Source organism: Bos indicus x Bos taurus, chromosome 22 (assembly GCF_003369695.1).
Source record: "Bos indicus x Bos taurus breed Angus x Brahman F1 hybrid chromosome 22, Bos_hybrid_MaternalHap_v2.0, whole genome shotgun sequence".
NCBI lineage: Eukaryota > Metazoa > Chordata > Mammalia > Artiodactyla > Bovidae > Bos > Bos indicus x Bos taurus.
This window is the reverse complement of record NC_040097.1, coordinates 38,926,439-39,503,154: the sequence shown is the minus strand read 5'-3', so window position 1 is coordinate 39,503,154 and position 576,716 is coordinate 38,926,439. Positions and strand designations below refer to the sequence as shown.

Genomic DNA, 576,716 nt, shown 5'->3' with positions numbered 1-576,716 from the left:
GATCTGAACAGATGAAGGAAGGGTTTCATCATGGGAGGGAGAATCAAGAAAATTTCAAATATAAGGCATTTTCCAGATTCCTCTCTTTATGCCAAAATAAAGTATCAATATTCACCACAGCAAGCAAGAAAGGAGGGAGGGGGGAGGGGAGTTGGAGGGAGGGAAGGAAAGAGAAGGAGCTCTTCAGAGTAAAGAGTAAATCATCTTGTGCTTACCTCAAACTCTGGTTTTCAGCACTCCCCAGACTCATGACCTGGAAGAAAATGAGGTCATGCATTAGCGCATAATTGACCTGTCCCCTCCAAACACACACCTGAAGAAACCCATTCCAGCTCTGGATGATGAGACTGAACGTTTTCTTTTATACTGAGACAAAATCTAGCTGCCTCTATTTCTCATCTTTGGTTCTCTTTCCTGTCTTGGGTCCATGTGGAACACGTCTCATCTTTCACATGTGAAAGTCCACAGTGAAAGTCTGTCCATGAGAGAGCAGAGGGAGAGGGTAAACTTCTTAAGGATTAATTCTCCTTGGGTAGCTTTCTCCTTTGCAGCAATAACAGGCAACGTCTTTCATGGTTGGTGTTCTGTTTTGTGGGATGCTAAGGAGAAGGAAATGGCAACCCTCTCCAGTATTCTTGCCTGGAGAATCCCAGGGACAGAGGAGCCTGGTGGACTTTCATCTATGGGGTCGCACAGAGTCAGACACGACTGATGTGACTTAGCAGCAGCAGCAGCAGCAAAGGACTCTAAATCCTGAATCTTCCTTCCAAACTCTAGTCTTGACCTAACACTTTTACTGTTACCTCTTCTGCCTCAGGGTTCCCTAATGTGGAGCAGAGGCTACAGGCAACATTACTCAGGATAGGTAAGTCTGGTGATCAGAGCATAAGGTGTGATCCAGTTTGTCTTGGGAAGCAGAAAGAGAGCCCCCAAATGCTGAAGATGTTATATCCAGTCCACACAGGCCACAGCTACCCTTTTTCCATCATCATCAAGGCCTCATGGGTCAGACAGGAACAGAAAACCAGCAATACTTCCCTCCACCAATCCTGTCTCAACACGTGCCACTCAACCCAGCCTTCCCTAATCTCTTCACCTCTACTGAATTCTCCTTAGAGAAAACTTACTTTTCTCATATTCTCAGCCTTCTACCCCAATCTTTCCAAGATGACAGTTGTTACCTGCCCACATGACACCCTTTTACCTTTTCCTTGGTAAAAGCTTCTAAGTTTCCTTTGATGAGCTACCCTCCTTGGTCCACATGGTTCACTGAACACTGACCACACACAACTCATCATCACAGAGATGAATGGAAGACTAAGACCTGACCAAGCAGAGTCATGGGGATTGGCCCGGGGATGAAAATGGAAAGAGGGTCTGCACTGTGGATTTTGCTAGAACTACTGGAATGGATATGCTATGGTTGCCAAGCTAATAGGACCTAAACCTGTAGCTGCAGACAGTCATCATTACCTGCTCTTAGAGGAAAGCCTGCCCAACATGAAGCCAATAATAGGGGTAAGGGACCAAGAGGTGAAGAGAGACAGGCTTTGGCTTATGGCTGTTTGAGCTGAGTTTGTCTCTTGCATCCAAAATTACTCAGAATTCTTTTTTTTTTTTTTTTTTTGGACACTGCTATGTTTTCCTCTTTCTTTCTTATTTTTTAAATTATGAAAGTATGATAACACATTTACAGGAGAATTGGAAAATGCCGAACAAGGTTACATATAGTTCTGCTATATATTATAGCTATTTTTTAAGTAGATAAATTAAGATTTTTAGTTGGAGTTTCAAAATCAAACTCTCAAAAATTAATAGAATGACTATACAGAGAAGTAGAAGGCTATAGTAGACCTGAAAAGCAGTATGAACTGATCCAAGTGTATCCATAATAATGATGTATACAATTTTCACACAACAGTAGGAAAAAATTCTATTCAAATTCCCATAGACTATAAACTAGAAGACACTGAAACATATCCAGGGACATAAAACAAGGTGCAAAAGTTTCATGGTCTAAAGGTATTGAACTCATACAAAGTCTTGTTCTCTTATCACTATATGTTATGTTAGAAATTATGTTAGAAATCAATATCAAAAGATATTTGAAAATAACCTATGTATTTTCAAGTGCTATGTGACATCTACCAAGAGAGATCTTTGACTTAGCCACTGAAAACCTCAATAAAGTTAAAAGACTGAAAAAAACACAGAGGGTGATAGCAGAAAAGAAAGCATTTAAATGAGAAATTACTATCAAATGAAAAGTTAGTATTAAAGATACTTTTAAAAATCCCATGTATCTGGAAATTGAATGTCCACTTTTAAATTATGGGTGTATCTAAGAAGCCATAACAATGAAAATTAGAAAATATTTGTAACAGAATAAAAATGGAAAGAGAATTTACCAGAATTTGTTGCATGTAGCTGAATCTGCTCAATGCACTTAAATACAATCTAGAGTCTTGAATAAGCTATGAAAATAAATACTGGACACTAGCATAAAATCTTGTGAAATTTGAAATTCTGTACTTTAGTTAATAATATTGTATCACATATTAATTTCCTGGTTTTTTTTTTAAAGCAACATAGTGTTTCTTTACAGAGAAGGCAATGGCACCCCTCTCCAGTACTCTTGCCTGGAAAATCCCATGGATGGAGGATCCTGGTAGGCTGCAGTCCATGGGGTCGCTAAGAGTCGAACACAACTGAACGACTTCACTTTCACTTTTCACTTTCATGCATTGGAGAAGGAAATGGCAACCCACTCCAGTGTTCTTGCCTGGAGAATCCCAGGGATGGAGGAGCCTGGTGGGCTGCCATCTATGGGGTCGCACAGAGTCGGACACGACTGAAGCGACTTCGCAGCAGCAGCAGCAGTGTTTCTTTATATTCTCAGAATTGAATTAGAAGTTTCAAACATCATTCAATTTTTAAAAATCATTAAGATAATAAATTTTCTAGACTTTTAGCAGTAATACTAGATGCCAAAATACATGGAACTATATCAAAGTTTTGCAAAATTACTCAGAATTCTGGGTGAAACTTGACCCCCATAATTCTCAAACTTTTTGTTCTCAGGACATCTTTGCACTTCAAAGAGTTTTTGTTTGTGTGAATTATTTTTATAGATATTTATCATATTATAAATTAAAATTAAAAAATTTTGTAGTGTCACTTAACAAAACTAACAACAAATTCATTAGGTGTTAATACAGATAACATTTTTTATGAAAAATAACTTTATTTTCCCAAAACAATATATTTAGTGAGAAGTATTCCCCTGTGTTACATTTTTTCAATGTTCTTGCAGTGTCTGGCTTAATAGAACGTAGCTAAATTCTCATGTATGTTTTTTCATCATGACATCGCCATATGTTGTTTTGGTTCAAGTATATGAAGAAAACCTGGCCTCACAGAGATATGTATTGTTTAAAAAGACAGGGAGATTTTAGTAGACTTTTTAGAGAGTTGCGGGTTTTCTTTTTTGGCATTTTTCCCAAAACTTGACAAGTGGTAGTTTCTTAAAGATTTGTTAAAGTGTGGGATGTGAAACTATAAAAGGAGCTTTTCATATTCTATGCAATATATATTCATGAGAGAATGAGGGTGATAAAAGGCACAGTAATATCTTAGATTTAAGAGGAAAATAGTTATGACCTTGTAGACCTCCTGAAAGGTGGTCTTTATAAAGGTGGGGAAGGGGTCCCTGGACCACACTTTGAGAACTATTGATCCACCCCAAACCTCATCAACTCTGACTCTGTGTGTGTTTTTCTTTTTTTTTTTTTTTCTTACTGGAGAATAGTTGCTTTACAATGTTGTATCGGTTTCTGCTTTTACAGAAGTGAAACAGCTATAGGTATTCATCTATCCCCTCTTTTTTTTATTTCCTTCCCATTTAGGTCACCACAGGGCACTGAGTAGAGTTCCCTGTGCTATATAGTTGAGTCTCATTATCCCTGTGCTATTTAATAGATTCTCATATCTATTTTATACATACCAGTGTCATAAGTCAATCTCAATCTCCCAATGAATCCCACCTTATTTTTCTAATTTAAACTTTTTCTTTAAGATGGATTATGCCTCATGGATTGCAGGATCTCAGTTCCCTGTTCAATTCAGTTCAGTTGCTCAGTCGTGTCCAACCCTTTGTGGCTCCATGGACTGCAGCACGCCAGGCTTCCCTGTCCATCACCAACTCTCAGAGTTTACTCAAACTCATGTCGACTGAGTCGATGATGCCATCCAACCATCTTGTCGTCCCCTTCTTTTCCCTCCTTCAATCTTTCCCAGCATCAGGGTCTTTTCAAATGAGTCAGTTCTTCATATCAGGTGGCCAAAGTTTTGAAGCTTCAGCTTCAGCATCAGTCCTTCCAAAGAATATTCAGGATTGATATCCTTTAAGATGGACTGGTTGGATCTCTGCGCAGTCCAAGGGACTCTCAAGAGTCTTCTCCAACACCACATTTCAAAAGCATTGATTCTTCAGCATTCAGCTTTCTTTATAATTCAACTCTCACATCTATACATGACTACTGGAAAAACCATAGCTTTGACTAGATGGACCTTTGTTGGCAAAGCAACATCTCTGCTTTTTAATATGCTATCTAGGTTGGTCATAACTTTTCTTCCAAGGAGCAAGCGTCTTTTAATTTCATGGCTGCTGTCATCATCTGCAGTGATTTTGGAGCCCCCAAAAATAAAGTCTGTCACTGTTTCCACTGTTTCTCCATCTACTTTCCATGAATTGATGGGACCAGATGCCGTGATCTTAGTTTTCTGAACATTGAAATTTAAGCCAACTTTTTCACTCTCCTCTTTCATTTTCATCAGGAGACTCTTTAGTTCTTCTTCACTTTCAGCCATAAGGGTGGTGTCATCTGCATATCTGAGGTTATTGATATTTCTCCCAGCAATCTTGATTCCACCTTGTGCCTCATCCAGCCCAGCGTTTCTCATGATGTACTCTGCATATAAGTTAAATAAGCAGAGTGACAATATACAGCCTAGACATATTCCTTTCCCAGTTTTTAACCAATCTGTTGTTCCATGGCCATTCTAACTGTTGCTTCTTGACCTGCATACAGATTTCTCAGGAGGCAGATAAGATGGTCCGATGTTCCCATCTCTCGAAGAATTTTCCATCGTTTAGTTGCGGTCCTCATAGTCAAAGGTTTTAGCATAGTCAATGAAACAGAAGTAGATGTTTTTCTGGAACTCTCTTGCTTTCTCGATGATCCAACGGATGTTGACAATTTGATCTCTGGTTCCTCTGCCTTTTCTAAATCCAACTTGAACATCTGGAAGTTCACGGTTCATGTACTGTTGAAGCCTGGGTTGGAGAATTTTGAACATTACTTGCGTGTGAGATGAGGGCAATTGTGTGGTAGTTTGAGCATTCTTTGGCATTGCCTTTCTTTGGGATTGGAATAAAAACTGACCTTTTCCAATCCTGTGGCCACTGATGAGTTTTCCAAATTTGCTGGCATACTGAGTGCAGCATTTTGAACAATATCCTCTTTTAGGATTTGAAATAGCTCAACTGGAACTCCATCACCGCCACTAACTTTGTCATTAGAGATGCTTCCTAAGGCCTACTTGACTTCACATTCTAGGATGTCTGTCTCTAGGTGAGTGATCACACTATCGTGATTATCTGGGTCATGAAGATCTTTTTTGTATAGTTCTTTTGTGTATTCTTGCCACTTCTTCTTAATAACTTCTGCTTCTGTTAGGTCCATACCATTTTTGGCCTTTATTGTGCCCATCTCTGCATGAAAATTTCCCTTGGTATCTCTAATTTTCTTAAAGTGATCTCTAGTCTTTCCCATTCTATTGTTTTCCTCTATTTCTTTGCATTGATCACTGAGTAAGACCTTCTTATCTCTCCTTGCTATTCTTTGGAACTCTGCATTCAAATAAGTATATTTCCTTTTCTCCTTTGCCTTTTGCTTCTCTTCTTTTCACAGCTATTTGTAAGGACTCCTCAGACAACCTTTTGGCCTTTTTGCAATTCTTTTCCTTGGGGATGGTCTCAATCCCTCCCTCCTGTACAGTGTCATGAACCTCCGTCCATAGTTCTTCAGGCACTCTATCAGATCTAGTCCCTTGAATCTATTTGTCACTTACACTGTATAATCTTAAGGGATTTGATTTAGGTCATACTTGAGTGGTCTAGTGATTTTCCCTACTTTCTTCAATTTAAGTCTGAATTGGCAATAAGGAATTCATGATCTGAGCCACAGTCAACTCCCAGTCTTGTTTTTGCTGACTCTGTAGAAGTTCTCCATCGTTGGCTGCAAAGAATATAATCAATCTGATTTCAGTATTGACCATCTGATGATGTCCATGGTCAGTTCCCTGACCAGGGATTAAACCCAGGCCTTAACAGTGACAGCACCAAGTCCTACCCACTGGAGCACCAGGGAAGTACCTAACTTAAACTTGTGATCTGAAGAAGAGGGAACTGATTTGGCTCATTCAGTCACCCTTCAAGAAGAAAATTCACGTGTACCCCAGTGTTCATCGCAGCACTGTCTATAATAGCCAGGACAGGGAAGCAACCTAGATGTACATCAGCGGACGAATGGATAAGAAAGCTATGGTATATATACACAATGGAGTATTACTCAGACATTAAAAAGAATACATTTGAATCATTTCTAATAAGGTGGGTGAAACTGGAACCTATTATACAGAGTGAAGTAAGCCAGAAAGAAAAACACCAATACAGTATACTAACGCATATATATGGAATTTAGAAAGATGGTCATGATAACCCTGTATGCGAGACAGCAAAAGAGACACAGATATATAGAACAGTCTTTTGGACTCTGTGGGAGAGGGAGAGGGTGGGATGATTTGGGATAATGGCATTGAAACATGTATAATATCATATATGAAACAGATCACCAGTCCAGGTTTGATGCAGGATACAGGATGCTTGGGGCTGGTGCACTGGGATGATTCAGAGGGATGGTATGGGGAGGGAGGTGGGAGAGGGGTTCAGGATGGGGAACACATGTACACCCGTAGTGGATTCATGTTGATGCATGGCAAAACCAATACAATATTGTAAAGTAATTAGCCTCCAATTAAAATAAATAAATTTATATTTAAAAATAAAAAAAGAAGAAAATTCACATTAGTTATTCAGCTAATAGTGCTGGGTCTCCCTGTGTTCTGGGCACCATGGTGGAGCTGGAGTACAGTGGTGAGCAGTGGACTCTACCCTCAAGTTGCTGGCAGCCAAGTGTGGCTTACAGACATTAATCCCAATATCGGTTTACAAACTGGGGTCCTTATGTGAAGGAAACAACAAAAAGTTCAGAAGTGGTAAGGGATTGATTCCTTAAAGAAGCAACTTTTAGGAGATAACGGGATAAGGAGTCATTCTGTGAAGGCATGTGGAGGAGGGAAAGCCTCGTGCTCTAGGCAGAGGCCATGGCATGTGAGATATCTTAGCCAAGGAAAAGAGGCAGGAAGTCAGCCTCCCCAGAAAGCGAAGGTAGAGACCACGGTGTGGAACAGTCTGGAGAGGTAGATGGGGGTCATCTGTTAGACCCGCTGCTTGCAAAGCACCATCTCATTGGCTGCTGGCCCACCTACAGAAGACTGCCTTTGGGTCTGACACCTAGTCCAAGCAGCTGGATCCAAGGTGCAAAATCATGAGGTGGCCCACACATAAAGGACCCCTGGGAAGGGACTGGGAGTACTGCAAGCACTTCTGGAGGAGCCATGATCTCCTCTAAATACAAATTCTGGGGACTTCCCTGGTGGTCCAGTGGTTAAGAATCCTTGCTACCACTTCAGGGGGCATAGGGTCAATCCCTGGTAGAGAAGCTAAGATCCCATATGCCACAAGGCCAAAAGTATAAATAAATAAATATTTTTTTCCCTTTTCTTTGCAGGAAAGCTATGACAAACATAGACAGTGTGTTAAAAAGTAAAGACATCATTTTGTTGGCAAAGGTCCATATAGTCTTTCCAATAGTCATGTACAGTTGTGAGAGCTGGACCATAAAGAAGGAAGCCTTGAAGATCTGCGTTTGCTGGTCATCTATGCTTGATTTTCAGTAGGAACACGTCACAGATGGGACTCCCAAGAGGCCGATTCTGGGATGAAGACTGGTAGCAGCATGACTATTAGGTTTTGGAGACGAGACTTGTGAAAGGGAAGGGACAGAAGCAGGGTTGGACGGAGGGAAAAGCTGACCCATAAGGTGGGCTTAGAGGTCTCAGTTAATCTCATGGGCAGCTCTGAAGCTGTGCTGGCCCTTCAGAATTGTCTTGATTTGCATCAAGAGGGTCAGCTTTAAACCCTCACATTTCCTAGTCACTGGATGTGCATTGCCTCCCCATGACCTTGGAAGGAAGTGTGACCAAGCAAGGCAGTTTTCTTCAATTAATATGATCCCCAAAGCAGGATGACAACAGATGGCTGTCTTTCAGCATCATTCCCATCTCCTGGGGCAGAAGGAGGATCTGAGTGGTGCATCCCAGCACACAACCCGCAACAAGAATCACAGTGGTGTTTGTGAGGACAGCAGTGGCTGGACTGAGTTCCAGTGCTGGTTTTTTATAAACAAAGCACACATAAAAACTTGCAGTTGATGAGCTGGGTGCACACTTCCTGTCAACACACATAAAAACTTGTAGTTGATGAACTGGGCGCACACTTCCTGTCCCCTCCACCTTATCTCATAACTGTTCTCCCTCACCCACCTAACTCCTTAATGCAGGTCAGATTAAGGAATGATCTTCTGTGTGCTCGACTAGAAGATCTGTTTCGTGAGCATAGAAACTGTGTTGTTCATCTTTGTATATTCAGAGCCTGGGACACAGCAGGCCTAAAAATATTTGCTGAAAACAGTGGATGCTTGAGGACCAGGGAGAGTGCATACATTGGTTTGCCAAGCCTGTTGTAACTAACCACCACAAACAGGGTGGCTTAAACTATAGTAATATATTTTCTCACAGCTCTAAAGGCTACAAGTCTGTCAACAGGGTTGCTGCTGCTGCTGCTAAGTCGCTTCAGCTGTGTCCAACTCTGTGCGACCCCATAGACGGCCTCCAACCAGGCTCAGGGTTGGTTTCTCCTAAAACGTCTCTTCTCGGTTTGCAGATGGCTGTCTTCTCCCTCTGTCTTCACATGGTCTTTCCTCGGTGCATGTGTGTGTCCAGATTTCTTCATCTTTAAAGGACACCAGTCTCACTGGATGAGGGCCCACCCTAATGACCTCATTTTACCTTCATCACCTCTTTAAAGAGCCTGTCTCCAAATAGAGTCACATTCTGAATTGCTGGGGGTTAGGACTTCAGCATACAAATTTTGGGGGAAATGATGCAACCCATAACAAACATAACAGCCCATAACAATGTGGAGACACAGAAAGGCTACATTGTGAGTTTTTTTCTCAGAAGCATCACTGTATCACCCTAAAGAAGAGGAAACCTAAAACCAACCAGCATGGTTTTAGTCTCTACCACATACCAGGCATTATGCTGATGCTTCACACGCAACATCTTATTTCTCCTTGTCTGTTGAGGCAGGTGGCATTACGCCCATTTTACTGACAAGAAGACAGAGGCTCTGAGACCTTCATGAGTTACTCAAGGCCAAAGGGAGAAGCTAGTACTTGAACCCAGATCCCCTGACTCTTAAGTCCACACAGTTAACCATTTCTAGAAAGTGTCACTTGTTTATCTTCACAGCTTCCTCACCCCATGATTTAAAATGCGAACATCCCGCCTCAACAGAGCCGTAATTAGTTTAATTACATGGTATTCCGTGAAGTTCTCTCTAAGTCACCTGTAGCCCTCTCCAAGGAGAAGGGAACCATCTGGGAAAATAACAGAAACCCAGATGTTGCTTGCATTCAGGGTAAATAAGCCTGAACAAACAGTTCTTTTTGGTCTCAGCACTGTCAAGTCTAATGCCATAGTCCCCTCCCTGAAACTTAAAACAAAATTCAGAACTTACTTCGTTCTCTGTTTCATTAGCTTGGCATAAGTCCAACTTAAGGTTAACCAATTGAAGACTGAGAAAACTGCAGCCAATTACCCTGAAAAATATGCTAAGCCTGAACAGATTTATTCAACGTTGCTTAGGGGGTGGCTTCACAGGATGGAGGCCAAGATTTCTCATCTGCTTGGCTTTGCCTCTGATTATTCATTGACTGGGATGACTCTTTTACCATAAGCTGATATAGTCTCCCATCTCAGAGAGAGGGTGAAAAAAATACAAAACACCACACTGACTGATTCATTCCAAACAGATTTTTTTAAGAGAGACAGACCTGTGGTGCTAATGAATATTCCCTGTTTTTCCTTTTGAATTCACAGAAGGAGATTAATGAAAAATTTAGCAATGGGTGTGCAGGTGGAATGTTCCACAGATTCTAGTGGGTGTATATCCAAACACACATTATAACTGCCTGTTATAAGCCATGCATCTTGCTAGAAGTCCTCTCAAATAATTTACTTTAACTTGCATAAGGTCCCATAGATATGTGTTATCATCCCCCTTGCACAGGTGAAGAAATTAAGCCTTTAAAATGGTGTTATTCAAGGGACTTCTCTGGTGGTCAGGTGGTTAACACTGTGTCCAATGCAGGGGACATCAGTTTGATCCCTGGTCAGGGAACTAAGATCCCACATCCCTTGTGGTATAGCCAAAAAAAATCCAAACAAAGAACTCTACTATTCAATACAGCAGTCTCTAACTCAGGTGGATATTTAAACTTATAAGAACTATAGTATGATATCCCTTATATGTGGAATCTTAAAAAAATGATACAAATGAACTTACAAAACAGAAAGAGACTCACAGACATAAAATGAACTTATGGTTACTGGGGTAAGGGATAGTTGGGGAGTCTGGGAAGGTCATGTACACATTGGGGTATTTAAAATAGATAACCAACAAGGACCTATTGTATAGCACATGGAACTCTGCTCAGTGTTATGTGCCAGCCTGGATGGGAAGGGGGTTTGGAGGAGAATGGATACATGTATATGGATGGCTGAGTCCATTCACTGTTCACCTGAAACTACCACAACATTGTTAACTGGCCATGCCCCAATACAAAATTGGTAAAGAATCTGCCTACGATGCAGAAGACCAGGGTTTGATCCCTGGGTCGGGAGGATCCTCTGGTGAAGGGAATGGCAATCCAGTCCAGTATTCTTGCCTGGAGAATCCCATGAGCATAGAAGTCTGGCAGACTACAGTCCATGGGATCGCAAAGAGTTGGACATGACTGAACAACTAACACACAATACAAAATAAAAAGTTTATACAGTTTGAAAAAAATAATTAGAATTTTAAAAGTCAGATTCTCAGTTCCACCAGCCACATTTCAAGGGCTCAACTGTCAGGGGTGGCTAGTGGCACCACACTGAACAGAAGAGACAGAACATTTCCAACAACACAGAAAGTTTTGTTGGATGTGCTACTCTAGACTCGAGGGGCAAGAGCCTTGCCATCTGCTTACGCAAAGGTGAGATTCCAAACCAGCTCTCTCTGCTCCAAACCCACTATGCCACCACACCCGTGGCATCTGTGGTCTCCTGCTTAGCTATGGAGGGCAGCAACCCTGACCTGGATTTCTTTCATACTCTCCTGCCAGCTTACACTAGAAACGAAAGACTTACTCTGGCCTGAGGGTGTGTTGGAAAATGCCCAGAAACGACCAGCAGGTGGTGTGCATGTCTCACGTGTCATAAGAGTGTGTCATTCTCAGAGGCATTTGCATTAGCCAAACACTTGTTCTGTGGCAAGACATGGGCTATAGATGAAATTGGAATTGTTCTCTCTCTTCCCCTTGATTTAATTTCTTTTTCTTATTACTCAGAAACTTTGTGATAAAGACATTTAGAAAGTGGAAAATACAGCCACTTTCCAATGTCAGCTCCCTTGGCTTTAAATAATATCTAAATGCGGATACCCACCATCCCTGAATCTCTTAATGTGTTTATCCAACTGCCTACTTGGCATCTGAAGTGGGTGTCAAAAATTCATTTTGAAATGAAATTTGACCAAAAAGGAACTCTCACTTCCCTGACCCCTCTGTGTCCCAAACTTGCTCTTCTCTCATCTTCCCTATTTCTAGAAATAGTACCACCATGCCCAAAGTTGCTCAGGTCCAAATCTTAGCCAGTGTGCAAAAGAGTACACACACACACACACACACACACACACACTACATCATCTCATAAGCAAACCCTGGTGATTCCACCTTAGGAGACCTTGAATCCATTTACTTCTCTCTGTGTTCACAACATCTCCCTCCACCAAGCTGTCATCCTCTCTTGCCCAAACAACTACATGGCTCCTAACTGGTCCCCATGCTTTGACCATTGTCCTTCTCCAAAGAGATCTTTCATTCAACAAAGAGATCATATAAAACCACATAGGAGCACGTCACCCCCTTTAGAATAAAATCCAAGCTCTTATCAGGAAGTTTAAGACCTTTCAAGGTCAGGATCCTGCCTCCCAGGGCTTTTTTGGTTGGTCACTAGTCTCTCACACTTTCTGTGGTTCCTCAAGCACACCAAAGCTCTCTTTGACCTCAGGCCATTGCATGATCTCTCATCTCCTTTTAGGGGAGATGAGGGCCTCCAAGAAGCCTTTCCTGATTACTCTATCTAAAGTGGTCTCTTCTTCTAGTGTCTAGACCATCACACTATTTTATCCTTCAGAATGCTGACCCTGATTGTAAATCAGGTGATAGTGTTTCCTTATTTGTTCACACTAGAATATAAATTTTTGTTCTCCACTGTAAGTTGGACTCAAAGCTAGCAACTTCAAAGTTTCAATGTGTTTCAAGAGAGGAGGGGAAGATGGCATTCATAAGAACTCATGTACCGGAAGGCATGAAAGAAAGTATTAGTCGCTCAGTTATGTCCAACTCTTTGTGACACCAAGGACTGTAGCTGGCCAGGCTCCTCTGTCCATGGAATTCTCCAGGCAAGAATACTGGAATGGGTTACCATTCCCATCTCCAGGGGATCTTCCTGACCCAGGGATAGAACCGGCGTCTCCTGCATTGCAGGCGGATTCTTTACCATCTGAGCCAGTATCTGAAGTCATATTTTCCATTAAAATCGTCCTCCTGTCTTTCTTCAGAACATCTCTGGCATTCCTGCATTGGAATTTCCTTCAGAGCCAGGCTAGTGAAAACATTTGACAGCAACAGGGTTCTGTAACATCAGCAGGGCAGGCTTGAGCTAAATGATCCTCGCTCAGCTATTGATCAGGCCACCGTGGGCCCCTCCCCAAAGCAAGCAACCGTTAGCAAGAGCAACTGCCAACCAGCAACCGTTAACGGCCCCACTCAGTCATTGGTCAGTGCCACAGCGGGCCCCTCCCCTCCCCTTCCATGTATAAAAGGAGCCCCGAATTAGGGCTGAGAGGGGATATTTTTTGGGACCCTAGTCTGCCATCATCTGGGTCTGCTAGCTTTCCAGTTACAATCATTATTCCTTGTTCAAACATCGTCTCCCAATTTACTGGCCTGTCGTGAGGTGAGTGGAACAAGCTTGGGCTCAGTAACAGTTCTAAGTGGACTGTGATACAGAAACAGAATGCATTTTAGAACAGTATTGTGATAGCATCTCATTTTTCAAGCTGAAGAAACACATGAAACTTTCCCTTTCCCTGAGCCTACCTCCCTCACACACACACATCTTCTATGGAAACATGGTTGTCCCTTGGTATCCATGGGGTATTGATTCCAGGGCATGGACACCGAGATCCATGGATTCTCGTGTGTCCCTTCCATAAAAGACAGTCGGCTCCATATCCACGAACTCCTCATGCACCATTAGACTCGCTCTCTGGTTAGCTGAACGCCCAAATGTGCCTGGAGGATGTGGAGTTGTTGTTCCTTAGTTGCTCAGTCCTGTCTGACTCTTTGAGACGCCATGCCTGCCAGGCTCCTCTGTCCACGGGATTTCCCAGACAAGAATACTGGAGTGGGTTGTCATTTCCTTCTCCAGGGAATCTTCCCAACCCAGGAATCAAACTCACCTCTCCTGCATTGGCAGATGAATTCTTTACCATTGAGGGACTAGAGAAGCCGTATGTCTGTATTTTGAGTCTGGAAGGAGACTCACTAAATTGTTATCAGTGTTTACTGTAAGGAGATAAGAACTTTCAAAATCTGCCATTACTCCTCTGAAAGTAGGATTCCCAAGAGAATGGATAGAGTGCAGAAGGACTAATTTTTAACTGAAATGCATCATCTCGGGCTGATCCACAAGTCACAGCCCCCAGTCCCCTCTTAGTGGAGTGGGTGGTGGCATAGCATCTTTTAAATGTGTTCACTGACATCCAGAGGAGGAAGTTCCATTTTCTGGTCCAGTACACACTGCTATATTATTTAAATACAGTATGATAACATGGATTGATTTAGTTCATGTCACATGTTTGCCAAATTCGGTTCATCTTAACACTGATTACCTACTATTGTTGTGCACTAAGAGCTGGGGTGAAGAGGCAAAGATAGATCAAACCCAATCTCTGCCCCCAGATCTTACAGCACGTGACCAAGAATATCATCCCCTAGCTTGATCACCCGGCTTGGCCATGACAATTTGGCCTGAAAAACCGTTGGCTCTTTTCAAATACCAAAATCTTCCTTAATAAGCAAAACCCTAGGAGCTTCTCAAGGTGGGGTGGGGGACAGGGCGTGGGCAGAGTGCAAATAAAACCCCGCCTTGTTTCTGAAGATACTTCCAAGAGAAGAATAGGAAAGTCTTTGGAGAAAAAAATATCCAATAAAGTAAATTCTTAATTACTGAGGAGGCTTGGATGGGGCAATTATGTATTTTCTCTATAAATTCTTGTGCCAAAATTAGGAAATCGATCTCATTTTCTTAAAACTATAGTTCAAAATTCCATCATAACCCCTTTTTCTTAAAACAATGTTTTTGTAACATTGTTCTTACTTTCCTGAATTGCAATTCACAGCTGGTATAATCTACCTACAAACAATTTCTAAAAATCAATGTACTGTTTTGTCACATAAGGGAGAAACAAAAAATAGAGTTTACAGTATAATTATTTTGTAACATGAAAATGCTCAGATGATTCATGAATAGGTGAGTAGCCAATGTTTGGACCTATTTTTAAGGATTACATCTGAATTTCAGAGGAATTAGACCATATTTGACTGAATGTTGTTGACCCTTTTGTTTTATATATGCTATTTCCAAATAAGGGCTAGAGAGGCATACGCAGACTCTCCATGAATGAAACAGCTATAAATGAAAACTGATGTAACCATGTGGCCCTAGTGACTCAGATTCCGAATGTGATACTGCGTTCATGACGTCATTTTCAAAATGGCGAACAACTCTTGGTAAAGTGCTGGAGCCTTCCTTCCATTTATACAGAAGTAGCATCCTAGGTGGAGAAGGAAATGGCAGCCCACTCCAGTGTTCTTGCCTAGAGAATCCTGTGGACAGAGGAGCCTGATGGGCTGCTGTCCATAGGGTCACACAGAGTCGGACGCAACTGAAGCGACTTGGCAGTGGCAGCAGCATTCCTAGGAAGCATGGTGCCTACTAAAACCATGCTTGTGTTTATATGAAAAAAAAAAAAAGAAAAAGTTAAGATATGTGCTCAAATAATTAAAAAAAAATAAGTTCTTAATCTATATCATTGTGGGGGGGTGCATTTCAAATCTTGAGGGGACACAGGACAGCTCTTTGCCCCACAGTTCTGTCTCATACTGGTCCTCAAAGCCAGGAGGATGTGAGACTTCCTCATCTCCATCCCCACAGCACTGCAATCCTTGTGAAAACTAAAAGCACTGTCACCAGGAAACACCCTCTAAGGATGATGCCATCCGCTTTGAGAAACACTTCCTTGAAGACACAACTCTTAGGAGAACTTCAGGCCTTCGGGTCATTCTTTGGGTTACTACAGTGCCTACTGTGTCCCCGTCACCCAGTTGGGAGTCAAAGTGTCAGCAGCAGGCCAGTGGAGGGAACTGGGCCAGCAGATGGCAGGGACCGAGAGAAGCCCTGCCTGTGAGAACAGGAAGGTGAGCTGCAGCCACAGGGAAGCATGGAGTGTGGAGTACCCACAAGACATCCATACGACAGGGCCCCAGCTGTGGAAGAATCACAGTCTAAGGACACTTCCAAAAATTCAGAAAAAGGAGTGGAAGACGCTGGTTAAAAACCTGGGCCTTGGGATCAGACAGGTTCAAATCCCAGCCTTGCCACCACTGACAAGTGTCGCTTTGGGCCAGTCGCTTAGCTCCTCTTTGACTCAATCTCCTCATCTCTAAAATGGGCACCAGTGGCAGTCGCTACTGCACGGGGTTCTTCTGGGGACGAGATAGGATCAGAGCGACGAGGCTGAGCATACTGCCTGGTGGCCTGCAAGCTGCTCCCGAGCAGGACTCTGTCTAGGTCTGCCCCTCTTTGTACCCAGAGAACTTGACCCAGAAAACCACAGGTCAGCCCTGGTCCAGTGAGCCAGCTCTGAACCAGCGCTGTGAAAGGCAACCATTCCCACTGTCCTGAAGGGACCAGTACTGGGGGCTGGGGTAGGAAGTGGGGACTTGGTTCTTTACTGGGGCGTCAGATCACGGGCAATGCAAGAGGAAGCCAAATGACCTGGGTAACACTGCACCAGGGCTCCCAGACTCTCTGAGTGAGGACTGCTGTGGTCTCAGTGCTCAGGGGGCCGCTGAGCTCCCAGGAAAATGGCAGGCAAACCTACCACAGGCGAGCGAGGGCAGCAGAGCCAGACAGCCACAGGGAGGAGGCCCGAGCCAGAGCCAGAGGAGCGCACTGGCCTGCAGACCCGCAACCCCATGACAGTTCCCCTCTGGGAGCTGTACATGTCAGAGCTAAAAGGAGCCATGCAAAGTGAGAGGAAAGCAGGCCAGCCTTGTCTCCTCTGCCCCACCCCCGCACCAGTTCCAGGCCACGTCTCTCTTCCCTCTGCGTGCTGGACTCCAGCCACGCTGGCCATTTCCTCGTTTCTTGAAAACGCTGAGCTCCTCCACGCACATCCCCACCAGACGCTCTTTGCTTGACTGATTTCTGCTCACCCTCCGTTTCTCAGTTCAAACATCACTTCCTGGGAGAGGCTTTCCCTGAACTCCCAGACCAGGTACAGTGGCCCTCTCCCTCACTCTTATCCTTACTGCCTCCAGCCTTTTCCTTCCTCGCATCTATTGCAATGACAATTTTGGTGGTAAAAAAAATCTGCTCAATGTCTGTCTCTCCAACTAGATTAGACACTCCTGAGAGCAAACACTCCATCAAGTCCATGACCCCATATCCTGCGGTATGTAGCCTAGCCCTGGTCCATGGTTACTGCTCAGTAGATATCAGGGGAAAGGAGAAGGGACCCTGAAACTCAGAGCAGGGTCACTGGGTTTGTCCTGAAAAATAATCAGATCCACAGACAAACTCAACTACTGACATTCCCCAATTGAATATTCATTTTGCAGCAATTCTCACTCTATTTCAAAGCCTACCCCACAGCAAAAATGAATACCATCCTCTCCCCTCAAACACAAGTGACTGGTAGCAAGTACTTGGATTGGTGTCCCCACCTCCCTGCTGTCCAGCAAGATGCCATGAGTGATGTTAGGTACACCATCCCTTTGATCTTGCTAGTGAGAAAATACGTTCAGGACTAAATCCCAGGCAGAAATGAAAGCTGGAGGTATATTCCATATCCTGTGATAAATCATAATGGAAAAGAATATGAAAACAAATGTATTAATATATAATGTGTAACTGAGTCATTTTGTTGTACAACAGTAATTAACATACTACTTCAATTTAAAAAACTGAAAAAACAGGCTTTTTCCCTGTGCACTCCACCATCCTGCCACCCTTTGAAATCTGACGAGTGAGACACCTGAGCAGCTTTTCTGACCCATGGTCAAGAAATCGTAGTTTGTTTCTAGAGGTCACTTCATTCTTTGCTCTTTGATTTTTTTCTGTATCATCACTCATGGGAAGCTCAGATCCTTTTAGGGGCTTACAGAGTTCAGGCAGAGAACAGCTGGCCTTAGAAAGCCAGCTCTTTCTGAAGGAAGAGAAATGGCAATTTCCTAGCATTTCACTTGTAATAATTCATTAGTGAAGTCGCTCAGTCGTGTTCGACTCTTTGTGACCCCATGGACTGTAGCCCACCAGGCTCCTCCATCCATGGAATTTTCTAGGCAAGAGTACTGGAGTGGGTTGCCGTTTCCTTCTCCAGGGGATCTTCCCAACCCAGGGATCAAACCCGGGTCTCCAGCATCGCAGGCAGAGGCTTTACCTTCTCCCAAATCTCTGAATCCTCATTCTGAACTAACAAGTATGTTGTTAATTGCTTTACATAAATGACTCTATTTAATCCTTCCAGCCCCTCCAGGGAATGCTAATATCCTCTTCATTTTACAGATGAGGAAAACTGAGGCCTAGAAATTTGAAGTAACCTTCAGACTCACCCGACCAGCAAGAGGTGACCGTGACACCAAACCTCCGTCTCTTTGCCCTCACAGCCTGAACTCTTAAGTGCTGCACTTTGTTGCAAGAATAATTGCAACTTACAAGGTACTTTGTTCAGTCAATTAATGAAGCAATAACACTAGTGAGAATAATCATAGCTAAGTGTTGAATGCAGGTTCCCTGCTATTGTTGTTACTGTCATTATAATATGACTCACGATTTAGAAATAATGTTTTGAAGGGAGGTATAGGCCATCCCTCTGAAGATTCTTTCCTCTTTGTCCTCTGCCCGGGGTCTGGCCACAGAGGCCGCTGTGTGTGTACGACTTGGGCATTCATCAGCTGAGGTGGCCGTTGCCCAATTGCTCAGTTCCCCTTGGGTCAAGGGTGCAGCATCATATGGGGCCCAGACAAGCACCCAAGTGGGATTGGAGATGCACCCGTGAAGGTGACAAACCCCAGCTTCTATTACCAGTTCCTAGAACTAGGCTGTTTCCCCACAAACAGTTCTGTTATGATTCATGCAAAGTGAGAGCTGAGTGACAAGTCAAGTCTTTCTTTCTTTAAATATACCAAACTGAAGGGACCTTGGGAAAATGGATGGGGTGTTTTTACCAGCAGAAGACCCTTTAGAAAACTTGCAGCTATTTCCAAGAGGGGGAAATCTATACACATATGTATCTCAAAAGCAGCTTGTGATGTCAAGCAGAATCCTTTTTCTCATGATTTAAAAATATGGCAATGCTGTGCTATAGAGAAGAGGTGGAAGGTCACTCAGAAGTGGGCGAAGCTGGAATCAGCAGCTCATATACCAAGAGAGGCGATTCATGGATGGAAAGACCCCTGGGTGTGGGGTGTTTGGCCCTGGATTCAAATTCTGGCTCCACCATTCAACTAACTGTGCAACTTGGGGCAAGTTTTGTGTAACTTCTCCAAACCAATATGAGAGAGTCATACCCATATCTACCTGGTCAACTTTTCAAGGGGATTTTAAAATAAAATCCAGCTCTTCAGTGAGGAGAAGAAGTAGGGTACAGCTGTTCAGAGCATTAAGGTTGCAACCCAGACCTGAGACAGAAGTCCAGCTTGGCCATTTCTTTGTGACTTTGGAACAGCCACTAAACTTCCTTGAGCTTCGGTTTACTCATCCCTGGGGAAGCCACCCACCTCAGAGGGTTTGGAGTAGGAATTATGTGTGTTGATACAAGCTGTGTGCTTACCTCAGTGCCTGGGGCTTAGGAGAGTGTCCGTAAAGGGTGGTGGTGGTGGTTTATTCACTCAGTTATATCTGACTCTTTGTGAGCCAATGGACTGTAGCCTGCCAGGCTCCTTTGTCATTGGGATTTAACAAGCAAGAATACTGGGGTGGGTTGCCATTCCCTTCTCCAGAGGATCTTCCCGACCCAGGGATCAAACCCAGGTGTCCCACATTGCAGGAAGATTCTTTATTGACTGAGCTACCAGGGAAGCCCCTGTGAAGGGTAGTGCTATCTATCAGCTATGGGCAGGAACAGAGCCGGGACTTCTTTATGATCCGGCCGGAAGTGTGAAGTCAAGTGTCCAGACTGAAGTTGGGCAGCAAGCAATTCAGCATGGGCTTTGGGGTCCCTGGCCTGTTCTTTCCATGCTAAGAGCTGCCTGCCCTGCTTCTCCACCCATCCAACTGGATTCTTAAGTTTGGGCCCTTAGAACATCACCACTTAGTCATAGCTTAGGCTGAAGGCAGAGCTGAATTTTAAATTGATGTCATTTTTTTTTTTTTAATGGCCAGGAGACTAATACAAATTTTGCTGAGGAGAGAGACATAAAACATTTTGCCTCAACCCTGGAATAATGGAGAGTTGCTTCAAAGATAACTTGGCCACATTGCTCTTCTAATTTTAGCCCTGGATAAAGTTGCAGATTAACACACCTGCTCTTTTTTCCTTGCCACGAAGTAAGCACTGTCCCTGGTTAAAAAAGGGATCTTGGGTTGACGTCTTTAGTAAGAGTTTACCAGCAGCCAGTTTGATCATGGATATCCTCTTTGTACCAGGGCTCATCTTTGATTAACTGAAAGCAGGGATTCACTTCATCATCCTCTGCTTTCCTCAAAGGACTTAAAAAAAATTAATTTGACCTTCTGCTCTGTAATCGTACTTGGTGGATAAATGGCCAGGCCAAGGAGAATAAGTAGGACTTTGGAATCAGATAAACCCATGTGTCTCTAATGCTGCATTTCTTATCTGTGAGATGGGGTGAGAAAATCTGTGATATAAATTTAGTGGGAAGATGCAGTGAGATCAGACACAGAAGGGTTTGCCCTCTCACCTCTTGCTTCCTAGAGCCTGCGGCAGCAGACACTGTTGTTTTCTATCCAGGGGTAATTCCATACCCCTTTTGTCTTAGAAACAGGATCCCAGCTAGATCCATTCTTTTTTGAGTGGCCATGTCCTTTATTTTGGGGAGTAGGAGTACTGGCTTCCCCAGGCAGCCCTAGGAAATAAATCTTGTTTCATTTAAGCCAGCCCTGGAGGTGTCGGGCCTCCTGCCAAGTGGGTGGTTTAAACAAGAACACATGATACAACTTGGGCCAAAGAGATAGGGAAAAATCTGCTGGGGAGTCTCTGGGGAGGTTTGCGCTGTTTTGAAAAAAAGGATACAAGACAGCTGTATTCCCTTTTCTATCTCTGCGTGCTGTCATCTGTGTGCTGTAGCTGAGAGAAGGCAGCCATCTTCGGACCATGAAGAGAGCAAGCCTCTGAGGTTAGGACAGCAAACTGAGAATGACAGGGCAAAACCCAGAGGAATTTGGGTGCTGGGTGATGGCACTGGCCAGTGGATGAACCAAGCCAGAGACTCTCCGGTTTATGGACCCTTTCCATTAAGATAACAAGTCTCTCGCTTTGGAATTGTAATCAAGCAGGACCCTGTGGGGCCTTCCTCAGGACAGGTTTTCCTCCATATCCTCTGCTTTAGCTCTTCTCTGAAGTTCTTAGATAGTATTATTTGATGCAAATTTCCGGAGTAGTTTTGCAGATGTGAACCACCCCACTCTCTCCCCACCAATGAAAAAACTACTTGCTGACCTGAGCACATAGCCCCAGGTCTCCTGGAGTTTCAGTTCAGTTCAGTTCAGTTCAGTCGCTCAGTTGTGTCCAACTCTTTGCAACCCCATGAATGGCAGCACGCCAGGCCTCCCTGTCTGTCCATCACCAACTCCCATAGTTCACTCAAACTCATGTCCATCGAGTTGGTGATGCCATCCAGTCATCTCATCCTCTGTCATCCCCTTCTCCTCCTGCCCCCAAAACCTCCCAGCATCAGTCTTTTCCAATGAGTCAACTCTTCGCATGAGGTGGCCAAAGTATTGGAGTTTCAGCTTTAGCATCAGTCCTTCCAATGAAGACCCAGGACTGATCTCCTTTAGAATGGACTGGTTGGATCTTCTTGCAGTCCAAGGGACTCTCAAGAGTCTTCTCCAACACCACAGTTCAAAAGCATCAATTCTTCGGTGCTCAGCTTTCTTCACAGTCCAACTCTCACATCCATACATGACCACTGGAAAAACCATAGCCTTGACTAGACGGACCTTGGCAAAGTAATGTCTCTGCTTTTGAATATGCTATCTAGGTTGGTCACAACGTTCCTTCCAAGGAGTAAGCATCTTTTAATTTCATGGCTGCAATCCCCATCTGCAGTGATTTTGGAGCCCCCCAAAATAGTCTGACATTGTTTCCACTGTTTCCCCATCTATTTTCCATGAAATGATGGGACCAGATGCCATGATCTTCGTTTTCTGAATGTTGAGCTTTAAGCCAACTTTTTCACTCTCCTCTTTCACTTTCATCAAGAGGCTTTTGAGTTCCTCTTCACTTTCTGCCATAAGGGTGGTGTCATCTGCATATCTGAGGTTATTGATATTTCTCCTGGCAATCTTGATTCCAGCTTGTGATTCTTCCAGCGCAGCGTTTCTCATGATGTACTCTGCATATAAGTTAAATAAGTCAAAGAATGCTCAAACTATTGCACTCATTTTATGTAATGCTCAAATTACACTCATCTCACACGCTAGTAAAGTAATGCTCAAAATTCTCCAAGCCAAGCTCCAGCAATATGTGAACCATGAACTTCCAGATGTTCAAGCTGCTTTTAGAAAAGGCAGAGGAACCAGAGATTAAATTGCCAACATCCGCTGGATCATTGAAAAGCAAGAGAGTTCCAGAAAAACATCTATTTCTGTTTTGTTGACTATGCCAAAGCCTTTGACTGTGTGGATCACAATAAACTGTGGAAAATTCTGAAAGAGATGGGAATACCAGACTACCTGACCTGCCACTTGAGAAACCTATATTCAGGTCAGGAAGCAAAAGTTAGAACTGGACATGAAACAACAGACTGGTTCCAAATAGAAAAAGGAGTACGTCAAGGCTATATATTTAACTCCTGGAGTTTAGGGACTGATAATATTAACCTCTGTGATACCACCCTGCTGCCTCACCATCAGCCAATCTGAGAACTGTGCACAACTGATTCTGCACTCTGCGGACCACCCCCACCCTCCGAAACTGCCCTTTAAAAATGCTTTGCCAAAACCCTTCAGGGAGCTCAGTGTTTTTCAGGGCATAAATCGCCTCGTCCCTAGTCGCCTCGCAATAAACCTGACTCTCCTCCAAAATCCAAATAAATAAATAAATAAATCTCCCCCTGGTTTAGCCACTTCTGGCAGGTGTCTTGTTACGCGAAGTCAAAAGTACGCCCATGTGGACCCCCTGATAACTCAAGGTGGTTGTCGAGGCTGTTTGCAATTGTTTGTATTCTCTCTCTCTCTCTCTCTCTCTGGGCACATGATAACATCACATTTCTCTACCTCCTTTGACATAGGGAGTAAATATTCCACTTGCTTCATCCAATGATATGTGAGGGGAAGTACTGTGTGTCATTTCCAAGTAAAGGTTTGTATATGCCAGGATGATTGTCCACATCCTCTTTCTCTGCCTGAGCCATCAAGGAAATAGAGCCGCCATCAGCTTGAATTCCCCAGTGACTATGATAAACAGTGTACATGTGACATGAGTAAGAATAAACTTGGTTGTGTTAAACCAGTGAGGGTGGGTTGGGTGTGGGTTACTGAGGCACGACCTAGCCTTTCCTAACTTAAGCGCATCCAGTTGATGCATTTAAATAATAGAGCAGGAACTCTGGCAGGGGGAGGTATAAGGGATTTACTAATGGATGTGATCTGAAAGGGCTTCCCAGGTGGTGCTAGTAGTAAAGAATCCACCTGCCAATGCAGGAGACATAAGAGATGCAGGTTCCTTCCCTGGGTAGGAAGATCCCCCGGAGGCGGGCATGGCAAACCACTCCAGTATTCTTGCCTGGGGAAACCCATGGACAGAGGAGCTGGCAGGCTATGGCCTACAGGGTCACAGTCAGACATTACTGAAGTGATTCAGCATGCATGTGATGTGAAAAATCTGCTTCCTTTTTAGATAACTCACTCTAAGGCCAGACTACTGTAAAGAATTCTTATCCCCTGCCCACACTGCCTTTAAGATTTATGTTCCATTCATCAGTAGAACTAGACAGAGATGCCACACTAGAGAGCCAGTGAAAGAAAAGACCAGACTTTCAGTGGAAGGAAGGGACTAAAGAGACTGAATGAACCCAGGGAGCCTAGAAGCGGCAGAGGGGTAAAGAGAAGCTCAGGTGACAGGAAGGGAAGTCACACTGCCCTCCTGGAGTGTTGAGACTCAGGTCTTGCACCTGATCAAGGAGCTGGAAGTGGACTGGCTAGAGGATAGAGGTCGTTACTGGGTTCCTCTGTCCTGATTTAGAACTAGGCCCTCAAATCTGGAGTAAAACAAGTCTTCTAGTTATGAGGTATGCAGTTTGGGTAAGAGGAGATCCATGTACTTATGAGTGGTGTGTTCATTTCCTGGGGCTGGTGGCTGAAAAAAAAAAAAAAACCCAGAATTTTCATTTCTGAGTCCTGGAGGTTGGAAGTCCAAGATCAACCTGTCCAGCAGGGTTGGCTTCTTCTGAGGCCTCTCTCCTTGGCTTGCAGGCAGCCACTTTCTCTCTGCAGGGCTTTGGTCTTCCCTCTGTGTGAGAGTCTGGGTGCTAATCCCCTCTTCCTCTAAAAATATCAGTCATTTTGCACTGGGACCCACCCAAATGACCTCATTTTACCTTACTCACCTCTTTCAAGGTCCCTGTCCAAATGCTGACACATTCTAAGGTACCGGGGTTTGGGACCTCACCTTATGAATTTGGGAAGGCGGGACACAATTTAGCCCATAAGAGAGGGTAACATCCTTCCTCTAAACAGTACATAGGTAAAGTGCCTGGTGGTCAGTTGTTCCAGTTCAAGGTAATTATTATTGTCAGGTTGTTTGGCCCTTTGCAGTTTCATGGATTCTCCAAGGTTAAGCACTATGTTCTTGTGCTTCTTTGCAGCCTGCACAGCCCAAAGTTGCATCATATACACGGCAGTCAGAGATTATCATGTGGTGGTTAAGAGCATGGGCTTCAAGGCCAAGACACTCGAGCTCAAATTCTGACTCTGCCATTCAGTGGCTGGGTAACCGTGGGCAAGTCACTGAAATATTCTATGACTGTGTCCTCCTCAGTTTATTAGGTTTATTGTACCTACTTGTATTCATTTCCCAGGGCAGCTACAACAGATTACCACAAGTGAGGGGTTTAAAACAACACAAATGGTATTACCTTACAGTGGTAAAGGTCAGAAGTCCAAAATCAGTCTCGCTGGGCTAAAATCTGGGTGTCTGCAGGCTGTGCTCCCTCTGGGGGTTTGCGGAGAGAATCCGTTTCTTGTCTAGAGGCCCTGCATTCCTTGGTCTATGACCCTTTTATGCCTTTCAGTCCTGTGATTGTGTCACTCCAGTCTTATGCTTCTGTTATCACGTCTTCTCCTCTGATTCACATCTTCTCCTCTGATTCTGACTCTTCCATCTCACTCGTTGACGTATAAAGGCCTTTGTGATTACTGTGGGATAACTCAAGATAAATTCTCAAGATCCGCTGATTAGCAATCTTAATTCCACTGGCAACCTGAATATCTCTTCACTGTGTAACCTAACATATACAGAGGTTCTAAGGAGTAGGAAGTGGACAGCATTGGGAGGCCATTATTTTGCCTACCTCTAAGAATTATTGTGAAAGCCAAATGAAGTAATCTATGGAAAGGGTTTGGCACAGTGGGTAATCAATAAACAATATTCAGGACTTCCCTGGAGGTCTGTGGTTAAGACTCTGTGCTTCCACTGCGGGGTACACGGGTTCGATCCCTGGTCAGGGAACTGAGATTCCACAATGCCGTACAATGCAGTCAAAACAAGCAAACAAAATCTTGGCCCACTTAACATATACCCGTATAACTCTAAAGGCAAAAAAAAAAAAACCCAAAATAGAAAAATAAAATACTTTAAAAGATAAACAATGTTCTTTGTTTCCTAAGAACTCGTTCTATAATACTCTTCATTGAAGATCAGTATTTTGGAAACTATGGGCCTGTGCAAATGAAAGTTACTTTGAAATTCTGGCAAAATTTGTTTAGGTGTAGCGGTGTCCAGGATCATAGCATCTTTGAGAAGAAAGAGATGCTATAAGTCATCAAAGCCAGTTCTCTAATTTTACCAAAAAGTTAACTGGGGCCTGAAAATTATAAGTGGCAGAACAAGAAGTCACAGCTAGATTTACTATCTGACACCAAATTTAATGTCTTATCACTAGGCAATATTTCAATGGTCATCTTCTGCTTCTTTTCTCTTCATAATCTAGGAAGACTGAAACCTGGATGGCAGTTTAGATCTGTCAGCAAAACTGTAATTTCTTGCATTTATGTAGCATTATTCTCCCAGTGAAGTCAAACAATTTTATACAGAACCTTCCTCTATGAAGGGCTTCCCTGGTGGATCAGACAGTAAAGAATCTATCTGCAATGCAGGAGACCCAAGTTCAATCTCCAGGTTGGGAAGATCCCCTGGAGAAGGAAATGGCTATCCACTTCAGTATTCTTTCCTGGAGAATCCCATTGACAGAGGATCCTGGTGGGCTACAGTCCATGGGGTTGCAAAGAGTCAGACATGACTGAATGACTAATACTTTCCTCTATGAATAAGGGACCTGGCTGTTCATGAATAATGACTGTGTTTTTGGTCTGATTGGACATTTTTGCTTTGGGTTCCATTCTTCATTCTATTCTGTGATAAATACACTCAGTTCATTGCCTTCAACCTCCTCCCAAGGGTGGCCCCATGACCCAGACCTGACCAATCAGAAGTTTGCTTGGGATTCTTGCCAGAGCCATTGGGAAAAGATCTCTTTCTTTCAGATTGCAAGCTTGGGGCCACTGGCAGTCATCTCATTTACCATGTATAAACAGAGCATGATGAAATCATCTGGGCCCCTCAAAAAGCCAAAAGACTCTTGTTTATGAGTTAAAACAAATCTTTTTTTTTCTTAAACCAGTTTCATTTGAATATCTGCAACTTGTTTCTAAACAAGTCCTCACCAATACAACTGGTAACAATATAAAGCTTTATCTTTTTCTTTGAATCATTAATAGAAATGGCTTATAAATTTGAAAGCTTCAGTTCTTAGTGATTTATGAAACAATACCAAAAGAATTTAGGGAAAACCATTTATTTTTAAAACTTGAAGTATGATAATCCTTGGTAAATCCAAAAACTATATTTTTTCCTCTAATTTTCATTATGAGAAATTTCAAATATACACAAAAATATAATTGTATCATGAAAACTCATGTTCCCCATACTCAGTGAGCCTCAGCATTTGGCCAATCTTGTTGCATCTATGTCCTACATTTTCCCCCACCTTGTTGGAGTATTTGAAGAGTAAAGAACTATATTTTGATGTGAATAAAGTCTCTGAAACTGTATGACCTGGGCATATAAATGTCCACTCAGTTATTCTAAAAATATTTACTATGCACTTACCTTTTGCACAGGGTCACCATAAAGGCTCATTTCCTTTCTTGTTTGTAATTTATGTTCACTGTGTCAATTTAGAATATACAGGAAGGCAGAAAGTAAACTAAAATCATTTATAATTCAATCACCTAGAGAGAGTTATTACTATTTTGATGTATACAAATCCAGACTCTTTTCTCCACACATAAAATAATAATAGCTATTATTTATTGAGAGCCTCATCCATGCTAAGAATTAGGCTCAATACTTTATGTGGGTTATTATTTCTTTTATCCTCACAATAATTCAATTCAATATCCTGATTTTATAGTTTGGGAAACTGAGACATAGCAAAGTTAGGAAACTTGTACAAGATTACCCAGCTGATAAATGGTGGGGCTAGAATTGAATGAAAGTAGTCTTTATTATTATTTGAATACAAAAAAAATTGGATCATACTTTTTTTTTGTATTTTGCTTTATTTGCTCAAAGATATATCTTGAAGATCTTTCCACATAATAAACCTATCACTTCATTTTAAGGCACTGCAGTGCATTCTAAGACATGAGTGAACTCCAAGTCATTCAACCAAATGCTCACAAAGACATTTAGGCTGGTTTTCATTTTCCCACAGCCATGGTGCCCATAGGCCAGGACTGGCTAGGCCAGTCGCCTAGGGCCACTCGCCTGTCTCAACACCATGAGTTGTCGCTTCTAGGCACCCTGAATGGCAGGCCCTTTCCTGAAAGACATATCCTTTCCCCCTGGCTACATCTTTACTTTAAGTCTCTCATTATTCAAAATTTCAGAAATTCTCAATCCTCAAATGTCACCTGACACTTTTCCTGATTCCTTGCTGGGTGGCTTGCCACTTAGGGCACCAACAATGTATATGAGAGAGGCCATATCACTGCTACGCCTGGCACATCCGTTACCTATGTTTCTAAGACACAAAGCTTTTCTTTTCTTTTTTGGCCTTGTCATGTGACTTATGGGATTTTAATTTCCAGGCCAGGGATCAAACCCAGGCCCTTGGAAGTGAAGCATGGAGTCCTAACCACTGGACTGCCAGGGAATTTCCGTTTCTTATTTATCTTGGAAACCCCAATACCCAGCCCTGTGCCTAGTATCTAGCTCAGGAATTGTATGCTGAATTAAAGAAAACTGAATTATTAATAACAACAGCAATAGTGATAGCTACTTTCTGTTCAGCATCTACTCTATTCCAGGCACTGTGGCTAACTGCCTTATGTATATTTTAGTTAAGACGCATCTGTGTAAGATGGTACTCTTACTGTCTCCTTTTCTGGGTGAGGAAACTGGATCTCTGAGAGGTCAATTAACTCACCTAAGGTTGGCCAACTGATAAAGAAAAGAACTAGGATTTGAGTTTAGTCTGGCTAGAAAACCCAAGCCCCAGTCACACTGGTGTCTTTTCACAACACTATGAGCTGTATCCATTCTTCAAACAAATATTTACTGAATACCTACTTGTGTTAGTCCTGGACATAAAGCAACACACACAGAAAGCAACGCAGAACATTGTAAAGCATAAAGCAACATAAAGCAACACAGAACATTGTAAAGCATCAGACTCACCTGGTGGGCATGTTGAAAATGCTGATTTCCTGGCTCTGGAAATTCTGATTCAACCTGTCTGGACTTGGGCCCAGAATCTGCATTTTCATATGGCCCCCAGCAGGGCTGACATTCCACCAGTAGGCACTGACGTGGCCGCACTGGTTGTTAAAACACTGACGTATTTCTAAACTAGTTGGTCAACAGACATTGCCCCCACAGGACCTGAGTGTAGGTGACCAACTGTCCTAGGTTTTTGTGGGAATGTCCTAGTCTCAACAATGAAAATGCCACATCCTGGGAAAAGCAGGAGGGTCATCAACCACATCAATGGAGTAGAGTGTCCCCTGCCACCCCAGTTACCCTGATCTTTCCCAAATCAGCATGAGTCAGTGGGTCCAAGATGCCTGGAATAGGATGGGCCTCTCTGATCATAACTACTCTCAGTTCTGACCTGTAGAGGTCCTCGCCTTTTTTGTGGTTAGCATTTTGAACATCACCTCTGGCTCCAGTGATTCTGATGCAGGTGGCCCACAGGCCGTTCTTTGAGAAACACTAGTCCAGTGGTCTGACACCAGATGAAGCATTGGGAAGATTTTCAAAACATAATACTAGAAACATTTATGGACCAGGAGAATTTTACGCAAATGAACTTGTTTAATCCTCAGGACAATACTAATGCGGATGCTATCACTACCCCCATTTCACAGATGAGGAAACTGAGGCCCAAAGATGTTGAGGAACTTGTCCATGATTGCATGGCTAGTGAGGGGGCAGGGGGTGGGATTTGAACTTAGCTTAGCTCCAGAGTCTGTGCACCTGGGAAGCCAAGAAAAATGTTTCCATCCAGCAGACCCCGACTATTTGTAAAGGCCAAAGCCTTGGGAGACCCCATTCCTCTGCGCAGAACCGGCCCCACTGCCTTGCTCTGAGCCTCCAGGGTCCAGGGTTGAACCACTGGCACACTATGCAAAGGCGTCGGGCCTGAAGGCGACACTGAGTCCTTCCTTCCACTAATTGCCCTCCCAGAAGCCATTTTCAGTTCTCGCAGCAGCTCTCCTCACATGGCAGCAAACTCTGAATACCAATCACAATTTAGGAGTGAGGGATTGAAGCATATGTCAAAGCAGAGAGAGAAACCAAGCGACAGCCTTTCTTCCAGGAAGGAGTGTGAGTTTGTTTTTTTTTTACAGGCAGGGCTGCTTTCTCAGTGAACTTCTCTTCTTCATTTCTGAGTCCACCTGTTACCAGGGCAGATGGCCCCAGCTAGCCTTTTCTCTCACAGGCTTCAAATAAACTGCAACACCCTGTGAGATGTAAGTGAATTCCACCCACTGACACGAGCTCCCTCTCTGCCCAGGTGCTCTTGAAGTCTTGGAATTTGACACCTACACAATCTGACATTTACGACTTGGAAGAGGAGGCCTGGAGTAGGTGGTCTGACTTCCGATGAGCCTTTCAATAAATCCTGAGTGGGCTCTCACCATGTACCAAGCATCATGCTAGGTTTGTGGATACACATGAACGAGGCAGCAATGGCAGCCACCTTCATGGAGCTTGCAGCCCAGCGACCAGCCAGAGGAGGATCATTCATTGTCATTGACAGAGGTGCCCTCAGTGTAAGTGTTCAGGAGTAAGTGTAAGCAAGCAAATAGAGATGATCATACTAAGTGAAGTAAGTCAAAAAGAGAAAGACAAATACCATATGATATCACTTGTGAAAGCGAAAGTCACTCAGTCGTGTCTGACTCTTTGTGACCCCTTAGACTATACAGTCCATGGAATCCTCCAGGCCAGAATACTGGAGTGGGTAGCCTTTCCCTTCTCCAGGGGATCTTCCCAACGCAGGGATCGAACCCAGGTCTCTTGCATCTCAGGCAGATTCTCTACTAGCTGAGCCACAAGGGAAGCCTAAGAATACTGGAGTGGGTAGCCAACCCTTCTCTAGTGGATCTTCCCGACCCAGGAATCGAACCAGGGTCTCCTGCACTGCAGGCGGATTCTTTGCCAACTTCAAGGGAAGCCCTGTTATCACTTGTATGTGGAATCTAAAATATGACACAAATGAACCCATCAACAGAAACAGAATCACCAGCATAGAGAACAGACCTGTGGTTGCCAAGGGGTAGGGGCGAGAGAGGGATGGTGTTGGAGATTGGGGTTAGCAGGTGTGGGTTTTTATGTGTGGATTGGATAAGGAGCAAGGCCTTACTGTATGGCACAGAGAACCATATTCAATATGCTATGATAAAGCATAATGGAAAAGTATTAAAAAATAATGTATATATAAATGAATAACTGAATCACTCTGCTATTTAGCAGTAAATGAACTGTGGTGTTGGAGAAGACTCTTGAGAGTCCCTTGGACTGCAAGGAGATCCAACCAGTCCATCCTAAAGGAGATCAGTCCTGGGTGTTCATTGGAAGGACTGATGTTGAAGCTGAAACTCCAATACTTTGGCCACCTGATGTGAAGAGCTGACTCATTGGAAAAGACCCTGATGCTGGGAAAGATTGAGGGTAGGAGGAGAAGGGGATGGCAGAGGATGAGATGGTTGGATGGCATCACCGACTTGATGGACATGGGTTTGGGTGGACTCCAGGAGTTGGTGATGGACAGGGAGGCCTGGCGTGCTGCTGTTCATGGGGTTGCAAAGAGTTGGACATGACTGAGCAACTGAACTGACTGAACTGAAGCCCAACATTGTAAAGCAGCTATGCTTCAATTAAAAAAAATTTTTAATAAATTTAAAAAATAAAGAGGGATTTCCCTAGTGGTCCAGTGGTTAAAACTCTGTGCTCCTAATGCAGGGGGCACAGGTTCTATCTTTAGTCTGGGAATTAAGATCCCACATTCCTTCCAGTGTGACCAGAAAGAAAGAAAGAAAAGAAGTATAAGCGGTAAGCTGGGTGTTTATCAGAGGACTGTGACCCACTAGCAAGCAAGGAGGCCTCTATCTAAGAGGTGATGTGTGAAACCTGCAACCAGAAGAAAAAAGCTGGTGCTGCTTCAGGGAATGCAGGCAGGGAAGAGATATTACAAGCACAGGGGATGCATTTACAACAACAAAAAAAAAAACCCGTCAAACCTGTAAGAAACTGTCAGAGTCATGAGGGCGCAGAGGTGCAGAGCTGCTCCAGGGGAAGGCAGACACGCCAGAGCTTGTCGGCCTTAGTGAAAGATTTGGGTGTTCTCTGGAGAACAGGGAAGCATTTTAAGCAGCAGGATGACACAGCTGGAACTGCATTTTGAAAAGATTCTTCCAGCTCCAGCTAATCAGTAGCAGAGTCAGAGTTGGGCCTCGGTTTCAGGTCTCTTGTCTTTTTCTGTCTCTTCTTCATCAGTCTCAGAACATGAGCCCTGCTCTCAGCCTTTGTGTTTAAGGAACCCTGTTCCATGTGTGTCCAAACCCAGTTACCCACTTCCTCATCCTCTGCATCATTTGAGGTGAAAGAGAGCTCAAAATGCAGGCCCACAGGATGGCCTGCGCCAGTCCCCAGCTCTTACTTCTAGCTTCTTACTTTCTCTTGGGAAAGCTGATAAACATCTCTGGGCATTAGTTTTTCATCGGCAAAGTGATAATAAAAGTCTACATCAAGACGAATGGAGAGAGTAGCATGGAAGCATAAACACTACCATATGTAAAATAGATAACCAATGGAAATGTGCTGTATGACTCAGGGAACTCAAACTGGGGCTCTGTAACAACCTCGAGAGGTGGGAAGGAGTGGGAGGTGGGAGGGCGGTTCAAGAGGAACGGAACCTATGGCTGATTCATGTTGATGTACGGCAGAAACCAACACAATATTGTAAACCAATTATCCTTCTATTAAAAATAAGTAAATGGCAAAAACTAATACATAAAAAAATCCATCTCAGATCAAGGTTGTGACAGATTTAAAAGATAATATATGTAAGGCATTATATTGACTGCAATGCATTGTGTATGACCTATGACCTAAAACCAATACCCAGTAAATAGGAACTCTTTTCATTGGAATACCCCTCTCCAAGGGGGTGCCAAAGAGTTTTGCTGAAGTTTTCCCTACATGTTTTTTTTTTGGGGGGTACACACTTTCTTAAGGTTTTCCAAGATGGAAGGAGCCACTGCTTTCTGTACTTTCAGTCTGGTAAGGCTGGTCCTTGCCCTGGCTATAGAAAGGGCCGGTGACCCAGGCCTGGTCAATTCTAGCTCTCCATCCCCGTCAAGGGGTGGGCTATTGATTTTAAGGGACGATTCATAATCCTTGCCTGAGATCAATACAAAGATGCTGTGAACAAGGCATTTTCTCTCTCCCATGGCTCACACTACTGCTAGCCATGCTCACGGAGGAGGCTGGCACTCAGGAAGCAATGAGACCTGAACTTGCCAGAATTTGGGCAGCAAAGAGTGGCAGGTCCCGGTCCCTGAGGCCATGGTTGTCACAGATGCCTTTATTTTTTACAATTCTGCAAAAATCCACTGCGCTGCAACAAATTTCTCTAGTCACTCATTCCCCAACTTGCTTTAGCCAAGTTGAGAGGAATTTTGACACTTGCAACCAAGAGTTCTGACAAATTATACAGCTGTCAGTGTCACAGGCAGTTCTGAATCAACATCTTAGAGCCCTGAAGTTCAAAGAGGCCTCAAAGGTCATCCAGGACAGTGGCTTAAAAAAAGGCAACAATAAGAAACTTTGAAGAAGCCAAAGCATTCTTTTCACATCTTCAGAAACCCAAATATATAACACAGATAAGAGGAAGTGCCCTTGTTGCTGTGAAAATGTGGGAGACCCTCCACCCTGCCCACCCCATCCTGATTCTATCTACCTCCCCTGCATCCATCTCAAAGTCAGTGTCTGGTCCAGCTTCCTACATCAGAAATCACCTTGATCACATCTTTGATACTTGGTCATCGAGCCTCAGACACATTTACAACAGGCAGCTGATGAAGACACGAGGCAGTCCACTTCCTTTTGCAGACTCTTCTGATACCAACATAGTTCCTCATCAGCCTCGTGGTAACACCCACACCCACCCACGGATCTGAGTCCCCGGGGGTGAAACAGAACTAAATAAATACACCTTTCTGATGGGCAGCCCTTCCTGAAGACAATTTTCCTGTCCCACTTAACTTCCCTTCTAAAGCATCCTCAGTTTCTTCCTCGTGGGACCTCATGTCCAGCTGATGAGATGCCTAAAGTAGACAGACTTCTGTACAAGGTGTGACTTCAGCTGGGACAGAAAGACAGAAGGCTTACAGTTAAAGAAGGTGTTTATTTTATTCTTTAAAAAAACATAAGGAGAAGAAAAGGAAAGAAAAACACACAGAGGTTTCTGAGAGCCCCATTACTTCCCACGGCTACCATTTTTCCCCGGGTCAGGGCACTGTGCTTGGGCCTATACACACCCCTTCTTCTTTCCCCTTTGACCCTTACAACCCACACATGACTTTAGGGATAATTTGTACCCCCATTTAAAAGATGAAGACCAGAGGAATTAAAATAACTGGCTCAAAGTCAAGAGCTAATATTTGGTAGAACTGGGATTTGAATTCAGATCTCAACTTGACTCTAAAGCTGGGCCTTTTAGGTATATTTCTAGTAGGATACATAGCCCTCTTTGCTACTGACCAGCAAGTTCTGGAAGATGATATGATGTAGTACTGGAAGGAATACATCAGTGTAGTTAATTTTTTTTTCTTTTTTTCTTTGGCCATGCAACAGGTAGGATCTGTTTCCTGACCAGGGGTGGAACCTGCGCCCCCTGTGTGGAAGGGTGGAGTCTTAACCACTGGACCACCAGCCAAGTCCTGATGTAGATAATTTTTTGCAGACTTTATATCACTGTGGTCAGGACACAAGACAGACACTTCTTTGCAGGCAAGCCTTAGAGAAACCTCTTTTTAAATATAACACGCTCATTGTGTGTTGGAGATGGTATAATCTGTTATTAGAGCAAGCCACCAAGGAAGACGTGGGTCTCTGGGGCTCGGATGATGAAGCATAACTGTCTGTGTGACCAAATTGATGACAGTTAACCCAGCTTCCCTTTTCTCTTGCCCATCGAGTCCCTTTAAGCTCTTTCCCATTTTGGGTCACTGTGGGCTCAAGGGAGAGGGTCTGGGGAGCAAAGAGGTGCGGGAATGGGCTTGGTCCGCCCTGGAGCGGGCAGTGTCACCCAAAGGGCACTTGGCCTCGGTTTCCTGCTTTCTAGCTTCAGTGTCGGTGTTCCACAGCTGCACCTGATGCTTTCTTAAACTGTACCAGCTGTGAACTCAACAGTAATAATGTCCCTGACGACTTTCATAGAGCAATTGCTAGACACAGGCACACAGAACATCTCCTTCAACACCCACAACATGCCTACCAAGCAGCCACTACAGTGATCTCAGTTTTACAGATGTGGTCACTGGGGTCTGAGGGGTAACATACTGAGGTTTATTTGTAAATGGCACGGTTGATATTTGAACTCTGGAAATCTGACCTAGAGCCAGCTGTCCTAATATATTAAGTGATAAAGGCAGATCTGAAAACAGTATAGGATACTATTCAGCAATGAAAAGGAACCAAGCCAAGTTATGTGGATGAATCTCATGATAATTATGCTGAGTAAAAGAAATCAGATAAAAGTATATATGCTGTATGATTTCATTGATGTGATACCTGGAATTGATGAAATTCTAGAAAATACAAACTGACAGTAACAGAAAGCAGGTCAGCGGCCATGAGTGGCAGGAAGGAGGGATTATAAGGGCATGAGGACCTGGGAGGATGATAGAATTCAGTCTTTTGATCCTGGTGATGGTTTTCTAGGTGTATATGAATGTCAAAACTCATCAAGCTATATCCTTTAAATGTGTGTAGTCTATTGTGCATCAATCATATCTTAATAAAGCCTAAAAAGCAGGATTGGGCATGATTCTGGTCTGGTTTTTAAGGAAAACATTTTAAACACACATACATATATATATGTAATCAGATACATGGGGCTTCCCTCATGGCTCAGACAGTAAATTGCTCTCCTGTAATGCGGGAGAGCTGGGTTCGATCACTTTGTCAGGAAGATCCTCTGGAAAAGGGAATGGCTACCCACTTCAGTATTCTTGCTTTGAGAATCCATGGACAGAGGAGTCTACGGGGTCGCAAAGAATCAGACATGATTGAGCGACTAACACTTTAGCAAACAGATATATGCATGACAACGTGACTCACAAGGTCCTGTGTGATCTGATCCATGACCTTCTGCCTAGCATCATGTCTCACCACCCACCCTTTACCCTCCCAGTTGGGCACAGAGTGTCACTACTCTCGTTTCCTCCCTGGCCTCGTGCCGTCTCTCACCCCTTGGCTTTCTCACTTGCTCTGTGTTTCCTCCACCTGGAGGAAAGCTGTCTCACCCTCCACCTTCTCTTCTGGTCTGACTCCTCTTGATTCTTTTGGCTAAGATGTCCCCTCCTTCCTCAAACCAAGGGGTTTCCCATTGGCACCCAGTATTGTAATTGTTTAATACGTTTTCTCTACTCTTACCTTGTAAATTTCATGAAGGCAAGAGGCCCTATGTCTTCTACAGCGGAAGATAGTCCTAATCTGGAGTCCCAAGTCTGGCACGTGGTAGGTGTTCTCTAGGTATGAGTTTGAATGAAGGACCAAAATGATATTTTAAAAACTACTGAACAAGCACTACTTCTATACTAATACTTTATCAAGGAAAAAACTCCACACATAATTAATATTTTCCAATATGCAGGCAACTATAATGTTAAGAGTGATTTTTGAAATAGCATGTCACATAAGCGGTTAAGGATATAATATTTACAGGCATTCAGACCTGGTTCTACCAGTTGCCAGCTAAGTAACCTTGGGCAGGTTACATTATCTCTCTGAACCTCTGTTTTCTTCTCCCTGTAATGGAGGTGATGGCATTGGGTCATTGTTATGGGACCATCAATCAGATAAAGCATGGGGTGTGCTCAGTATGGAACCAGCACACAGCGGGTGTGTCACTATTATTATCAGCTTTATTATTACTATTGGACTGGCATTGTCATTCAGATTGGTTGAATATCAACTGTCAGCCAAAACCTCACATTTATCTGGTTCTCCTCTTCTTGCCAAGCATCGCTCATATAATAAGTACTGTAGTTGCCCTTCGCAAGAACCATGCGGGAAGTGAAACAGATATTATTATTACCCGTTTTAAAAGGAAGCTGAGGTCCAGAGAAGCTAAATGATCTCACCCAAATTGCAGAGAAGGCGACAGTGGCACCAGGGGTCAAACCTGAAACAGTTCAGCACCCTACAAAGGGTACTTGCTGGGGTCTTGCCTGCTCCTTGGACATGAAAGTGACTGAAGGCCCCTGACAGGTGGAACCCAGCCTCCTCTCAAGTTCCCATCCCTGGCCGCCCCCAGTCACATCTCCTGCACCTAACAGACGTACGATCCTCCCCGTCCCCTCGCCCCTGCATGTGCACATGCGTGCACACACAACTGCGCCCTTTTTCTCTCCTTCACACTTTCTGCTCCTCTGTTTCCCAAGATGCCCCTCCCTCTGAGCTGATCCTTTCCCACAAAAATACTGAAATATCATTTGATTAAGCAAAGCACTTGACCCTCCACCACTGCCACCCTGCTCAATAGGACCCAGAGACCAGTGCTCAGAGAAAGACCCCCCTAACCTGTCTCTTGCCTCATTTATCTCAGAGCTGGGAAGATTTGCTGTGTTTGCCCAGCACAAAAATTTGTTCGATGGTGTGCTTAATTTTATTTTCTTCCTGAAATTCAAATAAAAAATAAATTTCACGAAAACCCTGGTTTCTGGGTTCTCTCAAAAAAAGAAAAAAAAATGGGGAAGATTGGGCAACAAAGGCTCCTGGGTCAAACACAGCAGCAAGAAGCCCAAGTAGAGACATGGCTGCCCTGGTAGCCAGCTCAGACTGCTACTCTGCGCCAAAATCCACCAGGCTCCCAAGTTCGCGTGACTTGTCTGCCCTCTGGAAGGATTTGAGGTTGTAATCCCTGCTCTGGCCGTGTAACCCAACTGGCAAAGGTTTTACGTCAGTCTTCTTTCTTCCCTTCTCTAAGTGGAAAGACCCAGTTTGAGAGATTCATTTTCCACTGATGTAAATTATACTACCACCCCAAATTAGATAGCAGAAGCAGTTACATGCAGTTTGGTTTTCAACATATTTTCCACCCCAATGCAAAAATGTTATATGGCATATTTAGAATCTTTCCCCATCTCACAGTAAAGGTTTTTTTTTTTTCATGACAACTGAAATTCCCATTATTCGACTACCTACCATGTGCTTAAAGATTTGGAGGTGATTCTAGCTGATTCCAGAACTGGAACTGAAGAAGCCTAACGTTCAGCAATGTAGCCCCTAGTGTCATCTGATTTAAAGCTCATTAGTTGAATTGCTCTTTAGTTTATTGTTTGAAGTTCAATGAATATTTTCAAAGGCAGTTAAGTTCCTCTTAAACTCTTGACACCATTTTTTCTGCCTCTCCCACTTTGCAAATTAGATGACCCTCAATTTCTTCCAAGGCCCCTGAGCACCGAGCAAAGAGGGGGTGGTCCTCACTGTGTAAACTTTCTCTCTCACTGCACAGGGACCAGCCACCTGATCTGTTTTCACCTAAGGAGTCCCCAGCAAGCACCATCTGAAAGAACAGAGCAAACCCTAGTGAAGTGTGGTTCAAAGTGTGGTCCCTGGGCCAGTAGCATCAGCTAGCATCACACATTTGGGAGCTTGTTAGAAATGCACGCTCTGGACCCCAGCCTAGACCTGTGGAATCCCAATCTGCATTTGAATAAAATCTCCAGTTGACTCACTGATAAATATTGGGTTGGCCAAAAAATTTGTTTGGGTTGTTCCATAAGGTGGAACATTTTGGCCAACCCAATAAAACCAGGTAATTTCTTTAGTGAAAAGGACCTTGAAGTAAATAAAAGAGAGAGTGACATGAGAGTGACTGGGAATAGACTACAAAGATCAGCTGTTCTCAAATCTTTTGGTATCAGGATTCACCTACACTCTTAAAGAGTGCTGCTTTTTTTTTTTTTTTTTTTTTAATGTGGGTTATGTGTGTGTGTGCTCAGATACCAAGAAATGTCCGACTCTTTGTGACACCATGGACTGTAGCCTGCTAGGCTCCGCTGTCCATGGGATTTCCCAGGCAAGAATACTGAGTGGGTTGCCATTTTCTCCTCCAGGGGATCTTCTCGACCCAGGGATGGAGCCCACGTCTCTTGCATTGCAGGTGGATTCTTTACCACCGAGCCACCAGGGAAGTCTTAATGTGGGTTATATCTGTTAGTATTTGCCATATTAGGAACTAAAATGAAAAATATTTTTAAATATTGTAATTCATTTTAAAATAGTAGACATTACCTATTAACATATATTTTATTAAAGTAGCTATATTCCCTAAAACCAAATGAATTAATGTGTGGCATAGTTTCACATGTTTGCTGATCTCTTTAAATATTTACCTTAAGAGAAGATGTCTGGATTTCATATCTGCTTCTACATTCAGTCTTTTGCAACATCACATGTCATGTGGACTTTGGAAAACTCCACCCCATATATGGGAAAGAAATAGTGAAAAAGACAAATACCCGCCACGTATTGTAACAAAGATAGTTTTGACTTTGCCTATCGTCGGCCGGGCCCCACCCCCCAACACACACAGAGGGTCCGACGCAGACCACACTTAGAACTGGAGACGCAAAGTGATCTAGCAGTGGAGAAAGGCCTCCCAGTGGGGTGGCGCTTAAAAGGGTGCTCTGAATGAAAGAGAGTCCTAACGGGAAGACTTCACACTTTCAACAGCATAGAGATCGTGCAGTGAGATCTCTATGCTGGTCTGTCTCTATTCTGCTCCTGACTTGGTCCTAGAGTAGCTGCAAAAGTAATGACAGTTCCCTTATCCTCTCTGAGCCTCAGTTTCCTGGTCTGTTGTATGAGAAGAGTGATCTCTAATGTTAAAGTCCCCACCCCACCCTCCAAGCATCTAGGAGGTCCCAGCGGGAACATTAGAGCAACCCTCTCATTTGCCCAGCAGAGGGCGATGGAGACCATCCCTGGCTGGATCACCTCCACCCCGGAGGCCCTTCACTGCCTTCACCACCCAGACAGAAGGTTCCCTCGTGATCGGGGCGGTTTCCTTGGCACCAGCTGGCACCAGGTATCTTGGGCAACCTGGGCTGTCCCCGGGGGATGACTCCGAGCCGCTGGAGCCCTTCACATTGCTCCAAACGTGGCCAGGTTGGGATGCTCGGATTCTCCCTAGAAGTATGTCTGGGAAGAGCAGAGGGGAAGAACTGGTTTGGGCAAAGACACATTCCCCACCCTGCCTCTACCCCCCTGCTGGGCTGGTGATGCGGAACCACCCAGGAGCTGTTGACTCTTCGCTGGGAAAACCGGGCGGGGTGGCCGGAAGGGAACAAGACAGAGCACTGCGCCAGCTCTCCCCCGGGGCTGCCTGCCTGCAGGCGCGGGGCGCGCTTGCATCAGCGCTGCCAGGACCGGGGCAGGGGCCGCCCGCGATGTCAGCCGCCTTCCCAGAAGAATTCCACCGCCTGTGGCCAGGGGCCCGGCCTCTGTGGGGGCGGGGGCTTTTGGTTTCAGAGGATGACACCACTCTCTCGCTGCATCTCCTCGCCCGCACTCTGTTGTCATGGAGATGACAGCATCCTGGTAGCCTTGGCAGGGCCAACCCGTCCTCGAGAAGTGACCCGGAGCTCGGCCCACTCAGGAAACCACTGGCTCTAGGATGCCTGCCCTAGGACATGGGGCTGCGCGTCCCGGATTCTCCCCTGGGGGCGCCCTGTTGGGCCACCTTCCTAATTCCACAGGATTATCAAGATCTCAAAGCACTCTCGCCAAGGGTCTTAGAAACAACCCTTAAAAAAAAAAAAAAAAAAAAATCGAAGCCCAAAGAAGAGCCCTAAAACAGCACATACCAGACAGATCTTAGAATGAATCCTCTCTAAGATTTTGCTTTTTTCCTTACCTTTCTTTCCAGAGAGCATTTTCTTATTATTCTCTTCAAAAGATTCTCTGGCTACAGCTTCACTTTGAGTGAAGCAATGTTTGTTTTAATTCGCTTTGGCAAGCTTGTGCCACTTAGAATGCGCCAGGCAGAGAGAATAGGGGGTGATTCTACAAATAGTACTAGCCAGCGTGCCTTTAACACTTTCAAGCATGCAGAGAGGTAAACTCACTTAACCTTCCCTACAAGCATAGGAGGTAGGTCTTGTCCAGTTCTAGAAAAGGGAACTCAGATTATCCGATGAATCGGAGACCAGCTTGGAAGCCAAATCAGATCTGAACCCCAAACCAGGGATCTTAACCATTACCAAGCAGCCTCTCAAAGCATCAGTTAAAATGGTGGCTATGACCTTTAATCTCTGGAATTAATGCATTTTTACTGCACTGAGACCATGCATTTAATTTTTGTTGTAAATATATAACAACTGGGAAAGTCAGGACAAAAATAAACCTAAAGAATGAATAAGAATTCTATAATCATAATATAAATGCAGCTGCTGCTGCTAAGTCGCTTCAGTCGTGTCTGACTCTGTGCAACCCCATAGATGGTAGCCCACCAGGCTCCCCCGTCCCTGGGATTCTCCAGGCAAGAACACTGGAGTGGGTTGCCATTTCCTTCTCCCATAAATGCAGCTAACATTGGCTGAATACCCATTATGCCAGGAAACCTCTACAATCATTACCACATTTGATAAGAACTCTTTAAAGTCAGTTCTGTTACTTGGGTCCCCACTTTGCAGACAAGGAAACTGAGTCACAAAGACATGAAGTGACTTGTCCTTGTACATCTGGTAGGTTAATACTTAGTAATTAACAGAATTGTGTGCTGATCTAAAGCAGGCATTCGGTAAAATCACACTCTGCCTGGGAGAGAATGGAGGACAGAAAACACAAACACCTCAAGAAAACCTCATTCATTCAGACCATTTCCATCTAAGATATATTAAACTTGAAAGCAGGCCAGGGTAGGGTTCCTTTTACTCCCCTGGGGGGAAAAAGCATTGCTAAGCAAGTAATATAAACATGCTGAGAATATTTCTGTGGGACATTTTAGAATTTAGAATGCACTTTGTACCCAGGATCTAACTTCATCTTTACAAGACTCCTGAGAAGTAGTCAGGACCAGTCACGTTAGTCCCAGGTTACAGGTGAACTGCAAGAGGCTTTGCAGAGAAAACTTTTTAACTGTTAAAGAAAACAAGTCATCTTTAAGGTTGCAAAAGTAAACCACCCACAAGAGATAAAAAGTGGAAGCAATCCAAATGGCCATTAACAAATAGATGGATAGATAAAATGTAGTGTATACATACAATGGACTTATTTAATCTTAAATAGGAACGAATGTCTGACACAGGCTATATCAAGGGTGAACCCTGAGGACATTATGCTAAGTGATATAAACCAATCTCAAAGGACAAATTGTGTGTGATTCCTCTTAAATGATGTATGGTAGACAAACTAATAGAAATACAAAGATACAGAGGTTATCAGGGGCTGAGTGGAGGAGGAAAAAGGGAGTTCCTATTTCATGGGTACAGAGCTTTTGTTTGGAAGAGTGAATAAGTTCTAGAAATAGATGATGATGATAATAGTACAACACTGTGAATATACTTACTGCCCTTGAAGTATATGCTTAAAAATGATCAAAATGGTCCACTTTGTATGTTTTATCACAATGAAAATAATTGTTTAAAAAGAGAAAACTGCCTTAGCACTCCCCATTCTTATGTGACCTTTTCTTTTCAGAAGGGAATTCTCACGTGTTTATTAAAGCAGAAGTGGCTTAAACCCAGACCCGTGTCTTAGCTTCACAGGGACTGCTGCCACCACTTGAAAGTAAGAAAACATCACACCTTTAAAAATAGCTCATAATCGTGCGTTTTTGCTAACTACAGGAGCCTGGTATTCCCCTCAGGTATTCCACATGAGCAAGATCTGGCCGGGAGGGGGCAGAAGCAGGAGTGAGTCACCGGTTTGGCAGGTGAGGTCACCGTGGGGTGACCGTCTGCGTCAGGCAGGCTCCTCACCTCCCACTTCTCCCGTCTTCTCCCCTCAGGGGCGGCCAGGTCACCAGCCAGCTTAGCTGGAAGTCGAGCTGCTCCAGTGTGATGTGCTCTGGGAGACATTCCTCTTTATGACTCAGTGATTCAACACCCCAGCAGATGGGCTCATAAAGCCTCCGGTAACCAAAGCCAGCTCCGAGGTCAAGACCCCAGACTGCCAAGTCACACTCTATAAGTAAAAGAGGGAAGACGTACATCCTTGGGAAGGGAGAGGAAAGAGCTTGTTTTCTGTTTGGTGGAATGCTAACTATCTAAGAAATGGTGGAATGGTTCTACTTATCTTGATTATCCTGATTAAGACAACTTAGGAAAATGGCACAGGGAAAGGGACAGTAAATATTTGCTGAATGATTCTTACTTTGGAGGAGTTCAACTGCAAAGACAATCCCAAACTACAAGTAGAAAAATAGATATTCTTATAATACTTACTTTCCACCAACCTTGATTTTCTCACAGGGGGCCCCAGAATGGGGGCTTGATATATTTTCCTGGCATTGACACAGGTTTCATGCAGACAACTATGGTATTAACACAAAAAATCATAATATTTAGGCAGGTAACTAGGTTATTAAGAAGTGGTAATACGAAGGGATTTTCTTGGACATATTTGTACACTAATCTAGCAACCATTAGCAGAGGTGCCATGTATGTATTTAAGGTGAAAGAGAATGAGAAAGAGAAAGTTTTTGATTTATTTATTTTGCCTTTTTTCTCTTTCGTCTGTGTGCTGTTGAGTCAATCCAGTATGGTTGAAGGCACATGGGTGTTAGCATCAGACAAGCCCTGTATTAGTCAGTCAGTGACTCTTGGTTGAACTAGGTTCAAATCAGCTGGAAGGGGAGAAATTCAGGGGGTGACTTCAGGCACAGCTGTATCCAAGAGCCCAAATGATAATGTTAGGGATCTGTTATTCTATATCTCTCAACTCCGCCTTCATGGGCCTGTGAGGTACCCAAGAATCTTCCCAGGAGCTCTGGGCTTACATTTGCTGGTATATCTTCTCTCCCATCATAAATGTCTCACAGGCTGAGAACCTTACAGTCTGAGAAAGAGGTGGAAGCTGTTTCCATAATCAAAGGGAATGGTTGCTGGGCAGGCAAAAACAATAGGTGTCCACTCCCTGTGTGTAAATGTCTGCCTGTGGGAGAGAGGGGTTACAGTGCAGGTGCTGCTTTCCTGGGCTTGTCCGTGAGTCAGCCCTGGGTGGCGAAATGTGTGTGCTCTGGACTCAGCGGACCGGAGTCGAAACTGGCTCTTCACTCGCTGTGTGGTCTGCAGCAACTCACTTTGCAGTAATCATGCTAATAACTACCGTATTTTGAAGGTGAGACATATGCTAGGCATTTGGTCTATTAGCTCAGCAGCTCCGCAGAGGAGTTAACATTGCCCCATCTTACAGATGAGGAAGCTGAGGGCCGGAGGCAAGAAGTCATCTACCTGTGGTTACTAAGCTGGTAGTGGGCACTACAGCCAAGGGCACTCTGATTCCACATGATCTCTCTGGGCCTGAGATGGAGGAAGAGAAGGAGGTGGAAGAAAAAGAGGAATAGGAATAATAAAATGCCAACAACATATTACATATGCAGTAAATCTAGTTCTCTGCAGCTGTCGCCTCACCCCCTCTATTTTTTCCTTACTTCTTTTCTCTTTCTCTTTTTTTTTTTTTTGATCCCGTATTAGGGTCCTGGATTTCCTCTCCACACTCACACACATTTTTCCTTCCTTCTTTGACCTTCTCCCTTCCTTCCGTCCATTTTTCTTTTTAATTTTAAAGTCCTCACCTGGTCCATGGTGACATTTCTGCATCACCAAGGGGGCAGGATAGACGCTGGGGCTTTCTTCATTTTTGCAGCACTCACCACCCTGTGTCCCCACGAGCCCCAGCAGAACCCACAGCCGTGAACTGAGGGCTGGAGGCAAGAAGTGGCCAGCCCACCTGGGCCTGGCCAAGATCAGGTTCTAATTTCACTTAGGAAGCAGAAATCAAGGCAAATGGGATTCTTTCTACCCCCCCCTCCTCAAGCACGCATGCTCACGTGCTCACCGATCTCTGCTTGAAAGCCCTACTGATTTGTTTAATCTGAATCTCCCCTCTGGCCAAGGTGGCACAGGTGCAGGGCATCTTCTCTCCCCGGGACCCTTGCCTGACCTCCCCATCACCCCCTCCTGCTTGCCTGGGGAGCCCGCTCAGAGGCCTGATGAAAGAGAAAGGAAGTAAGCACCAGGCAAGACAGCCTTAGGGTTTTGCGATAAGCTCCTTTAATTTGGACTTGTCGTAACTAGAAATCAGGAGGAGTTGACACTCAGAACTCAGAACGGGGAGCTGGGCTCTACTCTGATCCTAGGCTGGGGCGGGGGTGGGGCTGCCCTCCGCGCCCCACCCTCCTGGGCAGACTCGGGGGTGAGATCTGGAAGATTGCTTTCTTAAGGAAGGGGGCTTGGAAAACATTGAACCTTTAGCTCCTTAATGACCAGGTCCTGTAATGTTCTCGCCTTAGAGATAGGAAGTCTGCATAGGTGACCGACCTGAGAGGGTTTTGTCCCCCTCTCTGCAATCCCCACACTCCCTCCTGAAGGCTCACTGAATGTGTTTGAGAGCGTGTGAGTCATTCTGCACGCACCCATGTGTGCTGTTTGAGGGCCTCACCCCCCGCCCCAGCCCCTCTGGCCACTCCCTGTGAGTTCCGCCCTGAAGCGGGCCCTGGAGTAGGATTGAGGGCCTCCGTTTGGGGGCACCATGCTGGCAACACTAGTTCACCTAGAAGGGAGGCTCTGGAGAGCAGAGGGGTGACATGGGCAGCAAGGGGGGCAAGCATGGCAAAGCTCGTGCTCACTAAGTACCAGCCTGACCCAAGAAACAGAGTACTCATGAACCCCCGTATTATAGATGGGGAAACTGGGAGTCCAGGAAGGAACCCGCTACCTGAGTGGTTTCATTTCACGGGCTTCAGTCACCCCGACAGGACCAGGCACCTGGGCACCCTGCGTTCCTCACTCTGGGCTTCTCACACTTGAATGTGCTTACGCATCACCTGGGGGAGCTTGTTAAGATGCAGTTTCTGATCCAGCATCTGAGAGCCTCATTTCTAACCTGCTCGCAGGTTTAGGGCCACGTGAAGAGTGAGGCCTCAGTTTCAGGCAGTCTTTCCGCGGAGCTCCCAGCAGAGTGAGCTTCAACTCACAGCTCCAGCGGCATGGAGAGGAGGCCTGGCACTGAGCTCTCCAGCTTGAGATGTGCTGTGAGTATAAAATATCCATCGAGTTTTGTAGGTGTAGAATAAAATTATGTACAATATCTCTTGAATAACTGTTTCTCTTCATTACATGTCAAAATGATATGATGCTAGCTATCCTGGGTAAAAGGAAAGCTATTTTAAAATTTATTTCACCTGCACCTCTTTACTTTTTAGTATGAGTACTAGAAAATTTTACACTATACACAGGGATTGTGTTATACTTTCACCAAAGAGCTCCTCTCTAGATCTCTCAGCCAGGCAGGGGTGATTTTGCCTGCCTTCTCAGCACCCCCACCCCAGGGAATATTTGGCAGTGTCTGGAGGATAGGTTGGGTTGTCATACCTGGAGGGTGGGGAGGCAGGGGTGGCTGCTGGCATCCGATGAGCAGAGGCCAGGGATGTTGCTGAATATCCCGCAGTGCACAGTTCAGCCCCTTACAACCAAGACTTATCCAGCCCCAAATGTCCATAGTGCCAAGATTGGGAAATCTGGTTTTAAGTCATCCCTGGTGTCTCCGAAATGATTTATTTTATGACTTATGCATCGCTTTTTTCCCCTCTACCAGTGTAGGAGTCTCATGAAATGAGGGACGTTGCCTGCCCGAGTCTCTGGGACCAGCGCCTGGCATGAGGTAGGAACGATATCCTGTAATCCTCGTTCGTATTAATACAGCGTATTAATCACACAGCGCGTCTCTAAGCACCTGAGCCAAACAAGTGTTTGAATTCATCCATGGAAGTGAACACAGGCCCACCAGCCAGGGATGGGCCTCAGAGGGCAGTGAGACCACTCTGCCCTGAAATCACGCCAGGACGCGCACATTCTAAACGCCGTGGTCGGCACTGCTACCTGACTGTGTGCATAGTCACCAATCGATCGGGGGCAGGTACTAACCCTGGGAGCAGAAGTGGTAATTGTCTGTGCAAGGCTGCCGCCCCACCCTGACAGGCCTTTCACAGCACAGGCTGCTTTGGTTCCCAGTGACTTTATTTACTACCCAGTGGTTTGAAAGGCCTGACTCAGGCCATCTGATTGGTTGCCTTTTCTTAGTTGCCGAGCCTGTGGAAGCCCAGACCCAGGATTTTTGAGGAAGAGTCATCTCCCAGCTGTCTCCCTTCGCAAGAGGCTGGTGGGTGGGGAGGGCGAGGCAAAAAAAAGCAACTCGGGTCCACCCAGGGCGTGCAAGGGAACAGAGTCGGGACAGATTAATTTCTCTTGTTCAGATAACTCTTTAATCTTCGATGTAAGGTCTTGCAAGCTGGTTCTGGGCCTTCTCCCTTTCTCACTTGTCACTCCCTGGGGTGGGGCCCAGGCCTGGTGGAAGCTGGGAGTCCAGGCTTGGCCCCAGAGGTGGGCTGTGTGATCCTGGGGAAGTGAGGCCAGCCTCCTGGGCCTCTGTTTTCTCCCCTCTAAGAGGGCGGAGGGGAGAGAGGCGAGAGGCAAGAGGAGTGTGAATCGTGTGGTCTTTAGAGCTTTCAGTGCTTCCCCATAGTCTGCAAGAAAAAGCCCCAGCTCCTTAGCACAGCCTGGCTTCACTGTCACTTTCCTGCCTCTTGACCTGCAATCCAATTTCTTGCCTCATGTGGTGGGAAATACATCCCAAGCTTCGGCCTAGGTGACTTGCCTTTGGCTTTGTTAGTGCGCCTTGCTATCTCTTGTTTTCTGGTCTTGGCGTGTGTCGTTCTGCCCTTCCGTGGAGTGTTTCAGTGTAGAGCTTAAAAGCATGGTTGGTGGAACCCATGGCACAGGCTGTGTGCCCTTGGAGAAGTTTCTCACCCTCTCTGTGCCTCTGTCTCCTCTTTTGGCCAATGACGATAACACTGGCACCTGATTTCTAAGGTCATTGTGCCTGTTAAATGAGCTAATGCTTGTTAACAACACTGCCCCAGACCTAGAAAGCAACAAAGAAAACAGTCCCTGCTGCTGTTTGTATCACGTCTAGAACCCGTTCTCACTCATGTCTCTGGAATCAGCTCATTTGTCACCCTCTTCCGGGAGCCTTCCTTGACTGCCCACCTGTTAGCTGAGGTAGCTGCCCCTCCTGGGTGATGTGACTCACCCTGGCCTCAGCGGTGTCACCACCCTGTCACCTGGGTGGTAACTCCTATATGTTTGGCTCGTTCCCCTCCATACACTGTCACTTCCTCTCGTTGAGAGGTTAGAAACGGATCACCTGCTGGTCTAAAACACAGGTGTGGATGAGCTGGTGTAGAGGGAAATCTGGAAACATTGTCACATGCTGCTGAACTTTGAAAAGAGGATGATTCTCTAAAAATTTACATCTAGGAGAAGCATCTAAGAAAGCTCCTTTAAAAAATAAGACGATTTTCACACAAAAACCTGGACTGCCTTTGGACAGTCAGAAACGCCGCTGACACAGTCCCCGACATTGCCTACACCTGCAGGAATGTCATTTTCAGGCAGGCACCTGCAGGCCTGACCCACCCTGATCTGCTCACACACTCTGCCCCAGAAATAAGGTGGTGATACAAGCCTATCATCTAAATTAGGAAACTTTGGGGAGTAGATGGGGGTGCTATTTTTAACCACAAATGAGGTAGACAGCCCAGGGGCAATAAGCAGCACACACCCCTTCACTGTAAGGGAGGGGTCCTGGCACCTTTGCCTCTCACATCACACATTTCCTGCCATAGAAATGCCCAGTAAGTGACAGTACACACGACTAGCATTTCTGGAGGGCTTGTTTCACATGTTCACTCATGCAGGCCTCCTAAGAACTGAGGTGGGGACGCTGAGGCAGGATGTGTTAGTAACCTGTCTCCCCTACACAGGTGGGAAGGGGGAACCCAGGCAGTCTGAGTCTAGAAGCCCATGTGTTAGCTAAATCAACAATCTCCTCTTAAGAGTCGTCAAAAAAAAAAAAACCTAAAAAAAAATTAAAAAAAAGAAAATAAAGTATATTGGACATGAGGTTCCAGTTATTTTGAACATGTATTTGTTGGAGGATGCAATTTCATGAGCCTTACTTGATTATACTCTCTCCTTCATTTATAAAATGGATAATACCAACAACAACAAAAAAGAGTCGTTCCAGCTCCGAGAACCTGTGGTTCTTGTTTGTTTTTTTAATTATCTTTATGGATTTATTCGCCTGTGTCAGATCTCAGTTGCAGATCTTTGATCTTGGTTGTGGTATGCGGCATCTTTAGTGGCGTCACGTGGGATCCCCGACCAGGGATCAAACCTGGGCCCCCTGTATTGGGAATGTTTATTAAAAAAATCTGTGGTTCTTTTCCCTTCCTTTCCCTTGCGTTTGTCTTCTCCTTCCTCGCCCAAGTCTCTCCCTCCTCTTCCCTTGTTCTTCTTTCTCTGACTAATGTTTCCTTCTCTCTCTCTCCCTCCTGACTCCCGCCCACCCCTCACTGTCTGTCACACTACCTCTTGCTGGTTCTCCATCTCTCCATCTTTGTGTATCTCCATGGCTTGCTTTTGAACCGTCTGTCTTTCTCTTAGTCTTGCTAGACTCTCTCATTGTGGACAGAGGTATGAAGGCCCCCACCATGAGATCAGAATCCAGCGGTTGGGCCGCCCCCGTCACACCCCAGCTGCGGCCTCTGTTGTGGTACAGACAACCGGCTGGACCATTTGATGGTTTTCAGTGGGCATGCCTGCGATAGGGAAGCTGGGCTGGGCTCAGCTTTCCGTTACAGGAGATGGACAATAGGGAAGGTTAATGGTACATCTTTGTGTTTGGCCAGAGGATGGTAACTGGAGCACATTGGTCACAATAAGTCATGCCTCTAATTGGGTGATGATCACCCCATGTGAAATGAGTGTCTTTTGAAAGGAAAAGGCAATCTGGGAATATTGTTTTGAAGGCAAGGAAGAGGGCAACTGTTTCTTAAGAGGACAGGAGAGAGTGATGCTCCTCCCAAGCAAAGTGGGTGAAGAACTGTGGGAAAAGCACGGCAGAAGGGGAGAGAGAGGAGAAGGGAAACTGAACAGGGGCCTTGGCAGCCCCAGGAGGATGTGCTGAGAAAGGGGCCAAGAAGGCAAGGGGTGACAGATTTTTCAAAATTCCCAGTGAGACGTCAGCAGCTTCAGGCTCAGGCAGCCACCTGGTTGGCTGTGCTCAAAGGATCGTGCCTTTATTGAGGAGAGCAGGAGGAGGTGAATTGCAGATGCCAGGCTCGAATCCCAGCCCGGGCCCCACCCTCTTTTCACCTTGGTTTCCAAGTGGGTGTTCCGGCCACTGGAGGGGAAGTGTTCAGACAGAGTTGGCTGGTGGCGGTGAGTCAGGGCCCCACCCAGGGCCCTGGCAGCCCCGGGGGGCCTCTTGCCTACAGGCCTGGCAGCAGCTGCTGGGTGTTATCAGGAGCAAGAGGGCAGCAGGGGCCTGACAGGCCATTCAGATTCCCTCCACATGACCTGTGGCCACGGAGTCCAGCTCCAGAGCCCTGTGGTTCTGCTGGCTCCATTTGATCTGGCCATCTGCTGAGGGTTTGCAATTTCAAGGTCAACAGTGCAAGGGGAGAAAGCCTTGTAGGGCAATCAGCCTAGCTGGAAAGGACTGTCACCTAACAGTTTATTACCCACCTCCCTTCAGTTGTAAGCCCTGAGAGGGCGGGAGTCCTGTTGTGGACCCCGCTGCATCCGCAGCACTTGACACGAAGGCTGGGATCCAGTAGATGCTCCATAACGGAATGAGTCAGCTGTGCCTTCAAATCTCCCTGCTGCCCCCGACTGACTGTGTGACCCTGCCCAAGTCCCTTAACCTGTCTGAGCTGCCGCTTCCATCATCAGTACAATGCGAGAAAGCCAGTAAAAGTGTAAACTCAGGACACCATCGCCCTCCTGCCATGAAATAAGATAGCTGTCTGGGGGTGGAGGTGGGGGGCATCCAGTCTGTAGCTGTCACTCAAATGTGAGGGGAAGTGCACATGGAGGAGATACTTTCATGTTCGGAAAGTCTGCAGCTTCTGTGGCGGGTAGTTCCAGGTGCGTCGTACAGATGTTACTTTTTAGGAAGACGGTGTGGTTATGTGGTTAAGGGTTCTTGTTCTGGAGGCGCCATACCTGGGTTCAAATCCTGCCTCTACCCCTTACTTCCTGTGTGGTCCTGGGCAAGTTACTTGGCCTCTCTGAGCTTGTTTTTCTGTGTGTAAAAAAGAATGGTCATGAGGTTTCAAGGAGATCCATCCCAGGCTGACCCTGGCACAGAGGAAACCCTCAATGTATGTGAACTGTGATCACTAGTTTCCATCCCTTAACCCCTTGAAGCAGACAGGAACTCTCCCCAGGGTGCAAAAGAGGAAACCAGAGCCGGCCAGGTGGGGAGGCGCGCCTGTCGGCAGAACCCTAACTAGATACCCCCCTGCTCCCGAGGCCCACCACAGTTGCCAGAAATAAGGTGACGTATGGCCACCCCTGCCTCCACCCGCTGCCCCGGGGGAGAAGTGAAACACGAACCCGCCAGGGTAAGAAAGAGGAGAAGGAACCAGCTGAGGTGAGGACTGGCCAGTGGCCCCGAATCCTGTCAGAAGGACAGTCTGGGGCAAGGTCAGGTCCAGGTCGGTGAGAGGGTGGAGGCAGTGGGAGGATTGTGTGACAAGAGGGGTCTGGTGGCTGAGCTGGCCGTCGGCAAGGGGTGAAGCGCTGGTCCCAAGAATGCGGAAGGAAGCCCTTTTATCAGCATTCACAAGAACAGAGAGGGAAGTTGTTTGCATCTGGCCAGATACCTCAGCTGTGACCTCCTGTCTCTAAGGAGAGGGTCCCTGCAAGCTCTGCTTTCAAAACTCTCTTGGGAGAAAACTCATGGCCCCGATTCTTAGAAATTGCCCTCATCCCAGCGCAATAAACAACTTAGCGACTTTCTGACCAGCACCCAGGGCTTGACCTTCCGCCTGGTAGACCTTCAGCCTCTGAGAGTTGGCATGCCTATTCTTTCACCTTACCCGTTTTACAGACGAGAAAACTAAGGTTTAGACCTGGCCTCAGGTCCTAGCACTGCCATTACTAGCTCTTGGGTCCCAGTGGCTCACAGCTGGACCTGGTTTCCCATTCGTAAAAGGCAGAGGTGTTTAGGCCTTATTTTCCTTTCTGTCCTTCCGTCCCTCCTGAGCAAAGGGTGTGGAATTCTAAGGCGAAAAGTCACCTAATCAAGTGGTGTGGATTAGCCAACAACCCAGCCCTGAGGTCAGCCTCTGGAAGCAATTTAAGATGGCCCAGGGATCTGAGACTCCACACCCCCACAAGCAAGCAGAAGTATTCCCTCCCACATGAGGCTGCCTCCCTTCCTGAGCAATTCTGCTCTGATTTCGTGGGTGAAGCAGCTGTGCTTTCTGCAGTGCTCCAGTGCCAAGCTCGTTGCACTTCTTAGACCAGGCAGGATCTTCCATCAGGGATTACTGTCCCAGCCTGTGATAAGCGTCTTCGATGGGCCAGGCTGCACTCAACAGTAACCACCTCTCCCCGCCGTGCAACAGCCCTCGATGAGACAAACAGTTCTTATACACATATTACACCCATGGAAAGCTGGAGCTCAGAGAGGCACTTTGTCCAGGGTCATGCAAAAGCAGAGATCCCAACCCACTCTAAATGACTCCTCTGGATAGAGCTGCTCCATTTAAATCAACACCCAAGTAAATGGATCGTCATTTTCTTTCTTTTTTAATTAAAAACATTTTCCCCCTGTAATGAATATGGATTGCTTGGCGTTTTGAAAGGGAGTAGCCAATGAAAGCATTTACAGATAATTTGCTGTGTCATCTGGAATTTGATTTAAACTAATCCAGTTTGGGGAGGGCTATAAATAAAATTGTCCATGAACTGATCGTTCTAGAAGCTGAGTTGAGGTTCTCTAGACTTTCTCTCCCATTGTGAACATGTTTGAAAATGTCTGTGATCAGGTAAAAATCTAGTTTAAATTTAATGCTTGCAAAGTAGTGAATTCGGGATAAATGAACTGGCTTGAGACAGGCTGTGTGCTCAGAGGCACGGGGGCACGTTGCCTGCCCCACAGCTGAAAGCATTTTAAGGTCACTTGGAGAAGGCATTCATTACAGCCTCCTGGGTCTGCTCTCCCTGGACCACAAGGTCCCTCTTTGCATCCAAGAGAACAGTCTGCCCCCAAATAGGCAGCCAAGTGAAGATGGCATGTCGGGGTTCCCGCAGCCACACTGCGGTTTTATGATGAAATCTGGCACCGAATGTGGTTCACGTTCAGCCAGTCAGGAGATTTGAGGAATCTTTTATAAATGTTACCAGCAAAGGCACAGTGGCTGCCTGTGTCCGGGGCCACCCAGAAAATTGGAAAAGATGAGACCTCTGACGTTCACTTGATGGCCACATGTCTGGAAGTAGCCCCTCTCTGCATGTCCCTGGGGGCCAGTGCTCCTACCTGTGTCCAGTGTGCCCTAGGAGCTCCACGTCCCTCCTAGATTCCCCCTGAAACAAGGAGACCTTCTCTGTTGACAGTCTTTCCTGTTTGCAACTGTTCCTTTCTCAGACAAGTGGCATCAGCTCTCCATTGGCCTTCATTATATTGAGCAAGTGTCATTTATTTATTCAATGATGATTTATTGAACACCAACTATATGTACTGGGGTTACAGCACAGAGCAAGTAGATAGCATGATGGGCATGTGCTGCATAGAACACACATGGTACCCGTGCTCCAAGAGCTTCTGATTTCTCAGGGGAGACAGGCAGTCATCCACTGTTAATACTACTAATCATTTAATTACAATTCTGACAAGTGTTTTGGAGAAGCTTTGGGGCTTTGAGGGCAGATGAGAAAAAACATGATCTGATGAAGTGGGAGCACTCGGGATTCAAAGAAGACTGTTTGGAAAGAATCATATCTAAACTGAGATCTGGAGATTGGAGGTATTTGATGTCCAAACAGGGAAAGGGAATTATTCCAGCCAGAGGGAACAGTGTGTCCAAAGGCCAGGCAGGCATGACTTGTTGAAGGAAATGGAGGGACAGTGTACTGTCTGTGGAGTATGTGAGTACGAGGGGGAAGGAGATGGTGGTAGATTATGAAGGGTAAGTCAAGGATGATGGAGAACTCATAGGAATGTGTCTTTGGGCAGGGGAGGTGATGTTGTCCTTTGGAAACTAAAAGGATCACTCTGGTTACTGTGGGGTGTTGAGTGGATCAGAGCAGGGAAAATGCAAAAGCTGCAGGCCTGGGCCTTGAGAAGGCAATGGCACGCCACTCAAGTACTCTTGCCTGGAAAGTCCCATGGGCAGAGGAGTCTGGTAGGCTGTAGTCCATGGGGTCTCGAAGAGTTGGACACGACTGAGCGACTTCACTTTCACTTTTCATTTTCATGCATTGGAGAAGGAAATGACAACCCACTCCAGTATTCTTGCCTGGAAAATCCCATGGGCAGAGGAGCCTGGTAGGCTGCCGTCTATGGGGTCGCACAGAGTCGGACACGACTGAAGCGACTTAGCAGCAGCAGCAGCAGCAGGCCTGGGCCAGCTCATGTGTCACATTTGTAAGAATTAGGAGAAAGTATCCACCCCCACAAGAAAGACATAGGTCTATAGACACATGCTTATAGAATGGAACCTGGTCTGAATTTCGGTGCCCACAAACTCTGAGTCAGAACCCCTGTGCAGTGAACCACGTGTACAAATGTACACAATGGCCATGGGTGGACTCAGAACAGAGAAATCAGAAGACGGTAGAACATTTGCTGACAAATCTGCCTCGTCCTCTCAAGCACCTTGAATTCTGAGTTCCTGAGCTCAAAATTCGTGTTTGTAACCCCAGTGCACGTAGGAGATGCTCCAAATGTTTGCTGAATCAATTCTTTGGCGTTTTTTTTTTTCCCTTCAGACTTTCTGTCATCTTGTTCTCTTCTTCTAAATTCATAGTGGCTTCCTATTCACACACACCTGCTGGGTGTTAGGAGGCACTGTTAGGCACTTGACCTTTTCAGTCCTCTAAACATCTTATCCTCTGTCCATTTGATAGAGACCAAGCCAGGGTCACATGGCTAGGGAAGGTGAACAGGGATCTTTCTAAATCCTTGACAGGCTCATTGTGCTGTGTATGAATCTATCAAGTCTTGGGGGTGGGAGCAGGGGGTCGTGGCATGCCTTCTGATAAGGAGTCTATGGTAGAATCTCTAAACCTTGAATCTTAGAATGTCAGAGTTGAAAGGGACCCCTTGGGGCCTCGTGTTACAGATGGGCCCCGGATGCCTCAGAGAAGGGCTGGAAATTGTTCAAATGTCATTGAGTTAAGTCAGAGCCAGGGCAGAACTAGGAACCAGGTCCCTTAACAGGTTTGGAAGAAAAAGATAGATATCAGAAGTGGAGATTAGAAGAGAGAGACCAAGGGAATGATCACTCTCTAGGGATGGTATCTGACTGCGATGGGTATCAGTGAGGCAGCCCAGGGTTAGCTCAGGACAAGAGTCCTAGGTGACTGTGTGAAAGGGAAGAGCAGGCGGAGGAAACGGAACTTCCTCAAGGACTTAAGCAGGTCTCTAAACTGGAATTCATTTGGATCCAGCCTGGCCATAGACTTTCTTTTAAAGTTTTTTTCTTTGAATTTTTTCTAAAGTGGAGGATAATTGCTTTAATGTTATGTTAGTTTCTGCTGTATGGCAACGTGAATCAGCCATAAGTATACATATATCCAGTATTCTTGCCTGGAGAATCCCAGGGACGGAGGAGCCTGGTGAGCTGCCGTCTATGGGGTCACACAGAGTCGGACATGCCTGAAGGGACTTAGCAGCAGTATACATATATCTCCTCTCTCTATAGCCTCCCTCCCACCCCTCTAGGTCATCACAGAGGATGTTTTATTGTAGTATATAGTTGCTTTATGATGTTGTGTTTAGGTTCTGCTGCACAGCAAATTGAATCATTTATGGGGGGGTGGTGGTGGTAGGAATTGGGCGACTGGGATTGACATATATACACTACTAAATACAAAACAGATAACTAATGAGAACCTACTGGCCATAGACTTTTCAGACACGAAGTTGACTTTCTTGTTCCAGGCCGATGGCCAGGACAGTGTTCACTGTCACCAAGCCGCTGTGGATGGCCACCAGGCAAGGTCAGAGAGAAGGCCTGCTTCCTCCTGCTGGGGCTTGCGGCCCAGGTGCCCTCTGAGGGCCCCGCTCCAGTTCCCAGTTGGTGCTGGCTTGGGGTTTTCCTGCCTCTGGGTCTGCATCACAGCCCCTCTTATGTCACATTGCTTCAGGTCCCGCTAAGCATTGCTCTGAGCTGGAAAATCCCTCGGAGTCCGCCTAGCAGCCCATGATCGTAGCAGCAGGAAGCTGTGACAGCAAGGCTCCCAGGGCATGAGGGTTATTCTTGGTGTGTGGTTGGGAGGGTGGGGCGGCGTGGGGGCAGAGTGGCAAGGGATGGTCAGGAGAGAACAGAGAAATCCCAGAAGAAGGAACCCCTCAGACAGTTTCCGGCCAGTTTTCTTTTCCGAAGTGGCCTTTGCTTCCACCCCAGCTCTGTCTCCCTGCATTGGGTCTTCATGGTCTTCTTGGGGAACATCTCAGGATTCAGAGTTCAGCCCCTCAATTCAGGGACTGCAACTTCTGTGGTTTAGTAGTAGTAGCGATGATAGGAATGCAAGTAATAGTTGTCATTGCTGCTGCTAAGTTGCTTCAGTCGTGTCCGACTCTGTGCGACCCCATACATAGATGGCAGCCCACCAGACCCTCCCATCCCTGGGATTCTCCAGGCAAGAACACTGGAGTGGGCTGCCATTTCCTTCTCCAGTGCATGAAAGTGAAAAGTGAAAGTGAAGTCGCCCAGTCATCTCCGACTCTTAGTGACCCCATGGACTGCAGCCCATCAGGCTCCTCCGTCTATGGGATTTTCCAGGCAAGAGTACTGGAGTGGGGTGCCATTGCCTTCTCCGTAGTTGTCATTAATCAAGTCGTTTGTAGATGGCAAATTCTGTATGCAGTAGGGTACCCAGCACACAGTAAGCCCTCAATTGATCACAACTTTATTTTTTGTTTGTACAATTTCTATTTCATATTGGAGTATAGCTGGCAACCCTCTCCAGTATTCTTGCCTAGAGAATCCACATGGACAAAGGAGCCTGGCGGGCTGTAGCCCATGGGGTTGCAAAGAGTCAGACATGACTGAGCGACTAAGCACACACACACAGAGCTGATTAACTGTATTGGAATATAGTTGATTAACAATGTGTTAGTTTCAACTGTACAGCAAAGTGATTCAGCTATACATATACCTGTATTTGTTCTTTTTCTAATTCTTTTCCTCCTTAGGTTATTACAGAATATTGAGCAGAGTTCCCTACACTATATGGTAGATCCTTCTTGGTTATCTCTTTTAAACATAGCAGTGTGTATATGTCCATCCCAAACTCCCAATCCATCCCTTCCCACGATGGCAGCTTTATTCTAACACATCCACCTGAAGAGGTTGGTATTAGTCTCATTTTACAGATGGGAAAACTGAGGCTCGAGCCCACGAGTCACTTTCCCAGAGTTGTTGAGTTACTTGGTCATCCACTGACTCAGCAGTTACTTACTGGGTCCCCATTGTGTAGTGGCCACTGTCCTGGATGCAGCAGAGGGAGCTCAGAGCACAGTCCCTGCCTCCCATTTACAGGTAGACGTTCTCGTGGAGGAGTCCCGCTGTGAGCACGTAAGTGCATCAGCAAGGACAGTGCCTGCAGTTGGGGTCGGGAGCACACAGGGCAAGGAGATGCAGAGTCAGTGGGGGTACAGTGGTGTTTTTTGGCTGTGCCACATGGCTTGCAGTATATTAGTTCCCTCATCAGGGATGGGACACAGGGCCCCACAGTCAAAGCGCTGAGTCCTAACCATTAGAAAGCCAAGGAAGGGGTGTTTTAGAAAAGATACTGAGGGCAGGCTTTTCTTCGTGATGATGTTTGAGCTGGGGTTGAATGGGCAAGGAGGAGCCCAGGGAAGGTTGCTCGGAGCAGGAGACCAAAGGCCCTGGGGTGGGAAAGGCCTGGTGGGTTGACCAGAGCTCCAAGGAGGGGCAGAGGTGAGCAGTGAAAAGCGTGGGAGGAGGGGCGCCAGGAAAGCAGGCGGGCCTGGGTCACAGCAGCTTTCTAGACCCCAGGGAAGAAATGGAGACATGAGGGGGTCTCAGTGGAAAAGGCTGGATTTAAATCCATAAATTCAGCCCGGGCTCTGCCCTTTTCACCTCAGCCTTGATTCTGAGCTAGACTTGCGGGGAGAAAGGCTGGCCGGGACCCCTCTGTGCTCACGGTGTGTCGTAGGACAGGCAGAGCTCATTTTCCAGCTCCACAGCCTGTCGGCCTGTGGGTTCCCCAGTGAACAACAGGAACAGACCCTGGGGGTTCAGACAATCAGCCCTGAGGAAGGAGCCCCATTTTAGCCCAGGACTCCGCCTTGCCAGCTGCCCCCAGACTTCTGGGCCCGCTCCTTTCCTCCACTCACAGTTCTCTTACCATGGAGTCAGCACCAGCCTCACTTGAGCTCAGACCCCACCATCAGATCCAGTGGGATGGAGAAGAAGTCATTTAATTGCCCTCTAGGCCCCTTTTCCCTCACCTATGAAATGGGCCAAAACCTGTCTGCTCGCCTCAGGCAGTGAGTGAACATTAAACCTGATGGGATGCTGTTAATGAACTCAGAGCCTGCTCTGGGCCAAGGGTGCACTCATTGCTTTCTGTGCAGGAGTTGACTTTACTGTCATGTGAACGATATGGAGCAGTGATGGTTATCGGGCCAGCTTTGAGAGCACGTGGCCCATGAAGTCATGCAGAGCCACTACGCGCTTCCAAGGGCCCCACACTTGGTTTTATACTCAGTCATTGCTGTCTGGAAATTCTTGATACTTTTTCAGCATGGGGCCCTGCGTTTTCATTTTGCATGGGGCTCTGCAAATGATGCAGCGGTCTTGATTATTATATATTCATTCATACATTCAAGATAGATTTATGGAGCCAGCCATGGAATATGGTCCTGGAGAGGAGTGAACAAAGCAGAATTGCTCACCTCCACGGGGTTTACTTTGCATTACTTGGTTCAAAGAGGGTAAATTATTTGCTCAATGTCACACAGTGAATAAGGGGGTGCCCAAGATCCAAATCGAAACTTCTTAACCACAGTACCATCTCCTTTTCAGCCTAAAGCTGGAAAGTGTCTAACAGGACACCAACCCCAGAAATATCCATATGGTTCTAAGTGCTTTAGGTGTGTTAATGCATTATAGCAGCTTGTTTTAGGGTCAAGAAAATGGAGATCAGAGAGGTTAGGTAACTGGCCTAGTCACACCCCTGGTAAGGAGCAGAGCCATGACCAGGAGCCCAAGCAGACTGGTTGAGAGCCGTCCTCTGAGCCGCTCCAGCGTACTGCTTTTTAAAGTCATCACTCAGGAAACGGTAGCTTGTTATAATTATTTTAATCACCACTGTTTTCGTTTTCATCTCCAGAGACCCCATGCGAGTGTGAGGCCTGACCCACATCACTTTGTGCGAAATGAGAGGATTGACAAATGAATGAGCAGATTGCTTTTACCCATGGGGTAACATCGACTGCTGCCCACCTCCATTCACCCAGCTCCCACATGACTTCTCACCAGGACCCTGACATCCAGCCTTCACGGCCTTGCCTTCAGCCAGTGATGAAAGCTCTCAATGTCCAGGATGTAGAAAATAGGGTCGCGCCTTCCAGTAAACAGGCCGGGCTGAAGGGAGGGGGTGCTGTGGGGAGCAGTGGTTCACAGCGATGGTTATCGCTGAGTACAAGCTTTCCTTTTCCTTCCTACGTGAAAATAGGGCTTGTCCTAGGGGTTCCCTCCCCTCAAGACTGTCACTGTTTAGAGGGTCTCATCCCCCACCAAGATTTGAGGAATTGATCCATCTGGCAGGCCTTGAGCACAGGGTGGTTTCTGAGACTGTGCAGACTTGCCACTCTTCCTCACTGATGTGTGACAGGCAGTCATTCATTCATTACTCAACAAGTACTTACTGAGTACCTACTATGTGTCAGGTACTCTTGTAAGAACTGGGGATACAGCAGAGAATAAAGCAGGCAAAAACCCCTGCCCTAAGGGAGCTTACATTCTAGTCCAAGATATTTCTAGCTGGGACTTCTTTGGATTGTATGGCAGACATCAGGAATTTTTCCTTCTTGGGCACTGGAATTTTTTCAATCTTATGAATATTATCAAGTTTTACCTAAGGACACAGTTAGGGTGCTTTTTATTTCAGGTGGGAGAGTAAATCTGGCGCCTCTTACTCCATTTTGGCCAGAATCAGTTTTTCTTTACAAGAAAACCTGTAGGCCTGGGAGAAGCAAGGCTTAAAAAGCTTCTTTGTTATTTATACCTTCATGTGAATGAGTTTATGGGTTCCTTTCTGAAGCATTATGGTTACGGGAAGTGAAGAACTGAAAGACTGAAGTAGAATAGGACTTGGAAGATAAATCCAGAAATGCTCAGAGAGTCATTATTTCATTTGAATTCATCACATCTTACAAATCTGCCAGCAGGTCAGGAGCTTCTGTTTTCACTGTACAATGAGGAAGGTGGAGCCGGGAAAGCTGAAATGACTAGCTCAGTCACACAGCTAGTTAAGACTCAGAGCTACTGACTTCTGCCCTCAAGCTTCTCTGAACACCCTGTGGGTCAGGGGTCACTGTGTGTTGTGGGGGAGAGGGCAGAGGACATCTATGATCCCTTACACTTGTGCTGGTTTGGTTGTTTCTCACAACTTCAGCCTCAGCTTCCCTGGGGCTCAAGTCAGCACAGCTCATGTTCCCTGAGCAGTAGCTACAGCTTAGAAAGAACAGTGGAACAGAATGTCAATTCCATGAGGGCAGGGGCCGCATGGATTTGGCTTACCCCTGAGGTCCCTGTGCCTGGAACAGCACCTGACCCCTAGTACGCTTTCAACAACTATTTGTCCAATAACAGAATGTGGAGGAATGGGTCTGTGGAGTAGACAGACAGTAATATCTCAACTGCATTACCAGTAATAATGAAGACTAATTTCTGCCTTTTGATCCTGTTTTGATTTTGTTGATGCATTGTACGCTTCCTGAGGGCAGGGGTTTTTTCCTATTTCACTTATGCACTATGATGTCCCCAGCATCTATTAAAACAGTGCCTGTCTCAGAGTAGGGGCTTAAGAAATATTTGCTGGGTAAACAGATGGGAGTCAAACATCTAGTTTTCTGTGAATGTGTAGCATCGGGGTGAAAATCAAGGGATTTGAAGCCAGAGTTGAGTTGGACTTCTGGCTCTGCCACATCTATAACCTGGAGGATGTCACTGAGCCTCAGTCTCCCCAGTACTTATACTAAGGGGTGTCATTGCTTCTGTATCCAGACGTCCTGAGGATTAAGTGAGGTTGTGCAAACAAAGTTCTTGGAATAGCTCCAGGAACAAAGAAAAGCCTCCAAAGTTTTAAAAGTTCTTGTGTGTCTAAGAGTGTGAAGTAAAGTGTTACTTGCTCAATCGTGTCTGATTCTTTGTGACCCCATGAACTGTAGCCCATCAGGCTCCTCTATCCATGGGGGTTCTCCAGGCAAGAATAGTGGAGTGTTGCCATTCCCTTCTCCAGGAGATCTTTCCAACCCAGGGATCTAACCCAGGTCTCCAGCACTGCAGGCAGATTCTTTAGTCTGGTTCTTTACTGTCTGAGCCACCAGGGAAACCTAAGAGTGACGATGCATTTAAAAAAAATACTTTAAAATTCTTCAAAATCGAAATGTAGTTGACATATAATCATTTGTTAGTTCCATGTGTTTTGTATAAAGATGTGACATTCACATGCTTTCTGAAATGATCATGATGAGTTCAGTAACTATCTGTCCTCGTGCAAAGTTACTTCAACATCATTGACCATATTTCTTATGTTGCATATTAAATCTCTGATTTATTTTAAACTTTATTTTATATTGGAATATAACCGATTAACAATGTTGTAACCATTTCAGGTGGACAGCAAAGGGACTTAGCCATACATATGTAAGTGTCCATTCTCCCCCAAAACTCCCCTCCTACCCAGACTGCTTCGTAACATTCAGCAGAGTTCCCTGTGCTATAGTAGGTCCTTGTTGGTTATCCATTTTAAATATAGCAGTGTGTACATGTCCATCCCAAACTCCCCAACTATCCCTTCCTTCCATCCTTCCCCTCTGGCAATCATAAGTTCATTCTGTAAGTCTGTGAGTCTGTTTCTATTTTGTAGACACATTCATTTGTATTGTTTCCTTTTAGATTTCACCTGTAAGGACTGCACATGACTTATTGTGTAACTGGAGGTTTGTAGCTCTGTAATGTCTTCACCTATTTCCCCTACCTCCACCCCTCCCTTCAGGCAACCACTTGTTTGTTCTCTGTATCTATGAGTCTATTTTTGAGGGTGCAGTTTTTTAAAGGCCACTTTTCTCCAAAGGACTTTTATTCCTGGTGGTTTAGTTGCTAAGTTGTGTCCAACTCTTGTGACCCCATGAACTGTACCCTGACAGGCTTCTCTGTCCATGGGATTTTCCTGGCAAGAATACTGGAGTGGGTTGCCGTTTCCTTCTCAAGGGGATCTTCCCAAACCAGGAATCGAACCCTGGTCTCCTGCATTGCAGGCAGATTCCTTACCAACTGAACTACAAGGAAGCCCTTGTTTAGCCCTGGGAATCCCCCAAAAGAGCCTAGAGGTTGTTCTCCTGAAAGGTGAGGCTGCGTGGACAATAAATTCCTATCAAATCTCCGTGGACAATGCCAGGACTCCTGAAGCCTTCAGGGCAACTCCCTGTCGCCGGCTGTCTTGCGCCGGCTGGATCCTGATGCAGCTGGATTCACCCCGGGGTCACTGGGCTCTGCTGGGCCGCCCTTGTCATCTGCAGCCCTTTGAAGTTAGGCTGTGTCTTTTCTTGTCTCATGGTTGATGGGGCCTCAGAGCGCACAGCAGGCCGTTCTGCACCAGGGTGCAGTGGGTGCTTGCGAGATCTCCAGCAGAGATAGGGAGTGAAATCTAGTTCTCCAGCAAAGGCAGCTGCAGATAAGTGCACTCTGGGCTCTGCCATCGTCACTGAGGCCCTTTCACCCTCATCCGTGGATCTAGTCCACATCTGGGTCTTGACCCACACACAGTCTTTCTGGCCTTAACTCTTCAGGCCTGTAGATGCCATAAGTGTAGGTCAATTGTTGCCTTAGCAACAATTGGTCATCATCAACTTTGGTTTTGAAAAGAATGACCAATAAGACTGATCTTTCTTTGAACTGCAAGGGCGAGGGAGCAGTACAGAAGGGTGATGAGGGAGGCTTCTGACATAGAGGGGGTGGGAAGATACAGAAGATGAAGTAGGTAGGGTGCAGGGCACAGAGAAAGCTCTCAACTCATTAAGGCAATTATTACGTGGATTGGAAAATAAGGAGATTCCAGACCTAAGTGTCCATATCTTTCTTTTGACATTCAAGTCCTACCCATTTTTTTTAATTTTTATTTTTTATATTTTATTTATTTACTTTTTAATATTTTTTTGTTTTAATTGGAGGCTAATTACTTTACAATATTGTGGTGGGTTTTGCCATACATTCACATGAATCAGCCATTGGTGTACATGTGTTCCCCATCCTGACCTCCCTCCCACCTCCCACCCCATCCCATCCCTTAGGGTCATCCCAGTGCAGCAGCGCTGAGCATCCTGCCTCATGCATTGAACCTGGACTGGCAATCTATTTCACGTATGATAATATACATGTTTCAATGCTATTCTCTCAAACCATCCCACCCTTGCCTTCTGCCACGGAGTCCAACAGTCTGTTCTTTACATCTGTGTCTCTTTTGCTGTCTCGCATATAGGGTCATCATTACCATCTTCCTAGATTCCATATATATGCATTAATATACTGTACTGGTGTTTTTCTTTCTGACTTACTTCACTCTACATAATAGGCTCCAGTTTCATCCACCTCATTAGAACTGATTCCAATGCATTCTTTTTAATAGCTGAGTAATATTCCATTGTGTATATGTACCACAGCTTTCTTATCCATTCATCTGCCAATGGACATCTAGGTTGCTTCCATGTCCTGGCTATTGTAAACAGTGCTGCAATGAACATTGGGGTACACGTTTCTCTTTCATTTCTGGTTTCCTCAGTGTGTATGCCCAGCAGTGGGATTCCTGGGTTGTATGGCAATTCCCTAACCCTAACCCTACCCATGTTTAAGGTTCATTCACAGTCCACTTATTTGGAGAATTTTCTGGAGCTTTAGTTTCTCCCAGCTTCACTACTGCATGGCTCTCCTCCCTATCTGCTCTGTTCCACTGCAAGCTCTCCTTAAACATATGTGTATGTGTGTGTCTGAAAGCAGCTTGTGTGCTTCCATTCATTCATCCAGAAATAGGCAGGATAGCCCAGTGGTTAAGAGTGCACATGCAGCCAGGTAGCTGGAGGTCGTTCTGACAATTACCACCTGTGTGAGTTCAGTAAGTGACCCACTTTTTCTCTTTACCTCAGCCTTCTCATCTAGAAAATGGGCACAATAAATGCCAACCTCATTGGGCTTGGTGATGGTTAGCTGAATGACTACCCATAAGCATACAGAACAGTGCCTAGCACATAGTATGTGCTCAGTAAATAATATACCATTCTTTTTTCAGCAAACATATATTAAACATCTCACAATGCTATGTGTTGAACTATTACTAGGCTCATGGAGATAAAAGATAACACTTGCCTTCCTGAACTCACACTTTATACCCCACACCAACCTTTGGTCATTTCCCTTCTTTATCTGCAGGAAAATGTTACTGATAATTTCATCAAAGGAGGACAATTATTCCTTCCCTGATGAGAGCTTGAACTACCCAGGGTTACTTCTGTCTCGTGTGCATTGTATTAAGGACCAGAGGGCTTACAAAGGGCTCTACCACTTACATACAAAGTGATTTCTCTTCCCTTGTGCCTCAGTTTTCTCAACAGTAAAAGGGAAGGCAGGTAGCCACTTCTGCCTTTTAGGGTTTGCAGAGCAAAACAAATGAGGCAAGGCTCATGGAGACATTGTGGAGCCCCTAATGCCTTGCATAGGATAAAGGTGAGGGTGGCCTCTCTCTATCCCACTGAGAGCTTCCTTGGAAAGCAGGGAAAGCTGCTTGGTCTCTGACAGGATAGCACACACTGGGGCCAAGTGCAGGGTCTGTGTTACTTCCTTAACAAACACTCCACACAGTACTCAGAGTCAGAACTTCCAAACTGCAGAAACTCCTCTCCAACAGTCTAAGCAAAAATAGAAATGTGAGATGATGACTCTGGGGGTAACTGGTGTGCACACAGGAAAAGCCTGAGTGTGGCCAAGGCCTCAGGACAGCTAAGGGGCTCACTCATGCACACTCTCGCTCTGTTTCTCTCTACTGTCTTATCTCCTTTTTTGCCTGTCAGCTCCATTCCCTCAAACCAGCTCCCTCTGGGTGGCAGGAAACATGGCCACCAACAGCATCCTGTTTCCTTAGAGAAGAAACTGAATTTTCTTCCCCAGATAAAAAAGAAAAGAAAAATCTCAGGGAAAGATTCTGATTGGCTTAGCTTGGGTCATATGTTAATTCCCAGGATCAATCAGCTATTGGGGGGTGGAGGGCAGCAGGGGGAGATGGAGTTCCAGAGCACAGACACAGCCACTTGGGGGCCTATGCAGCTATCAAGACCCTGGAGGGGAGTGTCCACCTCAGCCTGCGAGTATGTCTGAGGCTGCCCTCTTACCACGCTTGATACTTTTCCTGTGCCCTGGCTCGAAAATTTGTCATTTCTCCGTGTAGATGATAAGCTCCAAAGAACAAAAAGGGACATTGGACACTCCTTTCATTTTCTCTCCTCCTTCACCCTGCCCATCACACGCAGGATGGCAAACTTGAGCACACTGCGAGTACGTGGTCGTGGAACTAAGTAAGGCACAGAGACAGAAAGCAACTTGCCCAAGGTCACACAGCTCACACTAGATACCAGGTCACCTGCCCTGCAATTTCTCTTAGGGTTAAAGGCTACAATCCTCATTCTTACAAGGAAGCCTCTGTGTAGCCCAGTTACTTCCTGCCTCCCCAGGCTTATCTTATGCACTCTATACGTCTTCAAGGTGGTTATTATTTTTATTGCTATTCCTATCATCGCTGGAGGCACCCGCACTGATCCACTTCCCTCTCGTTAGAGATAAAGGAGTTTTTGACTCTGCATTCTGACCAGGGTGCACTTCTTTCTCAAATCTGCCCCCTACCCCTACCTTCAAGGCTTCTGCACTTGGAATTTCCTCTGCCTGGAACACAGTATTACTTTCCTAGGGCTGTTGTAACTAAGGACCACAAACTGGGTGACTGAAACTACAGAAATTTATGGTCTCAATTTCTGGAGGCTGGAAGTCTGAGATCAAGGTGTCTCAGGGTTGGTTCCGTCTGTCCCAGGCCTCTCCCCCAGCTTTGGGTGGTTTGCCAGCGATCTCTGATTCCTTGGCGTGTGGCTGCATCCCTCCAGTCTCTGCCATTACCTTCACGTGGCATCCTCCCTGTGCCATGTCTGTCTCCTTGTCCAAATGTCCCCTTTTTATAAGCACACCAGGCACAAGGGCCCACCCTCATGACCTCATGTTAACTTGCTTACCTCTGTGAAGGCCCCCTGATTGCAAATAAGGTCACAAGATCTCTTTGTGGAGGACACAGTTCAACCCATGTGCTCCGGCACTCAGTCATGTGTTTGACTCTTTGCGACCCCATGGACTGTAGACTGCCGGGCTCCTCTCTCCATGGGATTTTCCAGGCAGGAGTACTGGAGTGGATTGCCATTTCCTTCTCCAAATTCCACCCATAACAAACACCATTTCTCATCCCCTGCTGCACCCTAAGAGACATCCTCCTTATCTATGCCAGCTCAGGTGAGCCTTCTCTGAACACCCCAGACCACACCCAGCCCTGCTGTCTGCCCTTGAGTGCTCTTCCCTCATATCTGTTGTGGATAGCTGGTATCTGCTGTGTCAGGATCTGGTCAGTGCCTGTGTCGCCTTCAGAGACTCCCCTTCATAAGAGCAGAAGCGTGATTGTTCTGTCTGCAACCCCAAAGCCCAAAACCCTGGACTATTGACAAAGAGTATCAGTGAATGCCTGTGGCCTGAATGAATGAAGGATTGAGAAGTTAATCTTCATGTGCAAGAAATATTATGTGCTCAGTCATGTCTGACTCTTTGTAACCACATGGACTATAGCCCACCAGGCTCCTCTGTCCATGGGATTTCCCAGGCAACAATACTGGAGTGGGTTGCCATTTCCTCCTTCAGGGGATCTTCACGACCCAAGGATCAAACCCGCATCTCCTGCATTGGCAGATGGGTTCTTTTACCACTGAGCCACCAGGGAAGGACAGATTAATCTTCATTAATCACAAAAGAGAAGAGACAATTCTAAGCAAGGGTCTCAGAGGCAGAAAGATTAGTATTCCTTCTGGAGAGAAAGGATTTGCTCCAGCATCCACCAAGGGCCCAACCCCTGCCCTCACACACCCCTGACTCCCTGACTAATGGTCATGGCTTTCCCTTCTACCCTGTCACACAGGGAGAATCCGCTCAGCATAGCTTTGTAGGGAAGGCCTCAGGAACGTTGGGGAAGCTGGAGGTGAGTCAGAAAGGCCGGTAAATTGAACAGCTCTGAAACCCGACCCTTGGCATTGAGCTGAGGGGTGGCGGGTTTGCAGAAGGTAACAGTGCTTGCTTTAAAATTCAGGGGGCCCAAGGGAGCATCATCTTGCAGAAAACCGCTCTAGTTGGTGAGGAGCCAAGTGTGGTCCAGGCTCCAGGTACCTGGGTTTGCTGTCCCACCCTGGCCTGTGAAGGTGACAGCATGGACGTTGTCAGGTCTGCCCTTCCCCCATAGCTGTCCTGCACTCACCTGGTAGGAAATGAAGCTTTAACTTTTGTAGCCTCTACTCTCCTGTGTGTGGGTAAGGAGACCAGGTAGCTACATCGAGAGACCTTCATCTGTCTCAGTTGAACCCACTCAACATACCCACCCACAAAACAATTCCAGCCCCCAGGGTTCCTAAGACCCCTGGGGAACACCTCATAGCCAGTAGAATCCCAAAGGGAAAAAGGAAGGCCTCCCCAGACCCAGCCCAGGACAAGGGCCAAGTTGGAAAAAGTGACTTGCCGGCCAGTCACCATGTTTTTCCCCAGTGAAAGGCTGACTCATTGCAACAGGCCTGGGCTGGCTGGGACTCGAGTCAGTGGCTTGGAACATGCCTGGACAGTCAGTGCCTTGTCTGAAAGGCTGGTCTGTGAGAAGCCACGGGTCAGGGGAGCTGAGGCCACAGCTCTGGGGAGCACTCACATACAACCCCAGGAGCCAGAGGCAAGTAGAGGGTGGAGGTCCCTATCTTTCCTCCCTCCTTGGGGGCTTGGCCTAGCACGAGTTGGGTAAGGTCTGCAGGGGCCCTACCACCCAGGGGGAATTAAGTCCTAATGTCCTGAGACATTAGTATTATGGTTCTTCCTCCTCACAGGACATGCAAACAAAAAAACACTGAACGTATATGTACAGAAAACCAATCAGGCTTGATTTTCTTCATGAGGTTATCTTAATACTTTCCTTTGAAATATCAAAGTGGAATTGTTTTACAGTCTGGGGCAAGAGGGAGGGGAACTGGGACCGCTTTCCTAGTGTCCCAAGAATGTGTTTGTCTGCCGATGGGGTAATTCCACACCATGCAGAGTGCAAAGTCTGACTGTGAAGGATCCCCACTCCCCCTCCCCAGACTGTCTTCCCTCCTCATGCCTTTGTCCATGTTGACCTTCAGGGCTCTTTGGCAAGGACTTTTTGAATCATAGTTGGCTTAAATCCTGGCTATGCGATCTGCTTGCTGTGTGACCTTAGGTAAGTCACTTGATCTCAAGTGACTAAATTTCTGTACGTGTCACATGGAAAGTAGGCAAGATAAATGCATGCAGAGTGCCTGGAACAGCACTCAGCACCTAGTCTGGCTGACATACTAGATCTCTTCTGGCTTCTCCCTTTATTGCCCTACAAAGCTGCTTTTTAGGAAAAAATACTGTCAGTCATTTACACTTTAGTGTGAATAAGCTCCTGTACCTACTTTGTGCAGATTTTTCTTTCTAACCTCATAACAGTTTCTGCGAGATCATTAATATTCTCATTTGGTGATGGAGGAAACAGACTCAGGGAGGTGAAAGAACGCTCCCAAGGTCACACAGCAGAACCTCGTTCATTCAGGAAACACTGATTGAACTTCTGCCCTGCCTCAGGATGGGGACTAGGAGCACAGAGATCAGTGAGTCAGACCCCTCATCTTAAGACCCTCATGGGTAACTGGCTGTATTTGAATGTTTCTGTCATCATTCTAATTGTTCAGATCCCTGTAAACCTTGTGCATATAGGCAGGGAGAGCCTTCACCTTCCCTCCAATTGCCTGTTCCAAAGAGTCATTTTCTTCCTAGTGTGCAGGACTGGCCCTGCCCGAGGCTGATCTACCAGATCAAAAAAGCCTCCTGCCTTTTCTTTCCACATCATCTCCTGGGGCTCTGCTGAGTACAGATTTCCAAGTCTACATCAGAATTCCATTCTTGTCCCTTCTTTTGCACTTCATGATATAATATATATTACAGAAACACATGTCTCATTGTAAAAGAGAGAGAGACAGAAGAGAAGAGAGAAGAGCAAAATTTTCAGAGTAACAGTAACTCCAGGTCTTGCAAAGATGGCTAAAATTTTGTTGTATTGTCTGCCAGAACTTTCTCTTATGCAATTAGAATATAATTGTGATAATAATAATAAATAATATAATTGTGATAATAATAATAATAATACTCTACCACTTATTTTAACTACCCCTGACTTGGAGCTTCCTCTGTACCAGATACTGTTCTAAGCACGTTAGATAATTTAACTCATTTATTCCTCATGGCAGCTCAGTGAGCTGATATTTATTGCCCTCATTTTACAGGTGCGGAAATTGAGGCAGAGAGAGAGTATTTAAAAGTACACGCATTACGCTTTAAAAATGGGATCATTCTGTTTGTGACCTACTTTCTCCCCCTTAACAATAACAATTCTGTGTCCTTTTTCATGACTCTTTGGCATTCCAAACTTTATACATACCATAAATTACTCAACCAGTATCCTGTTGCCCATTTTTCTGACTTTCAAGTGTTGTTTTTTTTTTTTAACTATGAATGACATGAAGATGTCCATCCTTGTAGCTTAATCTTTGAAAATCTGACAAATTACTCCCTTATGATAACTCTTTGAAGTGGACTCTATATGTACATGTACCAAACCTTCTGGCATCACTTGCAAATTGCCTCCCAGAGGGACAACCTTCATGGGATGCTAAAGGAATGTGAACTATCACAGTCCCGTGGAGGACAATATGGTAATATCCATCAGAATGACAGAGGCTCATGGTATGATCCAGCTTCTGGGGGGTTTAATCCCATAAATAATGTTATACACATACAAAATGATATACATATATAATTAGTCATTGCAGCCCTGTCGGTAATAGTGAAAGGTCAGCAATAACCCCAGTGTCCATAATAAGGAACTGATCAAATAAACAACAGTATATCTGTAGAGTGAAATAATATGCAGTTGTAAAAAGAATTAAAAGCTTTTCTATGTATTCATGGGACTAGCTTCCCAAGATACAGCAAGTTAAAAACGTTGTGAAGTTGAAACTATCACGACGTTGTTAATTGGCTATACTTCAGTATAAAATTAAAAATAAAGGCTTCTCTCTCTTACCAAAAAAAATAAGTGCAAAAAATAAGTGCAGGGAGGGACAAATTACAGGTACAGGATTATCAGATGCAAACTACTATGTATAAAATAGATAAGCAACAAGGAGATATTGAATAGCACAGGGAATTACAGTTATTACCCTGTAATAACTTAATATGGAGTATAATCTGCAAAAATACTGAATCACTGTGCTGTACACATGAAACTAATAGAATATTATAAATCAACTATACTTCAATAAAAAACATGTGCAGAATTATGTAAGTAGCATGCTATTTCTATATGAAAAAGGGAGGCAAGTGATAACCCTCATTTGTAGTTGCACATATAAACACAGATAAGCTCTAAGAAAAGTTCTAACAGTACCTACTTGCCTGCTTACAGGAGATTTTGCCTGGACCAAAGGGATCAGGATTAAAGAGTATGAATTAAGACAAAGTAATTTTTTTCCCTGATCACTTTTTGTGCTTTTAGATTCTGAAATGATGCTGTGCTTCTATTCAGAAAATGAACGTTTAAACATTGCCTTCTGGTGTTCAATTTTTTTAGGTGTGATAATGCTATTAATTTTTTATAGAATATTTATTTTTGAGAGAGAGTGAAATATTTACAAATGAAATTGTATAATGTCCAGATTTGCTTCAGAGTAATATATAAACAGCAGAAACAGAATGGTATATAAATTACAGATGAAAGTGATTAGATATGAATTGATGACTGTTAAAGCTGGAAAGCTGATAGAAGATTCATGATGCTCTTCTGTCTACTTAAATAATTTACGGAGGTGAAATTCACATGAAATCAAGCACTTTAAAGTGAACAATTCAGTGGCTTTTAGTACATTTACAGTGTTGTACCACCGCCACCTCTAATTCCAAAACATTTCCATCACTTCAAATTAAAACCCGGTACCTATTAAGCAATTTTCCTCCATGTCGTCCTCCTTCAAGCCCCTGGCAACCATCCATCTGTGTTCTGTCACTATGGATTTATCTATTCTTTATACGTCATATCAGTGGAATCATACTATTGGTGACTTCCTGTGTCTGGCTTCTTTTACCGAGCATAATGTTTTGGAGGCTCACCCATGTTATTGCATGTATTATTCTATGTACACATATTGTAGCATACAGCATGTACCGCATTCTTCCTTTTAGTCCATGGTGTTTATATACCGCGTTATGTTTATCCATCCCTCTGCTGACATACATCTGGTCTGTTTCCACTTTTGGCTGTTGTAAATAGTGCTGTTAGGAGCGTGCTTGTACGTGTCCTTGTTGGAGTACCTGTTGTCAGTATTTTGGAGGTATATACCTAGGAGTGCAATGGCAGAGTTAGATGGTAGTTCTGTGTTTAACTTTTTGAGACATCACTAAACTGTCTTCACAGCAGCTGAACCATTTTACATTCCCACTAGCAATGTCGGAAGGTTCCGATTTCTCCACATCCTCGACAACACTTGTTATTTTCTGTTTTGTTTTTTCTTTATTGCAGCCATCCTAGTGGGTGTGACGTGGCATCTCATTGAGGTTTTGATTTGCATTTCCCTGATGACTAATGATGTTGAGTATCTTTTCATGTGCTTCTTGGCCATCTGTACATCTTCTTGGAGAAATGGCTGTTCAGGTCCTCTGCCCATTTAAAAAATTGGGTCATTTTTCTTTTTGTTTCTGTCTACTTTCATAGATGTTTTAAATTCTCCTTAGTAAAAACAAAGGGTACCAAATATTAGATATTTTATTAAAAACACATATTTTTTCTCCCGTGGAAGGGGAGTAGTATTCTCTCCTTTTTCTCCTACTTTAATTCCTCAAAGATCTCTGCATAATCTCAACCTCCATCTACTTATCCATAATGGGGTTTCCAAGAAAACCATATTAGCTCTTCAAACAAACAAACACAAGTATCTTCCTTTTCACTCTTACAGGTGGGGTGTAGGGCAGGAAAGCAGGGCTCCTAGGATTAACCAAGGCCGGCTGTCCCTAACACTCTGGCCACAGCCTGAGGCCATCCACCCCGCCCCCTACCTAGCAGCCTGGTGACTCATTCCCTGCTGCCCTACCTCAGTGTCTTTGCTAAGATTCCTCCGGGAAGGGAGGGCCCCGTCTATAGCGGAAGAAACCTTCCGGGCCCCAGTCCAGGCACATCACAAGACTGGATGGCCCAGTGTGTCGCTGGCTGCCATAACCAATGGGAGAGGCTTCACCCAGCTCATGTTCTGCTGTGGTAGTCGGGCCAAACAGATGGCTTGGGATAAACAGGGGGTGTTGGCCTGTTGGTGGGGGTGGGGGGGTGGAGGGGTGGGCTTTGAGTGGCCCCAGCCTCCTCCTGGATGCTGGAGAAAGAAGTGGGTGAAGTGAAGGCCATGCCCGAGGAAGGGGCTGTAGTTGGGTACCTTCCAAACAGTTTGTGATATTTTTTTTTAGCAGTGGAATTCTCGTTCGAACAAACCTTTATGGTATTTAGGACAGAGAAAAAGGAAGCTGCTCCAGCTAAAGACGGGGTGAGAAGGCCAGAGGTTTCCCTCCCTCCAGGCCACGTGGCACTTGGGGAGTTCTGGGTCTCTGGGGAACACACCGATCCCGTTAACACAGAGTCTTCACATGAAACCACTTGGGAGCTCTGTGCAGTCTGTCTCGTGGCAGCTCCAAGGGTCTCCAAGGCCTGAGGAGGAACCTGGCAGCATGGGAAGCTGAGATGCTGGCCCCCTTCTACAGAGACAGGTGGCCTCTTGCTTACCCCTCCTTAGCCAGCCACATACTGGGGAGCTGACCACGGGCCGCAGAGATCAGCCAGGGTGTGGGGGCACAGTTGTCCTTCCAGCAAGACAGCTGGGAGCATGGCCTCCCTCCCTCCTTCCAGTCTCACCCAAGTGGTCTGCAGGTAGCTACTGCCCCAGGCCCTTTTATCTGGCCCTCTCCTAACCTTAAAAGAGATGTGAGAAAACGAATGCCCCCTCCTCCCACTCCAGAAAACTTAACATAGAATTTCCTCAAACCCAAATTCTAGTTCTCAGCACAGTTAACTGGTAAGTGCCCCCACCCATCCACCCTACTGGCCTCACCATGCCCCAGTTTGCCTGTAGGGCTAATTATTTTTTTTTTTAATATATTTATTTATTTGGCTGCATGAAGTCCTAGTTGCGGAGTGCAGGATCTTTGGTTGCAGCATATGGGATCTGATTCCCTGACTAGGGATCCAACCCAGGCCCCATGCATTGGGAGAATAGCGTCTTAACCACTGGACCACCAGGGAAGTATCAGAGATGGTACGTGGGCATATTTGTAAGGATGCAAATAAAAATTCAGGTGAATAACTTCATCCTGAGCCTGTTATCTCCTTCACGCACTAGGGATCCTAGTACCTATTCCATGGGCCTATACTGAGGATTAAATGGGATATTGCATGTCCAAGCCCATGTCACAGAGCTCAGTTTAGAAGTAGTTCTACACCAGAGAAAGGGCATGGCTCTGTCCTTTATAGAATGTGTCACCTCTGAGGAGGCTCAAATTTCTCCTGTCTTAGCTCCAGTTTTTTCACTTCTAATTAATACCTACCCCTCACAGTTGTTATAGGAAGTAGAGATAATTCACATAAAGTGTTTAATATATTGCCTGGCATAGGGGTAGTACTCAAAATCTGGTAGTAACTGTGACAGTTATCACTACTTCTATTATTATTATGGCTGGCATTGCTATTATTTAAAGGGAAGAGCAATGGGGTTGAGTAGTTAAGCACATAGACTTTGGAGACAAATTGCCTAGCTTTAAATTTCAGTTCACCTCTGGAGCTGTGTGACTTTATGCAAGTTACTTAGCTTCTCTGTTTTTCTCTACCATATAAGGAAGATAATAATTAAACCTACCTCATGGAGTTGCCCTGATAATCAAGTTTTTGTGTAGGGAGTGATTTGAAGAGTGGGAAATAATAAGTGCTACAAAGTGTTTGCTGTTAGTAATAGCAGTATTAGTATTATTACTAGTGTTCACAACCAGACTCTGAAAGCCTTTCCTTTGGCTCTGATTAAGAAGAGCCACAAACCAACACAGTCACCATTCCAATAATGGTTTAGTGACTCGGAAGCTGTGTGACCGTCTGCAAGTTAACTCCCCTCTCTGATCCCGTTTTTACTTCTCTCTAAAATGTAAAGTATAATAGCAACGATAATGGTACTTCTCGGTTGTTAGGCTTCATTAATGAGCGATGACCCGTGGGAAGCTTCGAGCTTCTAGATAATTAGGCTCCTGTTCCAACGCCCTGCTTAAATCCAGCTCCGTACCCCACCCAGCCCTCCCTTCCCCCCGCGGGAGAGTGCTCGGATTCCCTCCTGCGGGGCCTGAGGGGGTTGCTGCCCAGCGCCTGCTGCCAGGCCCTATTCTGGGGGCCGAGCGAGCCCGTGGCCGTGCCAAGCTTCCCCGGGGATCAGGTTTCTGCTGACGCGGTGCCAGGCACGTCTGCTTCCAGGAACCGGCAGCCGCATTTAGCCGCGGGCCGCACATGAAAGGGCTGCAGTCGGAAACGTGACGTTGTGTCAACAGGCGAGGCAGGTCAGCGCTGGGTGAGACCATCCCGGCAGCCCGGAGGAGGCTCACGCCCTGTCTGAAGGCGGCCAGATCCCCAGTGTCCGCTCCCCGGCCCCAGAGACCGAGCTGCACCCCCTCACCCGCGCACACACCCCTGTTTCACAGAGGTCCTCTTTGTCCTGAAGGGGCCAAAGACTTGGAGTGCGAACCCCTCCTTCCGCATCTCTCTCCGAACCACTTGGAACCTGCTGGCACCGGCCTGGAAAGAAGGTCAAGGGCAAGCTAGAAGCAGAGAACAAGGCAGAGGGAGGGCTGCCCCTCTGAGGGGTGTCTGATAGACTCCAGCCAGGGGATTCTGGGTTGACGCTGTGTGGAACCCTCAAACCCTTTTTAGTTCAGGGTGCCGCAACCACTTCCCTCTGCCCCCACAGCTATTCCCTTGAGTCACCAACTGGGGAGGAGAGGGGGACAGGCAAAAAGATTCTGGCCTTGATTTCAACCCCCTGCTCCATCCCCAAGATAAACTTGATTTATTTAGGTTTTTACCCAAAATGTCTAGCCAGAAGAGCTTAGCAACTCACGGGGCAATTCACAGTTTAATAAGCAGGAGAACAGGAGCGCCAGTCCCTAAGTTGCTGGGAGAAAGAGGCTGGTGCAGAGTTTACTGTTTGCTTGCTACAGGATGTGTCAGACGGAGCTCAGAGTCCTTTTTTGGTGAATCAAAGACAGGAGTGAGGGGGGGAGATGCCAGACTGCCAGTTCATTGATCAGACCACCAGCTCATCTCCTGACTCCTCCCTAGACACATGCTGCCTGGGGACATCTCAAGCCAGGCAATGCTCGCTCGCCTCTGCTGGCTCATGAGCAGACAGGGAAGGTGACATTTGAAGCAAACAGACGCCAAGGGCAGGTGGCGTCTCTGCCTGGCTGAGAACTCCCTGGGGGCAGGTTCCCTGCATGGGCTCCAGACAGCCAGAGGGTTCTGGAAGATGCTTGGGGATCTGAAGTGTGGTGAGCTGGGCACTGGCCATCAGGAAACATCAGGACACCTCTGAGAGGGAGAAAGCGGCAGGCAGAAACACTCATCAACCTGGTCATTTCCCACTTCTTTTCCCATGGAATTTTTTCTTTTCTTTTTCCTAAGAGCACTTGACTAAGGAACACCAATATTCATTCACACACAAACACACCCAGTGAGAGGAAGTCCAGGAAGGATGTAGAAAATAATCATGGAATGTTGCCTTCAGCAGCAATAGGACAGGATATGGCAAATCCATTAGACCTTGCTAAACTTGAAAAAGTTAGACCTCCTTGGCAGAGGTGCTATCCCCAGCAGTAATTATTATTGCATAATAATCCATTAAATCTTCTTTCAATGTGCCTACCCCTCCAGCAAGCTCCCCAGACATTGAGGCCCATGATTTCAGACGCTTATTTTCTGTCAAGTTCTAAGGACCATGACAAAAGCAGACTGGGGGAAACATAAGCTTTTTGCTGAACTTTGGAAAGAGGTGTAGGGTGATTGTGAACATCTGGCAGGGGTTAGTTTAAGAAAACAATGAAACAAATATTTACCAACTAAATTGACTAAGCTTATTCTGTCTGAATGTGAGTTACAGGAAAAGCTGAATGAAATTACACCAAGGTTAACTAGTTGTTGCCTTCAGTCAAGAGGGGAGAGCAAGAGATAGCCATATCACACCCTTAAGAGTTACTTAAACATGCAGGAGACCATCTTTCTCTTCCACAGGAAAAGGATTATTTTATTAAGTATTTTAAAACAACTACTTAACATTGACTCATAGATAAAAATATTTACAATTTCACACCTTCAGGAAGGCTCCAAAATATAAACACTGTACCTCTCCCTAGAGAAAAAAAAAAATTATTCTTCTCTTCAAAAACAGGAATACATTCATTTTTCTCACTTTTGTAGATCAAGTAATTATACAAATAAACATCTGAAACATTTTCCTTTTTAATATATTTATATAATATATATTTATAACAGTTTTACAAATAAAGGCAATGACTTTATACCAAAATAAAAACAGGAAAAGAAAAAGTTAAAACACAATCAGCGATTAAGCATAGTGCATTTCGAAAAGCTGGTGCAGGGCTAGCTGGACAAGTCAGAAAAGTACTCTGGACCAAAAATAAAACATCTTTTCAAGGAGACAGAATTCTTTTATCAGGAAGGACACTCCATGTGCTATTGGGCGAGGGGAATTAGCCTGCAGAAAGGGTCTTGCTGTGCCAAGGGCTGGTTAGGCTTTTAAGAAGCTAAGCTTGGTTAAAAGGAGTTTTAGGTTAGAGCTGATAACCGAGTCTGGCTTTGCTTGCTGAAATGCTTTTGTGCACTTCAGGGTGCTTGGCAAGCAGGTGCCTGCATCTCTCAGACCCTGGTTTGGTTCCCTGGACAGCGAGGCTTGTTTCCAGGTGAGACTAGAAGCAGGTGCCAGAGTCCCAGGGGATTCCTCCCTCCTCCCCTGGCAGCTAGGCTTGTACCAGGGGGCCCTTTTCAGTTCCTTAGGAAGCGAATCACTAGGAAAGCCTGAGTAGGGAACTACATTCTCTTTATTCATCTGAGGCAGGTGTGGGGAGCAGACCTGTGGAAACCTCCCCAAACCACTACCGTGCTATGCCAGTGTCTGCTACCTCACCACTTTGGAGAAAGTTCAGTCTGGCTGCCCTCTGCCCATACGGTGAGTCACGGCGACAACATAAGGGAGAAGGGTGGGGTCATCAGAACTGGCTGGGAACAGCACTCTGGAAAGCCCTCTTTTGAAAGTACCTTTTTCTCAAAGCCACAGACCCGGCTCCCAAAGTGGAGACTGACTCACAGATCAAGACTTTGCAGCTTTTGGAGATTCAGCTGCTTTGTATTAGAAGGGGCTACTCTCTGGGAGGGGAAAGGCCCAGAGGTCTGAGACAATCCCCCCTAAGTCTCCTGATGTCAGGCAATCCTTCACAAGTTCCCTACGCCCAAAGGAGCTTTAACGTCCCATACCAACACATAATGCATAGTCACGCACGCACACACACACACCACACACACACACCTGAATCTTCTCTCCCTGCCTCAAATGATCTTGGCATACACACTGGAACAATCTCGCTGCACTCACAAACACATTTTTTGTTTTTTTGGAAGTAGGGAGGAAGGAAAGCAAAGCAGCAGGATCCCCTAAATAGTTTAGTCTTTGGTTTCTAAGTTTAAAGGGGGGATCTGCTTCAGAGCTTGGAGCAGGGCAGAAGAGTCGATGGCAGGATGGGTCGGCAGGGGAGAAGGGAGTCTCTGGGGCATGAGCAAGGGGGCCGAGATCTTGTCTGGGTTCATGAAGCTGCTGAGGGCTGCGGCAGAGGCATTGAGACCTTGGTATAACACTGGGACAGACGTGGGGTACCAGCACTTCTCCAGCATGGGCAAGTAGGCAGTTGCTGACGGTGGGATCAGGTAGAAGGGCAGGCAGAAGGGAGGCTGGTGCGGGTGTGGGCCCAGGAACGGGGAGCTGATCAGGTCAGTGCTAGTGAAAGGGCCTTCATCATCAGAGAGCTGCATTCTGCTCTTTTTCATGGGGGGTTCTTCGGATTCTTGCTTAATAGCACTGATCCTTTCTCCCATGGTGAACCTGCGTCCATGATCGCTTTTGAAGTATGGCTGCTCGACACGCAGCTCACTCTTCTCCGATTCTCCTCCGTAGCCGCTGTCTGTGTCCGTATCACTGCCACTCTGCTCGCCGCTCGAGTGGGCGAAAGTTCGCTGGATGACTGGCACACAGTTTTTGCCTGGGCCTTCGGAGCCTTTGGCCAGGGAGCTGGGTTTCTCCTTAAAGTCCATTGCTTTGGGGGCTGGGTCTGACGGCTTCCTGGAAGTACCGCCCTGTAGAAGCTCGGAGACCACACGGTGGAGGTGGGTGACAAGCTGTGAAGATTTCAGGTCCCGAGTATTCTCATGCTTGGCCAGGTACTGAAGCACCTCCCGGGCACATGTCTGGAAACCTGAGCAGAACATCTCTTGACCTGCTTCCACATTTCTCCCCGACAGATCACCTGGATCAACACAGATGCAAAGGAAGACATTTCAGAAGGCTCTGTGGTTCACATGGATACCTAGGTTCCAAAGATCCTGGGGCTTTCCTTTTTGTTAATAGCATTTGCTGATTGTATTTCTAACTCCAAAAGTAATATGATCAGGGGAAATTTGAATTACACCAAAAAGTATAAAGAATAAACTAAAAATCAGCCATAATTCTACCTGTCAGAGAGAAAATATGATTTGTAATGGCCGTATAATATCATAGGCATAGACCACATTTAACAGAGACAGACGGTTCCCCCTCTTGTTGCATTTATAAGGAATTCTTGAGTTTTCATTATAAGTGACACAGCCATAATCATCCTAGTGTGCTCATAACCAGAGTCAATTTACAGGACATCATCATCATCATAGCGAGATGGACCAGCCAAAAAATGAGAATGAAGGAGCCATGTCACCTAAAGTACGCTTATTTTCAATGGCTTATACAAGTTGCAGTCATGCTGCTATATTTAAAGGCTACTTCTAGGTCTTTATCATATAGTCTGTCCATGATCCCCAGGAAGTTAGGTATGATCATCTTTCTGTTTTCAATGAGGCAACTGGCAGAACGACTTGCTAGGTTTTTGTGATTCTCATTGTACTAGTTTGGAAAGGAGGGGAGAGAGGAATGAGGGAGTGGGTAGAGGAATTTCTCCCTCGTTTGTACAGGATTATTTGGAATGGGTGAGACCAGACGGTTAGATGACTGTGATTCTTTGGAAGTCCGTAGAAATGGGTGATGAAACTTCAGTGGTTTCGTTAGATTGTGTAATTCACCGAGATACCTAGTGGCTATTCAGGGAACCACATGAAATGCAGGAAAAACTACTGCTGTCATCCTGCCAGGTTCATACCACACACCGAGGGATAAGGAAGTGGAGAAACATTAAAACACTGGGGCATACCCATGATTTATTCTCCAGTGAAACAGGGCTAAGGAAAACAACTGTAAAACACCCACGATGCAAATTATAGGTGCCTTGGCATTTTCAAAGTGGGGGGGGGGGACTCCCAGAACCCCAGAAACTCTTAAGCCAAAATGCCACAGAAATATTTCACCATTTGACTAATATGTATTCATGCCAGGTGGCACACAGCAGCATTCCAAATGAAGTCTGACCTTTTAGGAAAGATAAAACAGCATCTCCCCCAACTAACGTGCATAGGCAATTTGTTGCAGGAATGTTTCTTATACCAGATGTTGAGCTCACAGGCTCTCTATTTGTGCTAGAACTCTAAGGAGATGATAGCCAGACATGGTACTCACCAGCTTGCAGACCGCTCTGCAGGGCAATGATTTTCTGCTGTTGTTGATCAATTAGGTTTGTTAATGCTTTCACATGCTTCAAGGTAAGTTCAAGAACCACTGCTTTTTCCAAGTGACCCAAAGTCTGGAATAAAAAGAGCCTCGGTCAGCAGTGAGCTCAGAGAAGTCCCACCTCTGGGATACTAATTAGCCATGAGATTTGTCAGTCGCCTGGGCTACCCTCCATGGGGTCGCGAGAGTCGGACACTACTAAGCGACTAAACCACCACCACTGAATGTCTCTAAAGGGGGATAAAAAAACTGTTCTTGGTTGGCTAAATTAAGTTTTAAGTTTATAGATGATGTTTAAGAATACGTATATATGCATATATTTTTGATTAGAGGACAGCAAACAATTGTCCCCCATCTTTGGAGGCATTTTGGAAGTAGCAGCTAGCTCAGGAGAAAGCTTTGACAGATAAATTTTTCCAGCAGCCGTTGCTGACCTTAACTCAGGGGAATCCGGAGATAACATTTCTCTGCAGTGGTGTCAACCCTAGTAGAGACTTCTACTGTGTCTGGCAGCCAAAAGGCTTTCCCTAGTTTCTTTCCTGACACCCTGTCATAACTTCTAGCTCATCTACGCTTTTTTGTTGCTTCCTAAATACTAGTTTTTCTCCTAAATTCTACTTTTTTCTTCTTTCCCCAACCAAAGGCTGCCACGCTAATAATCTATTGAGGATCGCCAAGAAAGGACAGGACGTAAAAAAAAAAAAGGGACACATCAAAACAAGTCCTCTTATTTTAAAAAGGGATTCGGGGAAGGGGGTTAAAAAAAAAAAGTGGGTTGCTGGATTTGCTCAATGTGGGAAAAGGAGAACCCTGAGAATCACCTTAAACTCTAGCAAAGGAAGGCCGGCTGGTGTTGGTGCCAAGCTGGACAAGTACAAATGATTCTTATCTCATTTGCAGGAGGTTGCCAGAAAATTCTGAGACTGGAGAAGGGTACCCCCAAACAGAGCCAGCCACTAGCTAGGATCCAGCCATCTGGTCTGCAGTTCCTGGCAGAGCCTGCAGGCGGCGGGTGACCCTCGCCCGCCCTTTGGGCAGAGGAGCTGGTTTGGAGAGGGGCCAGCTTCTCACTTACTGTAAGTTTGAGATGTTCGGGGAGGAGATCCTTCAGCTGGGCGATGCACTCGTTAATCCGGTCACGTCTCTTTTTCTCGATGAGCCGGTGCGGCAGTTTGTAGGTCTCCTGCAAAGCGCACGGAGAGATGGTGGGCGCGGGAGGAAGGAGGTGAGAAGCGCTTCTCCTTCCCCACCCCGCGGCAGAGGAGTCCCGGCAGTGGAGCAGAGTCACACCCAGAACCCTATCTGCTCCTTCTTCTCCAAGCCACTCAGTAGACACAGGGCCCACACCTTGCATACTCCCCTCCAACCGTAAAGTGAGAAAACTTTTATTGGAAACTCAGCGCGTGCGAGGGCCTGGGGTCCACAGGGGCGCGGTGCTCTTACCTTGCTGTCCTCGCTCCGCTTTATTCCCCGCCTCGACTTGTACACTTGGTACATATGGGCAAAATCCATCCTGCAGGGAGAGGGACGAGAAAGGGTCATGACTTGCGCATCGGTTGCAGGAACCCTGACTGGCAAGAACCCCCGGATGCACCCAGAACTACTTGGAGTTGAAAGCCGCGCAGAAGGCAGGACTGGAGTTGAGGCTTGAAGGGGCCAGGGGTACCAACTTACCCTGATAGGTCTCCGGGCTCCAGTCCTGGCGCTTTGGGCAGGCAAGTGGGGGGCGGTTGCGCGCTGGGGATCCGCTCCATTGCGCTGCGAGCCGGGGCCACTCTGCGCTCCTGTCTGCAGTGGTGGAGCGTCGGGTGAGGACTGTCGTGGAGGAGGTTTCGGGGGTCTCTCCGCAGGGTTTCCTCTGAGTCAGAGCTCTCTGAAATCCGCTGGGCTGCGAAGAGCTGCGGCTTTGAGGTACTGCTTCAGTTGGGGGCGTGCATGGTGTACCCGCGGCCTCTGGCTCCGGCTCTGCGCACAGACTGGCGGTGTGTGCTCCCAGTGCCGTCTGCGCGGTGCGAGCCAAGTGAATGAGAAGTGGGGCGGGCGGGGAGGCGGGAGGGAGCGCGAGAGGGGGGGGGGCGGTTAGGGCGGAGTGGGGGGGGGGGATGGGGGGGGAGCCGAGGAGTAATGGAGAGGCTGCGGGCTGGGTTAAATGGGAGCGAGTGGGTGGGTTGGAGCTACGTGTTCTACCCTGTGACTCCAGGCACGTCTGGCCGCTGCCGGGGAGGGAAGGAGCGACCTGCCCGCCCTCCCCCGGCTTCATCACATGAGTCTCACGTGTTGGACAACGCTCCCGCGGCTGCGAGGGAGCCCCCACCCCCAGCCCCGGCCCCCAGGTGTCTGTGGCTGCTTTTCCCCGAAGAGGGGGTTGGCAGGGCAGTCTGGGTCCTGCCTAGCTGGGCGGGGGGCGCGGAAGCTGGAAGGGGCCAGGGAGCCAGCGAGGTGGTGGGGGGAGGTTGGTAACGTGGGCGAACCTGCCCCAGGGAAATGAAGTAAGTTCCCGTCTCCTGGGAGGGAACGGGGGAGGACGGATCCGCCCGCGTCTGACTCAAGCCGGGAGAGGAATATCCCCTCGCTAGCTCCAGCCCAACCCTCTTCCTCCTCCTCCCCCCGCGGCCCGCTCAGAGGAACCAGCGCGCAGCGGAGGGAGTCGCCCGGCCCCCTGCCTTCCCCAGAGGCTGGGGTTTCTTTCCGCGCCGGCTTCCCTGCCCCCACCCCTCGGCCCCGAGTCCAGGAATCGCCCGCCGTGGGGAGGGGCCGAGGAGGGGCGGGGCGGATGTCACCCCATGGGAAGCGGGCTGGCAGCCAAGCGCAGGGGCAGGCGAGGCCGCCGTGGAGCACGCTGCGCGCACCTGACCCGCTAGGCTGTGCGCCGCGGGTCCCCGGCTTCTTTGGAGCTGCGCTCCCGGGGCACAGTCTGCGTGCCGGCGGACACCCACTTGCGCACCCCCCAGGGTGCCCCAGTGCCCCCACCCCCCGCCCCGGGCCACACTTCGGCTGATCAAGCACAGAAAGAGACCGGGCACGGTGCCCTGCGTTTCCTCCCTCCTCTGCCCCCACTGGAGCAGAGGCGCCCGGGTCCCCTCCCCTTGGGCTGCAACGTTACACAACCGCGGCAGCGGCGCTTGCCCTGCGGCAGCGCGGGGCGTGACACTTCACCTGGCCTGGGCTTGGGCCGCAGCGCTCCTGACTGTGAGCCCTTGTGCCCCGGCCGGGGACCGAGACCCCCAGCACAGGAGCTCCCAGGGGTCGGGGTCGGCCATCTCCCTCCTGCCGGGGACTTCTGCAGCGCATTGTGCGGTCTGCAGCCGGGGCAGGATGGAAAAGAGAGACTTGGAAAAACTACCCATCACGCTGACGTCTTAGCGTTCATTCACTCGACAAGCATTGGTTGAGCCCCCTACCCTGTGCCAGGCGTTGTGCTTAGATACGCTGCCAGATACACTGTAGGTGAATCGAACACAGATGCTGCTCTTAAATTCACAGGAACCTCTGAGAAGGGCTTACCCTGGGAAATGAGGGGAAGGTAGTACTGGGAAAATTGTATTGGTGCTGCTGGCAGAGAGACGGGAGAAGAAAAGATAGAAAGTGTGGGCTTAAAAAATGTGGGGGGGTATTAAGAAAAAATTCTTTTTTAAAATTTAATGTGAACCACAATGTCTGGGCAGAGGAGGAGAGGAGGACGTTAACCCATCGCCCGGAGCCTGGGGCAGAAGGGCCTCCTCCAAGCGGCTCCAGATCTCTGCAATCTCACTGAGGCCGCCCGAGGCCCCCACCTACTCCCCCGGAAAAGTCCGGCCTCTGTGACCTTCTAACTCTGCCTGGAGCAGGGAAAACAGCTGAAACTCCAAGCCTGCTGTGTGAGCAGCGCTGATGCTGTCAGAGGAGGGAGCCAGTGGAAATTCATGACTAAAATAAGGCCTGGCTGGGGATTTCACTGACCTCTGTGCTGCCCTGCCCTGTAAAGTTCGGGGAGTTGAGAGATGACTGTGAGCCTTTCCCACCGTGCCTCGGGTCAGTTACCCTGCTGCCGAGTGACCTGGCTGTGGGAAGGATTGAAAAAAAACAACAACAAAAAAACGGGGTCAGTGCTGGAACCTGGTGAAGATCAGCCTCGGGTGCAGTTGAGGGGGCGGGTAGGGGTGGGCTCAGTCTTAATTGGCAGTGTCCTTGACAACCTAGAGATCTGGGATTCACACGTTGACCAAACTGGGAGTGGATTTCCTTCAGGTCGCTTTGGAGAGCTCCCACTTCCTGTTTATGTTTCACAACCGTCAAACTCATTAGCAAGTGTGAGAAGTGCCTCCTTTTCTAAGTGCTGACTGGCCTGACCTCGCCTGGGGGCTCAGCATCCCTCTGTCCTAGAACCTACTTTTGCTGGCTTGTGTTATCAGCCATTTCTCTGGAGGCGATGCGGCTTCCTGCCAGGAAGGGGGCAAGCAGGACCACAGGCAGGAGGGGACAGGAGTCAGTTCTGGGTTTGTGCTTTCAGTGTAGGGTGACCTGCTCCATTGTCAGAATTTAATAGGGGTGAATGAAGAGTTGTCATGACTGCGGCTCAGCCACAGTTGCACCAGGAAATAAGTACAGGGGAAGGATGGAACACATGTCCCCCCCCAGCGGTCACTCTCCCCCAGCATACCCCTCCCCCCAACCAGGAGTGAACCCAAACAGTTCAGATTCCATGGCTCAGAGCTCAGTGTCATTCCTAGAATGCTTTGAAGTTATCTATACTTTTTGCCCTTACCTGACCTACAATGGGAAATAGCAAAATGGATCGTTTCCTACGTTTTGTTTGTTCCAAATGTACTCTCAAGCATCAAGGATTATCCCCACCTTACCGAAGTGCTACTGCACCAGGTTATATTACTTTTAATGCTTCCCTTCTCTCAAAGCTTATGATTATTTTTTATTGAAATAAAATAATTCCTTCTCCTCATGCAGCTTTTCATCCTGAAGAATCTTAATATTTCAGTTTGTCATCTTTTGTAGATAGTTGGTTTAGTGCTTACCGTGTGCTAGTTTTTAGACTGAATGTAAAAACGTCGTACAGGTTCATTTACTTCTCACCACCACCTTATTGGGCAGTCATTAGCTCATTTTTATGTTTATTTAACACATTTAATGAGAACAACAATGTGCTGGGCACTGAACAATGCCCAGGAATATATAATGTATCCTCTTGAGGAATTTGAGGCTCAGGGAGGTTAAATTACCTACCTCAGGTTATATAGCCTGAGATTAGATCTGGAATTGAACCCCAGGTTTGTTGGACTCCAAAGCTTGAGCTCTTAATCACTATACTTGAGGCTACCTGGTAGGGCTCTTTGGGTTGTGCACTGCTCAACTCCAGGGGGAGCCATTCACATTGCAGTCTGTGTGAAAGCATCCTCTAGAGTGTTGCAAGGCAGCACTGGGCAGCTGCACTGGGTAATCCTGATGGTCGGTAGCCCTCGCCTCTGTTTTGTTTCTTCTCAGTGTGCAGAGATCATATTTTTGGACAAGTAAGGACAAGATTTTTCTTTACTAGTGAGGCTCAACATTTTGGTGGTCTGATGCTGTGTGTTAGAAATAGTTAGGCAGGCCCCTCCTAGCAGGAAATTAGAACCCAGAACCCACAGACCCCTGCATATATCCACACATACATACATCATCACTTTTTGCAAGTTGAAGTCTCACAATTTTTTTTCTACCACAGTTCACAGTAAGAAATACATTTTACATCATGACTCAACATGTACAAACACTCGCACACACTCCCAGAAGTATATTGGAACACAGGGCAGTCAAGGCTTGGTTGGGATCACTACCAATATTTACAACCACTATTCTCTTTCCCATACTCTGAGCAGCCATTGCTCGCTGAAAAAATTTCACCATTTAGGAAAAAGCTAGCCTAATGGATTTCAGACAAAACATTTACAAAATAATTTCTCTTTGATATTCATTCTAACATTTTCTAGTCTTGTCTAGTAAATTTTTAAAGAATATTTTGGTCTTTACTTACTAAATAGAGTTTTCGATCCATCAATACATCCTGATCAACAATTTGGAAACATGCTCTGCAGTAGAGAGAGTGCTGACATTTTGGCTTGTCCCACCAGAAAGACATCAATGGCACCTACACACTTGCAGATCTTCCAGATCACTTACAGAAATGTTAAATACAGCTGCTGGTCCTGGATGAGTTCAGTGGTGTATTCAGATGAATGAGTTCAAATGGTGTCTCCTTTCGGGACATCCTTGCTTTATGTTCAATTGTAGGAGTAAAATATTCTGAGTTTTGTTGACATGCATCATGTTATGTGTTGGTTCCTTCATCCAGTTAAGGAAGTTTTCTGCTATTGTTAGTTTGCTCACAGAGTTTATCATAAAAGGATGTTGAATTTGTCAGATACTTTTTCTGCATCCAACAAAACAGCCATGTGGCTTTTCTCTTTCTTTCTGTTAATATCATGAATTACAATTTTAGTGTTCAATCAACCTTGAATTCCTGAGGTAAGCCTATCGTGATCAATGTATTACCCTTATTTTTATTGTTAGATTTAATTAGCTAATAATATATATTAAGGATTTTCATGTCTATGATTGTGAAGGGAAATTACGTGAGGTTTTCTTTTTTTTTTGTAATCTTTGTCAGGTTTTAGCATCAAAATAATGCTAGTCTCATAAAACAATTTGGGAAATATCCTATCTCTTTTCTGAAAGATATTAAGTGGGGTTGGTACTATTTCTTTCTAAAATAATAGGAGAAGCTCATTGGGCCTAGAGGTTTATTGTGGGGGGAATGCTTTTACCATGAATACATTTTAATAGATTTCAGGCTATTTAACATTTTTATTTCTTCTTTTATCAGCTTTGGTAATTTTTTTTCATGAAATTTGTCTATTATCTTTAACGTTGTCAGTATATTGGATAGTGTTATCCTTTTAATGTTTATGTAATCTATAGTGACAAATCTTTTTTACTTCTTTTGAAATGTTTTTCTTTTTTTTCTAGATCATCTTACCAAGAGACTTATCAATTAATTATATTAATTTTTGCAATTATCCATAATTTTGAATTTATTGATTTACTTTGCTGTCTGTTTATCTTATATTTTATCAATTTCCTCTTATTTTTCTTATTCCTTTTCTTTTAGTTATTTTATATTTAACTTGTTCTACTTTTTCTAGTTTCTTTAAATGTAAAATATTATCATTGATCTTAAACCTGTCTTCTTATTATAAATATCCAAAGCTAGAAAATTTCCTCTAAGCCCTGTTTTCCCAGCATTCCACAGTAGTTAGTGTTTGTGTTTTCCTTATCATTCAGGTCAAAATATGTTGTATTAGTCTTTGTGACTTTTATTTGATTCACAGGTTATTTAGAAGGGTATTGTTTAATTCCCAAATATTTGTAAATTTTCCAGGTAACTTTTTCCTTTTTCTTTTAAAATAATTAAGAGCCACAGGAAGTTATTAAAATAATATAGAGAAGTTGCATGTATCCTTCACCCAATTTCCCCCAATGGTAACATCTTACATGACTATAACACAATATTCAAACAAGGAAATTAACATACATACAAATTACAGCGAGTTTTCAGTTTTTACCAGTTTTCCATGCATTCACTTTTGTGTGTGTGTATAGAGTTCTATGTAATTTTATCACACGTGTCGATTAGTATAACCACCACCTCATCAAGATGCAAAACTGTCATATCACTGCAAAGTCCCCAGCTGCTGCCTCTTTGTTATCAGACCTGTTCCCTTCTCCCATTCCTAATGTCTGGCAACCACTAGAATGTTCTCTGTTTGTAATATCATGTTAAGAATGTTATAAACATGGAATCCTGTGGTATGTAACTGTTTGAGGTTGAATTTTTTTCTGCTCAGTGTAAGCCTCTTGAGATCCATCCAAGAGGTTGTGTGTATCAATATTAAGTCTCTCTTTTTTTTTTTAATTTTTTTTGTCATTTACTTTTTTGGCTGTGCCAAGTCTTAGTTGTGGCATGTGGGATCTTTTTGTTACTGCACATGGAATCTAGTTCCCTGACCAGGAATGGAACACAGGAATTGGGAGCACAGAGTCTTACGTACTGGACCACCAAGAAAGTCCCACTAGTAAGTTCCCTTGTTATTGATGAGTGACATTCCATGCTGTAGATGTGCCACAGTTTATTTAATTATTCATCCACTCAAGGTCATTTGAGTTCCATTTTTTTCTGCTATTAGAAATAAACCTACTGTGAACCTTTTTCTACATGCTTTTGGGTAGACACAAAAAGCTTTCTTCTCTAGGATAAATGCCCAGGACTATAATTCCTCATATAGTAATGTGCATTTGGTTTTTAAGAAAATGACAAACTACTAGCCAGAGTAGCTGTACCATTTTACATTCCCAGTTGCAATGTTTGAGAGATCTAGTTTCTCTGTGTCCCAACCAGTATTTGGTCTTGTCACAAGTGTTTTTTTTTAACTTGTTGTTCAGTCACCCAGTCATCTCTGACTCTTTGCAACCCCATGAACTGCAGCACGCCAAGCTTCCGGGTCCTTTACTATCTCCCAGAGTTTGCTCAAACTCAATGTCCATTGAGTCGATGATGCCATCCAACCATCTCACCCTCTATTGCCCCCTTCTCCTCCTGCCCTCAGTCTTTCCCACCATCAGGGTCTTTTCCTGTGAGTTGGTGAGTTGGCTCTTTATATCAGCTTCAAAATCAGTCCTTCCAATGGTAAAGAATCTGCCTGCAATGCAGGAGACCAGGGTTCCATCCCTAGGTTGGGAAGATCCCCTGGAGAAGGGAATGGCAACCCACTCTAGTATCCTTGACTAGAGAATCCCATGAATAGTAAAGCCTGGTGGGCTACAGTCCATGAGGTTGCAGAGTCAGACACGACTGAGCAACTAACGTTTTAAACTTTAGCTTGTCCAAATAGGTGTGTAATGCCAGGTATCTTTCTATATTGGTTTCTAATTTATTAGTTTTGAGTCAGAAGGTATACTCAATTTGATTTTAATGCTTTGACATTTATTAAGCTATCTTTCATTGCTGAGCATATAGTCTAGCTTGATGAATGTTTCCTGTGGGTTTGGAAAAAATATGTATGCTGTAGTTGTTGGGTGTGATATTTTATCAAGTCCTTTGGGTCAAGTTGGTTGATAGTGCTGTTCAAATAAGGGCTTCCCTAGTGGCTTAGATGGTAAAGAGTCAGCCTGCAGTGCAGGAGCCCTGGATTTGATCCCTGGGGTGGGAAGATCCCCTGGAAAAGGAAATGGCAACCCACTCCAGTATTCTTGCCTGGAAAATCCCATGGACTGAGGAGCCTGGCGGGCTACAGTCCATGGAGTTGCAAAGATATCTCTATGCTGATTTTTTTTTGTCCAAAATAGAAGTGTTAAAATCTCTCCAACTATAATTGTAGATTTGTCCATTTCTGTCAACTTCCACTTTATACATCTTGGAACTTTCTTCATAGTTGCCTGCACATTTTGGATTGATAGGTCTTCTTGATAATTTTATTCTCTGATTAGAAGTTTCCCTCTTTCTCTTCAGTAGTACTCTTTTTAAAATATTTATTTATTCATGGCTACCTTGTGTCTTAGTTGCAGCGTGTGAGATTTTTTTATTGTGTTGTGTGGCCTTCTCTCTCGTTGTGGTGCTTGGGTTCAGTAGTTGCAGCTCTCAAGCTTAGTTGCTCTATGGCATGTGGGATCTTAGTTCTCAATCAAGGATGAAACTCATATCTGCTGCTTTCCAAGGTGGATTCTTAACTGTTGGACCACCAGGGAAGTCCCTTCAGTAATATTATTGTCCTGAAGTATGCCTTTTCTGATATTAATATAGCTTTACATGTTTTTTATATTTAGTGTTGGCATAATGTATGTTCTTTCTCCCCTTACGATTTCAACCTGTGTCTTTTTTTTTTTTTTAAATCACGTTATTTATTTTTGGCTGCTTTGGGTCTTTGTTGCTGTGTGCTGGGTTTCTCTCATGGCAGTGGAAGGGGCTACTCTCTTTTGCTGTGCACAGGCTTCCCACTGTGGTGGCTTCTCGTGCTGTGGAGCACCGGTTCCAGGCACGTGAGCTTCAGCTGTTGCAGCACAGGGGCTCCGTAGTTGTGGCGTTTGGGCTCTGGAGCCCATGGGTTTCAGTAGCTGTGTCACAGGGGCTCAGTAGTTGTGGCACATGGGCTTTAGTTCCCTGGAATCTTCCTGGACCAGGGTTCGAACCCATGTCCCCTGCATTGGCTGGCAGATTCTTCTCCACTGCACCACCAGGGAAGTTCAACCTGTGTCTTTATAATTGAATTGTATGTTTATAAACAGCCTATTGTTAGATTTTGTTTTTATATTAATTTAACAATCTGCCTTTTGATTGGAGTGTTTAATATATTTGAGATAATTATTAATATGGTTGGGTTTAAATCTCCCATCTTGGTACTTGTTTTCTGCTTATCTCATTTATGCTTTGTTTCTATTCAGATTTTCCTGCCTCCTTTGGATATGTTGAATTTTTTTAATCATTCCATCTTATCTCCTGTGTTTAAGTACACTTCTTTATGGTATATTCTAGTGGCTATTGTTGAGCAGTGGTTCTTAAATTTTACCTGTGTTAGAAACAGCTGGAGGTCTTATTAAAACACAGATTTCTGGGCCATACCCAAAGTTTCTTATTCAGTAGGTCTGTGATTGAGCTCAAAATTTGCATGTCTGATAAGTTCTCAGATGCTGAAGATAGAAATTTCAGCTCTAAAGGTTATGCTCTGTATCTTTAAGTTATCACAGCCTACCTTCAAATAATACACTACAAAGTGCTTCTATACAACTTGGTGGTTGTGTAAAAACCTTATAACAGTTCTTTTTACTCTTCCTCTTGACCCTTATGCTATTGTTATTTTACATTTTACCTGTAATATGCTATAAATTTCAAAATGTTGGTGTTTGTTTGATTTTTGGCCATGCTTGTGGTATGTGGGCTCTTAGTTCTCCAACCAGGAATCGAACCTATGCCCCCAGCAATAGAGGCACAGTCTTAACCACTGAATTGCCAGGGAAGTCCCTACTGTTACTTGCTTTAAACAGTCAGTCAGTCGTGTCCAACTGTTTTTGACCTCATGGACTGTAGCCCACCAGGCTCTTCAGGCAAGAATACTGGAGTGGGTAGCCGTTCCCTTCTCCAGAGGATCTTCCTGACCCAGGGATCAAACTTGGGTCTCCCTCACTGCAGGCAGATTCTTTTACCATCAGAGCCACCAGGGAAGCCCAAAACAGTCAGTAGTCCTCTAAAATATTCTTCGTACACAGATAGATAGACAAAGATGAAAACGTATTACTTTGAAAAGGTCTTTGACATGTACCCATATACTTATCCTTTTTGATACTCTTCACTTCTTCCTGCAGATATGAATTTCCTTCTGGTTTCCTTTCTGTTCATTCTGAAAAGCAAATGTTAGCTTTTCTTGTAGTGTTGATCTGCTGGAGATGAATTCTCCCAAATTTTCTGTCTGATAATGACTTTATTTCATTTTTGAAGTATATTTGAAATATATTTTCACTGGATATGGCATTTGACAGTGTTATTCTTTTAGCATTTTAAAGAGGTTCTATTTTCTTCTGGCCTCCATTGATTCTACTCAAGAGTCACCTGTTATTTATATCTTTAGCCTAAAATCTATGTCTTCTGTTCCCCTCTGGCTGCTTTTCAGGTTTCACTTGCTGTTGCTTTTCAGCAGTCTGGCTTGATTTATTTAGGTGTGGTTTTCTCTATATTTATTCTACTTGGGGTGTGCTGAGTTTCTTCTGTGACTTGATATTTTTCACCGGTTTGGGTGAATGTTAGCCAATAAAGTTTCAATGATTTCTTCTGCCACGTTGTCCTTCTTCTCTTATTTCTTTTCACTATTTACATGTATGTTGAATTGTTGGAAAGTAGCCCAAACATTGAGAGAAGGCAATGGCACCCCACTCCAATACTCTTGCCTGGAAAATCCCATGGATGGAGAAGTCTGGTGGGCTACAGTCCATGGGGTCGCTAAGAGTCAGACACGACTGAGCGACTTCACTTTCACTTTTCATTTTCATGCATTGGAGAAGGAAATGGCAACCCACTCCAGTGTTCTTGCCTGGAGAATCCCAGGGACAGGGGAGCCTGGTGGGCTACTGTTTATGGGGTCGCACAGAGTCGGACACAACTGAAGCAACTTAGCAGCAGCAGCAGCAGCAGCCCAAACGTTATCAGATGCTCAGTTTCCTCTGCTGTTGAGTCAGCAACTAAGCTTGTATAATGAATTTATTTGTGATATTATGTCTGTTTCATTTCTAGCATTTCCATGTGGTTGTTTTTTTCTGGTTTCCATTACTCTGATGAAATTCCCCATCTCTTCATGCACGTTGCCTTCCTTTCCATGAGATATTTTGATAGTTTTATATCACAGGAATTTTGTGCTGTAATACTAGTTTGATCATTTCAACCTCTGAGCTGTCTCTGGTTCTATTGTTTCTCTTCTATATTAACCATGAGATGCATTTTCTTATTTTCCCATAGATCTTGAATTTCTTATTGCACGTTGAATATTTATAGGAGAAAAAAAAAAGAGTACAGAGTAAGTAAAGTGAGTGTGTGTGCATGCATGCTGAGTCGTGTTCAACTCTGTGACCCCATGGATTGTCACCCACCAGGCTCCTCTGTCCATGTAATTCTCCAGGCAAGAATACTGGAGCACGTTGCCATTTCCTTCTCCAGGGGATCTCCCTGACCCAGGGATTGAACCTGCATCTCTGGGATCTCTTTCATTGGCAGGCAGATTCTGCACCACCTGGGAATACTCAAAAGTAAGTAATAGTGACCTCCCAGAACAATTCTTTTCTAATATGAGAGGCTGAGTCAGTGTGACCGATACTTGATCAGGATCTGGGCTTCATTGTAGCTTTACTTTGATTCACTTCACTACCACTTTCAAGTGTTTTGAGGGTAAGATAGGACTTTCCCTTCATCAGGGCCTGGGATCTGAGCACTGACAAGATTCTTGAGACCTGCCTATTCTTCAAAACCAAGCTAGGAGATTTCGACTTGTGGGAAGTCGCTCTTTGCTTTACTGCCCAACTGCTAGCTTTTTTATTTCTCTTCGACTTTTGCCTCCTGCTTTCTGCACCCCTAAAGTCTACCAGACTTTTTGTTCCCTGTAGGTCTTAGCAGCTCCCTAATCTCTGTGAAAGCCTCAAATGCCTCAGGGATTCCTTCTCAGCCCTTCTTCCCTGCCACCAGCTTCAGCGAACTACTTCTATCTCCGTGTGATGTCTCCTGGGACAGGTTAGATAGGTAGGTGTAGATTAGCTTTGTGACTACTGCGTCTCAGTCCATGGGCAGCTGTGACCAGTTTGGTGAAACTTCAGCTGAATTCTCCTTATCTCCACCAACCACAAACTCTTTTTCCTTCTGCCATTTCACCAGAGGCGAAAATGGCTCTGGGTCTCTTCTCTCCTGTGTAGAGCTTGTCATTTTGAGTTTAGTTCATTTAGGTTAATTGGTGGCCTCAATTTCTCTGATGGGTTTTAAAACTTGATGTTTATTTTGGGCTTTCCTGGTTTGTTTTGATTGTTAGGGTGAGAACGACAGTCTCTTGTAACCCTTTACATCTGATCTGTAAGCAGAAATCCCCCAGATAACTGCCTCTTTTTTTTCCTCCCAAAGTGAGAGGATTTTTTATTTTATTTGTGTAGTTATTTCCCTGCATGGAGTCTCAGCCGTGACACGCAGGATCTCCACTGTGTCCTGCGGAATCTTTTCTTGCAGCGCACAGACTCTCCTGTGTGGCGCGCGAGCTCAGTAGCTGTGGTGGTCGTGCTTAGTTGCTCTGTGCGTGTGGGATCTTAGTTCCCCAGCCAGGGATTGAATCCACATCCCCTGCATAGCAAGGCATATTCTTAACCACTGGACTACCAAGGAAATCCTGATAACTGCCTCTTACTAGAGGTGAAAAGGTGTGTAGGGATCAGAAGGAAGAAACCAATTGGTAGTAACCAAAGATTTGAAAGATGAAGCCAGTACAGGGAGTTGACAAAATAAAGGATAGTAAAGGTTTGAACTCTAGTCTGTCAAATAGGTGCTAGTGTGCTAATCACACACACAGAGAGAAAGAGAGTCGAAGAAGAGGTGCTTTGGGCACCCAACAAGTGACATTTATTTTGGAGAAAGGACTTGCACCCAAGTGTGCCGTTTTCTTCTTTTAGAGAATATCCCCCTCCCTCATATATCTCTTAGGGCAGTGATTTTCACATTTTACTCTACATACAAATCTCCTGGACATCTTGTTACAATTGAGATTCTCTCCTACGGGTCAGGGGTTAGCCTTGAGATTCTGCATTTCTAATGAAGCTCGCAGATCATACTCATGGCATGTGAGTAGCAAGGTCTTCCTGGTAGTTCAGGAGTAAAGATCTGCCTGCTAATGTTGGAGATGTGGGTTTGATCCCTGAATTGGGAAGATCCTCTGGAAAAGGGAATGACAACCCACATCAGCATTCTTGCCTGGGAAATCCCATGGACAGAGAAGCCTGACGAGCCACAGTCCATGGGGTTGCAAAAGAGTCGGACACGACTTCGTGACTAAACAAGAAAATGTACACCTTCATTTTTGGTTTGGTGATAAAAATGGAACTTAGAGTCATGCAAGGTATAGAGAAAAGTGTTATTTTAGTATTCAGGAAATGTGTGAGAGGCAGCTTGTAATTCATCAAAGTGGCTTCTTTGGTGGAGGTTTAAGTTTTCCTTGAAGTGGGCAGCTGCCATGCTGGAAGCTAGGGTCAGAGGCAGTTTATTGCCATAAGGAACCACACTTTTTACAGCCCTGCTCTCAGGCCTGCTTAAGTCCCTGGAGCACCCACTCCACAGCGAGGGAAGGATGGGGAGAGAATGTGGGGAGAGGGTTTGGGTAGCATTAGGGAGCCCAGCCAAGTTTGGCTATCTGAGTAGTTCCAGCAATGACAAGAGGAGACAATGGTTATAAATTAGCATCTGAATCCCACCACCCTTTCCAATGACCAGGGTTTTTTGTTTCCACCAGAAGAGACTTACCAACTGAAATTTTATAGCTCTGATTTTAGCTATCCATCCTACATTATATACAGAACGTATTCGTGCATCAACAGGAGAGAGACATTTTCTCTCATTTTCTGTGTTTAGCAGTACAGCACTGATATCAAACAGAGATGATTAGGATCCAGACCATCTTGTTAGTAAGAAAACATGGAGAAATCTAGAAAATAATTGCAAACCAGCTGAAGAAAAAGATTTAATTAATAAAACTTTGCCTCTCATAGACATACAGAGGGAGGTAGTTTGAGGTTGTGTGTGTGTGTGTGTGTTAGTCGCTTAGTCATGTCTGACTCTTTGTGACCCCATGAATTCCTCTGCCCATACTATTTCCCAAGCAAGAATACTGGAGTGGGTAGACATTCCCTTCTCCAGGGGATCTTCCTGACCCAGGGATCAAACCCAGATCTCCTGCATGGCAGGCAGATGCTTTAACACTTAAGACACCAGGTAAGCCACTAATTAAAGAAAATTTAAGGGATTGCAGTATTTATTTAACAAAAACATTTGCAGTCAGCTCTGTATCTGTGGGTTCCACATCTGCAGATTCAACACATCCCTCAAAATTCCAGAAAGTTCCAAAAAGCAAAACTTGAATCTGCCTCTAACTGGCAACTATTTACATAGCATTTACATTGTGTTCGGTGTTGTAAGTAATCTGCAGATGATTTAAAATTGAGAAGATGAGGTGCTTAGGTTATATGCAAATTGTGGCTCAGCTGATGCAGGAGACCTGGGTTCTATCCCTGGGTTGGGAAGATCCCATGGAGAAGGGAAAGGCTACCCACTCCAGTATTCTGGCCTGGGGAATTCCTTGGGGTTGCAGAGTTGGACACGACTGAACGACTTTAACTTTCACTCACACTATTTTATATAAGGGACTTGAGGTTCCTCAGATTTTGGTATTCATGTGGGTGGGAGGTGTCCTAGAGCAAGTCCCTTGTGGATTCTGAGGGAAGATTGTACTGAGAGTTTTCCATGTACCAGACACACATGAACAAAACTGTCGTGACTGGATTCAAGAAGCTTACAGTTCTCATGGTTGATTTTATTCCTTTGAAGGATATAAGAAACTTGAACTAGGTCAGGTGAATATGACATGCATTTCCTTTGGACAATTGTTCAATGAGTAGACAGGATTATTTGAAATGATCATGCTTTTTTTCCCCCTACAAACAAGTACATTTGAAGTGGAAAATAATTTGTTGTCTTAAGTACTTAAACCAAGTTTCTTCAGACCTCACTCATACTGTTTGTTTTCTTGAGTTGTACCCTTTCTTTTCTACCACGACAGGGACAGGTTTGTGACTGACCAGTGCTCTCAAAGAGTAAGGCTATCATTAAACAGGGATTGATAAATAAGGTTATGAGGCCCAAGAAAACTGGGTAGTATTGTTAGAGGTTAGCCAGTCCTTTGGTGCGATGAGACTGACATGGATGTGAGAGACTTGTGTGACTTACTTAAAGTTTCAGTTTGCTCATCTGTAAAGTGGGGTGATGATAATAGCTACCTCAGAGTCATTCTGAGGATCAAACTAGACAATGTGTTTAAAATGCTGGTGACAGTGCCTGGCACGTGGTAATGATTCTATTAATATTTGTTGATACCATGTATTTTCCTTAGTAGAGTGCCAGTAGGTGGTTCAGTGGTAAAGAATCTGCCTGCCAGATCAGGAGACACAGGAGATGTGGATTTGATTCCTGGGTTGGTAAGATCTCTAGAGGAAGAACTCTCATCCCATTCCTTGGTATTCCTGCCAGAAGAATTCCACGGACAGGGGAGGGGAGCCTGGTGGGCTATAGTCCATGGGGGTTGCGAAGAGTTGGACACGACTGAGCACACATGCACAACTGCATAGCGTATCCAAGCATTTTGTCACATAGATGTAGTTTGGACATTAGTAGTACAGTCATTTTCTCTGAAAAATGTACTGAAGGTGACCTCAGATTCTAAGACTGGGTGTATGTTCTGTACAAACTTTTGGTTGTTCTTTGGACCAGCAAGCAGGGAAGCAATTTTAGAGCCCTTAGCTTTTCGCCCAGAAAATGGTTAACATTGACCTATGTCACCCTTCCCCAGTAGGGTGATGTTGTCTAGAATAACCCAACAGATGTTTTTTGTTTTTTTGAATAAGTAGATAAAATCTTAAGTTTTAGCTTTTAAAGTATATATAAAAGATAAGTAGATTCTGAGGAATATGAATTCATGTTTATAAGAATTGTGATGAGACTCATTTTAAGTTACCTTCCTTTAGAATCTAAGAAAAGTTATAGAAGTTTTTAGAATTAACCTGCATAAATTCATCACACAAAGAATCATGCAGTTCTGTGGAGGTGTTCAGAGTTCTGCGGTTTTTGTCTACATGGTGCTGAAACTTTTGAACAATTCAAACAATTGTCCAGTATTTTTTTTTTTAAATAAAATAAAAGTTTTTAGATAAGCCTGGTTAGTTTAGACATCTGATCTGGTGGCCAGCTGTGCAAATGGACTTTGCCTGAATATATCTTTCAATAAAATTTGGCAGTAATAGGAACTTGTGATAACAGGAACAAAGAAAAGTAGACAAGCATGTTTAATAAAGTTCCACATCAAAATGGCCTAAAAAATAGAGTATGAAACCCTAGCCAACTGACACTTTAAAAAGCATCCCAGAACCATTCAGATTATAAAGTGTAGTTATCTCTTGATTACATATAGGAGATCATATATTCATTCATTCAGCAAAGATTTATTGAATGCTGTATTGGTCTGCTTGGGCTGCCATGATATAATACTATAGATTGGGTGACTTATACAAGAGAAATTTATTTTGAAGTTTGGAAGTCCAAGATCAGGGACCTCTCATGAATTCCCTTCCTGGCTTTCAGATAAGTGCCTTCTTAATGTGTCCTCACATGGCAGAGAGATAGAAAGAGTCTGTCAGTTCTCTGATATCTCTTTTTATAAGGACACTAATCCCATCATGAGGGCCCCACCTTCATGACATCATCTGAACACTACCTTCCAAAGTCCCACCTCTAAATACTCCACCTCTAAATACTATCTGCTGCGGCTGCTGCTGCTAAGTTGCTTTAGTCGTGTCCGACTCTGTGCGACCCCATAGACAGAAGCCCACCAGGCTCCCCTGTCCCTGGGATTCTCCAGGCAAGAACACTGGAGTGGGTTGCAGTTTCCTTCTCCAATGCATGAAAGTGAAAAGTGAAAGGGAAGTCACTCAGTCGTGTCTGACTCTTAGCGACCCCATGGACTGAAGCCCACCAGGCTCCTCCATCCATGGGATTTTCCAGGCAAGAGTGCTGGAGTGGGTTGCCGTTGCCTTCTCCAAAACAGTATCTAAATACTACCTAAATACCTTGAGGGTGCAGCATCAACATACGAATTTGGGAGGGACACAGTTTAGCCCAAAGCAAGTGCTTTCCTGTATTTGGTACTAGAAATATAAATATAATCTCTATCCTTCTGGAGGGAGGATATAGACTATAAATGAGTAAACAAAGTCAATTAATTTCTGAATGTGGTGACTGCCATGAAGGAATTCGACAAGGTATCTAAAAAAATAATGAGGCAAGAGATGAGGAGGCCACTGGCTCTTCTCAAGATGGAATGTTCCAGCTGACACCTGAGGAGTGAGAGGGAGCCACCATCAGAGACAAACCAGGAGAAGGCCATTTGACAGAAGGGGCTGCAAGGACCTGAGATGAGAAGGGGCTTGCCATGTTCTAGGACCAGTTACACAACCACTGATTTGATGGTCATGATAGAAGGATGAGCGACATAGGAAGAGGTTGAATTGGCAGCCAAGGCCTGGATTATCTGTACTTTATTTAATATTAGTACCTAGGTGTTTTTGGCGGAGAAGGCGATGGCACCCCACTCCAGTACTCTTGCCTAGAAAATCCCATGGATGGAGGAGCCTGGTGGGCTGCAGTCCATGGGGTCGCGAAGAGTTGGACACGACTGAGCAACTTCCCTTTCACTTTTCATTTTCATGCATTGGAGAAGGAAACGGCAACCCATTCCAGTGTTCTTGCCTGGAGAATCCCAGGGACGGGGCAGCTTGGTGGGCTGCCATCTATGGGGTCGCACAGAGTCAGACACGACTGAAGCGACTTAGCAGCAGCAGCAGCAGCAGATGTTTTTGGTACCTTGGCACTTGTTATGAGTTAAACTCAATAGTATACAGTTTTGTAGAATATTTGTTGATAAATCAGCTCACTTCATTCACTTTACCTAGAAGGATACCCTTTGAAATCAAACCCAACACTATAGTTCCTGAAAAACATGCAAAGATAAAATGCAAAAACAGTGTATAAAGTTGATCGCTTCTGATCTCTATTGTTTGAAGTTTGGAGGGTTAGATGTAGTGGTCTGGGTGTGTTGCCTTTTTCCTCAACAATTCAACCAGGTGATTATGAAAGTATTGAATGTGTTACTAGCATCTTAAGTGCTAGTTGAAAAGTTTAGTCACCAAGGGAAAATGTGTATTATTAACTGAAAGAATCTGGTCTCATAAAAGACCAGAAGGTCTTTTCCTAAAAAGAGAAGGAATGTATGAAGGGCATGATAAAGTGATCATTTCATGAGGCAACACAGGCCTAGCACCCATGAACACCAATGAGTCAGATTAAGTCATTAGAAACACAGTGATTCTTTCCATTTTCTAGACCTGGAGTGTGAAACTCCTAATGGGACTTTCAGCAAACCTGAATTCTTGCCCAGGGAATACAGAGATATTTAATTAATACACTGTTTTAATTCTGCAAATATGCCCTTTTTGATTTTTAATTTCTCTATGAACTGGACTATAATGTACAACTATTCAACATCAATTGTTTTTTCAGTTCAGTTGCTCAGTCGTGTCTGACTCTTTGTGACTCCATGAATTGCAGCACGCCAGGCCTCCCTGTCCATCACCAACTCCTGGAGTTCACCCAAACTCATGTCCATCAAGTTGGTGATGCCTTCCAGCCATTTCATCCTTTGTCGTCCCCTTCTCCTCCTGCCCTCAATGCCTCTCAGCATTAGAGTCTTTTCCAATGAGTCAACTCTTCACATAAGGTGGCCAAAGTACTGGAATTTCAGCTTTAGCATCAGTCCTTCCAAAGAACACCCAGGACTGATCTCCTTTAGAATGGACTGGTTGGATCTCCTTGCAGTCCAAGGGACTCTCAAGAGTCTTCTCCAACACCATAGTTCAAAAGCATCAGTTCATCAGCACTCAGCTTTCTTCACAGTCCAACTCTCACATCCATACATGACCACTGGAAAAACCATAGCCTTGACTAGAAGGACCTTTGTTGGCAAAGTAATGTCTCTGCTTTTGAATATGCTATCTAGGTCATAGATTTGGTCATAACTTTGCTCCCAAGGAGTGTGTCTTTTAATTTCATGGCTGCAATCACCATCTGCAGTGATTTTGGAGTGCAAAAAAAATAAAGTCTGACACTGTTTCCACTGTTTCCCCATCTATTTCCCAAGAAGTGATGGGACCAGATGCCATGATCTTAGTTTTCTGAATGTTGAGCTTTAAGCCAACTTCTTCACTCTCCTCTTTCACTTTCATCAAGAAGCTTTTTAGTTCTTCTTCACTTTCTGCCATAAGGGTGGTGTCATCTGCATATCTGAGGTTATTGATATTTCTCCTGGCAATCTTGATTCCAGCTTGTGCTTCTTCCAGCCCAGCGTTTCTCATGATTAGATTGATAACTAAGCAAAGCTTTGTTTATTATCTGATACTTCGGAATGCCATTTTAAAAGTCATATATTTTACTACATTTATTTGGATTGAGTTTACCCCAGGGTCTTTTTTTTTTTTCTTAAATCAAGAAAAGGAGTAAGAGTTACAGTAACATGAGTATATGAAGTGTATCTGAGTGTACATCACTATGAACCTTTAAAGATGATTGTTTTCATGGATTTAAAGGAAAAGGAAGAGGGACTTCCCTGGCAGTCCGGTGGTTAAGACTCTGCATTTCCACTGCAGGGGACACAGGTTCAATCTCTGGTTGGGGAACTAAGATCCACATGCTGGGTGATGTGTCAAAAAGAAAAAAAAAAGCCAGGAAGAAAATGTGAAAGAAGTTTGTAGAATGTACACACTTTCTTGAACAGACAATTTGTTCTCAGGCTCTCTGCCCCATCCAGATTTAGTCATTAGCTCTAAGATCAAACAGGGCTTTACATTGAGAAGGAAATTGAAGAAAGTGTACAAATGGAACACAGCAAAAGATCTAAGCAGAACATCTGGCTCAGATGAGAGACTAAAAAGAAGGCAGGCACCTTTGTCTGACTCATAAGTTCAGTCATTCACTTGTTCATTCATTGATTCCATTTATGAGTGCCAGACATTGTCCTAGTCATTAGATAATCTTTTATTGACTTTCGCTTCATCTCTGCTGTTTTCAAGAATGAAAGAAACAGAGCAATCAGTGACTTCTGGTGTGTGGAACAGACCAGTTCCACTTGGACTTCTTCTCCCTGGACCAGCTCAAAGGGGCAGCCTGGCTCTGCTCAGGACACCAGCTGGGTTCTGGTGCCCTTGGCCTGATCTCCGTAGACATCTCTGCCTCCAGGGAAGGGCTGGGAAAAGGAGTCCACAACCCCTAAGCTGAGCCAGAATCGCTATAAAATGTGTTGAAGAAGGTGTAGAAATGTTTATGTCATTTTCAAAATGATGGTGATGATCCCTGACTAGATACTACAGATGAGGGATGGACAGAGAACATTTCTCTAACTGTGTTCGTGGCAGAGTTCTTTCAGTGGTTGTATCAGGCATCTTTCTGATTAGGGCTTGAGTGGTGCAGTAAGGCGCCTAGGATGTGAAACTGAAGGGGGGGGCTCACTCTCAGGTTGTGAAAGTGCTTTTGTATAGGTGGGGGCTTGCTTTCTTTCTTTTCAAAAATTTATTTATTTTTTTATTGGAGGATAATTGCTTTACAATATTGTATTGGTTTCTGTCATATATCCACATGAGTCAGCCATTCGGTACACATATTTCTCCTCCCTCTTGAACCTCCCTCCCTCTTTCTTTCTTTTTAAATTGAAGTATAGTTGCTTTACCATGTTGTACCAATCTCTGCTGTATAGCAAAGTGACTCAGTTATACACATCTATACATTCTTTTCTTTTAAATATTCTTTATTTATTCCTATTATGGTTTATCCCAGGATATTGGATTTAGTTCCCTGTGCTATACAGTAGGATCCTGTTGCTTATCCATTCTAAATATAATAGTTTTCATCTACCAACCCCCAATTCCCAGTCCATCCCTCTCCCTCCTCCCTCTTGGCAACTACAAATCTGTTCTTGATATCTGAGTCTGTACCTGTTTTCTAGATAGATCTTTTGTGCCATATTTTAGATTTTACATGTAAGTGACATCATATGATACTTGTATTTATTTTTCTGACCTACTTGACTTAGTATGATACTCTGATTGCGTCTATATTGCTGCAAATGTCATTATTTCATTCTTTCTTGTGGCTGAGTAATATTCCATTGTATATATGTATCACATCTTCTTTATACATTCATCTTTTGATGAATATTCAGATTGTTTCCGTGTCTTGGCATTGTGAGTAGTGCTGCTATGAACATAGGGGAACATATGAACATAGTAATTCTTTTCAAATCACTGTTTTGTCCAGGTATATACCCAGGAGTGGGATTATTGAATCGTATAGTAGTTCTAGTTTACTAAGGGACTTCCATATTGTTTCCCACTGGGGATACACCAACTTACATTCCAGGTGAGGGCTTTTTTAAATGTCGTGCCCTAGGTATCTCACTCACTTATCCTAGTTCCAGCCCTGCAGTTCATTCCTTTTTTTTTTTCAAATCTCTCCTCACTCTGCTGTCAATGAAATTTGGAAAATATTGCTGATCATATACTGCATATTATTCAATATCCCATCTACATCTTTTGGTTTATACACAGGGCGCAGTAGTCTGTTACGGGCCCTGATTATTCCTGTAGAAAAGAAATCCTATAATCCTATTTAGCTCTGCATTTCCCAAAAGTATTTGACTGTAGAATTATTTTTTCTTTTTAAAGAAAAACTTATTAGCATCTCATGGGACATTTAGGCAAGTTGGTTAAAAACTACCTCAGAATGGTTGCATATGGAATATGCTCATTATTTTGAAAACTTTTTTTTTGCTGAATAATAGCTGTGTTCTATTCTGAGTTTGGGTTAATTTGCAAGTTGCATGAAACCCTTGAGCCTCTGAATAAGGAAAGGATTAGAATGTTTATTCATGCCTTCCAACCCCCACATTAACAGTTTATTGATTCAGCCAACACGATTAGGTACCTACTATGTGCTAGGAATACCAAAGTGAGTGAAGTGGTGTTCCTTATGCCTGGAGGCTAAGGAGAAGCAACTTACACAACTACAGTCCAGGTAGAATCTCTGTAAAAGTGCAACACAAATAAGGAAAACAGCTCATATTTTTTTATCCTTTTATGATTTTACCTCCAGACCAGATGAACTGCTTGTTAAGGAAAAGAGCTATTTATGATATTTTTCAGTCTTTCCTATAATATCTAGCAGGGACTATGTACATAAGGGGTATTCAATATGTATGTGTAATAAATAATAGTTGAGGAAAAATCTTGCAACTTAATTGGGTATGTTGTTTGTTGTTAGATTATTATATCTATTAAGGACCACTTTCCCTGGAGGAAGGCATGACAACCCATTCCAGTATTCTTGCCTGGAGAATGCCATGGAAAAAGGAGCCTGGCGGGCTGCAGTCCATAGGGTCGCAGAGTTGGACACAACTGAAGCAACTTAATACACACAAGGAGCATTTACAAGCATCCTTCTTTATAACCTCGAAAGGTTGTACTAACCCTCCTAAGCTTCATTTCATCTGTCAAATAAGGGTAATAGTACTAATTTCAAGGGGTTCTTGAGAGAATTAAATGAGAATTACAAAAAAACAGCTCTTATGTTCCCTGACATGTAATGATTGGCCAATAAACTACAGTTATTATGACTACAATACGCTGTGATTTTTATCCAGAAAGTTACCATAAATGGCACACTCTGATTTGGCAAAAAGCTCACTTAGAGCTTTATATGGCCACATCACCATTGTCCCCTTGCTGAGGACATGTTTTTGAAAGGTTGTCATGAACACATGTAGGTCAAGAGCCCCAAGTAAGGCTGTACACACACACACAACACCACCACACCCACCACACACACACCTCCTATCCCCCACCCACCCACCTCCACCGAAAGGCGCCAGCAGCAGCTCCCTAAATGGCCTGATTTCTCCAGTTTCTAGTGTAAACTTGTTGTGAGATAGTCAGGCTGAGTCCTTCCTCCAAAGACATTGCTTTGAGACACAGAACAGACAAGATAACTAGAAGAGAAAACCCATGAGCACCTGTCAGCAAGACCCTGTGGCACCTTCCTTCCATTCAGCTTCAGATTCCTCAGCTGACTACAGTGTTCACTGTGGACACCTCACTGATTACTGCTGCAACAGAAAATTCGCTGAATTGCCTTTGTCCCCACTTATCTAGTTGCTCCCCGAGAAAAATCTCTGAGCCATTTTCAGCTGGATGTCCCTGTCTCCCCTGCCCATCCCCACTGCAGTGTTTTCTACATGGGAATAGGATTCTAATTACTTGGATGACTTGTTAAGTACACAGAGTCTCTTCAAAATCTCTAGGCATGGGACCCACTGAGCTAGATAAGCCTTTCTGGGGGATTTTAGGCAATCAGGGTGGTGTTTGGAATGCACCATCCCATAGCACTGTGCTCCATGTCTGCTCATGGTTAGTCTTCCATGTTTATTGAATGAGCAAATGACCTTAAAGAGGGTAAAGTAGTCAAAGTGTTGGTCTCTTAGTCGTACCTGACTCTTTGTGACCCCATGGACTATAGCCGGCCAGGCTCCTCTGTCCATGGAATTGTCAAGACAAGAATACTGGAGTGGGTTGTCATTTCCTCCAGGGGATTTTCCCAACCCAGGGATCAAACTTGAATCTCCTGTGTCTTCTGCATTGACAGGCGGATTCTTTACCATTTGAGCCACCAGGAAAGCCCTATGAGAGGGTGGGGACTCAGCAAATAAGAAGGCATTTTTTGGAAAAGTGTGTGCATACATGTGTGTGCACATGCACCCACACGCTTATGTGCCATGTAATCTACACGGTGGTCCCTGATCTCTTTGGCACAGGGACCAGTTTCATGGAAGACAATTTTTCCATGGACTGGGGTGGAGGCAAGATGGTTTCAGGATGATTCAAGTGTATTACATTTATTGTGCTTTTTATTTCTCTTATTGTTATATCAGCCCCACCTCAGACAATAAACTATGAGACCCTGGAATTTGGGGACGAAGTAGAGCTCAATCTGTGCCATAAGATGCTGCCTGTATAGTAATCTCCCCTTGTCCTTAGGGTATATATCCCATGACTCCCAGTGGAGACCTGAAACTGCTCATATATTGGTACCAAACCCTATATAAATGTTTTTTCCCTAGATATGCATACCTGTGACAAGGTTTAATTTATAAATTGGGCACAGTAAGTGTTTGATAACAATAAGTAAAAACAAAACAGAAAATTATAACATTATGCTATAATAAACGTGATGTGAAGGTGGTTTCTTTCTCTCTCTCAAAATATCTTATTAGAAAAATTTAAAGCCTTTTCCATCTTAACTAAATAGTTAGCACACACTGTGGCTGTAACTTTTACAGTTTGAGGTTTGACAGCCACACTAAGCACGAATTTCTTTTTCCTTCTTCATAGTTTCATGCATGGAAGTCATTCTAAGCATAGATCTTACCAACATCAGCAGATGATTTCTGTTCTTTTCCTTATTAAGTGGGGAACTTCCACCTTTTCACTTAAAGGAAGAACTTTGTGGCTTCTCTCTGGCTTTATCTGAATTGCCAACATCATTAGTCCTGTGCTTTGCGGCCATTATTAAGTAAGATAAGGGTCAATTGAACATGAGTACTATCAACAGTAGATTTGATAACCAACATGCCTACTCAGTGGCTGACGGGTGAGATACCCTGGACAAAGAGATGGTTCACATTCTGGGAGAGACATCACGAGATGGTACAAGATGGCGTGAGATTTCATCATACTACCAAGAACAGCATGTGATTGAAAACTTACAAATTGGTTTTTTTTTTCTGGAATTTTCCACTTAGTATTTTTGGGTCACAGTTGACTGTCGGTAACTAAGGTGGTGGAAGGCCAGATGACTATAATTCAAGGCCACGTGACGCAGGAGCCACAAGGTCCGTGAGGGAACTGTAATCACAGAGCTACAGTGACTTGAAGGACCCCAAAGCAAAGCTGACTATTTCCAGTTTGCCAGCAGCTTATCCAATAGATGGTAAAGAATCTGCCAGTAATACAGCAGATTCCTTCCCTGGGGCAGGAAGATCCTTTGGAGAAGGAAATGGCAACCTACTCCAGTATTCTTGCCTGGGAAATCCCATGGATGGAGAAGCCTAGTGGGCTACAGTCCATGGGGTCGCAAAGAGTCAGACACAACTGAGCAACTAACACACTGTCCTAACAGCACAGCTACTAAGTGTCATAGCCTGGATTTCTTTTTTTTAATTTTTATTCTTTTTGTTACTGGCTACGGACAACTCCAGATTTATAATATGTCCAAAAGAACCCAGAGTAAGATGAGCATCCATTAATAAAACATCAGGATAAGAGCTGGTGGACACAGTTTAGATCACATACCCTTCCTTGGGCTAGGCTGGGGTCCACAAGGCTGTTATCCTGATGTTGGGGTCTGGGTTGGCCAGTCCTGGATTATTTATTTATCCTTTGCCCAGGGAACAAGGGCCTGTGATTGACATCTGCAACAGAAGCATGCAGTTTGGGAACTGGTAGTTCCTCAAAGGAATGGTAGCTTCTGCCAGGAGAACTGGAAGGGATGCCATGGAGATGAACCTCAGGTCCACTCCCAGCCATGGCTTGACCTTGACCAGTTCTAATGAACTGAGGCATCCAAACAGCCCCAAGGGATGCATCCTATCCCCTGACCAAGCTCCTTAAAGCCCTGCCCCCACCATTGAAGGACCTTTCACCTTGAAGTGACCTTGAAGATAGTTTTTATTTTCTGGGTGTCTAGAGTTATAGCTCAAAGCAAGCATGGTCAGCCTAAACATCTTTTGGAAGTCTCCTGTTTAAAATGAAAAAAAAAGTTTTTTTTTTTGTGAATTGTATCTAATCCATTTAAAAATAGTGTGTAAAAATAATGTTTTTTTCCCAAATTTTTGTTTTGAACCTACAGGAAAGTTGAAAAAGAGTACAGTCAACACCCATTTTCTTTCAGATTTATTGTTAACAATTTGCCACATCCATTTTACCTCTCTTTTCTTCACAGATATGTATGGAAAGATATACATGAAAAAAAAACAACCTAGGTATTTCCTTCCCCTCCACCCCACACCCAAACCACTTAAGAGTTAGTTGCAAGTATGATGACAATTCATCCCCAAGTACTTAAGGTTGTACCTCCAAAGAACAAAAAATTTCTCCTACATAACCACAATTTAATCATTATAGTCAAGAAATTTGACATTGATACAATGATATTACCTAACATATAGCCCATATTCAGATTTCCCCAAGTATTTCAATACCACTGTTCTTTAAAGTGTTTGTTTTTTTCCTCTCCTTCTCTGGGATCCAGTGAACGATGACACATTGCATTTGGTTGTCTTATTTCTTTAGTCTCCTCTTTTTGTCTTTCATGCCACTGATATTTTTGGAGCCCAAGCTCCAGTTGCCAAACATCCCTTAATTTGGAACTCTCTAATTCTTTCCTTATGATGAGATTCAACATTTTTGGATGGAATTCTATGTACTTCTCAGTGCATCCCCTCAGAGACAAATGATATCGGTGTGTGCAATTATGGGCAGTGTTTACTTTCATCACTTGGTTAATATGGTGCTGCTGAGTCCACCATTATAACTGTCCATTTCTCTTGTGTAATTAATAAGGAATTCACATGAGTTCATGTGAATGTCCTGGCTTCCAGCAGCATTCTACACCATGGTGACTTTTGCCCAGATCAGTTATTCCCCAAGTGATTATAAAATGGTGATTTTCTGTTTCCATCATTTGTTCTTATATATATTTTTCTGGCTGTGCTGGGTCTTGGTTGTAGCATGCAGGGTCTTCTAGGTGCAGCGTACAAACCCATTAGTTGTAGCCTGTGGGCTCTAGTTCCCTGACCAGGGATCTAACACAGGCCCCCTGCATTGGGAGCATGGAATCTTAGCCATCAGACCACCAGGGAAGTCCCTCTTCTTACATTTTTGAGTTGATATTATTCTCTCTTTTAAAAAACCTTTTCCTCTACCCAACATTAGTTGTTTTGTTTTGTTTTTTAATTTTTAGTAACAATAGGGACTTGTGGATTTTTAAAAATATGTTATAATCCTTTCTTGTATTTATGCATTTTGATGCTCATATTATCTAAAATTGGCCAGTGAAAGTTCCTTCACACCACGTCCTCTGTCCTTTTGAGACAGTAACATTGGTTTCTGAGAGTATTCTTACTGTCTGGCAGACTAACATTGTACTTCTCTGCCTCAACCCTGGAATCAGCCACTTCTCTTAAGGAGTGCTGATTCTTTTTCAAAAAGGATGATATTTAGAAACCAAGGTATAGAGGGTGGGTGTACTCATTACTTTTGGAAAGACACTGCTCCCATGCTGTCAAAGCCGGGGAATACGTGTATATGTGCACATACACACGCGTATCTACACATTCATGTTGTTGTTCAGTCGCGAAGTCATGTCTGACTCTTTGTGACCCCATGGACTGCAGCTCACCAGGCTTCTCTGTCCTTCACTATCTCCTGGGGCTTTTCAAATTCATGTCCATTGAGTCAGCGATGCTATCTAACAATCTCACCCTCTGCTGCCCATTTCTCCTTTGCCTTCAGTCTTTCCCAGCATCAGGGTCTTTTCCAGTGAGTTGGTGCTTCACCTCAAGTGGCCAAAGTTTTGGAGCTTCAGCTTCAGTCCTTCCAATGAATATTCAGGGTTGATTTTCTTTAGGTTTGACTGATTTGATCTCCTTGCAATCCAAAGGACTCTCAAGAGTCTTATCCAGCACCAAAATTCAAAAGCATCAATTCACATTAAATATGATCACTGGGAAAACCATAATTTATACATACGGACCTTTGTCAGCGAAGTGATGTCTTTGCTTTTTAAGACACTGTCTAGGTTTATCCTAGCTTTCCTTCCAAGGAGCAAATGTCTTTTAATTTCATGGCTACAGTCACAGTGATTTTGGAGCCCAAGAAAATAAAATCTGTCACTGCTCCCACTTTTTCCATTTCTACTTGCCATGAAGTGATGGGACCAGATGCCATGATCTTAGTTTTTAAACGTTGAGTTTTAAGCCAGCTTTTTCACTCTCCTCTCTCATCCTCATCAAGAGGCGCTTTAGTTCCTCTTCACTTTTGCCATTAGAGTGGTATCACTTGCAGATCTGAGGCTGTTGATATTTCTCCTGGCAGTCTTGATTCCAGCTTGTGATTCATCCAGCTCAGCATTTTGCATGATGTGCTCTGCATGTAAGTTAAATAAACAGGGTGACAATATACAGACTTATACTCCTTTCTCAATTTTGAATCAGTCCATGTTTGATGTAAGGTTCTAACTTGCTTCGTGACCCACGTACAGGTTTCTCAGGAGACAGGTAAAATGGTCTGGTACTCCCATCTTTTTAAGAATTCTCCACAGTTTGTTGTGATCTACACAGTCAAAGGCTTTAGCATAATCAGTAAAGCAGAAGTAGGTGTTTTTCAGGAATTCCCTTACTTTCTTCATGATCCAAAGAATGTTTGCAATTTGATCTCTGGTTCCTCTGCCTTTCCTTATAAATCCAGCTTGAGTATCTGGAAGTTCTTCATTCACATACTGCTGAAGCCTATCTTGAAGGATTTCCAGCATACCTCTGCTAGCATATGAAATGAGGGCAATTGTATGGTAGTTTGAGCATTCTTTGACATTGCCCTTCTTTGGGATTGGAATGAAAACTGACCTTTTCCAGTCCTGTGGCCACTGCTGAGTTTTCCAGATTTGCTAGCATATTAAGTGAAGCACTTTAATGGCATCATCTTTTAGGATTTGCAATAGCTCAACTGGAATTCCATCACCTCCACTAGCTTTGTTTGCAGTAATGCTTCCTAAGACCCAGTTGACTTCATACTCCAGGATATCTGGTTCTAGGTGAGTGACCATGCCATTGTGGTTACTCGGGTCATTAAGACCTCTTTTGGCATAGTTCTTCTATGTATCCTTGCCACTTCTTAGTCTCTTCTGCTTCTGTTAGGTCCTTACGATTTCTGTCCTTTATTGTGCCCATCCTTGCATGAAATGTCCCCTTGATATCTTCAGTTTTCTTGAAGAAATCTCTAGTTTTTCTCATTCTACTGTTTTCCTCTATTTCTTTGCATTGTTCATTTAAGAAGGCCTTATCTCTCCTTGGAGAAGGAAATGGCAACCCACTCCAGTATTCATGCCTGGAAAATCCCATGGACCGAGGAGCCTGGTGGGCTACAATCCATGGGGTTGCAAAGAGTCGGACACGACTGAGGGACTTCTGTGTGTGTATCTCTCCTTGCTCTTCTTTGGAACTCTGCATTCAGTTGGGTATATCTTTGCCTTTCTCCCTTGCCTTTTACTTCTCTTCTTTCCTTGGTTGTTTGTAAGGCCTCCTCAGATAATCACTTTGCCTTCTTGCATTTCTTTTTCTTTTGGATGGTTTTGGTCACTGCCTCCTGTACAATGTTATGAACTTCTGTCCATAGTTCTTCAGGTACTCTGTCTATCAGATTTAATTCCTTGGATCTGTTCCTTACCTCTACTGTATAAACATAAAGAGTTTTATTTGGATCATACCTGAATGACCTAGTAGTTTTTCTTTCTTTCTTCAATTTCAGCCTGAATTTTGCAATAAGGAGCTCATGGTCTGAGCCACAGTCAGTTCCCAATCTTGTTTTTGCTGACTGTTTAGAGCTTCTCCATCTTTGGTTGCAAAGAACACAATCAGTCTGATTTCTGATGATGTCCATGTGTAGAGTTGTCTCCTGTGTTTTTGGAAGAGGGTGTTTGCTATGACCAGTGTGTTCTCCTGGCAAACTCTGTTAGTCTTTGCTCTGCTTCATTTTATACTCCAAAGCCAAACTTGCCCATTACTCTAGGTACCTCTAGACTTCCCATTTTTGCATTCCATGCAAATCTATTCCATTCAACAATCTATGATGAAAAGGACATCTCTTTTTGGTGCTAGTTCTAGTAGGTGTTAGATGTTTTCGTAGAACCTATCAACTTCAACTTTTTCAGCATCAGTGGTTGGGGCATAGACTTGTCTTATTGTGATGCTGAATCATTTGCCTTGGAAAGGAACCAAGATTATTCTGTCTTTTTTGAGGTTGCACGCCAAGTACTGCATTTTGGACTCCTGTTGACTATGAAGGCTACTCCATTTCTTCTAAGGGATTCTTTCCCACAGTAGTAGATATAATACTCATCTGAATTAAATTCATCCATTTTACTTAAATGATTCCTAAGATGTCAGTGTTCAATCGCACCATCTCCTCCTTGACCACGTCCAATATAGCTTGAATAATGGAGCTAACATCCCAGGTTCCTACGTAATATTGTTCTTCACAGCATCAAACTTTACTTTCACTACCAGACACATCCACAACTGAGTGCCTTTCTGCTTTGGCCCAGCCACTTCATTCTTTCTGGAGCTATTAGTAATTGCCCTCTCCTCTTCCCCAGGAGCATATTGGACACCTTCTGACCTGGGGCGGGGTGGGGTGGGGGTGGTGGCGGTGCTCCTCTTCCGGTGTCATATCTTTTTGCATGAATATGAATACTGGGGTGGGTTGCCATTTCCTCCTCCAGTGGACCTCTTTTTGTCAGAACTCTTCCCTGTGACCTGTCTATCTTGGGTGGCCCTGTGTGGCATGGCCTGTAGCTTTATTGAGTTATGCAGGCCCCTTCACCACAAAAAGGATCACCCCTTAACTGTGATCCATGAAGGGGATGCCTACACATACCTGAAGTCATTTCTACATCTAGCTGTACGTATTGAGAGCTGTAAGTTCACACCAGTAGCTCCAATTCCAGTCAAATATGGCAGGATTCATTCTGATCTTCCCCCTTTCCATATTTGCAACTCTGTTCTTCAACAGTGAGAAACCATATGGAAGATAAAATTTAATTTTTCAAATGGTGTATTATATCCATAGAGTGGAATCCTACTCAATAATAACTGGAAATGAACTAATGAAATGAACTAATGCTCAACATGAATTAATGGATGAATCAAAAAATGAAAAATGAAGCTGAGCAAAATACTTAAGAAACATACACATAGTAGATATACATATTGTATGTTCCATCTATACAAAGACAAAGAACAAACAAAACTAATCTATGGTGAGAGAAAGCAGAAAGTGGTTGCTTCTGGAGGGAGTAGGAGGACTGACTGGAAAGTAACTCAAGGGGACTTTCTGGGGTGATGGAAATGTTCTAGATCTTGCTCTGAGTGATGGCTACAGAGGTATATTCAACTTTCAAAATTCATTGAACTGAACACTTTAGATCTGTACATTTTGTTGTATGTAAATTGCACCTTCATAAAAAGGATGATATAAAAACATACAATGCTCTTGAATAAATGAGAAGATACTAAATTTCACCCATAATAGGAGAGAGAAAATTAAAAAGGCACTGAGATGCCACTTTCATTTCATGTAAATGGCAAAAATTCAAAAGTTTGACAAGACACACTGCTGGTGGACCTGTGAGGAAACAAGGCAATAGTAATCTAAGAATAGTTACGTTTCCCCTTTGCCTCGCCAGCATCACTTCTGAGAGTTTGTCCTGAACATACAGTCTCACGCTAAATTTCCATACATACTTGGGTCTACTTCTGGACTTCCTATTTTTCTGCTAGTCTATTTTGTGCTCCAGGACCACACGGTTTTAATTATAGAGATTTTATGGTATGTTTTAATATCTATTGGAGTTAGTCTTCCCTCCTGCCTTTTTGAAATATCTCCATCTTTTTTTTTGTTTGTTTCTTATAAATGGTTTTCAAAAAGTGATCACTGAGGGACTCCCCTCATGGTCCAGTGACTGAGACTCCACACTCCCAATGCGGGGGGCCCAGGTTCGATCCCTGGTCAGGGAACTAGATCCCACATGCTGCAACTAAGCAACCAAATGAATAAAATAAGAAACATTTAAAAAACAAAACCAAAAAAAGGGATCATTGATGTGAGGGAAACAAGTCTTCCCAGATTATTTTTTTTCCATATTACACTTCCATGTGGGAAAGAGTCTTGTAAAAATCATTAGTATGAAACTAGGCCAATGAGGGCTATTATTTTTTATTAGAAAATCAACTGCAAAATGAATGTTTAAATGCAAGCTTAATGTAGTTAAAATTGCAATTAAGCCTCACGCCTTGACACTTGAGAGAGCTCTATTTATTTATCATATTCAATAAATATTTTTCAAAGGCTTGCTCTGTACTAGGCAGTATGCCTGTGTTTAGGTGTAGAGGGTAACAAAACAGAGAAGGAGCTCGCCACCTTGGAGCTTACTTCTACTGGGGAGGGAGGCAGTAAAACAGTAAAAGAGAATTCCTGCTTATAGTAAGTGCTGGGAAGGAAATAAACAGAGCATGGAGGAAGGAGAGATAGACAGACTTGGGGAGTCTACTTAAGGAGGGTTTCCCTGAGAAGAAGGGTTTCCCTGGTGTTTCAGCAGTAAGGAATGTGCCTGCCAAGCAGGGGACATGGGTTCAAACCCTGGGTCAGGAAGATCCCTTGGAGAAGGGAATGGCTACCCACTTCAGTATTCTTGCCTGGGAAACCCCATGGGCAGAGGAGCCTGGCAGGCTATAGTCCATGCGGTTGCAAAGAGTCAGACATGACTAAGCAACTAAACAGCAACAACTCTGAGAAGATAAATTTGAGTTGAGACTTGGAGGACAAGATTGGGTCCAGCAGGAGAACTGGGGAAAGGCTCTTAGCTCAAGGTTTAAGAAAGAGAAAGGAGGCCAAAGTGACAAAGAGTGGCAGAGGCACGAGACAGGTGCAAGAGGGGTGAGAGCTGGATTGTGCAGCGTGTTATAAGCCTTGGTAAGAAATTTAAATTTTATTTTGAGTGATGGGAGGACAATGAGTAGTTTATGCACAGGAATGATGTGACCCAATGCTTTTCTTAGCTTTTTTTTTTTTTTAAATGTGGTACAATAGATGTAACATAAAAGTTAACTTATAGCTGTTAAAAAAATAATAATTTTACTTATTTATTTTTGGCTGTGCTGAGTCTTCACTGCCACGTGGGCTCTTTTCTAGTTGCGGTGAGCAGCGGCTACTCTCTAGTTGTGACGCACGGGCTTCTTATTACGTTGGCTTCTCGTGCTGTGAACACGGGATGTGGGGCATGCAGGCTTCAGTGGCTGCAGCACATGGGCTCAGTAGTTGTGGCTCCTGGGCTCTAGAGCACAGGCTCAATAGTTGTGGTGCACGGGCTTAGTTGCTCTAAGGCATGTGGGATCTTCCTGGATCAGGAATCAGACCCCTCGTCTCCTGTGTTGGCAGGTGGATTCTTTATCACTGAGCCACTAAGGGAGCCCCATTGTATCCACTGTTAAGTGTACGATTCAGCAGCATTAAGTATTTAAGTATACTTGTGATGTTGTGCAACCATCACCATTATCCATTTCCAGAGCTTTTGCATCATCCCAGACAAAAGCTCTGTATCCAGTAAATAGTTACTGCAGGCTGTTTTATATGGGAATCATTTTCTGTTCCTTTAGATTTTGCATACCCATTATGACTTTTCTTAGAAAGTCTCCCTAGAGAGGTCTTTGCACCCAGAGAAAGCTACCATAATGATTCTAGCAGTTCTGTCCCTAAACCTTATCCTCACATGTGTGAGTTAGAGAGGAGCTCACTGAAGAACAGCCTTGTGAATTTGGTTGGGGTTGAGTAGAGATAGCAGTTGGGTTTTACACCAGTTCCGAGCAATTGATCTTTCTCATCTCACAACTCAGTCATACCTCTTTGGAAAATAGAAATTTTTTCAAAAAAGTCAAACATAAAACTACTCTGTGACCAGCAATTCTATTCCTAGGTGTCTACCCAAGAGAAATGGAAGCATGTGTCCACATATAGAATCCCACCGTAGTGCTCAGAGAACCTGTACTCATAATAGTCCCAAACTAGAAACGACCTAATCGTCCATCAACTGATGAATGGATAGGCACAGTGTGGCAGTACATGCAATGGAATACTTCACAGCTCCAAAAAGGAACAAACTACTGATACGTGTTATGTCAGAACCTCAGAAACGTGATGCTAAGTGAAAGAAGCCACACACAAGCAGGCATATATTGTACGTACATGAAATAGTCAGAAAAGGCAACTTTACAGACAGAAACTAGGTGAGTTGTCTGAAGTTACGACCAAGAACAGCGATCACTTGCAAGAGAGATCTCCTTGGGGGAGATAAAACTGTATTTAAACTGATTTATGATGATAATTGGTAAAGTTACTGAAGTGAAAGTGAAGTGAGAGTCGCTCAGTCGTGTCCGACTCTTTGTGACCCCATGGATAATACAGTCCATGGAATTCTCCAGGCCAGAATACTGGAGTGGGTAGCCTTTCCCTTCTCCAGGGGATCTTTCCAACACAGGATTTGAACCAGAGTCTCCTGCATTGCAGGCAGATTCTTAACCAACTGAACTATGAGGGAAGCCCAAGTCATTGAATTATACACTTGATACAAATGAATTTTATACTGTGTGAAACACGTGATCAGCAGCTTGGATAGAGGCTGATACTATGTCTTGTTTAATATGTGACAATTACATTTTGAAAGGCTCTCAGTCCCTCTATTTTAAAGGGAATCAAAGTCTCTAAAGTCGCTTTTTAAAAAACTATAATTACCTAAGTTTTTCTTAGTAACTGTGCAATTCATATTTCCTTTAGCTTTTCCTCCTAGGACTTAAGATGTGAAATAATTTCTCTTCCCTTAAGTGTTATGTCTGTCCCCACATAAACTGGTTATCTCAGAGTACTGCTGAATATTTCACTTTTGGTGGCATAAAGTGTTTGACGAACTTGGTTTTTAAACTCTCAGAGAAGCTTAAAAATTTCTGATTCATATGATGAGAACGAAATCTCCTTAAGACAACTTGGCTGGTGTTTGCTAAAATCCTGTGGTTGGTCATTTCTGAAAAAGTATCTTCAAATTAATTTGAGTTTATAGGGTATGGTTAGCAAAATAATAACTATATTACAAAAGTCCTTTTGAAAAGTAACACTTTAGGAAAAGCTAAGAATTAAGACCCTGAGTAATTCTGACTACCTCTATTTTCCCTCTTATCTATACCCTGGGGACAGTATTTACCTTAAAAACAGCAACATATTATATAAAAGCACCAAGTGACAGCCTACTAGGAAGCTCTCCATAGGTGTTTTCTTTATTCTCATGGAAAATGCTTGTTGGTAGCAGTTTGAAAGTGTTGATTTCTCTCTTTCTCTTTCTTTTTTTCTTTCTCTCTCTTCTTTTATTTCTCTCACTCTTTTTGTTTTTGTTTTTGTTTGTTTGTTTGTTTGTTTTTGGTAAGGATTTTATGTTTTACCTTGACAAATGTTCAGATAATACATTTTTTGTTATCATTGCTAAGTGGCTCAGTCTTGCCTGACTCTTTTGTGAATCCTTGGACTACAGCCTGCCAGGCTCCTCTGTCCAAGGATCCTCCAGGCAAGAACACTGGAGTGGGTTGCCATTTGCTCCTCCAGGGGTCTTCTCAATCCAGAGATCAAACCTGAGTTTCCTGCATTGGCAGGCAGAGTCTTTACCACTGAGCCACCAGGGAAGCCCCTAAGGTATTCTTACTGTTCAACAAATACTTTTTTGGTTGTGCTAGGTCTTCATTGACGTGCAAGGGCTTTCTCTAGTTGTGGAGCGTGGGGCCTACTTTCTGGCTACAATGTGCAGGCTTCTCACTGCAGTGGCTTCTCTTGTGGCAGAGCACAGGTTCATGCACACGGGCTTCAATAGTTGCAGCTCTGGGGCTCAGAAGTTGGGGCACACAGGCTTAGCTGCTCAGTGGCATCGTCCCCAACCAGGGATTGAACCCATGTTCGCCGCATTGGCAGATGGATTCTTAACCACTTAACCACGAGGGGAGTCCAACAGATACTTTTCTTGACCACGTGGTATGCAGGATCTTAGTTCTCCAACCAGGGATTAAACCTGTGCCTGCTGTAGTAACAGCTGGGAGTCTTAAGCACTGGACCACCAGGGAAGTCCAGGGAGTATTGATTTCTTTGGATATTTTTTCTCTTTCCATAGTCATTTCTTTTTAAGAAGCAAAATAAAAACCATTTTATATCTTGGTGTTTGAAATAACAAAGCCATGGCCACCATCCAAGTTATCATCAACAACAAACACCTCTAAATGCAGAGGGGGTGGTGTAATGGTTAAAAGAGTGGAAGCTGGTTCAGCCTCCCTGGGTGTGAATGTTGGCTTTGCCTTTACTGGCTCAAGTGACCTTAAACAACTCTCTTAGCTTCCCTCAGCCTTGTTCTCATTGATAAATTGAGACCCATCATGGTGCCTTTGTCATAGGGCAGAGGTTAAAAGACGGAATATGTGAAAAGCAAAACACTTTAAAAAATGGAGCCAAAATGATGACTATTAGGAAGTGCGGGTGCTTAGACTATATGAGAGACCATCACCATTCTTAACCAATTAGCAATCTCTCTTGGCTCTTGAATTCTAGATGGTATGTGACTTAATCAGTTAGGAGTCAATAGAAGTTCAAATTTCCTTACTAGTAAATGCTTTTGTACATTTAATGAAAGGCAGAGGAATGTGTTGTCTGTCTCTTCCCTCCTGTGCATTTAAGGAGGTTTGTCCAGTTGGCGAGTCCAAGGAAAAGGATTGAATTAGGCAGTGTTCAGCTTCATGTCTTTAAACCTCTTCTTAGTAATCTTTTCTTGATTCCGCTCTTCATCTTTGAAGTCTCTTCTCTGGATGTCTAGGGTCTTCATGCTTTCTCCTGTTGTAGATTGAAAAGCATGGCAGAGATATTTGACAGCTACCCATCAAAAGGTCTGGCTTCCCTGGTGGCTCAGACGGTAAAGAATCTGCCTGCCATGCGGGAGACCCAGGTTTGATTCCCGGGGTGGGAAGATTCCCTGGAGAAGGGAATGGCAACCCACTCCAATATTCTTGCCTGGAGAATCCCATGGACAGAGGACCCTGACAAGTTACAGTCCATGGAGTTGCAAAGAGTTGGACACAACTGAGCAACTAACACACACACACATCAAAAGGTAGAGACCATTTGCCCACTCCTGGAGTCTAGGCTCATCTAGGCACTTCTACTGACCAACAGAAGGTACCAGAAGTGATTGTATGTAAGTTCAGGAGCCTCAAGTGGCTTTTCAGCTTCTGGTTTTGTCTCTTGGAACAATGCCTTACGACCACCAGACTAGAAGAATCCCAGAGTGAAACGCTTAGTGACACCAGTATGACCCACAGACTTGAGAGAAAACTAAACCATTGTTCTAAGCCACCAATTTAGGGTGGTTTGTTACACACAGAGTGTACAAGTAATATTCTTTCAAACTCCCAAGATGGCACCTCTATCCCACCCCACACATCACATGCACACTCTCAAGCATCTCTCTGGCTTTTGGGGCTGATTCAGTGATGCTGCGACTTCCCTAGCAGTCCAGTGTTTAAGACTCTGCCTTCCAATGCAGGGGATGCAGGTTTGACCCCTGGTCAGGCAACTAAGGTCCCACATGCTGCAGGGTACAGCCAAATATTAAAAAAAAAAACAAAACAAAACAGAAAACAGTGCTGCTCTGCTGATCCCATCACTGTCTTAACCTCACATTAAAATTTACCTCTACTGTGGCCTGGCCTTTATGAGCCTTACGGTCAGTTAATGGATTTGGAAAGCAAACTCATACTTTAATTCATACCGAGACCTTGTTGTTGTTGTTGTTCAGTCACTCAGTCATATCTGACTCTTTGTGACCCCATGAACCGCAGCACACCAGGCTTCCCTGTCCTTCACCATCTCCCAGAGCTTACTCAAATTCACGTCCATTGAGTTGGTGATGCCATCCAACCATCTCCTCCTCTGTCGTCCCCTTCTCCTCTTGCCTTCAGCCTTTCCCAGCATCAGAGTCTTTTTCTAATGAGTCAGCTCTTCACATCAGGTGGCCAAAGTATTGGAGCTTCAACTTCAGCTTCAATTCTTCCAGTGAATATTCAGGACTGATTTCCTTTAGGATAGACTGGTTTGATTTCCTTGTAGTCCAAGGGACTCTCAAGAGTCTTCTCCACCAGCACATTTCAATCACTTGGCACTCAGCCTTCTTTGTGGTCCAACTGTCACATCCATACATGACTACTGGAAAAACCATAGCTTTGACTATATGGACCTTTGTTGGCAAAGTAATGTCTCTGCTTTTTAACATGCTCTCTAGGTTTGTCATAGCTTTTCTTCCAAGGAGCAAGCATATTTTAATTTCATGGCTGCAGTCCCCATCTGCAGTGATTTTGGAGCCCAAGAAAATAAAGTCTGTCACTGTTTTCCAGTTGTGATCCACACAAAGACTTTAGTGTAGTCAATGAAGCAGAGATGTTTTTCTGCATTTCTCTTGCTTTTTCTACGATCCAGTGGATGTTGACAATCTGATCTCTGGTTCCCCTGCCTTTTCTAAATCTAGCTTGTACATCTGGAAGTTCTTGGTTCATGTACTATTGAAGCCTAGCTTGGAGAATTTTAAGCATTACTTTCCTACAGTGTGAAATGAAGTGAAGTGAAAGTTGCTCAGTCATGTCCGACTCTTTGTGACCCCATAGATTATACAGTCCCTGAAATTCTCCAGGCCAGAATACTGGAGTGGATAGCCTTTCCCTTCTCCAGGGGATCTTTCCAACCCAGGGATTGAACCCAGGTTTCCTGCATTGCAGGCACATTCTTTACCAGCTGAGCCACAAGGGAAGTCCTACTAGTGTGTGAAATAGTGTAATTGTGCAGTAGTTTGAACATTCTTTGGCATTGCCCTTCTTTGGGATTGGAATGAAAACCGACCTTTTCCAGTCCAGACCTTTTCCTGGGATTAGAAAACTCCACTTCTGAGTTTTCCAAATTTGCTGACATATTGAGTGAAGCACATTCACAGTATCATCTTTTAGGGTTTGAAATAGCTCAGCTGGAATTCCATCACCTCCACTAGCTTTGTTCGTAGTGATGCTTTCTACGGCCCACTTGACTTAGCAGTCTAGGATGTCTGGTTCTAGGTGAGTGATCACACCAATGTGGTTATCTGGGTCATGAAGATCTTTTTAGTACAGTTCTTCTGTGTATCCTTGACACCTCTTCTTAATATCTTCTGCTTCTGTTAGGTTCATACCATTTCTGTCCTTACTGTGCCATCTTTGCATGAAATGTTCCCTTGGTATCTCTAATTTTCTGGAAGAGATCTGTAGACTTTCCCATTCTATTGTTTTCCTCTATTTCTTTGCACTGATCACTTAGGAACGTTTTCTTATCTCTCCTTGTTATTCTTTGGACCTTTGCATTCAGATGGGTATATCTTTCCTTTTCGCCTTTGCCTTTTGCTTCTCTTTTCACAGCTATTTGTAAGGCCTCCTCAGACAGCCATTTTGCTTTTTTGCATTTCTTTTTCTTGGGGATGGTTTTGATCACTGCTTCCTGTATAGTGTTACAAACCTCCATCCATAGTTCTTCAGGCACTCCGTCTATCAATTCTAACCCCTGGAATCTATTTGTCATTTCCACTGTATAATCATAAAGGATTTGATTTAGGTCATACCTGAATTGGGAGGGAGGGAGGGAGGGAGGGAGAGCGTGCGCGCATGGGAGAGAGAGTCCAAGAGAAAGTGCTTTGGCTCCTCCTTTTATATGTTTTTTCCTCCACCTGGGCCTGCCCTATGCAAAGTGGGCTTAGCCAGGAGTGCTGTTTGTTCTGTTTGTTCTGCCTGAAGTGTTCACTCTGGTCCTCGGACCTTCCTTGTCTTTTAGCCACCGCCATTTTGGACTCCTTTTCCCTATTCTACCTACCTAACATAAACATCAACCTATCTAATTTCAGAATGCCCCATCATGTCAAAATGAAACTTTATACACCTCCCAATTCCCACTCCCCTAACTCCCTGGCAACCATTGCAGTGGACCTTTAATATAAGTAGGATTATATAATATGCTCTCATTTAGCATAATGTTTCTAAGATTCATCCATGTTGTAGCGCATATCAGACCTTCATTCCTTTTTATGACTCAATAGTATTCCATTGCATAGATCCATTCAGTTGCTGAATATTTCAGTTGTTTCCTTCTTTCTACTATTATAAATAATGCTGCTGTGAATACTCAAGTGCAAGTTTGCGGGTGGATGAATAGAATTGCTGGGTCAATGAAATGTCTATGTTTAACTTTTTGAGGACCTGCTGATGTATTCCACAGTGACTGTATCATTTCCTATTCCCACCAGTGGTGTTTGAAGGTTCTAATTTCTCTGTATCCTCACCAACATTCATTATTTTCTGTTTTTGTTTTTTAATTGCTTTCCTAGTGGGTGTTCATTGCTAGTATATGGAAGAACAACTGATTTTTATATTAATATATTGATCTTGTATCCTGTAACTTTGCTGAATTATTTTATGTCTCATAGGTTTTTGGTGGATTTTTCTTAGTGGTTTCAATATATAAAATCATATTTTCTGTGAATGGATATAGTTTTACTTCTTGTTTTCCAGTCTGAATGTCTTTTATTTCTTTTCTGTACCTAATTGCACTAGTTAGAATTTCCAGCATAGTGTTGAATAGAAATGGTGACCCTTTTTCCTGATCTTAGGGGGAAATCTTTCATTGAATATGGTGTTAGTTGTGGTTTTTTTCATAGATACAGCAGAAACGCTTGTGTGTATTCTTTTAGGGATAGTATATTCATATATATGAATATACTATATATACTATATATATATAGTATATATAATATACTATATATCATTATGAATAATAGTATTCATAATATACTATGAATACTATTATTCATAGTATAATATGAATATACTATCCCTAATATATGAGAAAATATATTAACATAACTATTAACCTATATACACTGGTCTGTACTTTGCATTATTTAGCTAACAATATACTGTGGAGATCTTTCTAAATTAGTACTTAAAGAATTTCTTAATTAAAAAAAAAAGATGGTTGCTTGACCATTTGCAATAGCCAAACATGGAAGCAACCTAAATATCCATTGACAGAGGAATGGATAGAGAAGCTGTGGCACATATTTACAGTGGAAGATTATGCAGCCATTATAAAGCATGAAATAATGCCGTTTGCAGCAACATGAATGGACCTAGAGAGTGTCAGCAATGTGAATGGGGCTCAGGGATGAGAGTGCCTGTGTGTACACATGCGTGTGCCCAGGGGTGCAAGGGGTGACAGAAGTAAGTCAGAGGAGGAGAAATATCACATGACATGCTTTATAAGTGAAATGTAAAAAGAAATGATGCAAATGAGCTTACAAAACAGAAAGAGACTCACAAACTTAGAGAAGGAACTTACGGTTGCTAGGGGGAAAGATGGCGAAAAGGGATAGTTAGGGAGTTTGGGACGGAAATGTTCACATTGCTATATTTAAAATGGATAACCAACAAGGACCTACTGTATAGCACGGAGAACTCTGCTGAATATTATGTGGCAGCCTGGATGGGAGAGGGGTTTGGGGTAGAATCAATACATGTATATGTATGGCTGAGTCCCTTCATTGTTCACTTGTAACTATCATAACATTGTTAATTGGCTATGCTCCAATACAAAATAAAGGGTTTAATCATGTTTGTTTAGTTTTTTCATTGTAAGGATATATCATTATTTATTTAATCAGCCCTCTGCTGATGGATAATCCAACTCTCAGCAGTACTGGTCATACAAAATTCGAAATCAGCAATCCTTTATTTAACCCCTTCTATGGTGTGAAAGTGAAGTGAAAGTCATGCAGTCGTGTCCAACTCTTTGAGACCACATGGACTGTATAGTCCATGGAATTCTGTAGGTCAGAGTACTGGAGTGAGTAGCCTTTCCATTCTCCAGGGGATCTTCCCAATCCAGGGATCGAACCCAGGTCTCCCGCATTGTGGGCAGATTCTTTACCAGCTGAGCCACAAGGGAAGCCCAAGAATACTGGAATGGGTAGCCTTTCCCTTCTCCTGACGATATTCCCAACCCAGGAATCTAACCAGGGTCTCCTGCATTGCAGGCAGATTCTTTATCAACTAAGCTGTCAGGGAAGTCCTAGTCGCTCAGTTGTGTCCCACTCTTTGCAACCCCATGAACTATACAGACTATGGAATTCTCCAGGCAGAATGCTGGAGTGGGTAGCCATTCCCTTCTGCAGGGGATCTTCCCAACTCAGGAATCAAACCCAGGCCTCCCACATTGCAGGCGGATTCTTTACCAGCTGAGCCACACTGTGTAGGGCATGACAAAAATTATTGAAGAAAATAGGATCTTTCATTCACCTCATTTTCCTGCTTCTGTTGTATAAATACTTGAGCAAAAGAAAAAAAGTATACAAAAAACTCCTGACTCTATTTCTTCCAACTTTTTAAATTTCAAACACATGCAAGAATTGAAAGAATTGTACAAGGTAACTCAAATAATAATTGCCTCGATTAACCAGTTGTTAACATTTTGCCATCTTTATCTATGATGATATGTTTGTTTGCTCTGTTTGCTGAATCATGTGAAAGCAAATTGTGGATTTCCAGACATTTCAGCCCTAAAAATAAGAATGTTCTCCTACTTGACCACAATATTATATCACATAGAAACTTAACTGTTTATTCCTAAACATCATCAAACAGTTGATCCATATTCAGTTTTTAAAATTTGTCTTTTCATGTTTTTTTTCATTTTTCCCTTAGCTAAGATTCAATCAGTCTACGTATTGCATTTTGGTTGTTGTCTCCCTTAAGTCCCTTTTATCTAGAACAGTTCCTGCATCTTTTTTTTTTTTTTAATAATGACTTTTTGAAGAGACTACACCAGTTGACGACTGTCCCACATTCTGACTTTGTCTGATTTTTTGTCAAGGTATTATTTACTCTGTTCATTTATTCCCAATGTTTTCTATAAATTTAGAGGCTAATCCTGAAGATATAAAGTTATCTTTGGGACAGTGTTCAGTGAGTGAATCTGTATACTGTGGCATCCTATCAGGAAGCATCTGACATCGTTATCCTGCTATTAATGATGCTTAGTTTTATCACATTTTAAAAGTAATGTCCCTTAGAATTCTCCATTGAAAAGGTACAATTTCCCCATTTAAACTCTGAAAGTTACTCCTTTAATCATTAGAGAACGTCAAAAACATGGGTATGGAGGAGAGGGGGTGGAAATCTATTTGCTTCTTTTCTTTTTTTATATGTCTCAGCTCCAAACAGTGGTTTAGACAGCTTTTAGTTACAAACAGAAAGCTAGTGGCGAGCATGTAATAGATCAGGTAACATTCTATAACCTGGACTAGTAGGGCATGATTAGCCCCTTACTCTGGGATCAGTGGAAAGTTAATTGCATTTGAAATCAAAACTAGGGGTCACAGTTTGAGTCTCTAATCTGCCACAAACCAGCCACATGACCTTAAATCATTTATATTCTCTGGGCTACAGTTCATTCATCCCTAACTCCAGATGGTTTTTAGAGTTCCCTGTGGCTCTGATGATTCTATGGTTTTACTCCATTTCACTTAGTGAAATATAGTAGATAACATTTACTAGATGAGGGAACTTTTATTTCTCCCCAAAATTGAAAAACTTGGGAATTCCAATTGATCCCATGATGAAGGAATAACTATTCCATGTAGCTGTTCAGTAGGTGTTCTTGTGAATCAGGATAGTAGTTTTGATGTGTGGAGTTTTGTTTTTGTTATAATATTTTATTTTTGTTTGCGTTTCTTCTCCATGACCCAAGAAAATTGTTGAGCAGCTAGATTACTTTTTCTTTGTCCTATCGGTTGAATTGTGACCCTCCAGTCCCTCAGAATGTGAACTTATTTGAAAATAGGGTTGTTGTAGATGTTATTAGTCAAGTTAAAATGAGGATATTAGAGTGGGCTTTAATCCAGTATGACTGGTGTTCTCATAAAAAGGGAAAATATGGACAACACACACACGCAGGAAGAATGCCATGTGAAGCTGAAGGCAGAGACTGAGGCAGTCAGTCTATAAGCCAAGCAATACCACAGATTGTCAGAAAAGCCCCAGAAGCCACAGAGACCTGGAACAAATTCTCCTTCACAGTTTTCAGAGGGACGCATCCCTGCTGACACCTTAATCTTGGGTTTGTAGCCTCCAAACTACAAGAGTAAATGTCTGTGCTTTAAACAAATGGATACATGTGGTATCCCTGATGTGGCAATCGATTCCTTGAGGAATTATAATAGCCTATAGGAAAAGTAAGGAAATCACAAATTTTTCTCTTTTTTAAAAAAATTATTGAAAAAAATTGAAGTATAGGGCTTCCTTGGTGGCTCAGTGGCGGGGAGTCCACCTGCCAATGCTGGGGACACAGGTTCAATCCCTGCTCTGGGGGACTCCTGCATGCTGCAGAGTGACTGAGCTCGTGCACCACGACTACTGAGTCCATGTGCCATAACTACTGAAGTCTGTGCACCCTAGAGTCCGTACTCCACATCAAGAGAAGCCTCCACAATAAGAAACCCATGCACCGCGACTAAAGAGTAGCCTCTGCTTGCCACAACTAGAGAAACACCTGTATAGCAACAAAGACCCAGAACAGCCAAAAGTAAATAAATAAAATAAAAAATCTCTTTAAAAAGTTGAAATATAGTTAATTTACGATGTGTTAGTTTCAGCTATAGAGCAAAGTGATTCATACATATATGAATGTTCTTTTTCAGGTTATTTTGCATTATAGGTTATAAGAAGACATGGACTATGGTTCTCTGTGCCATACAGCAGGCCATTGTTGTTTAAGTATTTTATTGATTGTAGTATGTATATGTTAATCCTAAACTCCTAAGTTATGTCCCCCCTCTTTCGCCTCCCACAGGCTTTTCTCTTGTGCAAATGTCAGAACTCTTAACCCGGCTGGAAAGATATGTATGTATTCATGCAAATTCTGTCTCAGGCCAGATACATTTTCTGAACCATTCATGGGGTACTTTGCTGCTATTGCGTCTCTAGCAGGGTTTGTGCATCTGTACATATTCTCAGGCATGTGTATATAAATGTCAGCCTTATCCTTTCAATAGATTCTGACTCTTGATACCAAGGAGACAGCCTGGAACTCATTATTCTCTAACTGAATTTAAATATCCTAGTTGTTTCAGGCTACATATGGTCACGTCCCAATAAAAAAATTCTAATCAGACTTTTGAGTAAAAATCTTAATAATTGCTCACACTTCCTATATATAGCAAGATATCAGCCATGGAAAGATACACTATAAAGGAACCTGGTTAAGTAGAAAATTTGTATGCAGAATACAGATGATCTCCTAAAATTTTCCATTCATTTTCAAGTTTTGCCATAATCTTAGAATGTGCAGCTCTTGACACATGTTATACTTCAATAGATAGTTTAAAAAGCACACAAAAGTAGAAAATGCTTTTGTTTGGTTCAGATGAGTGGCTTCAGAAAACTTTATGGATCTAGTGGTTTTATGATCATTTCTTCATCTATTCCAACTATATGATGTGTTTGTTCTGCTTTGGAGGAATTTCCTTACCTATGGTTCTTCTGTTTATAAAATGCTATCAATCTAACATGAATAATAGCAGAAGTACTTAGTGCTAGCATGAATTTTTCAAACATGACCTTTCAAGGTTGACAATCTGACATAAGCTTTCACCAGTGATTGTTATTTAATAACAAAATCATCTTGCAAATGGAACAAACAAGTCTGACTTTTGTTATAAAAAGTATTTAACTGTCCATGTCTTAGATTATATACTGTGATAAGAACAGAAGACTTAACCAGAGAGTTGATGGATATGAATAAAAAAGGGACAATAATGGGATTTTTAATTTCACTGATGAGTAGAAGTTCAAGTATATCTACATGTCTGCAATTAATGCCCTTGTAAATGTAAGCAGAATACACTTATCTACCTGAAAAGAAGCCCATCGTGCAAAAATAAAGGTTTGGAGATAGTTCTGTTTTATAAAAAAATAAAGTGACTAGTGATAAATGAGAAACGTGTGTTCATCCTAAAGACCATTGGGATCAGACGAGTCCAGCAGCCAAAGGGTCACTACCAAACTCGTATACTCATGGTTAGAGTGGTTAACTTAGGCATACAGCTGGAACTGAAAAATCATTACCCAAATATTATACACATGTCTCAACTTCTGTGGTGGTGTAGAAAGAACAGAGATTTCAGAATCTCACCCTCAGATTCACAGTGTTAGAAGGAAAAACTAATGAAAACCAAAATGAAATTCTATGAGCCCAAAGAACATAACATTGACACTATCAACCTAAAATACTGCCTTTACCCAGTCTCATGGAAGTTCTAATAAACACTGGAGGAAGCATTCATCCAGGGGTAAAATGTATTCTATAAAAATGGTCCTTTCTTTAGGGGTGCTTCTGGTGTGATCAGCTCTTATCTCACAAATGTTTCCAAAAATGACTCCATAGTCCAGGATTTGTCTTTTCAAGTATGCATCCTAAGACCCAACTCTGCAGCTCCATGTTCAAACCCCACAGAGATAGAAGCAGGACTGTGAATGTTACCAACCTAATAATAACCAGTAATCAAATTTAATCTATTTCTAGATTTCCTAGTAATGATACAATATTACAATGTTTTGCTTCAAAAATGAAATAAATAACACATTTTAAAAATGCCAGTTTTTTTTATGATCTCTTTTCACATATGTCAGTTCAGATTATTCAAGACATCTATCAGTATATATCAGACATTGTTCCACTTACTTGATTTTGCTTAGAGCCAAGTGCTCCTATGAAAACCTATGCTGAATTGGGTTCTTGAATTGTGATAGTGAGTTTATCAAGTTCATATGTCTGGGAAACAACTATTTTGGTATTTATTAATCTACTTCTTTTTAAAAAACTATTTGTTGGAGTATAGTAGTTTTTGGAGAAGGCAATGGCAACCCACTCCAGTACTCTTGCCTGGAAAATCCCATGGACGGAGAAACCTGGTAGGCTTCAGTTTATGGGGTCGTGAAGAGTCAGACACGACTGAGCGACTTCACTTTTACTTTTCACTTTCATGCATTGGAGAAGGAAATGGCAACCCACTCCAGTGTTCTTGCCTGGAGAATCCCAGGGATGGCAGAGCCTGGTGGGCTGCCGTCTCTGGGGTTGCACAGAGTCGGACATGACTGAAGTGACTTAGTAGTAGTAGTAGATAGTTGTTTTACAATATTGTGTTGGTTGCTACTGTACAGCAAATTGAATCAGTTATACATATTATCTCCTTTTTTGGACTTCCTTCCCATTTAGGTCACGACCGAGTACTGAGTAGAGTTCCCTGTGTTGTATAGTAGGTGTTAGTTATCTACTTTATACACAGTAGTGTGTATATGTCAGTTCCAATATCCCAATTCATCCCACTCCCTTTCCCCCCTTGGCATCCATACATTTGTTCTCTACATCTGTGTCTCTGTTTATGCTTTGTAAATAAGATTGTAGATACCATTTTTTTTCAGATTCCATATATATAAATTAATATACAATATTTGTTTATCTCTTTCTGACTTACTCTGTATAACAGTCTCTAGGGCTAATCCATTTCTTTCATTATTTTATGGCTAGTGTGGGCTGCCAAATACAAACTCAATGAAACTTTATAAAGATGGGGAAAGATTAACTATTTAACATAATGAATTATTCCTGCTTTGTTCACAGTGACAATCTGTGTTAAGACACCCTAAGATGTACGCTGGGTTTAGACTTTTTTCCCTCTAAGCTCTAGTGTTAGCAAATGTGCAGAGACTCAAGAAGACAATGTTGGTGAAGTATCAGCTAGTTCCCCAAAGACCCCAGACTTGTATACATTCCAGCAACCCAGAACCACATCCTTCTTCTGACCCAGCAATAGGAGAGGCCAAAGATGGGAGGGTTCCTTTTCCATCTACTTACTAGAAGATGTGTGTTCCCGTATCTCTTTAAGGGTTAGGTGGATGTTTACAGTATGTGTGAGCATGCACCCTGCTAAAACTGGTGTGAGTGACTTGTCCAGATAATCTCCCATTCCTTCCTTCAAACTTCAGCTTGAATATCCCTTCTTCTAGAAAGCCTTTTCTATCAGCCTAAGATGGGACGTGGGTCCAGGCTGCCATATTGCATAACTGCATTCTTTTCCCTTTCAGGTTATTACAAAATCTTGAGTATAGTTCCCTGTGCTATGCAGCAGATCCTTTTTTATCTATTTTATAGACAGTAGTGTGTGTATATTGCTCATCAATTCCTAATTTATTTCTCCCCTCACCTTTCCCTTTTGGTAACCACAAGTTTGTTTTTTACATCTGAGTCTCTTTCTGTGTTGTAAATAAGTTCATTTGTTTCATTTTTTTTTTTCAGATTCCACATATAAGTGATACATGTGGTATTTGTCTTTATCTGACTTATTTCACTTGCTATGATAATCTTCAGGTCCATCTATGTCTCCAGTGTTCTCGCCTGGAGAATCCCAAGGACGGGGGAGCCTGGTGGGCTGCCGTCTATGGGGTCGCACAGAGTCGGACGTGACTGAAGCGACTTAGCAGCAGCAGCATGTTTCTACAAATGGCATCATTTCATTTCATTGCATGGCTGAGTAATATTCCAGTGTGTGTGTGTGTGTGTGTGTGTGTGTGAAGACCCCATCTTCTTTACCCATTCCACTGTTGATGGACATTCAGGTTGCTTCTGAATGTCTTGGCTATTGTAAATAGTGCTGCAACGAACATGGAGGCGAATGTATTTTTTCAAATTATGGTTTTCTTTGGATATATGACCAGGAGTTGGATTGCAGGACACACATGCCCTTCTTATGTGTTAGAGCTTTCACTGATTCTGCCCTGCTGAACTGCAACTGTTTTCTTGTCCACCTTCCCTCCTCAAGAACAGGGACCTGTGATGTTGAACCCGATAGAGTATGTGCTCAGTAAAGGATAAACAGAGTTGAGTGCCATACCTCTAGATGGAGTATCCCCTGGTTTACAGACCTGAGCAAGCAGTTGTCATAGTCTTATTTGGGGAGAGGGGCGCTACCTGCATTAGGGGTCTCCCTATTCCTTGTCATTTTGAGTGTTACCTCCTGCCAGACCCCTGTACCCTGTGAGTCTTTTGAGAGAATTGGGCTGCCAGAGGGGCTGGAATGGGAGAGAGGGGCTGAATAAACCCCAGTTCTCCAGCCTTGGTTGGATGCCTGGATTTTTATAAAAGCATGTCCAGTCCCTTCCACACCCTTTCTCTTTTCTGAAGAGTCAGTCCTGAAGTTCAGTTATTAATGGCAGAGGATTATGTAATCAGTAAGATCTGATTTGTTATTTATTTGTTTAATATTTTCTGAGTACACACACACACATATATGTATCAAAATCAGTGAAATAAAAAAAGCTGGTTCTGCTTTGTGGAAAACAAGTCTTTCTGATGTAGTACATTTTTCTATTAAAAAGAAAAAGAAAAACTGATTTTCAGAGTCCTGCCAACAACATTCTAAATCTAAGTGCTAGATTTGCAAATAGGCTTATATTCGTATTTAGAGAATATGCATATTCAGAGACATATTATTCAGGAAATATTTGGTTATCTTCAGACTTAGTAAAACTTATGGCTAAAAATAAGAGGGGTAACATATAAATAGTGGGGAAAGTTAGGGAAGATGAAGCAGTCATTACAAAAATAGAAAAGAGAGGAAGAGTTAAGGGGAACTGTGTGTTATTTTCTGTTTTGGTTCATGTCTTCACCAATACTTGAAATTAAATTCAGTGTAACAGATACTACCTGGGTGCCCAGCACCCAAGGGTCAAAAGATACAATATCAGCCTCCACATTTTTGGAGTTGAATAGACTGGATATAATGACAGATTGCCCAGCGTTCTTTCCTCCAGGATATTAAGTCATGTTGTAGTCTAGGGTTTGGACTCACTTCTAGGGGTGGCTTCTGATTGGTCTAAGCCTGTCATGGTAGCTCCGCCTCCTCCCAAGGAATTCCTCAGGCCACAGTGGCTGATTCAGGAATGATTTTGTGACCCAGTTTAGTCCAAGAGACACAATAACCAGTGTTCTGAAGGCCCTGGGGAGAGTTTCCTGATTCCTAAAACAGAGAGTAGACCGTAGGGTGTTCTTCCTAGGGCCCCAGCTGAGTACGGGTAGGAGACCCACAAGCCCTGAAGCTGCTTGCTATTTTTCTGAGAATGAAAGTGGTGAGCAAAGATCAGCAGAATCAATAAAAATCTCTGAGAAATGGATAAAATCTCTGATCAGGCCTTGCCTCAATTTACACTCATACTTAATTTTATTTTATGAATCAACAGATCTTTTTTTTATTGTCTAGGGTAGCTTGCGGAGAAGGCAATGGCAACCCACTCCAGTATTCTTGCCTGGAAAATCCCATGGACAGAAGAGCCTGGTAGGCTGTAATCCATGGGGTCGCAAAGAGTCGGACACGACTGAAGCGACTTAGCAGACTTAGCAGGGTAGCTTGAATTGACTTTTTTTTTTTTCATTCTAACAGATACAGTTGATAAGGACACGATACTTACAACACTTATCAGAATATGATAAATAATACAAAGTTTATGCTGAAGAACAAAACAGAATCCGTCAGGGAGGGGATCCTGTTACTTGCAATCGTGGAGTGCAATTTTAGGGATATTATGAATTTGAGATTAAACTAGGCTTATAAGAAGGAATTAATACCCGATGGAACAAATAGCAAAAATTAAATAAGAAAAACCTAAGTTAAAAATGAATCATAGAATTCGAGAGTTAGAAGAGATCTCAAAGCTTAGATAGGAAACCCCCTAGATTTCCTGAGCCCAAATAGGTCCAGAGAAGCTGAGTGACTTGCCCCAGGTCACAGAACTGAGTTGAGCAAGTTGGGAACCCAGTTTTCTTGAATTCTGAATGGGGTTCTTTCTGATGCATTACACATAATTTCCTCTCTAAAGATAGGAAAAGAAATAGGAAAATGGTATTTTGAAATGTCAGCCTAGGAAGAAGAGTGAGGAAAAGGCTGCATTTTCATTGAACGGGGCTTTAAAAAGCTCATAATAGACATTTTGGATGTTTTGTTTTTAAATAAGACTGTGGCCTTTACCAAAAGGTTGAGCATATGCTGCAGTGTAGAACCACCTGGATGTAGCATCGTTGCTAAGTGCTCCACCTAAAGTAAGGCAGTGTTGGTTCAATGCTTTCTCGCCCCAAACCTGTGACAGTCCCCGCCACCCTCAGCTGTCAATCATCTGGCTCTCACTAGAGTTAGAGTATGCATTCTTCAACAAGATCAAAAACGTCAGAGTCCAAAGAGGTCAGAGCAATAGTGTGTTTAGCCTGGTGTGTGCAGTGAGTTACTTTTTTCTCTCTTCTTCCCACGTATTAAGGTAGGTAGGAGATTGTAATAGAACTGGAAATGCTAAAACTACAATACAGTGAATCTCTGGAGTTAGAACTGTGTTCTGGTCTCAGGTGTTCTATTTTAATTGCTCGAAGATCTTAAACACTTTGTTTAATCTCTGAGTTTCTATTTCCTTGTCTGTTAAACTAACAACTGCCTTGCCTACCTTTCAGGGTTGTTATGAAGATCAAAAGAGCTCATGATTGTGAAACACAGAGGGTGATTTCTACAGCCCTTCATGCTCCTCAATTTAAAGATTAGGGAGCCGGGTATATTCCCAGGTAGACCAGCCCCTGTCTGAGAATGGTGAGGTTTGACCTCCAGGATAGACACTCAGAATTACATTCAAAACAGCCACCAGATTTGCTAGATTTATTCAACAACTACCTAATGAAGCATAATGAATATTGGATTCTAGCATCCCTCTTAAACATTGTATAAAATGCCAAGAGAGATCAGCATGAACAATCTAAAAGATGAAGCCCATTTTAAAATCGGTTTCCAAGCACCGTTTGGCTTTTTAGCTAACGGAAAGAGAAACACTCAAAGAATGACTAGGAAGTTCAGTGAAGGAAATGAAAATGATTTCTTGTGGACTTGCATTAATAGTACAGAACCTCAACACATCATCCTCTTCTTCAGACCTCTCCCCAGGTCTCCTTTTCCGAGTTTGTGAACCTTGCAACTTGAACACTTGAGGTTTTTACTCGCACTCAGCTGGTCTCCTGGGTTAATGATTTGAACGATGTGTTTCCTCAGCCAGAAGGACTATGATATCTTGTGATCCACCATATTGACATTCTATCTATGTGTTTGTCTGTTTGCCACTTTCACAGAAGGATTTGAAGCAATTTATACAAATATATGCTCTGTCCAAGAATAAAACAAAGTGGAGTGAGTTAGGGGAAAGGAAAAAAAATATGGATAAGGAAATGTGATAAACCCAATAGCCCAACTCAGTTGCCAGCAGTGAGAGAAAAGAAAAGGAAATAAATAAATAAATAAAGACTCTAAGCTTTCTAGAAGCCAGAGCAAAGACAAGTCTTCAGTACCTGGTGATTGCCATTTGGTTTATACTCAGCAGCCTGTGCTGGGCCGAAGCGAAGAGGCAGAAGGCAAGCTTGGCTTACAGCCAGTGGAGCATACTCTTAGGGAGCCGTACTAGTGAAAGCATTAAATTGCACCCTGAACTCTAAATATTCACTTTTAAAAACATCCATCTGTCCACCACCCACGAGCCCAGTGGAATGGTTGCTTAACTTCCCAGTGAATACCCTATCCACACCCTCTCCTACCCCAAGCAAAGTGGGTTACATCCAAATTCAAAGGCTGCCTTTGCTCCCACGGAAGCCACTTGAACGTCTGCTGCCCTTGGTAATTCACTACCCTAGGCAACTGCTTGTTCCATCTTTGTTCTTTTCCCAGCCAGAGGCATTGTTCCAACTTATTTCTGTGAGTTAAAGCTTCTCAGATACACAGGAGCCTATTCCCAGAGTTCACTCATTAGTCAAGTCTGTTTTTTCACTAACCAATGCCATTCTTTTGTAAACTAGCTAAAGAAATGTGAGCTTTGCTAATTTGAAAAAACAAGTCTTGAAATCATAGTAATATTATGTTTTCATAGAAAGTACTTCTCTAGAGTTGAGGGTTGGGGTGTATATATGTGAATGATGCAAATGGTGATGGAATTTTAGGAATGTGTATTTATCCTTGCGTCCATCTCCCTAGGTTTTCTCTTCTCTTCCAGGATACCTTTAAAAATTTTTTTTTAAATTAATTTTTATTGGAATTTAGTTACTTTACAATGTTGTGTTAGTTTCTGCTGTACAGCAAAGTGAATCAGCCATATGTACAGATAAATCCCCTCTTTTATAGATTTCCTTCCAATTTAGGTCACCACAGAGCCCTGAGTAAACTTTCCTGTGCTATATGGTAGGTTCTCTTTAGTTACCTATTTTATAGATAGTACCCCAATCTCCCAGTTCATGCCCCCACCTGGTGTCCTTATGTTTGTTCTCTATGTCTTGTCTCTATCTTATGCAGATAAAATCATCTACATCATTTTTCTAGATTCCACATATATGCATTAATATACAGTGTATCTTTAAAAAATGTTTTTATATTGGAGTATAGCTGATTAATGGAGAAGGCAATGGCACCCCACTCCAGTACTCTTGCCTGGAAAATCCCATGGATGGAGGGGACTGGTAGGCTGCAGTCCATGGGGTCGCTGAGGGTCGGACAAGACTGAGCGACTTCACTTTCCCTTTTCACTTTCATGCATTGGAGAAGGAAATGGCAACCCATTCCAGTGTTCTTGCCTGGAGAATCCCAGGGACGGGGGAGCTGGGTGGGCTGCCGTCTATGGGGTAGCACAGAGTCGGACACGACTGAAGTGACTTAGCAGCATAGCTGATTAATCAGCAAAACAATGTTGTTTTAGTTTCAGATGTACAGCAAAGGGATTCGGTTGTACATATACATGTATCTAGTATTTTTCAAATTCTTTTCCCATTTAGGTTATTACAGAATACTGAGCCAAGTTCCTATACTATAAAGCAGGTCCTTATTGGTTACCTAGTTTAAATACGTATACATGCCAATCCCAAACTCCCAATATATCCCTCCCTGCCACCCTTTCCCCCTGATAACCTTAAATTTCCAGTGTACCTGTTTGTCAGCTGAGCTATATAAACAACCTTGTTCCTGGCTGAAAGATCTGTGAAATGTCAGGGCCATGGGTGGGCATGGGAGGTAAGACTGAGACACGGGAAGTAGACCAAGAATGGGTGACACCATTTGGGCAGCTAGACTTAGCTGTGTCTGTAATCATTACTTTGTGATCATTTTTTATCACCATCTGCCTTACTAATAGTGTTTTTAAAACTTGGGTCTTAACTCAGCCCCTACAGAGTGTTTGTTTTAAACTATTTGGTCTATCTAACACGGGTGAGAAATTATCAGAACCTTGCAGAGAAAATTCTGTAATTCATTTACATAGACTTGAATGTTTCCTTTGCATGAACATATCATCACTTTTATTTTAGTCACAGTTTTCTTCTCTTGTTTTGATCTGCTGTTTGACTTTTTGCCTTGCCAACCCAGATTCAACTGTCTTCAGAGATATCTTTAGCGATCATTTAAAAAAATCAGCTCTCTTTTCTTTGGATAATGCTGCAACCTGGAGAATTAAAACAGCATTGTCTTGTTGGGCTGTTGACTCTTGTGCAGGCTTCAGAAAGGTAAATCATTTTCCCTTGGCTGATTAGGGTTTGTAGCAAGGTCTCCATGAACATATTCTCTTTGAAGCAGTAATACTGTCTCTTTTTCTTTCCTATTCTTTGTAGTCCAGAATGTGGAGGATGTATAGGGGCTTTAAATGACTGAAATGCTCTATACCTTTAAAAATGCATTTCTGATTCGAAAGACTTTTTGTTATTTTTGATAAACAGCACGGTTTAAGAAAAGAGACTATTTTTTAATCTATAAAACGGATATGTTTTATAGATTTTGTTTTTTCTGGAGTCAAATTTTTTTCTTGACCATCTGTTGTCACAAACTTACAAATGAGAAATAACAATTATTATCAAAGCAGAATAACCAGAATAATAATCTCTAGTTTTGGAATAGGTTGTGCTACTTTGTAATTGTCTTGATTTGAGAATGTCAGATATCAGTGGAAATCTTAATGCTTCTCTGAGGTTTTATGTTGTTTTATAGATTTTATGTTATTTTATAGATAAGGTTAATGATGTCCTAAGCAATTGATTAAGTCCTGGTCTCATATTGCCATGCCACAAAGGAATATTTTAAAGCTCAAATTTAAGGATCAGAAGCATGATTTGTTACCAAACCACATCGGAAAAGCTTCCCTGATTTTGACACTAAGGCTGTTTATTTGACATAAGAATATGCTGGTTGACTGGTTAGCTTTTTCTCCACCTCTCAGGTCCTTTCTCCACATAATCAAATACTATGTAGGTTGGAAAACAAGAGCTGTGATGTTCTCCCTGAAGTTTTATCTTTAAAAAACAGGAATTATAATACTAATACTTACCTTGAGTTGTTTTGAGGAGGACATGAGAAAATGTACAGGCTTTATGATAGACACTGGCACTTAGGAGATACTCAATAAATTTTAGTGACTGTTATCATTATGATCTGCTCATAGAGGAAGGAAAAAGAGGACTTCAAGATCCCTGACTTAGAGCAGGTTAAAAGAATGCTTGTAATAAGAGGTTTACTTTGAAAAAGAGGAAATTCCTATTGTTTCTTCCAGGTGACTGGAGGAGCCAAAACACTCTTCTGCAGATACACAATTCTTGGAAATTCTGTCATATATTATTTTCTACCTATAATCAATTCTTGTCACACATTTATTATCTATATATCTACTTTCTATCCTTATCTATTTTCTGTTGGTTACCTTTTATCTGTTATCATCTTTCATACCATATATTACACAAGGAATAAATTTTTATTCTGTAATTCTCCCTTTTGACAAGGGTCAAAAAATCTCCCAGTTTTTAAGGGTCAAAGACAGTAGTATCACAGGGATAATAAAAGAGAAATATTGGGTTGGCCAGGAAGTTTGTTTGGGTTTTTCTGTAACATCTTATAGAACTTACAAACTTTTTGGCCAACCCAATAGCATAGCCAGCAACCTCTTATGAAACTACCAATATTTGATGATTTTTTTTTTTTTTACCTAAGTGGCAATTTCATATAATTCAACCTCATAGACTATGAATCCAGACACATCCAGGCCACAAATGAAAACCAAAGAGACTATATTTTCTATTGCTTCTTCCGACCTACTTCCAAAACATATGAAACATATAGCAAAAATTAGAGTAGAATAGAAATAGTGATTCACCAGACTTGTTCAAAGTTTAGAGAGGACAATGAATTGAGCACAGTTTTGGTTTGTTGCATTTTCCATCTTCAAAAGCCGTTGTAGATATAGGAAAGGGCATTTTCTAAATATAAAACGCAAGTAAACACCTTTAAAAATTATGGCTTTTTCTAGCATGAAAGCCCACTGTCTTTTTAATGAGACACAGATAAGTTTACCAAAGATCAGCTTCACTTTTACAGGACAGGGTTATTTTTAAAATTCTCTAGTACCTTAGACCATATATTCCTGTTATGTGTTAAGTAGCTCTAATATCGAAGAGTATTTTTACAAGATAATTTTATACCTTTCTTCTTGCTATTTCCTGCTTCCTTAATTGATAACCTAACTAATGGAACTCTTTCTTTGAAGTGTTATGGCTTCCCTGTCAAAAGGGAGAGGTCAACAGGCTATAATTAATGCTGTCTTCATGGCTGGGATTATTATGCTTCCATCCATCTTTCTTCCCTATAAGCAGAGCAACCCTCTATTATAGGGCATACATGCCCTCCCAGGACAGACTGACCTTCAGCATGCTAATGAAATCAAGACATGCCCTTCAACACACAATTAAATTTTAGTGAAGTTCAGAGGTTTTTCAGAAGTGACATCTTGAAGACAATTTCATCTGCAGAAGTTTCACAAATCACACACTGGCAAATTATCAGTCATACAGAGTCAACACTGTTCTCAGCTGGATCTTCTCAGGAAAACAGGCTAAAGTATTAACAGGAGGCTTTCCAAAAGGCTCCCTATGGCACCTTTGTTGAAAAGATATTAAACCAAACAGCTGCTGATATGGAAACCGGCTGTTTGAACTCTAACTCAGTTAGATATGTTAATAGGGGAACGGATGATGTCTGACAAACGTGATGCAGGAAATGACTAAACATTTAATGCTGATTATTCTGCAGTATTCCTGGGGCCAGTGAGGTGTTGGGGATGGTGTTGTGTGGGCACTAAACTGGGACCCAGGTCAGTGAGACTTGAAAGGGACCATTCCTTTGTCCTCTTTTCTAGAGTTTAAGGCATTATAAATATTAACTTGCCCAAGATCCTGCTTCAGAGCAATCATTGACAGGACAAATGAAACATTTTGCAACACCATAAAAAAAAAATCCTTTCAGCACCGCAGAGCTAGTTTTATTATCCCACTTCCTAAAAAAGCCAAGAGGCCCCAATAGCTCTGGCAGAATCTTTGTGAAAGTGATGAAATTTGGGCCTTTAATGTCGCAAAAAGATACACACATGGATTTTGCAGGTTTATATTTCCACATAGATAAATGCAGAGCTTCACCCATATTTGAACTGTTTGACTTTTAAAATAAATACAGATACTACTGTATGGAATTTCTTTTAAAGTACAAAAAGTTAAGAGTATAACAGTGTATTTGGGTTATGTGGTACAGTTGATCTTTCACGATATTAGAAAAATGAAAGAAAACATTCTCATTACAAATACTACCATTTTAAACCAGTACAAAAGCCATCAGTTGTGTTAAAATTTCAATAAATACAAAATAAGTGCATTCCAACATAATTCAGGACCATGGATGACTATCCAAAAAATACTGATCTTACTAAGCCAGGGGTCAGGCAGACCATGGCCAGAGTGTCAAATCCAGACCCTTAGCTGATCTGAGAGCTAAGGATGATTTTTATATTTTTAAAGAGTTAAAGGACATAAATAATATAAAAATTTTAAACAAAGAATTATAACAAAGAAAAGAAGAATCAATAACGACTCTTCATGGCTGGCAAAGCATAACATATTTAACCAAGCTTCAGCAGAAACACTTTGCCCACCCCTGGAGTAAGCAGTTCACTGTGCAGTGAGCAAAGCTGTGTTTTCCTGCAGACCACGCAAGGATGAGTAAAAATCTCCCTGCCCCTCAGTACTTTATAATCTCCTCTCAAGGGGCATAAGGCCAGTAAGCTTGATTTTAAAGAAGATGGTGTCAGATAAGGGCTTCAAAGGAAGAGACACCAGGTTTGGAGGGAGTGGCTTCTTGGGAGGTGATTCAGATGAATCTTGATAAGAGATTTTGGGTGGGTGAAGTCAAGAGGGGGTCAGAGAGACCAAAATGCAAGGGGTGTTCTGGAACTAGTGGGTGACTTACTTTAAGAGGCACCCAAGTGGCTGGAGGGTGGCCTCTCAGATGGGAAACTGAGGCAAGGGTGTAGCATAGGCCAGAGTAAGGAGTTGGTAGAAATCTAGAGATGCATTCTCTTAGAAGCCTGAAGGACAACAATTCATGCTTTTCCGTGGCTGTCTGATGTAACTGCATTCTCCTATCCTTCCAGGGAACTATTGGATTGTAATCAGTGACAAACAAGGAAACTAGCTCTCTTAGGCTGAGGATCCAGTAAATGAATGGCTTTTGGCTGTAAGTCAATGAATAATGTTAATATATGCAGTCACCAAGTCACCATTAACAAAGCACTGCCGAGTTTCAATCTTCTCATCAGAATTCCTGAAAATCTTATTTTTAAGGCAGTTCAAACAGAGGCGAGGCAGCCTAGCCTGCCAGGAACACAGAGTCCTGCCTCTGAGGGCGCCCCTGACTTGGTGCGTGACCTTCGGCAAAGCGCTTCTCTCTATCTCAGCTGCCTTGGTAATAAAATGGGGATAACAGACCTTCGCCACCTCACAGGAGTGGGACGGAGCGCAATAAACGTCCGCCAAAAGCTTTCAAGATAAGTGCTCCTGGAAAATGAGTTGGGAAGAGTTCTCTTTCAAGAGTTCAAGAGGGGAAAAAAAAAGATTTTAAAAGTCAAAATAGGTCACTGTTTACGGCTTCTAAGAGTCAAAAGCTTTTCAACACAGAAAGGGTCGTTGATGGAAGAAACAGAGGCTGCAGATGGCTAAGGGTGCCCCTAAACCAGCAGGAGGGTTCTGTGACAGTGTTCTCTCACTTAATATGAGGGCAGAAATTGTTTGGGTTTAGGGTAGGACAGGATACTAAAAAGCAGACAGCACCGCCCTGCACGAGAGGGCTGCACGTGGCCGCAGTATCTACTTTCACAGCTTGGAATATTCAGCCCAGTCCTCCTGTGCCTTATTCAATTGTGAAGGTACATTTTCTTTTCTCTTCAGACTTTCATTATCTGTCCTAGAGAGAGACTGTGGTCGGGTCTAGAGACATTAGAGCTGCCTCAGAGCTGGCATCCTATTACCCTGCACATGGAGGGAGATGCAGTTGAAAATACTAGTTTCTAAAGAAAGTGGAAGGACCCACCCCAAGGTATGCCCATGCCACACCTGGAGCAGACTGCTGGGGATAGAAGACCAGAGCTGCTCTTTTCTGGAAAGTTTGTGGCAAAATATTTCTAGGAGTCTGCAGAGAATGCTCACTCTTTTTGTCCTCTCATCCTTTTCCTCCTCTCCCTCATCCTTCTCCTTCCCCTCACTGTCTGCCCATCCCCCCTCATTTCCTTTGTTGCTTAAAGAAATCGGTACCTTAGAGTTGGCCAAAGAGGAGAAAGAGGCCAAGAGAGTTCAACTTGCACTTTGCTGTCTTGTTGGGAGGACATCAGCTCAAAACCACAAAGCCCTGAATCTGACCCTAGTACTCTGTGGCTACAGATGACTCATCTAGATAATTATCAGATTGAATCTTCTCTATTGGTTTGATAACACCTGATGAGTGCAAAAAACTTCAATCAAATGTGTACCCCTAATAATCACTCTCCTTATTGCCTTTTTAGACTCTTTCTTGGTTCTCTTAATTTTCCTGGTATATGTAAGACAGTAAGCTATCCATCACTTTATGGCAAATAGATGGGGAAACAGTGAAAACAATGGCTGACTTTATTTTGGGGGCTCCAAAATCACTCCAGATGGTGATTGCAGCCATGAAATTAAAAGATGCATACTCCTTGGAAGGAAAGTTATGACCAACCTAGATAGCATACTAAAAAGCAGAGACATTACTTTGTCAACAAAGGTCCATCTAGTCAAGGCTATGGTTTTTCCAGTAGTCATGTACAGATGTGAGAGTTGGACTATAAAGAAAGTTGAGCACTGAAGAATTGATGCTTTTGAACTGTGGTGTTGGAGAAGACTCTTGAGAGTCCCTTGGACTGCAAGGAGATCCAACCAGACTGTTCTACAGGAGATCAGTCCTGGGTGTTCATTGAAAGGACTGATGTTGAAGCTGAAACTCAATACTTCGGCCACCTGATGCAAAGAGCTGACTCATTTAAAAGACCCTGATGCTGGGAAAGATTGAGGGCAGGAGGAGAAGGGGATGACAGGATGAGATGGTTGGATGGCATCACCGACTCAATGGGCGTGAGTTTGGGTAAACTCCGGGAGTTGGTGATGGACAGGGAGGCCTGGCGAGCTGCAGTTCATGGGGTCACAAAGAGTTGGACATGACTGAGCGACTGAACTGAAACGAAGCTATCCATGCAATCCTTGGGTGCTGCTTAAAAGAAAAAAAAAAAGATACACTGTTTTCAAACCCCTGGAGAATGTTGCCTGAGTGAGGAAGGGAAGAGCAAGGCAGAAGTACCAGTCCGGTGGCTGGAGTAGGAGGAAGCGCCCTTTAATGAAATCTTGATTTTCTGTGGCTTTTTCCTAAGTAGGAAAATCACTGGAAATTGTACCAATTTTGCCCCTACCCCCCTTTTTTTGAGCTTTCAATCTACTGAGGCGCCCTGCCACCTCATCCATCTGTAACTTTTCATCACTTTTTCCTCAAAGTAAGGAATATGTCCCAGAAAATGCACCTCTGTGACTTAGCGAAGTGCCAAAGTCATCTGAGCCTTCCCAGTGTTCCAAAGAAAGCAATGATTTGAATTCAGCTGCTCAAACAATTAACCTCTAAGCAGGCAGCTTGAAACATCCTTAAAGTAACAGAACAGTGTAGATTCTGGAAGGGAAATCAGCTTGTTGGTAATTGTTTTAATTTTTCAATTAATTGATTATACATCTGGTTGTATATGATCTTTTGAACCTGATACTCTGCTAAATTAACGTTGATGTTATAGTAAAATTGAAGCAGAACCAATTTCTGTTCAATGAAATTATGTGTTTTCTGACACTGGATCGTACTTGCAGATACATGGTAATAATCATGTTCATATGACCCCCAGTTTTACTCTAACAGTGTATATGTTATATACACACGTATGTGTGACATATACACATATAACTTATAGAGGTAGCAATGCATGTGTGTAACATATTTAGGTGTGTATGTATATGCACTCCAAAATTACAATATTCACAATAGCACTATTCATTATTGTTATAAGTTGGAAACAACTCAAATGTCCATCAACTGTGGAATGAAGAAATAAATTGTGACATACCATGGAGTATTACATAACAATGAGAATGGCTGAACTACTGCTACAAAAACAGATGAATTTCACAAACAAAACCCTGAGCAAAAGAAGTCAGACACAAAAGGACACGTACAATAATTGCATTTATATGCAGCTTATAAACAGTCAAAGCTAGTCTCTGGAAATCTATTCTGATAGAAATCTGAACAGGAGGTGTCTTTGGATGGAGACAAGAGAGATTCTGGGGTTTGGTAATGGTTGAAAGTCACTCAGTTGTGTCTGACTCTTTGCAACCCCATGGACCATACAGTCCATGGAATTTTCCAGGCCAGGATACTGGAGTGGGTAGCTGTTCCCTTCTCCAGCAGATCTTCCCAACCCAGGAATCGAACTCAGGTCTCCTGCATTGCAGGTGGATTCTTTACTAGCTGAGCTACCAGGGTAGCTCCTGGTAATGGTTACATAAATATATTTGCTTTGTGAAACTCATTAAGTGGTACAATAATGATTTGTAAACTTGTATGTATGCATGTTCTGTCCATAGAAATTTACTTAAAAACCTGCATCGTCATTATTACCCATTATAGTTTAGTGTGAATGCTTTCAGACTGCAAATAATAGGCGCCTCAACTCTAAATGGTTTAAACAGGGATTGGCAAGCTTTTTCTGTATAATAAAGGGACAAATAGTAAAGGCTGCAGGTTTTTCAGGCTATGTGGCTTTTTGTCAAGACTGCTCAACTCTACGGCTAGCCACAGACAGTATGTGACCACATGGACATGACTTTGGTCTAACAAAACTTATGTGAATGTGGGGCCATCTCAGCATTCTGTCTGCCAACAGCTCTAACATGAAAAATTAAATCAGGTAATAGAAATAGAATCAGGTAGTAGAAAGTTACACATTCAGAAAAAAAAGGGCTTTCTTTGGCACTCTCCTCACTTGCAGAACTATTTAAAATCTGACTCCATAAAAATAAAGACAACATAAAAGTCCTAAAAGATCTTTAGCTATTTACTGTAGCAAGATTGTCAGAATACCAAAGGAAACACTGAACTGTTGACATAAAAGCAATCAAAATGGCAAAGGTTTTTATTTAAAATTTTATCTATTTATTTCTGGACCAAGTTTTATGTGCACAGGGTTTGTATTTCTGAAGATAAAGGGATGTGTGGTGAAAATCTTTCCTACCTGGATCTTTTCCGGGGGTAATTGATGACTCCAGGTCCTTGTTTAGTTTTTGTGTGTGCATTTACTTATTTGGCTGTGCCAGGTCTTAGTTGGGGCATGCAGACTCTTAGTTGTGGCATGTGGGATCTAATTCCCTGACCAGGGATTGAACCTGGGTCCCCTGTGTTGGGAGTTTGGAGTGTTCGTCTTAGCTGCTGGACCACTAGGGAAGATACCCTCATTTACTTTTTGTGATAGATCATGGAAATAATTTTACATCAGTACATAAAATACCTCCCCATCCCTTTTAACAGCTGTATAATATTCCATTATATAGATGTAGCAACGATTTACTTAACAATTTCTTACTGGTATGCATTTAGATTGTTCCTCATTTTTTACAATCACAGAACATTATGTATTAAGTAACTTAGTATCCAGATTATTTCACACGTGCTTGAGCAATGGCAAGATAATTTTACTTTGCAAGTGAAATTGCTAGATCAAAGTGTATGTCCACCTATGATTTATATGTATATTGCCAAATCACCCATGATGGTGCTGCAGCAATTTAAACTTTGAGCAGTAAAACTGAAGTACCTGTTTAACCATGCTATATCCAACAGCAAATCGCACTCAATCTTTCCCAATCTGATATGTGAATAAGATACATTATTATAAGTGAACTAGAGATTCTCCCATTTATTTCTTTTTCTGCAAACTGTCTTTTTTGATGGAAACATTCATCTTTTTCTTATTAATTTGTAGGAATCCTTTATCTGTTATAAGAAATGCAGTTTTTCGAGGTTTGCTGTCTTTCAACTATGCCAGTGTTTCTTGTTGTTTTGCCATGAGAGAAATGTTTGACTGTAGTGTATAAATCAATTTTTTATGGATGCTGGCTTTTATTCTGTATTTCAAAGTGCCCATGGGGTTGCTGAGGGTCGGACATGACTGAGCGACTTCACTTTCACTTTTCACTTTCCTGCATTGGAGAAGGAAATGGCACCCCACTCCAGTGTTCTTGCCTGGAGAATCCCAGGGACGGGGGAGCCTGGTGGGCTGCTGTCTATGGGGTCGCACAGAGTCGGACACGACTGAAGCGACTTAGCAGCGTGGTATTCCAAGATTATGTGGAAAAGTATCTAACAATTTATTCTGGCATGCTCAGGATTTTATTTCTAAAAATGTTAATCCGTCTGGAATATCATGGTGTAAGGTTTGGATCCAACTGTAATACCCCCACCACCCCCACCCCTAAGGACTGCTTAGTCCCTTAAACACCATTCATTACAGACCATCTTTCTCCACTGATAAGAGGTCATTTGATCTCATACTGCATGTCTTTTTGTATCTGAGTCCATTTCTGTTCCATTGAGCTGTCTGTCTGTTCAGGTCCATGCCTTTTTAGTTACTATAGCTTCACATTTTAGTATCTAACACAGCTAGACAACTCTTGCTTTCCTTTTTCAGAATTTTCATTAATACACTTGATTATTTTTCCATATTAATATTTTAGTCAATTTGTAATACTTAGAAAATTCTTTGTTAAATGAAGTTTTTTACATATATAGGTAATTTAGGGAGAATCACATTTTTATAAAGCCTTTTAATCTAATATCATAGATATCCTTCCATTTGTTCAAGTCTTTTTTTTTTGAACCTCAGTGGCTTTAAAAGTCTTTTTCATATAACTCTTCACTTCTTATTGAAGAACAAACTTCCTAGGAATTTAATCTTTTAGTTGCTAATACAAATGGGGTCCTTTCTTCCATTATATTGTCTAACTGTTGTTTCAAGGACTTTTAAAAGCCAAAGAGAAACTTATTCTTATCTCAATAAGTAGAATTTTCTAAACCATAATAAGTAACCATAGCACTTATAATTCAATCCGGTTCAAAATAGTTCAAAAGAGAAAAAAATAATTCCCAAATTCATACAAGTCAAAGGATATTAGGAACAGACTGAAATATTTCTTCAAAACTGTTTATTGCTTCACATATAAAATGAATAAATAGAATCCATATAATTTTCTTATTCTCACAAATCACTCACTATTCATCTTTTGCCTAGGAGGATACACAGATTGTTTTTCTCAGTGATGCTCAGGGAGCTCTGCTAATTACTTACCTCTCCCCAGGGGTGGCCTGGCAGCTCAGCTATTCTGGTTCTTTCTCACCTCGATCTTAAGAGACAAACACTGCTGGAGACTAGTGCTCAAAACTCAAGCAGTGGAGATGGATGATGACTCCCTGCTTTCCCCACCGCCTCAGCATGCCCTGGGGAAGTAATACGTATCCAGGAAATCATAGTTTTACCAACTCTGAGAACATTTTCAAGGTCAGCTGGAAAGAAGACAGAGGGGAGTCCTTTTAGGGGACCTCCAGATTGGTCCCGTGGAAGATGCAGGATGAGGGAGCGAGTTGTTCTGGCAGGGGAGCCTGGAGCTTAAGGGTTTCTAGGTTGTGTGGCCTTTGTTCAGTTACTAAGTCATGTCTGACTCTTTGCAACCCCACGGACTGCAGAACGCCAGGCTTCCCAGTCCTTCACCGTCCCCCAGAGTTTGCTCAAACTCATGTCCATTGAATCAGTGATGCCATCCAACCATCTCATCCTATGTCACCCCCGTCTCCACCTGCCTTTCCCAGTGTCAGGGTCTTTTCCAGTGAGTCAGCTCTTCAGGTGGTCAGAGTATTGGAGCTTCAGCATCAGTCCCTCCAATGAACATTCAGGACTGATTTCCTTTAGGATGGACTGGTTTGATTTCTTTGAAGTCCATGGGACTTGTGAGAGTCTTCAGCAGCACCGCAGTTCAAAAGCATCAATTCTTTGGTGTTCAGCCTTCTTTATGGTTCAACTCTTGCATCCATACATAACTACTGGAAGAACCATAGTTTTGACTATTCGACTTTTATTGGCCTTAGGATGGAGTTTTTCTTTAGTGAGTGACTGCATTTGAATCCTGAGTCTCATTCTTAGAACTGAGTTGGTTGGCTCTCTGACTTTGGAATAATCATTGATTGGGCCATGAGAGAAAAGAGGAGGGTGACTTCTCATCTCTCCTTCCAGGCAGGAGAGGAAGTGGAAGCCACAATCTCCTCTTCCTGACACCTGAACAGCATCCTGTTAGGCAGAAATCCTACTGATACCGTTGCTTGGGTTAACTCTCTGTCTCTATATTTATTGAAAGGTGATCAAGAGCCTTTTGCATAATAACTAATAAGGAGCAGAAAAGTTATGGAGTGCTTACCCTGTCTCTGTCCTTTACGTGGATTCCTATATTTTATTTTATTTGTTTTTTAAAATTAATTTGTATTGGAATATAGTTGATTTACAGTGTTGTATTTGTTTCTGCCTTACAATAAAATGAATTAGTTATACATATACATATATCCCCTCTTTTTTAGATTCTTTTCCCAGAGTATTGAGTAGAGTTCCCTGTGTCATATGGTAGGTCCTTATTAGTTTTCTGTCAATCCCAATCATCTAATTTATCACCCCCCACCCAGATTCCCTTATTGTAATTCTCACAACAGCCCTATAAGGTAAATATTGCTGTTATTTTCAACTCATAGATGAGGAAAGTCAGGTCCAGGGGGATTAAATAAAATGGCAGAAGTCAGAGCCAGGATTTGAAATCAAGTGTCTGCCTTTGATGATCATGCTTTGTACCACTACACTCAGCTCTTATGAAAATGAAGGGCACACCTCATTATTTTGAAACAAAGATGAACAAAGAGGTTAAAGTTGTTTCTGTATATTGAATACTTCTTCCTGTAATTTTACATATTAACATGTTTAAAATGTGAAGTTTACTTTTTTTGACAGGGCTCACATCAGTGAGGGTCATTGTAAACTCCACTCACAAGCATACAATAGTTTTTCCTCTGAGTGATAGATATACTCACAAAAACACTGAAGCATAAGTAAAGGATCACCTCCACTGAGCGACTTCACTTTCACTTTTCACTTTCATGCATTGGAGAAGTAAATGGCAAGCCACTCCAGTGTTCTTGCCTGGAGAATCCCAGGGATGGGGGAGCCTGGTGGGCTGCTGTCTCTGGGGTTGCACAGAGTTGGACATGAATGAAGTGACTTAGCAGCAGCAGCAGCAAAGGATCACCTGGACTTCCCTGGTGCCTCAGATTGTAAAGAATTCGCTTGCATTGTGGGAGACCTGGGTTCAATCCCTGGGTTGGGAAAATCCCCTGGAGGAGGGTATGCCAACCCACTCGAGTATTCTTGCCTGGAGAATCCCCATGGACAGAGGAGCCTGGTGGGCTAGAGTCCATGGGGTGGCAGAGTCAGACTGAGTGACTAAGCACGCAATCACCTAGCATGTTTATCTTACAGTGTTCTGAAGACTGTTCTACTTGTGACTGTAATTCTCTACTTACAGTTTATAACATTCTTCAGAGACATCAGATACATGTGTATGTATGAGTACGTGTGTTTTTGAATAATATGATTTCCTTGTGGGTGTGAATCTCACCCTCTCTGTGATTCCTATGCCCTCACCATATTGCTAGGCAACACCAAGCAACACACAGCCCACATTCTCTTAATTCCTTTTGATGTTCTGCAAATGGACTTTTGCTTTTCTGTGCAAGCAGAGTCACACCAGTAGGTTTCACAATTTTAGATTTTTAAGTTATGAGGTGTCCCCTCAGGTCTAGGTCAAGTGACCATAACTATCAGAAACCGGCACAAGAGGGGAAGAACTGGCACAAGGGAAGTGCACGTATTTAGGTCTTTGGCTGAAAGGCATTAGGGAAATGAAATGTGATTCCTCTAGGTGACATCGGGAAAGAGAGGGCACTGGCTTCCTTTCCGAGTGCTCCTGGGTCTTGGAGGGTCCTTGTGTGTGGAATACACTTTCTGATACTGGTGATGTCACACACACACAGTTCACCAGGTGAGAATCTGGTTGCCCAGCTCTTGCTCAACACAGAGATCAATATTTTCAGGTCTGGCTTTAGGGTTTAGCAGAGCACAGTGGACGGATCCTGCGTCACAAGCTAAAGTCACGTATAACCCTCCTGCCCTCTGTTTCTAGGGAAGATCAGAGAGAGGTTTCATTAGGCTGGAAAATGCCAGCACTGGGCCTACAGTGGACAAATGCATAGCTCTTCGTTAGCACAAAACGGATCTGCAACATTCTGATTAAATCACGGATGATACCCAGATTGGGGAACTACTGGATTAGATGATCTCCAAGGTCAAGTGCAGCCTTAATCCTGTTCCCCAAACTTTCCTCAACGTTTACTTGGTGTTTCCTGGGAAGTTTGTTAAAAATACAGATTTCCATTTCTATCTTTATGAAATAGATCCCTCTCCAGCAAGGGACCTAAAAAACCTGTGTTTCTGCTTAACTTTTAAAATTTTTGACCAGGTCACACACTGAACATGGTTAGAAATGCCAAAAGATGTAAAAGAATGTCATCGAAAAATCTCTTTTTCAACCTTGTCCTCCCAACATCCCAATTCACCTTCCTGGAGGAGGTGATCAATGTTACTGTTTTTTTGTGTTTTTTTTTAGTATGTGTATATTCTTCCAGGAATATGTGAATATATAAAACATATAAGATAAATATATTTACTTTATATGTGTGTGTGTTTTAAAGAAAAATCCAAAGGGTATACGGTGCAAAGCCAGTTCATTCGTGGTCCTGATCTCCACTTCTCATCTTCAGATTCCGTCAGATTCCAGCACTTTTACCAGTTTCTGCTCTGTCATTTTAACAAGTGACTCAGGTCATTCTTGAGTGTGTTTGGGACACTCTGGTCTATCATAGTTGAAACAGCTAGAGAACTTCACTTGGTTACACTTGAGTTGTATGAAATGCATTTAGTTAGATTCTGTCCTGGATGTTATACTTGAAAAGTATTAATTGCCTAGTCGTGTCCTACTCTCTGCAACCCCGTAAACTATAGCCCGCCAGACTCCTCTGTCCATGGGATTCTCCAGGCAAGAATACTGGAGTGGGTTGCCACTACCTTCTGCAGGGGATTTCCCCAACTGAGGGATCGAACACAGGTATCCTGCATTGCAGGCAGATTCTTTACTGTCTAGCGTGTTCATTTAACCATTATTTTTAAAGGCCTACTATGTGTGAAGCCTAGACGGTGGGGAACAATGAAGGTATTCACAGGTGCTCACAATCTGATGGAGGAGACAGCCTGAAGGTGTGTGTAGGGGTCACAGCAGCTCCCTGGCTTTGGAGGTGAGGGTGAGGGGGGCTTCCTGAAGGAAGGGCTTTCCATCCTGAGGCAGAGGGCATGATGAGGTGGTGCTGACCGGGCAAATGGAGAAGGAAAGTATTCCTGGCAGAGAGAAAAGGAAAAATGCAAAGGTTTTAAGTTTTGATCCAGCATGCTGCTCTAGGTAACCAAAAAGTAAAGCGTTTTAGTATTGCTATGCAGGGAAAGCTCAAGATAAAATGAGGGAGGTAAACTAGGGTTAAAATAAGATGGAAAAGTATGATGACGCTAAAGTCAGGTATTCAGCTTGAGTGATAAAACCAATTTTTTTTTTTTTTTAAATGAGTCTAGCTTGGTGCTCTGTGATGACCTAGATGGGTGGAATGAGGGACTCTAAGAAGAAGGGGATATATGTATATGTACAGCTGATTCATGTTGGTATACAGCAAAAACTAACACCACATTGTAAAGCAATTCTACTGCAAAAACAAACAAACAAACATATTTAAACAATGAATCAAAAGAGGGTGCGAGTAGAGGCAAGGAGACAGTTTTGGAGGTTGTTGTCAAAAGAAACAGGAATGGCCTGAATTAGATGGCCGTGGTAGGGAGGGAAAAAAGAAACAGGAGATATTTTGAAGTTAGTTAGTGATTAAACTTTCCTGGTTTGGGCTTCCCTAGTGGCTCAGAAGGTAAAGAATCTGCCTGCCATGTGGGAGACCTGAGTTTGATCCCTGGGTTGCAAAGATCCTTGGAAGGAGGTCATGGCACCCCACTCCAGTATTCTTGCCTAGAGAATCCCCATGGATAGAGGAACCTGGTTGGCTATAATCCATGGAGTTACAAAGAGTCAGACATAATTGAGCAACTAAGCACACACAGCAGAGACTGAACAGGGGCTTCTCTGGTGGCTTAGATGGTAATGAGTCCGCCTGCAATGCAGAAGACCAGGGTTCCATCCCTGGGTTGGGAAGATCCCCTGGAGAAGGGAATGGCAATCCACTCCAGTATCCTTGCCTGGGAAATTCTATGGACAGAGGAGCCTGATGGGCTACAGTCTATGGGATCACAAAAAGTTGGACACAACTGAGCGACTGAGCACACACACACAGAACACATAGAGTGACTAAACAACAACCCAAGGACTGGACGATTGATTGAAAGGGGCGGCATCTGGGTCACCCCCAGATTTCTAGAATGGGTAATTAGCTGTTTTCACTTCCATCAGGGACTCAGGTGGGAAAGCACTCTGAGAAAAGGGATTTGAGAGAGAGGAGGAGAGAGTTTGACATTTTGAGTTTGAGGAAGTCAAAGAAGAGCTAAATTAAAGTCTAGAGTCCAATGGAGAAACGAGTCGTTTGATGATGGTCAGTGGCCGGCCAGGCATTTCCTAATTTCTCTGTAAACCTTACTTAGTTTGCATCTCAGCCTCTACCCCTGCTTTTTTCCCTGCCTGCCACAGTCCCCCCACCCCTCCTAAAGCACGCTAATCATCAATCTTTTCCTCCTTTCTGCATCCTTCAGAGTAGAGGGGTTGGAAGGATGGTTCTGTTTTATAAGCTGCTATGTTTTCAAAATTCCCGAGCTGGCAGGTTAGTTTCTGTAAAAAGACAATCCTCTGAAGGTGGTTATAAACCATTCCCTAATGGCCCCATGTTTACCAGAAGAGTATACGAAACAGATTCTGACCCTCTGGTTTTTCATTTACTCTGGGTATTAATGATACCTCTTCAGTATTGCACGGACAACTGGTTGCATTGTGGATCTCTGTAATAGGGCAACCCTGCAGCCCTGGTGTCCTTTGCCATTTGCAGTTTTTAATTCCTTTTGGGGACTTAACAGAGCTGAAGCAAGTTAGATATTTGAAAACGTGCACCTTTGTTTTGTGCTGTGAACAACCAGACACAGGCGTTTTGAATTGTGAGGGTGACTAGGAAAATAAGATCTTTGCTACTGTGCCAAGAAATGTGAAGAATTTTATGCATCCTTCGGTTGTTTCTAAATAGTTCATTGTCTCCTATCTGTATGGTACGGCTCTCGGACAGATTTCTCTCTGAACTTCACAGCATGGGTGGAAGAGAGTAATTTGGCCTTTAGTTTTTCCTGGCAGTCGGTGCCAGTCCATTTATATGGTATGTTCACAGGAGAGCTGACAAGTGTTGAAAGGTTTTATTCGATATGCACTTTTTTTTAAAGTAGAGAAAATCCGTAAAAATAGGTACTTTTTAGTTAGTTCTCCTAGTTATTCTCAAGATCATTACTAGTTCTGTTTCATTAAGGATTTCCACTTCAAATAGACTAACTGGCTATGTTAACCAGTCTGGGCTGTGTTTAATATTCACGATAAATCATATACTGTATGGACAGTTTTTAATGATACAAATGCAAAAATCACATTATTTTTCTGTGTAACTTGTAAAAGCCATTCCTTCTAAAATGGGGCTGCTTATGCTAATTTGTTATAGTTAGTGAGTTGCAGGCAGCTCTGTGAATTTACTTTTCTTGGCAGTTCTAGAATATCCTGCCATAACACATACTGAAAAACTGTTTGATGGGTTATGAAAATCTGGATGTACTAAAGGTACATCTTGTGCGAACCATAAAATAAATACATGATTACATTTTAAAAATCTGTTATCAGGTTAAGGAAATTGTCATTACAACAACCCAGGGAAAATTAAACCATTTTCAATGGAAGATGTGCTTTCCATTTGTACACGATGTAAATATATTTTTAACATTTATGTTTATTTATTTGGTTATACTGGGTTTTAGTTACAGTATGTAGGATCTAGTTCCCTGACCAAGGATTGAATCCTGCGCCCCTTTCATTGGGAGTGCAGAGTCTTAGCCACTGGATCAACAGGGACATTCCATTCTGTAAATAACGTCCAGTGCTGGCTCAATGTTGCTGGTCTTTCTGGGAAAAAAAAAAGAACCTGCCTGCTGGGGGTAAACTGGGTTCCATCTAGAACCTACCTTGAAGTTACACCTCATGGCTTGAGTTAATATTCTGAGTAAAGTGTAAGCCATACAGTTGTCAAGATTATTGGTGCAAAATATATTTTGAAAGTTTTAGCGTTATTTCTAAGCAAGTCAGCCAAATTCTATTATTTCAAGGATGTTGAGTTTGAGTCTGTCAATATTAATGTTGCCACTGATACACAGTTGCTTCATGAGTAATAAATGAATAAGGTATGTAATTTGGTTTGGTGCTGTACTCACCAATGCCTCTGAGACAGTCTTCAGCCTCTGCTAAGTTGCTTCAGTCGTGTCCGACTCTGTGTGACCCCATAGATGGCAGCCCACTAGGTTCCCCCATCCCTGGGATTCTCCAGGTAAGAACACTGGAGTGGGTTGCCATTTCCTTCTCCAATGCATGAAAGTGAAAAGTGAAAGGGAAGTCGCTTAGTTGTGCCCAACTCTTCACGACCCCATGGACTGCAGCCAACCAGGCTCCTCTGTCCATGGGATTTTCCAGGCAAGAGTACTGGAGTGGGGTGCTATTGCCTTCTCCCCTTCAACCTCTAGGAGCTTAGATTTCTAACAGATGAAAAGATTTTGGGAAGAAACAAAGCCCATTTCACTTGTTCACTTATTCAGCAAATGTATATTAAGAATCTCCTGTGTACAACACCCCTGGCTACACTGTCTTTGGGGAATATACTGTGGCAAATAGCAGAGATTTGCTTTATATCCTCGTATTCTATCAGGGAGATACAACATGAAACAATAAATCATACAATTAATTATTTAACAGAGTTGTGTTTCAGAAGATACCCGTGGGGTGGCTTGAGGGCAGATATCTGGAGTTGGATGGAGGAACAAGTTTCATTTTAAGTGAGTTCTTAAAGTTTAAATTGTGTTTGCAATGAACTAGGATAAAATCTTAATTGTGTCAAGTTGGGGAAAAAAAAAAAAGAGAATTCTTGTATTTAAAGATGAAGAGTCAAAAGATCTCTGAGAGAAAGATGGTGTAATTTGGTGATAAGCTATTTTTTAATGTGTTTATTTATTCATTTTTGATTGTGCTGGGTCTTCATTGCCGCGCATGGGCTTCTCATTGAGGCTGCTGAGAACACAGGCTCTCGGCTTGCAGGGCTTCAGTAGTTGTGGCACGTGGGCTCAGTAGCTGCGGCTTGCAGGCTTAGTTGCTCCAGGGCATGTGAGATCTTCCAGGACCAGGGATCCTGCATTGGCAGGCAGATTCCTATCCACTGTACTATCAGGGAAGTCCTGGTGATAGTCTTACATGGGCTGGAAAATATCCTTACACGTGCTGAAGACAATTTCTTACCATGTCAAGGAATGATTTTTAATCTTAGGGTAAAAGCTATTATATTTCACTTACGAAGGAGGAAAAATGAATAAGAAATGCAGATGGCCAATTAACTTCTTCAGTCAAACCTCATGCACATGATTAAAAATATGTAAAATTTAACATTAAAAAAACACTTTAACTTGCTTGTATGTTTATAAAAACTTCAAATTGATTAAAATTCTTCAGTGACAAGGTTATACTCCTTGATCAGTGACTGTTCTCACATATTTCTAAGCAAAATGCAATGATTATATTTGAAGCTGAGACATAAGGACAGAGTTGTACAAAGAAGGACTAAATTGACTAAGAAAAGTCAAATGTATAATTAAAATGATTTTTGTGATTTATTCTTTCAATAATTAATTTTAACCAAACCTAGTTAATTTTCAGTTTCTAGCACAACATGCAGTTTTAGAAAACGTGTCAATAAACAGGTATAAAACCAGAAGTAGAGTAAATGAAATCATCTACTAGACTTAGATTGGGTACAAAGATTAAGTTACATTTACTATTTGAATAGTTAATATGTACCTTATTGGAAAAAAAATGAAGAAACTCCAAAATTAAATATCTCTGTTCCCATACTGATCTCCATCCACCTGGTTCTCAGCCATTGTAGGCTACTCACAGGCAGCAGACCCTGGAAGTAATTATTACTTGTGTGTGTATACACAAGTTCTTTGCACCTATCAGCAAATCTCCACATCGGCTTGTTTCTTTTGACACAAAAGGTAAAGTCTTGAGCACGAAGTTGAGCCTTCACTTTTTTCTTATTTGTTTCTTGGAGATCCTTTTTGTATCAGTATGCAAATCCTTTCACTTTTGTTTTTCTTCTCTGAAACAGCTGTGTCATATTACATTATATGGATATACCATAATTTATTTGACATTGGGTTGTTTTTAATAAACAGTTCTGCAGTAAACAGCTTTGTGAGTGGTTACTTCACAAGTATACCCAGACAGGTAGAATTGTTAGTCAAAGATACAGTCATTAGCCATTTTGGTAGCTATTGCAAAACTGCCCTATGTTTGCACTAATTTAAAGATTGTACTAATTTATGCATCTATCAGCAATATATGAGAATGTATATTTTCCATTTGGTGTTATCGATCTTTTAGTTTTTTTTTTTTTTTTGATGAATGACTGGGGAGAAATGGTGTCTCATTTTTTCATTGTTTATCTCTCTCAAGATTTTTTTTGTTTGTTTTTTAATGATTTTATTTATGGTTGTGCATGGTCTTCATGCTGCGTGGGCTTTTCTCTAGCTGTGGCTCCTCTTGTTGCGGAGCATGGGCTCTGGTGCCCACAGACATCAGTTCTGCGGCTCCCGGGCTCAAGAGCCCCAGCCCAGTGGCTGTGATGCATGGGCTCAGCTGCTCTGCCACGTGTGGTCTTCCCAGACCAGGGGTGGAACTCACATCCCCTGCTTTGGCAGGGGGGCGATTCTTTACCACTGAGCCGCCAGGAAAGCCCTCAGGCGTATTTTAGACTAGTTTTCCACGCTCCTATCTGGTGAGAGAGGCCTGGGAGCCAGGAGTCCTCAGCCACAGTGCTGGCTCTGCCATCAAAAGCTCTGGGGCCTCTAGCCAGCGCCTGCCCCTCCCTCAGTGTCTGACTCTTTGCCCACCAGGTTCCTCTGTCCATGGGATTTCCCAGGCAAGATTACTGGAGTGGGTTGCCATTTCCTTCTCCATCTCTCAAGATTTTTTATTGGACTGTTAGTCCTTTTTTTCTCCCTCATTGGAAAAAGCTATTTTATACTAGGAAGGTAAGATCATTAGATATATTTTTTTATCTCACCTTCCCATCTTTTTTTTTTTTTTTTTTTATTGCTGGGGATGACTTTGGCCCAAAAGTTTAATTTTTATGTAATTGAGTTTATCAATATATTCTTTTATGGCATTTGGATTTGACTCATTGCTGAATGAAAAGGGTAACTACACTCCAAGATCATTAAGAGTGCATCCTGTTTTTCTTCTTGGGCTTGAATACTTTTCATTGTTTGTCTTCAAATTTTTTTTATCCATTTGAAATTTTTCCTGGCATAGGATATGAGTTTTCCCCCTAAAATGCTACCCAGTTATCTCAGTATCCTATCCACACTGTTTTATGATGTCATTTTAATCTCATATCTATTTAGATCAATTTTTGAACTTTTAAAATGATACATGTTTTTACACATTTCAACCCCTAAAAATGTTCCCATGCTGTGTTTGTGTTGAAGCTCATTTTAGGTAACTTCAGTGTTTACTCTTTTTTATTTTAAATATGATTTTTCCTCTTAACAAAGCTTGTATTAGTTGCTTCCTTGAGCAATATCTTTAGAAAGTTACAGAGAATGAAAAATGTGTTTGCAATTATGTGAAAATATTATTCGCATCAGAACAAATTCTGCAAAAGCTGAAATCCCATGAAAAAGAAAAATCTATTTCAAGTGAAATTTTCTCTGTCCCGGGGAACCACCATAAACTCAGATCAGAAATTTATTATGTATAAATCTTTACTATGTATACATTTATTATGTATAAATCTTTATTATACATATAAAGATCCTTATTATGTATATTTTAAAGACGAATCTACTGGGCAAAGAGTTAGAAGAAAGTATTTTAGACCTATCTCAGAATCCCTCAGTAAGGTTACTTAGAGACTTATCCTTAAATCACATTTATTGCAGGCTGGTTTTGTCACTTTTTAAAAATATTTTTAAATTGGAAACAACAGTGGGCTGGTTATATAATACTTGTAATGGCAGGATTTGGGGGAAAATATCAGGCCTGCAGGCTTTAGATAATCACATGCAAAGTCATGTGTGAATGGAAACAGGGGAAGAGCTGAGCTATGTCTGATTATTTATCCTCTGGGGGTACATACAGATTATTTCTGGTTAATCTGGAAGATTATACAGCTGAGAATAGAGATTCCATAGACATTCCACAGACACCAGAATCTTACCAGTTGGTTTTAAACCCGAGGCACAGAGGTTGCATTAGACACTGGACCACCCGCACATGTCCTATTCCTGACTCGACTGAATCAAATAAAGTCTGTTTGAAAAGCTTGAAATTAGTATTCATATAAACAGGGAAATGCTGAAACCAGCTGGCATTCCGTAAATGAAATCACTAGAACAGGAACTTGGCATACTTTTCCTTCTTGATTATTTTGCTAAGTCGTCACCATAAATGGCCCTAACTTGGGTCAACCCCTCTGCCTCTTCCTGGGGAAGACATCCACCTAAGCATTTCACAGTGTTTTTAAAACATTTTAAAAGATAACTTGGGTTTAATATAGATATGGCTATTTATAAAAATGTCTATTTGGCAATCAGGAAAGAATGACATGGTATGCTAGAAAAAAAGAGGAAGCAGTTTCATTCCTATCAGATGTGGAGAACTTAGTCTCAGCTTGATCTCTTTTAAGACATGGAAATAAAAAAAAGAAATCCTGATTATGCTGTACCTCTGACACTAACACAACATTGTAAATTAGCTGTACTTCCATATAAAAAATGGTAAATAACAATAAAAGCAAAAAGAAAAAGAAATCCAAGTTACTTCATAAATTTGTGTCAGAATATATCTTTTCTTCTACAGAAAATTCATCCTGAAATTTAAATCAACACATCAAAAACGCAAATCCAATCTCCTCACTGGAAACTTAATAAAATCACTTGAGAAACATGTCTCATTAACTGTACACTGAATAGTTTTTGCCCATAATGAACAGAAATGCAAACATAAATATAGGAAGCCATTGCCCATAACTAACAACATATATAAACATAAATAAAGGAAGTCAGAATTAATTTTAAACATAGTAAATGGACAGCTCTCTATTCTTCATAAAGGGAGAAAATATTCAAATTTCTTCTAAAGAAAGTTTATTGAATATGAGCGCTGAACTCCTTTCTTGTGTGAAATGATTGACCAATGTGTGAATTTTTTTTTCTGAGAGTATATAGGCATATCAAAATTGGGATTAGCAGACTGGATAATTAAATGCTCTGTGTAACTAAATGAACTTCTCTGCTTAACAATAGCATTTTGTTGGACTGACTGAACTTACTGGACTTCCTGAGTTTTGCCAAGAGAACACACTGGTCATAGCAAACACCCTCTTCCAACAACACAAGAGAAGATTCTACACATGGACATCACCAGATGGTCAATACCAAAATCAGATTGATCACAGTCTTTGCAGCCAAAGATGGAGAAGTTCTATACAGTCAGCAAAACAAGACCAGGAGCTGACTGTGGCACAGACCATGAAATCCTTATTGCCAAATTCAGACTTAAATTGAAGAAAGTAGGGAAAACCACTAGACCATTCAGGTATGACCTAAGTCAAATCCCTTACTATTATACAGTGGAAGTGAGAGATAGATTCAAGGGTTAGATCTGACAGAGTGCCTGAAGAGCAATGGATGGGAGTTTGTGACATTGTACAGGAGGCAGGAATCAAGACCATCCCCAAGGAAAAGAAATGCAAAAAGGCCAAATGGTTGTCTTGAGGAGGACTTACAAATAGCTGTGAATAGACGAGAAGTGAAAGGCAAAGGAGAAAATCTAAGATATACCCATTTGATTGCAGAGTTACAAAGAATAGCAAGGAGAGATAAGAAAGCCTTCCTCAGCGATCATTGCAAAAAAATAGAGAAAAACAATAGAATAGGAAAGACTAGAGATCTCTTCAAGAAAATTAGAGATACCAAGGGACCATTTCATGCAAAGATGGGCTCAATAAAGGACAGAAATGGTATGGACCTAACAGAAGCAGAAGATATTAAGAAGAGATGGCAAGAATACACAGAAGAACTATACAAAAAAGATCTTCACGACCCAGATAATCACTATGGTGTGACCACCAACCTAGAGTCAGACATCCTGGGATGCAAAGTCAAGTGGGCCTTAGGAAGCATCACTGTGAACAAAGCTAATGGAGGTGATGGAATTCTAGTTGAGCTATTTCAAATCCTAAGAGATGATGCTGTTAAAGAGCTGCACTCAATATTGCCAGCAAATTTGGAAAACTCAGCAGTGGCCACAGGCCTGGAAAAGGTCAGTTTTCATTCCAATCCCAAAGAAAGGCAATGCCAAAGAATGCTCAAACTACAAAACAATTGTCCTCATCTTACACGCTAGTAAAGTAATGCTCAAAATTCTCCAAGCCAGGCTTCAGCAGTACGTGAACCTTGAACTTCCAGATGTTCAAGCTGGTTTTAGAAAAGGCAGAGGAACCAGAGATCAAATTGCCAACATCCACTGGATCATCAAAAAAACATTAGAATTCCAGAAAAATATCTATTTATGCTTTATTGACTATGCTAAAGCCTTTGACTGTGTGGACCACAATGAACTCTAGAAAATTCTTCAAGAGATGGGAATACCAGACCATCTGATCTGCCTTTTGAGAAATCTGTATGCAGGTCAGAAAGCAACAGTTAGAATTGGACATGGAACAACAGACTGGTCCCAAATAGGAAAAGGAGTACGTCAAGCTGTATATTATCACCCTGCTTATTTAACTTATATGCAGAGTACATCATGAGAAACGCTGGGCTGGAAGAAGCACAAGCTGGAATCAAGATTGCCAGGAGAAATATCAATAACCTCATATGCAGATGACACCATCCTTATGGCAGAAAGCAAAGAAGAACTAAAGAACCTCTTGATGAAAGTGAAAGAGGAGACTGAAAAAGTTGGCTTAAAACTCAACATTCAGAAAACTAAGATCATGGCATCTGGTCCCATCACTCCATAGCAATTAAATGAGGATTTTTTTTGGCTCCAAAGTCCCTGTAGATGGTGATTGCAGCCATGAAATTAAAAGACGCTTACTCCTTGGAAGGAAAGTTATGACCAACCTAGACAGCATATTAAAAAGCAGAGACATTACTTTGTCAACAAAGGTCCCTCTAGTCAAAGCTATGGTTTTTCCAGTAGTCATGTATGGATGTGAGAGTTGGACTATAAAGAAAGCTGAGAGCTGAAGAATTGATGCTTTTGAACTGTGGTGTTGAAGACTCTTGAGAGTCCCTTGGACTGCATTGAGATCCAACCAGTCCTTCCTAAAGGAAATCGGTCCTGAATATTCATTGGAAGGACTGATGCTGAAGCTGAAACTCCAATACTTTGGCCACCTGATACGAAGAACTGACTCATTTGAAAAGACCCTGATTCTGGAAAAGATTGAAGGCAGGAGTAAAAGGGGATGACAGAGGATGAGATCGTTGGATGACATCACCAATTCAGTGGACATGAGTTTGAGTAAAGTCCGTAAGTTGGTGATGGACAGAGAGGCCTGGCATGCTGCAGTCCATGGGGTTGCAAAGAGTCAGGACACGATTGAGTGACTGAACTGAACTGGACTTATTGATACAACCATGAAACAACCTATAGGAGAGGTTGCTTGTGATAATGCTATGGTCACTATGCAGTTGATAAGAAGCAAATAAGTGGTCACCATTGATAAATAAACAAATTATTGGAATAAGAGGGAAGCAGAGAGCACCTGTCAAGTTGTCAGCATGAGGCAAAGAATGAATGAAGCTGTGGAGAACAGTGATTATTTGGTGGGAAAGTGCTGAAGACGAGGATTGCAGCTTTTATTTCTTTTTACAACCTCGAGTGCCTGGTATGGCTTTCATTGTGCTTGGGTAGCATGAATCTTCCTGTTTGATTCCTTTTTAGTGGTTCTTTATTAAAACTGCCTATGAGATATGGAAATTGCAAAGGCTTTTTCTTTTCTTAAGGAAAGGAAGACCAGTGTAAGGTCAAATTACTGTTTGGTTGAGGTATAGTAGAAAACAATTACATTAACTGACAACTTCCTTTCCTGATATTCCAGACATGGCAGGGTTTATTTATTTATTTATTTTTAATTAATGGATATATTAAGCACATTCTGATCTGCCTCTTGAGAAATTTGTATGCAGGTCAGGAAGCAACAGTTAGAACTGGACATGGAACAACAGACTGGTTCCAAATAGGAAAAGGAGTACGTCAAGGCTGTATGTTGTCACCCTGTTTATTTAACTTATATGCAGAGTACATCATGAGAAACGCTGGACTGGAAGAAACACAAGCTGGAATGAAGATTGGCGGGAGAAATATCAATAACCTCAGATATGCAGATGACACCACCCTTATGGCAGAAAGTGAAGAGGAACTCAAAAGCCTCTTGATGAAAGTGTAGAGGAGAGTGAAAAAGTTGGCTTAAAGCTCAACATTCAGAAAATGAAGATCATGGCATCCGGTCCCATCACTTCATGGGAAATAGATGGGGAAACAGTGGAAACAGTGTCAGACTTTATTTTTCTGGGCTCCAAAATCACTGCAGATGGTGACTGCAGCCATAAAATTAAAAGACGCTTACTCCTTGGAAGGAAAGTTATGACCAACCTAGATAGCATATTCAAAAGCAGAGACATTACTTTGCCAACAAAGGTTCATCTAGTCAAGGCTATGGTTTTTCCAGTGGTCATGTATGGATGTGAGAGTTGGACTGTGAAGAAGGCTGAGCGCCGAAGAATTGATGCTTTTGAACTGTGGTGTTGGAGAAGACTCTTGAGAGTCCCTTGGACTGCAAAGAGATCCAACCAGTCCATTCTAAAGGAGATCAGCCCTGGGAGTTCTTTGGAAGGAATGATGCTAAAGCTGAAACTCCAGTACTTTGGCCACCTCATGCGAAGAGTTGACTCATTGGAAAAGACTCTGATGCTGGGAGGGATTGGGGGCAGGTGGAGAAGGGGACGACAGAGGATGAGATGGCTGGATGGCATCACTGACTCGATGGACGTGAGTCTGAGTGAACTCCAGGAGTTGGTGACAGACAGGGAGGCCTGGCGTGCTGCGATTCATGGGGTCGCAAAGAGTCGGACACGACTGAGCGACTGATCTGATCTGATCTGATGCTTAAGGGGGTAAGACTTGGTGCCTATTTGAGCAAGTTATTTCATTTGAGTGACAGTTTATGCTCTCTTGTATGTAATATTAATAGCTAAGTCTATTATTGTTGTTGTTCAGTAGCTAAGTCATATCCAACTCTTTTTGATCCCATGGACTGCAGCATGCTGGGCTCTTCTGTCCTCCACTGTCTTCTGGAGTTTGCTCAAATTTGTGTCTATTGAATTGTTCAGTCGCTAAGTCTTGTCTGACTCCTTGCAGCCCCATGGACTGCAGCACTCCAGGCTTCCCAGTCCTTCACTATCTCCTGGAGTTTGTTCAAACTCATATCTATTGAGTCTGTGATGCTGTCCAATCATCTCATCCTCTGCCACCTCCTCCTCCTGCCCTCAGTCTTTCCTAGCATCAGGGTCTTTTCCAGTGGGTCAGCTTTTCCTATCAGGTGGCCAACCTTTGGAGCTTCAGCTTTAGCATTAGTCCTTCCAGTGAGTATTCAGGGTTGATTTCCTTTAGGATTGACTTGTTTGATCTCCTTGCTGTCCAAGGGACTCTCAAGAGTCTTCTGCAGAACCACAATTGGGAAGCATCAATTTTTCAGGGCTCAACTTTCTTTATGGTCCAACTCTCATATCCATACATGACTACTGGAAAAACCATAGCTTTGACTAAATGAACCTCTGTTGGCAAAGCAATGTCTGTGCTTTTTAATACATTGTCTAGGTTGGTCATAGCTTTTCTTCCAAGGAGCGAGTGTCTTTTAATTTCATGGCTGCAGTCACCATCTGCAGGGACTTTGGAGCCCAGAAAAATAAAGTCTGTCACTGTTTCCATTTTTTCCCCACCTATTTGCCATTAGGTGATGGGACTGGATGGCATGACCTTCGATTTTTGAATGTTGAGTTTTAAGCCAGCTTTTTCACTCTCCTCTTTCACCCTTCGGAGAAGGCAATGGCAACCCACTCCGGTACTCTTGCCTGGAAGAGTCCATGGGGTTGCTAGGAGTCGGACACGACTGAACGACTTCACTTTCACTTTTCACTTTCATGCATTGGAGAAGGAAATGGCAACCCACTCCAGTATTCTTGCCTGGAGAATCCCAGGGATCGGGGAGCCTGGTGGGCTGCCATCTATGGGGTCACACAGAGTTGGACTCAACAGAAGAGACTTAGCAGCAGCAGCTTTCACCTTTATCAAGAGACTCTTTAGTTCCTCTTCACTTTCTGCCATTAGAGTAGAATCATCTGCATATCTGGGGTTATTGATATTTTCCCCAGGAATCTTGATTCCAGCTTGTGAGTCATCCAGCCCAGCATCTTACGTGATGTACTCTGCATATAAGTTAAATAAGCAGTGTGACAATAAACAGCCTTGTCTTACTCCTTTCCCAATGTTGAACCAGTCCATTGTTCCATGTCCGACTCTAACTGTTGCTTCTTGTCCTGAATTCAGATTTCTCAGGAGGCAGGTAAGGTGGTCTTGTATTTCCAGCACTTTAAGAATTTCCACAGTTTGTTGTTATCCACAGAGTCAAAGGCTTTTGTTTAATCAATGAGGCAGAAGCAGATGTTTTTCTAGAATTCCCTTGCTTTTTCTGTGATCAACTGGATGTTGGCAATTTGGTCTCTGGTTTCTCTGCCTTGTCTAAATCCAGCTTGTACATCTGGAAGTTCTTGTTTCAGGTATTGCTGAGGCCTGGCTGGAAGGATTTTGAACATTACCTTGCTAGTGAAATGAGTGCAATTGTACAGTAGTTTGAACATTCTTTAGCATTGCCCTAAAAAGTGACCTTTTCCAGGCCTGTGGCCACTGCTGAGTTTTTCAAATTTGCTGACATATTGCATGCAGCACTTTAACAGCATCATCTTTTAGGATTTGAAATAACTCAGCTGGAATTCCATCTCCTCCACTAGCTTGGTTCATAGTGATGCTTCCTACAGCCCACTTGACTTCACATTCCAGGATGTCTGACTCTAGGTGAGTGATCACACTGTCGTGATTATCTGGGTCACTAAGCCTTTTTTGTATTGTTCTTCTATGCCACCTCTTCTTAATCTCCTCTGCTTCTGTTAGGTTCCTGCCATTTCTGTCCTTTATTGTGCCCATCTTTGCATGAAATATTTCCTTGGTATCTCCATTTTTCTCCGGGAGATCTCTAGTTTTTCCCATTCTATTGTTTTCCTCTATTTCTTTGTATTGTGCATTTAGTCTTTCTTATCTCTACTTGCTATTCTCTGAAACTGTGCATTCAGATGGGTGTATCTTTCCTTTTCTCCTTTGCCTTTTGCTTCTCTTCTTTTCTCAGCTATTTGTAAGGCCTCCTCAGACAACCAGTTTGCCTATTGAGTGGGTGATGCTATCTAACCATCTCATCTTCTGCCACCCCTATCTCTTTTTTGCCTTCAATCATTCCCAGCAGCAGGGTCTTTTCCAATGAGTTTGTCCTTCCCATCAGATGGCTAAACTTTGGAGCTTCAGCATCAGTCCTTCCAATGAATATTCAGGGTTGACTTCCTTTAGAATTGACTAGTTTGATCTCCTTACAATCCAGGGGACTCTCAAGAGTCCTCTAGCACCAGAATTTGGAAGCATCAGTTCTTCGGTGCTCAGCCTGCCTTCTTCATCATCCAACTCACATCCATGCTTGATTATTAGAAAAACCATAGCTTTGACTATTTGGAGTTTTGTTGGCAAAATAATGTTAAATCTATACTGTCTTTTTTTTCTTTTTTGATTATAATTGCTTTACAATATTGTGTTAGTTTTTTCTGTACAACCAAGTGAATCAGCCATATGTATACCCATATCCCCTCCCACACCCCCCAGAGTCCAACTTTCCACTCCTCTAGGTTACCAATGATTATGGAGCTGAGCTCCCTGTGCTATACAGCAGGTTCCCACTAGCTAGCTATTTTACGCAGGGAAGTGTATATATGTCAGTGCTCCTCTCTCAATCCGTTGCACCCTCCCCTTCTCTCCCGGCCTTATGTCCACATGTCCATCTCTCCATCTGTGTGTCAATTCCTGCCCTGCAAATGGGCTCATCAGTACCATTTTTCTAGATTCCATGTATATCCATTAATATATGTCTTTCTCTTCCTGACTTAGTTCAGTCCGTATGACAGACTCTAGGTCTATCCACATCACTACAGATGACCTAATTCTATTTCTTTTTTTGACTGAATAATATTCCATTGTATAAATGCACCGCATCTTCTTTATCCATTCATCTGTCACCGAACATTGTCTAAGACAATTCAGGCCACAGAATTTCAGAAAGAATACTCCATGAACTATTAATATCAGGAAAGTTTTCCTGAAAGCGATTCTTTCCTGAAAGGCAGTTCTTTCTCTCCTTCCACATGTGGCTTATAATTGGCTGGGAATCAGAGAACTGGATTGCTCATGCTTACAAAAGAACAAAGAGCAGGGCTAATGGGATGTAGGAACTTTGTGCAGACTCTTCCGGAAAGTGTTTAACATGTCACTGGGGGAGCTTTGAGGGTGTAAGGTGTCTGTGTGTGTTCCCCACCATGATCATTTTTCCCCTGGAACTTTCTGTTTCCTGAGTTAGTAGCTAGAATTAGGTTTGAATGAAAAAGTGGTGGTTTTGGAGGGTTCCTTGCAGCTTGGGAACCTGGGGAAAGGCCTTGTAGATGATAACCTGCCAGGGACACCATATGAAAATGTCATCCTTCTCAGTGTGCATGAGGTTGACATAGAGGGGAATTCAAGATACCTCAGTGAAAGGCAAAACGCCTCTGGTTTTGATAGGAATGGAGGTAGGGGAATGGAGTGACCTCTCATTTTTGTCACGATGACGAGATTTTTCTGCCTCTGAACACGTTCTCCACAGGTCCCCTGAAGCCTTTCCAGCCCTGTGGCATCTCCCAGTTCCTGTCTTAGATCTCTTCTTTCCCATAATTACCTAAAAGCACAGTCATACATTCCTGACTGTTCATTTCTAGTAATAATCTCCTCCTTTGCCAGAGCCCCTCATGGTCAGAGTCCAGTCTCCTGCTTCCAACACACATGCTTGCCTCAAATATCCCTCTACGTCCAAGGTACAACTCTAAATTCTAGGAATTCTCTGACCTTTTGCTCTGGTCCCAGAGAGAACACTGTGTTTTTCAATGCCCAGGTCATTCTTTTAAATAATTACATTCTCTGCCACCCCGGGCAGACTGCTATACTGCCAAAACCATTCTTTTAGACTGGGAATTTCTAGAAATGAATATTTCTTTCAGGTATCTCAGCAAATCTACAATATCCAGGTGTCTGCTAAATTCTACCTCTGTTGAATCACTTTGCTTAGTGAGCAATTCTTTTGATGTGTCTGATCTAAGTATAGCTGGAAACCTATGACAACTTGCTATGGACAGTATGTCTTCCTGTCTCTCACTTAATAAATATCAGAGCTTTAAATTCATGCTGGTACTGAAATGCTCTCTTCTTCCTTTGAGAAAAGCTCTCTAATGGCCTTACTTCTTTTTTGGGAAATGAGACTTGTTGCTCTTCTAATACACTTCTATATGTGACTTGCTATCACATTTGTACTTCTTAAGACTTTTCTTCATTTTCCAGTATTTCTACGCTGATCATAGATTGCTGCCCTCTAAAAAGTCATCTGAATAGAAACAACATTCCACCCCCAACTTGACAAAGATAGAAACTTTAAAAAATAGTATAGGGAGATGTACACACACACACACACATATGCATATACTTAACTTTTAAAGAAATGTTCACAACTGGGAGTTTTGATAATAGTAATCTTTGACATTGACATATTGTTTTATTTAATAGTTGTTTTCACAAATTTTGTATTGCAGGTGGACTAGCTTAGTAGTTAAAAAGTTAGTTCACATCTTGACATGGTGTGGTCTGGGTGTCGAACTTCTCTAAGCCTCAGTCTCATCTCTGGAGCTATCTCATACTGTCATTGGATTTGATGGAACAATGCTTAGAACACATGAAAAGGGTCTGCTGCTGCTGCTGCTAAGTCGCATCAGTCATATCTGACTCTATGCGACCCCATAGACGGCAGCCCACCTGGCTCCTCTGTCCCTGGGATTCTCCAGGCAAGAATACCGGAGTGGGTTGCCGTTTCCTTCTCCAATGCATGGAAGTGAAAAGTGAAAGGGAAGTCGCTCAGTTGTGCCCGACTCTTCGAGACCCCATGGACTGCAGCCTTCCAGGCTCCTCCGTCTGTGGGATTTTCCAGGCAAGAGTACTGGAGTGGGTTGCTATTGCCTTCTCCGGATTTGAGCCCTGCTGTTGCTGCTGCTGCTGCTGCTAAGTCGCTTCAGTCGTGTGCGACTCTGTGCGACCCCATAGACGGCAGCCCACCAGGCTCCCCCGTCCCTGGGATTCTCCAGGCAAGAATACTGGAGTGGGTTGCCATTTCCTTCTCCTAGATCATGGGAAATGTTCAATTCATGTTACTTATTATCTGATTACCAAACTCTTGTGAAAAAAAAAGTAGGGTGTGGGGCTTCCCTGGTGGCTTAGTGGTAGAGAATCTACCTGCCAATGCAGGAGACACAGGTTCGATCCCTGACTGGGCAGAGCCCATATGCCACGGAGCAACTAAGCTGTGAGCCACAACAACTGAGCCTGTGCTCTGCAGCCCAGGAGCCACAACTACTGAAACTTGGGTGCCCTAGAGCACATGCTCTGCAACGAGAAGCCACCACAGTAAGAAGCCTGCTCATCACAACTAGAGAAAAGCCCACGCAGCAACAAAGACCCAGCAAAGGCAAAAATAAATTAATTAATTTAGTTAAATAAATAAAGTAGAAGCTACCCCCCAAAAATGAGTTAAAATAAAAAAGTAGGGCATGGAGGTTTATCTTCATTTTACTGAAGAGGAAAATGGTGCTCAGAGAGATTAGCTAACACGACAGGCAATTCTTTAGTTTTTAAACCGAGTTTCAATTGCAGTCTTAATGCCAGAACTGGAAACGAGCCATCAAGTGAGTTCACTGGGACCTTTCTCTAGGGTGGAGCCAACACACAGGGAACCTGAAATACCCGTTGAACCGCTCTTGTGGGGTTAAGAGAACCCCTACAAATCTGACCCCGTCAGATGTCTGTAGAGTCACAGAGCTAATGACCCAAGTTCAATTTACGCCAAATGTTAGGAAGGCAGATTCAAATCATTCTTCACTCTTTTGGGGGCAGCAGGGTTGAGGATTGAGGGGAGATGAGAGGAATAAGTTATATTAGTTTTAGTAAGCTGCTCATTTCTAAATGAAACTTACTTGCCTGAGAATTTCTGTGAGTGTGTAGCTAGTTTCAAAACTCAGCTGCCTTGGTTAATGTGGCTTTGCAAAAGGGGCACATAGAGGCTTGGAACCAGCCGTGGGATGCTGACTGGCCCTTGCCTTATTTGGGCAGCTGTGTTCATCCAGTGACTTTATGTGAGAGAGGGCTCCTCTTTTTAAGCTACTTGAAAAGTAATGAATCTCCTGAGCTTGTGACAAAGATGCATTCTATGATTTCTTCTTAGCAGTTTCCTTTCTTTTACAAGATTAAAGTTACCTCCTCACAGCACTCTTTAACCATTCTTGGGTAAGTAACCCAATTTTCTTTTTCCTAAAATATAGTTTTAAAAACAAATTCATTTCTTTTAAAATGAACTGAAATGTTAAGATATTTTGGCTAGGAACAGTCTCACCCCTCATTCTATTGTGCTTCTTTGCAAAAATACTTTTGGTCTGCTCAGCTTTAAGAGAGATAAACTATGTCAGTGAAGAATTCCCAAGAAGTAATTCAAGGGTAATAATTCACATTGTTAAAGATATTTTGTTCCCTGTTAGTGGTAACTTTAATTTATAGGAGTGACATGTTATTAGTCAGTGAACCAGCAAAATCTCTGAAATTACCTTTTCAAAAAGACAATTTAAAGGGCAAACATTTGATATGTACCAAAATTTTGGTAATGCAGATATTCAAAATCATATCTTTGAATTATAATGAAAACATAGTTTAGAATAAGAAGCTGGAAAAACTAGGTTTAGAGGTCAGACCATAGATAGAAAAGTATTTAATATAGGCATAATAATCTGTAAAGAATATATAGATAATTTCTACTGAATATTTTATTTTTACTTCTAACAATTTCCAAAGAACTATAAAATGCCATAGAAATATAACAGCTCTTCTCTGATTGATATATGTCCTTGGGCATGTTTTTGCAATAATAGAAATGTTAGTTTTGCTATTCACACAAAAACCTCAATTTGGCTAATTAAATCTTAGGCACAGTAGTATTCCTACCAGAATTACAGTGAGAAACTGCACACACTACTTCCTGTCCTGAGCATTTGAGTGTTGCTAGGCAACAGTTAAAAAGGTACCACATTCCTCTGGTGTGGCATTCCCAGGTATTTTTTTTTTTTTTAAAGATACCAGATAAGCTGAGCTGAGAAGCTAGAAATCCATTAGGAATAAAAGATACTGAATGACTGATTTGTGTGCCTGTGTGCATGTGATGTGGATGGAGAGATTTAAGTTATTAGTCTTCATCCACAACTTGCTACAGAGCATAGAACACAAAATTTCTTTAAAAGATGTGGTTGCCAGAACCAGATTAAATTCATAGTGTCTCAACCTTGCCATGAATATCCTACTTGTTTCAACTGTAAGCAGTAAATCGATTTTTTTTTAAGAGGTGAGAGGTTTACAAAACAGCCATAATAGTAGATTATTCATACTGCCCTCTCCCGTTTTACTCCAAAAAACCTGGGAAAGAAGGAGAATAAACTAGAGCCTCCAAACCAAGACATTTGGAAGAAAAGTGAATTAACTTTCATTGGTGTTGGAAATAGAAATAACTTTTTAAAGTTAAAGCTCCTGGAGTTGGTTTTTTATCAAGCTTTTATCCTTAGGGTGAAATTCAGATGCAGAGTTAGAAGCTGAGTAAGGCGGAGTTGTGTTTTCCAAACACAGGCCTGTCCAACAGTGTGACGATGGTGTTCCTCCATCAACAGGTGGGGCCTCTCTGGCCCATTTCCTGGAATATGGATGGGTCAATGGCAGGGCAGAAGGGGTGTCACCTGACTTTGAAAGCCAGGTCTTACAAAATGACAAAGCTCCTGTTGGGATTCCTTTCTTGGAAGTTTCTCTTGAGATCCCTAAGACACACCTGTGAGAGTACCAGTGAGCCTGAAGCCGCCTTGCTGGAGAGACCACATGTAAAGTTCCATAGCGATAGTGCAGCTGTTCAAGCCTTCTTCCCACACCAACCTCCAGACACAGAGAACTAGCTTTCAAATCATCCCTAGCTGATGCTGAGTGAAGCAGAGGCAACTGTAGCTACTGAGCCCTGCCCAAATTGCAAAGTACTGAGCAAAGCAGTGTTACTTTAAAAAAAAAAAAATTAATTTTATCTATTTGGCTGTGCTGGGTCTTAGTTGCCGGATCTTAAGTTGTGGCATGTGAACTCTTATTTGTGGCATGTAGGATCTAGTTCCCTCACCAGGGATTGAATCCAGGCCCCCTGCATTGGGAGCACAGAGTCTGAACCACTGGACCACCGGGGAAGTTCCCCAAAGTAGTGTTATCTTATGGTACTAAGTTTTCTGGTGGTCTGCGGTGCATCATTAGAGAACCAGAACATTCGGACTTGGAGAAAACTTTCTTAGAGTTAAATGCTAAGTAAAAATTAATATACGTATAGCAGGGTTGGTTGACCAGCTAATTAATAAACTGTAATTTACAGTGTTAGTGTCTGGTTTGAAGCAGAAAACCAATTTGTTTTTGTAAAGAGTTACAAACAAACAAGTATTTGGTTGACCAGTTTCCCTGAAATTCTTAAGCCTAACCATAAGTCTAATGTGCTGATTTCTTAAATATGATAATTAAGTGACTAGAGTAAGGCAAAGGATGGAGGGCTCTTTTAGTTGTCTGCTTCTCATGATTTTCTGGGTAAGGTAAGGGATAGAGTTCAGCCTGGTAGGTCTTCTGCTCCATGTGATTTTGTGGGGGTCACTCAGTTGCCTTCAGCTTGTGGCTGGATTGGGTTGGAATATCCAAGAAGGCCTCGCTCACATGTCTGCTGCTCTTCCACATGGCCTTGCCACTGTGTGCTGTGTCTCATCACTCAGTCATGTAACCCCAGCTTCTTGAATGCATGAAGGCTACCTTCCCAGAGCGGGAAGCAGAAGCTGCCAGACCTCTTAGAGCTTGAGCTTGGAAGCCCAAGCATGACATGTCCACTGTGTCTTACTGGTTAAATGAAGTCAGCAACCAAGTCAAGGGAAAAACGACTCTACCTGTGGACAAATGGTGTGTTGTGCACATACAGGGTGGGAAAATAATGTTGGCCATTTGAGAGACAAACAGGAAGAGTAATGGGCTCCAAAGAGGGAGAGAGTGGTTCTGATCCTATATCTGCCAACTAGTTAGCTGTGTGTGGTTTTGGCCAAGTCACCTGTTAATGCTTAACCTGTTGGCTCACATGCCAGATAAGGAGAATGAGCTCCAAGATCCTGTCTAGTTCCAGAAATTGGCCTCTAATCAGGATAGAACTTACAGTAGCCTAGAAAGTGAGGGTGGAAGGGTATATAAACAGAAACACAATTAGTGAATTATCCGATTGTTCTCTTCTGGGCTGTTGTTCAGTTCAGTCACTCATTTGTGTCCGACTCTTTGCGACCCCATGAATTGCAGCACGCCAGGCCTTCCTGTCCATCACCAACTCCCAGAGTTTACCCAAACTCATGTCCGTTGAGTTGGTGATGCCGTCCAGCCATCCCATCCTCTGTCATACCCTTCTCCTCCTGCCCCCAGTCCCTCCCAGCATCAGGGTCTTTTCCAGTGAGTCAACTCTTTACATGAGGTAGCCAAAGTATTGGAGTTTCAGCTTTAGCATCAGTCATTCCAATGAACACGAAGGACTAATCTCCTTTAGGTTGGACTGGTTGGATCTCCCTGCAGTCCAAGGGACTCTCAAGAGTCTTCTCCAACACCACAGTTCAAAAGCATCAATTCTTCAGCGCTCGGCTAGCCTGTGCTTAACCTTGAGCTCTGCACAGGCTAACTAGACTGTGACATGCCCCTATTAATCATCCTAGAATCTCAGCTTTCGAGACTTATTCTTCTACCTTCAGTACTTGGCTCCTGTTACAACCTACCTTCCCCTTCCACCTCTTCCTCCTTTTCAGCCTCACAATGTGGAAAATGAAAATGCTCTTCAGTTTTACAGTGAATTTTTTATATTTCATAGGAAGTAGGAAGCATTAGGGCTCTGAAAGGAATTGGGATAGGGATCTTGGAACTAGGATTTGACAAAATAATGTATCCAATGGAATACCTCTCTCAGAATACCTCTCTATGTTGAACAGTCTGTACCTATTGAAGAGGAGACTCTCCGCACCACCCCAGAGTGAACTAAAACAGGTTTTTTGTGTGTTTTTGAAAATCGTCAACCATGGGCTTTATACTTCAGAAATATACAATTCCTTCAGCAAGTAGTCTCAAAAACTTGAGATTTTAGGAGAACTACAGGTTGCCAGAAGGACCCTCCAAACTAGATCTTTGATCCTTATTTGGGAGGTTCAGGATGGATACGATGTATGGTGGGTACACAGGGTCTTTACCTTGAGGATCTCATCATTCAGGAAGTTACCGGGTGCCTTCCAATTTGCAGACCTAATTAGACACAGCAGCTGAGGCCTTCCTGGCTGTGGAAGTCCTTCCTTCCTGCTGCAGGAATTTCCAGAACAGCATCCAGATACAGGCAGAGTCCTGCATACCTTACGCAGTTACTCCTTCCCCATAGACTTTGATTTTTCAAGTTGGGGGTAGGGTGCAGACACTAAAATAATGTGCCCTTAGGTCTACTGGATCCTAGATGATCTTTGTGGCACTCAACTCTCACCCCCTCCCTACATCTTTTCTACTTTATTGCCAGAACTCTCAGACTCCTCAAATGACAAAATAGTAATGTTTTCTTGGTCACCTCAAGCAGTGTAAGATCCTCAGGCTCAAAAATGCAGCTTATCATTACTATCAGAATCATCTGTGAGACCTGCCACTCAGTGCATTTTTTTTTTTTTTGTCTTCATTCTTTCTCTAAGCTCTTCCTGTTATCTCCACTAACCAGGATCTTCTTATCCTTGTTTTCTTAATAGGCCACCCTGTCTCCCCCCACAATCTATTCCAGTGCTTCCATTCTGTCAAAACTTTAGTTTCAGCCATATAAATCCAAATGTAGGAAAGACATTCTTTCAACTCTTACAAAGAAAGATGTGCTTAAAAATCAATCCATGAACAGTCATTGAATTCTAAAAGATTTGAGGGGGAGATTGTGGCAAAGAGGAACCAGAAAGTTAAGACCTGAAAGCAGTAACGCGTTTTGTTATTTGTTCAATTCTCAGTGTTCCTTAATCCTTTTGCCATTCTAGATTAACAAGAAAATAAAATTTGGGGATACAGCCAATTCCCCATAGTATTTGCACTCAGGTATCCACCACTTCATGGGAAATAGATGGGGAAACAGTGGAAACAGTGTCCGACTTTATTTTTCTGGGCTCCAAAATCACTACAGATGGTGACTGCAGCCATGAAATTAAAAGACGCTTACTCCTTGGAAGGAAAGTTATGACCAACCTAGATAGCATATTCAAAAGCAGAGACATTACTTTGCCAACAAAGGTTCGTCTAGTCAAGGCTATGGTTTTTCCAGTGGTCATGTATGGATGTGAGAGTTGGACTGTGAAGAAGGCTGAGTGCCAAAGAATTGATGCTTTTGAACTGTGGTGTTGGAGAAGACTCTTGAGAGTCCCTTGGACTGCAAAGAGATCCAACCAGTCCATTCTGAAGGAGATCAGCCCTGGGAGTTCTTTGGAAGGAATGATGCTAAAGCTGAAACTCCAGTACTTTGGCCACCTCATGCGAAGAGTTGACTCATTGGAAAAGACTGATGCTGGGAGGGATTGGGGGCAGGAGGAGAAGGGGACGACAGAGGATGAGATGGCTGGATGGCATCACTGACTCAATGGACGTGAGTCTGAGTGAACTCCGGGAGTTGGTGATGGACAGGGAGGCCTGGCGTGCTGCGATTCATGGGGTCGCAAAGAGTCGGACACGACTGAGCGACTGATCTGATCTGATCTGATCGGATCAATTGTCTCAGTTCAGTTCAGTTACTCAGTCGTGTCCGACTCTTTGCGACTCCATGAATCGCAGCATGCCAGGCCTTCCTGTCCATCACCAACTCCCAGAGTTCACCCAAACTCACATGCATCGAGTTGGTGATGCCATCCAGTCATCTCATCCTCTGTCATCCCCTTCTCCTCCTGCCCACAATGCCTCTCAGCATCAGGGTCTTTTCCAATGAGTCAACTCTTTGCATGAGGTGGCCAAAGTATTGGAGTTTTAGCCTCAGCATCAGTCCTTCCAATGGACGCTCAGGACTGATCTCCTTTAGGACGGACTAGTTGGATCTCCTTGCAGTCCAAGGGACTCTCAAGAGTCTTCTCCAACACCACAGTTCAAAAGCATCAATTCTTTGGAGCTCAGCTTTCTTCACAGTCCAACTCTCACATCCATACATGACCACTGGAAAAACCATAGCCTTGACTAGATGGACCTTTGTTGGAAAAGTAATATCTGCTTTTGAATATAGTATCTAGGTTGGTCATAATTTTCCTTCCAAGGAGTAAGCATCTTTTAATTTCATGGCTACCGGATTGCATAATCAAGCACAACTCTCTGCTGCTAAATATGGGGGACACATGTTTCCCTAAGTCCTGTATCAGGAATGCTCCATCTTACTGAAGTCCATGTTAACAAACACGAAAAGCTAGTTCTCAGCAGACATGTGCTTAACTGAGGGACCCATAGCATTGTTGTTGTTGATCTGTTGCTCAGTCGTGTCTGATATAAAAATATACAAAACTGATAGATATAAGGCACATATTTCAGGTTTTGAGTATAACACCACAGTCTTCATACAGCCTTATACTTCCCTTCATAAAACCATACACAAGAAAACTGCACAAGAATACCTGTGATATTACATTAATAGAAGAAGTTAAAGTGTCACTCGAGTTGTAAGCGTGCCCTGGACTAGCCTCTAAGGCAGGAGGGTGGCCACGTGGGTGCCCTCGGACAGAGGAGAGCATCTCAAAGCGCCTGCCACTCCCACTGGAAGACAGCTGGCCCCCAGTGTGAGTGTGCTGCTTTGAAGGAACCGTTGAGGTTTGTGGTGATATGAAGGAGTTAGTGGAGGTTCCAGAGATTAGCATGTAGACATTAAATGGGCAAATTTGGAGCATTTCTTTCTGACTTCATTCTAACAGTCCCCAAGTGTGCAGACCGTGACACTCACTTCCTTCCTTTTCCGAGGAAACGCCCCCTCCTCCATCCAGGCCTGCCTGGACACTCCTCACCTCCACCGACCCCTAACACCCCCACATAGCATGTAGCAAAGCAGTAAAGACGGCAGGGGTGGGAAGTGCACGCAGACCCTGGATCCCCTGCTCCCTCAGGAGGTGTGGCACAGAGGGGGCTTGGCGAAGCGAGGCCCCGCCTTGCCATTGGCTGCAGCCTGCCCAGGTGGAGGTCCACGTGAGCAGCCGGCCCAGGGCCCAAGGGCGGGTCGTGCAGGCGCACAGCTGAGGTGGGGTGAGGGTGGAGGTGGCAAAGGGGTGACCGCGGAGGAGGGAGTGCCTGGGAACAGGCAACATGTGCCTGGCGCAATGCCCTGCAGCTGGCGGCGGGTGGGGCCTCCGCTTTCCTCTGTCGGCCGAGGCTGCTGACGGGAAAAACCATCCGGGAGGGAGCGCTCCCGCCCAGATTCCCTCCACCCTGAAAGTCTGTGGGATTTCAGGGCCGAGTAAACCAAGCAGAAGCTCAGGGCCATGTTATAGACCCACATTGAGATTTTCAGATTGGCCTTCGAGGCTCCTGTCTGCCAACTACCGGCTCTGTGACCGCAGGCGTCGCTTAACCTGGCCTGTTTCCCCACTCTTTGAGAGGCTTGTGGCCTGCGAGTAGCCACGAAGAAAAGAGTTCACGTCCTAATCACTACCTGCCTAGTGAGTATTCAGAGCGCCCAAATCACTGCCTTGCCCTCAGGGAGCAAGTGCCCGCGCTGAGCAAGATGAAAGTTACATGGTGGGTTAGAGCCAGGGCCTCTGTGTGAGCTTGGAGCTCAGTTTCCTCGTAAGCGCACAGAATATGCTTCGAAGGTAACAAGAAGAAGTGTGGAGCCGCGTTCATAACACGAGTCCCAGGTGTGGGGAGTGCAAAGGGCGTCTGTGTGAAGTTCATTTCTGAGTAGCCCTGATGGGGCCCGGATGGAGCGGGGGAGGGCGTGGTGGTGGTGCAAACAGCCCAGGTGAGCCAGGTTGCATTCCTGCAGATAGAGGTCAATTAACACTCTGTCCGCTAGCCAGGGAGAAGGGATACACTTACTAATTCATTACGCACACTTCTGGTTATCCCTGCCTTGAAAGTCTTCCTGGGTGTGATTTCCCCGATCTCTAGCTGGTAGTGTTCTGGAAACCACTGGTTCTGCATTGATGCTTACCCTTAGTCTTGTTGCGATGATGATGGTGATGAAGCAAATGTGGTTCATCTGTATTTGAAGCCGTTATGAGTGTACTGGATTAATTCGGAGTAAAATTGTCAGTACTCAGCAGGAAAGCTGGTAAAACCAGATGTTCAACAGTTACTGGGGCTTCATGTTGAAAGCTTGAAAAATATTCATGTTCTGTGCTGTATTACCTTCTTGGTCTCAGTAATGCCCCTGCCTCCATCGTCCCTGGGGTGGATCTTAAAAGCTTTTCTGAATTTTTTTTGGACATTTTGACCTTAATCTCACCTTTTCCTACCAGTAACTACTTTAAGATCCTGTTGCTGCAAGAGTTGAGGGAAAATCCGTTTGTAATATTATTTAGAGCAGGATGACCACACCCTGACTTCTGCTGACTGTTGAGTAAATCAAACTACTGTTCTTTCTGGAAAAAACCTGCAGCTCAAACTGGGATTAGGGATGAAGAAACCCAGCTGGATTTTGCCCCTGAGTGCCTGTGGCAGTTTCTGTTTGTGGTGTGTTTATCGTAAAACCTGCCTTGTGAGAATGTAACTAGCTTTTTGTAAGCCTACCAGTGGCTACACATGGTCTCTGATGCTTTGCTAAAATACATACAAATAACTGATGGATCCTAACCCCCTTAAATGACTGACAAATGTTTGCGAAAGTCAATGGCTTGCTTACACAGTGGCTCCTTGTTGGAAAAAGTGACCATTTGGTTGATATTATCTATGATTTGATAATTTAAAAATATACTATTGAAAGCATGTGATAGAGTCCAGAGTTTGACTTTTTCATTTATTTTCATCTTTTTGTTTCAACATTTTAAGCAGTTGTTGGAGAATTTACTTGCTGATGGTACAGTTTCTTGAATTTGGCTTCAACAAGCTAGTTGTCCTTGGTCTCATTTTTCCAGTTCAACGTATATTATTTAACTGAGAGTACAGTATGAAGTGCAACAATCATAAGAAATAGTCGTTGAAAATGTACCATTTCCATTCAATATTTATGTTTATCATTTATATCCATTTTATTTCACCATTTTGGATACTGAGGAATAATACAGTGTTAATGTTCTTTCATCTTAGTTTTATGACTTGTTTCCTCTATTTTTCTTAAGAGAAAAAAGTCTTTCTGATAAGTGAAGCCTTTTAATTGTGGTAGAAATCCTGACTATTTATAATGTTGCATTGAGAAACAGTAGTCTCCTTTAACATTTTTGTTGTTTTTTTCTTTGTTTCAAATGAAATGATCAACTCTTGCAATGTTAGTGTGGCCCTTAGCCAAAGCCATTTATTTCTTACTTTAATAAAGGGGTCAAAAATTTTAATTGAATGTATAGCAAGTACTTCAGAATCTGCTCATAAAATTGATATTGGATGACAAGGGTTGTAGACTTCAGAAAAGGAAAAGTAAATTTGTGTCTACCCTGTGCTTTATTAAAGTAAAAGTTAAAAATATAGGGAATTAGTAGTAGTAGAAAGCACTGATGGATAAAAATAAGCCCTTAGACTTTGAGCAACATGGGTTAATTAATGATACATATATGTATATGATATTTATATGTGTATGTACTATTGTGTGATTTACAGAATGCTTTCACTTTATCTCCTCTCATCATTTCTTCTATATCATTTTGATATAGGTCTTGCTTAATATCATTTTGATATAGGTCTTGCTTAGTATCATTTTGATATAGATCTTGCTTAATATTTTGATATAAGTCTTGCTTAAGCCATTGAAGATAAGAAAAAAATTCAAAAAAATAAAAAAATCAGAGAAGGCAAAAGGAAATTGCCCAGGGTCTTCTGAGTCCAAGTCCTATAATACACAGTATAAAAAGACATGGTGGCAATGAATATTTTTGACTGAGCCCATTGTCAGTGCAGTCAGTATAGCTGAATTACACCTCTTCCTGTGTGATTGACTCCTCTGTTCTGATTTGTACCTGTTTCTATTATTAAAATAAGGATTTCTGAATTTAACATTAACAGGAATAGAGCGGTGAAAAAGATGTAAAGCAGCCCCAGCTCTCATGGGAGTTACAATTTAGATGGAGTAGCAGAGAGCAAAATAACTGCAATGTGGTAAGGGATAAACAGCACACAGCCCAGCTTAGAGTGTCATGGAAAGATTCTCAGGAAAAGGATACCTTAGTTGAGGTCTGAAGGTTAAGTAAAAATCAAGTGAAGGCAGGAGGAGATGGACATTCTCAGTAAAGGAGCAGCATGTGAGAAGAGGATGCAAAGAGTGCATTCATTGTTCTAGTACCTGGAGAATACGGTGTTAATCATTATAGATGTATGGGTGTGTTGGGGGCAGTGGCTTTGGTGAAGGGAGAAAATGTGAAAGATGAGGATAGATAAGGAAGAAGGAATCAAAGGACTTTGAATCTGTGGGTCAGGATTTTGGAAAGTAGGGTAGGAGAATGCTGGGCACTTCAAGAGTGTAAGTAGGAGGAACAACCATTAAGAGACCATTGCTGAAATCCAGGTAAGACATGGTAGTTTTCAGTACCTGCAAAGGGTACTGACTTTGCAGATAAACAGGATGGAAAAGGGGAAATAATTGAAGAAATGTGAATAGAATGTTTTTCTTTAAAAAATGTTTTATTGTTCTAGAACTTAACTGGTAGAAACTCAAGTTGCATGTTGCAGACCTTGAATCTTGAGAGATTTTTTTATTGCATTTTTTAAAATTTATTTTTTAATTGAAGGATAATTGCTTTACAGAATTTGTTGTTTTCTGTCAAACCTCAACATGAATCAGCCATAGGTATACATATATCCCCTTCCTTTTGAACTTCCCTCCCATCTCCCTCCCCATCCCACCCCTCTAGGTTGATACAGAGCCCCTGTTTGAGTTTCCTGAGCCATACAGCAAATTCCCGTTGGCTATCTATTTTACATGTGGTAATGGAAGTTTCCCTGTTACTCTTTCCATACATCTCACCCTCTCCTCCCCTCACTCCATGTCCATAAGTCTATTCTATATGTCTTTCTCCACTGCTGCCCTGTAAATAAATTCTTCAGTACCATTCTTCTAGCTTCCGTATATATGTGTTAGAATGCGGTATTTATCTTTCTCTTTCTGACTGATTTCACTTTGTATAATGGGCTCTAGGTTCATCCACCTCATTAGAACTGACTCAAAGGTGTTCCTTTTTTATGGTTGAATAATATTCCATTGTGCATATGTACTATAACTTCTTTATCCATTCATCTGTCGATGAACATCTAGGTTGCTTCCATATGCTAGCTATTGTAAATAGTGCTGCAATGAACAATGGAATACATGTCTTTTTCAATTTTGGTTTCAGGGTATATGCCTAGGAGTGGGATTGCTGAATCATATGGTGGTTTTATTCCTAGTTTTTTTTAAAGAAATCTTTGTACAGTCTTCCATAGTGACTGTATCAATTTACATTTCTGCCAACAGCAGACCTTGAATCTTTAACATGAAAGTTTGTTGATTTACAATATTATATTACTTTCAGTTACACAGCATAGTGATTCAACATTTTTTAAGATTATACTCCATTTAAAGTTGTTATGAAATATTGACTATATTCCCCGTGCTGTACAATATACCCATCTAGCTATTTTATTTTTTATTGGAGTATGATTGCTTTACAATGCAGTGTTAGTTTCTGCTGAACAACAAAATGAATGAGCTATGTGTATATATATATCCCTTCCCTCTTGGACCGCCTTCCCCCTCCCCTCCATTCTATACCTGATCCCACCTGGCTAGGTCACCATGGAGCCCTGAGCTGAACTCCCTGGGCTATACTGCAGGGTCCCACTAGCTATTTGTTTTACACTCCAGAGTGTATGTATGTCAGTCCTAACCTCCCAGTTCATCCCTGCCCCCGCCCCGCCCCACCCCATGCCGTGTCCACGCATCCCTTCTCTTCCTCTGTGTCTCTATTCCTGCCCTGGAACTAGGTCCATCTGTACCATTTTTCTCGATTCCATATGTGTTAATATGCGATTAATTAGTTTTGTTTTTCTCCTTCTGACTTACTTCACTTTGTATGACAGTCTCTAGATCTATCCACATCTCTACAAATCACCCAGTTTTGTTTCTTTTTATGGCTGAGTAATATTTCGCTGTATATATGTACCACATATTCATCTGTTGATGGACACTTAGGTTGCTTCCATGTCCTAGCTGTTGTCAGTAGTGCTGCAGTGAACATTGGGGCACGTGTGTCTTTTTGAATTAGAGTTTTCCCAGGCTATATAGCTCAGTTGGTGAAGAATATGCCTGCAATGTATGAGACCCTGGTTAGATTCCTGGGTCAGGAGGATCCGCTGGAGAAGGGATAGGCTACCCACTGCAGTATTCTCGGGCTTCCCTTGTGGCTCAGTTGGTAAAGAATTTGTCTGCAATGCGGGAGACCTGGGTTCGATCCCTGCGTTGCGAAGATCCCCTGAAGAAGGGAATGGCTACCCAACCCACTCCAGTATTCTGGCCTGGAGAATTCCATGGACTGTATAGTCCATGGGGTCACAAAAAGTCGGACACAACTGAGTGACTTTCACTTTCACTTCTGGGTGATGGCTGGGTCATTAGTAGTTTTATATGCCCAGTAGTGGGATGGCTGGGTCATTAGTTGTTCTATATTTTTTAATTTTTAAAAGAACCTCCATATTGTTCTCCATAATGGCTGTACGAATTTACATTCCGACCTGCAGTGCCAGTGGGTTCCCTTTTCTCCACACTCTCCAGCATTTATTGTTTGTAGATTTTTTGATTATGGCCATTCTGCATAGCGTAAGATGATACCTCCTTGTATTTTTATTTTTTATTTTTTCTCATTGTAGTTTTGATTTGCATTTCTCTAATACTTAACCCCAGGTGGATGAGTTTGGTTCCGGGGCTTGTGCAGACTTTGTGGTGGGAGGCACTGGTGCCTGCCCACTGGTGAGTGGAGCTGGATTTTGTCACTCTGGTGGGCAGGGCTGTGTCAAGGGGCATGTCTCGAGGTGGCTGTTGGCTCAGGATGACTTGAGGCAGCCTGTCTGTTGATGAGTGGGGCTGTGTTTCCACCCTGTTGGTTGTTTGGTCTGAGGTGTCCCAGCACTGGAGCCTGCAGGCTATTGAGTGCGGCCAGGTCTTGGTGCCGAGACAGGACTTCCAGGAAAGCTCCCTCCAGAAGTACACCGTAGGGCCCTGTACCGCTGGTGTTCTTGCCCCTGCAGTGGGCCGTAGCCGACCCCTGCCTTGCCGGGATACTCTCCAAGTCCTGCAGGTACATCTGGCCTGGACTCCTGGGGCATGCATGCTCAGTTGCACAGTCATGTCCGACTCTTTGCAGCCCCACAGGCTGTAACCTGCCAGGTTCCTCTGTCCATTGAATTTTCTGGATAAGAAAACTGGAGTGGGTTGTCATTCCTCTTCCAGGGGATCTTCCCTACCCAGGGATTGAACCCATGTCTCCTCTGTCTCCTGCATCGCAGGCAGATTCTTTACCACTGAGCCACCAAGGAAGCCCTGGGGAGTCACTGATTTACCCTGGTTCCCACTGTATGTGAAACCATGTGTGCACCTTTCAAGAGTGGAGTCTCTATTTCCCCTAATTCTGTGGAGCTCCTCCACTCAAGCCCTGCTGGCCTTCAAAGCCAAATGGGGGCTCTGCCTCCTGATACCAGACCCCCAGACTGGGGAGCCTGATGGGCTCAGAACTTTCACTCCTGCAGGAGACCCTCTGCAATATAATGATTATCCAGTTTGTGGATCGCCCACACAGTAGGTGAGCTTCCCAGGTGGTGCTAATGGTAAAGAACCTGCCTGCCGGTACAGGTAGACGTAGAGACGCAGGTTTGATACCTGGGTCAGAAAGATCCCCTGGAGGCGGGCATGGCAACCTACTCCAGTATTCTTGCCTGGAGAATCCCATGGACGGAGGAGCCTGGCAGGCTGCAGACCGTAGGGTTGCACAGAGCTGGACGCGACTGAAGGGGCTTAGCACGCACACATAGGTAGGTAGGGATTAGCTAGTGTTGTGAAGGTGCCCCTCCTGTGGTCTTGTTGTGGCTTCTTCTTTGTCTTCGGATGTAGAATGTCCGTTATTGGTAGGTTGCAGTGTTTTTTTTTGTTGATAGTTGTTCAGCAGTTAGTTGTGATTTTCATGTTTTCCTGAGAGGAGGTAGGTTCAAGTCCTTCTGCTCCTCCATCTTGTCTGCAGTCCCGCTGTTATCTCAGTCTCTCTTGCTTTTATTAAACAGGCTCTTTCCAGTGTTTTCCAAACCCTGTGGTGGCTCATGATGAGGTTTTCCAGGTCCTCTTTAAAGATGAATGTCCAGTGTGGTCACTCAGAGCAACCTTGAGGTTCTTGTATACTGGAAAGCTGGAGATCTGGGGTGTGCTAAGCATCAGGAATGGCCCTGAGTGAAGATTCCAGTAGGCTCTTGTGGATTTCTTAATATTTTTAGTGGACTCTATAATTTGGCTTCTGTATCCATCACCCTAACCCAAGAGAAACTGCCTGAAATTCACTGCACAAGCAGCACAGAAAAGTGTTCTCTACTCTTTGGTGAGCCGAGGCAGAAGCTACCACCAGCAAAATCAAACCTTCTGGGCTGCTGTCTTTTTCTTTTTTGTCCTTTAACTTAAAAAAAAAATTATTTATTTATCTGTTTTTAATACCAAAAACATCTTGTATTGGGATATAGCGGATTAACAATGTTGTGGGAGTTTCAGGTGAACGGCAAAGGGACTCAGCCACACACATACATGTAACTTTATTTTGTATTATGTGAGTGTTAGTCGCTCAGTCATGTCCAACTCTTTGCAACCCTATGGACTTTAACCTGCCAGGCTTCCCTGTCCATGGAATTTTTCAGGCAAGAATTTTCTTTCTCTAGGGGATCTTCCCGACCCATGGATGGAACCCACTAGTGTCTCCTGCATGGGCAGGTGGATTCTTTACCACTGCACCGCCTGGGAAGCCCACATTTTGTATTGGAGTATAGCCAGTTAACAATGTTGTGATGGTTTCAGGTCAATAGCAAAGGGGCCCAACTGTACACACATATATATATCCATTCTCCCCTGAACTCCCCTCCCATCCATTCTGCCACATAACATTGCTCAAAACTCTGTGCTGTACAGTAGGTCCTTGTTGGTTATCCGTTTTAAATATAGCAGTGTGTACATGTCTATCCCAAACTCCCTAACTATCCCTTTCCCTATCCTGTTTTTTTTTTTTTAAGTATAGTAAGAACATACATAAGATGAGACCTCTTCTCATAAAAGATTAGTGTACAGTGTTAACTACAAGCACAATATTGTGTAGCAAATCTCTGGAACTTTTTCATCTTGCACGACTGGAAATGTATACCCATTGAATAACAACTCCCCATTTCCTCTTTTCCTTCAGACTCTGGCTGCCACCATACTCCATCTGCTTAGTTAAGTTTAGGTAACTCATGTAAGTGTAAAATGCAGTATCTGTTCTGGCTGGCTTTTTCACTTTGTATAATGCCCTCCCGTTTCATCCATTTTGTAGCATACAAAAGGACATCCTTCTCTTTCTGGCTGAATAATATTGCACTGTGTATGCCATATCTTCTTTATCCATTCGTCTGTTGACTAATAGTCGTTTCCACCCTTTAGCACTTGTGGCCAATGCTTCAGTGAACAGGGGAGTACATCCAGCTCTTAGAGATCTTGATTTCATTTCTCTTGGATAAATACCAAGAGATTGGTGTTGCTGGATCATATGGTAGTTCTAGTTTTGATTTTTGAGGAACCTCTGTACCATTTTGCATAGTGGCTGTGCCATCCAACAATCTCACCATCAGTGCACTAGGGTTCCAGTTTCTCTACATCCTCACCAACACGTGTTATTTGATAATGGCCATCCTGAGAGGCATAAGGTGATTTCTCATTGTGGTTTTGATTTGCACTTTCCTGATGATGAGCATCTTGTCATGTACCGGTTGGCTGTTTGCAGATCTTCTTTGGAGAAATGTCTTCCCAAATCTTCTGTCCATTTTGACCAGGCTATTCGTTCTGTTTTGCTATTGAATTGTACCCATTCCTTATATATTTTGAATATTAATCTCTTATCAGTTTGCAGATACTTTCTACCTTTTCATAGGTTGCCTTTTGACTCTTGATTGTTTACTTTGCTGTGCAGAAACTTTTTAGTTTGATGTAGCCCCGACTCGTCCATTTTGCTTTTCTTGCCTGTCCTTTTTGGCATTCAAATCAGTGCCAAGACCAATGTCATGAAGCTTTTCCTCTTTGTTTTCTTTTTGGAGTTTTACAGTTTCAGGTCTTATATATAAATTTTTAATACATTTTAAGTTGATGTTTGTGTATAGTCTAGTTTCATTCTTTTGCCTGTGGATATCCACTTTTCCCAGCCTCTTTTGTTGGAGACTGTCCTTTCAAAAATACGCAGGACTGGGAAATAGACCCTTGAAGGGTACAAACAGAACCTTGTACACACTAAGACCCAGGAGAAAGGAGCAGTGACCCCGCAAGAGACTGACCCACTCTTGCCTGGGAGTGTCCAGAAGTTTCCAGCAGAGGTATGGCTTGGTGGTGGCCTGCTGCAGGGTTGGGGGCACTGAGTGTAACAGTACATACATGAGACCTTTTGAAGGAGGTTGCATTATCTTCATTACCTCCACCATAGTTTCAGTTTAGTTCAGTCGCTCAGTCGTGTCGGACTCTTTGCAACCCCATGAATCGCAGCACGCCAGGCCTCCCTGTCCATCGCCAACTCCCAGAGTTCACCCAAACTCATGTCCATCGAGTCGGTGATGCCATCCAGTCATCTCATCCTCTGTCATCACCTTCTCCTCCTGCCCCCAATCCCTCCCAGCATCAGAGTCTTTTCCAATGAGTCAACTCTTCGCATGAGGTGGCCAAAGTATTGGAGTTACAGCCTCAGCATCAGTCCTTCCAATGAACACCCAGGACTGGTCTCCTTTAGGATGGACTGGTTAGATCTCCTTGCAGTCCAAGGTACTCTCAAGAATCTTCTCCAATACCACAGTTCAAAACCATCAATTCTTTGGAGCTCAGCTTTCCTCACAGTCCAACTCACATATCCATACATGACCAATGGAAAAACCATAGCCTTGACTAGACGGACCTTTGTTGGCAAAGTAATGTCTCTGCTTTTTAATATGCTATCTAGGTTGATCATAACTTTCCTTCCAAGGAGTAAGCGTCTTTTAATTTTATGGCTGCAATCACCATCTACAGTGATTTTGGAACCCAAAAAAATAAAAGTCTGACACTGTTTCCACTGTTTCCCCATCTATTTCCCATGAAGTGATGGGACCAGATGCCATGATCTTCGTTTTCTGAATGTTGAGCTTTAAGCCAACTTTTTCACTCTCCTCTTTCACTTTCATCAAGAGGCTTTTTAGTTCCTCTTCACTTTCTGCCATAAGGGTGGTGTCATCTGCATATCTGAGGTTATTGATATTTCTCCTGGCAATCTTGATTCCAGCTTGTGCTTCTTCCACTGCAGCGTTTCTCATGATGTACTCTGCATAGAAGTTAAATAAGCAGGGTGACAATATACAGCCTTGACGTACTCCTTTTCCTATTTGGAACCAGTCTGTTTTTCTTCCAGTTCTGTTGCTTCCTGACCTGCATATAGGTTTTTCAGGAGACAGGTCAGGTGGTCTGGTATTCCCATCTCTTTCAGAGCCCCCACCATAGTTTGTGAGTGAAGTTGCTCAGTCGTGTCTGACTCTTTACTACCCCATGGACTGTAGCCTACCAGGCTCCTCCGTTCATGGGATTTTCCAAGCAAGAATACCGGAGTGGATTGCCATTTCCTTCTCCAGGTGATCTTCCCAACCCAAGGATTGAACCCTGGTCTCCTACATTGTAGGCAGCCGCTTTATAGTCTGAGCCAACAGGGAAGTCCCCACCATAGTTTGGCCCTAGGTAAATAACAGGGAGGGAACACAGCTCCACCCATCAGCAGAAAATTGGATTAAAGATTTACTGAGCATGGCCCTGCCCATCAGAACAGGACCCAGTTTCCCCCTAGTCAGTCTCTCCCGTCAGGAAGCTTTCATAAGCCTCTAGTCCTTCTCCATCAGAGGGCAGACAGACTGAAAACCACAATCACAGAAAACTAACCAATTTGATCATATGGACCACAGCCTTGTCTAACTCAATGAAACTACGAGCGATGCCATGTAGGGTCACCAAGACGGATGGGTCATGGTGAAGAGTTGTGATAAAATGTGGTCCACTGGAGAAGGGAATGGCAAACCACTTCAGTATTCTTGCCTTGAGAACCCCATGAACAGTATGGAACAGGAAAAAGTAAGACACTGAAAGATGAACTCCCCAGGTTGGTAGGTGCCCAGTATGCTACTGGAGATCAGTGAAGAAATAACTCCAGAAAGAATGAAGAGATGGAGCCAAAGCAAAAACAACACCCAGCTGTGAATGTGACTGGTGATAGTAGCAAAGTGTGATGCTGTAAAAACCAATATTGCATAGGAACCTGGAATGTTAGGTCCATGAATCAAGCCAAATTGGAAGTGGTCAAACAGGAGATGACAAGAATGAATATCGACATTTTAGGAATCAGTGAACTAAAATGGACTGGAATGGGTGAATTTAACTCAGATGACCGTTATATCTACTACTGTGGGCAGGAATCCCTTAGAAGAAATGGAGTAGCCATCATAGTCAACAAAAGAGTCTGAAATGAAGTACTTGGATGCAATCTCAAAAGTGACAGAAGGCTGTTTCCAAGGCAAACCATTCAATATCACGGTAATCCAAGTCTATATACCCTGACCAGTAATGCTGAAGAAGCTGAACTTGAACAGTTCTATGAAGACCTACAGATTTTCTAGAACTAACACCCAAAAAAGATGTTATTTTCATTATATGGGACTGGAATGCACATGTAGGAAATCAAGAAACACCTGGAGTAATAGGCAAATTTGGCCTTGGAGTACAGAACGAAGCAGGGCAAGGCTAATAGAGTTTTTCCAAGACAACGCTCTGGTCATAGCAAACACCCTCTTCCAGTAACAAGACTCTGTACATGGACATAACCAGATGGTCATTACCAAAATCAGCTTGATTATATGCTTTGCAGCCAAAGATGAAGGAGCTCTATACGGTCAGCAAAAACAAGCCTGGGAGATGACTGTGGCTCAGATCATGAACCCCTTATTGCCAAATTCAGACTTAAATTGAAGAAAGTAGGTAAAACCACTAGACCATTCAGGTATGACCTAAATCAAATCCCTTATGATTATACAGTGGAAGTGACAAATAGGTTTAAGGGATTAGAACTGATAGATTGCCTGAAGAACAATGGATGGAGATTCGTGACATTGTACAGGAGACAGGGATCAAGACCATCACCAAGAAAAAGAAATGCAAAAAAGCAAAATGGCTGTCTGAGGAGACCTTACAAATAGCTGTGAAAAGAAAAGAAGTGAAAACCAAAGCAGAAAAGGAAAGATACACTCATTTGAATGCAGAGTTCCAAAGAATACCAAAGAGAGATAAGAAAGCCTTCTTCAGTGATCAGTGCAAAAAAAAAAAAAAAAGAGGAAAACAATAGAATGGGAAAGTCTAGAGATCTCTCCAAGAAAATTGGAGATACCTAGGGAACATTTCATGCAAAGATAGGCACAATAAAGGACAGAAATGGTATGGACCTAACAAGCAGAAGATATTAAGAAGAGGTGGCAGGAATACACAGAAGAACTGTACAAAAAAGATCTTCATGACCCAGATAATCATGATGGTGTGATCACCCACCTAGAGCCAGACATCCTGGGATGTGAAGGCAAGTGGGCCTTAGGAAGCATCACTATGAACAAAGCTAGTGGAGGTGATGGAATTCCAGTTGAGCTATTTCAAATCCTAAATGATGATGCTATGAAAGAAAGTGCTGCACTCAATATGCCAGCAAATTTGGAAAACTCAGCAGTGGCCACAGGACTGGAAAAGGTCAGTTTTCATTCCAATCCCAAAGAAAGGCAATGCCAAAGAATGCTCAAACTACCACACAATTGCCCTCATCTCACACGCTAGTAAAGTAATGCTCAAAATTCTCCAAGCTAAGCTTCAACAGTACATGAACCGTGAACTTCCAGATGTTCAAGCTGGATTTAGAAAAGGCAGAGGAACCAGAGATCAAATTGCCAACATCTGTTGGGTCATCAGAAAAGCAAGAGAGTTCCAGAAAAATACCCACTTCTGCTTTATTGACTATGCCAAAGCCTTTGATTGTGTGGACCACAGCAAACTGGAAAATTCTTCAAGAGATGGGAATACCAGATCACCTGACCTGCCTCTTGAGCGATCTGTATGCAGGTCAGGAGGCAACAGTTAGAATTGGACATGGAACAACAGACTGGTTCCAAATAGGGAAAGGAGTATGTCAAGGCTGTATATTGTCACCCTGCTTATTTAACTTACATGCAGAGTACATCATGCGAAATGCTGGGCTGGATGAAGTACAAGCTGGAATCAAGACTGCTGGGAGAAATATCAATAACCTCAGATATGCAGATGACACCACCCTTATGGCAGAAAGCGAAGAAGAACTAATGAGCCTCTTGATGAAAGTGTAGAGGAGAGTGAAAAAGTTGGCTTAAAACTCAACATTCACAAAACTAAGATCATGGCATCCGGTCCCATCACTTCATGGCCAGATGGGGAAACAGTGGGAACAGTGACAGACTTTTATTTTTTTGGGCTCCAAAATCACTGCAGATGATGACTGCAGCCATGAAATTAAAAGACACTTGCTCCTTGGAAGAAAAGCCATGACCAACCTAGACAGTGTATTAAAAAGCAGAGACATTACTTTGCCAACAAAGGTCCGTCTAGTCAAAACTATGGTTTTTCATGTATGGATGTGAGATTTGGACTATAAAGAAAGCTGAGGCCCAAATAACTGATGCTTTTAAACTGTGGTGTTGGAGAAGATTCTTGAGAGTCCCTTGGACTGCAAGGAGATCCAACCAGTCCATCTTAAAGAACATCAGTCCTGAATATTCATTGGAAGGACTGATGCTGAAGCTGAAACTCCAATATCTTGACCACCTGATGCACAGAACTGACTCTTTTGAAAAGACCCTGATGCTGGGAAAGATTGAAGGTGGGAGGACAAGGGATCGACAGAGGATGGGATGGTTGGATGGCATCACTGACTCAATGGACATGAGTTTGAGTAAAGTCTGGGAGTTGGTGATGGACAGGGAGGCCTTGTGTGCTGCAGTCCATGGGGTTGCAAAGAGTGGGACACGACTGAGTGACTGAACTGAACTGACAATCAGAATATTAAAAATTTTTTTTCAAAATTAAGAAATATCAAAGAAATTTAAAAGTGAGCAATAAGTTTGAAAAAACGGTTCACTTAAGATATGAATGGCATATTATTTAAATGTTCTAATCTTATACATCTTTTGTTGTTTGCTTGTTTAATCAACAAGGGTTATCTGGGTGGGAAGTTTTTGGCCCAATCTTGTTTTCTTTGTACCTTAATGAATTTTAACTTGTTTTGAAATGTTAATTCTTACAGGTAAAACCCTAGTCAATAAAAACTCTAATAAGGGGTGTGTGTGTGTGTTCAAAAGTAAACACATTTTTAATATTTTTTTCTGGTTCTCCAGGAATAGCAGTAGTGAAAGTAAAAGGAAGCCACAGACTCTCTTGGGCGATTATATGTGGTGGCTTCATCATTCTATATGGTCATGCTGATTAACTGACTTGTTCAGCCTATTGGACCAGAAGAAAATATGACTTTCCCAGTTGTATTCAAATCCATCAGGCATGAAAACAGATTGGTGATTTGTTTTTTTTGTCTTAAACAGGAGCAACTGCCTGGTTTCTGCTTAGGCAAATGTGGTAGGTGGAATCATGGGCCCCTCAAGGATGTTCATGTCCGAATGCCTAGGTCTTGTGACTATATTACCTTCCATGGCAAAAGGGATTTGGCAGATGTGGTTATGTTGAGGATGTTGAGATAGGGAGACTTCCTGGATTAGTCGCATGGGACTAGTGTCATCACAAAAGTCCTAGTAAGTAAAAGAGGAAGGCATGGCATCACAGTCAGTGTGGTACAGCCTGTGAGGGATTTGATCAGCCATTTCTAGCTTTGCAGGTGGGAGCAGGCAACGAGCCAGGGAACACAGGCAGCTTTAGAAGCTGAAAAAGGGAAGGAAATGAATCTCCCCTAGGGCCTCCAGAAGGCTTTAACCCTGTCAACTCACGTAAGACTGATAACCAGAAGCTTAAGATAACTTTAAAGTTTTGGAAAATTTGTTAGTAGTAGCAAGAGAAAACAAATGCAGTGTATTTATAGGACTGTTATGTTTGTAAGTTCTAAAACACAGACATTTCTTTAAAAGTAGAAAAAAATCCTTTTTTTTTTTTTGAGTCTCAGTGCCAGCCCTTCTAGACTCCCCAGTGGGCACATTTCTGACCCAGATCCTCCTAATCACTGTGAAATGATACTCAGCTCAAAAAGTAAGCACAGTACATATGAGCTAAGGACGAAGGCATTGTGACACAACCCAGACGTCAGCAGTTCTCAGAACATGGGCCGTGGACAGCCTGCATCAGAGTTCCTGGGGAGCAGGTTACTTCAGGCCTGGACCTTTACCCCTTCCCACTAGTTTTTTTCATGTCAAGTTTACTGAAGTATAATTTGTATATAGCAAAATATACCCTTCTTAGGTTACGGTACTATGAATTTTGAAAGGTTTGTATAATCAAGTAGCCGCCGATACACTGAGGTTATTTCCATCACCCAGAATGTTTCACTTGTGTCCCTCTGTAATAAATTTCCTCTCGGTACCGCCGCCTGTCTCTGGCAACCACTGACCTGATTTCTGTTCCTGTAGGTTTTTTCAAGAATGTCATATCCATGGAATGACACACCATGTGTCCTTCTGAGTCTGATTTAGTTTGTTTAACATAATCCTTTTGAGATTCATCCACGTTGTGTGTATATTCATATATAAAGAAACCATACTTCTGTGTTATGGCCATAATTTTTTTTTTAAGTATTTATTTGGCTGTGCTGATTTTTAGCTGTGGCGTGCAGGATCTTTAGTTGTGGCATGTGGGATCTAATTCTCTGACCAGGGATCAAATCCATGTCTCCTGTATTAGGAGCCTGGAGTCTTAGCCACTGAACCACCAGGGAAGTCCTGGCCATAACTTCTTGATGTGTTTTGTCTCTTTTGGTATGATCTGAGAGGTGTCATAATCGTCCCCAGATGGTTGAGGGATTGTCTTTTAGCCTGGTTGGGTGAGGGAGTCAGGTGGAGAGAGGGGTATGGAGGTGCAGGTGGGTCCAGAGGACACATGCCTGGAGAGAACACAGTTATAGGTTTATCTCTTACAAGAATTGAAAGAAGGGGGAAGATCACGGTAGCCTAATTATGGATCAGAGAGTAAAGAATCTGCCTACAATGCAGGAGGACCCAGGTTCAATTCCTGGGTCAGGAAGATCCCCTGGAGAAGGGAATGGCAACCCACTCCAGTATTCTTGCGTGAAGAACTCCATGGACAGAGGAGCCTGGCGGGCTACAGTCCATGGGGTCGCAAAGAGTCAGACACAACTGAGCGGCTAACACACATAGAAAGGGAGCAGTAGGGGATGGTTTTGAGTTGTGGAGCAGGAGTCTTGAAGCTAGAGGCATTGAGTATCGGTTAGTTATAAGATTCAGTGGTCTGCAGCAAAAAGAGTGGTGACTGCCTGATCTTTTATTGTCTGTGCAACTCCTTTTGGGTCACTGCTAAACTATTGTTGTTCAGTCGGTCAGGTGTGTCCGACTCTTTGCAACCCCATGGATTGCAGCACGCCAGGCTTCCCAGTCTTTCCCTGTCTCCCAGAGCTTGCTCAAACTCATGTCCATTCAGTCAGTGATGCCATCCAACCATCTTGTCCTATGTCATCCCCTTCTCCTCCTGCCTTCAATTTTTCCCAGCATCAAGGTATTTTCTAATGAGTTGGCTTTTTGCATCAGGTGGCCAAAGTACTGGAGCTTCAATTTCAGCATCAGTCCTTCTAATGAATATTCAGTATTGATTTCTTTTAGGATTGACTGATTTTATCTCCTTGCCATCCAAGAGATTCTCAAGAGTCTTCTCCAACACCACAGTTCAAGAGCATCAGTTCTTTGGCCTTCAGCCTTCTTTATGGTCCAACTCTCACATCCATACATGACTACTGGAAAAACCATAGCCTTGACTAGACGAACCTTTGTTGACAAAGTAATGTCTCTGCTTTTGAATATGCTGTCTAGGTTGGTCATAACTTTCCTTCCAAGGAGTAAGCGTCTTTTAATTTCATGGCTGCAGTCATTTTGGAGCCCCCCAAAAGAAAGTCTGCCACTGTTTCCCCATCTATTTCCCATGAAGTGATGGGACCAGAGCCCATGCCTCTGCAGTGGCGGCACGAAGTCTTAACCACTGGAGCACCAGAGCAGTCCCCTATATTGTCTTTCTTAAAGCGTATTGCTGTCCAAAGAAATGGTAGTGTCTCCACTCTTTAAATGGTGGAGGGGGGCAGGGTGTGTGTGTATATGTGTGTGTGAAAATTACAATGATTAAAAAACTTGCTTTAAGTCATAGCTTTGAAGTGGTAGAGCTGGTATGAAGACTCTCATCAGCCTCAAGGTCATTTTCCTCTCATCCTGCTGCCAGGGGGGCTCTGAAGTAAACTAACATTTAGCACTCCGGCCTTGTGTGGTTTTGCTTCCTAGTCTCATATCACATCTTAATTGTTTTTCTTGTTCTACAAAGCTTTCTGACAAGTCTTCATGAGATGGTATAGGTAACAGGTATGTCAAAAAGATTAAATCACTAGCTTAATTCAGTTCTGAAATGGACAGGTTAAATTCCTGGATTGTCTACAGTTTCATTTACATAGGAGAAGTCGTCTTTCGTGAGGTCATTACAGAAATGCTGGCAAACTCTTTCCATTAGCAGTTCTTGCATACAGTATGCACTTCTCGTGTTGTGGGACTCTTTTTTTGTTGTTGTTCAGAATTCACCTTAGGGGTTTTCTGAGACTCGGCATTCTTAATCGATCGTGGTTTTTAGCTTTCTTTTTTCTTTCCAGGCTGGGTGGATGATGCAGTTTCACTTCTAGGTGTTAGGATTCTCTTTCACACTAGTTTGTCATGACCTTAAAATATTTTAAGTTTCTCCTTAGGTTAATTCTTTTTTCTTTCTTTCTTTTTTAATGTAGTACCCCAGTGGGCTAGAGATTTGTTTTACCAGATGAGTTTAAACTACCAGCGGCTGGAGAGTTCACAGCCCATGAGCATTGTCAAACCTAACCCAGTGTAAAACCTGCCAGCGGTCTTTTTATTATCTTCCATTGGTAGGTTTTGAGATCAGCCTTGAGGTTGTGAGTTGCCTAAGGTGGCATAGGATATCAAAGACGGAGAGATGTTTGCTATGAAGATCAGAATTGTCTTAGTTTGTAATAGCCATCCTCGTTGTCGCCTGGAGATTACTGACGAGGCCCAAGAGTCGCTCTGAGCTGTAACCACCCACAAAAACCACACGCATGGCATTTTACTCAAAACTCTACCTTAACCACTACTTTGTGATGCAAAACTGGTGGAATTTTGGGTACTTTCTGTAAAATCGAAATCTTTATGGGGGTTTTCCAACATTCTAGTTGATTGTGAACAAGTGATCAGTATAACGAAAGGAGAGCAGAGTTGGCCAATCAACACTGACTTCTGTGGTACAAAGGATGCTAGCCTGTGTGGAATATTTCATGGGGAGAAAGCCACCTTATCTGAGAAAACAGATTCTCCTGTTGAAAAATGCAGTTAAATAGAGGTATTGACATGAGATCGGTAGTTGTAAAAGATAGAGATTTTAGAAGCTTATCTTTGCCACCAAGTTTTCACTCTTGACAAAGTAATCACCTTCAGCACTTTCTAGCGTGTAGATCCTCTTATGAAAGAGGTTTGAAAAGGAAATCCATTTGTACTGGACAAACTACAGTTCTGCATAAGGACTTCCTGTAAAGGAAGAACCATTATGGGAAACTGCTGCTAATAAGATATGATAGCCCTTTTACGGAGGGAAAATGGTAGGTATAAGAGCGCTCTCTTGTTTGGCCAAGTCGGGGGGCCTTCGTTTATTTTGGACTTAGGTCCTTGGGCAAGTTCCTTTACCACTCTAAGGCTCAATTTCTAACCTTTACAATGAAAAATTTCTTTTCATGGTTAATATTCCGTTGGATATATGTACCGCAGCTTCTTTATCCATTCATCTGTCAATGGACATCTAGATCACTTTCATGTCCTGGATATTGAAAACAGCACTGCTATGAACATTGGGGTGCATCTGTCTTTTTGAATTATGGTTTTCTTTGGGTATATGCCCAGTAGTGGGACCGTTGGGTCATATGGTAGCTTTATTCCTAGATTTTTAAGGAATCTCCATACTGTTTTTCCATACTGGCTGTATCAACTTACACTTCCAGTATTACTCCACCATAAAAAAGGAATGCATTTGAGTCAGTTGTAGTGAGGTGGAAAAATCTAGAGCCTGTTAGAGTGAGTATAAGTCAGAAAGAGGAAAACACATACCGTATATTCACGCGTATATACGGACCCTAAAAGAGCAGTACTGATGAACTTATTTGCCCGGGAGGAAGAGATGCAGACACAGAGAACAGACTTGTGGACACAATAAGGGGATGAGGGTGGGGCAAATCGAAAGCAGCGCTGACTTACATTCACTACCATGTGTAAGATAGGTAGCTGGTGGGGAGCTCGGCCCTGTGCTCTGTGATGACGGGGAAGTGGGACAGGGGTGGGAGGGAGGCTCAAGAGGAAGGGAATATATGTGCACTTATAGCTGATCTACATTGTCATCCAGCAGAAATCAATACAACATTGTACAGCAATTATTCTCCAATTAAAAATGAAAAGTTTCACTCCTGCTCTGTGGCAGATAGGAACACATTGTCTCAAGAGCCTTCAGTAGGAGTCCTTTGTTATGACATCGTGTCTTGTGTAAACGTGACTTTTATTGTCATATAAATTAAGCCTGCTATCAAGCACATTTTGTTTTTTAAAATCTGTAAAAACATTTTAGCAAAACCCAACTCTACTTGTGTAAGTACACACTTATTCTCCTTTAGTAATTAATAGTCTTAGAAGACTAAATTTCCATCTGTGTTGCCCAGAAAGCTCTCGTGATTAGCCTTAAAACAATTAGCAGAAACTTTCAGGCTGTCTCTCATTAGCACATTACCCAAACCAACCATGGGAGGAAGATAGAGAAATCAGTAACTGAGATTTTCATGTGATAATTCCTTAGTTTACCGTGAAGAACTTGGTCATTTCCCATTAGCACAAAAATAACACTGTGCTTAGGTTGCTACTGCAAAGACAGTGTTGCTGGTTAGCTCCCAAAAGTGAAGTTTGCTTGCTTTATAATTTACATTAGGAAATGTTTAAACACGGTGAAAGCAGTTTTTACAAGCGCAAAATCAAGCAATTCATTTTCAGAAAGTGGAACCAAATGAAACCAACTGAAGAAAACCAGGTAAGCTGAATCACATTTTTTAAAAACAAAATGAAGAGTTGTATTTTGTGCGTGTGAGTAGAGGCGCAGAGTTCTAAGAACAGTTGCCCTGTGGGGAATATCAAGTAAAGCTTTAAGACTTTATTTGTAGGAGGAAACAAGGTTTATCACTACAGAATTTTAGGGACATAAGTAGAAATGGGAAAGGTAATACAAGCGTTAGAAAGGTGAAATGGAGCTTCCCAGACCCTTTGACATAACAAATGTTTTAGTTAAGGAAATTGGCAAAATCTTGAAATCTTAGTTGTTGCTACAGCAAACTTTTAAAATTAAATCATGAGAGCCAAAAAGACTGTCCTGCTTGTGAGCGCTGTGCTATAACATGATAGTCCAATAGCACTGATTCTTCACCTGAGTAACTTTTTATTTTTTAATTGAAGGATAACTGCTTTACGGAATTTTGTTTTCTGTCAAACCTCAACATGAATCAGCCATAGGTATACATATATCCTCTCCCATTTGAAACTCCCTCCCATCTCCCTCTCCATCCCACTCCTCTACATGTCCCAGAGCCCATGATTTGCCCGCGTCATACAGCAAATTCCCATTGGCTATTTTACATATGGCAGTGTAAGTTTCCATGCTACTGAGTAACTTTAAAGGCAACTTGAACCTTGAAATAGAAGTGTTGAAAAAGCGATGTCTGGAAAAAGGTGAAATCACAATTATACATCAAAGGCCACGGGAGCTATAATTTCAAATTTTGTTTCAGTTGTACCAGCTTTGTGCTCACACCCAAACTCCACTGGTAGAATCTACTGCATGTGGGGTGGAGAAGAATTCCATTTATTTTCTGCTGAAGCTGGCGAACCGAATGAAGATCTGTATCTTAAGTGACAGGAATCAAATGAAACATGACAAACCTGTAAAAGCTGCCACCTGAACATGTCAAAGCAGAACTTGGCAGTGAGTGAGGTGGGACAGGCCCTGGGAGACAAACCACACACACTGCCTCGCCGGGCTGGCAGCTCGGGAGATCAAAGGGAGAGCCAGGGGAGCGAGTCTCCGTGGGCTGGGGCTCACGTGGCGGGGTTTGGCATGGAGTGCTGGTGGTTTGTTCATAGATACAAGTACGTATCTGTCTTGTATTGGTGTTATTATGGAAAAATTTTATGGAAATACGCTGTATTGACTGGAAAAGGATTGACTTGTTTTTAAAGTTACCGGATTTATAACGCAGAAGCATTGGTTTTGAAGCTAGTCATTTAAGTGGAGTTTAATCCCAACCTAGTTTCTGACATTGGATGGTAATTATTCTTATTTGGCAAAGCACAGAGAAAATCAACATTACAAGAGCAACCAGGGCAGGCAGTGCTCTAAGGAGGGGACAGCTTTCTCTGCCTTTGGATAGACGAGTTAGATTTGTCAAACATTTCCAGCTCTCATGAAGGCCTCCGACCATTGAAGGAAAGCTGACTTTGCTGCTCGGTGCTTCTTTGCACTGCAGATGACAAGTTCCAGGTCCCCCAGGGAAAGTGCAGGAGCGGGAGCCTGAACCGGCATTCCAGACTTGACCACGTGTGCCCCCGTTACCCGTGACAGTCTGCTTGGCAGTCACCCATCGAGAAGAACCAATAGCCACTGGACTAAACCCTCCCCTGTATTTGTTCAGGAGCTCTCAGAGTTCTCATTCCTCAGGTAAGCACTTTCAGAATCACCCTGGTAAGTAAACCATTTATACTTTTAAGGTGGTCCTAAAGAAAATATATAATTGGAATAGCTGTGATGACAGAAAGAAACTTCTAAACGAAAGCCATCACTCAGTCACAGTATTTTATTCTGCATCATTTATTAAATATTTTTATATATGCATTTACAAACTTGACTCATTTCAGAACTCTGCTTTCAATACATTTTTAAACTTTTTTTGGTAGAGTCTCTCGTAAAATGAGATCCATGTACAAAACTAGGCAACAGATATAAAAGTTTCCTCTCATACTTTTCATCCATCAAGCAAAGAAATCATGTGACAAAGAAAAAAAACTCAAATGTGGCTCGTTCACAAGAATAACATGTCAGTGTTCAAACTATGAGTTCTAATGGGATAGATCATATTTCATCTCTATCTGGAAGGCTATAGTTTAACACGTCTTAGCTACTGTAGCATGTTGGTTCCGATGAAAAAAATCAACTCTGTTTGGACTAGATCATCTAGACACCATCAATTATTCATTTCCTTATAAAGTGACACCACAATTCACCTTGGAGATGACACTGATGGGCTAGCAGTCTGCATTTACCCCAAACATGGGCTTAGAAATTTCCCTTTAAAAAATTCGTTAACTTGGCAAACTAAAGTCTGAGCCTCTAATTTAGCGCTCTTACTTAAAAGACATAGTTTAAATGATCAATTCAGAAGCCTAAAAGTATCTTTGAAACTAAACTTGCTTCTCTTAAAATGAGTGCTGACCTGACAGTTCCGAGGCTCGGGGCACTGTCACTAGGAGAGGCACTGGGGCCGCTAGCAACGAGAAGTACTGTCACCACAGGATAAGTATATGGTACGAAACGCCCGGGGGCCTGCAACTCACTAGTAATGTGATTTTGGCAGCAGCATCATTTAACCATTTGTTACATACTATTAACACACCAGCTTCAAAGATGTGCACTCCCCTTAGGATACACAGGAGTTATAAATTTATGGTGATTGCATAATTGGTATTGCACAGTTTTATAAAAAAACATAAATACTGGTTATTCTAGATTTAAATACAAAATACATGTCATATACTTTTAAATCTATAATGTGGTTCAAGTGCAAGTCAGGTGCTTTCTTTAGTCCTTCCCAAAAAGGCATTTTAAATACTTTTTTGGCACAAATGAAATTTCACCCTGCCAACAATTCTAATTACAATACATATATCCAAACCTGGAGAGTAGCAATCATATACATACAGTATAAAACTGAGTATTTACAAATATACTAAGCATAAATGTAACCTCTGTGGGTGAATCAGAACTAATTAGCCAGACCCACACTAAAAATAATTTAAAAAGGTAAATACGATGCCTTTAGTTCATTTGCTTATGCTGGTTGCTGTGGGTTGACATTCATGTGAGGAGGATGTCCTAGAAGACCAATTCTTTGTTTCTGCTTCCTTTGTTCTGTCATCTGGAAAGTTAAAAAGTTTCATCATTAGACCCAGACACTTCCTGTACGTCAAATCGTATACTCAACCATAGACTCACCTCTGTGGTTATGGTTTATACTGAAACCCACTTTCTACAAATAGCATCCCATCAGTATATCAAACACACAACTTCAAAAAGGACATCTACCTGCGCAGAATGGGGAATTCTGTGCCCTAGTCATGCAATGTGAGATTCAGAAATTCTGCTTGCGACTTGTTTCATAAAGGAACAAAAAGCAGTTAAAGCACAAGATTCTTGTTTCCCAAATCTACATCCAAATAATAGCTTTGTAAGAGGAGTTGTGTCACACTAAACACTCAAGAAACTGTCTAATGTGTTTAGAACTCTAAGTTTGAGAGAGATTGAGTCCATTGGCTTCAGGGTGTCTCGGTTATTCTCCGATTGTTCTTGGATAGTTTTGAGAGAAAAAAATCACACAGCGTTTCTAGGGAGATGAGAATGTCCTTAACACTGCAGGTCCAGGGTGACTGAATGACATAAATCATGGGCTGGCACTCAGTGGAGACCAGTCCTCACCCCCTACACACTAAGGGCAGGAAAGACCATTCCTTAAGTCTGCTCAAAAGAAAACGTGTTTTCAAAACTGCCAACAAGAAGTTGGGACCTTTTATTTGGCTGCTGAACTAAACCAGTTCTCATATTGACAGGCATTTAGCTCAGTTCTGCCTATTTCAGGGCATAATTAACTCCCTGTATTTACATTTTTCTTAACCCAGTTATCCCAGCTCTGGATTTGATGCTGGGCATTTAGGTCAATTAAGGTAAAAAAGCTATATGAAATACTGGATAAAACTGTTATCTCTAAGTGGTCTTAGATCCTGCTTCTAGATTTTTGGCTTCCTAAAGTCAGAGAGGAATTAGGGTTTAGTAGTATTAATATAAAGAATGTGGGCACTGGAATCAGACCAGACCTATTTCCCTAAGGTTTTATGTTATACCTTTCCAAAGTCTGTTTCTTCATTCATATAATGAGGGTAATAATTCCGACCTCACAGAGAGGATGTATGTAAATTTTCTAATAGTGTCTGTCACATGGTACAGATGCTTAAATCTCAGTTTTCACCTGGACTAATTTTTGGTACAAAATACCCCCGAGAGAAAGTAAAATGAGAATAAGTTACCTCAGTTCACTTTTAAAGTAGTTATTTTGCCTTATTTGAAACAGTATTTTGGTATGAAAGGAAAACTGCTATGTTGCGACGCCTATGAAATGCCTTCAGTTGTATTTTAAGAGAGGTTTACAAGGAGTATTTCCAAAAGTAACTTTTTACAAAGCCTCCTATGAAGAGTTGCATGAGGGGTATTCTGCTAGCCTCAAAAGTTTCCTTAGATGAGTGACAAGTCTTTAAAGGAGGTGTCACAACCCTCTACTATACTTCAGACTCAGCTGCAGGAGAGCCTCCTGTGACTCATGGAATAAACTGACAAGTAGATGGTGATGCAGTCAGGCAGCTCACTGCCTGATACTTCACATACTCAGCCCCGACTTTCACCCCCAAACTAGTGCCTTGGCAGGCAGCCTTGAGAAGGACTCCAACAGAACTCACTAAATTGAATAATCTCTGCATTCTTAATGATTTAGGAATCTTGGTGGGCTCCACGCGTATTGATGGGTACTCAAAGCTTCCATTTAAAGATGCTGAGGGTTTTCCACGGTTGAAGCTGGCCACTGAAGTTTTTCCTGAAATTTTTCTATAAATTTCTTACATTTGAGATGATCTTCTCTGTATGTTGTGGAGCCTCATGCCTGTGTGTCCAGTCAGCTTCCTGTGACTTTTCAATGCTTCTAAAAGTGCATTCGTTATAGCAAATGAGCCAACCAATGGCACATCTTCCCGCCCTCTTCTATAGGTGGCACCTGATAACTCAGTGGTGGTCCGACTCTAATTCTCCAGGTTTGTCTTCCTAAAAATAATGATCGCATCACCATCCCTCAGTCCCTGACCTTTTGAAGCTCCCTACTGAAGTGAGTGGCCAAAACCTTTGTTCAAGCAGAGGTTGTGCCTGGTAATTTCAAGAACCTAGCACAGACTTCCCCGGGGCTTCTTCCTTGGTGGTTCAGACGGTAAAGAATTCAGACGGTCTGCAATGCAGGAGACTGGGGTTCCATCCCTGGGTCAGAAAGAGCCCCTGGGGAAAGAAATGGCAACCCACTCCAGTACTCTTGCCTGGAGAATTCCATGGGCAGAGGAGCCTGACGGGCTACAGTCCGGCGGGGGGGCGCGGGGGGTGGCAGAGAGTCAGACATGACGGGGCGACTAACACTTTCATTTTCAGCACATACTTAATTTTGTTTCCTATTTCCCTAGAATAATAGTTCTTAAACTTTGGCATGTGCCAGAAGCACCCGGAAGGCTTGTTACAACACAGATCAAAGGGCCCACAGAGTTTCCATTGAGGCGGCTCAGGGTAAGGTTGGTGAATCTGCATTGCTAACAGGTTCCAAGGTAGCGTTAATGCTGTGGATCTAGGACCACACTGCTGCTCTAGAAGAGCATTTCTCTGTCTCAGAAATAGGCCAAGATCCTTAGAAAAATTACATTTTCATATACTTGAATACTTAAAAAGTACTTCGGGTACATTTTCTCAAAATGAGATCTCAGGAATGATTCTCTGCAGTTGAGCACATGGTCGGCACACAAATCTGACTGCCTGAATTCTGTTTTGATCAACCATGGCCTTGTAGACAGAATGGCTGTCATCTAAGTGAGTCATCAATGTTAAAGTACCAGGGGCAGCTGCTTAAGTATCTGGCCCTTTGGACACAGTCCTCATCCAGTTATAATTGTGTGGGAACAGTAACGAAAGAAAACCAAGTAGTTCATATACTCGGATTTTTTTTCCCCCAAAGTATTCAAGTATATGAAAATCTAACTCTCCTGTTGCTCTTGGCCTATTTCTGAGATAGTGAAACAGACCCCACCCTGGGACTAAATCTGGCCTATAAGAAACCAAGTTCAACACTGCTGACCAGGTAAGTTTCCCTGGTCCCTTGGTAGACATTCTCACATAATTCCTGGCCTTATTAGCTCAATTCAACCTACTTACCTGTCTGTCTGTCTACAGAGATTCACATACACTCTATATATCTTATTTAAGGCATCATTATTATCTGTTACTATTACCCATATCAAAACAAAGTTTACCCTTAGCACATTCTCTCTGGACATCTGAAACAAAACTGACTAGATAAAAATATCCATCTCATTGAGATCTAAGGTAACAGCTCAACATTTTAATACTGAAGAATCTATTTTGATTAGTGCAACATGTCCCATTTGTAGTAGATACATTGAAAAACCCTCAAAATGCACATTTTGCTAAGGATGAACATTTGAAGCAATGTTCTTCTTCATAAACTATATAGAGACTAGCTTGAATTTCTGTATGCCTTCTTTTTGACTCAGTCTAAACAGAAAGCAAATGATATGGTAGCTTTACAGGTGAGAAGCAACCAAATGTCTAAAAGATTTTTCATGAAAATAGTGTTGACTGCAAATTGGCAAAATCTGCTGTACCAGTGTAAACGATTAAGGGCTCGCACTGCAGAGAAAGTTCATCCACAGCACATGGAAGCTGCAGCCTGCCTTCCTGTCACAGTAAGGCCGTGGCTACTCAGATTCTAAGCAGCCTGGGAACTCTAGTCACCACAACTGATCTTTCAGTTCAGTTGCTCAGTCGTGTCTGACTCTTTGCGACCCCATGGACTGCAGCATGCCAGCTCTCCCTGTCCATCACCAACTCCCACAGTATACCCAAACTCATGTCCATCCAACCATCTCATCCTCTTTCATTCCCTTCTCCTCCTGCCTTCAATCTTTCCCAGCATCAGGGCTTTTTCAAATGAGTCAGCTCTTTGCATCAGGTGGCCAAAGTTTCAGCTTCAACATCAATCAACATCAGTCCTTCCAATGAACACCCAGGACTGATCTCCTTTAGGATGGACTGGTTGGATCTCCTTGCAGTCCAAAGCACTCTCAACAGTCTTCTCCAACACCACAGTTCAAAAGCATCGATTCTTCGGCACTCAGCTTTCTTCACAGTCCAACTCTCACATCCATACATGACCACTGGAAAAACCACAGCCTTGACTAGACGGACCTTTGTTGGCAAAGTAATGTCTCTGCTTTTAAATATGCTGTCTGGGTTGGTCATGACTTGTCTTCCAAGGAGTGTCTTTTAATTCATGGCTGCAGTCATTTTGGAGCCCCCAAAAATAAAGTCTGACACTGTTTCTCCATCTATTTGCCATGAAGAGATGGGACCAGATGTCACGATCTTAGTTTTCTGAATGTTGAGCTTTAAGCCAACTTCTTCACTCTCCTCTTTCACTTTCATCAAGAGGCTTTTGAGTTCCTCTTCACTTTCTGCCATAAGGGTGGTGTCATCTGCATATCTGAGGTTATTGAGATTTCTCCCAGCAATCTTGATTCCAGCTTGTGTTTCTTCCAGCCCAGTATTTCTCATGATGTACTCTGCATAGAAGTTAAATAAACAGGGTGACAATATACAGCCTTGATGTACTCCTTTCCTGATTTAGAACCAGTCTGTTGTTCCATGTCCAGTTCTATCTGTTGCTTCTTGACATGCATACAGATTTCTCAGGAGGCAGGTCAGGTGGTCTGGTATTCCCATCTCTAAGAATTTTCCACAGTTTGTCATGGTCCACAGAGTCAAAGGCTTTGGTGTAGTCAATAAAGCAGAAGTCGATGTTTTTCTGGAACTCTCTTGCTTTTTTGATGATCCAGCAGATGTTGGGAATTTGATCTCTGGTTCCTCTGCCTTTTCTAAATCCAGCTTGAACATCTGGAAGTTCACAGTTCACGTATTGCTGAAGCCTGGCTTGGAGAATTTTGAGCATTACTTTCCTAGCGTGTGAGATGAGTGCAATGGTGTGGTAGTTTGAGCATTCTTTGGCATTGCCTTTCTTTGGGATTGGAATGAAAACTGACCTTTTCCAGTCCTGTGGCCACTGCTGAGTTTTCCAAAGTTGCTGGCATATTGAGTGCAGCACTTTCACAGCATCATCTTTCAGGATTTGAAATAGCTCACTTGAAATTCCATCACCTCCATTAGCCTTGATCTAACTGATCTTTACAGTCCTATAAAATCAGTCATGGTGCTAAGGACGAGCCTAAAATACTGAGAAGTACAGCTGAAGCCTCTCTCAAAGGCAGGTATATTGACTCACTATAAACATACACGGATAGTCACATTCTCGGTCCCCAGTGTAGTGGTCCTCTTGAGTTCCCCTGATAGACTCTCTCACGCTTCTGCACGACCATCTCTGAGAGGTTTCCATGGCAGTGACTCAGATCCTCTCCCTCAGGTCAGGCAGGATGAAGTGCTGCCTTTTTCTTTACTTCCTGAGCAAACTTTCAAATTTCTGTTACATACTCACCACATTGAATTCTAATTTGTTTACCTATTTGTGTCCCACTCCAGACTCTTAGTTCCTTGACGAAGGAGAATAGGCTCCGCTCACCGTTGTAACCCCAGTCCCTAGGGCTGCACACCACAGGTGCCTAGGAGAACAAGCGCAAGGCCCGGCGCGCGTGCCCTTGCTGGAGCACACCACGCGCTTTCATGCCCTTGCTCATGCTGCCGCCCTGCTGCGCCTCCTTGTCCAGCGGTAGCAGCTCAACTCCTCTGACGCCCCAGGCCCCGCACACCCCATGAGACGGGCTTCATTCTGGCGGATGGGCCCTAGTACTTTTCCTGCTGTGTCCTCCTGTTAGAGGTGTGTTGCTTTCTGGATAGATCACAGTATCCTAGAGGGCAGGTGTTACCTACGGCCTTTTCCGTGATTCCAACACAGGCTAAGGAACACAGACCTTCAGGTAAGGTTTAATATCCCATTTTCCAACTGTGAGGAATTCTTCTGATCATGTTATCCCTTCCTTCTTTATGTAGTTAACAAGATAATAACCCTCTTGCATGAAAAACAGCAAACAATATACCATGTTAATATGGTAAGAATTTCAAGCACTACTAGTATTCCTAACAACTACTGGATTGGCCAGAAAGTTCTTTGGGGTTTTTCCATAACATTTTAGAATCACATTTGTATTCAGAATCTCTTGGGAGGGGAAACTTGAAGATGAGTAGCATCAGGAACTAACACTTAGAATAGCAATTTTAGTTAACTGTTCTTGGCAGTAATAGAAAAGCCACTAACCAGGTTTTTACTAGTATCCTTGATAGGAACTTTTTCTTCTCAAACTGGTATTTGAAGACCACCACCACCAGAGAGGTCAAAAACAATAAAGGTTAAAGCCAAAGACATTCAACTATCTTTGCTCCATTATGTTGCTTTTTTGGACCAGAAGATCTGAAAAAATATCTAAGTGATGAAGCAATTTTTGTATTTTCCAGCACTGTTACTACTGAATGGTATTCTTTCATAGCTGGTTTAAAAAAATATCTTACCACAGAGTTTCTCGTTCATTAATCATTCGTGGGCTTTTTATTTTTTAATTCAAAACTTTTTTCCCTTTGGAGAGCAAGAATTCTCACAATTGCCATTTAAGAACCAGCAGTTCTATGCCTATCTGCATGACTTTTTATGCAGAAAAGGTTAAGAAATCTTTATGATTGTTACACACCAAATTAACAAAATGTGAATCTTTTCAACAAGTTGATTCTCCAAAAAAATGCTTTAAAGCTTTGCTACAAAGTCAAAAGAAACTGTTGACTAATTCCTTCTGTAAGAACCAAGTTTCCCCCAGTAAAAGCAGCAATGCTGAGTTTTTCCTGGACACCTTAAAACCTAAGCAGATCAACCCTGGTAAAGGTACTTTAGAATAAGTTACTGGTTTGCTATTTCTTTTTAGCCTATAACATCTTCAAGGAAAAAGTGGTTCCATTTCACATTCATAAGGGTAAGGTTTTCTGAAGGGTGGTTCCAATGGCTCACTTTAAAACAAAAATGTAAAAAGAGCTGAAACCAAGCAGCTTAAACCACACTGGTTTTGCTGTCACCTAATGAACCCTAGTTCATACGTAATCACAGTTCTACAGTTTGCTCAAGCCAAAATTCTGGCTTCATAGAAACAATCCTGATGCCAAATCTCTATGATCAGTTATGTAACATGGCAATGAATGTATCCTTCGTAATGTTTAAATATTGATATATGATGTGACTTCTGAAACTCTAACTCTTAAAAAAATGAGTAAGATTTGAAACAGTCAACCATGAAAGGCAAACAGGGTACAATGAGGAAACAAGACAAGGGAAAGTCAAGCCTCGCCTGTAAGACCAGGAGCTCCTGCCTGCTGTTTTCAGATAAAGTGGGGTAAATTTCCCAACAGCCTGCTGTGCATCTTAGTATCCTCAACAACAAAAAAGGATGGAATTGGGTCCGATGCCCTCCGGGGTCCTGGGTACATCATACACCTATGATTCTGGGTGAATTCCTCAGCTCCACTCACTCCTTAGGCCAAGTTCACTGCTTTGCGAAGTGTCCATCACTGAAGCAGCTTCAGGACCACCCTCAGGGAGCAATTCAACACCCGGGATTCTTAGTGTTGAGAGGACAGGCCAGGCCTACTTGCGTGGCATTTACTACCACAGACTACCCAATAATAGCTTCAGAGGTGTTGACAGATGGCACTGTATAGAAAGCTAATTGCTTCCTTTATTTAGGTCTGTATTAGATCAATTTCTCTTAAGATTTTTTGGCATCTAATTTAAAGTATCTGATTTAATGGCGATCCTTACAGCCACAGCTCTAAGGGAGAGGAAGGGAGCTCAAGCATCGCTCTGTTCGTTAAAGAGCTCGCCTCACTCGGGGTCGGGGGAGGGGATGGATACCACAAGCAGCTGGAGCAGACAAGACTCGTGCGTCAGTGTGGTTCTGGGGACCATTTGCCAAGCATTTCACAGCAGGGTTAAAGACTCAATTAAACAATTACCAAAGGAAACTAGTTATATCTCTAAGTTTTACTTAGGCAGGTTATTACTCATTTTAGGGGGCTACCCAGCTCAGCACCATAGACAGCCTTCATAAATACGGCTTTCTCCTCTCATTAGTCTTTTTATTTGCACCTTAATACAAGTGAAAGAAATGAACTTGAGGCCAGATAGTATCTTGGGGCTCAGTTTGGAATAATTTGGCAAAGAAACATAATGCAAAGTAGGACTGCTTAAAGTGCCACGGAAACCACCTCCAAGAAGAGTTTACTCAGGCGGAGCTTCACTAGTTATTACGTTCCCCAGAGTCATCAAGCAGCTGTGTTCCTAAACCACTTACCACCCGGCCAGCCTGGCCTGGTAACTGCTGCTGTGTAAAATGTATAATCTCGTGTATGGAACTGATTAAAAAGCTTTCAGCACGGTGTGCAGGGTGATCCCAATCAATGCGGCTGAGCACAGGTTCTCCCAGCACAGAGGTCATCACCTGGTGACTGTGAGTGCTTGTTTTAAGGGGGCCAGGAGAGGGCACAAAGAATGCCCCCTTCCCCCAGCTTACAGGGGCAAGGTCTTTATCTTAGGGACGGGGGCAGGACGCAGCAGCACGCGTGTGGACGGCTAACCTCGGTGAGGACCGGGGTGCGTTCGGAGCGCTCCCTGTCCCACCCCCAGGATGATGGCAGCCAGTCAGTGAGGATGGGACTCTTCGTGGACTAGGGTTTATCCCCTGGAGGCTGAATGTAAGTACCTGGGGAGAAGAGCTGATAGTCTGAGGGCTGAAAAGAAAAGCCAGCAACAGCCTGTCATCTTCTGTCTGTGAAGAAGACAGGACAGTTTTACACAGTGTGTTTTTCTGGACAGCGCTTCACTGAAGTAGTTTGCATTTTCTCATTTTCTGGTTTTGTTTTTCACAATAAAACCTCGTCCTGAGCAGCACTGAAAGTAGTGTCATAGGCTTATCCTGTCAAAGGGGCAGTGAGCGGGGAACAGAGGGGAAACGGATGGACTGAATGGGCCTATCACCCATTTCCTTTTTTTGTCCAGATGATAAACTTCAGCATTGTAACATGAGCACTGCTGTTGTTTTTTCCCCTCACCGAATCTGGTGTGTATCACAGTGGTGTGTGTCTGTGTGTAGGCAGGTAGGGTTCTTTTCTTTACCTGATCCTTTAATTCTGACAGCTGTCCAGAGAGGTTGGTGACAAGCTTCATGGTGGACTCCAGCTTCTCCTGCAGGTTCCTCAGCTCATTCTGCTCTCCTTCTGAATCGCTGCTGACCAGGGACATGGCTCTCATCCTCGGGAACCAGTCTAGGTTTCTTTCCTAGAACCCAGATGGAAAACAGAGGGCGTCACTTCTACCAGCAGAGACCACAGAGGCACTCTTACCATGCCATCCTGTCTTGGCAGCATCGTTCATCAGGCTGTCTCTGCCTGCTACAGAGCTAATGTACTGCACTGTGTATTAAAAAAAAAATTCAGTAAATATCTTTGTAACTGAGCATAAGTAAACTCTCTTAATTCCTAGAAGAAATCACTATAAAATTACACATGGGTCAAAGCGGGTTTCCAAAGTTCCTCAACTCCGAATACTAACACTGTCGTTCCACCTGTGATCTCTGCAAATTCCAGACCCAGTGAGATCTGAGTCTTAAAACTGTGGTCCCGTATACACAATACAACTTGCCATTTTAATCACTTTGAGGTGTACAGTTCAGTGGCATTAAGAGCATTCACTCTGCTGTGCGACACCACCATCCATCCTCAGGGATTCTGTACATTTTCCCTAACTTAAACTCGAAAATCATTTGCAAACAAACACTCTAGAAGTAAGTGGATTTTAAGATCCCGAGTGTTGTGGGACTTACCAGCTACGTGTATGGGTGTGTTTTTGGTAGGCAACTGTCAAGAGGCTGCAAACGGAGAGTGGGTTCAGTTGCCCTCTTTGTGAACTACGGACACCACCCCTCACCTCTTGCCTCCTGCTCCTCCACGCCTGAAATGGCTGGCCTGTGCTGTCGGTTGGTGTAAGAAAGACCCATTCAGTCTCCTCCCCTCATCATCGCCACCCTTTTTTTTTTGACTTCCCACATTTTATTTCTATCCACGCTCTTGAGGTTATTCACCTGTCATGTCTGTATGATGGAAACACTGTAACAGGGTCCTGCTGCGTAACTCTCTACAACTCTGCTTTCAGTAACATCACACTTGTCACTTCAAACGGCCATGGTGTTAGTATTCAAAGTGGCCAACACAACAAATCAGTTCCCCCTCTTTTCCCAAACATTTACCAGCACAAAATTGGTCTCTTAATCTAAGTGATATTTTGGTCCCTTCATCAATATTACCTGAAGGTAGGCCAGGTAGATTCAATGCTTGGTGACTGCACTCAAATTGCAAACTTGAAAGAGAAACAGATATCCCCTTTAATGCTCCTGTATCTGAAGAGACCTGGACTTTTAGGACTAAAACACATATGTACTCTGAAGACAGCAAAAGGATACTCTTAGGGGTTACATGAAATTTGTGATGATGAACATGTGTTCAACTCAACTATATAGAGCAGCTTAGAATTCATAATAAATACTTCAAGAATATTGGTTCTGAGCTTCCCTGGTGGCATCTGTCTACAATGCGCGAGACCCAGGTTCGATCCCTGGGTTGGGAAGATCTGGAGAAGGAAATGGCAATCCACTCCAGGATTATTGCCTGGAAAATCCCATGGACAGAGAAGCCTGGTAGGCTACAGTCTATGGGGTCTCAAAGAGTTGGACACAACTGAGCGACTTCACTCACTTTACATATTAAGGAAAAGATTTATATTTGTTATTTTAATGTGACAAAGACATTATTGCAAGTAAGTCAGAGGTCCACCCTTTCTTTTAATACCTATTGCTCATACTTGTAAACACCATTTCTCATGGCTGGTTAACAGAATGGACAAGACTCTTCCTCCCACCTCACTTCTTTCTGCTCACATCTGCTTTTCTCCCACTTCTAAAAAGCACACTTTATAGACGAGTGCTGTACAGAAAGGTAGGAATGAACCACAGAGAAGCTTCCTCAGCTGGAGGTAAGGGGAGGAAAACCTACTCCTTCCACATCCACGTGCTATCACGTTTCATCTGGGCCATTCCACTCATCGGGATAAATTCTAATAAACATTCCAACACAAATCATGACCACCCCCCTCCCCCGCAACACACACATGCAGAATTTGCTATTGGTGCTTTGTGTACACCAGAGGTCAGCAGAATTTTTCCGTAGTATTTTCTGATAGGATCTTTGGCTTTCTGGACCATATGGACTCTGTCACAATGAATCTACCATGTAGCCCCCCAACAGCCATAGACAGTACACAAGTGAATGGGGTAGCTGTTTCCCAAGAAAACTTCACAAATGCTGGCAGAGGGCCCACCTGGACTTACAGGCTGGAGTATGCCAACCTGTCATACACAATACAAGGCGTCAACATACTGAAAATCAAGAACAAAATCCCACAAGACATGTCTAAATATTAAAAAGCAAGACGACCGTGTCTTGACCTAATGAGATCGAGCAATATAGAAGCCAAGCAAGAACCAGTTAATAGTTTCAGAAAGAAGGCACCACACCGGCACAGGTGTCCCATCTCCTTTAAAGCGTCTGCATAAGACATGGGGGGGTCTCTAGCCTGCCTGAGACCAGGAACCACCTGAGCACAGAGACTAAAACACAGCAGACCCTTGATAAATACTTGTGGACGCAAGGAATGGTAAATCCAGTTTCCTGGGCGGCCTAGTAACTAATGCTTACACGGTGAACCTCAATTGTTTAGAATGCCCGTGGGAGGAGGAATACGACACTGTCTCCCTGCCTGTGCCACACGCCCTGATCAACACTCCCTTCACACGTGCCCTGACAGTAGCCTCCACTAGTTCCCGTCAGCTTCCCTCCACAGACGGAGCGGTAGGCAAAAGAACGTTTGACAAATATATTCCATTTTGAGGATGACCAGCCTAGAACTCTGGACTGTTGCCATGGCTGCCATCGGTTCTCTGCTGTGTGTCTACAGTGAAGAAGAGGAGAGCAGACATCTGAAAATGTTTAAGCACAGTAGCGATGCTGAAGGGCATATGGTCAGCTGTCACTGATGACACTCACCACCCTGAGTCATCATCACACCTTCCCCCTCTGTCCCTCTCAGGGAGGAATGACCCGACTGATCAGGAGAGGGCGCGTGGAGGGGCCAGGTGTCTGGGCGTTACTGATGCTCATAGACGGCTCAAGCCCCCTGACAGGAGGAGAGATGGGTGGGCCAGGCTGGTGGACCATGAGCACAACTGCAGGGGACCGGCCAAGCACCCGAGGCCGGACTTCCACGGGGATGGCTACACATGTCTGCACACTGACTCCTGAGGAAGCAAGGTAAAGAGGAAAGACCCAAAGTCCCACTGAAACCATCAGACTCTGAAGGGCATATAGACACACCATCCATGGGGATACCACAGATATCCTATCGGGAGGGTGTTCCAAGATGGTAGCGCAGAACCAGCCCCAGAAGAGAGGGTGACTGGTAGAGGGTGGGGAAGAAGGAAATCCCTGTATTTCACAGGAGACCCTGAGAATGACCTGGTGTTTACAAACTGTAAGCTGCTACTGCTGAGTATATTTGAAGGAAGTATCTGCTAGTTCTTTGGATTCAACTCAAAAGCAGAAGCACTCTTGGAAGAAAACATTTTAAGACGTACAACTGCTTCATAAGTCCTTATGTACTTGGTGTTGGCGACCCAGCAGTGAGGCCCCTGCACTTGGTCCCTGCCTCCTGGACCTTGTTAAGGTGGTCATGGCTTTGAAACCTAAGTATGAGCCAGGGTTCCACCCATCAGAGTGCTTGCAGTTTAGTTAAGGAAACTGGCTGTTTCTGTTAAAAAGCAGAACTGAAGAAAGCAGCTAGGGTGTGTCAAGGGAGCGAGAGTCAGGTCAACGTCGGATGTGACTGTGGGGGCTGTGAGCGGCTGGTGTCCTCTTCCTGGAAGGCCTGGGTCTCGGGGAAGGTTTGCACTTGGCCACACGAGGGGTCAGCGTGAGGGCTACTCAGCAGGCGGTTGCGCATAGCCCGGAAACCAGAGTGGCCTGAGCTGGGGAGGAGAGCAGACAGACTGCGGTGGGCCCGTGTGTGATGCTGGCTGGACAGCTGGGCTGGTAAGGCAGGGAGGCAGCAGGGACAGCAGGTGGTGAGGAAGTGCAGAAAGTGACTGGAGCCCCCGCCTGGTGAGGCGCTGGGGTGAAGGTGAGCACAGTCACCAGTGCCTGACATACAGGGGAACTGCTGAAAATGGCCAGAGGGTTCACCTCAAACCTGGCTCTCAGATCTTTCATATGTGCATTGGCTTAGCGAATCCTCCACAAAAATAGAAAACAGCTTTCCAAACAAAATCCATATGAAACAGGGCTTCAAAAGAATACAGAAAATCGATGCAAAGTCTGCACGTACCTTAAAGAACAGTTTCTTCTTATTCTAAAGAGCAAGTGATCAAGTAACTATAGATGGAAAAGAGACTTTGTTCACCGTGGATTCCTACCTTCTTCCGTGGGGTATGTGATGTGATCCCGTGACTCCGAAGCAATGGCTTCAGAAAGGCCTCTGACAAATGCAAAATACACAGCCCCCATCCAACAACTGATTACTGAAAAGACCGTTGGTAATTTCTGTGCCTGGCACAGGCCTGAGTGCTGAGAGTCTAGAGACAGGATGGCAAGGTCCCTAAATCCCCAAGGGGCGGTAGTGCCAGGAATGTGGCTGCAGGGCGTGGCTCTGCACTTCCATGGACTCACTGCAGTCTCAGCTCCAAGTGATCGGTGCCCAGTGTCTGCTGGACCGGTGAACGGGCTCCACTGGCCCGAAGGTGGCTGCTACTGGCATCTGTGCTCCTCCCCTCAAGGGTCAAGAGATGCACTCTGATGCCGTTTGCTTTTGCCTTCTCTGTGCTTCTGTACACCGGCTCCCTGTATTCCTGGGGATGAAGACCCTGTCTAAGGGCTACACAAAGCCATAGACAGAAATAACCCATCTCATTTGAATGTCCATCTTATCAACGGTTAACGATTGAAAATATATTAGCCTCAAAATATGCCCTGGAGCAGAACATGAAATTGAGTCAGATTTAAAGGTAAAACCCCATGATTTTATAGAAAGGTCATCCTTTCTACAGGTCACTTTGGACCCTGTGCCCGGATCCTAGTGATAAGTCTTCATTCTCCGTCTCATGAGAGTCTTCAGTGCAAACGGACGGACAGGATTTCCTGGTCTAGATACTTCCCGGTGACCACCTTCAAGTTTCTCCCTTAAAGCCCTCCTCTAACATTTACATCTAACAGTAAGAAGCAGAGTTGGGGGCCCCACTAAAACCCCAAACAAGGGAACCTGAGTGCTCTGGCCAGTAGGTGTCATTCGCTCTTCTGCCCTGACATGGGTATGTACCAAAAATTTGAGATCCTCGGTGTAGCCAATATTTTACTTAAATAATCACCCTGGCTGTTAAGTCAAATCTCAAATTACCTACGAGTTAAAATTAGCTATTCTGGCCAAACTGTGCCCTCCATTTCCACTGGGTTTTACATCCTGTGCGGTAGGGTAAATTCCAGTGCAGTGTGAAGGCTCCTCACACTGTGACCTGGCCACACAGAGATCCGAATCTCTACAGGAAAAATCCTAAGACTCTCCAGCCTTAGCAGAGGAGCAGAGAGAGAAGTGACTTTCAATCTAGCTCAGCCTTTCACACCAAATGCTGAGCTGGTTAGAGCACTCAGTGACTCCTGTGAAGTGCGCACCCCTGCCTCTCCAGCCAGCCAGACTCTGAAGGTCTCTGAACGTTTGCAAAAATCCCACCTTCACGTCTATTCCAGGTCACAAATATGTCTCAGTGGCCCAGCTTCTACTGAGTTTTTGAGAAAGTCATCTCCAGCGAAGATATGTTGTTTATACATGAACTCATCTTGGCGGGTGTGTGTGTGGTCAGGAGGGTGGGGCTGGGCGAGGGCTGGTGGCTTCACCGCCTGTCTGTTGGCCACATCTGTCGCCCTGGGTCTGGGAGCCCCGCTGGGCTTCGCTCACCCTCCTTGCTGCTGGCACCTCACATGCCAATGTCCTTAGGCACTGTCTGCCCCAGTCCTCCTACAATCCAGCCAGTGCGGTTCCCGTCACAGCAAGCACTTCCTCTGTCAGAGCAGACAAACCGACTCAAGCCACAGCCGGAAGCAGGCTGACCACAAGTGCTAAGGTTCTGGTTAGTTCTTTTCTAGGTAAAGTTGGAAAAGTCCCTGCAAAGCAAACACTGAAGTTTTAGACACGGGGGCGGCACTGACCTCTTGAAATGTTCTTGACTGGAAAGAGGGAGGGTGTGTGTGTGTGAGAGAGAGAGAGAAACACAGAGAGAGAGAGAGAGAGACAGAGAGAGAGAGAGAGACAGAGAGAGAGAGAGAGAGGAGGAGAGGAAGTTGGATTGTATGATGCAAATGCTAATCATTCTGAGAAGTGTGTTTTTTTTTTTTTTCTCCCTCTTCCCAGGTTCAACTGAAGAGGCAGTTCTAAGAAAGACAGCTGAGATCATCAGTTACCTCCTCAGAGAAAGTCCACTGATGGTAGAGTTTTGTTTACCATGTAAACAACGCAGCATTTATGGCTAAATCCGTTATTCTTTCACAGCCAGACTAGAGAATTGCGATTTTTTTTTCTCTGGTGGCGTCATGAGGATAAAAGACAGAGTCACTGGCCAGAAGATGGGTCCCAGGAAGATGGACCTGTAAGCCACAGAGTCCCCTCCACCCTTCAGAATCCCCTTGGGGAAGATTCAGGAGAGCAGAGATGGTCCTTTCAAAGCAAATGTCAAAGGCACTGCACCTTATCTTACCAAGCAAGATGACAGACTGGATTTCCCAGAGTGCCTGGGGATGGCTGGAGTGAACCAAAGTGGGGGAGGGGCAGCCTGGAAACAGACTCTTGGCTTCATGTACCCAAACTCCCAGAAAATGCCTGGAAGAGGGCGGAGAAGGAAGACTGAAGATAATCCTTAACTTTTCTACAGCAGGAATATATTACACTCAATAAACTTTAAACATTTGCCTCTCTTGTGAGTGAAGGTGATTGTGCGTGTGTGCGCTCAGTTGTGTCCTGTTCTTTGCGACCCCCATGGACTGCAGCCCACAAAGCTCCTCTGTCCATGGGATTCCCCAGGCAAGAATACTAGAGCGGGTTGCCATTCCCTTCTTCAGGGGATCTTCCTGACCAAGGGATAGAACCTGAGTCTCCTGTATTGGCAGGTGAATTCTTTACCACTGCACAACCTAGGTGGAGAAGGCAATGGCACCCCACTCCAGTACTCTTGCCTGGAGAATCCCATGGATGGAGGAGCCTGGTAGGCTCCAGTCCATGGGGTTACTAAGAGTTGGACACGACTGAGCGACTTCACTTTCACTCATTGGAGAAGGAAATGGCAACCCACTCCAGTATTCTTGCCTGGAGAATCCCAGGGATAGAGGAGCCTGTTGGGCTGCCGTCTATGGGGTCGCACAGAGTTGGACACGACTGACACGACTTAGCAGCAGCACAACCTAGGAAGCCCAAGTTAAAGTGATTATTTGCATTAAAGAGGAAGAAAATAATCTTCAGAGCTCTCTTTCCTAAGATCAGAGAAAACAAACAAAACCCAGAATTTGTTACTTTGGGTGAAAAAAATGATAATGATCTCTATGCTCAATGACTCCAAAATTGCCATAGTATCTATGACACATTTAAAAAGACAAAAAAAAAAAAAAAAAAAAAAACCTAAAACAATGAATCCCAAAGGTAAAAAAGAATCAGTGGTTGGGGGCGGTAGTGATGAACAGACAGAGCACAACACAAGCATGAACCCTGGTGTAAATACCATCTTTAGTTAATAATTACTGTATTATTAGTTTATCAATTGGAGTAACTACACCACAGTAAACAAGTTACTAAGAGGGGAACTGGCAGGCAAGGTAGGGAGAAGGGGGCATATGAGAACTCGGGACTTTTTGTTCAGCAGTTCTGTAAACCTAAAACTGCTGTAAAAAAGTAAAATCTCTTAAATTAAAAAAAAAAAAAAAAGGATCCCACACCTGGAATTTGTTGGTGGTGGTTTAGTCGCTAAGTCATGTCCAACTGTTGGGACCCCATGGACTGTAGCCTGCCAGGCTCCTCTATCCTTGAGATTCTGTAGGCAAGAATACTGGAATGGGTTGCTATTTCCTCCTTCAGGGGATCTTCCCAACCCAGGAATCGAACCCAGGTCTCCTCCACTGCAGGCAGGTTCTTTACCAACTGAGCTATGAGGGATGCCAGACCCTAATTCAAGGATCCAGGTCCCTGAATGTCAGAGGTCGGTTTCTGCAGCAGCCTCAGGCTGTCAGTGTGTCAATGGGAAGGAGCCGAGTCCTGGAGTCAGGAACTGAAGCCCAGATGCCCAGAGTGTTCACAGGGCAGCGAGCTGGGCGAGTCAGCCAACCAACCTGGGTTTCTGCTTCCCTTTTTTTGAAAGCTACTTCACAGGGTTAATGTAAGAATCAAACGGCTGTGAGAATGTGTCTGTCAACTGGAAAGTACGATGCAAAAGTACCATAGGTCAGTGTCAGCAGCCCAAGGTCACAGAGCTGGTCTGTCGTCTGAGATGCTGACTCCAGGTGTAGCGCTAGATCCCACGTGAGTGAGTTCTTCCTTTCCCAGATTTCAGACGCAGGGATTTCTCTCTTCCTGGTGGAGCCACGTGAAGAGTGCCCAGGCTGGCCCCGAGTACAGGCATGAGCCCGGTCTGCTCTCGTCTCAGCCGACATCACCCAGACGGGCCCTGTTATATAATCTTCAGCTGGGCTGGAATGACCACTCACTCTTCCCAGACTTGGTTAATAGTTGTTCTTGGATGATACAGTGTAACAGAGCCGGGCCCTCGCCAGAGAGAGGACCGCACCCATTTCTGATGAAATCCCTAGGCAAGGCCAGCTGCAGAGCCGCGGTTCCATGTCTCTGTGGACCCTCAGGTGAAGGGATGCTGGGCCTGCACTGGGGCCTCGAGATGGCAGCATCCATCAGTCAGAGAGGCACCACTGGGCCCTGGGTACCCAGGCTGCCGGGTGGAGGAAGCCCAGGATTACAGAGGAGGGGAGAAAGGTCAGGGCGGGGGTGAGAGGTGGCGGCGCTGTGCGGAGCAGGGCCGGGCAGGCAGGCTGGAGATTCCTCAGGAAGAACCTCCAGGCGAGTCCGCCCTCCTCCCCAGCTGGCTCAGGACCTTCTGCTCAGGCAGCCTCCAGGGCACGTCCAGTTAGCTAAGCAATCCACCAGAAGGTTCCTTGCGGTCACGTACAGGGTTTTGGCAATTTTTCTTGGTTTTTCTTCTATTCTCTTTTGGATTCCACGAGTTTAAACTTTGGTCTCTTAATACCTTTGTACAATGACGGTTTTCTTTTGTTTGTTTTTATTATTGTTGTTGGTTTGTTTTTAGCCTACTTAAGAGGCTTTCCAAAGTTCTTTGCTATTGTTTCAGGGCAAAATACTTGGTATTTGTCTTTGAACATATGCCCTGTGCACACCCGCGTGCCTCCCTGCTTTTCTGTTTCACCTGTAGCTGTGTCCCCGTCGGACACCATGTGCCGGGCGGCTCCTCTGGACCGAAGGCCAGCCGGGCCTGGAACCCCTGAGGATCAGGTGATGGGAAGATGACCATATGGCCTCAGGGAGAGCTCAGGGCAAGCCGCCAGTGTCACCCTGACCTGAGAAGGGTTTCAAAGGAAGGTGCCCACAGCCTGAACACTTCTGGGAGGGAGACAGGATCTGCCAAGCATAGATTCTCCAAATTCCTCACTCCTTTCCAGCCACCCCATGTTACCAACCTGCTCCCCTTGCACTCTTACCCCAAAGCTCACTGCTGTGTCCACGTGGGTCTCCCGTCTCCCTCCTGACACAGACCCTCGAGAGTTGTTTGAGAGTGGAATTATTGAGCTAAAGATGGCCCAAGAGACCCTCTGATTCAGCCTCCTCATTTTCTAGGTGGTAACATTGGGGTCCTGCAGAAAAGCAGGTTTGTGAAAGGAGAAGCCAAGAGCTTGGTTCACGTGCATAATCTTTAACTATGAATGGCTGAACCTAACTGCAAGGATCTTTTCCTCATTCTCATATGAGGAAAAGTCTAGTAGCTACTAGACTTTCTTCAGAAGAGATACATGTTAAAGAATCCTGAATACTTGTACGTGATAAAAATAAACTCAGAACATCTTCGTAAAGGCCAGGGGGTCACACGCCTCTTGGCTGTGTCCAGCTATGTCAGACGCTGTCCATGCTCAGAGCAGAGGAGAGATGAAAGAGTGAAGGCTGGGGAGTCACCGGGGTGGACACGGAGCCTGGGGCTGAGGGGTAAGCAGGGTGGCCCAGTGGGGGCTGCAATGGGCAAAGGCACAGGTGAGTCCAAGGTATGGAAGGGAGAAAAATGCGTTCTCGGAGTTGAAAACATCTGCTGAATTGGGGAAAATGAGGGCATAAACAAACACCTCATATACACATACAAACCCACATAAACAAGCAAATCCCCACACTGGCCCCTGAACTAATGAACCAAGGGGGAGACGCGATTATAGGTGCTGGACCCACCACATGCCAAGACCACCCTCAGGGGACCCGCCTTAGCAGGTGAGTTCCTTTGGAGCAGATAACAGCTTTGCTTCCCTAACGGTGACACAGTGCTGAGCGCTCCTCAGCGGAGGTGAGAGCATGGAGAACTCCGAGCAGAGGGCTGGGAGGTCCCTGTAGACCCGTCTCCCAGAGCTCGAGTGCCTCCAAAGAGAAGGAAGGTGCCTGTGCAGTGCGCTCAGGCGAGGGTGGCTTCAAACCCTGCAGATCATCGGAGGGCAGGACGGGGCGTGAGCCCAGGTGTGGAAACTTAAGCTGAGCGACTGCTCTGTGCAGCTGCCGCGGACACTGGTGCCGAGGGTGGGGGTGCGATCGCGCCTGGCCGGCTAGGAGACGCATCCCCGACGCTGACTCGCTGTTTCCAGCCACCCCGAGGCAAGTGCCAAATCCCTGTGTGCTTCTCCCTCACTCCGACGTGCCTGAACTCGGCCGCGGTGTCAGCTAACTGCAGAGAGCTTTCTGAGTTGGATCAGAGGCCAGCACCGGCTGTATCCTCACCCGCCCGCCGCCGAGGGCTTACGGAGCCTGGGCAGCATCTTAACCAAGGCCGCGGCCTCCCAGAATGAGGAGGAGATGGTGCGGCGCTCTGTTTCTCCTAAGAGGGCAGAGTGCATTCCCAGAAAATGCCCTGGGAAAGAAAAGCTGAGAGCTTGACTGACAGTGAAATAGCTCCATCTCGGGCCTTATCACCCCACCCCCACCCCGCGCTTGCCCTTTCTCCCAGCATCCTCTCTGGAATTCTAGCTCAAAGTCCAAAGCCATCGCTTCACATCTGCGTGGAAGCAGAGGGTTTCCACGCCACTTCTGCAGTAGCCACGGCCTGCCTGCCAGACCCATCTACATGACGCAGAGAGGGAGCAGAAGGGGAGGTCGGGGAGCATTATCAGGGGCACACCCCTCCGTTTGCACCTTAAGTCCTATCTGTGAGGGACTTCCTCGAACTAAGACCCCTCGTGATGGCCATGGGAATTTCTATGTTCACTGCTCTGCTCATGGCGCCACTGTCACCACCCTTTCCCTGTAGCTGCTTTTTGTTGTTTAGTTGCTGTGTGTGTGTGCGCTCAGGTTGCTCAGTCGCATCTGACTCTTTGTGACCCCATGGACTATACCATGCCAGGCTCCTCTGTCCATGGAATTATCCAGGCAAGAACATTGGAGTGGGTTGCCATTCCCTTCTCCAGCACATCTTCCTGATCCAGGGATCGAACCCGGGTGTCCTGCATTGCAGGCAGATTCTTTACCGACTGAGCCATCAGCAAAGTCCTACGTAGATGTGCAGGGCCTGACTTTGATCTGACTATGATCCACATGCAACTCTCAGCCTCCGCTTCCATCCTGAGTTACACCCACCCTCCCCCCCCCCCCCCCCCCCCCCGATTCCCTGGACTACCTGGGGCAGGAAGCTGCAGTGCTCATTTGGGGAGTGCCTATGGGTAGGTTCTATAGTACCAAGCTGTGTCTTGGGTCAGGAAAGGAGCAAGACTCCAGTCGATGTCCCTTTTAAGCAGAAGGCAGTGACAGGTACTCAGTTCCTGTCTTGATCTTTGGGCCCTAACACACTGCTTTCTGTCTGCCCTTGCTTCCTGTCTTTTCTTATCAAATACAGATAAGCATGAATGCTAAAGCCAGACATCCTCCTGCATGTGACTCTTCTTAGTGTGTTTCCTCATAGTAGATGTTTAGTGGTGCTTACTTTGCTAACAGAACTTATGTGCTTGGAAAGTTTACCCAGGAGCTTATTTTCAGGGTAAAAAAAAAAAAGGCTTTCCCTTATGTGACTTTTTTTTGCATGCAAATTTCTAAGGGCTTTCACCAGAGCATTTTCTGGGAATCCACTCTCCCCTCCTATGCAAAACCACACACTGCCACCACGATACTACTTTTAACTTCGAAAATCGCTTGATTTTATGACCCTGTACTGTGAGTCTCCGAGGAGGTCAAGTGAACCTAATAAAAGATGGAACAAGCTGGAAAACGTCCAGTGGATTAGTGTGTGTGTTGGCGGGGATGAAGGCGGGTGGGTAGGCAGTGGGAGAAGGCTGTCTACTCTCGCTGTGAGAAAAAGTCAGCACCAGGCTTAAGGGATGATGGATCAGACGCTCCAGTGTTTAATTATCAGGGAGTTATAACCATTCGGATGAGTCACCTGGGTGTGGGAGCCCAAGTCTGACTGCGGCTCTGGTGAACCGGCCTTCCCCTTTAACTTACCACTCTCTCTCCCCAAATATGGTCACCAAAGGAAATTTCATCCCCCATTCCTAGCTGAGGGCAATGAAGTTTATCAGATTATCACACATCTAAATCAACATCTACTTTGGATACTCCCTTTGTAAAAGCCGTTCTCTGCCCCGTCCCCTCCCCTGCGACTGGTGGATCCAGCTGCAGCTCAGGGAATTAACCCCACCATCACTGGGACTGTTCTCTAGGGGATCCTCTTTCCTGCTCCTCCTCCTATTCCTTTCTCTGGGCTTTGCCTCCTCTAAAGGCAGTTAATTCAGCACCACTGAGGGGAGGAGGGGGATGAGCCAGTCCTCCTCAGGAAAACCCCCTGCAGCCAAGCCAGACCGTGGCTGGGTTCTCGACACATGGACACCGAGGCGCGTGTGCAAGCACCGGAGGAGCCACTGCACGTGTCAAGACACCTCCAGGGTGGCCGCTCGGCGGCAGACCTGGATGTGAACCCTGGCCCGGGCACTTCCCAGACCTGTGACCCTGGAGAAGTGGCTCAGCCTTCTGGGGCTTTATTTAGGTTCCTGCCTGGGAGATGGTGACAGTGCCACCCGCAAAGCAGCTACGGAGACCAAACAAGATCACGCACGCCAAGCATTTATTTCCGTACCTGCTCAATAAAACAAGACCTGCGACGAGGGTGTGACCCAGTCTGCCCGGGTCAGGGCAGAGTACAACACAGCCTGCTTCCTCTGCAGTGGGATCATGCTGGCATGGAAGGAGGTTCTCCATTCCGTCTCCTTGTCAATTCACACAACTGTCCCAGCAGAGAGGAGGGGCCAGAGCAGCCCCTGGGAATGGGGGTGAGCAGCACTCCACCTGAAATCACTCTGTCTTTAACTGCAATGAACTCAAAACACACCTCTGGAAACACACCTTATGTTGACAAGGTAGAATTCCAAGCTTCAGAAAGGGAATCTCTATTTCATTAGCAAAAGACATACATGCCTTCCTATTTCAGTTAGCATCTGGTCTTCTTTACCAACCTTCCCTCTTAAGGCTTTTTGAGTTTCTAACTTGAAAAGAGTTAACTTAAGTCAGCTTACCAAGGACTGAGCTTTTCTCCTGAGCTGCACTGTCATGGAAAATTGGGCTCCTAGGTCCTTGAGGGGAATCACATATTTGATCTTTGACCTACAATGCATCCACTGTGCAGTATTTAAATTCCTTTAGGCAAAGATATGCACAACTAACTTCCTACTTATTCTGGTTAAATACATTGGACTGCGTGGCCAATCAAATCATCATATACAGACTCACACACATTTTCATATCAGCTGGCACCAGAGAAAAGCTAACATCTCTCAAACACGGGCATGTGGTATGTAAAGTCTCGTGAAAACTGACGTGTAGTGGAGGGTTAAAAACAGTCTGCTTGTTACAAGGGTTATCACCAAAACTCTACGTGGTAGCGCCAAAGTTCCAAGTTCATACCAGGAGAAGGGAACTCAGGGTTTTTTTCTCCTGCCTTGAACTGCTAGGGCTAAGTGAGGTCACCCTGTAGTCACATTTCTTTGAAAGTTCAGCCCTGTCTGGGGCCTGAGTCAACGAATCTGAGACCAAATCCACAGTACACCGGGTGGCGCTGAGAGTCACAGCCGAGGCTGAGCGCCCTGTGGCCACCAGCTCCCGGCACCGACGCCCGTCATGTGTGCAGAGCCGACACACAAACCCACAGCGAACCCAGTATACATACTGGTGATAAGACTCTCATACACAGGATGCAGGGGCCACTCCCCACAGTGCCGGAGGCCCTGGTCCCGGGCACTGAGCCTGAGTGGAGGACAGCCCTAAAAGTCACAAGTACCCGTGACCCACTCCACGGACAGACAGTGACAATGTCAGTCTTGTCCTGCCTCAATGTTTAACGGCTTTCCTGGTGACTCAGATGGTAAAGAATCTGCCTGCAATGCAAGAGACCCAGGTTCGATCCCCGGGTCGGGAAGACCCCCTGGAGAAGGGAATGGCAACCCACTCCAATATTCTTGCCTGGAGAATTCCATGGACAGAGGAACCTGGTGGGTTACAGTCCATGGGGTCACAAAGAGTCGGACATGTCTGAAGGACTAACACTTTCTTCTCACTTTCAACAGCTTTAAATTTAAGAGAGAGAGGCCACAGGAATTTCCCATGAGAGGAGGTTCTCAGAGTCAAGATGCCCATTCTGACTTTCCTTAGCAACAGCGTGCAAACAGCCACAGGACCTTATGCTTTCCGGGCACCCAGGAGACGCACTCACGGCAGCTGTCAGCACTGCAGGCTCTCTGTTTACCACCCAGTCATGGCTCCGTGTCTGCTCCTCTGGCCCTTCCATCACTCACTGCCTCCCTCCCCCAGCACTTACCACCCCATGCCGGGGCCCACATATTCCCCTCCTTACCACCGCCCCAAGGACATGGGAAGGGGTTTTAACCCCGATCCACAGCCGTGAACTCTGGTCAGGGACATTCTGTGATTTGCCTGGGGTTACCTGGCTTGGATGGGCCAGAGCCAAGACTCACACCTTCACTTCTCTGCCTGCAGATCCCATTCTTGGGTATGACAGCTTCACAGGGGGCAGCAGCCTGACCCTGGCTTTGCAAGGAATGTTTCATCTCCAGTGAAAGGAAAGGGGACGATTAGGAGGAGAGGGAAATGGTGTCCTGTTATGTTTAGATGAGAATTTGTGGGTGAACCTCTGGCTGCTAAGTTCCCAAATGTGAGGCAGAGCATCTGATGTGCCTTCTTTTCCTCCAGACGAATCTGTTTCTAGAAAGAAGACATCCTGGCTCCCTGACCGCCAGCTGGTTCTCGTGGGAACCGCAGCCTCAGGAGTCACCCTTTCAAAGTCAGCTTGTCTCCTTAGAACCTTTCTCCCATCAGAGCCCCTGATGGGTTCCATGAAGCACTTGTTGGTTTTTGAAGTGAAAACCTATTTGCCATCCCTGACACAATCTACTTGCAAAGTGGCTGCTTTCGGGGTGTCTGGGAAGCTCCCCCACCTTGCAAGTGACCCGGGGGACCTTTCCCATTTGGTTCTGCCAGGTGGTCCTTTGGCAGCCACGATGCCCCAGTTCTTTAGAAGTCTCTGGGATCTTAATCAACGGGCTAAGGAGAACTGAGGAAGTCAGCACCTCCAGCCTCCAGCCACGATGCAAGAGGTGGTTTTCCTGAGGAGTCCTGGGACCGGATGGAAGCCAAAGGGGCCCCCGGACGACTTCTCCTTCCATCTCTGACACTGCTCATCCACTGCCCTTCTCCCTCCTCGAAGCTGGAGTCCTCTCAGCTTCGCAGCGTTGGCCTCCTTGAGAGGTCTCCTGACTTCTCCTCCTCCCAGACAGACACTCAACTCCTGAGAAAGGATGCTGGGAAGACCGCCCCCCACCACCAATTGGGGTGCCTTGCAGCCTCTAAGTAGGTTCGCAATGGGGGCTGGTTGCCTGTTCCACCGTGGCTCGAGTTCCCACGGGCTGGTGGCCTCCCACTGAGTGACTCGGCTGGGCACCCCCAGTTTCCAGCCTGCAGGGGCTGGCGCTCTTCACAGAGCCCCCAGCAGGGATTCACGCAGCTTTAGAGCCAGACTCTGCCAGGAACGGTGTTGGCAAAAAGGCACTGCCTTGTGGCCGGTGGATCTAATACTTCCTGGGCCCTCTCCTAGCGCATGAGACAGACATCTGGTTTCTCAGCAACTCGGACACTGAGGTAAGAATTCCTTGATGCAAAGATTTATAGAAGATGTGACAAGAAGTTCTCCCACCAAGAATGGCATGGCTGGGAAAGCTCAGTGAATGCAGGGGCTTTGGGCAGGCAGGGTAGCTGGCTGGGGGTGACTTCTGGCCCTTAATCCTTGTCAGCTGATTGCTCACAAGGCTCCTGATAAGTCTTTATGATCAAGACAGAAACCCAAAAGCACTGTGGAGTTTTCTGTGACTGTAAAGTAAGGTGATTAACAGAAAACTTCAAAACTGGCCCCCAAAAGATTTAAAGATGGGGCACATTCGAATACTCTAGAGAGAAGCAGACAAAGTGGGGTGGGGGAGAAAAGGAAGGTGTGACTAGGGTGAAAACTACAAGCCACCTCTTCTAAACATTAAAGCATTGAATGAGAATGCAGGCTGCTGCTACTAAGTCGCTTCAGTCGTGTCTCTGTGCGATCCCACAGACAGCAGCCCACCAGGCTCCCCCATCCCTGGGATTCTCCACGCAAGAACACTGGAGTGGGTTGCCATTTCCTTCTCCAATGCATGAAAGTGAAAAGTGAAAGTCAAGTCGCTCAGTCGTGTCCGACTCTTCGAGACCCCGTGGACTGCAGCCCACCAGGCTCCTCCGTCCATGGGATTTTCCAGGCAACAGTACTGGAGTGGGGTGCCATTGCCTTCTCCCGCGAATGCAGGCTGCTATACACAATACAGATAGGTTTGTGTTAGCACGAAAGTTCAAACATGGTTTAATTCAGTACTATGAACACCAGGAGGAAAAGAAAGGTCCTGAAGACCTTTCAGTTTATGTGTCCCGAGCCTGGAAACCTGACCTGTGAACATCTGCACCAGCAACCACCACAAGGTCCAGTCTCCATAAGAACAGACCCTGCTTCCGCCCGGCCTAGAGCTGCCAGCATCCTTGCCGTGTTCACCCAATGTGAAGGTTATGGAGTTCAGTCCATTAAGCCTGGGCCTGCATCCCAGCTCAGCCGCTGAGCACTGCCTGGGCAACTGACCCTAAGCCCAACTTTCATCTGTAGAAGAGGACTCCCACCACCTCCACACCCATCACCCTTGTGTCTATTTATCCTCCTTCTCTGAGTTAACTTTTTCTCCTTCCCTTCTCCTACTCTAATCACTCTTGTCTCTTTACCCTTCTCCCTCTCTTTCTTTCATTTGGTTGTGACAGTTGTGACAGGTGGCTTGAGGGATCTTAGCTCCCCGACCAGGGATTGAGCTCGCACTCAAAGCAGCAGAAGCAAGGAGTCCTAACCACTGGACCAGCAGGGAAGTTCCATACCTTTCTCTCTTTTTCAAAACCTTTAGGACAGTCATCTCTGGGGTGAAACCCCATCTATTTCTCATCCCCAGAGTTCACCCTTCCTGGCTCCCCACTTAGGTAGTTTTCTTTATTAAATGTGTAAAAGATATGGGAGAGGTTCACAGACCACGGATGGCTCAACCCATAGAGGAAGGAATACTTCTTCTCAGCACTCACGGAACCAGCTTGGAGGATGATTTCTTACATCAGTGTCTATTTTGTCTCTTCTGTTGAACTCTTACTATTCAGTGTGTGGTTCACGGCCCAGCAGCTCTGGCATCCCCTGGACGCTGGTTGGAAATGCATTATCTCGAGTTCTGCTAGTGCCCGCTGAATCAGAAGCTGAATTCTTACCAGCTCTCGGTATGACTCATGTGTACTCTGAACTATTAGAAGCACAGAGTTAGACTTCAGGGCCTCCTCGGGACGGCATCCCCAGGAAGCCCCCCAGAACCTGGGTGCTGAAGAACTAGGGCCATGTGAGTGCTGGCCTGCCCACGCCCACTGCCAGTGAGCAATCCTCAGCTGGGGTTTATTTACATACAGAGCGTTAGGACTGCATCTGCATAAGAAACACACAAAGGCTCAAAAGAATTCACCGACCAACACGAGAGATGAGGGTTCACCTCTGGGTAGGGAGGGAAGATCCCCTGGAGGAGGGCATGGCAACCCACACCAGTATTCTTGCCTGGAGAATCCCATGGACAGAGGAGCCTGGTGGGCTACAGTCCACAGGGTCGCTGAGTCGGACACAACTGAGCACAGCACAGTGCTATACACAGAGTACGGCAGAGGGCTCCAGCCCTTGGCAGCATGAAGGGCATCAGTCAGTTGTGTGGTCTTCATTCACAGTTGATGGCTCTCCTCTGCAGAGGGAGCGGTGTAAATCACAGAGCCCCTAAACTTCACACTGCATGCCTCCTTTGCTTGGCCATACACCCCCGAACGTTTTAATGAAGTTCAGAACCACGGGTACGAAAGGACAGCTGGCCTGGGAGCCTCAGAGCATGTGTTTGGAGCCTCCACAGTGCTTGGCCTGGGAAGAGCGCTCTGCACACCTGCTTGGCTTCCCCTTTCCTGGGACCTGGGACTCATCAGCAAGAAGATTAATTTGGGATTAATCTGGGACTCAAATGCCTCCATCACATGATCCCTCCCTGATGATTAGCAGAGCGTCTCCCAGAAAGGTGAGGCTGAGGCCAAATGGACCAACCAGGCTGAACGCCACAGAGTGATCATTTTAAAAACATACCACTTAGAGACCAGGTCTTACATAAGGAGAAAAAACAGGCAGGGATCCGTTATCAAGAGAAGAGGCCAAGTGGGCTTCCCTGCTGGTCCAGTGGTTAAGAATACACCTGCCAATGCAGGGGACACGGATTCAATCCCTGGTCAAGGGAAGAACCAACACGCCGAGGGGCAATGAAGCCTGGGAGCCACAACTGCTGAGCCCACGTGCCTAGAGCCTGTGCTCCACAACAAGAGCAGCCACTGCCATGAGAAGCCCAAGCACTGCATCAGGAGCAGCATCTGCTTGCCACAACTAGAGAAAAACCCAAGCAGCAACGAAGACTCAGTACAGTGAAAAATAAATAAATATCAAAAATAAAGGAACAGATAAAAAAAAGGCCGAGTACGTAAAAGGCCAGCTACTGCGTGAGGTACAAGGTGAAACCTTAGTCCTAGTAGGTAGCCATGTGCTCAGCTCTCTGAGCCTCAGTATTTCCTCCTTTAAAATGGAGATGACACCCCATCTGGGGCTTCTTAAATGTGAAGACACATGGAGTTCTAGAGCCTGACGCCTGGCCCATGATAAAGGATGAGCAGACATCACTGTCGTCGTCCCTGCTAGCTCCCAGCACTGCGCTGTAAGCTGGGAAGCCAGCCTGAAGGCTCCAGGGTGACCTGCCTCCAGGAGCCCTGCCCGCTCACCTTGATCATCTCTGCCACGTAACTCTCGGGCCCTGTGTACTCCGTGGAGTCCTTCACTTTCACCAGGACGATGAAGCACAGGTAATGCCACATGTTGTGTTCTTCCTTGATGTGCTCTTCAAATGTGACGGTCTTGTTGTCAAACTTGTCTCTTTCCAACCCTAAAAAGAGACAGAGAGCCCTGAGTGAGCAGCCATGCTGCAGAAAAACTCATGAAAGAACTGCCAGAACAGAGGAGGTTGTGGGTTCATGCCTGCCTTTATAAAGAGTTGGGTTCTGCTGGCCTTATAAACGCGTTCACTTTTGTATCCTAGCAGGAAAACACAGGCTGTGAGTCAGATGGACTTGGGCTTGATTTCCATCTTTGTCACTCACCAGTCATTGTTAGGTCTCCAGCATGCCTTAGCTACCTTTGCAGGGGATGGGAAGACACCGTCTGGGTTCCAAGAGCACGTGGGGGTTAATTGAGCATGGGTGTGACAGGCTCACACACAGCAGACAACCAGTGAACGGGAGTCCTTTCTCCCAGGTAAATGCCAAAATACAGACATGTTAAAAGGTTTTTGAGGAGGCAGAGTAAGGACAGAAGGAACTTTACGTACATTTTGAACTCTAGCTGCTAAGTTTATATTTTGCAGAGGTCTGGGTGAGTAATTCTGAAACTAGTTTCTGTGTATTCTTAGGTTGAGCAAATAGATAAATATATGGTGACATTGGGAGCCAGATATCTAACTGTTAGAGAAATATGGAGCACAAATATGGACAGGGAGTAAGAAGAAACTCTGTAATGGTGAACTGGAATTAGAGGTCTGAGGATGACCTCATCCTTTTTCATGTTTATAAAAATAGATACAAAACTGTGTGGATCCATGTATCCTTTAGATTTATGCCCTAATTAGCCCTGGGAGCAGTGGCACACCAACAGGAATGAGCATGCCCAGTGACCAGATCTTGGATTCTAAATATCATTTTCCATTGAACAGAACTAGGGCTCTTTGGAGAAATCGCTGATACCAGCGCTGGGTGAGAGAAGGTACGAGGTGAGCTGGAGCCTGTAATACCTCACAGTGCTAAAAACACTGAGGAAGTCTGTAATAAATGATGGTGATGTGGCAAAGTACAGAAAGCAGCTTTGAAGGAGCTCTCAAATCTGGGGCAGTTTGAGCATCAAAATAAATTATGACAGTAAAGGATTATAATCCACTGAATTAACAAAAACCACAAGAATTCATGTTGTTACAAATACAAACTTCAAATATACATGGAGAAAAGAGAAAGCTATTTCTTAAAGAGCCAATAAACAAATGTAGAAATAATAATAAAGTAAATAAAAATCATCATTTGGCAACCATCACAATCACAGACTCAGGCAAAAACTGGATGCAGAAACTGATGAGTTAATGTTTGAGAGTTAATGCAATATTTATGTCATCTCAAAGGATCTCCCTATAAAATGGTTCTCAATGGTACAAGAAGAAGAAAAGTAACTTCCGTGGAGAAACAGGGCCATTACCATCTTAACCAAGTGATCAATGTTAATATGACCAGTTAGAAGATGAACTGGCATCATGTACCTCCTGATGTTCTGGGGAAGGAAATGGCAACCCACTCCAGTATTCTTGCCTGGAGAATCCCATGGACAGAGAGCCTGGCGGGCTACAGTCCATGGGGTTGCAAAAAGTTGGACATGACTGAATGACTAACACCTCCTGATATTATGCACTGAGGAGAATACACTATTTCTCTGATGTTCCTATAAGAAATCCATAACCTTAATCTCACACCGTGGGAAAACATCAGACAGTCCCAAACCAAGGGACATTTGATAAGATAACTGACTTTTAAATTCTTCACAAATGTCAATGAACTCAACACATGACCTGGGACTTACCTTTGCTATAAAGGATATTATTAGGGTAAAGTGTGAACTTTGAATAGAATATGTAGATTAAGTAAAAGTATGACATCCTTGTTAATCTCCCACTTTTCATAATTATATTGCATGTGTAAGAGAAGGTGCTTATCTTTAGGACATATATAGTATTGAAACAGAGATAAAGGGGCACCATGTCAATCACTCTCAAATCGCTCAGAGAAACAGTGTGTATGTGAATAAAGAAAATGATAATAAACATATTAAAGTGTCACTTCAATATGTGGGGAATTGGGATGAAGAGTCCACAAAAATTCTTTGTACTATTCTTGTGACTTTTCTGAAACTCTGGAACTGTCAAAATGACAAGGTTTAAATGGTTTTAAGGGGCAAAAAGCTATGATCTTAGTTTTAAAAATGGAAACGTGATCACTTTGAGTATACATACTGGTGAGAAATTTATGTATTTAGTAACCATTGATATATTAGGAACAATCCTGAAATGATTACTTAGCTCCCAAATTCCTACATGATTACTTTGCATTTTACAGGTATTTCCTTGGAGTTAGACTGACAATGATTTCTTTGGTACCCCATGCACCTCTCTTGCATAGCAGTTAACTACTTATTAGTAGGTGTCTACACTGTACAGGCTCTATGCTAGGACTGTTTCATAAACTACCTCAACTAAGTCCTAAGATAATGCAGAGAAGTACATTATTGTACCCATTTTACAGATGAGCAATAAAGGTTCAGAGAAGTGAAGTGACTGTACCATGGTTACATGGCTCATAAGTGTCAGAGGCTTAATCAGAACACAAGTCTGACTTCCAAGCTGTGAGCATTTCCGCCATATGCTCTAAGAGGGCTGTATTTCCACTGAAAACCTGATACCATCTGCAGTGAAGACATCCACAGGCTGGAGTTGAGTGAAAGAGCTCCATTCTAATTAGAATGGGAACAAGAGATAGTCTGGCAGCCCAACAACCAAAAGGCCCAAAGACACATACATTTCAAATAATGTACAACGATGTTTCTGCTACCCCAAACTTTATTTCTTAAAACCAACCAGCAACTGCACCACTAATCCATGGTGCTGCAGATGTTTCCCAGGAGAACAGAGCAGAGGCCCAGAGAAGACTCTCTCCCAGAGCAGAGAGTCAAGGACAGGGACGTGGGGGAAGGCAGCAGCCCCTCCCACTGTGAGCCAGAGCACCCCATCCCAATCCCCCAGCAAGAGCCGGGGGCCCCACTCACCGCAGATAAAGCACGTGGTCTTTAATATCTCCTCTTTTTTCTGTTTTTCACTCCTCAGGTCGGCAAAGGTGTCAATGATGACCCCAAAAATCAGATTAAGGACAATGATGATGACCATGAAGAAGAACAAGAGGTCATAGATCACTCGAGCAGCAAAGAGGGGCTCCTGGAAAAGAGGAGTGGGGGTGGGGGGGTAGGGATGGTGGGGGTGCAGGTGGTGTAACCTGTCAGCAGGTACCCCCCTACCCAACCCCTGGGTCTGCAGACCTCAGGGCAGAGGAGTGGGACTGAATGCACCCGAATCAGATGTCCCAAGCCCCCTGGCTCCCCCCACCCCCAGCAGCACATTGGGCATCAAGCTGTAAAAGCCACAACCTCATCTCTTTTCACACCCCCTGGGTATATCGTGAGTTCTCCAAGTGTCACGTGGCACCTGCCCACTTCCTGGGATCTAAAGGGTTTGCAAATGTGTTCAGGAAGGCCAGACGGGCCTGAAGAAAAGAATCATTTTAGCAGACGGAGGGGAGGGCGGAAGCTGCCCCTTTCCACAGCGCGGGGAGCGGGGGGGGGGCGGGGGGGGGCGGGGGGGGGGGCTTCCGCCCAGCATCACATTTTGATGAGAACCAGAGTGAAAAGGAGCCCTAAGCAGCTGGCTCTGCGCGTCTACCCGTCACCGCTCTCGGCGCTGGCGCTGCCCCCGCGTCTGCAGTTTACGCTGGAGCCCACTGCGCTGCGCTCTCCCCGCCACCCCGCCCCCCGCTCTTCCTTCCCCTGGGGCGCAGCTACCTCTTTGGATGGCTTCCTGAGCACATCGCCCACTCCGCCCCCGCTCCGCAGCCCGTGACTCAGCACCGTGACGATGCACATCAGCAGCGTCTCGCACGTGTGCTCTTTATCTTGCTCTGTCTCTTCTGCAGGGACCAGCTCTGCGAACATGGCAAGTCAGGGGGAATTTAGAACGTGAGCGGCAAGACAGACCAGGATTTGCAGATCAAGCTTCCTGAATGCCATCTCACCAGCGGACAGACAGGAGCCGGAGAATAAAATAAAGGAATCAAGCGTCAAAGGCTTTCTTTGTCACCACTGTGTTCACTAAACCCTGTTCATTTCTCAAGCCCAGAACTGCCCTTACCTCCATTAAATCTAAAATACTGTAAACTTTTCAGACTTTCAACTCCAGTCTCAGCGCTGAACAGACATTTCAACTTAGATAGCTGCTTATGAGTTTCACTAGTGATTCAGTGGTGAAGAATCTGCCTGCCAATGCAGGAGACATGGGTTCTATCCTTGGGTTGGTAAGATCCACTGGAGGAGGAAATGGGAAACCACTCCAGTATTCAAGCCTGGGAAGTCCATGGACAGAGAAGCCTGGTGGGCTACAGTCCATGGGGTCACAGAGTCTCACAGAAGATTCTTAGCAACTACATAACAATAACAACAGCAGCAACCTTTTACAATTGGTTCTGTGGACAAATCGTTTTACACCTTAAATTGGAGACTAGTCTTCAGGGGGTAAAATTTTTTGACTGCCTTGTTCTTTCTCCAGCTGCAGCCAGAAAGGTCTTGCTAAAACACCAGTCAAGTCATATCACTCCCCTCTCAACAACTTGGATCAACCTTTGAGTAAGCTTTAACCTGACCTGCAGACCCTTCAAAATCTGGTCCTTTGTTGACCTCTCTGGCTTCGTTTCTACCGACTCTTCCTCCTCATGATCATTTCCCTAGTCATGCTGTATTCTACCTCCAAGGCAGAGTCAGACACGCCTTACAGAGTAAACAACAACAATAGAATACAACACAGCCCCAGGCACACAGTGGGCACTCGGTAAATACTGGAGCAATTAAGCCGCCATTTTATTCCCATATAGACTCCCCGCTTCATTCCCCTCCTCTCTCTCTGCCTCTCCTCCTTGCTCCTGGCCGTCTGAGCAGTGAGTCTGCTTTCATCTGCTTCCAATGTCACGTGCACCTAAGCCTTGTGGGGAGCCTGGCACTAACGTGGGGCTTAAGGCTGCGAGGTCCTACCTTCTTTGGGTGCCGGAGAGGAGCAGTTCTCCCCAGTCTCCACCCTACACACGTCAGAGTACAGGAACTCACTTGCCAAACTCTCGCTGGCTTCTGGGAGAGAGAAGGCAATTTTATGATGAACAATCTGGCAGCATATGGTTAAAATGTTTGAAGTCCCAAATTCACGGCTGATTAAACAATTCTTTACATAAATAACACCCTCCAATCCTGCCTATAAATCCGAAGCAGAGATGCAATTTACACTTTCGTTGGGTGATCTGGATGGGAAAAAAGCCAGAAATGTCAATTCCTGTAAGCTTACTAGAAATATCGCACTTAAATAGCACCTCTCCAACTTTAAAGACAAACAGCTGAAACTCCCTGACAGATACTACTGAACACACAGACTCCAGCAAGATTTAGACCAAGTCTGCGTGAGAAGCAGGAATGGCATCAGATCAGTTTAGTTCAGAACCCTAAGATGGTTGGCAGTGAATGTCAACTTGGAGGCTGGGTTACATGCCAAGAATGCAGACTTTGGGAGGGAGAAAAAGGCTTGTCTGGCTTAGTCACAATTCTAGTTTGCTCCTTGGACTCAGGGCGCCTGGCTATCTGATGAAAAACCAGTAATATTTCACTTACTAGTGTCAAGTATTTTAATTGAGGGAAACGAGCACTTGGGGATCACTCAAGTGTATGATCACTGTCTCTCTCTCTCGTAATAGGAAATCTCTTCTGGTTTTGCTATAAATTAAAATCATATGAGCTCAGTGTAAAACTTGTATATTGTAAAAAGGTCCAAGAGACAGCCACTACTTGCAGTTTGGGTGTATATTCTTCCATATTTTAAAAGATATATATGAGCTTTTTAGGGGCTTCCCAGGTGGCACAGTGGTAAAGTATCTGCCTGCCAATGCAGGAGATGCAAGAGACATGGGTTAAATCCCTGGGTCGGGAAGATCCCCTGGAGAAAGAAATGGCAATCCACTCCAGTATTCTTGCCTGGCAAATCCCATGGACAGAGGAGCCTGGCAGGCTATAGTCCATGGGGTCACGGAAGAGTCGAACATGACAGCAACAGAGCACAGGTGTGAGATTTTTCATTAAAAAAAATATCTACACCGATCCTATTGTACTTATTCTTCTGCAGTTTCTCACCATATCTTGGCTACTTTTCCATGAAGGTTTATAAAGACGTACCATATCCATAGGGTTCACCACCCCATGGATGACCCGTACTCTAATGAAACACTCCCTTACATTGAGATTGCTTCCAATTTCACCCTGCAATGAACATCTGCTTCTACAGTTCTATTTTTAAAGGATAAATTGCTAGAAATAGACTTACAAAGCCAAGGGATGCCTACTCCAATACTCCCAATATACACTGGTCAAACTTTTAAGAAAACGTTGCACAAGTTTAAAATAGAAATTCAATAAATAAATTAAATGTAGCATCTGGACACTCACACTTAGCATCTGACGTATCATATCACCCTCTGAATGCAGTGAAAACTGAGTCCTGGATTCAATTCACACTCTTGAGTGTTAGGGAAATACCTACACTGCCGAAGTCATCATTTTTCGTTCAGTTGTAATCAGGAAACATTCTTTTAACATTAAAAAAAGATCAGAAGGTCCAAACCCACCTGGAAGAGAGGTTTCATTGGGCAGCCTATCTACTTCCAAGATGAAGTCATCTTTGAAGAAAAGGTAGCCCACTATGGAGAACAGGTAAACCAGGATCAAAGCCAGAACCGCCGTCAAGATGATGGACCGGCCGTTGCGAGTGACGCTTTTAATGACATTGAGCAGAGTCTCTTCTCTGTACACTAAATCAAAAAGCTTTAAAAACAAACAAAAAAAAGGACAAGGGGACAATGTTAAGAAGCATCTCTATTAGACGAACATCAATGTCCCCAAGGACAACTTCATTTATAAAGAATTTACCGTTTGGCTAACTGAAAAGCATTCTACTCTAGGGAAGTTCAAGAGGGAGGGGACATATGTATACCTACGGCTGATTCATGTTGATGTATGGCAGAAACCAACACAGTATTGTAAAGCAATTAGCTTTCAATTAAAAATAAAAATTTAAAAAAGCATTATACTCTTTTCTTAATATGTTACACTTGCCCATCTTAATAGTGAAAACCGAGATAGTAAAAATAAGGAAAAACAAATATAGAAGAGGAGGGTGGAAAACAATAGTGATTTCAAGTTGTCTACATACAGTTTCAAGGTCCTGGGACTAGACAAAACACAGGCCTGTACCAGGGAGCTGCAAGGGACAGGGGAGAGGAAGGGGAGGAGGGGCCTGGTGTGCGGTCATTTAGGGGCCATTTGATGGAGCTTCTGTTAAGGGTCAGCCACTCTGGATACAGGATTGGCTGAGTCCTGGTCCCTGACCGCAGGTCCCTGAGCTGCTATGGGCCAGACCAGGGGGCAGGGTCTCTGGAGTCGGACAGAGGTTCAAACCCCAGTTCAGCCACTTGCTGTCACCTGGACCAGCTATCAACCTCTTCCTCTGCGAGCCTCAGTCTTGCCATTTGCAGAGTGGAAGAGACAGAGTTACCATAAAGAATAAAGAGACAATATACATACAGTGCTTAGCATACACTCATACGTATGTGCTAAGGACACAACCAATGGTAATAATTATCATTACTTTCCTGATGAAGAGCCTGGGCCAAGGCCACCCTGACAGAACGTGGCAGGGAAGCTGGTGGTGGTCACACACCAGGAAGCCTCACCGCCTCTCATCCCACTGGGAGGGGCTGAGACAACCTGCTGTTCACGACATGCTCGTAATCTTGGCCTGACCTCTGCCTAGGGGCCTGGGCTCGGCAAGAAGTTGGCTTTATGAGAAATGGAGGCCCCATGTCGGTACTCAGAGGTACAGGAGACCAGTGGCTGGTCTTCTAAGAAGTGTAATCTCAGATATTTGGCTGGAGAAATGGTGGGGAGCCACTAGAGGAGGGCTGAATGGGGTTATTTTGGAGCTGGGAGCTAGTTTTAATATGGTCCTGCTGATGACATCTGATCTCTTCCTGAGAATCCTGCCTCTACCACGGCTCCAGGGAATGACTGCAGAGCCAAGGGAGTCCAGGGACAGGCATGTGAACCCTGTCTCTGCTTTAAATTTGTTGCAAGATATTGATCTGGCTGTGAAACCTCCCTGGACCTCAGTTTCCACATCTGTGAAGTCAGTGGACTGAACTAGCTGATCTCAGAGTCCCTTTCAATGCAGAAATTGACATCGGAGTTCATTTTCTGCTCAATTAGCCCTCTGCCTCCAGAAGGCCAGTCTGTGCCCTGAGGCCAGTTAAGGGCATCGGGTAAAGGAGGACACTTAAAAGGAAGCAGAGAAGAGGCCTTAATTCAGATCTAAGAGTACAAAAGGCTAATGCTGCTGCTAACGCTGGTTAAATATTTTCTAGCAAGCCACTATGAAGCAGCAAGAAAGAGCAACTTCAGACAACAAATGACACTTGTTTTTTGCGGGTAAGAACTGTAGAGATTATACAGCCCCCAAATCACTGAAATAACAAGTGATTTTTTTTTTCATTTATCTATAATTTCTGATTTTAAAATAATGGCCATGCATTACTTTGTAATAAGGAAAAGCTTTCTTCTAACTAGAAAATTAGACGAGTTCAATGGAGGAGACTTTTGAAAACACAAAAAAAGCACAAAGGAAAAAGAAAAACAAAAAATGCTAATTATTCCAATATCCATAGACATTTACTCAATAAGTTCTTTCCTTCTGGCCTTATTACAATGGAAAAAATGTAACTTATGCATATATATTTTTATAAAAGTATTATACCATAATGTGGCATATAGTCGGCTTGCTTCCCAAGAGAATTATGAACATTTTCAGGTAAAAAAAAGGTCACATATTTAAAGTACCTGCCCAGGTTACAGCCTGATTGAGAGACTGGGAGAGTGTGATCCAAATAGGAAGCCCAAGAATACTAGAGTGGGTAGCCTATCCCTTCTCCAGCAGATCTTCGCAAACCAGGAATTGAACCAGAGTCTCCTGCATTGCAGGCAGATTCTTTACCAGCTGAGCTACAAGGGAAGTCCCTAAAATAGTATCCTTTTGTCAAATCTAAATGAATAAGTATCAACACAACTCTGGTTAATAGTAAGCAGTGTTCTAATTTTCTGGAAATACCTTTTCTCTCTTCCTTCTAGTACATTCATTCATTTTATATTAGACATAATTTCAATATCATCCTGAGGTATTTATGCTCTCTTGAATTTGGACAACAGAGTTGCTATCTATGTTGATATTTAACAAAAAGAACAATTAGATCTATTTGGATTTTGGAGAGCTTTTTCATTTTATGCACATGGATCTTCACTAAAGCAAGTTTTACTTCATGACGTTTTTGTGAACAAAGCTTCATAAGCTTTGTTTCTGTTATAATTATTCTGATTTCGACCTGAGGAAGAAAATCATAAAGTTCATGTTGGTTTCAAAAACAAAAATGTTCACCTAGTATTCCAGTGTATTGAAAAACTGCTGTCTACTCAACCTTCTTCTTTTTCTTTTTTAAACAGTCAAGATAGTTTCAGTTCTACATCATTAAGAGTAATGCTGTGATGAACACCTCTGTATGTACATGCCTCTATACTCACCTATCCAGTTATTTCTTTCCGTCAAGTTTCTAAAAATGGAATTGTTCGGTCAAATGTAACACACATACGTTTTGCTCCTTTGCCTTCCAGAAAGGCTATGCCAATTTATCCCAACCACTTAGAAAATGATGCTCTTTTTGGCTCACTCTCAGTAAAACTGGGCACGTTCACACCTTTGAACCTTTCCTTACATCACGGCTCCAACATGGGATCATATTTTAATTAGTATGTCACTGTTTGACATTAGAATACCTGCACATTTACTGTCTGCATTTCTCCTTCTGTTACCTGCCTGCGAATGAACTCTGCACACTTTCATCTCGGGATGTTAATAGTTTTCTAAGGACACGGCTTGAATGCAGCTGGGGACCGGGTTCAGCCAGTTTGGGGGTGAACTTCCATTAGAGCACAGTCACCGGCCCTGCCTTTCTGCCCTGCTGGCATGGAGCATTCACAAGCTGGTGACATGAGGCTTTTTCCTGCTCCCAGTCTCCCTCCAGTTCCTTTCTGTCGCAGGCTTTCCTCATTTATGGAATAAAGTGAAGTTTCAGTATTTTGCCTGCAGTTCTCAACAGACATGTCAAATGCTGCTTTGACCCCAAAAGGAACACCTCACTTGATGTCCCGGAAAGTCAAGGCCCAGATGGTTTAGAAACCCCCCAGCAGCACTGAGGAGAGGCATCTAGCTATGGTCTCTCTTGATCCTGCAGGTCCTTCTCAAAGTGCACCAAGCCCAGGTAACATCACAGCGAGCTCTGAGCGTCTGTGATCTCCCTGTGACAGCTGAGAGCTGGGAGAGCGTGCCTGCAGATGGCGCCGTGAAATACTGCCTTCACTGAGGCAGCGACTTCTTCACAGGCTCGAATGAAAAGCAGCTCAGGGCCGGGCTCCAACCCTCTGACCCTGGAGTCAGCGGGGCTGTGGAGCTGTCGTGTCTCTGCCCCTGCCTCCCGTGGGGCTCCGGGCAGGTGACCTGACTCACCAGGCCCAGCCTCTCCGGGGATCACATGCAGAGATCGCCCACCGCCGAGGCAGACCCACCCGTGAGGTAGGACAGAAGGAGCCCATGGGGCACGTCAGTAACTCACAGTAACGGCTCTTTTCTACACTGTGAAGCCTGGGAGGGCTGGAACGACACTGCCTAGACTCACTGCGACACCCCCCGGCTTCTGACACCAGGTGGCACTGCCAGTGAACAAAAGAGGAGGACTTTTCCATGAACAAAGTGGAAACGGACCCTAACCCTAATAATAATTTTCCATCAACCAATAAATTTTAATGTTAGTTATTAATTTTACCTACAAACGGTAGACAGTAGGAAGAGTCACCCTCTCCCTGGGCAAGATGGCATTTCTGAAGGGGACTCTCCAATCTCACAAGTGAGACCCCCCTCAGCAGGGATGGCAGAGCCCCCCGATTCAACTCTGCCTCCTTGGCTCAGAGAGGCCAGGAATTTGTTGGGTCCCGAACCTGGGTCTCCCAGATTCACAAGCTAGAACCCCCTCCACAGATTACTATGTGAGACAAAAAGGCTTAGAAATATATACAGAACTCTAAAGGTCTCTGATAGACAGTGACCAAAATAGGGCACCTAATGGCATCACAAGTGGATCCAGAGACCTCTTTGCCTAAAACCTCAAAGTCTGGTCAGACCTATTTTTAAAATGAAGGGGAAGAATGCATCTCTCTGTCTGCTAGCATGCGCTGCTAATGGAAGGAGCAAGTCCTGGCGTTCTTTACGGGGTTTGGATGGGAGAAGGGATGACAGAGACAGTAATAACGGCCCTCGCTCAGCATTTCTGTTGTGGGGCTGGTCTCAGACTGACACGCGTAGTGGTGGAGAATCCCCACGATGGCCCTGTGGGGACATGGACTGCTCTCCCCATTTTGTAGATGTGAGCAGCGCAGAGCAGTTAAGCCACAGCCTGGAGACCACATGGACTGCAACTCCTCAAAGTGCTTTCCTTGCTCTGCCTTTTTTTTGCAAATAAGTCCCTTGTTGTTGTTTTTTTTTTTTTGTCTCACCAGGGCTTGCAAGATCCTAGCTCCCCGACCAGGGATCAAAACTGCACCCCTGGAAGTGAAAGCACAGAGCCCTAACCACTGGACTGCCAGGGAATTCCCAAGTCCCTCATCTTTAGTCAACACCTAGACTCTGAATATTTTTTATCCTCAGCAACATTTTAACCTACTTCTTCTATTTCCTTTATGGATGGTTTTGCTGGCAGAAAGGTCAATTTTACGCCTCCTATCATATGACGTAGGTACAAGGAAATGGTTTTTTATCTACAACTCCAGTTCAAGATTCCCCGTAATGACAGCAGAATAAGCAGACAGTGGTCTGTCACTTAAAAGCCTGCTCAGGAGGAAGATAATAGCATCAAGACATTTAACCACTCAGCTCAGACTGGAGCATGACAACTTCCGCTGAAAAGGTCTCCTGGATCCATAAATCTATCAAGTTCATTGTCATGGGGTCTTGGGTCTTTGAAAACAGCTCCTGCTCTTGTTTCTACGTGCTTTCACTGGACGATGGATCCCATGAGAACTGTCAGAAGGTGACAGTCACACAAACATTCTTTTGGTAAGTGCTGGCTGAGCCCAAGAAATAAAGAAAAACAAAGGGGGTGGGGACGGTGTGTGGAGGTAACATCTCCTGAGCCAGGCTGTGGGCATCGTCTATCACTGTAAAGTAACAGGCTGAGCGTGCGTGCAGGCAGTGTGATCACACACCCCCTGGGCTCCTTCTCCTCAGACCTTCTCTCGGGAGTAGCTTTCCTTTCCTGATGCCCCAAACACTGCGTCCAGGGGCCTACTGCCTCTTTAGACCAGGCATACCGGTCACCGTGAAAAGGAGCGATCTGTGATGAGAAGGAAGGACAGAGCATGCTCTCCTAGTTTCCAGCATGTAAAATCTTTCAACACCAGCAACTCACCAGCAAACTGTAGAAGAACTCATGGACGAAGAGCCCCATGGCGCAGATCAGCAGGTATAGCAGGTGATAAAGGAACTCAACATCCAGAACCATGGCCCGGTAGCCTCTGGTGAATGTCCCACAGTTGCCCACAAAGCTCATCAGAAAAATGATTTTATTGCAGACCTGAGAACAATGACAGCCACAGTGAGAGAAGCATGGACCAAGCCAAACTTGAGACTCTTGGTGAGGACTGAGGGCAACCTGCCCTCAAGTGTCTTTTGGCGCCTCTACCCCAAACAGAAGCTTCCTTTTGCACCAAGTGACCACCGGACACACCAAGAACTGTTCTGTGGATCTCAGTCATTTCATTACTTTGCTTTTCAGGCATATTGCAAGTTAATGTGACAGTCAAATAACTTCACGCACAACACTAATCAAGTGGCATTTGTATATGACAAAAACAAAATTCGCACATACTGAAATTATGATTTTCAAGATGAGATATGAATCATTCTAACATTATTCCGTGAGTTAGTCAAACACAGAAGTCACCTCAATCCACGAACGCTGTGATCAGCATGATTAAAAGTGTTTTCTGAATTTCTGTTACGTTCTAGGCATTAGAGTGTTGCAATCTAATGAGAAGCAGCCAGCTCTTGTTATCCACTGCTCATAATTCTACACGGAAAAATAATTTTCTTGGGGTGGTAGGGGAAGAAAGGGACTTCAGGATGAGTTCTAGTCCCTTGCCCCCCTTTCTGGAAATAACTTCTATTTTATCTCTGGGGCTCCATCCCTTCCTTTATATTGGTCCTTGAGGTCTGGGTGGGGCTCCATCCTGGCCAGTCAGAATACTGTATTCCCCTGGCAACAATGATTCGTTCAGAGATAGGCATGTGACCAAATGGAATCAATGACACCCCCTGAGATCTTAGCTGGGACTGCAGCTAAGACAATTTTATTCTTTATCCCTGACCTTGAACCTGAGAGAAAGTGAGCTCTGAGGCTGCTGACATCCATCTGCATTATCACAGAGCCTGAGGGTACCAGTAGTGCAGAAGCAAACAAGAGGAACTGAGCCCTTATGCTACGTCTGGGCTCCTGGATTCAGCTACACCTGAAGCCAGCCTCTTGATTCTCAGTCACATTTTCTTCTTTGCTTGTTAGCATGGAGTAGGTTTTCTGACTCCTGCAACTGAAGGCTGACCTACTGTATAAGATAGTCCCACCTTTGATAGAAATCCCAAGCTTGCAAGTCTGCCTTTAGCAACATGTTGCTAGAAAACCCTAAGTCAGGAGAAAGCCAGAGAGAATGCGCTTTGGCTGCACTTTGTAAAACCATGTCCTGCCACCCGAGCTAGCTTGGCCACAGGTGCTGGGGGAATGCTGCCAGTTAATCTGGTGGGTCAGTGCAAGTGAGCTTCTCAGCAATCAGATAAGGGAGGAAGCCAACACCCACAGAGAAGGTTAGGTTTTCTCAGACAGGCTCCACTTTCAATCCACCGGGTCTTTTTTCCCTTAATATTCTAACCTTTGCCAGTGTCAGATCTTTTTTAGAGTGAGAAAACATCATCAATTCTGAATGAACTGTGCTGAGGTTTCCAAGAGAGGAAAAAAAGGTCGTGCTCTGGTTGGCATTCCAGGACCTCCAACATCTCATGCCCTACAATCTTAACAACGGAGCAATCTGCTTTACCTGAACCTGCTCTCCTCTTTAACTTCTGCCCTAGTTTTCTCACAGCTACTGTTCCTTCTCCCATTGCTCCATGTAAGAATTCTTTTTTTTTTTACTCCCCTCTAAATAACTGTTTATTGTTTTAGTTTTCCCATCTCTCCCTCCCTCCCCCCGGCTAATGTTATTATGAATGGCCATCAATTATCCACATAGAGTCTTTCCCAACTGATCAATGTTACAGAAGAGAAAACTCTGGAATGACTAAAGACCAGAGAAACAAAAGAATTAACTCATAGAAGACAACCTCTGAAATAGTGCTTTTTCCTTCTATTTGTGTCTTCTGTATTTCTTTCTTAAAATACTTCCACTCACTGCAGGTGAAGCCTGCATTCCCTCCTTCAATGCTCATGTGTCTCTTTTACTCTGGTCATGCATTTCTAAATGCCAGGCCTAACACGAATAGCTTGTCTTGTCACCTCAAGTCAAGTAACTCAACAACTCACGTCTATCTGCACCCTGAAAACCAGGTCTTGCCTGACTTCAGTGTAGCTGGCTGCATTATTCCTCTCCCAGTCTTCCGTAATTTGGAATTATTCTTGCCTGCTTCACCACCCAGTAAAGACAGGAATACCTTCGCTGCCTAGAGAAAAGGACCCCGACCAAGTCACGCACCGTTTTCAGACATAAGCCTCAGACCCTAAGCCCACCATGTGTCACCATTTCCTCCAAAGCTCTGACATCTGTATCTTCATTCTCCACTATGACCAAGAGGCAGGCTTGTCTCATGTAAGGGGGACATGACTCCGTAAGGGGTCCCCCTGCCTCCAGTTCACCCACCCCCCGACTCAAATCCATATATATATATATATACACACACACACACATATATACATATACATATATATTCATGCCACTACTGAGGGAATTTTCTCAACGATACTTTGCTTATACCAATTCTCTGCTCAAAATCCCTGAGTCAGGGACCTTCCTGGTGGTCCGGTGGTCAGGACTTCACCTTCCAATGCAGAGGGTGCAGGTGTCAACCCTGGCCAGGGAGCTAAGATCCTACATGTCTCTCGGCCAAAAGATCAAAATATAAAACAGAAACTGTGTTGTGGTAAACTTTGCAGATGGTCCACGTTGGAAAAAAATCTTTAAAACCAAAAAGCCCTGAGTCACTTACCAGTATTGGGAATAGAATTTCCCAATCTATATTCCATACAACACTAATTCCAAGTTACACTTTACAAAACATGTGGGCAAAGAAGTTTGGGAAATATGAAGACCCGGTGTTCCCTTCTTAGAGATTCATCATGCGTTAAAGTGAAAGTTGCTCAGTCGTGTCCAACTCTATGCAACCCCATGGACTATACAGCCCATGGAATTCTCCAGGCCAGAATACTGGAGTGGGTAGCCTTTCCCTTCTCCAGGGGATCTTCCCAACCCAGGGATCAAACCCAGGTCTCCCACATTGCAGGCAGATTCTTTACCAGCCGAGCCATAAGGGAAGCCCAAGAATACTGGAGTGGGTAGCTTATCTCTTTTCTAGGGGATCTTTCTGACCCAGGAATTGAACTGGGGTCTCCAGCATTGCAGGTGGATTCTTTAACAACTGAGCTATGAGGGAAGCCCTCATATGTTATCAGTAGGTTAAAGTCTCAGAAATCTTTCAGTAAAAAACCTTGCATTTTCCTTGACCCAGCATCTCCCACATTAATTTGACTAAGGAAGTCCCTTTTCACCCAAGATTTATCAAATTGGGACAGGCCCACCTGGAGGACGGAGCCCCAGTGGGTTTTCCTAAAGTTTGGGGCCCAGGTTCCTTGTCCAGAATCAGGTCCTATATTTCAGTACATGAACCACTGAGGAGGCGAAACTTAACTGTTGGCTGTTCCTTAAGAAGGTCTGGGCTTTCCTCGCTGCTTCCACCAGTGGAGAGAATGCTCCTCCCAGTTCCTGCCTCCTGGCCTGAAGGTTTCCATTCTTTGAGACAAAACTTCCTCCCCTTAAGCCTGTCAGCTTGAAGTGGTCTCTTGTCCTCTCACACCCTTACTGCCTCTGCCATCTGAACACCCACTTGGGGACATTTATCATTGCCCTGAATTACAGCGTTAACCTATTTTGCAATATCACTTTCATTTCTATGCAGTGACTTCAGCTTCCTTATATGCTCAGGGCATAAACCTCTGGAAGGTGGTTTTAGATGCCCACAGGTCCCAACTTGTTCCTTCTTTTTGGCAGGAAACCTCTCCAATTTATGGCTTGGTATCAGTCATGTCCATTTCCTAAGGATTCCACAGAGGGAGTAGGCGTCCACCCTTGCACACTGGAAGCTTTTGAAGCACTGAAACGGCACTTGCAAACGTCACTACTGACTCTGCGGTAACCTACCTTCTGACGCCTGGCTTCTCTTCTGACCGCTCCACCTGCTCCCTCTCTCTGAACAGTCCCTCTTGCCTCTCTGCTCTGTTCTCTGTGGTCCTCACCAGAAATGGGGGCTGTGTTCACATGCAGTCATTGGACTTCCTGATTAGAACATCTCGTCCGAGCACACCTGTGACCTGATGGGCACGATGAACCCAAATCTCAACATCTCTCTCCCTTTGCTTAATTCTGAGAGAAATATTCCCTGACAAGGAGACTGCCAGTGTCCAGAGAGCACATGAAGGGGTCCACTGTCCTGTGAGAAGATGAAGAGGGAGATGCCCACCTGCGGTTCTCCTCTGCTATTTTAACAGCTTACCCAAAGGATATATTTTTCTGCACTGAAGGCACAGGCCAAAATTCCAGGGAGAATGGAAGGCATTCCTACTTAGATGGAAACAAACAAAAAAATGGCAATGGAGGGATTCGTACTTACGTTGAAAGCTCCCAAAAGAAACAGCGTGGGTTGTAGCCCGACGGAAAATATCAACCGGAGAATCGTGGAAGCGATTAAGGCCCGGATGCCATGGGGCTTGGGGAGGGCGATGACGATGGCCAGAGAGATGAGCATGGCCGTCCACAGCAGTCCCGACCAGTGCGGTTCCAGGGTCCCTGCAACCAGGAGGCAGAGCTCTCAGAGATCAGGGCTTTCCCCTCACAGAGGAGACACACCTGAGCGGGTTCAGCTACAGTTTCTTCAACCACCTCTCTGGCCTGCCTTGGCCCAACCCTGACCTCCAGTTTTCTGCCCCAGACATAACCAGTCACATGCATGTTGTCTTAAGACTTCAATGTCTTCCTTCTACCTGGGAAATTCTCTGCCTTTCCTATTCGCCTGAGGTCTTAGCTTAGATGTCACCTCTTCCAGGGGGCTTCCCAGGTGGCACGAGTGGTAAAGAACCCACCTGCCAATGCAGGGGACATAAACAGACGTGGGTTCGATCCCTGTGTTGGGAAGATCCCCTGGAGGAGGGCATGGAAACCCCCTCCAGTATTCTTGCCTGGAGAATCTCCACAGACAGAGGAGCCTGGCAGGCTACAGTCCATGGGGTCGCAAAGAGTTGGACATGACTGAGTGACTGAGCACAGACGTACGCATGTACCTCTGACAGGAAGCCTCCCCCATCCCCTTTCTCCTCACAAAATAGGCCAGGTGCTCCTTCTGTCTCTGACCCTCGGTATCCCTGCTCAGCCCTGTGGGATACTGTTTTCTAGCAGTCAGTGCCCCCTCTTCCAAGCCCCATCCCCACTGGACTCCAACCTCCCCAAGGGAAGCACTGAGTACCCAGCAGGCATCCATCAGATGGGTTTGTTCCATAAGCAAAACTCATCCATGTGTCACACTTCACTCTTCAGGGAGGCAAACTGGGAGAACAGACTTCTAATTTCTATTAAAAGTATGCAAAGGAAAATCGCAGGTCCCCTGCCCGCATCAGATTTCTTCAAGGGAAGGAGGAAAGCAACTTCCGTATCATTAGCATCATCCTACAATTAGATTATCCTTGTAGTCAAAGAGCTTATACCAGTTTCTGTCATCTCTTGCTATTGCAAGTTCTATTTAGAGTGTCCCACGAGACGGCTCGGTTATATAACATGAGCCAACAGGGCTAAAAATAAGGTTCTGTAAAACACTCATTAAAAAAAAAACACCCCTATTTCAAATGCTGTCACATTTTGAGTTTCCTTCAGATGTAAACAAGCAGCACTACATGATTAAGGCTGCTTATATAAAGGAGTTTCACTTCTCCAGAGCTGCCTGGATGGCAGCACCGCCTGGGAAAGCGACGTCCCTGCAGGTCCCAGGCTCTCCCACCAGCCTGGGGGTTGCCCTAGTTCCTTTTGTCCACACCTGCCAAGACTCACCTTCTCCCTGAGAACTGTCCCCTGACCCCAGCCACTTGCCTCTTCCCTTTTGATATCTTCCGGAAGGAGAATCTGATCAGGGATGGGCACTCAAAGGCAGAAGCTTTTCAGAAATGCAGGAAGAAGTGAGTCCTAGGGTCAGGTGTGGCCCTTCCTGTGCATTTAACAACTGTTAGATATGGTATCAAGCCCTTCATTTGGATGATCATTTATTTTCTCCTCTTGGCACTCTATGAGGGTACTATGCTGCTGCTGCTAAGTCGCTTCAGTCGTGTCCGACTCTGTGCGACCCCATAGATGGCAGCCCACCAGGCTCCCCTGTCCCTGGGGTTCTCCAGGCAAGAACACTGGAGTGGGTTGCCATTTCCTTCTCCAATGCATGAAAGTGAAAAGTGAAAGTGAACTCGCTCAGTCGTGTCCAACTCTTAACTACCCCATGGACTGCAGCCTACCAGGCTCCTCCATCCATGGGATTTTCCAGGCAAGAGTACTGGAGTGGGTCACCAGTGCCTTCTCTGGAGGGTACTATGATCACCTCCAATTTACCACAGAGAAAATTGAGTCTTGGGTTACGTACCTCACCTAAGGTGAAACAGAATCTACCACGAATATACATGCTACCAGAGTTGATGGTCCTTAAAAAAAAAAAAAAAAATCCATCCATTTTAAGTGCATGCCTGTGGGCAGTTTATACAGTCATCTAACCACATGTAACTGCTAACACAATTGAGACATAAACATTGTATCACACTAAGAGGTTTCCTTGCGCTCTTGGCAGCTGATGCCTTGCCCCATCTCCACTCCCAGCCAACTCCTGATCTGCTTTCTACCACAGTAGCTTTGCATTTTCCAGAATTTCATAAAAACTGGAAAAATAATATTAGTAGGCAGTTTTTAAAAATTCTTTCACTTAGCAAAAATTTTAAGGCTCATTCATCTTATTGTGTATATTAATAGCTTGTTCTTTCTATTGCTGAGTAGTGGTCCATAACATGGCTGTGTCATCATTTATTTATCCGCTCAACAATTAATGGATATTGGGGTTGTTTCCAGATTGAAGTTATGACGAAAGATGCTACTGGGAAACTTCAAGTACAAATTCTGGGGTGAGGATATGTTTTCATTTCTCTTGGACAAAAACATGGAAATAGATCTGAGAACCTTAAGGATATATTTAACTTCAGAAGACCTAACCATACTATTTTCCAAACTGATGCTACCACTTCCCCTTTTCATCACTAACATATGGGAGTTGCACTGTTCCAGATCTTCACCAATACTTGGTATTGTCGGTCATTCTAATTTTAGCATCTAGTAGGTTTCTTGCAACATATCTAGGTGGTTTTCATTTGCATTTTTCTAATAACTACTGATGTTGAATATCTTTTTATGTTCTTATTGACTATTCATATATCCTTTTTTTGTGTGAAATATCTGATCAAATCTTTTCCCCATTATTTTAATTGGGTAGTCTCTCTATTATTGGATTATAAGAGTTTTTCTATAGGCTAGATATAAGCCTTTTATCTGACATGTTTTTTAAGTATTTTCACCCAGCTTGTGGCTTACCTTTCATTTTCTTAAGCACTTAATCATCATCTTAAACTGCCTCTTAACATCTCAGTATAATAAATGTGACCAGTACAACACATGTACCCAAATTCTGAAAGAGACAATATAAAAAATCTGCTGTTTTCCCACTAAAAAAGCAGTTAAAAATTAATGCTAGATATGTAAAATAAAGAGCTAGCGAGAAGCTGGTGTATAACACAGGGAGCTAAGCCTGGTGCTCTCTGATGACCTAGGCATGGGTAATGGGATTGGGGAAGTAGGAGAGAGGCTCAAGAGGAAGGGGGTTTATGTATACATATGGCTGATTCACGATGTTGTACAGCAGAAATTAACACAACATTTTAAAGCAGTTATACTCCAATTTAAAAATTATTAGAAAAAAATTAATGTTAGATTCCAAAGAAACAATTACAGAAAGATTTTTTTGAGACAACTGGAGAAACGTGAATAGGGACAGGCTATCACACGATTTATTGTTAGTTTTTTTTAGATATGAGAATGCTATGGTGATTATACACATTTAAAAATATTCTCTGAAGTTAAGAGATGCACAGTGAAACAACATGTCTAGACTTCTTTAAAATCTTGCAGAAAATACAGTAGGAGTATAAATGAAACAAAACAGGCAAAATGTTGTTAAAGATGGGCTGATGGGTATGTGGCAGTTTATTATATTCTTCTTTCCACTTGTGTACAGATTTGAAAATTTCAACAGTAAGAAAGTTTAAAAAGTAGTACTTTATGGGCTTTAATCACCATGGCATGCATACAAATTCAGTAAGAATTCTGAAGCTGCCAAATTTTCATGCTTTTTAAAGACTGTGTGACTCTCAGTTCTCAACCAAAGGGGGAAAAATACTTTTGAAAAGGAGCTTTTAAGGCCACAGTGTCCTCGGCAGCCACAAGCCTTTTAAGTCAGAGAGCCACACTGGCATACCTAGCAAGGTCAGTAAGCTCCTGCAGGAGGGACATTTTGGAAACCCTAGTTTCAGGATTCAACAAGAACAAACATTTCTCTTAAAAAAATACTTTCAGGTAACCAATCAGATTTTGTTTCTAGATAGGGCTGAAACAACCTTCTTCCTGAAGATGGTCAACAGTGAGTATAGAAGACGTCCCCAGAATATGTTTAAAAGAAAAAACAAAAATCCCCCTGAGTGAGTTGATGTGTTTGTGGGGAAATTCTGTCACTATATAATGGAAAGGACTTCCTGACATCAGATCAACCTCCTCCTCTCCAACAAGGACATCTAATTATATTTTCTGTTGAATGCACTGGCACAAAGTTCTAAAGCCCACACTGCCAAAATAGGAAGCCTAGATTTCTATAGATCCAGGGTCAATGCCACCTTGAGTGCTACACTGGAAAGCCAGAAGGACCTTTAACAATCATCAAGTAGGTCTTGAACTTGCACGGGCAAGCAACAGGGTGCTCCAGAGACCCTGACTAGGTCAGCAATTATTTTCTCCTGACCACTATGGGAATTTCCAAATCCATACCTTGGTGTCAAAACTACCGGCTCAACCTAAGCACTGCTTAATAGGGAAGATAAGCAGGACAAACTGAAGTGGTCTGCCCAGAGTCGTGTGGCAGGTGGGTGTTAGGGCCAGGCCTGGACACCACGTCCAGGCTCTGCAGGTCTAGCTGTTGCACTCGATGAGGCTTATTACTGAAGACGAGGGAGCTATCAATGAACTGTCCCCAGACAGTGGCCTCAAAACTGTCGTAAGTGACCAGTGAAGAAAATGGCCAAGGTACAGAATAACAATCAGTTTTAAATATTTTTTAAAGAAGTGGAAGGGGGAAATGAAGACACACCCAAAGTACTAGTTGAAGAATCTGCTGTGATGTGATAGCCCCTGGAGGTGAGAAGAGGGCTCCGTCCCCTCCACCTAAGCCCTTGGCTCAACACTTCACACTCTCACCTCTGCTAACTGGCAGCCCAACACAGGCAGACACCCCTTGGGCTTGTGTTTAAGTACTGCCTTGGGGGGAAAGCATCACTCCAATGAAGCCTTCCACATGGCTTCAGGCTCAACTGAAAAAGTAGAGCCTCAAATGAGTAAGTTAAATATACCATAGAACACACTGTTACTTTTAAGTTGGACCTTAAATTTACTTCAGTTGTGTACACATCTGCATTATTAAACTCCAGAGCAGAGCCTGCTCTGGATTTACCTCTGTGCTGGCTGTTAGTGGTTTTTTTTTTTTTTTTTTTTGGTTTTTATTCTCTTACTTTTTGGGCTCTTCATCCCATTGTTTTACAGAAGGTGGCTACTGCCAAGTTGCGACATACATAGTGGAGGTGATCTGCCAAAAAGCTCTGATGAAAAACTGAGCTGAAAAGTCAGCCTCCCAGGAGGCTGTCGCAGGTGTCAGAAAACGGGACCATGGAAGTTTAACAGAAGGGGAGCCCCCAGAACTCCACAGTTGTAAATGTCTCCAGAAGGCCGTTAAGCAAACTGAGGAGCCCCAAATAGAAAAATGCTCTGAGTGGTTTGCCTTTCCTCAATAAAATGTGTAGAATGTGTACATAGATGACCAGAAGGAGATGGGGGAAGGAAATCTATGAAGACCATGGACAGCATGTCTCATTATGTGAATAACAGCAATGCAGCTCTTAATTGACTAAAAAGCCAAGGATGTCTTGTCTAAAGTCATTCATGCCCTGCCTCCTGTTACCTCTTGCCAGAAAAAAAAGAAAAAAAATTAAATTCCAGAGATTATTTTTTACAAATTCTTTAGTCTGAAATGAATTCCACAAGTATGGCCTAGGAAAAAAATCGACTAGACTGAGCATCCAAGTTATCTACATTCATTCTATGATTAGCTCAGCTGCTAAGGGGCTGTGTGTCTCTGGCTAAATCTCTCAGCTTCCCTGATACATAGTTTCCTGACATAACAAAACAAGGAGGTTAGGATGATCTTTTACTGTTTTAATACAATATATTGTTTCTCCTCTTTCTTTCTGGAGAAATAAATATGGATAAACAGTTTATGTGATTTCAAATTAGATTTAAAAATAAACCCACAGCGTATCACTTCACACATCAGTCAGAATGGCCATCACCAAAAAATCTACAAATAGTAAGTACTGTAGAGGATGTGGAGAAAAGGGAACCCTCCTACACTGTTGGTGGCAATGTAAACTGACATAGCCCTTATGGAGAACAGCATGGATATTTCTTAAGAAGAACAGACATACATCTACCATATGACCCAGCAACCCCTACTGGGCATATGCCCCGAGAAAGCCATAATTCAAAAAGACACATGTACCCCACTGTTCATAGCAGCACTACTTACAATAGCCAGGACATGGAAGCATCCTAGATGTTCACCAACAGATGAATGGATACAGATGTTGTGGTATATATACAAAATGGACTTAGCCATACAAAAGAACGAATCTGAGTCAGTTCTAGTGAGGTGGATGAACCTAGAGCCTATTATACAAAGTGAAGTAAGTCAGAGAAAAACAAATACAGGGTACTAATGCATATGTAGGGAATCTAGAAAAACAGTATTATTGATGAACCTACTTGCAGGGAAGGGATGGAGTTGCAGATGTAGAGAAGGGCATTGTGGACACAGTGGTGGAAGGAGTCAGTGGGATGAATGGAGAAAGCAGCATCAACCTATATAGACTATCAGGTGTAAGATGGATAGGTGCTGAGTTGCTGGGAGGCACACAGAGCCAGTCTGGTTCTCTGTGACGACCTGAAGGGATGACAATGCGGAGGGAAGGAACGTGCCAGAGGGAGAGGATATATGTCTAATTATGGCTGATTTACGTTGCTTGTGGCAGAAACCAACACAACACTGCAAAAGTTAAAACACAAAAAACAAGCCAAAAATAAAAACCTGTGGTAGAAGCTACACTCTCATCGTGTCTGAAAACGGGGAACTAGGATCCCATCAATTGCACCAGTTCTACCAGGAATCCCATTTTAGACGCAAGTCATAGCCATCCTGCTGTTTCTACAAGTCTCCTTGAAATTAAAGACATGAGCAGTACCTCCTCGGACTCCTTTAAAAGGGTAGAAAAACGCCACAAGCAGGTTCATCAGGACGGCCAGGTTGAATGAAATGCTACTCCAGAAAGACATGTTGCGGGCGCACCAGTACAGGACAGGCTGGGCTGTGAAAACAAAGACGGAACCATGAGGTTCGAGACTGTGAGCCAGAACGCTGGGAATGCCTCAGTCCCCTCCTCCCGCTCTGCCCCTACAAGCCCACTTTTGTTCCCAGTTTTCACCAAACATTAAAAATGGTCACTTGTTTTCAAGCTGACTCATAAGCTCAGAACGACATCAGATGGGTTTGTTTCTGTTGGGAGTCCTTACTGGAACAGAAGATGAATTGGGAGACAAGGAAGAGAAGAAAGGGGAAAAGCTGGAGCATCTAAAAACCCTGCATGCCCCCATCAGCACCATCAGTTATGGAATCTGGGGGGTTATCCAGGGTTCATGTGCCAAGTCCTCAGTTCTCCCTGGGGCCCTGGGACTGGAGGAGATGCCCAAGGAGACTGGAGAATTCAATGAGCCTTTGAGAAGTGGGGGGGATACACAGCATTCAGAGTCAGCCCAGCTGGGCTCCAGGCTAGAAATGTTACTACTTCCACACTCCTTCCCTGCTTGAAATTCTTTACCGACTCACTGATGCCTGAAAGCAAGACAATAGCCCCTTTCCCATCACCAGTCATCTGCCACTTTCCTGAAGAGGAACCAGAAATAGGACCTCTGCCTGGATGGTCAGCGGCCAAGCTCCATTTCTAAAGGCTACAGTAGAGAAAGGATGGGGCCCCAAAGCCCTCCCAAAGGGCAGGAGACCCTTGAGGCAGTTATTGCTCAGTTGCTCAGTCACGTCCAACTCCTTGCGGCCCCATGGATGGTGGCATGCCAGGCCTCCATGTCCCTCACTATTTCCCAAAGTTTGCCCAAACTCATTGAGTTGGTGATGCCATCCAACCATCTCATCCTCTGTTGTCCCCTTCTCCTCTTGCCCTCAATCTTTCCCAGTATCAGGCTCTTTTCCAGTGAGTCGGCTCTTCGCATCAGGTGGCCAAAGTATTGGAGCTTCAGCATCAGTCCTTCCAATGAATATTCAGGGTTGATTTCCTTTAGGATTGACTGGGTTTGATCTCCTTGCTGTCCAAGAGACTCTAGAGTCTTCTCCAGCACCACAGTTTGAGAGCATCAGGTCTCAGGCAGTGCTGCCTCTTATCCCACTGTTACTGACAGCTGACACCACACTTGGCTGCGTCTCAGCTGCGGACAAGCTGTGGCCACACTGTGTGTACGGGTGCTTCCTTTTCTGAATGCTTTGGTGGCGCCTTACCCTTAGGATGATGCTTAAGAATAGATATGGGGGGAATAATTTCCATCTCCACGCCAGAGGCAAAGTTTCCAGAAGATAGGCTCATTCAACATAATTCTCCTCTAAAGGGAAGTGTGGAGTAGGTGAAGATGGATGTCTAGCGTGTTATTTCTCTTTCCCAATGAAGTCACCGTTTCACTCTAGAACAGCAGCCAATGACAAATCCGATGACTCTATAATGATGCCTATAGCAGTAACCAAGCCTTCATAAGCTTCTAGCCAAAATAAAGTTATGGCACAATTACACAGAGCCCTGGATAATTTAATAACTGCTCATTTACATGCTCGCATGGTAAGAGGCCATGTTTCCAAACCGTTGAGTTTTGGAGCTATAAGCAGCATCTGGTTTAACATCTCTCATTTGATAAATGAGGGAACCTGAGGCCCAGCCGAGGATGGAAGCTGTGGCAATCTCATCCCCTCAGCTCAGAGACCCCTGGGCTCAGTGACAAGGACAGAGTTAAGGGGCTCATGTCACCATTTAGTAGAGGAGCCGACCAGTAATCAGTCAACCTGATTTCCCAGAGTTTGTTTTATTTTATAAGCTATTAATAATTGCCGAAGCAAATTTAAGATGAGAAACCACTTACTCTGGAGATAATAACTGTTGGTGTTTTTTTCTGGGATTGAAGCCCATTCCTGATCTGAACATGAAAACTCTGAACAGCACAGAAGAAACAATGGCAAGGATGGCCAAGGGCTGACCGATGGGAACACGGGGATTTACAACATCCTCCCCCATCAGTGTAAGGGTAACAGACTAATGAGAAGTGAAAAGACAAAAAGGCAGGAGATGGCAGAGACGAGTGAGGGTTAAGCCAGGATCCTCTTCAGGGGGAGCTCTCAACCTGAACCCAGTGTAAGAATAGCCACTGTGTGATGCCTCAACATGACTGTAATAAATGCTCCTCAACTCTGGCATTTAGTTTTCACAAATCTGACTTTTACAAGGCTAACACTGTCCTTAAATTGTGGTGTCACTCTGAATATGAACAAATATTCAACCCTTCAAGTCAACTGGGTGTCTACACAGGTGCAAGAAGACAGGTGCCATGACCCTAGAAGGGCAGGCGGTTTAAGTCAGTGCACCCAGGGCATCTGCTAACCCTCGTATCCTAGTTTGCTTTCTTTTTAAGGAACTGGGGCTTGCTGAGGACACAGACTCCATGTGCATACAGAGCAATGGAATTTCCCACTCTATTCCAATGAATGTAACAACCATGAGGGTGAAAGACAGGGAAGCCTGGTGTGCTGCAGTCCATGGGGTGGCAAAGAGTCAGACAGGACTGAGTGCCTGAACAAGACACCACATAACACCAAGTAGCAAAGTGCCGGCCTTTGCAGCTCTGCCTCAATTTCCTTCCACTACCTTCTAGTTTTCTTAGCCCAGAGTTTTCTCATCCCTGGAGCCAAGAGAAGATATCAGAGAGGCACAGTGGATGGAGGATGTGAACGCACACAAGAGTGAGAGACAGAGAGAGAGAGTGTGTGTGTGTGTGTGTGTGTGTGTGTCTATTGAGTAAAGCAGGGAAGAGGGTTTCAAGAGAGTATAGGAACTAAGGATCTTAATACTTGCAGAAGAAAAGATGAAGCAACACATCACACCTCCCTGTGTATCTGAGCCCCAGCTACAGATTCTCCAAGGCATAGATGATTCCCGGTGACACTTTCAGGAAAAGGTAAAGCAGCTTCATAAACAAGCCAGAGAATTCTTTTCTGCAGATGCGTCAGAAGAGAAATAAGCTACTTAGAGGGGAAAATGTATTTCATTTTAATTGCACTTCTAATGAGTACATTTCTCCTCTTCCTAAATATGCAAATCATGTTTAATTCAGTTATTACTTTCAATTTTTCTCTTACCAGCAGAGCTATGAAGCCAATTAAAATCTCTCAGTTGACAACCGTAGCTGTGTTTAAGCTTCACTGAAACAAAAACTGCTTTTGAAACAAAGACAGACCAAATAAGAGAAGGTATTAGCTACAAAGCAGTAGAAATCTCGGAATGATGAGCTGGCCATTCCTTGACCCATCAATCCGTCGGGCAGTCTTAATTCCGACTTTATAGGGGAGAGCCTAGAAGAGGTTCAGTCACTTGGCCAGGTCACAAAGCCAGTGGGTGATGGAAGGAAAACGAATTCAGAGATCCCCACGTCTTGCAGCTGAGGTCTTCCTACTCTGCCAGGCTGAAGACAACATCTCAGAAAGAGGGATGACGAGGTCTCTCACCTCATCATAAAAGGTGAAAATCTTTCTTTCAATTCTTAAGCCCCCTGGAGAGCCTATTTTCTATACCTGTTGGATAACACAATTCAGAGAGAATGAATATATCTGACCAGTCTTAGTATCAGTACTTAGTAGACCTATATATTGGGCTTCCCTGGTGGCTTCCCTGCCTGCACTTAGTAGACCTATATATTAGAAAGGATAAAATCATTTTTTAAAATCCATGTGTTTATGGTTGTGCTGAGTCTTCGTTGCCGCACGTGGGCTTTCTCTACTTGTGGCAAGTGGGGGCTACTCTTTGTGGTGGCTTCTTGTTGCAGATCACAGGCTCCAGGCACTCAGGTTTCAGCACTTGCAGCACGTGGGCTCAGAAGTTGTGGCCTGCAGGCTCTAGAGCGCGGACTCGGTACCTGTGGCACGTGGGTGCAGCTGCTCCCCACATGTGGAGTCTTCCCAGACTAGGGATCACACCCATCCCCTGCATTGGCAAATAGATTCCTATCCAACACACCACCAGGGAAGTCCAAAACCACCGTTTTAATAACTATCATGGAGGTCTGGATGAACCACACCATGAATTCAGGATCATCTCCTAAAGTTGGAATCATGAACTATTTCAGGGAAGAGCAAAATCAACAAATAAGAGGAAGTTCCCTTCTATTGAACGCCACAGCTGAGAAGACAAGCATACACAAAGGTCTCTGTCAACCTTTTTGGGTATCTCTCTTATCTGACTGCATGAGTGCGGTGCTGCGAGGATGTTCAACATGACTGATGATACTTGAGCTACAGGAGCTTGGATGGAGCCCACGGTGGCTACAAGGACACACTGATAGTGGGGCCACCTGTCCACGAAGCCTTCTGAGGTCCACACCATGGGGGACACGCATGCTGTTCTGCTAAAGATGAGCTAGACACCTCGAGTGGGGCTGGGTGACAAATGGGTTGGTTCAGCAAAACATGACCATGCTTTGAAGTGCTGGTCGATGAGGCGTCCCTTAGAGATGAGAGAGAATGGAGTAGGGGTGGGGTGAGACCAGCGCCTGGCAGGCAGCCTGCTTGCACAACGCCTTCTGCCACTAACCGATTCCAGGGAGTGGAGCGGAGCAGAGCAGGGGCGGCAGGAAAGGAGGCAGGACTGCGCCGGCTCAGGCCGGTGAAGGAGGAAGAGGACCAGAGCACCCAGAACCTGACCTCCAGCCCAGTTTCCCCTCCCGCAGCCCCGCCCCTCAGCAGGAGCTGGAGTGATCACAGGGCAGCTGGAATCCAGGGTTTCAAATACAAACCCTGGCTCCTGACTAATGACAGGAATGAAGCAGCATCCTTTCTAAGCTGGTCACAACAGCTGGTGCCCAGCGTACTGTCGGCATTGAAGGATCACACTAAAACCGTAATGAAAACTGGCTGCAGAGAAGCCCGCCAGGGCAGCCCTGTAAAGGGTTTTAGACGAGGAAATGTCGCCAGCCTAGCTGGGCCCCACAATGGGACTTGCTGGTGAGCAATGACGCATCTTCTGTGGCCGGTGATTCCACTGCCTGTAAAATGACTCGGGTCTAACAATCCAAACTGCCCTATAAAAGGGGGAAGACCAGTGTCTTCCGAGCACGTGGGCTGGTCAACGAGCTCTCAGGTAGGCTCAAATGTGCCATCCTGTGAGCAGCAGGCCTGTCTGTTCTCCATCCCTTTAATTCTATCAAAATAGGAGCATTTTAAGTCCTTCTGGGAGCTCTCCAATTGAATCAGGTCAAAGGCAGCCGGAAGGAAGACTTTTCAGCACCTCCCAGAGGCTGGAGCCCACTTACCAGCTCCCAAGGTGCCTGGGTCGTCCTGGTGCTCAGAGGGGGACAGAATCCTGAACCCCACCAGCTCTGCTCCTACGGGGAGGTCCACGCACTCACTGTCAAACCCCAGCACGCAAGACCTGCAGAACCACACAATTCCACAGCACCTGGAGGTGCTGACCCACCTCTGAGCTTCTTCTGCCAATTCATCTCATTGAAGAGGTCCTCGGACCGCAGGAAGAAGTCGTTGATCTTGCTGCCCTGCTCGTCCCTCTCTGTGGTGTAGTATATCCGTAGTTTTGACTCTTTGGTTAGGAATTCACATATACTGGGCACGGGGAAGACAATCTGCTCCATGGTTCGGTCTAACCTGACAATCTAGGGTGAAAAAACGGAGGAGGTTAAAATGGTCAAAAATCCTTTACTAAGGACTTGGCACAGGCCACAGGCTCAGTATTCGGCCTAGATTTTTTCTTTTCTTCTTTTTTATCCATACCACATGGCATGTGGGATCTGAGTTCCCTGACCAGGGATTGAAACCACACCCCCTGCATTGGAAGGCTGGACTCTTAACCACTGGACCACCAGGGAAGTCCCATCTCAGAATTAAAGATCAAGCATAACAGAGACCTGACCCGGACTCTTCTGGGATTTTGTAACTCCTGGACTGGGCTGTATCTCTTAGATTTATGCATAAAACCGTTTTGGTAAGTCAAAATATTTTTCTAACCTCAGACCCATGAATTGTACTGTGATGAATTTATCTGGAACAATTCAAAGTGTGTTTTGTGTACAGATTCATATGAGGCTCGGGGCTGCAGATGTCCAACAGAACTTTCTGGAATGATGAAAACAGGAATGATGATGCCGCAACTGTGTGTCTGCCCCTTTGAAAGCAGAGTCCCTTCTCACATACGGGCACTGAGGACTAGCACATGTGGCTGGCACAACTGAGAACTGGAGCTTAGTATTTAATTTCATTTAATTTTAATGTAAACAGCCAAACACAGCTAGTGGTGATCCCACTGTACCATGTAGTGCTAGATCATGGTACAAATCTCACCTAAGAGCCTTTCTCAGATTGCAAAGGTGGGTTCTTTTACCTAGATAGGAACTCAAAAAGGAGATCCTCGGTTTTCACAGATGCAGTGACCTCTGACCTCTGACCTGTCAGAGCATCTAACATGTGTGATGCATAAAACAATAGGCTCTTTTAATACTGGTATCATACTCATTGTTCTTTTAACTAGCTTTGCTGGTTCCTGGGGTGGACACTTCACAGATATTCCCCATGCTCTTCCTAGACAGGTTCAGTTCCCAGAGAGCTGTCTGGGGGAGACTGTTCAAATTTTTCAACACTGTGTTGAGTCATAGTCCCGGGGAGGCAGAAATTTCAAAGGGGGTTCAGGCCGCAATACTAAAGGGGTAGGGCCTCCCTGTGTCCTTCCTCTCCAGGGGCTGGACAAGTCAGGTGAGGCCCAGAGCCACACCCTCTCTGAGAAGTTCTGGTTCCCAGCCTCCCAGTGCTTTTTTTCCCAGCGCAGCAGGAGAGATGACTCAGGTCAAGCTGCAGTGGGAAACTCTGAAACGAGGCAGGTTCCCACAGCCTGGCCTCCCTGAATCCTCGGAGATGTCGTCTGGAGACCAGTGGTTTCCAAATCAAACTGGAGATCATGTTACCGAGTCTGGTGCATAAGCCAACCTCGTTAACTGGGAATGGGGGGCGGGTGTTGGTAACGCGGGTGCATACACAGTCTGCAGTCCCCCACGGCCCTCCTGCTTTACATCATCGGGGGGCTCTGGATCAGCCCCCATTACACGGAAGGAACACGATCTGAGAAGAGACAATGGAGGAACAGGTGGTCTCCTGGCACGAACAGATACTTAGATTTCAGGGCGACCTGCATGGTGTGACCAGAGTGATGGGATGAGGGTCTGTGGAAGCCTGAGTGACAGCAACTCTCTATGTCCTGCGAGACTGGAAGGTATGAGCAGCTGCCCAGGAACAGGATTTCAAGAGCTCAGGCCGCCCTGCCTGGCCATTTCTCTCCATTATTCAAGATCGATTCATGCTTCTCTTTTAGTCAATGTACAGTTGGGAATCAAAATCTATCCCAGCCCTTCTCCACCTCTAGTGGGTGACCTTGTTAACACCTCTGCACCTGATCAAATGTCAGTTTGATGGTGAACCAAGGAGCTCAACCAGACCATTTCCAAGGTTCCTTCCCCTCTGATGTTCCACACCGCAAATATCTGAAGTTTGTCTTCTAAGGGCTCCAGAGAACAAACTTCTGGTCGTGAACAATCAATTGAGATTACGTGCTCATGCACACTGTCATGGCCAACCGATGGGTGAAATGACGCATTATATGAGGACAGCCGCGAGACCCCAGACAGCGGGTGAGATTATCCTCTAACATGCCTCTATCCTGCAAGTCTCATATGGCCCAAAGGAGTCTGCTAGTCTTTCAAAATCCTTGCTCTGACACAGATACTGTATTTGTGCATCTCCTCATTAGCTGGTCAGGACACACCATGCCTTACTGCCTGAAGCCTGCGGGCGCAGGTCTGGGCCCTCTCAGCCCCCAGGAGACAATGCAAGGAACATTAAAAACACCCATGGGCTCTGGGGTCAGCCAGACATGGATGAAAATGTCAGCCCTGACACTGAGAACTGGACCTCTCGCTGAGTGATGCAACCTCTGAGTCCTTTCTCGGTATTGTCCCAGCTGCAAAATAGAGATGATTTATTTCTTGTGAGTGTGTGTGTGTGTGTTTTCAAGTACAGATCTGGTTGTATTACTCCTCGGTGGAGTTCAGAGGGTAAAGTCCAGACTCCTCCCGCCAATGCCGGACGCTGTCCTGCAGGACCTGGGCTTGTCTCTTTCCTCTCTGACCCAATGTTTTCTCACTCCTGCTCCCTAAGCCCCACCTCTTCACCTTCACCTCCCACCTCGGGGCCTACCAAACTCTAGCCTCCTGGCTGTGCCCCTTCGTTCCCATCCTTCGCAAGGTCTGCGCTGAGGTAACACTCTTCATGACAGGCCGCCCTGACCACCACACTCCACAGCAGGCCCTTCTGTGGCACCGTCTCATGATACCGTCTGGTCGTCCTCATGCCCTTGTCTGAGTTCACAGCGCATCTCCTTGTGTGGCCTCGCTCGGGGTCTGTCCCCCCACTACCTTGGCTGTCACTGGCTTTGCGCATTGAGTGCGGGCCCTGGTGCACCGTAGGGTCTCACCACCTGTTCACCGCTCAGACCAGTGACCGCACGCCAGCCCCAGCCCAGGGCACCCACTGCGGAGGCCCTCGACGCGAGCCTGGGTCCCAAGTGTACCCAGCCTTTACCTCTATCTGGGCCGTGTGCTTGGCATAAAACTCCAGAGCTTCGTCTCCATCCACCTGGCCGCCGGGTTTCAGCATGGTCTGAAGCTCTTTGTTATGTCGAGCCAACTAGAACACAAGTGCAGACAGGGCAGTCAGTTCTGTTTGCAACAGCAACACACAGCTGCCTCCTAGCTCTGGGTAGAAAAGACGCATGGGAACAAGCGGCAAGCTGGAGGGTGAAGGGGGGCCCCCCTGCACCCCACTGAGGCCTGCTCTGCATGGCAGCTATTTTGGGAGCCTGGCAGAGTGGCATGAGGAGCGCATGTCCACTCAAGGGCCCACTTTGCCCTGGTTTCCTTGGCCAGGCAGGAGGAAGGTGGGGTTTTCTATCCAACCTCACAGAGCCTTCTTAAGGAATGCCCTGAAACCTCACAGGGGCTACATTATCATTTTTTTTAAAGCTTAAATAATTTCATTTGATAATGAATGTACTTGCTCATTAAGATTGAGTAAGCTGATTTGGGCATATACTTTTTTTTTTTTTAAACTTTAAACTTTTTGTTTTGTATTGGGGTATAGCCAGTTAACAATACTGTGACAGTTTCAGGTAAATGGTGAAGGGACTCAGCCATATATATATACATGTATCCAATCTCCCCTAAATCCCCCACCCATCCAGGCTGCCACATAACACAGAGCAGACTTCCAAGTGCTATACAGTAGGTACTTGTTGGTTATCCATTTTAAATATAGCAGTGTGCACGTGACCTTCCCAAACTCCCAGGGGCTAAATTAAATGCCAGGAATGGAGGAGACAAGGAGCACAGACTTCTCAACCTGCAGCCCAATCCCATCACTGTTTTCTATCAAACGCCTCCACCTAAGAGAGGTGGAGGGGACCAGAAGCAGCCGAGTTCCCAGCTGCCCACACACCTCAGCCTGCTCCAAGCACGTCAACCTCCAGAAAGAGGAAGTGTCTTCAGAAGCCCAGCCACTTGGGAAGCGAGTTACGAAACAGGGCATTCTGGTGCCAGGGTAGGAAGTATTACTCCATCCCCCGAAAGGCAAACAAAGACAAGGCAGAGTGACAAGTTCCCAAAGATTTCCAAGTGCGATAGGCCAGGCAGCTGAGGTTTCTTTCTTGAGACGGTTAAGACAGACTCATCAATATTTATGAAAAGACTAGGACTCCTTTCAAGTGTCTGGAGACACAGTCATAAACTATCCAAGTGTCATGGCTCAGTGGGAACGCTTTTAAGAAATGTGGGGGTTTCCAAGGACATGACCCTGCGGGAGTGGAACACTGGAAGCAGCCTGGACCTCACACTCGGGGTCAGGTGGCTGGCGGTACCCGTGAGCCATGTTACCACGCGCCCAAACAACCTCAGGCTGAATCCTTACAGGAAAAGCAAGTTTAAGGGCGCGTGCATGGAATGCTGGTGTTGACTGTCGGGCAGGGGGGCCTAGGGAGGGGTCGCACCTGATGAGCTAGGATGTAGATGTTGTGTCCCACGTTTCTGGGGGAGGCAGCTCCGTCCTCACCATTCTCACCATCCTCGAACTCCACTTCACCTTGCATGTAGGCTTTCTTGATCACTTCCACCTGCAAGAAGGGCCATGGCACAGAGCCCCTGTCTCAGGAAGACCCACACAGGACGGGCAATGACAGCACACACATGGAGTCTCCCCTTCAGGGACAGACACTGCCCACCAGGCTCAGTACACTTTTCCTCCAGATGTGGACACAGCCTCAGAATCCTTCTTAATACAATCACAGGCAGCCACTGCCAATCAGCCCCCACTGACAGGAGAGGGAAACCCATCCATTCTCCCTAAACCAACAGACATCCTGTGGCTGATCTATGACTGTCTATCTTTTTTTTTTTCCCTAACTTTTAATTTTGTATTGGGGCATAGCCAATAAATGGGCTTCTCTGATAGCTCAGTTGGTAAAGAATTCTCCTGCAGTAGTGCAGGAGACTCCAGTTCGATTCCTGGGTTGGGAAGATCCTCTGGAGAAGGGAAAGGCTACCCACTCCAGTATTCTGGCCTGGAAAATTCCATGGACTGTATAGTCCATGGGGTCACAAAGAGTCAGACACGACAGAGCGACTTTCACTTTTTTTTTATAGTCAATAAACAATGTTGTGATAGTTTCAGCTGGACAGAGAAGGGATTCAGCCATATACATACATGTATCCATTCTCCCCCAAACTCCCTTCCCTTCCAGGCTGCCCATAACATTGAACAGAGTTCCCTGTTATGACTGACCTTCTGCTTTAAAATGGGACGGTGGCTAAAAAAAATGCACCCGAACGATAACATGATACAAATGAAGCGTAGAAACCAGTCTTGTCCTATCTCTTCATCTCCTCCTGTCATCTCTCCCCATCCCGTACCTTTGCCACTTCAGGAAAAACAGAAAAGAAAACCATTCGCCTTTAGGAATAGCTGATGAAACTATTTTATGGCTTCAGATATTTTCCTGTCCCTCGCAGCCTACACCACATGAAGAAAAGATCTTTAACAGATGACATCTACCAGCACTTTCTATGCGCCGAGCACTATTCTTTCAGAAACGTGAAGGCTCATCCACGCTTTATGAGATGTCAAAGATTCCCCTTGATTATGGATGAGGAAGCAGACTCAGAGAGGCAAAGGGGCGTGACAAAATTCACACGAGCGAGCTGAGCTTTGACCTTGATCTTCTCACGCCCAGAGCATGTTTCCCAGGGCATCTGAGTGCCGGCCTTCCTGCTCCCATCTGCTGGCCTCAGCTTCCTGAGAGGGGATAGGGTTGGTTCTGCCTCTTTCTCAGTTCCTCCCAGGAACCCAGCACAACACCCTGGACAAAACAGGGCCCAGTCAACGTTCATCAGATGAACCTATCAAGAATCAATCATTTAGAGAAAAAGAACACAACGCCTTCAACTCTTAATTCGCACTAAAAATTGATTACTTTCTCTAACGACTCAAAAGGCATTTCCGCCTCCTGCATCGCCACGAGGACAATACTGTGAATTACTTCTCACTGTCTGAGATCAAGCACGCAGAGGGCCACACATTTCTGTGCTGACACCAGGTCAGGCCCTGGAAATAACTGTGGAGACAACGCCCTCACTCTCTGAGCTTGTCTTCCTGTCGGTTCTTTAAAAACAAACTGAACAGACAATGTGTCGCACAGGACATGGGAGCCTGAACGCACAACATGTACATGTGCACACATATATGTGCACACGTGCTCCCGACATTAGGGTATCTCTGCTGCACTCCTTCTCAGAACCACGTTTGTTCTAGGAAGCCTTTGACTCTGCCCTGCGATTCGGGAATGAAGCTGTTCAGCCACAAGGGGGCGGCCTGGAAGCCGGTGGTACCCAGGGGGCTGCCATGTCCCCCACCCAGGATGGGGTGTGTTCTTGACTGATGGGAACTGGAGTGGGGTCCCTGCTCAGTCATCCATCCCCACTCAGGAGTGACAGATCCCAGTCTCCCCAACCCCCAGCCCCAGTTACATAAGCCCTTACGTAAACCGGGAGAGGACTTCCGTCTCAGGCTGAGAACTCACTCCTGGCCTCAGAGATCAAAGTGCTGGGCTCGCTGTGAACTTTATTTAAAGGGACACATAAAGGGACTTCAGCCGGCCCCAAGCACACACTGGGTCACCGGGCGGCAGGACAGTTTTAGTGCCCTCATTTAGGTCTGTCAGTTACAGTTTATTTGCGTGGGAAAAATTCTGTCCTTAGTTCGGTTCAGCATCTCTGCCAGTTGCTGTCTCGCAGTCTACAGCCCTGACTCCCGGCCTGGAAGTCACAGCCAGCTGTTAACATCACCCCCCAAAATAAGCAAGTGTGTTTTCTTTTTTAAAAGACCCAAAACATCAGCACCGCCCCCCTGCCCCCGCCCCCCATCGGAAAAAAAACCCCACTATTCTGTTGCCCAGGTTCTCGATACCAAGGAGAGATGTAAATTCTTGATCCCTGGACAAAGCCACAGCAAAGAGCAGCCGTGAATGAGCGCATTCCAGAAGAGTTTACCGCGTGCGGGTACCACGCACAGAGCTCTGCAGGAATCATCTGCTTAGTCTCCCTAGCAACCCTCTGGACTAGCTGATACCATCCTCTTCCTTTCAGGGAAGTAGAGCTCAGAGAATCACCAAGGTGACCCAGAGAAGGGCAGAGCTGTGGATGTGAACTCCAGGCTCCTACACCCCTCCTGGTGCCGCCTTCCCCGAGGGAAACAGCCTGGGGAGGCTTTCCCTGGGGGCTGTGCTGAAGGCAGAGGCCACCTATTCCATACAGGGGTCACTCCCCTGCCCTGGTCAGTGGCCTGAATCAAATGTTCTCTTTGCACTTCTGATTGCTGGCATCATAAAGAAAGCTCAAGGAAGTAGATACTCTGCTCCGGCTCCCACGAAGCTCTGATGCTGCTCAGCGCCAGGGCCAGGGGCTCAGTCGTCCAACTCACCAGTTCCTTGGGCCTCATGTTATAGAGGATCCGCTCAGCATTCTCACTGTCATGCCTGCTCTCCATGATGGCCAGGAGCAACTTGGACGCATTGTTCTGAATGGAGACACAAAGGGACATGAGGAGGAACTGCCAGGGGGCCGGCCTGAACCACGGGTGATCAGGGGCTGCATCCACATGTTCCGCTCCATGGGAGGGTGTGGGTCCAGCGCTGGGTTGGCCCAAAAGTTCGTTAGGGGTTTTCCCTAAGAGTGTACAAACCAGAACAAACTTTTTGGCCAACCCGATACATCCAAAACCACCTGTACCGACTGAGAAGGTGCCACTTACGACCCCAAAAACATGTCCACAGGAACAGATGATGGGCAAAGAGGCACCTACCTGTTTGGGTACAGTTTACCCTTACCACTTGGTCCATCTCCTAGTGGACATGGGACAGTTAAACAAGGGAGCTTGGTGGATCCCCTGGGACCCTGATGATGACAGTGGTCAGGAAGCCCCTGAGACATAGATCCAGATGCCTTCAGGGGCAGGGGTTGGTTATCAACACTGTGATTCAGCCTTGCAGGTCAGAGAAGGCTGACAATTAAGGTAATTCCTCCCTGACCTAAGTGAGTAGGAAACGGCAACCCACTCCAATATTCTTGCCTGGAGAATTCCACGGACAGAGGTGCCTGGCGGGCTATGGTCCATGGGATCACAAAGAATCGAACATGTCTGAGTGACTAATACTTATACTTCCCTGACCTAAAATAGCACTATCAGCTCTTATAGCCCCTAATATTATCACAGTACAGCCAATGCCAGTTAACAAAAGGGACCCAAGGGATCACCGTACGCATGTTAAACCATCATTTCCCACTATGTTCAAAGTTTTTACATAACCACTCCCTGCACATCTCAGCTTTTAGGTTCCAGGACTATGATAATCCACATGCTTCTTTGTGTATTGGATTTGAAGGCTGTTGTTTTGGTGAGAGGGAGCAGTATCTTTTTTTTTTCTCTCCCCAAGCACAGATCACAGCAGTTCCATCGGGTTGTTATGCCATCAAAAGATGGCTTTTCACAGGGAAGAAATGTCTCTAATAACCTTCAGGTTACTGGACTAGCTGAAAATGCCACTGAAATGCTGATGAGGAGCACCTGAAGGTCTCAGTTTATTTCAGGTTCTCCTCTTATATATCCTGATAAATGGTAGCCAGGGATATGAGCCTGAATGAGGTGATCCTTCGACAATAGGATTTGTCAAAGGAGTTAAAAATAGCCCAAAGAAACAAATCCACTTAAATGATAGACCCAAACTATCCATTAGCGTGGACTCTCGGTTAGAAACACTAAAATAAAATAAAAATAACTGGGTGATTCCTGTGGGCTTCTGTGTTACCACCTTCCCTAACGACCTTTCCTCTGGCACCACTGATGCCATAAATACAGACTGGCTTTTCAGCTAAACCCTGTAGGTCCAGGCTCTCCCATGACAATGACAAAGCACCCGGTGCTCCATGCTGGGGTGAGATGGAGGGCAGATCTCAACCTGCCCCAACACGGGAACGGTTAAAAAGGAAATGTGCTCAGGGAGGCTGATGTTTCAAAACGCACTTTAGACACCAGACTGGGTTGCAAGCCCAATTCTCAAAAGTAAAACTTTGGACTCAGAGAAACTTCGGAACCCCTAAGACAGGAGTGAGGGTTTTTTGTTCTTTTGTTTTTACTTTATTTTTAACTAATTTTCTTGTACATTCAAGAAATCAACATCAGGAGTAGCCCGTCAGCTTCTCAAATATTCAACAAGCTGGCTTGTAAACCCAGCGGCTTAAGCATCTTGAAGCGATTGCTTTCACCCCATAGAACTCTTTTGGTACCAGAGGGAGTGAGCATGTCAAAGGTGCTTCTACATCAGCCATCTGTTTGTATAGGATGCAAAGAAACTCATCAGACGCCAGGAGGCACAAAACTGACCGGTTTAACTTTTCCTTATGTTAACCCAGCATTGATGAACCTCCCTTCTGCTAAATCAATCACAAAACAGAAAAAGGTGTTCCCTGATACGATCAACATACAACATTTTTTTTTGGTCCTCCATAGTTTTAGTGGTACTATCCCTCAACTGGCCCTTTTCCGCAATGGGGGAAGGGGAAATGAGAGACCACAGAGGGAATGGAGTTTCCACTGTTTCTCTGTCTTCACCTTTCAGAATCAGCTTGTTAGTTCTCAGAGTCTGTCTGAATTTGCTTCTTAGCTTTGGGTGATGAGTTCCCATTCCATGTGACCTGTGAGTCGAAAAACTGATATCCTCTCCCAAGACCTTATTTGGAAGGGAAAAACCGAAGTTCTGCCTTTTACTCAGAACTTGCAACGTGGATCATTCATTGAGTTTAAAACAACTGTCTCCAGGATTTAGTTTCACAGCAGTGACCACGTCACGTGCATGGGCAACACACAACAGTTTCCAAACGCTACTGCTTTTCTGCTTTCAATTCCTACTTGCCTTCAGTTCTAACACAAGGTCCATCCTCTTCTTTCCCAGAGGGTTGATGTCATTGAGGATCAGGGCTGTGATGATGTCAATGCCATTGGATTCATGGGTGGCTATGCAGTTCTGAGAAAAGAGGCACACGCAGACATTGACACAAGGCTGGTCATGTATCAGACGTCAAAGGCCAACAGGCTGAACTGCTATTTCAACACAAGGTTTGCCACTCCCCGTCATGTCTCTAGGGGAGGGCAGCAAATTTTCCGTGAGAAAGTGGTAAAAATAAAAGACAGATGAAAATCTCTAGTTTCAGAATTAACAGTAAACAGTAGGAAAGTCCCCATGCACTGTAACTGATAAATTGGCCGCATCTAATCCAAACAGCGCAGTGGGCTTTTGTTCTTAAGGGAAAATATGGTGTGTGACTGATTCTGGGCTCTGAGCACCGGTTTCCCCTTGAAAGGTGTGTTCCATTCTCTCTACATCACTCGGTTTTCGTATCGCACACTTTTGCTTCAGGCTCGAGCTTGGAAAGCAAGTTTTAATTCACGTAATATCAGAATTAATCACCTTCCCCCAGGTAAGATCCCCGTTTGCAGCAGAATTCATACCAGTATGCTCCTTTGCACAGACCTCAGTTTGGCAGAAAAGCCAACTTGAGGTTATAAGGAAATTCACTTAGATGTCAGATAAAACCTCTCCCCCACAAGCCTCTTATAATTTTTTTGTTTGTTTGTTTCTTTTCACTTTAACTCCAACTATACCATCTGTCTCATCAGGAAACCTGGAGAGGAAAGTGGATCTAACAAAATGCTGGCCTCACAGTCATGGACAACTATGATCAGAATCTCAATATACAGTGAGTGCTCCCTCTCGTAAGCCAGGCTTCTCTTCTGAGCCAAGGTTCTGGCCTTGGATCCCAAGTAACACGGCATGTCATACCTGCCCTGGCCACTGGGTTTATCATGGGCTATTTTAAGCACTGGCCTATCCCTTCCAACTAGGAGACAGCTAGAATTTGAGTTAAAAACCACACTTGTTCTAGCATCAGTGCAAAACCTCACAAAATCTATAAGATGTCATGGATAAGCAATGACTCCACTGGGCTCCACTCCAAAAATATACTTCTTGAGAAGCATCAAGGGGTCTTGGGCATCCTTGGTGGCTCAGTGGTAAAGAATCTGCCTGCCAATGCAGGAGACATGGGTTTAATCCCTGATCCAGGGAGATCCCACATGCCGTGGGGCAACTGGGACCATGTGCCACAACTGCTGAGCCTGTGCCCTAGAGCCCGGGAGTTGCAGCTGCTGAGCCTGCGCACCTAGAGCCTGTGCTCCACAGCAAGAGAAGTCACTGCCATGAGAAGCCTGCGCACCGCGACTGGAGCGCAGCCTCACTCACAGCACCCAGAGAAAGCCCTTGCAGCAGTGAGCCCAGCACAACCAAAGACAGATAAATAAACAAAAATTATTTTTAAAAAAAGACTAACGGGTCTTTTTCTTCTCCGAATGTCAACTGTGTTTTTCTCATATTATTTTCAAATGGTCTCATGTCCAGGAAGGCTCTTCTCTCTTAAGTTAAAACCTTCTTCTGTGAGGTGGTCCCTTTTTGTGTCTTCCCTAATATTTGAAATAGAGCCCAATCTTCTGGTCTTACTCATTTACCTCCAACTTTACCATGTATTCCCAGCAAAGTTAAGAGCTGGGCCATTCAAACCAAATCAAGCTGGGCATAGACCAGGATGCCTGCTGATGCCTGGGATCAGGTCACATCCTGAAACATAATAAAATCCAGTGGCTGCTTCCTCACTGCTGGACAGAGGCCTCTGGTTCTCCTGACTCCCAAGGTCTATAGCCAGATGCTATATGACTTCTGAACTAGTCCATGTCATCAAGGCTTCAAAATGATACACCTTTTTTTCTTTTTCCCCACCTCCTCAAAGAAAAATGGAATTACCTGATTCTCATGGCAAGGTCCTTGACAGTATTCAGTCAAACTTTCCAGGGTTTGGTTGATGAGGGCCACGTTCTTTTCGTTGATATAGAGTCCCAGAAGACCAAGACCCCCGGTGGTGCTTCCACAAATACAGTCCAGAAACTGCAGTGTCTCGCACACCAAATTGTAGTTGGTCTTGTTGTTTTGGCAACGGAGGAAGTTCTGCAATTGGGGCGTCCCCAGGTTTGGGGAGCAGAGGCAAAGAGAGAGGGAAATGGTCACTCAGCCTGCCATTGTGATCATGTGTAGTCAGTTGGGGCACAGGATTGCATTGGTTAGAACAGAAGAGTCATCCCCCACGATGGTCAGCCATGGATGCGGCCTTGGCAACAGCTACGAACACTTGGCTTTTGTATGGGATGCAGTGGAGAAGAGCTCCCCTTTGACAACCCACTTCAGACTCCGAGACCCTTGTTTCTCATTTCTCCCCTTCTCGCTCCAGCCCACCTTCCCGCCCACCGCATGTTAAGTTCAGAGTCTTCTGACATTTCCAAGGACAGTGGTTTTATTGAAAAGATGATGGTGTGGTCTGGATGCTGAATGCCGCCCAGAGTGTAGTCCTGAGGGTAAATCACCACAGCATAAAGTGTCACAGGAGGGCTTACGCCACGGCCCTGGTGGGGATCTGGATTACCTCACTGGGTCACTTCCATTATTAAAGGAAGGAACGAAAGTGAATAAATGTGTGTATGCTTGTGTGTGTGTGCCCAAGTATGTATTCTCAAGGTAAACTTACAATGTTAACAAGACTTAAGAGCAGATACTTTCTCAATGAAGTAAACCAAGGCACATTCAATAACCTCATAATACAATGTCTATTTTCATACGGAGATTTTTTTTTTTTGGGGGGTCATAGACTCCAGTAATCTCTTCTTAAAAAGAGGCAAAGATTAACCACAAATACTTTTGGGCATAGTTATAGAAGTTACATATATTTGCTGTAGAAAATCAGAAAATTATCTTTCTGGATTATCTTTCTAAAAAGATAATTAAAAAATAAAATGAATGTAACTTTTGACCCGGTAATTCCACCTCTGTTACTGTTCGCAAAGTACGTATTGGATGTTTGCGACAGCACTGTTTGAGACAGAGAAGAACTGGAAGCAACCTAAAGGCTCATCAGTTGGGACATAAACAAATGATAATCCATCAACGTCTTTAATATTGTAAGTTGCAAACACCGAAGCAGGTCTGTATGTATCAATATGGAAAGATCTCTAGGATATACTGCTGAGTTAAGCAAACAAAAAGGGCAAATAGCAGATTAATAGGGATCCAGTGCTCCCATCTAAAGATACAGGAAAAGGACAGGAAGGATTCACAGTTCAGAACAATGTGGGAATGCGAAGAGGGACTTTTTTTTTTTTTTTTTAACCGAACACTTATTTTCATTTAAGCCTTCATAGAAAGAATATATTCATTGTATAATTCATGATGTACAAAGAATATATTCCTTGTACAAAGAATATATTCCTTGTACAATTAAAACATTTATAAATGCACAGATTAAAAGCTGGTAATCAAGTTTAATGCTTGACTTGTCAACAAGCTAACCACCCGTCACTGTCACCCCAACCCCAAATTAAGCTCAGTCCCTTATGCTTAAGCCTTTCTGACAAGTCTAAAAATTGGGCCATCACTCAGGTCTGGGTGGGAGGTGGGGGAAGGACAGATGTTTGAGAACCAAGTGCGCTTGCCCGTGACTACATTTCTAAGGACTACAGGAAGCCAGAGGAGGGTTCCACAGCCATTTCTTGCTCCAGTCCCTCAAAGAAGATTCTACCTGTTAACAGCCTGGCTGAACCCCACGCCATGCCATGGTGGGGTGGAGGAAGATTCACAAAGAGGATAGGGGAGGACCAGACTGTCCTAGGCTCAGATGCACAGCATGGTTCTTGAGGTCCAATTTCCTCCCCAACTCCTGCGTCATCATTCCTGCCATGCCCCTGCCTCTGCTCGGGGACACCCTCTCTCCTGCCGTGCTCGTCTCTGTCTGGCAGCAACGAACTTCTTTCTGCTCTTCAAGCACCTTTCACTCTCTCATCTCTGGGACTTCAGCTGCACTGTTCCCTCTGTCTGTCATGCTCTCCCTGTCTCCTGTGATTAATCAGAGAGTTAACTCTCTGATTAACTTCTCTTCCTTCAGGTTGGGGTCTCAAGTTACTTCTTTCAGGAAGCCCTCCATCCTGACTCCAGTGGGATCGGAGCACCAGCACTGGCAACAGCCAACTAGCACAGGGACTGTCTCGGGCCAGGGGCTTCACAAACACTGCCTGAATGTCTGAGTTAAGTTGAATGAATGGGAGAAAGAGGACTTGGGGAGTCATCAAGGCTGACATGCTTCAGACTCTCCAGGAAGGACAGTGAGCAGCCCTTTCTTGAAAGCCTCTCCCATTTCTCATGATCTTTATAGCGTGTCCACCCAGAATTTCTCCCTCCTAACTCACATCCGTTTTCTCTTATTCTCTACAAAAACTGAGGTTTTTTGCTGTGCCACTTGCTAAAGGCCCATGGGAACTCCTTCCGCGCTTAAGGAATACAGTTTACACTTAGCACATACCACTCACCCCACCTTGCCTAGGCTAGAAAAATCCTGTTATCTTTGTGGTCTTCCTTGGAGTGCCAGGGACCAAGTCAGGATGGGAAGATGAAGGACATCAAAGACTTTAAGCCTGGGCTTAAACAGACCTCAGTGGACAGAAATCAGAATCTGCATCCCTTAACCCAGATCAAAGCAAAGCCAGCCTCTCAGGGGAAGTTCAAAAGCAATGCAAAAATGGTTCAAAAACAGTCCTTCCCATCAAGGTTCTTGCTACTGTGAACAAAGCTTGCTTAAGGCAGCAACTGCCCGTTCAGCAAAGTCAAGTTCGGTGGCTTTATCTCTATTGAACATTTATCAACGGGAGAGTTAAGGTTATAAACATGACCAGAAACTCTGGGCAACTTCAAAAGGCCAGAATCCCTCCCTCTCCGGGCTTATCTGCACTTCCTTCTACCAGGGGGCTGGTCCCTCTTTCCTCATGAAATGTCTTCTCCCTCAGATCCAAAAGGAAACCCCGACCCAGAGATTCACCATCGGATCCAGAACGCTGCCAAGAGGATGGCATTCAGAGCTGCCGAATCCCGCTTAAAACCATCATTTTGAGAGCCAGACTCCTACAAGCATCTTCTTGTCAGAGCGATTTTATTAACTAGCTCAGGCTGTCTGACTTAGTGGGAGTCTGTGAAGATGAGTGCAAGCTTCATCCTTCTAAACCCTTGGTCCAGACTGCTGGTTTGCCAGCCGGGCCCTGCAAAACCCTGGGGGACCCCGGGAATGCCCCATGTCTCAGAGCTCTTATAGATGAGAAAGCAAAGCTCGAGTACTCTGTAGTTTCTATTATGAACAAAGCAGCCTTGCTTTCATCTGCTTTACCTCATACAAACAAAGAATTCTGCGGCCTTAAACAGTTTAAAATTACTGGCGTTATGGTACCCTCAAAGGTTAAATTGTTAAGTTTTTTTTTTTTTTTTTTTTAATATATTATACTCTACACTCCTTCTCCCCACAATACCAGTGTTTCTGGAAGACCAGTATATTGGAGAATGGAGTTTTGGAAGGACTCATGAAAAGGTGCTTCTGGCCACGGGGGCCTTGGAGAATTAATTCAGAGTTTTGCGAAGAGCTAAAGACAGCTGAGCATTGAAGAATTGATGCTTTTGAACTGTGGTGCTGGAGAAGACTCTCGAGAATCCCTTGGACAGCAAGGAGATCAAACCAGTCAATGCTAAATGAAATCAACTCTGAATATTCATTGGAAGGACTGATGCTGAGGCTGAAGCTCCAATACTTTGGCCGCCTGATGCAAAGAACCGACTCAATGGAAAAGACCTTAATGCTGTGAATGATTAAGGGCAGAAGGGAAAGGGGGTGACAGAAGATGAGATGGTTGGATGGCATCATTGACTCAATGGATATGAGTTTGAGCAAACTCTGGGAGATGGTGGAGGACAGGGAAGCCTGGCATGCTGCAGGCTCAGTCATGTCAGCCACGACTGAACAACAGTAAGGTACAAAATAACAACCGTGAGGATTTCCCCACAAGAAAGGGTGAACTCATACAATGAGGGCCTCCCTCTGCTTCCCCAGTGAAGATGGGAGTTCCAGGGGGAGGAGGGGAGGAAGAACAGATCCACGAAACCAGAGCTACACTCAGGAAACAAGCACCTTGGGACTGCCCCTCTGACGTTCATGGACGGGACTCTACTCAAGGGGGGTTTTTGTGTTTGGTTAGTTCAGAACTCAGCAGACATCAGCTTCTCTGAGAAGCTTTCCTGGACCTGGCTCACTGTGTTGGTTCTCCTGCTCTGAATCTACAAAACCCCTAAGATGGCACAACAACAGCCCTCAGCATGCTGCGTGGTCGTCTCCCTCTTACCAGGGGCTCCTGCTTTGTGGGGAGCAGGGGTAGGGGGGTCTCCATCGCCCTGGCTCAGGGCACAGAGCAGGTCCTTGCCGAGGTGAGGAAATCAATACACACATGCAAAGTCTTAATCTACTTTTCCTTCGGAGCCTGAGGTTGGTGGAGACCAGTGACTCTGGTGCAGGCAAACAGTACAGGGCAATGGCCACGAAGTTCAGCCTAGAAATCACCCCAGCAGCAGGGCGGGGCCCCCATCCACAAACACGCCACAGTCGAGCTGAAGGCTTTGTTTTCCTACTGGTGGGACAGCCGGGTTTCCCACGGTGTCGCTCACACTCCCTTGGCCTGTCTCCTCCATGATGGATGGTGTAGATACGGAAGGTGGAACGAATACAGTCTCCCTTCAAACAGAGAAATGCCAGCCAAGGAGACAGTCACCAGACCCTGACCTCTGGGTCATGAGAGCTCTGTCCGCCCACTGAGCTCAGCATGCAGGCGTCAGGCCAGTGCGTCAAGGGTTGACGTGTTCTATGTCCAAAGTAGGAATGTCTGAGCAACAAGCAAGAAAAAGAAGACTGACAGCCAAGATCTCACACTCAGCTGTGGACAGGGATGAAGCCAGGGATGTCAGTGGAGGAGATGGGCGGGTGTCAAAGTCTAGAATAAGCCTGAAGTCACTGCCTGGCTGACAGAAACCCCTTCGTTTTGAAGTACGGGCCAGACTTGGCTGGCTGATGACCTTGGATCTGAATGCTTTTTCAAAGCCCAGGCTCTTCACACTCACTGGATTGAAAAATCAGTACAGATGGTATTAATACTGCAAACTTCATCCAGTACCATCTCACTGCTCTTACTGTTTAACAATTAAATTCATTACTCAGCTTACCTAGGTAGAGAGTCTGCAGCAGGTTTTAAGGGCGAGCCATTTCTAGCTGTGGCATCAAATGGTCTGGCCACAGCTAACACGTGAAAAGTCATCAAACCACCTGGAGGGTCAAGTCAACAACGCAACATTTCAAGGCTGCACCTTCCCTTTGCTATGTTTGGACTACAATTATTACTTTTTTGTTTTGATGTGGACCATTTTTTAAGTTTTTACTGAATTTGTTACAATACTGCTTCTGTTTTATCTTTTGGTTTTCTGGCCAGGAGGCATGTGGGATCTTAACTTCCTGACCAGGGATCAAACATGCACCCCCTGCAATGAAGTGAAGTCTTAACCACTGGACCACCACTGAAGTTCTAGAATTATTTTCTTTTCAAACCATCATGATTCAAATAAAACCACCACTGCTAATCTATTTACTTTAGGAGGAAACATTCTATCTTAGAGGAGTTCAGGCACACTCTTTTGGTTCGGCTTCATCCCTTTTAGGCAGAGAGGAGTATTTTCCTTAACAATCAGCAGCAGAACCAGGTAATGGCCAAGGAGCCAGGCTCCAGCACGCTTCTGGGGAGTGATCGCTTCTACAGATCTGTGTCCATTCAAAACAAAGAGTGTATCTCTAGAACCCATCCTTGGCCCTTCCTGAAAAGCCTTTGCTGCTGGAGGAACTCTGCAAGGAAGAAAACAGCCTCTATCTTAATGTGGTGGTAGACAGCACAAACTCTACCCACCAGACTGCCTGGGCTCAAATGTGAGCTCTGCATACCCTAAATGAGTCCTGTGTATCTTAGTTTCTTCATCTATAAAACAAGTGTAATAATACAGGAGACACTTAGCATCCAGAATCATCTAAGTGCCCAATAAGCCTTGGCCACAACAACAAAAAGTGAACAAAGCATTTCTGGAATCATCAGTTCAACAAATATTTCTGAACATTTATGGGAGTCCCTGGGACAGCAAGGAGATCAAACCAGTCAATTCTAAAGGCAATCAACCCTGAATATTCACTGGAAGGACTGATGCTGAAGCTCCAATACTTGGCCACCTAAGGCAAACAGCTGACTCATTGGAAAATACCCTGGTGCTGGGAAAGATTGAGGGCAAGAGGAGAAGGAGGTGACAGAGGATGAGATAGTTGGATGGCATCACAGACTCGATGGACATGAGTCTGAGCAAGCTCCAGGAGGTAGTGAAGGGCAGGGATGCCTGGCGTGCTGCAGTCCATGGGGTTGCAAAGCGTTGGAGACAACTCAGCAACTGAACAACAAATGTAAAATACCAGAAGACCACTTCATTCATTCAACCAAAACATATTGATTAGAACTTTCCATGTACCAGATTCTGTAAGTATATTCAATCACCCACCCCACCACCAAGTCAAGATTTACCTGTGCACCTAAACATCAAAAAGTGGCAGGCTACCAGACAGACACAGGCGTGCACACACACACACACATCACAAATACATATGTGTAGCAGGGGCAACAACACAGATGAGCCTGAGATTTTATCCCTGAGGAGACGGTGGGGAAGATGAGACAGAGAAACGCTTCGGAGGTCAAGAGCAGTCTGGGCCCTCAGTTGGAGGAGACTGGCTGAAGGGAGAGGAGCCCACAAGTCACAGACAAGCTGGGAGGAGATGAGAGGAGCTTGGGCTCCCCGCCCGCACCTCACGTCCGCCCCGCCCCTGCCCCGCCCTCACCTGGAGGTCCCGGTTGTGGTTTTCGCACAGCAGCTGCAGGAAGCGGAGGATGGGCTGCATGATGGTGATGACCGCGCTCATCTCCAGGTCGTCCTTGTTCTTGTCCGCCGCGGCCTGGGCGCCCTCCCCGGACTGGTAGTGGTCGTCGGGGTCAGCTTCCCTTCTGAAGGTGGTGAAGGCTTTGCGGGTGGCGGCAGAGGCCTCCAAGAGCTGATCCCGCACCTCTTCCGTAATCTGCGTCGCAGGCTCTTTGGCTAGAACGCAAACGTGAGATGGTCAGTGCTGCCGAATCCTCTGGAACGCTATTCACCACGCCAGAGACGATGTTAAGAGACCTAAGTTCTGCCATCACTAGAGAGCCCCTCAAGGTTGGCAAAACGCTCCAAGATGGCACCATCTTCTCTCAGCCCTTAGAATTAAAACTGAGTCGGGCTCTGCCAGCTCACTTGTGGCTCTAAGGCATCACCTCAGCTTGCTCTCATTTAGAGGAAAAGTGGTAGAGGTTCTGCCAGCTTCACACACCTATGACTCTGGGCCTCAGCTTCCTCATCTGTAAAATGGGGAGAACATTACTGAAGTCTTTCTCTGAGAGGGTTCCCGAGAGGGTCAACATAAGCTAAGCAAATGGTAATTACTGTTACTGTATGACGATCGATGGAATCCTTTACGGATCCCCAGGGCACCGTGATTTGATCAAGCACTTGATGTGTATTAATTACCTGGCTCACTTCTCACACTAACCCTGTAAGGTAACCAGGCACTAGAGTTAGGGGCATTAGACTCTGTTGCCGGACTGCCTGGGTTCAGATCCTGACTCTGGTATACTTACTACTTTCATGTTCTTAACAAGTTAATTACCATTCTGATGCCTCAGTTTCCTGGTCTGTAAAATGGATGTAAAATAATTTATTTTACAGTGTTGACCTGAATTCTAAATGAAGTAACACATGTAAAGGACTTTGGACAGTGCCTGGTTCGTAGGAAATACTCAGTAAATGTAAGCCTTCCTTTTTCTTCTGTTTATCCCCATTCTACACCAGTGGTTACCAACTAGGGATGATTTTGACCCCATTTCCACCCAGGGGATGACAGGAAATATCTGGAGAGATTTCAAGTTGGAGATAGGCTACTGGTACCTACAGGCTTCCCAGCTGGTGCTAGTGGTAAAGAACCCACCTGCCAAAGCAGGAGACATAAGAGAGGTGGGTTTGATCTCTGGGTCAGAAAGATCCCCTGGAGAAGAGCATGGCAACCCACTCCAGTATTCTTGCCTGGAGAATCTCATGGACAGAGGTGCCTGGCGAGCTACAGTCCATGGAGTCACAAAGAGTTGGACACGACTGAAGCAACTTAGCATACACGCGGGGGCATCCACTGGGTTGAGGCCATATATGCTGGTACACAGCCTGCAATGCACAGGACAGCCCTGACAGCGATGGATTGTCCAGATGTCCCACGTGCTGTGGCTGAGAAACCCAGGCCTCAACTTAAAAAAATAAGGCTCAGATCTGCTCGAGGCCATCTGACTCTAGCACTTTTGAGTCTACCCACTCCCCAGTATTACTTCTCTTCAAGGAAGGTAATGGATAAAAAGCTTCATGAACTTTCAAATATTTTAGAAAATAAGGGAGGATTAGATAATGCCTTTTGTTTTAAAGTGTGTATCTTCCTCAACTTTCTCGGACATTAAATGAAAATTACAAGAAAAGATTATCAGTGGATTTTCTGCCAATAAAACACTGGTTTGACCAAGAAAGTATTAGTGTATTAAACCTTAGGAGTTTCCCAAGCAGCAGGAATTCAGTTCAGGTTACATGTTGTTGCTGTTGTTTAGTCACTAAGTCGTGTCCAACTCTTTGCAACCCAATGGACTGTAGCCCGTCAGGCTCTTCTGTCCATGGGATTTCCTAGGCAAGAATACTGGAGTGGGTTGCCATGCCCTCCTCCAAGGGATCTTCCCAACACAGGGATCAAAACTGAGTCTCCTGCATTGCAGGCAGATTCTTTTACCACTGAGCCACTCTTCCAGGTTACATAGGAAGAGTTTTATCACAATCAGACTGGTTTTATTCTTCTGAAAGCCCCAGTCAGAATCCATCTGGGAGTCTAGAAGTCCTGTAAAAATGAAAGGAAAACCAGGGTTCCTCCCATGTTCCCAATCCAGCTGACCCCAGAGCTGCGAGCAGGGGGGTGTTTACCTTTTTTCCGTGACGGGGCATCCCTGTCCACCTCGTCATCTTTCTTTTTATTTCCCAAGTCACTGGTGTTCACGGTCACTGTTGCCTTGATTTCCTGCTGGGCCACCTTCATTCGGTCATAGAAAACCTTGAAGAATTTCTCCGACTTCTTGTCTTCTGTCAACCGGCAGAAAAAGGAGTGCTGCCAAGGAAAACCCATGGTTTTTTCCCGACACTGTGACACACCAGTTACTGAATCCCACTCAGGACACCAAAACCTCACGAGGATCAGAACCAGACACAAAACCTGAAAACCTATCTCAGTTTGGACCGAGGTTCAACGCTGTTTTTTGCACTGTCATTCACTCGATTCGACAGCCTGAGTGTGTCTACAAGGAGCTTTGAGAGAAAACTGTCACGTCTTGGCTGAAGAAGCCATACCGGCCTGGGAAGCCTGCTAGGGGGTTGTGGGCAGATTTTAGCTAACTAAGCACAACTCCCAACACACACAGATATCAACTCCAGTAACAATGAAAGCAGAATGTATTTTTGGTAATTGTTGCACGGCCAGTCATGTTTAAGGACATCTACGAACCCTCCTCTTTGCAAACCCCTATGAATATATACAGATAAGTAAGACATGCAACCTGCCCCTCTAGGGCTCCACACCAGATTACAATGACATGCCTGTAAGGAAGACTGAAACGTGTAACAAGTGCTCCAGAAGCTACAAAGACAATTATATTATAGATGTTCAGAGCTGGCAAGGATGACATAGGTCTGGAGTGATCCCAAGATCTTCATGGAAAAGGTGGTTTTCAAATGAGGTCTTCAAGGGCAGGTAGAGAGGAACAAGCTTACAGTTAACAGGTAGTCTGCCTCTTGGATACGCACTTGTTTTTTTTGGACCCACTGCAAGCAATAGTATACATTGTTGATGTGAAAACACAATATGGTGTCTCAACTTCGTTTACGAGCATTCTCTTTTCACCCCTTTGCAAATACCACGCTGTTGTGGATTATTTACATAAAAATACAATACGGTCAATTTCCAGAGGAATAAAACAAAGCTCCAAACAATGTATTTGCTTCTCCGGGTTGGAGCTTTCTGCCAATTTCACTTCCTCCCCCATTTGGAGAGATGGCACTTCCCTACAGAAGGTAACCCTAAGCTTGAAATCCCAGAAAAAAACAAACTCTTATCAGCCTCACAAAGCCCCTCGACTCCTCCACCTCTCACCCCCGCACACCCTGAGCCTGATTGAGCAGCCCGCCGCCCCGAAAGCCACTGCGTGTCCATCTGCCGACACGCAACTTCAGCCACTGTGGCCCCCCTTCCAGCCACTAGTCCACATGGTACACTGACAGATGTCTGTGTCACTTGCCCACAGAGCTCTGCTCACTCCTGCCCTTCTCCCTCTCCCTGTTCTTCACCTCTGGTTGTTTCTTACGTACAACACAGGATACAGCCCTCCTACCTGTGCTCCCTGGTCTTAACATTTTCTCTTCAGCCACTCCCAAATGCCAGTTTCCAACCCCCTGCCTGCCTCCTGTTTGGCCTTATCATTCTGTGTGTCACCCTCCATCACTCCTGCTCTTTAAGCCAAGCTCCAGGCTTTCACGTGCCCCACTGCTGTGTGTGTGTGTATGTGTGTTTGTGTGTATGCATGCATGTGTGCTTGTGTGTGTGTGCACGCGCGTGTGCTTATGTGTGTGTGTGCACGCACGTGTGTGCTTATATGTGTGTATGCACGCGTGTGTGCTTATGTGTGTGTGTATGCGTGTGTGTGTGCTTAATTGCTTAGTCGTGTCTAACTCTTTGAGACCCCATGGACTGTAGCCCACCAGGCTCCTATGTCCATGGGGATTCTCCAGGCAAGAATACTGGAATGGGTTGCCATGCCCTCCTCCAGGGGATCTTCCCAACCCAGGGATCGAACCCAGGTCTCCCACATTGCAGGTGGATTCTTTACCAACTGAGCCACCAAGGATGCCCATGAATACTGGAGTGGATAGCCTATCCCTTCTCCAGGGGATCACTCCCACCCAGGAATCGAACTGGGGTCTGTTGCAGATGGATTCTTTACCAACTGAGCTACCAGGGAAGCCCTCCACTGCCCTTTACTTTATTTTTAGGTTTCTCTTTTGCCCATCCATCCAACCAGTATTCCATCCACTCATCCATCCATCCGCCACCCACTATTTACTGCACATCTGTCATGAGTTGGGCATTATGCCTGTTAGAGGAGAAACAACAATGAACAAAAAGGAGTCTGTGCCCTGTGAAACTGGTAGCTTGGTAAGGAAAACATACGTTCACTCTGGAAAACTGCTCACACGTGAAAAAGCAAGTTCTACTTGTTCACTTCTTTGAGAGCCGATGTGTCTGCAGACAAACAAAAGGAGATGTGCAGGGGACTAAGAAAGACCTCAACCGACAGCCACCCAAACACAGTGATCACATTTTCCTCCCAGAGACGTCACACAACATCTCAGCCACAGGGGTCACGGGGAGACTGCGGGAAGGTGGCTGCTCAGGGCAATGAAGTTCAGTTGCTGCCCCATTTGTCTTCCCATGGTATGAAGGCAACTTAAAAAACATCTGTGGGCAATCTGGTCATGCAGGAAAACAAATGCACTTTAAGTCATTGAATAGCCAAAGCCCACCGACTGTCACCTGTAAGAGTGTAACAGTGCACACCCAACACCTACTACAAACACTGCTTCGCATCCAGCCAGATGTCACTGGACAGGGTCAGGGCAAGGAGGCCTCTGGTAAAATGAGAGGAGGGCAAGATACAGAGGATTACATGCTTCTATATATGTTTCTGCAATGGCCAGTGTATTTATTTTGCGTTATTTGTAACAGTCCTCAGTCCCTCAAGGATTTGACGCTGCTTTGTAAACAAAATGTGGTCAGTGAAATGGTAAAGTGGACAGTGGGGTACGGTGATACAAGTAAGCACAGAAAACTGATGTCAAACAAGGATGGTGCTAGAAGATGCGAAGGGAGACCCAGCTGATTCTCGGGCACTGGACATCAAAAAACTGAAGACAGGCAAACCCCATGATGCCTCACAGCAAGAACTGAGGAGAGAGATCATACCAGTGCCTCAGTGAAAGGAAACATATCTTAACGGAGGGTCAGTAGGGCAGGCTTTCCAGTTGGACCTCCAGGGTTTGAGGCTGGGGTCCCTTACCCACCAGCTCTGGGACCCTGAGCAAGTTACTCAACCTCTCTGAACCCACACAGAAAGGCTGCTGAGGTGCACACCAAGCGCTTAGCACAGTGCCCACAGAATGAGTTGGTTCTGCACCACCATTAACCAACTATCACGAGAAAAAGCCACAGCAAAGCCATCACCTGAGGGGCTCAGTGGTGAGAACAACCTCCGGAGTCAGAACAGGCCTCGGCTCCACCGCTTACAAGCCAGTGCCACCTTAGAAAGTGACGACATCTCTGAAATGCAAATCTTCTCATCTACCAAATGGGCATCGTAACAGGGTATGCCCTTCATGAATGGTTACGAAGACCCAGCAAGCTAATCACAGTGACACTCCCGATGGCTGACCTGACGAGGGCTGGGAGCGTGAGTGAACCTCTGTGCCTGTCACCTAACACCCTCCACCACCCGTCTCCAATGAAGAAGTTGTTACTATCACTCCTTTCAGAAATCAGGAGAAGCTTTTGGGTCTTTGAGATAACGTGCCTCCTGTGGGAGCACCCCTGAGATGCTGGCGCTTTGACACACAGCATCTTCCCAGGACGCCGGGGCGCTGGGGGCGGCAGAGCAGCAAGGGGAGGACAGAGGAGAACTTTCAGGTCTCTTGAGTGGGAAGCTCAGCAGACATGCTGGAAGGAGAGGACCTTGTACAGGAGAAGTGAAAGCCACGGCATGCAGAGGAGCTAAGACTCACCCCTCGCCTCCCTGGGGTAGGCTGTGCCTGGTGTCACCCAGAGGCGGTGAGCTCAGCTCCTGTACACCGTTCACAGACCTGCTCCTTCCACCTCCTTCTGTCACAAGGGCCTCACAGGGCCCGGGAGGGGAAAGGGGCGCCCTCCTCTGGACCATTTTTCCAGAAGCAGGTGGGACCTTGGACCAGAGCAGGCAGGGACTGGCTCCCAACCCCCTCAGGCTCTTCATGGCTACCTGCCCACTGCTCTCCTCGAATGTGTTTCAATGAATTGCTCTCCCCTCCTGCACTGTTCCCCAAACCTAGAACCAAGAGTCACGGAGAGACTGTTTCACTTCTCCAAACTTCACTGCACTCCACCCAGCAGGTTTGAGGTAACCCTTCCAAATAAAACGAGTGTAGTGCATGAGTTGTCAGTAACAGCAAAACTGCCTGCCTCTGGGCAGGGGGGTGGGTGGTGAGTGAGAAGTGACCAAAAGGGAAACAAGAGAACTTTCTGGAGTGAAGACAGTGTCTTGATTGGGATGGAGGCTGCACAGGTATGGCAGATAGAAGAATGCCCACCAGCCCTGCAAAGACGTCCGGACTCTCATCTGTGGGACTTATAAAACATGCCAGCTTACATGGCAAAGGGGAAGGAAGTTGTAGATGGAACTAAGGTTCCTAATCAGTTGATCTTAAAACTGGGAGATGATTCTGGATTATTCAAAGGGCTTGTGTCATCACCAGGGTGCTTAAAAGTAGAAGAGGAGGGGTACGACTCCTTTGGCGGTCCAGTGGTTAAATGAAGGGGGCACGGGTTTGATCCCTGGTTAGAGAACTAAGATGCCACAAGCCACGTGGTGTAGCCAAAACAGAAAGAAAAAGAAATGTAGAGGAGGAGGGTGGAGGGATGCAGTATGAGAAGGACTCCACTCAGCGTGGCTGGTTTTGAAATTTGAAGATGAAGAAGGGGCCACAGGCTGTGGGCGCCCTCTAGAAACTGGGAAATGCAGGAAAACAAATTCCCTCCCCCTGGGGCCCCTCCCCTGCTGAATCCTGATTTAGTCTGGTTAAGACTTATGTCGAACTTATAAGATAAAATATCTGGCTGTCTAAAGCCACTAAGATTTTAGTAATTTATTATTCTTAGTAACTTATTGCTGAAAGTAATTTTAGTAATTTGTAAGATTTAGTAATTTTAGCAGTTTAGTAAGATTTTAGTAATTTGTTATTTTTAGTGATTTGTTACAGAAGCCACACAAATATGACCAAATCTGATGGTATTTGTCAAATCTGATCAAACTCTACACTTGAAATCTATACATATGATTGTATGTAAGTCATATCACAATGAAAAGAGAGATGGAAAAAGCAACTGCTTTGCTTCCAGAAGGCTACAGAACTTGGTCAAAGTGGTCCAGACTGGGGGCCACCCTCAGAGGCTACCTTCCCCAGCAGAGGGATCTGAGTCTGACACCCTCATAGCCCATCTCTCTTCACCACCGCCCTTTCCTCCTCTCCCCGATCATCTCCAAATCACATTAGATTCCAAAGCCCTTTTCACATAAGCTGTCTTATCAGCATCTTAGGAGATTGTCAAGATAGATACCATCATTCATAAATCCATCATTCATAATCACTTTAGAGGCAGGAGAGCTGGGGTCGGGAGAGGTCAGCTGACAGGGGGCAGAGCCTCGCTGGCTCGCTGCCCCTGTGCTCAGGGCCATCTCCACTACCTACCTTCTTAATGATCACACAGAACACCAGTCCCAGGGGGCGGCAGGCAACTCCAAAAAAGAAAAGCCTGGTTTGGGGGCAGACCCGCACCAGTACCAACATCACAGACAACAGGTACATGTTTAGAGGGGCTTGAGGGAAGGTAGTCGGGGTTGGACCAGGTGAGAAAGTGACCACCTACATGGGAATTCTGGAGGACAGAGGAGGGGCGGGGATCTAGGTATGGCCATTGTAAGCTGGGTTTAAAAACCACCACCACAAAAAAGAAACCACAGATCAGAGAAAGTTAAAGTTGGAAGCACCCTATGTCAGCCACTTCCAGATGCTTTTCCCACCAAGGAAACTCGCTCCTCCTCCTTCCCCTAACACTGGGGTAAGGACCAGGTATTAGAGAGATACAGGCACAACTGCTCAGCCTGAGACAGAGCGGGGAGGACCCCATCTCACCACTGGAATCCTCCTTGCAACTCCACGGTTCCACAGAACACTGTTTGGAAACTACCCACTTAGTCCAGCCCTCCATCTTTTACAGAGGAGGAAACTGAGGCCCAGAGCGAAAATGAACACAGAAAACCACGTCTCCTGAGTTCAAGTCAGTCCCCTTGACCAGGATTGGGGGTGGGTGAGTGACACCCGACCTGAGTTTCATTCCCAATCTGGGATAAATGTCAAGTGGACACAGTTTGCCCTCCTCGGGCTGCCCGGGCTGCATGGGACTCAGGAATGAGCTCTTCAGCTGAAAATAATAAGGAAACCGCCCTTTCAGATCACTCTTGAAAACAGTTAAGACATCTCTTAATGAGCCTGGCAGCCACCTACTATGCCCGGCCAAGTTCTTACAAAGAAACAGAGTGTGATTTATGACAAGCCCTCCCAGTTTCTGAAACCAGAGGCCACCCAAAGTTAGGGACCAGCGGAGGGCTGGCAGCGCCACTAGACAATAGGCCGGAAGTGTGCAGGAGAGGGTGGGGGCATGCCTTTCTTGAGATGCAAGAGGTCACGGCCCGGTCGCATTGTGCAGGATGGGGTCTGTCTGGAGAGAAAAAGGGGAGACACGGGCCTTCCCCAGGTGCTAGACACACACCAGGGAAGGTGAGCAACTGAGCACCTTATTGAAAAGTCATCTTCCCCAGAGTTCAGAGACTTGGGGTGGGGCGGGCGTAGTGGGGGAGACAGTCTTCGTACCCTGGAACCCACAGCCAGCCAGCCTGCACTTGCAGGGAGACGTGTGTGTGCTCAGCTGCTCAGCTGTGTCTGCCTCTTTGCGACCCCATGGACTGTAGCCTGCCAGACTCCTCCAGGGAAGAACAGTGGAGTGGGTTGCCATTTCCTCCTCCAGAGGATCTTCCCAACCCAAGGACTGAACCCGTATCTCCCGTATTGGTAGGCGGATTCTTTACCACTGAGCCTCCTGGGAAGTTTGCAGGGACATGGGAGGAGCCCTTTATGAGCATCTCAGATAAAGGAAGCAGAGGTGGATGTGATTTAGGCCCGGCCTGGGGGAGGGAGGAGGGTTGAGGGAGCAGTCCCCTGTGCTCCTGGGACAGCTTCGAAACTCGGATCCTTCCCCAGAAGAAAGTATTTCACCCTGCAGTCATTCACCGTCCAGAAAGCCTCCCACTGAGCCTTCCGAGGTTCCAGAGAATCAGCTTTTCTATCTGACTGCCTGGGCCATGTCCCTGAGTGACACAGCCCATGACTTTCACTCTGGGTGCTCATTTATCTGCTGCAGAATGAATTAAGTTCTCAGGCTAAGGGCAAAAATTTGAAAAATGTGACCTGCTGAACAATGCTGAATCCCTGAGCTTCCCAGGGCTGCTGGAAATTCCTCCCTGGATTTCTGTCTTTTCCATGTGCTTCCGGCACATGCGCACCTCAGTCTTGGCCCTGGGGTCTCCAAACAGGGCAGCCCATTCATGTCCAGCTCAAACAGAGGTCCTGCGGGTGACAGAGTGACAGCAATGGCTACCCAGGTGTGGGGTTTACCTTGTGGGGTTCTCTTCCAAGCCCCGTGGTTATCCGAGATTTCATCACTTCCTGGGGACCCTGATTTGTAAATTACAGTGAGTGGTAACTTAAGGCTTATGGTTTGCCGGGCACTGCCTAAGTGCTTTGTACACAGTACCTCATTTAACCCTTGCAACTACCCCAGGAGGTAGGGGTTATCACTCTCCCCACTTTACAGATGAGGAAACTGAGGCTCAAAGAGGCTAAATAACTTGTCAAGTCCTACAGCTGGGAAGCGGTGGTGGTGGCCAGGACTCAAGCCCCATTGGTCTGATGCCTCAGCCCATGCTCTCAGCTCCCCTGCTTCGTTCAGCACCTCTCCCCTGAGCAGGAGTGTGTCAAACTCCAAACACCTTTTGGCTTTTTATAATCTATTTCCCCACCTACCACCCTAAGTCTCTCAGCTGCACAGACACAGACTCCTGTCACAGTAAAGAATAGCCGTGGTAGGAACACGTGTGAATGCCTGTGTTTCCTGCGAAGCCTGATGCACTTGTGAAGATGGGCTCCGAAACAAGCCCCTTCTGCTAGATGAAGCTTTGCCAGGGCTGGGCATTACAGACGATTCACCTAACTGTTGTCATCACTCTAGGTCTCGAATCCTTTTCTTAGAAACCCTTGACAACGATCAAAACCCACAGATCATGCACCAGGAACTAGGTGATAAAACACACGTGCTTCAGGCAGAGGAGCCCAGAGAACTGCAAGTCTGGAAACCTAAACTGTAGCCAGTGCTCCCTGATAACCAGCCAGGTGAACTTGGGCAATTTGCTTACCTGCAGTTGTGCCCTGGGTTTCTTATCTGAAAAGCACGACTCTTACCACCTGCCCGTGTGCACCACGTGGCTGGGGTCCATCAAGGTTGCAGTTACGAAACGCAACGTGAAGCACAGTTTGATAACTATGGGAAACGACTCCAGTAGGGGCGTGGAATCTATCAACACCACTTCCCAAGGAGAGAAGTCAGCAGGTAAGACAGTGGACTGGCTCACGTGCTGGGTGTTACGTGATGACCAAAGTCTAGCATCCCCAAAACATCCAAAGATAAACAATCCCAGCTGGGACTGGTAGGTCAAGACGGCCTGCAGAATGACAGCAAAAACACACTGGAGAGCATTTCCCAAAACCATCACAACGAAGGAAGTGAAAGAAAATAAAAATCCAGCTGGAATCTCACTAGTTCTAGAAGCCACTCAGCTTCTGCTAGGCACAGAGATAAATGTTTTAGCTTCCACTTCCCCAAGTTAGTACACCCAAATGCAGAACACAAACTTGGTGTCAAACACCACCCCCTACCCCCTCGGAAAGGCCCAAGTCTTTCAACATGAACGGTGTTTCTGGTATTTTCAACTATGCTTGACGCTTCAGGAAAAGTATGATGTTTGAAAAGAATCTAATAATGAGTGAAGTGGACATTAAGAATCAAACGTACCCCTGATATAAATGACTACTCACTCTAAGGTGGATGTTTTTTAGCAAGGTTTGATGGGTTTAAACCGGTAAACATCTACAAGTCTCAGCTCACCTACATCTCTGAAGATGTTGCCAGCATTCATGAGTTCAGGAATAATATAAACTTTATAACAGTAGAGAAGGAAGCGAAGAAGTGTACTAAGTATGGGTTGGAAAGACATCCACACTTCATTTTTCTGAAAAAAGTTGCTCCCTCGTCCAAACTGTAGAGCCGTCTCTTGATAACTCAGAGATAAACAGCATGTTTCAACTCCTCTGACCTGCCAAGCCTGGACAGAGGCCATCTTCTGCAGAGCAAGGCAGTGTGTTGGTTACTCTTCAAGTCAATGTGCGGCTTACACAAAAGGAAGCCGCTGAAGCAAACAAGAGTCTGGTGAGACCCCAGGAAGGACTCTTGTGAAAACCCAAGACATTCTAGAATCTCGTTCCATGCACCTCTACTCAACTAGAGATTAAGAAAATCCATCTCCAGTGTGTGTCTGGGGCCAGGGTCCCCTCCAGGGGTGACTCTGTGATTCAACCAAAGGGCCCTGTGGGGGTTCAGGTGACACCCTCGGGTCCTGTGCCAGCTCACCGACAGCCTCACCGTGGGGTCTTGTGACTGGGGGACGGAGGCCTTCTCAGCAAGCCTCCAATGTGTACTGCGAGACCCGAAAAGAATGATGCAAGAGCTGCTGGAGAGACTCCATCACCAAGAAACGCGCCCTGGGCATCAGCCAAGGAGGGCTCAGGTGGCCCCCTGCCCAGAGCCTGGGGGCCACTCAGCTACTATGCCTTCCCACTTCAGTTGGGGGTTCCATCTGTGTTAGCAAGAAAGGACTTAGTGGCAAGCTACTGCACAGCACGGGGAGCTCAGCTGGGTGCTCTGTGATGACCTAGAAGGATGCGATGGTGAGGCGTTGGGAGGGAGGTCTAAGACAGAGGGGATACCCGTATATATATATGGCTGATTCGCATCACTGTACATCAGAAATGAACACAACACTGTAAAGCAATCATACTCCAATTAAGAAAGAACTGACATACAGGTCACAGAGTAGGACCTTCGCTCTCTGGTCTGACTTCCATCCTGGGTATCTGCGGGCCAATGAATCAACACTGACTGACTTCCTGCCCTAAAAGCACCAAGGTTCCCCCAGGGCATCCAGCTTAAGCCTTATGTTTATGTCAAGAAGCATCTTTTGCACACCTGTTCTCTGTGTTTGCACAGAGAGCAGCAGGGACTCAGACAATGGACTTCGTGTCCTGTACACTCAGGTCCAAACAGATGGATGAGGCTGGTGGAAGAAATGGGCAGGTGTGGACACAGCATTTATTAACCTGCAGCCTCCGTTTCCTCATCTGTAACCAAGGAAGGAGAAGGGGAAGTGCCACCGAGAGGCCGGGAGGATGGAGTTAGGATCTACCATAGTGGAAGCCCAGCACCGGGCCTGCACCTGGTAGGTATTCTAACCAGACACGTTCCCTTCCCTGCTCTAAAGAAACCCAACTGTGACCCACCCACTGGACCATAAAATCCAAAAGTAGTAAATAGACCTGGCCCACCGGAGGCAAGGATGATGGCTGGCAAATAGCAAAATATCCAGCCAAGCAAGCGCATTCTTGATGGAGGGCCAATCGTCACCTGCTGTCCTCCGCTCCATCCAATGACCTCTCCGGTCACAACCCTGCGCATACGCTGCAGGGCTTCCCTTCCTCCCAAACCTGCAGGCCCATTTCACTGGGGACTGGCCCATGAGGGCCAGCAGAGAACATCCTGGGGATCCACGAGTTAAACGTACAGAGGGCCAGATGGATGGGGATGGCGGGACGAGAGTACCCAGTGCTCATCGGCGCTAAGTGCTGCTTCACAGATCATGGCTCTGGCATCAGTGACATGTATCCAAGCAGGTCACAGCCAAGCCAACATGGAGCCTTTAGAAGCACTGACAAGGCTTGGCGGGGGCCGCTGAGACCACCCAATCGAGCCGCTCACCCAATGACAAGTGCAGTTCCTGGGTCAGGCAGCAGTCTCCTGCCCTGCGTGCACCCCCATTCCTTCCCCAGCTCATGCTCCAATGACACTGGCCTCCTTCGGTTCCTGCAATATGCCAAGCCCATGCCAACCCGTCTGTCTGAACATTCCTGCCTCTGTTCCTCACACCCCTAGGTCTCTTCTCGACTGCTAGGTCTGGGCATCAGTGCAACTCCCTACAGAAACCTCCCCTGACCATCTAAATGGCTTTCCTGTGATGCTCTGCATCCTGGCTGCTTCCCTCTTCACATGTCTCTCAATTCACATATTTCATTGTTAATGGGCTTATAATCCATCTCCCCTGCTAGACTGGAACCTCCTTGAGGGCAGGCCCCACGTGACCTCGGTCTGGACTGTCTCACAGCCACTTCATCCTCCATCAAGACCTGCTATCTTAGTGAACGCCCAAGAGTTCCGAGGGAGGGGCAGTCCTGAGAGACTGAAATCGAGTTGAGCTGTGCAGCTACTGGCAGCTGAAGTTTAACTCAATAACCAGAAGGTCCCTGTCCGTGAAAGCTCAAAGTCCTGCCAAGCGGGGAAAATGCCGAATGCCAAAGACCAGCAGGAGGAGGCTGATGTGGCGTTCTAGCCTCTGAGAGGCTTATCAGGTTTGTGCCCAGGCCTCTGTGATGGGCTCGGGCTGCTGCTGACCCTAATCCATCTAGTTAACTGTTAACTGCTCTGCCCCGCTGACACTTGCATTATTAACTGTGGGGTTGGAAGGACAATCCTTCGCGGACCTGCTATCTCATAACCTGGCTCCCGCCCCTGACTTCACAGCTGCGAGCCTAGGGCTGAACAGTCTGCGGGATTGTGTTGCAAGGCGGGCTAGTGAAAACACATTTCTCAAACACCGTATGGTGAGGGCAACTGAAGAACCAGCCTCCTCCAACAGCAATTAAAAAACAAAAAAATTTCTTAAGTCCTGGGTTCAAAGGGAAACAAGTGGCTTGAAGACGTCAGATGGTTTACAGGACTCTCCCCACTTCGGCGTCTGGGACATCTTGATGACAAGTGTAAAACCCAGACAAAGGAAACTGGGAGAGCCATCAGGGAGGCTCTGACACTTTCACAAAGGAACTCGGAGGACGCAGGAAGCGCACGTGGGCACAGATCACTCAGGGAGCAGGAGGGTTGTGCCCAAGGGTCGTAGACAGCTATGGATGTCATGGAGGTTGTTCTGAGAGGTTCTGGGTCCGGGCTTGCGTGTGACGTGTCTGTAATGCCCCCATGTCAGGACTCTAGCCACTGGAGTCCTAGTTTCTAATGAGAAAATATTCTCAACCATGAAGTTAGCTCTGCTGGAAGCCTTCCAAAGGGAAAGTCCCTCCAGTTACTCAGAGGGGAAAAAAAAAAGTTACCTTCTTGGTCTGGAATCCGGGGATATTTTATGCAGATGTCTCTAACAGAAGTTACTAAGGGGAAGTCAGCTCGCCTTTGATTATTCAAACAGGCTACTGCTATTAAGGATTGCACAACTCTTGGGCAAGGCAGGGGTGGGTTTTGGCTTTTCTGTTTTTTTTGTTTGTTTGTTTAAGCCTGTCCTCATGGGAACTACTTATTCTTTTCTAAGAACAATTTCATTATAACCTCCTGAAAGCACATCTTTTAAATACCTAGGTTCTGCTGAGAATGTGATGCACAGGCAAAGCCATCAGAGCAGCTGGGTACAGGTGGGCACCCCTGGGGCTTCTCAGAAGGCCAGTTCTGCTTCCCTGCTGAGAACTGGATGGAGCAGCCACTTCTTTGTTTCTTAAAGGCAGGCTGAATAATCGAAACCTTCAGGTAACAGATGTTGCCTGAGCTCCAAGAATTATCAACCATGGGACAAACACATTCTCTTGTTTTCATGCGGTTCCATTTAATAATGTGCTAGATGAGACAGGAGACTTACCCTACCCAGGCCAAGAGCACAAAGGGGGATGATGGAAATGCCGACCGCCCTCCTTCTCTGGGGCAACTGGCAATGGAATCCACTCGGTTCATGGGCAACCCAATAGCTACGAGAAAGCTCCTTACTGTTTGAGCTTGAAGACTCCTAGCATAGGTGCCTCAATGAAGGGGCTGGTAATAAAAAAAAAATCCTAGGAAGAGAAATAGGTGAGGGTGTGGGGAAAAGACACCGTAGGCAAAACCTTTCTGATATCTTAGAGCCACACAATGCGGAATGCTTAGGGGGAAAGGAAAATATTCTTTCTGGGGACAGCTCCAAGGATCCTGAGTTAGGTGTGAGAAACAAGCCAGCTTATAGACAGGGGGACAGAAAGAAAGAAAAGAAAAGGAGGGAAAGGAAGGAGTCAGGGAAGGGGGGAGTGAGATGGCTGAGAGACAGGGGAATTAAAGAACACCATGGCAACAAGTCTGTCCACCTACCCTGGCCGCCCACCCACAGGCAGATTCTTTGCTGACGCACTTGAGAACAAGCTGGTTCCTACCAGCTCAGGAAGGTGAGCAAACCCAGAGAGCTCATTAAATCCCTTCTCAGCGACTCTTGTCTGCCTGCAGATAGTGAGCAAGGAGGATATAAATAGAAGTTATATAACATCTCTATGTTGATTCCTGTGCTTACCAAAAAAATGCAGCATGACCTTGTTTTTTTTTTTTTTTTTTGCAACGTTTTCCTCCACTGTGGGTTGAGGACTTTAAGCCAGTTAGGGATCATCTTAAAGTTTAAACAGTAGGATATAGATTTCCACGTTAAGGACACTCAGGATGACTGTCCAAGTTCAGAACCCTCAGCGATCAAGTCCTCCTCAGGTATTAAAAAAAAAAAAAAATTCCACTTGCTATAGAATACAACCATAAGGAATCGTGTGGCTTCCTCTCAGGACATTTCCTGATGATACCAGGAATGACATTAACACCCAAGGGCAAAGAACCATGTGAAATCAAATAAAAGGCTTGGGTTTTCTGAAGGAGGTTGGAACACTCAAAATACATATACTGAGAGCTAACTGATGGGGACTTCCCTGGTGGTCCAATGATTAAGACTCTGCACTTACCATGCAGGGGGCGTAAGTCTGACCCCTAGGAGGGGAACTAAGATCCATGTGCCGCAGGGCACAGCCAAAAGAAATAATAAAACTAACTGATGGTTTCTAAATACTCCAGGAGGACTCAGCTGTCATCTTCTTTCTCAACAGGCAAGACAGTAAGAGTCGAGTGGACTGCAAAGGCTTCTCATTAGGGAGGCCAACAGAGGGTAGAACTGCAGAGGGAAACACCAGTGGGAAGCCCTGGGATCCACTCAACCCTGTGAGTGCTGTGGGCCTTGTGGACAGACTCCGGCTCTGGCATCACCAGGAGGGAGACTTAAAGGAGCGTGTGCAGATGGGCTATGCTGCCGGGTCCCACCACTCTGCTATCTTGTCTAACCTATGGAGGCCACAAGACTCTTTGAAAAAACTGTTACCATGGGGACTTTTCCCTCTGAAGCATTTCTCAAGCAATGTTACAGGTGCTGGAGAATTCACTGTCCTTGGTCTCAGCAAGCTTTTCCTGAGTCTTGGAACATGTGGCTTCAACCCAGAGGACTTTCAAACCTAGCTGCAAGGGTTTTGAATACAAGTATCTTCTGGGGATGCAGGTTAATGACACAGGGCATAGGTGGGGGGTGGGATGCTATGATGCCCTGAGGGCCCACTCAGCATGCAAATCCCATGCCACACTGCTTTCCAAGCAGTTGATCCGCTCAACAGAAGACCCTGAAGGGCTATAAGCAGCTTGAAAGGGGATATCGTGGCTGTCATCCCTATATTGGGAATTGCCTTTCTCATCAAAACTGGGAAGTGGTCAAGGACACAGTAAGTCATCCCTCCAAGCAGGATAAGAGCCATCCTCCCACTGGAGCCCTGCTCTTCGGTCAGCCACCGAAACATCTCCGCCCCGTGAGCCCGAGCCTTTCAACTGAGCCCTGTGAGCCTGAGCCTTCTCCTCTTCTATATTCCCGTGAGGAAGACACCACCTACCTTCTGCAATATAAACAGCGTGGATCTGGTAGGAAGCCATACATCTTCCTGTCCCGACGTGGCAAGGTTGCCAGGTAACAAATGTAGAAATATACTCGGAAAACTGTATGTGACAATATACAACCTCCGCTCTGCAGCTGATAACCGAGGGAGTGCTAGAACACTATGTTCTCTTAACACTTGGGCTCTCGGTATGAAAATAAAATTAAATGGGATATTTCCTCTTGTAAATAGAAGACAGGCATACAACTCACACATGCATCCGCTAATTGGAAATAGTAGAGGGGTTCACAACAGCCATGTGCAGCACGCCCGGGCTTCACTCTCCTGCCCCTCCGCTCCCCCAACATGGATTCCAGAAAACTCATAGAAACGTAACTGAGCCAGAACCTCTACTATGTGAGAGGCAAGTTCCCCTCTGACCAGAGAAAGGATACAGGTAGAAACTACGGAAGAGTTCAGACATTGTTATAAGGCCGAATGTACTTTCAGAGGTGTGGCTAAGTCGACTTTGAGAAATCACTGCATAACCAAGCAGTGACCACTTGTTTCTCTGACCAAATAACCAGTGCTGCCTACCCTGCCCCCATCAATAACAAGGCAGATGCTACTCTGGAAGATGCAAAACACCACCATGATAAATAAATAAGTAAGAAAAACACCACTGTGGCTGTGGGGGTCCTCATTAGCTCCCTAGTGGTAGACCCATGCAACTGCAAGGCTATCCAGTGTGGTAGAAAGTCAAGAGGTTTTTGAGAGAGACAGACCTGGGTACCACGTCTCAGCTCTGCTAACTAGGAGACTGTGGGAAAGACCTCCTGGATCTTTCGGGACTCAGTTTTCCCATCTGTGATTAGGGCTACCCCCCTGCCCAGCCCAGATCAAGTACACAGAGGCACCATGCGCTGTGCCTGCCCCAGAAGCACTTAAATGGAGGCGACCAATCACTTCCTTTTCCCTCTGCAAAAACATAAATATCCTTCCACCTACCCAGGACTCAAATAGGGGGAGGATCCAGGGCATGCAAAATGGGCAAGAATTCTAATAAGCCTCACATTACACCAAATTACATATGCTCCTTGAGAGCCAAGCAAAACCCAAAACTGTAGTAATATGATCCAACTCTTCTTAGGAGCCCCATTAAATGAGCTGCCTTCTGTCTCTACAGAGAGGAAGTTATGCAAGAGACTTTCCTTCCCATTAACTTGCAAAGACCTGAGACCCCGACGGCCACCAGAGGGGAAGCAGCATGTATGATGTGTATAACTTTTATTTGGCAAATGAGATGCCCAGCCTGAAAGTAAAGTCCTCCACGGTGCTCTCCTCTGTCATTCACAGGCCGGTGATACAACCAAACCAAACACACACAAGCCATCCTGGGGCTTCTATGGAAGGCAGACTGCCCTCCAAATGAGTACACTAACAAAAAGAAGAAGAGGAGCCACAATTCTAATGTGCCCGAAAAACAGAAGCAGGGTCCGCCAGGGGGGCCCTTGGTCCATCTCCCTGGTCTTCAGGGAGGGGCCGTGCCAGGGAGGCAACTGGAGGCCTCTCATACAGGAGGCAGCCTTGCAAAGGGGCTGAGAACTCGGCCTCTGGCAGAAAACAAAGCTTGACCCAGATACCAGCGAGCACTGTGACCCTAGGCAAGTACCCTGACCTCTCGGATCCTCTTACCTCCTACCGAGCAAAAACGGATCCAGGCAGGACCTGCCCACCCATGACCATGCATAGAGGGCATTGAGCCTCGCTCCTGGCATGTGAGTGCTCAGACTTTAGTATCCATTATGATCACCACCGGGGTTCCCAGGTGGCTCAGTGATAAAGAATCCTTCTGCTAATGCAGGTAGACGTAAGAGACATGGGTTCGATCCCTGGATTGGAAAGATCCCCTGAAGGAGGGCATGGCAATTCACTCCAGTATTCTTGCCTGGAGGATCCCCATGGACAGAGGAGCTTGGTGGGCTACAGTCCATGGGGTCGCAGAGTCGGACACAACTGAATGTGTGCACACACACAGGTGATTACCACCATCTATAGTTATTATGAGGAAGAAAAGACCCAACAAGTGTCTCTTATCACAAGGAGGGTTCTCCACACTGACATTATGTGTTTTCTTTGGGTTCAAATAAACTTCACTCCCTCCCATGCTTTAAGAAGGTGCTTCTCTAAAATGGTGATAACTGTCAACAACACATCTTCACATTTCAGATCCTCACGTTGATATTCAGGAAAGAACAAGCAGACGGACATTAACATGGTGGCCACAGAGAGTCCAGGCTTTTGATTCATTCAGGGAACATTCACTGAGCTCTGACCATGGTCCAAGTGCTGCAGAGTAACTAAGACCAAAGTTTGAACTTGGGAGAAATTATCACTCTTGAGGGGAGGGGAGGAAAGGGAAGATAGATAACCAAAAATGTAACCATGAGCAAGGAGTATGTATTAGGCAGCATTCTGAGCTGAGGGCTTTCCATATATTTTCTCTTTTTTCCCCCATGTATTTTCTCATATAACCCCCAGAATAAGCCTAGAGAGCAGGGTTCTCTGCATTTATTCATTATGGGCAGCTCGAGTTGCCTTCAGCCAACACATGCAGAGACTTCCCTGGGGAACCTGGGGGTGAAGGCTGACTTGATCTCTGCCTCCCCTTGTCTAACAACGAGCCTCCATGTCAAGTGTGCTGACTGCTAAGTAAATGAACTGCCCACATACAGAGGCCACTGCCTCTGCCTCAGGGGATTAAGATGCTTCCAGACCAGGAGGTAGTTCAAACAGGGCCCGGGGAGCATGCCAGGCAGAGGGGAACTGGGCACGTCCCACACGGAGCACAGGCATCTCTGTACGGGCCCAGGGCTGGCAAACCAGCAGGTGCGGCCGCAGGACAATGAGCTCGGTGGTGAACGTGAGAACCAGAGGGGGCCGGGCACTCAGGCTCCGGCGGATCACCCCAGCGGCCCATGGATTCCATCCTCCGTGGCAGGGAACCAGGTGGTCCAGGCATGGCTGACTGCAGTGTGGCACACAGAAATGTCCCGAAGCAGGGAGGCTGCGAAGAGCCCATCTCAGGCTCAGAACTCAGATGGCCCTGAGCCAGCAGGAGGTGTAGGATGTTGGTCAGGGACAGGAGTTCTGAAGCTAGAGCGTTTTGCTTCCAACCCCAGCTCCCCCAGCCCTGGCCAGGCCACTTGGGGCGTGTCGCGTGTACCTTCCGGGTGTCGACTGTCTGGCTTGTGACAAGTCCTAACGAAGTCCCGACTATGAGAACACTGGGAGGCAGAGTGGGCGCGGAATGAGTTCCTGATGGAAATCAGGAGGGAGGAGACGGATTATGTCACTGTTTCCAGCTCGGGTGAATGACTGCAGGGTGGCGGTGGGGAGTCCGCTGACCTCGATACAGGATACAAGAAGGCAGGGGGTGGAGGACCAGAGGGGACGGGCGGGCTTGGGGTTACGTGAACTGAGAGCTAGCAGGCGTGGAGATGCCCAGCAGGGGTGTGTGCAGAAATCTAGAGATGGGCAGGGAGGTGGGGCCTGGAGCTGTTGGCACAGACGGTAGCTGGGAGCCACAGAGATGGAGGAGGTCATCCAGGGAACTTGAAGGAAAAAGATGACAAAGAGGCTGTAGACTGGGTGCCAGCATCTCACATATTTTAGGGTTAACCGTAGGTGTCTCAAGGAGTCCCTGTGCTCACCGCAAGGAAAACCTCTGCAGGAGACACAGAAATTACACAGCATCAGGCCACCAGGGAGCGACTGACGTGAAATGTGGGGCCCTGGGGTGGTCAGAGAAGGCTTTCAGATGAAAACTCAGGACTCCTGAGCCACACACGTATCACCGGGGAAGGAGCTGCCCGAGCCTGCCCTGCAAATCTGCACAGAAAGGTGGTAAGCAGGATGATGGAATACATTCTTGGAGAGAATATATGCCTTTAGAGGTAAGAAAGGAAATGGGGGATTCCCCACTGATTAAAGCAGGCAAGAAAAAGGAGAGGCCTCTCTTTCCCTGAATTTCCATTTATTAGTTGAGTAAACGGCCACATTCTCTGGGTACTTAGGATATTAATCACCTGGTTAATATTTACTGCAAACCACTGGTCTACCAGGGAGTGAAGAACCTAGAACAAAGCAGTTAAGACATGGTTCTTGGGTTTCCCCGTTGCTCCAGTGGCAAAGAATCCACCTGCCAATGCAGGAGACACAGGTTTGATCCCTAGTGTGGGAAGATCCCACATGCCTCAGAGCAACTAAGCCCATGCACCACAAGAACTGAAGTCCACTCTGCCTGAAGCCTGTGCTCTGCAACCAAGAGAAGCCACCACAATGGGAAGTCTTCACACCGCAATTAGAGAGCAGCCCCTGTTCCCTCCAACTAGAAAAAGCCTGGACACAGCAACAAAGACCCAGTAGCCAAAAAGAAAAAAAAAAAAAAAAGGACATGGTTCTTTTTCTTCGGCAGCTTCCTATCTAGTCAGCAAAGATTAAAAAAACACAAGGGTTGGCAGAGGCTTTCTGTAAAAGGCCAAATGGTAAATATTCCAGGATTTGCTGCCATTCTGTCTCTGGTGCAACCCCTCAGCTCTGCTCCGGCAGTATAAGAGTGGCCAGACACGACACTAAAGGTTAATGGAGGGCTGGCTGAGTTCTGGTAAAACTTTATTTACAAAAGCAGGCACCTGGCTGGATTCGACCCGCCGACCATAGTTTGCCAAGCCCTGGACTAAGGTATCATGAGCCAACAGAGCAGAAACTGGTGTGGGCTTACAAGTTTGTAAGAGGAACTCCATCCTTGGAAGGCACTAGGGAAAGTTAGGAAGTACCTCTTGCTAGAGCTGAAGGAAGAGAAAGAAAGAAGGACAATTGAGACTTATCATGGATTTAACAGGAGACAATGATGGGACAACCATTTTCAAATTTTCTGACATTTTTTTCTTCTTAGTCAAATTTTAGAGACTGAGGAAAACCCAAAGGGTCTCCTGAAGACATCTCCTCTTAGAAACTAATAGTGGCTTGTGGATTTTGTAGGAAAGGAGATTAACACTTTGCACCCAAAATGCGTGCGTGTGTGCTGAGTCACTTTAGTTGTGTCTGACTCTGTGCAATCCCATGGACTGTAGCCCGCCAGGCTCCTCTGTCCATGGGATTCTCCAAGCAAGAATACTGGAGTGGGCTGCCACGCCCTTCTCCAGGGGATCTTCCTGACCCAGGGATCGAACCCTAGTCTCACGTCTCCTGTATTGGCAGGTGGGTTCTTTAACACTAGCGCCACCAGGGAAGCCCATCCAAAGATCTCTCCCCCACTCCCTGTCAACTGCAGTCCCCTCCCTTAGGGAAGGCCAGGTGAACAGCTGTGTGGAACTGTCCACTTCTGCCTACACTGCTGGCTTTGCTACTCAGGAAAGAAGAAAAATAACATTGGGTCTCTAGTTCCTCCACCAGCATAAGCCAGCATGCATATCCTACCCTTGAACGGAGCTTTTCCAACCCAAGTGACGAGGCACACGCTGATGCTCTGTGCAGCAATGTCTTGCCCTGAAATATAGAAGGTCCCTATGGCATCCAGGCCCCATCACTTGGACAGCTGGGCAAGAGGGGGAGTGTTCATTCAAGTCTTATATTCCCAACAATGGGAACTATTTGTAGATCCTGAGTCTTTACCTCAAAACATGTATCTAAACCAATAATCCCCAAAGACTCTTGTTCAATGACATGTCAGTTTCCTGGGAATGGAGAGGAAGGGTCCATGTCCAAGGATGATTAGGACCAAGAAGTAGTAACGATAACAATAATAAAATAGAGAAGGAAAAAAAAGTCCTGGGTCAGGGTGCAGGCAACTGGACTGCCCGTTGCTTTCTATTTCACCTAGAATGTCTGTCAGAGTATGTAACTAGTACCCAAGGCAAGGAAGCCTCCCATTCTCCTGGATCTCTAAAATCATCTCAAATATAGACACGGTGAGAGGGACGTAAGTGAACTGTATGTGAGAAGAACATAAAACAGCACACCCTCCCAGGCCCACTGGATCGTCAGCCACTAGACAGAAGTTGGATTTCTGATAGAAAACAAACTGAATAAAACAAAGAGCATTTTAAATAATAAAGACTGCATTCATATAAATAATCACCACCTCCTTTTGAGGTCCTTCTATGGCCTGGGCCCTGAGTGAGGCACTTCCAGTGAATCACTCTCTCCAACTGCCGCAGAAGCCCTGTGCAGTGGGGATGGATACTGTCCTCCTTCCTGTGCAGGAGCTGGGCGGGGAGGTCTAGGACTTTGCCCTGAGCCCTGTGGAGGGAGGTGATGAGACGGGGTAGACTGGCCTTCCTCCACCAAACCAGCGCTGGGCAGTCAACTGGGACGCGCACTCTTAGCCCTACGTGACCGTTAAATCCTCTCAACAATTGCGTAAGGAAGGGACTCAGTTCTTCTAACTCCCAGATGAGAGAACCGAGTTTCTGAGCATCCTGAGAAAGTCCAAGGTCACCCCATTGGGGAGAGCAGGGCTGGGACTCTGGCCCAGGTGTTTCCACCACGGAGGCCAAGCTCCCTTCTCTGCCTGCCCTTCTGGGCGACGTCCCTCAAATTCCCTGACCCCACACCACCCACTCTCCAAGCATGGCCGACTGGCCGTGCCTACAGCCTCTCCCTGAACCAGCCTGGGAAGCCTCGCCATTCAGACCTTGCGTGGCTTCAGCCGAAGGGCAGAGGGGACTGAGCCACCTGCCTTCCTCTTATTGTCATGGCAACGGCTCTCACACCCGCCCCCCGAGGCCGGGGAGACAGCAGCCTCCCGACTCCACTGCTGGCCAAGCTCTCCTCCCACGTGGATAAAACCCGAGGTCAGAAAACACCGCTCACCAGTGACTCATTTCTCACTCCCCTGCCAAATACAACACCCTTTTACGTAACTTGTAACTCGCTCACACACCAATCTCCTCCTCCTCCTGGGGTGGTGCTCTGTCAAACCCAGGCTGATCTTCCTCACCAGCTGGCCCTCCATTTCCAGCAAAGGCTAAGGAAAGCGCCCTCCCCACCCTCCTCTCCACTTGCTGGGGTCAGGGTGGGCCTCCAGGTCACGTGCTCCCCCACCCCCGCCAGTGCCTTCTTGCCGTGACTTCTTCTGGAGGCAATGGGAGATTTCCTATCTTAAACTGGCTCCTGGGATGACGTTTTAAGCCAACTTCAAAAAAATAAAAAAATAAAAAATAAATCAGTGTGTGGTGACAGGAAGGCCACTGGACGAGGGAGCTCTCTCAGCTGAACCCACAGCCAGGTTCCCGACAGGGCTTCTCACATTTTCCAACTCAAGCTGCGTACGTGCGGAAAAGAAAATCCTTTTTGGGTGTGTCTGTAGGCTAGACTTGGCATAGGAAGAGCCGTGGGCAGCCATTTGATACATACAATTCACTGCGCTTCTGCAACCGGAAGCAATTAAGCAAAAAAAAAAAAAATTTTTTTGATCTGTCCTGTTTATTTGCTGTGGGGTTTTCTATGGTCATGTTAGCACATAGATCCCCGAACATCTGCATGTGCTTGGAAAAAAAAAAAAAAAAAACCCCAAACACTGGGTGTGCTCTAAGATTCCTCCTCCTGCTCCCCAGGTGAGGCCAGCCTCCGCCCTCCCTCAGGGAAAAGGAAGTGGGGGAGCACCCTCCGGTGCTGGTGGGAACATCTCAGGAGGAAGGAACACAGAAACTGGCAAGGACTCGAAGGACGGATATGCGGGTGCCATGAGACCTGCTGAGTCCCGCGTGTGCCAAAAATTAATTCATAAGCAAATGCTTATTTCATAGTTTCCCACTCGCTTACAAAACATCAAGCAGGGAAGATTTCTTCTGGGGGCTGGCAGGAAGCAAGGTGGCACGAGTGAGGGCAGGAAGAACAGAAGGAGCTTCTCTTAAAGAGAAGCTTGATTCCAGGGCTCCCTGGTGTCACCCGTCCCTGGAGAACCCCAAGGCAGGGCACCACTGCCTGTGAGCAGAGGGTTTGCTGTGAAGCCTGAGCCACTCTGATGGCACCCAGGAAGTAGTTTTGGAGACGTTATCTTCAGACATTATTACCATCAGAGAAGCCAGGGCAGGAACAGAAGATATTGGAAGACTTGGAGCCCATTATGCCAGGCCAGGAACTACCCTCCTGATTCAGCTTTGGGGCACTTCAGGACTTAAATGATGATTACAAGGTTTCAGAACAAGAGAGCAAATTCTCCCTGGCAGGGTTCCTAGCAGGCAGCTAGGTCCTTAGTTTTGAATTACTATAAACTGAGTTCACTGAGGTCTGGACAATGACGTTTAGAGCTTCTGAAGAACTCTGGTCCCCTGTGACCCATCCTCAGTACAAGGGTGAATTTCATACACCATCAAAAGGGGAAGGTCAGGAGTCGACACTTCTGCAGAAATGGGACTGAACTTGCAGGGAGAATTGAGCTCCTCCACTGCAGAGACAATGGTGCCCCTTTTCTGTAGCTGCAGCACCCAACTCAGGGGCTAGACTGACCCCTGGTAGGTGGTCACCTAATGAAAGCAGGGCTGTTGGGGGGCCAGGAGCCCAAATGGGCCTCCACAGCTCCCTCTCTTAGTGCATGTGGTCAACTCACAGCAAGAGGTGCAACCCTTTTGCCTTCTCTGTGGAGCTGGGCTGGTCTCACGGCTGGTTTGAACCAGTAGAACATGGCAGTACCAAGCATTCCAAGTTCAGGCCCTAAAAACGACTTGATGCCAGTCTTGGCTCTGCTACTTACTGCTTGTCTGAGGGGCAAGTTCTTTACCCTTCAGGCCTTTAGTTTCCTCATCTAAAAAAAAAGAGATAATCAGGCACCTACCTCCTAGGGAGACTGTGAGGATTAAATGGGATGGTAGATGAGAAAACACTGAAGCATGGTTCACGGTCCACAGGAAACCCTTAATAAATGTTGGTCACTGTCGTCATCGTGGTTTTTACTTCATTTTTTTTTTAATGGTCACGCTGGCTTTTTTGGTGTGCAGTTCTACACATTTTCAAACATGTATAGATCTGTGTGTCCAGCGCAGGACACACAAGAGTGGCATCACCAAAAAGTTCCTTTGAGCTGTTCCCTTAAAGTCAGAGTCTCCGCTCCGCCCTTTGCTGGCAAGCACTCCTCTGTTCTCCCGCACCACAGCCTTGCCCTTTGAGAATATCATGTACATAGAACCACCCAGGACGTCACCTCTGCCACTGGCGTCTTTCACTTAGCACAAGGCCTCTGAGGTATACCTACGTAATCCCATTTATCAACAGTTCATTCCCTTTTATTGCTGAGTAGGAATCTGTTGCAAGGGTGTACCACAGTTGATCCAATCACCATACTTTAAAATCATTATTTTCACAAGTCAGGGAAGAAAAGAGTTCAGAAATGGAGCCAGCCAGTCATCACTGCTGGATTTTAAGAAAATATCTAAATTGCTTAAAAAAAAAAAAATCTCGATCCAAAGCAATAAGGAAGCCAGGAGTCCACCTGCGTATGTGTCTCATACTTGATAGACAGAGGACACAAGGCCAGGGATGACCGTCCTAACCCCACATGAACTAGACTTTCGGAAAGTGGGTCTCCCTCCCCTTCTTCTCCATGTGAAGCTAGCCTGGGAAGAGACGCTGGTCAAGGTAAGAGCTCTTCTGCAGCGGTCTTCTTGGACAGCCCTGCACGCTCCCCTGTGACTGCCCTGTCCACCACCTGTCACTGAGAAGCACGCATCCAGGGGAGCCCACCTGACCACAGCCCGACTCCCCCTCCTGGGACGGGGACTCGGTGTGGTGCATGGGAAGAGCCGGAGGCGGGCAGTGAGCTCCAGCTGGAAGCCACCTGCCGGTCACGGCTGACAGCCCTCGGCAATCATTAACAGTCACCGCTGCAGCCCAAGCCCCCCTCACACAAACTTCCCAGCTGCTCACTGACTACTCTGAATCAGCTTCTCCAAAGCAAGATGAAACTGAAATCACTCCCCCAGGGGCTCCAGGGTGTCTGTCCACAGCTGGCCCCAAACAACCTGAATTCCAGATTATTCTCTCCAGAGAAAGAGAAGCTCAGAGCTCACAAGGGGGGCGGGGCGCGGGGGGCATCTCACAAGCAGTTCCAGGCTAGAATCAGTTTTCCCGGGGCCCCAGATTTCTAATGAGGCGGTGAGTGAGATTTTCCCAGCAACCCCTGAGATCGCAGAAGGAGAGGGAGATGGGATGAGGGGAGAACCAGCGTATGCTGAGTACTATGCCCCCGCTCCTGGCGGGGGGCTTGCAGGCCACCCCATCCAGGCCCACCCGCCCATGAGCATACTGGCAGCTCCTCCAAGAGACAGCGGCCTGACTCCCTCAGAGGCTGGTCCTGGAACTCCATCGTGGCATTTCATCTGGAGCCTGAGCATATGAGTAATGAATGTGTGAAAACATGTAACTAATATTCATAATTACTTTACAAGATAAAGAACTTGAAGGAGAAATAGCTTCTGTGTGTCTTGCCATCACCATCAGGGGTACACTGTGAAAAACACGGCAGCTCGCCAGTAACTCAAGACTTTGCCAGGCCAGCCAGGCTCAGCCCCTCGAGCCCTCCCCAGGCTTCCTTGTTCCTTACTTAATGGTGTCTTGTCATCTAGACTCAGTAAAAAAACCCCCAGAGCCAATGGGGGCAGGGACCCTCTGACCTTCTCACTTCTAGCATCCCCTCAGCAACACATCGGCCAACAGGCATTAGCTATATATGAGTCCAAGGTGCCAGGTGTGAGACGGGAAGGTGCCGAGTCTCCATTCATGACATCCTGTCCTCACTAGGCTGAGGGTACTTTTTCTCCCCATTTTTTCTTTTCTACTGAGGTAGAACTTTGGCTAGGAAAGCACACCAGTTCTGTTAGAATAGACTTATACCCACATAACCAGCACAGGTAAACTACACCAGAGAACATCTCCAACACCCCGGAATATCCCCTTATGCACCTCCTAAAACATATCCTCTCTTGCGATATGACAAAGTCTACCACACATTCATTTTGATTTCAGGGTTTCATTAGCTCTCTCCAAATAACTTCTGATTAACTTTTAAATTATTAGATTCCTTCTAGACTCTGCTTTGCTCAATTTATCTGTCAGATTTGTAGTCCTTCGTTACAGCTCTGAGGCCCCTTGAGGGGCTGCCTGACCCCAATATATCCCCCAGCCCTGTCTCTTCCACCAACTCGGCTGCTCCAAAGGACCCAGCCTTGTCCCGTGAGTGCACGACCACGTGTGCACCACTGGGCCTCCTTGCCATGCCTGTGACCCAGCCTCCCGCACCCAAGCTCCTGGTGCAATTTCCAACTTTCAGACCCACACCCATCCAACAGAGACCAGGTCATGCAAAAGTCTTTCACCAACCCCTTACATAGCTGTAGCTACTTCTTTCTGGGGCGGGGCGAGCTCTGTAGTATCCTTCCTGCCTCCTGGATGGCACCACACGCCATTCTTCCTATGTGCAAGGATTTTAAGTCTTATACCCTTGCGAGATTTCAACTGCTTGAAGACTGACCTTCCAGGATTAGCAAATTAGCACAGCGTTGGTTTTTTTTTTTTTTTTTTTTGCTTTTTAGGAGGGGATGGAATAACCTAGGGTTTCCAACTTCTGATGTGGCCAGTAGAAAAAAACACCACTATCAACACCACTTCATCCGAGAAAAGACATCAGAGCTTAAAATAAATTGGACAGGATATAACCTCAGAATAAACTGGTCAGATGGTCCTTCAAACTCATGCATTTGATTTATGAAACTGACCATGCTGCCCTCGTTTCCACACTTGCCTGTGCCTGGAGAAAATTCTCAGAGACTGACTGGCCCCAGTGTCTGGAAACCACGGCCTGGGAGTCGCTAGAGGAGAACCATGCACACGGCAAGTGCTCAGTAAATGTCTAGTTTGCCTGCTCCAGTCCCTGGAAATGACATGGTTCAGAGACTAGGAGTGCTGCAGCCCTGCTCCCACGCCACACAAGCACCCAGCCAGCAGGACCACGGCAGTGGGTGCACAAATCCTCACGACCAGGGGACCCACAGGACCCGCCCATGGGTGCACAGCCAGACTCACGTGGGACAGACTCAAACGGCAACCCCACAGGTCACAGGTGCCCACGCAGCGGACTCTCCCGCGGTACAAACCTCAGCTGAGGGCAGCATGTAGAATGAACTTCCCAAGTGTGTGCTGGGGACGGTGGGGCTGGAGGGTGAGCAGACGGGGCGGCCACAGCTGCCACGCAGGCACAGGGCGCCGGGCTGAGACCCAGGCACCCTGTCTCAGGCCCATGAGAAGAAAAGCCCTTGATACATTTGCACAAAGGACCCAAACTTCATTAATCCAGATTCTGAATTTAAATTCAAGACCAAAAATATAAGGCCAAGTCAAATATATACATAAGGGGGAATTTTGTGAATATATACATTATATCTCAATCAAAGGCTATTATCAAAATATGTGTGTGTGTGTATGTATGTACACACACACACACACAGAGCTAAGTAAACCCTTATTCGGAGCCAACAAAGAATGAAGAGTGTATGAAGAAGGGAGTATTACAAATATTTTAAAATATTTAAAAGAATCATCTTCACTGCCATGTCTATATGAAAATTATGTATATATTATTAAAATTGCTTAAGGACTTTGCCTAAGAATTCTACTCATTATTATTTTAAAATATGTATCATCACCAGCCAACAAAAAGCCATCCATTTATGTCTGACTAACCTAGCCTGGCTTTCCCCTCTTTGCACGTATTAGTTCAAATTGGTTCAGTTTTATTGAGCTTTTCATTTATAAGATAAATACACAGTTAGCAAGAGCTGCAAGATTCATGGATAAATAAGTCTAATTAGTACACATAGTTCAGGCTCCTTCTGGTCTTCTGGTGATGGGATCTTCTATGATCTTAGATTACAAACTAAATATAATGCATTCAATCATTCATTGAACACACATTTATGGATTACCTATGATGCACCAAATCCCAGGCCAATTTTCTTTGCACATCCTCAGCATTTTATCCATTTTGGAATGTAATCCATGTATTGGAAGCAAGTCTGAATAATGACTGAATGACCACAGCAAAGGAGCAACAGAATTCGCTTATTCAGAACAACAGAAGTTTGTGCCCTAAGAAGGAGCTCTCTTGTACACCAGTCTCAGCGCCACCCATCTCTGGCTCCCGGAACAGAGAGCCTCCAGGGACGCTACCTGGCAGCCACGCCGCCTCCTACCTGTATGGTGGTGTTGCCTCCTTCCAGCAGGGCAATGGCTAGAAGAATGCTTTCATGGAACACTCGGTCACTGGATGCGTTCATGATGAGGTCGATGACCAGGTTGGAGGCCCCCTCCTTGTCAAGGTGGCACTGAACCTCGGCCAGGCTCATTTCACCCCTGCTCATGGGGCTGGATCCGGAACCTCCCCCTGGAAAGACGCAACATTGCCCTTATTAACCTCACTCAGAGCAGCTAACATTTATTGCATACTTACTGCATACCAACATTTTATGCACTCAACAGTTTAATGATACTATCTCTCTGGACCTTTTTAACAAGCCCACAAGGCAGGTAACTCATTATTAACATCAAGATGAAGTCACTTGTCCAACAACACCCAGCACAGCTGGGAAGTAATAGAGATGGAACTTGAATGCAGATAGATAGGATGTAGGAAGAGTAATACATTTTGAGCAAAAGACCTAAAGCCATCCAGCCAAGACTCTCCCTTACATCAAAATACAATGACCTGGGCCAGAATTAAGAACCAATCCAATTTTAAGAGACAAACTGAACTTAAGCACTCTTAAGAAGCATAGCCTATACTGATCACTTTAGCCCTCTTTTTAAGAAACCCAGCCTGGCCCCAAACTCATCCTTTCACATAATTTCCATCTGTTCATTTATTCATTCATTCACTATTGACTCAGAGCTTGGCATGGAGTCAAGAGCTGGGGGTAGGGGAATGAACCAAAAAAAGTTCACCTCATTGAGCTTCAGATGAATATACTTAGGAAGAGATGGCCTATGCTACTTAGCGGAACAGATTCCAACTGGATTTAGAAAGCTTGAGAACTTCACCTTATTATTCGCAAAAATTGAAATACTAATGGACATGGGGAAATGGGCAGTCATTTTCTGAAGAGCAGAAAACCATCAGTCCTTCCCTGCAGGGGTCAACTCAAATGCCACCTCCTTTACGTTGCCTGTCCTTGACTGCCTACAATCTATTGCATCTGTCATCCAAGGTGGACATTGGGTGTCACGTCTTTTCTCTGACAGCTTCTTAAAGACAAAGAGTTTTGAGACGTTGTGGGGGAAACAGCTGCTCGACAATCACTGGGAACTTCTGGATGAGAAGCTAAAATCTGTTTCTGGGGTTCTCTGGGAGCAGATCTGCTCCACATTTTCATTTGGCGAGAAGCCCAAGATTCCTCCCCAGAGGTTGCCGGGATTAATTTATTAAGCACCAAGTGTTTCTGTGCTATGAGCAGAACCCAGCAAGGACCAGACATTCTCAAGAGTCATCACTACAGACTAGGAATCATGCAACTCACATTTGTGCTTCGAGCTACAGCCCCCTTAAAACCAACACCATCGCCCACAGTTGAATTCAATGTTTTTGCAGCTTTTACCTGTCACTGTGCTTACAATGTTTTGGGTCACCTTTCGGGATGTGTTTTAAAACAATCCCATACAGGGATGCACCTGATGAAGACAGCCGACTCACTGGAAAAGACCCTGATGCTGGGAAAGATCAAGGGCAGGAGGAGAAGGGAGTGACAGAGGATGAGATGGCTGAATGGCATCACTGACTTGACAGACATGAGTTTGAGAAAACTCTGGGAGATAGTGAGGGACAGGGAAGCCTGGTGTGCTGCATGCAGTTCGTGGGGTTGCAAGAGTCAGAAATGAGTTCGCAACTGAACAAAAATAATACAGGCGTGTGTGTGTGTGTGTGTGTGTGTGTGTGTGCGTGTGTATGTAAAGTCCCCTAAGGCTTGGGGAAGCACAAAGCACGACACTAGGATTAGACACACCTGCCTTAAGTTACCACCCAGGCACTAGCAAGCTCCCCTTCCTCCGTTCAATGCCGGAGAGTGGGTAACGTACAGGAGAAAACGAGATGAAGGAGGTAAAGTGCTTGGGAAAGCCCTCGCCTTGGTACGCGTGTTATAAAAGATAGCTTTTGCCCTCCTCACTGCCAACAGCATCGTCATCTTATGCGCAAACATGAGTCTGAATGACCACGAGAAACTGTGCGATCAAGTTAAGCTCACGGAGTCCTTCAAGTATCCCCAAGAGGTTTGCTGCATGGGAAAGAGAGGGAAAGCCTTAGCCAGTATCACACTGCAGGTGGACATTTTTAGATACCAATTTGATGGTAGACCAAAGACAAAACAAGTTGCTAAAATAACACACTAGCAACCCAAATGCATCTGTTAGAGTCTCAACCTGCTAAGCAGAAACACGCAGCTCTGGAGTGGCACACTCGGTTCACACGTGCAGCTCATTAGCACACCATGGGGCCTACCTCCTCCCCCAGGCTTGCTGGGTCCTCCTGGCGACAGCGGGCCATTGCCAAAGCTCGTGAGGCTCTCTCTTCTTCCCGAAGGTCTGATGTTTCCATAGTAACGGTTGACCAAAATCTGCCTGAGGGCCTCACCCTTAATTCAAACAGGATAATGAAATCAGGCTCTGAATTTAATGCACAACTGAGTGACTCACATTAAAAAAAAAAAAAAAGACACAGGGGTACCCAGTTATAATTGGCTCAGTCTTCATGAAAAAATAAATTATTAATAAGAGCACTTGGAAACTTCTAAAGTTAACTTCTTCAATGTTTTCTCAGGAAATCAGATCATAAAAAAGCATCAATCTAAAATATTAAATATCTGAAAGTACTCTCTCACACTGATAAAGATAGAATATGAATCTGGAAGGATAACTAGGATTAATAAAACAACAAAACAAAACAAATAAAAAAGTCCCTTTGAGGTAAGTCAGTAGGATTCAGACAAATTAAAAAATTTACAGGTCAACTTCCACACAGCAATATGAAAATGTTACTCTAACCACAGGATTTATTTCCAACCGTTCTAAGATCTTACAATATCAGAGTAATAAATCAAATCATAAGCTGAAAGTAAGCCTTTCTTACAGAAATAGTCAATGAGCCAAATGGTAAAGAAAATAAATGCAACAGAAAATAAATTATTGGCAGATATCAGACATGTCAATCAACAAAAAGCAGCATGGATGAAAATGACATTTGAGATTTTCTTTTAAAGAATATGGGAGGAAGGGCCTAGTTGGGTATAAATGTGGGCATGAGCTGATAGTCATGGAATCTGAGTTATGAATGAGGGTTCTCAAAACTCTTCAAAAAACATGTATTTTGGGGATATTTTTTAACATTTCCATGACAAAAAACTTTTAAAAAATATAAATATTAAAAGAATCCTGGGCAGGGGATAAAATAACTCTTTCCACAATTCCAACCAAAACAGAGCAAAGAAACCACTCTGATCTATTCCCAAATACTTCGCACACTGGCAAAGCAGCAGGATTCACTCTCAGCTCTATACCACGGCAGTCTCGCTCGCTAAGGGACTACCCCCCTAACCCCCACCCCGCCAATCTGGAACTTTTTACCAGTTAAAGGCTGTACAGATTTCCTTGGACTGTTTCTGAGGGACAAGGTAGTAAGTCCTGGAGTTCCTCTGGCACATCCCGGAGAGAGGTTAAGTGAGAAGTTAGCAGAGGGAAGATGCGTTGCAATACAGCTGGTCTCTGAAATAGAGACTCCAGAGTTCTATCGAAGAGACCTGCGACTGTATCAAGAATCAGGAGAGCTTAAAAGTGATTTGTTAATAAGCTTCAAGAATAAGTCTGGAGATTTCGAGGAAGGTGTTTACAAGACAAGATGGGACGGAGCAGAACGTCCTGAGGATGGTGGAGGCCAGGGGTGCCCTGAGGAGGCAGGACTGGGGAAGAAGGACAAAGCTGAAAACTCAGTCCCACTGTCAAAATGATACGAGGTCCCAAGGTGACCCAGCTGGCTTTTCTCCTTGGTTAAATTCATGCTGCTGGTCAAAGACTCCAGGGATAAGTGGGGAGATGGGGTAAACAGGAAAAGTGAGAGAAGCAGGGAGGCAAGCCTGATTTTTCAAAGAAAAAGTTCAGAAATGAAAAAAAACTCATCTTTCTTCTCTCCGTTCCATCCACAAATATGCATCTCACTGAGTTAAACAAAGCAGAATTCTTCTCATTAGGATAAGAATATCACTTCGTACCTTGACCATCAGTAAATTCAAAATTCTGAGAGAACTTTCAGTGGAGAAGCTATTTGTGATCCTTAAAAATACCTTCAAAATAAAATATTTTCAGTATAATATCCTTTAATGGCTTAGAAAACCATATTTTGGTATAAGGACATAACTTTGCACCAGTACAAACATATTAACACTCTCCAAAACAGTCATCGAGAGCGGTGATTTAAAAAGGCTGACTTCACAGAAGAAACACAGATGTCAAAGGAATGGTCAAGTAAAGGAGGAACGACAAGATCACCTCCACATAGAATATAACATTAAATACCACGTCCCTTTCTCAACTCAATGATACATCTACTGGAGTTTCTTTCAGAAGATACAGACTTTGAGTTCTCCCAAGAGGGATGGTTAGAAAACCATCCCAGTTTTCTATGAGATCCTCTGGGGCACCACAAGAACACTGTCTGGGAAGTAAATGACTGGGCTGAGGCCAATGAGCTGCAGCCACAGAGAACAGTCCAGGTTTCCATCATGACAAGAATCTGGAAGATCACAGGGCTGAATGGTCAATAGCTGAGTGACCATTACCAGCCAACAGACATGTACTTGTCAAGGAAGACTCAACCAGAGCCCTCACCCTAGGATTCTACCTAGGACCGGACTGGCTCAGATTTTTTGCTTCTCCAGGTTTTGAGGGTCTCATCATTGAGATCCTGGTGAATCTGCAATCAAGGAGGCAGTGGGTGGGGAAGGAAGCACGTGTCTTCCAGGAACACGTGGACTTCAGGAACAGGAACTTCACATGTGTGTAGCCTGGATGCCGAACTGAAGTTACCAAGGGATCTCACATTACCATTTTGCCTCTCTTTGCACAGACAAACCCTAGCGGTTACCATAGCAACCGATGCATCAAATGGTACATTTTCCCCCATAAGAGAATATCATAAAATGTGCTCATTATGGAAACATACACACACGCACACACACATGCTCCACTCCACAAACTTTTAATTCTTACCCCTTAATTATAAGGTTTTTGGCACATAAGTACCTCATCTTCTCTCCAAAAGTAAATAAATTTTAAGGCAAGAGGGGAAAAGAGAACATGTGGGGTTTGCTTTAAAAAAAAAAAAACAACAAGATGAGAATTGTTTCTTTTCTGAAAGAATAAAGACTGAAAATTTTAGGTTAAAAAAAGGGGGGCAGACAGAAAACGGATAAGCATCATTAAAAGTGTTGTGAATCCTAGCGTGAAAACTTAGGTTCAAGGCAAATTCTGTTTTTCTGAGCTCGTGGTTTAATTCGGGAAAAATTAAAATCTACAGACAAAGGCATTCCTAATCATCTTAATATAAATTACTCAACAGCACTAAGCTGTTCACAGAGTACCGGGTTGAGACAGCTGATTGTAGAGAAGCAAAAAATGTCACTTCCCAAACAACACCACTTCTCCAGCTCTCACATTTGGTCATGCAGCCCTTTTTTTTTTTTTTCTCCAAAAAGAAGACTAGTTTTCTTCCCCAGCAGTTTACACCTACAGTATGCAAACAAATATCAGATGTTTGTGTCATGGTAAGAAACTCCACACGCATGATTACCCAAGACTGAGAAAAGAAAGGCAAAGTTTCGCTTGCAGTTCAGTTTCAGGGAAAAATGGTGAAAATGGCAGGTCAGTGATGTGGAGGCAAGAAACCAAGTTCCTGCCGTGCAAGTCACGAGTTTCACTGTGTCCATTAAACTAGTGACTAATCAACTGTGTGGAGATATACAGCCCAGCATCGAACAGGGCACCAAGAGTTAAGACCGCAAAGCAGAGAGGTGACCTTTGGGCTCCAAGGTTCCAGCCACTTAAAAAAGTCAGGTGCTTTAGGAAAGATCAGCCTCTCACATGAGCAGTGAGCCTCTCACACCTTAGTCAGCACTAGGGCAGTGCCTCGATTTAAAAATACCTTCCTCTTCCTACTCCTGTTTTCTGTCAAATCACAGCCGTATCTCAGTCTGCAAGGTGACCACTGGGGTCATTAATATCCCTTCTCAGAGTCCAGCCACGCTGCTAAGTGCCTCTAGTGCATGGCTCTGCAGAAGAGTCCAGAGAGCAGGAAAGGGCGGAGACTCTTGTCCCCATTTTACAGCAGGAGGAACTGAGTTAAAAGTGCCCCAAATCATACAGTGAGCACCTGGCAAAAGCAGGCTTGACCCAGTTTCTAATTCCAAAGCTCATGCCCTGGGGCAACATCCAACTTAGGGCACAAGGGACAGCTATGTGCCTTTACTGGCTACTTCTAAGACCCAGGACAACTCTTGAGGAACAGGCAGGGGTGGAAAAAGCAGGAAGGCAAGGTACCCCTGATCAATGAATGGCAGGAGGCACTGGGAGCTGGAGGTGGGAGGGCTGACTATCAATTTCCTAGAAGCCCATCTTTGGTTATTATTTGAGAAAGAACCATTGCAAGAAAAATGAAAGGATCCAAGAAGCGATGGGACTCTGCAGGTACTGAAAGCTTGTGAGCTTAATAAAGGTGGCCCAGGAGAACATTCTCCAGGACGCTGATGACCACAATTTCACAGCAGTTCTTGTCATGACTGCTCACTTCCTAACCCCATGACTTGCCTAAGGTATGCAAGCTCGCTGGGTTTCAGTTTCCTCATCTGTGAAATGGGGCTGCAAGCTGTGTCACTGGGTCACCGTCAGCATTTATAAACATTTACGCTGTGAACGCGTGTAAAAGTCTTAGCATAGTGACTGGCACATGATAGACACCCAGAGAACCAGGATATCTGGTATTTTCCATTGACTACACGCAATCAGTAGTCAGCATGCGGGTGGTATATGTAGCCTTCTGGGAAATGGTTTAGCACTATAAGACAGTTTCGACCCTTTGGCCTAGAAATTCCCCTTTTATGCGTCTATCCACTTGTGTACACACTTGTTCATTCCCTCGAAGGAAAATATTACAAAAGACTTGTTAATCAGCGGGAACTTTAGGCAGCTGTTAACTTTCAAGGAAGAAAATACTCAGATACGTAACAAAAGCAAGGAACAAATGTCGCACACTTAAAAGAACCCCAATGACAATGAAAGTGTGTGTGTGTGTCGGCACATATTCTCACGTGTGTGAAAAAGAGGGTAGAAGGAAATAGTAAATCTTCAGCAGCTTTATAGCCAGGCAGTGTAATTATGGACAGTTTTACCATTATACTTTTTTGTTTACTATACATTATCCATAATGATCCCCAGTTACTCACAAAAAAAATTTTTTTTAAGGCTACACATAAGGAAAAATCTAACCCAGCAAAAGAAGAGAGGATGTGACAAGTGACTCGGTTGTTATTAGGGGACTGGCTGGAAGCAGTGTGTGAAGAGGTAGATTATACGTAGAACCATCAGTTAGTTTCATTTATACAAAAGGCTGTGACTGGTTCTGAGCCAATTAATGCTGCAACAATGACGACAACGAAAACTGTCCGTGTGCGCGCCAGAGCGCATGGCTGAGGGGGGAGCTGCGTCGGCACTCCCAGCTCCCAGGACTACGTACCCTTTTATGATCCTCCAGCTGCCTCAGCGGTGGACTCGGTTCGAGCTCCTGCTAAGCAGGCAGAAATTCCATTTAAGTATGACACTAAGACACCCTCATCTTCAGGATCGGTCACAAATGAAATACACAGAGAGCGCGTACGCAGTGAGGACTGACACGGAAGGAGCGCAGGCTTGAGTGTGGCTTTCCCCAGACGGACACCAGTGCTCATGACCTTGGCTACTACTGAACAACTGGCCCTTCCCCAACCCCAGAGCACCATGTGAAACGAGCAGGCACATGACCAATAATGTCTGGTTAATATTATTTTTCGCAAACATTATGAAAATGAAGTTCAACGTTATGTACATTTACATGAACCCAAAAAGGGGGTGTAATGCAAGATGCAACCGGGCATGTCCTTGGACGACTCATCCACAGATTACTGCTCAGCACGTGCATGAGGACGTCAATGCACACACTCCCAACACACACGTGAGACCTACGTTTCGCCCCAGCCCACAGCATTCTAATCAAGGCTACCAGTGCTGAAGAGCTCTGATTAGAATATTAGAGGACTGATTATTACAAAGCATGCCCACTGGAACTCAGCTCTTTGATCATCATTTTCATTTCTAAGATCTCCTTTCAGATTGAGCACACATTTTAGCTCTGACTCCTGTGATTCTAGAACAGTTTCGGAGAGTAAATTTTGATCCTTGGAAGGATGCCTCCCACAAAAAGCTTCTCGGTAACTTTAGACGCCTTAATGAATTCTAGTCCCGCATTTAGCAAGCTGAGCTAGCGACAGGAAGAACAGAGACAGTTTGCTGTGAACTACTCCTTCATCAACAGCGTCACCCAAATGATAACACAGATACCCCGAACCTGAACTCTGCTTCCCCTCTGCGCAGGACCCAAAGTTCTGTTTTGTGTAATAGCAGAAAGGTCTGGACTGTCCAGAGTTTCTCGGCCAAGGTGGAGTTTGAAGGGTTTTGTGCAAAACCTTCAGAGTCCATGAGCCTTCACCGGCAGGACACTGTGGCTTAAGTTTGTCAGAACTTTCTACACCAAGGGCCACCCAATTATAGCAATGATCAGATCCCAGCCAGGCTAGACACATCCCTCCTGCACCGTCCCAAGAGACAGACATTTCACCACAACAGTTCACACCCAACCGGCAACAATGACAAGCGCCTGTATTTGCTGGCATCGCAAATACGGGTGAGTGACACACACCTCGGTGGAGTTCTCAGAATCCGGAGCTTGGGGAAGCTGGTTGGGAGTAAAAGGAAGCAGGTTAGTTACAGCACATGCATCTGGTGACCACAAAGAAGTCCAGAGACCAACACTTGGGGACAAAATTGACGATGAGGCGACTGGGTTGTCACACCCACTGAAGGGGGTTTCAGCTGCGGAGGGTGGAAGACACCCTCACTTCTAAAATGAACTTAACGTGGTTGCGCTGGGAGAGATGACTGGCCTGAGATGTGGAAACACGTCTAAATGAAAGAAAGAAAAAGCCTAGCACTGATCAAGGAGGAGCTATGTCTTAAGTAATGAAAGATGTCAAAGTCAGTGGTACTGCACGTCTACGTTCTGTTTGTCCACAGAGGAAAAGTGATCCAGCACATGCCCCCGGGGGCTCAGGGAAGGGAGGGTGGGCGGATGATGACCACAGGGGCCTCTGGTGCATTCCCCTTCCTGGGGGCTCAAAGCCCTTGCAAGGTCTGCACCACTGCCTGCCCGTGATGAGCTTCTCCAGTGGGCACGTGCGTCCTCCCAGCCTCTCCTTTCCCCATATCCTGGCCCTGCATCAGAGGGTGACACCCCACCTCTGGCTTAGGGACTGAAAACGTCTCTCCCCTCCTGCGGCTCTGGGAGGAGAAAGGAAGGCTCCTGGCTGCAGCTTTCTCGGCTGGTTTCTCCTCCCTCCGCACACTTCCCTCAGGGCTCCAGGGATACTAGGTTCCCAGTTCTGCCCCTGCCATACCACATGGACACCCCACACCTCTGATGACTTCTGAATTTCATTATGTCCAACCCATAAATGAGAGACAAGATGACGGCCCTGAGGGAAAGGACTGGCCATGGAGTGGATGCATGTAGTGGCTGAAAAAGCCCACAGCTCCACGTGACGGCAGCACCACGAATCTGGCCACCAAAGGGCACGTGCTCGGGGCGGAGACGGATGTCGGATGGAACTGCCGGACCCCGCCCTGGGCCGTGGTCACACACCAGGCATGGCTGGCGGGTTCAAGGTGCGGTCTGGGGCCGTGGAGTGAAGCCAAGGCTCACACTGCCACTGAGTGACCTTGGCCTCCCTTGGCGGGGTTCCAGAGACACAACAGACCTCTCCCGAGGCCAGAGTGCGGCTGTCGGCGGTGAGCTGGAGCAGGTGCTAAAAGCGTGGGGTGGGGATGGGAGCTGGGAAATCTTGTGGGTTCACAACCCAGCTCAACACTTGATACCCCTTTCATGGTGTGACCCTCAAGATGGAAAAAATGCTCTTAATATAAGACTGCTATTTTGTAACCTAATAATTTCTTTTTTTTTTCTCTATTTGCCAACAGGTAAAATGAAGTAAAGATATAAGGGATCTCTTCAACCACAAAGATTAAATTATTTTATGAAGGACGAACAGGCAGATGTGGAGAGTTGCTCACTCAGTTCTGGACAGAAGAGCCCTCAGACATAAGTGCAGCTCCACTTGCCTCAAGGAGCAACTTTCTCTCCAGTGTGTTTAGCTTCCTGTTGGGGTCGGGAGGCACAGGGTGTTAAGAGAGGACTTGAGTGTGGTGAGGGAAACAAAACCAGAGCTCAGGGGAATGTGTTCTGCAGATAATATAAATGATATCATGAGCCAAGACTGCGTTTTAACCCCACCCCTGCGTTCTGTAGGCTTTAGGCTGAAGAAGTAAAGTTGTGCACACACATGTACCATCTGCCCTTCGTGCAAAAAGGACACACGAGGAAAAGAAGAATGAAGGCAAGTTCCCATGCGCTTTGGAGCAGTCGGAGACACAGATGGAGAAAAGTACTATCATTTACAGTCAGCTTTGGCCACATTCCACCAACATATCCTTCATACCGATTCTATATGATCAGAACAAAAGGATTACAGACACGGATTTACTATAGGAAGCCACACAGCTACCCTCTTACTGCCTTGCCAATCAAAATAATAGTTAAAGAACAAGATGGAGTGGAACTCGTGTGTCTTTTTAAAATTCTCTTGTTTGATATCCCTTATGTCCAAAGAAGCATCTTGAATTCTTTCAGAATGTTCACAGAATTGTTTCTTAAGCACTCAAGAGATCAGTGGTTTCTGGTATGTTTTATGATTGGACCGGTACTCAACTGCCTCCCTAAACTGCTGTCATATTGGTGTTTAATTTTTGAAACGAAAATTAAGATTAATGACCTTTTCTCCTAGAACGTTACAGAAGACCTCTGAGACAATAGAACATTTTTTCTTCTTCAAGAACCACTATTTATACAGGAGGACAATTTTTTAATGTCATCCACTCATAAAAAAGAAAGGAAAAACCAAGAACAATGGATGGGTATTGCCTGATGGCGGCTCATGCAGGGACTGGTGCTGTATGACCTTCAGCCAGTCACTGAACCTGTCTGGGCTTCCACCGCCTGACCTGTAGTTCAAGGAGACTGGAGCAGGTATTATAAGGATTCCTTCCAGCTAAAACATTAAGTTATGCTTGGTATATTTTCAGTAAACTTTATTCCGTAACATCAAACAGCTAAGTTCCCTAAATAAGACAACCCAGTAGAACACAGAATGATTTCAGGCATGGGAAAGGCCAAACCAAGCTTGGCATATGATTTGGCAAAATAACCAACAGTCTCTATTAGCACTTCCTCCTAAGAGGACTTCAGCTGTATTTCTGGGAGGATTGGCTCTTTTAAGGCAGTCAGCCACAATTTGGAAAAAAATAAGCATATTAATAAGCCATATATGTTCAAATCATAACTACATAAGCTACATAAACACATATACATAATACCCCAAGCAAAGGATAGTTCTCGTAAATGAATGAACTGATTTTCTCGGCACATTTTTATTATCAAAGTAACTTTTTTTGCTAACATGAAAGATCATGCTCAGTGACCATACGGTAATGGAGACTGTTCTGAGAAAAAGAGTATGCCTGCGTTTCCCACGTCTTGTCTTTTACCACCTCACCCCGGGATCAGTCAGGATATTGAGGTGCTGACCCTCCAGTCAAGGTGAAGTCTCTCCAGACCAACAGTTGACGGGCAGTGAGCTGATGCGGTCTGGTTTTGAACTAACTATCGCTCTCCGTTGCCTCTTCACGTTTTTCTAGGATCTGAAGTCTTCCCAGAGCTTTTACACAAGGTTAGCAAGATCAAACTTCATAGGAAAAAAGATTTCAAATGACTGGCTTTGAAGCAGAAAGCCAGAGAATCCCAACTGGTTATCCTAACTGCAGCACTAGAGTAGCAAGTAGATTCATGCAGACGTTGAAATGCTCACTTTCTGCACATACTGTACCTACCATTTTACCCAGGGATAAATTTCTACCACAACTGAAGGGAAATCATACTTTGTCATTCTTAAATAAAAAGAAGCCCGCAGGCTTCCCAGGGTTCCTATCTGTGGTGTGTGTACAAGAGCACACACTCGCATGCATACATACCGTATACACATACACACAGGTATCTGTGTGTGCCTGATACAGGCCAGCACACGACACAGCCACTGAGACTCTCTGTTTCCTGATGTCATCAACAAGAATCCTACCCCTAGGCTTCTAGAATCTTCCTTTGAAATAAGATGTCTTCCTTTCATGGACCACCCCTAGCAGACGCTGAAGATAGTTCAAGAAATGAGACTGAACATCAAATAAACAACCCAACCTTATACCTAAAGCAACAAGAAAAAGAACAGCAACAAAAGAAACAAGACTGTATGGTGGACCGAATTCTCAGCACAGCAAAGAGAATTTATCATCTCCAATGCCATGAATCAGTCTTCAGTCCCTTTTCACCCACTCCATCTCAGAGGAGGGAAAAAATAAACAAACAAACAGCAAATGGGTTTGCAAATATGTTTGCTTGGTCCTGCCTTTCACAAGCCTTTGTAAACCACATTAAGAGAACAGAACACCTGAAAGAAAGCTGAGCAAAGAGAGAAGTTACCTAGTATTTTAGCAGGACCACTTTGAATCTGCACATCAGCTAGCATAATACCCTTACTAATGGCACTGGCTTTTTGAAACAAGAAATAGACATTATTTGGCTCTGATGATGCAGTTTCACGTATATTTTACAGAAGAAGTTCATCAGAACTGAACCCAAAAGTGAAAATCATTCTGACTTGATTGAATTATACAACTTCGATCATTATGGAATCATCTCAGCATTAAAAAGAAAAAGAAAGGAAAAAACAAAAAAAAACTTCCCGAGATTCTGCAATAGCTTCTCTATGCTCTGAGTTGAGCTCGCTTGCTCCAGGGTTGCCAGTGTCTAACAGTAAACAGCCCCGCTGCATTTATTGGCAATTACTGTTGAAGGTCACACATCAGCAGCAAGCCTAAATTCCAGGAAAAAAAGAAGCTCTTATGTAACTGCCGCCTGAATGTTGGCAGGTGCCCAACCCAGCAGTTCACAGCGATGTAAAAAAGTAGGACACCTCCACTCTGGCTTGGACGTCATGAGAACGCCCCCTGAAGGTGAAACTGAATAATTCTCGTGTTTCTCTGTTTCTCTCTCCCCCTTGCCCCCCTGCTGAATTTTATTATTGACAGGGGTCTCCCTTGCTTGCAGAAGCAGCTCTTGGTGGCAAGGTGGCAGAAGCCGAGGACTCGATACCGGCAGATACAGGCGGGCTGCAGCCACCTTAAGGAGTGGGAGCACCCATCTCGCTTTTCCATTGCGGTGAGTCACTAACAGGCTCACGGGCAGTGGTCCTCGCCTGATGTGAACTGACCTCCTCAGGTCCAAGTCCCTAAACTACATATTCTTGTGACCCCCATGTTCTTATGATCCAAATCCTAAAGGAAGTCAACCCTGAATATTCATTGGAAGGACTGATGCTGAAGCTGAAGTTCCAAAACTTTGGCCACTTCAAGTGAAGAGCCAACTCATTAGAAAAGACCCTGATGCTAGGAAAGATTGAAGGCAGGAGAAAAAGCCGGGGACAGAGGAGGAGATGGTTAGAGATAGCATCACCGACTCAATGGACACAAATCTGAGCAACTTCAGGAGACAGAACGGGACAGGGAAGCCTGGCATGCTGCAGTCCATGGGGTCACAGGGTCAGCCTTGACCTAGTGACTGAACAACAACATGATTCCCTATACTTTACCTTCCTACATGTCTCAGTTAATATTGGCTTATAATACTGTCTGCTGCTGTGGCAAAACCATAAACTCCAGAAGGGCAGACTGTGCCTATTTGGGGCACTGCTGGATCCAAAACCCCTAGCAAAGCACCTGGAATGGAACAGGCACTTAAGCGTTAGATAAACTAATGTCTTGGGCAGTCACTGGTGTCTGTTTAAAGCCAAGAATGGGTCATGGGGTGTTTTCTTTCTGGAGATGACAGAAACATTCTATACCTCTCCCCTCATCTGTCCTCTTCCTGAACCCCAAGAAAAAGGTAAAATCAGGTGGTAATGATGGAGACCTTGCCTCTTGATTTGCAATAACAAAAAAATCATGATCATCATCATAAAAAAAAAAAAAGGAAACCCTCCTCTCTTTCTGGTTTCAAGTGAAATTTCACTCCAGGATAGCCGAGAAGGCCTCCACCATGCACTCTTCCTACAGGGACTCTGACCTGTCCTCACTTCGTCTTCCTTTCTCAGAGCACACACAGAGACTCAGAAGACACTGTGCTATTTCTCCAAGCAGTTCACTGCGCCTCTTCTCTCACAACAGCCGAGAGGCCTGATCATTGAAGAGTAGTGGTCCCCTCCCATCCCAGGGATCACGGCTCTTCCAGATATGTCATAACCCTGGCTCAGGGACAATTCCTCAGCAAGGTTCAAGTCTGAAGTGCTGGTTTGCAATTTTTAGGTGGGAGGCCTTGCCTGTAACGTGGGCCAGCGTGAACTCTCATTAAGTTTCTTAATGGAGTTGCTGCAGAACTCCAGCTGTGGGCTGCTGGTTTCCACCCTCACACATGGACAGCAGGCTTGGCAGGGGAAACCTCAGGAGCTGTACTCATTTCCAGAACAGCCATGGATGACAAAAGGCGATCAGGCATCTCTGCTTAGAAGGCCAGATCCAACAGCCTGCCGGCCTGGGGACAGTGTTGGTGTCCCAGGGCACGGATGGTTGCCAGGGGTAACAACAGAGAGGGGATCCACAGTTGCTTCCTCAGGGAATTTTCAAAGAATCCAAGGGGCTGCCAGAACATTCTTCTTTTATAAACAGACAGTATTCTATTTCCTAGCGTATAATTATAAACACACCTGCTCCAACTGGGGAATCTTTCCATAAGCGAGCAATAAACTCCCAGCCAGGAGACCCAAGTTCTATCTTGAGCAAGCCAACACATCAAATGATTACTATGGTGCAAAACAGAGTATTAATAACACTGCAGACTCCGATAAGGGAGGGCCTTCCTTTCCTGACTTCATCTGTATTTAAACAAATAGGAACTCAACCTCAATATTCTAGAGGAAAAATTCAAGTCAGGGAAGCATTTACAACTCTAGGTAGAAAGAAGAAGAGTCGAAGGCTGCCAACATGAAGATTCAGCGTTAGACGTTTTGCTGGCAAACAAACAACCCGGAAGAGAGAGGACTAAACAGGAAGTAGCAAAAATCACTGTAGTTAAAGGGGTGAACCCCCTGGACAGCCTGCTGTTTTTCTCGCTTTCTATTCACCCCAGAGAAGCATGGCCTCCTCACCTGTTCATGCTGATCGGTTTAAGGAGAAGCCTGAGCTTGCAGAATCTACTGCGGTTGAGCAGTAAGCCTCCGGGCCGGCAGCTGAGCCCAGCGCTAGTTCTGCCTCACCCGCTATAGCCGTCAGAACTAAGGCCACTCACGTTACCTCTCTGAGTGCCTCCATTCCCGAGGGACCTGAAAATTCATAACCACTCACGTCGCTTTCAGCTTTAAAAAGTCTGTGATTCAAATTCTCCTTAGGGGTATCTGAACCATCTCTTAGTGTTTCTGAAATTCTGGTGGTAGCTATTAGAGCAGGGCTTATATTCTATTTGGTAGAATACCATCAAATACCATCAAAAGAAGGTATCCATTGGTCTACCAAAAGAGCAAACAGATATCTAAAGAAGTAGACAAGAAAATTAATTTTTGAAAGTCAGATAAAAATTTTTCCAATGTGCCTCCTTTTCCTAAGCAATTAGACTCCCTCAACTACATATATTAATTCCCCCAATTAATCCTTTCTATTATCATTTACCAAACATGTATCACATACTATAGATGTGGCAAGAAATCTTGAAAAATGTTTACAAGAGAGAAAATATTTAGGAGGCCCTCAAATCCCAAACAAGATGGCCACTCGTGAGTCTCCAGGTTAATTCTGAGTAAATGAAACTAATTTGATACCTAAGTATAGAAACCATCAGATGACATTTCAGTTCCTCAATCTCGAGGTGGTTTTCCTAGAATTGAGAAGCCAAGGATATAGTATATTCTGAATTCCACTGCAAGCCAGCAGCTGAAAACTCTCGAGATTGCTGTAGAATTCGCTCTGCACTTTGACAAAATTTTCTATGACCCCCTCACACTTAACACTTTCCAACATACAGACCAAGAGAGCAGTGGTTTGTTTTTTTCTTTCACCACTTGCAAACTGTACCCATATAGTTATTTCTTTTTTGCATGAGTGCTTCACATAGAGAGAGAGAAGCATCAGCACTGAGTTTCAGAGATCTGTTAATAGCCAGTGCCAACCACAAATTCAGCTGAGCTTCTAGACAGTGAATGATTGAAATTTTATCACAGTTTAGAAAATCTTTATCTAGACTCGGATGGGCTCCAAGGACAAATGGCAAACAAACTCATGGGAAACGCTAACACAGACACGAAGGACTTGACTCACTCCCAGAGGCATGCTACACAAAGTCAGATACTAGATGCTGCACAGACTAGGGGACAGGTCACAGAGTTCGCTGGGAGAGGGTCATGGAAACATCACCATGGGACACTTAAAAAAAATGAAATTAGGACCTCAGCATTATCCAATTCATCAATGGAGATGAGCTGGAAAAGAAAAAAGGGGGGAGAAAAAGAAGGCAATGTTAGAACAGGAAATACAAGCGAGCTAAGTGTTAGAAGCTTTGTCACTGTATTTCTCATCGCTGACTCAGGTTGGAGCATCGTTAGAACACAACCGTCTTGAGAGCTGTGGGCATTCTGGACACCACTGCACCCTGGCATCTCAGGCAGGATGCTGCCACACTTTGTTTACATGCCAGGTATCAAACCTCGCAGGTCCAGACTTCCCTGGTGGTCCAGTGGTTAAGACTTCATGTTCTTAATACAAGGGGAGTGGGTTTGAACCCTGGTTGGGGATCTAGGATCCCTCATGCCACACAGTGTGGCCAAGAAAAAAACAAACAAAAAACCTCACAGGTCACTGAACCAAGAGCCCTGAATGGCACTGTTGTGCTCCCTTGTAGAGAAAACTTGAACTGAGCTGTGAACAAGGGCAAGATCCCCGATCAAGAACCATGTCCTTTCAGAAAAGGATGGGAGAGAGTCGGGTTAAAAGCTAAACTCCTATCAACTCAGCTTAGGAGAAAATTCTCTCCTTGGACTCATTATACCATTGAATGGGGGTGGGGTGTCTTGAGTTCAAACTACCATTGAGATAAATCAGACCCAGTTTCAATTTAAGCAAGCAGTGGGATAAATCAGACCCAGATTCAATTTAAGCAAGCAATAAGACCAACATGTTCCCCAGCCCAGATATTCCAAATCCTGATACTATTGATTAAAGAGACTAGATTCCTCCAAGGTGATTATTGCCTACCTGAGTGATATTAGGAACAATGAAATGATTTATTAGCACCAAGTTCAAAAGAAAGAAAAAGAGGATTAATGACAATTATGCATGTTTAATGATAGATGGAGGATCCTTGATTTTATTATGTTTCATTAATATTTACTTTTGCAAATTTAAACTCCTACTAGAAACACTGGTAGCTGGAAATATTAATAGTTTATTTGCCCAGAGAAAAGAAGCACTAGTAATTAACAGGGGATTGACAATTCATAAGAAATGAAAACCCTGATGTTACTTGAGGTCAAAAACTCTCTAGTAGTGTAACAGGTACCATTATTCAGAAGAAAAATGGAGTTTAAATAAATTGAGATATTCTTTCACATTATCTGTTGGCCTCTGAATTTCTTTCCAAAACTCTGACTCTTAAATCAAAAATATCTTAATAAAAATCGTACGGTAGGTAATAGAGCAGCCGATATATAAAATAACCATGCTTTCTCTTCAAGCAGGGCCTAGGGGCATGAATATATTCTACGAATTATAGAGAGATTCAGGGTAAATCTTAGAGATGTTTAGCGATGGGAGGTAACTATTTTATTTAACATGGTTAAATCTATAGATTAAAAGCAGAGTTGGCTAGGCCTTGCACACACAGAATGGTTGCAAAGCCCTGATTTTATAGTTTATTAACTTTGAATACACTGTTGAGAAAGACACAAGAATCACATGAAAATGTATTCCATCATTATTCTGGTGATCCTTTTTAATATTCCACTATATTATACTATCCTATATTGTATTTTAATACCACTCTCTGGTAAATATTGCTGGCCCATTTGGAGACACCACAGGAAAAGATAATTTCTTTAATTTCTAAATGATCATGATTTAAATTTTGTCACCATCCTCTGTGCCCCGCCCCCACATTTCCAGCACGTGTCACAGTTCTTGGACGGGCACGTCTTAGGCAATGGACCAGGACAAGTGTGCTGACCACTGTCTTCTCAGATATGACTCTTAGGCCTGATCCAAACCTCAGGTGATGTGAGGGCCCCGCAGACCAGGAGAGAGGACTGTGAGGACTCAGGAGAGGGCAGGAACACAGAGCAACCGGCCATCCCAGCAGGGTGTTAGTCATGGGACAAGCCCCACTCAAGAGGCAACGAATAGGAAAAGTAGGCCAAGACGACAGACTTGGCATTCACACTTGCCTTCGTGTCCTGAGCACCCAGTTCAAAGGCCACTTCACTTACTTTATCGACTAACACCCACTGTGAGGGACAGGGAAGCCTGGCATGCAGCAGTCCATGGGGTTGCAGAATCAGATGTTACTTGGCAATTGAACAACACCCCGACCTGGTTTGCCTAAGAAAGGTTAGTTCTTTGGGTCTGGGTTCTTCCCATCCTTGAAAGAGCTGGCTCCCGCATGTCATGCCTCTTTACTCAAACAGAGGCAGCCAGTAACCCATCAAAGGCATTTTCCAAAAGCCTTAGTGAAACAGGACAGAGTGCAAACTAACAACGAAACTGGAAGAAACACAAATCATTTAACGCCCCCCTGCTCCCCTTTAAAGCGAAGGGTTAAGCAGCCTCTTCCCGCAGTCCGAGCCTGGGGCCAGAAGCAGCATGGCATCTCTGTGCGGTCGGAGGAGCTGCTGACTAGCACAGGTTTCTAGAATGTCCTTCTTGGTGGCAGAGCATTTCCCGTACTTGCTTCTAGTATTTTCACTTTGACCAGGGGGATGACAGCTCCAACCCGACGGGAAGGAACTGTCATCCTGCCGCCAAGCCTTTCTCTGCCAGGATGTGGCTAATTTCTTCACCAGATGAAGAGGGATTTGAGCTGCACCCTCAGGAGCTCCTCTCAACTCTCGTAACTCTTTCACAACAGCCTGCATCATCTACTGAGCTCTCAAAGCCCTGGCTCTATAGCTCTCCACGAGCTTTCTCACAGGCAGGGTGACAGCATCTCGGATCGTGTCCCCAGGGGCCAAGACAGCATTCTCCCTGTTGGCCCGCCATGGGGAGGGAAAGGCGGCAGAAAGCACACCTTCCACACGGCCCCGAAGACCCCTGCGCGCTTTTCTGCCCAGCAACAGACTCTGAACCAACTCCTTGTACTTATACTTTCCACGCTCTAAAAAGAAAACTCACTTGAAAGTATAAGCACAACTTACAAGGTCACTGGAGTAGAGACGCAAAGCTTACCTCAAGTACCTTGGCTAAGAAAGAAGCAGACATTCTCAAGAGGAGAAAACTGTGGTCCCCACAGTTTAAAATTGTGTTTTCTGCCCCAAAGGTACAAATAAATTCACAGCTGGTTAAGGTCCCTTTGGTAGAGTTTATCTTATTAGGGAAAGTGAATGAGTCAATTTTTTAAAAACACGAGTTTTTAAAACTAGAGTCAATTTTTTAAAAACACTTCTTAAAGTTCACTCGAAGAAAAACAAACATCCTGTGGAATAAATGGCTATTATTTACTTATCTGATAAGTGTATTCTCTTTTACTGTCCTCCTCACCTTATCAAGGGCAAGACCTAGCTGGGTGTCTACACAGCGCAGACTGGTCATCTCGTTACTTCCCATTTGTACCAGCGTTCCTTGCTTTTATATTTATAAACTCTATTCTGGCATATTTCCACCGCAAAATTCCTCCTGAGTTATAAACACTTATTTTCCAAGTAACATTTATTCAAGTTTGAATTTGTACATTTTACAAGTTTAGACTGATGTTTAAAGCATTGTGGTTTGGGGCCAGTGGAGGAATGTAAACTGCAAAAAGGACTGTGTACCTTTCTGTTTTATTTGCTTTTATCCAAAGATCCGCACACGTTGAATTGCTCTAATATTAAGGACGGACACTGCTTAGGTTAGAAAGCAAGATTCCGACAGTGTTTTAGACTTTCAAGAATCTAGTTGTCACCTTCTCTTTTGACGAGAGAGGCTGTGATTTAATTATCAAACATTCTTTGCAGAGATGAATAAAAGTTATTTACTGTGTATTTGGTAAGTCAATGATATCAGCACATTTACCTACTTGGAAAATGTGGATAAAAGTGGCTTCAAGGTAGTAAATGAATATTATTGCCTTCAAAGAAGACTGGTGAGACTTAAATTCAGGCCCTGTTTTTCACTGGGGGCAGAAAGGAAGAGCAATGGGGCTCTTTTTATCCCACTTGGACCAAAATCAGGGGTGCGAGGGCTGTTTTCTGTACATCATGGCTCGCTGCATGTGATCAGAAGTCTCAGCTCCCAGGGATGGTCCATTTCCCAATCTCAGTTAGAAAAGGTGACATGTCTGTCTGTCTTCATTCCAGTTAGAACTGGAGGCAGTTTCTTCATACACTTGGAGGATTGTGTAACGTCTCACCAGAAAGAAGCAAGTAAACCCACAGGTATGCTCAGCTGGAACCCAAAACTCAGGAACACACACACCTTGGTACACAAGAAGCATTTGCATTCTCACTGGGAATTTAAACAGACGGAAAATCTTGTTGTTCCTATTTTTCTGAATATAGATTGTACGGCAAGCAGCCTAAAAGAGACACCTAAGTGTATATGACTTTAAAGAGAGACTCATATGATTTAATTACCTTCAGGGCAAGATGAATAGGTTTTTTTTTTAAGTTATCTCTCCAGTCAATATGCCTGAACTAAGGTGGATTTCTAAGTGCCCCCACTCTGCTTCTATTTAATAGCAACACCTGGTTTTCACATGAAAATAAAAGGCAGTACCTTTTCTCCATAGCCTCTGTCTTTGGTCATCATTTCTCTGAGGGTCTGAAGGACCTTGATGCAGAGTTTCTCCTCATTCTCCTCCAGCAGCTGTTTAGTGTGTTTGATTAACCTGAATGGAGGGGAAAACCACGGATTACATCCCTGAAACATCTTTACATAAAAAAAAAAAAAAAAAAAAACCAACTTATTGTAACTAGTCTGTTAATGAACTAATATTTACCAAAGGCTCCCAGACTTAAACAGACTTCCGGGCAGTCCCTTCACTAACAGCCAGTCGGTGTCTCAAAAGCGACACCTGCTGGTCGGCAGCAGCAAACAGGTCCGAAGGGAGACAGAGGCCCACTCAAAACTGCTGTTTATGGAGCGCAGTTATTTACCCACTGAGGATTGTCAGTAATGTGGCCAAAATATGTCAGCAGTGTTAAAAAAAAAAAAAAAAAAAGAACCTCAAGAGTATTATGGTTGGAAATAAACACATCCCAACCATTGCTTTGTTTATACAGTCTTATCCTTTGACGGGCCCAGAAAAATAAAAAAGCAGCAGAATTCACGCTCAAGCTAACCAACCAACCAACCTTAGGGTGAAAATCAGACAGCGGTCTCTGGTCATGGGACCAGTTGCTTTTTCTAGATGATGCCCCACGGCATAAAACGAGAAACTATAAAGCTGCTGGGAAACTATAAAGACTGTGAGGCCCTGGTAGGTTTGAGCTTTCTGAGGATTCGCGGGCCGTGGCTTTTGGAGTCCGTCAGTCCACGGGGGACATCCTGCCTGCATGTGGTGAGTGGAAGATGAACAACCGGGCGTGCGGTTCTCAAAGCAGAAGTTGTCACCCAACAACAGCGTTGCTAAGTAGGACTGCACCTACGCACTTCCTTTAGAACAGTCAGAACGGACCCCCCGCACTAGGCCCTGCTGTCTTCACCGAACACCAGGCCAGCCCCGCCTTCCCGGGAACAGTGCCGCGTCTGGTCATCGGGGTTCTGCCCCAGCGAGCACCGCGGCGGGAGGGGCTGCTTACTTGCAGATGAAGCCCCCGCTTTCACACTTCCTCCTGGCGTCCGTGTTCTCCGGGAAGAGCAGCTCGGGCCGGTGGAGGACATCCACCAGCACAGATAACTCGGCCTGCACCAGGGGCCGGAGACGGTCCTCCAGGGCCGAGACGATGTCCTGGAACGGAAGCACAGCCCGGGTGAGCAGCTCGGGCCGAGGCGACCACGGGAGAGTGGGAACATTCATTTCTGACCTGAGGCATGACCACAGACTATGCTGGGTTACAGTAACCTCAGCACCGTCTGGTATGTGCCTCAAGTTATTAGACATTGCCCAACGGTTACCTGAAGCATTAGACCCTGATGCGGAAAACAGAAATAACAAAGACGTAACATCCTTCCCACCCGCTCTGTGAGATGGTCCTTATGCTACCCAAGGGATCATTCCATATGTTTTAAAATAGGATGCAAAAAGTACATTCGACAACATGGAAAGGTGTCTACATTACAAGTGTAAAAAAAATGGCCAAACAATAGTATGGACTCTATGATCCACTTTTTATCCACAACATTAATGTCTAAAGGATACGCAGCAAACATTAAAACATCATTAGTGATTTTCTCTGAGAGGTGGGATTACAGGTGACTCCAGTTTTCTTCTCTTTAGTGGTACTTGTGAGTATTGCCAAATTATTTCCAATGAGCATGAATTATTCATATAATAAAATATCATATAAAACATGAGAACACAAATGAATGAACATGCTGTATCAACATGCTAAATACATGTACCCTGATAGCATGATGGTCTTCAAATGCAAAACACATAGCTGTAGGAAAGGAAAACAGAGAGAAGTTGAAAGAGCAGCAAAACCAACACAACAAACACCATATAAAGGCAAATGGCAGGAAACAGATGAGAAATTATCTCCAAAAGATGCTAAAGTCTGCCGTCTGGCTTGCTAACTGAGAACCAAGCTACCGGCAAGCTGGCTACGAAGGGCAGAACACGACACGCTGGGGAAGATCAGATAATTCACCAGGAAGCTTTGCATGGAGAAAGCCCACTTTAATTGCACTCATCTCAATCAGGGACCCAAATTTCATAGGCCCCAAATTCACAAAGAATTGAGTGATCTTTTATCTAGAAACTAAAACTTATGAATATAATTCTACTTCATCTTACATGTAACAAAATTTGTCATCACTCAATCATATTTAGGATGCATTCAAGAATGCATGAATAAATCAAACTGCTTTGGGGAGGGGGCCATATTCCCAACAATATTATGAGAGTACCCTGCAACATCCCTTAGTTTGGAATGACTTTCACAGCACAGTCAGAGAGAGGGTCGCTTTGGCAAAATTCTTTGAGAATTTTGTCAGTTTCCCTAACAGTTCTCTCTGGGAAAGCACCCAATTTCCTCTTCTTCAACAGTGACTGGTCCTAACTCTGGCAATTCGTTATCTGTCTCCAGCTTTTGTACAAGATTGAAACAGTTCTTCGGCATCGTGTTCACGAAATCTTGCATCTTTTGCCAGGTTGGAACTTCACATTGCAATTGATTTGCATTGTATTGTCAAATGTAGAACATTCGGCAATCGGGGAGAGACCAACAGACAAGGGTGGCGAAGCGATGGGCAGGGGGAGATGCCAGTGTTAAGTGAGGGGGATGTCTGAATGGGGGTTAATTATATAAGCACTGCATTTGCAAGTTAATGTTCTCACATTATGACAAGTTTTGCCATTCTGAGCAATCTCGTAACTGCAGGGACTCAGACAGACAATAACTCATTAGATAAATAAGGATCGCTTTGGCTACTGGCCAAATCTTTAAAACAAGCACTGCCTAAACTTATGTATTTTATTCTGTTACCCAAGAATATGTGTAATGATCTAAGAAGAGCAGGTGTGTTTCTAACCACAGATAATTCAGTTTGAGCAGAAGAAAATGCTGTGTGTTCATCCAGTTATGAGTCTACAATACAGTGACCTTCCTCCTTCTAAACCATAGTGGAGATCAAGAAACACTCCATGGGGAATCAGGCTACCTTTGTTTAAGAAGTGGCTCTGTCATGACAAGGCTCAAATTGCATCCACCCAGCTCTGCGGGCTCCAGCCAAGCTAACCTTCCTGAGGTCTCTGTGCTGTATTCTCCCCTGTGGAATGGTCTCCTCACAAGCTCTTCCCTTCCCTTCCGTTCTTTAAGTCAGTCCCCCTGTCCCCTGGTCTTGGTTCCAATGTTCTTTCCCCAGCAATGCCTTTGTTGACCACCACCCCCAGCGCCAGGCAAGATGAGCTTCCTCATCAGTATGTTTCATAGCACTGCTCACTCCTCTGCAGTGTCTGTCTCTCTTACCATTTTACTTCTATCTGTGTGATTTGATCATTGTTTTTCTCCTGTCCAACAATGCAGACTCTATGAAGGTCAAGATTATTTTAGCTTTGGTTGCTGTATCCCCTGTGCCTAGGGTGGGGCTGATGAATGCATCAATGAACTCTTTTGTCTTTAGGTAACTTGTGTCACCCTCAGAGATTCATTTACTTCACTTATTAATGATAATTATTACGGTCATAAGGATAACGACCATAATAATATTAAGAAGAGCAGGTCACTGATCAAGTGACCTGGCTCACTACATGCCAGGTTCTGCTCTTTGTGCTTTAAGTGTATTGCATTTTCCATTGCTGTACAAGCACTGCAGTATAAACGATTTTGCAAGCTCTTCTTCATCAAACGGTGGTCTGTGTCCTCTCCCCTTGAACCTAAGTGGACATATGTCACTATCTTGACCCAAAGAATATGACAGAAAGGATGCCATGTGATTTCTGAAGCCAGGTCATTAAGGCAATATAGCTTTTACTTATCTATCTCTCCAGACTTATCTTGGGACCCGGCCGCCATGTTGTGAGGAAACCCATACTCTATGGGGAGGCTCCGTGTAGATATTTTAGGTGAGAGCTGAGGTCTCAGCTAACGATCAATATCAACTGCCAAACGTGTGGATGAGTGAGATTTCAAGGTGAGTCCAAACACAACCACCATCGGACTGCAACTGCATGAACGAACTTGAGCAAGAAACACCTTGCTGAGCCCAGTAACCTCCAGAACAGTCAAAGAATAAAATAATCTCTGTTGTCATTTCTTAGGCAGTCACAAGTGACCGGAACGTCTTAAGTCTCTTAATCTTCGTATCAGCCCCATGACGTAGGTGTTACTATTACATGATTTTTACAAGTTAGGAAATTGGAGAAATTAAGTAACTTCCCTAAGGTTATGCATTTCTAAGCCGTGGAGCCACGATCGGGCGCTGGCGTGAGATCACACTCTGCACCATGGCACCAAGCTCCTCTGAAGGATTTGTGATTCTCTAACCATGGTCCATGTGTCATCTGTGAGGAAACCACCTGAGGCGCTTGTTCAAAGGAAGATGTTGATATTACGGAGCGTGTTTAAACGTTTAACATCATCTGATCCTCACTACTCTCCCTCTTAACAAAAGAAGAGCACGTCTCTTTGTAGGTACTAAGTAAACAGAGTAGAATCTAGCTAGAATTTAGTAACACTTTTATTTTCATTTGGCTCATTTGATAGAAAACTCCTCTCTCAGTTACGATTACACTTGTTTACCTACTGATTCAAGAGGCCAAAATCCCAAGATGATGGGGAAAAAAATAGGAGCTGTTACACTCTTATTCTAAGCATCCTCTTCTAACACTGATTTATTCCTTCCTAATAAGTGACAAGGGACTTCCTGAAAAAGAGATTTGAAAATCCATGAACAACCTCTGAAGACCATGACTTTGTCGGGAGTATTTTTGGGTCCCGAGGAGCTTTGCTCTCCTGGCCCAACACACACATATGCATTTGACTACCCACTCATCACACTGATATCCCCCTGGGGCCAACCCCGGATTTTTCCCTGGCTCAAGGAAGCCCTTCAGTGTGGGGAGCCGCCTCAGGCCGGGTTACGGGTCGCTTCCATCAGCGCTGGGCATTACCTGCAGTCTCTCGATGATGTTCCGGTAGTCCCTGGAAGCGGCCAGGACAGAGTCTCTGCGGGCAGCATTGCGGGCCGTCAGCCGCCAGTTCATGGCGGTTTTCTGCACGAGGTTGTGGGACTTGAGGAAGAGGTTGTTGACCTGACTGTCCAAGTCCACGGGAATGGCAATGGCCCGGCTCTTGGCTGCACAGGAGAGATGGGGCTTGTGAGCCCACAGCTCTGATGAGAGACCCCCAGAAATGCAAACTGCCCCCTCATCCCACAGGCAGGCGTGTCCATGCCCACAACATTAACGTGGATATGCAGTTCAGCTGAACCTCACTATCTGTTAGGTCGGGTTTTCCAATGTGAATTCTGAGGCCAGCTGCTGTGAGGAAAATTACATGCTACGAGGTCATACAGTGCAGGTAGGTCCAATGGGCTTCTTCAATGAATGGCTTCTTAGGGGCTCAGATATATCGATACATTTTAAGAATTATCAAGACAGGGAACTCATCTAACCAGTAAACTGCTTTTTGAAAAATTTTCTGGTTTTGTATTCTTTCAACCATCTACAAAGTGCTGTTTTAAGCCAAACATAGTACAAAAGACAACATCTAGTATGACATAAGCTATGCTGTCCAGACAAGCTGTTGTTTTCCTTTTAACCTGCTTCAAAAAAAAGGGCAACTCCGGTCTCATCACGAGAAAACCAGTCAAATCCACAAAGGGGAACATTCTACAGATACTTGACTAGGACATCTGAGGATGGTCAAGGCCACAGAAAATAAGGAAGGTCTGGACCCACTCCAGTATTCTTGCCTGGAGAATCCCATGGACAGGGGAGCCTGGCAGGCTACAGTCCATGGGGTTGCAGAGTCAGACATGACCGAGCATGCACACATGAGAAATTGTCGCAGACCAGAGACAACTAAACGCTATGTGGTGGCCTACATGTTACTGTGAACAGAAAAAGGGCATTAGTGGGAAAAGGGCTGAAAACCAAGTCTGGACGTTTAGTTCATAGCAATAGGCCAATCTGAGTTTCTTAGTTTTGACAAACATAGCTGGTAATGTAAGATGCAGACATCAGGGGAAACTGGCTGAAGGGTATATGGGAACTCTGTGTTATCCTGGCAGTGTTCTTAAAAGTCTAAATTTATTGCCAAATAAAAAGTTAATTTAAAAATTAAGTTAGATAACCAGACGAACAAGCCTTCTTTCTATCTGGGAGATCCAATAACGTTAAAAAAAAAAAAAAAAAAAAAAACAGTAAGACAATTCTTGCCTGTCTTCAAAGCTCCATGCCAGCAGAAGCACAAAAGTGCTGGCTGGGGTTCATGGGCTGTGCAGTTTTCATGGTCCACTGTCTCACAAACACCAACGCTCCTTGCCTTTTCTCATCACTGCCAAGACTGTTAAAACATTTCCTCTCTCTGATGATCACTGAGCTAGCGAACTCAGCAACTTGCCCCACTTTTAACCAACAACCTCAAGAGGCACCATCATATATGGGCAGAATTCAGGGTGATCAGAGCCCTATTTTATCACATCATGAACCTATAATAATGTACACCCTTTCAAAAGCTTAATCTTTTATTGTGAAATTGTGCCACGTAAATAATAAAAAGACACGAGTGCTTGCCATACACATATAAAGGGAATTAGGCAGGGAAGACTGCGATCGGGCAACAAGCCCAATGGAACACAACTGCTCAACAGCACTAAGAGCCCTACTCATCTTCTCTGGGGTCTCCAGGGAGCTAAAGAGCTACTAGAGGCAGATAACCCTTCTCGATTTAGGAAGGAAGGCTTTCCCTTTTCATAGTATTTATGGGGAGGGGGTGGAAGAGTGCAACAGATCAGAGACCGACAAAATCAGGATGAAGTAATGGTCATAACTTCCTTTCAAAGCTGCCGACAAGGGGCGATGGGGAGCAGGAGGGGAGGGGGCAGGGGATGGAGAAGCTTTATCACCGAGAGGCAGGAGGAAGCAGGCCGCCATCTCTGACAAAGGGTGTTCCCCGGGGGTGGACAAGCGCTTTGCATGAAAAGAAAGTTCCCATATGGTCAACTATGTTTACCGGATTCAACAGATGACTTTCTCGAACGAGGGTCTTCCCAGCCCCCTGGACGCACTTGAGCACGCTGGAACTCGCCAAGACCTGCCTAACATTTAACCACGCAATCTGGCTTTTCAAAGCCTACCTTTCTTTGGCACTTGCTGGCTCTGAACTTTGGGGGGTGCTAGCTTGGAGAGATGAAAGGGAGGTTTAAGAATCAAGAAGATGGTGGTTCCAGCTCTGGGTCTGCAGCCTCTGGTGTGAGGGAGCTCTGCAGAGCTATGGAGCTGGCGCTCTGTCCAGGGTGGCCTTGATCACTGCTGGATGGCCTGTTTCCATGTGGAATCCAAACCGAGGTGGAGTCTTACCTACATCAGAGAGCACCCGGATGCAGCTCTCCACCGAGGCCTTCTGGCTTGGCATGAGCCAGTTGCAGTGGTAAACCCGGAACACACCTTGCAGAAGCTGCACAAAGACGGGCTGGCGAGTCTGCAAGAAAGAGGACATGGAGGAGGCCGTGTGAAGACATTTATTTGTGAGTGGCTGAGACACTGGTCAGAAGCAGACACTGCCCGGAACCACAGGTTCACAGACCCTTAGGCACGAGTGGGAGGGGGTGGCCAGTGATGAACAGGATTCCAGAAGTGGCCGAGCCAACGGAGACCAAGTCAGAGGTGTTTTAAGGCAATGCACAAACTCGATGCTAAGTCTGACCACTGGACGGAGCAGTGGAATCACAGCCTCAACGCTGGTGTTCTTGTCTCGTAACCAAGTGGCTGTGTGATTGTAGGCAAGTCACTTTACTTCTCTGACCTTTAACTTCATGCAATATATAATATACAAAGACTGAGGCTGACAAACTCCCGGAGTTCTTTTCAGATGTTATATGAGTAGAACCGTATTTTTTAATCAGCCTTGATAAACTGGTAAGTGGATCTCACCTAGAATACTCCTGTTTATTTCAGGCAGTGTCTCCAATGATAAAAGGAGAATATGGTTCTCATGGTGACTATGCAAAAGTGTTCATCTGCCACAGGTGAGTGCTTACAAGTTAACTGCAGAGGAAGATCTATCCCTTTCCATGATAGTATAAATTTGTACTCATTTTAAAAGAAGTCAAACAAGGACTTTAGCAATCTGACACTGACTTCCTGAAGGCATCTGCAAACTGTAATTTTGGCCTCCATCTGAAGCTATCTGCATCGGGGTAGCTTTAGACCTGCATGGTAAAGGTCACCGTGGACGGTACACTACTCCACTGGTCTGCAATTTGTAGGAGGATGTACTTGCCTATCCCCTCTGAAACACAGGAGGACTTAATATAACAAAGAAAAAAGTACTGAAAATATACTACAAAAGTTTCTTAGATGAAAGGAAAACAAGTGTAAAGTGCTAGGGGCAAAGGAAGATCAATGTAAGAAATTAAAATGGGTTATGAGATCGTGTATATGTGGAATCTAAAAAAAAATGATACAACTGAATTTATGTACAAAACATAAATAGACTCACAGACATAGAAAACACACTTGCAGTTACCAAAGGGGAGAGGGATAAATTAGGTGTTTGGGATTAAAATATACATGCTGCTGCTAAGTCACTTCAGTTGTGTCCGACTCTGTGTGACCTCATAGACAGCAGCCCCCCAGGCTCCCCCGTCCCTGGGATTCTCCAGGCAAGAACACTGGAGTGGGTTGCCATTGCCTTCTCCAATGCATGAAAGTGAAAAGTGAAAGTGAAGTCGCTCAGTCGTATCCGACCGACCCCATGGACTGCAGCCTACCAGGCTCCTCCGTCCATGAGATTTTCCAGCCAAGAGTACTGGAGTGGGGTGCCACTGCCTTCTCCCAATATGCATGGGAGAAGGCAATGTATATGTAAAGAGATAACCAGCAAGGACTTAGTGTATAGCCCAGGGAAATATACTCAATATCTTATAGTAACCTACAATGGAAAAGAACCTGAAAAAGAATAGACAGTGTATATGGATAACTGAATCACTCTGCTGTACATCTGAATCAAATGATCAAATATACTCCAATATAAAATAAAAGTGAAATTAAAAAAAAAAAAAAACAGAAGCAGCAAAAAAATGCCTGCTCTGCTGAGGGGACAGCACAGTATTCCTGAGAGAATGTCCAGTCTTGGTGACCTGGGCTGGTGTCACATCCTTGGAGACGGGGCAGCCTTGGGTCTCAAGGCTGGACTGTCCTGGGGCTGAGGAAGCTGGCGAGGAAGTGGCGGCAAGTGAACCCACCCCTCAAGACCAGTAGTGGTGCCCGGTTCTCCCCATCTCCAGATCCAGGTAGGCCCACCTATAGTCAAACAAAGCTTAGTGTAGTACCCAAAGGAAGTCAGATCCCTTGGACTGGACGAGTTCGGAACAGTCCCCCAGTCTCCAGGTGGGGTTGCCACCTCCAGACTCCATCCTTAGAGTCACCCTACCCATGGAAGACAGAACCCTCAGAAAAGCGGTGTTGCAAGGGTTGGGATTTGTCTAGGAGGCGAAAAATATGGGGAAGGGAGTAAGGAGACATAAGCTCCTGTGTCTAATTTACAAGCCACAAACCTGACTCTTACTAAGGCTCTGCTTGCCCAAGAAAGCCCAGTTGGGCATGAAGAAATGCTGCCGCCTCGTGGCCGTTTCTCATAACAACAACTTTTAAACGTGTGCCGATGGGCACGAAAAGACACAAGGCCTGTTGGGGACGAAGAAATGCTGCCGCCTTGTGGCCATTTCTCGTAACAACTTTAAAAGGAGTGCGGATGAGCACTGAATATTCAAGCCCTGCGGGAAAGCCTGGTGGGCTGCCGTCTATGGGGTCGCACAGAGTCGGACACGACTGAAGCGACTTAGCAGCAGCAGCGGGGCTATAAATGATATCTGACCTCAAGAAATACCTTGGTGTAGGTCATCAAAAAATAATTTTAAAAAACGGCAGAATTTTCCAGAACCCTATTTCAAGAGGTAAATCTCACACTGTTTAAAGAAAAATAAAAACACATGAAAAGATTTTCAACTTCACTAATTATTAAGAGAAATGGAAATCAAATCACATTGAGGTATCACCCCACACCACTCAGAATGGTCATCCTCAAAAAGTCTTCAAAGAATAGATGCTGGACAAGGCGTGGAGAAAATTATGCCCTCCTATGCTGTTCGACAGAACAGAAATTGGTATAGCTACTACAAGGAACAACATGGGGAATCCTAAAAAAACAGAGCTACCAAATGATCCAGCAATCCCACTACTAGGCATGTATCCAAAGACAACCTTAACTCAAAAAGACACAAGCACCCCAACTTTCACTACAATCCTATTTACAATAGTCAGGACAAGGAACCAACCAAAATATTCAGTTACAGGTGAATAGACACAGGAGGTGTGGTCCATACGGACAATGGAATATGACTCAGGCATTAAAAAAACACACAATGAAATAATGCCATCTGCAGCAACGTGGATGAACCTAGAGATGATAATACTAACAAGAGACAGAAAGACAAATATCATAAAATACCACTTAGAGATGGAATCTAAGAATTGACTCATATGAACCACTTGACAAAACAAACAGATTCAAAGACTTTTAAAAAATCTGATAGTTGCCAGAGATAAAGGTAGGGGGTGAGGGATAAATCAGAAGGTTGGCATGTTAATATGCCATGCCATATGCACAGTAATAGAAACATACTTAAATAAAATAGACATCAACAAGGACCTACTATATCACAGAGAACTCCACTCCACTTAGCGCTCTAACATAAATAAGTGAAGAGTCTAAAAAGCAGATATGTGGATATATACAAGTGAACCACATTCAACAAACACCAACACAGCAATGTATATAAACTACCCTCGAGGGGACCTTCCCAACCCAGGGACTGAACCCCATGTCTCATGTCTCCAGTGTCTGCAGGTGGGCTCTTTACCACTAGTGCCACCTGGGAAGCCCATAAAAACGACACAGCAAAGGATATAGTCAAACTAAAGTCAAATAAAACTTCAGTCAAATAAAAAGAAAGAAACGCCTATCACATCCCTGGAAAGAAAGAAATGGTGGAACATCTCTGCAGCCTGAGCAGGCTAGGGTCACAAGGCCGGACTGTGCTGGGGCTGAGGGAGGTGGGGAGGATGTACCAGCCAAAAGGCTCCCTTGGACCTGAAGTGCCTGGGCCCCCCAGGATGGACCCGCCATCCCCAGATGCAGGCTGGCCCTCTTAGACCCAAGTCAAACCCAGTGCCTGCAAAGGATGGTGGACCTGCTGGGCAGGAAGACCTCTGCAAACTCACCTGGTCCCCAGGATCCTGGTGGTGGGGCTCCCACTTCCAGCCTTCTTCCTTTGGGCCGCCCCACCCACCTGCCATCTACCTACAGTACCCTCAGCGCGGCACTTCTGCAGGGCTTGGGACTTGTTTGGGGGTGGTGGGCAAGGGTAAGTGGGGAAAGATAATGAGATGTGTGTCCGGGCAATTTCCACTCTAATTTACAACCCAGAAACATGACTTTCTCTAAGGCTCTGGTTTCCCAAGTTACATCAGTGGGGAATGAAGTGCTGCCGCCTTCCCACAACTACAACTTGAAAACCCTTCCATTTGGGCACTTAGGAACCCTGCCCTCAAGAAATGCTCTACGGGAAGTAATTGAAGATGAATTCAAAACAGGGCCGACTCTCAGAAGCCAATTTCAAGCGCTAAATTATCCTCAAATTCTTAAAAAGAAAACTCCCATGAAAACACGCTCAGCATCCCTAATGATTCACTTCAGTTCAGTTCAGTCACTCAGTCGTGTCCAACTCTTTGCGACCCCATGAATCGCAGCATGCCAGGCCTCCCTGTCCATCACAATCTCCCAGACTTCATTCAAACTCACGTCCATCGAGTTGGTGATGCCATCCAGCCATCTCATCCTCTGTCGTCCCCTTCTCCTCCTGCCCCCAATCTCTCCCAGCATCAGAGTCTTTTCCAATGAGTCAACTCTTCGCATGAGGTGGCCAAAGTACTGGAGTTTCAGCTTTAGCATCATTCCTTCCAAAGAAATCCCAGGGCTGATCTCCTTCAGAATGGACTGGTTGGATCTCCTTGCAGTCCAAGGGACTCTCAAGAGTCTTCTCCAACACCACAGTTCAAAAGCATCAATTCTTCGGTGCTCAGCTTTCTTCATAGTCCAACTCTCATATCCATACATGACCACTGGAAAAACCATAGCCTTAACTAGATGGACCTTTGCTGGGAAAGTAATGTCTCTACTTTTCAATATGCTATCTAGGTTGGTCATAACTTTCCTTCCAAGGAGTAAGGGTCTTTTAATTTCATGGCTTCAGTCACCATCTGCAGTGATTTTGAAGCCCCCCAAAATAAAGTCTGACACTGTTTCCACTGTTTCCCCATTTATTTCCCATGAAGTGATGGGACCAGATGCCATGATCTTCATTTTCTGAATGTTGAGCTTTAAGCCAACTTTTTCACTCTCTTCTTTCACTTTCATCAAGAGGCTTTTTAGTTCCTCTTCACTTTCTAATTGCACTCATCTCACGTGCTAGTAAAGTAATGCTCAAAATTCTCCAAGTCAGGCTTCAGCAATACGTGAACCGTGAACTTCCAGATGTTCAAGCTGGTTTTAGAAAAGGCAGATGAACCAGAGATCAAATTGCCAACATCTGCTGGATCATTGGAAAAGCAAGATAGTTCCAGAAAAACATCTATTTCTGCTTTATTGACTATGCCAAAGCCTTTGACTGTGTGGATCACAATAAACTGTGGACAATTCTGAAAGAGATGGGAATACCAGACCACCTGACCTGCCTCTTGAGAAATCTGTATGCAGGTCAGGAAGCAACAGTTAGAACTGGACATGGAACAACAGACAGGTTCCAAATAGGAAAAGGAGTACATCAAGGCTGTATATTGTCACCCTGCTTATTTAACTTCTATGCAGAGTACATCATGAGAAACGCTGGGCTGGAAGAAGCACAAGCTGGAATCAAGATTACCGGGAGAAATATCAATAACCTCAGATATGCAGATGACACCACCCTAATGATTCAGTTCCGTTCAGTTCAGTTGTTCAGTCGTGTCCAACTCTTTGCAACCCCATGAATCGCAACACGCCAGGCCTCCCTGTCCATCACCAATTCCTGGAGTTCACTCAGACTCACGTCCATTAAGTCAGTGATGCCATCCAGCCATCTCATCCTCTGTCGTCCCCTTCTCCTCCTGACCCTAATCCCTCCCAGCATCGGAGTGTTTTCCAATGAGTAAAGTCTTCGCATGAGGTGGCCAAAGTACTGGAGTTTCAGCTTTAGCATCATTCCTTCCAAAGAAATCCCAGGGCTGATCTCCTTCAGAATGGACTGGTTGGATTTCCTTGTAGTCAAATGCAAATCAAAACGATGAGGAGGTTATTCCCAAGCAATAGTCATTAAAAAGTCTACACAGAATAAATGCTAGAGAGGGCCTGAAGAAAAGGGAACTTACTACGCTGTTGGTGGAAATATATAATGGTAACAATCACTATGGGGAACAGTATAGAAATCCCTTCAAAAAAAAAAATACGGCTCCCATGAGATTCCAAGATTTCACTCCTAGGTGGGCATATCTTCAGAGAAAACCATCCTTCCAAAAGACAGAAGCACCCCAACAATGTTTGTGGCACTATTTACAATAGCCAAGGCATGGGCACACGGAAATGACCACCCACAGATGAATGGATGAGGATATGCTACACGTACCCAATGGATTAAGACTCAGCCAGGAAACAGGAGAAAATCACGCCATTTGCAGCAACAAGAATGGACTGTGAGATGATCACACCAGGTCCAGTAAGTCAGACAGAGCAAGACAAACATCAGGTGTCACTTATACATCACATTTAAAAACTGATCACAGTGAACCAATGTTCAAATCAAAACGAGACTCACAGACAGGAAACTTAGAGTTAATGAGGGGGAAGCTGGGCAAGGGGTAAGGAGAAATTAGGAGGTTGGGATTAACATAAACACAATGATATTCATAAAATTGATGGTCAAGGTGGACCTGCTGGAAGCACAGGGAACTCTACTCAGCACTTTGTAATAACCTACGTGGGAGAAGAATCCGAAAAAGAAGAGCTAAGAGTGTAAGTGAATCAAGTTGCTGCAGAACTCAAACACACGCAACACAGCGTACCAACTGTAGTACAATAGAAACAATAAAAATCAATGAAAATAAGTCCTACTCTGAACCCATCAAACCTCAGTGACCCGGGCTGGTGTCACATTCCTCGAGCCTGAGCAGGCTTGGGTCCCAAGGCTGGACTGTGCTTGGGCTGAGGGAGCTGGGGAGGATGTACCAGCTGATGAGGCCGCCTCGGACCTGTAGTTCTTGGTCCCCTCTGATGGAGTGTGAGATGGGGACTCAATGGCCTAACTTAAAGGAAGAAGAATCCTTCAACTAAATGAATTCAATTGAGCCAACATTTATTGAGCATCTGCTCTGTTCCCATCTGGCACTTGAATAAACAAAAGATGAGTCAATCAGCCAGAGCAACTGATTCCTAATTTCCTATTCTAATGGCCAATCTGGGGGCACCAGCTCACACAACCTCTTGGGCTGATGAACATGGCTGCCCAGCACTTTCTGCCTGAGATTCTCCCCTGTTTAGTTCTCAAGGCTCTGTTTTGCTCATGAATTCCACCCTGAGGGCAAGATAACCCCTTAATCTCCCTCTGGCCTGTTGTATAATTTGTCCTTAATTATCTGTGCTCTGCCCAGGTCCTTTCTAGTCTACCTCTTCTTTTTCCTGCCAAGACGTGCACTAGCAAGCATTTATACTTGGACTTCAGAGTTCCCTTCTCCTGAGTCTACGCAATTCATTTGCTCACTCATCCAATGAGCACCTCCCAGGGGCCAGGCATGGTGCTCAGGATAGAACAGCATCTGAGACACGTCTCTGCCCCCCTCACCCCACTCCCTTGTAGCCTGCAGTCTAGCAGGACACAGTACCAGCTGCCAGTTGTTAAGCAACTCCTGTGTACCAGGCATTGTGCTAGCTATTCATAAACATTAATTCTCCCAGTCATCCGCAGGTCACACTGGGTCATCATCCCAGTCATACTATAACCCTATTTAACGTGTAAGAAAAGGGTTCTGAAGCTCTGAGATCTCCCCAAGTTCACAGAACTGGGAAGGACTGGAACCCAACTCTGTCCTGCTTTAAAAGCCTCCAAAGATTTTTTTTTTTAAATAACTTTACTTATTTATGGCTGTGCTGGTTTCCTGTCACTGCCTGAGCTTTCTCTAGCTGCAGCAGGTGGGGTTGCTCTCTAGGCGTGTTGCACAGGTTTCTCATTGTGGTGGCTTCTCTTGTTGCGGAGCGCAGGCTCCAGGGTGTACGGGCTTCACAGCTGCAGCTCCCAGGCTCAGCAGTTGTGGTGCGAGGCTTAGTCGCTCCGCGGCATGTGGAATCTTCCTCGAGCAGAGATGGAACTCACGTCTACTGCATTGGCAGGTAGATTCTTTACCGCAGTGCCACCCGGGAAGCTCCAAAAGGCTTCAAAGTTCTGTCGTTCCTCCCAGAACCCACATTTCCAGCCGCCCCTTGGACATTTCACTGGTGCCTTAAATGCAACAAAACTCCAAGTCCACCATTTTCCTCCCCCAGAAACACAGGCTAAAGAAAGGAAGGGAAGATACAAAAGATGGGAGGAAGGAAGGATGAAGGTACAAATCTAGCTGAGGAAACAAGACGCAGGCTTTTCAGCAAATAAGACAGGTGAGGACAGCTTCGGAAACAGTATTGCTTCAAAATAATTATTCTAGAAATCCAGCTTGGACTATGTATTTTAATTATACTTGGATAGCCGGGGCCTCGCTCCGGACGTGAAAGGTTGAAGTTGATTTCTCTGGCCCCCACTGCCTAATAATTGGGTTAAACGTGGTTTCAGAGCAAAGGCAATGGAAGGAGAGAACGGGGACCAAGACCAAACACACTAAACACAAATTCCTGTCTCAGTTCAGGTCAGTCGCTCAGTCGTGTCTGAGTCTTCGCGGCCCCATGAATCGCAGCACGCCAGGCCTCCCCGTCCGTCACCAACTCCCGAAGTTCACCCAAACTCATGTGCATCGAGTCTGTGATGCCATCCAGCCATCTCATCCTCTGTCGTCCCCTTCTCCTCCTGCCCCCAATCCCTCCCAGCATCCGGGTCTTTTCCAATGAGTCAACTCTTTGCATGAGGTGGCCAAAGTATTGGAGTTTCAATGGTTTCCAATTACTTTGACTGGCTGAGCTTGACATTTGCTTTTGCAACACTGTTTCACAGTCTCTAGGAGAATGGGAATTGCCTCACAGCAATGGTCACTTTTAATTACAAGAGAAGCAAGTTCATCCTGATTAACCAAAGCAGTTGGCTCTGAGTAGAATGGCTCTTGGTAAGGCGCACATTTTGGGCTCTAACAACTCATGTGCTTGGGATCTAGCAAGTTCTTATTCCCCAATGACACAAAAACCATCCACAGGTATTCTAAAGGTGGCATTCTTACTTAATGACACTTTAGAGATAACCGAAGGCTAGCAAAGAAGCTAAATTAAATACCAGGTTACCAACAATTCCTAACAAAACACATCTCACTAAAAATTCCAGAATTCAAGTTTTAGAGTCAGACAGATCTGGGTTGAAATCATGGTTCTGCAATTAGCAGTGGTGACCATGGTTAAGGATGGTAATTTAATCCCCTGAGCCTCAATTTGTTCACCTCAAAAATGGGGATAATACCACGAGTACTAAGTTAATATGAACTCCTCTGCATGAGTAACAGAATAGCGGTTTCTAATAAATGTTCCAGTGATATCATACTGACCATGAATCACTCTCCTCTTGGAGAATTTACCTTAATTAAGGTTATCTGTCTACAATTCAACCAGCCTGGGCCACGCATCAACCCCAGGACACCCTCCATCTATATGCATGACAAGGATGGTTACTGCTGCTCTTCTGGCCACTGGAGACCAAGTCCTGTTTTCATCCTGCAGGCTGTGTACATGGACTCGCAGTAAGACTCCCACGGCCAATGACCCAGACCTCAGTTACAGAAAGAAGAGCGACTTTTCCAAGAATAATGAAAACATCTCCCAGGTCCAGGGATTCACATGTTTGAAACTCCTAAGTACACTGACCATCAGCCTGCAGGGCTGCTGCACAACTCCAGGGGGCACCAGTGATCAGCACATGCTGGGGCTGGTGGGAGGTGGTAGCCACAGTATCAAGGCTCAAGGACGTCTCATTCCTGCTGGCCACGTAACCCCTTCTGATGAACTGTAGGCACACATGTGGGCTTATAATGGAGACTCCCAGACATGTTTATTAAGTGTTGGACTTTCCTACTGGTCGAGTGGTGAAGAACCTGCCTGCCGATGCAGGGGATATGGGTTCCATCCCAGGTCTGCAAAGATCCCTCGTGCCACACAGTCACTAAGCCTGTGCACCGCAACTACTGAGCCTGTGCCCTAGAGCCCAGGAGCTGTACCCACTGAGCCCACGCACGCACCTACTGAAGCCCCCTCACCATGAAAAGCCCGAGCACAGCAACTAAAGAAAGCCCATGTGTAACAACACAGACCCAGTGTGGCCAAAAGAAAAAAAAATACATAATTTTCTTAAAAAGTGTTAACATGCTACCACTCATTTGAAAGCTGCTTGTCTTTCTAAGGTTAGAGGTAAGGAATCAACAAGATTAAAGAGGGGGAAAAAAGAAGGCATTTTCAGGAAAAAAAATCAATAGCCATAGAACCATCTGATACAGAAAAACATTCTCAGCTACTTCATTATCCACGCAATTCCTGTAAAAACCATCCTCCACGAAGAGAGAAGCATCTGTTATTAATGCTTCACGGAGGGCTGGCTCATCCGCAGCCGCTCACTCCAGAATCAGCACCAAGTCCGTCTGCCGAGGATCTCCTGGGAGTTACCTGCATCTCTGTTCGTACTTCTTACCTGCAGAGTTGTACTCTGGTCTGAGAAGGGAGAACTGAAGAACGTGGTGACGATGCTCATGACGATTTCGGTGACGTACTTCTCCAGAATCGAGTCTGCGTGTTTCCTGTCGCTCGTGTTGTTACAGGCCTGGAGGACAAGTCAACGCTTTAGACCTTATACCAAACCCCGCAAGTTCCTTGTAAAATTAAGAAATCGATGACTATTTCTGCTAATTACCCTTAACAAAGGAAAGGCAAAAGCCTGCAAGTCAGTATTCCTCCTCCTAAGAGAGAACAATTAGGGACTTCCCTGGTGGCCCAGGGGTTAAGACTCCATGGTTCCAATGCAGGGGGCATGGGTTTGATCCCTGTAAGATTCAGCATGCCATGTGTGGTGCAACCAAAATATAAAAACAAATGAATAAATAAAAGAGAACAATGATAAAAAAAAAAAAAAAAAAAAAGAATCATGGTAAAAGAGAAACAGATGAGCTTGGATATCATGGTGAAGAATTATAAAACATTAAAGTTGGCATGGGACCTACAAGGCCATCACTTCCTAATTCCTACCAACTTGTGGCCAGTCTAAAGCCCCCAAAGGCATTATAGGCTTAATACCTACCGTTGCCTCTAGGTACCCTAAAAGTAAACTGTTTAAGTCATTCTTCTCTAGGTCATACGTAACTAATGCATATCATCAAGATACTTAATCAAGTATTACCACTGAGTCCACTGGGCATGATATTCTCCAAACCTACAACACTCCTTTCAATTCAGTGAAAACTCTACTGAGCCACAGGACTGCTGAAAAGAGTGGGCTGTGACTCAGAATAACCGTCTGTGTAAGTTTGGGGGTGAAGGGAAACTTCAGGTTTCACCTGGACTTTAGATAATTTTGCTGCTTAGAATACAATTACACATTTAGAAGAACAGGTTCAAGAAATTCAATTTTTTTTTTTTTTTTTTGACTACAACACGCAGCTTGTGGGATTTCACTTCCCCAACCAAGGACTGAGCCTGGGCCCCTGGCAGTGACAGCGAGAACTCTAACCACTGGACTACCGGGGAATTCTCCCCAAATATTTAACACCCATTTTATTACCAAACTCATTAGCCCTCTAATTGGAGATATAAAATCAGATATATAATTTTGAAAATTATGAAGGGTAAAACCATCAAATTTTATTAACTGTCATGTTCTAAGTCCAGTGATGAGCAGTGGGTAGACACATTCAAAAGTGAAGTCAGCAATGAATTTTAAAGCATTTTTTAACAACTTATGGCAGGGATAAGCCAAGTTAAGGGCTGGTGGCTGTTCTTATAAATGAAGTTTTACTGGAACCCAGCCATGCCCATCTGTTTACATACTACTGTGGTCACTCTCACGCTACCAGAGCAGAGCTGAGTAGCTGTGACAGAGACCACACGGCCCACAAAGCCAAACATGTTTACTATCTGGGGCTTCACAGAAAACTTTGTTGAGTCCTGATTTAAAGAATCAAAGCAGGATTTCCATTTCAAGCCAAACCCCTAGATTTATGGGATTAAAAGACGAGGAAGAGCTTGAGATGAAAATATATACATATTTAAATTATATATATATATGTATATCAACCCTGAATACTCATTGGAAGGACTGATGCTGAAGCTGAAGCTCCAGTATTTTGGTTACTTGATGCGATCTGCCAACTCACTGGAAAAGTCCCTAATGCTGGGAAAGATCAAGGGCAGAAGGAGAAGAGGGTGTCAGAGGATGAGATGCCTGGATGGCATCACTGATGCAATGGATATGAACTTGGGCAAACTTCGGGAGATGCTGAGGGACAGGGAGGCCCAGCGTGCTGCAGTCCATGGAGTCGCAAACAGTCGGACATGACTGGGCTGCTGAACAACAATATATATCTGTGATGCCAACACTAGGGTATTATTAAACACAGTCCTGATTAGAAGGAAATTAAGTTCTTGTAGGTTCCTTGTATTTATACTGGTAATGGTACAGTCAGGAGAAAATGCCACATTCTATGATTCTACAATGCACTTTTTTTTTTCCTTTTTAGTATCACAATGTTTCTGAAATTGGGATTCATTTCACAATTGTTCTGTGAAGGACTGAGTTACTTTCCCCCAACCTGACCACCACACAACTCCTATTAAATCCATGATGTGTCTTGTGAGGGTATAGTCCCATGGCTTTCAAACATGTATTAAGGTCACTGCAAAACCAAATCAAGACTACTGAAGCCATCCCGAAGGCTGGGTCAGGAAAGCAATAGGTGGGAAAGCGATGTGATTTGAAGGATCCTTGACACCAGATCTTAGGAGATAAATGCTCACACTCAGGAAGGTGTCCTTCGAGGAGAGACTCATTGTCAAAAAAGACAAAACTTTATATATCTGATTTTAATATGTCCCAGATTATCATTCCCAAATCAATCCATAAAGGATGAAATGAAAACCGAAATAACCTACCCTCCCTGAAGCTTGATGAATAAAATCTATTCTCAAGCTAGGAGTAAAAGATCAAAAGAAATAAGACGCGGTAAAAGAGCCAGGTATCTCCTTGTGCCACCAACTAGCAAGTTGCAATGACGTGACTGTCATCCCTACGTCTGCACAGGGAGACGCAGACCCACACATACCCCTTCCCCTGTCTCCGTAGTTCCAGAAAGCCTTACCCTGCAGATGTCGACGAGGAAATTCTCAAACAATTTCCACATGTGATTGCTGGTATAAATCTCCTTCATTTCCACTTCCGTGTCCACATAGCAGTGATTCAGGAAGTTAATGTAGGCAATTTTAACCTGAAAAAGAGAAACAGATTTTTCTGTAAAAATCAACTTATTCATAGGACATGTGGGACTGACTAGTTCCCTCAAATTAACAATGACAAGGACAGACCAAGATGGCCATTCCATTTTCTCTTGGCCACTGAATCTCTATGGCTTTTTGATGGTCAAAATTCACCAAGATGACATCTGAAAACAAAGCTTTTGGAAGAGAAGATGTTCCTGACTTCCAGGTGAAGAATGCAACAGAACACTGGGACCACAGAAGAGGGCCAGGTTTGACTACATTAAAGTTAAGAATTTCTACTCATGAAATGGCTCTGTTACAAGAGTTAAATGACACAATTGGAGAGAAGCTGTTTGCAATGCATATCTCCACAAGGAATTCTTACAGATCTCTGCGTGTAAGATGGGAAAAAGGGGCAAAAAATGTGATCTGATATTTACTTAAAGGAATAGTAAATATCAAAAATAATATATGGAAAGGGGCTGAATCTCATTTAGTAATCAAGAAGACAGAAATTAAAACCACTATGAGGTATCACTATACAGCCTCCAGACTGAAAAATAATAAATAATAAAGGGCATAACAACAATAAGAGCTGGCAGGATTTGGAGTGATAAGAGCTCTGTGGTGTGGGGCCGCTGAGGTCAAACTGCTGGAAGGCACTTCACACTGTCAAGTCAAAAGAAATGCACCTTGCATGACACAGCACTTCTAAGTGTTCACCCTGCCAAAACGCAATAACTTTTCCAAAAAGTAGTCTAAAAACAGTATATATTTAATATATACTACATAATCTATGCTGTGCTGTGCTCAGTCGCTCAGTTGTGTCTGATTTGTTGCAACCCCATAAACTGTAGCCATCAGGCTCCTCTGTCCACGGGATTCTCCAGGCAAGAATACTGAGGTGGGTTGCCATGCCATTCTCCAGGGGATCTTTCCAAACCCAGAGATTGGACCCAGGTCTCCTGCATTGCAGGTGGATTTTTTACCGTCTGAGCTACCAGGGAAGCCCAAGAACACTGGAGTGGGGAGCCTCTCCCTTCTCCAGGGGATCTTCCCAACCCAGGAATCGAACCGCGGTCTCCTGCATTGCAGGCTGGTTCTTTACCACCTGAGCTACCAAGGAAGCTGAAAATATGCGCACGCTCTCTCTCTCTCTCTCTCTACACACACACACACACACATATAAATGCATATGTATATATACTAATAATATAAACTAATACTATATATTTTAAAACATGAACAAAAATATATATTGCATGATCCATTTTTTTTGTTACTAGTTAATGTATATGAATAGGGAAAACAAAAGCTGAAAGGATTTACTAAAAACCTAACAGGTATTTATTATGGGTGGTAAAATTGTAGATTACTTTCCATTTCTTACTGGTTACCTGCTGTTCCTGAATATTTTAAAGCTGTCATTCATGATTTTTGCATCGCAAGTTTTTGTTTTAAAGAATAAACCTATTAAGTTTTACACTGGTGTGAACTGTCTCCCTAGCCACCGTTCATCTCATTTCTGAGAGGTCCGTTCAGCTCAACGCTCCTGTTTCAACAGGTGAGATGACTGCAGCAGTTTCCTGTTCTTTCTCAAGGAGACAAAAAGATTTACTTCCCCTGTCATCCCTCTCACACAAAATCAAGGCTCAAGAGGATGCTGTTTTGGCCACTGGAAGTCTCACAGCTAAGTGAGCCGTGGGTGTCAAAGCTGTGAGGTCCCACCTGGGTCAGCTCCCATCCAGCCGCACCCCCCCGCCCCACACCATGTGGAGAGTCAGAGCCCACCCACCCTGGGGACGCAGTCGCTCACCTCGGGGATGCAGTCCTCGTGGGTCACCACGCGGACAATGTCATCCAGTGGGAGCAGGGAGTTGCATTTGATCTCCGTGTAGACGTTCTTGCCCTCTGTGCACACGGCCAAGAGCTCCACCAGATGGATGTGGTACATGAGGGGGCTGTTCTCGTCCATCCGGTCCCGCTCGGACCTCATCATCTGAATCAGGGTCTGGAAAGAGGCTCTGTCGTTGTAGAACACGAGGACATCCTCTCCTGAATTAACCAGCTGTGATCAGTGAGAGAGTGAGACTTGTTTATAGCACAAGCTTGCTGGGATGGGGGAAGCATTAAAAAAGAAATCTATTCACACAGAAAGAGAGGTTCTGTCAGCATTTACCTTCCAAATCCAGCTGCATTTATATTACTGAACTCATCTACACTTCATTCATTTTTATTACTAAACAACTAAAAAATTCAGCAGCAGCATTTTCATTCAGATATAAAAATATCACAGCAGTCCTAAACATTATTAGGGGAAGAGAAAGTCTACATACCAGCATTCATGTATCAAGCAAAATGTAGATTTCAAGCCTGCCCTTGTATTTCCCCTAATTATTGGGCTATGATTTTTTTTTTCTTTTTAAAAATGTTCCCATCTCCTTTCACGCTTTGTATTTTTGTTACAGCTCTTTCATACACTGCCTTATTTCTTCACAATCACAAATAATCCAATTCTAAGTAAGATACACCTTCCTTTCAGCACTCAAAGAGTCAAGGCATTTCTATTCATAAAACTTGTCTGCTGGGGACTGGGGGTTCTCATTAATCTACTTAAGAATTAAGTGTTGAAATTGTTCAGCACTGCATGAAATATGAAAGATCCAAAAAGGGCTGACACAGAAGTCAAAATAAATACGGTCAATATTATTCACTTAATAACAGCTAACCTTTATGAACTCTGAGAATGTTCCCACAATAGCTTACAATACCAACTGGAGCAGCCATTCCAATAAATGGTAGCTATCACTGTCATCTTTATCTCATTTAACTAGCCTGTGAGTTTCTCAATCCTGAATCACGCAGCCTGGGACATGGACCAGAAGACATGTGTATCCCAGGTCAAGCCAACACTTTTAACGACACTATACCATCTTTCACTGAACTCATATATGTAGATAAGACCACAACTCCAGGTGTTAGCTGGATTTACTTGAGATTCCATTTATTTTTTAAAGATGGAAAGATGACAGCAAGCACCTACAGAAGCTGAAGTCCCGAGGGTGACAGAGGACCCTCCTGGGACAGACGGCATCCATGGGCACTGACGTCTGACAGAGACCCAAGGGGGACTTTGCCCCGATTCTACTGACCAGCTTCTCATAAAGCATCAACCAACAATATTCCCAGCTAGTTAATTAGGTGGATAATTTTTTTAAGTTATAGAATTCACAAGAAGAACTTCTTTGGCTCAAAGGATTCTATCCACATTTAATCTCAATTCAATGTATTTTGGTTCAATTTTCTTGGGCTGTTTTACTCTCTCAGAAGAATCCTAGCCAACGATCCTTAAAATAGATTTATTGCTATGAAAAAGTAGATTGGATTCTTGGCTGTTTCTACAGTTTAAGCTCACACACACAAGATCACACACACTTGTGCGTGCACACACATACATTATTTTTTTTTTAATGGCCCCTGGACACGGTGCCAGGTTATACAAATAAAATTAAATAATTTGTAAGTCCCTGAGAACATCGGATGAAGGTATTTAGAAATACATAGCTGTCACCTCGGCCATGACCATGTCTTGGCACTTCTTGATGAATTTCCCTTCAGCCTTGACAATCGTCTGCAGGAACTTGATGTACTGGACATTTCGACCGTGAGTCTCGATGCAGTGAACAAAGTGCTGGACGACCCGCTCGTTGATCTCGCTGCACAGTTGGAAGTTGTTCATGAAGATGTGCTGCATCGTGACGGCTTCCAGGATCTGACGCGAGAGCAAGGGCACAGAGACAGGATCAAAGGAAGGGCGAGGCGAGAAAGAGTCTATCCCAACACAGGCAGGGGCATTCAGCCCCGCGAGAGCATCTTTCTCCATCCTTGCTTCTGTAGGGTGTTCCTGTTAACTCAGCTTTTTCAATCATGTGTAATAAAACCACAGGACAGTAAACACATCATTAGTTTTCTGCTGAATGAATTTCAGAGGGAAGCTCAGCACCCAGACCAAGGAACAAAATAGACCCCTTTATGGCCCGCTCTCTCCAAGTTTAACAATTATTTTGGCTTCCACAACCACAGATTAGTTTTGCCCAGTCTTGAACCTCAAGCATCCTCTTCTACCTGCCTTTTGTTCAAATTGCAATCGTGTCATCCGTGTTGTATGTGTTACTAGCTTGTTGACTATCACTGCTACACACATTCCGTCGCATGAATATACCACGTGCATTTATCTGTTGATGGGCATTCGGGGGAGTGACTTAGCAATTAAATCCCCACCACCACCACCGGTCTTAAGCGTAAGGAGTGACACAGTTCTTATGACATGTGTGATGAACAGGGTCCCTCTGAACATTCTTCTAAATGTCTTCTGATAAATGAAATGTATGCATTTCTGTTGGCTTTATACCCAGGAATAATGTTGGGTTGCAGAGTTCAAATACATTTGGCTTTGGAAGATACTCCCAAACAGCTTTGAAACAAATTAACAATTTACATTCTACATTACAGCTACTCCATAGTGTTGCCAATACTGAGTAGTGTCAGTTTTTTAATTTCATAATTTGTTGTAAGTAACTTCCTCAATTTTCATTTCTCTGATGCTGAACCATGTTGAGGGCTTTGTGATGGCTGTTGGCCATTTGGATAATCTCTACGGCAGAGCGTCCCATTTTAAAGTTTTTAGCTCATTTGAAAGAGTGGGCTGTGATCTTCCTCACGGACCTTCTGGAGTTTGTTGCTTCTACTGGGAGTGAAGTTGCTCCTGGACTTGAACACTGAGTGTTTTCTCTCACTGGGGCTTGTCTTCGCTTACTCTTTACAGTGTCATTTGACAAATAGAAGTTCTTGATTTTTTTTTAAAGATTTTTTTATCTTGGACCATTTAAAAAGTCTGTATCGAATTTGTTACAATTTTGCGTCTGTTGTTCATCTATTGGTTTTTTGGCCAAGAGGCATGTGGATGGGATCACAGCTTCCTGACCAGGGACCAAACCCACACCCCCTGCATTGGAAGGCGAAGGCTTAACCACTGGACCACCAGGGAAGTTCTGCATTGATTTTTTTTAAAAGTCTGATTTATTGATATTTTCCTGCATGACTAGTGCTCTTTGCATTCATTGTGAGAAAAGTTCCCTTCCATAAGGTCATGAGGATATTTTCAGGTTTTCCTTTTCAGGAGCTTCATTTTCTACTTTTTATCCAGACTTACAGAGTTATTAGGTTTAATGACTGGTGTGAGGTAAGGGGCTTTAACCTTTTCATCTTTTGCCTTTTCATTAACATGAAAAGGATGGAAGATGACTCTACAATGCAGTTCTTTCTCTGGAAAGCTCCAGCAGTATGGATGAGTACTTAGGTGTGTTTGTGTGTGTGCATGTGAGTGTGTGTTAATGTACAAGGCTGTCCTTTGCAGTACTGCTCATGAGCCAAAAATCAGACACTGCTGAACTGTCCATTAATAAGGAAATGGTTTCAAAAAAGTTACAGCCATTCTGCCCATGTGCGCTCAGTTGCTTCAGTCGTGTCCAACTCTTTGTGACCCCATGGGCTGTAGCCCACCAGGCTCCTCTGTCCATGGGATTCTCCAGGCAAGAATACCGGAGTGGATTACCATTTCCTCCTTTAGGGGATCTTCCCAACACAGGGATCAAACCCGTATCTCCTGCACTGCAGGCAGATTCTTTTACCGCGGAGCCACCGGGGAAGTATTTAGCCATGAAAATCAATGAGAAAAATTTATATATCTCTGACTTACAAAGATACCCAAGATGTGTAAGTGAAAAAGGCAAAATACAAAAACAATGTGTACAGTGTACCACCATTTTCCTATAAAAAAAGCATAACACGTATGTAACATATTAAAAACATATGTAATTAAAATGTAACACAATTATGTTTTACACGGACACATTATGTTTTGTGTAAACATAGAAAACTTCATGCAGGACCTCAGGAGGATGTGGCTGGACAGTGAGAATTGGTACTTTGCTACAGCTGGAGTTTGATGTACTGAGGGATGCTACTAAGAGAAAATACATTTATCTTGCATCTACCACCGCTTCCTCCCTCCTTCTACCTTTTTTTCCCATAAAGTATTCACATCCTCCTGAGAGCTGATCAAAATGTTCCCCATCAGAATGAAGGTTGCATCATAACAAGTCCCAGCGGCCACAACAGCAAAAGAACAAGCTGTTCTCTTCTCTTCCTGCTTCCACCCACTGCGGTCCTCCTCCCAGCACAGAGTCCCAGACAGGCCTCCAGTCTTACCCCTGGGTTTAGAAACAGGTTTATATGTTTGTGGAGCAGAGCCTGATTCTGCTGGTTGCCGGCGCAGAAATTCTGAAGAAACTCATGAGCCAGCCTCATTATCTCCTGCATCTTGGTGTCTTCAGCCTGTGAGGGAGAAGACAGATGAAAAACAGGTTGAAGACCCGGCTAGGCCTTTGGCAAGGGAAGGTCAGATAGAGAAAGCAGCGATCTCTAGGCCAGGATTCCATGATGCCCCCATCCCCTCAACTCATGTGGGGCTCTGGGGGGTGCTTCAAGGGGCTGGCTGTATAAAAACATTGGGGGGTGCTGCACCGCTGACTCTTGCAGAGAAATCAGAAATTTGTCTATGCTTCATGGAGGAAAGTGAATTCTCTCCCACTAGCCTTGGGCAGTCAAATGAAATGATTTTATCAGGGAAAAAGGACATAGAGAATGAAAGCTAAGAGGAACTCTCTGAGATCTCACTGTCTAGCAATTGCTGAAATTTCTAAACCTCCTACTTCTGAAAATACGGATGGACAGCAGAGCAGGGGCCAACTTCATCACTGGCTATAAGCACATCTCCCAGCTCTCAGGCACACATTTTCAAGTTGCCTTAACCTATGGACACCCTAAATGCTGGCAGCAGTTAACACAGCAAAGTGGAACTCTAGATTCTAAGTTGGGGCAGATGTACCTGTCTTGACTCCTTTCCCCATCACCTGACACATGATTTAACCTAAGACTTAGCTTTCCTACTTACACAGTCAGGATAATGTATGTCTCAGGCATTTCCCATGGCTGATTAGCAGATTCTCATGTCATATATCAAAAACACATACTCAGTAAGCAACCAGGATACACTTTACAGCATGGGCAAGTATAGCTATCATCTTGCAATAACTTTTAATGCAATATAATCTGAAAAGATACCAAATCCTTTTGCTGTACACCTGAAACTAATATTGTAAATCAACTACACTTCAAAAAAATACACTCAATGTTTGTAAAGAGTTAGATGCCTATGTTAATCCTAAAGGAAATCAACCCTGAATACTCATTGGAAGGACTGATACTGAAACTGAAGCTCCAATACTTTGGCCACTTGATGCGAAGAACTGACTCATTGGAAAAGATCCTGATGCTGGCAAAGACTGAAGGCGAGAGGAGACAGAGATCCAGATGATAGGATGGCATCACTGACTCAACAGACATGAGTTTGAGCAACCTCTGGGAAATGCTGATGGACAGGGAAGCCTGGTGTGCTGCAGTTCATGGAGTCGCAAAGAGTCAGACAGGACTGAGCAACTGAACGACAAAGAGGCCCATGACAGGACAATTATATAGAACCTCCTGGGACTTCCCTGGGGGTCCAACAGCTAAAACTCGAAGCTCCCAATGCAGGGGGCCCAGGTGTGACCCTGGTCAGGGAACTAGATCCCACATGCAGCAACTAAAGAACCCGCATGCTGCTACGAAGATTGAAGATCCCACATGCTGTACTTAAGACCCAGTGCAACCAAATAGATAGACATTTAAAAACAAAGAAACCTCTTGCTACTTTCAGTTCAGTCGCTCAGTCGTGTCTGTCTCTTTGTGACCCCATGGCCTGCAGCACGCCAGGCCTCCCTGTCCATCACCAACTCCCAGCACACCAGGCCTCCCTGTCCATCACCAACTCCCAGCACGCCAGGCCTCCCTGTCCATCCTCCTGGAGTTTACCCAAACTCTTGTCCATTGAGTCGGTGATGCCATCCAACCATCTCATCCTCTGTCGTCCCCTTCTCCTCCCACCCTCAATCTTTCCCAGCATCAGGGTCTTTTCAAATGAGTCAGATCTTCGCATCAGGTGGCCAAAGTATTGGAGTTTGAGCTTCAGCATCAGTCCTTCCAATGAACACCCAGGACTGATCTCCTTTAGGATGGACTGGTTGGATCTCCTTGCAGTCCAAGGCACTCTCAACAGTCTTCTCCAACACCACAGTTCAAAAGCATCGATTCTTCGGCACTCAGCTTTCTTTATAGTCCAACTCTCACATCCATGCATGACTACTGGAAAAAACCATAGCCTTGACTAGATGGACTTTGTTGGCAAAGTAATGTCTCTGCTTTTTAATATGCTGTCTCGGTTGGTCATAACTTTCCTTCCAAGGAGTAAGCATACTACTTGCTACTTTACCCAGTTCTAAACAAGCCACTACTTAAAAGAGTAAAAACAAAACGAGAAGCCTCCCCAAATGGAAATCACCCCTCATATTCACAGAGCCCACTTCATCTTCCTCAGTCACCTCACATACATCCCCTCATTTCAGAGGCAGAGTGCCGCAGTTGGGAATGCAGGCCCTGACACCAGGCTGCATGGCCCTTAGGCCAGATGAACAGCTTCTGAGCTGTGTGACCTTGGGCAAGGAACTTAACCTTTCGGTTTCCTCATCTGTAACAAGGAGCTGATAAAGGACACGCTTCCTATTGTGGTTATGAAGATTAAATGAGAAAATTCATGTCAAGTGCTTAGACCATAATGACTCATTAAATGTTAGCTGCTGTTACTGGTCTAGACTAAGGGTCAGCAAACTTTTTTCTTAGAGGTCCAGATATATACTTCAGGGCTTTATGGGTCAAAAAACAAAACAGAGGACATTATGCACACACCTATATAACCCCTAAAAATTTAACTATTCAAAAACGTACATATGTGTACCTATGGATGATTCATTTTGATGTTTGGCAGAAAACAACGCAATACTGTAAAGCAGTTATCCTTCAATTAAAAATAAATAAAGCTAAAATTGAAAACAAAACAAAACGTAGCAACCATTCTTGTCTCTAGTGCTATATAAAAACAGGCGGTAGGCTGGAGGTGATCCATGTCTGCAGTCTGCCCACTCTGATCTAGACCACAGCCTTGTGAGAAAATAGAACACTTCTGCCAGGAACACTGATGGAAGGAACCCAGACTCCCAGGGTGACAGATGAACAAAGCAGGAGGTTTAAAGAGGACGCTGACAGCAAGTCTCAGAACAACAAAGGAGGTATTAGATTTGTCTCTCATTTACAGAGAGAGGGGCAAAGTTTCTAAGCTCTAAGAAATCAGAGGGTCTGGGACAGAGACACACCACAGCAACCCTGAACCACTGTGCATTCTTCCCTTTCTTCACCTACTAAAGGAATCTGCTGGCAGACAAGCTACCTAAAAGCTTCTGCCCTTCAAAGCAGATTTTTACAGGGCAAGGAGCTCACAAAGACATAACACGAACTTACCTGTTAGTAAGAGTCCCTCCGCTGTCCTTACACAATGGGATGGCTGTATCCATCCAAAAACCAGACAAAGTATACACACACAATGTTCTGCCTTTGAGTCACCAATTCCAGCTGAATCTGGTTCCTATAGGTCCCTCCAACACTGCTCTGAGAATGAATGTCTCATTAAGGAAACAGGTTACTATGAGGCAAAGCCAAGGCCAGCAACCTTTCTCCTGACATTCTTCACACAGACGGAGACGAATCCACTTGCTGGTTTGAGTCCAAACATTGGCCAAGTTTGGATGACAGCCACATCCATCTGTATTAATTCCAGGTTACTGAAGACCCTGATCTATTGAAGGGATTAAACTTGTACTTTTATCTGTGGCTGGTGAAAAGCCTGACCTATCAGATTCACACAGGCCCCGTGACTGAGGAGACGGCCTCGGGAGGGAACTTCCTAAGGTGCAGGGTAGCGGGTGAAAGTGAGGAGCAGGTGGGGTGGAAGGCGAGCCGTCCAAGGCCCAGGCTCCCACAGATGAGCTGAGCAGGCTCTGCTACGTGCAGCTGGGCCTTCCAGACAAGTTTCTAAACCTCTCTGGCTTCAGTCCTCTCATCTAGAATGGGGCACCTATCTCCTCTGGGTGTCCTGAGGATTAAATGAGAGAATAATGTAAAAGCCTCAGCACAGGGCCTGGTACCTGGCAAGCAGTGGGCAGGGAACCTCCTTCAGGTGACTTCACTAGGGAGCCTCTGGGAGTCACTGGGGAATTCAACAGCCCAGCACCTAAGTCTCAACTCTAAAACTCCCCAGCCTCGGTCCCCTCATCCATCAAGTGGAAACGCCAAGAATGCCACTCTGGGTTTTAGAAGCTTGAATGAATGCTTTCATTTTGTTCTACTGGACACTGTTATTCTTTGTATTTATTTATTATTATTTTTTAGCCATACTACACTGCATGTAGGATCTTAATTTCCCAGCTAGAGACTGAACCGATGCTCCCTAGAGTGAAAGAAGAGTCCTCCTAACCACTGGGCCACCAATGAAGCCCTGAATGAACGCTTTTAGAAGTGCCCTGTCAGGTCTATGCTATCCTGCTTCCCTCCATCCCATCACTAGCAATGCCAAATGCTAACACGAAAAATGAGAGATGTAGCTTAATTTCTATCAACAGAAAAGATGACTTAGACTGAGCCGAATCCAACAGATCGAACCTAACCAGCTGTCAGCACACAGCGAGGACTTCGAGTTGACAAGTCCTATGTTCTCACATGCATTTATAGCTTGCATGGCTGAGGAACAAGGCAGACGAAACTGTACTGCACATACTTATTAAGCTTTGGTGATCCAGTATCTCTGATGTGGGAAGACAGCTTTCTCTGGCTCTCCTGAACTCACCAGTTCATCCCCCTGCTCTGAAAGTCGAAAACTGCAGTCCCTGTGATGGGGGGGGTTCATAATTGATCACTTACGCTAATCTGATTTCATAATCATACATGTGATCTGGGGGAGTTATTGATGGCCATGTCACAAGCTCTTCTAAAACACACTGGATTCAAAACAATAAACAGCTTTTACAACTCTTTAAAAAAAGGAAAACAAGTGTATGGTACAAGTCCACGTGCAGAGACAGCTCTGTCCACCAGACCTTTGTACTCAGACCAAGCTGCCTGGCAGGGAAGTAAGGAGAGAACAGACTCCTCCTTCTTTATAGAGTTCTAAAAGTGGAGGGAGGTTATGGGGGGCTTCACTGTACTTCTACCATGCTCTGTTTGTTTCACGTCAGTTACCTAAGATTGCTTCACAGTGACAGTCATCACACATCAGCTTCATTTCTTCACCAACCGTTCCCAAGTGTGAAGGTTTTGGGAAAACCCAGGAACCTGCCCCCTAGGAGCAGCAGCCGTGGGGTCTGGCTGCAGGGAGGGGGCGATGCCCACCTTCTCGTAGGGGATCTGCAGCAGCTCCAGCACCACGGCGTGGGCGCCCATGTTCCGGAGCAAGCGCTGTTGCTGCTTCCTGCTCTTCCGCACGGATGCGCTCTCTTGAACACAGAGTTTGCTGAGTCGGATCAAAATCTGGTAGGAAGAAAGGTCAAAGTTTCTCGTCAACTCACATCTCTGTTCTGAGGATCTAACCTGGAACCTGGCCACTACAGTTCCTGATACCTCACTGGGTACGTGGAATTTGCTAAGAGAATAGATCTTAAGCATTCTTATCTCCCCCTACCATCCTCCAAAAGTTACTTCTGTGAGTGATGGATGTGTTAATTAACTTGATTGTGGTAATGATTTCACTATGTATATATCAAATTATCACATTGTCAAGTATATTATAATTTTGTCACTTATACCTCAAAGTTTGAAAAAAAAAGTTGTAAGAAACAAAAATCAATCTCAGAAAAGTAGGAAGCATAGTTGGAAGAAAGATTGCCAGGGGGTGGTGTGGGCAGGAAGGTAAAAGGGATCACAGTCCATTAAGAACATAGTAAGAGGGAAAGTTCTCTAACTTGTAGGATCCTTACTGGTTGTATTGAACCAAATCCACATATGGCTAAGAACAAGTCTTCTAGATTAACGACTGGATTATGGCTCCATCAGCAAGTGGGATGCTTTCAGGTATCCTAAAATGGTATGGGGGCTTCCCTGTTGGTTCAGTGGTAAAGAATCTGCCTGTCAGTGCAGGAGACGCAGGTTCAGTCAGTCCCTGGTCCGGGAAGATCCCCTGGAGAAGGAAATGGCAATCCACCCTAGTGTTCTTGCCTGGCAAATTCCATGGACAGAGGAGCCTGGTGGGCTACAGTCCATGGGACTGCAAAAGAGCTGGACATGACTTAGTCACTAAACAACAACAACAACAAAGCTATGACTCAGCATCACTGCCAAAAACTTGGGAAGAATTTGTTCTGGGGTAAAAAACAAACAAAAACACACCAAGCTTCCAGCCTCTCAACTTTGAATCAACCTATGCAAAGATTTCTAAAGAATTAAGGTTCTCATTGGTGACACTATGTGTCAGCAATCAAGATAAATCATTGATAACTTTACCACTTCACTCTTCCTTCAATTGTAAACCTTCAGAAGTATAGGTGCTGGTGGTCCCCATACAAGGTGAGGAAACACACATGATGTGAACTGAGGCCTGACACTAAGACCTATGCACTTGACCTCAGAGGTCCCTTTCTCTCTGTTAAACTTCCCACCACGGGAAAGGCTCAGGGGAGGGCACATACCTCTTTGACCACCCTGTAGTTGTAGCTGCTGGTGCTCTCATGCTGCTGTGACTTGTTATTCCCCTCCTAGGAACCAAAACGAACGTGACTGGGGTGTGCACAACTCTTGGGTTCCTGTCCATTTGTTAGGGTTAGCTCACAATCTCGGAAGGAATAGGAATTTTGCAGTGTTTTCCGGCCATCATGGGGCTTCCCAGGTGGCACTAGTGGTAAAGAATCCTCCTACCAATTCAGGAGACACATGAAACGTGGGTTTGATCCCTGGGTAGGGAAGATCTCCTGGAGGATGGCATGGCAACCCACTCCAGTATTCTTGCCTGGAGAATCCCATGGACAGAGAAGCCTGATGGGCAGCAGTCCATAAGGTTGCAAAGAGTCAGACACGACTGAGTGACTGAGCACTAGCACTAGCCAGCTGTCCTGCTAGGTTTATGCCCGAGTCAATCACTTGCTCACACTCAGCTCTCCATGATGGATGTTATTTCACTGATTGGGAAAGGATGGTGGACCAGGCATAGCTGGAGAACAGGTTCATTCTGGAAGGGGCACCTGGTGCCCAGGTGAGTCTGCGAGGGGCACCTGGTGCTGCACTTCCTAGGAGAATGGCTATCACCCGGATAACAAGCAGACCTCTTGAGATCCCAGCCCATCCTAGCATCTGCATTTTTACCTAAAACCAGAGGAGGACGTTCACTTGTTCTCAGGACCCACGCATCTCCTCCGGCAACCTAACCTGTGGTCACCCACCTCTGTCTTCTTATGCTCGTTTTCTCCAGATGCGCCGTCCATGGCCTCGTCGGGGCCCTGCCCTTTGTACACCCAGAGCTCTGACTTCTCCACGATGGATCTCAGCTGGTCCAGGTCTTGTTTTATCTGCTTGTAGTTATCGACATCTTGGCTGGTAACGAGCAGCTGAACCTGAACGAATGCAATTGACCAGTGGCACTCAGCACCCTCTCAGACAGATGACGACACCACCACCAATAACACAAGTACACACACGTGTGTGCACACACGGCCACCCAAGCTACCTGTTTGAAGGCCTGGAGGACCTCCTGTCTCTGACTGAAGTGCCGAAAGAGGAGCTGCAGGGCCCCCGACACCAGGGGTGGGTAGTCGTGCATCGTCAAGTGGAGCAGGACTCGGAGGAAAGTTCTGCCGCCGTGGTCATCCAGGTCCAGCGGGGTGTTCTCCTCACTGAGGGGAGAGGTCACGTGAGTCACAGACAGCCTTCACCCGCACCCATGGGCCCAGACACACCTCACTTCATGAGATCCCCAACTCTATGGCCGACCTCAGCAGACCTGGGTATTAAATAACTCCTTTAACAATACCATCTTGTTTCATCTTCAACTGTGTTCTGAGGGGAGGGGACAGTTACAGTGTCACAGCTGCCCAGTGTTTAACCAAAGTCCCCACCTTCCCACAGTGACAGGCCTGGCTTTGCAAACACTCTCCCACCAGATGTTCTGCTGCTGGGGGTTTCAGAGCCGCACACAGCTGTGTTTCTCCCGAGTTACTAGTTTGTTTTTTATTTAAGATGCTAGTCCCAAGAAACCATCTGTGGTGGAGGGCCAGGTTTTTGAGGTCTGCTACTGCTAAGTCGCTTCAGTCGTGTCCAACTCTGTGCGACCCGAGACAGCAGCCCACCAGGCTCCCCTGTCCCTGGGATTCTCCAGGCAAGAACGCTGGAGTGGGTTGCCATTTCCTTCTCCAATGCATGAAAGTGAAAAGTGAAAGTGAAGTCACTCAGTCGTGTCTGACTCTTAGCGACCCCAAGGACTGCAGCCTACCAGGCTCCTCTGTCCATGGAATTTTCCAGGCAAGAGTACTGGAGTGGGGTGCCATTGCCTAGCCTGTACCATATCCCTGATCGTGCACTTGGATGGGGTCACAGGGGCCAACAAATGTGTGTGCTCAGTCATGTCCGACTCTTTGCGACCCCATGGACTGTAGCCCTCCAGGCTCCTCTGTCCATGGGATTCTACAGGCAAGGATACTGGAGTGGGTAGCTGTTCCCTTCTCCAGGCGGGGGGGGCGGGGGGGGGGGGGCGGGGGGGGGGGCGTTTAATTTCCCCAGGGATCGAACCTGCCTCGTGCATCTCCTACATTGGCAGGCAAATTCTTTACCACTGCACCACCTGGAAAAAGGGAAAATCACTAGACTATTCAGGTATGGTAGTTTAGTCGCTAAGTCGTATTTGACTCTTGCGACCCCATGGACTGGAGCCCTCCAGGCTCCTCTGTCCATGGGATTCTCCAGGCAAGAATGCTGGAGTGGGTTGCTAGTTCCTTCTCCAGGGCATCTTCCCAACACAGGAATCAAACCCAGGTCTCCTGCATTGCAGGCAGATTCTTTACCGACTGAGCTATGAGGGAAGCCCATCTGCACCATCTGGGAAGCCCCCCCAGTGGCCATGAAAGTGCCCAAAGATTCACTTATCTCATCTCAAACTGGCAGCAAGCAGTTTGGTCCCTCAGGCCCCACTTTGAGAAGTGTTGCCGTGAGTCATCCCCACTCAGTGCTATTCTAGCTTCCTAGCTGGGGTTAATCAGTATATTATCAAGGCTTCTCCCAAGATCTACGCTACGCGGATTGTGTGCTACTTACACAACCAAAAATTTAATAAGCAAGTCCTGACGCTAACGGCAGGCCACCGTGAACCTGAGCACTGGCAGTCAGGTTCTGGGCCTGTATTGTGTTTACAATCAAATGAAGGTCAAATGCTGAGACCTTCATGGCTGCAGACCAGCAAGGGAGGCATAGATAGGACTTAGTACATAAATCCTGTGTTCATGCTGTGCGCTCCAGAAAGGTGTGAAGAAGCTTTCACAGCCCTTCCACACCAGGAAAGCAGTAGAGCGCCAAGACACCACCCAGCAGACTGAAGTGGCACCAGGCTAAACTCAAAACTCCCTGAGTTTCAGAACAGCAATCTCTTCCATAGAGTAAATAATGTTGCTGATTCAAACTTCACAGATTTTACATTAAGCGCTAAGACAGTGAATATCAGTTCACCCTCTCTGGTCTAAACACCCTTATGTAGGTTCCTCCCACATGGACACTGGGCTCAGCCAGGCGATCCGCTTGGACCAATAGGACATCAGCAACATGATGCAAGCGGAGGCTTGCTTGGTGCTTGTACACTGTTGGTCTAGCCTCTTGGGGCCTTTGCACATAGAGCCAGTTACCAAGCTATGCAGAAGCCAAAAGTATCCATGTGCAGAGAAAAAGAGAGAAGTCCCAGCCTTAAAGGTATCACCTCCAAAAAGCCAGAAATGCAAAGACAGCAACATGGATATGCCAACCCCAATCACTAGCTACTATGGTCGCATGACGGACCCAACAGTGATCAGCAGAAGAACCATCTAGCTGAGCCCCAGTCAACCACAGAGTTGTGAGAGACAATAAAATGACTGTTTTAATCCATTTTTCTTTAGCTGTCCTGGGTCTTTGTTATCGTGTGTGAGCGTGGGCTCAGTAGATGTGACTCTCATGCTCCAGAGAGTGGACTTCAGTAGCTGCAGCACATGGGCTTAGATGCCCCGTGATATGTGGAATCTTCCCCGACCAAGTATCGAACCTGTATTCCCTGCACTGACAGAAGGATTCTTAACCACTGGACCACCAGGGAAGTCCTTAATCCATTAAGTTTTGATTGTCAAAAGCAGTACATAACCAAAGCAAATGTGTATATACCAAGAGTTATACATACAGAGTGTTTATACCAAGTTTGCAGGTGTTTGAGCCTTACAGGGATTTGAGTCTCATAATGATGTTTTCAGTCAACAGTGAGCAATCTCATCTTTTTGGAAAGGGTTCACACAGTAATTTCAGGTTACAGACAATGAAAGAACTGCATGCCTGTTTTTATTCTTGTGGCTGCTTGGCTCCTAAAGAGCTTGGGGGTGACTGCGCCCAGTAGCACCCATGAGCATGCTTTCTGCACTCTGTTTTGAGCCCCCTCTTTCTTTCAACCCTATTTCCTCACCATTTAAAAAAGTCTTGTAATGTGTATACTTTGAGAAACCTCCTTCAGTTCTTTCTACTGTAGGCAGGAAACACATATATATGAAGCCAACTAAGATCACTCTGACCTGAGTTCTAGAAGTTATAAAGTGAGGAGGCAAAGAACCTAAACCCAAGGACTAAACCTTTCTGAGTCCAAGGAGAAGTCTTTGAGAGCTAATGGAGAGGAGCCTCCTCCATCTCAGAACCACCTACAAAACAGAAACTGAAAATATACTTTCCTTCCTCCGAAGATGCCCTCAGCTTGTTCTTCAATGTGTTCGAAGTCAAGAGCACCTGAAGAGTTAGAGAGAACAGAACTTTAGATGCAGGAAGTTATGAAAATGTGCTGCCTGTGAACTTCCGCCCCAAAGAGCCTTGCCTCTGCTCATGGATTAACCTCAAGTTTTCCAGCTTCTTTTACTGCAAAGCTCTGAAGCCAGGTCAACCTGGATCACACTGTCCACTGGCTCCAGGTTTCTCCTCAGTGCATGAACCCTGTGAGAGGCACTACCTCTTTACAAGGAAGCTCAGACCTTGCTAGGTGGGTTTATTTCTACTACTATCTTTCTCTTATCCATCACCACTATATCCTGGGCAGGGAAAAACTTCTACTCAGAGTAAAAGTTGCTAGTGGACAGTCAATTTTCTTGGAGAATTTTGTTTTAGGGTGTTTTTTTTTCCCCAGTATTTCACACAACCATAACATTAGAATCCTCAGCTGTCTTATGACTAAGACACTCAAAGATGGAAGAAATAAGATCTACTTCAGAAGGAATCTGGGCTCTTGCAATTATTTGTTTGCCCCAAATGGGTAACTCCCAGGATGTCATTTTTACATATAGTCACCTTCAAATATATTCACATTTTATCCTTGTTTTAGAACGTACTCTCTGGACTTTCAGCTTTCAGTAGACCCGGGTCCAATTTTACGGCAGAAATCCCATCCTGGCATCACTCACCTGGCACATTACTTGGTCCTTCTTGGCTGCTGTTTCCGGAGGATGTTTCTGAAGTCTGGGAATTGCTTTCATCAAACTCCCGCTTAAATATACACAGGAGGCAGGAGATCCTATAATCCAACCTCACATTCAAAATAAACTAGAGATTCAATGGAAATGGAAACAGATTGGTTACATTAGCATACCACCTGGAACACCCCGCCAAACCGCTGCACTCTGGCTGGGCCTGGCATCTGCTGCGTCAATTACCTTAAACCCTAAGTGAGCCAAATATTTGGCTTAAGATTTCAACAGTCTTCAAAGACTTGCATGGGATACATCAATTTTGCCCGCAGCACCTTAAGCTTCTAGTAAAAGCTTCAGCATCCCGGCAATTAATTTAATAATCAGAACAATAAATCACTCACTCCCCACTCCATCCTCTATAAAACATTAATTTCAGCAAGTATCGAATGCCAACGCTGAGCCTTAAGAAGGGCGAAGTTGGCTGCTTTTAAGTGAACTGACAGAGAAAAATGTGTTTTCAGTACGAGAATTAGCTTGGCTCTTTATTTTCTATGAATGACTGTTTCCTTTGATGTAGACGCAAACTCTTGGGCTCCCTCTTCTTTCACTCCCTGTGTTCCCTCCCCATCCGCTCCAACACAAGGATACTTTTTCCATGCTTCTGGCTGGAGCCAAAAAAGAAAGATCAGTCAACCAGTCGGAACTGTAAAAGGACCTTACCGACAGTCTCTTCTCTCTTTATCAAACTAACTGTCCATTCTGCATGGCTTCTCTTGCCCTCAGGCAGTCTCAGGACCTTCCTCGACAAGCACACATCTCATCAATGACTAAGCCCTGCTGGTTCTGCCTCTGCCACTCCTCATGGATCTCTCCCCTGCTGTATTTTACCCCGCTCACAGCCTCTCTCTCCCACCTCAGTCATTACACTACCAAATTTACCAGGTCTACCTCCCAACGGTATTTCTTCTTAGGTTAGCTCCCTGCTTGAAAACAGTCAAAGGCTCCCTCAGAATCAAGTCCTAACACTTCAGGCACCCAAAGTTTTCCAGAGTCTGCCTTTCCAACCTCATTTCTGATAACTTCCTTTCAGCACACGCCACGCCCCTGCCCAAGGAGAAGGGCTTACTGACCTTGAGCAATGATGCTCTGGCTTAACCTGCTCCACCTGTCTGAGAACAGCACCTTGTTTCTAGCAACACCTGTCCATGGCTAAAGGCTCAGATAAAATCTTACCTCCTCTTTAAAATCTCCTCAGGTCCTTACTGAATGGGATCACCAGACCCACCCTTATCTCAGAAGAACATTTTTCTCATGGCTTTATTTCCATGTACACACAGCTTCATCACACCTCCTTTTCCTATTAGACTTTAAACACCCTGGAGACAGAGCCCCTGTCCTAACTGTCTCTGCATTCCTCATACAGCCCCTCATCTAGCCAGGCAAAGTGCGTTGCATATGGTAGATCATTAAGTATTTGCCGAAAGAATCCATCAATTAAATGTTCTCAGATTATTACAGTAATCACTACAGTGAGTAGACCTCAAGATGTAACCAATTTTCACATCACATCAATTCTGATAAACACACATGATATCTACATACTTGGGACCTGTAAGCCATGGCCTGAAATCCTTGAAATATTTCTCTACTTTTGCTCAGACAAAAATTCAATGATTTTCCTGTACTTAAATCATTCTTTATTGGCTTCAGTAATTATTTTGAGGAGTACCACTGTTGCTTTCAAACCATCAGTTAACTGTGATTTTAGAATTTTTAAAAATCCTTCCATCTGTAAACATGCCTATTTCTCTCCTCCATCTCAACTCCTCATCTCCTCCATCCTTCCTGGAGTTGAGATCAGGCAGTGTGAAATAAAAGAGAAAAGTGACTACAGCATTCTTTTCATTAAGGAGCAGCTAATTTTGTTAATGAATTTAAAACTCCCAGGGAGCAGAAAGAAGAAAACATAATTTGTTGGAAGGCTGGAAGGTTCGCATAGGAAGCAGAGGGCTCCCATCCCCACTTCCCTAGGCCAGGACTTTGCTTATACAATTATCCTCTCCTCTTTTTCAGTAAGTCCCCCCTCTCAACGTGATCACTTCCATTCTGCATACAATCTTGCTGATATCCCTTAACTTAAATATGACCAACAATCACCTTTCAGCCCCCGCCCCGACTTTTCTCTGTGCATCTTTACAGCAAATCCACTCAAAACAATTTTCTGCCCTGACTCCCCACTTCATCTTCTCCCGTTCCTTCTTGACCTTGACCTGTTCCCAGACTTGCCAACTGTGCTTCCACCTCGGGTCTCTGCATTTATTGCTCCATCTGAGTCTCAGAGACTCTTTCCCTAAATATGAGTTCCCTCACTGCTCTCTGAATGGGAAGACCTTCTTTGATAATCTCATCAAAACATGTACCCCCAAGGGCCTCCAAACAGTCTTGACTCTCTTTTATATTTTAACATCCTTGGTATATACATTGTTACATGCCTATGTGTTTGTGTGTGCTAAATTGCTTCAGTCGTGTCTGAGTCTTTGTGACCGTTTGGACTATAACCCGCCAGGTGTCTCTGTCCACGGGATTCTCCAGGCAAGAATACTGGAGTGGGTTGCCATGCCCTCCTCCAGGGGATCTTCTGGACCCAGGGATCAAACCCACATCTCTTTTGTCTCCTGCTTCGGCAGGCAAGGATTCTTTACCACTAGTGCTGCCTGGGAAGCCCTTATAAGCTTATGCCCCCTATCAAAATGTAAGCAGGAATGATTTTGTTCATTGCTGGATTTTCAGTGCTTAAAAGTACTTGGCATGGAATCAGTATCAATAAGTATTCATTGAATATATGAATGGTTGAGGGAGGGAGAAAGGGAAGGCTTGAGGGAGGAGTTACAAACTTTATGGAACTTTGAACTGAGTTATGAACAAAAAGCAGGGATCTCAGCTATGGACAGAGTGTGAGTGAATTCTGAGCAAACGAAAAGTATGGCTGACAACAGAGAGCAATGATGAGGGAAAGCAAGGGTAACTGCTGACAGTCTGGCATGGCTGGCAGGACAGGGCATGTTGGGGACGGACAGGAGATGACAAGCAGTAAGAGGGCTGGTTCAGAGATGGCACCCGAGGCTAAGAATCTACCTCCACTCTCTTCCCTAAAGCCTGGGGCTCCATCAAAGCAGGGCCACTGCACACAGATGCTCCCCTGTGAAGCACACTCCTGCCCCTACTTCTGGCCCATGATTACCTGGAGTATTTCAATGATCTTCAGCTTGGTGTCCATCACCATGATGTCCTCCTTCTCCGGCTCGGCCTGCTTCACGTTGCCCTCAGGGGCGGTGGCCGTGGGTGTCATGGGCAGGAAGCCTCCTCCCCGGAGCACCACCTGGGTCATCAGCTCTCCGACCCCATGGATGGACCGCATCACGTTACTGCCTAGGAAGGGCCAGGACAGACCCCGGTCACGACAGACCCCTGGAGCACACTCTGGGGCACACCTGGCCAGGGGCAGAGGCTCTTCAGGACAAGTCATTTCACACGTCTCTGTCCCAATACATTCTATGACCCTGGGAACCTGATAGGTTAATACCTATCAAAAATGTAGGGCTTACTATGGAAGACAGTATGAAGATGTCTTACAAAACTAGGAATAAAACCACCATATGACCCAGCAATCCCACTCCTAGGCATATACCCTGAGGAAACCAAAATTGAAAAAGACACATGTACCCCAGTGTTCACTGTAGCACTATTTATAGCTAGGACATGGAAGCAACCTAGATGTCCATTGACAGATGAATGGATAAAGAAGCTGTGGTACATATACACAATGGAATATTACTCAGCCATAAAAATGAATGCATTTGAGTCAGTTTTAAAGAGGTGGACGAACCTAGAGCCTATTATACAGAGTGCAGTAACTCAAAAAGAGAAATATAAATATCATATACTGACACATATGTATGCAATCTAGAACGATGGTCCTGATGAATTTATTTGCAGGGTAGCAATGGAGAAACAGACATAGAGAACAGACTTATGGACACGGGGACAGGGAGGAGAGGGTGAGATGTATGGAGAGAGTAACATGGAAACTTACACTACCATATGTAAAATAGATAGCCAATAGGAATTGGCTGTATGACTCAGGGAGCTCAAACAGGGGCTCTGTGACAATCCAGAAGGGTGGGATGGGGAGGGAGATGGGAGGGATGTTCGGAAGGGAAGGGACATGGGTGTACCTATGGCTGATTCTTATTGATGTTTGACATAAAACCACAAAATTCTGTAAAGCAATTATCCTTCAATAAAAAAATAAAGTGGCAAAAAAAAAAATTCAGGGTTTAAGGAAGTAGGTGAAAGAGCGTGGGCTTTGAAATTGCCCAAAGGAGCAATTTTATGGGTTAAATAACCTGCCCAATTGTATGGCCACCCACTGCATGCCTGCTGTGGGTGTTAACAAGACACACATCTGGTGCTATGTTAATACAGGAGTTAACAAGACACACATCCGGTGCTGCGCCAACAGCCACCTGATCTTGAGGGCACTGTGCCACCTGTGAGGGTCAGTTTATTCAACTATAAAAGGAGAAAACCCAGCTCAACTGACAGGGTCATGTGGCAAATGACTGCGCACAGGCCCTAACAGGCAGTAGAATGCAAGTAAACGCAATTTTTCTATTCCAGCTGAAAAGACTAGTTGAACAATAATCCACACGAGTACCAAGTATGTGTCTATTACGACACTAAAACAGAGGAGAACAACAAACACATCAAGGCAAATTTTCCTACTCACAAATTGGAAACAGGATACCCAGACACAGTCTGGATTTCATTTACTCACATACTAACGTAAGCACAGAACATCATGGCACATCAAGAGCAGTGAATAAGCATTCCAGCTGTGAGGCGACTTTCAAATGGTGCAGTGGAATGTGCAACTTCATTTATAAATGTAAAAAATACAGCACAGTGTTAACAACCATTGACTCTGAGTCACGGGTCCTTGGTGTCCACTCTACTATTCTTTCCACTTGTGTTTGTATCTGAACACGTTCGTAATGAAGAGTCAAGAAGAAGAGGACCAAGAAAGGATGTGACACCACATGGTAATGCAACAGCACGTGGTAAGCATGACAGAGGCAGGAGGAGGCGCAAGCGCGTCCCCACGTGTGGGCACCGTCAGAGCCCCCACCTCACGTGGGCACCATCAGAGCCCCCATCTCACGTGGGCATCGTCAGAGCCCCCACCTCACGTGGGCACCGTCAGAGCCCCCACCTCACGTGGGCACCGTCAGAGCCCCCACCTCACGTGGGCACCGTCAGAGCCCCCACCTCAGCTCCTCCACGTTGTTCTCACCTTTATTCTCCTCTCCCTTCGCCATCTTGCTGATGGGGAAGATTGTGGTCACGTGCACACAGTCCAATATGGCCAGGAGGATTTTGGTTAATCGGAGAAGGTCGGAGAAGTTGTAGAAACCAAAGTAGATGAGATTCCTAGCTAGGTTGACAACCTATTGTATTTAAAAGAGAGAGGGGGGAGATGGATTAATTAAACAGTATCCTTCGGTTCCATTTCAGGTGGACTATTTTACAAATGACTGATTGTGACCTTCTTTACCGTAAGAGAAGTCATTTAATTTACTTGCAGTTTCTGATCAAATTTAATTTAGTTTCATAAGGAGAAAAAATAAGAAATGAAAATGTGCAGAGCTGCTGATCAGTTCTGATGACTGGTGAATAAAAAACCAACCTCATCACTGGGTCTGTGTAGCTTCCCAAAGATAATAGAGGGCAAGCCAAGGTATATCCAACAAGGATACAGATAACATTGCAATGCTTGGAAATCTAACCCCTAAAAAGGCAAAGTGGTTCCAAGGAGAAATATTCAACTCAAAGGTGATAAGAATTTCTGTCCCTCAAACGATTCACCTACGACAGATCCTAAGCACAGTCTGGTTTCTTTCCTGTCACTTTTAATACAACGTACAGAGCATACATAATGTTCTATCATTTTACATGATTTAGTTCACCATGTTTCTTACAAAACATACAGATCACTTCACCATGAGTTACCTCAAATGTAAGCTTATTTTTCTCCTTATCAGAGAAAGGGAACCTCTGACACACCACATCTCTTAAATATTCCTCCACAAATTCCATGGTCTGAGCGAACCTCTCCTTAATTTCATCTTTGGAGGTTCCACTACTATCGTAGCTAAAAGGAAAGGAGAAAGAAAAGGCAATCAAAGGTCAGGTTCCTCCCAGGGAGGCCTTCCCTGTTTGCTTAGCCCCTAGAGCCAGAACCACCCATCCCAACACTTTCCACCCTCTTGCCCCTATTTACTTTCCCTGCTCAGCAGCCACCACTAACGTATATATTTAGTCTTTTATCTTAGTTATTGCCTGTCTTTCCCCACTAGTGTAAACATAGTTTTCTTTTTTGGCCACATCACACAGCATGTGGGATCCTAGTTGCCCGACCAGGAATTAAACTCGTGCCCCCAGCGTTGGAAGTGCAGAGGCTTAACCATCGAACCACTAAGTCCAAAATAGTTTTCTTGTTTGTTCCCAGATAGATTCTTTAAGCCTGGCAGGCAGGAGACACTTAAGTATTTGCTGAATAAAACAGACAAACAAGGTATAAAAGGGCAATCATACCATCTTTTACCTTCTTGAAGGAACAAATAATGCTTGCTACGCTTAATTATATTTTCATTAAAAAAAAAAAAGCCTTTCTTCTCTGATTGAACTAGACTTAACCTGACCATAAGTCCTTTGTCTTCTGCTACACAGAACACTGCAGCTAAGAGATTTGAAAGCAACACAAGGTCTTAACAGGGCGAAGGAGCCAGGCTCACTCATCAATGGCGATCTCGGAGGGGATCTCAGACCAGAGGCGGGCGTATTTCACGGGGGTGACCTGCTCCTGGGGGTCTCGGTCCACGTGCATGTGGAGCATGAGACGGCAGAAGGATGCCCGCAGGTCGTAGGGCAGGTTCTCGTCGGACATGCAGCGGAGAATGAGATCCACGTCCAGTTGGCCCGAGATATCGTTGATGGCAAGGTACTGGCGGTCCAGGCACATCCTCGCAAAGAGGTTCAGCTGGTACCTGAGAAAAGGAAAGTTGCACAGAGCTCACACTTCCAGAAACACACAGCGGGAGAGTCAGAGGAGGGGCCCAGATCTCACAGGAGTGGTGTATGGCCATGTGAACTTGTACATCAACACTCTTCACCTGCTTGTGTACACTTAAGTCTGGCTTCTGTATCCGGCAGAAAAAGGAACAGCTCAAGCCATGCCAACAGTCACACATGTCTATCCCATGTGGGAGTACCTACGTGGCTAGTTGATTCCATTTTGCCCTTATTTTATAAAATGGGGGAGAAAAAAATGAAAAATCATTTTCATTAGGGTGAAAACGATTGTCTATTTCCTTAGTTATGCCTTTTAAAAAATATTTATTTAGCTGTGCCTGGTCTTAGTTGGGGCACAACGGATTCTCAGTCTTCACTGTGGCATGCAAACTCTTAGTTGTGGCATGTGAGATCTAGTTCCCTAACCGGGGATCGAACCTGGGCCCCCAGCATTGGGAGCTCAGAGTCTTAGCCACTGGACCAGCAGGGAAGCCCTACTTTAGTTTGGCTTTTATACAGCACATTAAAGACCACAAAGGAAATGGTAAAGGTTTTAGACCTTCACTGAGTCTCCTTAGAAATTTTATGACACTTTCGGGGTCTTATCTCATACAGCTCTGCTCTTTGACTTCACACACATGTGACAAACATCATGGAAAAAGTAGGGGACTCCTCAAAATGTCTTAAGGTTTCCTCCTCACCCAATTACATGTGATCTCTGTGAAGTTCCAAACTTGGTCTATTACATGCTCATAACATCAACAAAAATTAGAGTGTCATAATATTCAGAGAATGCAAAGACAAAGAGAAACAAAAGTGCTCATTTACAACTGGTGAGAGCGTGCACCAAAACAGCCAGTCTAGGATTGCTTGCTTAATCAGTTTAAAATATGCCTGTGCCCCAATCTCATAATTTCCTGGTATGGAATGGAAATTCCTACACACACGCACCAATCTGAACAATGATGTTTCCTGACACGAAAAACTAAATTGTGGCACACAATGAATTCAAAGCGAAAAGAAAATGTTGGCATAGTAATAAATGGAATAACATTCAGCAGTCAATATTAAAGAAATGGACCTACCACCATTAGCATGAATCCATTTCAGATTCAATACTGAATAAAAAGGGCAGATTTCAGAGAAAAACTCAGAGTATGGAACCATTTATATAAAATTTCAAGGCTCATTAAAATACTATGTGTTATTTATGAATGCACAGAAATGTAAAATATGAACATACATAGAGTGTGGAAGGTCACCCACCATCTGCGTGAACGGAGAGAACAAAATACAGGAGGGTCACAAAGGGCATTGGAACTGCAAAGTTGAGTTTTTATTAGAAAATGCTGCTAGCACTTCTCCAACCATCTCCTGTTTTCTTTTCTTTTTCAAGTGTTTACTGGTTCCCTTCCCTTGAGGTGGCAGAGTCAACAGGTCTTACAGCTGGGACCAAGGAAACACCAGGATGGGGGTGGAAACCAGTCAACACGGCAGGTTCTCGCTGTCCGAGGAAGGAGTTGTGGATACAGAGGGTGAAGATGAGAACGACCCTATGGTGCTGGAGTGGAGCTAAAAGTCGTGATGTGAACTCAGGGTTTTTATTACATTCATATACATTAATACAGAAACAAATGTGTGTGTGTATGCAGATAGAGACATCAACAGATGTGTGCATACACATGCACATTTCTTAGCTCTGCCTGTAACAGTTCTAAGAGGTTGGCACATTGTCTCCGTTTTGCAGGTAAAGGAACTGGGACATAGAGGTGGATAACTGGACCAAAGTCAAAAAGTTAATATCATTGCTATATTTAGAATGGATAGCCAACAAGGACCTACTGTATAGCACATGGAACTCTGCTCAATGCTATGTGGCAGCCTGGATGGGAGGGGAGTTTGGGAGAGAATGGGTACATGTACGGCTGCGTCCCTGACAGTGATACAACTATCATATTATTAATCAGCTATACTCTAGCATAAAATGAAAAATTTTTTAAAAAGTCAGTATGTAGAGAGGTGACCCCACAGCCTGACTCGTATCTACCACAAACTACATCCATGTGCTACCCCGTGCAGAGACCAACAACTGTGAGACGGGGCTGATGCAACCAAGCAGCTTCCTTGTGACCAAGCCACGCCCAGGTAGCACTGCCCTACTATGTAAGCACTGCTGACAGCTCACACTCTACAAACTCCTGAAATACACATTTGTCTTTCTGCTGGACGTCTCATGAGAGGACATCACAGGGCGCCCGTGCACAGGCCCGCGCACCTGTAGTAGCCAAGGACGTCGCGGTCTTCCTTCTGGCCCTCCTTGGCATCCTGCGCCAGCTCCCGGACACTCTTACTGCGAACCTCCTTGTTGCTGTCCCTCCAGAAGAGCCATACTTCTTCCTCATCCTCGCCTGCCTCCAGAGCGTTCTCTCCGGTAGAAACGCCTTCAAATTCAAAACGGGAGAGCACCAACCTGAAAACATAGGAGGAGGCGGGAAAACTCATTATGTCTGAAATCCTTGCTTGTCGCTGATTAACTATATTTGTGCGTTGAACTCCAGCTGTGCTTTCAGCACACACACACACACACACACACAGAAAGCCACTTCGTTTCTCCCTTTGGCAGAACCATAGGAGAGGCAAACATCGACTTCATACACTTTAGCTCAGGTGTGCCCACTAGGGAGGCTGTGTCTCCCCAGGGGATGCTTGGCAACATCCGGAGACGTCTTTGGCTGTCCCAACTAAATGGGAGAGGTACTGTTGGCAACCGGTACACATACACAGAAGACTGCTGCACTTCCTGCGAGGCACAGGACAGCACCCACAGCACAGAACTGCTTGGCCCCAAATGTCAAAGGCCAAGGTTGAGAAAGTCAGCATTCAGCCCAAGCTCAAAATTAAGTTATGCATGAGACCCCTCCCGCCCAAAAAATCACAAGTTTAGGGCATAAGTTAGTGTTTTTAAAAAACATTTCTTTTTTAACATTGGTATGTTACTGGCAGTATATGCTCCCCTGTTACAAATGAATCAACTACTACTTTCCAAACTTCTGTAGACCAATAAACACTTTTTGAATAGTGGTAATTTCACAAGCTCTTCCCTGCTGCTGCTGCTAAGTCGCTTCAGTCGTGTCCGACTCTGTGCGACCCCATAGATGGCAGCCCACCAGGCTCCCCCGTCCCTGGGATTCTCCAGGCAAGAACACTGGAGTGGGTGGCCATTTCCTTCTCCAATGCATGCAAGTGAAACGTGAAAGTGAAGTCACTCAGTCATGTCTGACTCTTAGCAACCCCTGTCTTAATATTGACAATGAATTACCTTCTTTAAAATTTAAACCTGATGATCCTAACTGGAGAACTTTCAAGTCTTAAAATGAAATTAAGGGTGTGTAAGATGCTCCCCAGTAGCCCACATCACTTTCAACTCAGTAAGCAAAGTGAGTGACATCACCATACAGAGGAGGCCACCACAGCAAAAGCAAATCCAGTAACTCCCCTAATCAAGATGCTGGCGTGAAGATAATCAAAGGCCAGACAACCTGACTTCAGAAGCGAAGGGGCTGGGTTTAACTCCCCATGGCACAGACAATCACTGAGGCACACGCTCTCCATCTAATTCCCATTCTCACCTTTATAGTCACTCCCCGACCCCCACTCACTTGGTCTCAATGAGGATGTCGGCATTGGTTGGATTCAGCACGGCTTTACATATCAGTTCCTGAGTCACCGGAATGGATTTGTTCATGGACACGCAGAGGTCAGAGAGGTAATCTAAGAACCTGTGGGGAAACAGAAACCAAACCAAATGCTTTTTGTAGCCAGAGTAAGGGTTAGGTATTGGGGACGTGGCTCTCCCTCCAAAGGGTAGACCCAAGCTACCTTTACCACAAGTCAGAGAGGCTTTGGGTTTCAGTGTCTGTGTGCATGGTATCACCAGTTACCCAGACATGGGAGGGAGGGAAGAGAAAGGAGGGAGGGAGAGAGCAGAGGGAGGCAAGGAAGGAGGGAAAAAGAAAGAAAGAAAGAAAAGCACAAGAAGGATGGGTGTGACTGCTATAAGGAAGAGGCGATGAGGTAAAAATGAACAGAAGAACCAATCAAGTAAGATCACCTAAGGAAGACGTGGTGATGATGCTAGGTACTCAGAGTGGGGAGAGGTCTGATGCTTGGGGCCTAAATCAGAATCCTGGTTCTGGTTCTTCTCCACTACATTCTAATATGTACTGTTATTTGGGGGAAATTATTTAACCTAACTATGTTTCAGTTTTCTCATCAATAAAAATGGATAACCTTTAACCCCAGAGGGCTCTTCTGAAGATTAAATGAAGTAATTCATGTGAAGTGCTTACTCAGTTCAGTCCCTGGCACACGAGAGGATCCATAAGATGTTAGCTGTTTTTAATAGGTGGGAGGAGTCAGTTTCATAATAACACCTTCAGCTCTCTAGCATCAGTGTTTCTAATATCCACATTGTAAACTAGTTCCCACGTCCCCTGACACGGGGTGGATCTTAATTAAAAGGAGAAGAAAAGAGAGAAGAAAGTGTACAAGGAGGGTGGGATCTGTAAGAATGCAATAGAATTGATAGAATTCACTATTGTAAATACAAACACTCAGGTGATAACTACGTGTGCAAAAGACTTATTGATAGTTGGGGAAGTTCTGACTGGTCATAACAGGGTGCTACAAAGTGAATGAGGGGTTGATAGCTGTCACTTACATATAAGTGCCAGGCACTTCACATGTATTTATCTTCATTTAATTTTCATAACAACTAATCTAGTAGATGAGACTAAAGCTCAAGGTCACCAGCGGGTAAACTCTGGAGCCAGGATTCTACCCTGGTCCCATTTCCATACCATGCTCTTTCCATGACTCAAAGTGCCTCTCAAGACCTGCTCAATCAAGACATGGGGCCTAGCAGGCCCAAACAAAGGACATCTAGTTAAAACAAAAACAAAAACAAAAAAGACCACCATGACCAGCTCAGAGCCTGCATCATAAACACAGAGGCACTTTCTGCCGATCAACCCCACCCTCCGCCTCACCTGGGCTCCCTGTTCTTCCGCACCAGGCTGACGAAGGTGTCAATCTCTGCCGCGGTGATGTGTTTTTCCAGGAGTTTGCGATTATTGTGCAGAAGGGCGGTGATAGTGTCTTCGGCCAGCACGTCATAGCCAATCTGCTTCTGCATGAAGCCGAACTGCTTGGCTATGTACTCCTTCAAAGGGAGGAGAGAGAGGTAAGCAGGGAGGACAGTGTGGTGAGGTGCAGAGCAAGGGAAGGGGCAGCAGCCCCCGAGGAGAGCTACTCCCTTTGAGGAAAATCAGAGGGGAGCATCCTTCCCCAACTTCCCAACCCAGGGTGACAGCCGCAAACTCTCTCACATCCTTTAGTTTACTAAACCTGCCACACAGGTATCACTAAGTAACATTTCCTGTATTTACACACGGGCATTTTATTAAGTCCACAGTATTAATTTTAATGTGGTGACTTATTTTTCTAAAGGTCAAGATTGTTTTCCAGCTCTGATTTTATTACTCATTCAAGAGGATAAACTGTGCCTCACTGCCCTGTGTTGCTGAATAAACATGGTGAATTCTACCTGGATATTTTGAACAATGTTATCACTCCATTGTATTTTCCTTATCTGGGATGAAAATTAAAGTCAGTGGGTAATTAGAAATATGTGAAGAAGTGAAGTGAAAGTCACTCAGTTGAGTCGAACTCTTTGTGACTCCTTGGACTACACAGTCCATGGAATTTTCCAGGCCAGAATACTAGAGTGGGTAGCCGTTCCCTTCTCCAGGGGATCTTCCCAATTCAGGGATTGAACCCAGGTCTCCCACATTGCAGGAAGATTTTTTACCAGCTGAACCACCAGGGAAGCCCAGGAATATATAAACCAGTCAACTGCATTCACAGAACATATGAAAACATCTCTGACTTCTCTTTTGGGATCAGACATGATGTCCCATTGAAATATTTCAGGACGCCAGGAAGCCTCTTATAAATACTTTGTTGTTATTCAAAGATATTTTCCCTGTCCAAGACAGACTGCTTGCTCAAAGTTCAAAAGGCCCTTGAAACTTGGTTTCATTTTAATTCATTAATTTCAAAATCTTAAAAGTGACTAAGGACTAACAGAGCGGACTTGGGCCACTTTTCAGTAAGGATGCGTGTCTGAGAATTCACCAGCCCCCAGGGATATGTCAGTAGTACTGCCAAAAGGCACAGGGCCCATAAACAACCAAACCAAGACACCCACAGCAACAGCAACAAGAAGGACTGGTCTAGTCCTCTGATGTACAAGCAAAAGGTCCCAGCACACATTATAGACTCTGACGCATCCTCATGGGAAGAGAATAAAATCTCTTTAGCACAAGTATGGTGTAAATATGGTACTCACACACAAGAGGTGGGTTTAAACTGACCATAGTGCCCAATGGCAACCTATGCTAATGAATGAACATAGCATCACCAGTGTGTGATGCTTTATATCTACACAGTAGCAAAGGCAAAGTGAATGATTTAGAAATACGGGGTTGGCCAAAAGCTTGTTTGGGTTTTTCGTAACATCTTGTGGAGAACTCAAACTTTTTGGCCAGCCCAATACTTGCTAATAAAGTTGTATCTAATATCTCAGAGCACTGCTTAGGACAATTTAGCACTGTATGACGACACTCAAAAAGCTTTCACTACAGAGAACAGTTTAAATTTAAAGGCCAGATATAGCGGCGGTCAAAGCTTAAAAACAAAACCTTTGGTAACACACAGCAGGGACTGGAGTCCGTATTGTAAGAGGCACCGCCGTACGCTTACAGTACTTTATGGAACGCAGGTTTCTTGAACTCAGCAGTACCTACTGACTTCTTGGACCGGATAAGTCTTTGCTGGGGGTGGGGGGACTGGGCTGGGCTCACCCAGATGTTAAATAGCATCCGTGGCCTCCAACCACTTCATGCCAGTAGCATTCCCAAGCTGTGACACTCAATAGCATCTCCAGACATTTCCACACGTCCTCCCAGCCCAGGGCGGGGTGGGGGTGAGTGGTGAAATTGCTCCCAGTTAACAACCACTGACATAGTGATTCCTCAGCATCTCCAGTTGTCTGGAACCCTCACAGAGGTTTAAATATTTAATTCGTAGAGAGACTATATTGTTTGTTTGTGTGTTTACTTGTCATGACAATAGATGATGACTTAGAATGTCTAAAACACGAGCCAGAACCAAAACAAAGAGGAAGTTACCAGCAGAGATGGAGAGAATGGATGGGGCAGGAAGAAAAGATTTCACTCCATTTCCAATAAAAGCACATGGAACCACTGCACCCTTACACCTTCCAGAAATGTGCCATAAGAAATACTGTACATGTACACACCGCTATATTTAAGATGGAAAACCAACAAGGACCTACTGTATAGCACAGGGAATTCTGCTCAATGTTATGTGACAGCCTGGATGGGAGGGGAGTTTGGGGGAGAATGTATATATGTCATGTACGGCTGAGTCCCTTTGCTCCCCACCTGAAACTATCCCTACATTGTTAATTAGCTATAATCCAATATAAAATGAAAAGTTTTAAAAAATACTCTACTTGTAATATCAACATATTAAAAAAAATCTCATTCCAAGGATGCTGTAGAAGGAGAATTTTGATGTATCCTTCTCAACTCACTCATGCATCTTCCCAGGCTTGCAAAAAATCTGTTTCCTTTTGAAGAGCAAATTGAACAATGAACTAGTCTCTAGCCACTAAATAAATATATACATGTGACACTTAAAACTCATTGAGGAAAGTGAACTCGAGGGAGGAAGCTGTCTGGCACTTCCCAGGGTCCTCAGAGCTCACCTGGTTCTTCCTGTAGTCCTGCTGGGAATGTCTCAGGACCCGGTAGCAAAGGCGGCAGATGTGTCGGAAGGGTGCGTGCCGCTGGTCGCCCAGCTCCTCCAGACGCAGCATTGGGCCGTCACCACAGTCTGTGAATGGGGCCTGTAATAGCTTGAAGATCTGTTTGTGAAAAGGATGAAAACTGCCATCACCTACTGTTTTAACGGCTAAGCCTCCCTGTGAAAAGAAGAGAACCTCAAGGGTGGGTGGACTACACAGGAAAGTCTATCTAAATGATCAGGAACCTGAAATCTGTGTTCATTCCATCAACTGGGACAGGGTCCTCGGCGAACTCAGTCTTCCTAAACATAACTGGTCCTCAAATACTTGAAAATGTGGTGTTCCCAGCAGTGCCTGGGAGCACAGACTCTGGAATCAGTAGATTCTAGGTCAAAATTACACTTCTTTATTACTTTTCTACAGGTATACATCGTGGTCAAGGTAACCTTCAGTTTTCCCAGCAGTAATATGTAGAGAATAATACCTAGCTCACAGGGTGTGATAATGATGAAAGTAGATAGTCAGGTCATGAGTACAGTGCTCACCACAAGTGCTGAATAAAGGCTCCTCCACTGAATCACAGTTTTGGACCCTATAGGAATCACTATTGCGTAAAACAGCATGAGCATTAAGCCAGAGGTCTAACTTGGAAGTCATCACATCAAACAGCAGGGCATAATTCATTTCAAGACTTGAAACTCTTGTTGAAACAGGATGCAGTATTAATGAATTTGGTTCAACCATAGTTTAAAAGGAGAAAGAAACCTCAAACCCAAGTTTCTACGGATAACTCTAGGACTTATAATTAACATGTTTTTCTTTCAGCTCTAGAGGCCAGCGATTTCCAAGCCAAGCTTGCGGCCCCATCTCCAACAGTTTTAGAGAACTATGTGGTATACACTTCTGGGTGCTTCATCCACCTCGGACTTGCTACTTTCCTCCCTCTGATTCCCTTATACTCTAGTTTATTTAAATTTGTACCAAATTACACCATATATGTATTTTCTGTGAGCTAACTTCGTTTTCTACTCATTCTTTATGGAAAGATCTTTTGGTGATTTATAGTGGTCCTTATAAGAGCCTCTAAAGGCCTTCTGAGTTTATCATACACTCCAAATCTCCCAGATATATTAAATAAGCTTAAGGATGCACTGCCCTTGATACTCTTTGTGAGGAAAATACAGCTGTCAACTGCAATTCTTGTTGGAGTTCCCAAAAGGTAAATTTTCACACAGCTGATATTCAATATGTGTTAATCTAGTGAACTATCAAACTGTGAAAAGATGAAGGAAATTTACTAAGTGAAAAAAAGTCAATCTGAAAAAGGTACATAGGGTATGATTCTAACTGTTAAAATATGATGTTCTGGAAAAGGCAAAACTGTGGAGACAATAAAAAGATCAATGGCTAGTTGCCAGGGGTTGGGGGAAAGGGAGGGACAAACAGATAAAGCAGAGAGGATTTTTAGGGTGATGAAACTACATGATGTGATAATGATGGATCATATTGTAATACATTGGTTCAAACTCACAGCATGTATGTCAAGAGTGAACCCTAATGGAAACTATACACTTTGGGCAATTGTGGTATGTCAATGTAGTTTTATCAGTTCTAACAAATGTACCCCTCTGGTGGGGACGCTACTAATGGGAGAAGCTGTATGTGTGTAGGAGGTATGGGAATTCTTTATACTTTCTACTCACTTTTGCTGTGAACTTAAAACTGCTCCAAAAAATTGTCTGTTTTTTTTTTTTTAAAGTCAACAGATCAAGCCTCCCCAGTAGAAATCATCTACATTCCTCTATAAGACCAGATAATATGGATTCTTGCTAGAGCCAACCCAGTATGTCACCTCACTGACCTGCTTAAGAATATTCTGTTCTCTCATGAGCTTCTGACGCTCTCTGTTGGGCTTGGAGAAGACCACTTCAAGAACATCTTGACCAGAATTGGTTCCGCCAGTGACAAAGTAAACCAAGTCTTCCAGCAGCTTGGTTACAGATCTTAGGAGGAAAGAAGCAATTAGACATGGGAAGTGTTTGATATTTAACAGAATCAAAACCACCATGAAAGCTTTCAGGCTTAAGGAACCAGTCACACAGACGCAAACCCATTCTTCCCAGTTTCCTTGAAATTGTCAATTAAGGCCAATTACCAGTAAGAGTGCAACAGAGACAATATTTCACTGTCCAAAAAAGATTATCATTTTCACAAAACAGTAGACATTACATTTTATCTCGGATAATGCAGGAGACCCTGGTTCAATCTCTGGGTAGGAAAGATCCCCTGCAGAAGCAAATGGCAACCCACTCCAGTACTTTTGCCTGGAGAATCCCACGGACAGAGAAGCCTGGCAGCCTACAGTCCAAGGGGTTGCAAAGAGTTGGACACGACTGAGCAACCAACACACAACCTCCACCACTGATATTTAATAAGGTAGTTCCAAAGACCAAGCCAGAGGCAGGAAAACAGAGAAGGAAGGAGATCTTTACTGTTTAGAGACCTTCAGAATAGTGAGAGAAACTATTGAAAACCACAAGTTGAAGCCACTGGTAAGTGCTAAGGCCTGGAGCTCTTCCACAGAGCTCTTCAGAACACTTCTCTCTCTGCCAGGGATTTTAAAATCCACGGTGGGTGAGAACGAGCATGTGCAGTTCTTGCAGGGAGCCCTCACCTTCTTTCATTCTGGGTGATGGTGCCCTTCTCCAACTTGCCCGCTATGGAGCCCAGCACCTTGCTGGCATCATTGGCAAAGTCCAGATCCCGAACCTCAGCAGGAGAGACTGGCACTATGGCAAAGGCTTCCTTGTCCTCCTTCACGGGAGAAGTGCCAATCTGAAATGAAAGATGGGTTTGTGGGAGAGTCCACTGCCTGCAATGCAGGAGACTCGCATTCAATCCCTGGGTTGGGAAGATCTCCTAGAGAAGGGCATGGCAACCCAACTCCAGTATTCTTCCCTGGAGAATCCCATGGACAGAGGGGCCTGGCGGGCTACCGTTCATGGAGTTACAAGGAGTAGGACACGACTGAGTGACTAACACTTTAACTTTCTACTAGATTGAGAGGGGAAGATATTACTCAAATGCTGGATTTATAGAACTCTGGGCAACTGAAAAAACTTGGAGCTCTCTTACTGTTAAAATAAAGTGGACACAGAAAAACACCTGAAAAGATGAACCTCAAATTGTCAACAGTTGTTACCTTTAGAGGTTGGTAACGTGAAGAAAATTAAGGCAGGAAATGGGGTAGTACTATGATTTTACAGCTTCATTTGTTACATAAGCATCTGAGATGTTTGTAATTTAAAAACATATATTCAGTTGCTTCATTTGCTTGGGGCTGGTGCACTGGGATGACCAGAGGGATGGTATGGGGAGGGAGGAGGGAGAAGGGTTCAGGATGGGGAACACATGTATACCTGTGGTGGATTCATTTCCATATTTGGCAAAACCAATATAATATTGTAAAGTTTAAAAATAAAATTTAAAAAAAAACATGTATTCATAGGGAAAAAGCAAATATACAAAATGGTAATTATCAATCTTGAGAGTATTCTAAGGGTAGATGCTACATTGTTCTTTCAACTTTTCTGTATACATGACAATGTTCATGGAAATAGAAGAAAAAATTCCAATAATCTTCCCCATCACCAAAAAGTATGATGTGAGAGTATCATTTCATTTTTTAAACAGAAAAACCTATGTCTGTGAATATATGCTCCATGATCCTAGAGAAGGTCAGAAAGGAGGGGTAGGCTTCAGGGGGAGAGAAATTAGGGTGGAAGAACTTTCGAGAAATAAAAGTGCATATTTAAATACAAGAAGAAGTAAATAATAAAGACTGGAGGGAACCAACTAGGTACGCGATGCACCTCAAGGCACAAGCAAACATTCCCTCAGCCAAAATCAGCCTCCAGACAGACAAGAAATCCAGACAATTGCTCAACCTTTAGGGCAGAAACCATGAAATAAAATAAAAGGTTCTAGTTATTTCAAAGCCCTGGCCCTGCTTTAGCCAGGTCCCTTGGAAAGAATTCTTTCATCACATACAGGTTTGTCCACAACCACACTCTTGCCAAAGCAACAACTATTTCAGGGATCCATACGCCCCCGTCTGCCCTCAAAGGAACCCTTTCATCAGGAACCATGAGACCAAGGGAGGCAGCCAAGCTCGTGGACTTACTTTCAGCATCACGGGTTTTTCTTCTTCCTTGTCAATGGGGATGTTTGTGCTGTGAACCCAGGTATTTGTACACAGGTGTCGGAGCCGGACATAGGAGTTTCTAAAGGGAAGAAAAAAGGACTTCAGGGACCGGACTACTGAGGTTCTCCATAGCCACTGGCCTAGAATACATCCTACAAGAATAAAGAAATGGCTTTCTGTTATATACAGTGAACAACATAAACTTAAGAGGGAAAGGTTCTGGTCCAATGTACATTCGGATGTGTCTACAATTGCACATCATTCACAATGACTCTCACGTAACTGTACTGTGCTGTATTTCAGAATGCAGGCATGTTTCACTCTACTGTATTTTGTTTTCTTGCCCTTCACAGATACTGTGTGTGTGTGTGTGTGTGTGTGTTTTCCTTCCAAATTCACAGTTTGTGAATTTGCAAACTCATCATGCAAGTCTGTCGGTTCCATTTTGGCAATAAAGTATTTTTCAATTAAGATATGTACACTGTCTCTTTAAACATAATGCTGTTGCGCACGTCATATATGACTGCACTGGGAAACCCAAGAATTTGTGCGCCTCACTTTACTGTGCTAGTCACTTTATTGCGGGGGTCTGGAACTGAATCTGCAACATCTGAGGTACGCTGTGTATAAAATTACGTCCCATGAATGACCATCTCAGAACAAACTGAGCACAAGACAGAGTAACAGGAAACATTTACTGAGTATCTACTAGTGCCTATCGTGAGAGATCAAGCAGTAACAGAACTACTCATAGGCATCAATATAGCAAAAAGTGGTGTCATCAAATGTGTGAAAGAAAATAATCTTGTGTGACAGAAAGTCTTTTGAAGCACATAACAAGACAAGATTTCTAACCTCAAAAGTAAAAGATGGATATATCTTATTACATAGTTTAAATTTTACATCTTCCATACAGCAAAATTTAAATTTTTCAAACCCATTGTGAAAAAAATTGAAAGAAAAATGAACTGGGAAAGTAAAAGATTAGTGTATAGAATAAAAGAGTATTCATCCAGATATATAAAGAGATTTTGAGAAACAGTAAGAAAAACAATCATGAATACTGGAAATGAAAATGGAACATGTACACAAACCAATAATTTAATAAAGAAACTTAAGTGACCAATAAACATCCAAGTACATATTCAACTTTCTCAACTAATAAAATTAAAACAATATATCATTTTATTGTATTATATTCCAAAGGTCTGGGAGTTTGGATCTCCCCCAGTGCTTAGAAAGATGAGTTCTACACACTCATGGTAAGAGTGTCAACACCTTAAACTCTGGAAGAGAGTCTGGCATTTTGTATAACATGTGAAACGCATCTATCTTTTCACCTAGGATTCTCATTTTTATATTTCTTCTTTAAGAGAAGGTACTACATGTACCTTTAGCATAGGTACTAAATGAAGCATAAAGATGTTCAACAAAGCATTATTTATAACAGTAAAATCTTCGCGTCTCCTGCATTGGCAGGTGGATTCTTTACCAGCAGCGCCACCTGGGAAGTCCAAAAACTTATGAACTACCCAATGTTTCAGTAATGAAATAGTTAATTATAGTATATAAGACAGAATAGTATACTCTTTAAAATGGTTACAATTGATATTCATTTACTCGGAAATATGAACAGGACATATTGTTCAATGGAAAAAAATGCTACAAATAGCTTATGATTCATTTGTGATAAATAATATACAGGTTATCTGTGTGCCCAGAGACCTGTCTGAAACTACAGAGGAACAAAATATTTCTCGTAGTTATCTCTGAATGGTTAAATTTTATGTGAGTTTTTTTTACTTCCCAGTTGGTTCTCCATGAGATTTTGAAATATTTTAAAAAATATTTTAAAATATTTTTTGTTATTTCTTATATGGTATTTTTTAAATTAATTTTTATTGGCATATAGGTGCTTTACAATGTTTTGTTAGTTTCTGCTGTACAGCAAAGTGAATCAGCCATACACACACACACACACACACACACACACACGTATCTCCTCTTTTTTAGATTTCCTTCCCATTTAGGTCACGACAGAGAACTGAGTAGAGTTCCCTGTATTATATAGTAAGTTCTTATTACCTACCTATTTTATATAGAGTAGTGTGTTGTTTCTTTTTACAGTGAGCGTGAATCACTTTACAGTGTTTTTAAATTTTGCTTCTCTTTTAAAGAAGTAATCATGCACTTAAGGGATCCACAGTAGCATTAGTGAGACAAGATGAGTGCACAAGATGCAAATACAAGTAACAGGAGATGTACATTAAAAAGCATTACAATGGGGAACAGTCAAGGTAAGTACTGAAGGAGTTTTAAAGGAAGACATTAAGGAGGCTTTAGCGAGTCATGGGGAGAAGGCAATGGCACCCCACTCCAGTACTCTTGCCTGGAAAACCCCATGGATGTAGGAGCCTGGGAGGCTACAGTCCATGGGGTCGCTAGAAGTGGGACACGACTGAGCGACTTCACTTTCACTTTTCACTTTCATGCATTGGAGAAGGAAATGGCAACCCACTCCAGTATTCTTGCCTGGAGAATCCCAGGGACAGAGGAGCCTAGTGGGCTGCCATCTCTGGGGTCGCACAGAGTCGGACACGACTGAAGCGACTGAGCGGCGGCAGCAGCAGCGAGTCATGGAATATATAGTTTTTTTAAATAGGAAACTTAAGTTGGAACTTAAAATACTGGAGGGACCAGAGCGGACAGGGGAGCATGGAAGTGATTTGCATTAAAAAGAATCATAAACAATAGCATTCCAAGTTCCTGGGAAAGAGGCAAGGGGAAGGGCATGTTGAAGCAGTCACATCTCTTTAGTAGACTCTCTGCCTTTCTTCACTTTAACTATCTCGAACATTACAAGTGATACTGACTTTGAATAGCATGAATATAAATTAAACAACATGCACAAGAAACCTGACAGAGATTTGCATTTTTCTTCTGAGGAATTCGGATGCATTTTCTTATTCTCAAAGTTTAAGCAAAGCTTGGGTTTCATTGGATGACTGATTTTACATTCTAGAGTTGTATGTCGAAGTTCATGTAAAATACCAAGGACATTCTATCTATTCATTTAAAGTCTCATCCCTAATCATTAGTTCAAAAGCCAGGACAATTTCAAAAGAGCCACAAAGCTGGATGCTCTTCTGATGTTTATTTAATGCATTTCATTTGCGCATACTGCAATTTTATTATCTTGTTTATTACATCCAGGATTTGCCACTATCCCTTTTATTTTGGTTGGAAGGATTCTTTTAACCAATGACTGTCATAAAAAGTTCTTTACTGGTAATATTTCAGGTACTTTCATGTATCTACCCCCAGACTTTCTGATCTTCAAAAAAATAAAATTTAGCACTACTTTAAGATGGCGGGAAATGAGTATGTACTCCTACAAACAGTTTTTTATGACTGCCTTGAATCAGCGAATAAGAGGCCCTGTTCACTTCTGGCTCTGAGGTTGGTGGCCAAGGGCAAAAACAGATAAAATTTTGGAAAGCTAAGACCACAGGATCAAAACTACTAAGGAACACACTGGTAGACCATGCCAGACACTTTTTCCAGGGAGAACACTAGGCTTCCCTTGCTTAAGAGTTTACAATCAGTCTGTCTATGGACAACTGCCCACAAAGAATGTTTTCCAACAGAGAAACGGTAGTGAATCAAGGGGATAGAGAAGCAGGGGTCTGGAGCCAACCAAAGCTGTTTGGCAAGCTGACCTGTTGACCAAGTTCAAATTTCCCCGTCCCATGGGATCATGGGGATTTCCAACCCATCAGGGGATGTGGCCAACTGGCACCTGATTCCTATTCACCAAGGGAATGTCATGAAATATTTGATAGCTATTTTATATCACATGGTTCTGCTCTTTGTTATCCCTTACAAAATAAAATACATAGCAAATAAAATAAAAGTCATTCCCTTGTCTTCCAGGTGCCTAAAAAAATCCACTCAAGAACTTCTGGAATAGAGAATACAACATACAGAAAAGTACTTAACAGAAATGCAATGGGATTCTACAGTCCCTATCTTTATCTAGGTAGTTAGTGAGAAAGGACACGTTACAAAAGTCATCTATCCTACTCCAAACCTAATATTTTTTAGTGACCTCAAAATCAATCAAAGACCTAAATGAAAAACAGCACAAGCTATAAAACTCTCAGAAGAAAACATTAGCATCAATCTTTGTGACCTTGTATTAAGCAACAGTTTTAAGAAACCAAAATCATTAGCAAGCAAAGGAAAAAGTGTACAAACTAGACTTCACCTAAAAATTAAAAGCTTCTGTGGTTCACAAGACACCATCAAGAAAGTGAAGAAATCTACAGAATGGGAGAAAATACCTGCAAATCATATCTGGTAAGGTGTTTGGAATAAAGAACACTAACACAATAATGAAAAGAGACATAATCCATTTTTAAGTGCAAAAAAATAATGGGCAAAGGATCTTAATAGATATGCCTCCAAAATGATATATTAATACAAATGGTCAATAAACACATGAAGAAATGAAAAGACTATCTCAACATCATTAGCCATTAGGGAGACTCAAGTCAAAACCACAATGAGATACCACTGCACACTGACTAGGATGGCTCAAATATTAAAAAAAGACAGATAAACAAGCATTGGAGAGAAACAGAGAAACTGGAACCCTCAGACATGGCTCGTGAGAATACAATACCCTAAATGTAAAACTGGAAGTTCCTCAACAGTTTAGACATACAGTTACCACATGACCCAGTAATTCCACTCCTAGGTTCTAGACTCATGAGAAAAGAACATGTATTCACACAATAGCCAGAAAAAGGCAAATAACCCAAATGGCCAACAATTAATAAGTCCATCAATAAAATGTGCCATAACCACACAATGGAATATTATTCAAGAATAAAATGAAATGAATACATGCTACAAAATGATGAATCTTAAAAAAAAAAACATTAAGTGAAAGAGGTCAGTCACAAAATGCCACAAGTGATTCCATTATATGAAATGTCCAGGACAGGTAGATTAATAGAGACAAAACGTAGCTTAGTCTAAGGCTGGGGAATGGAGGATGGAGAGACGAGAGTGACGGCTAACAGGTACAGGGCTCCTTCTTACAATGATGAAATTTTTCTTAAAATCTATTCTGATGATGGCTGCCCAATTCTGCTAATCTAATAAAAATCAATGAATTGAGCACTTTAAGCAGGTGACTTGTATGACACATGAATTGTATCTCAGTATATCTGTTACATTTCTTTAGAAGCAGTCTACATCGGGACAAACTTGGGAGTACGTGAAGCTGTGCACGTATTTGGGATCTAACAAGAGGACATCTTCAGTTTTCTCCAGATTCTCAAGGCGTTCATGACCCAGCAGAGGGCAGGAGCCAGTGATCATTGTATTGAACGGTAATCAATGGCCTCCCTGTGAGGTTCTCTTCTGTGTGGACGCTGTTTCAGTGTATGACTCTGAGAGGGACAGGAACAGGACCCAGTACAAGAGAAGCCTCTCCTCCAGTTCTGACAGCACCCAAGCTGCACTTAACACTTTCACAGCCCAACTCTGGCTGAGCAGTTAAATGGCAATGACACACAGGAATAATCACAGGAATCCTCAGAGAGACAGGCCTTGTGTGCAACCTACCACGGGCCGTGAGACCTCCACTACCCAAGAATGTGTTGAAGAGTCTGAATCGCTAGAACAGCCTTGTCTGTCTTAAATGTTTAAGATTCTGGGCTCTGCGATGGGCCTCGCTTACTTATGATAAGTTGTTTCAATTCTCTGAGCCTCTGTCTTTGCCCTCTAAGAAGGGGCAAATAATACTACTTATCTCACAGGGGTTTTGATGAAGATGAAATTATATATATATATAACATGAGCATTTAGCATTATAAATGGCATGAAGTCACCACTCTAGTGTTAGTCACTATTAATACTTTTGTTGATTTTGTTAAGAGTTTTTTGTTCCATTTATGGTCCAGTTATTTTCCCCTAGAATGCATTTTTATGCAACAAAACTAAGAGTAAAAGTTAATTAACTGAAGAAGACTGATCTGATCTCTCAATATCACTAAGAAAATTTACTATGGACTGAGTGCATTTCAAATGTTCCATTTTCTAGAATTTCTTTTCAAGGGTTTATTCAATTCACCAGGAGATCTCTCACGTTTGGGAAAAGGAGCGAGAGAGTAAAGAAAACTAGAAATATTTAGCTACATGAGCTTAAGGGTTTGGCTTGTTCACCTAAACACAGCATATCTCAGGCAACTACTGAGAACTTACAACCGATGAGCCATTTTAAAAATAAAAATTACATATCATTTCAATGGGCAACCAGAACAAATCCTATACCAAATCCTGTATGCAAGCTCCAAGAAAGAAGATGATATTCTGGATTCCAAGAAACCCAGTCAGGCAACACAAACTCACTTGTGGTAAGCCTCTTTGGACTCCTACCTCGGGACGAGGCTGTCGCCTCCACGGAGTGTCGTGGGGTCCAGCTCAAAAATGGAGGAGATGTCATTGCCCTCGGGCACAGAGACCAGGGAGTACACCATCTTCTCTTGGGCATTTCGCAACCTGCTTCGGGAGGCATCCTGATCAGGGTCCACCTGGGGAAGAAAAGTCATCAGGTCAAGGATTCTGCACGCCACGCCCTTGCCTCACTACAATCACTGCTCTGTCCACAGGAATGGGGAAGAAGCAGTCGTGAACATCAGCAGTTGTCAGGAGAAGTACCACAGCTTCAGAGCAGTCACCAAAGACGAGAGCTGGCCACCCATGCCAAGAATGTTTACACCCTGCCTCACTGTGTTGCAACAAAAACGATCAAGCAACATGGTGCTGCAATGCTATATAACTGTCCACAGGCAGAGTGTTCTATGTGGTACATCCTTGGGCAGTGGGTGGGAGGGAGGAGAAACACTTTGAGAAAACTTAGCCTATGGGTGTGGTTTATGGGTGGTGGTGTTAGCCTCCAGTGAAACCGTCTAGCAAGAAGATGACACAGTTATTTCCCAGGAAAAAAAGAAGCAATGAAATAAATCTGAATCCAAGTGTTTGTAAGCAGTTATCCCCATGTGGCCAAGAAAAATATCTGAGATGTCAGACTAGCCCTGAAAAAGTGCTCCTAATTAATCAATTGCCAAGGACCATTTGGGGGAAAAGGGGCCTCTCCTGCTACGTGTGGGATATGGCAGAGACTGAAGACAATCTCTGACAACGAAGGCTGATGAACAACAATGAAAGCTTTCCCACAAAACTGTAAAGATGCAACCAGTCTCCGAAGCCCATCTGCCGAAGACTGCAGTAGTGTGCCGAGCCTGGTATCTACTCTGACAGGCTTCACGAGGCCGCGCTCTGCCCTGTGACTCTGCATCAGATTATTTTTGAAGTTTAACCTCCTTGCAAGATGACAGTATCCACCTGCATCTACTAGGAAAACCACATTTCCCTTGTCTCCGTCTTGCTTTGCTTGGGCTGAGGCCCTGCTTCCTCTCCAAACGGAATGGAGAAAAGAAAAGCAAATCTAACAGGCAAAGGAGAGAGTGTGAGAGAATTTCATTCCATGGGGCCTGAGTTCTAGGATTCTGGGCAAGTCTGCTTTTTCAGTCCATCAGAGGCATCAACCTTTGCCTGTTAAAAAAAAAAAGGAAGGAAAGGAAGAAGGGAAGGAGGGATACGGGAATGAATTCAGAAAGAAAGGAAAGAAAGAAAAGAAAATGCAAACAGCTCTTCTAATATCACACATCTCTGTCTTCCCCCGCTCACGCCCTATTGTTGTTGTTGAGTCGCTCAGTCATGTCTGATTCTTCGTGACACCATGGACTGTATCCCACCAGGTTCCTCTGGCCGTGGAATTCTCCAGGCAAGAATACTGGAGTGGGTTGTCATTTCCTTCTCCAGGGACTCTTCCAGACCGAGGAATTGAACTCGAGTCTCCAGCACTGGCAGGTGGATTCTTTACCACTGACATATCTGGGAAGCCCTCATGCCCTGTACCTCTATCTGAACAACCACTCCCCCGAGTGGTTCTTCTATCTACACCCACACAAACATCAGCTGGAGGACACCAGAGCATCTCCCCAAGCTCCACTCACGAGAAATCACTTTGAATGGAATCTGTGCTCTTCAAACCAGTGCTGCACACACCACTCTCAGAAAAAACCCTGACCTGGTTCCAGTGTGAGACATGGGGCTCAGCTACAGGCTGGCAGTTAATCTCCAGACTGGCCACACATCCAGAGAAAAAGGACAGCAGCACTGAGTCCACAGCCCGTGGCCTGTGACTCAGCCACGCGTCCCGTGCTTGCTGTGTGCAGTCGGTGTGTGCCACCTAGTGGGAGCAGAGGCACATGTGCACAAGGCCGTCAGCCCACAGCTATCCTCGAGGAGTACTTTCTGTCCCTGTGCATCAAGTCCATGGCTCAAAGGCCACTGGATTCAGAAAGAAGAGAACCACAAAGCTGAGTGCAGTCCCAGGTAAGACCACGGGTTTGGGATGCCAGTCTCAGGAAATACACGATCAATAAGCAGAATGAGAAGCTTCTTCTTCCCAACTGCCAAGGGTCCCAGCCAAGAAGAGGGTGAAGGGTGAAGGACCCTCCCGACTGGACACCATCCCCTCCAGAGGCAGGAGCTCATAGGTGAACCGTGAGCTTTCTGGCACCCCGCCTCCACGAGGACCCCCACTCATGCAACAACCTGAGCAGCTAGAGCAACACAGTCCAGATCTGCAGCCAGGCCCGTTGCCACATCATGCTGCCCTGGCACAGAGAAACACGAAAGAGGAGACAGCTGACTGCACTTCCAGAGACCCAAGGCATGTGGCCAGTAAGGACCACTTCCTGCTTCCTCACGCATCAAATGAAGATGGAAGGATCTGCTCTACCTCCTTCATGGAGCTGCTGGGCAGCCCAGACAAACTGGTGGGGAAAAGGCACTGAAAACAGTTATTATCCTCTGCAACTCACAGATATGCCAAGTGTTTACTAGGCGCCAGGCACTTCATCTGCAGAGCATCTCACTCCATCCTTACAACAAGCGTATTGTCCGCACGTACAGATAAGGGAAGTCGGTCTCAAAGAGGGAACGGAACTTGTCCAGAACCATACAGCGCACAAGCAGTGCATCCTGGAATGGGAAATGGCAACCCACTCCAGTATTCTTGTCTGGAAAACTCGAAGGACAGAGGCGCCTGGAGGGCTACAGCCCAAGAGGTTGCAAAGAGCTGGACATGACTGAGCATGCACACTGCTATTTAAACCCAAGTCTGGGACTTCCCTGATGGTCCAATGGTTAAGAATCCACCTGCCAATGGAGGGGACATGGGTTCCATCCCAGGTCTGGGAAGATCCCAAATGCCGCGGAGTAACTAAACCTGTGCACCACAACTGCTGAGCCTGTGCCCTAGAGCCTTGGAACTGAAACTACTGAAGTCTGCACGCCTTGGAGCCCGTGCTGCACGAGAGGAGGCACTGCAATGAGAAATCTGCACACCACATCAGAGAAAACCCACACACAGCAACAAAGACCCAGTAAAGCCAAACAAATAAACAAAATAAAAATGAATAAACCCAAGTCTGTCTCTCTCTTCGCCCTACTTTCAATCACTCTGCTCTTCCTCCTACACTACACACATGCCTGTCTTTCCCACACACACGAACAGGCTGGGAGAGCAGTCCTGTTCCCCACAGCGCTCAAGGTTCACTCGGACATCAGCTCACACTTAAATAAGCCACAGGTCCCCCTCAAAGTCACCTCCAAGGGGAGTCTGACTCTGTGCAGCCTCAGATAGTGGCACCAAGACCCAGGGAAGCGAGTGACCCAATGACCATCTTGACTCTCAAAATAAGAAAGGTGCTAGGATGAATTATCTTCTGAAAACTGAGGCCCCTTCCAGTCCAAGTGCTGAACAGTGATTGGTGAGGACAATACGGGGATGATGTGCAGAGACTGCCCTGAGCGGGGGTGGAGAGCACGACTGGACCGGTGTTTTTTTTTCAGCTCACAGCAGTTGTAGAAGGTCAGCTTTCCAAATGGGCTTCAGTAGCGACAGTAAAGTGCATGAACAGAAGGAACAGGGCCCTCCAGTGCTCCCACAAGGAGTGGAAAGAGAAGATGAACTCCACCAGCAAGTCCAGGAACTAAGGGCAGGAATTCTCTCTGAGAACTCCTCTGCATTTCTTAAAAGCTAACCTCTGCTCAAATTTAACTAGAAAGTTCATGGCTTCCTGCAGAATTCACAACACTTTCGAAGACAACTACATTATGTGTTATCTCCACCTCAATCTCTTCATTAATGTACAATGTTGACATCCAATTTTTTCAAAATTGTACTAAAAGATAATACCCTTAATACCACCTACCATATTCATCATCAAGATGATCACATGGACACACAATGTCAAAAAGAGCAGCAACTATTTGGTTTTGGTTCTGTTTTGTTCATCTTAGACCAGAATGAAGCACTCCACAAGAGAACTCCATGACTAACACCCACCATTTCCCTGTAACACAACCACTGCCCTCTGCACACTGTGGACACCAAAACCCCCAAGTCCCTCCATATCAGGATTGGCAATAAGGCCTCCAAAGAAAGATCCAGCTTAAAGATCCAGCATTAAAATTCTAAATCATGTAACAAGATCTATTTCTGACTTTGCAAAAAGGACAGAAAGTTAGACCACTGAGTGCCTAACCAGAGGTAAAGCCTCACGTGTTACTTCCACAGTCCAAACAACAGTGTCCACCCTACATGCTCATTCCTTGAAGAAATCTTGGTGAGTCATAGCTTCAGGTCAACAGCAACAGAACATTCATGTATAAAAGGCTGGCTCTACAGAGACCATCATTGTGTCCAACCTAGCAGTATTCCAAGAGATACCTTGAACTTCTGCAACTTAAGACATAGAAACCCCGAGTAAGCACACAGAAAGAGTATCACGACCAACAGTCTCTTGGACCAATCAGGACACAAGGGGACATGGCTGCCCGCAAGGGAAGCACAGAACAAGACCCTCTTTTAGGGCAGTGGAGGTCTCCCCTTCCCCAGCACTTAGTGATCACAGGGGCAGCTTCTTACATCGGGTTCCAGAGCATATGGCCTCACCCTACCAGACGAAGACGAGAAGGCTCTTGCCCATACTTACTGAGGGCTGAAACTCCAGGCATTCTTCCTCAAAGTCAGGGTCTACCTGATGAAAAAGAATCATTAGGAAATTAAAACATCCATTGCTTTCTCAAGGACTCGGCCCCGCTTGCAGGAGACATCAAGGCCTGCGAACATCTTTGGACAGCTAAGAACCTGTCCCTTCCCTCTGTTCACGAAACCAGCATGCCACAACAACAACACACGTTACATGAGTACAACACACACGGAACAAGTCTACCAGTAACTGACAGATGGCTCTCAAGTGTAGACAGAGGAACACAGAGAATCCACTAGCAAAGCAACAGTTAAAAGCCTGAAATAAATAAAAGATCAGTATCCAGTCATTGATAATCCTGCTTATTTCAAGTTAGAAATTTTTAAAAAATGGTCTGGCTTTCAGCAAGAGTTACATTCACCCCAGAACATAACAGATAATGCAACAACCAGTGACCTCTGGCAAACCATGTCATCAACATTTCTCAGAGCTGGTTAGCTGGGCCCACTTTCTATGGCTCCATTATAAATTTCAACTTAGTCTTGATCTTCGGCTCTTCAGTAGATCAAAAATCATCGGTTCACACAAGTATCAGGCATCCCAGAGGGTCTGGCACATTTAGATTGAGGTCAGCTGCCACAGTCTGATGCCCACACATCACCTTGCAAATCTCTGAGCAGTCTCACCAGTGGTGCCAGCCAACAGCAGGTGTCTTTTGATGTACGGCTAGAATTTGGTATGAATATGCATCGTACATCTTCCAGCAGATCAGAGTAAAGTGCAACAGCTGTCACACAGTAAGATGACTCCTTAATTTAATACAAAAATTAAAAGGAAATTTCCTCCCATGCTTCAGCACTGAGTCTTGCTTTCCTCAAATATCCTTCATGGGCATTTAAAACACACTTCCTTGATGTTTTACATTTCTGTAAGTAAAGGATCTTGGCGAATCCACTGATCCTGTGAGTAAGCAAGCTCTATAAAGTCAAGTAATTCTTTATGTGTTTTAATGCGTCTAGCTTTACATACCATGTTGCACTACAGCCGAGTCTTGGTCATTTACCTTAGGATTGGGGTTGGTAAACAATAAGATGTGGGGAGAGTAGTATGCAAGAGCAAAATTGAAAGATAATCCTAAAGCCCAGATTAGTGTGATTTTTTTTTTTTTAAGATCTATTCTCTTAGCCACCTTCAAATACATCTCACCCTTGAACAAGGCTGAAGTTAATGGGTATATAATTTATAGTTGGCCCTCCAAATTTGGTAGCTCAGACAGTAAAGAATCTGCCTGCAATGCAGGAGACCCGGCTTCAATCCCTGGGTCAGGCAGATCCCCTGGAGATGAAAATGGCAACCCACTCCAGTATTCTTGCCTGGAGATTTCCATCAACAGACCACGGTGTTGCAAAGAATTGGACTCAACTGAATGATTAACATTTTCACTTTCTCCAAATTTGCGATTCCTCCACATCTGCAGTTCTTCTGCATTCTCAAATTCTACCAGCCACAGACTGGTTTAGTTATGCAGCATTTACTATTGAAGAATGTGCTCAGTCGGTCAGTCATGTCCGACTCTTTGTGACTCCATGGACCATAGCCCACCAGGCTCCTCTGTCCACGGAATTTTCCAGGCAATACTGGAATGGGCTGCCATAACCACAGGTAACTGGACCTGTACAGTTCAAATCCACATCATTCAAGAGCCAAATATAAACAATACAGTATTATTAACTATAGTCAGCATGCTGGACATGACATTCTCATGACAGCATTGTTTTCTAACTGACTTTCTCCCCACATCTTGATCAGAATCCCTGTCAAATGTTAAAATGTGTTCATTATTTTTGCTTCTTGTTCATAAGTAGGGAAACGAGGTGGAAGGAAACAGAGAAACAGAAGGAAAAGCTAGGTAACAGAGCAGCACCCTAAGCCTCTAACTACCCAACGGCTACAGGTAAGTGAGGAAAGAGAAGTGCATTACCATGGAAAGAGAAAAATCACAGGGCTGCCACTTACCTCTGCTGCTAAGTAATGCCCGGTAGCAAGATGCTTGAAACGGAAGAGGCTGTTCCAGTACCCTGCTCCTCCCCGACATGGGTCATGTTGGACCACCTGCAAGAAGAGAAATGATTAATAGGAGTAGAAGCAATGTCAACCCATATAAGGAAGACACTGAATCTGAAATATCACACAGAAGTCATAGTTCAGAAGTGATGTTTACTAGCTGACAAACAATCATTATCTTCCAATAAAACTGCTCCAAGGATCTCATGTAATTTTAAGTAATGTTTCTCCAAAGGAGAAGTAGAGTCCCCTAATTAACATGAAATGGTTGTAAAACAAAGTTCAATTGGTTTTCAGATTATCTGCCTTAATCATAAGGAAGAAGCTAAGATTCTGGACTTCATCCACAAAAGGTAAAACAAACAAAAATGAGCCTCATGAAAACCTGTAACAGCAACCTATCTATGCCCTCGTGCCTTGTGGCACATGCCCAAGTCTGTGCTCTGAAGCCAGACACTCACAGTGCCTGGAACAAGTTACTACAACAATAGATGTAACTGGCATCTGCTCAGGATGGAATACTGGCAACGGTAGTTGGTGCCATAATCAGACACGACACACAGTACAGGGACTTGCCACAGACAATGAGAAAACTGCATAAAACAGACAAAACAGCTGGGTACTGATGCTGGATGACACAGAGTTCACAACTGTGCTCTCTGAGGAAAGGGAAAGAAGGTGATCTTCATGACCACTCCAGTTTCCGGCTGGGAGGTCCTCTTCGGATGGAAGCATCAGGAAGGAGAACTCTCACAGAGCGCTCCAGTCTCAGTGGGTTGAGTAGATACGTCAGAATTCAAGGAGACTGAGGGGAGAATACAGAGCTCCCCAGAAAGAAACTTCAGAAATCTGCACGGGGCCTCCTATAGTCTTTGGTTGAACATCAAGCTGCATGTGTGTACAGCAAGACTCTTCCCCTCCCCGCCCAAGGCCTAAAATAAAACGAGAGGGAAGTGGTAAGCTCAACAATCTGGGAGATGACATTTGGCTAGAAGGTTTCTGACCTACCCAGCTAGAGGAGTGACTAGTTGAACACCTGGGGTGTTCAGTCTAGACAATGAAAGGGTCATATCTTAGGAGCTGGGCTAGCACAGCCCCCAAAACAAACGCTACAGTACACGTGACCTAATGAAGCTTTGCAACAAACCTCCAAAGGATCAAAGCAATCCAGAACTTTCTTTGTCTGACAAAACAAAAGTCAATACTCTTTAAAGGAAAGCAACAGAATCTGGATTCTCAACACAGTGACATCACAATGCGTGGCATATTATCATAAAGCAGTGGACAGGCAAGAATCAGAAAAATGTGACCCTTCAGACAGTATCAAAGGATCCACTCTGTCCTTGGGGGTTGGTGGGGGCTGGACAAACACGTGAGAAATAGTAACCCTCAAATTTCCCATTTTGATACATATGCACAGATCTCAAGAAACTCAATGACTTCAAAGTAGCATAAATACATACACACTCACACAATCATTAAGACACATAATAAGATAAATATAAACCAGAAATGAAAATTTTTTAAGTAGATAGGGGAAAAAAAACTAGGGCTTTTTTTTTTTTTTTTTAGGTAGCTAAGAGGCAGAAAGCTATGGCTTCCCTGATAGCTCAGTTAGTAAGGAATCCCTCTCCAATGTGGGAGACCTGGGTTCAGTCCTTGGGTTGGGAAGATTCCCTGGAGAAGGGAAAGGCTACCCACTCCAGTATTCTGGCCTGGAGAATTCCATGGACTGTACAGTCCACGGGGGTCACAAAGAGTCAGACACGACTGAGAAACTTTCACTTTCAGGGGGAAAAAAAGACAAAAAAGGGAAAAAAGAAGAAAAGAAAACCAATGAATTCACATCAGGAAATAATGCATGCAAGACAACAATGGATTAGCATCTTCAAGTATGAAAAGAGAAAACTATTTACATAAAATTTCATGGTCAACAAAAATACCTTTTGTGAATGAAGGCTGTATGAAGAAATCAGAATCTTTAATACACTGCAGTTTGGAACACACAATAGTGCCAACAAGATAGAGCAGCCCGTCCTCAAAAGGTTAAACGAAGTTACCATATGCCCCACAATCCCACCCCTGAGAGAACTGAGACTCCTCCCAGAAGCTTGTACATGAATGTTCACAGCAGCAGTATTCACAACAGCCCAAAAGAACAAATAATCCAAATGCCAATGAAAAATAAAATAGGGTAAATATGGCGTATCCATACAATGGAATATTGTTTCACATAAAAGGAAATTAAATATGGATATGCAGGGCAATATGGATGAACTCTGAAAACTATATGCTACGTAAAAGAAGTCAGATACAAAGGACCACATATTGTAGGATACCATGTATATGAAATGTTCAACACGGGCAAATCTATAGAGATAGAAAGTGGAGCAGTGGTCACCAGAGGTGGGGAGGGGGCAAGTCTGAAGAGAAATGAGGTGTGATTGCTAGGAGTCTAGGGCTTCTTTTGGATCTACTAAAAACCATGGAGAACTATACACTTTAAATTTGGGAACTGTGTGATGTATGAATTGTATCTCCATGCAGCTTTTATTTCAAAAAAGGAAAAAAAAATATATTTTTTTAATTAAGGTGAAATAAAGGTATCTTCACAAATATAAAGCTATTTTCTTATTTTCAAATGAGAGCTGAGAGAATTGGCCAGTGGTGGACCTGCCCTACAAGAAATGATAAAGAAGTTCTTTAGGCTGAAGGAAAATGATTCCAGATGAAAACTCAATGTACACCAAGGAATGAAGTGCTGGAGAGGATAACTATGTGGATGAAAGTCGTTCAGTCATGTCTGACTCTTTGCGACCCCAGGGACTATACAGTCCACGGAATTCTCTAGGCCAGAATACGGGAGTGTGTAGCCTTTCCCTTCTCCAGGGCATCTTCCCAACCCAGGGATTGAACCCAGGTCTCCAGGCGGATTCATTACCAGCTGGGCCACAAGGGAAGTCCAACTATGTAGATAAAAGACTCCTAATCTCTCATTTTCCCATGTTTTTAGCATACAAATGACTCCTTAAACAAGGCAAAGTAAGTAAAAATGCACTATTGAGTTTATAGCATATATATATATATATATAGTGGTAAACAGAGAAGGCAATGGCACCCCACTCCAGTACTCTTGCCTGGAAAATCCCATGGGTGGAGGAGCCTGGTAGGCTGCAGTCCATGGGGTCGCTAAGAGTCGTACACGACCGAGCGACTTCACTTTCACTTTTTACTTTCATGCATTGGAGAAGGAAATGGCAACCCACTCCAGTGTTCTTGCCTGGAGAATCCCAGGGACAGGGGAGCCTGGTGGGCTGCCGTCTAGGGGGTCACACAGAGTTAGACACGACTGAAGCAACTTAGCAGCATATAGGGGTAAAACACAAGAGAATAACACCAAAAGGAGGGGAAGGGAGAAAGAAGTAGAGTTGACCCTTTAACAATACTGGTTTGAATTGCATGGGTCTGCTTACACATGGGTTTTTCAATATTAAATATTACAGTTCTACATGGCTGGGTGAATTCATGATGCAGAGGAACCAGGAACACAGAGGGCCAACTATCAGTTATACATAGATTTTCAACCATGCAGAGGGCAAATGTCCCTAACTCCCACATTGTTCAAGATTCAACTGTACACTATTGTAAAGTTCTTACTTCACATGGGAAAAGATTAACACTATGTAAAAATGACAGGGAATATGCCGATGTATAATGAAAATCCTAAATCATGATGAGAAATATAAAATACATGGTGTTGTCTTCCTTCTTTTATTTTGAAGGGGCTCTTTTGTTTCTAAAATCTTCAAGAAAAAAATAAAAAAGGAATAAATTCAGTGTTTCCCTAGGCTATTCAGAAGGAAAATTGGCAGGAAAAGGTTTTTGGGGGGAGTAAAAATTAAGACAGTTGTTTCTTATCAGAAGAAAAAATATAGATGTTCTGAAGTAGACTTGTAAGTAACCAAGTTTTCAAAGTCTATACGGCAGAAACTCTCCTCGAAAGGTTGCATGTTTCATTCATTTCAACTAATTTTCAAGTGAAGAAGATGCAGTACTTTAAGTTTCCAAAGTCAGTCACAGACTTCTGTAGGGTTCTGATATTCTTAATAGTTTTTTGCTTTATGTGTCAAGTCCCAAGTTGCCACAGCCTGGATATATTGCCCTTCAAGATCTGGTCTCCTAGAACAGTTTCTGTTTTGTTTTGCAGGACGATCCTCTGCTCCTCCTCAAATGAGGTTACTGAGTTCTAAACCAAGGCTGCCTGCTATTTCCAAGTCCACATCAGTATCTTACAAGACGTAACCTACTCTGTTCATCTCTTCTTTCTGAAATATAGGTTATCCTGTTAGTAGCAGCTCAGATGCTAGTGCCTTCAGGAAGTCTTTCTTAAACCCTTGCCCAACCGAAAACTCCTTCATCACCTCCAGAGGACAAGGAATGTGCCTCCCATCACCTTCCCCAGCCAGTTATCAGATGGGCATCTTTTCGTCCTGTCACCAATATGCACTCACCTACCATCATGCTGGTTAGGCACTTGATCACTTGTTGTGATACGTAACTGAGGAAGGGAAAGAAAAATACAGAAGCAAGAGATGATCGGATGACCCAAAGAAGGGAAATTGGAAATTTTCAGGTGGGAGTTGGCTTACCCTGCATCCTTCTGATACGGCGTGATGTGTGTGTTTCTCTTAGTTATCCCAAGTCATCCCTTGGAACAAGGTAGGTAGAAGTACCTGGATCTGACTTTACTCCTATAAACCCACGCGTCCTTTCTCCCTGCCTGCCCTGTGCCGTCCCTTACCTCCACCTCCCACAGGGCTTTTGAGCTGGTGGCGGACGTGGCAGACTGCCGGCCGGTGGTTCTCAGAAAGACGTGCTGCTTCTTCCTGTGCTCGTCACAGGTGAGAAACTTCTCCTGCTCGGCATGGAACAGCCTCACCACGTCACCCTGCAAGTCGACACACAGAGGGGTTAATAAAAGTGCATTTTAAGAGAGAACTGAAGACGAGCCAAGTGCTGCCCAGCCAGTCATGTATCCAACTTACCCCCTTTAATATGTCATCTTTGTTGTCACTCCATTTCATGAAAAGGACTATTTTCCAGCTTGTATTGCAGTTGACGGAATTGACCTGGAAAGCAAATTTAAGAGTTATTTTTTCACATATCCCTCAACAACTATGTCTTCCTGCCCCAAAGGGCCTCACCTCTGTCCAAGAAACAAGATTGTGCTTCAGCCCTCCAAACCTAAAGACTGGCATCATTAAGACCATAGAACTCGCACATTCAATTGACCTGTTAGAAGTCTCTGGTAATAAATGGATAATTTCTACCAATCGCTATGTATATTCCAGCTGTGGCTAAGGGAAGTAAGTTTCTCACCCTTCTGGAATGACAGCTTCTTTGCAGCCACTGTTTGTACACTAAAGACATTCTATGCACTGGGCCAACATTAACTGATATATTTAATCCTTAGCAACACCCTAAAAGGGCTTCCCTGGTGGCTCAGTGGTAAAGAATCTGCCTTCCAGTGCAGGAGATGCAGGGTGGATCCATGGGTCAGGAAGATCTCCTGGAGGAGGGCATGGCAATTCACTCCAGTACTCTTGCCTGGGAAATCCCATGGGCAGAGGAGCTGGTGGGCTATAGTCCATGGGGTCACAAAACGGATGGTGACTTGGTGACTAAACAACCACCACCACCACCCTGAAAAATAGCAATAACCATAATGTCCATTTCAGAGGTAGAAAAACTGATGCCCAGGGAGACTGGGTAATTAATCTACAGTCACAGAGGTAGAGAAGGGCAGATTCGGGATCTGAATCCATAATATCTGACTCCAGACCTTGTGCCCTCCACCATTAGGCAAATATTCATGTCACAATCAAGCTACTGTCCTTGTGTCCTGTAATTGCCAATTACTTTAAGTAGATGTATTGCCAAAAGCACGATGTCACTCTTGCAGGGGTATTCATAGCTGCCAACGTAGGGGAATTAGGTTCTCTCTTTAGGGGACCAATTAGAAAAGGGTGCTTCTCTGGCCAAAACACATTGGTACAAGGGAGCCTCCTCTGGTTTAAGAAATTAGAAAATTGGTCTCCCAGTGATACAAGCTTAGCAAACTGAGGCCTGAAGTGACTATTAGCTCCCACCGACGGAACAGGCTTACACAGCCTCATGTGACAGGTCTGGCTTTGAGTCTTGGTTTCCTCGCCTGCAAAATGGGTACACTGCCCTGAGTCAGGACTCAAGTCACTGTCAGCACGCCCATGCTCTGGTCTCAGGAAGGCAGAGGGCTCCCGTAGCATATGCTGCTCACAAGTCGTAACTGGCTTTCTCTTACCTCGTTGCAGCCTGGGTTATCCACCAGCTGATGGCTGCTGGCATGTAAGGGCTGGCCGGCATTCACGGGGTTCAAAACAACCTTGTCACCTATGACCACCTGAAAAGGAAAGAACCCACAGAGCGTTTCACAAAAAAAATGTCAGGACTGCAGAATGAACAGTGGCTAGTTTGGGGAGAAGCCTTAAGAGTCTACCTAGAAGAAGGCCCAGTTTCCAGCAGGTAGAATGATACGGCACAAAAGCACAGTTTTAAAAGCCTGACCCTGATCAGGAGGGGGTGTTATTTACAAGACTAAAGGTAAATTTTTGCCCACAAGTGTCACTGATTACCTAAAGATGCTTTCAAAGTTAGTCTAAGCAGGAAGAAAAAAGCCCTCCCTCTGTTAGATTCAGTTAAGGCACTTGATACATAAGTTTTAGGAGTAGAAGCAGAATATTATCTGAAGTAAGTCTTTACCTTTGAGAGAATAAAGCTATACATTTATAAAGCAATGACTTTTATACTTTTTTGAAAAGTCATATTAAGAAATATGTTTTCTATTATGACCTGGTCATACATACTTATGTAGATATATGTGTATATGTATGTGTGTATACACACATATATGCATGTATGCACAGATATACATGTCTCTTTATCTAAGACAAAAGTTACCCACGCCAATCTTATCCCCATTATGTTCAACACAGCTTGATACGATCTATTCTATTCCACTTTCTAAAATAATAGTCACAAATTACTAAATTGATCTCTTAGCCTATGCGTAGATAGATACCCTGTCCTTTGAAAAACACTATTCTACAAGTATTCAAAAAAACACTACTCTACAAGGCTAAGAATTCAAAACCATCTAATTTTCTCAACCAAGGCACAGATAAAAAGATAACCTTAAAGGACAGGAAAGCAAAGGACATGCTAGAAATGAAGTTCAGAACAAAGCACCCTTTCTTGTCTATTATTATGGACGCAGAGGAAAAAGAATGGAAAGGATGGTTTCCTAAGATGTAAAACCCATCTCTTCTCAGTTTGATACATTTGGGGAAGACATACTATCAAATTTTCTCTAACTCCAAATGAATATAATTATGTTCAGTACATTAAAAAAAAACCCAAACCTTTGGCTGAAATGTAAGCTTTTCTGGACTAGTTCTTTTATATCAGTTGATGATCACTGCTGTATACCAGCTGCCCAGGGTGGGGCGGGGGGTGTGTCCTGGCACTAGAGGCTTCAGGTATACTGTATATACTTTAATACACACACATATAAACTAAAACATTTTGAAACTACCCGGAGTTTGTATACTTAAATATTAAAAAATGGCAAAATCCAGTTTCAGGTGGAGGCTAGCTGAGCATTTTGGTAAGAATTTCACACTGTTTAAACCCATATTTCTTTTGGTAGAAACAACTATTTCAGAATCTTAACAAGGTTAGAAATACTGCTGTTAGCATTCATACATAGTGGTAGGTAAGTATACGACCACAGAAGCACACAGTAAGGTAGATAGTAAGTATCAGGATGGTTCTACGTGGCCTTGGAAAGGATGACTTATAACTTTCTGGGGCTTTATAACTTAATGACCTCCCCTACCCAGAAGAGCACAGCTCACAGCCAACCACAGGCGCTGAAATGGAATGAAGAACCCGCAGAGTTACTGACAAAGAACAACTGAGGCTAATCCTAAAATCCACTCTCCTTCTCTGCTCAATCTACTTCTTTTCCATCCTCTGTTCTAACTTTACTTCCCAAATAGCAAAGCATTTCTACTCTACCACTGATACAGAAGGAGGGGCATAGTCCCCAGGACAGTAATACACGACAGCGGCTTTCGTGGTAAAGTTACCGAGGTAATGGGCTGCTCGTATGAATTTTTTCAGAAGCCCAGTAGGAAAAATAGAGCTACTGTATGTAGGTCACACTTCACTCCAAATTTCTCTGTTTCCCAAACACTGGTTTCCATAGTGAGTCCCTTCTCCTCCTACAGGATAAGCCTCTGGCTCCAGCTTTAAATTTCTCCTAGTTGACTCAAGCATGCAGTTATGGTTGGAGGCCTGGCATGGAGCACTCCCGGGGCTGGGAATGTGCACTTACACTGTCTCCGATGGATCGCAGCTTGTAGAATGGCTGAATGTAAAACCAGGACCCTTCGTTTCCGGCCTCATCCAATGTCACTCTCATGGCATTCTTCTCCAGCAGAGCCGGAAGCCTCTTATTCACAGTTAGGTATTTATTACTTTTCAGATGCAGTAGCTGAAAACCACCAAGAGAATAAGGTGCCTGTCAGCATGTCTCTGAATCTTTACCATTTCTCTTTCAGCCATATAAAATATGTATCAAACACTCCTCCCACCACTGAGCTGCCTGTGAAGTTAGAGAACCACAGAAGTGCCTGGGGCAAGGGGATGATTAGAAAAGGAGAAAGAGCAAAGGGAGCAGAAGTAGAAGGAAAAGGAGAAGAAAATTACTTCCCCCCCCCCAAACAGCCTTGGACGAGATGGATGTCACTCAGGTAAAGGGCGCTGTCCGATAGAATAGCACTCTTGACACTGGTTACCAGGAAGGGGTCTAATCCCAAGAAAAGGGTCTAAAGAACTGCAGTCTGAATATGCCCTGACACAAAGGTGGAGCTAAGGAAGGGCACTTCTGAACAACAGACACAGTTCCATTTAACAGAGGACCCCATTAGGGGGATTGTCAATTCATTTGAAAAAACATGACTGCTATGGATTTCCACCTTGAATTTCTAAGCACTCTATTCTCAATACTTGGCAAGTGGGTACATGAAAGGGATGGAAAGACTGAAGTCTAGATGGGAAACGTCCCATAGTAAGTCTAGACCAGGAAGAGTTGACCAAAGCTTCCCAACTTAACAGGCTGTAAGAGAAGATAGAAGGGAATATGAAAGCTTGTCCAATCTCTGGAGACACGATAAGACTAGGAGACACCACTGCCAACTGCCAATATCCCCCTTTCCAGGTTCACAGATAGTTTCTAGAACACTCTCAGGAGGTTTACAAACTGCCAGGGTTACTAGAAGTAGAGAAGTAACTTGTCTGATCCATGAGCCTCTGACATCCCCTAGCCATGATACACAAGGGAAAGTTAATGTGTTCCCAAGCCTTTGTTCTTATTCTGATGAGTAGCCCTGATCCTCCACGCACCTGTTGAGGTATTGGATTTGGGTGGTGTGTAACCTGATATTACCTATTGGTGGATGTCAAGATCTAGGGGAAATAAATATTAGGTAATATGTGTTCAGAGGATACTCTGACAGGTCCCTGTCAATCATCATAGGCAGCAGACACCATTATTATTACCATTTTGTTAGTGAGACAGCTGAGGCATGGCAAGAATTCTTGCCCTAAATCTCAGAGGAGAAAAATTGGGAAGGAACTCCTCTGTCAGTTGTAAATTTAATATTAGCATTAGTAAAGAGAGACAAAGTAGGAGTTTGGGATTAACACAGACACACTACAATGTATAAAACAGATAAACAACAAAGACCTACTGGACAGTACAAGAGCCTGTATTCAATATCTTGTAATTACCTTTAATGGGAAAGCGTCTGAAAAAGAATGAACGTATATACACATGTATGTGTATACCTGAACCACTTTGCTATACACCTGAAACTTACGCAACGTCGTAAACTAACTACACTTCAATTTTTTTTAATGGTTTTTTAAAAGCCATATTTGGCACTGGACTTCTCACAGACTGTTTTCTGCAAGGACAGACCCAGGTGGACTTTTTCTTTCCAGCAAAAGAAAGAAATTTTCTGCGGTAGCTATTTCTTAAATTGTGTTTAATCCTTTCAAATGTAAAGGTACCAGAGATAAACAAGTAAACCTCATGACCCTCATGATTAGGTAAGACCTGAGACTCATCATCCAATATTCTACCTGAAGATACAGAATTGCTCTCATTACTTCTGGTGACCAGCCCTTGAATCAGTTTTTACCAAATATGAGGAACTTTCAGGGAATGTAAGTTAGGCAAGACCACAACAGTCAGGCTTCTCTTTAGTTAGGCGCTTCCCATCTGAAAAATGTGGACAGACTAAATTAACAGCTTCCAAGGACAGAAGTGGACTCTCACATTGAAAATGAACCAACTGAAAACCCAGCCTAATCAGAAGAAATGCCAGACCTTTTCCAATAAACTGGCTGTCTCCATGGAGTTTTATGTGTCCAAATAGGGTTTACTGTGCTTGCTTTTCATTTCACTCTTTGTAATGTTTCAGCTCCGTGACAGAAGTGTGGTTTTGACCTACCTGGATCACGTTGCCATACTGGATCACGGTACCCAGCAACTTCCTGTTTTCAGTCTCATTCTGCTTCTTTTCCAAGTCTGCAGCATGCTGTTTATGGAGGAGGAAGACTGGTCACAAAGAGGCAACAATGCGTTTCATTTCTCTGCTGTGATGCAGAACCAACATAGCCAGTTCATACAGGAACCACAGAAGTAAGTCAATATTATTACCTAAGTACACCCAGAGGCTAAGTGCAATGAGCAAGGGGTTTAACAATCCAACTTGCTACGCCTTTGCTTGTTGGCCTTTTTGACTTTTCAAAAATGTGTTCTTTCTTTTAAGGACTTCACAGATATCTGCTTAGGGTAAGACTAAGTCAAAAGCTTATATAGTTTTAAAGAAAACAGGGTAAGGTTGGAAGGGAAATTCCATAGCCCTTTTATGATTTGCAAAGGTTGTCTTTATAGCTCTGGAGTAAAATAAAACAGGATTTCAATACTGGTTTTGTGACCTGGATGTGTTATTTAACATCTGTGAGCCTCAGTTTGTGTAAAATGAAAATAAAAACAGTACTCTCACCTCATAGGAATCACTTAGCATGGTATCTCATCACAGAAGGATTCATGGAGTGTTAATTTTTATTGTTATATACCAATTATAATTTATGTAATTTTCATGGCAGTTCCCTGAGGAGAAGATGATTATTCTAATTTAATAAAGAAGAAACAGACACGGAGAGATGAAAAAGTTTGGTTGAAAATGCATAGTTGAATGATGGCTACAAAAGGAGTTTATATTGTTTTCTCTACTACTATGTATATTTGAAATTTTGCTTAATACTGTCACTTAAAAAAAATTACACAGCTACTAAGTAAGTAAGAGACAATCTCACACCCACGTTTGGGTAAACTCCAGATTGATACCACTAGCCCAACTCTGGCAGCCTAGGGAACATGATACTGCTGAATAGAGGGTTTCCAAAACAGTCGGCCAAGGCCACCAGCCCACACAGTCCTTTTTCTTCATTTCCCTGTAGAACTCAGTAAGGACTGTTAACATATGATAACCATGCTCAAGAGGAACTAGCTTCATCCTAGGCAATTAAACTGCTGTTCTAACCCCTGACTCCCAAACTCAGACTAAGTAAAACCAAAGTAAAATAACAGGGATTTCTTCTAATCTGATGGGTGACAAATGCCTGATGATGACCAGTAGTATCCTTCACAACCGTTTCCAACGTTCTCCGCCTTGAGTCTCCCCTGGCCTTGAGACAAGATGCTAGCAGATGCCACGGGGTAACAGGCTTCCTTCCCAGGTCCCTGTTTCCACAGGACCCTTCAGACCTGATCCTGGTTCCACCACAAACCAACTTTACCATCTTGGCCAAGTTATTTAATCTCACTGAGCCTCACTAAGCATTCTCATCCACAAAACGAGGACAAAAACAGGCCTTCCCCCCCCGCCCCCTTCTCTCATCATGAAGATTAGAGAAAATGCATACTAGACACCAAACAGGCATTCAACACATTTTAACTGTGATTGTTATGCATAAGTCTCTGTAACTAAGAAATGTCCTAATGATGAGAATTTCAAAAAGTTGACTAAGCTGGCTGGATGAAGAATCTTCCCATTTCCATTAAGCTCAGCATCCACTCTGCCTCTACTGGAAAGATAGGTATTTTTAGGAAGGCATATCTTTTGAGAAAAATAAGCTGCAGGCAGCAATCCTAAACTGGAAACAAACCACATGAAAGGAAGGTAAGGGTCTGCCTATGTTCATACAGATGACTGCAAGTTTACCCTATGTATCTCAACCCTTTAAAACAATGGTCTATTCAGAGGCTTCCCTCTTGCTCTTCTGGAATTAGTTACCAGTCTGCTGTTCTCAGGTACAAAAATATAATGGTTTCAAGACACATCCAGAAACAATAGCAGTGCAGACACCATAGCCATCCTTGGCATGCAACTGCCCTGGGCACGGTTCTTCCCCACTCTCTCTTCCTCTTCACAAACACCTTCCCTTCACTTCCTCCCACCTCCCTTCTCCCTGTTTTCATGCCCAAGCTGTACCCTCTCCAGAGAGCTCTCCAGTAACCACAGGTACTTTCCAAAGAAAAAAAAACACCATTGGACTGAATCTACTTAGAAGGCAGGTTTATACTTTGGAGAAAGCCATTTATTCTTTCTGCCAAGCAGTTCTCAGCTAATAAGGACAGGAAATTGGAGAACGAAAAAAAAAAAAAATACCAAAGGGTGGAAAAATCAATGAATTAAGGAAAATAAAACAACATTTTCCCAACAAAAATGCTTTTTTTTTTTTTTCCTTTCTCCTTCCTTTTTCCTCACACTGAAAGGATTCACCTTTAGAGAATCTTGAAGTAGTGTTTCTTGGACTAAATAATATAAGGGCTCCTGGTTAAGAGGGAAAATTCTCATGGATATTCCTCTCTCAAGGATTTCCAGTGGCTTCAATCTAAGAAATATTAATCTAAAATATTAAGTTCCTGCCTATGCTCAGATTAAGGATAAAAGTGGTCATCCAATGGTCACCAGCATATCTAAAAGAAAATGTCAGATTAGTCACCAAGAAGGCCCGGATTTCATATTTAAGACTAATTTAACACCAGTAGCTCTAAAGATTAAATAGTAATCTTTAAATTAAATCTTAAATTTAATCTTAAATGGCAAAAGGTAAAATCATAAGTGAAAATATACAACTGGAAAATAAATATCTAAGAATATCAAATATCATATCCAAAACTCCATTAAAAGATTTAATGATGACCAAGCCCACACATAACTACTAAGTAAACATTTCATGAATTAAGTTTATGAACCATTCTAAGAATTCAGTTTTGCTATAAGGGCTCTTTAAGAAGAAAACTCTCCCATTCATGTCATCTTTTACTAAGTGCATAAATACTGTATATGTGTTGCGTTCACAAGTCAGTCTTTAGGTAACTCCCTTCACGAAATAAATTAGTTCCCTTCCCTCGGTTTTATGGATATAACTGACATATAATTTGGCTTTCAGGAAAAAAAAAATCCATCATGATTTTTAGTTCAACAGGTAAAGCAAAAGGTTGATAAAAAGGAAGTAAGGTACAACCTATACCCAGGCCCACTGATCAAGGTTGCTTTAACCTTGGAAAAAACATATTAAATCTCTCAAGTGTATTCTAAAGATGAGTCCACACTTGGACAGTGGATTTGTATTACCCCTTCTGAAGGATAATCTGGCAATATCCACCAAAAAGTTGGTCAACGGGCATACCTTTGACTTAGCCATCCTTTTTCCAGGAATTTCTTCTAAGAAGTCAACAGGCATGCACATGAGGCCATAACCACTGCCTGCCCCCCGCCTCCCGCCCCAGAATGGAAAAAAACTGTCAGGATCCTAAGTATTTCTGCACTCCATAGGGATTGCCTATCTAAAATTACAGTACTGCTATACCATGGGGTTATCAAGTAGCCATGAAAAATACAGAACTACTTGTTTATTCATGACATAGTAAGTGGGGAAATAAGCAGGTAAAGAAAGACAAGTGAGACGGCATGCCCCTATTAATACTTTAACATACAGAGATACAGGAATAATAGGGGGTTGGAAACTGGGACACACACCAAATATAAAACCAAGATTATCTTTGAGGTAATTTAGATTTAGAGAGCATACCATTTTTTTTCCCTTTTCTTACTCATGTGTTTTTGAAATTCACTTCTTACAATACTCACATGTCATTTTTTCAGAAGCATCTTCATCCTATCTCCATGGCAAGAAGCCTGGGTTTTTAAAAAGCTTTATGAGCAAAACAGAAATAGAGACACAGACGTAGAGAACAAACATATGGATGCTAAGGGTGGGGAGGCAGAGTGGGATGAATTGGGAGAGTGGGCCTGACATATATAGACTACTGAGTATAAAATAGATAACTAATGAGGACCTGCTGTACAGCACGGGGATCTCTACTCAGTGCTCTGTGGTGACCTAAATGGGAAGGAAATCCAAAAAAGAGGGGATATATGAAAACCTATAGCTGCTTCACCTTGCTGTACAGTAGCAACTATCACAACATCGTAAAGCAACTACACTCCAGTAAAAATTAATTTAACAATAAAAGTAAACAAACAGCCACCTTAAATGTGCTACCTTTTCAATATTTAAGAATCCCAATAAATCAAGTACCTGTTGCTCTTTTCCTTGCACAATGACTTGAGGACAGTTCCGAATTTCTAAAGAAGAAATGGCACTCCATGCTATGCTCTCTACCACCACTGTCACCATGGGCATTACTGTGTTTCCCTAAGCAACATCAAGGCCAATCCCATCACAGTCACCTGCTATTTTATTTCAGAAATAGAGAAACCATTATTACATTACCACAGAGAGGTCACTGGAGCAGTGGGGAAAAGTTATTTAAGGTCAAAAAACTCTGAATTACATAACATGATATTGAATTAAGGCCTCTGAAAATAAGCAACGCAGGACCCAGGCTTCAGAAGACAATAAAGACTCATCACTCCTCTGGTTCTTCCCAGCTTAAAGTAACAGATCATTTCTCAGAACCAAAACAATGTAGGTGCTATTTCAAGGTAACAGACAGAAACGCTGTCAGGAAATGCAGTCAATGCCCGAAGAACAAATTACATGATTGGCTAAGGGTAGGGGAACCTCATTCTGCCAACATCTTGGGAAATTATGACCAGCGGGGTTAGCATCCAGTTCTCTCTGAAAGAACAGACACGTACAGCGACCAGCCACTAGATGTCACTGTCCTTCAGAGAGCTGGCGGCATGTTGCACAGCCTAGGCAAAAGGAAGTCAAAGTGGTCTAGACAACTAATTCCTTAAATGGCATTAATTTAAAATAATCTGACCTTTGATTGGGGTGCTCCACAGTAGTTGACAAAAATAAAAATGAAAACCCCCTGGAGACCAGTCATCCACCCCCAAAGGCAAGCGGCTTCCCAAAATACAGCATTTTAATGACGACACTAGAGCATGTGAATGACTTTCAGACACGAGGGGGAAAAAAGATGTCCAACTAAGCAAGGAAAGTAGGAACTGCACAGAGTAACTAAGACCCAAAAGTCATGTCAGTAATCCTAAATCAGGGGACAGCGCTGGTTTCCTTTTAAAATCTATTTAAAGCAAGAACAGCATGAAAGACAACATTTGTTGTTTGTTTTAGTAAGGAGTTCAAAGTTCTCGGTCACCTTTAGGATTGCAGTTTTCAACTGTGTGGCTTTTTTCAGCGTTCATTTGTGGGAAGGAGCATGAAAAGGAACTGCTGATGAAATGACATGTGTATCACAGGCTGCGAATGGGTGACCAAGAACCTTACCCTGCCTGAGCCATTCTGGTGTTGGTGTTGAGTGTGTGTTTTAAACTTTAATGGCGTTAGCTGCCAATAGTTTTAAAAAATTGAAAGATAACACAGCAAAGCATGGGTCCTTAGTTTCTCTTGATATGTGATGGCAGCTCTAGGCCCACCCTCCCATGCAGCAGCAGCTGGAAGGTGGAGGTGTCCCCAGACCTGCACACAGGCATGAGCCACTGAGCAAGCTGGCCCACCAAGACCCCTTTGTTCCAACTGGTTTCCTGCTTGGCCACGAGGAACCTCAATTTACAACCCTTGCTGTAAATAGTGTAGGAGAAGAAACAGTTTGAGATGTACTAAGAAGATCTCAGGCTTCCCTGATGGCTCAGTGGTAAAGACTCTGCCTGCCAACGAAGGAGACGCAGGTTCTATCCCTGGGTTGGGAAGATACCCTGGAGAAGGAAATGGGTATCCAATTCCATGGAGAGAGGAGCCTGGCATGCTACAGTCCATGGGGTCACAAAGAGTCGGATGCAACTTAGCAACTAAACAACAGCAAGAACTCACTGAACATAATCATTATTATTAGAGAAAAGGGGAGCCAGGACCGTTAAACACATGCATTGCCTCCACCACGATAAACCCACAGGCGTGCGTGCTAAATAGCTCTCCTGAGAGATGTACAGAATTGAGCAACCCTTTCTACCCATTCAACACGATTCCCAGGCTTCCAGCACAGACTACGGGGGCACCCTTGATCATCACAAAGATGAGAGGAGGAGGGGATTGCTACTGGTACTCTGGACAAGAGCCAGGGATGCTGGGTGCCAGAAATGCATAGCACAGTCCTGTTCAAGGAAGAAGCATCATTCCTCCCACATAATTTGGTATTCCAGTGGATAGTCACAGGGGTTAAAAAGCTGTTTTTTTGCAATGTCTTTTTATTTATTTACTTATTTTTTTAAGTTTTTGGCTGCCCAATATGGCATGTGTGGGTCTTAGTTCCCTGACCAGGGATCAAACGTGCACCTCACCCCCCGACCCCGCCATTGGAAGGCAGATCTTAACCACTGGGCAACCAGGTAAGTCCTGGCTCTTGCCATTTCTGAGCCAAGTCCCTAACACTCCACTTTACACAGTCACACAAAGCACGGTTTTGCATGGTTTAATGTTATTATTAACAATTTTCCAAAAATGGGAGTGTTCTTTAATAAAGAGAAGAGTGTGCTATGCATTCTTCATAACATTATGAAGACATGCTAACCATTTTGAAAAGTCACCTTATCAAAAAGTCACCTTTTTGAGCCACTGGAAGTAGAGACCCACATCAGCCACAGTCTTTGGCTGCCTTATTCACCGGGTTTATACAAATAGGTACAAGCATTTATTTTCTTATGTCTTCTAGAATGATGGTGCCTGAGCAGTAACTTAATAAAATACCTTTCCTTTTATTTTACCTTTACAATTCATTTTCAAACTTTGGTATATTGGGAGGTTATATTATTTATAAATTTTATTTCCTGTTCATGCTGCTGCTGCTAAGTCGCTCAGTCGTGTCTGACTCTGTGCGACCCCATAGATGGCAGCCCTCCAGGCTCCCCTGTCCCTGGGACTCTCCAGGCAAGAACACTGGAGTAGGTTGCCATTTCCTTCTCCAATGCATGAAAGTGAAAAGTGAAAGTGAAGTCTCTCAGTCGTGTCCGACTTGTCGCGACCCCATGGACTGCAGCCTACCAGGCTCCTCCGCCCATGGGATTTTCATACAGTTACATATTAATAATATTTGCTATTCAGAGAAAGAAATGGGTCTGCTGAGGCTGAGAATATCTGCCCTAAAACTGTTAAAATAATGATGCAGTCCTGGAAGCCTCCAAAGTGATCTCTTTCTTTCTGCTTTTTTTCTTCTCCTACCCTCTCACTGCCAAAGATGCCTCATTGTGAGGCTTACTTTTCACCTCCTCTTCCTCCAGGAAGTCCTTCCTGACTACCATATCACTCACCCTTATTCATATGAGAGGATTTGGGAGCTCCATCCGTGTGCTCAATCGCTTCAGTCATTTCTGACTCTTTGCAACCCTATGGACTATGGAGCCTCAAGACTCCTCTGTCTCCAGGCAAGAATACTGGAGTGGGTTGCCATGCCCTCCTCCAGGGGATCTTCCCAAACCAGGGATCGAACCTACATCTCCTGCATTGCAGATGGATTCTTTGCCACTGAGCCACCAGTGAAGCTCTTTCTAGGTGCTCACAAAGCTTTGGTGGTTTGTCCTATAATAGTATTTGCCACAGCTGTGTCACTACCTCTATTTCTTAGTCAGCTATTAAGCTCCCAGAGGGTAAGACACTGCCAGAGCTTCACTACCGTCACTGAGCACACTGTTTTATTTTCATCCGTTCATGAAATATTTCTTGAGCACTTACTATGTGCCAAATGCTATTACAAGGCACTGGGCATACAGTGGTAAACCAGACAGACATTGCTCCTCATCTTGTGGGGTTGTCATTCTACTGAGTGACAGATGATAATTAAGGGGACTATTTAATATAATTGCAGACTGTGGCCAGTGCTGAGAAAGATATAAACAGGGTGCATGATGCAGGGAAGCAAGACAAGGGTTAGATAAGGAGCTGGGGAGAGACTTTGCTGAGATAACTTGCACTGAGAGACAAAGGAGGCAGAGATCTTAACTGAGGCAAAGTCAGGAGAAGGATGTTCTCAGTAGAATAAGCTGTAAGTGCCAATGTCTTGAGACTGTTAAGAGTCTGTGGTGCTCCAAAACAAATGAAATGAAAGGAAATACAGTGAGTCTGGCCAGAGCATAGTGAGGACAGTTAGACACCTCAGAGGGTGCAGCAGGCACAAGGTCTGCATTTCAGAGGAATGGTATGGAGAGGGAGGTGGGAGGGGGGTTCAGGATTGGGAACACGTGTACACCCATGGCGGATTCATGTTGATGTATGGCAAAACCAATACAATATTGTAAAGTAATTAGCCTCCAATTAAAATAAATAAATTTAAATTTTAAAAAATAAATAAATAAAGGCAATGTGTGTGCATGCGTCCTCACACTAGAGGCTCAGCTGAGGGAGATCAGGGACCTGGTCTTCTCATCATGCCCGGAGCTCTCAGCCCCATTTAACACAGCATGTGCTGAGTAAAGGAGTCCCTTCCGTGGGTCCCACCTTACCCAGTGCAGCTGGCTGTGACTTCGCCACTTACTGGTCGCAAACCAGGTAGGCATGAGCCCCACGTGCTCACAGATACTGTATGTCCTTGATGATCATCGCCCGAGAAAGATTTTTAAAAATCCAGTTAGTAAATATTTGAGTGCCCCACGTGTTGTAGGCAAGAGGGAGAGGGATACAGACACAAATCTCTGTCCTTGTGTAGTTTACATTCTAATCAGTGTAGACAGCTAATAAATAAATTGGAAAGATGATGGGAAGTGACAAGCAGAAAAATAAAGCAGAATAGGAGGGTGTGGAATGGACTGAAATTCCAATAATACCACATTGGATATATGTCATATCTTTCTTCTTCACATTGCAAAGAAGTTCCACACAGATAAGCCTCACAGAAGAATTAGGTCATCTAGACACTAGAAGAATTATGTCATCATTTGACAGATGGAGAAACAGGCTCAGAGAGGCTCAAAAATTTGCTTATGGTCACACAGCACAGTGGCTGTGGAATGAGTATCTCTTTGATATGCCAACCAACAGACAAGATAAATACAATGATAGCAGCTAAAATCTACTGAGCACTTCTCATATGGCAGGCACTATTGACATTAACCTTTCATGGTTCATTTCATGTAATCCTCACAACAAACTCTTGATGTGGATATTATTATCATTCCCATTTTACACATGAGGTAACAGAGGCACAAAACAGCCAAGTAACTCAGTCACGATGACCAGTAGGTGAGAGGTGGAGCGAGCATTCAAATCTAGGCAGTTTGCTTGCTGAGCCTGTGCTCATAACCAGTATTCTACTCAAAGCCATTCTGAAAAGGAAATGGCTAAGAAAAAAGAAACGAAATGATCGAGAGAAGTAACTCTCAAGACATCTCAGGATGACCAAGCCCCACCTTTCCTTAGGATCACAGAGGATCTCTTATATCCCTTTATTAAAGAACATATGAAAGTCAGTATCCAGAGCTGAAGGGCTGCAAAACTCATCTTCTCAACCCATTCCACCCAGACAGAACCATATGGTGGCTCATGAGACCTCGCCACGGAGTCCCACCCCAGTACATACGTGCAATTTGTTGAGCAGCACTGCGTCTGTCGTGCTGTTGGCTCCTGGCTTAGCAGCTTTCCAGAACTGCTTCTGGGCAGAGTAGCGATTCATGGGACATAGTTTAAAGAGGCAATCTAGAAGTGAAACAAATAAGCAAAAAATTGTCACTGAGGATGTATGTATATACACTCAACCCATGGAAAAAACTTTATCCTTCTATTGCATTAAAGCATTATCAATTACATGTAAATATAAATGACAAGTTACAAAGCCCTTTTACAAACCTCTCCTTTGATGGTTAATTCTCATCACCATCATGTGAGAATAGAGATGAGGAAAATGAAACTTTTAGAAAGTCAACTGTTTGTTGTCACAAAGCCAATTAGTAGCATAGCTGGGACTCAGAGTCCAAATCCAGAAGTCTTGATGCTGCCCTCGAGTTAGCTCGTTTCCCTTATCATGAACAAATTTAAGGGCAATATTTTCACTATATGCAACAACAGCTGTTGTTGTTCAGTCACTAAGTCGTGTCCGACTCTTTGCGACCCCATAAACTGCAGCATGCCAGGCTTCCCTGTCCTTCACTCTCTCCCAGAGTTGCTCAAACTCATGTCCATTGAGTTGGTGGTGCCATCCAACCATCTCATCCTCTGTCACCCCCTTCTTCTCATGCCCTCAATCTTTCCCAGCATCAGGGTCTTTCCCAATAAGTCAGCTCTTTGCATCATATGCAATAACAGTATATACAAGCATTTCTGGATATAAATCCAACTCTCCTCAATTCAACAAAATTTTTTAGAAAAACAGAAGTTTATTAGGAAGCACTTCCCTGGGCGATGGTTTCTTGAGTGTTGTTTTAATTCTCTGGGGAGTAGGAAGAAAATAGACGAATTTGCCCTCAGACATTCTGTACCTTGTCCCTCTCTCTCAGTGCACGGTGATATGCTTCTGTTTAGGGTTGCCTGGGCTTGTGACTTTTTACGCTGTTTTATGTAGAAGATGGAGCTAGTGGTGAGGAACCCAACTGCCAATGCAGGAGATATGAGAGTTGCGGGTTCAATTCCTGGGTCAGGAAGATCCCCTGGAGAAGGAAATGGCAACCCATTCCATTGTCCATTTTGCCTGGACAATCCTATGGACAGAGGAGCCTGGTAGGGTACAGTCCATGGGGTCGCAAAGAGTCAGACACAACTGAAGCAACTTAGCACATACAGTAGAACTAACTCACAAAATGGACTAGTGGCTTCAAAAGATGCCTGCAGTGAAATAAAAACATCAAAGACAGGAGTAATGCAAAACCCACAAACCAGAAAAAGGAAAAAAAAATGATGATCTAAGAAGGCCTGAAAAAAGACACCCAGATATTAAAAATTGTTTTAAAATACTTAACATGTACTAACGCATATATATGGAATTTAGAAAGATGGTAACAATAACCCTGTATACGAGACAGCAAAAGAGACACGATGTATAGAACAGTCTTTTGGACTCTGTGGGAGAGGGAGAGGGTGGGATGATTTCGGAGAATGGCATTGAAACATGTATAATATCATATATGAAATGAGTCGCCAGTCCAGGTTCGATGCACGATACTGGATGCTTGGGGCTGGTGCACTGGGACGACCCAGAGGGATGGTATGGGGAGGGAGGAGGGAGGAGGGTTCAGGATGGGGAACACGTGTATACCTGTGGCAGATTCATGTTGATATATGGCAAAACCAATACAATATTGTAAAGTTAAAAATAAAATAAAATACATTAAATAAATAAATAAGAAACTCTAAAAAATAAATAAATAAATAAAATACTTAACATGTTGCCTCTAATGATAAACTTTACTCAAAGCAATCAAATGCCTTAAGCATTCATATACCTGATAGTGTGCTAATCATGGTTAAGAGGACACTGCATTATTTTGTTTAATCATAATCTTTTTCGTTGTCTGTTTTCCTGCTTGTTTTTATAAAGTATACATTATTACAGTAACACATGTATATAACTTTTAAACACACATACATACACAAAGTTTAGGGATATTTTCATATAACATTTTTCACTGCGATACACTGTCAAAAACGTTTAGAAATAACTTCTAAAAAACTAATCTTAAAATTTATACTCACTCTCTAAAAATTCTACCATTTTATATAAAGGATTTTCAAATGGTATTTATAGAGTAAATTAATAATAAATTTGGAATTAACACCCAGATCTGGAAAAACTGTACTCAGAAAGTAGATCAGACCAAGCCTTTAAAGAAATTCAGTCTCCTAATGGTAGACTTATTCTTATCTGTCCACAGAAACATTTTCTGACAGGACAAGTAAATACCTAGTTACTGTCTTAGCCAAACAATGATCTCAAAGCGAGAAATACTCATTTGCTCTCAAGTACATAGACACTAAGTGTCTCTGCTCAGTCGTGTCCAACTCTTTGTGACCCCATGGACTGGAGCCCACCAGCCTCCTCTGTTCATGTGGAATTTCCCAGACAAGAACACTGGAGTGGGTTCCTTTTCCAGGGGATCTTCCAGGACTGAGGAGTGAACCCATGTCTCTTGTGTCTCCTTCATTGGCAAGTGGACTCTTTACCACTGCGCCACCTGGGAAGCCCGTAGACACTAAGACTTTCTTCTAATTCAGACCACCTTTCTTCTAGTTGGAATCAATGAACTCTTACTAAGTCCAGTACAAATACTTGACATCATTCAGAAAAAAACTGAAATCACATAACTGTAGAAATAGAAGGTACTTTCCTATTTCTACAAATCTCCTTCTTCATTACGCAGTCACAAGCAGTTATAAGGTAAATATAAAAGCCATCTTTATCAAGAATACAATTCATCTATTGAAAGTAATTGTTAGTGAACATGAAAGACGCTATCCAGGTCTTTACAGAACAAAGGGCAGGGGAGGAAACTGGTTTAAAAGATAGGACTGCTCTCTCCATCCCAATGAAAGTCACAGGTCATTGTTATGTACTCCATCAGTGGCAACTTCACAACATCACTGAAAGACAGTTTTTCTACCAGTTTGAACCATGTGAACTCTCCATTCGCCCTGAGAACAATCACATACAACCATGAGACCACTGGCCAGCGTTAAACGTCTTATCTCTGACACAGGATAGAGGGCGGCATATGTACTGGGCCACAGTGACTTCCTTGATAAGCGTATGACATCACACAAAAAAATTCGTAACATTTCAGTCACCAGTATTCATATTTGATATATGATTTACTTTATGGGTCAATTGAGGTTAACAATTTCAATTTTCATCAGTAAGAAGATACTGAGAAAATTGTTTTTTTCCTCTAAAACAATTCATATGATGATAGCTAAAGTATATGCATTACCACCCCCTCAATAATTTGGCTTAAGTTGGTTTGAGGATCAACCGGATCTATAATATCAAAGGATTAACATGCATTGGATAGAATCCTTTTACAACTGTTCATAGTACAGCCAAGTCAAGCACCCCACTTAACAAACCAATGGACTACCAATAGGCTCAAAATTTCAGATAATTTCCATTACCTAAGATGACAGTGTGAACTGAAGCACTGTCAATCCAATTAAAGTCTTGCTGTAACTTCCACAGCAACTATTTTTCTTGGATAAAACAGCACTGTACTGGGTTAAGCATTTTTACAACTAACCATCTATGTAAATATAAGCAACGCTCACACACTAGTAACAGAACCAAATTAGCCTTGCTGATTTTGTCCTGCCTTCCCAGTTGCTTAGCAACTGATTCGAAGTGAAAATTAAATTAAGCAATTCAAATGGGATGTTAAAGTAACCTTCTGAAATTCTGTGCTTCGGCGGCTCTGTATTGCCCTTTGCTATTTGGACGGCACAACAGGACAAAATTAAAGTTCTGCTGGATCTTAATACTGTGCTAAGTATAGAAATGCACAAATATAGGAAATCCAGTGCAAAAATTTTACCTGTTTGGGGGAAGCAAGTATGCATGTGTGTCTATATATGTGCATATACACACACATGCCCACCCTGCGCTTTGATTTCGCCCCAAAGAAATGTCACAAAGATCTTTTATGTGACAAGTGTTTTTTTCAGGTCTTTGAAGAATAAACTAAACTCAGCTTTCAAAAAAATTACTTTGGAATATTCCTAAGCTTTAGCAGATGCCACACTGGGCCGGCAAAGGAGAAGTTAGCTGAATGGAGGGACTGGGGTAAGTGTTAAAGGGCGCGTGGCCTGAAAGGGGGCCAGAGATGGTCCTCCATGGTTTAGACAGCATTCTAGAACTCAGCTGGAGGGAGAACACTCAACTGCTTCGCAGATGTGTTAACCGTGGCCTAAGGACTGTGGTGCTCGGCTGCGGAAGACAGGAGCAACAGGAGTCACATGTGTGCTTGGAGCCCACCTTAATGTAAGGGGTCCTGGGGTGGGGTGAGAAGGCAAAGCAGCCAACCTCGGAGGGAACACACATCAGAGACTTAGTGAGAAAATAAAGTCTGCCGGAAGAATACTTGAAAGCCAGTTCCTCGCTGTCCTCCACAACCTTGAACTCTAGAATGGAAGGTCCCTGATGGCAGACACGTGTATCTGTTCTGTAGGTGGGCCGCAGGGAGGCAATGCCTGTCCTACAAAAGCAGTGGGAAAGTAGCAAAGGACTTTAAGCAAAGAGGAACCTGGCTGATGTTTCTATGGGAGCTTTCTTCTTGATCATGGTGCCTACTAAGAAAGGGAAGGCTGGGATGGGGTGGATTTAGAGGAGAACAGAAGTCAAGAATCTTCTTTTGGCTATGGTTGGTTTGAGACGCGTATGAGACAACCAAGCTGAAATGTTCAGAGGGCTGTCTGTCAACTGAAAATACAGGACAGCCAGTAATTTAAGGGGGTGGGGGCAGAAGAGAAGGAAGGATGGGGTGCCAGAGAGAAAAGAGGAGAATCAAGGAAATCAGTACAACAAATACGATGCAGTGACCCACCCTGGCTCGGGAGATGTAACTAAACCTAGAGAATATGTTAACTGAGGCTTACAAAGGCTTGAACTTGATTCAAAACTAGTTTTCAGAGGACAGAATAAAGACTTTCCCTCTCCTTTTCCCCTTCCCCCAACAAAACCCCAATACAGTGAAAATTAAAAACAAAAAAATGCAAGTTCATCTCCTAAGAATCTTAGGTACATCTTCCCAAGTTGGAATAAATGAACATGGAAAGAATATGGATGGGTGGAACTGATCGATGGAGGGATCCTCTTTCCATCTTCGTTTATATATTCAATACCTTTTAATAACCTATAATGGAGAAGAATCTAAAAAAGAATGTGTGTGTATCTCTGAATCACTTTGTCATACACTTGAAACTAACAAAACATTGTATATCAATCATACTTCAATATTTTTTTAAAAAATCTAGTATGTCTTTAGCTCAACAGTGAACAACACTTACAGTCATAAGAAGCTAACACTAGATATAAATTTAGCCAAAAGATGTGATATAACCTTACCTAGAGGATGGAGGGTGCACAGGGAGGTGTCAGAAGCCACCCTCATCTATAATAACAGGGTGTGAACAGGTGATATTTAAAAGAGATTAATCTACAGGCATTAAGAGACACATATCATCCAGAAATACAGTGGTAAATACCAAAAGAAAATGTCAACATGTTTTAAGTTGTTGCCTCTACAAAGTGGGAAGGCGTGAGGTGCCAGACATAGGAGTGTTATTTTTATTCTGCACTTTATCAATATTTGACTTTTTTGGTTCAATTCACATAAAATTAACTGGCTTCAAGTGAACAATTTTGCGGCATTCCATGCATTCCCAATGTTGTACAATCGCCACTTCTAAGTTTTGAGACATTTTAATCACTCCCAAGAGGAAAACCTGTATCTATGAAGCAATTCCTCCTCCAACCCATGCACCCATGAAAGTCTTTAACTTTTATAAATGACCTTTTAATACTAAAGCACTGTTCAATATCATACTGAGATATCATTTTACACTACAGGGTGACAAAAAGCAATATATAATCTAATATATAATCCAGCAACTCTCTGCCAGACAAAACATTTCTGAGAAATCTCTCCTAGGCCACCAGATCTCGCACTTCAGTATGTGGAAGGATTCTCTAGGAAAAAGAGCCATGAGAAGTCACATCTTCTCTTGAGCTCACTGGCCTGAAAGAAATATTAAACTCGTGCTCACAGGTCATCAGTGATAACCAATGACACAGCCCTTCCACCCTGCCGTGACGTCAGGAACTAAGAAATGCACTTTAGTTGAATGCTCAGGAAGAAGAAATGAGTTTGCTAAAGACCGAACCAACCCCTGCTGCAATCTGTCCTCCAGTTTGCCAAGCATCCATTTCACTATCTCTTACCCTACCTCCTGGCTGATGTGGTGGCAGTTAACTAGGCAAACAGGCCCTTATTGCAAAGAATCTGAGCTCTTGTAACCCACCTCACTGATCAAAGAGACAAATAGTCAACAAGTTATTTTTTTAAAAAAACTCTTCATTCAGCCAGCATACATAAATATAATTTTATATAGGGAGAAATCAAGGGTAAATTTACATGAATTCAAGAAAATTTTTAAGTGTTGATCATACGTATCTTCTTTTGAAAAAGGTTAAGAGGCAACAAAATAAACATTTCAGAAGGCACCGACAATGTGATCAACAAAGAGAAAGTGGAATGTTAATTTCCCACCAAGGGAGTTAAGAGTCCAAAGAAGCAATGAAAGGGGAAAACAAAAATCACTGGGTGTTAAGGATTTTCCCAACTCGACTTATGAGACCAGCAGTTTCACGACAGTAGACCTTGTCTGACTTCTGTATCATCCTGTCTCAAGTGTACTCAGTAAATTCAGGATCAATGAATGAATGACTGGACACTCAAGGTGGAAGAACAGTCTTCAGTGGCAGTTCACAAAAGGAAAACCCCTTACTTCCAACAAAAGCCTTCCACAAACAAGTAATTAAGTCCACTTCACTTAAAGAGGAAAGCAGCACAGCACGCTGCTGTGTCTGTTGCATGCGAACCACATTTCCCAAGCCGGGACAGAAGAAGCTCTTTGAAGTCTGGTGACATTTTCCAAATGGAACTGCCAAATCAACCTTCCATTACTTGTCTGCAGAAAACAGACACTGTTCCTGAGGGACAAAGGGCAGCAAGGTAATTTTTTCCCACGTAAGTGACCAGATGCTTTTTTAGACTGAGGACACCCACGGTTGCTATCCTGTAAACTTTATCATCTTTCCTGGTTGCAGAACCATCATCCATAAACACATTAAAAAAACCAGAAATGTAGGGAGACACTTCCCTTTTTTGACCTCTTTGGCTTGGCCAATTTAATTTGCTTTTTATTGGAGTATAACTGCTTTACAATGTTGTGTTACTTTCTGCTGAACAACAGAGTGAATCAGTCATATGTATATATATATCACCTCCCTACCATACCACCCATCTAGGTCATCATTGAACTTGGCCAATTCAATTTTGACTCACCTTTTTGCAAGGATTATTGAATATAGATCAACTTTAACCCAGAGAAGAAAAGTAAAAAATTAATGGGGAAGGCAAGGCCGCTTCCCATTGTGGCTGACAGAAGGGGCCAGCGATCCCTTCCAGGAAACACAGAAAGCTGCCTTCACTTAGACAGCTATGGCCTCTGTCCTGGCCTCTGCACCTGGACAGACGGATACGAAGTCCCACTGCAAGTTAAAGACTGCTTGTGGGAGCAGGGCCAGATGTCTGGGGAAGTGTCAAGAGCCTGCTTCTCTTAGCACCTCAGTCTGGTTCTCTGTTGCCCTATTTACTCTGCGAGTGATCAATATTCTCCCAATAACTTCCTCTGTGGCTTAGGTTAGTCAGTTTCTGTTGTTTGCAAGTAAAAGTGTGAGCTGACCCATTGAGTAATGAAACATATTGCACTCTGCTGGTGATAGAAATAAACAAATGCCAACAAAAATAAGAGACAAGGAATCTGGGAAGCAGGATTCCAGCCCTGGCTCCACCACTCACTAGCTAAGCAGCCATGGCCAGGTTACTTAAGCTCTCTGTGTCCATAGGTCTTCCTCTAGAAAACAGATCATCTCCAAGGACCACAGAGCTCGAAGACCTGCTCTAGTCTCTGGAAGCTTACAGATCACGTCAGACAAGTCAAAGAAAGCCCAATATGGAAGCACTGAGCTGTGCATTGGTCTGGAAACTGGAAGACTCGGTTTAAACAGCTCTATTATATGTTAGTTGTATGACCCTGGGGGAAATTAGCTCATCTCTTGCCTATAAAAGGGCAATAATCACAATGGGTAACACAAACTAACCTAAAAGATTAACTATTTCACTTAAAGCACTTAGTACAGATTATGGCACAGAGTAAACAAATATTAGCTGCTAAGACAGAATGGATAAACACATGACATCTTCACACAAAACTGCAATGCTGGATGGTTATGCTGCAGTAGAAACAAGCTACTGTTACACGGAACAACATGGATGTACTTTACAAACTTTATTTGAAGTGAAAAAAACCAAGGCAAAAAGAATCCATTTATACTGAATGAATCCACTCACATGACGTTCAACAAGAGGCAAAATTTACCAAGAGCTAGACAGAATAGCAGTCACATTTTGAGGGGGGTATTTCTGGGGTGCCCTTTGGAGAAGGGGCACTTTCTGGGGTGCTGGAGATGTTCTACCTCAATGTGGATGAGGGTCATGGGGATTCAGTTGGATTTAAAAATTGAGCAGCGCTGAGATTTAAGATTTGTGCATCTCTGTGCGTGTGTAGCGTGTGTGTGTGTGTGTAATACCTTAAGGGGAAAAAAAATGAAGTAGTAGCTGTTCTCACAATAAGGAGGATGGTCTTGCTGATAATAGAAAACCAAACTTTTCCTTCATGTAAAAGGTTAACAATAGTGTCTGACTTCCGTGGCTGCGAAAACATGCTTTGTTTTGCCAGGGTTGGGGCTGGGTATTTGCTGGTACATAATGGAGAGGAGGAAGGGCGGAAGGGAGATGACATCACTGGTTCCCCAAAGGGCCTCCGTTATTTGTTCACTGCAGGACACTCTGGGCACGGAGGGCAGTGAGCATTCCCTGGCCCCAAGCCTGATGACCAGGGGGACTCGGACTGAGGAGGGTTTTTCCCCACTGATGCCCTTCTCTATTCATATGGTTTTAAACCATTAATAGGAAGCAGTTGAAAAATGCAATCTGTAATGAAGGGCCATGATGACACTTGCTTCAAAATAATTGGGGAAAGGGAGCTGGGAGGAGAGAGATGACATGAGATGAACCATGAATTGTTAACAGTAAAGGTGTGTAGAGGGTACATGGTGGTTCATCATATTATTATTCTCTCAATTTGTATATGTACTTTACAATTTTTATAATAAAAGACCTTTTTGTATATTCAAAATCATCTATGAAATTTATTTTCAAGTGTGAACCTTCTACAAAAATCCATCAAATATTCACCAAGTTCAAAACAAGGCTACTTTTAAGGAGAGAGAAGAAACAAAGGGAAAAAAGAAGGGAAAGAGGGAGGGACAGAGAAAGAGAGGAGAAAAAAAAAAGGAAGGAAGGGGGAAGGAGAAAAGCCTGTTATACATGGAATCTGGTGTAATTTGTAAATCTATCTGAAAACCAGTATATTTTGGAAATGAGTAAACAGCTGGATGGACTTGTCAAAAAGTTAAGAAATGCACAAACAGAGAGGACGCCCAGCTCTATGTTAGATATATGAATAAACAAAATTGGGGACTTTGGGTTAAAAACCTTGCTGTGTAGAACTCTACATGCTCAGTCTCTCTCAAGGAAAACGCAATCTCACAGCGCACAGCCCTGGCTATTTCAAAAATTATAGCACATGTGAACCTCTGAGGATATGTCACATCTACAAAGCGCATTCAGAAGGTCTTAGACATCTAGCCTGAAAGATTTACAGAAGCTATTGGGTTGGTCATTCCAAGAGCCTCCTGGAAAAATACGTTTGCTATCAGAAATTCCCATAACACGAAGACAGTGTACACTGTTTCTCCTAAGTCTGATTTCTACTTCACTCAACAAACATTTCTTAAGCCTCTGTGTACTGGAAAACCTGGTCCCCGAGGGTCCTCAGGAAGACAGAAGAGCCAGCAGGTAACTGCAGGGTGTCTGAAGCATCTACTGCTCGGGCCAGTGGGCAAGACAGGAAGAGGGATGGATGATGTAGGAAGAGTGAGAAGGTGGAGAAATCTGTAATGTATAATCACATCACCCCCAGAATTATCCTGCTTTTCCACGAAGTGGGTCAGACTTCCTGATCAGGACCATCGGCTAGAAGAGAAAGGCTAATACCGCCAGCCTGCCGGCCCTCCTCCTGCCCCTACTCGGGGAAGAAGGCCATCACCCTTTGACCTCACGTGCGCCCTTCCCTCCCCTGCGCCCTTCCCTCCCATGCTCTCCATGTGGTGTTCAAGGCACCCTTAGCCGATTGAGCAAAGCTGTCACTGCTGGCTTGCATTCATTTCTCCACAGAGAGGCAAGAAGGCAAGTGGACACCAACAACCAACGGAAGACACAGCCCCATTCGCTTACTCTGTTCCTTTACTGTCCTGGTCTCCACTGCAGACCTAGTGACCCCACTCTGGGTCCCTCTGTGCTTCCAACCCAGGGTTCCCCAACCAGCCCCTTCCCTGCAACAGATGGACCACTCCCTACATACATATATTAAAAAAAAATTTTTTTTTTACGTACTAAAGCATACCCACAGTGAAGAGACTGCTTCCAAAGGGACCCTTTCACTCACCCTTATTCAGTGAAAAGGAACTACATAAACAAATCAAGAGCCATTCAAAGATGTCATATATTTAACCTAGATACAGAAAAAAAAAAAAAAAAAAAACCTACTGTCTTCATTTATATCATGACTTATGTTTTCTTTATTTATATTTTTAATCCTAGCAAACACAGCCTACCATCAAACAGCCTTTTAAGTCAAAATATCTCAAAAAAAAAAAATGACTGTTGAGCTTTTTCTCTCCTCCAGAACACCTGCCTGAAAGACACAACACATTTCCATGCAAAATAGTGACTTATTAGAGCAGCAATTCTCCAGGGAGTCACCTCAAAAATGACACCTCCCTTCAAAATGATCACACCAGGGTTTCTGAGCGCCAGTCCTGACACTCTGGGAATCATCTCTAATTCTCTGTGGGGAGAACCCTGGCAGCAGCCAGGGTCTCTATATTCCAGGTATCATAGCACACCATCTTCCAGGTCTTACAGTCAAGAATGCTTCCCCCCACACCTCGAGAACCACAGGATTAAACCTTCCTCTCCCTTATTCTTAAGAATCAATGTGCTCAAATGACCCAAATTGACAAAATGGACAAAGTAGGTGGTGGGGAGGGAAGCATTCCAGACTCTTACCATGTCTCAAAACCACCTTCTTTGTTTGCTGCATACGAAACTCTACTTGATGGCTAGAGCTCTCTTTCTAAAACTGACTTGGAGGGGGAGGCATTGGAATTGACATATGTACACTACTGATCCTTGGAAGGAAAGTTATGACCAACCTAGACAGCATATTCAAAAGCAGAGATATTACTTTGTCAACAAAGGTCCGTCTAGTCAAGGCTATGGTTTTTCCAGTAGTCATGTATGGATGTGAGAGTTGGACTATGAAGAAAGCTGAGCGCTGAAGAATTGATGCTTCTGAACTGTGGTGTTGGAGAAGACTCTTAAGAGTCCCTTGGACTGCAAGGAGATCCAACCAGTCCATCCTAAAGGAGATCAGTCCTGGGTGTTCATTGGAAGGACTGATGTTGAAGTTGAAACTCCAATACTTTGGCCACCTGATGCAAAGAGATGACTCACTGGAAAAGACCCTGAAGCTGGGAAAGATTGAGGGCAGGAGAAGAAGGGGACAACAGAGGATGAGATGGTTGGATGGCATCACTGACTCAATGGACAGGAGTCTGGGTGGACTCCAGGAGTTGGTGATGGACATGGAGGCCTGGCGTGTTGTGGTTCATTGGGTCGCAAAGAGCTGGACATGGCTGAGAGACTGAACTGAACACTATTGATGGTGGTGGTTTAGTTGCCAAGTTGAGTCCGACTACTGTGACCTTGTGGACTGTCTTCTGTCCATGGGATTTCTCCAAGCAAGAATACTAGAACGGGTTGCCATTTCCTTCTCCAGGGATTCCTCCTGACCCAGGGACCAAACCCAGGTCTCCTGCATTGCAGGTGGATTTTTTACCGACTGAGCCACCAGGGAATTCTCCACACACTACTGATACTATGTATAGAATAGATAACTAATGAGAATCTACTCATCGTAGCTCAGGGAAGTCTACTCAGTGCTCTGTGGTGACCTAAATGGGAAGGAAATCCAAAAATGGTGGGGATATATGTATACATAAGGCTGATTCACTTTGCTGTACAGTAGAAATTAATACAACATTGTAGGTTTGGAGCCTAGGAATTCCTATTTTTAACTATGTGATTCTTCTTTGTGATTCTTCTCCAAGTGATTCTTCTGTTTTTTTATTGCAGTATAGTTTATTTACAATGTTGTGTTAATTTCAAGTGTACAGCAGAGTGATTCAATTATACATACATATATATATATATATAAAACACATGTGTATCTTTTCCAGATTCTTTTCCTTTATAGGTTATTACAAGATGTCCCCTGTGCTATACATGTAGGTCCTTGCTTTTTATTTTATATATAGCAATATGTACCTGCTAATCTCAAAGTCCTAATTTATCCCTCCCCCTCCTTTCCCCGTTGGTAATTATAAATTTGTGTTCCATGTCTGTGAGTGTATTTCTGTTTTGTAAGTAAGTTCGCTTGCATCATTTTTTAGGCTTCACATATAAATGACACCATATAATATTTGCCTTTGCTTGACTTACTTCCATAGTAAAGAATGAAATAATGCCATTTGCAACAATATGGATGGACCAAGAGATTATCCCACTATGTGAAATCAGCCAGGTGATTCTAATGTGATTTGTCCCCAGCTGTACCCTGGGAAACACCAACGCACAGAATAAACTAATTCTCAAAGCAGCATTTTTCAAACATTGATATGAAGACCAATCATCTGTTGTTGACATGCAGGCACTGATTGAGTGGATGTGGGGAGGGGTCTGAGAAGCTCCTGGCCTGGCAACTGCTCTGAGTGGCAACATTCTAAGAGACTGAAGTCACTGCCAGCTGCTTGGACTCCCCAGTCCTACCAGTACAGCCTTCAGGGTGTTTGGCAAGCAAAGCGTTCAGATGCCTCAGATGTCAGTGTGGTAGAAGGACATCAGCCAAGGATGGGTGGTCCCTCGCTTGGCCCATCCAGCTCTCCAGTTTGATTTCTTTAAAATGCTCCTCCACCAACACCCAGCTCTCACCCTTCCAAAACACAGTTCTCACAAACATGCACCATATGTCACTCTTCTGTATTTTTATCAAGTTGTTCTCTCTGCCTGAAACTGTATTCCCAGGTCACCAACTGCGTCAGCACCATGGCCATTTTCTGACTAGCCTACTCTTCATCCCTCATGCTTTCAGCTCACCTCAAAGGGCCCAAGTCCCTAGAGAGGCTTCCCTGTTCCCCCTCCTACCCCCACACCATGATGCTGTCATTGCTCCTTCCTCCAGGATCCCAAACAATGTTTTCTCCCTTCAGTTCAGTTGCTCAGTCGTGTCCAACTCTTTGTGACCCCACTGACTACAGCACACTAGGCTTCCCTGTCCATCACCAATTCCTGAAGCCTATTCAAATTCATGTCCATTGTGTTGGTGATGCCATCCAACCATCTCATTCTCCGTCGTCCCCTTCTCCTACCCTTATGACTTGTGTAACAGGTGCATGGAACATTAAAGACTCATCTATTCAGTGGGAAAAATTATTCCCTCTGTCCCTAGATATTGAAAAAAAAAAAAAAAAAGACTTCCCTGGTTGTCCAGTGGTTAAGAATACGCCTGCCAGTGCAGGGGACATGGGTTCAATCCCTGGTCCAGGAAGATTCCACATGCTGCAGGGCAACTAAGCCCATGTGCCACAACTACAGATCCAGTATGCTCTAGAGCCCGTGTTCTGCAACAAGAGAAGCCACCACAGCGAGAAGCCTGTGTACTGCAATTAGAGAGTAGCCCCCACTGACCGCAACTAGAGAAAGCCCGTGTACAGCAATGAAGACCCAGTGCAGCCAAAAATGATAAATTACATTTAAATAAATTACATTTAAAAAAACAGCAAGACATCAACAATTACCAGTTGCCAACAGTACCAATTCAGAAATTCAAAGTATCTAAACACTTATAATGATCAAAGCTGCCAGTATTATTTCAAGCCAAGTTTTTCACTTACACCCCCATCCTTCCCACTGTATCCCCATCATGCCCACTTCACTTTCCGGTCCCTCCGTGGTGGATGCAGGGGATTTGGACAGAGACGAAGGACAAGGAGAGCAGAAGAGTCCCTCCTTGGCTGGAAGAATCAAGCTGGCTTCACATCCCAGCCCTGCACGATCGACAGATATGTAGAGCTGCTTCTTCCATGAGCACTTTCTCTTAGATTTTTATTTGTAAATAATTGCAAGCTTACATAAAAGTTGCAAGAGTAATAACACACAGACTACTCTTTACCCAAAGTCACCTACTGTTAACATTTCATCCATGTGCTTTATCATTCATGTTCTCTCTGTATGTACACATATAATATTTCATATGTATGGTATATATTGTACCTGTGACATACTTTCCTGTGCTACTTGGAAGTTACATATACTATTGCCGTTTGAAATTTATTTCAGTGTCCATTTCCTAAGAAGAAGGATATTTTCTAACATGATTACAGCTCAATTATCAACTGCAGTAAATTTAACATTGATCCTGTACTTTCACCTCATCTATGGTCCACGCTTCCATTTTGTCATTTGGCCCAATAATGTCCTGTTCAGCACTTCCTGACCCAGTCCAGGGTCCAGTTTAGGACCAGGGATTGCCTTTAGTTGTGATGTGACTACAGCTGTTCTTCACTTTCTATGATCATGACATTTTTCAAAAACACAATTCTCCACTTTAAAAAATAGAGTATTCCTCAATAGGTGTTTGTCTGATGTTCCTCAAGATTCAACTCTAGCTGGAGTTCTGCATAAGGGATGCTGTTGGCTTCGTAAGGCGACATCTGGCGACACATGGTATCCATCTGCTCTGGTTGGCACTTTAATAGGAACCTTGAAGATTAACCTGCCATTGCTTGACATCCCTCCTCTGTATTCCCTCCTCAGGGGGAAAAGCATCTCCTCAGGCAGTCACAACCCCTTTCCAGCCACTGAAGACCCAACCCATCAACCCTCCCTTCTCCTCCATGGAGCCCCCTTTCTGGCTCAGACAACACCCAAATCAGCTCCCCCCAACACACAAAACACATGTCACCCTTATGTGCCCAATGGAAAAATCACACCTTCTTTGCCCAGGGAAATGGATACCGATGTAGCAGAAATGCTCTTTTACTGTACTGTCAACAGAGCTAGACAGCCTCTTTCATCCCCTGCTGCTGCTGCTGCTAAGTCGCTTCAGTCGTGTCCGACTCTGTGCGACCCCATAGACGGCACCCCACCAGGCCCCGCCGTCCCTGGGATTCTCTAGGCAAGAACACTGGAGTGGGTTGCCATTTCCTCCTCCAATGCATGAAAGTGAAAAGTGAAAGTGAAGTCGCTCAGTCGTGTCCGACTCTTAGCGACCCCATGGACTGCAGCCTACCAGGCTCCTCTATCCATGGGATTTTCCAGGCAAGAGTACTGGAGTCGGGTGCCATTGCCTTCTCCCTTTCATCTGCATATATATATATTCCCTGGCTGGAATCAGCCACCCTCACCCTCTTCCCAAGCAGAGGAGACACACACCCAACTCTCCAAGTAATCGAGTTGTAACTTCTAATGCTTTTACAAAGGCTCTGACCCCTCAACAGGGATGCATTATCCTTTGTGTCCCAGTGCCTCAGCAGACTTCTGACTTGTCTATCTCCCTGACCTGCCTCCCACCTCCCCCTTCCATAACTCTGCAAATGCCTGCAAACAAAGGTCCAGGGGCTTATTCATCACTGTGTTCCAAACCGCCTGGCAGACACATACGCCTTCCACAACCACTGTTGGGTTATAATGCCCCTCCCATCTAGAACACACCTTCAAACACATTTGAAAACCGTCATCTGAAAAGTAGGTTTTGCCTTATTTTCATCTCCTTTCTTTTTTTTCCCATTTGTTTAGTCAACACTTGATACTTTATTATTTTATTTAGTATTTCTATTTTCTTTCATATGTTTTATTACCAGAAAGCTTGAATGTTTTATACCAATATGTATCCATTTTTAAAAGTCAAGATATCATTCATAGCCAACAAAATTTAGACTTTTAAAGTTCATGTGTGCTGTGCTAAGTCGTTTCAGTCATGTCCGACTCTGTGCAACTCCATGGACTGTAGCCAAGCTCCTCTGTCCAAGGGATTCTCTAGGCAAGAATACTAGAGTGGGTTGCCATGCCCTCCCCTCCAGGGGATCTTTCCGACCCAGAGATCGAACCCAGATCTCTTTATATCTCCCGCATTGGCAGGCATGTTCTTTACCACTAGTGCCACCTGGGAAGCCCCTTTAAAGTATACAGTTTAATTGTTGTTTTTGTTTTTTTAACTAATTCAGACTTGGTATAACCATCACCACTGTCTAATTCCAGAAACCTGTTAGCAGTCATTGTCCACTCTCCTCTCCCCTCAGGACCTAGCAGCTACTGGTCTACCTCTGTTTCTATGAATTTTGGACATTTCACATAAATGGAATCATAAAATACATGACCTTTTGTGATTAGCTTCTTTCACTTAGCATAATGTTTAGAAGGTTCATCCACATTGTGGCATCTATTAGTACTTCATTCCTTTTTCAGTTCAGTTCAGTTCCTCAGTCGTGTCTGACTCTTTGTGATCCCATGGACTGCAGCACGCCAGGCTTCCCTGTCCATCACCAATTCCCAGAGCCTACTCAAAACTCATGTCCATTATGTCGGTGATGCCATCCAACCATCTCCTCCTCTGTTGTCCCCTTCTCCTCCTGCCTTCAATCCCTCCCAGCATCAGGGTCTTTTCCAATGAGTCAGCTCTTTGCATCAGGTGGCCAAAGTATTGGAGTTTCAGCTTCAACATCAGTCCTTTCAATGAACACTCAGGACTGATCTCCTTTAGGATGGACTGGTTGTATCTCCTTGCAGTCCGAGGGAGTCTCAACAGTCTTCTCCAGCACCACGGTTCAAAAGCATCAATTCTTTGGCACTCAGCTTTCTTTATAGTCCAACTCTCACATCTGTACATGACTACTGGAAAAACCACAGCTTTGACTAGACGGACCTTTGCTGGTAAAGTCAACCTTTTTATGGTTGAATAATAGCCCACTGTGTGAATATATCACATTTTGTTCATCCATTCAGTTGATGGACATGTGAGCATTGCTACTTTTTAGCTATTATGAATAATGTTGCTAAAAACATTCAGGTATAAGTTTTTATGCACGTATTTTTTTTTTTTTTTACTTCTCTTGGGCATGTACTTAGGAGTGGAACTGCTGGCTATTATGGTAACTATATTCAACCTTTTGAGGAACTGCCAAGCTATTTCACAAAAGGGTTGTGTGATTTTACAGCCTCAGCTGTATGAGGGTCCCAGTTTCTCCTCATCCTCCCCAACACTTATTACTGTCCACCTTTTTTACTTTAGTCATACTAGTGGTTTCCGTTTGCACTTCTCTAATGACCGATGATACGAGCATCTTTCCATGTGTTAATTGGCCATTTGTGTATTTTCTTAAGAGAAATTTCTATTCAAATCCTTTGCCCATTTTCAAACTGGATTTGTTGCTATGTAGTTCTAAGAGTTTTTTTTTTTTAATTGTGGAATTTTAAGAGTTCCCAGATACTAGTCCTTAACAGAAAAATGATTTGCAAACATTCTCTCCCTTTCTGTGAGATGTCTCTTCACTTTCTTCATAATTTCCTTTGAAAGTTTTAAGTTCGATGACATCCACTTTACCTGTTCTTCATTTTGCTGCTTATGCTTTTGGTATTGCATCAAGTAACTTCTGCCTAATCCAAGTTTGTGAAGATTTACACCTACATTTTCTTCTAGGAGGTTCACAGTTTTGGCGCTTATATTTAGATCTTTGATTCATTTTGTATTAACTTTGTGTATGGTGTGAGGTAAGGGTCCAGTTTCATTCCTGTGTATCTGGGAATCCAGTTGTTCCATTACTACTTGCCGAAAAGATCATTTACCCCTTTTGTCTTGGTAACTATATTAAAAATCAACTGACTTACCAATCATGGGTTTCCTTCTCCTTTACTTCTAACAGGCAATTAATGTCCACCTAACACTTCCCACATTCAATTACCACCAATAAAAGGGAAGAAAAATATATTTATTAAAAAAAAAAGTTCTAGAAACACCAAGAAAGTCTACAAATATAACTAAAGACATTTGAAAATCTAAAATTAGCATCATTTCTCTGAAAGTTAAACACACACACACATATATAGGTTTCAAGAGATGTAGGTTCAATCCCTGGGTCAGGAAGATCCCCTAGAGTAGGAAATGGCAACCCACTGCAGACTGAAAAATTCCATGGGCAGAGGAGTCCATTGGGTCACAAAGAGTTGGACATGACTGAGTACACACACACACAGACACATATACACACCAGCTATACTGCACTTTAGTATGTAGGAATGTGAGCCGAAATACTGGTCTGAAAACCCAACTTTTCAAATACAGGGAGAAGAAGGAAGGTCTTCAGAATGGGTCTTGCTGACATATAAGGCAGTGTGAGATTATATTCCCAGGCTATTTTCTTTACTGTCAATAACTTTTTAAACAATGGATATGACAACATACTTGGCGAAGTTAGCTTTGATGAAGTTCTCTTCCAGGAATAAACGCAACTTGTAACACTGAATGAATTTCTCCAAAGGCCACAAAATTATGATGTGGTTTCATGAGCTGTACTACTCAACCAAGAAATTGAGTGGGACTCTCATTTTTATTTCTCCACTCCTTTGTTGTGATGGCTACTGAGGTTCTGTTGAACTCATCTTTGGGGAGCAAAACAGTCTTAGGGTGACACACACAGAAGCTAGCTATTTTGGTATTATCTTGACCTTTTTCCAAGGAATGTGTCCACCACCATTAACTTTATATGCCCAGAATACCAACTTTCACACCATAATCGCCACACTACAATTTTCGAACAGCCACAGACTATCATTTTACACAGGCAACATATAGTTGACAAATGCCAGGAAAGTGTTCTCAATTTAGAAGCCAAAAATTGAAGCTATTTCAACCCTTCTCAAAAAAAAACACAAAATAGGAAGGTCGGTAGAGAAGGCGTTCTTTCTGAGCTCCAGCCTGTCGACCTTCAAAGAGCCTACCTGAACGTTCCCACAACAAGGCCACCCATAAGACCAAGTCTGGCTTCTCCTTAGAATCACAGAATTATGTAAGACCTCAGAAATCCTGGATGTCAGTCCCAATCTATGAGGGACCATGATGAGTGGCCCGAAACTGGGGCCATGATGTCCAAAAATCTGCTTTAAATGGATAAACTGAGGTATGCAGTGGAAAAAAAAAAAAAAGACCAGACTTTTGATAGAACCACAACATGAATGAATCTTAAGATAGGTGTGGTGCATGAAAAGAAGTTGGACAAAAGTACATGGTGTATGATGTCATTTAAACATCAAATGAAATTCTTGGAAATGCACACTAATCTACAGTGATGAAGCAGAGTTCCCTCAGGTAGGAGTTAGGGTGGGGTAAGGAAGGAGGGAACAGGGGCAGGATGAGACTTTTAGGGGTGGTTAATATCTTAATTTAGCGATGGTTTCATGGGTATACACATGTGTCCAAACTTATCAAATTATACATTTTTTAAATGTTGGGTTTATTTTCTGCCAATTACAACAGTAACATAAAAACTATACCCACCAGCTCACAATAGCGCATGCTGACATGCCAATCTGACACTGTCAAGCCCAAAATCAACTCAGGGCAGAGGATATCTGACTTATGCCGGTGCCAGGGAAGTAACGCCATGGCCCCGAGGGCTTGCAACTGTAAAAACAAGTTGTATTGTAAAATACTGTTTTGTACTGCCACCACTGTCTGGGTGGGTGAGGACTTCAGTCAATTATTTTCATTCAATAATTTTTATTTCCATTTCATTTTCAACTCGCAATTGGACATTTTCCTTACTTTTCTTGACCCCAGAAGTATGGCATCACAACCCCAACAGCATGCAGCAACCACTCAGGAATTTTAAGAAGGTGAGGACCACAGGAAAAGAAGATTTGTTAGTAAACTGTGGAGTGCTTTTCCCCTCACAAAAAAACTGTCAGCTTCTGACCATTTTGCCACCTGAGAATACTCATTAAAACTGGCTGGATCTTCTGAATTTTCCCCCAAAGCCAGAATTTTGTGTTTTTATATAAAGCATGCAATTTTCTTTCAGGGTGAACCAACTAATTCATTTTTTTTCCTTTCCTAAAATTTATTTTATGAAGTAGATTTATTTTATTGAAGTATAGCTGATTTACAATGTTGTGTTAATTTCTACTGTACAACAAAGTGATTCAGGTATACACACACACACATTATTTTTCATATTCTTTTTCATTATGGTTTATCATAGGATATTGAATATAGTCCCTGTGCTAACAGTAGGATCTTGTTGTTTATCCACTCTATATATAATAGTTTGCATCTACGAACCCCAAACTCAATTTTTAAAACATCGTGCAGGTTAAACAGAAACTAGTGAGAGCAGAAGTCAGCCCTTAGGTTGCTGCTTTGCAAATGTGGACAGAGAGGCTGTGAAGACAGACTTTGGGTTCAGCACCAGCTCTAAATCCTCCTTACTCTGGGACTTCAGGTGACTTACTCGACCTAAGAGCCTATATCCCCACCTGTAAAATGAGGCTAATCATCAAGGATCCACATCTGAGCGGTGCAGTCAACATGAAATGTTTACACCTAGAAAATTCCCCGTACACATCACCAGTATTATTCTCCACATGAGAGCATGCCTCACTTCAACAGACTTCTTCAAAAATAGATTTTTCCTTTGTACTGAAGCTGTAGATGGCATGAGGCTTGGAGTGATCTTAAGAACACTGGTGCAAGCAAACAGGCTTCAACGGGCCAGAGGAAGAGACAAAACAAACCTCATCACACCTCACCGCAGATTCAGGTGTAAAGCTGTGTGTGTTGGGGAACTAACCCTAATTCACTAAGATACCAGCAATATAGGGATATGAGCTGAACACATCAGCATTACATAACACCAAAACATGTTGGCTGGGGGGAGAAACTCATTACTAAGGATCCTGTGCACTGATTAGATGACACCTGAATACTACCTTTAGTTTTGGAAGCCACTCTGCAGGAGACACAGTGAAAGCGATACAGCCAGAGAGGGGGTACCAGGACACTCGGCTACTTGACAATGTTTCCAGAGGAAAGTGAGGTTCAGAGAAGTTAAGGACCTTACATGAGATCACTCCTGAACTGAGACACTCCAAACCCAGAGCCGGACTCTAGACATTCTTTTGGAAAACTTCATTTGGACAAAGTTAAAACTATTAAGACATGACAGAGCCTTCACTCTACTCCCATGTTTTGTGAACATCTTGAAAGGTAGACCACAACTTGTTTCCTAAAACTTTTCCACCTTCATTTTTTTTAAGCCTCTGGTCCAACTGAGTTTTCCTGAAACAGACCCACAGAACCAAGTAGGGAGAAAACCTCCCTGCTGCCCTCAAGAATCACACGACCTTTTTAGGAGGACTTAACATCCATAGGAAGTGTGCAGAATAAGGGCCATGACAGGTGGTAGTCGAAAACGTTTGGTTCCCTGCAACCAGGGGTGAGAAGGGACACCTCTGAACCGGGAGGAGAATTTAAGCTTAGCACTCCTTGCTAGCCAGGGCTGTGCACAGTCATGTAGACCTAGAACAGGTGCTGAAAGGTTTTGCTATTTGCCTAATAAAAAGACTCCCAATGTTCACTAGCTAAGACACGGAGGCAACCTAAATGTACATCAAGAGAGGAATGGATAAAGAAGATGTGGTACATATATACAATGCAATATTACTCAGCCATTAGAAAGAATGAAATAATGCCACTTGCAGCAACATGGATGGACATAGAGAGTGTCACGTTGAATGAAGTAAGTCAGAGAAGGAGAAATAGCGTATGACATCCCTTATATGCGGAATCTAAAAAGAAATGATGCAAGTGAACTTACAAAACAAAACAGACTCACAGACTCAGACAACGAACTTACATTTGCAGGCGGGAAGGATGAGGGGAAGGGTTCGTTAGAGTTTGGGATAGACACGTACAGGGTGCTATATCTAAAATGGGTAACTGACAAGGTCCTACTGTACAGCACAGGGAACTCTGCTCAATGGTATGTGGCAGCCTGGATGGGAGGGGAGTTTGGGTGAGAATGGATACATGTATGTATGTATATATACATATGGCTTAGTTGCTTTCTTGTCCACTTGAAACTATTACAACATTGCTAATCAGTTATACTCCAATATAAACTACAAAGTTTAAGAATAAATACAAGTGATTTTTTATATAAATAAAAGTAAAAGAAGATTCAGTGGGAATCAGTCACAGAAACACATGACTGGCGAGCTCTAAGATGGTTTATGGAGACTGCGCTTTCAATCTGAACACCATTAGACTCCCAATGCGTGGGTCTCTGCAGATGTTTGCAAAACCAAACACAGGAATTAACACAAGGGAGATGACCACTGTGACTCTGTGTACTTTGGAGTTTAACCACACAGCAAGGAATGGGCCGCTGAGCAAGGAGGAGCAGCCTGCAATGAGCACAGTTAAGCAGGATTCCGTATCACAACACATCAGAACCCCCAGGTAAAAATTAATCATGAATTGACCTCTAGCCAAACCCGGTTATGGACCTGAATACAGCTTGGTCTCAGGTCCACCACTTTCTCTGTGCTCCTCAGTACCTAGAACAGCTCCTTGGTCCATCCCGACAGAACTCAAATGCCCCCTTTCCTTGGTGATGCCAGCCAGAAGTCATCTTGCCAACCTGGAAATCCTGTGACACACCTGCCCACTCTCTCACAACCCTTCTCGGGTACAACCCTGGATTATTGCCTCACTGATCTTCCGCACTGTGAGCTCCACGGGGGTCAAGTGACATCTCATCACCTATACTTCCCCCACTCCCCACCCCAGAAAACCCTGCTCACTGCTCTGACTTAAGAACGCATCTGCTGAACCAATAGTAGCTTCACTTAAGAGCATTATCCTAAGCCAAAATTGCCAGCTGGTGGACTTCGGGCCAAATCCAGCTCACGGACCATGTTCTCTCTGGCTGGCTCGGTGTTTCAAACACTCCTATTAATTGCCACAATTTTAAAAGGAGGCAATTTCACATAAAAATCCTCCTCTCCAGCTTTCTATTAAAAGACAAACAAAAACAAGAATTGGCAACGTGGGCCCGTTTCTGCATGGCAACAAGCGGCTGGAGGTGAGTGAGAAGACCCCTTCAGACAGGACATACCCCTACTTCCTCATCTGCCTTCATCGTCTCTGAGCTCATTTACCCACAGATTGCTCCACAGGCATCACTCAGGCTTACTAAACATAATAAACTAAGTGCAAACCCTTGATGATACATCAGCACACCGAGAATACCAACCTCTAAAAGTTACATGCTTTTCACTGACCCAGAGAAACACTGTGAAGTCAAGTTGCTTTAATGTGAATTTCAACCACATTCCCATTTCCCCACAGAGTGACTTGTGTCTTGTCCTGTGTAATAAGCATGGAGCAGTTGCTGGGTTTAAACCCTGACAAGGCACACAAATGAAAGGTGACTGTGGAAAGACCCAGCAGCTAATGAGGAGTTCTGATCACAAGAAGCTAAAACTGTAAGGAGAGAGATCTCCATTTTCCAAAATTAAAAAGATTCTAGCAAGGAGGCAGTCATTTAACCCACAGAACCCCAAAACCGGAAAGGCGACACTTCACACCTTCATTAGGGTGACGGGCTGCTTTGGAGAATTGAAAACCCATCTGTGACCAGTGACTAAACTCCCCTGAACATAAACAAACCCCATGTTCCACCTCTGCCACCTATAAAGACGAGATCAGCAGAGTACAAACACCACTTAACACGAATAAGAGAGTATCATTTCACTTGATACTAAGTCTGAGATTTGTAATCAAAGATGATGACATACAGGGCAGTTATAAACATTATTGAAAGCAATACTTTAAAAGCAGGAATGAAAACTCACCCAAAGATTTTATCTATTTGTTTATGAACCTGTTTTTCAACCTCAAAGGTAGACTCTTCACAAGAAAAGAACATTGTTCTCATCTCTTGGCTTATAAAGGAGCTTTACTGTAGAGACTTAACTACAAGCAAGATACAGATACCAGTGCCAACTTAAGTGATTAAACTGGCATGCTAGCGAGGCTCTCATAAGCAGGGGATCTGGATTTACTTTCTGGTTTCAATGTAATCACTGGGGTGGGGGGATGGCAGAGCAGGGTGTGCTTAAGCAAAATCCAAGGAAAAACACACACTGACCATTGATGAAATGAGGGTCATACCTGCCCTTCTATTTCAAAAGAACATTTTGCCCCAGCCACATTTCTAAAATTTTCCCAAAGATCATCAGTGACCTAGAGGCTAAAGTCAAGTGACTTTTCAGATCTCATCTTCCCCAGTCTAGGCACCATCTGACACCTTCCCTCATCCTCCCTGGAAGTGTTTACTCCCTTGCCATTTCCAAGCCCCCTCTCTCTGTCTCATTGCTCCTCTTCAGGCCTCTTCACTACCACCCACTTCTTCCCTCTTAAAAACATTTCTAAGTTGAGGCCCCTGCTTCCCACATATGCTGGCCCCAAATAACTAATACATACCAGGTACTATGTGAAACATTTCTTATACCGTATCTACTTTAAGAAAATCTCACAACCCTCTTTTTAGCGAGACTGCATTATTATCACCATCCTCATTTTTTCAGAAGAGGAAACTGAGGCTTAGCAACTGACTCAAGTTCTACATCATGTAAGCATGAGAGCAGGGGAGGGGTCTAACAACCAGGTCTAACTCCAGAGAGCCCAAATACTTAACCTCTCTATACATTAAGCCTCCTCACCTAGGCAATTCTGTCTATAAGCTCAGTTTTTAATTTAATTTCTGCAGCAGAGACTGTTTGCTGCTTACTCAGTAACCACTCTCCCTTCTTCTCACTAACAGAATGCTTTATCATTGGTATGGCACTACACCCAGATTCAAACACACAAAGCCACACCCAGACATTTCCCAGCCTCCCAGTGAGATGGTCTTGGGGAGGGGTGTTTGGCTGAGGGCTTTAAACAAGGCTCAATTAGCTGGTAGGTGCATCCTTTTGCCCTTTCCTATCTCCCATTTCCTGGAATGTCAAAGTGATGGCTGGAGCAAGAGTAGCCATCTTATGATAAAGTGATAATCTGAGGACAGGCACACACTAGGGATGGGAGAGTAAAAAGACACAAGTGGCCTGGTTCTCATTAACCACATGACTACCACATCGGACCTGGAACATCTTTATCTGGACTTCATTTACCTGAAATAAAGATGAACCCCTACTGAGTTTCAGGGAGAATGGATACATGTACTAGAGAAGGCAATGGCAACCCACTCCAGTACTCTTGCCTGGAAAATCCCGTGGACAGAGGAGCCTGGTAGGCTACACTCCATGGGATCGCTAAGAGTCAGACATGACTGAGCGACTTCACTTTCACTTTTCCCTTTCATGCATTGGAAAAGGAAACGGCAACCCACTCCAGTGTTCTTGCCTGGAGAATCCCGGGGATGGGGGAGCCTGGTGGGCTGCCATCTATGGGGTTGCATAGAGTCAGACATGACTGAAGCGACTTAGCAGCAGCAGCAGCAGGATACATGTTGCTGAGTCCCTTTGCTGTTCACCTAAAACTATTACAACACTGCTAATCGGCTATTCAGTTCAGTTCAGTTCAGTCACTCAGTCGTGTCCGACTCTTTGCGACCCCATGAATCGCAGCGTGCCAGGCCTCCCTGTCCATCACCATCTCCCAGAGTTCACTCAAACTCATGTCCATCGAGTCGGTGATGCCATCCAGCCATCTCATCCTCTGTCGTCCCCTCTTCCTCCTGCCTCCAATCCCTGCCAACATCAGAGTCTTTTCCAAGGAGTCAAGTCTTCTCATGAGGTGGCCAAAGTACTGGAGTTTCAGTTTTAGCATCATTGCTTCCAAAGAACACCCAGGGCTGATCTCCTTTAGAATGGACTGGTTGGATCTCCTTGTAGTCCAAGGGACTCTCAAGAGTCTTCTCCAGCACCACAGTTCAAAAGCATCAATTCTTTGGCACTCTGCTTTCTTCACAGTCCAACTCTCACATCCATACATGACCACTGGAAATCAGCTATATCCCAATACAAAGTAAAAAGTTAAAAAAAAAAAAAAAAGATGAGCCCCTACCTTGGACTGGGTCCCTGAGAAAAATATACTGGTACAAGAATTCATATACAAATGATTTATTAAGGGAATGCTCCCAAAATAAACCCATAATGAAGTGGGGGATGCAAGACGGGAAAGAGAGGAAAGCATGTGAGTGGACTCTTAAGCCCAGTTCTACAGAGAACGACTTCATCCAGATCCTATGAGGAACCCTGGGGTATGAACAATACCTCCTGTTTTCCTGTCCTGAGACTGGGTTGCTAGATCTTCACTCTTCTGTGTCAGTCAGTTGCTGGTGAGGGTGGGAAGCCGCAGAGACTCTCAGATACTCTGAGCTCTCCATGTCTTACAGCAAAGTGGCTCCTGCAGCCTTAAGGCAGTCCTCCCATGATAAACTGGGGGCTTGAGCGGTAGGAGGCAAATGCCCACAAAACCGAGGAGGAGCACGTGGGGACCCCAGGGGACACAGGCCAAGCACGGGCAGCTGCCACCACAACATCCATCTGTGACTTGTATTTCTGCTCTGTAACGGCCAGCCCTAATCCTGAGCGGTGCAGTCTTGGCTGAAGACATCCACACTTTCATCTCCAGCTCAAACAGCTCTCCTGAACTTCAGACCAGAATGCATGTGCCTGGTATTTTTCTCCACCTTTGCTCCCACCTCATCCAGCTCCTTCAAGGATATGGGCAGCTGACATCAGCCTCATGGCCACGGTGACATAAACCAATGTGAGAAACCACTCCCTGCCCCTCTCACCACCCGAAATCTGTTTCTTCTCCTCACCATCTGCCTTCATTCACAGCACCACCACCTTCTCCTGGTAAATCAGTAAAAATACTTAAATGATTTCAACACCTCTCTCTCTCCCTCACATCTCCCAGGAAGGAGGAAGGAGGTCCCAGTGCATGTATATTCCACCTTCAGACACCCCACCTTCAGGGCTTTTTCTGCCTTAGTTTTCAGTCCCATCTTCTGTACAGGGACTCTCCTGGTAGCCGCTATAGCTCCAGTCTCCACCGCACCCTGCAGCATGGCCTTCTGAAACACTTGCTGACCATAGCTCTCTCTACCAGCAATTTTCAGAGACCAAGAGCAAATATCTGAATGTCTGAAACCAGCACCCACAGTGATGGGGCCTCAAGCCACATTTCCAGTTTCACCTCCCACCTCATCCTGTGTATCTTTAATAACACATCTCACATGTGCTGTTGTTCTGGGCTCCCCTGGTGTAATTTTTAAATTCATTTAGAGCTTATTTACAATGCTGTGTTAGTTTCTGCTGTACAGCAAAGTGAATCAAGTTATACATATATCCACTCTTTTTTAGATTCTATTCCCGTATAGGTCATGATGAGTATTGAGTTCCCTGTGCTATACAGCAGGTCCTTATTAGTTATCTATTTTATATACAGCAGTGTGTATATGTCAATCCCAAGCTCCCAATTTATCCCTCCCCATACTTCTGAAATATTACACAAGCCTGTTCATATAAACACAAAGGTGTATTTATTTTCTCACGCTTTATAATAGACCTATGATAAAAGAGTTGCCCTCTGTCTCCTACAGTATTCTCTTCGCCTGAACGGAAGGAAGTGTGACCATCGTACTCACTTTTATATTCCCCCAAGGAAGTAGCATCAGAACTTTAAACAGAATTTTTCGATTTATGATGCTGAATCCAATTCAAGGCTATTAGGCAAAAAAAATCATCATCATTCGCCTGACTGCTGCATTCACTTCTTTCTAATCTCAGCTCTTAGATCAAGATCAAGTATGAAATGTAACCAGACTCTGCCACTGGCTCGGGTCACTCACCCGACTCTCACATTCCTTCTCTGAACATGGAGGGAGGAGCCTAAATGACGTGAAGCTTGAGAGTGAAGAGTGACCTTATTTCAGCCTCCATTTATAAATAAGACCAAAACTTACTCAGAGAAGGGAAATGATATGTCTCAGTTCACAAACATGTAAACAAAATCCGCCTGCGGAAGCTACAGCTAAAGCATCAATGACATATACCGTCAGACGGGTACCAAGTGCAAGAGCAAGGGTCACAAGAGTCGAGGTCTCCTGGCTTTGAGCAAGCTCTCACCCCAGCACACACGGCATGTCCTACGCTATCAGACCATGGGTCACTTTCCAACAATGACACCAGAGAAGTCAGTGGTTCACAGCAGGCACAGCTAAGCCCGTTCCCTGAGTCTTCCGACTATGTGATTCATTTCCAGACACACCAGAGTCCAGGGCTTGGATGGCACTCACTCAATCTTTCTGATCTGAAGATGGGACTCTGATCAAAGAGGGGATGGTCTACCCTGGTCATAGGGCTAGGAGCCCGGGTCTCTGAGTGGGCGGGATTTTACCAGCTGGAAAAAATGGGAGACATCTTCCTTCCCCAGGCCCAGCTGAGACAAGCCTGCAAATCCAGAGCCGCACACCACAGTTCGGACACCACAAAGGAAAAGGCTGCCTGAGCCTGGGGCCAAGCCACCAGGAAGCAGAGACAAACCATGGTGAAAGCAGAGAGTACAGCATCATTTCAGCCCCTGGGCTCCAGCTGGTTTACATCAGCCAACAAATTCCTACACACAAGTGGGACTTCCGGTTGTCCTGACCCTAAAGGATTATGATTCATATAAAGGCCACGAAGGGAAGGCAAGAGTCACTACTTCTCTTAAATCGCCAGAAACGCATCTCACTGTAGACAGAAGGCTTTGTGTTTTATATGTAGTGAGCAAAATGTGATGCAAGCACTTAAGGTACAAGGAATTACCAATGTGTTGAGACGAAAATACAAAATGCATAAAAGAGACCAATGATGATTAAATATGTAACATAAAGACAGGAGAGTCAACCTAAGTACACATACTACTCCTACACCTGACTGTCATTCCCAGGTATGATAGGGAGGCACCAGCCACGTTTACATAAGAATGATACAGTCCCCTGACCTCAACTCAAATGTTGTCATTATTATACAAAGACATGATCCTCACTGTGTTCTGTTTTTAGCTGAAAAACTCTTTAGAGCCCCAGCTCTGAATTAACCTACTGAAGGAGGGATCAAGAGTAAGAGATCAAAAGCAGGAAGACCAATCCTCAAAGCATGTAACATAAAAGAAGTTCTAAACCTTAACTGCAATGCCTTTTCAATTTGCATCTTTAAAAAGTCTGATTATGTAACAGAGTTATGTCAGATCTATTAAACTGACACTGTTAAATGAGGACTTTAAAAACTCAAGTCGAAAGAACCATCATTTAAATAAATACCACCAAACCCAAGCCAGAGTAAGTGCTGTTGGTTTCTGTTATTCCATCACAAGCTTTTCTTAAAAAAAAAAAAAAAATTAAATGCTCAGGTTGAATGAAAAGCTCTTCCAAACACTCCCCTCAAAAGCAAAACCAATTCAAGGCAAAGATCTGCTGATTTGAACACAGTCAAGTCACTTGGGGGAAATAATTAGGTTATGCTGCCATTCATTCTTTTTCTTGTTTACACTTCTTAGAAAGAATCAAAGAAACACCATCCTGAATCAAAATACATGGAGAGTCAACTGATCGACGTGGTGATGCTGGGGGAAAAAACGCATGGAGAGGACCAAAGTCAGAAGAGTGGCACTCTTTTTGCTTCACTGTCTTAAAATAGCAAGGGCAGATTCAGTGGTGAAAAGCCAGAAAACCATGACACCATCATCCACTTTCTCTTCTCTCGCTCATTCACAAACATTGATTCAGCAACTCCTTTGGGCCAGACACTGTTCTAGGTACTAGAGACACAGTGATGACCATGGCAGATTAAGCTGTCTCTCCTCACATAGCTTAAATTTTAGAGAGGGAAAAGAGTGAACAAGTCAGAAAACAATGGCAAACATATTATTAGGAATAATAACTGCTATGAAGAAGAATAAAGCATGGAGAGAGATGAAGCAGCTAAAGGGATCAAGGTCATCAGACAGGAAGGTCAGGGTAGGTCTCTCTGGGGTAGTGACACCTATGCATGAGGGACACATGAGGGAAGGGAGTGTGGGTCCTGGAGGACAGAGGAGAGAGATACAAATTCCGGGCAGGACAAAGGCTGTGGGGCAGAAACTAGCTCACTGTGTGCAGAGAAATGTAAAGCAGCCAGTATGGTTAGAGCTGAGTGAGCCGGAGAGCTGCACGTAGGCAAGAACTGCTGCTGCTGCTGCTGCTAAGTCACTTCAGTTGTGTCCAACTCTGTGCGACCCCAGAGACGGCAGCCCACCGGGCTCCCCCGTCCCTGGGATTCTTCAGGCAAGAACAATGGAGTGGGTTGCCATTTCCTTCTCCAGTGCATGAAAGTGAAAAGTGAAAGTGAAGTCGCTCAATCGTGTCCTACTCTGTGCGACCCCATGGACTGCAGCCCACCAGGCTCCTCCGTCCATGGGATTTTCCAGGTGAGAGTACTGGAGTGGGGTGCCACAGGGATCCCATCAAATAGCAGTTCTCAGTCCTGGTTACACGTGCAGCTATTCTGATCCAGCTCTTCTGTGATGCTTCCCAGGCACTAACGGGTTTTTTGTTGTCCTTTTTTGATTTCTCCAGGCTATCTCTTATTGTGCAGCCAGCCAAGGCTGAGAACCTGCCTTGATGGAGCATCCTGTAGGATTCTATTTTAAGTGAGCTGAGAAGCCCGGTAAGCAGGGGCAATACTTGACCCCAAAGAGTTTTCTAACGACCACTCCAGCCCCATGCACAGTGGAGAGGATGGCAGGGGGCACGTCTCAGAAGAAAGAGAGCTACTGGAAGACTAGAACAGTCGTCCATACTGTAGCATTTGAACTTCAAGGACTGGTGCGTCACCTCGGATCCCCTTCAACGCAGAGTATGACCCAGCAGGCCTGCAGAGGGGGTGAAATGGTTATTACTGAAGAGCTCCTGGTAAATGCCAAGGTTGCTGGCTCTGCACATCACCTCCAACCACTAGGATCCAGACCAGTGTTTTTCAAACTGTGGGTCATAACTGAAACTTGGTCATGAAATCATATCAGTGGGTCTCAATTATCTTATTTTTCATAAAAGAAAAGAAAAGGAATTATCAGGGTACACTGCAAACCATAAATTTAAGTGCTATGGTGTGAACTTTTTGTTCCAGTCAGACATACAGACATATATGAATATGTTTCTTAGGTTACAAGAGAAAATGTATTTCTTGCTATTAACATCCATGGAGAAGTCTGAGAGATACCGATGCAAGTAACAGATGACGGAAGCTGTAGGCTAGGTGGTGGGAAGCAGGCCGGAATGGAAGATGAGTGACAGCAGAGCAAGGTCTCAGCTGCGAATGTGATGTGGGGAAAGAGAGGAATCAGGCAGTGTGAGGATGTGGTCTGAGCAAAAAGAGTCACCAATACACGGAGCTGGGGAACACCAGGGTTGGGGCAGGTTTGGGGCAGGAAGAACCTTCTGTTTGAGACAGACTCAAAGTTTAAGATGCTTCTGAGAGCCAATCAAATAGAATAGTCACTAAGAAAGTCGGAGGTATATATTCAGCCCTTGGGACGCATATGGGGGCTGGAGAAACATTTTGTTAGTGGTCAGCCTATCTAACCTCGCAGAACTGGGTGACATCATTGAGAGAATGAACATAGGGAGAGAAGAGACGAGGGCCAAGAACAAAGGCCTGGACCGGACTAAGATGATAAGAAAGAGGAGAGATAGGGAGACCTGGAAGGTATAGCCAGGCAAACAATTCCCACCGATTCTTGATTTTTTTTTTCCTTAAGAGGTTGGATGAGGCATCTAGCTACACTTTCCCACTCGGATCTCTTAAACAGCAGCCATCAAGCGAATAATAGCTGGCGAACAGAGTATGTGCAAAGCCAGGTGAAAAGGGGACTTCATTATTGCTCTCTATTATAATAGAGATTTAAAAACCCACTGTAGGGACTTCCCTGGTGGTTCAGTGGTGAAGACTCCATGGTTCCGATGCAGGGGGTGCAGGTTCAATCCCTACACTAAGATCTGACATGCTATGCAAGCTGGCCAAGACAGAAAGAAAAACCCATTGTAATATTAAAATACACACTCAATAATAGACTTAAGAAAGATACACACATATGTAAGAAAATGCAGAGAAAAAATCTCTACCATCCAAAAACAGCTAGGGTCAGGAAGGGAATAAATAGAAGGAGACAAGTCTTTGCATCAATATCTTAGGTGTTTATAGAGCCACTGTAGTTATCTATTCCATATAGGATGGAAAGCTGTTAAATGATTCTGCTGGCAGTCAGGGCTAGGGATCACCGGATGGGGATGCTCAACAGGAGTCGACATTAGATATCAGACTGAACCAAATATCTTGGAGGGCTTTGAGATATCACTGATTTCATATCAAGGGGGAAAAAAGTCAATACAGAGCATGCCTGGCAGCTGAGGTATGCTTAGGGAGCTTCTCCCTACACAGCTTCTATTTTGGATCCCAGCAGGCTATTTAACAGAGTTAGATGAGAGGTGTTAAAAACCTCTGCAGCTAGAAACTGTCTTCAAGAAGACTCCAGGCAGCTTGATGTGCAGGCTTCAGTGACAAAGATTAGATACTAAGCTACTAATTAAGAATACCTGCCCTTTTATCGCAGAGAAGGTGATGGCACCCCACTCCAGTACTCTTGCCTGGAAAATCCCATGGACGGAGGAGCCTGGTAGGCTGCAGTCCATGGGGTCGCTGAGAGTCGGACACGACTGAGCGACTTACCTTTCACTTTTCACTTTCATCCATTGGAGAAGGAAATGGCAACCCACTCCAGTTTTCTTGCCTGGAGAATCCCAGGGACGGGGGAGCCTGGTGGGCTGCCGTCTATGGGGTCGCACAGAGTCAGACACGACTGAAGTGACTTAGCAGCAGCAGCAGCCCTTTTATCAAGTCCTTTCCCAACTAAGGCAGTTTCTCTTTCAATACCCTTCCCTTTGGCTCCCTTTTTTCTCAGATTTATCCCAGGAGCAATTACCTCCAGTAGGCTGTTGGATGCCACACATTTTGGCCACAATGAGATACAACTCAATTAATCTGAAAAGGAAAAGAAGCAGAGTCGAGATGCACTGGTCTCCGCACCACTTACTCAAAACAAAGACTGCGAACCAGTAGCTTCAGCATCACCTGGGCTCTTGCTGGAAATGCAGGATCAGAGCTTCCCTGGTGGCTCAGTCATAAAGAATAAGCCTGCCAATGCAGGAGACGTGGGCTTCATCACTGGTCCAGAAAGATCCCACACGCCATAGAGCAACTAAGCCCATGTGCCCCAACTATTGACTCTCTGCTTCAGAGCACACGTGCGGCAACTACTGAAGCCCGCATGCCCTAGAGCCCGTGCTCTGCAAAAAGAGAAGCCACCGCAATGGGCCGACGCTTTGGAAAAGCCCGTGGTGCTGGCAAAGACTGAGGGCAGGAGGAAAAGGGGGCGACAGAGATGGTTAGATGGCATCACTGACTCAATGCACATGAGTTTGAGGAAACTCCAGCAGACAGTATAGGACAGGGAAGCCTGGCGTGCTGCAGTCCATGGGGTTGCAAAGAGTCGGACACAACTAAACGACAGAACAACAACCGCAATGAAAAACCCATGCACTGCAATTAGAAAAAGTCCACAAGTATCAAGGAAGACCCAGCACAAAGATTAATAAATAACAAAACAAGTGTCCGGTCAAAGAAAAGCCCAGAATTCATCTGTGTGGAGGGTGAGGGATAGCTGTGTGCCTCTAACTTGTTTGGGTAGGTGAGCAATACTCTGACCAAGGTCAGGTCAGTTTTAACTCTGGTGTTTGACATTCAGAGGGTGCCCTTATTGTTTCCCTCCTTCTGGCTTTCTGTCCCAATAAAGGTCTAGATGGCACATATGTGCTTCTCCACTAGCCTTCTAGGATGCCCTGGGCTGTGAGTATCCCTTACTTTCCCACATGCCCCCAAAATTAACTGCAGGCTAAGGAAGAAGAGGAGCCTGCCTTTCTGCAGCAAAGATGAAAAAATGCTGCACCAACAGGTTCTTGAAAATGAAAGTGAGCTCAGTTCGGGAGTTTTGCTGCTTCTCCCACTAAGGGGCAGCCTCCGCATTCTAGGAGGTTAAAAAAAAATTTCCTTTGCCCCCTCCCTCCAAACTCTTAATGAATTCGGCTTCCTTCTATTTAAAAAAACAAAAAACCCTCAGTAACAAAAATCAAGAGTTCTTTTGGCAAAGAGCAAAGGATTAAGCTTACAGCAACCTTACTTCCTCTCCTCCCCCCTCTCCATCCTCATCTTTTATCAGAAACACTATCATTCAGAGGACTCAGATATTTAGAGGACTAGGGGTCTGCAAACTTCCTTTTTAGGCTAAAACACAAAACAAACTTAAGCTCCAAGAACCAAGCCACACTTTCTCATCTGTCTAAAAGTTAGGTTTTTTAAAAACAAAACTACTTAGAAACAAGAGAAAGATGTGTTGTCAGAACGAAGGTGTTGGGGTATGGGGTGCTAAGAACGTGACTTCATACACCACAAACATGATAAGAGTTAAGTTCCCCTTTAAATAACATGAAAAGAGGTACTTAGAGAATATTAAGCCATGAGCTCTATTAAAACCTGGGATGTGGCACTCTCGGGTGAGCAAAATTATCTATTCCTTAAAAGGGATAGGAAAAAGCCCCAAAAGCGCTGGAAGAAAGCAAAACCGGAAATAAGAATTAGGGGAAAGGTCATCTAGATGACAAGATACAGGGGAAAACGAGAAGGGCATGCCCATCCCAGGCTCTGGACAAAGCTAAAAAGCCAGCACCTTTCCAGAGTTCCACTTTCAAAGGGAAGTTCACGCTCCACTATATACATTACGTACAAACATCTCACTAGTGAGGGATGTATCACCACCAGCCCTGTATACACTGAGGATTCTTAAGGACACGCCAACCTTGCATTTGCCCCAGCTCTGAACGGACACCCCAGAGCGGCAGGCAAGCTCTGCTTCCCAGCTCCGAACTAGATGCAAGTGGGAAATGGTCCTGGAAACTGGTGAAACAGCCCTTTCCAGGAACAACGAAGCCCACAGCTTTACCAAATAAGGCAAGTAAAAGCGAAAAGCCAAGGAAGTGCAGGCTAAAGCTGTATCTTTCCTCAAACTAGCCAGTTGGATGACAGAAATGTGAGGATCCCATCCTACAGCACGGATTGCAAATGCAGAGAGAAAATGTGAAGAAACCACAGAGGGAAAAATCCTTTGCCAAGGAGAGGCCCGTAAATGCACTGATCCCAGCCCCTGCCACTTTCAGAAGTTTCAAACTTGCTGAGCCGCTGAACGTTCTCTTGTGAAACTAGTAACTCAAACCGAACAAGTCTTTAGTGTAATTCAAATCCTAACTTTTTGTTCTATGTCATATGTGAACAGCTTTATTGCAAATTTTGACATAATTAGACATTACTGTAGATAAGGCTATCCAGTGAATTCCCCCCCCCCCCCGTTTAAAATATTTATGGGACTACCTGTGTTTAAACATTTATTAAACTGCATTTTCTTTGCTTCCAAAGAAGTTCCAAATCCAATTTCCTGTCTTAGCACATCTCCTTTATAAGAGAAATGGCTTGATTTTTAGAAAATCTTTTCTTTCCCCCCTTATGCCATGAGTCTTTTATATGCCAAAGATGAATTTTAAATAAATATTGGAGACAGAGTTTGCTCAAATAAGGGCTAGAGGTAAAAACAATTCTCCTTAGGGTTGTGATTTACACTTTGCCAATGTCTTCTGCAGTTTTTCAGGTGACCAGCCCGAAGTTCATGGACAGACTTCTTAACAGTGGAGGAGGCAGCCACCCTAAAGCATGCACGTCACGGGGAGGAGGAGGACACATTCCATAAATTTTTCCAGAATGTCTAGTATTGCTTTCACTTTCCTTGAGTCCTTTATGTTTCTAAAAGCTCATCATCTCACATAAAAATCCAACAGATGGTAAGGAACTTTCACAGTCACGAAAAGGTTAAGAGACTCAGAGAAAATGCCATGTCCAATCTAGTCCCTTGAAATCCAGAATGTGAGTCCCCTGTGGTCACTTCCTTCTAATGCAACCGGACCAATCACTTATCAACTTGGATCTTTTTTTTCCTTGAGGTTTGGAGATGATAACACAAATCACCATGCTACCGGGTGGCGGCGGGGGTGGGAAACGGATTGGGACTGACATACACACACTACTATATATAACATAAGTAACTGATAAGGATGTACTGTACAGAACAGGGAACTCTACTCAATACGCTATAATAGCCTATATGGGAAAAGAATCTTAAAAAAAAAAAAAAAGAGTGGATATATGTATATGTATTACTGATTTACTTTGCTACATACCTGAAACTAATACAACATTGTAACTCAACTATATTTCAATTAAAAAAAAAATGCTATAGAGAGGCGCCCAAGTCTTCATCCATCTCCAAAGGCACCTCTGGGGCAGGTGGGACATGCAGTTGGCAAGTAGCCATTTTCCACAGCACCCAGAGAAGTGGGTCATCTTGGCTCCCCCTAGAAATACTCGGACTGTGGCAGTGGGCAGGGGGGCTAGGGGGGAGTAGAGAATTGTGCTATAGATGGGGCAGGAACAGCCTTGAGGCATTAAAATAACCAGCTGTTCCTTTGGCTCGCTCCAACTTTTCTGGATCTAAAAGCTTGCATATTTGCTAGGGGGAGAGGGAATTTGCCTTATTGATAAAAAATCAGAAGTGTATATCCTCTGTGTGCAAAGCTTGATTTCTGATGCTGGTTTGAGAACACTGGCAAACACACTCCTTGGGGATACGACTCAGCCCAGTGAAAGCGCACTGGAGTCTGCAAGCCTGGCACGTGGCAGAGCTTAAGAAACGGCATCATCTACATCTGTAACTCCACTGAAACTAACACAACACTGTAAATCAGCTGTAGTCCAATAAAAATTAAAAAAAGAAACAGTGTCAGCATTAGGAAATGTGGTGAAGATCAGAAAAGGCATTAACAACCCTGCCCTTGATTACGCTAACCTGTGGTCTGTTTATTTCCATTTCTCTTTAAGTCCTTAAAAAAAACTAAAAAAATCTTCAAGACTCAAATACTAAATTATTTCTTTTTGGCAATCAAAAAAAACAAAAAAAAACAAAAAAAGCCTGCCTGTCTAAATTATTCTCAGCTTCCCTAACGGTTTATGTGGGCAAGATGACATTTCAGGTCCACAGGGAAAACTGCAGGTCCCTCCAAGACCAGGAAAAAACCTCAGAATGACCTAGCAAAACTGGTTGTAGGGCACAATTTCTGACCTATACTAGTCAGTCATAACCAGGGCAGCGAGCAACATGGTTCCCCCTACAGTCATTTTTGCATCACAAATGGTTTCTGAGCATTTGGTTATTTTCAGCCCTTCATACAGTGGAGTCTGCACAAAGCAAAAATAGATGTTTGCTTCATAAAAAGTCTTGTAATGGGGTGGGTGTTGCCTGTTGTCCTAGACTCATTTAATACTGAGGAGGGACGGTTCCCAATATAGACTACCAAAACCAAGCTAAATTTTCCTAAAAGCGGTTTATATAGACTATGGCAAGCAATCTAAAATTATGTAAAAATGACCGACATAACACAACATCAGTCTGGGAACAACAAAGAAGGCTTTCCTCGGAGTTTTGAGCCTTCCAACCAGACTAACCTTGGGACATGAGCACAGAGTGTCACTGTAGATGTGTTTCATCCATACAGGCGGCCCCTTGGACGGGAATCTCATGACCTCTCCGGAGCTCAGGAAGGACTGTCAGTTGACATTCCTCCTCCCACCTCACTGATGCTGCCTCAACAAAAACGCTCTGCCAGATGACTGGGCTATCAGAACAGATCTGGGTCGCTTCTACACGTTTCTTAGGGGAATTACTTTGAATTTTTACCAGTACCTGAAACAGGGAGTATTTGAAGTTTCTGAAATGTTTCACTTTGATCTGTGGGGGAGAGGGGACTGGTTTATATTCCAGGATCAACACATTTAAATCTTAAGGGTTACAGAGTCCAGAGGTACAGTTTAATGAACTGCTTTGGCATCTAACATACTGCTGAGTATTTAGAGAAACAATAAATATTTGCTGGACAAGGTGGGAACCTTCATTCTTCTTGCCTGATGTTTCCCTCTGTAGGGGAGTCTGCCCAAGGGTGACACTCGTAGCCTCTCTCCGTCCCCCTTGAGTTCCCTTCTTGGCAGGAGGAAGTTCCACTCAGGGATGAGAGGACTGGGAGAAGCTGAGCATGCTCAGTTCAGCCCCTGTGGCTTGTCCACAGAGAGAATCTGTTCTCATTAGTTCAGTCAGCGAAACTCTGTCCCTGCAAGGGGCTGGGGATAAAGACGGTTGTGGGGGATTATTAACAAGTCAGTGGGAGACAGAGGGGAAAGCCACCTCCTTCACTCACTACATCAGTGCGCTGTAGAACCCCAGAGCAGTGAGCTCTCCATTCTCTCATCTATAACCTCCCTGTGGCACCCAGTCTTGCAGCCACGAACATCAGATTAGATAACTAGGCTTGGTAGTTTTTATAACGAAAAATGTGGGGAACTTGTGGGGTTCTCTTGTTCTGACTTCCCTTTGAAAATATGACATGGGTCCTAAGGAACAACTGGATGAGTAAATTTGAAAACCACTTCTCAACCAAGCTATTTCTATTTAACTGACTTGAACCTTAACCCTTCCTCTTCACTAATGTTTATTACCATTAAGATTCTCCATCAGGAGGTCTTGCAACATATCATATGGCTTCAAAAAAATTTTTTTTGATTCAACATTCCAAATGCAGGTATACCTAATTACCCAATCCAGACAAAATATTCTTGTAACCTGCAGAAGGTAGGAGATACTTTAAAGACAAAGCAATGAAGGCAAATAATTCCTCTTTAAGGTCCATGTCAAACCTCATTTCATGTAACACTGGAAAGAACCCACCATACCTTCTGAGAATGCCACTTTTCAATTCTCTTATCATTAAAATAAAAACTCAAGCTCAATGTCACTGTCTAAAGTGAACTTTCCTACAGAAAGGAACTCAGATCAGTAATAGACTTTCTATTAAAGGGAAAACACCAAAAAAGATGTACTCAGTCAGTGACTGACCAGTATTTCCTCTAAGCACCTCCAAGCCAACATCCAACCACCCCCAACCATTCATCCTAAAAGGAGGAAAGTTTTCCATGAAGACTGCTCTGGTCAAGTTACAGGATCTACTTGATCTAATAGATGCTAACCTATTATTCTAAACATTAAAGCTATATAATATGTAACATTTATTTTATATAATACATAAAACAGGTATTTAGGAATATTTATTGATATTAACAAGGTATTATATTATGTGAAAAAAGTATTAATAGAGCTCAACAAATGCTCATTAGCACTACTATTAAGCGCTTTACAATGTTATATGCACTTAATAGTAGTGGTAATGAAAACTTTCCTCCTTTTAGGATGAATGGTTGGGGGTGGTTGGATGTTGGCTATGTAAGGACTTCACATCATCATCTCATTTCATCCCCAGAGGGACACATCTTTTAGAAAAAACCAAGGCTGGGAGAGGTTAAGTAATCTTCTCAATATTAAACAGCTGATGCTGTTGGGCTAGAAATCAAACCCAGGCAATTTGAACCCTGGCAGGAACTTCATGGGCTTCCCTGGTGGCTCAGACAGTAAAAAGAATCTGCTTGCCATGCGGGAGACCTCGGTTCGACCCCTTGGTTGGGAAGATCCCCTGGAGGAGGGCATGGCACCCACTCCAGTATTGCTGCCTGGAGAATCCCATGGACAGAGGAGCCTGGCAGGCTATAGTCCTTGGGGTCGAAAAGAGTCGGACACGACTGAACGACTAACCACAGCACAGTCATTTCCTAGTCACTGCACAAATGGAGCCTCTTAGCGTCAAAATGTTCAGGTCCTAACAGACATGGAATAATATAAAATTGGGTAGAACCAAATGAAATACTTTTATAGGTCAAAACCAGCAGTGTCACATGAGTCAAATTTCTGTTACAGTCAGAAGGATAGAAGCCTCAATACTACAAGCAAAACAAAAGATACCTTGACCCCTTGAGTCCTATCCTCTCAATGACAATGTCAAGTTCACTGTCATCTACCTCATTTGATCTGTCTCTACATAGATCAGTAATAAGGACTCCATGCTTACACAAGAAAAATGTAAACGGCACTCCTCCCAAAAAAGTCTACGATAAGAAAAACCTTTTGAGATGTAGTCATTTTCTAATTCTTCTGTTGTTCCTTGGAAATATTACATATTTCATTACGGTCTTTAGGAGGGGCCATAAAAGCAGAGACATTACTTTGCCAACAAAGGTCTATCTAGTCAAGGCTATGGTTTTTCCAGTGGTCATGTATGGATGTGAGAGTTGGACTGTGAAGAAAGCTGAGCACCGAAGAACTGATGCTTTTGAACTGTGGTGTTGGAGAAGACTCTTGAGAGTCCCTTGGACTGCAAGGAGATCCAACCAGTCCATTCTGAAGGAGATCAGCCCTGGGTGTTCATTGGAAGGACTGATGCTGAAGCTGAAACTCCAGTACTTTGGCCACCTCATGCGAAGAGTTGACTCATTGGAAAAGACCCTGATACTGGGAGGGATTGGGGACGGGAGGAGAAGGGGACAACAGAGGATAAGATGGCTAGATGGCATCACTGACTCGATGGACATGAGTTTGGGTAAACTCCAGCAGTTGGTGATGGACAGGGAGGCCTGGCGTGCTGTGATTCATGGGGTTGCAAAGAGTCAGACACGACTGAGCAACTGAACTGAACTGATATGGTCAAATCTCACATACAGATGTTGACTGGAAGGTTACTGAGCACAGACATCCTTAAGGAAGCAGGATTCAAACATCAGTCACTCCACAGCTGAGCCCACCACAGAATGCTGAACCACTGAGCCATGTTAAGTGCCAAGTCCTTTCTCATTATAAAGATATCGCCAAGTTCTGCAATTTTAAGTGTCAAAGGAATCTGGAATAACAACAGCATTAATGCCCCTGTAATCAGCCATGGAAATTTCTAATTTGAACATGGAGGCCAACATACAATGGAAGGAAATTAATCAAGAAGGTCGAACAGAAAATCTCCCTACGATTTTTTGTACTCTTCAATACTGCCGCTCAAAAGATGAGAAAATCACTCTTAAAAAGATTCCAGAGAGAATCTGTTTTCTATAGAATCTTCTGCAATTAAGTTTTTACCCTCATATCAAACAACTTAAAAAAAGAAACACGCCTACACAAAAACTCAATATATTCACTTACAACCTTTAAAAAGCCCGATAGTGTCAAGCACGATAGCAATCTGAGAGTAATAATTTTTCTCCTTCTGCTTGTTATAAACAAACTATGAGCCGGAAGTGAAAGGGCTAATATTCCAAAATGTGTACGGAATGTGTGGTTTCACTGGCTTTGGCTATTGGAAGAGGTTCAGGTAATAATGCTATTCTGCTTCAAGACTTTCTGCACCAGGATGTGCTAACTTATGTACTAATATAGGATTGAGATAGGGAGCAGAAAAAGAAACCAGCGTGGCTTCTATCCAAACGCATACAGAACACCCCAATATAGATATCCCCAGGGTTCTTCCAATTTACTTTATAACATTTGTCACACTTGTAATTACAGTCTGTGCTGCTATAATGTGATAGTTGGTGAATTGAAGAAATCTGGTTTTCTCCAAAATGAGGTTATAATTTTTTTCAATGAAAATGCGTTAGAAAGGACTTGCAATGATAAAGTTGTTTTTCTGGATGAATTTCAACAGCAAAGGTATTTTTGTAGTTACAATGGACCTATTTATAATTACAAGCTGAAAAAAAAAATCAGTTGATCCAAACTAATAAAAACCCAACTACTTACATTGGAGGAGCTCTTCAGTGACTCAGAAGAGCCTCTAAATATCTCCAAGTTTCTAGATTCTTGCTATTCAGCGTGGTCCACCTACTGCCAGCATCAGCACCCTTAGGCAGTCTGCTGAAAATGCAGGACCTTAGCCCTCACTCTCAACACACAGAACCTGCATTTTTAACAAGACACCTAGGTGATAGCCGTGCACAGTACATTTCAAGTAGCAGAGCCATGCAATACCCTACTAAGTCACAGAAGCTTGCATTAAGTCAAAAATTTCAGGGCCAAGCAGCTTATTTCCTAATAAAACAACCTTGCTATATTTGACTGCCATCATGGGAGACAGAACCACAGCAGGAGAAATTCCTGTGCTTGTTCTACAACTGACTTGCTTGTTAGGCTACAAACTCATTGAGGGCAAAGACTATCAATTTTTTCTTTTACAGCTCAATCTCAGGGCCCTGCCCAGGAGATTGAGCATGTAGTTGGTGCTCACTAAGTGTCTGATTAGTGAACAAGTGGAATGGTTCCTCATCAGGCTATTTCTGAATTTCAGTCGAAGTTCTGCTTACCTCTCCACCAAGTTACTTCCCTGGCTCTGGGGCTCCCAGTCTTTTCCTCTTTCCAAAGATAGGTTCGAATAAGAAGCTACTCTGAGATTAGTTTCAGGTCTGATGTCTTAAGGCACACATTCCTCTAGAGTGACATTTTCATTTAAATATTAACCTCATTCTTAAGTCACCTTCCAATAAAGTCAACAATTACAGATCACAGCATCCTATGGCTGACAGGTTCCACTGCTATTATCTGTTCCAGCATCAGTCCCTCCAATGTCAGAGACTATACACCACATTTACTTCTCAGAAACAGTCTCTGTTTCTATCTTGGGAATCAGCCTGCCTCCTCACTGAACACTGTTTTTTTTTCTTCCTTCTTCCAAGCACTTGCCTTCCACCAATCCTCCTCTCACCCCCTACCTTCACTTCCTGTCATCAGTTCTCACAGAGTCCTCTGTGAACCACCCACACATTCTCAATCCTGGGCTTCCTTTTCGAGACCCACAGAACCTGGGGGCAGAACCTAGGAATCTACTTTAAACATTAACAAGGTATTTCTTCTGCACCCACATGTCTGGAGCCCACTGTTCAAAGACGAATTCGGGTGCTATCTACTCTAAAGGATTTCTACTGTCCAACAGTTCCAATCTCTGCCTGTCAGTTCCTACTATGAGCTCAAAGCACTTACATTTGAGAAATCAGCTTTATATCACCTTGGAAGGCTGGCTAATTATTGCCTATTATAATTCTCTTCAATCTTAATGTTGAAAAGAAACAATAAAAACATTCTTTCTTATCAGACTCTTTCACAGTCAACAGTACTCAAAAAGGGCTTCCCTGGTGGCTCAGTAATAAATAATCTGCCTGCCAATGCAGGAGATGTGGGTTCAATCCCTGAATTGGGAAGATTCCCTGGAGAGGGAAATGGCAACTCACTCCAGTATTCTTCCCTGAAAAATTCTTATGGAAAGAGGAATCTGACAGGCTACAGTCCATGGGGTTGCAAAGAGTTGGACATATAAACGACTAAACAACAAAAACATTACTACCCCACTACCCCTAACACACACAACACTAACGCCACTCTCCTCCAACACAGGGTCACTGCGAGTCATTAATACCAACTATTTTACGGTAACAAAACACACCAATGGACAACCAACCCACAGCCATGTGTTTCAACACTCACCCATCCATGCCAAAAATGAAGCAGGACTGGGGAGACAATTATCAACAAGTTCCCTGAAGGAAATGATATTTTTAGCACAATTTTTGCTTTTTTAAGCAACATTTTATCTTCTAAGCATGCTACTACAGCACTAGAATCTGACTGACGTATTCTTGTTTTCTCTATATGAATCTTATCGTGTATGGAGGAAGCCAAGAAAGGTAGTAGATAAATTCCATTAAAATCTTCTGATTTTCCTCCATCCCATTAAAAGATGAGGATGAAGCCTTGTATTTGTGCTCCTATAATAGGCTTTCTTTAATCCCAGCACCAATCTGAGTATGTGATCTTCTATTTGAGTATCTCCACCAAGAGGAGATGTTCTTGCAGATAGGAAGTACGGTTGGTTTGTTTTCTTAAGAGAGTCTTTTTACTGAAGTATAAAACACAGAAAAGTACACAGCTCGTAAGCAGATGAGCTGAATTTTCACAAAGTGAACATGCTGTGTAAGCAGCGCCCAAAGCGAGAAACTAACAACGGTGTTTGCAGTCATCTTTCAGATTTTCACAACTGACAGACCCCTGGTTACCTATCCAAAGACCCCAAGAGCCTACAGACCATGCTTAAATGTCAGTGTCTCTAACAGACTAGTAAGAATGAAAGAGACTTCTCAAAACCATGAGGAGGCGTGAATAGGCAAAGATCATGTTCCAACCCTATGACACGATGACTACAACGATGCACGGGAAGCTCTCTTCCACAGCTTGGAAGACCATTTAAGGTAGAAGCGCTCAGCTCAGCGAGCATGTGCACCTCCTTTAGAATCAACTGAGCGCTTCCATCAGAATAATTCCATCACAAACCCCGCTGGGGGAAAACAAAGCTACCATACATAATTCTAATCCCAGAGCCCCTCTAGGACAGGATGGCAGCTAGAAGTGCCAGGAATATCCCAAACAACCTGGGAAGAAAAGCTCATTGTTTTTGACAGTTTGATATATTTTATAAAGAAAGTAAGAGGAGATTCCATTATGTAATTCAAAGACTTGTCAAACTACCATCTCCCATGCAGAGGAATTTCTGGCTTTGCTTTCTGTTTTAAAACCCATTTTCAGCATTCACTGTGCAAATGAGGCATTACCCCCACATTACAGCAGGGGATGTGATTGCAGGTAATACAGAGCAGCTAAAACTCAACTTAGGAAAGGTGATTTGGGGCCAAGAGGACAGCAGCAAACAATTCCCACCAATTCTTGAATTTTTTTTTTCTGTAACAGGCTGGATGAGGCATTTATCTATACTTTCCCACTCAGATCTCTTGAGCAACAGTCATCAAGTGGATAATAGCTGGTGTAATCAGCTTGAGGAGGAAGAAAACCTACAGGCATTCTCCTTAGAAGCCTTCAACTAGGATACCAGGTGTATACTAGGTATCTCTGTCACCATGACCAAAGCTGTTTAGATACAAGGGTACAGAGTGTTCTCTTACTCATTCATTCAACAAATATTTATTGAGCACCTCTGAAGTGCCAGATACTCTTGCAGATGCCCAGAGAGAATTCATAGTGCTCAAATTCTCCTGGAGGAGAAAACTAATAATACTATCACAAATAAGTACAGTATGATGTCAGAGGGGCTTCCCAGGTGGTAAAAATGCAGAAGATGCAGATTCAATCACTGGGTTGGGGAGGTCATCTGGAGTAGGAAATGGCAACCCACTCCAGTATTCTTGCCTGGAAAATTCCATGGACAGAAGAGCCTGGCGGGCTACAGTCATGGTGCTAGAGAGAGTCAGACACAACTGAGTACACAGCACACATGACGTCAGTGGTAAGTGCTCGGTGAGGGCTAAGAACGAGTGCCTTTTCTGATCAGGTAGTTGGGGAAGGTCTCTTTGAAGAGGTCACCATTGAGCAGACAACTGAATTAAGGAAGAAGTGAATCAAGTAATGTCTATGAGTAAAGCCACCCAGGATGAGAGAACAACAGAGGCAAAAGCCCTGAGGCAGAAACAGTCTTAGTGTGTTGTAAGGCACAGAAAGAGGTCAGTGTCTCTGCAGCCTCTAAGTATTTGAGCATTTTTATGACATTATATATTAAGGAGGAGACTTAGGATTTTATCCAAAGTCTGATAGGAGCCATGCAAATGTTATGAGAAGGGTGATAAAACCTGGCTTATATTTTTAAATTACCATTCTGGGGACTTTCTTGGGGGTCCAGTGTCTAAGATTCTGAGCTCCCAATGCAGGAGGTCCAGGTTCCATCCTTGACCAGGGAACTAGAAGATTACTACAGTGGTCTACACAAGAGCCAATGGTGACTGGAGAAAAAGTGACAGTGAAGGGCAAGATGAGAAGTAGTTGGACGGGGGATATATTTTGAACATAAATCAGGAGGATTAGCTGACAGATATCATTACCCATCTAACATAGATTAAGATGGGAACAGTTACAAAGACTCCAATTATGGGATAAGAGAAATTGGAACCCTAGTGTATTGTTGGTAGAACTGTAAAATGGGGTGACTGTTGTGGAAAATGGTACAGAAGTGCTTCAAAAAATTAAAAATAAAATTACTATATGACCCACTTCTGGGTATGTATGCCCAAAAGAACTGAAATAGATATTTGCACACCCATGTTCATAGCACTATTCACAATACGCAAGAGGCGGAACCAACTGTACACTCACAGATGAATGAACACAGTGTGATCTCCTCTACGCTGGAATATCACACAGCCTTAAAAAGGAAGGAACTTCTGCCACATGCTCCAACATGAATGAACTTTGAGCACGCTATGTCAAGAAGCCAGTCACAAAAAAACATGTTTCCACTTCTATGAGGCATCTAAAGTAGTCAAATTCGTAGAAACAGAAAGTAGAGTGGATCTTACCAGAGGCTGGAGGAACTAAAAAAAGGGGAGTCGTTGTTTAATGGATACAGTTTCAGAATTATTACCCATAAAAATGGTTAAGAGTGTAGTTTACGTTAAGTGTAAACTACCACAAAATGAAAAATGAAACTCATGTTTAAGGCACATATAAGGAGTATGTCAAGGCTGCATATTGTCACCCTGCTTATTTAACTTATATGCAGAGTACATCATGAGAAACGCTGGGCTGGAAGAAGCACAAGCTGGAATCAAGATTGCCGGGAAAATATCAATAACCTCAGATATGCAGATGACACCACCCTTATGGCAGAAAGTGAAGAGGAACTAAAGAGCCTCTTGATGAAAGTGAAAGAGGAGAGTGAAAAAGTTGGCTTAAAGCTCAACATTCAGAAAACGAAGATCATGGCATCCAGTCCCATCACTTCATGGGAAATAGATGGGGAAACAATGTCAGACTTTATTTTTTGGGGCTCCAAAATCACTGCAGATGGTGATTGCAGCCATGAATTAAAAGACACTTACTCCTTGGAAGGAAAGTTATGATCAACCTGGACAGCATATTAAAAAGCAGAGACATTACTTTGCCAACAAAGGTCCACCTCATTAGGGCTATGGTTTTTCCAGTGGTCATGTATGGATGAGAGAATTGGACTGTGAAGAAAGCTAAGCACTGAAGAACTGATGCTTTTGAACTGTGGTGTTGGAGAAGATTCTTGAGAGTCCCTTGGACTGCAAGGAGATCCAACCAGTCCATCCTAAAGGAGATCAGTCCTGGGTGTCCATTGGAAGGACTGATGCTGAAGTTGAAACTCCAATACTTCGGCCACTTCATGCAAAGAGTTGACTCATTGGAAAAGATCCTGATACTGGGAGGGATTGGGGGCAGGAGAAGAAGGGAATGACGAAGGATGAGATGGCTAGATGGCATCACCGTCTCGATGGACATGAGTTTGAGTAAACTCCAGGAGTTGGTGATGGACAGGGAGGTCCATTGGTGTGCTGCAATTCATGGGGTCGAAAAGAGTCGGACACAACTGAGCGACTGAACTGAACTGAAGCATCTATTGTGTTTAAGATAGCCATAAGTGAAATTACGAAGCATCCTAAAGAACAAAACTACAGATTTCATCTGTATCATATTACGTTTGCAAATTTGCTTCCTTTTATATATAGATACTATATACATATTAGAACTGTAGTATATGCATATAAAAATAAATACATGACCAAACATAAAAAAAAAATTCCAAGAAAAAGTCTTAAACAAATGGGAAACTGGAATTACCATTTACTGACAAAGTCTGAGAAGTGAAGGTTTATAAGGAGGAAATCAAGTGGACTAAGTCTGAGATGCCTGTAAGATATATCCAACTGGAAATGTGGAATAAGATACAGTCTATGTGAGTCTGGAGTTCAAGGGAGAAGGCTGGCGACAGAAGTGTATGAGTCATCAGCATTGTCACAGTGTTTAAAATCATGGGACTAGACCAACTCAGTAGGTGAAGGAGTAAAGACAGAGATAAAAATCTGAGAACTCAGCCCTGGGAGACAGAAAGAGTAGACCCAAGAATGACCAATCCATGAGCAGGAGGCCGGAAGAGGAATTTGAGACTGGCAGATTCAGACAGAGATATGATGGGTGCTTGAACTGAAAGGCCACGCAGAATTGGCATTGAAGAGTCCATGATGGGTCATGAGCAAGAGAGAAGACATAGAAGCAGAGAGAAGAGGAGCTATTCAGACTCGCACAGACAAAATGGCCTCAAATTCTTTAGCAGTCACAGTACCCGCGAGAACTGCTTGTTCTTGGTTTTCTACTTTTCTGTGTCTGTGACCTTGCCTGTTCTGTTTGCAGTAACCTTCAAGGCAACTTGAAAGAGTTTCTGTTCTTTACCACCAAATAATCCCTGATGTAATCCTAAAGGAAGGGGACTTCCTGGCCATCTGGTGGTTAAGAATTCACCTTGCAATGAATGGGATGTGGATTCAATCTCTGGTTGGGAAATTAAGAGCCCTGCTATGGAGCAACAGAGCCTGCATGCCCCAAGAAAAGATTGCAACAAAGACCCAACACAGCCAAATAAACATGTCTTTAAAAAATGCTAAAGCAAACAGAAAATATATGTGACAGGTAAGCCATAAAACCAATTGGTCTCAATCAAAAATTCTATATTTTACATGACGGATTGCAGCATTTGGCCTCAGTTCTTCACTTATCCCTGAGCCATGCCCTCTGCCTTGTAACCTTTCAGTGCACATCTTCCATGGGTGGCCTGGCCCCTGGGTTGCCTCTTGACTTTGGGGTCAGCCCGGAGTGATGTGCTTTGGTCAGCAGACATGATGTAAGCAGAGGCTTTACAGATCTGTACGCTGGGGCTGGTTCTCTAGATCCACTGTTACTGCCAAGACTGATGGAGAAGGAGAGATGGGTGTGGCAGAGCAAAGTCAACTCACCCCATCCTACAGCCAGCCAACCCTAGGCACACAGGCAACTCACCTGATCAGCAGGACCTCAGGGACACCAGACACATGAGCAGTAAACACTTACTGTTGTGTGCTCCTTGTTGTTGTTGTTTAGTCGTGGAGTTGTGTCTGACTCTTGGTGACCCCATGGACTGTAGCCCGTCAGGATCCTCTGTCCATAGGATTCTCCAAGCAAGAATACTGGAGTGGGTTGCCATTTCCTTCTCCAGGGGATCTTCCCAATCCAGGAACTGAAGCTGTATCACCTGCGCTGGCAGGCGGATTCTTTACCACCTTGCCACCTGGGAAGCCCGTGTGCCGGTAAGGTTTTTTAATTGCTATGGAGCAAGTCACTATGTAGTAAAGATAACTGATACATCATAGACAATAGCACTTCCCTGATGGCTCAGACAGTAAAGAATCTGCCTGCAACATGGGAGATCCAGGTTCAATCCCTGGGCTGGGAAGATCCCCTGGAAGAGGAAATGGCAACTCACTCTAGTATTCTTGCCTGGAGAATCTCAAAGACAGAGGAGCCTACATGGGCTCAGTCCCATGGGCTCCCACGGGTTACAGTCCATGGGATTGCAAAAAGTAGGACACCGCTGAGCAACTAACACTTTCAGACAATAATGCTAATTGGACTTGATTGACTTATCTTCTATTCACACTTATCACCACTGACAAATGAAGACAAACTTGGCCCCCAAAATGGCCAAATATGGACAAAAAGTAATTGACAGAACAAAAAAGGACCTTTGAAAATATCTAGGGGGTTCATGATCTGACTGATCATGAACCCCAACTACTGTACTACAATTTTACAGTTCTTGGCAAACTAAATGACATACAAATAAAGAGAGAAACAAATAAAATCATATAAAAGACTGTGAGGTATTCACTAGCTGTCCATCAACAGGTAAATGGATAAATAAGATGCGATGGAATATTACTCAGCCATAAAAAGGAATGAATTTGAGTCAGTTGTAGTGAGGTAGATGAACCTAGAGCCTGCTGTCTAGAATGAAATAAGTCAGAAATAGAAAAATATTGTATATTAATGCATATATATGGAATCTAGAAAGATAGTACTAATGAATCAATTTGCACGGAAGGAGTGGAGACACAGAGGTAGAGAATGGACTTGTGGCCACAGCAGGGGAAGAAAGGAGAAAGTAGTATTGACGTATATACACTGTTAACTGTAACACAGATAGATGATGGGAAATTGCTGTATTACACAGGGAGCCCGCCTGGCACTCTGTGATGACCTAGAGGGGTGGGACAGGAGAAAGGAGGGACACTCACAAGGGAGGGGATATATATATATATATATATATAAAATTATGACTGATTTATATTGTTGTACAGCAGAAACCAACAGAACTTTGTAAAGCAATTATCCTCCAATGAAAAATTTTCTTAAAAAATGAAAAAAGAAACAGAAAAGCTCTATTAAATAAGTATAATAGAAAAAAAAAAGACTGAGGTATTCAGACTCTTCAACTCATGATTTGCTATAAATGTGGCTGAAAACCAAGAAACAGTCTTATTCTTTCAGCATAAAAACATCATTTATCTTCAGTGAGTGGTTACATGGTCTATTTGTACTGTTACGTCAAACTGTACATTGATTCCAAAAACATTAGAGAATGATTTTAGGAAACTCAAGTTAGTACAGCTCTCATAAATAATATTCACAGACTGTAAGAAATTATGAACATAGAGTTGTGAACATAAAATATATAAACCTATTTTGTAAGAAGTACAAAAATTCTCAGTAAATTGAAATTAATATTTCAGCAGTCCTTTCTTTTATTCTGATAACATCATGAGGCTCAGGAACTTATGAAGATTGAAAGAAGGTCAACTAACAACTTATTTGCCTCAGATCAAGTTTGAAATTTTGTCATTTTCCCTTAGTAACTATTTGTATTGTACATTGAAATAGTAAGCCTCAAAGCTGAAGTGTGAAAATTCGCAATGTTTCAAATTGAAGGGTAGCTCAACTGTAGAGCTGGGAGAAGAGAAAAAATAAATAGCAACAAAACCCTTAGCCATTATCCTTGGGACTCCTGGAGTCAAGAATACCAATAAATACTAGTCAATGGCCAGCCCACAGTTTAAAAATATTAAATTCCTACAGGAGGTCCTTTCCTTGAACCTGAGTCTGATTGTCTTAAGGTCTTTAATAGCCATTCAGAAAACTTAAATATGCCTGAATGCATTCAGCAGCTGGTCTTCAAAAACCACAGTATTCTAGTGTTCAATGCGAGCAAAGTTTAAGGTTAAAAACTGGTTTCCAAAACTGTATGTGACTCCCATGACAAGCTCAAAGACCAGTTCCTTAAACACCAAAACATTCATGCAACCTTTGAAATGTATCCATAATACAGCTTTGTTACCTATGCTGGCAAACACATGGAATCATAGGTTTCCAGTTTAGGGATCATAAGTTCTGGAATTTCTCATAATACAGAGAGAAAGGTAAACATTTTTAAAAGACATCAGAGACATCTTTTAGTTTATGGTTCTCACACACAAAGTTTTGTCCTCTGACACTCATATTCATTTTTCTATAGAAAAACTGGTCACAAAAATGACTTCACTTATAGAAACCTAGAATATCATCTGTTTGCTGCTGCTGCTGCTAAGTCGCTTCAGTCATGTCCAACTCTGTGCGATCCCATAGACGGCAGCCCATTAGGCTCCTCTGTCCCTGGGATTCTCCAGGCAAGAATACTGTTTAAATATATATAAAAGCATTGCTATAATGTTATAATGTCACACTGTAAGAAATACATTTTATAGACACGTATACATATACACGTGTGTGTGTGTGTGTGTGTGTGTGGGTGGGTGTGGGTGTGGGTGTGGGTGTGTGTGTGTTACTCAGTTGCATTTGACTCTTTGCGACCCCATGGACTGTAGCCCACAAGGCTCCTCTGTCCATGGGATTATCCCAGCAAGAATACTGGAGTGGGGTGCCATTTCCTTCTCTAATACATATACATATATACTATCATAATGCTTGAAACAAAACATTTTTAAAATCAAATTTTAAATGTTATATGAAAGACTGGATGTAAGAAAACACCTCTTCCACATTATCACCTGAACTAACTTTCTTTAAGCCAAACTGTAATGATTTTTGAGACTTTTTCTAACTAAACAATTTCACGTTTTTAAGGATTCTTCCAAAGTCCATGTCTTGAAAAGAGCATAAAATAACCTGTCCCATACAGCCCTCATCAGCATTTCCGGCCTCATCTGTAACAACTCCTGACATGGAGAGCCAAGCACCCTCCACTCCAGCCACACAACTCCGCATTCTTCACTCAAGCTCTGGCCTCTTGCATCTTCTCGATGTGGCAGGCTCTACTGGCTTTGCTGAAGGGCTCTGGTTACCATCTACCCATGTTGCAAGACTACCCCAACTGAAGCCATCCCCACCCTTCTTAGCCCAAGACACACTCCATCGCCATTAATGCAGGCCACTATCTTCACCCTCAGAGGAGAGGACCTCCAGAGAAGGGCTATTGTCTCCACTCAGCTTGGCAGCCCCCAGTACTTGGCGTATAATCAGTATTCAATAAAGCTCTGTGGAACGGGAGGGAGAAGGAAAAGAAGAGAAACAAACATAAAACCATGTGCAGGTCCTGAAGAGCAGTACGGACCTCAGGAGTGAGGATGGCTAGTTTTCACTGTGTCTCTGTTCACAAAGCTTATGATGGTTTTTTGTCTTCTGTGTTTCTCTAAAACATCACTTGCACCCAAAACTTTTCACATAAAACTCTAGAGTAAGGACCAGCACATTCATGGCCCAATTTTGTAAAAAGAATGGACTTTTTAATGTCCTGCTCTTCCCACTCCATGCCCCGCTATCGCTTTGCCACAGACTCCCAGTGACCACACATCTGCTAGATCCAATGGGAAGCTCTCACTTCAACGTATTTGGTGTGTGGGAGTGATGATGATGTTGAACCTTCATTACTGAACTTCTGATCCCTCCTGGCATCCAGGATCTCATCCTCTTCCAGATGCTCTGCATTTTCCCCCATTGCATCTGCCCCTGGGTTCCCCCTACCTCTCTTTACTTCCCCCAGATGTTGCTATTTCTTGAATTTCCAGGTTTTATTCTTCTGTCCTTCTTTTATAAATGCCATCTCATCTATCCCCCGAATTTTTAAGTATCATCTGCTACTGACTTCTGAACATGTGCCTGAATTCAGCCCCATCTCACACCCAAGCTCCCGTTCCCTGCCTATTGGCTACAGAACACAACCCTAAACGGAGTCAACACAGCCTCATCCTCTCCTCCCATGCTCCCTCTGGTGTGAACTGCATACCACTCCATCAAGCTCCTAGGGCAGAAACTCAGGAAATGTTTCCAGAGGCTCCCTCTCCATCAGCACTTGTACCCATCAGATACTGAGTCCTGTGTCAAAGTATTGCTTTGATTTCTCTCCTCTCCACAGGAGAGGACCAGCCCAGGTCCCTCACCATCTCTCATCCATACTGTCCAGCATGGTTACGGTTGTTGGCTTTCTAAATCACTCCTCCCCCACACATCTTATGCATAATGCTAGTATGGCTGCCCACCTAAAATGCAAATATAAATGCAGACTCACTCCTCTGCCAAAGCCCTTTAACTGCAACCCTGACTAAAGGTAACGGCCAAGCTGCTTCCCTGCCCACAACACTCTCCATGATTTGGGTGTCTGATCGCCCAACCTCGCCTTCCCTGGAGCATGACCCCACAACCTTCCCTCCAGCCACACACATCACTGTCGCTCTTAAATAGTCTTCCCAATGCTATATGTATGTCCACTGTCTAACTTGTGAGGTTCCTTCTTCCTGGAATTCTTCCTACGCTGTATGACTAGAAAATGCCTCTTCATCCTTTAAGAACTAGCTCAAGGGCTTCCCTGGTGACTCAGTGGTGAGAAGTCTGCCTGCCAATTCAGGGGACATGGACTTGATCTCTGATCTGGGAAGATTCCACATGCCTTGAAGCAACTACACCCATGCGCCACAACTCTAGAAGCTGGGAGCTGCAACTACTGAACCCAGATGCCACAACCACTGAAGCCTGAGTGCCCATGCTTCACATGAGAAGCCACTGCAGTGAAAAGCCCACGCGCTGCAGAGAAAAACTCATGCAGCAAAGAAGACCCAGTGCAGCCAGACATAAATACATATTTTTATAAAGAACTAGCTCAAGTGTCACATCCTCAGTGAAGCCCTCCATGATCAACCCTTACTCCCAAATCTACTCCATATAGTTCAACATCATCTTCCTTTATTCTGCCTCTAAGCTTGGTTTGTTCTTGGGGTCCAGCACTTTCTACACTACACTGTAATCCTTTCTTGGCATATCTCTTTTCCTGATACACTAAGCTACAAGAAAAGAGAATTTATCTTATTGTGCTTTGTCTTTTCGCTTTCAACATGGAGTATTACAAGTTTCAACAAGGAACTGATCTATCAGCAATTAGGACTTTTCTTCTTATCACCGGTGGTACAGGACCAAATGAAAAAGGAAGAACTAAAGCTCCGTTGGTAAAGAATCCACCTGCCATGCAGGAGACCCACGTTTGATCCCTGGATGGGGAAGATCCCCTGGAGAAGGAAATGGAAACCCACTTCAGTATTCTTGCCTGGAGAATTCCATAGACAGAGGAGCCTGGCAGGCTGTAGTTCGTGGGGTCACAAAGAGTCGCACACGACTTAATGGCTAAACCACCACAAAGCAAAATAGATAGTGACTGTCCAATGTTACCCAGGTAAGAATTGAAGGAAATAAACAGAACAATAGACCTTCTCTTCAGTTAACACTAACTGAATACATTACAGGCCATACCTAAGAGCTGAACACATTATCTCATCTAATCCTGTAATCAAATAGGTATTATTAATACCCCCATTTTACAGATGAGGAAACTGAGACAGAGAGGCTAAATAGCTTCCCCAAAGTCTACATACATGTTCTAGGTGGCAGAACCAGGATTCAAACTCAGGTAATCTGCACCTATCCTGAATTACCTCCCAAAATATACATCTAGGAGAATAAGAGCTGAACTGGGAACAGAGGGAAGACAGGATAAGAACGCAATTTAATAAGCATGCAAGTCTCCTGAGGAGAAATTAAGAGAAAAATGTCTCAACCTGCTGTGGGTGCCAGGAGAGTATGTTATTGCTATTGTCCAATTGCTCAGTCACATCCAACACTTTGTGACCCTACGGATTGCAGCATTCCAGGTCTCCATGCCCTCCACTATTTCCCAGGGTCTGCACAAATTCTTGTCCATTGAGTCAGTGATGCTATCTAACCATCTCATCTTCTGACACTCCCTTTTCCTCTTGCCCTCCTGATTGCCCTCAATCTTTCCCAGCACCAAGGTCTTCCAATGACTCAGCATCAAGCTGCCAAAGTATTGGAACTTCAGCTTCAGCAACAGTCCTTCCAATGAATATTCAGGACTGATTTCCTTTAGGATGGACTGGCTGGATCTTCTTGCAGTCCAAGGGACTCTCACGAGTCTTCTCCAGCACCACAATTCAAAGGCATTACTACTGAGCCACGAGGGAAGCCCACGGAGAATATCTAGTAGTGGCCAAAACCAGGGCAGGTTGGTAACTGTCCAGAGTCACACGGGTTAGACAGGTGGAAAAATGCAGGGGGGAGTGAACATGAGCCATTCTTATTGGGTTCAGGAGGTTAAGAACCTGGGAACTAGCTCTACCTGTGCAGTCAGTATGTGCTTGTGTATCTATCCGTCTCTTGACCCAAATACCACTGGCTATTTCTCTCCACTCCCAACTCTGACCTTATCCAGTCTCATTCTTGGTGGAACTGAGTCACTGATTCCTCACCTTACCTATTTATTCATTCAAAGCTGAGGTTCTAGGAGCTGAATTCAACAGAGAGAGGCTGGCTTATAGAGAATACTGGAATAAAGGTCAATATATTCTGGGAAAACAGATCCTTTGCAAAAAATAAAAAGATTGCTGATAAATAGTCAGGGTTCATTCAGTACACTGTCCTTTGGAAAAGCAATTGTTAAATACCTAAGTTGAGGGCAGTGCTCAGAAGATCTATCCAACAGGAGAAGGAAAGAATAGTCATTAGAAGTCCAAGATTCAGTTTCCAATTTGGCTCCTAATGTCATTTCTTTCACAGTTACTTGAATAGAGCTGGCTCAATATCTCCTGCCTGTGGACATATAAAAAATGTCATGCAGAATCATCTCCAAGCAGGTGGAGAGTTAAAAGGACACTACAAATGAAATTAACAATAGAGAAAAATGCCAATATATCTGACTAAAGGAAAATACTAAAGCCCCTATGCTTTTGAACTGTGGTGTTGGAGAAGACTCTTGAGAATCTTGGACTGCAAGGAGATCCAACCAGTCCATCCTAAAGGAGATTAGTCCTGAGTGTTCATTGGAAGGACTGATGCTGAAGCTGAAACTCCAATACTTCGGCTACCTCATGTGAAGAGTTGACTCATTGGAAAAGACCCTGATGCTGGGAGGGATTGGGGGCAGGAGGAGAAGGGGATGACAGAGGACAAGATGGCTGGATGGCATCACTGACTCAATGGACATGAGTTTGGGTAAACTTCGGGAGTTGGTGATGGACAGGAAGGCCTGGGGTGCTGCAATTCATGGGGTCACAAAGAGTCAGACACGACTGAGTGACTGAACTGAACTGAACTGTGGCTTATAAATTCTTACAAGTCATGCCTTTTTATAGTTATTTGTTCTGTGAATTTATCTTCTCCTCCATCGCCAAACACTCTTTGCCAAAGTTCATTTGAGGATATGTTACAGCTTGTTGTATAGGATTTTGGCTACCAGGAAGGACAACGGGCAAGTCAGGGCCAACACTGAGCCACTCAAATCATTAAGAGTGAGACTTTGGAACTTTCTGGCACACACCTTGGGCCAAAGTTTTAACAAACAAAAAGGAGAAAGAAACAACGGCAACCTCATGTTCTGAACTGTGTCACTTCCAGCCTTAATATACTTAATCACTCTTCACACTACTTGGACATTCATCTCTGAATTTCTGGGGTTGCACTCAATTTAACTCCCTTAAATTGGTAAAACTTAAAACCTGTTTCAATATCAATCACCTTTTTTATTTTCCAGAGAGGCAACTGTTCAATAGCCTGAAGAATCCAATCTGGGTTCAAAGGGAATCAGGGTACCATTCAGACCTTCTCCTCTGGGTGGGGAGTGGTAATCAATACAGGCTGTTCAATGTTTGGACAGGCTCTCCTGCATCTTAAGATGACCTCTTGACCCTAAGCAGGCAAGAAAGAACTGTTTATTTCTTGGCACCAGGAGACCAAATTTAATTCTACTTAGCGTTCATGGGCTTTTCATCTCCAAAGTGCTTCACAAATATTAACTAATTAATCTTCACAGCCCTGAGGCACAATGACAGAAGATCTTTCAAGTATAAAGACCAAGGGAGGCATGGAACAGCTGCGGTGCCGGGAGCCGGCATATTGCATATTGAGTGCAGCACTTTCCACAGCATCATCTTTCAGGATCTGGAATAGCTCACCTGGAATTCTATCACTGCCGGGAGCCAGCGTGAGGAACTCCGCCCATGACAAAGGTCATGAGGAAGGAGGCTCGGCATACCCAAAGGCGGGATCGAGCTTCAGGAGTCCCCCTGGAAATTCTCGAGCATATACCCCCAAAACCAGAGTCTGCCTACTTTCTGCTTTGTGCTTTCACCTACACCTCTGACTTTACGGGGGGCTGTCCCCCACTACCTCTCTGAAAAAAGAGTTAGCTTACAGCTCCAGTTAATAATTCCTGGGTGTGACAGTGTTTAACCTACAAACTCCTTTGGAAATCCTCTAGCCTACCTGAATAGGTTTTTCAGGCCACATGTGATTGTTCAGAGCCTCCCAACTGTGAGAGGCAGGAGATGTTCTAAACTGTCTAAACACAGATTCTTTTGAGTAGTTAAAAGATTGATTAGAAATTGTATTGGTGAAGGGATTTTCACTTGTTGGGCCAATGTTTGCTGCTAAGTTTCCATATCCCTTACCTGCTATGTCCCTGGCAGTGTATTGATTAATATAACTGGTGTAAGTAGTAGCTTTAATGTTTGTAACCTGGGACCCTTGAGTTAATTCTTTTTCTTGTTATAGCCCACCACACCTTTGCTCTGTAGGAATGCAACTTTATCTAATGCTTTTGGAGGGTGGCTCCTGACCAATCACCTTTAGAGAAAAATAAGTTTTCTGAAGAAAGGGTCTTAAAATGTTAACAGGCCTCCGGGCCAGAAGATGATGCAAATCACCTAAGCTTTTGCATATGATAAGTTTGCAGGAAGAAGGCCTGGCTTGCTGCCTGACTCTACCCCTTCCCCCATTATCCTCTATGCATAACTTAAGGTATAAAAACTACTTTGGAAAATAAAGTGCGGGCCTTGTTCACCGAAACTTGGTCTCACCATGTCATTCTCTCTCTTACCTTCTGGCTGAATTATTCAGCCTCTTTTCTACACTGAATTTCCTCACTGAGCTATCCTTATTTCAGCCTCTTTTCTTCACTGAATTTTACTGAGCTATCCTCATTCTATTACTCTTTATATCCTTAATTAACATTTAATTAAGCAATTGTTTCCTGATCTTCGCCTACGCCGTCTCTCCTTCGAATACCCTGGATCAGCTGGGGCTGGTCCCCGGCACCGCGGAATAGAATGAGGAAGACAAGAAACGCCTTTTACCTAGAATAGAATGGGGAAGACAAGAAACTCCTTTTACCTGGAGGTGTTGTTAGCGCTCTTGGTGGCTCCCAGTACTCCACCAAGGCTAGCAGTTTAAGGTTGTGTATAAAAGGACTTCCCTGGTGGTCCAGGGGTTAAGAATCTGCCTGACGATGCAGGGGTCATGGGTTCGATCCCTGGTCCAGGAAGATCCCACATGCCTCAAGAAAACTAAGTTCACGTGCTGCAACTCAGCCCGCATGCCTAGAGCCCAGGCTCCACAAGAAAAGCCACCACGGTGAGGAGTCCAAGTACCGCAACTAGAGAGTAGCTCCCACTCATTATGACTAGAGGAAGCCCATGTGCAGCAATGAAGACCCAGCACAGCCAGGGAGATCCCGTGCAGCCAAAAATAAATAAATTTTTTTTTTAAAAGATGAGTATGAAAAATGGTGTTGAAACAAGAGCTGCTGTGGCGACAGAGCCCAAGATTCCTTACACAACTAAGCCTCAGTTCCCTCCAGGGAAAGTGAGGTTGATTGTAGAATAATCTCCAGACAGTGCGTACAAGGGTTCAACAAGGCAACACGCATCAAGATCTTAGCACAAAGGACCCTGGTGAGTGCTCAATAAACACTAAGCTGTTATTAATCAAAAAGGAGCCATGGCTTCCCGGTGCCTGAACTGAAAAACGGGTTAAACAGCTTCAGAAAATCTGCAGACATTTTTCATTTTTCCATTTGTGAGAAACAATGAATTCAGTCAAACTATACACAACCCTGTTGAAGACTGAATTGTGTCCCCCGCCCCAGATTCCTACGTTGAAGGTCTAACCCCCAGCACCTCTGAATGTGACCTTTTTTGGAAACTGGATTACTGCAGAGATGAGGTCAGACTGGAGCAGGGTAGGCCCTAATTCAGTATGATTGGCGTTTCATAAAAAAGGGATATTTGGGGATGCAGACACCCAGACAGAGGGAGAATGCCATGTGATGAAGGAACGGATCAGGGTGATACAACAGAAGCCAAGGAATACCAAAGAGCAAACCACCAGAAGCCAGGAGAAAAAGACAATGGGAACAGATTTCTTCCTCCCCAGCTTTCAGAAAGCTGCCAACACCTTAATTTAAGCGAGACAATAGATTTCTATTGTTTAAGCAATATGTTTTGTTTTGTGGTGCTTTGTTACAACAACGCTTGCAAACTAACATACTCTCTTTAAAAACTCTAATTTGTTAACAACCAACCAACCAACCACGAACCCACCAAATTCTGAAAGCAAGTATGTTGGTCTGTCGGTTCACAGTTACCCAAAACACGATGGATGAACAAATTTGGTGCAGTTTCCTCCCCTCACCAAAGAAACAGTGAGCCAAACAGGAAACGGGGTGCTGGAAATCCACACGCCTTGGGGGATGGGGGTAAAAGCTCCTACAATTAGGTAGGAAATCAAACTTGAGTCACCTGAACTTTTGCAAGGCTTAGCAAAACTCCAAGTACATAATATTGGGCTGGCCAAAAAGTTCATTCAGGTTTTTCCATACCATCTTACGAAAAACCTAAACTAACTTTTTGGCCAACCCAATACTTCTCAACATCTGGATAAGGACCAAATTGCTTCTTGCAGGGTCTTGTACGGGATCCCCTGGTGGCTCAGTGGTAAAGAATCTGCCTACCAATAAAGGAGAATGGGTTTGATTCTTGGCTTGGGAAGATTCCCTGGAGAAGGAAATGGCAACCCACTCTAGTAGTCTTGCCTGGGAAATCCCATGGACAGAGGAGCCTGGTGGGCTGCAGTCCACGGGGTCTCAAAAGAGTTGGACACAACTGAGCAACTAAACACAGCAACAAGAAGGCTCCTGCACACTCCCATTAGTGGGAATCGGTTAGGGCATGGTGATGGGCTCCCTGACAACTAGCTTTCTAACTATTTCTCCAACATTCTTAGCACCTAACTCATGCTTTCACCCTCAGTGTTCTTGGTATAGGCACACCATCTCTCATCAGCTCACGTGGCTGGTCCCTCTTAGACTTTTGATATCAACCCAAACATTACCTTCTCTAGAAGATTCCCTCACCACTCTATTCAGGGCTGGCCACACCACTCCATCCCGGCCACAGTGCATTCTACCATCTTATTTTATACTCTTCATGGCATTTAGCACTCTCCTGTGTACCTGGCTTATTATTTATTGTTTACTTGCTGGTGTTAATCTCATCCCACTAGAATTTAAGTTCTATGAGGGCAGAGACTTGTCTCATTCAATATTACATTCCCAGTGATAAATACAGCACACAGGCACTTAATGTTTTTCTGAAAGAATAATTGAGTATTGCCTTCAAAGGTGAGTTATTTTCAGTAAGGTGCAAAGTCCTGCAGTTTATTCAAGGGAGAACCACTAGCTGGTACAATGATAAGATTCTGGAAAGTCTCAACATCTATAGAGTTGGCAAACCTAAAAGCTAAGATATTGGAAATGTATATTTAAATGATCCTCCTATAAACAATTTGCTCAGGGTAATATACACATGTCACATATCCTAAGTAATCTCAGCTTAAATAATTAGTCTAACTGCTTTACCTACTCAGTATTTTTTTTCACACACCAAGTTAAAAAAAAAAAAAAATATATATGGTTATCACAGGGCTTCCGATAGCTCAGTTGGTCAAGAATTTGCCTGCAATGCAGGAGACCCCGGTTTGATTCCTGGGTAGGGAAGATCTGCTGGAGAAGGGATAAGTTACCCACTCCCGTATTCTTGGGCTTCCCTTGTTGCTCAGCTGGTAAAGAATCCGCCTGCAATGCGGGAGAACTGGGTTCAATCCCTGGGTTGGGAAGATCCCCTGGAGAAGGGAAAGGCTACCCACTCCAGTATTTTGGCCTAGAGAATTCCATGCACTGTATAGTCCATGGGGTCGCAAAAAGTCAGACACAACTGAGCCACTTTCACTTCACAATTACCACAAAACAAGCTTTTAATACAATTGGGGATTATCATAACTCAAAAGGCAAAGCTACTTGTTGAAACTTAGTATTTCCATCTAATAGTTTTTCTTATAAAAACCCAATTAAAGAAATATAGAACATCAAGACATCTTGAAAAGATGTACTTAAATTCCAATGTTTTATACAATCAGAAATTAAATAAGCATTAAAATCAAAGTTGAATAAATGTCAGTGACCTAGGAGCTATCCATTTCAACTTGCTAAATAATTGTTCTAAGAAAAATAGCCATCCTCAGAGTCACAAGCTCTGAATCCTGAATGTGACCTTTATAGAAAAACAAACAATTATCTGTTTGTATTTTAAAATAGTTATTGGCAAGTCTATTACTCATGTCTTTTAAAGTTACAGTCAAAAAAATTAATAAACCTTTAAGTCATTTAGGCTGAACCATAAATATTACAAACCAGTGCCATGAATAAAAGAAACCCTTAGGCAAGTGCATGTGCTCAGTCACTCAGTCATGTCCAACTCTTTGCGACCCCATGGACTGTAGGCTGCCAGGCTCCTCTGTCCAAGGAATTTTCCAGGCAAGAATACTGGAGTGGGCTGCCTTTCCTTCTTCAGGGGATCTTTCTGACCCAGGGATTAGGGTTAGGGTTAGGGTTAGCATGCATGTATGCATTGGAGAAGGAAATGGCAACCCACTCCAGTATTATTGCCTGGAGAATGCCAGGGACAGAGGAGCCTGGTGGGCTGCTGTCTATGGGGTCGCACAGAGTCGGACATGACTGAAGCGAGTTAGCAGCAGCAACACCTATTACACAACAGTAATCAGGACATCACAACCAACCAGGTCAGCTGCTGGAAATGGATCTGCTACTACTGCTAAGTCGCTTCAGTCGTGTCCGACTCTGTGCGATCCCGTAGACGGCAGCCCACCAGGCTTCCCCATCCCTGGGATTCTCCAGGCAAGAACACTGGAGTGGGTTGCCATTTCCTTCTCCAATGCATGAAAGTGAAAAGTGAAAGTGAAGTCGTTCAGTCGTGCCCGACTCTTAGCAACCCCATGGACTGCAGCCTACCAGGCTCCTTCATCCATGGGATTTTCCAGGCAAGCGTACTGGAGTGGGGTGCCATTGCCTTCTCCCGGAAATGGATCAGGAGGCATTAAACACAAGACTCTCCACCTCATTCTGTGTACATCTCCAGCAGAATCCACAGATGACCTAAAGTCCTATCAGCCTGCATCTGCAACACAGCAAGTGCCATCTTCGAAACAATTCATTGGTCTCCATATCGCTCTAGTCTTCCAGATTATAAACAACTACGTTTTAGCCAAGTTCAACAGGTTAAAAAAATCAGTCAAACCAAGTGAGGAGCTCTGGAGCCATCCTTAACTGCTTAGTCACATTATAATTCACTGTCGCCTCTACTTCCCTTCATGAGACTTTGGGGATAGATTACGTGACAGAGGCTAAACAGCTGCATCTGCTCTCCAGACACTATAGCTTATCTGTGCCTCCAGAACCTTTGCGATTTCAACTCTGTAATGTGACTAAGATTTTTTTCTTTATTTTTGACAAGAAAATCTAAACCCCATTCTCTCTTCTTCCACCAAAAGCTTAACATAATAGTTGCCTTTTATGCTTCCTGATAATTCAAATGATTTGAAAAAAGAAGACAAAAACAAAACGAAAAGGAATGGTTAGAAAAACTGACATGAACATTAAGCATCAAGAAAGCTACCAACAAAATATTATGAATCTAACAGAGAAGCTCATTATATTAAGAGAGTCCTTCCTTGATGAGATAACTGTAAGAAGACACTGCCCACTACTTGCTTCTCCGTTTTCTTATTTGTCCTCCACCACTCACCTCTCCATTCACACGCTAAGTAAAGCCCAGTGCTTCCAGCTGCAGTTAATTTTTTGCTTATGTATGCGACACATGCTGTTCCTGGTTTTTACAAATAAGAAGTCATTAAATCTCATAATGGCCTATGGAGCAGGATTATTATCCCCATTTCACAGATGGAGAAACTGAGACACAGATTATGTAACTCACTCAAGGTCACAAAACTATTAAGTACCAGAGCCAAGATGGAAACCAAGCAGACTAGCTCCAAAACCCATACTTGAACCAATATATGATGCTGTCTGTTAGAAGAGGTGACTAGGACATCAAAACTAAGAGGCCCTGTATGGTGTAGTGATGAAGACCTCAGGGCCCAGCATCAGGAAGACTTTGTTCACATACAGGCTGAGTCACAAACTAACCTAGATGACCCCATACAAAGCTACTCAGTCCCCTTGGGTCTCAAGTCCATTGTCTGTACACTGGGGGTTCTCCCAAAGAGTATAGTAAAGATTAAATAAAATAATATATTTAAAGCACTTAGTGGCTGGCACCTAGTAAAGTGTCCATTAGCTATTAGCTTAAAAAAATAATTACAATTCCATATGGCAAAATGCCTGAGCAGGGATGTCCATGTACTGCCATCGATGACTAATCTGAAAATCCTTGAGGAAAAAAATTATTTTTATTCACTTTTGTAAGCAAAGAATCCTGCCAAAATAGTTGATAAATAAACGCTCCTGCATTAGAGATTAAGCATTCATTACAAAGGAATTTTTACTAAAATATACTCAAAGTTAAGGAGAACATATTAAGGCTTTTAAATATATAAAGCTTTAAAGTTTTCAATCAAATTAATGCAAGCACATATTTTTAATGTCAAATATTGTTCATTGAATCAATTTCATGTTGCTGCTGTTCTGTTGCTAAGGTATGTCCAACTCTTTGCAGACTCATGGACTGCAGAACACCAGGCTCCCCTGTCCTCCACCATTTCTCTGAGTTTGCTCAATTTCATGTCCATTGAGTTAGTGACGCTACCTAACCATATCCTCCTCTGCCATCCCCTTCTCCTTTGCCTTCAATCTTTCCCATCATCAGGGTCTTTTCCAATGACTTGGCTCTTTGCATCAGGCAGCCAAAGTACTAGAAGTGCTTCAGACACATATATTTAATATTGAATATTGTTCATTAAGTCAACTGCATAGTAAAAAAAACAAAACAAAACAAAACAAAAAAACAAAAAGAAAGTAGTCTAAAAGACTGGAAAGAGATTGAAGAGATATATGCCCACATACAAGAGGGGGCCTTGTTTAGAACCTCATTTGAACATTGTAATTATTAAAACATTTTTTTAGAAAGTCAGAAAATTAAATAAGGTAATAATAGAAATCGTTAGTTGTATCAGGTGTGGTAATAATACTGTGCTGATCTAAGATATCATTTTTATTTTGAGATACAACTGTTTTACAGGTGAAACAGCCTGACTTTTTCTTTAAGTATCTGAGCCAAAAAAAAAAAGATAAATGAAATAAAAATGGTAAAACATGGGAGTGTTCAATCTGGCAGATAGGTTCAGAGGATTTACTGTATCTATTTTGGAGGGATTTGGAAATTTCCACCAGAAAAAAAAAGTTTTAAAAATCATAAGGAAAAGCAAAAATTCCTCATCCCGCATCAGAAGCCACCTTCCCTAAACGTCTCTCAGACAGGAGGCATTCTTTAACTCTTTTGTTTATTATTTATTAGCAGTTTTTCTTTCTTAAAAAGACTATTTTAGTATTTCCTTGCCTGTGGATGTTTATTTTTTAAATGTAGCCCCTTTTAATTGCTGCTCCACCACATTCAGTGGCTCTCAACTGTCTGCTGTGATATTACTGTGCTCCTCCTTCACTTCTCCGTGTCTTTCCATCTCTTATCATCTACCTTATATAATGTTTACATCATCAAGATTAATTAGTGATAATGTTTTTAAACCATGAGCTTTCTATTTTGCCTACAGATTGATTCTGTGTTTTTATTACTATAATCATATAATATTGTTCAAAGCGTATCAGATAAAGTAGTATGAATATATTTCATATTCAGTTCAGTTTTAGTTTTTCCTGGGAGTTTTTAATCGCTTTTCTTTTTTTCTCACACTATTTGCCTTTAGCATATCCTTCAGTTTCTTCAAACCCTTCATCATATCAAGCATTCAACAGGATGGCTTTAATTCCAATTAAGATGTTTTTCTTCCTATGTTTTATACATACTAAATCTGTCACATGAAAGAAGAAATTCTCACTCAGAAAATAGATTCCAAAGCCTATTTTCCCCATTTTTAAACTGAACTGAGAAGTTCATTTGCTGGAGGAGTGTCCAAACATATCTATAAACTTATTCAGAGTGGGCAGAAAATGTTCTTATAGGAGAGGAGGTGGGGAGTGATGGGAGAAGCTTATGCAGTTCTAGCAAAGCTTATGTTAAAACTCAGTGGATTCACACCATGCATTTATGAACATCAGTGAATTTACAATGAATGCTGAAACCACTGCATTTTTAGAGACGTGAAGTATACATCCATGTGAATTTCCTGATTTATGTTTACATTTAGAACAACCCTACCCTCATCCAAACTTATGAGTCATAACCATGCACTATAACTTTGATAGAGGGGAAAAATAATCTGCAAAAATAATCTGTAGGAAATAGAAATCTCAAACGAAATTACTTCACTTCATAAGGGGGTGTGCATGTTCAGTCATGTCCGACTCTTTGCAATCCCATGGACCGTATCCCGCCAGGCTTTCCTGTCCATTTAATTTTCCAGGCAAGAGCACTGGAGTGGGTTGCCATTTCCTACTTCATAAGCTTAATTTCAAATGCTAAAGAAAAAAAATTAAGCTAAAAAGGCATAGATGACTATTTAAAAGTCAAATCAAGGCTTTAGCCAAAATATTTCATTATATGGAGGCCCAAATGACCACAGTCAAAAGGAAACTAAACAGTATTAAGAACTGAGGCTCTGGAGTTGGCAAAACCTGGGTTCAAGCCACCATCTGCCACTCACTAAATGGGTGATCTCAGTTGGTGAGAATATAAACTGAGATAGCCATTACAGAAAACAGCACAGGGATTCTTCAAAAAATTTAAAATTACTACACAATCCAGCAGCCCTACTTCTGGGTATATATGCAAAGGAATCAAAATCACCATCTTTAAGAGTTACCTTTATTCCCAGGTTCACTGCAGCATTACTCACAATAGCTAACAAAGAGAAACAATCAAAGTGTCCATCAACCTATGAATGGATAAAAATGATGTAGTGTGTGTATGTCTCTGTGTACACACACACACACACACACACACACACACACAATGGAGTACTATTCTGCTATGAAAAAGGAGGGCATACTGATTTGGGACAAGACGGATGAATCTTGAGTACATTATGTTAAGTGAAGTAAATCAGAAGAAGACAGACAAATACTGTATGACATCACTTATGTGTAGAATCTAAAAAGGCTGAATTCATAGAAACAGACACCAAAATAGCGGTTACTAGGACTAAGGGATGGAGGAAAAGGGGAGATGTTGGTCAAAGAGTACAAACTTTCAGTTGTAAGATGAATAAGTTCTGGGGAGGTAATGCACAGCAGGGTGATGACAGTTAACAATACTATATTATATAATGGACCGTTGCTAGGCAGTAAGATCCTAAATGTTCTCACTACAAAAAAACAAACAGTGATCCTGCAACATGATGCAGGTGTTAGCTATGGTGGTAACATTTTGTAAAATATAAACCCATCAGGCCAACAGGTTGTATACCTTAAACTTACACACCTTAAACTTACACAATGTTTTATGTTAATTATAGGTCAACAAAGTTGAAAAAATAAAAGAGTGACTGAGTGATCTGAGGCCATAAAAACCTTACCACATTGTAGTTTTCTTAAAGTAAGAGATTCTGTCTGACTAGGTGCTGTGGGGACTAAGAGTGGTAAGCCATAAAAAGCATTTGGGTCCAGTGGTTAAGAATCCATTGCATGTGGCACAGGTTCAATCCCTGATCGGGGAACTAAGATCCCATATCCTGCATGATGCAGCCAAAAAATTTTTAAAATAATAGTAAGTTTTAAAAAATAGCACAGGGTGGGAGAGAAGCTCTAAAGGGAGGGGATTCATGTATAAGCTTAGCTAATTCACTTCTTTGTACAGCAGAAACACAACATTGTAAAGCAATTATACTCCAATTAAAAAAAAAACAACTCAGAAGCCATCTTGTGTCTGAATGTTTGGTCATTTCTTCATAAAAAAGTTGCTTTGATAATTCCTTTTCTATGCTACTCATGCACAAAAATAGTTCTATATGTCAACACAGAGCAATGTAAGGTAAAACGCAGCACAGTACAATGGTTAAGAACACAGGCTTTGGAGCTGGACTGCCTGCATTCAAATCCTGGCTTCAAGCCATCAGTGCTAAGCAAATTATTTAATTTCTTATCTATTTTAGTTTCCTCATCTGTAAAACAGATCAGCTTCATGAGGCACTTAAAAGATTAAATCAGTTAATTTTAGTACAGCATCTGACACAAAGTAGGGGGTGGGCTGTACACATTTTTGATACATAAATTTCAGTACTGTTCATATAGATACAGATATATCATTCAGCAAATGCTTAGTCATGCTCTGACATATCCATACTGTGGAATAACCCTCAACAGTTGAAAATAAATAGGCACTGACTTTTTAAAAATACAGGTTAAAGAAATACTTCCAGGTGAGAAACTCAAGTTGCAGAAGAATAATTACAACTTGAAGACAGCTCACAAAAACGTACAAGTTTATATACAAGTATATGTTTTTTAAAGAACAAGAAACATTCTGGAAGGATAGACACTAAACTGCTGAAGAGTGATCCATTACCTCTGAGGACCTAGGTTCTGGTCTAGGTGCTGTAATAATTAGCTGTACAACCTTGGCTGTACCATCTAACCTTAGTAAACACACAAGAATAGCTTCCTTAACTTAAAAGACAGGGAGAATTAGGGATGACTGGATTCAGCAATTTCTGCAATCAATTCCAAGCCCTCAAATCCCCTGATTTTGACTATGAGATTCTGGTGCTTTCTATAAATAATAACACTGAATTCTCTAATACTCCACTCTGCTCAGTATTTATCAAAAACCCTCTGGAACAGGGCACATTGTTTCAAAAGCACAGCCCCTGCCAGATGGAAACACGCTCTGTGTGGGTTCAGTTCCCTCAGTAGATCATGCTCTTGGTAATAAAATCTTTCTTCACTCCCAGCCCCCACACCAGAGCCATGTGTTCTTAGAGAGAGTTGCTCTATCAATTGATACACGAGCAACAGCTCTTTTATTGCCATCTTTGCTTTTTCTGTGGATTGTAATCAGAAATATATTTATACCATCATTTACAGACATATGTGGTCCAATTAATCTATCCACAAACAAGAAGACACAACATTGCCGTTGCAAATCAGAGACATGTTTCCATCATCCTCCCGATGACCAATGAGAGAAATGCTCTCTGTCACTGACACTAGTCATGATTCATGGTCACTGTTGAATGAACCAGAACCTCAGTCCTCAGTCTCCTTTACTCTCCATATATCTTGCTGATGAGACCTGCAATTTCACCCTCACACCTTCCCATCTAGCTTTCTTACCTCCCTACAGCCCTCTGTCTCCCCAGCCCAATCCACCAATAAGCTCACCACTCTACGTCCCCAGTTCCTACCATGATGCCTAACACAGCAGGTGTCAAAAATATTAATTCAATTGATTCATGCTATACACACACACACACAAATCTATTAACTCAGTCAATATCTAGTATTACCAGATTAATGTTCCTAAAAGAAAGTATTGATTATATAACTGGGCAACAATTTATTCTCACAAACCCTGGAAAATGTGTAACATGTCAAACATTGTACTCTCTTCTGATTATAGGAAGAATGTTGTATTGCTCCCATCCTTATTGAGAAACGCCAAATTCATGGACAACAGTGAGTCTCTGTACCTACCAAAGAGAATAGAATTTATCACCAACTCTGCTGTTCACAGACTACTGTGGTCTCAAAGTTTGTGTCACCTGAAAACTGTATGTTGAAACCTAATACCCAATGTTGAGAGACTTGCAGAGGGACTGGGTCATGCGGCCGAGCCCTTGTGAATGGGATTAGCGCCCTAATGAGAGAGAGTTGATGCCTCTCCCCTCGATGCACCGCAACCCCTGTCATTCCATTCATCTCTGACTCCCATCCATCCTTCATCATCTAGCTTAGTAGGTCTTCTCTCAAAGTCTCCCTACTTTTGTCAATAACCCTTTCCCCAACAGGCTTCATCTATGCTCCCATGGCCCTTGATATGTCAATAAAACAGCACCTCCTCTATGTTCTTTACAGATTTCAGTAAGATTTTCTTGAGGACCTGTTCCGTACTTCATTTTGAATTGGGAATCCTCAGGTCAACAAGAAAGATCAACTGCTGGCCATGGTGTAGCCACAGAGGGTACACATAGAATAAATTGCTACTCAAATTATTTTTTCATTAAAATTGTGATAAGTACCCTTTACAAACAGATAAAAAGTACAAATAGGATTGCTGCTGCTATACTGAGATCCAGATTACCAGTCAATCTGTTACAACACAGTACCTCCAGAATGTACTTCATAAACATTTATGGGAGTCCACCAAATTATCTTTTCTATTAAAAGTTAAGTTGATTGAGAGTAGGGAACATGTCTCATACAGAAGAGAAAAAGAACAGGATAGTTGCAGCCATAACTCTGACTTACCACTGATATAACCTCGACCTGACCTCTTTGATTTTCCAATTCCCCATTCGTATAAGAGAATAAGTTTTTAGAAACTTTTAAAGGCACTGCACATGGAGTATTATCTTTTTATCTACCCCACTTCAATTAGCATATATTATTAATATGTCAAGAACTGGGGAAGTATTTATTGCATTGGTGCTAAATCACTGGCCAAGGCTGGGGCTAGCTCTCTTACGACCTTTTATCAAGGGCAAGGACCAATGTCAACTGTGCAACATCTACTCAATCCTTTATAATTAAAATGTGGAATAAACTCTCTAGATAAGAAGCGTAAGCATTTCCTGGCAGTGCTTGAGAGATTAGAAAGCTCTGTCCTCACAAAACGCCCTGTACGCGATGAGAAGACGGTGTTTTTCTAAGGAGACGTTTCTGAATCGTCCCATGATTTCACATCTCTCAATCTCAGCAACAGGGAGGGGCGAGGAAGAGATTCATCCCCGAAACACGACGACACTGGCTGATTCTAACACACTCTCCCCAGTCCCACTACTCCCTTCTAGACTCCAGCAGCTGGTCTCTGTCTTTTTTCTCTTCTTTCTTTGTGCAAACCAAGGCCAGAACAAAACCAAAATAACACACCCTGTGGTGGAGGGACTTCCCTGGAGCCCCGTCCTTGGCCTCCAAACCTCTGCTGTGAGACGCCACAGCTGGCATCTTCTCTGCCGAGTCGCCACCCCTTACACACATACGCACAAGCACTGCGGCTCTGTCTGCTCGGCACAGTGGGGAAAGCGCTCCGTGTAAGATGTAAACACAAGGCCAGACAGCCCTGTTCCCGTCTTGGTCCTCCTCTTTTTCTCCAGCCATTTTGGCTCCCAAGGGAGTCATCTCAAACTTCCACAAATCAATGTTTCAAATATACTTCAAGCCCATGTTGGCAAAGCATGTCACTTGTATGGATAAAATCTAACTTAAAGATAATTGGTCAGATAATGTGCTTAAGTTTTCTATTTTGCTTTTGAACAGTTTAGGAACATTATGCGCCAGACACCAGAAACCCAATAGTTTCAATTATTTATTATGTACCAGGCACTAAATGATTTATCTGAAATGGCCAAGAAAATCATCATTGCAAGCCTGTGAGGTAGGAGCCAGTGTGTCAGTGGGTTAAATGGTTACTCTACACTCAGGTGGCAGATATATCAGTGTCTGTATGCTGTCACTTGGGCTTGAGGCATCTATACTTAATGGATTCCAACTGTACAGAAGGAGCTGTCTGTGGCCCTTTGGAGCACGGTCTAAATATTAATAACACAGGTACCAGAAAACTCCAAGACGGCCCTATTCAGAGAATGATGATGTCTTGGGGAATTTTAATAGCCAGATCAACCCACTCCCCAAGAACGATTTTCTATCTGTATGTGGCAAGCTGTTAGCTGATTCAATGACAGGTGAATGTTATAACTATAAAGAGAGAGATGGAAAGCACAGGAAATGCTGCAGACACTGATTTCATCAGCAAGAAAAAACGGCCTCGCAAAGAAAACACAGGCATTGAAGGGATGTCTCAAGAAGAAAATCTTGTTTTTTTTCCTTGGGGGCAGGGAAAAAACCACCACTGTTGGCTTTTCAGTTAGTAGAAAATAGCCACCTCCTTTCCCTTCTCCCATTTCCTTCCTCTGAATGCCCACATGGTGCAGAGCACTGACTAGACCAGATTCAACTCCACCGGAGAAAATGCAGAGAAATGGTCCAGAGAAAGAAACCAATAGTTAACACTGACAATTTGCTACATCTCAGCAATCCAAGTTAGAGTTTGGAGGGAAAAAAAAAAAAGTCATAACGTTTCAGGTTAAAAAAAAAAATCTCTCCAACTTCAATAGAGATGTTTGTGAGAAATGAACAAAGCACTTGAATCCTTCATTCACCATGGAACTGTCAGGATTTTAGAAACTTGTAAGGTTTTTTTTCTTTTTTTTTTTTTGCAAGAGAAAAATTATTTCGAGCACCTCTGCTTTAAACAGCCCTGGTGAGTCTTTAAGTTATGTGTGACTTTAATTTTAAAAACTACCGGGATAAAGAAAGATTAGTATATAGCCATGTCAGTGCATTTGTCAATTATGAAAAAGCAATCCACCATATTTATCTAAACATTCACTACAGAGAAAGTCAGTGTTTGAAAATTAAAAAAAAAAATATTTTCATGTTATAATTCTCTTTTAAAACAATGATTTCTAAAAACCAGAAAATCCAGAGAAACTAAGAATTTTTTTCTGCTAAATGGACAACCAAAGGGGTTTTGTGTTACTTGCCCTCTGTGACCGAAAAGAAAAACAAGCCATGTGCTCCTGAAAAGTGATTTCTTAGAAACACAAAGACTTTTTTTCTGTTCTTTTTTTTTTTTTTGCTGAGAAAAGTGAGTTAACAACCTAGATTTTCTTAATAGGGTTTACAGATTAGGTGAGAACTGGAGCAGTTACCCCAAGTGGTAAAAAACAAACACTTCCTTGAAACTTGTCCCTCTGACTTAGAGAGAATGTGGGGTCCTGGGAAGTTTGTTTGTTTGTTTTTTTAATTGAAGGATGATTGCTTTACAATGTTGTGTTGGTTTCTGTCACAGAACAATGAGCCATAAGTATACATATGTCTCCTCCCTCATGAACCTCCCTCCCACTTCCCACCCCATCCCAAGCCCTCTAGGTTGTGACACTGGGTTGTGCTCCCTGGGAAGTTCTTTAAGATGAAAAGATATCTTAATCATTAGTTCCAAAATTTAGCCCCCAAATGAAATTTATGACTTGAGCAAGACACTCTTCCTCCCTCAATAACATCTTTTGTGTCCTTGAAAAAATGGAAGTAACCAGTATAAAGGTGAGTAGCACAACTCCAATCAACAGGACAAAGGTTTCCCTCATCGCTACCTGTACATTTCCAGAGAAGAAATACGGGCTTCAGGAAAAGGTGCTGAGATTTATTTTCTGCATGAGGGAAATCAAACAGCCGCAAAACTTCATGAACTATATTAAACTGACGTGCCATCCGAGAAATGAGAAGTACTGAGTGTTTACTAGAAAGATGAGAATACCCTAGTTTCACTGACAGGCATACCCCTCTTTTACTTCAAATTCTTGACTCATGTGGCTAGAACATGTCATGGAAAAGGAATTTCAAACTTGGCTTTAGAAAGCAGCACAATCAAGAGGCAGAAAACTGAGGATGAACACGGACTGAGACATAATTCTCAATTAATTAAGCAAATTCAATTCCACTGGTTTTAATTCAACTGCAATTGAATCTTGGCAGTGTCTGCCATTTACAGTCAGATGAAAGTCTTATTAACTTTATCTACTGCTGAAGACAAACCTAGGCAGGACGAGGGACAGATCTCATTTAAAGGAATAAAAACATGATGTTTTCTAACAATCCCTGGACCAGTACTCATTCAATCACCCTGCATAACCCTGACCAGTGCCTGAGGTTAAGAGAGGGTCTGGTTATTAATTCAACATGGGAAATAAGAAGTAGGATGACTTTGTCACAGGCAGTCCCCAGACGGAGCTAGGCTTGTACGTGCATTGGAAGTGGGTACAGAAGAAAATGTGACTTGAACAGAGTGAAGTAAAACTATCTAAATGATATCTCAGGCTCTCCTGCCAAGAAATGGTCTGGTAACCTGTTTCATATGCCACCCACCACACTACAACTCTAAATCTTTGCAGGGTGGGAAGGAGGAAGATGACTCTGGGACATTTGGAAGCTCAACCGCATGGATTTGGGAGAGTAACTTATATCCCAATGTGATTGGGTAGGAAGGGGATTCGAAGGAGATCAAACAAGTCAGTCCTAAAGGAAATCAGTCCTGAATATTCATTGAAAGGACTAATGCTGAAGCTGAAGCTCCAATAGTTTGGCCACGTGATTCGAAGAGCTGAATCATCAGAAGAGACTCTCATGCTGGGAAAGATTGAGGGCAGGATGAGAAGGGGGTGACAGAGGATGAGATGATTGGATGGCATCACCGACTCAATGAACATGAATTTGAGTAAACTCTGGGAGAGAGAGAAGGACAAGGAAGCCTGGCATACTGCAGTTCATGGGGTCACAAAGAGTCAGACATGACTGAGCGACTGAACTGAACTAAAAGGTGACTAACACTTGATCTTAGTTTTCTGAAAGGTAAAACAGTAAAAAAAATCTCATGGGCTAATTGTGAGGACTAAATTGTATAGAAAAGTACTTACCACAGTGCTCAGCATATAATATGTGCTCAATAAATGAGGGTTTTTACAAGCTACATTTTATAGCTTAAGTAACTGAGTCCTGAGATACCAGCACATAGTAAATGGCAAGACTAATATGTGAACCCAGGTTCCACTGTAAAGTATCTGTTATCATCACCGTACACCACCATGCCACCACGCACCAACATGGCCAAGTCCTCTGAAGCCACACTGGACCAGGGCACAAGTAAGAGAGGCAAATCTATGTCATCAATGGCAACAAAGAGGTAGGGAACCCAGAAACAAAATATAAGAAAATCAGTTTTTTCACTGCTTCTATTAGTTAAGGCTTTCCATTCTGGGTAAGTTTAGACACTGCTATAACTTCTTAGCCAAGTGTTTTTTTTAACTGCATATATGGGGTTTTATCCACATTAAGAAATCACAGGCGATAAACTGGAGGGATTGGTATGTGCTTCTTACAACCGAGATACAAGAACAAAATGTTAGGCCTAATCTTTCATCAGTAGAGATTAAAAGTAATCAGAGACATAGAGGGGATCTGAGTGATTTAAGAGGTTGTAAATACAATTGTAATACAAACTGTGCCTAGCTCAGGCCTTGCATGGGATTGCCACTCAATAAAATTTTGTCATGCTTCGTTCTCCTGCCCAGCATTCTCACGTCACAGATGAAGAAGCAAAGGCCCAAACCGGTCAAGAGCATTGCCTGAAGCCACGCTGATAGTCAGGGACAAAGCAAAGGCCAGGACTCAGGTCCTTTGACTCATAATTCCAGGCTGCTTTCTGGATACTCCCAGTCAGCCCCCTCACTCCCTGAATTATTTGTCCCATCTTCAGACATGCAATCTTTTTGTGGAGATTAAGGCTAAGAGGAAACAACCAAAAGTATAATACATTGTGCAGACTCGTGGGCTGAAGGCCAAACACATATTTGCTACTGAATGGACAGAAGAACTCAGTTCAAGTGAGACCCAGAGTCAAGGCAGAGCCTTGAGGCAAGAACTTCTGAGCGGAGGAAAGGTTCAGGAGTTCCCTCTTAGCGACAAGACTTGGTATATGTATCATTTGCTAAAATTCTGAGTTTGGGCAAGTTTCATAACCTATATCGGAGAAGGCAATGGCACCCCACTCCAGTACTCTTGCCTGGAAAATCCCATGGGTGGAGGAGCCTGGTAGGCTGCAGTCCATGGGGTCGCTAAGAGTCGGACACGACTGAGCGACCTCACTTTCACTTTTCACTTTCATGCATTGGAGGAGGAAATGGCAACCCACTCCAGTGTTCTTGCCTGGAGAATCCCAGGGACGGGGGAGCCTGGTGGGCTGCCATCTATGGGGTCGCACAGAGTCGGACACGACTGAAGTGACTTAGCATAACCTATATGGGCATCTTCCCTCAACTAGAAAATGACTATGATGTACCATCTTCGCCGAGTTGAGATGATGATCAGAATATACAAAGGTGAATGGCAGGCTTGAGTATATGCACACTCAGACATGAGAAATTCCAATGTTTTCTTATGGTGACTTCAGAAGGTATCTTCTGCTCCCCAACTCTATTTTCCCCCAAAAATGGAGAATTCCTTTCCCAGCTCAGAAGCAGAACTCAAAAATAAGGGAAAAAAAATTCTTATCATCATTATGATAATAATGTTGAGTGCTAGGTACCCACTTACAGTGACCTTGGCTTTGCTCTCACAGTGCTTCTTATACCCTTGAGTCTCCTAAACCCTCTAAAGTTGTTATCATTTTACTCATGAGCAAACCAAGACAGAAAAATTAAATACTTTGCCCAAGATCATACACTCATCAGGATTTGAACCCAATAATGATGCTTCCACAGCCAAGTTCTTTTCTATACCATATGCAGCCTCCATACATAAGTACTAGAAATGAGAAAGGAAAGATTTCCCTACCGCTTTCCAAGAAAAATGACTTCCTCCTCAAGTTGAAAAAAGAAAAAAAACATTGAACTTGAAATAGATCATCTAATTTATTTTAGGTTTTTCTCTCCAGCTTAATCTTTTTGAGGATCCGAGAGCAAACTGTTTTGGATACTGTAAGTAAGCTTTTGGTCCCTATGAACCTGTTCCAATGAAAGCAAACCAAAGGGCAAGCTCACAGAATGACCCTCCAACATCACCATCATATAAGAGGGATGACAGATGACGATAAGATCTATGACTACCCATTTCCCTTTGCAAACTGGCAGTGTCATTCCAAAATAACTGAGATAGATGGCCCCCAGACTTGGTCAGTGGAAACCCAGTCATGTGTATGAAAAGCTTGTCTTCACCTAGTCCACTCATTTGGCCAAAGGAATTATGAACAAAAAGAAAAAAAAAATTATTCACTTGGGGCATACCTCTCACATGGCAGCCAGAAAATAAAAATATCAAATGGCTATCACTCATTAATGGCTGATCTCATTAATAATCACAGTATTAATGGTGGATACTGGCATGTGGTGAACACACTTGGTTGCCTGCTTCCGTTTAAGATGGCTATACAAGGTTAACTTCAACTGGGAAAAAACTTTGTTCTTACACATAGATACATTGAAGTATTTACTCTTGATAAAAGTCAGTATTCTTTAACCTCCGAAAACACTAAAAATCAGATAAAGGAAAACCATGTGGAGCCCTCTGTTGCAATCAGCATATCACATTATGCAAGTCCTATTGTTTACCCCAGCTATTTCTAACATGTCTTTCCCTGGCTGCTTCCCCCAAATTCCTTGCAGCTAGAAATAGTATAGAACCCAGTACTGACCAATGAGATGAAACTGGGATACTGAGGAAGAAACAGAAGCAATAGTCAAAATCACAAAACATACAGGGAAATAAGATATCAGTTTTAAACCAGCCTCTATGGAAAATAGATTTAAGACTTGAAGAGAATTCACCTCTTACAATTTTTAGAGACAGAATATTTTATTTTATTTATTTATTTTTTTTGAGACAGAATATTTTAAAACTATGATTTGGGCTTCCTTGCTGGCTCAGTGGTAGAGAATCTACCTGCCAATGCAAGTAACATGGGTTGGATCCCTGATCTGGAAGGATCCCATATGCCACAGAGCAACTAAACCCATGTGCCACAACTACTGAGCCTGTGCTCCAGGGCTCAAGAGCTATGGTTGCTGAGCCCACACACTGCAACTACTGAAGTCCACCCACCCTAGAGACCACACTCTGCAACAAGCCATCCCAAAGAGAAGCCTGCACATGGCTGCTATAGACTCTGCTCTCGGCAACTAGAGGTAAAAAAAAAAAGCCTCTCGGCAACTAGAGGAAAAAAAAAAAAGCCTGTGCAGCAACAAACACCCAGCAGAGCCAAAAAGAAACAAATAAATAAAATTATTTTTAAAATTTAGCATTGTCTTTAGAAAACAACCTATGCTGTTTTTTATGCAACAGAAGTAAAATAGAGGTTAGAAAATATGGCAGAATATGAAGGAATGATTAAACATTTTTAGAAGATACAAAGAGAGCTTTCAGAAATGATAATATTGACAGAATTGAAGTCAAACTCTCAAAGAACAACAACAACAACAAAAAAAAACAGATTAGAATAAAAAGAATTAGCAAAGATAGAGCAGAAAAAAACATTCAGAGTACAAGCTAGAAAGCAAAGATGGAAAGATGAAGAGATTAAGAAACATAATCCAACTAAAGTTCCAAAAGACAACAGACAGTGGGAAAGCAAATATTCCAGTAGATAATGGCTCAGAATTTTCAATGATTATTACTAAAAAAAACACCTCACTCTAGGCATCTAACAAGTATTATGCAGGATTAAAAAAAAAATCAACACCTGGAAGCAAATCAATAAAAAACTTCAAAAAGCAAAGACAGAGCAGATCCTAAAGTCAATCAGAGAGAAAAATTCTAAGTTTCTGCCAACTGCTTTTAACAGTAAAAATGGAACCCTCTTCAAAAAAAAAAAAAACAATGCTAAGACCCACTCACAATTTTATACCAAGCAAAACTATCACTTCAGAATAAAAGCCAAGTTTTCAGACAAACAAAAAAAAAAAATGAGTATATTCAAAGAAAATAAGAGATTTTACCATTAACAAACACTAAATTCTATAGTGTTTCTGAAGTAGAGAGACAATTGCCCCAGATATACAGTTTGATGAATTCTAAAATATAAGTCCACGTGAAAAAGACTTATAAGTCAATATAAAAAACATATCTAATATGCAAGCTTACGTAAAATATAAGGTACTAGAAAGAGCATACTCAGAGAGGGTGAGGGAAATCAAAATGTTCTAAAATCTAAGGTGCTTGTCTTGTAGCAGAAAATAGCAATAGTTATTAACATTAGGCCTAATTAGATACACACATTGAACTATTTTGAGTAACTGCTACAATAACCTGTGGCAGATTCATGTTGATATACGGCAAAACCAATACAATATTGTAAAGTAATTAGCCTCCAATTAAAATAAATAAATTTATAATAAAAAATAAACAAAGTATAACCCTCAACCTGGTAGAAGGGAAAAAAATGGAATGGACAACAACAACATAAAAAGCCTTCCATGAAATTAGAGAAGGCAAGAAAGGGGAAAGAAAATGAGGTAAGAAAGAAACTCAAAAACTAAGTTTGTAAATCCAAAACCATCAGTAATTACAACAAATGTATATGGACTAAACATTCTAATTAATAGACAAAGATGGTCAGAATAGTTTTAAAAATCTGGTTATGTGCAGCTTATGAGAGACATCTCCAAAGCATAATGATGTAATTTAAAATGTTATACTAAATAAATACTAACTAAAACAACTCTGGTGTGGGTTTATTAGTAACAGAAAACAACAGACCTCAAGACATAAAACAGATAAAAATGTTCCCTGCATAATGATAAAACACTTAGCTCACCAGGAAGTTATAACAATTTTACAAGTGTTAGCCTTTACTGACATAATGTCACTAAACTAAAAGCTAAAAAATCTAGCCAAAAGAACTTGAAAATTACAATACAATGCAAAATTACAAATCCACAGTAATAGTGGGCAATTTTTAAACCTTTTGAAATTTTTACATGCAGTAAAATTCATTTTTTTGGTATATAGTTCTACAAGTTTCAACACATATTATATAATCACCAACATAAATAGGATGCAGAATAGTTCTATAACTCCAGAAAATTAACAGTGGGAAATTTTAACAACTGTCTTAAAAGATGCAACAGACAAAAAACAACAATCGAAAAAAACCCCCAAAAAACTAATGAACTCATATAATAGATATTGCACTCTAGGCTGGAAAAAGCATATTCTTTCCAGCACACTGGAATAAGCATAAAAATAGGTCAACAAGCTAAGCCATAAAGCAAGGCTCTCCAGTTTTAAAGAACTGATAGCATACAGATCATATTGTCTGACCAATATACAACTAAGTCATAAAACATTTTTTTAAACAGACAGAACCAGAAATCCCCCATACAACTGAAAATGTGAAATACTTCTAAACTCATAGATGTAAGAAATGATAGTAGATACAAGAAAGTATTTCAAATTCAATAAAAATAAAAAATACTACATGTCAAAACATGTAGGATACAGCTAAAATAATCTTAAAGGAAATTTACAGCTTTAGATCTTGAATTACAATGTGAGAAGGGCTCGAGATTTGGAGTTATGTATCCAACCTAAGAGAGTAGTAAAGGGAAACAGGGAACCCCAAGCCGATGCTCTGGGACAACCCAGAGGGACAGGGTGGGGAGGGAGGTGGGAAGCAGGGGACACATGTATACCTGTGGCCAATTCATGTTGATGTATGGCAAAAAAAAAAATCACAGTATTATAATTATTCTTCAATTAAAATAAATTTAAAAAAAAGAGAGAGCAGTAAGGGAAGGACAGAATAAATCCAAAGATGGTAGAAAGAAGACAATAATAAGGGGCAGAAATGAATGAACTTCAAGGCCAACCCATTTTAGAATCAGTAAGGCCAAACTTTGTTTTTTTTGACGACTAAGAAAGCGCAAGTTGTTAGTCACTCAGTCGTGTCCAACTCTTTGGACCCCATGGATTGGAGCCTGACAGGTTCCTCTGTCCATGGGATTTCCCAGGCAAGACTACTGGAGTGGGTTGCCATTCCCTTCTCCAGGGGATCTTCCCAACCCAGGGATCAAACCCGGGTCTCCTGAATTGCAGGCCGCCTCTTCACCATCTGAGCCACCAGGGAAGCCCTTTTGATGACTAACACAACAGTAATACATGCCAGTGGTGGTGGTGGTTTAGTTGCTAAGTCATGTCCGACTCTGTGACCCCGTGGACTATAGCCTGCCAGGCTCCTCTGTCCATGGGGTTTTCCAAGCAAGAATACTGGAGTGGATTGCCATTTCCTTCTCCAGGGGATCTTCCTGACCCAGAGATTGAACCTGGGTCTCCTGCATTGCAAGCAGATTCTTTGCCAACTGAGCTATGAGGGAAGCCCAAACATGCCCATACTTATCCAGAAAAGAGAGCAAACAAATACATAATATTGGAATATTATAGTAATCCTGTTGATACCGTAACAAACTACCAAAATTTAGTTGCTTAGAGTAACACACGTCTAATGCTCTCAATATCACGAAATTTAAAAGTAAACAGACATAGAGAACAAACTTATGGAAATGGGGAGAGGGGAGGATTGGGTGAGATGTATGGAGACAGTAACATGGAAATTTACATTACCATATCTAAAATAGACAGCAAATGGCAATTTGCTGTATGACTCAGGGAACTCAAACAGGGGCTCTGTATCAACCTAAAAGGGTGCGACGGGGAGGGAGATGGGAGGGAGCTCAAGAGGGAGGAGACATATGTATACCTATGACTGAGTCATGTTGAGATTTGACAGAAAACAACAAAATTCAGTAAAGCAATTATCCTTTAATTAAAAAATAAGTAAATTACAAAAATAAAAAAATTAAAAGTAAACCGTCAGCAGGGCTGCATCCCTTCCTGAGACTTCGAGGGAGAATCCATTTCCTTGCCTTTTCCAGCTTCCTGCACTCCCTGGCTCATAGTCAGTCAAGCACCTGTTGACTCCATCCTCACATCATCCACTACTCACCCCAACCCCTCTGCTTCCCTCCTATAAGGACCCTTGTGATTACATCAGGATAATCATCCCATGTCAAGATCCTTAATGTAATCATGTCTGTGAAGTTCCGTTTACCAAATAATAATATATTCACAGGTTCTGGGGATTACAAAGTGGACATTACAAGAGAGAGGGAGACGGTTAAACCTACCACAGGGACCAAACCAGACACTTCTGAGATGAACAAGATAATAAAAGGATATTATAGGTTTGAAAATTGAGAGGGCATGTCTACATTCTTAGAAAAAGACAACTTGTAAAACAGACCCAAGGAGAAACAGCCCTTTAGGGACATAAAGAAATGGTCTACTGGTAAGTTGTTTATCTTGCCATAAAGAAAACATAAAGGTTTTTATAGTTTCCAGGAAGAGATAATTCCAATGCTACACAAACTCTCCCGAAGAACTGAGAAAGAGGGAACACTGCACAACGTGTTATAGTAGCACAGTATAACCCTGACACCAAAACTAGATGAGGACAAGGAAAAACACAAAGTAACTGATGTGCAGAGAGAGGACGAGACAAGGAGCAGGCTGCTGAAGGTACTCAGTGCCTGAATGGCGCTATTCCTGAGCCCCCCACTGCACCCCTGCCCTTCATGCAATGAAGGAGCTATCTGAGCCAGTAAAAAGTCCCTTTGTTTTGTTGTTTAGTGGATAAGTTGTGTCCGACTCTTTGCGACCCCATGGATTGTAGCCCATCAGGCTGCCCTGTCACTGGGATTTCCCAGGCAAGACTACTGGAATGGGCTGCCATTTCCTTCTCCAAGGGATCTTCCCCACCCAGGACTCTTATGTCTCCTGCATTGGCAGGCAGGTTCTTTACCACTAATGGCACCTGGGAAGCCCCTTTATGTTGAGATAATTCAAGCTGGCTATATTATTCACAACCAAGAGTCCTGACTAGTTCACCACTCCACCAGCCAGACAGACACTCAACCTCTTCAATGCCATTTGCTAACTATAATCAATTCAGTTATACGCATTAATGCCAAGGCCTGAAAACACATGGGTAGTGAAAGCTAGGTCAACTGGAAGTACTTTAAAACCTATGCTGTCACTTTTCAGAAAACTCTCTAACTGCAATTTTTCTTAAGCTATTATTAAGATGAATTCAAATGATGTGGGCATACTGATCTGATGGAAACAATGAACATCACAGGAATAAAAACCATATCTAGGATTCAACATTCTCCAAGACTAATCCCTAAAGTATTCCTCACTCATCTCTCCTAAGATTGAAAATTCCTTAAGGGCAGGGACCATTTCTATTTGTTCAGGTAGATGACCTCGTAAACAGTCAAGAAGCTTGCACAATCCAATGACCTTTGAGACTACGTTTCTGAGTCTTGCCAAGGACATATTTTCCATTGTAATAGTTAAGACACCAATACAGAAACATGCAAAATGGTGAAAAAAAATCAAATGGAAAAAGTTCATATTTAATAGCCCCTTAAATATGGCCTACACTTCAAATTCTATGACAGGATTTTTTTTCAAGTAGAAAAGGCTGAAATCATAAAAACGAAACTAATAGAGAACAATCATCACAATGTTATTGATAAGAAGATGCAACAATGGAAGTTCCAGAAAACCCTGAACCATGTTTTCAACCAGTAATAATCCTGGCAAAGAGATGAACTCAACTGCACCTCTGTAGTATCCACAGCAAGCAGTGGAAAAATTAGACAAGAATGTCAACTAGGGATCTAAATGTTACTGCTGTTATTTAGTCACTAAGTTGTGTCCGACTCTTTTCCAATTCCTTGGACTGTAGCCCTCCAGGCTTCTCAGTCCATGGGATTTTCCAGGCAAGAAAACTTGCGTGGCTTGCCATTTCCTTCTCCAGGGAATCTTCCTGACCCAGGGATCAAACCCGCATCTCCTGCACTGGCCAGCGGATTCTTCACTACTGAGTAGATTTTTTTACCACTTTCTCAGGGATGCCTCAGGGATCCGAATAAATGTCCTGAAACTACAGAGCCTGAAACCTACTTTATTCCAGAAATATTAACACAGTTTTCTGGACTGACACAATATCAGTAACATTTTCAGCCATCACCTAAGGCAGGGGGTCTTAAGAGGTAGGTGACGAGAAATGCCAAATTTTGCATAATCTACATACAGATCATTTTTGGGGTGCTCAATCAGCATTTTGGGAGTGCTCAATCAGCACTCACGGAGAAGGCAATGGCACCCCACTCCAGCGTTCTTGCCTGGAGAATCCCAGGGACAGGGGAGCCTGGTGGGCTGCCATCTATGGGTCGCACAGAGTCGGACATAACTGACGCGACTTAGCAGCAGCAGCAATCAGCACTCAAAGCCTAACTAATTGTGGTGTAGAGGGAACAAAGGGTGTTGGTCCCCTAATCACACACTCAGCACTCAAAGGAGCTAAAGTCTAGAACCTAGTGGCTAAGATTGCAGACAGTAAATAACCTTCGACATGCATCTCCTTTCCAAGCTGACTATGAGACCACCAACAAGTGTCCTGGAGAGAATAATGGCCCAACATCCTTTTCAGCTCTTGCCTTGCAAGTCTGTACCCCGCAAGGGACAACTGGAAATAATGCTGAATGTTCTGCTTCATTCTCTCAGCTTTACATATTCATTCCTGACAGATCTGAAAATAGTCAACGCTAACATTAAAAAAAACAAAAAGAAAGAAAAAAAGTTCTTCTAGCTTGCAAGAGACCAGTAAAGGTCGATTATGGGTTTCCTTCCTCTCTCTGCCCCGATCAAGTGACTGCATTCCCCTGGGCTTTTATATCCTTGTGTAATATTTAATTAAATACTCTGTTCTTACTGGTTTATGTACTAGAGAACACTAATTTTAGAAAACCGATTAGCTAGTTCTTTCTAACTGTCTGTTATTGTAGCTAAGGTCAAATTTTTCACTGAAACTATGGCAACAAAACCCCAGTATTCTTTGTCGACAAGACAGAAGCAAAGTTCTCAAGAGCAGGCCTCTTACTTGATGGCTAAACTAGGCTGGATTATTCTGTTTTCTACCTTTACCTGAAAATGCCATGTTTCTGAGAATGGCTATGGGGAGCGGTGACCTCAGTCTCCGAAACTTGCTAGCAGAAGTCCAAGTGAGCTTATACATAAGTGTAATTGCTGATAACATTTTTAGACACATGTAATTTTAGCAGCACAAAATATCCAGACATTTCAGAAGCACCCAAATTGGAACTTAAATGTACCCGGAAAAATACCAGACCAAAAGAAAAGAAAGAAAGAAAGAACGAACTTCTAAATGTCAATAAGAGAAATAATTGCCCAACTTATTTTCTCTATTATTGCAACTGCTCTTATTGGAGTTTTTCTGCACTGACCTCCAGCTATGGCTTTGTCAGGGGGATAAACATGGGACTCTTTGAAGGGACATATTCTTCTTCCCACACCTGTGGCCACTCTCCACTTTGCTCCCCAAATCAGAGGACACAAGCACAATTTCTGCCTTCTCTGGGAGCCACACTGGCCCCTGCCTTGACCAATAGTACCGAGAAAGTAGCCATTGGACATCCTTTCTCCAGGGAGCTCAACTGTGCTCACAGCCAGGTAGAGAATGTCTCCCTGCAGGACAAGTGGCAGGCACCCGTCTGAACTCACAAAGAACACACAGAGGGGTGGGAAGTTTCAGGAAAAGAGCAGATTGGCAATATCTGCCTCCTGTCTGTCAAGAGTGGCCGGAATGCCTGCTGCGTGCGTGAAGATAAACACAACTTCCTCTCTCGGTTGGGCCTGTAATTTTATACATAAGATGGGTCTGCCATCTCCAGCAAAGGCCCCATCAGTAACTGAGGCTGCGATCGAGGCTTGTGCAAGCAGAGACGGGCCTGATGGCTCCTTTTCAAAAGGCTACAGCTCTCCAGCTCCTCTTGATCATAAGCTCGCTCAATAAAGTATAAGAAATTCAAAAAGGTTAAAGTGTGTCTGGCAGTGGATACCTCTGAACAGTCCACATCCTGAAGCTTTAAAAGAGATGTATCAACGTCTGACGGGCAGTGTTTGATCTTCCTAAGAGATGTTCTGAAAGTTGGCAATTGCAAATTTAGCCACACCAGCTACTCAGCTACTAGGTGCTTAGGTCGTGCAAGGCAGGCGGCCAACTGTGTTCCCTACATGACTCACCTCACCCTAAAATAATGCCATCAGTTCCGTACTATTATGAACCATAGTTACCAGTCAGGGAAACTAAGGTATACTGAGGTTAAGTGATGTGCCTACGGTCACACAGCTCATGACAGGTGGGGCCGAGGGACCTGAACCCCAGTCTGACCTCAGAGCCAGAATTTCTTAAGCCTACAGTCACCCACCGCCCCCTCCCCCAATACATTTTACCTATTCATTTAAACCAGATTAGGGGTGATTTTGATTCAGATAGGTAAGTTTCTTTATATTTGCTCACCTTTTCAAATATTCAATAATCCCATCTTTCCACTATGACCAATGGTCTTCAACAAAATGAAATGAACACAGTTGGTTCTCTGAGAGCTTCTCACTTGGACAGCATGTCTGTACTCTCCCCAGCTGTTTGCTGACCCAATGTCCCCAAACACAGTGCTTCCACGGGAAGCAGAAAGAGAAGAAACAGCTGGGTCCTTCGATGGGAAAACACAGACAGATGGGATCATCTACCTAATCTCTGTCCCACGGTAGAAACTGTCTCCAACATCTCTGACAAATGCTTAGTCTCCTGTGAATGAGGGGAAACCCGTCCTTTGAAGCAGGCCTCTTCCTTGAGCAATCACTCAGCACTGATGACAGTCAGAAGCATGTTCCTAAAATCTGAAACTCTGCCTCTGGTCACTGGCCTCTGCTGGCCCTAATTCTCTGTTGTTCTGGGCTCTGAACATCCCTCGTCCACATGACAGCCTTAAAGCGAGAGAAGACAACTGGCCGTTGTCCCTTAGGGCCTTGCATCAGCACAGCAGCTTGTCAGAAATGCAGAATCTCAGGCTTCACCCAGACCTATTGAATTAGGACCTGAGTTTTAGCAAGATCCCTGGATGCACATTCTTTTCCTCATTTATTCTACAAATATGGAAGAGCCTGCCTGTGCAAAGCCTTAGGGGAGACAGGCGTGGTTTCCGAGCTCACAATGAATGGGGGGGGTAAGACCAAAGGCAAAACCCAGCCATGACAGCCAACTGTTCAGAGCATTTAACATGGGCCACTACTCCTTAAGTGTTTCACGTGGACAGGCTCTTCTGATTCTCATCAAAACACCGTGAGGCACATACCATAATCTTACCATTTTCCAGATGAGAAAATGGAGAGACTGAGAGGTTGAAGGCGACATGACCAGCAAAAACCAGGGCTGAGGGTCAAACCCAATCAGTCCGGCTCCAGGGACTGAGGATGATGAGGGGTCCCAGGGGCATGATGCAGATGGGGAGATCATTTCAGAGAGAAGATGAAGGACATGAAACGCCCAGAGTGCAGAGCAAGTTCCCTGACAGCCAGGACGAAATGACTCAGTGTGGCTGGAGCAGACGTCATGGAGTGGGGATTGCAGGTGAGGCTGGGAGGTAAGCGGGGTGACTCATGCAGGACCCTGTGAACCCTGAAAGCATGTCCTCTATCCTAAGCACAAGTAGGGAACCACTGAGGGCGCCAAGCAACCAGGTAACATCATGAGACCTATACTGATTCCTCTGGCCATGGGGAACAGATGGGACGGGCCCCACGCTCAGACACAAAGAATCAAGAAGCAAGTGCAGAAACCAGCAAGGAGGCCACGGCAGCAACTTAGGTGAGAAATATTGTCACCCAACTAGTCTAAAATGCCTCACAGTCTCTCCCATTTTTCGCAGTTCAGCACAAACATCATCGCTTCGAGAACTATCCTATCCTCCTAGTTATCCCTCTAGATTTATCCCCACGGAGCAGTATGACTTAAATGTGGAACCCCAGGAGGTGCTAAGCGGCCCCAAACATTTCTGGAGAAACACAACTCTATTAATTCACTCAAGCGGTTGAGTAGAGATACCGTCAAGAACCCTCCAGACATGGGTTCAAATTCCAGCTTAGTCCAGATTAGTTACTAACCCTCTCTGGGCTCAGGGTACCCAGTGTAAAATGGGGATGATACACTACCACACCACAGGGATGCTCCAACAGTCAAGAGCAAAGGCATGCCATGACTCTGCCAGAAGGCCAGGCACAAAGAAGGAAGGGAATTATTGTTTTTCATGATCATGTATTGAATGAAGTCAGGTAATCTCAAAACTATAGGCACAAAAGAGAAAAAAGATCCAACACAGGGCAGGGGCGGGGGGGTTGGCATCAAGGAGAAGATACCCTCAGAGGATGAAGTCAGTCCACATTCCTGGGAGAAGGCAAGTCAACTATAAGAAATCTGTTTTCAGAAAGCTTTCTGGACTCAGGTAGTCTGGGGAAAGATTATAGGATGGCATCAGGCATTCTTGTTTAAAAAAGAAAAAAAAAAAATCAGCCTTCAGCTAACCTAAAATGTCCTCAGCAAAAACACTGCAAGAGCTGGGAACAGTGAAAACCATTTAGCACGAAATTCTTTTCAACCAGCTTTTAACTAAAGACCAGCATTATGCTGGGCACTGGGCCAGGAGGGCAGGGCAAAAGATTTGGTCCCTCCAGGTGCTCCAAAATCTAGCTGCAGAGACAAAAACAGAAGACAGCTGTGATAAACACTATGCTCAAGACTGTTAAGTAGGCAGTTAGCATGGACCTCTTGTACACAGACATTTGCTCCTGGGTAGCACATCTCAGAATGTCATCTTTCAGGGTAGTAGAGGATGAAGAAGTAGAGTTGGTAGTAGCTGACTCATTGGAAAAGACCCTGACGCTGGGAAATACTGAAGTCAAGAAGGAGAGGGATGGCAGAGGATGAGAAGGTTAGACGGCATTACCGACTCAGTGGACATGAATCTGAGCAAACTCCAGGAGACAGCGAAGGACAGAGAAGCCTGGCATACTGCTGTCCATGGGGTCGTAAAGAGTTGGACATGACTGAGTGACTGAACAACAAAGAGGAAGAAACCAATTAAGAAGGAATTCAGTAATTTTGCAAAGAATACTCGAAGGCCCATCTCCTTCTAAAGATAGTTGGGTTTCTGACGTCACATTGTCTGGGTTCAAATCCTGGCTCTGCCACTTTGAGCTATGTAACTTGGACCACCACTCAACCTATTGTGTGTCAGTTCTTTATCTATAAAAGGAGGGGAAGACTTCATTGCTCTGTAGCTGCCTTATGGGGTTGTGATGAGGGCTAAATAATGAAAGTAAAGGAAACTATCAAAATTAAATAGATAAAATTTAATTAATGTATGTAGTCACTATATTAATACATGGTATTCACTATTATTTGCACCTATGGAAACTAGATTATCATTTATTTACACAAGATGACAGAACAAAAAAGATAGTATGGGAGGAGATCCAAGGTGTGTCCCAATCCCAATTTGGACATGGAATTGCTTTTTTGACCCCAGGAGACTTCCTAAATCTCCCTCATTTCCTCAAATGTCAAAAAAAAAAGGAAGGGAAAAATGCTACCAGAAACTCAAGTGATTCACCGCACATCTTCATCAATGCTCTGAAGACAGGATTATAGAAGCCTTTGCCAAAAGAAAGTCCTTCATCAACCACTAGGTTGTGCTTTCAGGAGAACTGTAGAGCAGTATGAAAATATGACCCAATTACACGTGCTCTCTGTCCACTTTAATTTTGCCCTCAATGGAGGAAGCCACAACAGCAGACCCGAGATTCAATTAGATGACAAAGAAAACAGATCCCTTACTCTGGAAGCACTCTGTGCACGCAGAGCTGAAATGTGCTCTCCATTAGCAGAGAGATGATTGTGAGTCAACGAATATACAACAGGGGTCTAAGGTCTACTTTCCAGGGGTGACTCAGCTGTTCAAAAACAAAGCCATCCAAGGCAACGGAGCAAAAAGCTTTCCTATGCCCATGCGCAGGACACCCAGCACCTTCAGACAAGCATCTCAAAGCTGTGAGCAAGTCGGCAGGAATCCAGCAAGGGCCACGTGCAGTGTGTGGGACTCTGGTATAATCAAGCAGCAGGCATCGCACCAGTGACTGTGTGACATGCTGGGAGCCTTCTATGTTGCCCGGGGAATTGATTTAAATTACAGTGTTGTTCTCTTTAGATGGAGTCTGTTGGTGCGAGATTGGGATAAGCGGGTAAATCTGAAATGAATATTATAAAAAACCTACTAATCTTTTTATTAAATTTGAATTGATTTTGTGAATACGGAGTAAGTTGCCAGAGACTTTTCCCACAAAGCAGCTGCGCGCACACACAAAACCTTGAATGTGCCTCAAGGCATATACTTGACAAGCACCTTAAATAGACTGATTTCTCTGCCTTATTTAACACGACAGGCAGAAACAGAGTCCCACTGCGAAAGGCCCATCATGGATTACAATCAAAAGAACAAACAAAATTTAAGAGCGGCCCTCCCCTTGGCATGTGGGTATTTAAAAACTAAATAAGATACCGGTTCATGCCTTCAAGGCCTTGCCGAAAGAAAAGGGAGGGAAAAAAAAAAAGCAGAAATAATGTTGCTTAGCAACAATTAGACTACGGGCAGCAAAGGACAGCAGGTGTGAAAGAAAGTTGAGTGCTGAGTTTGCTACTGCCACCCTAGTCCAGGGGACCCTGTGACCCAAGATCCTGGCCGTGTCCCCACCTGGCCTTAGAATAAGACTTGGCTGTTTCCATCCACTTGTCTTATCTTGACAAAGAAGACCTATAATCCCAAAGAAAGAGAAACCTACTTCTGGACAGACAAGGCTCCTGGACACCAGCGCTGCCTTGTGAAATGGTAACCAGCCTGCTTCTGGTGCTGATCACGGCTTCAAGCTAAAGCCCACTGAACAGATGGGAAAACCGAAGCCTGGAGAAAATGCAGTGATTTCCCCCACGGTGTCACAGTGGTTGGTGGCAGAGCCTGGGCCAGATGCTAGCTCTCAGGTTAGGTGGGCTCTTTACTCCAGTGCTAGTGGTTTTCCTACATCTTTCCTACAAGAGCCACTCCCCACCTCGGACTGAATCTCGGGTCAGATTATTATCAGATAAGTAAGTTGCTGGTACGCAAATACTTCTCATCACTTGATCATGAAAAATGCCATTCTTAGTTGAGCTCCGCCCCCCCCCCCCCCCCCCGCCCCCCCCCCCCCCCCCTGGCCTCTTCAAAGCTGTTACGAGGGAGGGGCTTCCCTGGTGGATCAGTGATAAAGAATCTGCCTGCCAATGGAGGAGACATGGATTTAATTCCTGGTCCAGGAAGATTCCACATGTCCTGGAGCAACTAAGCCTGTGCTGAGCCTGTACTCTAAAGCCCACGAGCCACAACTACTGAAGTCCATGTGCCCTATAGCCCATGCTCCGCAACAAGAGAAGCCACTGAAATGAGAAGTCCACGCATGGCAACTAGAGAAGTAGCCCCTGTTCTCTGCTGCTGCTAAGTCACTTCAGTTGTGTCCGACTCTGTGCGACCCCATAGACGGCAGCCCACCAGGCTCCCCCGTCCCTGGGATTCTCCAGGCAAGAACACTGGAGTGGGTTGCCATTTCCTTCTCCAATATATGAAAGTGAAAAGTGAAAGTGAAGTCGCTCAGTCGTGTCCGCTTCTTAGCGACCCCATGGACTGCAGCCTACCTACCAGGCTCCTCTGTCCATGGGATTTTCCAGGCAAGAGTACTGGAGTGGGTTGCCATTGAAGCCTAGGCAGCAATGAAGACCCAGCACAGCCAAAAATAGATAAATAAATCCACAAGCTCTCTAAAAGGTAGGCTGACAGTACAAGCGTTCTGGGACTACAGAAGAGCTATTGAAAATGAAAAGACCAGAAGTCTGATCCTCAAGTTCACAGCCATGCCTTTAGATCCAGAGTGCTTTACCATAGCCAACCAACACACTCATCATCCCAGTATCATCTGAGACCATGATTCCTACGCTCTCATTGTTTTAAAGTGAACACATACTGAGCTATCAAGAGTCTTCAGCCAACATTTCACTCAGGAGACAGACCCTCATTTGCACTACAAATAGAATTCAAAGAATGCTGCAGATCACAGATTGCATAAGCCACAGCTTGCCCCATTGACAGGTAAAAAGTTAAAAATGCATTAAGTCAAAGAGTCCAAGGCTTCCATCTTCCTCATTCATACAGTCCTAAATTAAAGTTAAAAGAGCTTGGACAGACAGCAGAGAAGTAATAACCTAGTCTATTCTCATTTAGAGATGGCAGGTAACAGGACCATGGCTTGAAGGAACCCTCATGCTTTGGGAAGGTTCCGCCGGGGAGAGCGAGAGCAAGGCACTGGGTTCAGGCCTTTGCAAGGGAGTTCTGGTCTGACTCTGACACTCACAAGCCATGAGATGCTGGGCCAGCTCCTCCTCGTCAGCCCAAAAGGCATCAGGCATAAAACAGACACACCCTGGGCTGAGGAGGTGTTGCAAAGCTCAGGAGAGAATGCACATCAAGTGGCATTATCTACTTTGCCCCAGTGAACTACTAGATAACAGGGGTGACTTTCGTACTTTATAGAAGGATACTTTACCAGCTGGGCCTCTGCTCCCTTACAAACAGCTATCATGTGGACACAAAATCACTCTCAACATGTTTCTTAAAGATTTTAACTGTGAACTGGCACTGACTTCCTTGAGAATGTATCTTTCTTCCCTGGAGTATAAATGGCTGGTGCATAGGAGGCATTCAATAAATGTCTGTGGAATGAATAACAATCAGTCTAAGAAGGGATATTTAACTGACCATGTTTCTCAAGGCTTCCATCTCCTCATCTATATAATGGGAACACCAATATCTGTGCCTCACAGGAAGGTTACAAAGCTTAAAAGAGAGAATCCACAATCCACACTGTGCCTTGCACAGTGTAAATGTAAATGCTCCATCAATGTTAACATGACACGTATGCTCAGTCATGTCCGACTCTCGGTGAGCCCAGGGACTGCAGCCCACCAGGCTCCTCTGTCCACGGGATTTTCCAAGCAAGAATACTGGAGTGGATTCTCATTTCCTTCTCTAGGGGATCCTCCCAACCCAAGGAATCAAATCCATGTCTCTTGCATCTCCTGCATTGGCAGGTGGATTCCTTACCAACACATCACCTGGGAAGCCCCTAGTAGTTGGTACTGTTATTTATAATGTGGGTCTATTTCTCTGTGACACTTGTAAAGACTCCTGAAAGCCAGGGAGACCGTGTTCAAGTCATTTCACCTCTCTTCATCAAGGCCAGCAGCTGGAACACAGAAGAACCTCAATGCTTGACTCATTTTCACAACAGATTAACAGTGGATTACTGCACTTGAAACCAACTTTGATTAGGAGAGAAAGAGGAAACACAGAGAACAAGGGAGATGCTGATCTAGAATATGCACACTTTCAGCCTGATCTCTGAGCTCTTCCCCAGTTCCTATGAACCACCAAAGATAGCAGAATGCTTCCTTTCTCCTCACCTTTCCCTGCCCAAGCTCCTCCCCACAGCTTTAACTCTGAGTTACCATTCAAAACAGCTTCTTTTCTAAAACTAAAGGTTTAACTACAAGATTAAAAATCTCTCACACATTGGGAACACTGATAGCGTAGTATCCCGTACAAGATCAAGAATGTGAGGTCAAAGTTAGCCTCTTGACCTAAATGGAGAAGATCAAGTTTTGAGGGCAAGAACTGGACAATTTCCCCGATCTGAAAAAAAGGGATTACACAATAAATGTCATCATCATCACCAAAGCTGATCTTGTTTCCCAGAAGCCCCAGTTACTTCTACTCCAACAACACTGGAGGTTCAACTTACAACAGCAGTCCTTCTAGGATGGAAATGGACAATGGTTGTTAGCTTCCATCTTCTCTTTGTAGAAGATGCCAGTGTATTTAGGACAGGGAAGGGAAGGGTGGGAATGAAAAGGAAAAGACAATCCAGAGAAAGGAAATCACTAACCACAAAGTTTCTATTCCCAGTTTCAATCTGATGTTTGCCTTCTCTATTTTCAAACTACGGGCAAAATGACACTCATGAGGAAGAAAAGAGATTCTGCCTTACCTTCCACTGACACAGGTGCTTTAAAATGGTACCACATTAACAAAAGGACTAAAGTAATTAAATGATTCTACACCTCAGTTCTCATCACTGAGAGGACAAGGATATGGTCCAAAATTCATTCAGATAATGAAAATGCCTTGGCTTCCATGAAACAGAACTGCAGCCAATCTCTTCTTCCTACCCACAACAACGTCAGGGGCAGGAGATACATTCAAAGGAATCGCAAAGAAAGCAATTCACTTGGAAGTGTACTTTTACTCATCAGAAAGAAGCAAGTGTGTTCAACAGTTTAACTCATCAGCATCTACCATGAAAAAATAATAGCTTCCAGTCACTTGAGCAAGCCTCATGTACTCAAGTACTCTGTTTGGTTCCTTAGCCATATTACCTTCCTCCCTATATCTTTATGAGGAAGGAATTCTTTTCCCTCCATTTCATGAGTAAAGACATAAGCTCAGAGATTTAAGTAATCTATCAGGGTCACTCAGTTGTATATGGGAACACTGAGCCTCGAATCCAGGCCCATGTGGTCCATGCACACACTGCTACCCACAAAGCATTTAAAGACAAAAAGAGGAACCATCTATAATTATTCTCATATCATTATTCACATACAGTTTCTGTCCCTTCTGCCACCACCTCTGAGGATCAGGCTCTGTACTGAGAACTGGGAATGAAAAGACAGAAGTAACTAAGGCTTCCCAAGCCCTTAACTAAGGACCATCAGTACTAAATTTGGAACACACATTTAATCCTCACAATAACCTTTTGAGCAAGGGACTAACATCATCGCGCGTTTCACAGATGAGAAAACCAAGGTTCACAGAGGTTACGCCATTTGTCCAGGGTCACAGAGCTAAGAATTAGCAGAATTTGGATTTGAACCCTGGAAGCCCAATCCTCCAGGCTATGTTATTAACTGCTAGGTTGGCAGATTTCAAGAGGAGCTCCCAGAATTAAAACCCCAAGTCAGAAGCCACACGGAGTATTAACATCAATCGGCCTTTGGTTTCCATTTACTTAAGAACAAGTTATGATGGTTCTCAATATAGGAAGTAACTTGGCAAGGAAGCAACAGCAAACCCAAATGACTACGTGTAGCTTGGCTGATTGCTCATGTAAAGACTCCATCATTTTAACCAGCCACTCCCCAGCATCTCACTTTTCCATACGTGTCTGGTAAATTTCAGGGTGCATTGGCACAGCAAGGAAATGGACAAGAAATGCCACCTAATTGCCCAATGCACCATTTCTAAACATCAAAATGACTTCAACCTTCAAAACGGATCTGTATTTGGAAAGGCAGTAATCCCTTTCAAAAGAAACATCTTTCTTTTTGTTTTAGAGAAAAATGTTTCAAACACTACACCACAATTGAAGGGTTGCTTTTTGGAAAACATCACCTGGGTTCCAGGGTGCAAGAGACCTTCCAGTGGCTGCAACGGGAGATGGGTCAGGGCCCCTCACCTGTGTGCAGACAGCCTCCCACTCACCACGAGGAATTGAGGCAGCCGTGACCTACATTCACAAAGCCAGCTACAAAGCATGTTTTGAACCAGATTTCCCACAAGTACAAAGAACCTCACAACCTAGAACACTTTATTTTTAATTTATGGAGAAAGACAGTCAACAAATCAAGTCACTGTCACGTGACCACCAGTGGATCCAAGCCAGGCCATAAACAGAGTTTGAGTGAGTGAGTGAAAGTCACTCAGTCGTGTCTGACTCTTTGCGACCTGAAGACTGTAGCCTGCGAGGCTCCTCTGTCCATGGAATTCTCCAGACAAGAATACTGGTGTGGGTTGCCAGTTTGGTTCTTTCCAAATAGCCTCTACAGGAATTGTTACTTTTATCTCAAAAAAAATCTCTTTCAATCAGCCACCAGATATACATCTAAGCACCAGGCACTTTTATCCTAGTGCCAGGAAAACACACATCTCTTCTGATTTCCCTTGGCTATTATCTTGTTTATTTCAATGTTCTAAATGGCACCCCACTCCAGTACTCTTGCCTGGAAAATCCCATGGACAGAGAGCCTGGTGGGCTGCAGTCCATGGGCTCGCTATGAGTTGGACACGACTGAGCGATTTCACTTTCACTTTTCACTTTCATGCATTGGAGAAGGAAATGGCAACCCACTCCAGTGTTCTTGCCTGGAGAATCCCAGGGATGGGGGAGCCTGGTGGGCTGCCGTCTATGGGGTCGCACAGAGTCGGACACGACTGAAGCAACTTAGCAGCAGCAGCAAACTTATATTCAGACAGCCACTGGTTAACTCTAAATAGTATGCTAACATCTTCCTCAGCTTCCTTTCCCAGCTCCCAGAGCCCGGGTGCAGAATAGGATAGGAGCTCATGTTGGACCCAAGCAATAGGCTCCACATCCCTTCCACTTGGTCCCAACTGTAAAAGCACTCTGTGGACCAGCTTCCTGCTACATAATAAAGCCACGAGTTTATAGCTCAGGCCCTAATAGCGGTGGTTCATAACCTAGGCTGCATGGGAGACTCAATCAGGGAATTTTCAAAATATCTCAAATACCCTGTTAAATGAGAATCTCTGGAGGTAGAACTCAAAAGTGGGTGTTTTTGAACATCCCCGGGGTGATTTCTCAGCCCAAGTTGAGAATCCCAGCTCCTAGTCCATCCGTCAGCAACTCTATGATTCCAGACAGGCTACTAAACCTCCACCTTCCAGGGCTTCAATCCCCTCCCAGGGAGAGTACACCCTCTCCATCGGCTAGAAATGCTGGCAGACCCTCAGCACAGTATGAGTGTGGCCACACTCAATGTTGGCACGGAGTCCCTCATGCTTGGCTCTTTTAAATGGTAAAACTGCAACGTATTATATAATTCAGAAGGAAGGGCTTAATTCTATGAGTGAGTGACAGGATTATGATCATTGGATCAAATCTTTCTGTTGCATTCAGGATTCTGTTTTGGAAGGTGACATGGAGCAAGAACTGAGAAGAAAAAGGCAACAGAGGTGTATATGCTTATGCCAATTTTTTTTTTTTTTTAAACAGACTCCCACCAGCCTCCTCCCCAGGTGAAAACATGCTCCTGGGAGCCTCACGCCAACTGGATGCAGCGCAACACCGAACACCGAACACCTTCCAAATGGCTTCTCTCCATCTGAACAACCGCCTATTTTATTCTAATTTCTGCAGATTTTATTCAAAAACCTCAATTAGTTTCTAAATCATGTAAGAACAAAAAGAAGTCATAACTCGAAAGATACAATCTGCAAACAGCAAGGTTTAAACTCTCTGGGACAGAGGCCATCAGTCAAATAGTTAACCCGCTGGGTTCTCAGCCCTGGCTGTAAACAAAAATCACTGCCCTAAAATTGCCAGTGCCTAGTCCCCAACCTTGAGAGATTCTTTAACTGGTTTGGAGAGTGGCCCTGGGCAGCCATGTAACTTAATATCTCTCCCAGATAATTCTACTACGCAGCCAGAGCTGCGAAGCACTAACCACAACAGCAGCAAAAAATAACAACAAAATATTTCTCATTTTAAGATACCAATTATATTTTAGACACCTCCTGCAATACACTAATCTACCTTCCAAGGAAGACATCAAACACAAGAGGTCTACAAAGAAAGCCAACAGTGCAAGGCCACCAGCAGGAAGACTGTCCCACCTGTGCCTTTTAACTCAAAAGGTAAGTAATAATAAGAACTCCTCACTGCGAGGTGAAGTATGTAAGGACAGCAAAGCTCCCAATGGAACAGTAAGTTCTGCTGAAACACCACATGTTCCTTGAGACTCAATCCATAAATCCTACTTGTTCGAACACAAGTGTAAGGCTTTAAACTGAATCCGTGCTTACCAGCATGTATTCAAGTGAAAAAAATGAAGGTCCTAATACAAGCCTTCATGATCTTGACACTGAACTTATTTATGCCTTTTAAGAGTTCAGAAAGCCTGAAACTGGCCTCATACATCTTAAAAATATGTAGGCAAATAAACCTATGACTGACTAAAAAAAAAAAAAAAAAACCAACAACTATATCTATACACAGCAACAGGCTTCATGAATTTTCAAATGAGGCAAGGGACCCACCTTGGAATGGTACCCAACTTACCTCTGAATTTCTTGGGTGGATTGTTAAGGTCCCCGGTTTCTGGCTGCACAACACAACGGTCATCAACCAGGCTGCAAAGAGAAGAAAGATAAATGTTGCATCAAACCAAGTCTAAGAAAATAAAACCCTAAGCACTAGGCAAAACTCAAATACTCAGGGCTGTTCCTATGCAAAACAGGCTGCCCTAGTCTCCAGCCAGGGAATGAAACCTCCTTCAAGAGCCTAAGACTCTGCTTCTGCAATGGTACTGTACATTAAGGTACTGTTTTCTGTGGCTCTTTTCACTTAACCACGTCCAGAAGAGACCTGAGCAGTGTGCGTAACAGCGTGTACGTGCTCAGTTGCGTCCAACTCTTTACAACCTCATGGACTGTAGCCCACCAGGCTCCTCCGTCCATGGGATTCTCCAGGCAAGAATACTGGAGTGGGTTGTCATGCCCTCCTCCAGGGAATCTTCCCTGCCCAGAGATCAAACCTGCATCTCCAGCATTGGCAGGTGAGTTCTTTATCACTGAGGCACCTGGAAAGCCCCGATGTGAGCACAGCATGTACTAAAGCTCAGGTCGGGGGCACAACAAAAGGTCCTTGCACCCAACCAATGGTAGCCAAGGGGCCCACTCCATGCCAGGCACTGAGCTAGGCCCTGGGATGTGAACATGGGTGGGAGGCAGGCCCCTGCCCTTCGGGAGCTCAAGGCTGGTTCATGCAGGAGCCAGAAAGACAAACTGACAAGGAGCATATCACCTGCAGGCTGTAAGAGAAGAGGACAAAATACAGCCAGAAACTCACTGTGCCTGAAGCTATCTGAGAAGCTGCCGGTGGAAGAGGCCAACCTGGCAACTACTGGAGACGGAAAAAGAGGCGGAGGATGAAGGGAGCATTTTCAAGGGGAAGGAACCCTACGCACACAAGCATGGGAGTAAGAGAGGACTCTGGAGCTTCAAAAAGACTAGTGAGGAAAGTGCACAAAATTACAGATAAATAACCAGCCTCTAACTATATATAAAGACCCCATGTTTAAAATTCCAACTGACCGATATGACTTGTACAATGCTTTTGTACAACTGATTTGTTTAAAAAAAATTTTTTTTTTTGGTTTGAACAGATGAGGAAAACTGAAGCTCTGAGGAGTTTACATGACTTTCCCAAGTTCCTAGAACTGGTATTGGTAGGACTGGCTCATTTTTCAAGTGGCCACAAAACTTGATCCCAGCTAATACGGTTTTCCAGGGGTTCTTCCATTAATATATGTCTTATCCCAAAGGCTAGTTACCATTAAATAACCAGCCTTAACTCTTACTGCTTCTTTTCCAAAGTCTGCCAACATATCCTAAAATTCTTTCACACATCTTTCAAGATCCTAAATCGGAGCCCCCATCTTCTCATGAAGACCCCAAGTCTTTCCTGCCCCAAGCTCCCTCTGCCTGGCCTCTGTCCCTCCCCACCACCCCCCCAACCTCCCGGGCTAAAACACAAATGATACACTAGGCAACAAGATCCCCGAGGACAGAAAGCGTGCCTGCTTTGTGACCCAGAAGGTTCCACCCTTCACCCAGGGCCAGCACACTTCCTAACAAGGCTGGGTACTCAGTATCTATTTAGTGGATGGATCGAAGTTTCTAGAACAGTCCACCAGCAACTTGCCTCCTTCGGCTCTAAGACATAGGCTCTCTTCATTAACAAGAGGGACCGTGTGGTCACAGCCTCAACATTCATGCACAAATCAAGAGCAGAAAGTGTATACATAAACCCCTGCCCACTGTGAGCCCCTCCAAGTATAAACAAGGAAACGCCACCAGATCTAATATGTGTAGGCAGGAGCTGGGGATAGGGGTGGGGAGTGGGGTGGCATGCCTTGGAATTCAACGTAGGGCTTGGTAAATTAATCAAGTTCTCAGGCAAGGAGGTATGGGTAGGAGAAAGGGTCCCATTCTAGGTTAGAAGAAAATGAACTGCAGATGGCCTTCAGCTACCTGCTAGTAGCATGACACAGACTGTATCACTTCACTCCCCCGGTCTCAGTTTCCTCATCTGTAAAATTGAAGAGTTGGTCTCAAGGATTCCTAAGTAGGGAGATGTTCATGAGACTTTTTGTTTCTTAAATATAGTGATACCAAGTGCCCATCCTCCCCAGGCCTACTAAAGCTGTGTTCCAGGACGGGATCCAAGAATCTTTATTTTTCACAAGTTTCGCACGTGATTGAGAAGCACTTCTCTAGACACTACATGTCACACACTTGGGCCTTCCAAGGCCCTAGGTGAGTTTAAAGTTCAGTGAGTCAATAAAGCCATTTGGAGGTAACTTCCATCTATATAAATGGAACTGGGTTACATAAATAGCGCTGGATGCTGATTCCACAAAAATTGGCAGCCACTCATCGTCATCCACGAGTAGCGCTCCATAAATGTAAAAAATATGAGAAGGAAAAAGAGGTCAAACTTTATTTTCCAAATCCATTTTTACACCGGTTATCCTCAAATATGTGCAGAGAACCAAGGGAATAAAATATTCATCTAAAGGAAAGACTAGAGCCCAAAACTTAACATAAAAAAAAGAGGGGTCATTCTCATGTTAAAGGGGAAGACCTTATTATTAATTTGTTCACAATACTTATGAAAACTCTTATAAAACTCTGTACCTCATAGGAAATCTAAGAGGAGATGCTCTGGAAGAAAAAGAGGTACTAAGATTTTAGGGGCTGACACGGTAGATTCAGCAAGTGGCAGGAAGTGAGCCTAGGTGACTGGAGAGGCAGTGGCACCATTAAAAGAAATTAGGGCCACAGACCAGAGATGGAGCATAAGGGGGGCCTGAGGCTTAACAAGGCACTCAGGTAAGAGTTGTGGGCAGACCATGAGGATGGGGGTGAGCAAATTCAGCCAGAGAGGCGCGGTCAGACAAGCTGGGAAGGGGAAGTTGGCCCCACCAAGGGCAACTGTTAGAAGCACTGGTCTTGAAGTTCTCAGTCTTCGTAGCTGTGAAACCCTGGGCAGGGGACTTCACCTCTCTGATGGTCAGAGATTTTTGCCCCCATAAATAGCAATAATGATAATGCTCACTGTAAAAAGCTGTTTGGGGATTAAAGGGATGGTGGATATACAGTACATAGCACAGAGCTGTAAACACGGACAGGATTCATACAGGTAGTTACCACTGCTACTTATTATTGCAGAAAAATAAGAGGATGCAAGATTCAACTAGAGATGGAAAAAGCAAGGAATCAGCCAAGAAGAAAAAAAGGACAACAGAGAGGTACAAGCAGCAGGACTCTGCCAAAAGCTACAGAAGGTATCTTGGGCAAACTCCGGGAGATGGTGAGGGACACAGAAGCCCGGTGTGCTGCAGTTCATGGGGTCTGCAAGAGTCAGACACGACTTGCTGACTGAACAACAACAGAAAGTATATTGTGAAGGATAGGTCTTTAGTATAAAAAGGTTTAAAAAAGGCTTAAGAAAAAAAAAAAAAAGCCACTTGACTGGTGATCAAGCAGTCATGGATCACTCATTTTTACTGGATGACTTTTGAAAATAAAATCTTTATTCGGAGAGATCCAGCTGAGCTATAGAATTCTTTACCTGAAATAACTTGTTCCTTGAGGATGGAGTAACTGAATGAGAGCCTGGGAATACACTTACTTTACAAAATACCAGAGAATCGGCATACTTTAAATAGGAAGTCTGGTTAAAAAGGATGGTTCTGGCTGCTGTGACAATGAGGTTCTTAGAGAAATTGTTGCCTTCCTCCCCCGCCCCCACATTTGAGATCAGCTCTTGCCAAACACCACAATGCCACCCACCACTCCTTTTCATGCAAAGAGATTACAGACCATGTATAACTCTTACAGAGATAACCACCTTCACTCCCCATTCTGCTTGTGCCTGCCCTTCGGGACTAATTCACCTCTCATTTCCTCTTCCAGACAATAGAAGGAGGAGAAGGCAAAAGATAATCAAATGAATACATTAGGGAATGTATTTATACGGACTTGGGGGGAAAAAAACAACTGAAGAAAGAACAGAACACCAGAAATCTGATTTAAAGAACTTGGTGCCATTTGTAACTTTCAGATGCACACAGTGATCTGAGGCAGAAAACGTTGTGCCTCAAAGAAGAGAGAGAAGCACCTGAGAAGTTCTGGTCTCTACTTGTACAACAAACAAGTCACCATTTAAAAATAAGCGCTTTTACAAAGAGAAAGCACTTCCCTGGGTCTGTAAATACTAATCTGAACATTCATCCCATACACTTAGCACTTTCCCTCTGACGTATGAAAGAAGAGGCTATTACAATAATTCTGAATGAATAGTACTAAGTGATGAGATTTCACTCTTGCAGAACGGATGGGCAAATGGCATTTTTGTGTAAGAGGTTAAACCTGGCTAATATGAGATCTGATATTTGTGATTCCAACCATCGCTGGAAAAATCAAATAAAATGGGAACATTCATGTCCTAGAAAAATCACAATGTTGAAGCTGATGTTCTGATGTCTTAAACAAACCCTGCCACACAAGAAACCAGGTGCTCTTACCCCAAGGTGCTAATAAATCCATTTGTCGATCCTTCGGCGTACAGAGAACAAATGTCTCCGATGTGTAGGAAACTAGACATCTTGTCAGACATGTCTTTCTTGAGAATCCTAGACAAAGTAAAATATGCAACATTATTAGAAGGAAAGAAATGCTCGGGGCGGGACTGGGGGTGGGATAGTCACTGAGAATTGGCTTAGCTCAATTTTCCAAAGCGTTCTGCTTAAAAGTCAAATTTAAATCAGTGTGTGACAGGCAGGCAATTCGCTGAGCCAAGCAGGACATATGCAGCCACATTTTTCCCCATCTATCCTTTCATTTCAGGGTATTCCAACCACAGTAAGGCTTGTTTCTAACAAAACCATGACTGAATCCAATTCTCCAAGTTGAAGACCCTAGATAATAAATAGTGAATATAAAGACTACAGGGAAGTCTGCCAAGAACTCTGCAATGATTAGGAGCTGGAAAGTCTGACTTAGGAAATATTAACATGCTCAATCTGCCTCAGGGAATGTTCAGGCAGAAGGAAACACCTGGTATAAAACTTGGGTCCGGCAGGGCCTGGGGCTGAGGCACCAAAGGAACAGAATTAATATGAGGAAGCCTAGCAATAAATACCACAAAGCTCTAGAGGCCTTTTAAGAATTCAACAACCTATACACTTCACGCAAATGCTATTCCATTGTCTTTCCTTCTCTTCCTTCACCACGAAACCCATGCAGAGGCAGAAAGACTCAGCACCTGGTCCAAACCCTTCCAACACAACTGAAGAGTCAGGCTGCAGTCCCTTAAGAACCCTGGTCAGGAACACACACAGTGTTCATAAAGTCAGTAAATCTCTGCACAGCCCAGTAATCACCACACAAACAACACACACACACACAAATTATCAACAAAAATATTGACATGACTCATAGAAAGAGCTTTCATCAGGGTCATAAACATTGAGGAGTGGGAGTCAATTATAAAAAAAATCTAACCTGAAATTTACAACACAAGCTCAAGGACTTCCCTAGCGGTCCAGTGGTTAAGATTCGGTGCTTCCACGACAGGGAGCAAGGGTTCAATCCCTGGTTGGGGAAGTTCAGAGCCCACATGCCACACAGCATAGTTAAAAAGTAAAAAAAAAATAAAAAACAAGCTCAGTTCTGTACAAAGAGTGTGTGCTGGCATGGACTGCAGTAGCTCCTCATCATTTCCTCAGGCACCTGGTGTACAGACGTTTAGGGTCACCTCAGTCTTTCCCAGACCTCTCCTCCAAACCCAGACCCCCTTAAACATCCTTGCCCATCTCTTTACTCCAGTTTCCCTGCCAGAAAGCATTCACCCCACCACGCCACAAGACTTGGAATGGCATGGAGAAGTATGCTCTCCTGAAATTGCTTTCCGGGTGCCAAGTTTTCTTTTCAGAAGACTTATGCCTCAGTGATCAGCGGGAAACCTCAAGAAGCATTTCTCCTCCCTTAGTAGGAGTGGCAGGGACTGAAAACAAACCATAAAAGAACCTCAGTTCACTGCTTGTGAGAAACAGCGAGGAAAAACTCATCTGTCCTTCCAGCAGCCAAGATGTTGCAAGAGATAAAGAGCACTGCCTTGAACATGAACTTACGTAGAGAGATTGCGCGCAACTGAGAACACAAACTCTCAAAACGAAAGAGCCAGCATCTCTAGACCTTGGGGAGAGATACACAAACAACAAGCAGAGACTCGGCTCGACACATCCCACTCTCTGAAATCAAATCTATCATCCTGTCATTTCTTCTTAACTGTGTATTTCACACCTATAGGCAAACCGATGTTTTAAAACAGCGGTCCTCAACCTTTTTGGCACCAGGGATTGGTTGTGCTGAAGGCAATTTTTCCATGGACCGGGGAGAGGAGGGAATGGTTTGGGGGTGATTCAAGCACATAACATTTATTGGGCACTTTATTTCTACTGCTATTACATCAGTCATCAGGCATTAGATTCCAGAGGTTGGGAACCCCTGTTTTAAAAAACATCCCAAAAAGACACTCAAAACAAAACCACTCATGAGCATTGGTATTTTCCTTCTGTGCTTATATTTAAAAGTCTTATAAAGGGTAAGGAAGTCAGTGTACTTCTGGGACTGATTACTGGGAAACAAGTTCTATTTGAATTTTGAGTCAGACCGAATCTGTGTCTTCACACTAGAAACTTCCAGAAGGACCCAGGGACAGTGATGAACCCAGGCGAGCAGATACAGGCTAGGGAGGAGGGCAAGGGACTTGTCTACTGTGACTGAGTCTCTCCCAGCCCTCTTGGCCCCAGTGGAGACCAGGCCGGGAAACAGCAGCATGCCCATGAGTCTCTGAACTTTGATCACAACCTGGTCACCTTACTAGAAGCTTTAGGTCCTGAATGGGAAGCACTGGACACTATTCAGTGTCCTGGAATGACAAAGCATGACATACTCAGTATTGCTTGCATTGATAATCGCAACAGAAGTCTGGGCGCCAGGCCCATGCAGCAAGGTTCTCCATTGCCACCATTTCTAATAATAATGGCTAGCATTTGGCAAGCATTATCACACCCACCACTGGGCCGAGACCTTTACAAATCTTCTCAAATACTCAGGACCACAGCATGAGGCAGGAACTACCATTATTACCATTTTGCTCTTGGGAAACTGAGCTGCCAAAAGGCTAAGATGTCCAAGACATATATGATTAACAAGCAGGAAGGCCAGAGTTATAACTCTGGTCCACATGACTGGTAAACAGAGCTGTTCATCAATGGCGATGCCTGGAACATGGATTAATATGTTAACCATTCTTATTCTTGGTGACAATATTAAGAACTGATTTTCTTTTATGTGCACAATTCCATTTGCTAATTTTTCTTTGGTATTTTCTAATTTTTCTGTCGCTGCCACATAATACTTTGATAAGTTAGGGGGGGAAATTAAGTTTCTTCTTCCTAATCAATATTCTTACTAAGTAGATAGTTGAACAAATAAACTTCAGGCATACTTTATATTTCCTCCTGAAAACATGGGTTAATGCATCCACCAAAGTTAATGGTCCTCAACTGAGCAATCTGCCAGGCATCCTAGTTAAAAAAGAGGGGGGCGAGGGCAGGGATAGATTCTTCCCCAGGGTCCCAAACAATGGGTACCCTCACAAAGGACCAGGCAGACCCTCTCTGGTCTGGTGGGAAACCTTTGGAAGCTTCCCCTCACCTACCATTAGCCAAGTGGAGGAAGAGGAAAAGGATGAGGAGGGAGTAAAGGGGCGGAGGGCAGGGCACAACCATCAGTGAAGTCCTGGAAGTAAACACCAGGATAGTCAACAGAACAGGCCTCTGGGGTCTGGAGGGGAGGAGGTAGAAAGTCATCCTGGGAGCCATCTCTGGAAGACTTCCTGTTGTTCAGAAGCAGGATGGGAGAGCCTGCCCATGGATCTGATCCTGGACCATTTGTGCCTTTGAACTCCTCATCATTGTACCCAGGGCTCCTGTGTCACTCACACAGTGGCTGGGGATCACCTCACGGAAGAACAGCTGGTGCCACCCTGCCAGTGAGCTGCAGGACCCTGGTACATCTGACACCTAGGGCTCGCTGCTAAGAAACTTTGAGTTGGTCAGCAGGTATCTATGAGAACAAGCCAGCTCCAGAGCTCCAACCATCTCTCTGTCCACTAGCTGTTATTTCTGGCTGATTTTAGGGCTTCAAATGTCTTTCAAAATCGTGAATCACTACATGGTACAACTGAAGCTTATGTAATACTGCAAATTAACTACATTTCAATTTTTAAAAATAAAAAAAATTCTTTATATTAAACTTTCCTTGTCCAGTCTAAGAAAATAACTTCTGGGTACGCAGTGTACAACGTGACAAGCGTAGGTCATAGTATTGTATTGTATATTTGAAAGTTATCAAGAGTAGGTCTTAAACGTTTCCTTCACAAGGAAAAAAAAATTTATAACTGTGTGGTGACAGACGTTAATTGAATTTACTATGGCGATCATTTTGTAATAGATACATACATCAAATCATTATGCTGTACACCTTAAACTTATACATGTTGCATGTCAAATATCTCAATAAAACTGGAAAAAATTAATAAATTAAAAAAAATCAAATTCAGTAAAGGAAAGGATCTCCTGCATAAGAAGTCAGCTGGGTATCACACAAATGGACTCTTTTGTGTCCTATGACAACATATTTTTACTTTAAGGAAGGTAATTATCCTGCCAAATTCACCCCTTGAGAAAAAGCTGAACAATGTAGAATTATACTGAAACTCCCAACCACAGAGCATTCTGAACTTTCCAAATATACAAAATCATAGAATAAAGGTCGGAAGCAACCCTGTAAACCCTGTAATTCCACGTCTCGCCCAATAATAGAACTACCCCCACCCCTACCCCCACCATGTCGCTTAAGGGATGGTCTTGTCTTCCGTGTGGACCGGCGATGAGGTCTATTCTAGGTTCAAAGAGCCTGGCTGGCAAACACTCCTGTCCCCACCCCTCCCCACAACGACAAGCGCCTCCCAGAATCTCTGCTACTGATCTGTCCTCTGATGCTCCAAGACCTCTGAACGCATGCACACTCTCGCATTTCTCCTTGAGACTTGACTTGTCAGCATCCATCCTGTCAGGGTTCCAACCTGGCTCTGTCAGCTCTTCTCTGTAGGGCTTCGGGCCAGATCCACACCTTCCCTAAGCCTTACTTTTCCCATCTGTAAAAGGGGGACAAATAGAGTGCTTCCCTCAGCAGGTGGTCATAAAGCTCCATGAGATCATCTTTATAAAGCACCTGCTGATGTACTGAGTTGGCCAGAAAGTTCATGCGGCTTTTCCCATGAGTGCTTATGGAAACACCCAAGTGAATTTTTTGGCAAACCTGATACCTGGCAGGAAGTTAAATCATGCCATCTATGAAAATGATCAGTATTTCTATACCACCTCCACCTCCCACCACTGCTTTGATCAGTTAATACTCCTGAAATAGGCTTCTCACAGACAGGCTTGACCTGGGTGGAGAAAGGTAGATCACTCTGGCCTCTGTGTCGTCCACAGGCAGATGGAGCTGGGGCAGGTTTGCTGAGCCTCACATCACCCACTCCCCGAAACTGCTCCCTGAGCAGAGTGGAAAGAAACGGGATGCTGGATTCTATTTGTTAAGAAAGGTGGGGATAAAAATGCACCAATTCAGAGCTCCCCTTGGAGAAAAGAAACCCGGGGTGAAATGGTCCTCTGATTCTGAGGCCACACAGCCTGTGTTGCTCTCGGCCTTTCCTACACCTTCTCGGTCCTCTTGTCCACTCTGCTGCCTCCAGCGGCTTCTATACCACGAAGAGCCACAAGTCTGTATCTCCTGGCCAAGAGCTACCGGGGTTCAGCTCACAATGGACCACAGCATCTCAATGGACCAAATCTGCGCAATCTGCTTCTCCTCCTCCACACTCACATCATCGACCTCCACAAGTCTGGGGGCACCTCCCGTCCTCTCTCACCTTATCCCTGTCACAGGACTTCTGCCCGTGCTGGTCCCTCAGATCCAGAATACACTCATTCCTATTCCATCTCTTGCCCTAATACAAGCCCAGATCTGTCTGGGATCTGTTTGGCATACTACTGCATTCCTATCACCAGTGCGGACCACGTGGTAGGTGCTTAGTAAATATGTCAAACATTATGAATGATGACATTTAAATGAACATCAAATCTTGATTTTAAGCTTGAATATATTTCTTAAAGCCTCTATTTTTTTTAACTCCTCTGCCCAATCCACAAATCTCAGGCAAAATCATTTTTCAACTGGGCTTCATTCTGGTCCTTGATTTTTTTTGTTGTTTCATTTTAAAAAAATTTTTATTAGAGTATAGTTGCTGTAAAGCAACGTTGTGTTAGTTTCTACTTCATAGCAAAATGAATCAGTTATATGTATACATACACCCCCTCCCGTCGGGACTTCCTTCCCACTCTGGCCACCACAGTACCTTAAGTAGACTTCCCAGTGCTACCATTGGGAATACATCCTCACTAGTTATCCACTTTATATATAGTGTCAAAAACATATATACATCAATCCCAATCTCTCAGTTCCTCCCATCTCACCTTTTCCCCCTTGGTAGCCATAGATTTGTTCCCCATGTCTCTGTCTCTACTTCTGCTTTGCAAATAAGATCATCCATCCTATTCATCTCTCTCACCTCCATTATTCTACATGTACAGCCAGCATGACCTTTTAGAAGCCTAAGGCAGACCATGTATTCCTCTGCTTAAAACCTTCCCAAGCCTCTTCAGGGCTCTCCATAATCCGGTCCCTGTCTATCTCTTCCTTATCTCTCTGGACTCTCCCCACTGCTTTTACCCTCAAGCACTGATGCATTTTTCCTGATTCCCCCAACATACTGTGTACACTTTCTGTCCCCCAGGTGTTGGCATCCGCTGCTCCAGCTGCCTGACACTCCTTATGTCCCCCACCTGGGGCTAACTCCCAGTCACCTTTACGGTCCCAGTTTGATGTCACTGCCTCCTGGAAGCCCTCTCTGACACCCCAAACCTGAGTTCTACGTTGGCAACACATTTCTCTATCAGTTCAGTTCAGTTCAGTCGCTCAGCCGTGTCTGACTCTTTGCGACCCCATGAATCACAGCACGCCAGGCCTCCCTGTCCATCACCAACTCCCGGAGTTCACTCAGACTCACATCCATCGAGTCAGTGATGCCATCCAGCCATTTCATCCTCTCTCGTCCCCTTCTCCTCCTGCCCCCAATCCCTCCCAGCATCAGAGTCTTTTCCAATGAGTCAACTCTTCGCATGAGGTGGCCAAAGTACTGGAGTTTCAGCTTTAGCATCATTCCTTCCAAAGAACACCCAGGACTGATCTCCTTTAGGATGGACTGGTTGGATCTCCTTGCAGTCCAAGGGACTCTCAAGAGTCTTCTCCAACACCACAGTTCAAAAGCATCAATTCTTCGGCACTCAGCTTTCTTCACAGTCCAACTCTCACATCCATACATATAGCACCCCAATTACACTATCTGGGCCCACTCCCACTGTCCGAAAATCCCATATTCACTTGTTTGCTAGTTTACCTGTCTTCACCACTAGACCATGCGTCCAGGAGGGCAAGGCTTCTCTGGTGGCTCAGTTGGCAAAAAATCTGCCTGCAATGCAGGAGAACTGGGTTTGATCCCTGGGTTGGGAAGATCCCCTGGAGGAGGGCATGGCAACCCACTTCAGTATTCTCGCCTGGAGAAGGCCCATGGACAGAGCCTGGTGGGCTACAGTCCATGGGGTCACAAGTCAGACACGACTGAGTAACTCAGCACAGCACACAGCACAGCCACGAGGGCCAGGACAGCAGAATGATTCATTCCCACTGCTTCCCAGCCCCTAGCACATTGCCTGGAACATGTAAGCAGTCAAATTTGGGTTCAATGTACTAGAGCGTCAACTTATCTGCTGCTTAAAAGAAATTACACTGTTTCTTAGGGGATTGTTTTTCTAAAACTAATTAAAGCCAAGTTTATGTTGTTGGATCAAAAACAGAGAAGAAAGGCCTCTTGGCCCTTTTCAACAGATTTTTGAGACACTGGGAGCCAGAAACAAAACGTCTAACATCTATCCCTGGAAAGAAGTACCTGTCTCCCACTGACCATCCCTTGGCATGTTCAAAAAGGCCAGAAACATCAACCTAGAACACCTGCATTCAAATTCCATCTTCATCAGTTACCTGCTGTGTGTACTTAAGCAACTTACATAACTTCTGAATTTCAACTCCCTTGTGCATATTTTAAAAAATAAAGTGTGTGTGTGGATGGTGGGGGGAGGGTACCATTCCTATCGCTCATCAGGACCTTGCCTCCCATCAGGGTCATCATGAGGGACAAACCAAAAACCCCACACAAAGTGCTCCGCCTAATACCTGGCCCTTACTAAGGGCTCACTTTTTAATTTTCAAGTGAGACTAAAATGAGAACCTTCACTTCACTTCCTTCGAAGTCTTCCCTCCCTACTGCCTGTAACTTGCGCTTCTCTCCTACTTGATAGACCCTTCTCACTCTGTCAGCACTGCTGGAAACATACCCGAATAAACACAGGTCCCAGAAATGTTTCAGTCCTCTGCAGGCCCATCAGGTGGCTGACACTCAGGTCATCCAAGGTCCTGTTTCTCGGCCCCCAGATTCAGCCAGACCTCAACTCCGCTTCCCCTTCTTCTAACATCAAACTAGGCCCCTGCTGGAAGAGGGGTGGGGGTGGAAATCTCTTCAAAGGAATGATAATTCAATATTTAGAACTTTCTTCCACTTTGGTATTGAGACAGGCTAAAGCACAGCCTCATCCAAAAAGAAGTATGTTCATTTCATTTTAAGCAGTTCAAGATAGATTTGGATTTCTCTTTTTTTCTTTCTTTTGCTAAAAGCTTTGTGGTTGAAACTCACTTATTGTCATTTCTTCCATCTATTTCTACTGTATACACTTAACTAATGTCTTATATTCATTTCTCTAAAAAAAAATAGTAATCTCAACTTTCGCCTACTCACCACTCAAGACTTTAAAACTTAGCAACTTCTGAAATGAGACCAAATTAGAACACTTTCATTAACCAAGAAGTGAACTAAGGTTATCACTTAAATCTCAAGGGTGGATGGACAAAGGAGGAAATCAGAATCGTGACCTCACAGCAGTGAACAGACCCCAAAGCCACAGACTCCCACATTTTTACTGACCGCAGAAGCAAGCCTTTTTATTTCATTAAGATGAAGCCACCTGATCTTTGGGATTGAACAGCCTTTCAGTCATCAGGGGACAAAAAGAAACCCACTGACACTGCCCTTAAGTTCAGCCTTTCCAAGACAGGAGGGGTAAGTTAGGAGTTTGGGATTAACATATGCACACGACTATATATAAAACAGATAATCAACAAGGACCTACTATATAGCACAGGGAATTCTACTCAATACTCTGCGATAGCCTACATGGGAAAAGAATCTTTAAAAAAAAAAATGCGGATATATAAGTGATTCACTTTGCTATACACCTGAACTAACACAATACTGTAAATCAATTATCCATGAAGTTGCTCAGTCATGTCCAACTCTTTGCAACCCCATGGACTGTAGTCCACCAGGCTCCCCCATCCGTGGGATTTTCTAGGCAAGAATACTGGAGTGGGTTGCCATTTCCTTCTCCAGGGGATCTTCCCGACCCGGAGATCAAACCCGAGTCTCCTGCATTGTGGGCAGACGCTTTACCGTCTGAAGTAAAACTATACTCAATTATAATTTTAAAATAAATTAAAGTTTGGCCCTTCCAAGCTCCGGTGTCAGGTAGAAAACCCCCTCATATTGCCTGCCCTCTCCTTTCTATCACTCACTCCCTGATGACCAGCTGTCCCAAGTGCTGTACTGCCCACTTACCTTAAATGTGACAATCTTGTACACATCACCCAAGACACAGGCAAACTACTCCCCAGAGGCCTGCATTTGCACTCACCTAGGGCTTCCCTAGTGGCTCATGGTAATGAATCTGACTGCAATGCGGGAGACCTAGGTTCAATCCCTGGGTTGCGAGATCCCCTGGAGAAGGGAAAGGCTACCCACTCCAGTATTCCGGCCTGGAGAATTCCATGGACAGTATAGTCCATGGGGTCGCAAAGAGTCGGACACAACTGAGCGACTTTCACTTCATTTCCCTTCTTAAACACTGAAATTGGCTAGCATGGAGTATCTCATGTACTTCTAACAGCTTCACCCTGACACTTTTAAAACCATTTGTGAGGGAACCCATGGGCAATAAAACTTAAAGACAATCTAACTTCTATCCTACAAAACAACTTCCTCTGAATCCAGAAGCTTCAACCACCACCAAGTAAGGGGTTGTAGAGTAACAGCCATTAAGGAAGTTGCATTTGAAGCGACTGTTTTCAGACATGGAGAGGAACCCACACTTTCTCATTGTTTAATGACCCTTCCCACTACAAAACTTCTGGACTGGTTGGTGTAATCTTGCTCACCTAAAAATAATGAACACAAGCACCACTGCCTTCCAAGTTCGCAATGTTCCTTTGCAGTGCAGGAGGAGCTTTAGCTGGGAAGCAACTTCAGTTTTGCAAGAACAGCTTAAATGCATTCCCGTGCATTTATGTCTGAATAGAAAGCTCTGATACAACACCCAGACTTAGGGACACTCAATTGCATCCTGCCACTTAAGCCTTCAGCTTCCCCTCTCAAATGTTCCATGCCACCACCCAACCTTCTGAAAAGCCTACCTATTCTATAAGTGGTTACCTATCCTACCAGTGGCTTTTACTGGTGCCCCAGGGACTCCTAAGAGCTCCCCAAGACCCTTTCAGAGGATCTTCAAAGTCAAAACTATTTTCGTAAGATCACCAAGGTGTCACTGCCTTTTCTCATGCACAGTAGAATTCTCCAGAAGCTGCAAGACATGTGATGTCACAACAGATCGGAGGCAGGGGCAGGTCTGAGTCCAGTTACCTTCCATTAAGCTAGATCTAAAAGCAATTTGGGCTTCCCTGGTAGCTCAGTGGTAAAGAATCTGCCTGCCAACGCAGGAAACCCAGGTTTGATCCCTGGGTCTGGAAGATCCCCTAGAGGAAGGTCTGGCAACCTACTCCAGTTTTCTTGCCTGGGAAATCCCATGGACAGAGGAGCCTGGCGGGCTATACAGTCCATAGGATCACAAAACAATTGGACATGACTTAGTGACTAAACAACAACAACAAAAGCATTTTACAGAGAAATGTAAAATAATGACACTCTTCTCGCTGAATTTTTGTTTTGGAAAATATAATTACTGCCCATAAAAAAATATGTTACTGTATTAACGTGCAATAGGTTTACTTTTCATATTTTCTGTGTGAATTTTCTAAGTGTTAATTTTGAATATTATAAATACAGATTGGTATAACTGATGTCAATAGAAGTTCTTTGCGGTCCTCATCTATTTTTTTCTTAAATTATGAAAGTATGAAAACACATTTACAGGAGACTTAGAAAATACAGAACAAGGTTACATACAGTTCCACTATATACTATAATTATTTTTAAGTAGATAATATCTTTAGTTGGAGTTTCAGTATCAAACTCTCAAAAATTAACAGAATGAATATACAGAGAGGTAAGATACAGGAGATCTGAAAATGAATTCAACATATTCTCAGTTAATTTTTAAGCATCAAAACCTGAAAGTCTGAAAAAAGTGCTTCAACAAATTTTCAGATTTACTCTGGCACTGGCTGGCTGTGCAGTGAGGAGTCATACAGTACAAATATGAAAAACTGGATTGAACAGGATTAAAATGCAAAATATACAACTTAATAGCCAGGGCTTTAGACAGGATTCCTTGATTTGAAACCTAAATCCTTTTTATTCAACACATTGAATACCTACTAGATATTAGCCCTACTCTACTCTAGGTGCTAAGGATGGAGGTCAAATAAGACAGTCAAGGTCCCTGGCTCTCATGACACGAATATTTTAGTGAAGACAGTAAACAAACAAAAAATAAAACAATCAAGTCAAACAGTGGTAAGTACTATGCAGAGAATTAAAACTGTCACCCAATTATGGCTGGTCAGAGAACAAGTTGAGACATGCAAGTAAGAGCTGAAAGTCAAGACAGAGGCAGTTATGCAAAAAAAAAAAAAAAAAGACAGGCAGAAGAGCATTTCAGGCAGAGAAAATAGCTCTGTACGGTACAAAGGCCCTATAGCAGAGCAGTGTTTGATAAGTCCATGAAACAGACAACCAGCCACAAAGTTGAGAGCATTAATGGGGAAAGGAAGGAAAGTACTGGGTAAGGCTAGGGGGAAAAAAGCCAGTTCCAGTGGGACTTGACCAGGGTAAAACGTGTGACTTTTCTACAACTGTGATAGGATGTTCGTAACCTTGACCAAAGTATTATACGTACTCTTTCTGGGCCTCGAGTTCCTCATCTACAGAATGGGGATCATAAAATTGTGTTGAGGATTAAATGAGAAAAAGGAAATCAATGGACTAAGCACACAGGAAGCAAAACACAGGAAACATTTCTCTTTGCTGTCATGCTACCTAATATTTTCTGATCTGTTCTCTTTTCTACTCTCATAAACCACTCATATTAAACTTTTTAGGGCTCATAATCAGTTGACAATCAGCCTATCAACCAGCAAGTCCAAATGAACGTAGACAAGGGGACACATTGTGACATGGCCTTTATCTGAATATGTCTATGCCAATTCCAGCAAAAGGTTCTCCAGCTATTTCAAGTAAGACCGAAACCACCCAAGCACCGCCAGGTGAAGAACGGATGACTACACGACACCCACGCAGCCCTTCTCAGTCCACCCTGGCATCACCAAGATTTGTCACTCGGCCCCAAAGCACCATACTCTTGGAAAGTCATTCTTCCGCTGAAAAAATGCAGCCAATGGAATCCACCAGCCCTTCCTGCCCTTTCTTGTCATAACCACATCGCCTCCACCCCTAAAAAACAAAGGGCTCTTGCCTAAGTCTTTCAGAGCTGGTTTCATTGCTGCTTGCTTTAAAAATGATCGCTTAAAAAGAACAAAGGCATAAAGCTTCCCTTAAAGCAGATTCTTTACCATCTGAGCCACCAGGGAAGCCCTCTTTAAAGTTAGGCTGTGAAGAAGAGGGCTCATGTACAAAGACTGACAAGTGCCTGGAGATCCAAGAGGTCACAGGCAGCTGGCCCCATGGAAACGTGAGGGACCACGGTCACCACCAACACAAAAAGGCATCACTACACTTTTAGGTCAAGCAGCCCCTCCCGTGGGCAAAGCTGGGCAAACCACAAGGGCTTTCAGAAGAAACGCAAGAGTATGCCCAGAAAAAGGAAGAGTGGCCAGCATTTGATCAATCTCCTGGCTAGTAGCCAAAGACGCTCCCTCCAGAGAGGCACAAGTCACGGTGAGACGCCCTCGCCCAGGCACATATATGGTAATATGGCTGTAAATCCGGGAAGGGGGTAGGGGAGAGAAAACCCATCCTGTTCACTTTGGACTCCTGCAAGAGAAGAGGTTCTCTTTACAATCACCTCTGCGTCTGTTACTGGGGACTCTCACAGTTAATTTTGGAACTTCCTTTGAGCAAAGCTATCTTGCCGATATCATCATCTTTATTGCAAAATGAGGATGAGCAGCACCCCGTTTTTTAGTTGGACAGATGCCCCCACCACCAACCACACTTCCATGCAGCCCCCTCCTTGCCTTCTTCTCCCCTTAGCGGCTAATCAGACTATCCCTCAGACACGCAGCATGTCCCCATCAAGAGATAATTTATTCTATTGCACAAAGCACTTCTCCCCGGAGCACAGAAAATCGCCTTGTGCTTTCATTTTCAGCTAGTCCCAAAGGAAATCACCGACTCAGAGATTTCAACTTTCAGCAGGGCCCTCCGTGACAATCTCAGAAGTAACAGTCATAAATCTGAAGTTTGGAGCCATTCTCTAGTTTAAATATTGCTCTTTCAGATGTCTCACACACACACACAGATAAACCTACCTGCTTTTTCACAGACATGTCCACTAAATAAACTCTTCCCCAAAACGGTAACTGATCTACAGAGTTATTTTTCAGAAAAGATGTCAGTGCTGACATATGCCTCCATGCCTATTCCTAAAGGCCAACGTAACAGAAGCCCATTGAGAGCTCAAAGTTGGCAGTCCGAGCACTTTACACTTGGTGCGGAGAGGTCATTTAGCCAAAATTCCTCATTTTATAGGTGGAAACAAACACCTTCTGAGTGATTTCATGGAGGTCACATACCCGATTAGTAGCCAAAGCCTGCAGACCACAGGGCTCTGGGAACCAAGGCTAGTGCTTCAGGGGAAGGGATGAGGAGAGTGTTTATTTGGTTAAAAAGTTAAAGTCAGTCCTGGCCTGAGAAGACCCCACTCTGCCCACAACCTGAACCACACACACACAAAAAACAAAAAGAAAGAAAAAAGCAAGTTAGGTTAATATCCTTAGAGTGAGATAAAAAGTCTCACTAAGTCTGGGAAAAATCACTCCAGGATAAGCTTTCTCAGTCTCAAGGCTATTGTCATGGGCTGGGTGGTGGGGGGCCGGTAGGGGGGCACGTAGAAAATTTCTTTGTTGTGGGGGACCCGTCCTATGCACTATAGGATGTAGGATGTGTAGGGACATCCTTGGCCTCAACTCACTAGACGCCATTAGCAACCTCTCCCCCTCAGCGGTGACAACAAAAAAAAGTCCCTAGACATTGCCTGATGTCCCCTGGGGGCCGAACCACTCTGCTGGAAAGGTTTGGTTTTGTTCTGATCTCTGAGATCGTGTGCAACCATCTATTATTCTACAACTTGGCAGTAATGCCCCAAAGCAGGTATTTTTACACCTATGCTACAGAAGAGGAAACAGATGCACAGATGTCACATGTTTTGTTTCTACTGAACAGGCAGGCGACACCCAGTCCCCGGGAGTCCCCATCCCTCAGTTGAGCAAGGCAGCACCGTTTCACCCTGAGACCAGCTCATTCACTGCCTCGTTCCTACTTCCACTCCCCTTCAGTAACCACCACCAACTTCCCAAGCTGACGCCCTAAAGGCAGCTGTGCTGAGCAGTCTTCGAAGCGATCACAAAGAAATGCTGAAGACCTTTCTACCCTGTCCTTAACTTTACTCTTCATGGCAGATGGGGCTTTTCAAAGCAACAGGCCAACTCAAGAGATAGGTCATCAAGCATGTGCTTAGTCGCTCAGTCATGTCTGACTCTTTGCAACTCCATGGGCTGTAGCCCACCAGGCACCCCGTCCATGGGGATTCTCCAGGCAAGAATACTGGAGAGGGTTGCCATGCCCATCTCCAGGGGATCTTCCCAACCCAGGGAGCAAACCCAGGTCTCCCACATTGCAAGCAGATTCTTTACCCTGTGAACCACCAGGGAAGCCCATGAATACTGGAATGGGTAGCCTATCCCTTCTCCAGAGGATCTTCCTGACCCAGGAATTGAACTGGGGTCTCCTGCATTGCAGGTGGATTCTTTACCAGCTGAGCCACCTGGGAAACCCTTACGTCATCAAGAGAGGGGTACAAAAAATTAGATTAAGTAGTAGCCTACAGGGCTTCCCTGGTGGCTAAGTGGTAAAGAATTTGCCTGCCAGAGCAGGAGACACAGGTTTGATCACTGTTCCAGAAAGATCCCACATGCTGCAGAGGAACTAAGTCCATGTGCCACAGCTACTGAGCCTGTGCTCTAAAAGCCCAGGAAGTGCAACTATGGAGCCCGTGTGTCACAATTGTTGAATCCTGAGTGCCCTAGAGCCTGTGCTCTGCAGCAAGAGAAGCCACCCCAATGAGAAGCCTGAGCACCATCACTAGAGAGTAGCCTCTAATCGCCACAACTAGAAAAAAGCCCTTGCAGCAACAAAGACCCAGCACAGCCCAAAATAAAAAAACAACAAAACTTAAAAAAAATACTTATTTTTATTTATTTGGCTGCTCTGGGTCTTAATTGCAGCACATGGGATTTTTAGCTGCTGCATGTGGGACCTAGTTCTCTGATCAGGGATCAAACCCAGGCCCCCTGCATTGGGAGCTCTGAGTCTTAACCACTGGACCACCAGGGAGGCCCCAACATAACTTTTTTAATTAAAAAAATATATAAGTAGCCTACAACCTTCAACGGGAGATAAAACATAGATAAATAACCTCATTCACAAGTAACTGTGAGTGCTTACTAAGTGCCAGGTACTCCAGTGGGGAAATAAAAATCAAAAAGGCCCAGAGACAGAAAGTGCCAAGGCCTTACAAATCACAAAGACTGTTTTGTTTTGCTTTTTTTCTTTGCTGCACCACCTGGCCCATAGGATCCTAGTTCCCCAACCAGGGATCGAACCTGAGCCCCTTGCATTGGAAGCACAGAGTCTTAACCACTGGACTGCCAGGGAAGTCCCACAAATGACAAAGGCTTTTAAGTTTCAAGGAAGGTTTCCCAGAAGAGGAAGAGCTGGCTGAGAAGAGAAGCATCTGGCAAGGTGGACAGAGGGGCTGGGACAGGGTCAGCTGCGGAAAGCCCATGGGCAAAGGCACAGAGACAGAATGTGATTGTACACATGGCAGGCAAATATAGGTGAATGTCCCCAAGTCTGGGTGTTGAATTAGCTTCTTCTGTTCAGAAATACGTGCAAGTGAAGGGGTTATGGGGAGTTTTTTAAGCTGTTTTTGCAAAACAAAATCACTTCCCAGATAAAACTGCTCCTGAAATGCAAATGAACACTGAAGAACTTGGAGGCTAGTAATATTTTTTTCATCTGTTCATCTTTTTCTGATGAGCAACACTATACCAGTCTAGAAGTTCTGCTGACTCAAAGCATCATAGAACATTATAAACTGAAAGTTCTTCAAAGTTTGCAACGACCAGTTCCAATACAACTTTCTTTATATCTGTGGCTTCACAATCCTAAGTAGCTTTTATATGAAGCTTTTGGTCTCTACCTCTGTCTGAACAGACAGGTTTTCAACCTGTCTCAATGTAAGCACCGAAAGCTCCCATTTTTATTATCAAGAATCCTGCCAGACTTCCATACACTCACCTAAGTTGGTCATTTTACCTACTTTTCCTCTTAACTGCACATGAGAAGGCTGTGAGGGAAAAGTACAAAGATCAGTTTCAACAGGTGAAAGCTAGCCATGCAAAAACAAAGTAATTATAAAAATAAATTCTGAAAAAGCACAGGGCCGCCAAGCACCATCCGGCACAGATCTTTTCATATTTTCACATGCGTTAAGAATCCCCTGGGGATCTTGCTGAAGTGCAGTTTCAGATTCAGTGGATCTGGGGTGGGGCCTCAGAGTCTGCATTTCTAACAAGTTCTCAGTTTGAAGCCAGTGATGCAGATCTGGTGGCCACAAATGGAGCCATAATGACGTAGGACAATGGACAGTATTTCTCAGACTTTGGGCAGCGACTCACAATAAGAAATGCATTGAACTTAACAACCCAATGTTTATTCTGTGTGTATGGTGTATGTGTGTGTGCGTGTGTGTGAAAAAGAGAAACAGAGACACAGAATGAGAAATCTGTTGCAACACACACAGTTAAGTACCCATACTTTGATGTTTTCTATTCTGGTCTACTTTATCAAAGAAACTGTCTATTAAGGTCCACCAGAGAGATGTCACAACTTCTTAATGGGCTGCCACAGTTTGAAAAACATGGATGTAGAACAAGAGTAACATTCCTGCTTGTCCGGGGAGAAATGAATCTCAGCCTTAGCATACTAAAACTGAGACCAATTTGAAAAGAGTGTGTTTAGAATTTTTTCCCCCAAAGGTAAGAATATATCAATTACATTTTGGAAAGCCTTTCATGAAAAATGTTCAGGTTTTAGAGGGGTGGGATGGGGAAGGAGGCGGGAGGGAGGTTCAAGAGGGAGGGGACATATGTATAACTATGGCTGATTCATGCTGAAGTCTGGCAGAAACCAACACAATACTGTAAAGCAATTATCTTTCAATTAAAAATAAATTCTAAAAAATAAAAATGTTCAGGTTTGACAGTGCTCTATGACAACCGAGACAGGTAGGATGGGATGGGAGGTATACATATGTATACCTGTGGCTGATTCAGGTTGCTCTATGGCAGAAACCAGCAAAATACTGCAAAGCAATTATCTTCCAATAAAATATTAAAAAATGATGATTAGATCTAAAAAGCAAAAGTTCAGCTCTTAAATTTCCTTCATTTTAATTTATTTTCTGACCCATATGATGAGAATGAGAAGAGTACTCAAAAGAACTAGGGCTTCTTGGATAAATGACTCATGACAGGTCTGCATCACGGAATAGAGAGAATGAGGCTGGAACGTCTCATCATACAAGCAGGAAGTCTAAGACCACTGGGGTGGTGTCTTTTGAATTGACTTGAGTAGCCTCTCTCTTACTGAGCAGAGATGGATAATCTGAATATCTGTAAGGATAACGAAAGAAAATGAAGCATAGGAAACATGTTTAAATACATTATTTTACTGTGATACTAAAAAAACCACACAAATTGGTCAACCTGGTATAGACTTTCTCAACAGTGGCACTGCTGATACTTTGGAGTGGATCCTTCTGTTCCTCTGGGCCGTGAGACGGAATGATGGCAACCGAGTAGCATCCCGGGCCGCTAAGCACTGGATGCCAGTAGCACCCTCTCCCCAGTTATGACAGCCAAAAATGTCCCCAGATATTGCCTCACGTCCCCCACTAGAGAACCACTGCCATGGATCATGCTCAGGGAATCAACTCATTACCTATGAAAACTAAAACAGGAGACGGAAGTACTGATCTTGTCTTTTGTTTATATACTTTAACTATACACTAGGGAGGGCTTCCCTGCTGGCTCAGTGGTAAAGAATTCACTTGCCAATGCAGGAAACTCAGCTTCGATCCTTGGGTCAGGAAGATTCCCTGGAAAAGGAAATGGCAACCCACTCCAGGATTCTTGCCTGGGAATTCCCACGGTGTGCTACAAAGAGTCAGATACGACTAAGTGACTTAAACAACAATATGCCCGGCTGCTGCTGCTAAGTCGCTTCAGTCGTGTCCGACTCTGTGCGACCCCAAAGACGGCAGCCCACCAGGCTCCCCCATCCCTGGGATTCTCCAGGCAAGAACACTGGAGTGGGTTGCCATTTCCTTCTCCAATGCATGAAAGTGAAAAGTGAAAGTGAAGTCGCTCAGTCGTGTCCGACTCTTAGCGACCCCATGGACCGCAGCCTACCAGGCTCCTCCATCCATGGGATTTTCCAGGCAAGAGTACTGAAGTGCGGTGCCATTGCCTTCTCCAGCAACATGCCCTAGGGAAGTAAATATTAAGTTGGCCGTAAAGTTTGTTTCGGTTTTTCCATAACATCATATAGAAAAACCAGAGTAAACTTTTTGACCAATGTACTAAGTAGAGAAAGTTTCATTTCACAAAATATTCCAGCTAATAAATACAGAAAAATAGAAGCTTTACAGTTCAGTTGAACTAACAGATTGAAGCAGTAAGTATCACTTGATGTTAATCACAAGAAGGCATATCCATACATATCACACACTCCCCTGAGTGAGCTTACAAAACAGACTTGGTGGGGGCAAGTGACTCTGATCAAGGCCCTACTTCTAACTATAAAATTAAACATAACAAATATAGAGGAGAGGGGAACATGTTCAACTGCATCACACTGATACAGTCGGCAAAATCCAGCCTGTAAGAAAAGGTATCATGTTGTGAAAGTGCTGCACTCAATATGCCAGCCAATTTGGAAAACTCAGCAGTGGCCACAGGACTGGAAAAGGTCAGTTTTAATCCCAATCCCAAAGAAAGGCAATGCCAAAGAATGCTCAAACTACCGCACAACTGCACTCATCTCACATGCTACCAAAGTAATGCTCAAAATTCTCCAAGCCAGGCTTTAGCAATATGTGAACTGTGAACTTCCAGATGTTCAAGCTGATTTTAGAAAAGGCAGAGGAACCAGAGATCAAATTGCCAACATCTGCTGGATCATCGAAAAAGCAAGAGAGTTCCAGAAAAACATCTATTTCTGCTTTATTGACTATGCCAAAGCCTTTGACTGTGTGGATCACAATAAACTGTGGAAAATTCTGAAAGAGATGGGAATACCAGAGCACCTGACCTGCCTCTTGAGAAACCAGTATGCAGGTCAGGAAGCAACAGTTAGAACTGGACATGGAACAACAGACTGGTTCCAAATAGGAAAAGGAATACGTCAAGGCTGTATATTGTCACCCTGCTTATTTAATTTCTATGCAGAGTACATCATGAGAAACGCTGGGCTGGAAGAAGCACAAGCTGGAATCAAGATTGCCAGGAGAAATATCAATAACCTCAGATATGCAGATGACACCACCCTTATGGCAGAAAGTGAAGAGGAACTCAAAAGCCTCTTGATGAAAGTGAAAGAGGAGAGTGAAAAAGTTGGCTTAAAGCTCAACATTCCAGAAAACTAAGATCATGGCATCTGGTCCCATCACTTCATGGGAAATAGATGGGGAAACAGTGGAAACAGTGTCAGACTTTATTTTCTTGGGCTCCAAAATCACTGCAGATGGTGACTGCAGCCATGAAATTAAAAGACGCTTACTCCTTGGAAGAAAAGTTATGACCAATCTAGACAGCATATTCAAAAGCAGAGATATTACTTTGCCAACAAAGGTCCATCTAGTCAAGGCTATGGTTTTTCCAGTGGTCATGTATAGATGTGAGAGTTGGACTGTGAAGAAGGCTGAGTGCCAAAGAATTGATGCTTTTGAACTGTGGTGTTGGAGAAGACTCTTCAGAGTCCCTTGGACTGCAAGGAGATCCAACCAGTCCATCCTAAAGGAGATCAGTCCTGGGTGTTCACTGGAAGGATTGATGTTGAAGCTGAAACTCCAGTACTTTGGCCACCTCATGCGAAGAGCTGACTCATTGGAAAAGACTCTGATGCTGGGAGGGATTGGGGACAGGAGGAGAAGGGGACGAGAGAGGATGAGATGGCTGGATGGCATCACCGACTTGATGGACGTGAGTTTGGGTAAACTTCAGGAGTTGGTAATGGACAGGGAGGCCTGGCGTGCTGCGATTCATGAGGTCGCAAAGAGTCAGACATGACTGAGCAACTGAAATGAGTTTCTTTAATAACAACCAAAAAATGCATGGCAAGGGGAGGGGGGGAAGAGGTAACAAGGAAATATACAAATTAAAAGACACATCAATCATTTGTAATATATTGACCTTATTTGGTTCCTTATTCAAACTGTTTAAAGTATGCATATCTGTTATTGATATATATATGTTGAAATAATAAGTTTATTTAAATCAAGGAGGTGAGAACACAGACTAGTTTTTAAAATTTGCCTCCCCCGCCTTGAGATGAATAATAGTATTGTGATTATGTTTTTTAAAGACTCCCGATGCCAGCAATATATACTACAATATAGATGAACTAGTATATCTGAGATTTACTTCAATGTCATCCAAGAAGAGATGGGAGGCTGTTTGAGAATGCAGCTAAAAGAAGATGGGTGATGAATTGATAAACTATGGAAGGTGGGTGAAGAGTAAAGAGGGATTCATAACACTAAGACTGCTACTACTACATGTGTTTCTAACTTTCTACAGTACAGTTTTCCTTTTAAGTGCCAACAAACAAGAGTGCCTGGAGGACTTCCCTGGTGGTCCAGTGGTTAAGAATCTGCCTTGCGATGCAGGGAGGGCAGGTTCCATTCCTGGTCAGAAAACTGAGATCCCACAGGATGTGGAGCAACTAAGCCCACATGCCATAACTACTGAGCTTGAGAGCTCTGGAGCCCCAGGGCCACCAGTAGACAGTCCAAGTGTTGCAACAAAAGGTCCCACACGATCCACAAAGATCACCTGTGCTGAAACTCAGACCCAAAGAAGCCGAATAAATATTAAAAAAAAAAAAAAAAAAAAACAGTGCCTGGCCTTAACAGGGTTTGGTGACTTTGCAGAACAAATGAGAAATTCTTTATTTAAATGAACAACTACTAGCCTTTACCTCCGTAATATGATAACTGACATTTGAATAGTGCCCTACCACCCATTTAGTTTTCCTTTTAAATTCTTTTCTCCCTATTTTTTAAAAATTTGTATTGGAGTATAGTTGATTTATAATGTTGTGTTTCAGGTATACAGCAAAGTGAATTAGTTATAAAAACAGTACAAAATGAATGAGAAAACCTGGATTCTATGACGGTGATGGAACCTGAACGATACACTTTTTCTACCCTAATGATTCCATACATGTCCTCATTCCAGTGAAATCCCATCAAAAGTACCTTTAGATAAATGACTTAGACATCTATTTCTTAACAAGAAAAGATGTTCACAATACAGAGTGCAAAAGGCAAGGTACCAAACAGGAGGCATGACACCCTTTTAATGAAATTTAAACATACATGTAATTTCTATGTCTATACTTAGAAGGAATGTCTGAAATTCTCATCTTGGCTGGTGGGACTGGGAGTGACTGGGTTTTTTGTATTTGTTTTTGTTTATATACACTAATGTTTTACAATTGAATACGTACATCTTACACAAAAAGTAACGATAAATATCCTTGTTACAAGTTTGTACACATGGATACAAGTTTGTACACATGGAGGGGTCAACTTCACTGATCAAGGAGAATCACTTACATGGAACTTCATATTCCCCAAGGATGATATTAGATAGCAGAGCATGAATCCTCTTCCTGTAATTCCTTAATATGAAACTAGACAGACTGTAGGGTGGCCACAGGGCAAAAGATTCATAATGCAGATAAATCCCTAGGAATATCATTAGGTTCTTAGAACATTTTTGTTATCTACGCCAACGGTAACTTCACCTATTTTATCAAAGATGCCTTTCCTCCTGAAGTGAATTACAGTCCCACACATAGCGGGTGATTAACTAGACAGTCTAGAAATCTGGGTTTTACTCACCACCACCCCCATCAAGTTCCTCCCAAAGTCTCTCTGGAGAGGACAAGGTGGTTCAGTGATGCTGAGAACCACTGAGAATTCTGCTCGAGTTTAGAAATCCTCAGGGAACAAATAACGGCTAACTGGCAAAAACCTGGTCCCGGCACATTCTGTCCTGGATTCCTTTGGCGGGAACGCCCACACTCTCCCTCAGCTGCAGCCACTCTGGCCTCCTCGCCCTTCCTCTAACACGCCCCACCTGCTCCCACCCTAGGGTCCTGCCACTTGCCGCTGGGCCCTTTGGAACACCCATCCCCAACCAGACACCTACCTGGCTCACCCACTCACTTCCTTCAGATCTCTACTAATGAGCCCTTTCCTGATTCCAACCCCTACCGCAGTACTCCCTGATCCCCCTTACCCTGTTCTGTTGCTGTTACCCTTCCTTTTTATTGTGGTAAAATACACATGCACAACATAAAATTCACCATTTTAGCCATTTTTAAGTGTATGATTCAGAGGCATTAAGTACAGTCACCTTGTTCTGCAACCATCACCACAATCCATTTCCAGCACCTTTTCATCTTCCCCAAAAGGAAACTCTGTGCCCATTAAACTCATTCCCCAGCACCCCTACCCAGGGCAGCCACTATGCTGCTTTCTGCCTCTGTGAACGTGATTGCTCTAGGGACCTCTTCAAAGTGGAACCATATATTATTTGCTCTTTTGCATCTGGCTTCCCTGGTGGCTCAGACAGTAAAGAATGTGCCTGCAAAGTAGGAGACTCTGGTTCGATCCCTGGGTTGGGAAGACCCCCTGGAGAAGGAAAGGACCACCTACTCCAGTATTCTTGCCTGGAGAATTCTACGGACAGGGGAGTCTGGTGGGCTACAGTCCATGGGGTCACAGAGAGTCAGACATGACTGAGTGACGACTAACACTTTTCACTTTCTATTTCACTTAACTGAATGTTTTCAAGGCTAATCTCTGTTGCAGCCAGTATCAGAATTTCATTTCTTTTTATCGCTTAATAATATTCCACTGTGCAGATATACCATATCTTTTTTATCCACTCATCTTTCTGTGAACATCTGGGTTATTTCCATCTTTTGGCTATCATGAATGCTGCTGCTGTGAACATGGCCGTACCAATACGTTTGAGTTCCTGCTTTCAATTCCTTGGGGTATATACTCAAAAGCGGAACTGCTGGATTATCTGGTAATTTCTATGCTTAATTTTTTGAGGGACAGCCGTATTGTCTTCCACAGCAGGTGCAACATTGCACATTCCCACCAACAGTGCACAAGGGTCCCAATTTATCCACTTCTTCAGCAACACTGTTGTTTTCTCTTACTCCACTTTATTTTTCCTCAAATCATTTACTGCCTGTCATACTATAATACTTGCTTTTTATACTGGCTGCCTCCCCTGAACTAGGATTTAAGACTTCTTAGGATCAGGACGCTCGAGGAGTTTCCTGGTGGTCCAGTGATTAAGAATTTGCCTCTCCTTCCAGAGGATATGAGGGTTCGATCCCTTGGCAGGGAACTAAGATCCCACTTACAACTTAGCCTATATGCTGCAACTAGAGAAAGCTCGTTTATCACAACAAGACCCAATGCAGCCAAAATTTAAAAAATAAAAGGTATGGACTTCTATTGCTGTAACCTCAGCATCTAGAACACACCCTGGCACATAGCAGGTACTCAAAAAATTTGAATGAAGGAATACAATAGTTTAACCATAATCTTAATCAGCATTAGAATTGCTAGGATAGATTTATCACACCAAGTGCCTTAAACTATATCCAGTTTAGGGAAGAATCCAGACATAGTTCAATACAAGGAACAGCTCAGTGGATGGTGGTTTCAGCTCATCCTCATTAGCAATAGCCTCAGAACCACAAACACTATGACAACTGGTAGGAACCATGGAAATTATGTCATTCATGTCACTGACTTCAAGCCTTAGTTGATTTCATCAAAAGAGTCAGGCAAAAACTTAAAACAGCCTAAGTGAACTAAAAAAAAAACCTGTATGTATTAATACTTACAGTTAATAAACAGCCTGTGAAAGCAATGTGTTTTATTTTAAAAGATCAAACCCACAGCAAAGAAGACCGACACTGGCCTTGGCTGGCTTGTTAATCAGATGTATGCAAGGACAGCTTGACCTGAAAATTTAACTACAGGCCTAATTTCAATATTTTGAGTTTTTTCTGTTGTTCAAATTTGGTGTCTGTTGTTTCACTCTGGTTTAAGAGTTGCTCATAAATAAATTAGATTTTCCATTCAATCATTACAAATGAACTAAAAAGCCATTTGATTTTTTGCTGTGCAAGTCAGTTGGTTGCACACCATCGTATTAGAAGTTTCTTTCTCTCTTTAAGACCATGGTCTTCCTCAGTTGAAAATACTTTGAGATATAAAGCAATGGATCTGATTTCAGTTCACCTATCTCTTCTCTAAGCAAATTTTCCACCTCTCCTTCCTAAAGATGCTAATTCTCTCCAGAAGGCAACCACTTTGTTTAAATAGGTAACACCACTGTCAATCCCAAAGAACTTCCATGAGTCTCAAACTAGAGACCAGGAGTAATTCATTTAGAGCATGAAGAACTTTGCCTGCCTGATAAGGAAATCTTGATAGGATACTGTTTCAATTTGAATTATTCAAAAAGCAGATTACACTTTCAACACATACACACATGCAAGTGAAAGTAAGAAACGAAAAAGAAAAGTGTTCTTGCACAATTGGCCACAAAGCAAACTGAAGAGTATATGCAACGACAGTCAACATTTCACAGTTCAGATCCACTGCAATTTAAACTTACAAATTATTTCAATAGAGCAACACCTGATTCTTGTAACCTACTCAGATGCCTTGATGTAGCTGATCAAGATGCATTTCATGTGTGAAATAAACCCAAAGTTGAATCTAGACAGTGTTACTTGTAGTTTGGATTCTTTTACTCTCCTTATGGAGGCTTTCAGCACACAGTTTTCTAAAATGAACTCAGTACAATACCTAAGACCTCCTCAAAAACCCAGAGTCTTTCATTTTTACACCTATGGCTACATTGTTTTCTTCCTACATCGAGGTCACTTTGCTCCTTTATCATTGGTGGGACACAATGAAGAGTTATTTCTTCAACAGCAATACATGTACCATTTTTCTTAGTTACCCTCATATTCCCCCTCAACTGAGATGCACTTGTGGGAAACAGCAAAGTCCCAAAGCCTGGGGTTAAAGCTTGCATCCACTGGACAAGTGATCTCACTCTCTGCACCTCAGCTTCTTCGCCCGTACCTGACTCACAGGTTCCTGTGATGTATAGCTGTGGACCTGGCTTACAAGTACTTCATGTGTATTATTCTCATTTTTAGCAACCAGTCAGAGAAGATTTTGTGGACCCCTTTCTCCTTGCCTGCAGCTTCCTCTGAACCCAATCCTTGGCCTTATGAATGCCCACGTAGCCATGCTCGCATGAAGTTTCAAGTGAACTCCAAAAAGGAAGTGGACCTCACACATCCAAATACTTCCCACTCCACCAGCACTCCGGAGGATCTTATCAACAGGAAACAAAAGCACAATACTACTATAATGAAGTGTCTGACTTCTTTTCTAATTAGAAAAGCCCAAAGATTGTAGCCCAGGGAACAGCTAAATATTTAGAATGTTAAATAAGTTATGAAGACCCAGGCCCCACCCACCTTTACTACCCTGTTGTTGATCCTGTCCCTGACCATTTCAGAAGAAAAAGCTTGTGATGCTCAAATCTGCAGCAATGGGCATTTGTGCACCTGGTAAAACCTCCCTCTCTTGAAGTGCAGTCTGAACATTTGCAGGAGAAAACATAAGAGCTGCTTGCATTTACAGATAAATGATGCTCTCAGCTCATATCCCATGACAGGCACCTAAACCAGAGGAATCCACCAGATTCCTTGATGCTCAGGTGGCATCAAGGATTGGAAGATACTATCTCATGCTTCAAGAACTTCCCTTTTTCAAGTTCAATTTGCCAGCAACCCATTTTAATTTCTTGCCACACAACCTACTCTGATTAAACACATATTCACAGTATAAGAGGATAAAAAAAAGGAAAGTGACTATTTTTGAAAGAGAGAAGCAGATAAATTTTGCTTATGTATCTTGGCAGATGAAATGCACTGCATCTTTCAAAATTTAAATAATCAGCACACCTCCTGGCAAGTTCAATTCTCAGATCACCAGTGGGCATCCCTTTTACTGCTCTATTTCTTTTTTTCCCCTGCTCCCATAAACCTTCAGGCTGCTTCACTTCTGAGTCAGGGACAAAAGTACTAGACAGGACTGCCCCCTGGATTTCATACATTCCCTAAAGCCCTTGCCACAGGCAGTGACAAATTTCAGAGACTTTGCCATGGACTTTCCTGTCTCTTCCTACTCCCCATCTCCATGACTCCTTAGCGAGAATTTAAAATAGACTTAGGACCAAAACTCATTATTAACTACAGCTTTCAGGCTTCCGCACTCACCTGACCCAGGTCAGGCCCTCTGTTGCCAAAACACGCCCAGCCAGGGGTGTGAGTTCTGCTCCCTGGCGGTCAGCTCCTAAGTAATTGAGAAAGAAAGAAAGCTGAATGCGAGATTGGACAGAAGTGGGTCCCTAACAGAAATTTTCAAATTCTACACTTCCACTTTCAGTTAACCTCCTTCCTGGAGAGACAATCCTCCTCCCCCCACCAAAACACACACATACACACGCAGGACCGCCACCACCACCAAATTTGACAGGTAGGTTGGTAGGTTCACTTAGGTGAAGATTACTGGTCATTTCATCTGTTTCCAATATACAACTGACAAGTGAGACTAAGTACGCACAAACTTCGAACGCGCCGGGGGGCTGAAACTAAGAGAAGTGTTTGGCAGATTCCAAAGCACTTGTTTCCAGGAGCGGAGGCCAAGTATCCGAAGCCCGCATCCCCATCGGGCGTGAGCTCCGTCCACACTTCATCCGTCACCGCTCCCCGGGTTCTCTTCCGTTTTTCTAAAACCTCCCCACTGGGGCCCCCACATATGCATTCCTCTCCCTTGCAGCACAACGGAAGGCTACATTTTAAGAAAGATTGTTTCCTTTAGCCTACTCACACAGGACATCTCCACGACCTCCCACCCGCCCTCCCCCAAAAAAAACACTATTTCCTGCAGCTGCTGCTAGTTTCCAACTTGGGGGAATGCCTTTACAACCCAGAATGAGTAGCCTCAAAGCCAGTCGATGGAATCGAGAATTTTTTTAACCTCAAATGAACACCCCCAAAATGCCCTCAGTAAAAGAACCCCCAAAATGCATGCAAGTGCATGCAAATCCACCAAGAACTCCCACAGAGCGAGGCAAAAACTTCTGCTCCTGGGGACAGTACCAACTCCCCGCGCCCTCTACCCGGCCCCAGCCGCTACCTTAGTGCCCGGGGAGCCACGCCACTTTGGCGGAGCAGGGCGAGGAGAGGGGGTTAGCAGCCGCTGGGTAATCCCATGTCCGCGAAGAGGGAGCTCGTTCCGTTAGGATGGAAGCGGAACACCCACACCTCCTCTCGGCGTGCGATTTCTCTCTCTCCACCCTCTGCCTCCTCCTCCACCACCACCTCCTCCTCCTCTCCTCCCACCCCAGCGAGCTAGAGGAAACGCTTCAGCAGCACATCCACATGGTTACTGCACTTCGAAGCAGCTCCTGGCAGCTTATATAGGCCGGGACGCTCCCTGGGCAATGTAGTCCGAGTCCGGGGTCGTGGCAGCGCCTGAGGCTGCGAGGGTGAACTACAAGTCCCAGAATCCCATGGGTTCCCAGGCTGGGCTCTAAATAGACGCGCAAGGGGACAGGGAGGGGCGTCCTGCGAGGAGTCCGAGCTTCAAACCCGGCTCTGCGCCGAGAACTCGCTGACTTAGGAACCCGCGACTCAAAACCACCCGTTGGGGGCGCCCCCAGCCCTTGGGGACTCTCCTCCGTCGGCTGCCCCATTTCTCTAGAATCCAGGTGTCATTGGGAGCAGGGGGCGGGGAAGAGCTCGAATTTCTGCTTTGGGAAGTTTTTACAAGCTGTTACCCACCCTTCCCCCGCTTTGAGTACCCAGCCAAGAATTTCAGAAATCCAGGGCACAAAAACTCCAGTCTTTGCGGTCAAGGATTAAAGGCGTGAGATTGTCTTTATTTAAGCTGTTCCGCTCTCTTCGGGTTTGCACAGAAATCTAAGTCTGGGAGCAACGCAAGTGGGAACACAGGCAAGAGGCTTGAGAGCACTTTCCTGAACCCGAACTGCGCGTGTCTTTCCTTGCCCCGCAGGAGGTAAAGAAACGCAAGCGTCTCCGTGCACATATAAAGGAGCCAGGTTGTGACTTGCTAGCGCTGAGATTGAGAGGCAGAAAATACATACGAATCACGACCTCGGTCCTGACCCTGCTACAAGCAGCCCCTCTCCTCCCGGGAGCTGTAAATGCTTAAGTAAATAAACCGCAAACCAGAAAAATAAGGGCTTTGGAGCGAGCCGGTCACAAGAAGATGCGCGTCTAGGCGGGGCGCCCTCCAGCAGGTCCTACAGGGCTTCCGGGGACACAAAGTGGATTCAGCTCACTGCTAAGTGATGCCTGGACATACCGGGCTGTCTGCTCAGGCTCCCGCTTTGGGAAGGTGGGCAAGTCGAGCCTCAGATGTGCGTTCATTCTCCAGACATTTCCTGAGAGTGTACTGGGTGCCAGGCACTGGGGCATGGTGTTGAGTGTTCCACGGTGTTCCGGATAGGCACTGCCTACCGCCGCAAAGGATCTGCTACAACAGCAACAACAGCAATAATAATAATTGAGGAGTTAGACTTTTTTGAGCCCAGCCCACATGCACTTTTCATGAGTTTTAACAACCCTTGACTTATTTATTGTCCCTATTTGACAGATGCACAACTGAGAGCACAAAGAAATCAGATACATTCTCAAGATGACACCATCAGTTAAGTAGTGCAGCCTGGATGCCAATTCCAGTCTATAAGTGTAGTAAGTCCTTGTCTTTGGGGAAATCCATCAGCACTACTTTAAATGGCCTCCCTCCCCATTTTGGGAGCAGACTCTGAGCCCTTGGGCAAGTCATTTTTTATCTCTTTGCCCTAGTTTTGCCATCGGAGAGGGAGAAAAATCATTAGAATTTGCCAATCTTCTGTCAGGAGTGCTTGATACAGAGTCCACAGTCTTGTGGACTTCAGGAACAAATTAGGGGAGCACCATAGCTAATAATTATTACTGACATAATAATGCCCAAACTAATAATAATTATTGGCTAATAATAATTTAGATAATAATTATTGGATTCATGCCATGTGCCAGGCATTATTCTAAACTCTTCATGTACATTCTCTCATCAAGTCAATGAACTTTTTTTAACTTATGAGAAAGTTGAGGCATAGAGAGGTTAAATAACTTTCCCAAAGTCACACAGGGGCATAGGCTATCTTGACTCCCAAACCTTGGTTCTTTTTTTTTTTTTGGCTGCCTTAGGTTTTAGTTGCAGCATGTGGGATCTTAGTTTCCCGACCATGGATTGAACCTATATCCCTTGCATTTGCAAGGGATTCTTAACCACTGGACCACCAGGGAAGTCTCCCAATCCTTGGTTCTTAACCACTGCCATCCACAGCTTCCCCAATGTAAAGATTTACATTGTATTTGTCTGCTCATGTAAGCATTTATTCAAGCAGGAATGGTTATCACTTTAACTCTTGTCTCCTCTTTTTCAACATCATCCTCTGGTTGTTGGACACCACAGCCTTGTGCCTAAAGCCTCAAGCTACCAGTCCCATCAGCAAGAAGCTCCCCCAACGTGTCACAAAAAATGAATCCACACCTTACGTATCTGTCCCCTTTCTTCTTTTCCTTCGTGAAAACAACCTGTTCCATTTCTAAATGGTTTGTGGCTCTATGTTTTAAATTCAACAAATCATTCTATGCTAACATAACTGGTAAATTTTAAAGGGTGATTATTTCCTGTGCTTCTAATTCAGAGAAACAGTGGGATTTTAAAGTGGGTTTTCTTAAGAAAACTTTGTCATGTCTGAGGGCTGGAGTTGGGTAATATTCATCCTTACCATATTGTGGACGCCTGACCTTTAACTGTTATCTCCACTGTCTTCTCATCGAGAAGACAAGTTTCATTAAAGGCAGGGACCATCTTTTATTCATGGTTGTATTCCCTACCATCCCTAACTCAGAAAGCCTTAGTCCTTTGTCTGTGTATTTTTTTACATATGCCAAAAAAAAAAAATGTTCATTCTAAAAAGGTGTTTTGACAGGAGGTGTGGCAGGCATGTGGCAAGCTCGATGAACATATTTTCTGGGCACACACCTTGTAGCCCATTTGCGTCACAGACTGTTTCCTCTACCTGTATGTATGAATAGTCCTTTTCAACGTTATACAACTAACCTCAAGTTCTGGAAGCTACTGGGTCACCAGAAGGTAGTTGTAATAAATTTGCAATGATGCTCAGAAGTTCTCTGCGATGGTGTATGACTGGTGATTGATATCACAATAAAAGGGCCACTGCCCAACTCATCCTCCATCATCCATAGAGGTAAAGGGGCTTATTTGTCTTAGTTGTATTTTTTCCCTAGAAAAATTTTCTAGATCTGTGCTTTCTAATACAGTAGCTACAAGACATTTGGGCACTTGCTGCTGCTGCTGCTAAGTCACTTCTGTCATGTCCAACTCTGTGCGACCCCATAGATAGCAGCCCACCAGGCTCCCCTGTCCCTGGGATTCTCCAGGCAAGAATACTGGAGTGGGTTGCCATTTCCTTCTCCAATGCATGAAGGTGAAAAGTGAAAGTGAAGTCGCTCTGTCGTGCCGGACTCTTAGCGACCCCATGGACTGCAGCCTACCAGGCTCCTCTGTCCGTGGGATTCTCCAGGCAAGAACACTGGAGTGGGTTGCCATTTCCTTCTCTAATGCATGAAAGTGAAAAGTGAAAGTGAAGCCACTCAGTCGTTTCCAACTCTTGGCTACCCCATGGACTGCAGCCCACCAGGCTCCTCCGTCCATGGGATTTTCCAGGCAAGAGTACTGGAGTGGATTTAAGATGTAGCTATTCGTAACTGAGATGTGAAGAAGGTGTAAAATACACACTAAACTTCGAACACTTATGACAGAAAAGTTAAAATATCTCATCAATATTTTTATATTGATCACATGGTAAAATGATAATATTTGGATATGAGTTAAACAAACTATTAAAACTAATGTCACCTCACATTGTATACCTTAATGTTACACAATATATAAATTATATTTCATTTTTTAAAAATTATGTTAGATATTTAATTCTATTTAAACTAATACATTTACTAAAGCATTATTTGAAATAAAAAATGAATGTCATCTGTTTACTTTTAAACTTTTTTACTATATTACTACAATATTCAAAATTATGCACAAGGCTTATATCATACACAACTGGACTGTGCTGGTCTAGAGCACCAAGAGTCTGATTCTGAAGATCCACTTTGAGATGACGACCAGCCCTGAAAGCTGCCATTTATGACTCTGCCCTTGAAAATGCCCTATGCGGGAAGTAGAAGGGCTCTGCAGTCAGGACACTTTGAGAAACTGAGCAGACATCTGAAGAACATCTAAAACTAGCACACAAGCTACCCCAGGGAAACCCTACAAATAGAAACAGGTTCTCATCAGTGGCATTTAGCTAAAAACTGCAACTGAATTAATCTTCCTAGAAGCCCACCCTCAAATGCTACCCTGATTAAGAGAGCAAGATATGCTGGAGAAAGCAAAGATCAGGAAACAAAAAGGGTGTGGCCCCCAGCTGCACCCTTAATATCCATGTAACTGTGGCCAGTCACAGTTATTTTGATAGAGTGAAGCCAATGGTCCTTGTTCTGCCAACCTCACCAGATCACACAGGTCATTGGACATGAGTGGCTTTGCAAGCTCACCCTAGCTGTACCAAGACAACACTGTCAACAAGCACGAGAAAATGTTGATTGTGATGTAAGAGGACTCACCTCCAAAACAAACTTCAGATTATTATTAGCAATATTAGTCCCCATTTTCTTCCAGGTAAAAAATTCTATTGCTTTGGCCAAAAAGTTCATTTAGGTTTTATCAAAACATCTTACTTTATTTTTGTGGCGGAAGAATGTACTCACAGCCCTTTTGAGAATCTCAAAACCCACGGACATTTGCCCCAGCACAACACAAATGTTCACAATTTTAGCACCAGTTCTTGGAATTCCTCGTACCAACACCACCACCACCACCACCCCCGCCACTCATTCACAGATACTCCTGCAAGACTAGATTGGCTTTTAGCTCCATCTTTCTGTGACATTGTCTCTCCAACCAGATAAACTCTTTGAAGATAGAGACCAGATCCCTATATTTGTGTAGCATCTACCTCAGCTTTGCATACAGAGTAGGTGCTCAGCATTTACTGGCTAATTCACTATTGAAACTATAAGGATGGCCAGAAGAAATGACTCAGAAACACACAGCAGCCCTATCTGAGATGGGAAAAGTACAGTTGGCATTTGGACAAGAGCAAGAGAGAGAACAATTTGGTATGGAGCTAGGAAAAGAGTGTTGGTAGCTCAGTTGTGTCCATTCTTTGCAACCCTGTAGACTGTAGCCCACCAGGCTCCTCTGTCCATGGGATTCTTCAGGCAAAATACTGGGGTGGGTAGCCCTTCCCTTCTCCAGGGGATCTTCCCAACCCAGAGATCGAACCAGGGTCTCCTGCATTGCAAGCAGATTCGTTTGCCATCTGAGCCACCAGGAAAGTGTGGAGCTATAGGAAAAGCAAAATGTTTTTTCTGAGCTGAGGCTCTGGGCATCCTCTGAGACTAAGAGAAGGGATGAACCAGAAGAGGCCCTATAGTTGCTGTCCTATCTCTGGAGTTTAAAAGAGACTGTTGGTCTTCTTCTTCTCAGACTTCCCTGCTGATCCAGAGGTTGAGAGTCCATCTTGCAGTGTAAGGAACACGGGTTTGATCCCTGGTCAGGAAACTAAGATCTAAGATTCCACATACCATGGAGCAACTAGGCCTGGGCACCACAACTACTGAGCCCACGCACAACTTCACTCTGTATGCCACAACAAAAGATCCTACATGATGCAAGCGAGATCACGTGTGCAGCAGCTAAGATCCAAGGCAAATAAATAAAGAAATACATAAATTTACTATTTGTCAGTAACCTTGCATGTGGAGGGAGTATGGGCAAATTGTCAATGATATAAAATCCAGGAGGCAACATTATAGCTATAGAACACAAAAATGAAGTACTTACTACAACTTTAAACTATATGAAAGTGATACCATTTCTGGCTATTGCTGCCAATATTATCAAGAACCTTGTGAGCAAATCAAAAGCATTATTGCTTTCCTACCCATTATCTTCCTCTGACACATGCAGAACAAAGGCTTTATTATCAACTCAGACATTTCCCTCCCTCTCCCGCCTTCCATCTGTAAGACTATTATCCTAAACTACTCTGGTAGCCAAGTTAGATCTCGGGACTTGAAGAAACCTTAGAAAAGGCCTCATTATCTTATCCTAGTGTTTGAACTAAAGGAAATCTGTTTGCCAAAAGAAAAATAGAAAGCTCTTCCTTATAGAAGTACCCAGCTAATACATGTAGAAGGAATAATAAAATTAGAAAATCACCATTTTGCAGCGTCTGCGGTATACATTTGTTTAGACAGTATCAATAAATACCAAACTTCCTGGGTAAAATGTTGATGGGGAAAAATAAATCCATATGGTCTGTAAAACTCAGCCTCCTCACCATTCAGTAATTATGAAGGGGTAAGTGCACCTTTTCAATATGCTATCTAGGTTGGTCATAACTTTTCTTCCAAGGAGTAAGCGTCTTTTAATTTCATGGCTGCAGTCACCATCTGCAGTAATTTTGGAGCCCCAAAAAATAAAGTCTGACACTGTTTCCACTGTTTCCCCATCTATTTCCCATGAAGTGATGGGACCAGATGCCATGATCTTCATTTTCTGAATGTTGAGCTTTAAGCCAAACCTTTCACTCTCCTCTTTTACTCTCATCAAGAGGCTTTTTTTTTTACTTACTAGATCACAGGTTTATTATAAAAGGATATAACTAAGGAACAGCGAGCTGGAAGAGATACACAGGGCCAAGGTATGGGAGAAGTTCTACAGAGCTTCCACGCCCTCTCCAGGCAGACCACTCTCCCATCACCTCCACATGTTCACCAACCTGAACTCCCTCTGAGAGAGTGATGATGAGTCTCATCATTCTGGGTTCTTACAGAGGCCTCATTACGTAAATAAGATTGATTAAGTCATTGGCCATTCATTGTTCAGCCTCCAGCTCCTCTTCCTTCTCTGGAGGTCAGGGAGTGGGGTAGGACAAAAAGTTCCAACCTTCAGATCATATGGTTCTTTCCCCTGGAAACCAGCCCCCATCTTTGAGTATTTTCCAAAAGCCATCTCAAAAATATGGAACGCTTCACAAATTTGCGTGTCATTCTTGTGCAGGGGCCATACTAATCTTCTCTGTATCGTTCCAATTTTAGTATATGTGCTGCCGAAGCGAGCACTCAAGAGGCTTTTTAATTCCTCTTCACTTTCTGCCATAAGGGTGGTGTCATCTGCATATCTGAGGTTATTGATATTTCACCAGCCAATCTTGATTCCAGCTTGTGTTTCTTCCAGCCCAGCGTTTCTCATGATGTACTCTGCATAGAAGTTAAATAAGCAGGGTGACAATATACAGCCTTGACGTACTCCTTTTCCTATTTGGAACCAGTCTGCTGTTCCAAGTCCAGTTCTAACTGTTGCTTCCTGACCTGCATACTGGTTTTTCAAGAGGCAGGTCAGGTGGTCTGGTATTCCCATCTCTTTCAGAATTTTGGGGGCTTCCCAGGTGGCATTAGTGGTAAAGAACTCCCCTGCCAATGCAGGAGACATAAGAGACGCAGGTTCAGTCCTGGTGGGAAAGATCCTCTGGAAGAGGGCATGGCAACCCACTCCAGTATTCTTACCTGGAGAATCCCATGGACACCAGGAGCTGGCAGGCTACAGTCCATAGGGTTGCAAAGAGTCAGACATGACTGAAGCGACTGAACACACATGCATGTAAGTGGACCTTTATAGTGAAGAAATACGGCAATCGCCCAACATTAACCAAGTAATAAAATTTACTATCAAAAATACTGGGACAAGCAAACACTATTTACATCCTGATATGATTCTTCTATAAGAAGCCCATGATGTCACACGTGAAACACTCTTGCCCATAATATTTCACCATACAGCCAAACTAACCCAGGATATGGGCATTCCACAAGACCATTGGTATAAACTCTTCAAATAAATCCATGTCATGGGAAAAAAAAATAGCAGGAGGACTATCTGGATTTTAAAAGACTAAAACAAATATTACAATTAAATACTACAACTAAATACAACATGTCACTAGTGACTGGATCCTGAATCAGAAGAAACAAAAAAAATCTATGGAAGACATTTTTCAGCAACTGGAAAAATTTGAATCTAGGTTGTATATTAAAAAAATTTGTGAAATTATTGAGGAGGGCCTGGCAGCCCACTTCAATATTTTTGTCTGGAGGATCCCATGGACTGAGAAGCCTGGAGTCACAGAGTCAGATATGACTGAAATGACTGAGCATGTGGAATTACTAATTTTCTTGGGTGTGATAATGATATTGTGGTTATAGAGGAGAATGCCCTTGTCCTTAGGAGATGTACCCTAGAGTATTTAAAAGTGGCATCTTGTGGTCTCTGAAACTTACTCACAAAACATGCATATGTATGCAATCTTAAAAAAATCATGTTTATGTATTTGTGCTTGTCCATTTACTCCAAAATGGTCTAAAATCTTGCCAAATTTTAGATATTTCTATGACCATTTTCTGATCATTTCACAGTTATGCTAGAAAACTATTTCATACCTTTGAAGGTGATAGTTAAGTGCAACAAATTATTTTAAACTTTCCATTTAGCTTTTTAAGTAAAATGTAAAACAAGTTAGTTACTGTAACTAGGCAAATTGGTGTCAAAGGTGTCCAAATTATGAGTAATTCATCACAATATATTCTTTTTAGGGTTTTTCAAGTCAACCAGGAAAGCAAAGCAAATGATGCATAAGAAAAGAGAAGTGGAAAACTTAAGAATTTTTATGGACTTCATTTTTCCCTAGTCCTGGGAAAGTTATTTAATGATCAATAGACCTGGTCACTAAAGCAAGTACTGAAACCTACTTAATTCAGTTACCAATCAAGCAGAACCTGCAGCTTTTGCACTTCCTGTGTTGCATCAGCATATCCAGACTCAAGAGAGTAAACTGCTTCCTTTTGTTCCCACTTAATTTTGTTCCCAGATTTAAAGTAGTATTTTCCTCTAATTGTAGTTTTAGGATATGGGTAATCTGCATCATGAGTTCAACCCAGATGGAGAGTTTGAGGTTAATCCTTTATGAAACAGATCAGTGAGGTGGGGGGTCAGCCAAGGGAAGTGGGATTGGAGGCGTGGGGGGTCAATTAGAGGAATTATACAGGAACATTTTATTGGCTGCTTAAGGAGCTGGCCGGAGAAGGCAATGGCAACCCACTCCGGTACTCTTGCCTGGAAACTCCCATGGACCCTGGTAGGCTGCAGTCCATGGGGTCGCACAGAGTCAGACACGACTGAAGCGACTTGGCAGCAGCAAGTAGCTGGCGGTCAGTACTGAACTGATATTTCCCTGGTGGCTCAGATGGAAAAGCATCTGTCTACAATGTGGGAGACCTGGGTTCGATCCCTGGGTCGGGAAGATCCGCTAGAGAAGGAAATGGCAATCCACTCCAGTACTATTGCCTGGAAAATCCCATGGACAGAGGAGCCTGGTAGGCTATAGTCCATGGGGTCGCAAAGAGTGGATAAGACTGAGATACTTCACTTTCACTTTCACATACTCTAGGACCAGCCTCCCTGGTGGCTCAGTGGTAAAGAACAGGCTTGCCAATGCAGGAGACATGGGTTCAATCCCTGGGTGGAGAAGATCCCCTGGAGGAGGAAATGACAACCCACTCTAGTATTCTTGCCTGGAGAATCCCATGGACAAAGAAGTCTGGTGGGCTGCAGTCCATGGGGTTGCAAAAGAGTGGGATATAACTGAGTGACTGAGCACATACATAATCTATCTACTGGGTTCTATACTGGGCGTTGAGAAGAGAGAAAAAAAAACTGAGTAGAATACAAAGTGTTTTGCTGTCTGCTTTTCTTCTTTTTTAATATTTATTTACTTATTTATTTATTTGGGGGCTTCCCTGATAGCTCAGTTGGTAAAGAATCTGCCTGCAACGCAGTTCAATTCCTGGGTTGGCAAGCTCCCCTGGGGAAAGGCTAGGCTACCCACTCCAGTATTCTTGGACTTCCCTCGTGGCTCAGCTGGTTAAAAAAAAAATCCGCCTGCAATGTGAGAGACCTGGGTTTCATTCCCAGGTTGAGAAGATCCCCTGGAGAAGGGAAAGCCTACCCACTCCAGTATGCTGGCCTGGAGAATTCCATAGACTACAGTCCACGAGATCGCTAAGAGTCAGACACGACTGAGCAACTTTCACTTTCAGTAAAGAACCTGCCTGCCAATGCAGGAGACATAAGAGATGATGGTTCAATCCCTTAGTTGGGAAGATCTCCTGGAGGAGGGCATGGCAACCCCGTCTTGCCTGGAGAATCCCATGGACAGAGGAGCCTGGTGGGCTACAGTCCCATGGGGTCACAAAGAATTAGACACAACTGAAGTCACTTAGCAGTATTTATTTATTTAGCTTTGCCAGGTCTTAGTTGCAGCATGTGGGATCTCGTGCCCAGACCAGGGAGTGTGAGGTCTAAGCTTCTGGACCACCAGGGAAGTCCCTGTTTTTTCCTTTATCATTACCTTCCTTCCAAAGGAATTTCAGACTTTTAAAGGCAGAATTTGAGGGTAACAAATAGGAAGTCTGGCTGCTTTTTAACCATAAGTTGTGGCCCTCAGATGGTCTTTCATCCCATTTCTTTCATTGTTCTTCAATCCAGTAATATTTTGCAGACCTAGCAGTTGTGACCGAGATCAGCTTGATGCTGTCCATGTCCTCTGGCCTTCTTTAATTACTTTACTACCGTCGAGGGTGGTGAACTGATTAAAGAAGGGAATATTTCTCCCTTGATAAAGATGCACATTATCAAGATGATCCTTTGTCATGGAAACACTTATACTGAATAGAATATAGCAAGTGAAGGAGAGGAATAGTTTCTTGTGAGTAGTTTCTCTATTCAACTCTCCCTCAAACAAACCCTTTAAATTACACTTATCTGTGCTACTTAGGGGTATGAGGAGGAAGCAGTACATTTATTTTAGAGGCAGTCAAAGTCTCACTCAATACCTTAGGTGCTTTGAGAAGTATTAATAGATGAAACTGACAATCTTTGATGCCCATGAGCAATTCTATACAGATAAGTGTTCTCTTATCTTATAAGAACAAAAAAATTCAACAAGCATATAGTACTCCCATCATCAAAAATAAATAAGGATTTGTAAAAGAGAAACATTATTGTTTCCAAAAGAATACCATTCATAGGAAAAGCAAGGCCATTCTGAGTTTCCAGATATACTGTTTTCTATCTGAATGAAAAAAAACAACATATATTATGGCTCCATGAAAGTAATTCCATATAGCAACAAGTAATAGATCTGATCTTTCCAAAAAATGATTCCAGTAAGGATTTACTGATGTTTTTTCTTTTTAAAAAATTATTTATTTATTAGGCTGCACTGGGTCTCTTATGCAGCCTGTGAACTCTTAGTTGTGGCATGTGGGATCCATTTTCCCAACCAGAGATCAAACCTGGGCCCCAGCATTGGGAGTGCAGAATCTTAGCCACTGGACCACCAGAGAAGTCTCTACCAATTATTTTTAACTTGTACATAACTGAATGATCATTTGACCTTCTGAAAGACCAAAATGTCTGAGTTCACCCGGTTTTGAAAAAGTTCACTTGGCTTGAGAAGTAGGGTGAAAAGTTGCTATTATAAAGATATTATGTCTGTTGCCCTTGATTTAAAAAAAAAAAAAAGAAGTGTACATTCTGACCTCAAATCAGTATTAGAAATTAGGTTCTTAGATTAAATTAGCCTTTATTTCTTTTCCACTTAACTTATTTTCAGAACATGATCACAAGGGAGGAGGCACCAATATTAAAAAAGAAAAGAGAAAAAAAGACTTCTTATAATGCTAACCTATTTTGGAACCATGTTTTGAAGCCATGAAGTGGCACTTGGTGACATGTCAATCTACATTCAAAATAAAAGAGGGAAAATACTGTCATGTGTTGGATGGAATAATTCTTAATCAGCAAGTAATTAAATTTTGATTAATTTAATTAAATTGTAATTTTTAATTATAATTTAATTATAATCTTACTTATAATTATATAGTATTAAATTATAATATAATCTTAAATTATATTATTAAATTATATTATATATAATTTAAATTATAATCTTATTTTTTGTTACTATCTCATTTAAAATGTAGTGAAAGCAGAAAAATCTTGGGGAAATGAGGGAACAGAAGAGTTTACCTTAAAAGTTTATGTGCAGGGGGCAGGGGGAGGGGAATGAGGTCATAGGTTCCCATCATTCTCCCATAGAGAAGAAGCCTGTTGGAAGTTTGGGAAACTTTTCCCTCATAGGATGCAACACCCTGCTAGAAACATGTGCTTCTTTCTCAAAATTGTTTTGGCTATTCAGGATCTTCTGTGGTTCCATACAAATTTAAGAATTATTTGTTCTAGTTTTCTGAAAAAATGTCATTGGCATTTTGATAGAAGTACATTGACTCTGTAGGTTGCCTTGGAGAGTGTGGTCATTTTAACACTGTTAATTCTTCCAATTCATGAGCATGACAGATCTTTCCTCTGTTTGGATTGTTTTCAATTTCTTTCATCACTGTCTTACAGTTTTCCAAGAACAGGTCTTTACCTCCTTAGATGGATCTATTCCTAGGTATTTTATTCTTTTTGATACTATTAAATATGTGCTTGTTTTATTAATTTCTTTTTCTGACAGTTGTTAGTATATGGAAACAGCAGAAATTTCTGAATATTAATTTTGTGTCCTGTATCTTTACCAACACTGATGTTCTTTAGATTTAAATAAAGGGAGAGATTTCAGTAAATGACTGTGAGGCCTAAATTTTCAAGGTCACAGGAGTTGGATAAGCACTGTGTAAATAAAAGTGATGAGGTTTGCAGAAATAACTAAGAGAGAACAGAGGGGAACGCAGAGGAGATGCTCAACAGAAAGTAAGATACTGGGAGTGAAGTTGAGGGTGGCCAGTATCTAGAACCGTCTAAAGTCCTGATCATTTCCTTGTCTAATCCCAAGCCATTCGTAGCTATGTAATGTGCCACCACCACTGTGTGCTTCCATCACACTGCAGAAATCCAAGTCCCACTTTCCAATCCCAGTATTCCACTTATGAGCCCCGTGACTCTGGGCAAGACCTGTATTGGCCCCTTTCCAGATAAGTAATTTACCCAAACTCTCTGAGCCTCAATTTCCCCACTGGTCCAATTTGTATCATTATAGAACTTCCCTCATTGCCTTGAAAGTGAAAGTAAAAGTCTCTCAGCTGTGTCCAACTCTATACAGTCCATGGAATTCTCCAGACCAGAATATTGGAGTGGGTAGCCATCTCCTTCTCCAGGGGATCTTTCCAACCCAGGGATCGAACTCAGGTCTGCTGCATTGTGGGCAGATTCTTTACCAGCTGAGCCACAAGGGAAGCCCAAGAATACTGGAGTATTTAGCCTATCCCTTCTCCAGCGGGTCTTCCTGACCCAGGAATCAAACTGGGGTCTCCTGTATTGCAGGTTGATTCTTTACCAACTGAGCTACCAAGAAAGCCCTATCTAAGTGCTCAGCACACAGTAAACACTCAAGAGATTATTAGTTAACACTCCTGTCTATTATTATCAGTATTAATGCTACTTTACTCCTTGCACACAAAGGCATTTAATCAAATAGCTGGTATGCAAAGCTATGTACACAGTGAAGTCCTTTAGTTGAAAAGTAGTTTCTATAAAAGGATACTTGACAGTGGAATTTTTTTTTTTTTCTTTTTGGCCACTAGACTTGTGGGATCTTAGTTCTCCAACCAGGGATTGGATCCAGGCCCTCAGCACTGAGAGCATGGAGTCTTAACCCCTGGACCATCAGGGAATTCCCAATAGTGGAAATTTTATAAAGGATTGGTCTACTCACTCTTTTCTTTTGCTGATGAGGGAACGGACATCTAAAGATTCAATGACCCTTCCAGTTCACAGAGATACACAGAGGCCATGCGGGGTTGAGAAGCCATGCTTCGTGACCCTACGCAGGACCTCAGTCCACTGACTCAGATATCTAAGACTGAAACTACTAAGTTAATATAGCAAAATTGCTATCTATTCTCTTAACCAGCTCTTTATTGTCAGCTTTAAAACAGAAGCCAAGATTACAATTCTAATGCTATTTACTTCTAATTATGTCAATTTTATTCTATACATTATAGTAAATCCACAATTTATTTTATTTAGGTTTTATTCCATTGAGCTTTTGGCTTGTCCATTAACAGGGCCAAGTTCCAACCGGAAAGAGACAACTTTTCCATGGTGAAATCACAAGAATGTCCTGAATTCCCAACTGTTTTTTCTGTTGCTGTGACCCAGAGAAAAAATTCCTCAAAGAACAACAGTGGAGTCATTCCATGAGTGACTTTTTTTTTTCCACACACAAAAAAATAATAACAACAATAATAAAAATTATCCTAGAAATGGGAGGAGAAAAAATCCAAAATCCTAACATTTTTGGTCATATTTCCCAGGGGAGCAAGTATGACACAGTTCCTTTTTCTTTTCTGCAATTATTTTCTAATTAATTTGCTCCTGGTCCAGTTTAATTTTATTCATTTCTATGGCCATTGCATCATACCCAAATGAGCTTCCTCTTTCTATTGTTAGACAAACTTTCTCAAAATATTTAAAATTTGCTACTTCCTCTCCGTTCTGTTTTGTGGGTGAAGCACTTTATTCAGACACTTCCCTCTGAGTCCTCTTGAGATATGAAGTTTAATGATAATTCGTGGGTGGGAGACTTGGAGAAAGTTTTGACAGTTGTAGGAGGACAGTTTGTGAGATGACATTTATTGTGTGGTACTGGCTTATCTACGGATGTGCCTCTGGTGTCTGCTATGCTAGACTTAGTAAGTTGTCATTAACAATAATGATGATGATGATAAACCCATTGTAATAGAGACCATTTACAGAGGTCTTTAAAAAATATTTATTTTTGGCTGTGCTGCCTCTTCGTTGCTGTTCAGGCTTTTCTCTAGCTGCAGCAAGTAGGGGCTACTCTCCAGTTGTGGTGCATGGGCTTCTCATTGCGGTGGCTTCTCTTGCTGCTGAGCACAGGTTCTAGGGCTTGGACTTCAGTAGTTGTGGTTCTCAGGCTCTAGAGCACAGGCTCAGTAGCTGTGGTGCAAGGGATTAGTTGCTCTCAGCATGTGGGATCTTCCTGGACCAGGGATGGAATCTGTTATCTCTTGCATTGGTAGGCAGATTCTTTACCACTCCACTAGGGAAGCTTCTACAATGTGTTAGGTGCTTTACCTAGATCATTCTATTTAATCCTCATCGCAGTCCTAAAGTGTGGATTTTCTAACTCTATTTCATAGATGAATCCCAAAACTTGATTAAGTTGCCCAAGATCCTTCAACTTGTAAGCAGCAAGGGCTGTCTGAGTCCTAAGCTCTTACTCATTACATCCATATTTCTCAAACTGTAGTTCTGAGAACAGCAGTAAGAGCAGTACCGGGGCAATTGTTAGAAGAGATCTGGCGCATTCAGGGCAGTACGCCAGCCATAGACTGGGGAAATTGTTAGAAATGCAAATTTTCCTGCTGCATCCCAGATCTGCTGAATCAGAAATGTAGGGAGTGGGGCCTAGTAGTCTGTATTTTAAGCAGCTCTCTGAGTGATTCTGGTGGATGCTGAAGGTAGAGAGCATCAGCTGCAGCATTCTGTGTTTCACAGCAGCGGTCCCCAACCTTTCTGGCACCAGGGAGCAGTTTTGGGGAACATCATTTTTCCACACACCATGGCAGAGGGGTTGGTTTGGGGAGGATTCAAGCACACTACATTCACTGTGTACTTTATTGCTATTATTATTACATCAGATCCACCTGTGTTACATTCCAGAGATTGGAGACCCCTGCTTTTTAGGCAGGAAGGCATCACACCTATGAGGAGGGAATTGGGAGGTTTTCTGGAAAGTGACTCCAGGAACTCTGGGTTGGTTGCCTGATCAGGGGCTGGCTGGGACCTGTGGGTTCCTGTCTCTCACAGGGAGGTCTCGGACTTTTCCCGATTCTAGAGGCCCCCAGATCTCCAGGGGCTGGGTGGTTGGCCTTTCTCTGAATTCCCCTCAAAAGCCATCCTCTGAGCTCAAACTGCCTGTGCCTGAACCCTAAATGGTTATCATCAACCTCCAGTTCCTGCCCTGATACCATGCAAAACCACTCTCCCACTTTTCTAGTGACAAGGGAGAGGAGTAAGTATGGATGTTGAGGGGTAGACTCCCGCTAGTGCCCAGACTCACCATGTCCAGCTGCGTCCCCAGCCAAGGCACATGGTCTGACTCTTCAGAGGATGCCCTGTGCACCTGCTGACCTTCTGCTACAATCCCAGACTGCGTCCAGGGATAATGCCGGAACTGAAATATGTGTTAATGTTAGCTTCCTATTGCTGCCATAGACAATGATTACAAACTTAGTGACTTACCCAACACAGATTTATTATCTTAGGGTTTCACAGGTCAGAAGATCAATAAGGGTCTCACTGATCCAAAAACAATGTCCCTTCCTTTCTTTCTGGGGGCTCTACAGGAAAACCTGTTCCCTTCTGCTCTCTGCAGGAAAATCTGTTCCCTTCCAGTGGCTGCCCACTGGAAGACGGTCCGTTTCTTCACCTTGAACATCAATAACATTGCACCTCTCTTGATCTTTCTTCCCTAGTCACAGCTTCCTCTGACCAAAGATAAGAAGAGTTCTGCTCACCTAATGTGATCAGGCTGAGCAGGACTATCTCCCCACCTCAAGGACCTTAACTTCATCACATCTGCAAAATCCCCTTTGCCACATAAGGTAACATATTTATAGATTCTGAGATTAGGATGTGGACATCTCTGGGGCCATTATTCTGCCTACCAGAGTTTCCTTTTGTAGCACAGGGCACATTATTCTATTTTAGAGACTATAGTTGCAAATTGCAAGAGACAGGAACATGGTGAGAAAATGAATTCATATATCATTTAGAGGACTAAACAAGCCATGTTTCCTTGATTCCAAGACCATTTACTGAAATATATATCCCTTCTTTGAAAATCTTTTTTTGAGGGAAAAGGAAGCTCAACCATATTATAGGTATCCCTAGCTCACAAGATATATCCAGAATTCAGAAACAATACAATGGGATGGAAATGTGTCGCAAAATCAAAGGATACAATAATAATATTAGTGTCTACTTCTCTTTTTATACCTGCATATTTGGTCTCAATAAGATATGATTTTGAAGTAGGCAAGGTAGGAGATTAAGGCACATAGATGCTTAATGACTAAACTTAAAGTTTCTTAAACAAATGCTGGGACCCAAGGCCAATCTTTGGGTCTGATGCCAGGACAATCTCTATTTTTGGAGGCATGTCTTTACAGAGAGATACTATTTCCACAGTGATCAACGAGCTTTGGGTCACAGACCCCTGGGAAACAAGTAATTAAAAGTATTGGGAGTTCATTCAGATGTTAAGCATTGCCTGAAGCCTGAAAAGGTAATGTATTTCTGAACCTTTCAAATATATACAGGAACTGGTATGACTGAATATGCAGTTTCCTTTGCTAATGTACTGCCTTCAGAGAAGCATCCTGACGTTTCATTTTCCAAATTAAGTGGGGTACTAAAAGTAAAATTTCCCTTGTATGAACATCTGAAATAGAAATATATGTTTACCTTTTTCTTGAAAAAGTTGGGAATCATTTTTCTTCATCATTTCTTTTAACTTTCCATCTTTACAGCTGCTAGGAGGGTCAACCAAATAGATGTACCAGCACCTCCATTCAATAATTATGTGACAATCCATTTTAATTCATCCAATAAGAATTTCTTGTATATCCACTAGGTGTCAAGTGCAATTCCAGACACTGAGGTTACAGCAGAAAAGAAAACACGAAAATTCTTGCCCTTGTGGAATTGACATTAAAACCCTTAAAACATGTGAAATACTTAGAACATTGCTTGGTTCTGAGGAATAGCTGGAGAATTATTAGTTCTCATGATTATTATAATTATCAAGTTATGTAATATCTAAAATGAGCTTTCTAAAGTTTTTTGTTTTTTTGTTTTTTTAAATAGGACACATTCCGCTGTATATTTAGAGAGGAGAAATGAGAAGTCCAAAGAGGCAGAAACATTTTGCCGTGGGGCTCTTTCATTAAGCATTCTTTAGCATCATCATGTGGTGAAACCACTGATTTGGAAAGCCTGTTAACTGAGGCTTTTTATTTATCTGTGACTGTGCTGCACAGCTTGCAGGTTGTTAGTTCCCCAACCAGGGATTGAACCCCAGGCCCCTGCAAGTGGAAGCACTGAGTCCGAACCACTGGACCACCAGGGAATTCCCTAACTAAGGCTTAAAAAGTTTTCTAGTTTGTGCTGCGGCCAATGGGAAAAATTTATACAGAGAGAACTTTATGTGGTTTTCTTTTTTCTTTTTTTTCTTGTTCAAGTTGTTTCATCTCGCTTTGCTCCCTCCTTCAGAGCTGATTAATGATGCACACTAGTGATGAGGACACGGACACCAGCCTGCTCAGGACTCTCGGTGTCCTCATCATTGAGACTCGGCCTCATCCAGCTCTGACTGCGGCTAACACTCAGGGTGTCTGTATTTCCCCTTCAGCCATCACAAAGAGGAAGCCTGGTTCACCCAGCTGCTCTTTCTCCACCCATAGCTCCATTGCAGGCCCACAGGAGTCTATGGTTTAGCTGTACTTAAGTCACGTTGCCATCCCAAGTCAGATCACCTGTAACTGGAAGTTCAGGCAAAAGTGTCATGGGCACCAGTAACATTTACGGCAATGGTTGGTGGGCTACCCTCAGATTCAGGAGGTCTTTAGGTGGGGCCCAGGAATTTGCATTGCTAATAAGTTCCCTCCAAACGCTACTGACTCTGCTGGTGAATCTTGTGTGTCTGTGTGTAGCATATATATATATATCTTGGAGAAGGCAATGGCACCCCACTCCAGTACTCTTGCCTGGAAAATCCCATGGACAGAGGAGCCTGGTAGGCTGCAGTCCATGGGGTCGCTAAGAGTCCGGCACGACAGAGCGACTTCACTTTCACTTTTCACCTTCATGCATTGGAGAAGGAAATGGCAACCCACTCCAGTATTCTTGCCTGGAGAATCCCAGGGACTGGGGAGCCTGGTGGGCTGCCGTCTGTGGGGTCGCACAGAGTCAGACATGACTGAAGCAACTTAGCATAGCATATATATATCTTCTTTATCCATTGCCGATGTTCACTAAGGTTGCTTCCATATCTCAGCCATTGTAAATAATGCTGCTATGAACACTGGAGTGTATGTATATATTCTCAGCAGTATTTTTTGTTTTTTCAGCTGTATACCCAGGACTAGAATTGCTGGACCATATGATAATTCAATTTTTAGATTTTGAGAATTTTCCATACTACTTTCCACAGTGGCTGCACCAATTGACATATTGAGTGTCAATTTAAACCACCAACAGTGTTTAAAGATGAACTTTTCTCCATATCCTTGCCAACATTCCTATCTGTGTTCTGTTTGATGATAGCCATTCTGATGAGATCAGACCAGTTAATCCTAAAGGAAATCAATCCTGAATATTCATTGAAAGGACTGATGCTGAAGCTGAAATTTCAATACTTCTAGGAGTTTTATGGCTTCTAGTCTTAGTTTTAGGTCTTCAATGCATTTTGAGTTTATTTTTGTATATGATGTTAAAGAAGGTTTTAATTTCATTCAGACTGGAAAAACCAAAGGCCAAAAACATGGGGCAGGGACATCTAGGTGGAAGCCCTTGAGAAATGTGGCTCTGCAGACTTCCCTGAGCTTCAGAGCCTGCTGAGAACTAGTATTGAGTGTGGAGAAGCAGCAGTTTCCAGATGTGGGAAGGCCCTGAAGGACTCCTTGCCCCAGGCACTACCCCCACCCTCTTGCCTGCCAGGCATTATGCTGGTTAAGTCTCACTAGGGCCAAAGTGAAGAAAAGCTGGGTCTCATGAAGAAGAAAAGAGATTTAACTCTAAAGGAGATGCAAGAATTAACTAGCACAGTAGAGAAGTTAGAATCCCTCAGGCAATGTCAGTGGGAATGTAAACTGGTATAGACACTTAGGAAAACAATTTGGCAGCTTCCTCAAAAGGTCAGACACAGAATTACCATAGAACCAAACAATCCCACTTCTCGGATACATCTAAGAGAAGTAAAACATATGTCCACACAAAACTTGTATACAAATGTTCATAGGCTATTCAAAGCAGCATTATTCATAATAGCTAAAAAGTGGAAACCATCCAAATGTCTATCATCTGATGAATGGATAAATTAAATTTGGTATTTTGGCCATAAAAAGGAAAGAAGTGCTGATTTGTGTTACAACATGGAGGAAACTTAGAAATATTATTCCATGTGAAAGGAAACAGGCACAAAAAGCCGCATATTTTATGATTTCATTCACAAGAAATCTCCAGAATAGGCAAGTCTATGGAGACAAAAAGTCGACTGCATGTTACCCAGGCCTGGGTTGGGGGATGAGGAAATAAAATGACAATTATTGAGGTTCGGAGTTTCTTTGAGGAGGGTGATAAAAACGTTCCAAACTTCAATTGTGGGATAGTCATATAATAATCTGAATATATGAAACATCACTGAATTACATACTTTATAAAAGGGTAAATTGTGTGATGTATGAAGTATAATTCAATAAAGCTGTTTTAAAATGAATTAACTAGCACATAGGAAATATAGCCAGGGGAGTAAAACCCTGGGCCTGAACCATGTGAGCATCTGATTAATGGTCTGAAATATAAGAATAGATAGGCAAGAATGTACTGACTTGGAAGGACTGACTTTGGACTTGGGATTTCATACCTCAGCAAGGACCCCAGGGATAGGGACAGACTCACTGCTGGCGTGGATCTAGAAGCTGTGAGAACTCTGTGGCTAATCTAAATGAATTATGAAATACATGGGTGAAATGCATGGGTTGCTGAGTCACATGGAAGAAAGGACTTCGTAGTTCAGGGAAGTAGGAATGCTATTTGGATTTATTCTGAGAGGCTAGAAGACCCACCAAGCACCATACTCTATGGGAAGGTCCTGAGGATATGCTACCTGCCAAGACATGCATGGGGCAGGGGGCACCAGCATCACTCAGCAGTTCAACAGGAGAGGCTCACATTGTCCTGGTCCCATAGGGAGTATACTCTTTCTGTGCCCAGGAAAGTTTCCAATGGACTACAAGCCATGACTGCCATCGGGGCACTTTGGACTGTTTGTATTCAGGGGTCACCAGGCAAGATAGGGAGTCTCTAACTTGGCAGCGAAAATGACCCTGATTAACAGGAAAAGTGTGAGAACAAAGTTATGAACAAAGCTAGTGGAGGTGATGGAATTCCAGTTGAGCTATTTCAGATTCTAAAAGATGATGCTGTGAAAGTGCTGCACTCAATATGCCAGGCAATTTGGAAAACTTAGCAGTGGCCACAGGACTGGAAAAGGTCAATTTTCATCCCAATCCAAAAGAAAGGCAATGCCAAAGAACATGTTACCAAAGTAATGCTCAAAATTCTCCAAGCCAGGCTTCAACAGTACATGAACTGTGAACTTCCAGATGTTCAAGCTGGATTTAGAAAAGGCAGAGGAACCAGAGATTAAATTGCCAACATCCGCTGGATCATCAAAAAAGCAAGAGAGCTCCAGAAAAAACATCTACTTTTGCTTTATTGACTACGCCAAAGCCTTTGACTGTGTGGATCACAGCAAACTGTGGAAAATTCTTAAAGAGATGGGAATACCAGACCACCCGACCTGCCTCCTGAGAAATCTGTATGCAGGTCAAGAGGCAACAGTTAGAACTGGACATGGAACAACAGACTGGTTCCAAATCAGGAAAGGAGGACATCAAGCCTGTATATTGTCACCCTGCTTATTTAACTTATATGCAGAGTACATCGTGAGAAATGCTGTGCTGGATGAAGCACAAGCTGGACTCAAGACTGCCGGGAGAAATATCAATAACCTCAGATACACAGATGACATCACCCTCATGGCAGAAAGCAAAGAAGAACTAAAGAGGCTCTTATGAAAGTGAAAGAGGAGAGTGAAAAAGTTGACTTAAAGCTCAACATTCAGAAAACGAAGATCATGGCATCTGGTTCCATCACTTCATGGCAAATAGATGGGAAAACAGTGGATCAGTGACAGACTTTATTCTGGGGGGCTCCAAAATCACTGCAGATGGTGACTGCAGCCATGAAATTAAAAGACGCTTACTCCTTGGAAGAAAAGTTATGACCAACCTAGACAGCATATTAAAAGGCAGAGACATTACTTTGCCAACAAAGGTCCATCTACTCAAAGCTATGGTTTTTCCAGTAGTCATGTATGGATGTGAGAGTTGGACTAGAAAGAAAGCTGAGCACTGAAGAATTGATGCTTTTGAACTGGTATTGGAGAAGACTCTTGGGAGTCCCTTGGACAGCAAGGAGATCCGACCAGTCTGTCTGAAAGGATGCAACCAGTCCTGAATATTCATTAGAAGGACTGATGTTCAAGCTGAGACTCCAATCCTTTGGCCGCCTGATGCAAAGAACTGACTCATTTGAAAAGACCCTGGTGGTGGGACAGATTGGAGGTGGGAGGAAAAGTGGATGACAGAGGATGAGATCATTGCATGGCATCACTGACTCAATGGACATGAGTTTGAGTAGGCTCTGGGAGTTGGTGATGGACAGGGAGGCCTGGCATGCTGCAGTCCACGGGGTTGCAAAGAGTCGGACATGACTGAGTGACAGAATTGAACTGAAGTGAATCAATGAGTAAGTGGAAAAAATTGGTGAGAAATCCCTAGGTGAGAAGGTTGATTTAGAAATTAGAGTTAAAAGTACAGCTCAGCAATCAAGTCTGCACCACCTAGGACAATTTATCTAGAATTTTGCTCACCCTCCAGGCTTCCCTGGTGGCTCAGACAGTAAAGAATTTGTCGGCAGTGTGGAATACCTCGGTTCTATCCCTGGGTTGGGAAGATCCCCTGGAGGAGAGCATGGCAGCCCTCTCTGAAATTCTTTCCTGGAGAAACCCCATAGACAGACAAGCCTGGCAGGCTACAGTCCATTTCCAACTCCCACCTAAAGTCCTACTGCTGCCTACTCAAACTCATGTCCATTGAGTCAGTGATGTCATCCAACCATCTCATCCTCTGTCGTTCCCTTCTCTTCCCACCTCCAATCTGTCCCACCACCAGGGTCTTTTCAAATGAGTCAGTTCTTTGCATCAGGTGGCCAAAGGATTGGAGTCTCAGCTTGAACATCAGTCCTTCTAATGAATATTCAGGACTGATTGCATCCTTTCAGACAGACTGGCCGGATCTCCTTGCTGTCCAAGGGACTCTCAAGAGTCTTCTCCAACACCGGTTCAAAAGCATCAATTCTTCAGTGCTCAGCTTTCTTTCTAGTCCAACTCTCACATCCATACATGACTACTGGAAAAACCATAGCTTTGAGTAGATGGACCTTTGTTGGCAAAGTAATGTCTCTGCCTTTTAATATGCTGTCTAGGTTGGTCATAACTTTTCTTCCAAGGAGCAAGCGTCTTTTAATTTCATGGCTGCAGTCACCATCTGCAGTGATTTTGGAGCCCCCCAGAATAAAGTCTGTCACTGATCCACTGTTTTCCCATCTATTTGCCATGAAGTGATGGAACCAGATGCCATGATCTTCGTTTTCTGAAGTGAATTCGCTCAATCGTGTCCGACCCTCAGCGACCCCATGGACTGCAGCCTTCCAGGCTCCACCATCCACGGGATTTTCCAGGCAAGAGTAACCTTGGGCAGATCACTTAATTTTTCTGTGAACTCAATATTCAGGGTCCTCCTGAGGAGTAAATGAAATTTCAAAAAGTAAAATGTTCACCTAGCCTATTGCCTGGCACATAGTAGTGAAAGTCACTTAGTCGTGTCCGACTCTTGCAACCCCATGGACTGTAGCCCACCAGGTTCCTCTGTCCATGGGATTCTCCAGGCAAGAATACTGGAGTGGGTTGTCATTTCCTTCTCCAGGGGATCTTCCTGACCCAGGAATTGAACACATGTCTCCTGCATTGCAGGCAGATTCTTTACTGACTGAGCTAGTAGGGAAGCTTGGCACATAACAAATGCTCAATAAACTTGACTATAATTTTTTCAACCAAAAGATAATAATGGGGCGCACAGGCTGTGGAAGCTCATGACTTCTGGGCTTTTGTTGTTTTTACATAAGCAGAGCCAAGGAGGAAGGCTCTAAAGAAGACCTACCTGCAGAGTACATCATGAGAAACACTGGGCTGGGAGAAGCACAAGCTGGAGTCAAGATTGCCAGGAGAAATATCAATAACCTCAGATATGCAGATGACACCACCCTTATGGCAGAAAGTGAAGAGGAACTCAAAAGCCTCTTGATGAAAGTGAAAGAGGAGAGTGAAAAAGTTGGCTTAAAGCTCAACATTCAGAAAACAAAGATCATGGTATCTGGTCCCATCACTTAATGGAAAATAGATGGGGAAACAGTGGAAACAGTATCAGACTTTATTTTTCTGGGCTCCAAAGTTACTGCAGATGGCGACTGCCGCCATGAAATTAAAAGACGCTTACTCCTTGGAAGAAAAGTTATGACCAACCTAGATAGCATATTGAAAAGCAGAGACATTACTTTGCCAACAAAGGTCCGTCTAGTCAAGGCTATGGTTTTTCCAGTGGTCATGTATGGATACGAGAGTTGGACTGTGAAGAAAGCTGAG

At 44.0% G+C, this 576,716-nt stretch overlaps 2 protein-coding genes, 1 long non-coding RNA gene and 1 other non-coding gene across 11 annotated transcripts; 1 reads left to right on the top strand and 3 right to left on the bottom strand.

The window, feature by feature from the left end:
- Window positions 1-77,290: 77,290 nt before the first annotated feature.
- On the bottom strand, window positions 77,291-83,156 carry BHLHE40 (basic helix-loop-helix family member e40). The gene is made up of 5 exons (XM_027522194.1): window positions 82,628-83,156; window positions 82,397-82,466; window positions 82,029-82,136; window positions 80,903-81,026; window positions 77,291-79,607 (listed from the first exon to the last, which is right to left on the bottom strand). Exons 1-5 carry the CDS (start codon window positions 82,705-82,707, stop codon window positions 78,751-78,753), a joined length of 1,239 nt encoding a protein of 412 aa, XP_027377995.1. The 5' UTR covers window positions 82,708-83,156; the 3' UTR covers window positions 77,291-78,750.
- A 94,035-nt stretch (window positions 83,157-177,191) lies between these two features.
- Window positions 177,192-216,851, top strand: LOC113880291. Of its 2 annotated transcripts, XR_003507712.1 has the most exons (4): window positions 177,192-177,585; window positions 199,126-199,316; window positions 203,141-203,240; window positions 216,292-216,851. It is a non-coding gene; the product is annotated as an uncharacterized LOC113880291 (long non-coding RNA). The 2 variants fall into 2 exon arrangements; XR_003507711.1 differs by lacking the exon at window positions 177,192-177,585 and having other exon boundaries at window positions 198,106-199,316.
- Window positions 199,438-552,170, bottom strand: ITPR1 (inositol 1,4,5-trisphosphate receptor type 1). 7 transcript variants are annotated; one of them, XM_027522186.1, is made up of 62 exons: window positions 551,993-552,170; window positions 551,071-551,146; window positions 524,138-524,245; window positions 519,607-519,677; window positions 421,306-421,421; window positions 411,746-411,832; window positions 409,564-409,722; window positions 407,470-407,568; window positions 406,175-406,258; window positions 405,931-406,077; window positions 401,082-401,177; window positions 399,069-399,113; window positions 394,375-394,529; window positions 387,907-388,006; window positions 386,398-386,558; window positions 385,585-385,726; window positions 383,685-383,843; window positions 380,881-381,053; window positions 379,492-379,611; window positions 378,108-378,302; window positions 375,556-375,807; window positions 374,771-374,912; window positions 374,055-374,208; window positions 371,943-372,130; window positions 368,696-368,834; window positions 367,976-368,030; window positions 364,756-364,921; window positions 364,472-364,642; window positions 363,725-363,790; window positions 362,433-362,570; window positions 357,267-357,392; window positions 354,568-354,768; window positions 352,813-353,064; window positions 350,879-351,004; window positions 348,223-348,351; window positions 337,622-337,742; window positions 335,210-335,394; window positions 331,236-331,384; window positions 330,211-330,322; window positions 325,698-325,730; window positions 317,747-317,782; window positions 316,529-316,579; window positions 311,252-311,384; window positions 308,955-309,145; window positions 280,651-280,831; window positions 278,453-278,706; window positions 271,423-271,623; window positions 269,482-269,592; window positions 266,994-267,089; window positions 264,010-264,132; window positions 262,551-262,655; window positions 259,387-259,579; window positions 253,837-253,959; window positions 246,819-246,994; window positions 242,302-242,466; window positions 236,368-236,563; window positions 234,737-234,829; window positions 233,498-233,637; window positions 232,712-232,877; window positions 229,582-229,742; window positions 209,905-210,066; window positions 199,438-200,790 (listed from the first exon to the last, which is right to left on the bottom strand). In XM_027522186.1, exons 3-62 carry the CDS (start codon window positions 524,227-524,229, stop codon window positions 200,704-200,706), a joined length of 8,250 nt encoding a protein of 2,749 aa, XP_027377987.1. In that variant the 5' UTR covers window positions 524,230-524,245; window positions 551,071-551,146; window positions 551,993-552,170; the 3' UTR covers window positions 199,438-200,703. The 7 variants fall into 7 exon arrangements, with proteins under 7 accessions (XP_027377987.1, XP_027377988.1, XP_027377990.1 ...); XM_027522187.1 differs by having other exon boundaries at window positions 316,529-316,576; XM_027522189.1 differs by lacking the exon at window positions 363,725-363,790.
- Window positions 552,171-559,042: 6,872 nt separating this feature from the next.
- LOC113881068 lies at window positions 559,043-559,149 on the bottom strand. The gene has a single exon (XR_003507923.1). It is a non-coding gene; the product is annotated as a U6 spliceosomal RNA (small nuclear RNA).
- Between the last annotated feature and the right edge of the window lie 17,567 nt (window positions 559,150-576,716).

What these genes read in the sequence shown, in the direction of transcription:
- BHLHE40 (XM_027522194.1), bottom strand. Translation starts at nt 82,707, where the DNA reads ATGGAGCGGATCCCCAGCGCGCAACCGCCCCCCACTTGCCTGCCCAAA. An exon ending in GAGCCCGGAGACCTATCAGG is followed by an intron (nt 82,467 to 82,627) that starts GTAAGTTGGTAC and finishes CTCTCCCTGCAG; the next exon opens with GATGGATTTTGCCCATATGT. An exon ending in GCAGAGCGGTCTGCAAGCTG is followed by an intron (nt 79,608 to 80,902) that starts GTGAGTACCATG and finishes GTGTTGATCCAG; the next exon opens with GTGATCTGTCGGGGAGAAAT.
- ITPR1 (XM_027522186.1), bottom strand. Translation starts at nt 524,229, where the DNA reads ATGTCTGACAAGATGTCTAGTTTCCTACACATCGGAGACATTTGTTCT. An exon ending in GCCTGGAGTTTCAGCCCTCA is followed by an intron (nt 394,530 to 399,068) that starts GTAAGTATGGGC and finishes TTTCTTCCCCAG; the next exon opens with GTGGACCCTGATCAGGATGC. An exon ending in GGCGACAGCCTCGTCCCGAG is followed by an intron (nt 388,007 to 394,374) that starts GTAGGAGTCCAA and finishes TCTTCCCTTTAG; the next exon opens with AAACTCCTATGTCCGGCTCC.